Genomic DNA, 477,689 nt, shown 5'->3' on the forward strand with positions numbered 1-477,689 from the left:
ACTGTGCTGAGGGGTGACCAGCCGTGGGAACGCAGATGGCTAGCCTGAGTCTTGGAGCACCAACTCTTTTGTCCATAAAACTGTCCTTGGCGTTGAGGGTTATTCAGGCATTCCAGGGGCATTTTGCCCGTATATAGGGACTCTGAAAGGCACCAGATGCTGCAGGAATGTGAACTGTGGATTAGTGGCAGCAAGCCCTGGCCTCAGGCCAACAAGGGAACTGTCCCCTCTGCAGGTGCTCACCTTTCCAGCTTCAGTCATGACGCGGTAGGAAGGGCTGGCCACGCAGGCCCTCACTTCAGAGGCCAAAACACAGTAACCCCAGTGTCTGCCGGCCTCGTCCCTTGCAACAGCACAACTGCAGAGCCTGGGGGCCGTGACCCTCAGTGTGAAGAAGTGTGACTTGGACTAGGCTGGCAAGGCTGAATGCCATCAACCTGACTCATAACCCAAACATGTGGCTTTTTTGCTTTTATATCTCCCTGCCCCGTGCAGGGAGGGGGCCTGCTCCCTGCTGCATCCCCGGCACCTGGCACAGCATCAGAGCTCGCAAATCTTTGATGAGCCAACGACCACAGAGGCTGAGATGCTCAACTGAGTGGCATCCGTCTTTAAGCCATGAGGACATAACTGACAATTGACCTTCATATATCAGCATGGTGAAGGGCTATGGGTTTGTTTTTTTTCCCCAAAAGAACCATCTCCATGTCCCTTGCACGTAGAGGATCCTGACAAATAAAAACAGAAGCTATTTTGTAATCTGTTGCCAGAAGCAGAAGGCCTAAGGGCCTGTGTCCCAGTCTGTAGAGGTAATGGGGCTCCCAAAGGGGCTTCGAGCTTGTCCTGTTTCCCGCAAGCCCGGTGGTGCTGTGAGGCAGGAAAGTAATGAACTGAGCAGCCCTCTCTCTCCAAGTGCCCATCTGCCAGTCAGCTGGGCCTAGCCTGTTGTCGGAGAATGTCTGCCATGTCCTAGAAAAATGCTCTCTCTGAAAGCCCTGCCAGGGATTAGCCAGGGATTAGCATGAGAGGAAGCGAGCACACACCACTCCAGAAAGCCTTGCGCCTGCCCCCGAGGCATCTCCATGGACTGCAGTTCTGACACATCGTGTGTAGGAGGCTTGGAAAGAGGCGTGATGAGGAATTCACACGGCACTTGGAAACTGAGATGAGACCCTGGTCAACAGAGCCAGAGAGCCAGTGTGGTACAGAGAGAGAGATTTCTTTTTTTTTTTTTTTTGCGGTATGCGGGCCTCTCACTGTTGTGGCCTCTCCCGTTGCGGAGCACAGGCTCCGGATGCGCAGGCTCAGCGGCCATGGCTCACGGGCCCAGCCGCTCCACGGCATGTGGGATCTTCCCGGACCGGGGCACGAACCCACGCCCCCTGCATCGGCAGGCGGACTCTCAACCACTGCGCCACCAGGGAAGCCCGAGAGAGAGATTCCTTAAATCTGCAGTGTACATGCATCTCCTGGGCATCTTATTAGACGACAGGCCCTGAGGCTGGGCTGGGATTCTGCAGTTCAGACACGTCCCAGGTGATGCTGCTGCTGCCCTACAGATCACCTTGTCAGGAGCCTGCGCAGCAGAGAGGAAGGAGCACCAGATTCACAGCCAGGGCACCTGGGCTACTCCTCTCCTCAGGCTTCCCCCAAAAAGCAGTGCATGTGGCAGACCTATGCTCCAAAGAAGGCCAAATAATTACTCCCATCTGCCAGCTCTTCTTATTGTGTGACTTCAACTCTCCTCCCATTGAGAGGCGGGGCCTGCATTCATTCCCCTTAGCGTGGGCTGGCCTTGCGACCACCAAGGAAGTGATGCTGTGACTTCTGAGGTTAGGTCATGAAAGGCGATACAGTTTCCTCTGGTTCTTTTGGGGTGTTCCATCTTGGAAACCAGCCACCCTACTGGGGAGAAGACCAAGCATCCACAGAGAGCCCCAGGTGAAGAGGAATTGAGGGTCAACAGCCCCAGCTGAGCTCCCAGCTGACAGCCCACAGCAACTCGCCAGCCATAGAAGCGAGCTGTACTTTAAAACACCCCAGATCAACCCTCCTACACTGTTGGTGGGAATGTAAATTGGTGCAGCCACTATGGAGAAGAGTATGGAGGTTCCTTAAAAATCTAAAGATAGAGCTACCATATGATCCAGCAATCCCCCTCCTGGGCATAAATCTGGAGAAAACCATAATTCAAAAAGATACACATACCCCGGTGTTCATAGCAGAACTATTTACAATAGCCAGGACATGGAAGCAACCTAAATGGCCAGTGACAGAGGAATGGATAAAGGAGATATGAGAAAGATTGATAGATATACACACACACACATACACACACATATACATACAATGGAATATTATTCAACCATAAAAAAGACTGAAATAATGCCATTTGCAGCAACATGGATGGACCTAGAGATTATCATACTAAGTGAAGTAAGCCAAAGACAAATATATGATATCACTAATATACGGAACCTTAAAAAAAGATACAAATGAACTTATTTACAGAACAGAAACAGACTCACAGACTTAGAAAACAAACTTATGGTTACCGAAGGGGAAAGGTCGAGGGTGAGGGGGGGCGGTGGGAGGGATAAATTAGGAGTTCGGGATTAACATACACACACTAGTATATATAAAATAGATCATCCACAAGCACCTACTGTATAGCACAGGGAACTCTACTCAATATTCGGTAATAACCTAAATGGGAAAAGGACCTGAAAGAGAATACATATTTGTATATGTATAACTGAATCACTTTGCTGTATACCTGAAATGAACACAACATTGTAAATCAATTCTACTCCAACATAAAAGAAAAAAAATTTTTAATAAATAAATTCTAGTTCCATCTAGGAAGTGGTTCCTCTCCTTCCAGTCAGGTTGCCCCATCTGAAAATACGTGGAGTAGAAATAAACTGTCCCCACTGAGCCCTGCCCACGTGGCAGACTCATAAGCAAAATAAATAATCATTGTCCCTTTAAGCCTGAAGGCTTGGGCGTATTTTTCATGCAACAATAGTATTCGGAACATGGCTTTCACTACTCCCCAGGTCTTCTTTTCACTCTGTACACCCTCTCTGCACAAGCTGATCACTCCCATTATTTAAATTACCATCTGCTTGGATTCTCCCCTTCTGACCTATAAAGCTGTAAGTCTCATTGCCTACCATATATCCCCAATATATACAAATCTTTATCTCCTCCTCTAGTTCCGTCTCCAGCCCAGCCCTAAATACCTTTCTCCTTGTTTATCTGGTGCCACCATCAATTTGGTCAATTGAGCCAACATCCCCTGACCCCAATGCTAACATCCAGTAGGTGATGCCATCAACCTAATTCCCTCGACATCTCAGGTTTACGACCCTCCTCTGCATTCTCATGGGCTCCCACTACCCAGTTCACGTCCTCACGGTCTCCACCAAGAGTGGTTCCAATTGCTTCTATGTGCATCTGTTGTCTCTGAGGCCCACCCCCATCACTATCAAGTTGATCTTACCCCTTCGAGTGCTTTGAGAATAAAGCCTAAGAATAGCATGGAATGCCCCTCATGCCTTGGTCCCAGCCTTCTGATCCAACCTTGCGTCCTATATTAACTACCTTGTTCTGAGTTGATATATTCTCACAATCTCAGACTTCATGGGGTCCCCCAAATGCACCCTGCCCTTTCATCTCAGTGTATCTTTACACATGTTCTCTCTGGCTAAAACTGTTTCTTTCACCCCCTCCTTCCCATCCTCTCTGTCCTTCTGATCCCAACTCAGACATCACCTCCTCCAGGAAGCCCTTTCCAAACCAGGTTTCTCTCTCTTGCTACTGCTGTACATGGTTCTACTGTTGAACTTCTCACATTTTACTGCAATCTTCTATTTACATGACTGCCTTGCTTGTAGACTAGTGTTTCTTTTTTTTTTTTGGCAGTGGCATATTTTACATATTAAGAGTGGCTTAAATAAGACAGCTGTAGAAGCTGAAAGACAGGAAAGAAAAAAATGAATCTACGTGATATCTTGAAAACACATTTTTCTGTTTTACCATAGGTACCATTTTTTTTCAACGTAACAGTAGTGTTTGTTTTTTAATTGCACACATGTCTATAAACCTAATAAATAGGTTTTTCTATTTTTTTTTAATACAGCATGTTCTTATTAGTTATCCATTTTATACACATCAGTGTATACATGTCAATCCCAATCTCCCAATTCATCACACCACCATCCCCACACCCCTACCGCTTTCCCCCCTTGGTGTCCATGTTTGTTCTCTACGTCTGTTAGACTAGGTGTTTCTTAATGTATGTTAATCCAGACCAACAACATCAGCAACACCTGGGAAGTTTTTTAGAAATGCATATTCTCAGGCCCTACCCCAGATATACTGAATCAGACATTCTGGTGTTGGGCCCAGCAATATATGTTTTAACAAGTCCTCCAGGTGAGTCTCGTGCACAATGGGCTTTCAGAACCATTGTTCTGGACAAACATTAGAATCACCTGGGAAGTTTTCAAACATCCCAACCCAATTAAGTCCAAGTCTCTGGGCATTAGACACAGGTAGCAGTACTTTTAAAGCTTCCCAGGGAATTCCAATGTGCAAACAAGTTTGAAAAACACCAACCTAGATGCTTTCTATTCAGAGTGTAGTTGCCAGAGCAGCAGCATAAGCATCATCTGAGAACTTGTTAGACACACAGCATTTCAAGTTACTTCCCAGACATACTGAATCAAAATCTTCACTTTAACAAGATTCCCAGGTGATTTAGGCGGGCGGCCAAGATGGCGGAGCACAAAGACCCTAAGCTCACCTCCTCTCACGAGCACACAAAAATCACAACTCTCTGCAGACAACCATCGATGAAAATGACTGGAACCTACCAGATAAGATCTTCTACATTGAAAGACATAAAGAAGGAACCACAATGAGATGGGTCAGAGGGACGGATTTGCGATATAACCAAGTTTCATAGCCCCAGGACGGCGACCAACAAACAGGAGAATAATTATACTGCAGAGGTTCTCCCACATCAGGCTCCCCAGCCGGGGGTCCAGCACCGGGAAGCTGAGCTCCCAGAGCATTTGGCTTTGAAGGCCATTGAGGCTTAATTGAAGGAGCCCCACAGGACTGAGGGAAATAGAGACTTCTCTTTTAAAAGGCGCACACAAAATCCCATGCACACTGGGACCCAGGGCAGGAGCAGTAATTTGATAGGAGCCTGGGCCAGACCTACCTGCTGGTCTTGGAGAGTCTCCGGGGGAGCGGAGGGGGTGGCGGATGGGGGCGCACAGCTGTGGCTCACCCTGGGGACGTGAACACTGGTGGCAGATACAGCGAGGAACATTCAGCCCCAGGAGCACTGCTGCTGGAAGCTAATACCTTGGCTCATTTGCACTGAGATCTGGCACCACCCAACAGCCCGCAGGCAACAGGGCTGGGACGCCTCAAGCCAAACAACTAACTGAGCAGGGACACAGCCCACCCATCTGCAGGCAGGCTGCCGAGAGACTAAAGAGCCCACACCTGCCTCTGGACACGCCCCTAAACATGGCCCAGCCCACGCGAGGGCCAGGACCCAGCTCCGCCCACCAGTGGGCAGGCACCGGCCCCGCCCGCCAGGAAGCCTGCGCAAGCCTCTAGTCTAGCCTCACCCACCAGGGGGCAGACATCAGAAACAAGAAAACTGTAATCCTGCAACGCAAGCGAGACCCTTCCCTGGGGCCGGCTGCGCCCAGGCTCTGCCCACTAGCAGGAAAATGCAAACTTCAGGACACCCCAGACCCTATACCCAACTGTATCAGGAACTGGCCCCCTACCACCCAACAACAATGCTCTGAAACGAGCTCTGGGATCCCTGGGCCCTGCAGCCAGACTTCAGGAACCAGCTCTGCCTGCCAGTAGTCCCACACTAACCCCAGGACCTGGCTTCACCTGCCAGTGGGTGGGCGACACCCTGGAGTCTTCAGTACCCTGACTCCACCCACCAGTGAGCCAGCACTAGCCCCGGGGCCCCCTCGGATCCCGCAACCAGCCACCCCGTGACCAGGCCCCACTAAACAGCAGCAGCTAGCGGCATCCACACAAGGCAGGGCCTGGCAACCAACTGGACTAGAGGCTGACCAAGCCCACCAGACTGCCCACATAGTCAGCCCACCACAACAGAAGGACCCCTGCAGCCCTCTTAGGGGGGACCCCTAGAGCATATAGCTTGGGTGACAAGAGGGGAGTGCACTGCAGGGAGGCATAGGACACCTCGTACAGGGGGCCACTTCTCCAAGGTCGAGAAACGGATCTAACCTACCACATACAGAAAAATACAAACAGCAACTTAGACAAAATGTGGTGGCAGGGGAACATGTTCTAGACAAAGGAGCAAGATAAAGCCCCAGAAGAAGAGCTCAGTGAAGTGGAGATAGGCAATCTACCCGAGAAAGAGTTCAGAGTAATGATCCTAAGGAAGGTCAAAGAACTCAGGAGGAGTAAAGGTTCTCAGGTGATGTGAATGCACACTGAAGTTCGAGAAGCACCATCTCAGACATCTCTGTATCCCAGCTCCTAGCAAAGAGCTAGGAACATAAGAGCCACTTGATCAATTCTAAAAGGAAATATTAATAAGAATGTCGATTCTACTTCTCATGGTTTTGGAGAATAAAATGGGAATTTATAGTAAAGTGCTTTGTAAACAGCTTTATAAATATGAGGTACCAATATTAACTGATACATAACGAGTTCATTAGGCCATTCATTCCCAAGTGTTTAATAAGTGCCTGCTATCTGCCAAGTATAGCTTTAGGCACAAAAGATTATAGTGAACAGGAAAGACCCAGCCTCCAAAGTCTAGTGGGAAACACAGATATTAAACACACAATTACATACATAATGAATTAATAATACAATTGTGATGGATGCTGCAAAAATGGAGTACACAGTGTTGTGAGTACACGTCTCTTTGATGTGTGGGTTTTGCCTCGAGCTCCCTCTGAGGAATACACCAGGGAAAACCAGTGATTAGAGTCAAGGGGCCTAGAAGGATATGGATATAAGACTGACTTAGGAGGGAAAATTGGAGGCAGGTGGTCCAAGGTACAGACTTCTGGTTAGAAGATAAGTAATAAGTACTAGGGATGTAATGTACAACGTGATGACTGTAGTTCACACTGCTGTATGATACACAGTAAAGTTGTTCAGAGAGTAGATCCTAAGAGTTCTCATCACAAGGTGAAATTTGTTTCTTCTTTCTTTTCTTTTTATTGTACTTATATGAGATGATGGATGTCAGCTGAACCTATCGTGGTCAACGACCATCAATATTTGTACATCAAACCATCATGCTGTATGCCTTACACTTCAACAGCGATGTATGGCAATTATTTCTCAATAAAACTAGAAAAAGAAGACTTTGACTTAGTTTGGGTTCCCCTCAAAGCAGAGCCTGAGCTGAGGAGTTGGGTGCAGACACCTTACGTGTAAGGAGATCCCATGAAACACAAATGAGGGAAAGGGAAAAAGGGAAGCCAGTAAAGGGAATATCCATGAGGAGCTGGGGCTCAATCTCACTGGGGACCCTCTGGGAAATGGTGTGGGACGTACCTCAGAATCACCTCAGGAATCTGCAGTGTCTATCCAGTTCCCCAGTGCTTGAGGGCTCCCCAGGAGGCACTTACTCTCCCACACTCCCAGGTGATTCCTTTGAGTGGCTGAGCCACATCACTGGAACAGTGGTTCTCAGACCACCAGCAGCAGCAGGATTACCTGGGTACTTGTTAGAAGTGCAAATTCTCAGGTCGCATCTGAGACCTAATGAATCAGAGTATCTGAGGGTGGAGCCCAGCAATCTGTTTCCACAGCCTTTCGGGGGATTCTGATGCCCACTGGAGGTTGAGAACCACTCTGTTGAAGAAAGGCCCCCCGGGCAGAAAAGAAGAGAGACCACGGGCTTCCCTGGTGGCGCCGTGGTTGAGAGTCCGCCTGCCGATGCAGGGGACACGGGTTCGTGCCGCGGTCCGGGAAGATCCCACATGCCACGGAGCGGCTGGGCCCGTGAGCCATGGCCGCTGAGCCTGCGCGTCTGGAGCCTGTGCTCCGCAACGGGAGAGACCACAACAGTGAGAGGCCCGTGTACGGCAAAAAAAAAAAAAAAAAAAAACAACACAAGAGAGACCAGGACCTGAGATGGGAAGCTGAGACCTCCCTGAGGAGCATCCGCTGCCACTTCAGGTGAATTCAGCTGGGCTGTGAGGCTCTGGCGTGGGTATCAACAGCGTCTACCACAGGCTACCTGATTTTCCCTCATATAACCTGGGTTTTTTATTCATGTAGCCACTGAAATTTAGGAAACCACTCCACTTTGTCAGGCACACTAGTCGGGGCTCAGGCCATAATGAGAACAAGACAGACATGCCCCAGCCCTGGTGAAGTCTGTAGACTAACGGGGAAGAGAGTTGTATAACATCTGGTCTGAAAGGTAGGACAGATCCCCTGAAGCTTTTCAACGTTAATGTTCATCCGAATCACCTCAGCATTGTGTTAAACCGTAGAGGTGTTTAAGCAGGATTGGGGTGGTGGTCCAGGGACCACATTTTGAGGAGCAAGGCCCTGAGGGATGCTGAAGCTGAGACCTGAAGGATACTTACTTAATAGGTGGCCAGGTTAAAAATAGGTAGGATGTCTGTTCTGGTTTGCCTGGGTCTGAGGGGTTTCCTGGGATGTGGGAAACTGGCCAAACAGGGCCAGTGGGCCACCTAGTAAGAAGCAGGGGGAGGGGAGGGTGGAAGGTGGGGCAAGAGTAGGCCAAGGGTTTATGAAGCCCTTGAGCTAAGAACATGCTATGTGACAGAAAAGGAAGAAGCCAGTGAGACTGGGAAGATGCAGGGAAGAGCCTGACGAGTGTCTTGGAAGCTTGGGTAAAGCAAACTTTGGTGTATAATCACATTTCTGAGCAATCCACCTGCAGCTGAGACTCCTGCTCCACCTCCAGCTGGATCCTTCACAGGGGGCGTCAATGAGGTAGCCCCTCCCTACCACAGGGGGCTCTTGTTTGAGTACTTGAAACATGGCTAGGGCAACTGAGGAACTTTTAAATGTATTTCGTCTTCATTGTAAAGTTAAATAGCCACATGTGGCCTGTGGCTACCATATTGGACAGTGCAGGTGCAGAGAATGGATCGATTGGAGACAGGCAAAAGTGGATACTAGGGTACCGGTAGAATAACTCCTTCAGGAGAGCAATGATGTTGGCTTAGATGAGGTGTTGGCAGCAGGAAATGGAGCAAAATATTATGCCTGGCTCAGAAAATACAAAGCTATAAGGGGTGAGAAGAGGAAGTTGAGGATAATTCCTAGGTATCTGCTTTGAACAACTGGAAATATGGCAGGGCCATGTACTGTGGAGAATCAGGTTTGGGGATAGTGTAAGGAAAAGGTAGTGAGTTTGAAGTGTCCGTGAAACATTCAACGGAGATAACAGAGTGGGAAGCTGCCTGTGCAGGTGGGGGTCTCAAAAGAGAGGTAAGGTGGTGTTTGTTCTACTCAAAATGGGCATCCCCTGACTCCAACCTGCTGGTTCAAACTGGAATTCCATCTTCAAACAGCCCTACCCCTCCGTGGTTGGGGAGGAGCACATGACACAGGTGGGCCATATTTTGGTAACTATGGTGATTGGCCCAAGGGTGGGCATCCAACTCAAGCACAAGTTCTCAGAGCTCTTCCTGAACTTTTAAACTTGGGACCAGAAAGACAGATGCTTAGTGATTCCCAGGCTAGGAGCTCTTGGCAGCCATGTTTCCACCATTTGAAAAAGCTAATGTGGGGTAAGTCAGAGGGCACACAGAGAGAAGCAGAGGCAAAAGAAAGAGAAAGAAAGACAGATGTGGAGGCCCTTTTGCATGGTCTAAGAACTACAACATAACTGTAACCTATTCTTGACTCTTAGTTAATTAATCAACCCAATTTATGGGCATTTCCTTCTCATGAGGCACCATGATAAGCTTTGAGGGAGTCCTAAAAAAAAACTGTGATAAAAGCTTAATAGCAGTAAATTTGGATGGTGCTACAACAGAGGGCAGACCTGAAGACATAATGTGGTTTTTACATTACTTTTTACTTCATTTTCCACACCCAGTAAGTTGTCAAAACCTATCAACTCTGGGGGAAAACGTCTGTTAAATCCATTTCTCTCATAAAGCTTGTAAAAGTCTGTAAATAGCTTTAACTGAATGCTATCACAGTGAAAAATAAAACCAAACATTTTTAAACACCCAAATTATCGAATAAGATTAATAGAAAATGCCATTAAGTAAATAAAGAAATAAGCCTAGGACAAGGATTGCTAGTAAATTAGGTCTTTCCTACTTAGATTAATCTCTTTCAACTCAAGGCCTTTAAATTTCATGGTAATTAATGAAAAGCTTAGTTTGCATTAACATTTTTTTTTTTTTTGCGGTACACGGGCCTCTCACTGTTGTGGCCTCTCCCGTTGCGGAGCACAGGCTCCGGACGCGCAGGCTCAGCGGCCATGGCTCACCGGCCCAGCCGCTCCGCGGCATGTGGGATCTTCCCGGACCGGGGCATGAACCCGTGTCCCCTGCATCGGCAGGCGGACTCTCAACCACTGCGCCACCAGGGAAGCCCTGCATTAACATTTTTATAGAAATAAATCCCCAGGATAAAACCCTCTGGTGGCTCCCATCACATTTAAGGGAAAAAAAAATCATTCTTTGTCAAGGCCTTAAACTCACTTCATCATTTTCTCTTGCCCTTTTGCTACCTCATTTCCTACCACCTTCCCACTCTTACCCTCACTCTCTCTATCTACTCCACCTACACTGGCCATATTTATGTTTCTAGAATGACCTTTTCACTCACTGGAATATTGTTTCGCCAGATATCTTCTGGTCTTGGCTTAAAAAATAACTTCCCTCTCAACCCATCTCTCTCTGTGAAATAACCCTGATTTATTTTCCCTCTGAGTATATGACCTATTTATGTACGTGTTCATAGTTTATTTTCTGCCTTTATTACTAGAATATAATCTGCATGAGGGCTGAGATCTTGGCTCTTTCACCACTATATTCTCAAGAGTCCAGAGTAGTGCCTTGCTCATGGTAGACTCTCCAAGCAATAGGGAAACAGCATGAGGCAAAAGGTTTTTACCTTCAGGTGTCTCTCATATTTTATGTGGGAAGAGTTAACTTCCCAGAAGACTTCTGTCTTGCCTTATTGGCTCAAACTGGATCACATGTTTACTTCTGGACCAATCACCAGCAAAGAAAAGTGGGGTTGTCATGATAGGATTTGGCCAATTCTAACTCATTCTTGGGGAGGGGGACCAGTCTTCCTGGAAATCGAGGGATTGCCACTCACTACCTGAAAACAAAACTGGAATTCTATTAGCAGGGGTAAAGGGAATACGGCTAAGGTATAGGTAAACATCAGTGTCAGTTATCATGCCTGGTGTCCTGATATGACTTCAGGTTGAAGTTATATCACTTGGAGACCATGAAGAATGCTTTTGCATGTTGCATAGGACCACACCTATTGCTTTGCATTCTTTAATTCACCCACTCATTTGTTGATTCATTCTCACAAACACCTTTGAGCACCTATTATATCAGACTGTATAAAAATCTAGGGACACAAAGAATCAGACAGTTCTTGTTTTAGGAGATATCACCGTCTATTGAATAGATGAGCAGTTATACAAACAGTTATAATACCGTATGTTAAGTGCTTTAGTAGCAGGAAGTGGAAATTGCATTTAGACATGGGAAGAGTTACTAAATCTCCAAATAGGGGGGATTCAGCAAACATGTGTTGAATGAATAATGGGTGATTAAGTGACCAAACAAAAGAAATAAATGAATACACATACATTAAGAAAGCTTAAACTAGCACTTCGTGTTAATGTCTATACTCTACAGGGGGAATGAATCATAGAGATATATGCCCAGATCCACGTCAATGCCACTTTTATTTTTTCTTTAAACCTTGGTAAAGATAAAAGGGAGAGTCTGATAGGAGAGCTAGAGCATTGCTTGACTAATTAAATTCAAGCTTTGGTTACCTCAGGTGACCTAACTGGAAAACAGTCCTCAAAGAAAAGAACCTGCTCTGTGTAGCATGTATTTTCTTTTTAAAGCAATGTTTTCTTAAACTTTGAATGGATGTAACAATATCTCCCCAACAACAATTTTCTAGGAGGTGATATTTATACTAGCTAATTATGCAAGACCCTTGTAGCAAAATGCCATAACAGCATTGATTCACCCACACTTCTCACACTTCATCAATGTAATACCCCATATTAATAAAGGACAAAAATCACATTATGACCTCAACAGATGCATAAAAAGCATTTGATGAAATCCAACATCCCTTCATGATAAAAACTCTCAAGAAACTGGGAGTAGAAGGGAATTTTCTCAACCTGATAAAAGACGTCTACAAAAAAACCACAGCTATAATCACACTTAATGGTGTTATGTTAGAAAATGACATTACAGTAAAGAGACTAAATACTTTCTCCCTAAGAACAAGACAAGGATCTCCACTTTCGCCCCTTCTTTTCAACACTGTATTAGAATTTCTAGCCAGGGAAATTGCGCAAGAAAATTATATAAAAGGCATCCAGATTGAAAAGGAAAAAGTAAAACTTTCTCTATGTGCAGATGACATGATCTTATATATAGCAAATCTTAAGAAATCTATAAAACTATTAGAACTAATAAATGAGTTTAGCAAAGTTACAGGATGTAAGAACCATATACAAAAATCAATTGTGTTTCTATATAGTAACAGTAAACAAACTGAAATGATATTAAGAAAACAATGTTATTTACAATAACATCAAAAATAATAAAATACCTAGGAATAAGTTTAACAAAAGAAGTACGAGACTTATACTCTGAAAACTACAAAACATTCTTAAACAAATGAAAGACCCAAATAAGCAGAAGGACATCCCATGTCAATAGATTGAAAGATAATATGTAAAGCTGGCAATATACCCCAAATTGATCTGCAAATTCAACTCAACCCCCATTAAAATCTCAGTTGGCTTCTTTGAAGAAACTGATAAGCTGTTTCTAAAATTCCTATTGAAATGAGAGAATAGCCAAAACAATCTTGCAAAAGAAGAACAAAGTTGGAGTACTCACACTTTTTTATTTCAAAAGTTACTACAAAGCTACAATAGTCAGAACAGTGTAGTACTGGAGTAAGGACAGGCCTACAGGTGAATGGAATAGAATTGAGAGTTTAGAAATAAACCCATAAATCTATACTCAACTGGTTTTCAACAAGGGTGCCAAGACCATTCAATGGAGAAAAGGAGAAAGAATAGTCTTTTCAACAAATAGTACTGAGAACTGTATATCCATACGCAAAGAACAAAAAAAACAAAAACAGACAAACAAAAAACTGAACCCCTACCTCATATCACATTGAAAAATCAACTCAAAATGTATCAGAGGCCACTATAAAAATTAAAACTATAAAAGTCTTAGAAGAAAACATAGGTGTAAATTTCATGACCTTGGATTAGGCAATATTTTCTCCGATATGAACCTCAAAGCACAAACAGCAAAAGAACAAGTAGATAAACTGGATTTTATAAAAATTAAAACATTTGCACTTCAGAGGACACCATGAAAAAAAATGAAAGTGCAACCCACAAAATGGGGGAAACTATTTTCAAACCATATATCTGATAAGAAATTGTATCCAGAATACATAAACAGACTCGTAACTCAATGATAAAAGACAAATTACGCAAATAAAAAATGCACAGAAGATTTGAATAGACATCTCCCAAGAAAATATAAACAGGGCTATAAGCACATGAAAAGATGCTCAACATCACTAAACATTAAGAAAATGCAAAAAGCAGACTCAAAAGGCCACATATCACATGATTCTACTTATATGAAGTGTCCAGAATAGGCAAATTTATAGAAACAGAAAGTAGATTCATAGTTGCTTGGGGTGGGAGTGAGGGGTTGTTGGAGGGAGATAGGAATAATTTGTAATTGGTATGGTTTTTCTTTCTGGAGTGATGAATATGTTCTGGAATTAGATAGTGGTGATGTCAGCACAATTTTGTGAATACACTAAAAAGTCACTAAATTGTAGTCTTTCAATAAGTGAACTGTGTGGTATTTGAATTTTATTTCAATAATGCTTGTTGGGGGGTGGTTGGGTTTTTTTTTTGTTTTTGTTTGTTTTATGAAAGACAGACAAGCCTGTTTCTTCCATGGAGAGCTTATTGACTAAAACAAGTTAAAAGCCATATAGATAAAATCAATCGGGTGAGGCAGTCACCATGGTTTGGATGTTAGGGACTTTTGGTTTTACAGCTAAAAGCCACCATTTGATAAAAGCCCAACCAGTGGAGTGTTTGTTGCAATTTTCAGTAGCAAGAATTGATTTGGACTTGTACGTGCAAACTTCAGCCCCAACTCAGAAATCCTGTCTCTTTCCATTTTTATACCCAAATTCTTGATTTTTATTCAGCCTGAAATACTGCACTCTTCACCAGGGTGTCTCAGCCTTGCAGCCTCCCCACCGACACACACACCAGGGCTGCCCTGTCTGCTGTCCCTGACCTCCTCCTCGTTCCTTATCTGCCACCCTCCCTGCCCAGCCTGTCCTGGGTCCCAGCCAGCTCCCTGCCTGGCCCACCTGCCTCTCTAGGGAAAGCCACCTTCTAGTTTTTCCAAGTTCTGTCTCTAAAACCTATAGTCACCTGTTTAGCTTCCTTCCTGCACAGTAATTATACTGTATTCATAGCCTGATTTGACATTTCCATAGAAAAATGCAATTATAGCAACCCGAAAGGCGGAAATAACCTGCTGATGATATTTGAGGGGAAAAAAAAATCAGTTTTGAGATGTGCTTCAGCTAAATCTCTCAGAACAGTGTTCCCAAATGCTGTTGGGTGCTTATTTCCTTCACCTAAACATTAAACCTTGTGCAACTTCGAGCATTAAGTTTTTAAAACTCTTTTTAGGAGAACTCACACTGATCCACTTAGAACCTTACAAAGAAGAGTGTTTCATTGGAGGTAAAAGATGAGAAGACGCCTATGAAAGCTCTTATAAACTCATTCATGCAAAAAAACCACGAAGTGCTGATTAGTAGACTATGATTTACATTTTCCACATTTTAAATTAGTAACAGAGGGAACAGAGTGTCCTGTTGATTCATTTCCATTTGCCATCCCCTGCTGGCTAGAAACTTCAGAATTTCAATAATGATCTTCTACTATACCTACCTACCAACAGATACTATTTTTTGAGTATTTAATAAATGTCAGCATTGTGCTAAGTGCTTAATACACATTTTCAAGTCATACGGGCCTGGGTTCAAATTGTGATTTCACAACCTGCTAGTTGTATGACTTTGATCTTCAAGCCCAGGCTCTTCATCATTTCTAAACAACAAAATGCTCTATGAATTTGAAATATTATTATAACTTTGCTTTACCATGAGGCTTTCGCATCTGCTTTGCTTGACAGATATGAAATCTTCCTGGGTTTACAGGAGGCCGTTAGACAACAGGGTGTTATCCTTAAAGGTTTTACGTGAACTTGAGGATCTGAGTCCTTGGGTGCCAGACTGGGGCCCCAGAATCTTCAACGGACTAGATGCACCAATGCTATTTCCCCTAGAAGCCCTTCCAAGCATTCTTCTTCCTCACCAGGACTTTTGTTTTTCTCTAGCCAATCATCGCTTTGGATGCAGCTCAGTCCAAGGACAGCTTTAATTAATGAGCCAGGTTTCTGGCGTTGATAAGAATTGCTAGGTGAAGGTCGAGCGTGGAGGGCAGTTTTCATTAAATACACTAAATATGGTTGCAATTTGAAATGATATTGTCTATCTCTTGCTGAGCTATTTTATTACAAGAGAAGTGATGGCCTTCCAAAATCAGAAGCAACAGTAAAAAGTCTACATGGGGAGAGATGTTTACTTGTATCCCAACTGTTAAAATTAAACAATGCCTCTGCTTGTTTACCAAGGTAAAACCAAGTGACATCCCTGTGCGTGCTCTGCTAAAGGACCCCTCTAAACCTCCGTGTCCCTGATGCTCATTCTGGGACTCCTGATCTGTTCTCATGACAACTGGGTATCAGACATTTGGGGTGATGCTCCACAATCTATAAAAACCTAAAATAGAATCATAACAGCATTAAAACATTTCTTTACTATTATTTCTATTTCCATGTATTTATGCTTATTATGTTTATTATTTGAATTATTTATTTATATTATTTTCACAGCATTTTTAGTGTTACATAGAGCTTTTATTGTTTTAGAAAGGTTAATTTTTTAGAGCTTTTATAGGTTTTTTGTTTTATTTTTCTCGCCTATCAACATCTCACACCGGAGTGGTACGTTTGTTATAATCTACATTACACATCATCACCACCCAGAGTCTATAGTTTACATCAGGGCTCACTGTTGATGTTGTATATTCTATGGGCTATGGACAAATGTATAATGACACATGTCTACCATTATAAAATCATACAGCATAGTTTCTCTGACCTAAGAATCCTTTGTCCTCTGTCCATTAATCCCTCCCACCTCCACCCCGTCAACCCCTGGCAACCACACTGATCTTTTTACTGTCACCATAGTTTTGCCTTTTCAAGAATGTCATATAGTTGGAATCATACAGTATGTAGCCTTTTCAGATTGGTTTCTTTCTCTTAGTAACATGCGTTTAAGGTTCCTCTGTGTCTTTTTATGGCTTGAAAGCTCATTTCTTTTTAGTGCTGAATAATAAACTGTGGATGGACCACAGTTTACTTATACATTCACCAACTGAAGGACACCTTTGGTTGCTTCCAAGTTTTGGCAATTATGAATAAAGCTGCTATAAACATCTGTGTGGAGGTTTTTGTGTGGACATACATTTACAACCCCTTTGGGTAAATACCAAGGAGCACAACTGCTCTATTGTATGGTAAGAATGTGTTTAGTTTTGTGAGAAATTTCCAAACTGTCTTCCAAAGTGGCTGTGTCATTTTGCATTCCCACCAGCAATGAATGAGAGCTCCTGTTGTCCCAAATCCTCACCAGCATTTAGTGCTATCACTGTTCTGGACATGGCCATTCTAACAGGCATGTAGTGATATCTCACTGTTACCTTAATTTGCAATTCCTTAATGATATACAATGTGGAGCATCTTTTTTTTTTTTTTTTTTTTTGGCGGTACGCGGGCCTCTCACTGTTGTGGCCTCTCCCGCTGCGGAGCACAGGCTCAGTGGCCATGGCTCACGGGTCCAGCCACTCCGCGGCATGCAGGATCCTCCTGGACCGGGGCATGAACCAGCGTCCCCTGCATCGGCAGGTGGACTCTCAACCACTGCGCCACCAGGGAAGCCCAGCATCTTTTCATATACTTCTTTATCATCTATATATCTTCTTTAGAAGGAGCATATTCTTTTCTATTTCTATTTATTTATTTACTATATTTGACAAGTGATTTATTTACACATATTTAAATATTTACATCTTAAAATCCCAATGAGTGAAACCATAGGCACCAAATGAGTGAATTGCTGGAGAGATTATCATATCTTTTAACAGAAGGACCACCAGTCCACAAACATGGGAACCAAACTTCAACATTAGCACTAAATACTGGCACTCCTGAGTCAGTTATAAGATACTGAATTTAAAAAGCAATAGACAGAAAGAAAGCAGAATTGTGATTCTGACAAGACACTTCTCGTCAGCAAAAATACTTAGGATTTGCTCCCCCCAGACTTGCCACAATACACAACCAAAGAAACTCAGCGCACCAGCATGAAACCACAGCATGCCTCGGGCGTGTGGAGGAGAAAGGCAGTTATGATGGGGGCTTTTGACCAGGTGGTCTCAGTGCTGAAGGTCACCGTTTTGGTCCAGTCCTAAGCCAAAGGATGGCTTAGTGAGAGCAGGTCTTGTATATAAGGGGATGCAGCTATCCCTGCAAGGTCTGACTTGAAGGAAAAACCTTGTTGTCCCCTTCCGGCCCAGCCAGAGGCATATGGCATTCCTACTCCTATTTGTTAAAAGTAGAAGTTTTCAAAGGAGTAATGCAGCCACCAACTCCATCACCAGCTACAGGTGAGGGAGGTCTTAATCTTCCTGATCCTTCAGCATTTTTTTTTTATTTTATTTTTTTGTGTGTGTGGTACGCGGGCCTCCCACTGTGGTGGCCTCTCCCGTCGCAGAGCACAGGCTCCGGACGCGCAGGCTCAGCGGCCATGGCTCACGGGCCCAGCCGCTCCGCGGCATGTGGGACCTTCCCGGAACCTGATCCTTCATCTTTGAATGACCTACTCAAGGCTCAAAGTCCCATCAGGAGCACCCAGTTGGCTGGATGGCCCTAAGCCCTATGCTCAGCTCTGGCTTCTAAGATATGAGAGAGCCAATATCACTCACATTTTTTTTTCTTTCTTAGTGAAAAATGGACTCTGCTTCTTGTTGATGGGAGGTTCCCCCCAAATTAGGAAACAGGCTCAGAGCAGGGCAGACTACAAATGACAAACATATTGACCATACCTTCCTTTCCTTCCTTGAAAAATGCCAGTTCTATCCCCTTTTCAGGATCTTTGCTCTTGGAATCCCCTCTACCAGCTGTTCTTCCCCATTTTAATATGGCTGGTTTCTTCCCATGCTTCAGGCTGCAGCTCCCCTGACCACATCGAACACTCATTCTCCCTGAAGTCACCGTGAAGTTCTTCTCCCTTTCTTTCCTAACTCTCACCACGCTGCGAGGATTATCCTGAACACCATGTTTCCCTGTGTATCATGTCCTGTTTGCTCCACTAGGATGTCATCCATGAGAACAGAGATGCTGGCTGTCCACTGCTCAGTCCTTTCCACAGTTGTAGACCCACCATGACCACAACTGAATAAAGGTTTGGGAAGCGCAAATAGACCTAAGGGCCTCCAAATTCTACCCTAATATTCTTTTGCCCCCGTTTAGTACACATACATCTGCTTCCATTTTTCAGCACCTGCATTCCAGTTTAACAGCCTGACTTAACATCTGGCTCCAGCCACCAGCTGGATATTCCAGCTGTTTTCTTGGTCTTCTCCATCCGTCATTCCTTTTGCGTGATTCCCCACTCCAGCCACCAGCCCTGAGACACCATCCCCAACTCTTTCAAGCACTTCTCCTGTTCATTTTCATCTCAGTTTTGAGAGATGGGGTGGGGGGTGGGGTGGAGGTGAGGAGGAAGGCAAGAGGGTCATTTGGACATAAGATGTGATGCCAAGGAAGGGGAAATTTTCCCCTCTACCCCCCTGACTTCTTGTGGCTGGTTTAACAACAAAATTGACACAAGATGATGCACAGGAGAAAAAGAAACAAATTTGATTCGTGTACACGGAGGTGGAAATGGGACCTAAGAGGTGGCCAAAACAGGCAGCTTTTATACTTTTTAGACAAAGAAACAGTAAATTTGTGAAGGATTGACAGGATGAAGAAACGTGGGCTTTGAGTGCTTAATTAGTGAACAATCTAAACAGAGTCTGGGCTTGGGGTAGTCAATTAAAGAAGAATTCTCTGCCCGAATTCCATGTCTCCAGATGCCTGAGGGCCCCTTTGACAAAGAGGAGGGTCAGAGTGTCCGTCTTGCATCAGCCATTTCTTAAGTAACTTTAACTCAGAATAATCCATATGCCATTGAGGCACATTTTGGGGTGGCCTGCCCTGGGCCCCAACAGAGACTAGCTTCGAGAAAAGGACAAATTTGTGGGTAGGACAATTTCGTTGATTCACTAGGGGATGGAGATATAGAAAAGCATTGGACATTCCATGGGGATTGGAGCAGGGCCCTCCAAGAAGAACAGGAGGAGAACCGTAAATGGGGCATCAAGAGATTCTGGAAATTACTCTTGCCTTCTGGAGTTTGATCCCAGGGCAGATAGGTTGGATTTGGAATTCAAAATACAATGCAGTAAATATTTTTAAACTTCTGTTTACTTAACACCAGCATTGTGCTGGCCACCGCAGGGGTCTGAATGTAAAGACAACAGCTCCCTCCTCCAGAGTCCACTCAAGACTCCTGATTACAGCATCTCCCGCAGCACTCAGGGCAAGCAGCTCCGTGCGTTCTGAGGTGCACCAAGGTGTTCCATACATTTGGGCTAAAGTTAACGTAACGGGAAAAAAGCATCACAACGTGACATGCCCTTTCTTGCCTGTGGCTGAAATAATAATAGCTCAGATTCACTGAGCCCTTAACGAGCACTGATCTAGACGCTTTTCATGCATCATTTCATCGAATTCTCATAAACCATTTGAAGTTATCGTTATTAGCAGCGTTTACAGATGAGGACACTAAACTTTGGGCATGTTCCAAAGGTCGCACAGCTGGCGAGGGGTGAAGCGGGGGTGGTTCCTCTTCAATGCCCTCGTGTCCAATACCTGCCAGTCTTTCTCCACCTCCCTTTCTCTTTTTATCAAAATCGTGCTGATTCTTCGAGGCTCTGCTCATACAAGACTGCCTTAGTGAAGTCAGAATTGACTTCTCTTTCCTCTGCCTTTCTATACCAACTCCCTTCTACCACAGTTTAGCCTATAGCTAATGCCGCTTTTTATGATAATTAGTTAGTTCATTGAGTAGTTAGTTACATGCAGGAGCCATGCAATCATGGGTTCAAGTCCAACTCCATCCCTTACAAACTCTGTGGCCATTACTTACAAGGTGTCCTGTGAACACACACCAACACGCAATACTCCAGAAGATGCATATCTCCCCATGATACCTAGATCTGTTTTCTAAGTTTCCACGTGCTGCCATAGTCAGGAGTGTCTCCAAATGAGTGAACATGGAGAAAATTGGGGGGGCTGGGTACTGGAAAAGCCAGGTTTGCCCTTGACCCCCTGCCTTGGAAGTTATACAACCTCACTTAGTGAGCAGACGCTTCACACAAGCTGGCTGGAAATACATTTTAAGCCAAACTCCTTTTTATACGTACTTAGATGAAAAGAAAGCTTTCATTACAAGATTTAAAGCCAATTTTTAAAAATATCAAGCCATATGCTAACCTGCAGGAAAAGCAATTCGGCCTAGAGAGAAGCAGAATGAACACAGGAAATAAGGAAGGAATCAGATCGTTGTGAATGGGATGCAAGGCACATGTTTATAAAAGAAAGATGAACAGCACGTGTAAACAGTCCCAGCTTGGGGGGAATGGTCTTCACACTTATCTTCTCTCAAAACCAAGATCAAGTTTGCTAGTTTGTGTTTGCTTTCCTACTAGCTCTGAAGTCTTAAAACAATTGGGCCGTATTCTTGTGTTGCAACAACTTTCCTATTTATCCCAACTGAACGAGAAGAGGATTGTGTTTCCGGCTTATACGGAATTTATGCATTTCAAAAACTGTGCATATGTTCTGCTCCTGTTCTTCAGCTTTATTTTTTTAAGCTAATTCTTTTTGGCAGGAATCCAGGAATCCAGGAATCCTTCACTCCTTTATACCTTCTGCCCAAAATGCAAGGTCAAGAGGCAGCATTTAAAGACGGCATCCCACACAGTCTATTTTGGGGGCTCTCTTCCCTGATGATATATAGTTTCAGCCAATACAACTTGGAGATATTCACCTGGTACCCTTGATAAGGTGGCAAATGTCACGAGAACTGAGAAACTGTCTCTTCTATGTGATCCCAAGATCTCCAGCTATTCTTGATCTCAAAGAAGACTGCCAAGAACCAGCTTCTTCAAATGCAAATAAGAACTTCCATTCGTCAGTCTGGAAAGATGAGTTTTTTGTAAACACTCCGACCTCACTGCCAAGGACAAAACAAAGAAGGAAGAACTTCAGCTGGGATTATTGAGGGATTTAGGCTATATGCTGGGCAAAGCTTCAGTGAGTAAATGCCATTTGCCAGCTGAAGACTGAGCCAAAGCAAAGGTCAGACCAGGGTCTCTTGCAGAAAGAGAGAATGGCACCCACCAAATTCAGTTGAGACAAAGTCAGTGTTGGTTGCCAAGAGCCTTCTGGTTGGTAGCCAAAGTCAAGAGTATCAGTGACAAAGAGGCTGAAGGAGAGAACACGGGGAGCAGAGGGTGGGTGGGTGGGAGGAGACACTCTACCTCGCCCTCCACAGAGCCCCCATACTTTTCTGACACTTCCTCCATCACTTTTCCTCTTCCCTCCACACCCATGACTCCTAGAAACACTAATTCAAGATGAGAACATTTTGATATTCCCAAGGGAAAATCTTAGGGAGGAAAACAGATCAAAACCACAACCCTACAATGCTCCAGCTAAAGAGAAGTCTTGGAGAATGGAAATGTCCATGAAGATTTTAAGTCCTTTGCCTTGGAGTGTGGAAGAGAACCCCACTCGCAACCCAATTCTGGTATTAATTATTTAGTAAAATCTATTAGGCCACTGCTGCTTTTGTGAGAATAGATCTTCCAGGGAGATTCAAAGGTGTAATGAGATATGGACCCAGAGAATATATTGATACAAACAGCACCGTGGACAGCCAACCTCAGGGTGCGCACCGCTAAGGCGATTAAGAGACAGTGTTACTCTCATTAAAGGCAGCTCGCAAAGTAAAAATAGAAGCCTCCTGCTTCTCCTGTGTGCAGACACCTCCTTCCAAGACCCCTCTTCTCTCTTTTCCTCCCTCCCTCCCTCTCTCCTGCTTCCAGGCTCATAATACCAAGAGGCAACAGAACAGATTCTTGAAATCAATCACACAGGTGAATTGCCCATCGGGGCAGCCATCCAAATCAGAGGGCTTGATTTTCTAACTCAAAGTTAAATCACCTCGCACATCCCTTAAGGTCGAAGTCGCTATAGAGACAGAACGCTGCTGAAGTTGAGCCTGACCGTGTCAGAGGGTCAGACTCACTGCTTCATCCTCTGAGCCCCTGCGAGAGAAGGCAGGCAGCTGGAAGAAACCGGCAGGATGATCTCACGGAGCGCTGTAATAAAAGCTGAAGGGGGAGGGTTGCTTTATAAGCCTTTTGATTAAATTCAGTGGTGCTAAACGGACTGAGGCACTTTCATAGGCAAAGCCATTTATGAGTAAGAACTGCCTTTCCTGAATTTGGTTCCTAAAAAAAAACAAAATCCCCGTCTTGGACTAAGCCTCTATATTAAAGCAGACTCACATCACATCTATTGCGGCATTTGCTCCTCATGAGATCCTGCCCTTTTTCTCTGTCTTGCACCAGTAAGTGATTCTTCCACACCAAGAAATTGCAGGAGTGAAGGGGAAAACAGCTCAAGTTATCAGTGGGATCGTCTACAGTGATAGAACTTGTGAGTCAATGCTCAGTTCCCTGCTACAAGTTACCAGTGAGACCCAGTCTGTTTTAAAACAGTTTTTAGGTCAATTTTATTTTGTTATGGTCTTTATTTTCAGCCATCAGTAATGGTTGCAATGGAAGAAACTACTTGTACAGTTGATTTCATTTGGTTATTTGCAGTGGTTTTGAAGTAATCGTTCTCCCTTTGTTCACATTGGAATCGTATAGAGAGATTTAAAAAATACTGATGCCTGGCTCTCACTTCCAGAGATTTTGATTTAATTGGTCTGGGGTATGTCTTGGGCATGGGGAGTTTTTAAATCTTTCCAGGTGGTTCTAATGTGCAGCGAAGGTTCAAATCCCCTGGCGTAAAGCAATAGCAATGGTTCTCGAATTCAGCACGCTTCAGGCTCATCTATAGCAGGCTTGATAAAGCACAGGCTGCAGGGCTGCACCCCCAGGGCTTCTGATTCAAAGGTGCAGTTGAGGCCTCAGTTCTAACTAGTTCCTCAGCAATACTGATGTTCTGACCTGATTACCTTTGTGAACCACTGGCTTAAAACATTAGTACAAACACTTTTCCCATCACATTGATCTGGCTCGGAGGAGATGCCCCAAGAAGCCATCATCCCATAGTGACAACATCCACTGGAAAGAGAATCTTTCTGTTGCTTAGACCCCATGGAAGTTCTTGGGTTCTGAGCCTCGTTCTTATATAATCCAAGAGAATAGACGAGACTTTGGCAACGAGTATCTAGTAAAGTGGAACTAGGTATAGCGTCTGCTGTAGTTTCTGGCCTTGCTTCTCTCATTTAAGTGTCCTGCTAACTCCTGGAAGGCACCTGAATAAGTGTACCTGTTCTCCAAGCTCATGGGGAAGCCTGACTCTGGCTCAAGCAAGACCCAGGCTGAAAGCCCCTCTAGACTCTACAACCTGGTAGTTTGAGCGAGAGAGAGAGAGAGAGAGAGAGAGAGAGAGAGAGAGGGAGGGAGTGTGTGTGTGTGTGTGTGTGTGTGTGTGAAAGCACAGTGTCTTTGGGGCCCAAGAAGAGGACAATTCTAGAACCTGTCAAGACCGGCAAGAACATCACCAAGTAAAGAGCATCCCCTGGGCTGCCCAGATCCACCCGTGCAGTAGAAGAGGCAGGATGAGCCACAGTCCCCACTGATCACGTTAAAGATGCTCTGAGCATCAGCATCTGGAAGCAGGTCTGATGCTTTAACTTTCCCAGGAATAAACCCTAGGAGGTTTACAACTCCTAGGGAAACTGGGGGTGGCAGAGGCCCGGTGAGGAATTCCTATATTCCGATATATTCCTTGCTACTTTGGGCATGCCAGGGCTCCAAACAATTAATTTATACAATCAAAAGGATGTGATTTTTAACTTGGCTTTTTCCCAAGCTGAGGAAGGTAGCCCTGCCAGCTGCATGTACATGAGACAAGAGCAAGTCTTTCATTAACATTCTTCCTCCTGAATGATCATAAAGCACTAGCAAACCATACCCGTGAAATCTCATTGACCAACTTAGAACAGCAAGGTAGATGATTTAGTTGATGCAAATCCTGTCGTACATTTAGAATAAGGAAGAAAAGACTCAGAGAGGTCACACGATTAACTTAGTGTTGGAGCTAGGGCTGGAGTTCCTGGTTCCCACTCCATGTTGAGGGGTAGAGGGGTTGAGGGGAGGGATCTCAAGGGGCTGCCTTGGAGGCCAGAGCCAGGGGGATGTACAAAGCCCTTCCCCCACTCTGGCCTAAGAATTCTCTTTAGGTCTGTCTATATCCCATGCTTCTAAGATTTTATTTCAAAGATTTCTGATGGAACATCCAAAACCCCATACTTTGCAAACTGCATGTCACCTCTCCAGAGCTCATCTTCTGAAGATGGGGCTCATATTCTGAAGTTGGTATTAAAGCAGCTCCTCCAAGACGGTGTCTCACAGGCCCCATTTCATTTGAAAAATCTGGTGAATCAAACTTCAGTGTGTATCAGATTCCCCTGCAGGGCTTGTTAAAACACAGGCTGTGGGGTCTCATCCCCCGGGTTTCTGATTCAGTAGGTCTGGGGTAGAGCCTGGGAATGTGCATTTCTAACAAGGTCCTAGGTGATACCGCTACTGCTGTGGGTCTGAGGACCACTCTCTGAGAACCACTACAATAAGACAGTGGTTCTCAGCCCTGCTTGTGTGTCAGAATCACCTGAGAGTCTTTTAACTATAAATACCAGGATCACCCAGACCAATTAAATCAGCCTCTCTGCAGGTGAAGCCTGAATATTCATGTTTTTGAAGTTGTCCCCAGGAGCAGCTAAGGCCGAGAACCTCTGCAATAAGGGAAACCCTATGTTAAAGGACAAGGTATCCAAGCTCTAGGTTAGGAGGTCTCAAAATGTGGTCCTGAATCAGCAGTATCAGCATCACCGTCAGCATCACCTGGCAACTTGTTAGCAAGACACATGCTTAGACCCTATCCCAGACCTACAGAATCAGAAACCCTGGGGGTGGGGGGCCCAGAGATCTGTTTGAACAAAGTCTCCAGGGAAATCTGGGGTTTGCTCAAGTGTGAGAATTACTACTCTAAGCCCTTGGCTTCCCCCCAGATGACCCCCTGGAAGCTGGACTCGAGAGCAGTCACTGAGGCAGGTTCCACAGCCAGCCGCAGGCACCGCTGCTCAGATAGTAGCTGGGCTGGTGGAGGGACAAGGGAGGAGACCATTTATCAGGCTGTCAGTGAGGTGCCCTGGCATGCTGTTAACATCCTTTCAGGGACATCTGGCTCCTAAGCTTGGTGAGATAAGTTCTGCAAGTGACTTTGTAATGGGTCTCACCCTTGAACGCACAGATGCAGGTCCAGCTTTAGGCAGAACTGGGAGGTAGCTAAAACCAAGCTTGGATCTTCCCTCTGCATTCCTGCCCCCTTCTCCCACGTTTCATCCGCTACCACCAATTCTCCGATGAGGTTGCTGTCATGGCCTTCATTGCTATTAAGTGACAGCTCAAAGTGACTAATTACTCTTGAAAGTGCCACAGCCTTCCAAGGGTATACTCATTTCAACAGGGACAACTGGGCTGGGCAATGCTTAATGCAGCAGAATGTGTCTTCAAGGGTGGAATATTGGGAACTTGACTCCTAGTAGGGAAATAGATTGTATTATTCAGATGTTTACCTCTAGAGTTCATTATCTCTGCCCACTCTTGTTCTCTGTGTCCTAAATATAAGCAATATGGTATACTAGTGGAGGCTACTTTGCACCTCGAATATGGGCTGGGCTTGTGACTTGCTTTAGCTAATGGGACGTTAGAGACCATGATGCAGAGACTTGAATAGCCCTTGAGCATTGGGGCTTGCTTTCTTGCTGAGACAACTGTGTAAATGAGCCCAACATGGTGGCTTGAGAACGAGAGGCCATGTGGAGGGGAACAAATGTACTCCAGCTGTGAGTGAGGCCGTCCTAGATCATCCAACCAGCCAATTTGCCAAATGACCGCAGAGGAGCAAAGCCCAGCAGAAATCAGCCAAGCTGGTCCAGATAGAAGAACCACCCACCTGACCCCTGAGTGGTGAACTAAATAAATTGTTGTTCAGAACCACTAATATTTCGGTTGTTTTTTATGCAGCAAAAGCTCACTGATACTCCTGATTACACTAAAGACCATCTTCCTCACATCTAAACATTACCTGGAAAGAGAAATCACCTCAGAAGTGTTTCCTCTTCTGCAATGCCTTCCCTGACCATCTCTCCCCACATACTCTCAATTGCTAGGTTGCTAACCCCTCGTATGTTTTCCTACGGAATCAGAATTTACGTCTGCATAATACTTGCCACTATAATTTCTACTTATGCATCTCTGCCCGCCCTTGACCCTTGATCTTAGGGGCAGAAACCTTGTCCCAAGTGTCTTTGTCTTTCAAGCCCCTAACTCATTTCTTTGCGTTATGCTGAGCTGAACAAAATGAGACACGTGATTAAGAGGGAGTGGGGAGTGAGGTAGAGAAATCTGCCAGGGATGGTTTGCTTTACTCACAGGCTGGAGCCTACACTCTTCCCCTTGGACAATCCATACCTACCAAGCTCACAAGGTCCAAAAGAACTAATGTTTATCTGGCCCAAGACCCATCAGAACATGGAAGTCTTTGTCGTGTGAGCCAGGGACTATCCACTCCCTTCACTTCATAAGAGTTTACAGGTAAAAAAGAGTTTTATTCAAGTATTCCAAAGACATCTAGTTTGCGTTATTTTCCTCATTTTACCATCCATAATGGTACAGGAAGAGGCCCATAACGATAGCACAAATCCAAGACAACTAATTCGACTCCTTTCTCCAAACACCTGTTTCCCTCAGTCACAGGAAAATCTGGACATAACTAATGATATAGAAAAAAAGCTTGTTTATCCAACTGCCATTAGGACCCAGCATTATGCTCTGAGCTCTACATGCATCACATACAACTCTTGAAGAAGTTATTATGATACGCATTTAACAGATGAGGGTTCAGAGACTCAGAGATGAAAAGATTGATGCCCAGGTAGAGGACCCAGATTTTCCTGATTCCAAAATGATTCTTAAAATTATGGTGATGCTGAAATGCATGCTATAAATGCTGTATAGCTATCATTTGGTATCTTGTTTCCCTCACCCACCCATGTTGCTGACTTGCTTTGCAAGGAGAAATCATCTCCAGAGTGTTGCTTTGCCAAAGGTCACTCGGCAAGGGATGGTGACAGTCCCTGGCCAGGCAAGCCTGCATCATTGTTTGGCCCGTTACGAAGAGGGGCTGCCTGAAATGGCTTCAGCAAAGCTGCCACCTGAGTACATCATTAGCATAAATGGTCGATGGGCAGTGGCAGGCAGTCAGACAGGGACGGCAAGGAAGAAGATTAAAATAATTACAGCTCTAAGTGATCAGCTCTGCTCAAGAGGAGAGTAAAAAGGAAAAGGCATACTGAAGAAGGCACTCGACATCCGCCCTGGGCCAGATTCCATCTGCCGCTGTAGCCAGACCACCTCCCCGCCCTCCTGGCCCTCGCTCGGTCCACCAGCCCACAACACAGAGCCCACGCCACAGCCCTGATGAAAGTCATTCTTTGTGGAAGGCATCAGGTCGTGCTCCCATGATGAACTGCTTTCACAAACAACAGGGAGGAAGCAGCTCCGAGCAGTAGATGGTGGCCTCCTGTTGGCAACCCCCCAGCCCTGGGTTGCCAACAGCATGTGGAGAATGGGGAAGCAGATGCCAAGAGCCAGGCCGGCCCGGGGCAGGAGACGGGAGCGACAAAGACAAGCCTTTGCCTTGTCATCCAATAACCTCACACCCGCAGACACAGCCTGGGCTCCAAGAGCACCAGCCCTGGTTTCAGCGAGGCACGCTTCCTGAATCAGCTTTTGGCTTCTTGTCATTTGGGAGCAGGGCCAGGGAGCAGTTTTGGCTTGTCCCAGGCACTCTTCTGGAGGATCTGGAGAAGAATGCCAGAAGCAGGGACTGAGGCCAGGGAGGAAATGAGAAAGCACATGAGCAGCAGCCCCAGCACTTGCCAAGTTCATCTGTTTCCATGGGGCCTGAGCAAGATCAAGAGCAGGAGATGGAAACAGGGGACATGGAGAAACCTCCAGGTTGCCTTTCCCATATGCGTGGCAGCCATCACACCTAGAGGAAGGAGAGCTGGATGGAATCCTCATACCTTACGTCTGGGCTCACTTCTGACTTGTGATGTGATGCAAAGGAGGACAAGCATCACCAGAGACCAGAAACCTCAAGGTTCACCTTCTATTATAGGAGCTGCAGCAGGAATCTGTGCAGGGTTCAAAAGAGGGAATGGTGGGTCAGGAGGTCAGGGCAGGGGTCATTCACCCACCATGAGGACTGTGAAAACTGAGGAAAACCAAATCACTCTCTCTCCTCACTGCCAAGGTTCAGCCAGTGCTTCTCAAACTGAAATGTTCATGCCAATCACTTGGATTTTAAAGTGTGGATTATGATGCAGACGGCCTGGGGTGGGGCCTGAGCTCCTGTATTTCAGCAAGCTCTCAGGTGATGCTGACACTGCTGGTCCACGGATCACAGTTTGAGTAGCAAAAATCCAAGCTATTTTAGGAATAGAAAACCTTGTGGGATGGAAGCCCTTTTTTTTTTTTTTTTTTTTTTTTGACGGGATGTGATGAAGATTCTGCTGGCTTTGAAGATGGAATGGGGCTATGAGCCAAGGAATGTGGGCAGCATCTGAAACCTGGAAAAGCAAAGCACTCTTACTAATGCTCATGTGGGACTGGAGATCACGGCTGGACATAAGGCTACAGTGGCCTTCATGGCTCTTTCTCCCTTCTCCCTCATCAGCTGAGTTGAGGATAGCTGCACCTTTAGAGCAGAGGCATTCTGACTTGTCTAGGGCCACAGAAGGAGAAAATGCAAACCACAGAGCTGAGAACTGGCTGGGTCTACCAGAAGCTGACCTTGTGATCAGCTATAGCCGTTAGGATAGGATAGGCTAGGCTAGGCTGCAGGAACAAACAATCCACAAGTCTCAGTGGCTTCAGAAATAAATGTTGCTTTCTTACTCACATAAAACCTGCTGTGGATATGAATGACCCTCCAGGAATTTTCAGAATCCCTAGTTGGCATCTACCTTCTGGCACCACCCCCCACATCAACCTGGGCTCCCGTGGTCTCCATGACAAGGGGGAATGGGCTGGAGAGCCAAGCACTGGCCATGAAATGCTCTCATCTGGACGTGACACAGGTCACTTCTGCCCACACTTCATTGGCCAAAGCAAGTCACATAGGGAAGAGCAGATGTGGAAGAGGAAAGAAGGCAGACTGAACTCATGTCCTTCCGGTGGGGAGTGAAGGAGCAACCTCCACTTGCAACCTCCACAACAGTTTGTTTTGAGGAGGAATCATGGTTTTACAAGAGGCACTTTTTATAAACAGATGTTATATTTTTACATTTTGCATATTCTAACATGATAGTCTCCTTTTGGGTGACTTAGGAGAGCTTTCGTATTGGGGATTTTTCATATGATTTTATGTTCTAATCAGAGGCGTCCAGGCCAGGAAGCCAGGAGACCTGATTTTTGGTTCCAGCTCATCCTCTTCTCATTCTATGATGTTAGATGATTGATTCATCTTTTTTTTTTTCCTGTAAAATTGTACTATATTGAAACCAGGGTTGCTATAAAGATCCATTGACATAACAGATGGGATGTTAAAAATGCAAATGTGCCAGGCTTTCGTTACATGCGTAAGTCTGTCTCAAGACATCTCTTTGGTCGTTCTCTCACCCTTTATGTGAGAACACCAGACTGTCCTCAATTATTTTAAAAATAATTCTGGGTTTCCCAGGGATTATCTCCCAAACCTCCTATAGTCTTCAGGCTTCAGCCCTACCATCTTTTTCCTCTCTCCTTCCAGCTCAGGGGTGGAGCAAGAGATGGGTTGCAGCTCACAGGCTGAATGCAACAGGCTGTGCTCATAACCCTGTCACAGCTGAAACTTTGATAATTGATTTTAGGTCCTTTTAAAATGCCCAGGGTTAAAAACGACATGGCAAAATGTCAAAACATCATGTTTTCATGCCTTAACCTGATAAAGGATATTTCATAACAAAATGAAACCATACCCAAAAGCCATCCAGCATCATCCTTGATGGTAAAATGATAAATGATTTCCCTTTGAGATGGGAACTCCTCAGAATAAATCTAATAAAAGATGTCTACCCATAAAAGCATGAAATTTTACTGAGCGAAATTAAAGAATACACAAATAGATGGGTTTGTAAGATGATACTGTATAGATGTAAATTCTAAGTTTGAGAAATTAAAGAATACCCAAATAGATGGGTTTATAAGACAATATTGTATAGATGTAAATTCTAAGTTTATGTATCATCCCAACTGTCTGTGTTTGTGTCAAAATTTATAAGCTGATTTTAAAACTATTAATATAAGCAAAGAGCCAAAAACCCAGAACAGTCTTGAACAAAAAGAATAAAGTTGGATGATTTACTTTCCCAGACATAAAAAAGTACTATGAGCCTACAGTAAATAAGTAAACAAGAACAGATAATAGAGCAATGGAGCATAATAGAGGTGGGACGCTAACTTATGCATAGATGGACACTTGATTCATGACAAAATTTGCAGAACAGAGCAGGGGAAAAAGAATGGATTTTCCATTAAATGGGGCTGGATAAACTGAATATCCACATGGAAGAAAATGAGGCCTTCAGACAAGTATTAAGGAAACAGTGAAAAATGATGTACAAAAATCAATTAATCAATTGCACAGACTGTAAATCTAAATGAGAAAAGTAAAGTAATAAAGCTGTTCAAAAACCCATAAAAGAATATCTTCCTCAACTTAGAGTAAGCCAAGATTGTTTTAAGAGTGTACAAAAAACACTAATCATAAGGAAGAAATTGTTAAATTGACTATACTAAAATTAGGAACTTTGTTCATCAAAAGACCCCATTAAGAAAATGAATTGACAAGTCACAGAGTGGGAGAAGGTATTTTCAACACACTCAACTGATAAGGGGTTCACATTCAAGCTGTGTAAAGAGCTCCTACAAATCACTAAGTAAAAGACAGATAACACAATCGAAAAATGGAAAAAAATATTTGAGTAGTCACTTAAGGAGGATATTCACACAATTAGTAAATACATGAAGAAGTAAATACCATATTCAATCTCATTAATCAGCAAGAGATGGCAAACTAAAACCACTGAAAGATACCACTACACACACTCTAGAATGGTTAAAATTTTAGACTGATAATACCAAGAATTCAGAAGAATATGGAGAAACCAAAATTGGTAAGAGTGCAAATTGGTGCCCTCACTTTGACAAACTGATTAGAAGTATTCATAAAGTTGAACATATATTTACCCCATGATCCAGTAATTCCACATGGGGAAAAAAAAAAAGAAAACATGGGCAAAAATGCTCATAGCATTATTTGTAATATTTTTTGTAATAGCATAACATTATTTGTAATAGCATAACTGGTAACAACCCAAATGTCTATAAACAGTGAAATGGATAGTAACTATGATATATTCATGCAATAAAATATCATATAGCAATAAAAAGGAATGGTCTACATAACAATATGCATGAATCTCACAAATATACTGTGTACTGGAAAAAAGCCAACCATAAGAAAAGTACATATCACATGATATGTAATAAAACAGATAGAACAAATCATCATGTTGTAATTCTGGATAATATTTACCTTCAGGGAGAAAGGAGAAGAGAAAGTAACAGGATGGAGTATGAGGGGGCTTCTGCAGTGCTGATCATGTTCCTGGTCTTGGCCTGGGTGTTGGATATGCAAGTGTCATCACTTTGTAATAATTAATTGAGCCGAAAATTTACCATTTGTACACTTTTCTGGAAGTATATTATACTTCAATGAAACATTTATTATTAAACCTTTTAAATAAATTTTTAAATGTTATGTTCCCTACTGGACATAAGAGTCAGGGAGAATCAATAATCTGTGACCAACATCTTCAAGGAATTTTGTCTAATGAAGGGAGGTCAAGATGTACAAAATAATTGGGAGAATAAAACTATTTTTTTCAAAAACAGAAAATATTTTCAAGCTTTTGGGACAAATATTATTTGTACAAAGACAATAATTATCCACTGAAAGAACGTTCCCTGGGCCAAAGAACGGAGTTTGTTATTCTCCAACAAAGAAGATTTAGAGCAGTAAGTGAGTCTCTGGATACTTTTACTTTGGAAAGGTTTATGTGAAGATTTCTCTGGCCTTGAAAAGAGTCAAACAAATGGGATAAGGAATTTGAATCCCCTAGAAGTATATAATTAATTGCTAGATCTCCTGTCTTGTAATTCAGTGTTTCTTAAAAGCATCCTTTTAAGAAACACTGATGATGGATGGATGTCCAGCCATCACCCAACACACAACTCCTGACATTTCTTTGTATTGACCAACTTAAAGAACATCACCAGGCTGTGCCCAGGGTGCAGTTCCTGTAGAGGGACTGAGCAGGGTCGAGGGGAGAAGCCTTTGTTCTCCTGTCAGTGTTGGTGCGTCTGTGAGTGTTGAGGAAGCAACACGCACATGAGTATGAGTCCTGCATTCTCAGTCCCTTGAGTCTCACAGAGCATCCTGTGAGGCAACAGGATCAGGGATGATAAATCTGGCAGACCCATTCTTGTCATTACCAGCAAGTTCCCTCTGTCTATAATCTTAATAGATGGAGGTCAGAAATAGGAGCCTCTTGATACTGTTTTGAGAATAATAATGCCTACAACATTTGGAGCGCCATTCCTCTACGGCACTCCACATGCTCCCCACTTGTTGCTTTCATGAACATCCACAGCACTTAGCACTTCAGATGTCTCAAACACCAACAAGTAAGCATTTCAGAGAAACCATCTTAGGGCAAAAATGATCAGTATTGTTGAATACACACTTGTCAAACGTTGTCCCACCAGCAACAAAAATGTGCTTTCAAACACTCAACAAAATGAGTTCAACAGCAGACTTCAGTCTAATTGTGTCAGTAAGAAGCCAACCAAAACAGTGCTCTAGAGAGGAGAGCCATCACGCTCCATTTCCACCATGACTGCTTCTCTTAGGGGCCTTGTAGTTCTTCCCATGGACTCTGCAGTAGCCTCCTAGTTCACCCCCAACACCAGAGCTACCCAATAGAACTTTCTGTGATGTTGGCAATGCTCTATGTCTGCACCACACCCAATATGGCAGCCATGAGGACTGGAGACAAGATGGTGGAGTAGAAAGACCTTGAGCTCACCTCCTCTCACGAACACACCAAAATCACAATTAACTGCTGAACAACCATCAGTAAAAAAGACTGGAACCTACCAAAAAAAAAAGATATTCTACATCCAAAGATATAAAGAAACCACAATATGGCAGCCACGAGCCCCACATGACCAGTGAGCACTAGAAATGTGGTTCGTGTGACTGAGAAATCTTTTAAATGTAACTTAATCTTTAAATAGATACAAACGTTCATGACTGCCATACTGAACAGCACAGCAGTAGCTCCTCCACAGCATTCCTAGTTGATGTCCCCAGCAAGATGGCCCATGGTAATGACACAAGTGACAAAATGCATGAAAGGTGGGGAGAGAGGGTTGCAAAAAACACCCCAGAGAAATGTGGCCTGGTACTCACAGATCTCCTTTTTTTCCTTCAAGAAAAGTTTGAAATTTGAATTATTTTTATAAAGTTAAGTCTCTGCCATGAAAAAAATGTATTAAAAACAAAATATCTTGGAATCAAACCAACCCTTCCTGCTGGTCCCATCCAGCCCAAGGGTCACCAAATTGCAATTTCTGTACTAGTTAACTTCCTAGGAGTAGATATAACTTTGTTCCAACTCTGCTTCAAAAATCATTCTCCATCACCTACAAATAAAGCCCAAACTGCCAACTTGGCACTTGAGGACTTCCCCCTCATGGCCTCAACCTTTCCTCCCAGCCTCCCCTGCACCTGGCCATCTATATGCACTGGATTGATCTGGTGCTTAGTTCTGCACTTCATCCTCTGTAATGGTTTTCCATGTCCCCCACTCCTCAAATAAAACTCATCTCTTCTCCTAGGTTGCTTACAGTCTACCCTGCCATGGAGCCAGGAGTCAGCCCACTTGCCAGGGAAACCATCCTTGTACAGCTCTGCTGTGAGGGCTTTGCCTGGCCTGAAGCAGCTACTTCATGAATGTCTGTCAAAGTCAGATGGATTGAACAGAGATTCCTTCTCATCGTATTTTTCTGAGACCTTGGTGTGTTCTAGAATGAACAGGCAATTCAAGGAAAGACAATGAAGCTAACGTAAGCAGGAGCAACTCGCTTGAGTTCTTGGTCACATGATAGCACAGTCCTTGGATTTTCACAGCTCAAAGCAGTCAGGGGCCCAGAAGAAAAGAAATCACACCCTAACCAAAAAAAGGTAAAATGATTCAGGTGATATGTAACCACTGCAGAAAAGGAATATAACAATGGTAGTTCTTTTTTTAATATTATTTATTTATTTAAAATTGTATTTATTAATTAATGTTATTTAGTTTTAAGTTTTATTTTTTTAAATTTTATTTTTAAATGTTATTTATTTATTTTTAAATTTTATTTATTTAAATTTATTTTTTTGGCTGCACTGGGTCTTCATTGCTCTCCACAGGCTTTCTCTAGTTGCGGCGAGCGGGAGCTACTCTTCATTGTGGTGCATAGGCTTCTCATTGTGGTGGCTTCTCTTGTTGAGGAGCACGGGCTCTAGGCATGCAGGCTTCAGTAGCTGTGGCTTGCAGGCTCAGAAGTTGTGGCTTGCAGGCTCTAGAATGCAGGCTCAGTATTTGTGGCACACGGTCTTAGCTGCTCCGCAGCACGTGGGATCTTCCTGGACCAGGGCTCAAATCTGTGTCCCCTGCCTTGGCAGGCGGATTCTTAACCATTGTACCACCAGGGAAGTCTGGTAGTTGTTTTTCTAGAGTAAAGGAACAAAGAATAATTCGAGAGGGAGTTTTATTCTTCCTGCTTCTTAAACATTTTTCATTAAAATGTTATTTCTAGTTAAAAAGCAAGCATGAGGGCTTCCCTGGTGGCACAGTGGTTAAGAATCCACCAGCCAATACAGGGGACACGTGTTGGAGCCCTGGTCCAGGAAGATCCCATGTACTGCAGAGCAACTAAGCCCGTGCGTGACAACTACTGAGCCTGCTCTCTAGAGCCCATGAGCCACAACTACTGAGCCCACGTGCCACAACTACTGAAGCCCATGCACCTACAGCCTGTGCTCTGCAACAAGAGAAGCCACTGCAATGAGAAGCCCACACACCACAACGAAGAGTAGCCCCCACTCACAGCAACTAGAGAAAGCCCGTGGGCAGCAACGAAGACCCTATGCAGCCAAAAGTAAATAAATAAAATAAATAAATTTATTTTTTTAAAAAAAGCAAGCACGGGCTTCCCTGGTGGCACACTGGTTGAGAGTCCGCCTGCCGATGCAGGGGACGCGGGTTCATGCCCCGGTCCGGGAAGATTCCACATGCTGTGAAGCGGCTGGGCCCGTGAGCCATGGCCGCTGAGCCTGCGCATCCGGAGCCTGTGCTCTGCAGTGGGAGAGGCCACAACAGTGAGAGGCCCGCATACCACACACACAAAAAAAAAAAAAAACAAAAACAAGCATGATTATGGAAGAAAAATAACAGGAAAAGAAAATGGTAGAAAAAGGAAAAGACAATCACTCATAATCTCATTACAAATAACAATATGACAATAACGCACACATTAGGCTTTTTTTTTTGCTTTCTGCCAGTATTTGATATTTTGTTTTTAAATCATTATAATAGGAAAATTTTTCTTATTATACAAATAAATTTTGCTTTTTATAATATTCCCTCAAGTGAATATACTATGAACCATTCCTCTTTTGTTGGCCATTTAAATTATTTGCAAATTGCATTCCTAGAAATAAAATTTGAGGAATATCACCATGCATACAACTTTTCCCATATTTAGAACTATTGACTTTGAAAAATATTTTTAAAAACAGAATGCCTGAGGCAAAGAGTTTGAATATTTTAATGGTTCTTAAACATAGTGCTAAATTCACCACTTTCCTGTTGAGATGTCAGATGTGGAAAACAAATTTAGGGAGAGGAGGGGACAGGGCTGCTAACCAGCACTCTCTTCTTCAGGTTTCTTCATGACCTGCCTGCAGGGCAAGCCCAGCGCATTGTCCAGTGGAAGCGTATTCTCAGGGCTCAGGCCAGTAGAGGTGTGACCCATGAATTGGCAGACCTTCCTTTGCCAATCGCTTTTGACTTATTAAAAAAATAAAATCTTGCCCCTCTGACCAAGCCAGAATTTGGCCTCTAGCTATGGTTTCAAATAGATTCACAAAATTCAAAACACAAAATCCACATATGTGAGGCTTGTTCTGTCTTCTTTAGTGGGAGAAATAGGAAGTAACACTAGAGCAAGCCTTTGGGATGGAGGGGTGGAGCGCACATGAGGACATGGTGGGAGCTGGGAGGACGCAACCCTCGCCCCTGCCTCCACCTTCTGGTTTGTTCATCCTCTTCCTCTTTTCATCTGGTTTATGAGGACAACAAACAGAAGTGACCTGGAGGACCTACTTTTGTATATTAATAGTCTCTTCAATAATCCTGAGAAAAGAGGAAACCATTCTTCTTTCAAACTGGGAACCCAGCATTCTTCTGAATCCATATTTATTCTCATCGTTCTATTAAAAAATGAGGGAGCCGGGCTCTTGGGGTTAAGCTTTTGTCCAGATGACTGTGACTATTTTTTTCTTTGCCTTTTTCTAATTTTGTAAGCTCTGACCAATTTTTCTAATTTTGTATGCTATGACCAAACTGTTTTTGACCAACTGAGAGAAAACTTTGAGGAAGGCAGGGCACCAGCCTTGTTACCTTGCCCTCGAGTCTTCACGTGCCTTCCGAGTATTTGGTAATATGGCCTTTCAGTCCTGGTGGCTCAGAACCACAATCATCATTACTCCAATCCCTAAAAAGCCACTTTTGCTCTAAACTACTTTTTATGTGTGTGTTCTCAGACACCAACAAGAGATCTGTAAAGTGCTAAGGGAATTGTTAAGCAAGAGAGGATACACTCCTCACCCTGACAGCTACACCACATTGGATCCAAGCAAAGCTTTCGAGTTGTTCTCAGCTGGTAGCCAGAGCTTGTTTTGAAAAGTCTTGAGTCTGATGTGTCCATACCCATTCTCCCCTGGTACGTTTGCAAGGAGGTAGAACAGATGTTCATCCAACATTAATAAACAGAACGAAGCTCCCCACAACCCACCCGCCCACCCCTCTGAAAAGAAGGCAGGCTCCAAAACATGAAAGAAAAGAAAACATTTTGCTCTTGACATTTGTTTGGAAAACCTTCAGGAAGCATAGACCTGGGGAAAGCACCTTAGAAGTTTGATAAATCAGAAGTGGAGTCGTCTGAAATGAAAATCAGGAATCCTAGCTTGTCTCTTTGAGACCAGTTCTGTCTTGGAGGACAGGGCCTCCTGCGGTCCACACAGGCGGCAATGTGCTTCTGGCCACTTTCTGGCCACTATCTCCTCAATTCCTCTGAACACACCCCTGCTATTCCAGCCAGAGTCCACACTGTTCCTTTCCCACCTCCTGCTTAAATGGCCTTCTTCGGAGCTGGTTTGTGCCTAACACCTCCCTCACCTTGGAGGCTCAGCCGATGTCCTACGATTAGCGGAGCCCTGTTCATCTTCTCCTACTCTGAACTTCTCTCCACCCACACAGTTCTTTTCCTCCCAGGATTTCCCCTGTGGCCACTCCCCCTCAGTTTCCCAGCTAGGCTAGAAGAACCCCCAAGACAAGAACCAGATCTTAATTTAACTATATTTTTATCTTCTGAAAACCTAGAAAAAAGTGGAGTTCATAAGAAGCGCTCAGTAAATGTTCCTACAGGGGGGAGATGAAAACACCAAGGGGCAGAGAGGCTAAAACGTCCCCCTGAGCACTGGAGTTAATAAATGACAGAACCAGTATTCAAATCCATACTCTCCAGCTCACAAGCCATTGGATTCTTTCCCCATATAAAGCAGATGTATTTTAAAAGTTCTCAAAATGGAATGAATTATCACAGTTGGTATAAGCAGTTTGATTAAATAACAATACCAATAGTTGTCCTTCATTGAATACTTGCTATAGACCCACACTAAGCAAAATCTTTACGGCCATCACTTCCATACGTTTTTTTCTACCCCAGCTTTACGGAGGTGTAATTGACAATTAAAGATTGTATATATTTAAGACGTACAATGTGATTTTTGGATACACAGGTATGTTGTTAAATGTTTACTGCAATCAAGGTAATTAACATATCCATCACCTCACGTAGTTATCTTTTTTCTTTTTTTAGTGAGAACAATTAAGGTCTACTCTCTTAGCAAATTTCAAGCATACAATACAGTATTTTTATCTATAGTCACCATACTGTACTTTAGATCCCCAGAACTTATTCATCCTCCATATATGAATCTTTGTACATTTTGACCAACATCTCCCCATTTCCCCCATTCCCCACCCACTGGTAACCATCATTCTACTCTCTGCTTCTAAGAGTTTGACTTTTTTAGATTCCACATATAAGTGAGATCATGCAGGATTTGTCTTTCTCTCACTTATGTTAGAGCAAAATATCCTCCCATTTCATCCATGCTGTCACATGGATAAAAAAAATATCCTTTTTTAAGGCTGAATAATATTTCATTGTATATATGTATGTCATATGTATCATTTTCTATATCACTCATCAATAAACACTTTGGTTGTTTCCATATCTTGGCTATTGTGAATAAAGCTGCAATGAACATGGGAGTGCAGATACTTCTTCAAGACACAGATTCTATTTCCTTTGGATATATACCCAGAAGTAGAATTGCTGGATCACATGGTAGTTCTATTCTTAACTTTTTGAGGGACCACCATACTGGTGTCCATAGTGTCTGAACAAATTTACCTTCCCACCAACAGTGCAAAAGGGTTCCCTTTTCTCTACAACCTCGTCTGCACTTGTTATCTTTTGTCTTTTTGATAGTAGCCATCCTAACAGGTATGAGGTGATACCTCATCACGGCTTTGATTTGCATTTCCCTGATTATTAATGATATTGAGCACTTTTTCATATACCTGTTGGCCATTTGTCTTAAGAACCACAAATCTCACCGGCTCCAGGCATGACGAGCTTAGCCTTCAGTTACACATGGGAGTTCCCCAGCTTACGGAAAGGTTAATGTTCCCAAGAGTTTTGAATTCCTTTTGGGCTCAGCTATAGTCCACTTTATTATACTTCTTTTACAAACTATATAAAAACGAGTCGAAACTTTTAGATGACAATCAAGCTAAGGACAGAAACAAGATTAGAAGCAAGAAAGCATGGTAGATAATAAATGCTTAATTGAGTGAATGAATGAATGAATGAACAATGAGTCAATGATGAAAGGATGCCTTAAGAGGAAGGAAATTACACTTCTCAGTTTTCCTGTGAGGGCAGTGTGAATGCATCTTCCATGCCCACTGAGAGCAGAATTGAGGAAAATAGACATTTGGGTTAACAACACAGAGGAACCTCTTATTTCAGAAAAGGGATGGCCGGTAACATTCTCCAGGAATATCTGAATTTTCTCTGCTCACCAGACTCAGACCAGTGCACAGTATAAAGATAAGATGTGGGGCTTCCCTGGTGGCGCAGTGGCTGGGAATCCACCTGATCCTCCAGGACCAGGTTCGAGTCCTGGTCCGGAGGATCCCACATGCGCGGAGCAGCTAAGCCCATGCACTGCAACTGCTGAGCCTGCGCTCTGGAGCCCGCAAGCCACAACTACTGAGCCCACATGCCGCAGCTGCTGAGGCCCACATGCCTGGAGCCCATGCTCCACAACAAGAGAAGCCACCGCGATGAGAAGCCCACGCACCGCAACGGAGAGTAGCCCCCACTCACTGCAACTAGAGAAAGCCCACACGCAGCAACAAAGATCCAACGCAGCCAAAAACAAAAATTAATTAATTTTTTAAAAAAAGGTAAGATGCTCTTGACTTAGTTTTACCTGGAGGAAGGAACTGGACCTTATAACCACTGGAAGTATTTCTAGGTCTGCTTGGCTTAGTGTAAAATGTAGTAGAGCATAGTGTAAGGGCCATGAGCTCCCTGGGTTAGAATCTCAACCAGTTGTGTGTATCTGAGTGAGTTATTTAACATCCCTGGGCAGCTGGTGACCCTCTGTCAGTGGGGAATGAGAACAGTAACTGCTATGTTGTAATGACTGGAGACAAGGCTCATAAAGTGCTGGATTCTTAGCACCTCTCCAACAGCTGGGGGAGGTGGTTGTTACTACTGCTTGTTCACACTGAAAAGATAAAACGTCATTGCTCCTCAGTCTCTTGCCAAGCCTGGGCAAGACAGAGTTGACTGGACTTGACACATGCAAAGGTTTCCCCTCTCCTATGGGACTTGTGCTGGTCCCAATGCTCAGAAAATGGACGAGAGCATATAAGAGCTCAGGCTGCCAGGTGAGGAGTCCTGCCTAGTTCCTGCCTGCCCACCCCTGAGTGCCCCTGGGAGTGACCCAATCTCAGCCCATTCTCCACTTCCTTTCAGACTCACCACCCTTTCAGCTGCTGCAAGATCACCTTTTAGAGGGTAAATTCAGTCTCATGTAACTAATCTTAAAATCTCTTCCCCAGTCCTGGGAGGTGATAAAGGACAGAGCCCAACTTTCTAGGCTGAAAATAAAAAATCAAGTTGAACTCATTTACTGAATTGAGCTCACTGACTCTAAATAGCCTCTATATAACAACCAAACCACCTCTTACTAAGTCTAAAATGATGATGTCCTATGAGCTGTTCTTTACTGGCTACACTTGGCTCAGTACTAATCAATCATTATATCTAGGATTTCTGCTGCAAGCTGCAACCGATGAGTGAGGTTTCATAAAGCTTCATGGGATGTGTGTGGGTGCAGACTGTAGGCTAGAAGGTTGACTAAGCCCAGGCAGAGGTTTCTACCAGAGGTCTTTAATGCTGACCCTGATTGGTAAAGAGCTTAGAAGGGAAAGGTGCCCTGAGACCCCCTCGGGGGTCTCAGAAGAGAACCCTAAAAATGAGAACCTCAGACTAAACTGCCAGGTTCCATCTGCAGAAAGGAAGCCACTGTCACATCAGTGCCTCCCTCTAAAGTGAGCCCTTGGTGTTTACTTTCTTCTCCCTGCCTGTCCCAGCCCTGTGCTAGCAGAGGCCTGCAGAATTACAAGCCACCCATTCAAGAGTCTGCAAAACAGACTGGCTGGCTCTGCAGGAAACAAGCAGGGTCTGCCAGCAGAGAAGGTCTGCTGCCTTAATTCATTGTTCTGCAAGGAGACTGATTAGCGCATTGCAGCATGTAATGGAGTTTGACTTACAGCATCTTATTAGACTTTTATTATAGCCCTGGAAGGAAGGCCAAGAAGGGACAACCACCTTGGTTTTGCAGATGAACATGGCACTAAACTCATTGGGTAATCTGCCCAAGATAACACAATGATTGTGTGGCTTGGAGAAGAACCACACCCAGGTCTTTGGGCATCATGGTTTATTTTGCTTTAAATTTTCTCTTGTGCTTGGTCTTCCTTGGACACACTGGGTTCTTGAATCATTTGAGGAAATGAGTGTTTCTAAGCATGGCCTCATCTGCCTCCCTACTTCAGTTCCAACAGCTACAAATAAGACCCCAGAAACAATTCCTGCCTTGGCTTATGGGGCTGACATGGGATATATTGGATATATGAGAATCAACACAACAGCAATTACTTGTTTCTGTTTTCAGAGTAGTTTCAATACTTTAGGATCCCCCTCAAAGACTAACTCACTGAGCAAACTGGCCTGAAGAAGAGAGTCAGTAAGAAGTGTTTAGGGTCTCACTGACTGATTCCCAAGGCTCTAAGTTCCGGTGGCTTGAAGCCCTCCAATTGTCTCCCTGTGCACCAAGGACAACTGCCATGTCCACCAGCTGGTCTACAAGATCTGTCACCATTTTTCCTGCTGTTTTGTTCATTTTCCCTACATCCTCAGCTTTGACCAACTGACTCCCCAAAGGTCTCCCCAATTCCCCTTTAAATGAGATGGACTTCCCTTTTTAGAATGTACTATGTCCTCCTCTTAGGGAAATCCTGTCCATCTGCACAGGACAGCTCAGAACCCACCTCCTCCTTCCGGCCTTCCCACACCAGTCAATGGCAATTCTATCAGTTTTGTGATTCAGGCAAACACCCTGCAATCATCCTGGATTCTTTTCTCTCACACCCCATATTCAGTCCATCAGCAAACCCTGGTGGCTCTCCCTGGGGGGTCCGCCATAATCACCACCCGCCTGCACTGTGGATGGTCCAAGCATGAAGCCTCCTCAGGGTTGATTATTTGGCATGATCACATACCATACTTTGTGGTCATTATTTTTACTACTTTGGGTCCTCTTTGAGGACAGAGACCAATATTTCTATATCGCGTCTGTAAAAATTTACAGTCCACAAGCAATTTTATTCTCACATACAGGCCCCCACCATTTCACAGGTGAGGAAAGTGGCTCAGAGAGGTTACCTGCTATAGTCAAATGCACAGATCCCCCAGGTGACAGGGCAGGCCTTTGGGTTCCAAGTCCATTGCCTTGTACCCTGGAGTGGGCACTCATTAAATGGTCACTGAAAATGTGTCTTTACTTTTTCTAAACAAGAGTAGGGAAAGATGGGAGGCTCCATAATGTGAGCAGACTTGAACCCTGCTTCTATTTAGGTATATGTTTTCAAAGTGTTCACCAGGGCAATTTATTAATTTAATTAACATGGTGACCAATCAAGATACTATCCAGAGTTTTGTTTGCCTTTTTATAGACTCCTCAAAAGGAACTGAAGAATTATTTTCACCCAGGAGTATTCATAATAGCCCCAAACTGAAAACAATGCAAATTTTCATCAACAGGAGAATAGATAAATAAATGATAGTACAGTCACACAGTGGAAACCTACAAAGAAATAATAATAAATATAAATGAAATACTGCTACATACAACAACATGGATGGATCACACACACGATGTTGAGTGAAGAAAAAAAAAGAGACACAAAGGAATACATACAGTATGATTCCATTTACACCAAGTCCAAGAACAGGAAAAACAAATATTGATGACAGATGTCAAAATAGTGGTTACCTCTGGATGGATGAGGAGGGTTACTCTCAATTATGAAAGGATACAAGGGAGCTCTGTGAGGTGCTGAGAATATCCCATAACAAGATTCAGCAGGCTAAGGCCATGAGCCAAATCTAACCCTCTGCCTGATTTGGTCAATAACATTTTCTTGGGACATAGCCATGTCCACTTATTTACATGTGGACCTGGCTGCTTGTGCCCTGCAAGGGCAGAGTTGAGTATTGCAAACAACAACAACTTTGCCTGCAAAGTCTAAATCATTACTGCTTGGCCCTCTACAGAAGAAGTCTGCTGACTTCAGCTGCATACCGTGATCTGAGTAGTGGTTACATGCGTGTTCATGTATGAAAAATGTTATCAAGCTATATACTGTCAATGACTACTCTAAACACTAAAGAAGAAGGAAAGGAAGGGAGGGAAGGAGGGAGAAGGGAAACTTTAAAAATACAGAAATACGTCCTGGAGCAAGTCACTTGTAAAGGTCATGCCGTGCATCACACTGATGGATGGGAAGAGATACAACCACGTTGTGAGCGAGAGCTGTGTCTCGAGCTGCCAGGAAGGGGGAATCATGTTATTTTCCAAATGGACTCATTCAAGCAAGGCGTCGCAGCCTTTTGTGGGGTCACAGACACTCTTGTGGTACAACCTGAACTTGAATCCTTGCCCTCCTACCTTCTTCAATGTGCAACTTTAAACAAGTAACTTACTATCTCCAGCCCTCGATTTCTTCATCTGTAAAATGAATGTAATAATAATCCGTACCTCAGTGGGTTATTATGAGAATTAAAGGGCATCAAGGTGTGTTAAGTGCTTAGAACAGTAGCTGGAAAAAAATTTCAGTACTATGGATTAGCAAATATCATAGAAACTATGAAGGCTCTCGCCAGAAAAATAAGCTCACTCACATGCGCAGACTTTGACACAGAATAACTGGGGGGTCAGGACTGTCCTGTAAGCCCACAGTGGCCCTAGTTCTTGCTGTTAAGGCATCACAAAGGCATGGCAGGCCCTGGACTGGCTCCAAAGCCCTGAGGATGCTCAGGGCTGGCGTAGAGCAGCCCCGCTCTCATCGCAGATGACAATCAACAGCCCTGAGGGGGCCTCTGCCCACCTGGTGGCAAACCGACATCTAATTGTACCAGCTTCCACGCTAACTTGCCAGGTGATGGGATCCAGGGAGAACTGCAGGGAAAGCAGTGAGTGGCACCTGCAGTGGGACAAAGCCTGTCCTCCACCTGGAGCTGTGCCTGAGTGTATGGAGATGCAGACAGTGGAGCCTGCGGCAGCAAGGCTAAGACAGAGCAGCTGGGATAATGGCTCATCAAATTCATTCATCTCCACCACCTTTGGGGACCATTTGTCATTTGCTGGAGCACAGCTGGCCTCCCCGGAGGTACCTTGTTTGTAAGAACAGGGGGCAGTCATGTGCCAGACAGCTGGAGAGGCCCCCACTCCACCAGACAGATGGGGTGATGCATTCCTTGGTGTGGGAGCAGAGACTTTCTCTACATCCAGCATGGGGAAGTTGTGAGCAGGTGCCTGCCGGTGTGATGTTCCCTGGCATGTGGGGAATCACGTGAGGAGTAGGGCCACCAGCTGCTCCCTGCAGCCAGGACTCTCTGGCATCAGGTGTCATGAAAGGACTGAGACTAGGACAAACTGCTGTCCAACTGCAGGGAGCAGGTAGAGGAAGCTTTGTGATTTGTCTCTGAAGGACAGGGGGGTCTCTTATCTTCTGTTTCTCCAGCAGGAAGACAACCTAGATTCCTTAGTGTTTTCTAACACCTTCTTCATATGTGAGCAGTAAGAATCAGACCCCCTTACTATCTCAGAACCTTTATCTCTAAGTAGGGGTTATCTTACTTGGTCTATCTGGGTTTGGGGGTTCTCGTAAGAGTCATTGAAAGCTGATGGATCTGCTTCCAAATTCACTCAAGTTGTCAGAATTTCCTGGCAGCCACACAACAAGGCTGTTGGCCAAAGGCCACCCTCAGCTCCTAGAGGCTCCTGCAGTTCCTTGTCTTGTGGCCCTTTCCATAGGCTGTGTCACACCACATGGAAACTTGCTCCTTCAAAACCAGCAAAGGAGAAAAGAGCAAGTCTATTAGCAAGGCAGAGTCAATATAACACAACATCATGGGAGGGACATTCCATCACTTTGCTGTATTCCATTGGTTAGAAGTCAGTTTCTACCCATGTTCAAAGGGAGATGATTATACAAAGGTGTGAATCCTAAGAGGCAAGAATCACAGAGCCACCTGAAAGTCTGCTCAATCCCAGAGAACAAAAAGAGAAGTGCCAATCTCAGGATGTAGAGGCATCAAGAGGAAGTGATCAGATATTAAGGATCTTGAGATCCAGAAGAAGAAAAAAATCAATGCATACTGGTATTACTGAACTTCACCTTGAAGCATAGACTAGGAAAAAATATATATATATATATGCATAGAGCTCTTAGAGTTTGCATTGCAATCTCATATGTCCTTTAATATTCCTGCACATCCTGCAGTGGAATTTCATTGGACAGGAGAAAAAGCTTAGATTCTGAGAGGTTAAGTAACATTCCCAGGGTCACCAGCTGACAGATGACTAAGCCAGAATTGTTCTGCAGGACTTCTAATCCCAAAGTTGAAAAGGTGGAGGAGCTGAGAGCGACATCAGCAGGAAAGATGGAGTAAGGACCTTCGAAAATCCTCTCTTTCGTAAAAGCAGTAAGAACACTGGCAAAAAATAAAAAATAAACTTTTAAGAACTATGAAAATTAATCAAAGTCTTGGAACAATGTAGAGAGTGTTTATTCAATAAAAATGTTTGAATCTTGGTAAGAACAGAGAGCTTTATGGTGTTTTAACTTGTTCTATACCCATCTCCTCAACCCAGCTCCAAGGTAGCCTTGAAAACTAACAGCCACAATTACAGAGAAAGCCAGCAACCTAGAGTCCACTGCAGGGAAGTACTCCCCAGACTGATCTACAAAATCTAGGTAATCACTGTCAAAATCCCAACTGACTTTTTTGCAAAAATTAACAAACTGATCCTAAAATTCTCATGGAAATGCAAAGCAGCCAGAATAACCAAAACAATCTTGAAAAAGAACAAAGTTGAAGGACCCACACTTCCCAATTTCAAAACTTACTATAAAGCTACAGGAATCAAGACTATGTGGTTCTAGCATAAGGATAGACATTTAGATGGAATAGAAGTGAGATTCCAAAAATAATTCCTTATATTTATGATCGATTTTCAACAAGGATGCCAAGACAATTCAATGGGAAAAGAACAGTCTTTTCAACAAATGGTACTAAGACAAGGGAATATCCACATGCAAAAGAATGAAGTTGGATCTCTACCTCACAACATATAAAAATATGAATGCAAAATGGATCAAAGACCTTAGAGCAAGAGGTAAATCTCTTAAGAAGAAACCTTAAGCATAGATCTTGTGACTTTGGTTTAGGCAATGGTTTCTTAGATATAACCAAAAAAAGCACATACAACAAAAGAAAAAAGAAAAATTGAACTTCACCAAAATTAAAATTTTTTATGCTAGGATACTGTCAAGAAAGTAGAAAGACAACCTACAGAATGGGAGAAAATATTTGTAAATCATATGTCTGAGAAGAGACTTGTATTCATAATATATGATGAACTCTTAGAACTCAATTATATAAAAACAAAGAACCCAATTTTTTTAAGGGGCAAAGGATTTGAGTAGGCATATATGCAAGTGGCCAACAAGTACATGAAATGATGCTCAACATTATTAGTCATTAGGGAAATGCAAATCAAAACCACAATGAAATACAACTTTGTACCCTCTAGGATAGCTATAATAACAATTTTTTACAAAAACTAGATAATAACAAGTTATGGAAAGAATGTGGAGAAACTGGAACCCTCACACACTGTTGTGGAAGACTGTCTGGCAGTTCCTCAAATGGTTAAAGATAAAGTTACCATAAAACCCAACAATTCTACTCTTAGATATATACTCAAGAGCACTGAAAATATATGTCCACACAAAAACTTTTATACAAATGTTTGCAGGAGCATAATAGATAATAGCCAAAAAGTAGAAACAAACTAAATATCCATCAGTTGATGAGTGAATAAATAAAACTTGGGATCTTCAGACAATGGAATATTGTTGAGCCATATAAATGAATGAAGTACTGATACATTCTACAACATGGATGAACCTTGAAACCATTATGCTAAGTGAAAAAAGCCAGACCAAAAAGGCTACATGTTGTATCACTCCATTTATATAAAATGCCCAAGATAGGTAAATCCATAGACACAAAATTAATTAGTAGTTGCCATGGGCTGAGGGAAGGGAAGAATGGAAAGTGGCTGCTAATGAGAACAAGGTTTCCTTTTGGGATGATGAAAGTGTTCTGGAATGAGGTAGTGGTGAAGGTTGCACAACTTTGGTATTGTACTGAAAACTACCATATTGAGCAGTTTTTAAAGGCTGAATTTTATGGTATGTAAATTAGATCTCTGGGACTTCCCTGGTGGTCCAGTGGTTAAGACTCCACACTTCCACGGCAGAGGGCAAAGGTTCGATCCCTGGTTGGGGAACTAAGATCCCGCAGGCCACACGACACAGCCAAAAATAAAATAAGATTAAAATATGAATTATGTCTCAATTTAAAAAAAAAGATTGCTGAACTAATGAATGGGAAAGAAACCTGAAGTGTGAGAAATACACAATCATACAAATCCACGTGCTCACTATTAATCTTAGGAACTTTTGTGAGATTGCTAATTAAATATTTGCCTGGATAGCCTGTAAGCATACAAAACCCTATCCACAAATGCTTAGAGCATCTTAAACAGTATGTCTGAAGGAGATGGGAGGAAAGATATCTCTAATTTTGAAAAGCTACTCAAGAATCACATACATTTCTACTCTAATTTGAAAAGATATATGTACCCCAATGCTCATAGAAGCACTATTTACAATAGCCAAGACATGGAGGCAGCCTAAGTGTCCACTGACAGATGAATGAATAAAGCAGATGTGGTACATATACATACACAATGGAATATTACTCAGCCATAAAAAAGAATGAAATAATGTCACTTGCAGCAACATGGATTGATCTAGAGATTATCATATTAAATGAAGTCAAACAGAGAAAGACAAATATGTGATATCAGTTACATGTGGAATCTGAAATATGATACAAATGAGCTTATTACAAAACAGAGACATAGACATAGAAAACAAACTTATGGTTGCCAAGGGGGAAAGAGGGGTGAGGATAAATTAGGAATTTGGGATTAACAGATACACACCACTATATATAAAATAGATAAACAACAAGGACCTACTGTATAGCATAGGAAACTATATTCAATATCTTTTTTTTTTTTTTTTTTTTTGCGGTATGCGGGCCTCTCACTGTTGTGGCCTCCCCCGTTGCGGAGCACAGGCTCCAGATGCGCAGGCCCAGCGGCCATGGCTCACGGGCCCAGCCGCTCCGCGGCATATGGGATCCTCCCAGACCGGGGCACGAACCCGTATCCCCTGCATCGGCAGGCGGACTCTCAACCACTGCGCCACCAGGGAGGCCCTCAATATCTTGTAATAACCTATAATGGAAAAGACTCTGAAAAAGAATATATATATTTCGTGATATATATATATATATCACGAAATATATATATATATATATATATATATATAACTGAATCACTTTGCTGTACACCTGTAACACTGTAAATCAACTATACTTCAGTTAAAAAAAGAATCCCGTACATTTCTGGTTGGAGTATAAAATGGTACAATCACTGTTTTGCAGATTCTTATAAAATTCAACAATATATATCTACCCTATGATCCAGCAATTTCATTCTTAAATATTTACTGAAGAGCAATGAAGGGATGTGGTCACAAAAAGACTTGTACAAGAATGTTCATAAAAGCCTTAGAAAAACAACTCCAATCTGGAAATAATCCAAATCTCCATCAACAGGAGAACAGATAAAGACACTGTGGTATAGTCATGCGATGGAACACCATTCAGCAATAAAAAATGAATGTCTCTCACAATGATAAAATTGAATTTCATCAACATTACATTCAGCAAAAGAAGCCAGACCCAAGATAAGCTACACCGTAGGGGAACAAGCTAAATTAATTTACTGTGAGAGAAATCAGAAAGTGCTGGTCTCCAGGGGAAAAGAGAATTGACTGGAAAGAAGCATAAGGTAACTTTCTAGAGTAACAAAGAGGTTCTTTATCCTACTTTGGCTGGTGGTAATGTGACTGGATACAATAATCCCAGCTCATCAACTGAATACTTATGATTTAATGCATTTTATTATATGTAAATTATATCTCAAAACAAAAATGTTACATGAATTATACATTATATACCATTATATACAGCTAAAATTTTTTAACTGTTTTGTGATGTGCAGTCACATTTAGGGAACACTGATTTCCTCTAACAACTCATTATTCCCTTAAGTTTCAGGAATAGCCTGTACAGCAATTTCTATTCACCAACATTTCTTGGTCCTTCCAAGGCTATAGTGATGGGCTCTCAGTGAATCAGCCTTGACTGCTTAAGGAAGCACTGTTTTGAAGGGTAAGCTGGGATACAGTGAGAGAGCAGAATTGACACATATATACCACCAAATGTAAAATGGATAGCAAGTAGGAAGCAGCCACATAGCACAGGGAGATCAGCTCGGTGCTTTGTGACCACCTAGAGGGGTGGGATAGGGAGGGTGGGAGGGAGATGCAAGAGGGAGGGGATATGGGGATATATGTATACGTATAGCTGATTCACTTTGTTATAAAGCAGAAACGAACACACCATTGTAAAGCAGTTATACTCCAATAAAGATGTTTTTAAAAAAAGAATTAAGCTGTACATTATTTTATGATTACCAATCCAGCTTTCTTCTAAGCCTTTCATTCCAATCATCTGTCTCCTCAGGCCAGAGCCTGGCTGGCTAAATTCTGTGCCTATGCTATTTCTCTAAAATTCCTCGTGCAGATGGAATATAGTTGCAAGACGTGATTGATGTTTTAGGGCATACACTGTCACAGTCTCTGTTTTCTGACTATTGGAGGTGCACTTGGAGTGGAACATGAGGTTTATGTTTACAAGCTTGGCAAAAGAGATCTTCAAAGTGTCTCAGCTAAAGCTGCCGGTCACAGTTATTTTATGGGGAAGTTGGCGGTCCTGTCTGTGTACAGAAAATTCCACCTACATCAGAAAGTCCTACATCTACTGCAAGAGACACCTTTGCCAGCAGAGGCTCGCAGACAACCTCCCAGCCCTCAGAGCTACCCTGGTAGGGGGAAAGATCGAATAAGCACTGGAGATAAAACACATCCCAGAGAGCCTGTGGACTCCGCACCCAGAGAATTTAAAACCAGCTCCAGGGCTCAACGTGACACCTTTGACCAAAGAACACTGAACAGCTGGAGTGCAGGACCCCTAAGTCTATAGAAGAAGATTCAACAGTCGCTCGAAATGCGAACACGGCACTTGCGAACCCCTGAAGCCATCAACCAGGCATACTCACTCTTAGTTTTCCCTATGTTAAAAAAATAAAAATGAAAATGAAAACAGGGTTGAGTATGAGCCTTTGGTACTACAATACAACAGCTTGTGAGTAATGTTTTGAATACAGCTTGGAAGGATGGTGGTCAACTCATTGTATTTTCTAATAAAAATATTAGTAACTTTACTGAGAGCATGCTACGTGGCAGGTACTGTTCTGAGAGCTTTAAGTACAGGAATTCATTTATTTCCTCCAAACAACCCTATGAGTTCAGTATCAACGTCGTCGACATTCTGGAGTTGAAAAAACTAAGGCCGGCAGTGGAAGTTAGTGATTCCCAAGGTCAGGCAGCTAGTAAGGGTCTGAGCTGCGTTTTGAGTGGTGTCGGTCTAAAAATTCGGCTGCAATTTGAAATGACCTGAGAAGCTTTAAAAAATTCCGACGCGGGCTTCCCTGGTGGCGCAGTGGTTGAGAGTCCGCCTGCCGATGCAGGGGACGCGGGTTCGTGCCCCAGTCCGGGAGGATCCCACATGCCGTGGAGCGGCTGAGCCTGCGCGTCCGGAGCCTGAGCTTCGCAACGGGAGAGGCCACAACAGTGACAGGCACGCGTACCTCAAAAAAAAAAAAAAAATTCCGATGCACGAGAACGACTCCCAGAAATTCTGATTTAGCTGGTCGAGGGGGCAGCCTGGGCATCTTCATTTTTGAAATCTCGCCATGCAATTCTAATTAATGAACAACCAGGGTCGAGAACCACTGGTCTGGAGACCGCACAGTTTGTGGCTCTGGTCTGCTCCCTTCTCTGAATCGACTCAAATTCTTCTACAGCGTGTCTTCCTAACCCAGGCTTTGCAGACACCCAGGCTACAAACGCTTCCAAAATTGGGTATTTGGGCATGTACAATTTTCTCAGTAAGACCATTTCATCAGATTCTCTGTAATAACCTTGACTCAAAAAATGGTAAAGAACTATTCCAAAGGAAAGTAAAAATCACATTGTATTGTAGCAGATGCCTCAGTGAATATTTAATTTGTTTGGGTTTTTAAAACATTTATCTACTTTAGTAGCAGAGGAGCCAGAAAATCACTTAGTTTTCAGGAGAAAAATCACAGTAGAACCACAAAAATGTCCTTTTCCCTGAAGAAGGCAGCAGAACCGGGGTAGCAATGTGGTCCAGGAAAAGGGGTAAAATGAGAGTTTAGTGTACTTGAGGGAAGAGAAGACGTCATTCCCGAGAAGAAGTGGAGTCAAGAGGCTACAGGTCGTGGTGGGTTGACAACCAATCCACCTGCTGGCTTCCTAGGGTCCTCGTTATATTTAGAACTGATAAGCTCAGACTTTAAAACCAAGAAAGAGCACGCAGGGTGCAGCTGGCCCCGATAGGGTAGGTGTCCCCACCCAGGTCCCCTTGCAGCTTGGACCAGCATTGTCCCCCAGGCTGAAAAATTCTAAAAAGAGAAATAGTGCCGACCTAGTGTAACGGGGTGTTATCTAAGGATACCAACAGGCAGGAGACAGAGACCATGAAACACCTCAGGTCCTTTGGAGGGTCCATAAGGAAAATAAAATAGTTGTATTTGCCGATAACTGCCAACTGCCACTTTGCTGGCTGCCATCAATCAGCCTCTCACCCAAGGAAAGAGAAACAAAGAGGACAATGAGTTTTCCCGTGAATTTTCTAATTTGTAAGAGAATAAGAATCAAGAGCATCCTTTCAGCGTAAGATAAATCCAAAATCAAATATCTTCTCTGCCATTGACAAGTGATGTTGCTTTGAAAAAGATTCTTAGAGTCTCTGATTTCTCATCTGGTAAATGGGGATAATAATGGTATTTGCTTCCTAAGGTTGTTAGGGACACAAATGATGTATGCATCTGAGGGTTGACAGTGTCCAGCACACAGCAAGCCCTCAGCACAGGCTGGCTATCATTATTTTTTTTTTTCTTTTTTTGCAGTACGTGGGCCTCTCACTGTTGTGGTCTCTCCCGTTGTGGAGCACAGACTCCGGACGCGCAGGCTCAGCGGCCATGGCTCACGGGCCCAGCCGCTCCGCGGCACGTGGGATCTTCCCGGACCGGGGCACGAACCCGCGTCCCCTGCATCGGCAGGCGGACTCTCAACCACTGCGCCACCAGGGAGGCCCTGGCTATCATTATTGAAAGGTGTCTGATGAGGAGCACTGTTGGTACTCAGTAAATGTTTGCTTCCTTTACTTCTTCTCTTTCTTCCCTTCCCTTGCTGCAGTAGATTAAAATGGCTGCAATATCTCTGCAGCTCTTCCCACTCAATGATGGAGTCTATTCCCTCACAACTTGACTCTAGGCTTGCCTTTGACTTGCTTTGATGTCACGCTACTTCTGAGTTTAAGCCTCAAGTGGTCTTTCGGCGTCTGCTCTTGCCACTTGGACGCTGCTGTCATGTGAAGAAAGCTGAGATGGGCTGCTGGAGATGTATGACCCAGCTGCAAGCCAGAACCAGCATGCCCAACACGTTAGGGAGAGCAGCCTAGACCGTCCAGCCCCAGATGCGCCTCCAGATGGCTGCAGCCACACAGTGACCTCAACCAAGACCAGCAGAAGAACCACCTGAATGTGCCTAGTCTAGATGGCTGACGCACAGAACCAGGAACAAATATAGTATCCGTTGTTTTTTGTGTGTGTGTGTGTGGTACACGGGCCTCTCACTGCTGTGGCCTCTCCCGCTGCAGAGCACAGGCTCCGGACGCGCAGGCCCAGCAGCCATGGCTCACGGGCCCAGCCGCTCCGCGGCATGTGGGATCTTCCCCGACAGGAGCATGAACCCGCGTCCCCTGCATCAGCAGGCGGACTCTCAACCACTGCGCCACCAGGGAAGCTCAGTATCCGTTGTTTTAAGCCACTAAATTTAGGGGTGGTTTTTTACACAGCCATAGATAACTGATACCTCGTCCTCATTTCTTGTTCAATACCAGTGAGTCTCCAGATAATTCAAATTCATTAGAAATAGTTGAAAGCTAAGGGTTAGGGGATGATGGGAGAAGCCAGAATTTTCTAACAGCATTTTCTGACTCAAATGCTTTCTGGCAGTTGCAATAGGGCTGCTTCCTCTGGAGCAATAGATGGATGTGTTTGCTTGGTTGTCTTAAGGAAGCTCAGTAACTTCCATCAATATCTCTGCAATTGCCCATTAGCCCAGTTGAAAAACAAAATGCAGAACTGAATGGAAAAAAATCAATCTAACTGCACTATATAGACATAACCTATAGATAACAGCAGCAGTTTAAAGAAAAAATACCAAAGTATCTCTTAGCATCATAGAAAATGTGTACTGTGCAATTTTTATGTTAACCAATTAAAAACTCAAGCCCACTTAAGTCTATATCACTCAGTTGCCTGATCAGGAATAAACAGTCTCATTTATCAAGGACTTTGTATCAGGTACTTCTTAAAGGTTTCATATATGATTAGTCATCCTAACTACCTGTAAAATGGACGTACTGTTTTGTCCATTTCGCAGATTAGAAATGCCTCATTTAACGTACTTCCCAAGCTCTCACAATTAATCACTGGCTTAAGTAAAATACAAACTATCAGATTCTTTAATGAGAGCTTTTGACCTTCTCTAAATGCTTTGACCTTAAGGTTCAGAATTGAGGTTTTGAAGTTACCAAACAATAAATAATAATAATAAAAAAGATATTCAGCCTATACCCTCCATAGATGGGCTTGGAAACATACTCAGTGGCAACCCTTCTATCTCTATCTTTCTGTTAAATACCCAAGCCTAGAGACATCACTAAACAAACTTTGCTATAGGACAGGCTGCTGGTAAGGTCTCTGCCTCTAATGTTCCTGACCTGCTGGGATGTGAAGAAAGATTTTCTCACAAAAGAGTCAGCAAGCTCCCAGGAGATCCATTCTCCAAAATGAGTCCCAAATCTACCTAGCTGATGTCCCTGGCAACTCTGAGTAGATGATGATTTTCCTGGCTCTTTAAGGATTTCAGGGCCTCACTTCCAGAAAAAGTATTTCTTGATCTTGACTGAACATAAGAATTACCTGGGGATTCAACTGACTCATTTCTTTTGACAATTCCTAATTAACCTGTTCAACTCTCCACTCCTGGTAATGTCCTAGGTCATGGTCAGGCTAAGGCTTGGTTGCCCACTATAGAGAACCCACACTTGGTGTAATAAGCTCTATCCTTGGAGGTGAGGGGAAAATGTGGCAGAAAACACGGTTATTCTTATAGAAATGTTGTGTCTGGGGAAAGCTGCACGTTTTCCTTAGGAGTAACTAAGGACTTACCCGGCAGCATGCTGCACAAGACTAAAGAAGATCCATCTCCCTACACCTTGGCCTGCAGCCATATACAACACGTGCCTGGTCTGAAGAACTAGAAAGGCCGTATTCTGTTAAGGGACCTGGAATTCATGACTCCCACTAAGAAATCATGGCCATTCTTCAGACTATATGCAGAAAATTCTGTCGGCATCTGGCTCTAAGTTGATCTCCTGGCATGGATCCTCAACCTACGGGGACACTTTGCTCTAGACCAAACACATGTTCTACATTTAGGCAGTCCCTAGACCAGAAAAGTAAAGCCTCACAGTTGTACAAGCACCAGTACAACTGGGAAAGCCTCCAAATACCTCATACATCTTTAGTCATCATACTAGACACCTCAGCTCTAGTTAAGGGACACTAATCTCAGTCAAGACCACTGCCCTACAGTCACTGTCCTTGTTCAAGACTCTCCATCTGGTGTCCTAACATATCTAATGCCTGAGATTTTGGATGGTACATGGTATTTCATGGCCATTTGTGAAATCATAAACCAGAGCGTTTTCTGTCTGTCACCCTGTCACACAGTGCCCACAACAGAGTATACACTTCATAAATATTTATGGAAATGAATACTATTGAATGACCACACCACTGGCCTCTCCACAAGCCACAATTATGCTGCCATCAGCAGGGTCCTGAACACAGGCATGGCAATAGCCCCAGATGCTTGGTAGAGGCAGCTGCCTATCAGGCTCAGTCCGCTACAGATTCCTAGGTGAAATTATCTCAGACCGTGAGCCCCTAATTCATATTATCATTTCACAAAACTTTTTATTTTTCAAAGTCCAATACCAACCCCACCTCCCTCTCTTTACAGAGAAAGCGAGAGAATAAATCACACCTTAGAATGTCCCTCCACGAGTATTACCATTCGCCATGGAATGGTCATGCCACCCCCTTGAGACAACCACTTACCAGCTTATACTTTTGGTCCTCCCAATACAGATCAGTCATTTTGTATAGGTTTTCCCAGTCTATGAGTTTCCATCTTCTCCACTTTAAAAAGGTATTCAGAGATGCAAAGGACATTTCCCAAGACCACCCTGCTGATCTGCAGCAGGAACCAATCTAGAAATATGGTCTTTTGGCTCCTGGGCCAGTGATCCTTTTGCCAACATCATAACTAATGATCGCTTGGAGAGTGATAAAATTTAAGATATTTAAGGGGGCAAAAAGCCACACATAGGTGGATTCAGTTGTTATTTCCCCTCTATTCTAGAAGAATGTTATTTACTATATTATTTACTGTATTATTTAGTTACTATATTTATTATTTACTATATTATTTACTATACTTACTACTAGCTCTCCTAACGAGCAAGAAAGTGAACCAACTCATAATTGTGTCTCTTGAATAAAGGAGAAAAGAACGCCAATTCAATATCTAGCTTGACTACAGGAGAATAAACAAGTCCAATATAGAAGTGATCCATCTCATCAAGGAGATTCACCATGGACCTTTTTCCTCCTATTTCACTGGCAAATTAAAAGAGCTAACATTTATTGAGTGCCTACGATGTGCCTGTTTTAGATATATGTACTCATTTTATCCAAAATAACCAGTACAGTGAATGCTATCATTACCTCAATCTTGTATATGAGGAAACTGAGGCATGGCACAGATGGCTTAACTAACTTAATAAAAGCCATGCTGCAAATCAGTAGTAAAAATTAGATTCAAACTCAGGCTATCTGGGTCCAGGGTGGTGTCCTATGCTGATACGGCCTCATCATGTTATAGGCAATATTAAAGTCAACACAGATGAGTTTTTGGAAACGAGATATATTGTTTCCCCTGCATGCATCAAGTTCTGGCAACATCGTGAAATAGGAGATTTCCAAAGTCTCATAGCCTTAAGACATGAATCAGAGTGGCTTCCATCTGACAGAGCAGATTGTACTGTCATCCAGAAATACAGTCTATAACAGGTTTCCTGGAGGACAGGATAGAAACCACAGATGCCCCCATTCTCTTCCTGCTGCCCACTTGGGATAAATTCAGCTGGTGCCATCTTGTCCTGAGAACTTTTCCAGCTTGGACTTGGACTGGGTGCCCACTCACAGAATCAGTCCTAGACACTACCAGGCACACACAGGCCTTCCCATTATTCATTCCTTGTCACTTTTAAGCTTCACGGCTAAAGCCATTGTTAGTTCTTTTATTGGTTGTTAAATATATGGGTGACAAAGCCAAGAGGAAAAAGGCATCTTTCTGAAGGGCAATCCTATAGAATAAACTGGGGATTACCTTGAGAAATCGTGGTTTAAGCATAGTGCCATAGATCGAAAAAGTGGTCACAATCTTGCAATTCCTCTAATCAAGAGGTGGAGGCTATTTCTCCACCCCTTTAACCTTGGTTGTCCATGTGACATGTTTTAGAAAAATGGAACATTAGCAAATGTGATACAAAATGAAGATTAAAGAGTGTAAATTGAGGCTTGTCTTCTCTGGTTGAAACCTTGAGACCATCATGTAAATGAGCCCTAGCTAGCCTGATGAAAATGAAGAATCACACAGAGGAAAACCTAGCCACCCAAGCCAATAGCCACCAAACCATCAGACATGTGAGTGATGCCAACTTACATCAATCAGCTGTCAGAAGACCTACCAGCTGACCACAGATGCATGATGGTGTCCAGCAGAAACCAGACCAGCTGGCCCGTCCAGAAGAACCTCCTGGCCAACCCACAGAATAATGAACTAAGTATTGAATAAAATGGTTGATATTTTAAGCCACTAAGTTTTGGGGTGGTTTGTTATGTAGCAAAAGCTGATACACATGGCAAACCATGGGAAGCTAGTTTGAAAAACAAAAGTAAACAGTTCAAATCACATCCTTAAAAAAGACAAGCAAGAAATGAGAAGGTAGTGAATTTTGTTTCTTTACACCTGGAGCTAAAGCACAGGTAATACATTTTCCGAGGAAGAATGGTAAGACATTTTAGAAAACAGAGGTTTAAAAGAACAAATGGTCTTTACTGGAATAAACAGAGAAATACCCTACATCCATCTTGCAGATTGTCAAAAGGTCACCTAAAACATTCTAGTCAACATTACACAGCAAATGTGACCCACTGGACCTAGTCCATATAAAGTATAGAACAATCCTTTTCTTCTTAATCATTGAAACCTTGCATATTCTGTTTCATTGTTCCCACTGTCAAAAAGATTCCACTTTGATTCATACAGTCGCTCCACAAATACATACCAACACATATTGTGTGTCAAAGGGCAGTGCTTGATGCTAAAGCAAAACCAGTCATGGTTCCTACCCTAACGGAGCTTAGGTTTTGAAGGGGAAATGGGAGATAGACAGATAGATAGATTGATAGATAGATAGATAGATAGAAAGAAAAATGTCACAAGTGCCACACAGGTGATTGTATTAATCCAAAATTAGGGAATTTGACTTCATCAGGGAGGTTGCAGAAGCCTTCCCTTGAAAAAAATGCTTGAGTTGGTATCTCAAGGATACCTGGCATTAAGCACACGGTTTGAGGAATAAACACTTATTTGGGCAGAAGGATCCACAGATGCAAGGGCCCTACATGGTGAGAGAGGAAGTGAGTAAGAACAAAGGACTGAAAAAAGACCAGGTTGCCTGTGTCGGTGAGGGATGAAGACCACAGCTCAACAGAAGCTCAGAGAGTAGTATTGACCTTCAATGTAGGTAAGAGAGGCCCAGACTTTAGAAGGACCCACCTTTAGAAGATTGGATTAGTCCAGCCCTATTTTTCTCCATGAGGCAAGGAGCTTCTGAGGCTAAAAAGATGTTGCCTTCCCAGATTTCATGCTCCTCTCTTTCTAGACCATTCTTCTGGTACAGGATGTACAGAATTCCTTCTCCAAAGAAACCCTCACCTTGCATCCAAGGCCTGAGTGACCTCTTTCTTGGGTCCATATTTCTTAGGGTGGATCATGTTATTGGGAAGGTACCTCTAGTCCTGAAAAATGGCCACAGGACCAGTTTGTGCGACTGTGGACAGATGTTGGATGGGTGGGTGGGGTGTCTATTTGGGTTCAAGACTTCTTTGGTATATTACCATATGGGACTACAAAGAGTCCAGGAATTCTAAAGGAAACCCAACCTTCTAGATTGTGATGAAGGTGTATTTGTCAATATAGAAGGATAGAAAATATTTTAACAGCTAGTTTGATTTTGTATTTTTAAATATTTAGGCATTGGACTTATGGGCTTATGGGCCCCCACTTCTACTCTTGCTCAGGGACCCACAAATATTAGGCAGGTTTACTGGGTAGGTAGGCAGCGGCCAAAGAACACAAAACCTTGCAGGTCAGTGCCTCTTAAGCATTAATGTACTTGTGAATTACCTGGGGAATCCTGTGAAAATGTAGGCACTGATTCTGCATTTCTAACAGGAGTAGGGACCACACTTTATGTAGCAAGGTTGTAGAACATGTTAAGAAGTTTTGGTTTTGTTTCTGTTTTGTGGTCTTTTTTTATCCAAAGAGCCATTCTTTGGCTCATTTTAGTTCTTGGGGGATTTCACACAACAGATATTCATTCTGAAAAGGGGACAATAGCTGGGATGTGAAGAACGAATTAAAGGGCAGAGAAATGTGCAGACTACATTGGGCAGGAGAGAAAGTACCAACACTTAGAGATATTTAGAAGATCTGCAAGACTCGTTGAATTGGATAAGAGAGGGAGAAAGCAATGTGAGAGGGGAAAGACAAAGTTGAAAAAAGTGAAAGAGTAAATAAATGGATTAATGAATTGCCTGTCATTCTCTTAACAAGGGTTTCAACACAGCAGGACTTAGGATAGTCTTAGTTGTGTGTGATTTCAGAAAACTGAGAAGCATTTTTCTGTCCCCTTGTAAATAGCTGGAAGCCATCTTCACCAAAATTATCTTTAACCTTCCGGGTTTTTTGTTTTGTTTTGTTTTTTGCCCAGAGAATTAAAATAATAGAAGTGATAGCACTTATAAGCATAACCATCTTCATTCCTTCTGCATTTAGTAAGGTCCTGTGAGCAGTTTCTTCCTTTAACTAAGTGATTATAACTGGCATATGCTCTTCTCTAAGTGATTTCTCCATTGCCCAAGTGACTGAACATAGAACACTTCTCACTCTACCCTTTTTTGGAGCGATATTCTGGACCCTGAGAGCCCAAGCATCCTTTGGGAAGATGCTCTCTCCCTGGGGGCTGCCCTCTCAAGAGGCGCTTGCTTGCATCCAGGTTGGGCTCTTGGGAATGTTTCCTGACTTCAGAGGAGCCTCACTTTCTTTGGCACATGAGAACAGGATTCAGGGTCCTCGTGGGTTAATCACTCAGCTGTACCACCTGCAGAAGCACACGGCCCCAGCAGAGCCAGTGCCTCGAGGGAACTGGTTATCTCCAGCAGCACACGGCACACTGGGGTATGATGCCGACAATGGTTTACTGCTCTGCCAATCCCAGCCCCACCTTCCCTTTCTCCAGCTTTCTGCTATGACTCACAGAAGGCACAAGAGGTATACTTGGAGGAACTTGCAGCCTAAATTCAGGGACAGTGTCTTAGCTTTCTCATAAATACCCAAGGAAAAATTTAAATTCAATGCACAGTGCTCTCAGCCTCATGCATCACTTATTTCCCATTCTCATCCTGTAATGGTCCCTCCCAAAGATGGCTGGCTTGATTTGAATACATTTCAAGAACATCTTTATCTTTTTTATCTTTATTTATTGTCCTCTCCCTGTCCTACTTGCTGCTTTAGAACTCTGTATCAAATATTTATGTGTGTTTACTTCCTGGCTTTAACCCACTTCATCATTCCCTTCCATGGAGCTTTACACTTCATGAAATCCACTGCCTTCCCTCAATGCCCACGAATACTCCCCGGCTTCCTCCCCACAGTCACCATGTGAAGCTGCCAGACTCCAGTTTCATTCATGGGGGTCCTTGTTTCTCCCTCACTCTATAGTATCCTCAGAAGAAGGCATCTGGGAGATGTGCCCCATCCTCAGTATTTCCTTTGCCTGGTCATGATGACTCCTGGGCAAGGCCAGGTTCCTGGTGCTCAGGGCTCCTCAAACACTGTGGAGCCTATGGGGCTGGGGCACCAAGAGTGACACAGGCCTGGCAGTGTAGTAAGGAGTGCTGAAGCTTGTGGCAAGCTGGAGGGCACAGACCCCACTGAAAGGAGACCGCCTCTGCTCAGACCCAGTGAACAATGGCACGTGAGAAGTTATCCTCATATTCCGCAGTTTTTCACCAGAAACTGGAAATCCAATTGTAATTTGAAATTTTCAGATTTTTGTCTTCTGGCTCAATTAAATAAAAATAATGAAATAGCACATCTTCAGGCCTGCAGTGTATGCCCTCTGTTCTGTAGTTCCCTTGACTTAAAGCGCCCCATAAACCCCTTCCCACTCACAGGTATTTGGTAGTACGTTGTATTAGCTCACGGGGCACTTTTGACTCACAGTGCCTTGGGCATCAAAAAGAAAATTAGTTAAAAGAGCTCAAAACGTTAGCCTACATCTCCCCGTGTGTCTTCTATCAGATTGTAAGCTGAATATATAACTGGGCAAGCTTGAGGTTTCTCTTTGCTTGCCAATGCATCTAAGAACAATAAAATCTGCCTTTAGAAGCTTGAAGAATAACATTTGCCTTTATTCTAGATTTCCTTAAAGGGGTGGCATTACCAAGGGCATGGAATTCCTCTTAAAACTAATCTTTAGGTAGCTTTTATTTTTTCTGCCCAGAGTCCCATGCAGCAGCTGCCAAGCATCTCCCCATCTCTCCTGCTGCCTCTATGTAAACCCAAAACAGTCATTTCCCCATTTTAGTACCCCTGCGCTCAGCATGTGACTCTCCCACTTGGGGAAGAATACATTGCTTTTTTCCCTCAATCAAATCAGCCCTCCTGACCTGGAATTGTGGCAAGAAAAAATCATACACCTAGAATGTAAGAGTCATCCTCATTATTTGGATATTCTGATATTCTGCCACACAAGCAAATGATCTCTGAAGAGTTTGTCACCATCATGCAACCATCACTCCCAATCCCCAGAGCATTAGCATGATCCCTCATAGCTCACAGGGAATCTTTATGGTCTTGAGCTAATTCTCCTTAAAGCTTATTTGCTTAATGATTAGTCACCTAATGATCAAGTTATCTAATATTTAATTCTGCTCTGAATCCTTTTCAGTATCTATCCTTTTTTGAAATCTATTTGGCTTTTTAATCATTTTTAAACAAACTTGCCTGCAGGCACTTCTGAATTATTCTTGTATTTTAAATACCAAATTTGCACTATTCTATAAATGTGCCCTTTGGGTGTCTTTTGCTATTTTGTACGCAATTTAATATCTTAAGGATATTTTAGCCAACTGTCTAATGAACTTATTTGTGTACTTAATCAATACTTTATAATTAATGTCAGACAGTTTGATGAAAGATATCAAAGAAGACACAAATAAATAGAAAGGTATCCTGTGTTCATGGATTGAAAGAATCGATATTGTTAAAATGTCAATACTACCAAAAGCCATCCATAGATTCAATGCAATCCCTATCAAAATTCTACAGGCAGAAGTAGAAAAAGCACTTTTAAAAATTCATATGGAACCACAAGAGACTCCAAATAGCCAAAGAAATCCTGAACAAGAACAGGGCAGGAGGTATCACACTATCTGGTGTCAAGCTATACCATAAAGATACAGTCATCAAAACAGTATGTACTGGCATAAAAACAGACAAACAGATCAATGGAACAGAATCAAGAGCCCAGAAATAAATCCAGGCATATAAAGTCAACTAATATTTGACAAGGGAGCCAAGAATATTCAATAGAGAATAGACAGTCTTTTCAATAAATGGTACTAGGATAATTGGATATTCACATGTAAAAGAATGAAACTGGACCATATCTTACACCACTCTCAAAAATTAACTCAAAATGGATTAAAGACAAATGTAAGACTTAAAACCATAGAACTCCTAGAAGAAAACATAGGAATAAAGCTCCTTGACTTGGGTCTTGGTAATGATTTTTTTGGGGTTTGACACCAAGTACAAGTAACAAAATAAAAAATAAACAAGTGAGACTACATCAAACTAAAAAACTCTGCACAGCAAAAGAAATCATTAACAAAGTGAAAAGATCACCAGTGGAATGTGAAAAAATATTTTCAAATCATGTATCTGATAAAGGGTTAATATTCAAAATATATAAAGAACCCATGCAACTCAATAGCAAAAAGCAACTCAATTTAAAAATGGGCAAATCACCTGAATAAACATTTCTCCAAAGAAGATATACAAAAGGCCAACAGGGACATGAAAAGATGCTCAACATCACTAGTCATTTAGGGAAGTGCAAATTAAAACCACAATCACATATAACCTCATACTTGTTAGAATGGCCAACATCAAAAAGATAAGAGATAACAAATGCTGACACGAATGTGGAGAAAAGGGACCCTTGTGCACTGTTGGCAGGATTGTAAATTGGTACAGCCACTATGGAAAATCTTGTGGAGGATCTTATGGAGGATAAGTATGGAGGATCTTCAAAAAATTAAAATAGAACTACCATATGATGCAGGAATTCCACTTCTGGGAATACATCTAAAGGAAATGAAAACAGTAACTTGAAAAGATGTCCAAACTATATTCATAGCAGCTTTATTTACAATAGCCAAGATGTAGAAACAACCTAAGTGTCCACTGATAGATGAGTGGACAAAGAAGTTGTGGTGTATATATTCAGTGGAATATTATTCAGCCATAAAAAGAGGAAACCCTACCATTTGCAGCAACATGGATGGAACTTGAGGGCATTTTGCTAACTGAAATAAGTCAGAAAGAGAAAAACAAATGCTGTATGATCTTCTAGAGAGACGTTGGCCCTGTAATCTGCATCACCCAAAATTCTTCCTGGGAAACGTTATATGTGTTCTGGGGAGCCTAGCACTAACTACCAAAAGTAGCCAGTTTCCCTGCCCCAGGATATAAAATCTCCCCATACAGCATGGATTTGATACCCATCTCAATAAGTTAGTACCTGTTGGCTTTGGCAAAGTACCTAACCTCTAGGAATCTCTAGTCTAGAGCCTCCTTCACCTTTAAATCAAACGAATCATAACTACCCTCACAAAGTTCTTGTAAAAATTGAAAAAAACATATCCATAAAGTGCCAGACACATGGGAGGCATCCATTGCGGGAGGAAGAGGAACACGAGGAGGGAGGTAGCATTATTTTCTACAGAAAAGAGCATCTGAAACAGAACTGGCGGAAGGACACTGTCTAAGAATTAGGGAAAACTGTTCATATCCAATGGGCTTATAACCTTATGAAAAAAACATTCTTTGACATCTTTTCTGAAAATAGCCAGAAAAAACTATGAAAGCAATCTGTAAAATGTTACTTCCAGCTGAACTAAAATTGTGAAAAAAAATCAACCTTTAGTCCTGTCCATTGTAGCAGTACAACTCTTTGCTCCATAGCTAATGACCTTGGAAATATTTCTGGCCGTGGTCTCGCCCAGGAAACCCTCTGAATTACTGAGTCCAGGTTGTGAGTGTTTGCGCTTTGCTGGCTCCTTCAGCCCACCTCCTCCCTAACCCCCTCACTCAACTCTCGTATTTCCATCTGCACCTGCTTTAGGCAACCCCTCTATTAACAGATTAACAGGTGATAAAAGAAGGTATGAAAGGCCAGAAACACCTTATGAGGCTTTTGCCCTATTGGGATGGAACTTGAAAGTAAAAATAGAAAATATTGATGGCAAAACAGTTGACTCGTGTACTCGGTTTTCAGGGCTCTGTAGAAAACCGGTCTCATATTCCAAAGGGAAAATATGTCAGGTGCCTTTCTGAGCTGCCTTTAGAGGCACCAGTGCCATCTGGTCCCCTGAAAGCTTTAGAAACGGAATGTCCGAAGTGTGGGGTTCCTTCTCCGCGCTCCAAGCCGCCTCTAACGCTGGATCGTCCTCATTTTCCCTTTAACCGAGGAAGCTCCCTGTTGTTCAGCTCGTTCCCATTCTTCACTCTCAAGTTCAGCTCCTTACAGCATAAAATTCCCATCAGTCATTAGACGTGACCCGTGGCTGCTAAGTTTATCACAACATCCAGTCCAATTTCCATAAAATCACACTCTGCTTGCACGAGCCAGAAGCACCCAAGAGTCCTCAACAGCCACAATGCCTCAGGCAAGACGCCCGCTGGGAGTGGAAGTGTCCTCCTTGCAGTGTGCTGGCGCAGGAGCCCCTGCTGCTCTCAGTTCACAGCCATAGGTGGAGGAGAATCCAGCCAGCCAGAGACTAAGAGCCCTGTGCCACCTGCCAGCCCTGTCGCTTACTAGCCGTTTGGCCTTGCACAAGCCACTCCCCATCCGACTTCCTCTTCCCCAGAGCCAGGGCTTGAGGATGACAATTCCTAGGCCCTTTCCAGCGTCACAGGGCCCCTCAGACTGCCCAACCACCCAAGCTCCCCAGGCTCCAGAAAGCCAGCTCTGCGCACACATGTGCAGAAACAATAGCGGAACCCAAAACATTTTGTGGTCCTTTTGAAAGTAATGAAGATGCTTTCCGTCTTTCCAAGCTTCTCCTTCTTCCTGATTGTTTTCCTTATTACAAAAGAAGCATGTGCTTATTGTAAAAATATTCATGCGCAGTGATAAGCAGAAGAGAAGAGAAATCGCCCACAACGTCAGATTCTTACAGTCTGTGATGCATAGGTAGAGGTTCAACATGCTATCTGCAGCATTTTTCTATTTAATAATACACTGACACATTTCTCCTTAGCTTTTTATATCATTTGAACATATAAGTTTAATGGCTACAATTGCTGTCTTATAAGATTGTGCCATGAATCAATTTGCCAGTTTATATAGTTTTTCTTTTGTTGATGTTTGCTTGTGCCATCCTGTCTTCTCTTCTTTGAATATGCCTAGCTGCTCTAAAGGATATTAATATGTATATGAAGTGCTCAGTTCTTTTTAAAGCCCGTAAATTTTTTGAAACTCCTCCAGTTGAGAGGTAGAATATAATTCCACTTCTCTTTAATCCGGATTGGATTTATGACTCATTTGTCACTAAGAGAACAACAAGGCAGAAATGATGCTGTGTGACTACTAAGGCTGTATCGGAAGAGGCCATTCAGCTCCCACTGATTGTCTTAAAAGACTTGCTCTTAGACTGCTTGCTCTCAATATACATTTTCTGGGAACCCAGCTGCCATGCTGTGAGGAAGCCCATGCCACACGGAGAGGCCACGTGTAGGTGTGCTGGTCGACAACCTGTCCTTCACCCGAGCATCAGACATGTAAGTAAGGAAATCAATGTGGAAGCTAGCCAACCCCCAGCCCCCAGATGTTCAAGACACCCCCAGCCAGTCAGGTCTCCCCAGCTGAGTCCTCAGTCATCATGGAGCAGGGAAGAGTCCTCTACTTTGTCGTGTTCAAATTCCTGGTCCACAGAATCTGTGAGCAAATAAGAGTTGTTGATTTATACCAACAAGTTCAGGTGGCTTGAGCCAGCAATAGTTTTCAGAGTGCCATAGACTAAAACCCATATGATTAAGAGGCATGATGGAAAGCACATTCTAAATGACAGAGTTAGAATAGGAAAGTGGCTAAATGAATTTATGAACCTTCAGGGGAAGTAAAAAGACTACAATTCTTCGCCAATTCTGTGCGTCTCCTATATACATTTGTCAGCTGCGTTCTGTTTTATGTTCGAAACAGCCAATCATGAATGCTTAAAATATAACTGAAGTTCTTAGAAAAAAAGAAGCTTACAATGAAAACAATTACAATGAGTTTAGATACAAAATAGTTTCAGCATCTTGGTTTGGAAGGGGGATCACGGCTTACTCTGAAAGGGGCAATACTGAAAAACTGTTCAGAGCCAAAGTTTTGGAATCAGATGCACCTGGGTTTAAATTATAGCCCTACCATCACCTTACCAATCCTCTCATCGCTAAGATAGAAAGAAGGTCTCACTCCCAAGCTTGCCAAGAGGATTAACAGATGTAATGGACATCACATAGTTGGCATAGTGCCTGGCAGAGTTGTGCTTGGTCAACAGTCACTGTTATTACTGGTGTTCCTGTTACTGAGACTATTAGAGTTGTTCCAGCCTAGCAGAGGAGGAATGATGATTGTTTGGGTTGGAGACAGAGAAAACACAGACAAGAATGTATTATTGCATTTTATGATTCTGGTCACTGCAGTAGGGAGAGAGTTTATGGAGGAGAGGAGGAGAGATCGTGGGATGGTTGGATGGAAAAAGGGAACGAATGATGCTCAGTCCATGTGGGATGCTAGGGTAGAGCCCTCAGAGATTTACATTTAAGTCAGAAATGTACCAGAGGGCTTGAGTATATTCCCTCTCTTTACTGCGTTGGTGAGGCTTAAAATTCATGTGCTCAACCACTCATCCAATTAGAAGATGCTTGTTAAGTATCCTTACATGCTGGGATTCCTGGAAGGCAGTGAAGACACAGAAAAATGAATAATAAACAGGACCCGGTCCTCTTTAAACCATCCTTATTCATGGACAAGTTCTGTAGCTCACATGTACTGTGATGTAAGATTATATCAGTTACAAAGTGCCCTGGAGGAAAAAAGAAAGAGAGAAAAAAAAAAAAAACCTATAAAAGTTCTAATAGTCTCTGACATTTTACAAAGCCCTATTCACATTTACCATCTCAATGAGTCTTCCAAACAACCCTGAAAATAGATGCTATTATTATTATATTCACTTTATAGGTGAGAAAACCAAGACAAAGAGGCTAAGGGAAGTATCCAAGGTCACAGGGCAAGTAAGCGACACAGCTGGACCTTGACCTCTGCCTGCTCCACCTGTGCTGGGTTGGCATGTGTGTTGCATCCATCTGCCACCCAGCTTTGTGGCACTGAGGCAAAGACACTAAGCTCTAACCAAAGGCTACCTGTGCTTTGAAGCCTCTCTTGCAGTCAGTTTGGGCCACGTGACTAGGATTTTGCACTAAAGCAACACGAGTATTCCTGGGCTAAGGCAGTTAAGTGCCAGTGTCCCTCTTCCATGCCTCTCTTCCTCTTGGGAAGGTACCATGGAGACCATGTGTTGAAATGGAGCCTCTAGGGCACAGAGCCTGGACACCTGAGTGTCTGCTTTGAGAAGAGCCTCTGCCAGTACATCAGACCTTGCACAAGAGAGAAACTACTCCTTGCTGTGTGAAGCCTCTGAGATTTCAGGGCTTGTTACCCAGCAGAGTCTCTCCAACCTGGCAAATACCAAACCCTATTATTCTGTGCCCAGCATCATGCAGGGTACTGAGTGTAACTGGCATTGGAAGACAGTCTCTGCCTTTAAGAAAATGACAAAGTGATTGAGCTATATGTAAAGGGCAGGGTTTTCTGAACAGATGGGCAGGCTGAGCCAGCAACTTAAGACCCGTAAATACCATTGACAGGCCCTGTCATCACATTTTGCAAGAGTTGTTACGTAGGCACTGTTAGGTGGTGGCTGCCATTTTTAAGATGTTGTTGCAGGGTGAGTTGGAAGGTCAGCACTGAATCTGGACTCTTAGAATCCACCCAAGTTGCCTGACTCTCCTCCTGGAGCTCCCGTATCTATCTTTGCTCATTCATGGTTTTGCTTCCTTTCAGGTATGTGATGGTGGCATCTCTCTCAGCACCTTTTGTCCAGACACCTTGGTCAAGGCCGTCATTTCTCTGCATTTCCCTGTTTCATACTTGTCTCCTGTCTTGGAGCCAAAGTTTGCCCATGATGCCTGGTTTCAATCATGCTGTAACCCCTCTCTGGGCAGCCAGTATAAGCACCATGGTCCACACCCTGTTGGCTAAATAACTGGTCACCTCAGTCCGGAGAAATGATCTGCCACCTCAGCCAGTGCCTTGTGTATTACCTTTAACAAACCACTCAGTCTGCTCACCTGAAAGTGAGGAAGTCAGACAGGATGGGCACCAAGGTGTCTCCCATTGAAAAAAATAATTTTCATGGTCACATAACTAGTCAGTGCCAGAGAAGGGATTAGAACCCCACGTTGGGCCCATTGCCCTATTTCATCTGACACATGGTAGGGCTCAATGATTACTTTTCATTTGATACATGGAAATTTCTTAGGGTGGCCACCCAAAAGCTCAGGACAATCCTTATTACTTCCATAAATAGTGTTTTGAAATACTGATTACTGATTGAGAAGGCATATCCTCATGGCCTTGCATTTTATCAACCCTGTCTCTGGCTGTTTTCTCTCTACTCTGTAGAATAAAGGAGAGTTGGCTCCATCATTCATTCACTTAATATAACATTTATTGAGTATCAATACTCTTCCAATGCTGTGCTAGAGCTGGAGATACCAAAATAAAATGTGAGCCCTGCTTGAAGGACCAAAGCCTTTTTTCAGAATATAGGCCCATGCTCAGGGGCATCATGAGAGTAATGATATTGGGTCCCTACTTCAGAGTCACTCACATCGGGGTCTGGGAGTGTAGCCTTGAAGCATAAGTAAGAATTCACCAACTCTCATCACCTTGTGAATCTTTTACCCAATTTACTGTTTAAGGGCAAACTCTCAGGTCTCCTAAGGAGAACAAACAAACAGCATATTTACTTTCATTTTTCAACAGCCTGGTTTTTTCACTTGACTTTTGAGATCCTTGTCTCATCATAGACTCAATAGCATCTATTTAGAATCCCCAAAGCTAAGAATTCAACTTTTATCTTACTCTGAGTAGTTTTGTATCTTCCTTTCTCTGGGACAATCAAACCCAGCTTCTCTAGTTTTAGAAATGCAAGCCCTGTAGGGAAAATGATTTCTGAAAAGAATAATTGCACAGGACAATATGTCAAAATATTACCTCTGTGACAGAGAATAGTCCCAAATATCCACAAGGTAGCAATGTGGTCTTTTACCGAGTCGAGGAATCCAGTTCCGCATGCTCTGGAACTGCTGCAAGGCCAAAAATCTGCATCCTACTTATGGCGAGCGTGTTAGGCAGGGAAAAGTCCCTTCATGAGAGAGGCAAGGCCAGGACTCCAACATGTCACCAAGATGTCACCAGTGACTTTGTGCTTCTCTCCTCTTCATATAAGCACTAATCCTCATTAAGGGTCTGAAGAAATCATTTACATTTTCAGTAACTTATTGACTTCTCTCACCCCCCTCACCCTCTCACCTACAGCACCAAACACTCCTCTGCGATAGTGGATGCTGTTGTGATTCCTTGGCTCTTAATTCCTTTATCAAAGGGAACTTCTCCATTTTTACTCACTAATGCACCCTCAGGTTTAGAAGAACAGCGACTGGAACTCAAAAAACTATTTTTCAAGTGGATTGCAAATAGAAGGATTTATAAGATCTTTAAGGACAATCTAGAGTTTGCCCTCTTCATGGGCCTGCCCCTGGATTCTATCCTTGGGGAAATACTCGAAAGCAAAAATGCTAATATGTTTTTTGAGAGGATTAAGAGATGAAGCTAAAACCCATCAAACCCAAGTCATTATAGCAAATACCTAAGACAGTCTAGACCCTAAATGAACCCCAAAGAGTCGAGGAGCATATGGGATCTCACGCGTAAGGAAAGCCAGCGCTGGGCTGGGTAATACCCAAGGGGCACTGGGTCTCCGTGGTTCTGGAGATGGGAACAACGACCTTCACTCAAGACAAAGGGAAGAGGGATGGGGGATGGGGCAAAAGGAGAAGTAAGTCGGAAACAAGTGCTGGAGAGTCAACATGGGGAAAGTCAGGAAGGTTGTTAAATCCCAGGGTAGGAGTCCAGAGTTGTGCACCAAAGTCTGGACATGAGTCCACAAGTCAGAATCTAGGAGATAAGATCCATCCAAAGAAGGTTGAGTTGTGTGAGAGTGGGTGGGTCTGCGAGAGGAAGAAGAGAGCTATCAAGAGCATTACCAATGGTGACACCCTTATACCAAGACAACAGGGGCTGCTGCCCTGGGAGCTATGCTTTAGAGCTGCATGGTCCAAGAAAGCTACAAATGCAAACCATGCAGATCATGAAAAGTTTTCTGTAACCACATTTTTTTAAAGGGCAAAAGAAACAACTGTAATACATTTAATGAGATATGTTACATTCTTTTTTTCCTTGTACTACGTCTTCAAAATCCAATATGCACTTTCTAATCAACTTGTTCAGCAGATCTCCATCTGGACTAGTCACATTGCAAGTGCTCAAAACCACATGTGGTTAGCGGCTACCATACTGGGTAGCACAGCCTTAGGAGGATCCATTCTGCTCCCCTTCTGGCTACACCCCTCATCAGGGGCAAGGAATCTGTGAGGCCAAGGGGACCTACCTACCTAGATCCCCACACCTCCTTCTAGATTATTCACCAGATATCTGAGATTTTCAAATTCCCTACCCAAAGGGTCCACAGTCCACTTCCAGGATTTGCATGGATCCTTTCTCTGGATCCATCATAGGGAAGGGGCCACCCTTCTGAGGGTGAACTATGCTGCTTCTCTGTGCACTCCTAGACTTGAGGAGGTCCAAAGAGATGCCTGCTTGTGGGAGAGATAGAAACAGAGCATGGACAAGTGGATTGAGATTCCTGTGCAAGACAGAGCTGGGGCCAGGAAGAGAAGACAGACAGGTCAGGTACTGGCCCAGGGAACCCGGGCATCCCTCTCCACAACACCACATGCCAGGAGAGAACTCTGAGAATTCTACACTTGAAGCTATAATTGACAAGGTAGGAAATTAGAACATATTTTATTATTTAAGAGTTTGTCAGCTTAATTTATAACTTTAAATATTCAGCCATAGTACGCAAGCCTCCATTTTTACTCCTGTCCTTGACCCTACAAATGCTGGACGCAAACCTGATCCTCAGTTTTTATGATTGACTGTAATGTCTGTTATTTAGTTATTTAATTTCTTATTTGTCTTTAGGGAAAGTGTGAGGACACTGGCCCATCTTAAAACATCAGGGGTACAATGAACTCTGTGTAATGCAAGAGAAAAAACAAATTATTTGGCATATGGGTTCAAGGCTCAATTTTATTGAAGGAGATGAAGTTATATTCCTTCCACTGTGGCAATTACCCCAATTCTAATTAGCATAATTAATCACAGCTTTGTTCCCACAGAGCACTTTATGCAAAATTTCTTTTTTGTAGAAAATATGTGTCTTTGTTTTCTTCTGAAACTCTTGTTATTTACTTTGGGAAATCACAGATCCTTTAAAGCAGGGGTCCCCGACCCCCGGGCCATGGACCACTACCGGTCCGTGGCCTGTTAGGAACAGGGCCGCACAGCAGGAGGTGAGCTGCGGGGGAGCAAGCGAAGCTTCATCTGTATTTATAGCTACTTCCCATGGCTCACATTACCACCTGAGCTCCGCCTCCTGTCAGCATTATGGTGAGTTGTATAATTATTTCATCACATATTACAATGTAATAATAGAAATAAAGTGCACAATAAATGTAATGCACTTGGATCATCCTGAAACCATCCCTGCCCTACCCCCCTTCCATGGAAAAATTGTCTTCCATGAAACTGGTCCCTGGTGCCAAAAAGGTTGGGGACCGCTGCTTTTAGTATACTGAAAGCCAAGAGTCCTCTCCCCAGGACAAAATACAACATATGCACAATGGGTAATACAATTTCAAGGAGTTCATGGATTTGAGGTTAAAACCCGAGTCTGACTGGGCTACATGAGGGAAGGCACTGATTCCATTCTGTCCCATCTGAAATACAGGAAGTGCCCAAGTCAGGGAGGATGAATAAGCAGGATGTTTCAGGTATCTATTGCTGTTTAACAAACCATCCCCAAACTTAGTGGCTTGAAAGAACAGTGACCATTCATTGGTCAGGATTCTACTGTTCAGGCGAGGCACAGCAGGGATGGTTCTGCTCCATGGGCTATTGGCTGGGGCAGCTTGATTGGAGAACAGAGAAGCCAAGATGGCTTTGCTCACATTCTGGTACCTTGGCTAGAACCCCTCAGGGCTGGCTGGACTTCTCTCTGTCTCTCTTTCACTTTCCCTATAGTCTCACTGACTCCAGGACATCTCTCCACATGAACCCTCCAGCAGGATAGTCTAACTTCTTTCATGGTGGTCCAAGCCTTCAAGAGGGAGTTTCTAAGAAATTCTGCAATATGTAACAACATGGATGAATCTTGAGGACATTATACTAAGTGAAATAAGCTAGTCACAGAAAAACAAATACTGCAGATTTTGCTTATATCAAGTATCTAAAAAAGTTTAAATTCACATAATTAAAGAGTAGAATGGTGGTTGCCCAGGGCTGGTGGCAGGGGAAAATGGGGAGTTACTAATCAATAGGCATAAAGTTTCAGTTATGCAAGAAGAATAAGCTCTAGAGATCTGTTACTCAATATAGTACCTAGAGTCAATAATAACGCACTGTACACATAAAATTTTATTAAGTTGTTAGATCTCATGTTAAGTGTTCATACCACAATAAAATAAAACTTAAAAAGAAAAAAAAAAAAAAGAGGGAGTTTCCTCTGGTGTCATGCTTGCTAACATCCCACTGGCCAATACAAGACCAAGTCCAGAATCAGTGTGGGAAGGGATTGCACAAGGGTAGGAATACCGGGATACACGGTTTACTGGGGGGCACCAGGTAAGCAGTCTACAACACAGCCTTCTCAAAAAAAAAAAAAGGGTAATTGTTGAAAGAGCAAATAATCCCTTAACAAATCTTCTTGACAATGGTGGGGTATCTACTTAAAATTCCTCCCATTAGACCAAAAGCCTCTTTCTCAGGGCATCTGATTAGATCACATCTTCCTGTTAGGCACTACCCAAGAACCCATGCCTTTCTTCCTAGATACATATCATAGCTTGTAATGATGTATTAGTATGAACATCTGATTTCCTATTACCCAAACTAAATTATGTTCTCTTTGAGGGCAGGGAACATGATTGCTTTGCTTACCACTGTATCCCAGTTCTGGGCACAAGATCAGGCACACGGTAGACTTTCATAAATATTTGAGGAAGGAAGGAAAAAAAAGAAAGAAAAGGATAAAGGAAGAATGAAGGGAAGGAAAAGGAAATTCCGTACGGTATAAGTTACAGGAATTCAAGATATGATTTGATTAACAGTAACATTCATTGGATAGTAGTATGTGCCAGCTATGAGGCTAACATCTCATTTAATCTACAACAACCCTAAGAGAGAGTTAATATTACTTCCTCCATTTTATGGATGCAGAGACTGACATTTACAGTAGTTATGTGATTTGCACAAGATTGAAGAGCTGGCATTTGACCTCAGAGCCCACACTCTTAATCACTCTTAACCGTTATATCACCTCTAAGGACAAATTAATGTTTAGAAGCAAAGGAGACTACGTAACAATGCAAACTAACCTGAGCATCCTCGCAAGGACATTCTGAAAAAGGATGAAGGCATACTGAAAAGAAAATGAAAGAAATGCTTGTGGCTTTGGTGGGGCGGGACGGGGGTGTGGGGTGGGGGGGGGCGGGGGAAGAGGTTTCAAAAGCATGGTGGAGATTAAGCAGGAAAATGGCCTGAAAAGTGAAAGCATCAGGAAGATAAAGAGGCAGCAAAGACCAACAGGGAAGGACTCTTGAGTGGGTGGACCCACATTTTCATTAGAAAGGGGGTGATGCAGACACCTCCCAGGAGGTGGGAAGGAGGATTAGCTAGTTAAAGTATTCAAACTGGCTTAGCAAAAGGCAGCTCCCAAAATGAGTCATAATTTCAAAGAATTATGGACAAAAAGTGTGCAAAATAGAAAATTTTACAGCAGGTACAAATTTTTATTAATCACAAAACTGTCATATGAGACTTCTGGTTTTCTGCTACAAATAGAGATAAAATACATAAATCTTTCTCTTCGGAAAAGTTTAAAAGGCCTATAACCCACACCCATCAGAATAGCTAAAATGAAAAAGAGATGAAGAAAACCAAGCATTAGTGAGGACATAGAAACAATGGAAGACTCATACCCTGTTGGCAGGAGTGTGATCCAGTGCACCCACTGAGGAAGCCTGTCAGCATCTATAGAAACTGAACACATCTGCATATTCTATGACCCAACAGTTTTGCTCCTGAGTATCTATCTAACAGAAATGCATCCATGTATTCATCCAAAGATGTACTAGAATGCTCACAGCAGCACCATCCAGAATGGACTCCAACTAGTAGCCACTCAACTGCCCATCACCAGTAGAGCAGATAAATCAATCACGGTCATTCATGCACTGGAATACTACACAGTAATGAGCATGAACAATGCACAATTACGTACAAAACTATGGACGAACCTCACAAACATGAACATTTAAAGTTAAAAAAAAAAGGCAAACTACACTGTAGGAAATCAAGATAGTGATTACTCTTGTGAGGAGAGTGAGTTGTACATGAGGGAGACTTCTTGGGCCATATGTACACTTCTCTGTATGGATATTCTACTTCCATAGAAAATTTCAAAGACGTTTTAGTCATGTTCAAAAACAAGATAAACATCATCAAGAACCCCAGACTAAAGGGAGACACAAAGAAATAAGAAGAGTAAATGGAGTGGGCAGGAAGAAGTCAACAGAAGTCATGTAGCATCTCTTAGTCACAACCTGTTAGGGAACATGAGGGGATCGTTCTGGAGGTTCCAGGAGGAATACTTAGGGTGGAGATCTTGGGAGAGTTCACATCCCTCTCTTGAGATGTCCTTGTTTTAACAGAGAGTACCTTTCTGTTTTTCAACTCTAAGAAACAGAAAGATACTCTCTTCTTTCTTTCCCTAGCTCCATGCATTGTGCCTTGCACATGGTGGGTTCAGAGTAAACATATGGTGAATGAGAGATGAATACACAGAACTAAGCATCTCTTTTCTAAAGGTTGTGTTTTCGGTTGATTCCTCTAGCAGCAGTCCCTGACACAAGGAATGTATGAGGTTGTGAAGGTGATGCCCCCAGGAAGCACCTATAGGGAAAGAGTCGATACAGTGTGAGTTAATGGATAGATTCCCACTCTGGGCAACTGGGGCTCAATCCCACTGGGGAGCTCACAGTATGAAACAGAGTGGTCCCACCCAAGGTGGAAGCTGGGGTATTGATCCTCCAGCTTGCATTTGTCCTTGGTAAAACTGTGCCCAGAGGGCTAACTCCCTGGCATGTCTTGAGAGTCACGAGTGCTTCATTTAGGATATCTTGGAGTGAGGGATGCTAAAGGGAAGAGGGAAGGGCACCAAATGCATTACTACAGAGGGCCGTGAAAAATATTCACTGGGAACATAATGTGTTCCTCCAGTGATGGACATGGGCCATGACTGAGGACCAGAAAGATAGAACTGAGGTTCAAGAGCTAAAAGTAGAAATCATAAAAATCTTAGTAGGAAACAACTTGAGAACACTCTTCCCTGGTCACTCTTTGATGTTTAAATTCTTCCTCATGCTATCCACTCAATGAACACGCATGAAGCAACTTACCTGAGAAGAGCTAAGAAAAACAGCAGCTGAATTCCAAATGTTCCATGTCCTTCCCTGCATCTGTCCACCCCACACTTTTAAACAGTCCACTCTGAGAACGGACATGGCCTATTTGGTCCCTATTCTCATGCAACGTACAACAAAACCTACTACAGTTTTCAACGATGAGGCATTGTGCAAACTGGCTGTCTTCTGGTTCTGTTCCAGGATCAGTTAAAGCTCGAAAGAAGGCAAGATTCATTTTGAAATGTCACAAACCTCACAAACAGGAACATTTAAAGTTAAAAAAAAAAGGCAAACTACACTGTAGGAAATCAAGATAGTGATTACTCTTGTGGGGAGAGTGAGTTGTACATGAGGGAGACTTCTTGGGCCATATGTACACTTCTCTGTATGGATATTCTACTTCCATAGAAATTTTCAAAGACGTTTTAGTCACGTTCAAAAACAAGATAAACATCATCAAGAACCCCAGACTGAATTTTAAGATTGGTGTTTAGAAGGTCTAAGCCTCAGCTACGTTGGAAGCAGAGACATTCCCACCCTGCTCCCACCCAACTCCATCAATCTCATTAGAATTCTCCCCACCCGTGACTGTTAATACTAACTCCATAATACCGTAAAGCACCGATGTAAAATTTAACAGTTTCTCAGTTAATCATCAAAATTAGCCTATCATGGTAAAGAAGGGATCTTCCACTGTTTCAGTGCCACGTAATTTCAGATAATAAGTGAGAGGATGAAAGAGGATTTTTAACATGTTATAACCCCATAACTGCTTGCATAGAAGTTTTGAAGTGGCAGACAGGGAGAAACAATTTTTTAATAAACAGTTCCAAGCAAAGTCCATTTGGACACAATTTCCAGAGGGGAAGGCATCAAGAGCTTGAAGATCTGGCGAGGAAAGTTTAGAGATGCTCTTTCACAACCACTCCTTGGAAAAAAACCAAAGTCCATGAACGACATTTTGGTTTGTGATATGGTGAGAACTTAAAGCTACCAAAGCTGAGACCACGTCTGTATGTTGAAAAGATTTATGACTGGTTATGAATCTTAAAAAAATTACATTACAAGGGATACCTGCACAATGAGAGTTACTATCAGCTTCTTAAGGGGGCTGACCATACCTAAGTAACAACAAGTATTATTGTTCATTAATCTTCGATGGTGTCCATCCCAGTAGGGGTACATAATAGGTTCTCAATAAACTACTGATTAAAATAAATATTTTAAGGTGTTTTGCATGGAGCCACATTTTAAAAACTTTACCTGGAAATAATTTTCAAACTTATAAAATTTTCAAAATGAGCTGCATCTTTTAGAAAATTGAAATAGTCTGGTAAACCTGGGAGACTAGTGACAGCTGCAAAATCCAGAAGCACATTTGTAAAGGTGCTGGTAAGAGCTGCTTTCTCGTCCTGGAGCAGGAGCACCTTGTGATGGAAAGGAAATGGTTCAGAACCTGTGACTTGCCCTGACAGCTTACTTCTGTTTCTCTGTCTTCATGCCCCATCTTGTGGGAAACTGTAAGTGAAAGCTTTTAAACTGTAAGCAGCTTCCCCCTTCTCTCATTTTTCTTGTGTACTTAGCTTTTGCACTAGTTGAGCATCATTTCCTTAGCATCTGTAACCCCAGGGTTTCTAGGAGCTTCACAGACATTAAATCAGTTCCACACAAAAAGATTTGAAAAATACGTGAGATAATGATGTGTACAAGGTGGTTTGATCTGCGTGACCCTCCCAGCTTCCTTCCTCCTCCTGGGAGTAGAAGGCAAAGCTATTCTGTTCAACGGTTTTGTTTGGTTTGGTTTGGTTGTTGGTTTTCTCTTACACCAGCATTCTCCCAGACTTCTGAATTTCCTTGTCTCTTAAACAGATCAGAGCTACTGAGTGAACAGCTTAGATCCCTTTGGTTTTAGACAACTTTTTCATCTTTGCCCCTGGTGGTCATGTTGGTTGCTTGGGTTTTACTTTGCTTTGTGACTGACTTGTTGTAGCTGGATACTGATGGAAGCAGGTAGTGGGAGGAGGGAAGGACTCACATGATAACACTGTGTCACCTCTATTAAAGCCAAGGAAACATGGGCCCAAATATAGATCTTAGGTCAAGTCAGAGATTTTGTCTTTGGCCATCTGTGGCTGATGTACTTCTAAAGATAGCCGCAATGATATCTCACACCCTCCACTTTTCTTATAACTATGACACCCCTCCCATTGAGATGTGGTGTCTATCCCCTCTCCCCCTGAGTTGGGGCTTGTGACTATGGCAGCAGTAATGCTATGTGACTTCTGAGCATAGGTTATAAAAGGACAGTGTTCTCCTGGGACACCGGCTTGGAGTCCTAAGCTGCCCTGTAAGCAGCCTGACTGTTCTGAGGCAGCCATGCTGTGAGGAAGCCCAAAATAGCTCATGCAGAGACCATGTGAGAAGCTCTGAGACCACACAATGGGAGAGAGACATCTGACAGCCACCAGCTGTGTCAATTCTGTTGTTCCTGCTGTAGCCACCTTCCACCTGCAACCTCTGGACACCTGAGCCACAACCATCCAGCCAGGCCCTTCCTGAATTCCTGACTCTCAGAAACTAGGATGATAAAACAATTGTTGTTGTTTCAAGTCACTAAATTTCTATACCCAGCAACAGATATCTGTAACACCACCCATATCTTTGAAAGTTTGACAAGTCTAAATTGAGGAGGAAATAGTAATTAGATGAGACCCCATTAATATTATATTATTTTCTTAGTGATAATTAGTGTAATACTTTTTTGAAAAGCTGCATATGGTTCGTCAACCATGTGATTTTAATTCTTCTCAACTAACCTATTTCCAAAGCTTTGAGTTACAAGACCATTTTAGGAAAATAAACCTAATACATCTAAATCAGGCAAACCCAACAAGCCAAGCTATGATCTTGGTGTATAGGGAGGAAATTACTTTAATTCAACCTGTCAGACATCCACAAACATGGTAACATGTTATATAATTGGTTTTCAAACAGGAATTATCCCCAGTTTTGATAGTCTGATCTTACAAAAGGCTAACTCAGTAGGGACTTGGTTTACTTGAGTCAGATGCACTTGACTGGCCTTGATCTGTACTGTGCAAGGTGAAAGAACTGAGCTGACATGTGTACTGAATGACGATTCAGTGTCAAAGGGGGCCTTAGTGATGTCATTGATAAAAACATATGTCTTAAATGGAGAGGAGCTAACTTTTTGGAAGCCAAGTCCTTCAGCACAGGGATTTTCAATGATTCAGGAACTTCTTGGCTTAAAGTGTACCCCATTCAGGTAAGCTGCCATATGCTTTGAGAATAAAGGAGTATATCAGTTAGCTTCGGCTGTGTAACAAAACACCCCAAGTTTTAATGGCCTAAAACAACCATTTTATTTATTTTATGAATGATTCTATGGGTCATTTGGGCAATTCTTCTGGTCCAGGTTGGCTCAGTTTACCTCTGTTGGAGTAAACAGAGGTAAACTGCTGGACTCTCTTGTGTGACTATGGTCATTTGGCAGGTTGACCAGAGGCTGTGTAATCTAGAATGGCCTCACTCACATGTTCGGCAGTTAAGAGGCTGTCAGGCAAGTGGGGGTACTTTGGTTCTTCTCCTCATGGCCTCTCATCCTCTGAAAGGCAAGCTTAGGCCAGGTGACATTAAGGGTCTCAAGATTCCAGATGCAGCAAGAGACAGCAAACCCCAAAGTACAAGTACCCTTCAAGCCTCTGCTAACATCCCATTTATCAAAACAAATCATGTGTCTAAGCCCAGATGCAAGGTGTGGAGTAGACACTCTACTCCTGATAAAGAAAATGGCAAAGTCACATTGCAGAGAGGTGTCCGTGCAGGGAAGGGAGGAATTTGGGGCCATTTTTGCAATCTGCCATCAGGAGCTGCTCATGACCTTACTCTAAACCTACAGCAAAAAATTCTGAGAACCGCAGCTTTCATTCATTCATCAGTTGCTGCCAAGAAAGCACAAGAAGCAACAACAATCTCACCACCCTGGAAAGCTCTCTAACAGCTGTCATATCCCCAAAAGGGGCCAGAATATTCAGTTCTGGACAGTTAGCTCTGAGACACAGAGCATAATATTTTTTTAAACACATAATGATCCTGATTCAATATAACAGCTATGAAAAGATCATAAAAGAAGAAGTTAGGGAAAGGCCCATCAGAAATAAGATTAGATATGATATTTTAGCTCTGCAGATTTCACTGGGCCCCAGGAACAGAAACACAGAAAAAAAAAGGTTAGTTAACTTTCTCCCTCCTAATGAACATTATGAGGACAAATATTCTGTTCACATGGACCCTTTTGGCAGCCTGGTTAATTTGTTAAGCCCAACTGGACACATAAAGAGAGCCCTTTATCTTCATTAAACCCGATGAGAATGAATGGCAAACTGCAGCATCATTAATCTGGTCTGATGGGTTCTATCAAAGGACCTGGAAAGCTCTTGAAAACCCAGATGACTTTAGTGTTGGCTGGGTTAGGGCTTGTTCATCTCCTCTAACAAACATTGGCTGCTTTTAACTCTATCCATAGACATAGACAAGCCATAATCAGCTTCCAAGGGCATACAGCAGAGAAAGGCACGGGTGCACAAGCACACACGAGCACATACGCAACCCCCCACATGCACAGATCAACCAGCATGATAACTGGGATGGAGGTATAAGAGAGAGAAGGAAGACCTCCGTTAGTTTGATAACTAACAGTATGATAGAGATAGTACGACCTCTGTTCTCTCTCTGGCCATATTGACTGGATGTGAGCCCATAGGAGGAGCCATCAAAGACAGTGGTTAAGAGCATGGACTTTTGAACAGACTGCCTGGATTTGAATCCTGACTCTCCCACATTCTAGCTGGGTTCCGTAACCTCACTGTGCCTCAGTGTCCTCACCTGCTAAAACAACACAACAACAGAACTCATGAGGTAATTGGGAAGGTTAAAAAGTTACTATTCCTTCCTTAAAAAATTAAAAATAGAACTACCATATGATCCAGCAATCCCACTCCTGGGCATATCTCTGGAGAAAACCATAATCTGAAAGGATACATGCAGCCCGATGTTCACTGCAGCACTATTCACAACAGCCAAGACATGGAAGCAACCTAAATGTCCATCAACAGAGGAATAAGAAGATGTGGCACATATATACAATGGAACATTATATACAATGGAATACTCAGCCACAAAAAAGAATGAAATAATGCCATTTTCAGCAACATGGATGGACCTAGAGATTATCATACGAAGTGAAGTAGACAGAGAAAGACGAACGTATGATATCACTCATATGTGGAATCTAATTTTTAAAAAAGAGATAAAAATGAACTAATTCACAAAACAGAAACAGCCTTACAGATATTGAAAACAAACTTATGGTTACCAAAGGGGAAATGATGGGGGGAGGGATAAATCAGGAGCTTGGGATGAACACACACACTACCATATATAACATAGAAAACTATCAAGGACCTACTGTAGAGCACAGGGAACTCTACTAAATATTCTGTGATAACCTATATAAGTAAAGAATCTATGAATGAATATATGTATATGTATAACTGAATCACTATGCTGTACACCTGAAACTAATAACATTGTAAATCAACATTGTAAATCAACTCCAATAAAAGTAAAATTTAAAAAGGAGTTACTATTCTTAAAGTACTTAGAATAGTTCCTGCCCCGTAGTAAGCACTATGTAAGTGTTATTGAAGAAGTCTGACTACCAGGGCCAGCATGAAACTGCTAAGGACTGGCTTTGTAACACTCTCAGATGCTCTGGAGCCCAAGTGACAAAATGTGGCTGAAATCTGGAGATGCAGTTCTCTTCCTGTCTCAGTGCTGAATCTTTACCAGCTTTGGAATGTACTGGGAAGTTCTGGAATCATTCTTCTTAAACAGGACCTTGAAGTGAGAGTTGCAGAGTTGGCAAAGGGATGGGGTATCTCCAGGCAGCATCACAAACAGGAGAAGAAAGATAGTGATGATGGACCATGTGACAACATCCAAGACAAGAGACAGACTGATTTGTGGGTCCTTTGTGGACCTACCAGAAATATGTTGGGGGTGACTTGATGGTTGGGGTTTGGAATCATCAGGAAGTATCTTCATCCATGTGTCTGGCAATAGAAGCTGACTTTCTCCTGGGGTCTTCTCTTGGATGACCAACTGGAACATCCACAAATGGCCTCTCCATTGGCCTAAGCTTCCTCATAGCATGGTGACCTCAAGTTATTCCCTGATCTCTGTGGCAGGTCAGTGCTCCAAAAGCGTCTCAGGTAACAAGGTAGAAACTGCATTGTCTTATGACCTTGCCTCAGAAGTCACACAGCATTCATTCTGCTACTTTCTGTTCATTATTGAGACACAAGTTTGCCTAGATCCAAAGGAAGGGAGCATAGGCTGCACATCTTGATGGATGAAGTATCAAGGTCACATGGCTGAAGAACACGTGGAATGGGAGATATGGTTACAGCTAAAGTGTAATCAGCAACAGGCGTTATCAAGCCAGAAGATATCTGCATTATTCATTTTCATCTAACTTATTTTAACTTTATCTGGATGAGTAAATTATCCACTTAGCCTACACAATCCTTTTCTTTTTCAATGTCAATATTACCAAGGGCAATCCCGATATTATGCAGCTATTATGTGCTTCCTTATGGAATGGAAATAGAAACCTCAGAGTCAATTGTGTCTTTTGAAGCATAGCAATTCTATAAGGTAAAGGGTTGACAAAACTTGGTCTATTAGTAAAACTGGGTTAGCAAGCACAAAAGGGAATGTAAGGGCTCAATGTATTGGCTTGTGTGGGCAGTAAAGATGCTGAATGGCTCACAGAACTGAAAGGAAGACATCCATGACTCAGGATCTCCAGGATAACAACTGGGGTCCCAATCCTACAAGCACCTCTTTCTCTGCCATCTGTCATCTCTGCTGTCTCTTTCCTTTTTGTATGTCACTCTTGTTGTCTCCTGCTAAGACATGGGACCTTCTCCATGAGGCTGAGAAAGTGACCAACCAGTAAACCACATGCTAAGACAGATTTTTTCTTCCAGCGTCAGTGTATTAGTTCCAGGGAAAGATGCTGATTGGCTCTGCTTGAGTCACATGACCTCACATTGGAATTACTATTGCCAGAGGATGATGCTCTGTACTGGCCCCCCGGGGGTTGCATATTTAATTCTTGGCTCAGGGGTCTGTTTCATCTACTGAGTACATTTCTTTATCTAAACATATGTATGTGGGCTTCCCTGCAGGAGACATGGGTTCCAGCCCTGGTCCAGGAAGATCCCACATGCCGCGGAGCAACTAAGCTCATGTGCCACAACTACTGAGCCTGTGCTCTAGAGCCCGCGAGCCACAACTACTGAAGCCCGCACACCTAGAGCCTGTGCTCCCCAACAAGAGAAGCCACCGCAATGAGAAGCCTGTGCACCACAACGAAGGGTAGTCCCTGCTTGTCACAACTAGAGAGAAGCCCGTGTGTAGCAATGAAGACCCAATGCAGCCAAAAATAAAATAAAAATAAATTATTAAAAATAAAATAAAATAAACATATGTATGTATGCACATGCTTGGCCATGAAAATAAACAGTAACTCAAAGCCCTTATTTGCATACATTCTAATGTTGTCCATAGGAATCTTGATTGGGAAAACAGCTGGCTATCTTAGCTGTAAAAGCAGACCAGTATACCTGTCTGGCAAGGACTAGAGAACATTTACAGACATGCCAGGTACTAGCTGGAATTCACAAGAAAAGGCGTGGTGTTCAAATCTTCTATTTTAGGACCTCAAATCTTGGAGGGTCCCTTGTCCTTTGGAAAGATGATGCTGGGTGCAATGTCATCCCCTCCTTCTGGATCAGAATATGCTTCATGTCATTCCCACTGGGTACAGAGCACGTCTCTTGGAAGACTAAAATCAAGACTAATGAGCTGCTTTTGTGCCGGGCTGGGCCATGCCATTCAAATCCAACCCTTTTATTTGGTTCTAAAAACTCTTCCAGTGGCCCTTGTGGGATCAGTGACCACCCTCAGTTTTTAGAGTTTCTTAGTGCCATTTCAGCAGCCCTGAATCTCTTCAGCCTGTTTCAATCTTCTTATGGAGCTTGACAAACGGCTGTAGAAAAAAAAAATTTAATATGAGATTTGATCTCTCGCTGGCTAGAAATCTGCAACAAAATTTCTATCAGATACCAACATGAGCCTTCAGATTGCTGAACTAATTGTTTCCTAGTTAACGCCTCCACTCCAAAAGCAGTCACTTCTGCCCATCCGTCTCCACGGACTGAGAAGAGCTTTCCAGCAGCTTGGGCACATCCCCTCATGATCAGGTGGTCTGTAGATCATTTGCCTCGGTGCATTTTACAGTTGCCCAATCGACCAGCATGATACAAGTTTGAATTAGGTAATGCTCCTTTTTATGATCAGAAATGAATTATCTCATGGGGCCAGCAGATACACAAATGCAGTGTGCCTTTCCCCTAAGTGGAAGGCTTTTTTTCAATCAGTTTCCAACCGATGCAGAAGACGAAAGCAAAATAAGCACATTCCAAGACTGCTCAGTATCAATACTGTAGGTTTCTTTTTCTGGATTTATTGCTGCTCGTCATTCAATAATAAACAATATCATAATTTCCATAGCAACCACGGCATACCATTAGGTCAACATTAAACTCCAAACTTTCAGTGTTTCTTCTGATCCCAGAGTGGGAGGCTTTCTGCAGAGCATGGTGAAATGTTCATACTGGACTACAGTTCCAATTTTGTTCCCAGTAGACTCTGAAATGCTGGTAAAATAGCGCATTATGCTAATAAACATATGTAACACCAGCATCCATGTTCACCACAAAAGAGAACATCATACTTTGCTATCTGAGTGCTGGCATATCCCAGTGATTTTGAAAGCTCATATTTGTTTTTAATTTTTATTTTTTAATAAATTTATTTATTTATTTATTTATGGCTGCATTTGGTCCTCATTGCTGCATGCGGGCTTTCTGCATTTGTGGCGAGCGGGGGCTACTCTTCGTAGCAGTGCGTGGGCTTCTCATTGCGGTGGCTTCTCTTGTTGCAGAGCACGGGCTCTAGGCGCACGGGCTTTAGTAATTGTGGCATGCAGGCTCAGTAGTTGTGACTCGCAGGCTCTAGAGCGCAGCTCAGTAGTTGTGGTGCACGGGTTTAGCTGCTCTGCAGCATGTGGGATCTTCCCAGATCAGGGCTCGACCCCATGTCCCCTGCACTGGCAGGCAGATTCCTAACAACTGCGCCACCAGGGAAGTCCCCATTTTTAACTTTTAAACAAAATTCATCACATAATGAGTAAATGCATACTGCAAATGAGGGATGGTCCTCTAATTTTCTCTCTCTTGGCAATCCATGGCCTTGGACCAGGACCCTTGGATATCCAGCCTGTATGTTCCTCGGGGGTGAAGCCTGAGTGCATCTATCCCGATGCCACCTGAGACCAACAAGGTGGTAGCTCAGGGCCCCCTTCTTGGGGCACTCCAAGTCCTGGGTGCTGTGTTTCAAGGGGGCACTTTGTCCTGGAGTAGTGCCCTGCCCTCCTCACCCCCCCTCACCCCACCCACATCCTCCCATTCGTGGGCACAGCCAGGAGGATGGCAGGGCGGAGAAAGGGGATGAAGTGTTGCCATCTCTTTCCCAGTCTCGACATTTCTAAGGACAATCCTCCCTCAGGGGACCAAGGGTCCTGGTCCTGAGCCAGCACTGAGAGGACAAATCTTAAACAGATGCCTTTGCCAACAAAGAGCTTTCCACCCATCCGGGGCAGGAAGCCACTTTCCTCCCTGATGACGACCATTAGAAACAGATCCAAAGTCACAGGCGTTCAGGTTCACAGACTGTCCCAGACCAAAGCACACTGCGGACCCACCTGAGCACCAGGCATTGCTGTCAAGGTGCTTTCAAGAACACTGTAGGTTTTGGAAGCCAAAAGACCGAACCCTGTTTTGTGCTGTTTTGTAAACATCAGAAACTGCTTACCTGATGTGGGCCCTTTCCAGGCTAATCTATGAAAATAGAAAAAGGTTTCTGAAGAAATATTCAAGAAATCAAAATGACTCAGACTAAGCCGAGAAAATTGTCTGCAAGGACTCACGACACCTTTGAATCCAGGTTGCTGTTCTTTATGGCAAAGGGAGTCTAACTGGTTTGCCAGCTCCATCAACAACCCAGATAAGGAAATGTGCTTGCTTTAAGGCAGATGGATTTAGTTTGAACAGAGAGAAAACTTACTGGTAGGAAAGGTTGCTAGGAACTGCAGTGGATTACAAACAGCCCCTCAAAGGCATGTTTTCTGAAAATTCACTGAGCACCCACTACATGCACAGCTCTGTACAGAGGGAATTTACTCACCAATAGAGTTCAGATTCCTGCCCAAGTGGAGCTTACATTCCAGCTCCGTGGGATCTAAGGGGGACCAAACCAATGAGGCTCAGTGTGACTGAGAGATGCCAGGCACCTGAGCCCAGTGTGGGACGGTCCTGTGAGGGTCCAGTGGATACAGCCAGGTACAGTGATGAAGAGGACAGGGCTTACCTCCAAGAGAACCAGGGTGTGAAGAAAGCATGTGTATGGGCTGAGAGTGAATGAGTGTGAGTCTGGAAATCAGGTTTTGAGTTTCAACAAGGGCAGAACAGGAAGAAGCTTGCAGCTACACTAAAAAAAAAAAATGGACTGCACCCTGGAGAGAAACGCATTCATGGTGAGGTGGAAGAGGGCTGACCTGATGAGATGGGTAAAGGATGCTTGGAGAACGGCAGGGCTCAGAGCAAGAGACCAATGAGGCCACTTTAGCAATGACACAGGTGAGAAATGATGGGACCCTGAGTGAATGGCTAAAAGGATAGGATTCAGTTGCCATTTGCTTGGAATCTGTGAGAAGCAGTGGCCAAACCTTGTGACTGGAAGTCCGGTGGCGCCATGAGCCCATGTGGGGAGGAAGGCAGGAAAGGACACAGGTGCTGAGCTGAGTTCAGTATTAACTCGGATGTGTGAGCAGACAGGGCCCCAGCACAAGTCTGCACCAGGAGAGGCAACTCAGGCAACCACTTGCTGGGTCTGCCGTGTGTCCTGGGTATGGCCCCAGGTCAGGAGGCTCAAGGTATATGAGGACCACAGATGTGGGTAAATGAGATGCCACGGCCTCAGAACGGAGTCGTGCAAGCCTTGCTTGGGTTGACCGTGGGAGAATGAGTGCAATGCAACCTTGCTCACCGCCTGCGGCCTGGCTGATGCTCGCTCAGTTCTGGGGTCCAGCCTCATTACCCTTCAGAATCCTTTAGAAATGTGGTCTCCAAACCCCTCACCTCCAGTGACTCTGAGCTCTGACTTTCCCTGGATGTCTCACAATTGATTCAAACCCAGGTCCTCTGAGAGCTTGAAGGGGGACTTACCTGAGTAGGCGAAGCGTATCCACATCCCTGCTAACCCACCCTGCCAGTGATTGGACAAAGCCCTCTTGACACCCAACCTCCCAGAACAGATCCCTGGTTTGCGTAACCCAAGTTCTCCAGCGCCCCCGCCCCCGTCCTGAAGGTAGCATGATTTATGGCCAGGGCTCCCCATTCTGTGGTCCCCCCGGAAGAGTAGCAGTGGCTGCACTAGACTGAGCTCCTCTCCAGCTGGCACCAGCAGACTGGCCACTGCTGACTTCACGGCTGTTTGTGCTGCGGAAGCGGGTCTCTACCAGTGTCTCCAAGCCTGGCCAAGAGGCAGCTGCATTCGCACACTCCCTGGCTTGGCTCCAGGACACTCTGGTTTTGCTTCCTTGCTTTGTGATGTCGGAGGGGTAGGGACAGTCCCAGGCAGGTCAGCAATTCTATTACCCATAATCGGAAAACCTCCTGTTCTTCACGGATCCCTAACAGGGACCTGTGGGGTGTCACTGCGGTCCACTCACACACATCCACTCAACATGAGACAGTCCAAGGCATCATCTCCCTCGAGATGCTCAATGCACCTTCACAAGAACCAGGACCTGCTCCCCCTGGAAACACTGTGTGATCTCAATCAACAGCAGACACCAAAAGATAAAATGGACAATGCGAGCACGAGGCACACTGGAGCCCTTTTATCCCTGCACGGAGGGGTGACCAGAGTCACGGGGTGTGGGTACATGAGCACAGGGGTCGGCAAACACCTTCTATAAAGGGGCACATAGTAAACTTATTAGACTTTCATGGACCAGATCTCTGTTGAGACTATTCCACTCGGCCACTGACAACACAGAAGCCACTGGGTGTGTTTCCTGTAAATCTTTATCAATAGAAGCAGGCAGTGGACCACATGTGGCCTGCAAGCAGCAGCAGGCCAGGCAGTCGTTTGATGTGGTGCAGAGAGCAGGAGGAAAGAGAGGACAAAGCCTCAAAATAGCGAAGTTTAAAGGATGAGCAGGGTAGAAGCCAGACTACAGTGGGTTAGAGTCGTGGTTACATATGTGTGTGTGTGTATACACACGTATAGACATGTATAAAATACGTGTATATGTATACATGTATGTATAGACATGTATATGTATACACACATATATTTCTGTGTGCGTGTGTAATACACAATATAGACATGTATAAAGTATGTGTACATGTAGACATGCAGAGAAGTGTATATGTATATACACACACATATTTCTGGGTGTGTGTATGTGTGTGCATTACACATATACATTTGAGGATTCTTGTCTCTGGCAGTTTAGAAGATTGCATATACTGAATAAGTGCCCTCTCGAAAAAGCAATTCTGGCTAAAATAATGCATCTCTGACCTGGATTGGGAGGAAGGAGTCCTCAGAAGAACCCAGAAGCAGAGTGAAAGGAGGAGCCCTGTGTGTTTGCAGCAAACCAGGAAAAACATTGAGCTTTTCCTGGGTCAGCTGCCTGGGCTCCAGAGAAAGGCCCAGAGTCTCTCACCCAAGGGACCTGGGGAACCTGATAGACGCTCCCACCATGTGTACCACACACCCATCATCTTAGGTGTTCCACTGCTGGAAGGACCCACAAGGGTCAGCTCACATTCACAGAATAGCTGACAAGGGACTCAGCACAAGGGCAGCAGCAGAAATACGTACGTGGAAAGGGATCAGGAGACCACAGGCCACAGTGTCTATGTCCTCCCATAGCTGGGTCTCACAGAAAAGCCTTATCTCTAACAAGCACTGGTGTGTGTGTGTGTGCGTACACACTTGTGGCGGGGGTGGAGGAGTGGGTGGGTAAAGCACCTTGGTACAAGCAAACCAGTTCAAGCTGGGCATCTCTTATAGACACATTCTAGCTACACGAGCAACCTTAACCACTGAAACCCAACCCCACTCCCTGGCCTCCACCAAAACCAGGAACAAATCATAAATCCAAATATTCTTACTAATCAACACTGACAGGCTGCTACCTTCTGCTCTGAGACGACTCACTGCTCCACGATTCCGGATCACTGTTTATCATTAATGAACAGATGCCGACGCCTTGGCCCAAAGTCAGGAGCTCCGGAAATAAGCATGTGCCAATTCCAGCCAGAGGAGGTGACCCCATGATATGCACCACGCCCAGCTGGGATGCTTCAGTGTCAGGAATACCTCTGTGGGCCAAGAAACCCCCAGAGATCATTTGACTTAAAGTGGCAGCACTCCAGGTGACAGGCAGGGACACACAAATCCTCTGTGGAGAAGCTCTGCTTTAACCGGGCCTCAAAGAACTCACAGATCAAGTTCCAGGGAAAGTGGGCAGTTCACAGACAAGGTGCGTGAGCAGGAACGGAGACGTAGGTTAGGTTTAGTATATCCAGACCAGCCTGAGGAGTTGAACCAAAGAGACTGCTATTCTATGAACAAATTGCCCTTGACCTTTAGCCAAGGACACTGGAGTCAGGGAGTTTCTGTAAAACCAAACTGAACCTTCATGTTACAGCACTGGGACAGTAAACGCACTAAGTAAATAAAATATTGGGATGTTGGATCTTAACACAGCGATGATAACATCAGTATCGTCAGAAAGAATCTTGCAAACATCATCTCTCTTGCTGTCAGATAAGTGGACAGATGTTTCCTACAGGAAAATTATCCTTAAATAGTCACCGAAGGATTGATGGGAATCCTCAGATGATGTGATAAGGAAACAGCCTTTCTAGTGCCGAGTTCTAAAAGAAGACCGTCTATGGTTTTAGAAGCCAGAAAACAAGGAAGCGATGAGCAAGGTAAGAAGAAAGAAGGGGAAGAAAGGAAGAGAATGGATGAAATATCATCCTGATGCTTTGAAAAGCTCTAAAAGGTGGCAGGATGGATTCTGCGCCTCAAGTGAAAAAGGGATACCCTTCACGAGGTCCTTGAGAACTTCCAGATGACCTGGCATCACAGAGAAAGCAAAGAGATCTGGGTTCACAGCCACGTCCATTCCTCAGGCAAGGAGCTTACCTCTGAAGACGCCATCAGCCTGCCGCCCTCTGTGTATGGGGCACGCAGCCTGGCGCCCAGCAACGAGAGCTCCATAAAGGCCTTTGCTCCTGCCAGCCCAACCCTCATATCTGGGTGTTTATCATTCTCAGCTGCTCCTGACCTCTCTTTTCTGTTCTTTCAAAGAGCCAGCACTCCATGTAACAAGGCTGTGACTTAGGATGGGGATGCATATTTGATCAAGATCTGTGTAAATTCCACTCACCAACAGAGTGAGTATTTTCCTTTGCTTTGAAAATACAGTTCACCTCTGTCTGTATTTGTATCTCTACAAGCAGCAAAGCCTTCATTTACTGTTTTCAATCACCCTTTTATATTCAACCTCTCTCATTTTAAATTCCTTCTTGAAAAAGTAATGTCTCCCCCAACAGATACAGACCTTTACCAAAAAAAAAAAAAAATCACAACACAATTCTTTTCTACCTTGTGTCCATATTTGAGATGTTTTCAAGAGCATCCTTAAGCCAAACAAAGCCCAATGCTTTCCATTTATCTTTGACAATTGTCTTGACTACAGTTTTGAGTCACATTTTGCCTGCAGATGGTAGCCTTTTGAACTTAAAATTTTAAGTATTTAAGTAGTTTTTTGAAACATATACTAGTGTGTAATAACACAGGAGTCATTTTCACTTTATGACATTAAGGCAAAAAATATAAATTGTCTTCTTTTCCCTCTTGTTTTCCTTCTTCTGAGAAGCCTTGTTACTAGATTGTCCAAAAGGACAGTAAGAACTACGTGGGGATCTTGTTAAAATACGATTCTGATTCAGTAGGTCTGGGGTAGGGCTAAGGTTCTGCATTTCTAACCAGACCCCAGGAGAGGCTGAGGCTGCTGACCTGAAGACCACGTTTGAAGAAGCCAAAGGACCAGAGCAGTGGTTCTCACCTTGGCTCTACATGCAAATCCCTTGAGAAGCTCTAAAAGCAGGGTTGCCTGAGTCCCATCCCACAGATGAAAATGGAATTGGCCTGAAGGGTGGCCTGGCCTCAGAAGTAAGTGAAAGCACCTGAGTGATTGATGCCAAAATGCAGCTCAGGTGGTTCACAGTGCTCTAAGGCCAGATCCAGCTGACGGGCTTCCCTCATCCTCAACTGTGCGTGTAGAGTCTATGGCTCTGACATCTCTTCCTCCACGAAGACTTTATATCTAGATCACTATGGAAGTACAGCTTGTTCTCAATACCATCCATGTGCTTAAAATTAAACCTGACTCCCATGAGGTGAATGATCAGGCTCCCTTTCCCACTTACACTGAGAACCAGCGAATTTGGGTAGGTAGCTCCCGTGGGCACAATCTGAGTGGTCCAACGTGAGAGGTCTTGGGGTCCTGTATCTTTGATCTTACGTAAGCATCACGTACAAAAACTCTGGGAGGAAGAATCCGTCTTCTGCATTCTCCAGATAGGAAGACTGAGGCCAAGGGAAATGAATTATTTGGATAATTAGGGGCTCATCTAAGGTTGTGTTTCCCAAGAAGTAGTATTCTATCTCCACCTGTAGAACAACCTAAGCACACTAAATGCTTTGGCAAAGACTTAAGGTAAGGAACTTAAGTTCCTGAGGACTTCAGAATCAGCTTGTAATTCTCAAAGAGGCCCAGGCTATAGCTGCTCTGATATTAAGATGGGCACTCTGGGTTATGCCCCTGCCTGGCTTAACAACCCACCAGGCTGTCCTCACACTTGCAGAGACCCCACCTGTGTAGATAGATACTGTGTGACTATCAAGGTTCCAACATAGGTTGAAAGAAAGACAAATACAAGAAATGCACTGTGAAAAGCAGATTTGGCTGAAGACACAGGTAGAGAAGGGATGCAAGATGCAGAGTATTCCTTGGGCAAATTTAAAAGGCCTCTAGGCATCTGGAATTGGTGATACCTTCACTGAGTCACTTTCGGAAACCTGTCTCTGGACACAAGCAGTGGTCACAACTGACACTAAGAAAAGACCATAAAAGCAGAAAGGTGTTTGGCCATAGATCCAAAGACATAAATACAATTTTTCCTTTTGGCTCCTTTTCAAAGCCAGCATGTTTAAGGTGACAAATGGTGGATCGTTTGCTGTATCTGATATTTGAAATGAAGCCCCAAATTTCCAGAACAATAGGAATCTACCATGTGGTCTAGTTAGAGATATTACTGGGATCAGAAAAAACTTACCAAATGGGAAAACCCAAATCAAATTATTATTCAGGTAAACAATTGAAAATGAAGGCATTCCCAGGTGCTTTTGACAAGGGGCAAATGGGCTCCTAAATCAAACATTTCATAAATAAATTAGCAAAATGCATTATGTAACACTAACATTAATGACACACACCAGATTGCCAAGGTTCTTAATCAAATATTTTCAATCTAGGCGCTTATATTGTGAAAGGCTTGGTTCTTACAGACAGCTCATAACACAAAGCAAGTCTCTCCAATGACGTTTCTGCCGTCACGAAATGTTTTTCTTCTGATCTGTCTCCAGGTCTGACATTTTTGCAAATTAAACTGGATTACATTACCCACGATGGCTGAAATTCAATTATCCAAATAACTAACCAGCCAGCTCCATGACTAAACTATTCACCTGCTGCCTGAACTTTTGGGGTTTGACAGCATTGTGGGTTCATTTTGGCTTTGAAAAGTAGAAGTAGACCTGGATTTCTCTTGGAAAAGAACCTAGGAATTGTGTCTCCTTCTAACATTACTTTAGGGATCATGGTCAGATTCTCTCCGTAAAAGATAAAACAATTCACACATTTTCAGACGCAAGGGCTGAGAGTTCTCACTCCTTGGATCCTCTGATCGGCTTTTATGCCCATTTATCACAGTTTCCAATCTCACACAATCTCAAACACCACAATAGACATCTTTATCTTTGTGCACATCTTTAGCTCAAAAGGAAGTCACATTTTCATTTATGAAAATTCTGTCATAAATACTGTCGTATTGCCTTTCCATAAGATGCTTTATATTCTCTAACGGTTTATCACACTCATCAACACTTCATCATATACATCTTTTCATTTTTGCCATTATGACAGGTCAAAACAATTCATTGTTTGTACTTACATTTCTGTGGTTACTTGACATTGTACAACTTTTCAGGTTTAGTGGCCCCTTTTACAAACCTGGTATAGGGAGTTAGAGCAGTCTTTTAAGGTGTAAACAAAAATATATCATAAGATTAAAAACTGCCAAAATATTTGTGGGTAGAAAATTTTTAACTAACGGATGGAGATTTGAGAGTCAGATTTCCAGCTAATACTGAATAAAAGGTAAAAGACATCAGAGAAATATAATTTCAAGAGACTTACGTTTTGATTACCGTATTTCTTTTCTGTTGCTGCCGTAACAGTACCACAAACTCACTGGTTAAAGCAAGCACAAATGGACGGCCTTACAGCTCTGTAGGTCAGAAGTCTGGCAGGAGGGGCTCTCACTAAGGCTGAAATCCGGGTGTCAGCAGCTGCATTTCTTTCTGGAGTCTCTAGTTTCTATGGAAGAATCTGTTTTCTGTCCATTTGGGTCGTTGGCAGAATGCAATTCCCTGAAGTTGTAGGACCAAAGTCCCTGTTTTCTTGCTGGTTCTAACTGAGGGCTGTTCCCATCTCCTAGAGGCAGCCATGTTCCTCGGCTCAGGCCTCTTCTTACATCCTCAGGTGATGAGATTGAGCCCATTTAGGTAATCCAGGCTCATCTCTCTATTTGAAAGTCAGCTGACTGGCCGCCTTAATTCAATTTGCAACCTGAATTCACTGTTGCCAAGTGATGTAACCCGTCCACAGGTTGTAAGGATTAGGATATCTTTATGGTCAGGCTAGGGGCGGGGGAGAGAAGCATGGTCCTGCCTACCACAATTAGCTCACTGGAATGCTCACAGAAGCCCCAGAGAATGATATACTCTGTGTTTTTCTGGCTTTTGTCCTTAACTACTAAGTTAAAAACAAAAACAAAAAAACTCTGACCTTCCTTAAAGCTTATTTGAGGAAGCCCTCGATTCAGACAGCTGCCACCTGGAGACTATATCTTTTTCCTTTTCTCTTTCCCTAGATACCCTCCCCTAACTGCCAGGCACTGGACACCATTCTGACTTTCCCTGTGGCTTTCCAGCATGTCAGAGCCAAGTCCGGCTTTAAGAGAATGTAGGGGACATAGCCCTTCCCTCAATCCGTGGCATCCTTCATCACCTGGCACCCCAGCAGCCCTGACTCCACTGCCAGGTCTGCCTAGATCTCTTGGGAAAATAGCTTCTCCTGCTTCTTATGAGTCTCGGGAGGAGCTGGATGACATATAAAGATCCCTTTATGTCCTCTCCTCTCTTCTTTGGTGAGGGAAAAATTCAGGCAAATTGACACCTGGTAGCCCACAGCTCATAAGATACATACATAGGCATCTGATTCTCTTATGTATGTACACACCTATACATATGTATGTGTGTATAAATGTGTGTATATACGTGTGTGTGTGCATATGCACATGAGAGATAGGTACACACACATGATGATACAAATAATCCACTTTTCTCCCAAGGAGTTCAAAAACTATTTTTATTCTATTATTTATTCTAAATGGGTCTTTGTAGGCTACATATAAAACAATAAATAGTTTCATTGGCCAGACTGCAATACTTAGACCTGAGAATAAGTCTTTTTCTCAAGCTCGTCAAGACAACTACAGCCATCATCCCCGGCACAGGGCAGTCCTGACCAGAAATTGACTGTCATTATGCTTTATTCAAAGAGCTTATGCTCTCAGGAGACAACCTACACTCCAGTAAGTCTTAGGTCTGCAGATGAATGGTGTGGGGTGTGCAGGCTACTGGGAAAGTATAGATACGGAGATGCACGATTACTGTGGGCCTCCATCAAGCACGAACACCAGCTGGGGAAGCCTCCAAGGCAAGCCTCGTTAGCTTCCCTGAAAAGCTTCCACGGTCTACTTTGGAATCTGTATGTTGAGAAGGCCAAAAAGAACCCACACGCCACAAGATCAGTTGTATGCAGGAAACTTCCCCCCAGAAGCTACCTAGGTTAAGGCTGGCCTTGCTGAGACCAACATGGAGGAAGTCCCAGGAGATCTCCAACAGAGGTCTCAAATGGAATCATCATGAAGACCATTCATGACCTTAGAAGTGTCTTGCTTGGGAGGTAAATTTGTCCTATCATAAGAACACTAGAAGACCCAGAACATTGTGGCCCAGGCCCATCCTTTAATAGCCCATCCTAGACCCTAAAAGTTGGGAGGTACTTTCATGCGCATCTGTCTCAACCCTCCTATATGGGATGTGACTCTGGAAGAACCCAACACTTATCTTCAAATACTTAAACACTGCTATAGGACAAAGTGACAAAGGACCAAGCTGGCATCCCAGCTCTGTGTTCATGAGTGGTGTGATCTCAGGTGAGACACTTCACTGCTCTGGCCTTGAGGTTCCTCATCTATAAAAACGGATATAATGAATACACCAGAGGGTTGCTGTGAAATTGAACAAGGCAATCATGGAGAAACCAACAGCATCATAATTTTTTTATCCTTTCTTCGTGGTCTTAGGACCAACAGTTCTTCCCTCTCTACTCTCTGGACCCATTCCCCACAATCATCTTGGAAGAAACCAAAAACACTGAGTTTCTGAGTCTGCAGTCCTAAGTCTTGATCTTAGAACATACCCATCACAGCCTCGAGACCCAGAATAAAATATCGCTGGTGTCCCACAACAGCCTTCTGGCCTTGCAATAAAACTCATAGCCTGGTCCACAGAGCAGAGGCAGGAAAGATCAAAGCCCCAGGTCCCAGCCCTGAACACACTGACAAACAAGCTGTCTTGAAAGGATCAGCTTGTTCGATTGTGTGTGCTTCGAGCATGTTAAACAGGAACCAAACAGCAACAATGGAAGCAAGACTCAGGGCAACGAAAGTGCAGCCATTAAATTTTCATGATTTCAGAGCTTAGTACATGCGTGTTCATCACTGTGGCACTTTTTATGTCAGTGAATTTATAATGAACATAGCTGTTGAAAATCAGCGCTATTCATGGCAATAGCTTAAGTGCATAATGCTGGCATTTTAGAAATTGTCATCAGAACCGTTTCACTATAAAAACGAATGAAACCTTTAATAAGGAAAGAAACCAAAATGCCCTGGCACCATTTTCAGTAGGCTAAGAAGGTTCACGGCTTTCAGCTAACGCGTTCATACCACGGCACCTTGGTGAGGTCAGTCGGGCCATTTATTTTCAGAAAGAAACTCGATAGAGAAAGTTTAGTGATTTGTTTAATTCACAGGTAGCGAAGTCTAGTTAGTTTCTAACTTGTATCCCCCATCCAGAGTCATTTCCACAATATTTCAATCTCCAACCCACCATCTCTCTCTCTCTCTCTCTCTCTCTCTCTCTCTCACACACACACACACACACACAGATGAAGAGGCACTCCTCAAGCGGCCAACTTGAATTTTTGATTTTTCACTGCCTCTTTTCTACCCCAGGAGCATCACTCTGACTTGCCAACTACTGGCTCTGCAGTTTGAAGACCCTCTTTTCCGGTTTGATTCTCCCACACAGCAGATCCTGAGACGAGGTCTGAGTGTGAGGGGATAATTGGGGGAAGGGTGACCTCAGGGAGCAATGGAAGGGAGTGGGGAGTGAGAGAGATGGAAGCAGCTGATAGAGGGTGCTCTATGCCACAGACAATGGGGGCTCCATCCCATGGTTGACCTCTGGGAGACTGTATGGAACGCATCTCACAGAATCCCAGGGGCGAGAGAGCTGAGGTACTTGCTCCAGGTAAACTCCTCTGCACTTCTGTCTGCTCTCCACACAAACCAAGCACATCCCTGCAGCCAGCAAAAGCCCCCAGGCATCTTCGGGTGCCAGCAGTGGGATGCCATCTGCATGGCACACAGGAGCGGTGAGTGTCAAGAGAATATGGGCAGGGCACTGACAACGTGTGCTTCATGCTATATATAAACCTCCCCAATTCCAGACTCTTCCAAGGGGCCTTTCTACCACTTGTCTTCTCCCTCAAAAGCGGCCATTCAGAAATGGACCCTGAGGCTCTCTCTAGAGGATCCTACCTGTGACCTGCCTTTGTGCACAGTCCTGACCAACGCTGGCAAATAAAACCAGCTGGCAAATAAGACCAGGACCGACGCTGGCAAATAAAAGAGGAGCCGATGCAGACAGACACCCAATGAGAGGCAGTGTATGCAGTGGTTAAGAGCCTGGATGTTGTTGCCACAAAGCCTGGGATTGGAGTCCAGATCTCCTATTTCCCACTCCAAAGTTATTTCAACACAACTCCATCTGCCAGATTTCTAAAAGCACCCCCAAAAAAAGCAGCACCAAATATGAGTCATATTAATATTAGACTTGTACAAACATGACCACAAACCCAGTGGGAGAGACTTGGAGCTCGAAGAGCTGAGAAATGCAGCAAGAAAAGGCCATTGCTTTCTTCAAGAGCCTGCAGCCACTCTGGGAGGGAGCTGGAAAGGATGAAGTCCAGCTTGGCAAACTCACAGCGATGGTGGAGACTCACAGCTTCATTATGATCCCACCGCCCACCAGCCACGGAAGGAGGACCCATGTGGAATTGACTGGGCATAAGCAAGGTCCAGAAGATTGCAATTCAAAACCAATTTAATTATTTAAAAAAAAGAAGCAGACCGTGAAGGGGGAAGAAATGGTGGAGGGTGCATGGGAGAGAAAATTCTAGTGTATGTACGTCTATGAAAAAGACGATGAGAGAAAAGCACAGAAACAGAGAGAGAACTAGGTGGGGAGGAGAGTGCGTGAGAGAAAAAATAAAAGCGGGGAGGAGGGAAATAATTTGGGCCAGACAACAGAAAATAATTCTGGTTGATTCACTTGTAAAATTACCTCTTGGAAGAATAGTTCCTAAGGCAGGAGGGGGAAGAATCCAATAGGCAGCCCTTGGGAGAGGCAGCTGTCCAGATGCAGGCATCAGGAAGAAACGGGTCATCTCTTCAGGTGCCTGTACCCAAGACTCACCATTGTCTGTCAATAACCCCACTGAAGACTAAATTCCCAGGAAAAGAGTCTGGCCTATTTTTGATTACATGACCCACCTTTGGTTGAGGGTCTGTGGGAGAGGTCTTGATTGACAGTCTCAGATCACGGAGAATGAGGGGCAGGTGTCTCCATGACAGCACTGAACCAGAGATCAAGAGATGCCAGGAACCCGAGCATCAGATGTCCACCGCCAACAGGGAAGCCCAAAGAGAGGAGAAGAGTTAGGGAAGGAACAGCTAGAAACCTGGGAAAGACTGGGAAACAGGAAGAGGAAGAGATGAATGAAGAGGGGAAAAAAAGGTATGGATGTAAGAACCCGATACAGAGGAGAGAAGCTAGATAAAAAAGGAAGAAGTCCAGCTTCTACATATATAAGAAGTAGGAGCCAAACAAGGGGAAGGGAGAGAAGGGAAAGTGACACAAGGATGGAGACGATGGCAAGGAGTCATGTGGGGCTCACTCGTGACTTCATAGGTCTGTGACGATGTTAACTACAGGCAAAGTACTTCCTAGGCCGTGAAGCGGATGGCAAGTAGGAGGGGTCCCCGACCACCCCGCGAGAGTGAGAGTTGACATCCACTCCACTCGGTGTGGACGTCCACTCAGCGATGTAGCCATGATCAGCGTTGTTCCAGTTTCCCTACTCTTGCACAGCAACCCCCCCCAAAACTCAGGAGCTTGAAATCACTCATTATTATCTCTCAGGGTTCTTTGGCTTGACTGCACTCAGGTGACCAGTTTCCATGTAGTATGTCTCATGCAGTTTATCAGATGTCAGCTGGGGCTGCACCATCTGAAGATTCACCTGGGTTGGAATATTCAAACTGATGTGTTCACGATACCGGCAGTGGACACTGTGGCACAGGTGAGGCTGTGAACCGAAACACCTCCACGGGGCTTCGGCATTTCACAGCATGGCAGCCGGTTCTAAGAGGGAATCTCCCAGGAGTGAGCATTTCAAAAGGTAGAAAGAGGGAGCTGTCAGTCAAGCTAAGCTAAGCCTGAAGCTGGTCCAGCATCACCTCTTTCCTGACCAAAGTGGACACAGTGGAATTTCAGGGATGCTCGAGTTCCATGCTCTGTGGGGCTCAAACATGCTGTGTGTCCCCTGGCCCTGCTTGCTGAGCTCTTCACACTTTCCTTATTCCTAATATGGCTGGAATTCTTGTTTTTCTAATTCCCATATGTATTCTTTCAATAGATCCATTACTTGAAGCTTATGGAGTTCTTTAAAGAACCCCCAAATATCTTACCAGCAAGTAAAATTATTAAAAGATAATAATGGTCACCATTAAAGTGTTTACTACATACCAAGCCTTCACTGTCTCGTAAATCCTCACACCAATTTGAAAGAATTTACAGGTGAATAAACTGTTTGGAGAGAAGGTTCAATACCAGGGTGGATCAACTATTCAAAGTCAAGTCAAAACGGCTGAACTGGATTCAAAACTAGGTCTACCACATTCTAAATCCCAAACCAGTCTGATTCTCCAGCATTGTTTTATAGTGGCTGAGGTCTTTTCTGTCATAATAGGTACCATCTTTACCACCCATGGGAGCAAGACAAGAGGTTAGGAGGAGCATCCTACACCATCATGAGCATCACAGCTTTACTCTTGGTTCTGAGATGGAAGCCATGGGCTGATCCTTGGTGGATTCTTGGAGGCCACCACTCAAGAGAGTTTCCCTCCCATAAACTCCTTGTCTGAGACAGTAATAAGAGGACTGCTGTGCAGACAGACCCTGAGGAAGGAGAGCTGTGGACTCTTAAAGGAAACCGGACAAGAGACTGGAAAGAAAAGTCATCCTGTCACTTGCTCTGTCAGGCCATATGGATAAACAGAACCCACCCCAGGGCAAAGTTCCTCTCTCTCATAGGCAATCTAAATATCTGTTTACCTAATTGTGCTTTTTTGCTCACACACATATATATGTTACAACTGTGCCATCTGTGTTATCAAAGGTAGGGTTGTGCCAGCGTTTCCATAGGACTGATAGTAAATCTTTGTTTTCTGACTTTCAGAAAGAGCCCATAAAAAGTGGGTCTGGGCTGAAACTCATTCCCAACAGGTTCCAGCCAAGACACTAATAGATTTGTTGGCAAATTAAACAAATATCAATTTACTTGGCAGGTTAAAAATATGACAGAAGTTTACTATTTCCAGAGGCAAATATGCATTCACAAAGGAGAAGAAAAAACTAAATCCCAGTATAAGCAAGATGACGGACTTTAATTTTAATGTCTGTAGGCCACTCCTTTGATTCATTTAAAACCTTAAGAAGTCAGGTTAGTACTGTAAAATCTACAGATGTTTCCTGATCGCATTTGCAGGAGATCTTTTGACAAAAAGCAGCAGAATGGGCCGTGGCCACCTTAGGCAAGAAGGAAATTCACCAAAGAGCTTTGCAAGATCCCACAGGATTGCAAGGAGGAAGGGGAGGGGTGCTGAGGAAGCAGGGTTGAAATGGAAGAAGATCCAAGCTGTCTTAGTAGCACGAACTGCTTGGCAGCACCATGTCCAGAATGAGGGCCCTCTAGCCCTGTCATCCTTCTCTATATCCTTTTAGTCTAGATTCAAAATTCCAGCAAAGGGTGTGGTGAGCCAAGCCTGTGGCTTCTCCTTATTTCTACTGTACCTGCTCCTTGGGGCTGCACAGTGGTGGGTGAAGCATTCAGCAGCATCATTTATAACTTCCAAGAAAGAGAGAGAAAGGAGGAGTGGGGGAGGGGGAGGAGGAGGAAGAAGAAGAAGAAGGAAAAGGACTGGGAGAAGGAGGGGGAGGGGAGAGGGGGAGGGGGAAGAGAGGGAGGAGAAGAGGGAGGGGAAGAAGGAATGAAGGAAGGAAGAAGAGAAAGAAAGAGAGGAAAGAAGGAAGGAAGGAAAGAGGGGAGGGGAGGGGAGGAAGGAAGGAGAAAAAATACAGAAAGAAAAACAGAGAGAGAGGGCTTCCCTGGTGGCGCAGTGGTTGAGAGTCCGCCTGCCGATGCAGGGGACGCGGGTTCGTGCCCCGGTCCTGGAGGATCCCACATGCCACAGAGCGGCTGGGCCCGTGAGCCATGGCCGCTGAGCCTGCGCGTCCGGAGCCTGTGCTCCGCAACGGGAGAGGCCACAGTGAGAGGCCCGCGTACCGCAAAAAAAAAAAAAAAAAAACAGAGAGAGAGCCACATGGGTGTCAAACACTATGGAACTGGCTGGATAGATTATGCTACAAATACACAATGGAATATATACAATCATTTAAAGTTATAGGAAAAAATATTTAATGACTTGGAAAGTTGTGCTCAATAGAGTTTTTTTGTTTGTTTGTTTCTTTGTTTTGTGGTATGCGGGCCTCTCACTGTTGTGGCCTCTCCCGTCGCGGAGCACAGGCTCCGGACGCGCAGGCTCAACGGCCATGGCTCACGGGCCCAGCCGCTCCGCGGCATGTGGGATCTTCCCGGACCAGGGCACGAACCCGTGTCCCCTGCATCGGCAGGCGGACTCTCAACCACTGCGCCACCAGGGAAGCCCTGTGCTCAATAGAGTTTTAAGTGAAAAAAACAAATAGGTTACCAAACAGAATGTGCAATAAAATCCCATTTTAGAAAGGAAGGAATACATAAATACACAAGCATGTACACATAAAAAAACTGGTGATGGGATTTCAAGTTACTTTTAGTTTCTTATTTTACCTAATCTCTGGGACTAATGTTTTAAAAGCAGATGTATATTGCTTTTGAAAGGCTGATAAAAAAACAGGAGCAATTTTCAGGTTTCAGAACCTCCTTCTATCTGCACCCCCATGTTTGCTGCAGCATTATTCACAAAGGCTGAGACATGGATACAACCTGTGTCCATTGATGGATGAATGGATCAAGAAAATGTGGTGTAGGAACTTCCCTGGTGGCGCAGTAGTTGGGAGTCCACCTGTCAATGCAGGGGACACGGGTTCAAGCCCTGGTCCGAGAAGATCCCACATGCCGCAGAGCAACTAAGCCCGTGTGCCACAACTACTGAGCCTGCGCTCTAGAGCCCACAAGCCACAACTATTGAAGCCCACGTGCCTAGAGCCTGTGCTCCACAAGAGAAGTCACCGCAGTGAGAAGCCCACGCCTCACGATGAACAGTAGCCCCCGCTCGCTGCAACTAGAGAAAGCCCGTGTGCAGCAATGAAGACCCAATGCAGCCAAAAATAAATAAATTAGTTAATTAATTATTTTAAAAAAGAAGGAAAATGTGGTGTATATTACATAGTGGAATATCATTCAGCTGTAAAAAAGAGAAGCCCTGCCATTTGCAACAACAAAGATGGATCTCGAGGGAATTATGCTAAGTGAAACAAGTCAGAGAAAACCAAATACTGTATGATCTCAGGTATGTTCAATCTAAAAAAAAATCAAACTCATAGATAGAACAGATTGGTGGTTGCCAGAGGTGGGGGGTGGGGAGTGGGTGAAATGGGCAAAGGTGGCCAAAAGGTACAAACTTCTACTTATAAGATAAATAAGTCCTGGGAATGTAATGTAAAAAGCAACAAACAAACCAACAAAAACCACCTCCTCCTGAATCTCTGAGGTATATCCAGCAATTAGTACTATTACCCCATTCTACAGATGGAGAAGTTAAGGCCCAGAGAGGCTACTGTCAGGCAGAATCATAACAGACCTGAGACAGAAACCTCAAACCTTAGTCTGCCAGCCCCGGTGCTCTTTCCCTCTCCCTTCTATGGGGGCTGGAGTCACAGGACTCCAGGATGTGACCCTTGATAAGGGGGTAGAAACTGGCAGTCGGCACCCTCCTTGTGAACCAGGCCAGCCTCCCTGCTTTCTTTAGCTCCTAGACCTGCCACTGAAGCACAACAAACTGCAGCTTTTTCTCCTTCTTTGAGAGAGGATCATTAAGGTGTTATTGGAAATTCTGCACGTCATATTGGAACTGCTGAAAGTTATCTTCCACGGGCCATTTTGAAATCATCTCTGTGTCTGAAAGGTCACTACTGCTGGCTAAATGGCATTGATTTCCAGATATTTACAGATGTACATGACAACTCCTGCCAGGGCCTTTCATGGATTGAGGAACCAAGCCAGTGGGATGCGAGTGGCAAATATTTTCTCTGAGCAGAGTCATTATAAGAGAAGATCAACCCAGAGGCTCCAGCAGTCGCGACGTGGACCACGCCTTCCTGAGACTCTGGCTGTGGCTGCCGCATCCTCACAGCCCAGCCCACCTGGGCCGCAGCTTGGGGGTTAGCATGTTGCTGATGTGACACCAGGACGCCCAGGAGCTCCTGTCTGCAGCTGCTCCCTCCATGCACCCAGTGACTCATGTTCCACCAGAGAAACTCAGACCCTAAACTAGGCTTAGGGTCAGCGAGGCTTGGGCTAAGGTCCACAGATGCTGCTTTTCACCAGGAATTCTGAAAGCTCTTAGAAAGAGCAGTCAGATTTCATTTTTTTGGGTAAATTTTGGTTCTTCTTTCATGTTTTTGCTTTCTTCATCTTTTTAAAAATTTTTTCTGAAGTATAGTTGATTTACAATGTTGTTAGTTTCAGGTGTACAACAAAGTGATTCTGTTATACATACATACATATATATATATGTAGGTACATATATTATGTGTATATATATATTATATATATTATGTATATACGTATATATATTATATATATATGTATATATATTGTATATGTATATATATATATGTTATGTATGTATATACATATTATGTATTTATATTACATATAAAAAAGAATATATATATTCTTTTTTAGATTATTCTCCATTATAGGTTATTACAAGATACTGAGTAGAGTTCCCTGTGCTATGCAGTAAATCCTTATTGTTTATCTATTTTATATATAGTAGTCTGTATCTGTTAATCCCAAAGTCCTAATTTATTCCCTCCCCCACCTTTCCCCTTTGGTAACCATAAGTTTGTTTTCTATATCTGTGAGTCTATTTCTGTTTTGTACATAAGTTTACTTGTATTATCTTTTAGATTCCATATATAAGCAATATCATATTTGTCTTTGTCTGGTTTACTTCACTTAGTATGAAAATCTCTAGGTCCAGCCATGTTGCTGCAAATGACATTATTTCATTCTTTTTTATGGCTGAGTAATATTCCACTGTGTGTATATACCACATCTTCTTTATCCACTTATCAGATTTCATTTAAATGCTTTTAATTGGAGAGACTTGTGTCAGCGCCAAGGGCTCACAGTAAAGTCTGATGTTAGGAAGGCAGGTGCATCATTTCCCAGCATCACTGCAGTGGCATAAAGTCAGCAGTGAGTCTGGTTCATGGTGCCCCAGTGCCTTTGCTTGGTGCCCCCACCAGGCCCCGTAATAAACACTTTTTGAGAGCTTCAGACTAGGCTGTGTGTGAGGACAAGGGACACATTCATCCCAGGGAAGAGACCAGATTGTAAGCCCAAAGCAAGTAGTTTGTTCATCCCACAAACCAAACACATATGCCAAGATCATCCAAAGAAATCCATATTCCAGTAGAGAATGACTCCCACCTACCGTGTGGACTTCTATTACTTGCTCTTTCCAGAGGCATTTAGGTGAAGGTAAGATCCTGGATTCTTTCCTATGAAATGTCAGTTTCTTTATAGGGATGAAAGGAACATTGGATCTGCTGACAGACCTGAACTGAAATACCAGCCCCACACTTAGCAGTCACACCACCGCAGAAAAGTCATCGATTTCAGTGCTTCTCAAAGTAGAGTCCAGGATCCCCTGAGGGATCCCTCTCAGGGCTACACAAAGTCAAAACAATTTTCATAATAATACTACAATGTTCTTTGCCTTCTTCACTCTCTTCCTCTCAAGAGTGTGCAGTGGAGCTTTCCAGAGACTATGTAACCAGAGATGTTATCACACTGATGGCCACTGGAATGTGTGCCTGTGTATTCTTGTACCTTAAATTTTCTCTTTTAATGTCTAATGAGATAAGTATTGATATAAATAACCCACATAAGCAAAAGCTCTTGGAGATCCTCAGTAAGTTTTAAGAGTGTTTGAGAATTGCTGACCTAATCTCTCTGCACCTCTGCTTCCAGTGTATCACTGGGCTGTTGTGGAGATTAAATCAGATGAAGTACATGACACTGGGGGCCACACACCAGAATCTACCCCTCCCTGCTCAAATGCAGGCATCTTCCCAGCTTGCACTCAACTTTACCCTTTATGGGAATGAGTTTTACTTGGAAACACCCATTGCCCCCTCTCCTTAATGCCAGGCACTTGATGGTCTCCCAGGCCTTCCCCGTAGATCCAGTTTCCTGCCTCAACCTCCCATCCCTGGCTTCTCTGTGTATCATCTCTATAGATGTGAGGTTCCCTGTACCTTATCAGGTGTATGTGCTAGACATTATAAGACCACACCTCTGTGGGATGAAGGCAGGATCTTTCTTAAAAGAAGTGGTCAACCACTCCAGGAAGTGGAGAGTTCCAAGACTGCACCCAGAGATTAGAGGGGACCCCTCCGTAGTGTCTCTCTGGGTCTCGCTCTTGGGCCAGGGTTGGGAGGAGTGTAGGTAGGCTTGTGGCACCTCCTAGAAGGAAAGATAGACCCTGGTACCTGGAGAGACCAGGTGTCTGACAGAAAGGACTCCCACATTGGCAGGTTTCAGACCTGTTAATCCCTAAATCCCCTGTATTAACTTCTCAGGGGCTCACTGGTTCTTCAGAAAAATAAAAACCCCACATTTCCCCATCCTGCCATATCTGAGAGCCTGGCAGACCCATTTCCTCTATAAGAGATGGACTCTGGCATTCTGTGTCTGATGAAATAGAGCAGGAAAACTTTGGTGGTAGGAAAATCCTCCAAGGAGAGGTGGGAGACACAGAAGAAGTCTGGGTTGAATAGATATTTCAGGATTGAAATATCAGGATTGATCAGATGTGGGGAGTGAGGAAAGGGAGCAACTGAGGATAACTCCAAGGATTGTGGCTTGGAATACTGATGGAAGAGCGGCCATTCACTGAGACAGAGAGTAGTGGGCAAAGAGTTGGATTAGGAGGGGAGGAGCGTAGCTGGAAATTCTACTCTAAATCTCAGGCAAGAGGTTGGCCAGAAGGTCACAAAATGGCAGCTGAATCCCCCAGGGATGGGGCTATGCCCGGGAGACATTTCTGAAGCAAGCACAGCAGAGCTTGCAGCTGGAACAAGCTGGCAGAAAAGCAGAAATCTGTTTTGGAAGATTCTCCAGAGTCCCTGTCACTGATTTTTATTGCCAACTCCCTTTCCTGACTGCACTTCTGGTCCCTGACTTGATTTCCCCCTCGGCCCTCAGATCTGCTTTTGTAACTCCCAAACCCTGGCTCTCTCCTTCTGCTCCGCAAATCATCCCTATTTTCAGACTCTGTACTCCTGAGTCCACCTGGAAGGCTTCACACATCCGCAAATACCCTACGGCTAGTCCTGCTGCTCAGTTCAGCGCATGACCTTACTTTTTGCACAGCAGCCCAGGAAATCTTTTATTCTTGCTTTGCTGAGTCCCTTTATTAGAAGCTGAGGGAGGGGTGAGGTCACAAAGGAAGAACAGAACATGTAGAGCAGGAAGAGAGAAGGATCCCAGGAGAATGAGAACAATAAAGCAGCCATTAGAAAACTTGAAAAACTCCTTTTTTCTTCCACACAGTGTATTTTCAACTCCTGTTTTCAAGGGAATTATTTTAAATGGCTGATTTGGAGAACTAGTGTCACTTGGGTATATGTGGATTAGAGCCAGACCTCTCACCCTCAAAGTGATTCAATTCATTGTAGCAAATGTTATTCCATTGAAAAGTCATATATAATAATAGAAACAACAACAAAAATATCTGCAATCTGCACAGTGGCTTGTGGGCTTTTAACAATTGTTTATACAAACAATCTCTCTTGTTAGAGAAATGCAAATCAAAACTACAGTGGAGTACCACCTCACACTGGTCACAATAACCACCATTAAAAAGTCTACAAATAACAAATGCTGGAGAGGGTGTGGAGAAAAGGGAACCCCCCTACACTGTTGGTGGGAATGTAAATTGGTACAGTCACTGTGGAAAACAGTATGGAGGGTCTTCAAAAAACTAAATATAGAGTTGCCATATCACTCAGCAATCCCACTTCTGGACATATACCCAGAGAAAACTATAATTCAAAAAGCTATATGCACCCCAATGTTCACAGCAGCACTATTCACAATAGGCAAGACATGGAAACAACCTAAATGTCCATTGACAGATGAATGGATAAAGAAGATGTGGTACATGTATACAATGGAATACTACTCAGCCAAAAAAAAAGAATGAAATAATCCCATCTGCAGCAACATGGTTGGACCTAGAGATTATCAGACTTAGTGAAGTCAGTCAGAAAGAGAAAGACAAATACCATATGATAGGACTTATATGTGGAATCTGAAATATGACACAAATGAACTTGTCTACAAAACAGAAGCAGACTCACAGACATAGAGAACAGATTTGTTATTGCCAAGGGGAATGGAGGTGGGGGAGGAATGGATTGGGAGTTTGGGGTTAGCAGATGCAAACTATTATATATAGACTGGATAAATAACAAGGTCCTGCCATATAGCACAGGGAACTATATTCAATATCCTGTAATAAACCACAATGGAAAAGAAAAGAAATAAGTAAATAATCTCATATCTTAAGAATATAGGCAGTCCCTTGTAATTCACTACTGACTGAAGTTTGTTGTTTACTAAATATTTTGCAGTAAGATGAGAAACGACACTAGCTGGAGCTAAACGTTTGTTTAGTTTGTATCATTTGCAAGCCTTTGCTTAGTGATGGGTAAACTGAAGGTCTATGGCAGCCAAGTTTCTTCCTAGGTGGTATTACAGTGTCAGGGGTATGCTTCATCTGTCAATTCTAACCTCAGTGACACTTAGCAAATTCCCCCAAATGCTACTTGTCAACTACTTGAAATGGATGAAGGAAGTTATACTAGTCCGGATAGGCTAGGTTATGCTGCAGTGACAAACAAACCCCAGATCTCACTGTTCTGAACAGAAGTGATTTCTTTATGATGCATGTTCATTACTCGTAAATAGAGGGGTTTGTTCCACATCTTCACTCAGAGACCTAGGCTGGTCACAGTAGCAAGAGAGAGTGCAAATAAAGAATCACCATTCACTCTTAATCCTAGAAGTGACATATTTCATTCTTCTCACATTGTTTAAACCCACAAGTCACATGAGTTGGTCTAAATTCAATGGAGAATCGAAAATAGAAAATTAAGTATTTATGAACAAGTATAATATTCATCAGAACAGGAATAAAGGCATCTTCATTTTTAAACTCCATGCTCATTAGCAAGATATTTTGCATGAAGACAAAAGCAAAGAAAGTAATAACATATGTTGAAAATTTGAGTTATACAATGTTAGGAACAAAATATTTGGGGAAAAAGTCATATAATTCATATCTTACAATGAGATTCAAGCACTTTAAGTGGCTTGCCCAAGATCACACAGCTAGTTTGCAGTGTCCTTCTCACTTCTAGTCTAATAGTCTTTGAAGTGGGAGCTCTGCAAAGATAGAATTTAAAAACCACAACAGTAGTAAAGGCATAGCTTGCAAGCCAATTCTTTTAGGTTAAAAAATATAGATTACTTCTTCATTCTATTGGTAAGGAACTAATTGCCACTTATTATGATGGGGATGAAGTCAAATCACCACTCAGAGACCCCTGTTCTCTGCTGTAAACTTGGGCAATTTAGACAGATTAGCAGTTGTCTGTTACTTTCTCCAAGAGCTTATCCTTCAGTAAAGCCTCACGGTAAAACCCTGAATACTTCTTAGATAGCTAAGCTATTTTGCCAGTCAAATTAATGACGATACCTTTTCTTTCCTCTGCTGAAAATATTCAAGCATTTCCTGAACAACGGTTATATCACAGATGTGAGTAATTTGCTGTAGAAGTTCCAGTGGCTATTTAAAGAAGGAAAATAAAAACAATAACATAAAACGATTCATAATACCACCAATAAACACAGCAGCATATAACTTATTTCTTTCAGTTTCCTACAGGACTGAAATGCAAAGCCATGATAATATACAGAAAAATAACTTGAAGTTTGGAGTACACACACAAAAGTTCATTAACAGGAGACCAAACTAATGTACGACTGGGCATGAGAACCAAGTTACAAACACATGCATAATTTCTTAATTTCACTTGCTTAACCAAAAACTGCTTATATCATGTACATAAGCCCCTAATGAAGACACAGCAAGGAGCTAGGCAGAGTATAATGGATTAACTTTGGGATTGCTTAGTAGCCACTGGCCACGAGGGATATATACAAGACAGTGCCTATCCTAAGAGTGGGTATTTCCTGGACATGGTCTCCTTTATGCCTGCTTTCCTGAAAGTCCCATTATTAACTACATACCTTGGCCACCAATAAGTGGATTAGTGGTGCCTTTCAAAGTAGATTAGTGTCCCCTATGTATTTAACTAAAGTGGACTTCATTCCATCATCCTTAAGAGCAAAATTATGCAGACAGAAATTCCTTATGTGCAGACATTGACAACAAATATGTCTCCTACTTGGGTCCTTAAACTGATTCAGTTGGCCACAGAGTTCAGAATTTCTGGAATAACATACAAATTGAGTGTTTTTTCTCCTGAGAGCAGAAGGGTCAGCTCTTCCATGACGGGGAAGGAAGTGGGAAGGGTCATGTCCCTGATATAATGTGGATCTCATGCTTTCTAACAAGGTCCCACTTGCAAGTCATTTGTTAGATGGTAAAAAATATTAATGTCTTCCTTAAGTTAATAAACTTGCAAAGAGAGATGTCAAATCAGGATGTCTCTTTGGCTCGTAAACAGACTTGGGTCATTAAGCATGTTCTCACCAGACAGCCCCATCTCAGGACTTGTTAGTGCCATAAACATCAAAAGAAATGATTTCATAGATGGGCTGACAATGCTCTAGTCTGCAGCTGGGTTGCCTTTTTATGTGGCTTATCTCACAATAGCAAATGTTTCGGCCTTGAGCCGCTTAATGTCCCAAAATGCACTTACTGCCTGATTTTTTTCATAAGGACTTTAGCAAATGACCACAAGATTCCTACCCCAGTGGTTTGCAACTATGGCTATCCATTAGAATCACCTCAGAAACATTTTAAAAATTGCATGCCTGGGCCTCGCTCTCACAAATTCTAATTTAACTAGTCTGGAGTGGGGCCCAGGCATAGTATTTTTTTAAAGCACCCTAGGTAATTCTGCAGTCGAGGGGAAGAACTGTTCTTTCCAACTATCTCTCTGTCTGGGCCTTGCAAACATGAGCCTCTGAGGGTTCCAAGAAGATAAAATTTTTCTTTCTTGCCTTTTTGTATTAATTCCCCTAAAGAATATTTTTGCTTAGACTAAAGAGAATATCCAGGTCTTGCATCTGATTTTGCCTCTGTCTCTTGGCTTTCAAGGTGGTGATGGACAATGTGTGAAAAAAGGGAGCAGAGAGCCAGAGCCATTGGGAAGAGTCCAGCTCACCTCATTCCTGTGGCTCTTTGAGCTGTACACACACGTCAAGAGAATGACAGGTATACACTACTATGTATAAAACAGATAACTAATGAGAACAGACCGTATATCACAAGGAACTCTACTCAATGCTCTGTGCTGACCTAAATGGGAAGGAAATCCAAGGAAGAGGGGCTATGTGTATACGTGTGGCTGATGCACTTTGCCATACAGCAGAAACTAACACAACACTGTAAAGCAACTATATTCCAATAAAAAATTAAAATTAAAATTTTAAAAAAAGATAATGACAGCAGAAGAGGAAGGCAAGAATGCAGGATCTTCCATCCTAATGGGCACCAGAGGAGACCATAAGTGGTCTGGGGGCTGGTGGGGGCTCATGGGAGGGGAAAATCCAACAATAAAGAGTGACCATATGTTGGTAGGAATGTAAAGTGGTACAGCCACTATGGAGAACAGCATGGAAGTTCCTTAAAATACTAAAAATAGAACAATCCCACTCCTGGGCATATGTCTGGAGAAAACCATAATTTGAAAAGATATATTCACCCCAGTGTTCATTGCAGCACTATTTACAATAGCTAAGACATGGAAGCAACCTAACTGCCCATTGACAGAGGAATGGATAAAGAAGATGTGGTACATTCCATGTGGTAACATGGAATATTACTCAGCCATTAAAAAGAATGAAATAATGCCATTTGCAGCAACATGGATGAACCTGGAGATTATCATACTAAGTGAAGTAAGTCAGACAGAGAAAGACAAATATCATATGATATCGCTTATAAGCAGAATCTTTAAAAATGATACAAATGAACTTATTTACAAAACAGAAACAGACTCACAGACATAGAAACAAACTTATGGATATCAGAGGGGAAGGATGGGAGGGAGGGATAGATCAGGAGTTTGGAATTGACATATACACACTGCTATACCTAAAACAGACAACCAACAAGGACCTACTGTATAGCACAGGGAACTCTGCTCAATACTCTGTAATAACCTAAATGGGAAGAGAATGTGAAAAAGAATAGATACATGTATATGTATAACTGAATCAATTTGCTGTGCATGTGAAAATAACACAACATTGTTACTCAACTATGCTCCAATATAAAATTAAAATAAATAAATAAATAAAATAAAACAAAGGCATAAAAAAACAGAGTGACCACATGGAATATCTATGGCTGTGGACATTGGTGACCACACCATTGCATGGACCAAGTGATGACAAACCCTCCCAAGAGCTGTCCCTAACTTGCTTCTCTGATTATAACTGAGTCAGCAAAGCCCAGGGGATTTCCTTTCTCACTCAGCTCCCTAGGCCTATGTGCTAAGACACCATTTTTCAGAGTCTATCTTTATCATTTGCTTCGATCTCACACATACACAAAATCTTTACCCTAAAGATTGGATTGGGTTTTACAGGTGCCTCCTTAGTCATCCTCAGAAATGATGCAGTGATGATGCCTTATCTGTGTGAAAGCCTGAAGAGAACACAAATGAGACTCAGTTGGACCCACTGATGACTGCCAGTACCGCATTTACTTCTGATTCAAAGATTACCGGAAATAGCCAAACACAGCCAAGCAGTGTTCCCTCACAAAGATCCAAGACTATCAACAGTTCCCTCCTGAGTTAGGGCTGCTCCCACTCAGATTTACACTGGTGGGGGGAGAGGGGGTGTTGATTGTGGTGGTTCAGCCCCGCATCTTGTACGTTGCTTGAACAAAGGTGCCATTTCAGTTACGGAATACCTCCTTTTTACACCTATACCTTTACACCTGTGCCTTCCTATACCTCACCTAGGATGGCACCTGACATAACACAGAGACCATGCAAATGAGAGTCAACATGAATCACTGATCAGACCAAGTGCCAAATTTACCTGTGATTCAGTTTACAAGCAAGAGCAAGACACAGCAATTAGCAAATAAATGACATAGGTTATGGGACATTTTCCACTGAGATATGTCCCATAAACCCATAAATTTCAGGCTTATTTACAATAGGCAACTAGCACAGACTGGGTTTCACCTGCTAAAAATAGCTCATAGACAATGATTCTCCCTTATCTTTTTGCTGGTGAATACCATTTGTGTATTTTCCAGGAAATCTGGTTACCTGTGAGTTTGCAAAGGAATTTTTGCCTGGTTCATCCTTCCTTTCCCAAATGCCCCAAGTAAAGGCCAAAAATAGGCAGCAGGTTTTCCTTTTAACACTCATACATTTTAAAAATTGCTTCCTTACCATTGCCACGTCGACTCCCCAAGGAACTCCTGGAACAGGCGGGGCAAGATTCTTCCCTGATTAGACAGGGGAAATTCAAACTCAGAAAAATTGAGTGAGACACCCAGAACCTTAAAGCAAGTTGGGAATGAAGCAACTTGAGAAATTCAGCCCTTGCTCCTTAATATCCTGTCTTACACATTTCCTTCTTGGATCCTGATTCTTCGTCAAGAACAATACATGAGGGACTTCCTTGGTAGCACAGTGTTTAAGAATCTGCCTGCCAATGCAGGGGACACAGGTTCAAGCCCTGGTCCGGGAAGATCCCACATGTCACGGAGCAACTAAGTCCGTGCGCCACAACTACTGAGCCTGCACTCTACAGCCTGCGAGCCACAACTACTGAGCCCGTGTGCCACAACTACTGAAGCCCGCGTGCCTAGAGCCCGTGCTCTGCAGTAAGAGAAGCCACCGCAATGAGAAGCCCGTGTACCGCAACGAAAGAGTAGCCCCTGCTCGCCGCAACTAGAGAAAGTCCACGCACAGCAATGAAGGTCCAATGCAGCCAAATAATAATAATAATAATAATAAATAAATAAATAAATAAATAAAAGCAGATCTCTACAAATCAAAAAAAATACATGAGTCACACCTGGAACTCATATATATAAAGGCAGAAGAAATTTCTGTTTTAAACAACGACCACTGGATAATGTTCTATGTGTTGCAGTAGCTACTTAGAGCCACAAATCTGAGAGCTCTGAGCTGCGTGGGTGGTAGAGGCACTGACAGATGTCTTTCTAGCCACTGCTTCCAGGGAGAAGGGAGCAGCCCCAAGGTAGCAATGATAATGATTTGCTCTCTTACGCACACAGAATGTTCCATCATGTAAGCATATGCAGCATGTTCTTGCCATATTCACCTTTGAATCTTGGGTGCCTGGCCAAATGGGCTCTCACATAGTAGGCACTCCTGTGCCTTTTAGTTATGTTTCCTTCACCCTAGAAATTGCAGGGGACTGGAAGACACATTTAACACAACTTTCCCTTCAGGATAAGCCAGAGCAACCTGGAGCTCCCACTGACTAACAAAAACCTTTTTAAAGTTTACCGAAGAGATAAAACAAATATCAAAGCATCACAAAAAGAAAGAGGAAAAAAGAGGGAGAGGAATGAGAAATGGGCAGAAGAAAAGGGAAAAAGCAAGAAAAAAGGAAGAAGGAAAAGAAAGAGAAATGAATTGAGTTCAAGAAGTGCTCACCCCACGCTGGGCATGTTACTCACATTGCTGGCTTGGATCTTCACCACAGTCCTGTGCAATGGCCTCATTCACACTTGCTGATGGAGGAGGATGAGGCTCAGGGTGGCTGCAGGCTTACCTCACTCCAGGGCCGGTCAGACAGCAGCCGTCAATCAAGTGGGCCAGAGGGAGTTGAGGCATGGGTGAGGACAGGAGAACATAGGGGACCGGAGCGGGCTTGCTGCACCAAGAAGGAAATAATGCCAGGCTCTCAGCAGCTAGACCAAATGTGGCCAGAGTCAGCCATGGATGGCCAGTGATTGACTTCAGGTAGGAGAAGCTTGGGATCCAGGGGACTGCACTCCCAGTGTGGGCTTTGGCCGCTTTAGGTTGCATTTTTCAGCAGCAGGACCCAGATCAATTTTGTCAAGGCCTGTTTTACTTCTGGCCCTGTTCCTGGCAGTCCAGCAGAGTCAGCATTTCCAAATCCTGAAAGTAGCCCATCATGGACCTGCACAGACGCTCAGTAAGGGATGGGGGCAATGTAAACACAACTATTGTTTTTGAGGACCTATAAGTACTGGGTCCAGCACGTGGGATAAGAAATCCAGAGCCTTTTAGAGATTCTCCCCTGGCCCACTTAGCTCAATCCTTAGAGGCAGGGAGTGGTTCTCCCCTAAGACCACAGCTTACGTTGACTGCCTCTCACAGCTACTGGGAAAGGAGGTTAGGATGGATGACAAGACCTTGACCAGACACACTGCAGTCAACCCCCAACTCCTTCCTCCTTAGCCAAGAGCACTGGAGTCTGGGACACGCCCTCTACTGGTTTAATTTTTCAAAAAATGCATACGACTCAACTCAGCAATACGCAATTACAGGAACGCTTTGCTTAGCTAAAAGAGCCACTTTTGGATCATTCAAGTGACAAAAACAAGCAAAAGCCTGCATGAGAAATCCTATAGGGCTCACAAAATTGTGACTTTATCTGGAAATTCTAGTCACACAAGAATCTGGGAGGTCACCCCCCCACATTCAGCCACGATAGTGATTATCTACCTAGAGGTATCATTAATTCCAGATACATACATGTGAGTATTTATTTTTATCAGTTTACTTATAATCATCGGCAAGTCAGGGTAGAGGAGAGAGACCTACAAGTGTCCTCTGGGGTAATTTCCATGTCCCATACATAACTGATGCTCAGAGCACCAGTCCTAATACTCTGATCTCTCTTTGGTGGTCTCTGTCTTTTGTCCTAGCTCTGGGTCCAGTGTGAAGCCTCATTATTCTATGTGGTAGATCTGATTGTTGTGATACTCCTTCACCTCCCTCCCACTATTCAATTCTACATCCACACGCTTTGTCATGTGACTTTGGAAAGCCTCCCACTGTGCTAGATAGAGTACGTTCCCCCACCTGCTTGGTGTTGGGTTTGGCCTGATGATCACTTTGGCCAACGTCACCTGAGCAGAGGCTTTGCACGTGCTGCCCAGTTGGGCCTGGGACCACTGTGAACAGAGGATGCCCACGGAGCCTCCACCTCTGGAGTCTGGGCCCCAGAATGAAGACATACAAGCAGACTTGAACCCAACCCACAGCTAGAAGCAGAACCATCCATCTGACTGGAAGTCACACAAGCAAGAAAATAAATCTCTGTTGTTGTAACTGATTGAAGTTTGGATGTTTTTGGGGGGGGGCAGTATTACTGCAGTCCTAGTGATTCATGCACATTTCCAGGAGACACACCTTGAATCTGAACCTTGTGAGACCTCTGATCAAGATTACAACCAAAAGCCATTGTTACCTAGAAGACAAGGCCAGTTGGACACATGAAGAAAATGAATCTGAGGGGCCCTCAAACCAGAAGCCAAGCAATTCCTGCCTAAACGTTAAGTATTTGTCTGTGAGTCTGAAGGTGACGGAGCCCCACCAGAACATAAAAATTCATAGACGTGGGTTCCGTATTTTGTGCTGTCATCATTGAGCAAGTTGCAGAAAACACGGGTCCTGAGAGAGAACGGTGCTTTATAACACATATCTTCCCTTGATCCCGTCCTGATTAGAGGCGCAAGACAAGAACTGTTTAGCGAGCAGACGGCCTGCTAGAATTCAAGTATACGCTGATACACATTGACATGCCAGCTATATTTTCTGCAGTCTCCTGCCTTTTCCCTCTTGCTTAACATAAGCAAAAACTCTTTGTAATTAAGCTATTGAAACATACAGACCAGTATCAAGTACTTACTTACTATTTGCCAAACTTTGCAAGCATTATTTCATTCAAAAGTCACAGCAATTCTTTAAAAAAAAAAAAAAAGTCAGCAATTCTATAAATCAGGGACAATTGAATTCCCATTTTGCAAATGAGGATGTGAGGCTTAGATGGGTTAAGTAACTTGTCTGAAGGTACACATCGAATTCCCGAGCCAGAATTTCAATCCAGGTTTTTCTGAATCCAAAGCCATCCCTGTCTCTAGCATCTGCCCATCTTTTGGCTGTCACTCTTCTCCCCTCTCCAATGCTGGGTAATTTATTAGACACCTAAGGCCAGTGCTTGAGTTCTATCAGGTGCCCCAAGTTTATCTACCTTTGGGTCCAACCAGTTCCTTTGCAGGCAGATAACAATGACAGGATCATGACCGTGGTGGCCTGACTCTAGCTTTCAAAGGAAATAAACACAAACCAGTCATGCCTCGTGATGATGTAGCCCACGTGCCAGGACTAAGTTGGCACAGGAAATAATTTGGACATAGAAGAAGCTACACATCTACCTACAAGGATGGTGTCTTTTGGGGTAATTCGACTTGGGGAAGCCCATTGACTCTTGGGGTCAAATTTTAGCAAAAACTAAATGAAATATACCTACTGAGAAATCCTGACAAGTCAATTGCATTCTTCCCAACAGTTGCTGCTGAAGGTGTCTTGAATTTGACCAACTCTTGATCCCAAGGGCAAGAAGCACACCTAAAAGGGAACCAAAGAATGGCCATGAGTGTGAGCTTTCCTCCCAGTTTTCCATACACAAAGCCTTCCCCCTTGGAAGTGGGTTCTGCAAGTGAGGTAAAGAACACGGACTCTGGAGTCAGATAGGACCGGTGGTAAATCCCAGCTCAGCCATTTACTTGAGTGACCCTGGGCAAGCGAATGACTTCATCTCACTGTAAGCTTCAGTTTTCTATCCTACAAATCGGGGATCATGTCTTAAGTTAGGTTCCCCAAAAGCATATCCCAAGATGAGGATGTGTAGGATTAAGGAAGTGCACCCAGGAGAAACTGGAAATCGAGTAGGGGAAGCAGAAGAGAAGAATAGAGGAAGTCAAGCAGGAGAGTAATTTCAGGCCAAAGTCCTGCAGAGGGTAGCTTCAGCCTAATCCAGGAGGGGCACCCTGGGCTGTAAATGATGCCTCGGGGTTAGCTCCACCCAGAGGTGCTTTCATATCTCTGCACCCATTAGCCTCTGGTTAAGGGTGGTGGGAAGGAGGGTGGATGTAAATTCTGGGGCACTTTCATCTCTGCAAAGCAAGCTCTGCCAGCGCAAGAGAAATCCTATGAAAAAATAGCCTCACGTGCTCACCATTGGAAGCAAGAGAGCACCCAAGCCTGGGGTGCACAAAATACAAAACGGGTGAAAAGCCAGAAAACAAACTTATGGTTACCAAAGGGGAAAAGAGGGGCGGGATAAACTAGGAGTTTGGGGTTAACAGATACACAGTATTATATTAAAAATGGATAACCAACAAGGACCTACTCTATAGCACAGGGAACTCTACACAATATTATGTAATACACAGTATTATGTAATAATCTATAAGGGAAAAGAATTTGAAAAAGAATATATATATACACACACATATATATGTATAAGTGAATCACCGTGCTGTACACCTGAAACTTACACGATATTGTAAATCAACTATATTTCAATTTTTTTTTTTTTTTGCTGTACGCGGGCCTCTCACTGTTGTGGCCTCTCCCATTGCGGAGCACAGGCTCCGGACGCACAGGCCCAGCGGCCATGGCTCACGGGCCCAGCCTCTCCGCGGCATGTGGGATCCTCCCAGACCGGGGCACGAACCCGTATCCCCTGCATCGGCAGGCGGACTCTCAACCACTGCGCCACCAGGGAAGCCCTCAATTTTTAAAAAAGGGTGAAAAGGGACCCCAGGTGATCTGGGTGGAGCATCATTTTTCACCACAAATAACAATACTTCTTTCTGGATCATTTTGTATATGTATATATATATATATGTATCTCTTGACTTGACACGTAGAAGATACTTGGTAAATAATATGTGTTAGTGTTCTTGTTGTTACTATTATTATTGTAATTTTGCCCATCTCATCTTCCCCCAAATGGCCTCACCAGGTTCACAGCGGGAGGTCCCGTTTACTCTCCGTGTGAAGCCCACGCGCTCCATCTGCCAGCCAGGTTGATGCCTCAATGCTGACCTCACGTCATTGGCTTTCTCTAGTTGACACTATGCTTGTCACCCAGTCTTTCGGGGATTCTCTCCGTCCTTTGGGACCTCCTCTCCTCGGGGTGGAAGGACCCCACTTCCTGCCAGTGTCTGTGAGGAGGCAGGTGGCCCAGGCCTCAGGTTTGAGTGCTGTGTTCGCTCTCTCTCAGCTGTGCCCTTGGGCCTCCAGCAGGACTTGCCAGCCCCCAGATCCTCCTCTCTCATTAAATAAACCCTTGGCCTTTTTAACTTTTGCCTATTCATCTTCCCCCGTTAAGGGCTAGGGATTTCTTAGAATCACCCACAGTCCACAAAAGGGCTTCTTTTCCCTCTGTTCCTAAGATCCTGCCCTCAAGAGTCCTAGGGCAGCCCTCTCTCCTTAGGGGGCCTAGGACACCCAGGAACAATGCCGCCTGGGCTTTATTTAATTAATCTTCCTTAACAACCAGCCTCTTCCATGTGCCAGCCAGGCGAGCTCCTGTGCAAAGGAGCCTCCCCTCCCGCGACTAATCCTCTAGGTTAAAAGATCGTGCTTGACTCCAAAGCCAGCCCTTCCATTCATCAGCTTACAAGAGCTGCATCTTCTCAAGAGGCCAGACAGCCCCCTTGGCCACGCTAGTCCGGGTCTTGTTTTCTGGGCTGCCATCATGACTGAAATGAATCTAAGCGGGGCCCCTTTTACAAGAGCGGCAGCAAATATCCAATTCAATTTGCTTTCACCCAAGATTTCCCAGGAGTCAGGCCGAATGAGGTAATCGATGACAATTAAAGGGCTTGGCCTGCCTGGCTGAGCCACAGTGTTAAAAGGGGGGACGGTTTCTGCTTCGGTGCTCACCCAAGTCAGGTGTTAATTCGGGCAGGTCCATCGCTTATCTCAGTGGCTCTCAGCCGCTGCAATAATCATGCTGGGGAGGGAGAGGCGACCGGTCCTTCTACCCAAGAAAAGAGAATTCATTTTTGCTTCTCCTCCCACCCCTGAACAACAACAACAGAAATGTACAGAGCATCTGGAACAGAGTAAGGAGACTGTTGGAACCAACGATGCCAAAGAGATTTAATTTAGACGGGTTAAACCTTCCTCCTCTCAGCAAGAGACTAGTCAATGCCTTTGCTACTAATGCAAACAAAAGAAAGTGTTAACTTACTTGTTGCTACCACTTTCACCTGGAGAGGACTGTTTTCTGCTTGGCCGATTGCTCCAAAAGATCATGACACCCCAGGGCAGGAAAGTAGGGGCAGATGCCTCAAGGGGGCCAAAGAGAGCCTCCAGATCCCCCATGCCCTCCCTGTGGCTCCTTTCTTGCCTCTGCTAGTCTTGTACCAGCTCACTGGGGGTGGGGGACTCCCCTGGGCTCTGAACACTTTATAGAGGCTGTGGTCCAATGTGGGGATGAGATTGTGTATTAGCTACCCATTGCTGTGTAACAAATTACCCCAAACGTAGGAGCTGGAAACCATGCACATGTACAATCGCCCAGTTCCTGTGGGTCAGGAATCCAGGAGCATCTTGGCTGTGTGCTCCTGCCTTGGGATCTCTCATGAGTCTGCACTCTGGGTATCAGCCAGGGCTGTGTTATCGCAAGGGCTGGCTTGGGGGGCTCAGTCCCTGAGCTCACACACTCATGTGACCTCAGCTTCTAGGCTCACCCATGGAGGCCTTTGCACAGGGCTGCCTCACAAGCTGGCAGCTGGGTCCTCCCACAGTTTGTGACCCGAGAGAGAGAGTGAGAAATCACCCATGATGGAAGCCACAGCCTTTTTATAACCTACCCTCAGAAGTGACTACGTTGCTTGCCATACTCTATTTGTTAGAAGCGAGCCAGTAAGGCCGGCTCCCACTCAAGCGAGGAGGATCACACAAGGGCACGAATACCAGGAGGAGGAAAAATGAAAATGGAAGGGTGTTGTCCTGTAAGGCACTGAACCCACACATGTCTGAAGCAAACTCTAGTGGGGGTTTCATTTCCATGGGGGTAGTGTTATCTCTGACTCCAGGGAAGAGGGGAGGGGTGTGTGTGTGACACAGAACTGGTCCAGATGCTCAAGGTCAGAATCAGAGCTGGAAGCAGGGCCTGCCTTCCGCAAACTTCACTGAGGGCAGTGCGCTAAGAATGTGCTACCTGGGTCCAGTGTCCAGCAGCCATGGTCAGAGCACACCCAGGATGGCAGGCAGGAACCACGTAGAAGTCAAAAGGTAAAGGAGGAGACACAGAGGACCTGGGCTAAGGAGGTCTGGCTGGTGATCTCTTCTCTCCTGTGCAAGACGGTGACAGCCATGGCCCAATGTTCACACCTCCCAGTGTCACACCTCCTCCCACACTGACTCTGGGCTTGCCCATGGGGCTCGCTTTGGCCAAGTCAATGGGATGTAAGCACTTGATAAGGGCTAAACATGGGGGCTTACCCTCTGGGATGTTGCCCTGAGCCCATCAAGCCAGGAAGACTCCTCCTGTGAAGAAACTGGGATCAAAGACCACATAGCAGGAAGTTCTAGCTATCCTAGGCAGTCACCCCAGCTGGGCCCAGCCCCAGCCAACATGCCCCTCCAGCTGGATGCATTCTCATGAGTGATCGCAGACAAACTGGCAGAGGACAGTTCCAGGCCACTGACAGAACTATGAGAAGTTGTAAATTACTGTTCGAGGCCACTAAGTGTAGGAGTGATTTGTTACACAGAAATAGTTACCCGATATACTCTTATTACCACCAGAACTGTCCAGCCTACCAGGGCAGACAATGGTGGAATTGAGAACAATCTTATGATCCCAGAGGTCCCAAGCCAAAAAGTAGCACCTGCCCAATGCCTTCTCTCCCTCTCTCTCTCTCTCTCTCTCTCTCTCTCTCTCTCTCTCTTTCTCTCTCAGTTATATCACAGATGTAGTTAACAAACATCAAATATCTGGCTGTCCTTTTCTTCCCCAGAGGGCTTCTGGACTTAGCCTAAACAGCTGAACTCCACCATAGACAATTCTTTGACTTAAAGAAGATTATCCTAAGAAATGACAAACCAAAGACCCTTTCCATGCGTAGGCTTCCTGAGAGTCCAGGGGAAATGAAATACAGAAGCACACTGTGTTCTGAAAAGGATTTGTGGGGAAACAGGGCGCCAACACATCCCGTCCTGCAATTCCCATAGACGGTGCTCAGTACAGTGGCCACAGGGCCACAAGGTCACCTGCCCAGGTTGCTCTCAAGGGAAACTGTGTTTCATTTACCAGCAGGTGAGCAGACTGGATCACCTGGGTGACTTGAATGTCCTGGGATGCCACATCCTTCTGTCTGTTGAGAAGGACGTGCTGTCTGGGCAACAGGGTTGTCACAAATAACTTCTCTGTATTTCCTTGGGACCAAGCCTGACCCCTCAGCAGTACACAGAGTGAAAACCTACTAGGACGTGAGGGGCGGCTCTGACACCCTGCTCCACCGCCTGGTAAAATTCTATGCACTTGTAAAGGTCCAGCCCCAGCATGGCCGGCTCTGGGGAAACATCACTTGCTTTGATCCCTCTAGCCCACGTGATAGAACAAGAACCCCATGGGCTGTATCGTGACCACATCCCACCACGGTTGGCTGTGCCTCCAACCCAAGGACTCGGGGCCACTTTAAGAGAAAGGATTTCGCTGAGATCATCTTGATACACTTAGTAGGCCCCTGGCCCATGGTACACATTTAGTGAAAGCTGACAATTTCATTCATTCAGCAAGTGTGTATCAAATTCTTACTTTGTGCCAGGTACTTGCTCTGAGGTCACAGGGGGACAAGACACATAAATTCCTGCCTTTAGGTTGCTACATTCCACTCAGAGGAGACAAACAATAAACAGAAATAAGTAAAATGTAGAGTATGTGAGAAGGCAATAGATGCTATGCAGAAACATAACAGGAAAAGGGCACAAAGAGTAGCCGTTTTAATAGAAGCTGATATTTGAGCACAGACTTGAAGGCAGAGAGGGATTTAGCCAAGTGGACCTGAGGGAGGAATGATCTAGACACAGGAAACAGCCAGTGCAAAGGCCCCAAGGCTGGGGCATGCCTGGTTCATTTGAGGAACAGCAAGGAGGCCAGATGGGCTGTAGCCATGTGAACGAGGGAGTTCCTTTCAGAAGATGAGATTGAACAAATAGTGGGGCGGGTGCAGTTTGTATAGGGCTTTGCAGGGCAGAGTACGGATTTCAGATTTTTCTCTGAGTGAGATGGGAAGCTAGGGGATTTTGAGCAGAGGCGTGACAGGGCCAACTTAGGCTTTAAAGGGGTTGATCTGACTCTTCAATTCAGTGAACGAAGGACTGTGGGAAGGTACGAGTGGAAGCAGTTAGAAGGCAATAATAACCCAGGTAAGAAAGAATTGGGGCTTGGAACAGGTGGTGAGAAGTGGTTAGACTCTGGATGGCGTTTTCTAACAGATTCCACATGATGTGTGAAAGAAGGCAAACACGTAAGGAGTCACGAGTAACTCCAAGATCTGGAGTCTGAGCACGCGGGAGGGAGGACTTGCGTTGGCTGAGGCTGGGGGCGTACGGAGGGGGTCGGGTGTGTGGATGGACCGGGGGTCCTGCTGGACATGTTGACTGTGGGATTTCTGTTAGTGAAGATATTGGGGAAGCCAGGGGACATTCTAGGCTAGAATCCATGGGGGACGTGTGGGTTAGCGACATCAATTTGAAGGAATTAATAAACTTGCGTGTCTTATTTTACTCTTCTGATTTTAGTCTCCTCCACAGTAAATTGGGGTGAGAGAGAGGATATTAGTGAGATATTAAACTAGATGATCTACAATCCTTCCCGGTGTTAACATCAGCCATTTATCTCAAAGACAGTTGAGCAGCCCACACCGTTCACCTCATTGGCATCCTGCTTTGGCTTGGTCTCTCTACTTCTGATTCCGTTTTTCAGGTTCCTAGAAAACTTCAGTCTCCCAAACAGAGAGCCCAGTGCAGCAGGAGAGCCAGGATATGGCCGTGGGTGAGCAGCCCAGCTCTCAGGTGACCCCAGGCTTCCGGATAAAGAGAGGCCCAGCCAGCAAAAGGAGGCACAATCATCCCATCACCCACGGGACAGCAGTGGCTGCAAAGGGCAGGCATGCGGCTGCCTATGGGGCAGAGGCACAGATGCCTTGATTTTTCCAAGACTGAACAGAAGGCACTTTGCAGAACTGCCTTGGAAGTAGGGTGAATATGTGTCCTGCTTTGCCCAGGACAGCCTGGATTGGGGTCATTTATTCCAGCATAATTATTAACAGCATCCCCTTTCACTCGCAAAATTACCCCAACGTGAATAATAAACCACATGATCACCTGTCTTATAGCCTTTGGACATGTTTTTTCCCCAGAAGCCCCCAGCATCATCTTTCCCTGATGACCGTGAACTTTCAGACTTGAGCATTTAGGAATTCGTTCAAACTCTGTGGGCGGATCCTGGAAACATAGCAAAAGCACTAAACTATCGTCTCCTTGCTGCCCCCAGTGGAGAGGGATGACAAAGTACCCAGGCAGCAATCTGCATATGACCCTCCACTTAGGAATCACAGGGGTCACAGAAAACTTCAAGGTGCTCGGACCTGCCTTCTTTGGGTCTGAGCCTCCTAAAGGTCCTGAGGCTGACAGTGTGAAAGCTCAAGTCATCCACGCAGCAGGGGGATAAAACCACACTCCCTGGTTCTATATCCATTCATATAATTATCAATAACCTCCTCTTTCCACGCATGCAACAAATACTTATCAGATGCTTCCTATGTACAAAGCATAATGGGGGACACAGAAGCAATTCATACGTTAACCTTACCCTTGGGTCAAGCACAGAACATACACACGTGCAGAAATCACGCAAACCTGACATACGAGTGAAAACGACAAAAAAGGTCCAGCTGGTTGGAAGGCAATCTGATGATATAAAATCCTCCCGGCCTTCAACCAACAGTCTGTGCATTCTGTTCACTCTGCAGACATTTGTTAAAGTGCCACTTACCGAGGCCAGCCACTTGACATACTTTATCTCATTTAATCTTTACAGCCCACACTCTGAGGTCGATATTATCGTTTCAGCTTGGTAGACGGGGAGCCTGGGGTTCTGAGAAACTGGATGACTTGCTGAAGGTCACATGGCTGCAGAGCAAGAGCTGGAACCAAGGTCCGTATGCGTGCCCTTTCCGATGTCACCTCCACACCAGGCACTGCTGGATCCTTCTCCTCCCACTCTGCTAAATGTGACAGTCATTTCCCTGGAACACACAGCTGAGCCCTTGGGCAAGGACCCCATCCACTTCCTCACTAGCTGAAGGCCACACAGGGAGTAGGATGAGGAGAGGGAGGCACTGGCCCCAGGTGCAAGATTTAAGGGGGCTTGGACTTCCCTGGTGGTGCAGTGGTTGAGAATCCGCCTGCCAATGCAGGGGACACGGGTTCGAGCCCTGGTCTGGGAAGGTGCCACATGCCATGGAACAACTAAGCCCGTGTGCCAGAACTACTGAGCCTGTGCTCTAGAGCCCTCGAGCCACAACTACTGAGCCCACGTGCCACAAACACTGAAGCCTGCATGCCTAGAGCCCACGATCCACGGCAAGAGAAGTCAGTGCAATGAGAAGCCCACGCACTGCAATGAAGAGTAGCCCCCTCTCGCCTCAACTAAAGAAAGTCCACGCGCAGCAAGGAAGACCCAATGCAGCCAAAAATAAAATAAATAAATTGAAAACAAACAAAAAAGATTTAAGGGGGCACCTAAAACTTCAATAATCAAGAGAAATAATATTTCAGTGCAATATTTAAAAAATATATACTTAGCAAACTACAGTGCTTGGGCCGGCTGCCTGTTTTTATAAACAAGGTTTTATTACACTTTACATGTCAAGACAGGTCACATCCACTGGCCATACCTGCCTGGTTTTACTTGTGGAAAAGAGACTTTCCTTGCCTTTCTAGCCTGGAGGACAGAGCGCTTGTCTGTAAATAAAGGCCACGTGGGTTGGGTCCTGGACAATCACAAAGAGTGACACCAGGAAGCAGACTGCTCTCTAATTCCCCCTCGGAGCCAGAGTGACCCTGATGTGATTTTCAGACACGAGTAGGAAACAAGCAGCTGGTGCTTGGAGAGCCAGGGGGGATGGCTCCAGGCCCGGTTCCCTGGAGGAATGAACTTGGCCACGTGGTTTGCACATAGAGGGACCTGGTGCCACATCTCCGTGCCATAAATGTGATGGGAGCTGTAATTATTTTTAACACCATACTCTGCAGTTGCCTGGGCTCCACCATACATAGGCAGAGGCTCCAGCGCCAGTGCCGAGCAATTCTTAATGGAAAAAAAGATGCTGGGGCCCCTAACAGCCATTTTAAACTATGGACATTATTGCTCCATTTTGAGCTGCACCCAGGGACTCGTAAGAGGAAGACATAATGCTTGTTTGTGAAACTTTTATAGCTAATTGACATTTTTTCAGTGCTCCCCCGGCAGCTGTAGTTACTCCTGATTGGAAGGGCCACAGAAAACATAAAGTTATTCACTGTCTCCAGATGGGGCCATATTTCTGATATACCACTGGAAAAAAAAATAGAGTAAATAAAAAGCTGTCAAAATAAACACACTCGGAAGTGATAAAGAGGAGCTGAAATGATTGGCAAAAGCAGTTCTGTTTGTTCAAAAATAATGCATACTGTGTTCATACTAATTGATAATGTTTGACTCTCTGGGACTGTCAGATTTCCTCCCTTCCTGGGAATAGTTTCCTCCCTTCTATATCTGCTCTTGGCTTTACAAACAAAGGGGAACACAGAAGTAAATTTCTCCTTTCCCAGTCTATGTGCCTCTTTCTACTTCCAGGTTCCCAGACCCTGTCCTTGGTGCTAGGAGAAGAAGCATCGAATTCTGGCTGCTCTAAGTCAAGTTCATGAGACAAAAACAAGTAGACTCAAGCAGAGAAATCAAACCAGTGCTGGGAATTCCACTTTGATCTCTGGACATATTCATGTACAGATTATCCAGGAAGATTGGGAACCAGGATAGCCCAAGATACACCAACAGAAGTGAGGAATCACTTGGCAGAAACGCCAGTTTGGGTTTGTAGAAACTAACGAGTGTCTGCACGGACCCATCTACCCTAGGCTTCAATCAAATTTTCTTGACTCAAAAAAGTCACTGATTCATGTAGAATGAATTCATTTGAGAACATTATTTTCAAGATAGAACAATACGCCAGATAGAAACTACCGTATAAATCCACATTTTCTGGTTGCATGGATGACTATATCACATCTTGCTGACATGGAGGTCTCCTAGGCCATACATTTCCTGATTGAGAACATGTATCATGACAAGTATAAAATCATAAAATGCAATTGAACGGCTCTATTTAATATCCAGTGTCCATGTACCGAAAACGTACGCACTTTAGGCACAGGGGAGACTGCAAGATGGCTCAAAACCTATGTTCACTTACCTTACACACAATTCAGATGAGCTCAGAGACTAGATTTCTAGATCAAAGTGGAAATTAAAGAGAAGAAGAGGGATTGCTAGAAGCAATTAAAGTTGACAGAAGACAGAAATACCGAAGAGTAACAGCCTGGCAACAATGGGATAGATTTTTAATTCAATGTAGAACTCAATGAGCCCTAGACACCAAGTCCACCTGACACAGAAGCAGGAGCCCGGGGTAGCCCTGTGGGCCTCAGGGTCAGATGCCTGCCAGTATGATAAGGAATGTCCCAGAGCCATTCAGGGAAAAGCCATGTTTTGGAGCCCTCTACAAGAAGCAAGAAAGGTTACATCTTAGAAAATTTCTAATTCAAAATGTTCATTAGGGTTGTTTTTATTATTAATCGAGGGCAGCTAAAAGGCAAACCTCTGTATCAGGAAGGACTCTTTTGGCCTCAAATAAGAGAAACCCGTCAAATTAACTTAAGCAAACAACGAATGCATTCACTCCCCAAGTGAAATTCATAGTTGACCTGGGTTTGGAACCAGCTGGATTCAAGTGGTCAAATGATGTCATCAAAAGTTCTCCATTGGGCTTCCCTGGTGGCGCAGTGGTTGAGTCCGCCTGCTGATGCAGGGGACACGGGTTCGTGCCCCGGTCCGGGAAGATCCCACATGCCGCGGAGCGGCTGGGCCCGTGAGCCATGGCCGCTGAGCCTGCGCGTCTGGAGCCTGTGCTCCGCAGCGGGAGGGGCCGCAGCGGTGAGGGGCCCGCGTACCGCAAAAAAAAAAAAAAAAAAAAAAAAAGTTCTCCATCTTTTCATCCCACTTTCCTCTGAAATTTTCTTCCGTCCATCAGTTAGCATTCCAGGAGAAAGAGAGCTTCTTTGTCTCAATGGCTGAAGCGTGAATCCTGGGGAGGGTTCTTACTGGTCCAGCTTGAGTCCTGGCCATCCCTCAACCAATCACTGTGGCCACAGCAACACAGCGCTCTGATTGGCCAGGACTCAGTCACACACCCACACTCTGGGCTGGGGCGGCAGCACCGGCTGGGAGGAGGGCTCTCCCCACAGCCAGAGGAAATCTGGAGTTTGATCGGCGAAGAAGGAGGTAAGGATGCTGTGCTGATAAAAACAAATGATGGGGCTTCCCTGGTGGTGCAGTGGTTGAGAATCCACCTGCCAATGCGGGGACATGGGTTCGAGCCCTGGTCCGGGAAGATCCCACATGCCACGGAGCAACTAAGCCTGTGCGCCACAACTACTGAGCCTGTGCTCTAGAGCCCGTGAACCACAACTACTGAGCCTGCGTGCTGCAACTACTGAAGCCCGCACGCCTAGAGCCCATGCTCCGCAACAAGAGAAGCCACTGCAATGAGAAGCCTGTGCACCGCAACGAAGAGTAGCCCCCCACTCGCTGCACCTAGAGAAAGCCCGTGCGCAGCAATGAAGACCAAAAATAAATAATATAAAAAATCTTTTAAATGACGTTCATTGCACCATCAGCTATCATAAAAGCACAGTTTTCTAGAAGGACTAAACGTCTGAGAGTTTTTGAGTCCTAGGTTCCCTAGGAAAGAGACTGAGATGGTGAATTAGGTGCAGGTAGATTTTTGCCGAGGGCTCTTAGGACAGCATCACAGAAGGAGTGAGGGACGCTGCGTGGGAGGAGGGAGGCATCAGGATGCCATGAAGTAGCAACGGCAGCCTCAGCCCATCCCACAAAGAGCTCTGAGCGCAGACAGCCCTTCCAAGTGACCCTGAACCCTGAACCACAGAAGGGGCCAGTCCTCTGTAGTGTTCCTCCTGCACTGACCAGTCATTGGATGTGTACTGCCCACGGGGAAGTGTCCTAGTCTTGGCGGAGGGGGTTCCCTTCAGCCAAGGGCAATTCTGGGGGTGGGACTCAGCTGAGAGTCATCACTGGGCAATGTTCCCAGCATCTAGGGAGATGGGTGCCTCATGCTGAAGGGGAGGTCTGGCTGGAGGGCCAGATTGAAGCTGGAGCCCGTGTAGTGAAGCAGTCAGAGTAACTCTCCTGAATGTGAGGCCATGGGCTTCAGATTCTATCTCCCTGGTACAGCCACCAGCATGGCCTGAACACACCAGTCTCAGGAAAAGAGGAAGACAGCACCTGCCGACAACTGGGGCTGAGCTGCAGTCAATCCCGGGGAAAGGAAAGACACTGCCGTTTACTGAGCACCTGCTGTGTGCTGGTTCTGTGCTAGTTTCCTTCTATTGCACATGGGATTCTATTCAGATGATGAGAATGAAGAGTCTCTGAAATTAATACTCTACAGTTTGAAAAAAAAAAAGGTGTGAGAAACTTAAATGCTGGTTCTTGGAGCCTCATATTATGAAAATTCTTTCCAAATGATTCCAGAAATGATACTAATAGCAAAAGAAAGAGGAACACAAGGCTTATACTAAATCAGTTCAAGGACAAGAAAAAGAGTAGTTATTCAAAAGTAAGTCCCAGGGGTGAGCAAAGTACGTTTCTGAAAGCATGTCAGGGGAAATCAATTCCCAAGAAGAGATAGGAAATTTAGGGAAGTCTTAAAAAGTGTAATCACATAATTAGTCTACTTTTTGAAGCCTTCTTTTTAAAGGAGAAAAAGAAGAAAATTAGTTATAAAGAAGGGTGAGATGGTCTAAAACAAAGAACAATGAGATAAATATTGTAGGAAGTGGCCAATTATGTGAATTTCTAAGAGGGAATGATGTGAGAAATAAAGTCCCCTCATATGCCCTTGACTGTTTACCTTTTTTTTTTTTTTTTTTTTTTACAGGAGTTAGGAACCTGGAGTTTGTAACTGAGCTGAAGAATGCCCTGAAATTGAATATAGAAGTGTGTGTGTGTGTGTGTGTGTGTGTGTGTGTGTCCCCACGAGAGTACATCCTTCTGAGGAGAGGTTCCATCGATTTCAGCAGATCTTTAAAAGAGACTGTAATTCCCTATATGTTTAAGAACCAATGTCCCAGCCCAATTGGCGACTCTAGTGAGTAAATTGTTGTGACAGGGAGAGAAAGGTTCAGGAAATAATTTCCTTTTTGAGTAGATTTCTCATTTTTGTGGTTCAAAATCAGAAGTATATAAACAGTATTCAGTGAAAAGTTTCCCCCCTTCCCCTGTCACATTCACGTACTTTTCTGCCACACAGCAAATAATGTTACCAGTTTTTGCACAGCTTCCCAAATGACGTATTCTCTGTATATTTGTGTGCATGTGTACATCATATAACAGGACCTACAACTGCAGACTCAGATTCATCACATGTGTAAGCATGCGGTAGTCGTAGGCACAGCCCCTGACACGGTCAAGTGTTCCCACACTACGGCCGCCAAGGGAGGATGCCACTGTATTGTCAGAAGATCTGCCTCTGAATTTTTAATTTAAAACAGTATGTTTTACACAGATGAAGTCATTAAAGCTGTATGAAGCAAAACGAAAACAAGCCTAGGCATAGCTTGTTAGGGCAGAAGTGACATATGTGGTACTTATGTCAGGGTTTCCACAGGAGAAGGAACAAATAGAGACATGACCTTGGCTTTGCTCACTGCTCTCTGAGGCAGGTAAAGCTCAGGGACCCCTAAGCATGGATGCTGACCAGGTGGGCCTGGTGGGGAGAGGCCAGCAGAATGTGGGAAGAGACCAGCAGACATTTCAAAACACACACTGTGTCTAGAAGTGTGTTGGATTTCCAGCATGTGTTATCATATTTAACCACCAAAACAAACCTGGGAGGGCCTCTCCACACTTCATAGGCAAGGAAGTAAATGTACCGGGCGTGGATGGCTCTAGAAAATATGGATGCAAAGCAGACCCACCATCCCTTCCCAAAAATCCCTTCAAATTCAGAATTGGCTAAATTCAGTGTTTCAGATTTGGAAAAGATAACAATGCAGTGACACTAGATTATGTGACACCCCATCAGTCTGAGGTCAAACTCCATCATCATCTTAACTGACAGGAATACTTCTGCAGCAAAACATAGGAATATTCTAAGAGGGACCAATGAAAATTATAAATACCAAAGCCTCATGTCACTTCTAGTCAAGTTTTGCTGCCTAATGAGACACATCAATCTTGGGAAACACAAAAAGAAAAAGAAAAAGAAACAAAGTCTTTGATTTCAGGGAGTTCTTGGGTTTGGAATCATAAATTAGAAATTATAGACCTTATTCATTTTCTTTCCGGTGTCATTTCCTACCTTCCTTCCTTCTTTTATTCCTCCCTCTCTCTCCTCCTTCCCTCCATCCTTTGGTCCATCCAGAAGAACGTGTTCTGTAAAATAACAATAGGTCTTAATTTCTATCAACAATCACCTCCCTTCCTTCCCCCAGCAAATTGCCAAATAAAAAGATTTCATGATCAAATGATTTGGGAAAAACTGGTGGTAAAAATGTTTCTTTACTGAAGCGACTAAAGGAAACCTTGAAATAAGAAAATGCCTTGTCAATTTCCAAAAAAAAGAGGGCCCTATGGTGTGTATCTATTCACAGACAATCACGGTAGGCTTTACAGACAGTGCCCCTCTCTTAGATGGTCCGTGGTGGGAGTCCTCTATACACTTAGACCTTCCTTATCAATTGATCTCTAGAACTTCAGGCTTATCTCATGTATTAACCTGGGGAAAATTAGCTGAGATTTCGAAGGATCCCTGTTGTAATGCTGAAAACTAAATCTCATGCTTGTCCAGAAAGATCTCAAATTTTAGGGATATTTTAGCAGTAATATTATAAATGTCTTAATATATAATAAAGTAGAACTACTTTATTAAGGTGAAAATGGATTTGGTCTACTTGTTTTTTACATTTCATGCATCACAAATGGCAATGATTTTTAAAAATGGTATGTCCCATTTCCATAAGCAACTTATCACCAGATTTAGGGGAGCTGAAATATTCTAAAATGGATTCTAGTTTAAAGGACAGATCCACTCAATGCTTTATGAGCCGTGTGTTTAAATCAACAACACTGGAGCTTATTATCAGTTGGGAGGGTCCCTTTCTTTGGAACGGCAGCATTTTATGTGAGGAACACACACACACACACAGACACTCACACACACAGTCTAGGGAAACTTCATGAACATAGCCAAAATAAATTATCAAGAAGTGAAAAAAACAGAATGCATTCTTGCTTTGCTTTTTAAAATTTAGAAATGGCTATAAAAAATGAAATATATAGCTCACCATAAAAATTCTGAAAATAGAAAAAAGGGTAAGGAAGAAAATAATTCTCTGCTAATTCTACCATTGTGTGTGTGTGTATATAATAGATAGTCTATTTACATATAAATGTATATACTTTTGCAACAATATAGTTTCTTATATTGTTATTTATTAATACTAATATGATAGGATGACTATTATATAACAAAGTAATGTTAATATTATACTAATAATTATATATTTTAATAATGGATTATGACCATAATATTAGCTACCACTAATAGCTCCTACTATGAGTTAAATGTACACACACCATTAATAAGCTGTTTACTTAATTACCTTCCCTTAATTCTTATAAATCTCAGGCAGGTGCTATGATGAATCTCCACTTTCCAGATAAGAAACCTGAGAGCTCAGAAAGGTACAGTGCCTTTCCCAAGGTCACACAGCAGGTTGATGGTGAGGACTACAATTCAAACTCAGGCTGGCTCTGGAGGCTGCATGTTCCATCCATGGACTATTAACACTTTCCTGTAACCTGCTTTTTCCACTTAATGGATCACATTTATATTTCTATGTCAATCAATATAGACTGCATTCTAATTTTTAATGGAAATGCATTGCATTTTACTGTACTAGAGGCATGTTCATTTAGTAAGCTGTTTATAGGCATCTTTTCAGTTTTGTCCCAGTATTTTTGTTGTTACAAGACTGCAGTAAGTGGTCTTGTACATTTTTGTGCATTTGTCTGATTATTTCTGTAGAATTCTGAACACATATGTCAGGTGTCTATCACTATCCTAAAACGTAATACCTTGTAACAGCAACAATTTACTATGTCTCACCATTGTGTGGGCTGGCTGGGCTCATTCATACAGCTGAGGTATCTGTTCCTTCATGTTTTCAGAAACCTCTTGAAACTTTTGTCAGTCTGAAGTATCTCTCATGATAGTGCAGTGATGACATAATTTTCATTTCCAGTGAAGTTGAACATCCGTTGGTATGTTCATGGTTCACAAACTTCGTTTATTGGTTTTAAATTGTGTTAATATCCTTTGCCACTGTAAAATCAAAGAGTTTTAAAAAGCCATTAAAAAAATAGATTGTGTGCCCCTTTTATTAATTTGAAAGAGTTCTTTACTCTTACTTATATTATTAATAATATAAGCTCTTATATTATTCATTGTCACATAGGTCACAAACTTTTTTTCCAGTTTTTGTTCTATAGTGTTTCTGATGCAAACACCATTTGCATCCTTTCATACTAGCATCCCTGCCATGTTCAGACCCAGCTAGCCTAGATTCTCCTGGGCATCCCATCTCTTCAGGCACATCCTCGGGGCAAGTTCCTGGCTGACCATCCACCCTGTGGAATATCTAAGATGCTAGTTTTGGAGGCCCGTTCAGAGGAATACGCCGGGTGACGGGGCACACCCTGGGCTGCGTTTCTGGAGTCAAAAGTTCCCACCACTCTTGTTGGGTTCTTTTATAGTTCAGGCTGCATCTTGGAAAAGAAATAGCAAGCTTAGGGCATCTCAGAAATGTTATCACAGCAAACCAAGGTTTCTCATTATCCAGTGGAGAACCAACTTAAGCTTGTTCCTGAATCTGTGGAATGACACCACTACTGTTTCCGTCCACACTTATAAAGTTGTACCTGGAAACCAGCAGCTTCCCCGCCGCGGCATCAGGGCCCAGCCCTGGGCACCTCAGAAGAACGTCATGCGATGGCCTGCAGAGAAGTCAGGCCTCTGAGCACTTTTCCAGGTTTGGAGCAGACGGAACTGTGGCTGGACAAGCCTGGAAGCTCTAAATTGAGAGTCAGGCCTCTTTGATGGGGTTGTGCTGCTGAGGCTACAGTCCCCAATTATTCAATCAAATGCTCACCCAGGTGTTGCTGTGAAAGTATTTTGCGGATGTAATTAAAACCCCTCATCAGTTGAGTTTCAGTAAGGGAGGTTGTCTTGGATAATCTGGGTGGACCTGACTGAATCCTTTGGAAGGAAGGCCTTAGAAATAGAGCTCAGATCTCGGAGCGAGGAAAGAGAGAGAGGAAATTCCATCTCTGGACAGCAGCTTCTGGGCATGCCTGCAGGGGTCCTCCCTACGGGGGTCTTCCCTTCATTAACGCTGCCCTGTGGACCTCGGACCTGCTCAGACAGCCCACGAGTGCATGAGCATCTTCTTTGCGAGATGAGCAGAGTTCACTGAAACAATCCTGATGGCCAGGAAGCCTCAGCTTGCTCCTGTAGCGGGGACTCCGTGGGTCTGGGCTGTCAATCCTGGCCCTGGATGGAGCAGTGGAAGGAAAGCGTAGAAAGGGGAGAAGCCTGCGAGGAAGCAGGCTGCAGGGGCTGGGCCAGACCTGAGCCTGCTGAGGGCTGAAGGGAAAGAGCAGGAAGGACCCACGGCCCCACGTCCTGTTTGACAGTGGGTGACACGTGCAGGATGAACCGGGGCCGTGGGAAGACTCTGCACGAAGGCCCCCAGCGCATATCCGCCCTCACCCCACACCTGCTTCGTTCTTTGTAGAACTAGGCCGACCGTGCCCGAGATCCCACGCAAACCTCTGGCTGAGACTCCTTTCCCCAGGCCTCTGCCAAACCACGCCCTCCTCTCCCTCCGAAACCTGATTTCACGCTCCAGGGTGCCGTGATGGTCCCCCAGGTTGGGGCCATCTGGCTGCCGTGTGCCATCTCCAGACTTCCTGGAAACCCAAGTGTCTCCCTTCTTCCGTGTCCCACAGACACACGTGGGCATCTGTCGCACCTGGGATGTCTGCGGGCCTCTGGTTATAAACCTCCCCTTTGCTCTCCACTCGGGCCTTTTACTAGAACAAGAAACAACAGCACCTCTTGGAGCCTGGAAGCAGCTCTCCCCCCGTGGGGTTCGGGGTAGCACCTGCAGTCTGTCCATGCTGGAGCAAAGAAGGCCATCAGCCGTGAACTTGGCTCTTCCTTTCCTCCCAAATACAGGAGGCCCAGGGGTTTAGGCCAGAACAGTTTTACAAGGGAGCGGTCTTTCTCACCAGCTTTATTTGGGAATCACATTTGATGCCCATCCACCCAATCTTGTTGGTCCCCCTCTGGGGATGCCCACTCTGTCTTCCCATCCCCACAGAGGCTGCCCAGCTAAGGCTCCTGTCCCCCACCGTCCCCCCACTTTTCTCGCTTCTACGTCACACACCCCTCAACCCCGTCCATTTCCAGAAGTAGCCTGAGGGATCTTTTTAGAAAGTTCATCATCGCTACCCCAGCCCCAAACACACACACGGATTCAATTTAATCCCACTGAACACGCCAGACACTGACCGAGGGAACCAGCAGTGAACTGAGAATGTAGTATTGTCCCCCTTGAACTCAGCACGTAGGAGGGAGTCAGAGACAGGAAGCTGCCCGACAGCTGTTCAGTGTCCTGTTTTCCCATGGAGTTGGGCACGAAGTCTGACCCCTCATGGGGGGCTTGGCCCCAGGAGCCTCAGCCTTCAGTCCCTCCCCACGCAGCCACAGCACGCAGGCCCCTGCTGGCCCCTAACACACCAGGATCATCCTCATCGGCCACTCCTGCACCCCGTGATGCCCCTGGGGAGCCCCTCTGTCACTTTCCTGGCGAATTCCTTCTCCTGTTTCCAGGTAAGCTCTGATATCTGCCTCGGGGAGTCTTCCTGAAGAATTGTGAGGCTGGGAAGAAAGCCATCTGGATCCCTTTTTCCTCTAAGAATCACACTGACCTCATCTCGACTGACGGTCTTTTAGCCACGAGATGGTGGAAACACTTTAGACACTCGTAGGGGCTGGGGCTGGGGCTGGGGAGGGAGAGGAAGGAGGGAGGTGTGGGGAAGGCAGGGCACTCTGGAGCTGGTGTGGGTGGTGAGCCAGCCTCCCCATCACTGATGCCACTCCTATTGAGCGCCTGCTGTATGCTGGATACGCTACGGAATGGTCCCTGCCATCTGCATGCCAATGGGCTAGTGGGAGGAGACAGGTTTACAGACAAACCACACCACGTCCCCATCCCCGTCAGACCCTGGCCCTAAACTCACCAACTGGACTTGGAGGTTGCAGTTGCATTTTTGTTTTTCTCCCACAGGACTTTGTTAGCTGTCTCTGATACAAAGGAAGCAGAAACAGACATGGTATGAAATAGAGTCAGCACACTTCACTGGCTGAATTACTGAATATGTATAAGGCATCACTTCTATGTGGTAAAATTCACTCTTTACCTTGCACAGCTTTATGAGTTTTGACAGACAACTACAATTGTGAGACCACGCCCACAATCGTCCCCTCAACCCAAAACATCCCCCAAGCTGCCCCTCTGTGGCCGACCTCGCTCCCATCTCGCCTGAGCCCCTGGCAACCTCACAGCTGCTTTCTTTCTCTGTAATTTTGCCTTTCCGAGATGTCACAGAAATGGAATCTTATAGTAATTATATTAAAAATTCATTATGCATGTAACTGCTTGACTCAGTTCTACACTTGTTCCCCCCCTCCTCTTTTTTTCTGCCACATTTTCTTGGATCACTTCTGCATCAAACAGTGATATAACATCATCTTTAGAGAGACTACAAAGACCGGCTTTCCTTAGTGTCACAACTTGTTACTGGAAATGCCACCCCTGGTGGGCAGTGCTTCTTGCCTAAAGCACCAGCTCTTTGATCTCCCTACACCAGCTCCCCAGGGCCTTGGCCTTGCTGGTGCTGGTCCAGCTCAGCTGGGTCCTTCTCCTCCCCCGCTCCCACCGCCCTACAGCTGCTGTGGGTGACAGTGCCTGTAGGACCACCAGGTATGAGGGGTGATGCCTAAGCGGGGACAGAGATCACCCGCCCCACCCCCATCCCATGAAAGGCTGGGCTGCTTCTTCCTCCCAGGAGAACCCAGGCACTTTGGAAGGAGCCTGTACATGTAAGAGGCTTAAGCCTAAACATCTTCAAAGCAAGTCTGTCTCTGCCTTGAATTTCCCTTAGGATAGCAGATGCAAAGATGGCGCATCAGGCCCTTTAGTCCTTGGGAGACCTCCTGCTCTCAGAAAAAGAAAAAGGACACAACGTAAATTAGGAGATTCTGAACTAGGGACTTTCGTTAAAAGGATGGTGGAAGAGAAAGACGAACTTAAGTGCCTGAACACATTTTCTGAATTACCTGTATTTTGCCGTTTCCTCTTTGCAAAGTGGATGATGGCTAGTTACAGAGATTGCTTAAAATATGTTTGATCTATTCAGACTTCCTCACTTTTAATTGAGTTCCCTTGCATTTGTAGGGATGGTTTGGGCTTGTCTCCACTGATAAGCTTGTGACAGCCTATTTCTCAAATGGCAGAGACTGTTATAACTCATGCTTCTGGCAACTTCGCAAGACAACGCGTTCCTTGTGTGATCAGATGTGTTCTCCACCACTTGTCAAACCCCACACTGATAAGCTGATCGTCTGTCACTGATACCAGGAAATTTAACGAAAATAAATTAAATTCTCTGAGCTTCCTGGACAGCCTTCATTTTGAGAGGAAGACAACCACCAGCCCACCAGTGTGGGCTGGCTGGAAGGGTGAGATAGGAAAGCAAGCAAGTATTAAATGTTCATTTCATTGCTTGAGGATCTTATCATGGTGTTGAAATAAGTTTGAGCCCCAGAGCCAGAAGGCTTTTGGGCCAATCACAAGTTACTTCTTGTGATCCTGGAATCCCGAGCCAGGGCTTTTTCAGAACTCCTTTCCTACATGACTCCCCTGCTATCCAACGTCGCCCACTTCCCTTTGATCTACCTCTTGGACCTCCTGGCACAGGTGAGCAGAAAAGCTCCCATGGGAAGACAGCTCTTAGATTCCCTGGCTTAGCAGATACAGCCTCTGCCTTAGAAAAGTAGTCCTTAGGCCTATCACACACTGGGAAAAACAAAACCAAGACTCCACCTCCCACGTCTTTGCTCACGGGATGTTAAATCTCTTTAGGAAATAGCTATTCCCAAGTCCTGAAGTTCAGAACAGCCAGGGAAACAGGCACTTCACGTCTCTGAAAGTCAATGTCATGGCCAGGTACTGGGAATGTTACGGTTGACCTTGCCTCTCAAGGGGATAAACACAGAGATGTAACTTCTCAGGTGGGTAGCATTTCAGATCACTGGGGCAGAAGGGATGAAGCTGCCCACCCTGAATGGAGAGTCCACGGGGAAGAGAGGAGATTCCAACACAGATTAGTAAGGGCACTATTGCCAGTTCCAAAAAGACCACAAGAAACCACTGGGTTTATGCAACAGCATATAAACTCCCTTGCCAGATGCTCTAGAAACATCCTCATCTGCACTTGCAGGGTCTACCCAGACTGCAGCTCTGCCTTACAGGATCATGGAATTAGAGCGAATACTCCCAAAGTAATTTTCTTGGTCCCATAAGAACAGAGAAAAACCAACTCTTTTTGGCCCAGGAATGGGCATCCTAGGATGTTTTGGCTCCTTGCCTTTTAAAAACAGTCTTTGAATAATTCTTTCCATTTCAAGAAAACTAGCCTGTAGCTAAGTCCGGATGAGGCAGGAGATACTTGTGGTGTCATTTCCCACGTGATGAGTATTGCACTGAGCAGGTACACGGCTGTGGCTGCTTCGAGAGAGGAGTGTCCAGTCTGTTGACCTCCAATAAAGGTTTGGAACAATTTTACCTTTGCAGGTGAGCTCCTGGGGGGCAGAGGCCGTGGAGATCAGCTCCCAGCAACTGGCAGAGACAGCCACCCAGGGATGGGTTGTGTGGGAGTCTGGGGGGGAAGGTTTCTAGACTGTTCTCCCGGAATCAGCTGGTGGCCGATGAGTGTTAGGTCCAGGCTTCAACTGGAGCAAGAACTCAGTGTACCCGTTGGCGATCACTCACCTCCGGCTCCGAGCCCACGGGAGTCTGGACACCCAGCTGGACTTCCGACGGTCTGGGGAGATCACACGTCTCAACGGCAAGGGCCTCTGAAATCTCAGAACCCCAAACACGCCAGAGGTCAAAGTTCCAAACGCAGGACAGTCAGCCTCTTGATGGCCCGGGACAGGAGAGGACCCCTGGGCCCTGAGCTTGCCCCTTGGTTGCTAGCACTTCATCAGGAAGTTTGTTTCTCCCTCTTACACGTGGCTTTGAAGGCTGAGTCCTAGTTGCCACGTGCTCTTATCTTCCTCCCCCAGGAATATCCTTCCGAAACGGTGGAAGCTGATGGGAAGCACAATCCCACTTGCAGAATCCTGGCACGCAGCTCTCAGGTGCCCCAAACCTGACAGCTGTCTCCCTCCAACATATTGCCTTCATGCTGCAGCTCCTTCCTCCCTTTGGGGCCACCTCTCCGCTCACACACCACCTGCTCAGGGAAACCTTGGAGCGCCCCAGGCAAGACTGTTTCTCTAGTACAACCTCCCCTGGCATCTCCTACTCTGCCTTTGTAACATTTATCTCAATGTGTGGTCACGTAACTGCAACTATGGGTCTGGCTCTGGGTGGCATGAGAGCCCCTGAGCGCAGGCCCTTGGCCACGCGGCTCACCCCTGTGCAGGGGCACCTGGCGGGAACAGAGAAGGTGAAGTGGAAGAATCTGTGCTAACAACTAGCCGGTGGAGCGTGGGGCACCGATGGGCAGGCCAGGCCCCTGAGGACCAGGCGTGAGGAGGGCACAGCCAGCTTTGAGCACGCTCTGTGCCTCTCTCTCTCAGCCAGGTCCTCGACACAGCATGTGGCCAGTGGGGTCACGAGAAGTGCCAGAGTTTGGGCTGACCCTCCCTCCGCCCTCCCACTGCAGGAAGAGAATGGAGAGGTGGCCATGACATGAATTTATACCAGTGGCTTCAAGTAGGGCAAGTGCCATCCATACCTTATGGACTGTCCCAGGCTCACTTCCCTCCTGCCTGTCCCCCACCTCCCAGCCCCCAAAGGGTACAGAGCAGCAGAGGGGCTGGCACCCAGAGATGGCTCACCCTGTGTGCTAATGAGGTGGGGACGGACAGCGGCCTGGGGAGCTGGTTTTCTGATCAGTGGCACAGATGGCAGCACATCCCACAGGAGTGAGCCCAGGGACCACCGACTCTTCAGAGGAGCCCTGTGCTCCAGACTGTGAGGGGAGCGTGGCAGCTGCCCCTGTATCTGAAGGCATGGGAAATCCCTTATGACCGTAAACTTGACGTTCTCCATCCACTTACAGAGGATAAATAACCAGTATCCTAATATTACTCCACAAGAGAAGGCCTGCACCCTCTGTGAACTGACTTTTCTTATTACGTTCATTGAAATCAGGGCTCAAAACACCACAGGAGAAAAACATCATATATGACAGCAAGTCACCCCCTCCTTGTCCATGGCTCCTCATTTGTTTGGAGGAGAAAAGCTAACAGAGTTTGGCATCAACCAAAGTGTAAATATTCAAAAAGTTCTGCATCACCACAAATTGGTATTCTTATTCACTGTGATTCTTTTCTCTGAAGATGGTCCGTGATGCTTTGAAAAAGCAGGTCCCTCCCTCCCTCCCTCCCTCCCTCCTTCTTCTTGCCTGGCAAAGAAGTGAAGAAGGAGCCACCCTCGGGCTGTTCTTTAGTGAGCAGCTCTCAGGCACAACTTGAAAGGCTACTGGAAAGATACAGAAACTTCTGCAAATATTAACTGTGCATAAGGATTCCTGACACTTGGAGGAAAGTAACTCTGCTTTCGAGCAGTGAGGATATTTAACAATATTTTTCATTTTTTTTCCAGATTTAAATTCTGGAGAACAGTTTCTCTTTCTGGTGACCTGACTTTATGGTACCCAAGAGCTTTGTGATGCTAACCCAACATGGGGCTTTCTACTGATGCATCTTCCTCCATGCGTTTCAAATTTTGTACCAGTGCACCTTCCCATCTTCAACGCTTAAAGAGAGCTGCCTTGTGCATCTCTTTTGCAAACACATCCACTTGTCTCTCTCTGAACGGGGAAGAGTCTGCCTTTCCAGCAGTGGAGAAGGAGCAAAACCAAACTGATGAATCTCAAATTCCCACAGAAGAGTCAGTTTGGGGAGAGATAACCCTTAGGAAAAAAGCCTCATTATTTTCAAATACAGGGGTACCAAATAAGTATAGTTAAAGAAAGGACATTTTGAATTTAGTCATTCAGCAAGAGATACACAGAAGGGAGACACTTCTAGAAGGGCACAGGGTAGCCTTAGGTGCCAGAGCTCTAGTTGTCTGTAATTCCACAGTGAAAAGTGTGTGCAAATGCTATTTGCAGGGAACAAGGGTGAACTCACAACCCTGAACCCCTTCAGGTCAGTCAACTGCCTTTCTGTCCCTCCCACCATTTTACATGTAACTGGTTCTACTGGATTCCCAAATAAAGAAGCCTTCTGAAGGTATCAGCCTGGCCAATTCCAACATGACCCTGCTAACTCCCGGGTACCATCATAGGATCAATTTGAAATATGATGCTGTAGAAATTTACAGTGAGGAACTGGTAGATTTGTTTCAACTTGGAAATAACTCTGTATGTGCAAACTTTAAAATGTGAGCATCACAGAATCATTTTCTACCTACTATATTAGCATCAGAAAAAGCACTCGAAACCAAAGGAAAAAGTCAATAGTCAGGTCCTCTTCTTGCCTGTGGCAAGAACCCTATCATAAAAGGAGGGCTGTACAGGCTCAAGTTGTCAAGGATGATTCACCTTAGATGGTCTTTCTTTAATTAGTTTTTCCAAGACCTAAATGACCTATCGTGATTATGTAAATAAAATGGAAGCATTTGATTTTGCCATGGAGTTATTTTACCTAAATTTTACCTAAATTTCCTTACTCCTTCCCAAACTGAACCACTGCTGCAGCGTGTGTAGGATATGGGAGGACAGGGTCTCCTGGGGCAGAAACATTCAACTCTGGACTCATGAAACCTCCAGGCACCACTGTAAGCATTTGTAAAAGACAGTGAATGTAAAAACCTCTTTCCAACACAACCCTTTGGAAGCAAGAGGTCACTGAATATTCTCTCTTGCATCAGGCTTGAATCGTTACCTGCGTTTTCTCTGAGGGGATGCGGCTTGCCTGTGGTGGCTGCAGAATGAGAAACAACCAGCCACATTACGATGCCACACTGCTCTCCGTCTCCAAGAACAAGCTGGAGGAAACAGTGGGGCAGCCATGGGACTACGTGCTGGGGGATGTGACCGGGGGGGGAAATCCCATCTGTGAAAGTTGAACCCAGAACACCAATGTGGCCCAGCTCTGAGGCTGGGGACTGCATGCCCGCAGCAGCTACACTTCGAGTTCACGGATGCTCTAGGCTGTGAAAGCTTCTGGTTGTTTCTGTTCAGACTCATGAAGGTTGCTGCCCAGAGCTCTGAGTGGGTATCTGGGGGCCAGATTGAGCAGAACTAGCTCTTTCTGCAAACAAATATAAAGAGAAGTGCCCTGGGGCCTAGACACCCTGTTCATGAATGTTCAGAGCATCTCTACATTGTGGGCCGGGAATCTTCTAGATGTCCATCATTAAGGAGCCAGCGTGACTTGGTTACCCCCTACTCACATGCCTTGGTTAATTACTGGGCTGAATTTGAATCTTTCTGGTTCAGAGACAGCGAGGTCTGGGTGGGAGCCAGGCTGAAGGGCACACTACTTCTTGCGAGCCACACGTTTGGTGCACGTATTTCAGTGTGTAAGCGAGACCTAGGAGGACATGCTAAAGCTTTCTAAATAAAGAATTCTGTTGAAGCTCCTTAGATTTGTCCAACTGACTACAAAAGCGTATATTAATTGATGGCACCTCACCCTGAACCACCTTTAGTGGTCAGCTTGGCATTCCTTTGTTATTTGATGCACTTTAAAGTTATAAGATACATACTTGCTAATTTTCTTTGACTCCTTTGAATTCGTCCAAATTAATGCAGCTTCAGTTTTGTCATCCTGCCTCTGTCATCTGTCTTCTCTTCATCCCAGAAAGGGATCCCATTCCTTGTTTAGAGGAGATTTTTCATTGGCTTGCCAACACTCCCTCAAGTTTTACTCAGATTAAGGTGCTGTTTGAGTCCGATCAGAAGTTTTCAGTTCGCATCCACACACTGGTGACAGTCCCTCTGCCTGTCACTCTGGGCTGGATCGGAACTGTGACATCACCCCGTGCAACAGTGTCATTCTCAGATGGGGACTGAGGTTCAGAGAAGTGAAATGATGCCCGTGTGTTACAGCCGGATTTACCCAGAGCCGGCCAGTGCCTGAACCCCCAACTCAATACTAAGTACCTCAGCTGAGGATTGGAATCAAAGAATCTTCTGATTCCTGCGCTTCCTACAAACACACGGATATTTATTCTTGCCAAGTTGTTCTTGTGCCCTGTGTGATTCTAGTGAAACACTTGCCAGCAGCCTGGCCTCGGATACGGGTCCAAAAGGGCAGGAGACAGATTACTTGGTCAGTTGAAGAAAACCATTTCGTTTACTCAGCAAACGAGGGAACATCTTCAGCGCCTTGACACCTTTTAGATAAATGACCTATGGTTAATTATCTCCCAGCTTTTATCCTTTAATCTCTAGGTTTAAATTCTCTAGTAGTAATTACCCCTAACCTCTCCCTGTAATCACAACTGCACTCAAAAGCAAGTCTTCCTGCAGCAATAAAACAAAACAAAACAAAAAAAGCCCTCATTTTTTTTCACGCTAAACTATGATATCTGATTAGTACAATAATAATTTTCCCCCTTATCGGGATAATTGCATCTTTAAATATATTTTTCAGACTGGAGAGCTCGGTTGTGAAGGCATATTCTCGAAGGTTGAACACAAGCATGTTTTCTTACCCATTCATTTGTGACTTCAATCATAACTATAAGGGCATCTTCTACTACAGGAATGCTAAATTATACATTATGTATGTTTCCAAGAACGTTAGATAAAATTTTAAACAGACCAGTAAGAATGATCATGTCACAAACTTAAACTGAACTACAGGGTAGATTCCATAACTTCATTTAATATTGATAGCAGCTCAATTTAAATCTTGAAAAAACAAACACCTTTAATAAATTTGGTGTGAATGATTACATATTTTGATATAACTATCATACAGGAGTGTGTACATATATAAATCTATAGGTAGAATTATATACATTTCAATATATACCACATATATATTTTTTCTTCTCACATTTTTCTCTTTAGTAAAACAAAGCAGTTTTACTGTACATAGATGTGTGATGCTACATTAAGTCCTGAGTGATTTAAGGGATCGTTAATAAACTACAGTAAATTCTAGTCTTTCAGCTAAAGATCCAGTAGATTCAGTAACAAAAAATGTGAACAAAATGTTTAAAAATTTGCATTCAGCGAGGCGCTCGTTTTGTGCTTAGCAGAGAAAGCTTGAGAGTGCACGGCCGCCATCTGGGAAAAACTTCTTGAATATTCAAGATTAAACAAATATCCTATTTGAATGTATTTATAGAAATTGATGTCACCTACATCCAATGTGTCAAGCATGGAAGACTCCAGTCATGACTGGACCGAAAATCCCTTTTGCAGAATATGAAATTCTGTGTAAACATCAGTGCTTAGGGATTATGTAAAAAGTTCAGACTCAAATGGGGAAAAAGCAAAATACAATTAAATAACTTAAAATGCTTTTCTTGGGAGCCAGCCACATGGAAGGAATATAAAAAAAAATAAGAGTGTATTTTGGTGAAAGAGGAAACCAAATGAAAGTCATTAGGGAGGTGTGGTCAGCCATCCACCTCGGGAAGCCCCAGGCTGGCTCGGCCCCGGGGGCCCAGGGTGATGGAGCCATGGGGACGGATTCTGCACACAACAGGGAGAAGGCCACATGCACCCGCGACGGGCAGGGACAGCTGCCGTCGGGGTCGTCGTCAGCCAGCCCGGCCCCTGAGCCCCGCGCTCCGCTCAGGCACTGGGACGAAGGGGTGAGGGGTCCAGGCCCCTGGCTGGGGGGCCGCTCGGACGAGAAGGCACTGCGTGGCGTGGCCCCATCACCGGCCCTACCCCGTCCCGTGGCTGCTGTAGTCGAAGACGCCCTTCTTGAAGAACGGTGAGAACTCGCAGACGGTGTGTTTGGACAGCGTCAGCCCCACCTTGTCGATGTGCAGCGGGGACGTCGCTGACTGGAGCATCACGCTGAAAAAGTCCCTGAGGTACCTCTGGGGAAGAGACAAGAGGCAAAAACACAGTCAGGACACTGTGGGGCGGGGGGAGGGGGAGGGGGGAGGAACGTCCCGTGGAGCGTGGAGGAGCTGCCACTGTCGTTAGAAACAGTGCAGGGACCCTCCGCCGCCGCCTTTGCCCCATCAGACCCACCTGGGGAGCTGCCATGGTGCCCGGCGTGCAGGTGACACTTCCTGGCTCCTACGACACGGCTTGGACCTGTCTGCACACAACGCCCAGAGGGATGCTGGGTAGCGGCCGCTGGGCTTGGGGTCTGCGTTCCAGCAACAGTGTTGCTAATTAATGAAGTCATTCCCCCCCCAGATCACTCATTAAAAGGCAACTAAGAGGAGAACAAAAAGGCTAGCGGTCTGCATGAGGCTAAATGTGCATTTTTAAAGGGCACAGGCCTTCTCTGCTTTGGATCCTTCTCATAAACCAAAGGAAAAGCAATACTGGGGACGAGAGGGTCCGTAGCAAGCACTGATATTTACAGACCCCTTTACAAATCCTATGATCACCAGTAAAAGGAAGCTGTTGCTAAGATTAATTGCTCTGAACCCCATGTTCGCCCCTCCCCCCTGCACACGTCTGTCACAGCATCGGCGGCCTCTTCTGGCACCAAACAGGCAAAGCCTGTCTGAGACCAGGACCCAAGATGCTGGGGCTGAAATCAGACATGGGTGCCAGCAGGATGTGTTAAAGGGAAAGAGGACACAGAAATAGTTCACATATTTCAGGTCAGGCAAACGTTTTCTATAACAGAAAATATGGACGGGAGCAGTTTTAGGCCTGAATCTTTATTACTGCCTCCGTTTGTTTATAAAGTATAAATCCTGGGCTTCCCTGGTGGCGCAGTGGTTGGGAGTCCACCTGCTGATGCAGGGGACACGGGTTCGTGCCCCTGTCTGGGAAGATCCCACATGCTGCAGAGCAGCTGGGCCCATGAGCCATGGCCGCTGAGCCTGCGTGTCCGGAGCCTGTGCTCTGCAGCGGGAGAGGCCACAGCAGCGAGAGGCCCGCGTACCGAAAAGAACTTGAAAACATTAAAGAGAATAGATTTGTAAATTAAAAAAAAAAAAAAAGTATAAATCCTGTCACAAACTCAGAAATTAAACATAGTAATTAGGGACTCTGAGTAACAAAAAAGCTTCTCTGTGAAACATGGCCTAGAACAGCCAGGGTGATCTGCCCTATAGACATTTCCGATGGCCACAGGGCGGGTGGTGTACCTAGCGGGTGGAGGCCAGGGATGCAGCTAACATCCTACAATGCCCAGTACAGCCTCTGTGCAAAGAATTATTTGGTTCCAAATGTCACTAGTGCCACAGATGAGAAACCCTGGCCTGGGGGAAGTCGAATTCAGCTACCTGAATGAATTGCCAACCTCAAATTTACCTCTGAAAGAAGACATTCTGCTTAAGGAAAATGTTAGCTACTTTCTTAAAAACAGTAACAAGGATTACTAATAATTAACATTTGTATAGCAATTTACAGATTCTAAAAATCTTCAAACTTCTAATTTTTTATGCTTTATGGATGTATAACTGATGCCCGATAACTGCATATCCTTCAAATGTACTCATCCACTGAGGAGTGTTGACACACATAGATGCCTGTGCAACCTTCACCAAAGCGAGGTGACACACATTTGTACCACACCCAAAAGTTTCCTAAGTCACCTAATTTTACTTTATCGTCATAAGATAAAATACCTTCATACTCTTCATAAGTTATCTTCATAAGTTATCTTCATACTCTGCCTAGAATTACCTCTTTTTATTACTGTAACACCCATTGTCCGGGGAGCAAGGCTAGTAACCAAGAGAGAAGACTTGAAAACGAGGGTTTTTAACTCAGACTCTGTTTCCTTTGTCCAATATTCCTAACTTCCTGGTCTCATGGTAATTGCTCAAGAAGGGCTCTTGAAATAGAGATCAGGTAGAGGTAAGAAGGTGCCAAAACCAATTGCTAGAAAATGAAGACTTTGCTCCAGTACTTATTTGCATCAGAGAAGCAAAAGGGAACCTGCCTTGACTTTTCTGTGGGGGAGGAAAGCTGAGAACATTGACCTAGAAGGACCCGAGGTCCAGCAAACAGTTACTAGGAAATATCGACCACACCCGACCAGCCAACGCTCACGATGAAATGCACGTGCGCAGCTCACTGTGCAAGATGGAGAGAGAGATGATCTGGCACAAGGACGGGGAGCGAGCTCACCGCTGTGTGTGAGCTACACCCCTTCGTGGTGAGAAGCGGGAGCAGAATCGTCATCTCAGCAGCTCCTGTGCAGCCCGTGTCCCCACGGCCACGCTCAAGTGCAGACTAAAGCGCGAGACGAGCTTGCCTTCCAGATGAATTCTTTTTTTTTTTTTTTTTTTTCTTTTTTTTTTTTTTTTGCGGTATGCGGGCCTCTCACTGTTGTGGCCTCTCCCGTTGCGGAGCACAGGCTCCGGATGCGCAGGCCCAGCGGCCATGGCTCACGGGCCCAGCCGCTCCGCGGCATATGGGATCCTCCCAGACCGGGGCACGAACCCGTATCCCCTGCATCGGCAGGCGGACTCTCAACCACTGCGCCACCAGGGAGGCCCCCAGATGAATTCTAACCGGATGGAAGGTGTTTAAATCCGGCAACAGATGTTGTATCAACATCCGTCGTCATTAGTTCATGAAGCAGGGGCCCTTTGAAGGGCCAGTAAAGCCTGAAGCGATAATGAGAAGAGAAGTGAAAATAAAAACTAGAAAAAAAAGGCAAAGAGAACGTATTGGAGACCCCCTTCCCTGCCCTGGCAGCACCATAAAGAGAGAGCAGGGGAGTAGCTGCAGGTGATGGCTTTTCTTAAAATGAACGCATCAGTACACCTCGATGAAACCACCAGATAGAAGGATCTGATCCAACTGATTTTAAGCATTACGGAAGAGCTTTGTCTTTGCAAGACAAATCTCCCCTCAGCAGAACGGGGCAGCCTTGGCTCCCTTTACCTAGACCGCTTCCTTGGTCAAAGACATGCTGCGATTAGGAACTGATCTTTGCGGTGACCTCGGGATGCTCTAAAGTGTATGGGGTGAGTCGTCTGTATCCAGAGCCACAGGCTTGAGGTAGGCTGAGCAAATTCTTTCTGGTGAATGACAAACCCAAAGGGCTAGTGGGTGGAGCCAGGGACACCAGACGGAACTAAGTTTCCAGAAGGTTCCTGAGGTCACAGACAGCATCTCACTCTTCTCTGTAATTCCCCGTCATCCCGGGCACACTGCCGAGCTGGGGAAAAGTGCTTACAAGCAACCTTGATGACTGATTTGGATGAGTTAATTTTTTAAAAATTGAAGTGTACAAAGAGAAAGCAGCAACCATCATGAATGTACAGCTTAATGACTTTTCAAAAAGTGAACACGCTGGCGTGCTCAGCATCGGAATAAAAATATCCAACATTTTTGGAGCCCAGGCAGCTCTCTGCACGCTCTTGCCCTTCAGGGTAACTGCCATCTTGGCTTCTGGCACCATCGATTCGTTTTGCCAGGTTTTGAACTTCATTGGATGGGATCCCACAGGGTGCACTTTTCTGTATCCGGTTTCCACGGCTTAACATGATGTTTGTGAGATTCGGGCACCCGGCTGGGTGAGCTGTGTGTGGTCTGTTCGTTTCAACAGCTGCGTAATAGTCCACGTGACCATGCCCACCCACTGACTGGAACGGAGGGGTGTGCAGGGGTATGAGTTCGATTCTTTTGTCTGCACTTCTTCAGTAATGAAATCTACTTCCATATAATGGTGTCGGGTGAGTCAAGTTTATTGCTATTCTTCCAATAAAGAAGTTTCCCCTTAGGGCTTCAGGCCTCGGTCCAAGACCAGCCATTGTACTAGAAGGCTGCTATTGCATGCAGTCAATATACATTATAAATATATGTAAAGGGCCTCCCTGGTGGCGCAGTGGTTGAGAGTCCGCCTGCCGATGCAGGGGATACGGGTTCGTGCCCCGGTCTGGGAGGATCCCATATGCCGCGGAGCGGCTGGGCCCGTGAGCCATGGCCGCTGGGCCTGCGCGTCCGGAGCCTGTGCTCCGCAACGGGAGAGGCCACAACAGTGAGAGGCCCGCATACCGCAAAAAGAAAAATAAATAAATAAATAAATAAATAAATAAATAAATAAATATATGTAAAATACATACTTAAATACACACATTTATATTAGTAATTTTTGCTGCCTGTGCCCCCAATGTTTTCCACAGTACCTGCGGCTGAAGGGAGAAAATTAAAGTGCTTCCTGGCAAAGCTCTCCCTCTACTGTTGATCCACAGGCACCCCCGCCCTCCCTGGTGTGTGAAAACAAGTCCAGAAGCCGAGCTGCCTAACCCAGGGCAGTTCACTTTATAGGCGAGTATTACAAAAACTCAAGGACATCGGGAATTTCAGTGGCTTATCAGGGTCAGCAGGGCAAAGCAGGAGAAGGATCTGTGAAATCCAATATCCAATTTGTTTCTTTCACATGGCATCTTCTCCATTAAAATCAGAAAGAAAAGCAGGCAAATTTAAATCTCTGTAGCCATTAGGGACCACACAAGGCCGGCAACCCTTGCCCGCCCTGGTTGGGAGGGGGGGTGGTCACACCTGAGTCTCTGCTCTGAGAAATACCTAGGTCAGGGCCGCTGAGAAGGTGGGGCAACATTCCAGCCCTGCCCCGGATACTTGGCGGACGAAAGTCAGAGGGAACCCAACCTTCTTTCAGGAAGATCGCAAACTGGGAAGTGGCAGTGCAGGAGAGGGTCTGGAGGTGTCTGAGAGTGAGCAACTGAGGGAAAGCGAGGGACCAGGAAATGGAGCACAAAGACATGCAAGGGGCCGGCTGGAAGAGGGCGAGAGAGGATGGGATGGGATACAGGGGGGAAGAGAAGATGAAGGAAGAGAAGGAAAACAGCACGACCATGCTGGAGACAGAGGCCCGTGAGTTGTTTTCCAAGTTGGCAAAAAAAGGTTTAAGAATAACAGATATATCAGACATCTATCTAGGTTTTTTACTTTTAGCCTCTTGGACCAGCACTATAAAATATAAGGTCTTTTCTTATCAATGCTTTCAGAAGATCAAGTGTAGGTGGCTAATCTTTAAGGCATACTTCAGTCCTGATGCTGAATACCTTGACTTCATCAACTGTTCTTCTTCTACGGCTGTGGGCATGTTTTATTGTTTTTTTTAAAGGCAATCTACACGGGGGCAGTGAGCGGGGTGGGGGGAGGCAGAAATCTCTGGGAGAGATGGGCCCCCGTGGGTCTGTTCCACACAAAATGTGAAACTGGCACGTGCTTTGTAAAATCCCCTCAGAACAAAAATTAAATCCTGCAGGGGACCGTGAGCTTTCAAAGGGGAGGCCAAGAGAGACCAGCAGAAGGATGAGGGGTGCAATGATTGCCAGAGACACGCCCCACCAGGCTCCTGACGCCTTCTTTCCAAGGTAGTTGTTTATTTCCTTTAACTCTTACCTGTAACACCCCTCCGAGTATCTCCTTGGGACTGTCCCCCACATGCACACACCAAGCTGACCAGCTACTTCCTCGCTCCTCTCACGGAGAGGCCATTCATCAAAGGCTTGCGATGTTCTAGGCACGCTGAGAGCTTTTAATGGTCTACCTCAGTTAATTACCACAACAACTCTATGAGGTAGAGACTATTATTATCTCCATCTTCTCGATGCAAAAACTGAGGTCTGGGAGGCTTAAGTGATGTCCCAGAGGTCACAGAGCATGGAAGTGGGAAAGTGAGGACTCACACCCACATCTTCCAACTCCAGAGGCTGGTCTCAGTCACCAGACTGCCGTCCACAGCATCCACCAGCACCCTCTTCTCTGGTTGACCCCCGTCTCCTGGCACTGCGCTCACTGGGCCAGGCTGATAGTGCTGGGCATCTCAGCTGCTTGGGCCAGATGCTGCCTTTCCCGGCCTGACGACGCTCTCATGGGGACAGGGACACGGGGTTGTCTAGAGTGAATGTTCCACACAAGCCTGGGGCAGAGACCTCTTTCCTGTGAGGCTTCTACACTTCGACACGGAGTCCTACGCAGCTCTGCTCATGCTCCCGTACCTTTCTTACAGTGCTTTGCTGGGCACTGGCCACTTTTTGACCGTCCTTCCTCTGTTTCCCTTCCCAAACAGCGTTCAGATTCCCTTCTGAAAAATACCTTCCCCTTCTTTGGGGATTGGTTATCTGGCTGACTTATGGCAGAGGATTGGTGATATTTTTCCCACTCACAGTCTGGGATGGGTATCTCATACCCAAACTGCTAATCAAGATACCACTTGGGGCCTGCTGGGACCAAAGGGTCCTCTGGGACAAGCATCTTCCAGACTGCAGAGCTGGTGCCATAGAGCATTTCAAGAGTTTACGTAAGAAATTCAGGGCAGATGCAGAAGAGTTTCTGATATGCCCATTCTGTCTGTGGGCTTTGTAAGGAAGTGGGCTTACAAAGTCATTTTCTACTGTTTGCCATAAAGTTTACTGACAATCCCCTGGGGTGTTGGCAGGTACTCATCAGGAATCAGAGGAAGCCTTCCATCTACACCACATCCGACTCCTGGGGGGCCAGTCTGTTGTGGGATCAAGGCATCTGCCCAGGGCACTTCTCTTAGGAAGAGGTCAACCCTAAGAGGCTTTCAGATGGGTCAGTGCATCCCAGAGGTCCATTCCCACCCAAGTAGTCAGCTGGAAGCCTCCTTCCCCAAACCCAGATACACAGGGGCCAATTTTAAAAATTCCAACACCATTTCAAAACACAACCACAAACATTATTAATCTTTGAACCAAAACACAGGCTAACATGGCCTGTTGGCTGTGTTAATGAGTTCTGAAAGGCAAAACACACTCCCTACAGCAACACAGGGCAATTCAGCAAGAATTTAGTCAATTATTTTAGAGCTTTAGCCTGGTACTTCAATTGACACACTGTATTAAGGGAAAAAAATGAAAATATAATGTGTTGCTACATGCTACTTCACTTCAGACATTCTTGACGAAGGTCATAATATTAACATGATTCACGTGTGACCTACTATATGCAAGAAAGGAAAAGTACTTGAGTTTCTGGAATAACCTGGGTAAAAGCTGGCCTTCCAGCAGCCTCTGTGGGTTTTTCCTTTCAACTTGGGAACTTCTGGATAAAATGCTAGTCTGCTCATAGGGATGACCACGTGCTCTACAGTCCGTCCAGGCAAAAACGTGGGAGCTCAGCAGGGCGTTAAACAGTGTGGCCGCTCCCATCTTGCAGCCATTCCCTTTCAAGTCTGGGATCTGGAAGGAAAGGAACGTTGGAGATCAGGGAAAGGAGGGAGGGTGTGTGGTACCCAGGCTCAGTGAAGAATGTGAACAGGGAGCAAGGCCAGCGTGTGGAGGGCTCAGCCTGGGGAAAAGCAGGGCTCGAAGGAGATTATGACGGGCCTTGAACCTGGCTGTGGGTCTGCCGGTACTTGGTACTGATACAAAGTGCCTTTCCTGGCTCAGGAGCTCCTATGACCCCTGAGACACACTGAGGAAGAGGAAGACAGGTGTGTGGATCCTCTGTTTACAGATGAGAAGACTGAGATCTCAAGGGACTTAGCCAAGTTCGACGACTGTAAGAGGCTGACAAAACGACTGGCTCTTCAAATTGGGAGAAAGTCCTCGAAATTCTTGAGGAAAATCCTTTAAGCCTGCAACGTAAGGTGTGACTGTAAATGTAAACGCAGCCCCTCTCTCTCGGGCTGTTCCACCCCACTCATGTAGGCTCTAAGAATCTACCTTGAATTTCAGTCAACCACCACGTGCGTCCGTGTGTGTGTGTGTGTGTGTGTGTTTGTGCGTATAAGAGATGGGAATGAGACTAGGGCCTCAGAAGCGTTTGGAAGACCTTACCTTTTTATCTTTTGGCTTCCTTCCTTCTATTTTAATTAGCAGGGGGGTAAAGTCATGACCATTTTATGTTATTAGAAAGTTTCCGTTTTAATAGGGCTCACGGCTGTAACTGTAACCTACGACTTATTTCACCAGCAATATTTCACCCCAGTCATGTCATCCTAATGATTTTCCGGATATTTCATTGTTGTGGCGCTCTCTTCATTTTACAGAATTTTAACATCAATCCATAGTTTAATTTAAAGCTATTGAAATTATTAAAATTGAAATGTTCTTTAAAAATGTAATAGGGCTTGAGCCACCTTTCCACTGTGACATATTAACAGGGAAGACAGTTCAATGGCATTCCTCATTTCCAGAAGTCATTAGCCATGGTGGCAGCTTAAAGACAACTCATTCCAATAAGACTTAGGTTTCATCTACCTTGTAGTACTTGGAGGCTTCATCACTGACTGGTGGGCTCTGAAGATGGATCTGGCCTGGATGGAGGCACACTGGGATATTTCTAGACCCCAGAGAGGTCTGGTCACCATTGGCCAAGTGTTATGAATTGACCCAGGCAGGTCGATACTATTCACCTCGTGAGTCTTCCCAGTTCTAAGCTCCCATACGTTCTAGTCTGAACACTTCTCTCTGAATATTTAGGAATCCTAAAATCTGTCTCCACTGGATCAACTGGTGGATATGCTGGGTTCCTTTCCCAACACACCCCCAAATGTCCTCACACTCTGATAAAATGGGGACAGTTTGATTCAGGCAGATCACTCCTCTGCGCGGTTACTGCACACCTGCTTCCCACGAAGCAGCGTGTGGGTACTGGATGTCCAGTGCTGCATATGACAGGCCCGGAGCCTGCCCTTCCAGGGTGCCTGGGCTGCCCGTACCACATCCTCGTGGTTCAGAGTCATTCTTACTGGTGCTGTGCTTCCACTGTCTAAACCCTGCTTGTCCTTTTAAGGGCTGAATCACAGATTATTCTCTGTTGATGCCTCTCTTCAGACCCCATTCATGAATCCAACAAATATTGACTGAGAGCTTTCCTCCTTCCAGCACTGCTGTGGATTCAGTAATGGACAAGCCTCATTTCCGTCCTGAGTAACGCGAAGTCCTTTCAGGGAGGTGGGGCAGGAAAAGCAGGAATTAAAATGTGGCTCCCAGAAAACAGGAATGAGATGCTTTTGGAGCCAGCCTCGTCCTGGGAATTGGTGACATTTATGCCAAGACCTGAGGGGTGGGAAAGAATCAAGTGGGGGAAGATGCTGAGGGAAGCCTCTTCCAGGCAGAGGGCAGTGTGTGTACAAAGCCTCATGGTGAGGAAGCAGAGGTTGGGGCACGGCCAGTGGTCCAGCAGCACTGGACTGTGCACTATTCAGCGTGGGGGACACACTTCTGGAATGCTCTGCCCCCGGATCAGCTCTCAGACCGGGGGTCCAGCACTGTGTTCTGGCAGCCTCTCTTCTCTCTGATCCATGGAGTCCTGCCAGGCCTTCTGGGTGGAGCCTGTGACTTGTTTTAACCAAGAGAATGCACTGGAGGTAATGCCGAGAGTGAAGAGGTCACCTTGCAGGTTCCAGGACCCCAGCTGAGCCCAGTCCTTAGTGGAGCTGTAATCTGAATGCAGCCATACAAGTGGCCAGACCTGACAGAGACACTTGGAAAAGATGAACCACCCAGCGGTTGGTTCCACCACCCTGCCCACGTTCCAGAACCACAACATCATAAGCAATAAAGTGGTAGTTTCTCTAAGGCACTAAGTTCTGGGGTAGTTTATTACTCAGTGATAGATTACCAAGATACACGTATTTGGGAACAAGGTAAGAGATGAGGGAATAGATGATATTAGTCAAAGCAGAATAAAGTTTCTTTGGTTGCTGATTTATGCTTCATGCCAACCTCTTCCAACCTTTTCTGTATTTCTAATAATAATTCTGTCTTTGCAGGTATTTCTTTTCTGTCCTAGGTTTTAAAGTAAATACTTGCAATAAGTAATCATCATTTGAAATATGGCATTTATTTCTTGATATTATATAGAATTGGGTGCTCCTACTTAAAATTCATCAGGGTGAAAATGCTAGTCTGTGATTACAGAATCTGAACTATTCATTACAGCTATTCAGAGACTCTTCTTTATGAGTTTAATGACATAAGCATATTATATTGAATTATTATGGTACTGCATCAATTGGACTCATAAATTTAATATACTCAGTCTGGTTCACATATTCTAATAAAATCCAGCAAGCTTTAAACATTTTATAAGGGATGTGCATCTCAAGTCCATGTCATATTCAATTTTTACAGGTTGACGTTCTTGCTCGGGGTATTAAGCGGCTTCAACGATCCTGAGGACCCAGCCTGGCCAACCAGCAAGGTCAGGGTGAAACCCCACAAAAACACAGGCCACATCAGAAAGCCCAAGGTCTGCGTGGGCTAAGAAGCTGGTTAAGCTTTCCTCCAGAGCACAAGTCACTAGCAGTCCCATCTTTTCGTCTCACAAAGGAGGAGAGAGGAGTTCAGGGCATGATGTACCTGTGAGCTGGAAGTGACACCACTTGTCAGCTGTGAGGGGGTAGGAGGCAAAGAGCTTCCAGACTGGCTCACAGACCCCGCTGTCGACTTTGTTCGGTTAAAGCAAAATATGGCAGAATGCTGGGAGGAACTCAGTCCCCAGAGCTCACTCCGGTTCTTTGACTTTTGCTTACTGGATCTTTGTAAGAGATTGGTAACCGGCTAAACACAGATGCAGAGCAACGCAACACCCTCAGCACGGAGGGGAGGTTACAGCCCTGGAGACACACCTCGGCCGCTGAGACCACATGGCTGCTGCAGTCCAACTCTGCTCTGCAAGCCAGTTCCTTGGGCACTCGGTCATTCTGCAGCCACCACGCTGGGTGCGGGCACCTTACAGCACAGGGACAGAAAGTCCCCGAATGGCTACGCGGGCCTCTCACTGTTGTGGCCTCTCCCGTTGCGGAGCACAGGCCTCGGACGCGCAGGCCCAGCGGCCATGGCTCACGGGCCCAGCCACTCCGCGGCATGTGGGATCTTCCCGGACCGGGGCACGAACCCGCGTCCCCTGCATCGGCAGGCGGACTCTCAACCACTGCGCCACCAGGGAAGCCCCCGGACTATCTTTTAAGGATCAGAATATTAAATGAGCTGCTGTCTGTCAAGTGCTTCGGGCAGGGCCCAATTCAGTGAGTATTTATTAAGTCATCGACACTATTATCTATACAGCTTTGTCCTCTGGGAGTTCATGGGCAAATATGTTAATTTTCTCCTCTTTTGGATGTTTAGAAACACATGGGCTTAAAGCATGAAGTATTTGACTTTAATGTTTTCCCCTTCAAAGGAAAGTAGAGGACAGCAAGAATCTGGAATGTTGTTTCCAAAGTCACCTCATAGCAGATACTGGCAGACCCTTTATTTCAAGAGGTACTTTAAAGGAAGGAAGATTTAACATGTCTTTCAAAATGGAGAATCATATTAAAAATAAAAAATCTAACTATAGCAGGTAAATTATCCTCTGAAAGATCTTTTTTTTTTCTTAAGTAAATGCTTTACTGGGAATTTTACATTTCAATTTTATAATTTAACATAAAAAATGACCTTATTTATCCCATAAATGGTTGGAAATAGCAATGATGTTTATTTATTTATGTGTAAGAATTTACTTTTAAAAAAAAAATAAAGGTGTTCAAATAGCCTCTTGGAAATCTCTTGTCTACGGGTTATAGAGAGAATTCAGCTTAAGCTTTGATGAAGGCTAAACTTCTGTCTGATTATATTATTCACTGCTTTTTACTGTAAGCACAAAGCAAATCTGCAACACAAGTTCCTTAGCACCAATTTCAAAAATTAATCCTTTAAATACAGGAACATAAGAGGAAACTATTTCTAAGAGAATTATTCCCATTTCCATTTAAAATGTTATTAAATAAATGGTAAATTTTAGTTCTAGTGTAGTTTCAAATCCACTAGTCTTCTTTAAAAAGAACAAAAAGCATGACTCACCATTCATAAATCAGGATTCAGAGATTGAAGATACTCTGAAAATATGTGAAACCAAAAAAAGCTACAAATCATAGATAAAAATCCATACATTTCCCTTGTTGTAGATTCCAAGTATAAAAGACCTTCACCAGGAGTAGATTCTATGTCAAAAAAAAAATCACTTTCCCTGCTCATCCACAAGAAGCAACTCCTTAGCCTTTAAAGTTTTATCATGTGATTGCATCAATTCAGTCACATGAAAGATCATTTTAAGATACATTCTGGATACTGAAATTCTGTAAAGTGCCATCTGGGGGAAAAAACAAAAACAGAAACAAACCAAAAACCCTATTCTTTTCTTTGTTTCTAAGTTCATGATTCCTCCCAGCACTGTATAAACCTTCAAAGAGGTTCCTGACATTTGGAGAGAAAAGGACAGCTCCCAGTGACCAACGTGACTGACAGACGTTCAAATGACAATCTTGCTGTGTGGGGCACCTCCTGGCTACAATGCCCTTAAAGAACCAGGTCCTAAAACACTTGAGAATCAAGAAGTGGTTGCACATGAATTACTGGCATCTCAAAGTCTCCCTTCTAGTGGAACCCAGGAGTTGGATGCAGTGCGATGCTTCGGGAACCCGGAATGATGATCTCGTCCCTTTCCACCGGCCATGCCTGTGGGTGAGCAGAACGATCCTTCCCTTTCGAGTCTGACCTAAGGTCATCTGTGTACCGATGGCAAGTGCTCCTTGGCTGGCCTTGAACTGGGCCATCACTGAATAACACTGAGACCCTGAATTCAGGGTAAGAGGGTAAGCTCCGGAGACTCTGGTGGGGAAGACCCACTGCCCCTTTTTTTGTTCTCTGGACCAGGGGTTCCTGATGATCCCTGTGGGAGTATCTGCCTGGCAGGTTATCCTCCTGCCTCGGGAGTTACTCCTCAGGGTCCACACGGCCCTACGCGCCGGGGAGAGCTGCGGTCACGCCCCAGGTGTGAAGAGGACTGTGGCCCCGAGTGGTGGGCCTGTGACCCTGCTCCACAGAGAGGATTAGCTGGGGATTTGGATTATCTGCACCAATGATCTCCTTCACAGGGGACAATGGCTGAGGTTGGACTAGGGTCAGGGAAGGTGGAGAATGGGAGAAAAGCCAGATCAAAACTTCTCTAAATGTAATACCTCTGATTTTCAAAAAGGATAGATCTGTATTTTATATAGGGAAATGAAAATAAATTCCTTTACCAAACAGATATTATCTACAGAATTAAGCATCCAAGTTAAAAAATATAGACATTGAATCCATGTACTTCCTGAAAAACAGTCTCCATTAGATGATTGACACAAAGATGGCATTAGGTAATTAGATCTTAACAAAGGCATGCGTTTTCTTTCCTTAGGACCTTAGCTTGTAGCAAAATGTCATGGGTTTACAGTATCTTCTTCCTCTCAAACAAGGGATATTTACTTATTTACTACAGAGAATGACATCCAACAAATCAACTTATAATTCAAAGCCAAACTTTGGAAACGTTTAAAACTGTCCTGGACAGCTCTTAAAATCTGAGAAGCTGCTGCAGAAGAGAAGTGAGGGATGCTGCCAACCAGGAGGATGATGACATGTGCTCTTCTGGACACTCGTGTCTGGCTGTGTGAAACGCCAAACGAACCCCAAGAGTTTGTAAGCATCAGTCTTTCAGTCGTCAAAACCTATAACATCCATGACTGTTTTCAACTGCAGGGCTAGGCAAGTAGTGCAGTAAAAGTTAAAAAGTACTGACAAAATGTGGGTGGAAAGATCTTACAGATCAAAAAGAAATCTCACCAGCGAGGGGATACTGGAGAAAGCGATGGGGCCATTTAATCGAAGAATCGGTGCGCTCATGTGACATCTGCAGACTCTGCCACAACAAAACTGCCTTTCCAAGTAAGGAAGGTCAGTTTATAGGGACCGTGCTATTACCTGAATTATAGCCAGATTCTTGCAAATGAGAAACTTCAGATAAATGCAATTTTTGTGAACTGGAAGATAGCACTATAAATGGGAAAGGAAAGGGGAATCGCAACAACATATACCAAGAAGCATAAATACCCCAGACTGTGGAGATGGTGAGAGCAGACAGGGCCCCTCGCTGCCCACAGCACTCACTGCAGAGCCTCAAGTACGAGCCTTATGACCCACCAGCTTCCGCTGCCAGCTGGTTAAAAAAATCCATTGAGAAAAAGGCAATGGCTTCATTTACTGCCATTTTCATCTTTGATTAGCAATTTTTTTTCTTCTTGATTTCAATAACGGTTTCTTAATTTTACTTATAAATAATATGAGACAGGTGATCTCAATTAGAAAACAGACTAGAGAAAGTTTTGGTTTTTTTCTGGTTGCCTGGAATGACTATTATATATATAAATGTAAACACATTGCAGTGAACTGCTGGGAATAAAAATAAGGCTATCTAAAAATGGATGGGAGTCTTACAAGGGCAAACAATAAAGATAAAAAGTCATATGGAATTGGAACAAACTGATGTTCTTCTCCATTTGTTCCCCCCCAAATATTGTCTCAAAGGGCTGCAACAACGCTGCTTCATTACCACTATGAAATGTATGTGGCGTGTATAGAAGAGAAAAGGATTGTCAAGGGAAAACAACAGCTGGCGGAATTCAGAAATAAAGGTTCAGTTTACGAAGGCAACAAAGGAGGGTGTGGAGGTTGCCTGGCACAGGCCACGATGAGCACCTTTCATCCAAGAAAAGCACGACTTACCTAGAAGACAAATCTGAACGAATGGCGTGAAGGGAACTGAAGCATCTTCAGGAAAGCCTAACGCCAACTGGGAGGGGCTTCATAGGAGAGAAAAGATAATTCCCCAATGTTGATATAAACAGTGAGCAGAAAACTTGGTGGAGACAGGACAGAGACAACAGTTCTCAAACAAAAGCGCAGGAAGAATTCTGATCGTGTCTTTCCGGCTGCTGCAGCAAAGAAAATGTATGAAGAGGAGCCACACTGACCTCGATGGAAAGAAACAAAATGGACTATTTCCGGAAGCAAGAAGCCAGGCCTTCAGCTTTATAGTAACACTAGAAGATACAAAAGTAACCAGCGGAATGTTAAAGCAAGGGATGGCAGGGTGAGGTGGGACATGTAGCACAATGCTTCTCAAACAATCTGCAGGGAACGACTAGTTAAGGAGGGAGAAGTGATAAGCAGAGGAGAGGAAAATGAGAGGGGGACCCGGCCAGGAGGCTCGGCACAGGCAAATGGGATCCCAGAAAGAAACGGAAAAACCCTAAAAGAGGAAATGATCACAAAAATCTCCCAGAGATGAAGGATGTGAGAGAGAGAGTCCATGCAGACAGAAGCCTGCAGAAGGAAGGGTGATCACCAAGCAGAAGAACCGTGAGCACTCTGAACACCGGGGACAGAGGGAGGGAGGGAGACAGAATCATGTCGCATCCAAAGGATCAGGAATCGAAATGGCTTTGGACCGCTTGACAGCAGCATTGGAATCAGAAAACAAAGAAGCAACCCTTCTGAACTACAGAACGAATATATTCAACTAATATATTCTATCCAGCCAGGGGGCAGGTGAAGAAAGACCTCAACAGACATGTCTCTAGAAACGTACCTCCTACACGTCCTTTCTTATTTAGGAAACTACTAGGGATGTGCTCTGTCAAAACGAGGGAGTAAGTCAAGAAAGAGGAAAACACGGAGCACAGGGGAAACACCTGGAGAGACATCAAAAGAGGTTGGAGAAGGGAGGTCAGGGCGAATGTGACCCAGGCTTACTCCAGCACATCCATAACTGATTTAAAACCAAGTTTCAAAAACTATATACACACACACAAAAGAGCAATAGGTTCTCTCTCTCTTACACACATACACACACACAGCAAAATGGTCAGGAAGGATATACACCCAACCCATAAGAGCAGTTTGAGATCCTCTGAGAGCAGAGACTGGGGTCACTTATTTGGGGATGGTCTTGGACACAGATGCAAAGGGGTGGAAAAGCAAGAGAGAGAAAACAAGAGAAGCCAACGCAGGGGGGTGCTGCCGAGCAGGTCACCACGGTGCATGACGGGGCCAGTCCTGCTGGGGACTCTGAGCAACAGGGAGACTGTGCTTCGCATCGTCCCTGGAAAGGAGGGGAGGCCGGCAGGTTCACCCACAGACTCGCAACCCTCCCTGTGCTCCCTCCAGAGCCTCAGCTCCCTCTGGCCCCGGGCTGGCGTTGGCTTTGGAGGAGGCCGACGGGGAAGAGCTGAGAGACCCCAGGGGATGCCACCAGCACAGGCTGGAACTGCCAGGCCACGGCCAGTGTCACAGGGGGTCAGGGGCCAGGGAACAGCACACGGCATGTATCAGCTGTGGGACGGGCCTGGGGCTGGCGGTGACGGAGGGGACCCCGGCCGTGGCTGTAAGGAGGGGGCCCAGCTCAGCGGCCCAGGCTACCCACGCTGGGAGCCAGGGATGCGGAGTCCGTCTCTGCTCCTAGCTCAGCTGCTCTTCCTCCCAAGCGCTCTCACTGTGTCTTTAGCGTATGGCTTTCTGATAAGGACTTTTTGATTACGCAGCAAGCTTACTCATTATATTCCTAAGGCTCAACAGGCATTTTTAAAGGACTTTAAATACAAGTTTTATTGCAACCTTAGGGGATAACTCAGGCGGATGTGGCTCACGCACTGGGCCTAAGTGAATCTGTCATCAGATGACTGCAGAGCATTCAGAAGACAGAGAGGCGCCCATGAGCTCCCCACCCCACCACGGTCTCAGCTGACACCCACCAACCAAGCGGGACTGTGGCATCTCGGCAGGAGAAGCCAGGACGGCTGCCAGGGCAGAGCCCCGGGCCTGGGCTGCTCTGCAGTCACTTCCAGGAGCGCCTGTGCTTTCTGTTTTTACAAGAGTGGATTCTTATTTTATTCTCTTACATAACTCTACCTATAGAATTATATCTATACACAATACTGAATTATATCTAAAACTGACATCTCTACACTTATTACTTATACAGTTATAACCTACGTTTATGTTCACCTATATAACTATACTTATAACTGCCTATAATTATATCCACATAATATAATCTATAGTTAAATCTATATAATATCTTATCAGATCATGCTTTACCCTATTTGTAATTAACAATGTATCATTGCATGTCTCCTCCTCACGTGATGACTAACACGATTGTGATGCATCTACAACAACACAATCAGGGGCCCTAAAGGACAATCTGGGTCCCAGGAAGGGACTAGAACCTCACAGGGACACCCTTTTATCTACACCCAGGACAATGTGTGCACTGGGGGAAAAGAAAAAGTAGCAGCTTCTGGCAGCAACGAGCAAGCCTAACTGAACAAACACGAACACTGCTAGAAATTAATGATATAAACATGACACTATCGTACACATGACTCAAAAGAGTCACTAATTCCAAAACAATTTTAGTAACTTGGCGTCACCGGAAGGAGGCAGGTGTTCTTCCACCATCCATCACGGCTGTTCCTTCCCTCCACTTTTAGCTGTGTTTCCATCTGACACTCCCCCTGGGGCCCAGGAGCTAATTAAGTGCTTTGGTTTAGAAGACCCTTCCTCCCCATGCCTGTTGTGCCGCAGCATGAATGTGAGATGGCAGGGGCAGCCGCAGAGGGAGAAAAGATGAAACAGCATCTCGTGATGCAGGGTAAACAGTGAGGCCGGCAGGAACTTGGAGCTCACACGTGTGTCCGAGCAAGGCGGGCCAAGCTACCTCCAGGTACGGGCGACGCAGGAGGGAGCCCAGGCTGCCTGCCCCACGCATCCACGCCACTCGTGATGCCTGCTTCTGTTAAAGAGGCAGGGAGACATTTAATAAAAGAAAACAAATAGCGATGCCTCGCTGTATCTAGGAGGAGAGCAGGAACAATCCTACAGCTGTGGTTTAACTCTGCAATATTCAAGCTTCGTTTCATTTTGCTTTTAAAAGTAACCCCAGGAAGTGAAAAATGTTCTGTACTGAACTCCACAGCAGAGCACGCCCAGCTCTTAAGCTTGCTGTATTGAGCCACGATGCGTTCCTTTCATCTGATGCTATTTCCATAAGGAGGAAAGTGCTGGAGAATCTCTGTTGTATTTGTCAAGCCCCCAAACACCTTGTAGGCGAACATGGGTGCCAGGAAGATGACAGATGTTACTGATTTAATGGGGACTGCACATGAGGTGGGACTGTAACTGGGATTGATGTTAGAATCTCAAAAGCCTCAAAAATGGAAAAATGACCACTGCAGCCGTATCTGGGGTGAACGGAAATGGCTTCTGTCGCGGTTAGTTTTATGTGTCGACTGGGCTGGGCCATGAGGTGCCCAGATATTTGGTCAAACGTCATCCCGGTGTGTCTGTAAGGCTGTTTCTGGAGGAGATGAACATCTGAGTCAACAGACTGAGTGGCGCACGCTGTCCTCCCTCGTGTCGGTGCGCCTCATCCACTCGGCTGAGCAAAAAGGCAGACGCTTTCCGAGTAAAAGGAACTCCTGCCTGACTGCGCTGAGCTGGCACAGCCGTCCTTCCTGTCTTTGGGCTTAAATGGAAATGTCAACTTGCAGAATGGAACCACATCACCGGCTCTCCTGGTTCTCGGGCCTTTGGGCTCGGACTGGACCCACACCACTGCTCGCCCTGATCTCCACCTGCCGACTACACATCTTGGGACTTCTCAGCCTCCAAAACTGCACAAGCCAATTCCTTATAACAAGTCTCTTCCCACGTACACATCCTGCTGGTTCTGTTCCTCTGGAGAATCCTGACTAATACAGCTTCCAAACCCTAAGTTAGTGAAGTGGTTAAAAAAAAAAAAAAAAGCACTATTTCAGTACCATGAGTTGTGTGTAGAAATGCAGAATTCACAGATTTTTTGTGTGTTTTTTTGTTTGTTTGTTTTTTGGTTTTTTGTGGTACGCGGGCCTCTCACTGTTGTGGCCTCTCCCGTTGTGGAGCACAGGCTCCGGACGTGCAGGCTCAGCGGCCATGGCTCACGGGCTTAGTTGCTCCGAGGCATGTGGGATCCTCCCGGACCAGGGCACGAACCCACGTCCCCTGCATCGGCAGGTGGACTCTCAACCAGTGCACCACCAGGAAAGCCCTCACAGATGTACTGAATACTAAATCTCACCGTCTTGTTAAGATTAATGTTGTGGGTCTTGGGCACAGCTCTCATTCAACTGAGAGGCAACTCATGCTGACTCTAGCTCCTGTGTAATCCTTCCACTTTCCTCCACCCCAACTGCCATCACATCCTCCTTCAGGCCACCGTCATGTCTTATCTGGAGACAGTGATAGCCTGGCCGTTGCTCTTCCGGCCTCCGCCTCCTTGCTCCTGCCGTTCTCTCCACGGTAGTGAAATCTCACCCCTACACTCCTCTGCTTAAAGCACTCCATGGGCCCCTCCCTGTCCTGTGGTTCAGGTCCAAAGTCACGAAGACGGCTTTACGGTCTGGCTTTTCCTTCCCTGTCTACGCCCACACCAGTCTCATCTTTCCCCAGCAGATTCCTGGATCCCACCCTAGTCTTGTTGAATCAGAATATACTAGAACAAGGTCTGAGAATCTGTATTTTTCAAAAAGCTCCTCGAGCTAATTTCAGAGATCGGCCAGACCGGCTTGGGAACCAGTGTTTTGGGAGTCACGTCCTCTGATAACCACGGAGGTGGTACATGACTATCTGTAGTTCCATGATGAGTCGTCTCTGTTCCAACAGGACCATAAGCTCCTTGAAGACAGGAAGCATTTGAGTGACACATGCAGGACAGGCTCAGTCGGGCACGGGAAGTGGTCCTGAGCGTGGCCAGTGACTGCCAGTCACTGGATTCCTTTAATACAGACAGCAAAGACCATCAGAGGGAGACCACCAGACGCCACGTGCTTCCTCTGAGATGTGAGGGGACAACAGCGCTGCCTCTACTGTGTTCCTGCCCCAGAAAATCAGAGCTGAACTCAATCAAGCCACTCAACCTAACAACTGGTTTTCAGAAAACGCAGGATTAGAGGCGCACGGTGAACGGCACACCATGGGATGCAATTAGCAAAACCTCAAGTGTGAGAATTCACTGGATAAATGACATGGTTTCATCAACAAACAGATGGTGAGAAAAAAGGAGGGAAGGGAAACCTAGAGATTATAAGACACTTTAGAGACACATCAACCAATACTATGTGTGGATATAAAGTGGGTCTTGATTCAAGTACATCTATTAAAAAGAAATGAGAGGGCTTCCCTGGTGGCGCAGTGGTTGAGAGTCCGCCTGCCGATGCAGGGGACACGGGTTCGTTCCCCGGTCCGGGAAGATCCCACATGCCGCGGAGCGGCTGGGCCCGTGAGCCATGGCCGCTGGGCCTGCGCGTCCAGAGCCTGTGCTCCGCGACGGGAGAGGCCACAACAGTGAGAGGCCCGCGTACAGAAAAAAAAAAAAAAAAAAAAAAAAAAAGAAATGAGAAAACTGGTGTGGCCTGACCGGGTATTTGTTTATATAAGAGATTAGTTAACTTCTGGTGTGTGTGTGTATACGTGATGACAGTGGCACTGTGGTTATGTTTAAAAAAAAATCCAACAATAAAGAGTGACCATATGTTGGTGGGAATGTAAACTGGTACAGCCACTATGGAGAACAGTATGGAGGTTCCTTAAAAAACTAAAAATAGAGCTACCATATGACCCAGCAATCCCACTCCTGGGCATATACCCTGAGAAAACCATAATTCAAAAGGATGCATGCACCCCAATGTTCACTGCAGCACTATTTACAATAGCCAGGACATGGAAGCAACCTAAATGTCCGTCAACAGAGGAATGGATAAAGAAGGTATGGTACATATATACAATGGAATATTACTCAGCCATAAAAAGGAACGAAATAATGCCATTTGCAACGACATGGATGGACCTAGAGACTGTCATACAGAGTGAAGTAAGTCAGAAAGAGAAAGACAGACATTATATAATATCGCTTATATGCGGAATCTAGAAAAATGGTACAGATGAACTTGCAAAGCAGAAATAGAGTCACAGATGTAGAAAACAAACTTATGGTTACCAAGGGGGGAAAAGAGGGGTGGTGTGATGAATTGGGAGATTGGGATTGACATATACACGTGACTATATATAAAACAGACAACTAACGAGAACCTACTATATAGCACAGGGAACTCTACTCAATGCTCTGTGGTGACCTAAATGGGAAGGAAATCTGAAAAAGAGTGGATATATGTATATGTATAACTGATTCATTTTGCTGTACAACAGTAACTAACACAACACAGTAAAGCAACTATACTCCAAAAAAAATTAATTAAAAAAAAATAAAAAATAGAGTCTTGCTTTTTAAGAGATATATCCTAAAATATTTATGGATAAAATATGATATCTGGCATTTGTTTTAACATAATCCTGTGAATGTGTGTATGTGTGTGTGTGTGTGTGTGTGTGTGTGTGTCTAGTGACTAGAGGTAGAAGTGAAACAAAACTGGTCACATGCTGACAATGATGAAGCTGGGTGATGTGAGAGGGTACATTGGGTTTATTACATTATTCTTTCTGGTTTTATAATATACACTGTCATAAAAACTAAAGTTTAAAAAATGTATAAGTCATTAATTTCTATATCGTGATATCTCAAAGTTCCTTTAATGCACTGAAAGCTGGAGATGGTTGTATAACCCTTTGCAGAGCAGAAATTTGCTAATATAATAGGACTGCATTCTTTGATTCTAAGAATTCTTTGAAACACCTGCTGTTAACAAACCTGACACTCTTAAGTAAAAGCAGTTTCTCTTTTGAGCCAGAATGGGTTGTAAAGGATTGCCAAAGAAGATCCCTCTGCACAAAGGAGAACTGGGGCCATGTCCTGAAATGAAGGTGTTCTTCTCTTTTCCATGGAAATTCTAACCTTATTTTGATGCTAAAATAATATACTCAAGTCCTTCGGCTTCTTCACACTAACTTGACAGAAGATCATCTCAACTTTTCTGTCCGACAGAACGGAGGGGAATTTGGTTTTAGTACAGTAGAAAGTGGTAGAAAGTACAGAGAGAAAGAGGTGGAGGAAGAGGCAACCCATATAGAGATTTCGTAAGTGACTCTTGAAGAAAAAAACCTTTACAAATCATACCGACGGTGTAATTAAACGTAGCAACAGGTCACTTAGAATATCCTAAGTGATACTACAAGACACATGAACATGAAGGTCCTCTGAACCAAGCAGCAGTGTGAAAAAGTCTTTGTAGTAATACATGAAAGTTATAGGGGAAAAGGATCTTTACAACTGTTTGTCAATTACATCAGTATTCCACCTGGCCTCTCACCTATTTTATAGTTATGTGTGATTACAAGAGATTTCCTTCCTGGTTTCCATGTTCAAATGTTTTAATTTACAAAGGTGGTCTGCTGGGTGGGCACCTCATTAATTTGCATACTCTGAAAATCACTGATTCATAAAGACAGACATCTACCTTGAGTTTGGAGAGAACAAGTGAATAAAAATGGTGCTTGGTAAAGATAGATAAAATAGTGACTTTCAAATTTCAGAGTAATGAGTGAGTCACTCTTAATGAAATATACATTATTATATGCTCAGCAGTGGAGAAAATATGTATGAAATATATAATTTGTTTTGATGATGATTACCTTCCTTTTAATCATAATTAAACCTCATACTCTTAAGAAAAATGTATACTAGTGCCAAATCGACTCATCCATCCATCCATCCATCCATCCATCCATCCATCCATCCATCCATCCATCCTTCCTTCTTCCCTCCTTTGTTTAGCAAAGCAATTAAGGGACAAGAGAAAAATAAGAGGATGGAGGGAGGACAGAAGTGACAGAAAAATGAAGATAGAAAAGGAGGAAATGAAGGAGATTATAAATGCATGATGACTGCATTTATAAAAAATTTATAGGATTCTTAAATAAACTTTATTTTCAAGAGCAGTTACAGGCTGACAGAAAAATGGAGAGGAAGGTAGAGAGATCTCTCATATCCACCCTTATCCTCACATACACACAGTCACTATTAAATTCCCACACCAGAAGGTTCCATTTGTTATAATCAGTAACCTACACAGACATCATTATCACCCAAAGTCCGCAGTTCACATTAGGGTTCACTCCTGCTCATTCTATGGGCTTTGACAGATGTGTAATGACATGTACCCACCATGACAATATCATACAGAGCAGTTTCATTGCCCTAAAAACCCTCTGTGCTCCACCTACTCATTCCTCCTCACCACTAACCCCTGATCCTTTGACTGTGTCCATAGTTTTGGCTTTTCCGGAATGTCACATAGTTGGAATCATACAGTATGTAGTCTTTTCAGATTGGCTTTTCTCACTGAGTTTAACATATTTAAGTTTCCTCCATTTCTTTTCATGTCTTGATAAGCTCATTTCTTTTTAATGTTGAGTACTATTTCACTGTCTGGATGTACCACAGTTTATTTATCTAGTCACCTACTGAAGGACATCTTGATTGCTTCCAAGTTTTAGCAATTATGGATAAAGCTGCTATAAACATTCATGTGTAGGTTTTTGTGTGAACATATGTTTTCAACTCATTCGAGTAAATAGCAAGGAGTGCAACTGCCAAATTGTATGGTAAGAGTGTGTTTAGTTTTATAAGAAACTTCCAAACTGTCTTCAAAAGTGGCTGTATCATTATGCATTCCCACCACCAATGAAGGAGAGTTCCCATTGCTCCACATCCTCACTAGCACCTGATGGCCATGGTGTTCTGGATTTTGGCCATTCTAACAGGTGTACAGAGATATCTCATTGTTATTTTAATTTGCAATTCCCAATTGACATATAATGTCGATTAACATCCTCTTATATGGTTATTTGCCATGGGTATATTTTCTTTGGGGAAATGTCTGTTCAGGTCTTCTATTTTTTTAATTGGGTTTTTCATTTTCTTACTGTTGAGTTTTAAAAGTTCAAAGTACGTTTTGGATAAGAGTCCTTTATCAGATGTGTCTTTTGGAGATATTTTTTCCCAGTATGAGGCTGGTACTCTCATTCTCTTGGCATTGTCTTTTGTAGAGCAGAAATTTTTAATTTTAATAAAGTCCAGCTTATCAACTATTTCTTTCATGGATCATGGATTTCATGTTGCGTCTAAAAAGTAATCACCATACCCAAGGTCATCTGGGTTTTCTCCTATGTCACCTTCTAGGAGTTTTAGAGTTCTGCATTTTACATTTACGTCTATGATCCATTTTGAGTTACTTTTTGTGAAGGGTATGAGGTCTATGTCACGAATCTTTTTTTTTGCATGTTGATGTCCACTTGTTCCTGAATCATTTGTTGAAAAGACTATTTCTGTTCCACTGTATGCCTTTGCTGCTCTGCCTAAGATCAGTTGACTATACTTACGTGGGTCTATTTCCGTGCTCCCTATTCTGTTCCATTAATATATTGGTCTATTCTGTTGCCCATAACATACTGTCTGGATTACTGTAGCTTTATGGTTAAGTCTTTTTTTTTTTTGAATTTTTGAATTTTTATTTATTTTTTATACAACAGGTCCTTATTAGTCATCAATTTTATACACATCAGTGTATACATGTCAACGCCAATTGCCCAATTCAGCACACCACGATCCCCACACCCCCGTGGCTTTCCCCCGCTTGGTGTCCATATGTTTGTTCTCTACATCTGTGTCTCTATTTCTGCCCTGCAAACTGGTTCATCTGTACCATTTTTCTAGGTTCCACATATATGCGTGAACACATGATATTTGTTTTTCTCTTTCTGACTTACTTCACTCTGTATAACAGACTCTAGATCCATCCACATCTTTCCAAATGACAAAATTTTGTTCCTTTTTATGGCTGAATAATATTCCATTGTATATATGTACCACATCTTCTTTATCCATTCATCTGACGATGGGCATTTCGGTTGCTTCCATGTCCTGGCTGTTGTAAATAGTGCTGCAGTGAACACTGGGGTGCATGTGTCTTTTTGAATTATGGTTTTCTCTGGGTATATGCCCAGTAGTGGGATTGCTGGATCATATGGTAATTCAATTTTTAGGTTTTTAAGGAACCTCCATACTGTTCTCCATAGTGGCTGTATCAATTTACATTCCCACCAACAGTGCAAGAGGGTTCCCTTTCCTCTACACCCTCTCTAGCATTTGTTGTTTGTAGATATTCTGATGATGCCCATTCTAACTGGTATGAGGTGATACCTCATTGTAGTTTTGATTTGCATTTCTCTAATAATTAGTGATGTTGAGCAGCTTTTCATGTGCTTCTTGGCCATCTGTATGTCTTCTTTGGAGAAATGTCTATTTAGGTCTTCTGCCCATTTTTGGATTGGGTTGTTTGTTTTTTAATGTTGAGCTGCATGAGCTGCTTATGTATTTTGGAGATTAATCCTTTGTCGGTTGATTCATTTGCAAATATTTTCTCCCATTCTGACGGTTGTCTTTTCATCCTGTTTATGGTTTCCTTTGCTGTGCAAGAGCTTTGAAGTTTCATTAGGTCCCATTTGCTTATTTCTGTTTTTACTTCCCTTACTCTAGGAGGTGGATCAAAAAAGATCTTGCTGTGATTTATGTCAAAGAGTGTACTTCCTACGTTTTCCTCTAAGAGTTTTAGAGTGTCCAACCTTACATTTGGGTCTTTAATCCATTTTGAGTTTATTTTTGTGTATGGCGTTAGGGAGTGTTCTAATTTCATTCTTTTACATGTAGCTGGCCAGTTTTCCCAGCACCACTTACTGAAGAGACTGTCTTTTCTCCATTGCATATCCCTGCCTCCTTTGTCATAGATTAGTTGACCATAGGTGCGTGGGTTTATCTCTGGGGTTTCTCTCCTGTTCCATTGATCTATGTTTCTGTTTTTGTGTCAGTACCATATTGTCGTGATTACTGAAGCTTTATAGTATAGTCGGAAGTCAGGGAGTCTGATTCCTCCAGCTCCGTTTCTTCCCCTCAAGACTGCTTTGGCTATTCGGGGTCTTTTGTGTCTCCAAACAAATTTTTTTTTTAATTTATTTATTTATTTATGGCTGTGTTGGGTCTTCATTTCTGTGTGAGGGCTTCCTCTAGTTGCGGCAAGTGGGGGCCACTCCTCATCACGGTGCGCGGGCCTCTCATTATCGCGGCCTCTCTTGTTGCGGAGCACAGGCTCCAGACGCGCAGGCTCAGTAATTGTGGCTCACGGGGCTAGCTGCTCCGCGGCATGTGGGATCTTCCCAGACCAGGGCTCGAACCCATGTCCCCTGCATTGGCAGGCAGATTCTCAACCACTGCACCACCAGGGAAGCCCTCCAAACAAATTTTAAGATTTTTTGTTCTAGTGCTGTAAAAAATGCCATAGGTAATTTGATAGGGATTGCATTGAATCTGTAGATTGCTTTGGGTAGTATAGTCATTTTAACAATATTGATTCTTCCAATCCAAGAACATGGTATATCTCTCCATCTGTTGGTATCATCTTTAATTTCTTTCATCAGTGTCTTATCGTTTTCTGCATACAGGTCTTTTGTCTCCCTACATAGGTTTATTCCTAGGTATTTTATTCTTTTTGTTGCAATGATAAATGGGAGTGTTTCCTTAATCTCTCTTTCAGATTTTTGATCATTAGCGTATAGGAATGCAACAGATTTCTGTGCATTAATTTTATATCCTGCAACTTTACCAAATTCATTGATTAGCTCTAGTAGTTTTCTGGTGGCATCTTTAGGATTCTCTATGTATAGTATCATGTCATCTGCAAACAGTGACAGTTTTTTTTTTTTTTTTTTTTTTTTCCGATACGTGGGCCTCTCACTGTTGTGGCCTCTCCCATTGCGGAGCACAGGCTCCGGACGCGCAGGCCCAGCGGCCATGGCTCACGGGCCCAGCCCCTCCGCGGCATGTGGGATCCTCCCAAACCGGGGCACAAACCCGCATCCCCTGCATCGGCAGGCGGACTCTCAACCACTGCGCCACCAGGGAAGCCCTAACAGTGACAGTTTTAATTCCTTTTCCAATTTGTATTTCTTTTCCTTCTCTGACTGCCGTGGCTATGACTTCCAAAACCATGTTGAAAAACAGTGGTGAGAGTGGACATCCTTGTCCTGTTCCTGATCTTAGAGGAAATGCTTTCAGTTTTTCACCATTGAGAATGATGTTTGCTGTGGGTTTCTCGTATATGGCCTTTATTATGTTGAGGTAGGTTCCCTCTGTGCCCACTTTCTGGAGAGTTTGTATCATAAATGGGTGTTAAATTTTGTCAAAAGCTTTTTCTCCATCTATTGAGATGATCATATGGTTTTTATTGTTCAATTTGTTAATATGGTGTATCACATTGATTGATTTGCGTATATTGAAGAATCCTTGCATCCCTAGGATAAATCCCACTTGATCATGGCATTTGATCCTTTTAATGTGTTGTTGGAATCTGTTTGCTAGTATTTTGTTGAGGATTTTTTTTTTTTTTTTTTTTTTTTTTTACGGTACACGGGGCTCTCACTGTTGTGGCCTCTCCCGTTGCGGAGCACAGGCTCCGGACGTGCAGGCTCAGCGGCCGTGGCTCACAGGCCCAGGCGCTCTGCGGCATGTGGGATCTTCCTGGACCGGGGCACAAACCCATGTCCTCTGCATCGGCAGGTGGACTCTCAACCACTGCGCCACCAGGGAAGCCCTTGTTGAGGATTTTTGCATCTATATTCATCAATGATATTGGTCTGTAATTTTCTTTTTTTGTAGTATCTTTGTCTGGTTTTGGTATCAGGGTGATGATGGTGGCCTCACAGAATGAGTCTGGGAGTGTTCCTTCCTCCGCAAGTTTTTGGAAGAGTTTCAGAAGGATGGGTGTTAGCTCTTCTCTAAATGTTTGATAGAATGCACCTGTGAAGCCATCTGGTCCTGGACTTTTGTTTGTTGCAAGATTTTTAATCACAGTTTCAAATTCACTACTTGTGATTGGTCTGTTCATATTTTCTGTTTCTTCCTGGTTCAGTCTTGGAAGGTTATACCTTTCTAAGAATTTGTCCATTTCTTCCAGGTTGTCCATTTTATTGGCATAGAGTTGCTTGTAGTAGTCTCTTAGGATGCTTTGTATTTCTTTTTTTTTTTTTTTTTTTTTCCGTACGCGGGCCTCTCACTGTTGTGGCCTCTCCCGTTGCGGAGCACAGGCTCCGGATGCGCAGGCTCAGCGGCCATGGCTCACGGGCCCAGCCGCTCCGCGGCATATGGGATCCTCCCAGACCGGGGCACGAACCCGTATCCCCTGCATCGGCAGGCGGACTCTCAACCACTGCGCCACCAGGGAGGCCCAGGATGCTTTGTATTTCTGCGGTGTCTGTTTTAACTTCTTTTTCATTTCTAATTTTATTGATTTGAGTCCTCTCTCTCTTTTTCTTGATGAGTCTGGCTAATGGTTTATCAATTTTGTTTATCTTCTCAAAGAACCAGCTTTTAGTTTTATTGATCTTTGCTGTTGTTTTCTTTGTTTCTATTTCATTTATTTCTGCTCTGATCTTTATGATTTCTTTCCTTCTGCTAACTTTGGGTTTTGTTTGTTCTTCTTTCTCCAGTTCCTTTAGGTGTAAGGTTAGATTGTTTATTTGAGATTTTTCTTGTTTCTTGAGGTAGGCCTGTACAGCTATAAACTTCCCTCTTAGAACTGCTTTTGCTGTATCCCATAGATTTTGGATTGTCGTGTTTTCATTGTCATTTGTCTCTAGGTATTTTTTTGATTTCCTCTTTGATTTCTTCAGTGATCTCTTGGTTATTTAGTAACGTATTATTTAGCCTCCATGTATTTGTGTTTTTTACGTTTTTTTCCCCGTAATTCATTTCTAATCTCATAGCGTTGTAGTCAGAAAAGATGCTTGATATGATTTCAATTTTCTTAAATTTACTGTGGCTTGATTTGTGACCCAAGATGTGATCTATCCTGGAGAATGTTCCATGTGGACTTGAGAAGAAAGTGTAATCTACTGTTTCTGGATGGAATGTCCTATAAATAACAATTAAATCTATCTGGTCTATTGTGTCATTTAAAGCTTCTGTTTCCTTATTTATTTTCATTTTGGATGATCTGTCCATTGGTGTGAGGTGTTAAAGTCCCCCCACTATTATTGTGTCACTGTAGATTTCCTCTTTTATAGCTGTTAGCAGTTGCCTTATGTATTGAGGTGCTCCTATGTTGGGTGCGTATATATTTATAATTGTTATATCTTTTTCTTGGATTGATCCCTTGATCATTATGTAGTGTCCTTCCTTGTCTCTTGTAACATTCCTTATTTTAAAGTCTAGTTTATCTGATATGAGTATTGTTACTCCAACTTCCTTTTGATTTCCATTTGCATGGAATATCTTTTTCCATCCCCTCACTGTCAGTCTGTATGTGTCCCTAGGTCTGAAGTGGGTTGCTTGTAGACAGCATATATATGGGTCTTGTTTTTGTATCCATTCAGCAAGCCTCTGTCTTTTGGTTGGAGCATTTAATCCAGTCACCTTTAAGGTAATTATCAATTTGTATCTTCCTATGACCATTTTCTTAATTGTTTCAGGTTTGTTTTTGTAGGTCCTTTTCTTCTCTTGTGTTTCCCACTTAGAGAAGTTCCTTTAGCATCTGTTGTAGAGCTGGTTTGGTGGTGCTGAATTCTCTTAGCTTTTGTTTGTCTGTAAAGCTTTTGATTTCTCCATTGAATCTGAATGAGATCCTTGCTGGGTAATCTTGGTTGTAGGTTCTTTCCTTTCATCACTTTAAGTATATCATGCCACTCCCTTCTGACCTGTAGAGTTTCTGCTGAGAAATGAGCTGTTCACCTTATGGGAGTTCCCTTGTATGTGATTTGTCATTTTTCCCTTGCTGCTTTCAATAATTTTTCTTTGTCTTTAATTTTTGTCAGTTTGATTGCTATGTGTCTCGGTGTGTTTCTCCTTGGGTTTATCCTGCCTGGGAAGATCTGTGCTTCCTGGACTTGGGTGGCTATTTCCTTTCCCATGTTAGGGAAGTTTTCGACTATAATCTCTTCAAATATTTTCTTGGGTCCTTTCTCTCTTCTCCTTCTGGGACCCCTATAATGCGAATGTTGTTGCGTTTAATGTTGTCCCAGAGGTCTCCCAGTCTGTCTTCATTTCTTTTCATTCTTTTTTCTTTATTCTCTTCCACAGCAGTGAATTCCACCATTCTATCTTCCAGGTCACTTATCTGTTCTTCTGCCTCAGTTATTCTGCTATTGATTCCTTCTAGTGTAGTTTTCATTTCCGTTATTGTATTGTTCATCTTTGTTTGTTCTTTAATTCTTCTAGGTCTTTGTTAAACATTTCTTGCATCTTCTCCATCTTTGCCTCCATTCTTTTTCCGAGGTCCTGGATCATCTTCACTATCACGCATCTGAATTCTTTTTCTGAAAGGTTGCCTATCTCCACTTCATTTAGTTTTTTTTGTGGGGTTTTATCTTGTTCCTTCATCTGGTACATAGCCCTCTGACTTTTCATCTTGTCTATCTTTCTGTGAACGTGATCTTTGTTCCACAGGCTGCAGGATTGTAGTTTTCTTGCTTCTGCTGTCTGCCCTCTGGTGGATGAGGCTATCTAAGAGGCTTGTGCAAGTTCCCTGATGGGAGGTACTGGTAGTGGGTAGAGTTGACTGTTGCTCTGGTGGGCAGAGCTCAGTAAAACTTTAATCTGCTTGACTGCTGATGGGTGGGGCTGGGTTCCCTCCCTGTTGGTTGTTTGGCCTGAGACAACCCAACACTGGAGCCTACCTGGGCTCTTTGGTGGGGCTAATGGCGGACTCTGGGAGGGCTCACACCAAGGAGTATTTCCCAGAACTTCTTCTGCCAGTGTCCTTGTCTCCACGGTGATCCACAGCCACCCACCGCCTCTGCAGGAGACCCCCCAACACTAGCAGGTAGGTCTGGTTCAGTCTCCCCTGGGGTCACTGCTCCTTCCCCTGGGTCCCAATGCACACACTACCTTGTGTGTGCCCTCCAAGAGTGATGTCTCTGTTTCCCCTAGTCCTGATGAAGTCCTGCAATCAAATCCCACCAGCCTTCAAAGTCTGATTCTCTAGGAATTCCTCCTGTTCCTGGACCCCCAGGTTGGGAACCTGACGTGGGGCTGAGAACCTTCACTCCAGTGGGTGGACTTCTGTGGTATAAGTGTTCTCCAGTCTGTGAGTCACCCACCCAACAGTTATGGGATTTGATTTTACTGTGATTGCGCCCCTCCTACCATCTCACTCTGGCTTCTCCTTTGTCTTTGGATGTGGGGTATCTTTTTTGGTGAGTTCCAGTGTCTTCCTGTCGATGATTGTCCAGCAGCTAGTTGTGATTCTGGTGTTCTCGCAAGAGGGAGTGAGAGCATATCCTTCTACTCCGCCATCTTGGTTCCTAATCCTATGGTTAAGTCTTGAAGCTGGGTACTGTCAGTCCGCCCACTTTGTTTTTCTCCTTCAGTATGGTACTGGCTATTCTGGGTCTTTTGCCTCTCCATATAGACTTTAGAATCAGTTTGTCCACGTCCACAAATAACTTGCTGGGGGACTGCACTGAATCTATAGACCAAGTTGGAAGACCTGATATCTTGACAATATTGAGTCTTCCTATCCATAAACATGAACTACGTCTTCATTCGTTTAGTTTTTTTTATTTCTTTCATCAGAGGTTTTATAGTTTTCTTCATATAGATCTTAAACATATTTTATTAAATGTTTACCTAAGTATCTAATTTGGGGAGTGCTAATGTACATTCTGTTGTGTTTTAAATTTCAATTCCCCTTTTTCATTGCTGGTATATAGGAAAGTGATTGACTAGGATATTAACCTTGTATCCTGCGATCTTGCCATAATTGCTTTTCAGTTCCAGGAGACTTCTTGTCAGTTATTTTAGATTTTCTACAGAGACAATCATGTCACCTGTGAATAAGAGTTTTATTTCCTCCTTCTCAATCAGAATAACCTTTTATTTCCTTTTCTTATCTTACTGCGTTAATTAGAACATTGTTTAATTTTAAAAGTATGCTGTAAGTCACCACACAGCGATTGGAATGTAGCAATTTTTAAAAGAAGAATGATCATTTCTAGTGTTTGCTATGTACCCAGCACCTATCCAAGTATTTTACATGTATTATCTCATTTAACCTTCACAACAACTCTCTGAAGTGGGTACTATTATTATCCCCATTTTAAGGATGAGAAAAACTGATCCACAGAGAGGTTAAGAAACCTGTTTAACATTACCCAGTCAGTAAGTAGCAAAGCAAGGATCCACAACTAGGTCTGCTGGACTGTATAGTATATGTTTTTAACCATTATCCTGTATCAATTTGGGATGTATTATGGGCTAGGGCTTATGTCTTGTACAGGTGTTTCTTAAACACCACTCTCATTTGCTCCACTGAGCAACTCTGAAAGTTAGCTCTTCTTATCCCTGTTTCACGATGAGAATGATGAAGCTCAGAATGGGTAAGTAACCAGCCCAGTGGCCTACTGCAAAGTGGCATTTAAACCCATTTATGCATGTGCTCTGGTTTTGAAAATGCTTTTTATCAGAACAAATATGTGCTATTTGCTATTCAGTGCAGCTTTAACTGATCATTCAACCAACACTTACTGAGGGCCTGTTAACGGCCAGAAACTGTTCTAGGCATGGAGGAGACAGAAGTGAACAAGGCAGCTGGAAACCCTGTCCTCATAGAACTTACCTTTTAGTAAAACATAAAGCATTTAAAAACAAAACAAACTGACAAACAAAAAAATCCCCCCAACCACTACAAAGTGCTTGACCAAGAAGCCACAGAGGCATCTGGTGGGGAGTGAACGGGCAGGGCTCTCCGAGGAGAGGACGTCTGAGCTGAGGGAGGTGCTCCAGCCTCGGAGATGCTTCTGCTGACTTAATCCCAAGTCAGTAACGACATGAAGACCCTGACTGCCTGCTTAGAGCTTTAGATGGGGAGCTCAATGATGGAGAAGAGTTTTCCCACTTGCAGTGAGTTTTGAGTCCCTGAGTTGTTAGCCATCAGCCCACACAGGATGCCACGTGGGGAAGGGGAAAAACACCAGAGTAAAACTGACAGTATGGCAGGCACTTTGCCTGTCCCTCCAGCCTCCATCTGGGTTTGGAAGTTGATCCTCCTCTCCTTGGAAACACGTGTTTCAATTTTGGTTTCTTCTTAATTAAACCAAAGACTCTGCATGGAAACCAACGTGGGATTTTCCCTCCAGATGGGGACTCGCTCTTCTGATGTGACCATCAAGTGCCAACTTACACTGATATGGAAGGACTTCTGTTGTGTAAAATGATCTCTTGATGGGCACTTTGCCTCTGGAGTTCATTCTTTCTCAGACTTCCTTCTTCCCCTTATGGCACCACTTACCTACAGTATACACACTCCATCGTGTAATTCTAACAATTCCATGGAGCAGATATTATTTCTGCCATTTAACAAGTAAGGAACTAAAGTTTAGGGAGGGAACTAAGGTCACAGGACACTGGAGTAGTCTCACAGAGCTGGGTTGCAAGTGCAGGTCTGACTCTAGAACCTTCTGCATTATTCCCATACCACATGGAGTTTCCCATCTCCTTCCCGAATCTTCATCCCAGATCACAGCAATTTTAGCCCCTCTGACCTCACGAAGCACCACAATGAAACAGCCCCCAAAGTCCAGCTCAGTCTCCTCCTACACAGCGACAGCCACGTAACCCCCTTCAAAAATGCTCTGTGATCAACAAATCACAGAAAACAGTCACTGCTAATACGAATGACCATATAACCAGAAAAAGTAAAATACATAAAAACATAAATGAGGAGGGAAACAGTTCTTTCTGTGAGGTATTTCTCATTCTCTGCCTACGTTTGGTAATGGTTCCATCATCATCCGTTCTGTAAGATCAGCAAAGAGTAGATGGAAGGACTGTTCAGTTAAGCACAGAACTGCCAGATACCTTTCATGTGCCAAACGAGTGAGAAAATGCAAGGATTTTCACCTCCTGAAATTTATTGTGAAACTGAAAGGATTCAACCTATACAATGTCTAAACCAAAATGATTCTATTGTTGGAAATCAAAGGTTTGAAAGTAACATAAAACTGAAGTATCAACAGAAGGAGACACTGCTGTTAGTCAGAAAAGCTGGGCTGTGCAGGGAAGTGGCAGCTGGTGCTGGGCAGGGGGACGTAGCACTACGGCAGCCGCTGTAACACCCACGTTGTAAGGCAGGTAAGGCATGGGAACTACCAAGACTTTTATTTTGAAAACAACTCCTCATTTAGTTCACGGTTCCGTTAGAAAAGACACCTGTGAGCTCTGGGCATCTCTCTATGGTAAGAAAAAGTGATGAGATGCAGCTGAGGGCCAGCCTGGTGCTCACAGCTAAGCTCGGTATTCTCCTGTCAAGAGCAGACAGCTCCAAAGGACAGCAAGACCAGGCGAGGCTGCTCTGTGACCACGAGCAAGACAGAAAAAATAAAAACCAAAAAACACTCCACAATCATGTCTGAACACAAAAACATAAATACTGTACAAACCATGAAAATGATCAAATACCCCCCTCCTCTGGCTAATAGGATGACTGCTGTGTTTCTTATCAATCACAGTTTTAACCTCACTCTGTTCTTCTTGCTTTCCAGGTAAGAATTATTAAGATACCCCATCAGAGACTTAGCCCAACGTCCAATCCAGAGCAAAGCCCGCTTGCTTGCACTCTGCCCTGAATCACCCAACCCAGGGCCAAGTCCTATCATAAGGTCTTGGTAACACCTTGCTGAGATGCCCCCTGCTTCCCATGGTATCTGTTCTTTCTTAGTGCAGGGAATTAATAAATCTAACACATTGTTAAAAAAGTAGGTGTATGTCTGGGGGTCACTGGCCGAAAGGCACTGACATTTGTCAGGCAGAGGCTTGGGGTACATCAGGCGTGCTGGGGATGCCACAGTGGGCAGCCTCACTGTCAGCAACTCGGGAGACACAAAAGAGAGCCGAGCGGCTGTGAACAGCAGCCGTGTAAACGCAGAGGAACTGTGCTCCTTTGATAATGATCCTAGGCCTCTCCTCTTTCTCACACTGGACAGTAGCTTGACCGTGATTCAATCATCAGAAAGCATTTCTACATTTCAGATGACAATTTTACAGGGTGAAAGAAAGGCTGGTGTTACACCATGAGATTCCTGGTATCTTCCAGGTATCACCATGAATAATAGTCACATAATCGTAGTGTCTTTGCCCTCAGAAATTGATTTTGCAAGTAGATGTAACAAACTGAGGTGCTCACATTGCTACACTTCATGACTGCAGGTGGGGGGCGTTCTTGTGTCCTCCCCTGGCTCTTAAAGCAGACCTGAAACGTGCTGGAAGGCGCCATCACTGTAGCCAACTGTCCTCATCACCACGACCACTTTCATTCACCACGGCACCACCTAACATTTCGGAGTGCTTCCCTCTGTACCAGAGGCCGTGTGATGTCCATGATCTTATTTAACCCTCAGGTCAACTCCTGGAAGACGGTGGTTATTATTTGTCTTCATTTGTCAGTGATAAAGGACACTGACAGTGACATTAACTCCAAAGGAGCAAAGCCAGGATTCAAGACCAGGATGAAGAGTCCCAGGCCCATGCTCTAAGCTTCCACACTATTTTTATCCATCTTAATAATGCTCTAGCCAGTGACATGAAAATGGGGAAGAAGTGGTCTTGGGCTGCTGCCTGCTCTAGTACTTTCAAGAAAACGTCCAAGAAACTTCTCAAGTTCTTACTCCTAAAGGTGGTGGTTTTATTCTTGAAAGTTTTACTGTTTTATTAGAGGATTTCACTTGTTTTCACTAATTACAGTTACTCCTTGAAATGACAGACTACTGAGATGATTAGCAGAAATGTTTCCAAGTAGCTGATAACATTCTCTGGAATTAGTGACCCAAAATGCACCTCTCATCAATCAACAAAAACAAAACAAAAATTCATCTATTTGGGGCTAATATCGGCAGATTTTCTGAGAATTCAGTGAATAATACAGTGAATGTGAAGCACGTGTGAAATATCATGGGAGATGAAGAATTCAATTAGACGTTGATTCTGTTGCCTTCAAGTAACTGAAGAGTATAATAGGGGAGATCTGAGACATAAACATACCTTTTGATACAAGCAAGAAAGTACCAAGAATCTTAAAAGAAGTGGAGGTGAAGTCTCAAGGACATTCCAGAACAAAGTGTGCAGAAGATCCAGCTCTATCTCAAGCTCAGAGTGTTTTGAGGACTAAGAGAAGGAGAATGCCCTGAAAGACACTCTAGTAGAGACTGAGGCTTTGTCACTCACTGGCTACATGACCTTCTTTATCCTCCCCAAGACTTAACTTTCTCACCTGTCAAATGGAGATAATAATAGAAGTCACCTCAAAAGCTGGCTGGAGGAGTAAATGGCATGATATCAAGCCTTTCACTCATGCCTGGCACTCAGTAAACACCCAGTAAATGTGAGACAGAAGTAGTACTATGTGAAAGCCTACGGAATGGCCAATATTCCACCATTTTTGACCTATGACAAGGACAGGTTCAACCTGATGGTAATGGTATCTGGCTTCAAGTACAGTAACAAGCACCGTTCTGCTCCACGTAACTCATCAGACAGAGACTGATGTGATCATTTCCTGTTACCTCCACAGCCTTTTCTGCTGGGTTGTCGTCCGCGTTACAGGAAGGGCTTGGAGGAGCTGAGCATCACGTCACACGTGGGGAGAGCCGCCATCAGAACCCTCTGGCTGCCCGATAGCAGGGTCTGCCCACGATGTGCACATTTACACTGAACGGTTCCAGCGGGGCCGGGACGGCAGCAACAGGGGGTTCCGCCCACGTTAGAAACCTCCAGAGACTCTGGCTCCTGTGGACCAAAAGTGCTTGGCAGCATTTGGGTATGAGATGCAAAGCAGTAACAGGCCAGATTCTGGAAAACCTGGCTCCGGGTTATAAGCTAGAGCAGTCCTGATAACTCTTTGTGGGTGGAGCCTATACACGTTTATCAATAAGAGTGAGTTCTGGAGGCCAAATGTATACTTCGCCACTGAGCATCACCACGTCCTGACTCACTGCTGCCTTTTCCTGGTGCGACACACCCCAACCCCACACGGCTACCACCACACACACCACTAATATTCCTCTCTCCGCGGTGATAAAACTAATCTCTAGAACATCTCGTGACAGGCAGAAATTTCTGATGTTACCCATCATTTTTACAATAATTATTTTAACATTTTTATAAATAGGATTTAACCTTATATAAGTTAGAAAGTAGGTTTCTATGTCTTTCATGTGAAAACATTTGACACTTTTTGTTGATAAACTCAAACACAAGGTCCAAATCTTGCAGCTATTTTAATAGCAAGGAAGATCGAAACACAACTGGATGCTTGCTTAGAACACTGCTCTATGCAGCTCAATCGGCGTGAGGAGGTTTGTAAAGCTGTTTCTGGATTTTAAAAATCAGCAGATCATTCCTTTTGCGCAAACACTATGTATATTGGTGTGTGCCAGTACAAATGTGTCCTGCTGAAATCCACCTTTCTGTACATGCTTACGTATTTAACTATACCTCCAGGTAGAGTTCCATACAGCAATGTAAACATACACTCTTTGAGGACAAGAAGCGTCTCACTCACCTTGATATTCTATGTAACACCTAGCACTGTCCCCAGCAAGTATCAGGAATTAAATCAATGTGTATTGAATTAAATCAAATAGGAAGTTCAGTGACAACCAATGTTAATTTTCACAGAAAAATGCACTAAATCAGTGACTCTTGGTGTTAGATTGAAAATAAAAATCAGAATAGTTGCAGGAAATCAACTCAAGAATCTCAGGTTAACTTTCCAGTAAAGTGAAGCTGAATTACACTCTCTCCTTGCCAAGAACATAATATTCTAAGATTTAACAGTCAACATGAGACGAAATACACTTAATTTAAAATGTAAGCCCCTATATTTCCACAAGGTGTGGGGTATCCATTCTTTATGGGTTAATGCCACAGGTAAACCACAGTCACGGGCAATGGGAGGGATGCTTGTATCCGCAGAGATGTTGACATAAAACTCTGTTTGTCAACAGCTGATGGCTCGGTAGGGCTAAGTGATTAAGCAGGAGATGCTGAAAACACAAACATAGGTTCCACCTGAAAGTACCAAGAATGAAAAGGTGCCCTGAGCTTTGCTTTGACTCTGGAAGCTGGGGTGGAAAGACAAGAGTCCCCTAGAGCAGGGCTCACAAACGCACAGCACACAAACGCCCAATCTGTGGGGCATGGCTGGCACCACGTGCATTTAATTAGAGCCCTGAGTAAGCAGGGATGACAACAGCTATTTCCTGTTAGTTTACAAACTTGTTTTTATACACTGTCGTTCTGCATGTTTCCATTAAAGACAAGTCTGGATAACTGACTGCAGGTAAGGGTTCGAGAAAGAAAACCATCACTAGTTCTACTGTGAGTTTTAAATTGTTTGTATGATACAATTAAACCTTTAAGAGAACGTGGTCAAGCAGGCTCACCACGATAACCTTTCCCTTGAATGTAAGCTCTTCAGTTGGGTATCAGGGTCACACCACCTCATAGGCTGATTTTTAGAGCCCTGCCACGACCCATCCAAACCTCAGTCGTAATACTTCCAGCACCTTTTCAAAGGTGTAATTCTACAGTTTAACTCACAGGCCTGTAAGCATGGCCACACCCTGAAACTCTTCTTTCTTCAGATCACTTCTATACTGAGGATCTCAAGTCTCTAAAATGCCCCTCGTGGACCACAATCTCCTAGTCTTCAATTTCTCCAGGGTCCCCACTCCCCCCTTTTGCTCTCACTGCAACCTCCAGCCTCTGGATGTTTCCCTAAGGCTTGGTTCACTGGTATTCACTGGACTCCATGGGCAGCCATTTCAAACTGGCTGTCTCCAGGAATGAGAAAAATACCGCCGTTTTATGGAGACTTTCACAATTCAGAAAGGGCTGTCTCAGGCCTCCTCTTATTTGATTTCATTTGCAATAGGTCTTATTTTTCTTCCTCTTAAAAGAGTAGCAGAGGGGACTTTGCGAGGCCCCCAGGAAGCTTGCCGACTGGAGTGAGCTATTTGTAACGTTAACCTGCCTGCCTCAGTGGCTCACAGCAGCAAGAGGGTAGCCCATGCCCGCGGGTTACCCGCGACCATGCCTCAGCACACTCTGCCTCGGTAGCATCAGATGCCACCCAAACAAGCAGCTCTAGCCTGCAAAGCAACACCAACTCTACGGAGCAGTCAACAGTGCATGCCAGCAGGGAGGCAGTCAGAAAAACGACAGTTGTGCCGAACCAAAGCTCTCCACGGAGCTGGCTCCGAAGATGAAGTGAAGTCCAACAAAACCTAACCATGACTAAACTAGGTACGTGTCTTTTTGCTTCCAGCCACCTTGAAAAAGTAACAACGATGCAATACTACAAATCTTCAGTTAATTAATTCAAGGCTTTGGCAGCAAGCTTCGTACCCCCAGCCTGTGTTGCGTACCATCTGTCTACGTGAACATTCAGTTCTCACCCACAACCTGCTTCCTAACCCTTGGTACACACGTATCTCCTCAAAACCCAGGAAAACGCTCTGTGGGGCGGGGGGGAAGGACTTATATTTTAAATATATTTTAAATAATTACTTCACAAGCTGCCGCTGCCACCTCCTGCGTTAATGAAGCAGCATCTCTCCATCCGTGAACGAGAGTTAAGTGTTTAAGAGGAAGAATTCTCACTGGTCAATCACATGGCAAATCTTCTGCACACAGAGAAAGAAAAGCTTAATTCCGTTACCTCTAACTGACTCCGCCTCTCAGCAATCACACGTTCATCTTTGTTTCCAAATAGTTTCTTTGGAGGGAATTCAAGAGTCGCGAGCTGAAATACATGTTTTATAAGAGATGCATTAATAGTACACCTGTGACCTTTGGGCTAGTATTAATCCACTATTTGGAATCTCCAACATGGTGGGGGGGAGGGGAGAGAAAGAGGTTGGAAGTTTACAGATGGTAGGGCCTGCCTTGCTTAGCCACCAACCGTGTGACCTTGAAGAGACCAGGCAAGGCTCCACAAGGGTCACCCGAGAGGCAGGATGATGGGGCCTCGAGGGAAGGACAGACTTGAGTCTCAATGTTTTGTCCCAGACGACATAGTAGGCTCTTTGCCAGGTGGTGTTTCACGTGTTTTATTTTTTAAAACACAAGTTTGTTCTTCTTTTAGTCCCCTTCTAACACTAGAATTCAATTATATCTGTGTTGACATGAGAATCTGAAAACTCCACAAGCATACTGCCTGGACATTTTGTAAAAGAGTTGTGTAAACTTTCCATATTGCCTTTTCTCAGCTACTACTGCAAATGCAGATGGCCCATGTGAAAAGAGGGCTTCTCTTTCAATCTTTTCTCCTTGTCTCCTAGAGAATACAGGTTTAGAATTTGCTGGTAGCCAGGTCTTGGAATTTCATAGGTATTTTCCTTATGCTTCTTTTCTTGGAAGTATAAAAATCATAACAAAAACGTAAGTTTTTTTATAGACTCCAAGGCAAGAAAGAGCTCTATAACCTGGCGGAAACCTGACCAGCTTGTGTGGCTTTGGTTGAATGAACTCTAAGCGGCAATAATTGCTGGTGTTGATGAAATTCACTATCTCCTTCCTTCCTCGCCCTGTCAGGTTCAGACACACTGAGAGGTCAACAAAGCGTTATCAAGAAAAAAAAAAAAAAGAACATTTCTCCCACAATTTAGGTCACAATGTGCCACAAAATTCCTAATTTATATATATGCAAACCTTGGCTGATTTAAATTTATGTTGCCACAGTGGGAATCAAAAATTAAGAACTAACATCTGTATGTACAGGACTTTGAAAACTTAGTACTCAAGGAGAATATACATACAGCAAAATGCACATATCCTAAGTGAACAACTGGTGAATTTTCAACATCTCAGCACACTGTAACCACCACCCAGATCAAAAGAGAACACCCCCAGCTGCCCAGGAACCGCTGGCACTCCCCTCCTGCCCTGTAAAAGGCTGGCGCTGGCCTGACTTCTAACAGCATGGTTTAGTTTTTCCCATTTTTGAGCTTTACCATATGGCACGAACCCTTTTGTGTCCACCATCATCACTCTACCTCATGTGTGTGAGGTCCACCCATGTTGCCATGTGTAGCAACAGTTTGCTCACTCCTGTGGCTGAACTGTATGCCACCATGTGAACATTCCACCACTGGTCTGTTCAGTCTCTGGTTATTGGGCTTTTGGCTAGTTTCCAGTTTCTGGCCCCTAGGCATTGTGCTGTTATGAACATTTTCCTATAGGTTTTCCATACGTTTCCTATAAACGTATGTAGGGATTCCTGCTGGTCATAGTCTGAAGGGTGAAAATGCTAGGTCATATGGAATGCAAGTGTTCAGCTGTACCTGAAGTTATCAGATGGTTTCCCAAAGCAGTTTTACCACCAACACTCTCACCAGCAGTGACTGAGAGACCCAGTGGCTTCAGATCCTCACCAGCACCTGATGCTGTGGTCTTTTTCATCTTGGCAATGCTGGTGGGTATGCCGTGATTTCTACTGCGGTTCAGATTTGCATTTTTCTAATGAACCATGATGTTGAACATCTTTTCACATGCTCATTGACCATCTGGTTACTCATTTTGGGGAAGTGTCTGTTCAACTCTTTTGGCCATTTTTTATTGGGATATGCCTTTTTTTTTTTTTTTTTTTTTTTTTGTGGTACGCGGGCCTCTTACTGCTGTGGCCTCTCCCATTGCGGAGCACAGGCTCCGGATACGCAGGCTCAGCAGCCATGGCTCACGGGCCCAGCTGCTCCGCGGCATGTGGGATCTTCCCGGACCGGGGCATGAACCCGTGTCCCCTGCATCGGCAGGCAGACTCTCAACCACTGCGCCACCAGGGAAGCTCGGGATATGCCTTTTTCTTATTAAGAGTTATTCTTCCTTTTCCCTCTCTTCGAGGTGTCTTTGATGACTTTAGAGCCCTTTTTCAAAGTTAGTGGAAGTCAGAGGTTTGCTCCTTTCACACTCAAGTGCTCTTTCTACCCCAAACCTTGGAGTGGGTGGGGTGTGGGACCTCTTTCTCCTTCTCTCACCAATGTTCCAATTTGGTTGCTTACAGGCAACTTTAAAATCAGTTCAAGGTAAAGTGAAAGACCATGGGCACTGAAGTAAGACAGACGTAGTTTGAATCTTGACCACTAACTAGCTAACTGCTTTGTTTCTCTGAGCCTGAGTATTCTCTGCTGAAAAAAACCCCACAGGCAATGGTAGTAAACGTTACCGGTTATCTGTGAAGATTTAGTGAAGCAATGCCGAACGGGCCTTAGCTACTCTTATTATTTACTAGAGATCTGGTAATTACTAAGAAAGCAGCATGCCACATCCCTGGTTCCCTCTCCCCATCCCTGGAATGGTGACGTGGCTTCAAGGAGCAAAGGGTTTTCTGGAACCCTGACTTCACTGGCACAAACACACTTCCCATATGTTGCAGGTTACAGAAGACAGGTACCCAGAACGTGTCTTTTGGGCTTCGTCCAGCCTCGATTTCATCTTGTACAAATGTGTTCCCCCACCAAATGCAGTGATGCTGAAAGCCTGGCAAGCATGCTTTCACAGTTGGTTGTTTTGTCATTTTCTTATGTGGCTGATGAGGTGACGTGGTTTCTGTCAGGGGAAATGACAGTCATACTTGCATGCTCGCTCAGAACTGGTGCACTGAAAGGACCTCTGGCAGCTGAACTAGGTGGGAAGCAAGCATTTAAATTTCCACGTAGTCAGTGGTAGTATGTACTCCATCCTGGGATGGAGGCTAGGATCTTGTGCTACGATGATCCATCCTGTGAAATAACTGTGTATAAATTATCTATAATACAGATTTTAGGAAGAGAAGGGCAACCTTAAATGGCACTGAGGCACATAATCATAGGACTATAATATTCAACAATTTAACTTCAGAGATAAAGAAACACAGGGTCAGAGGTCAGTGACTTAGAATGGTTCCAAGTCATGGGGTGGCTGAGTCAAGACGAGGAACCAGGACTGAGTCCAGGTTTTCATAACAAGGCTGTAAAGTGTGTCCGCAGAGTATGGAAGACCCTGCTGAAGTCCTTGAGAACCTAGGACCCAAATAAAAGACAGTAACCCCTCCCAGTGTGTATTAACCAGGAAAATGATGGACAGCTGCTAGCAGTAGTCAACAGGCCCACCAGGAGCTGTCAACAAACCTCACTGAGGACCTGCACCAACAAGGGAACAGGAAAGTGACAGGGATCAGTGACCACGGTGGGGATAACAGGAACGGGATGGTCTGGAGGCAGGGTCCTGGGAAGTCTGTCCTGGGATTATTAGCTCCTGTCAACTGACGCCTCACAAAATAAAACATAAAAAGGACGGAGGTGAAGTGCTGGAGGGAGGGAGAGAAGGAACAGGAGCAGAAGTTCCCACGTGATTCATGATAAATGCATGCAACGGGGTCCATGTCCTTTTGATGGGGCTGGGACATGAACAAACTGAAGGAGAAAGGTAAGGGCGTGACGCAAGGTATCCAAAAAAAGTATTGCCTCCTTTAAAATAATGATATTTACATCAGACACAGCTTTCCAACATCTTCCCTCTGACAGAATGGAAACTACCTCCATTTCTCCTTTTTAGAGAATCTTGACAGTGCTGTTTAGGCTTCGCTATCTGTAAGCTCTTAGGTTGAATGAGATGAAATTGCCAGTTTTGAAGTTAAAAATGGCTGAATATCAGCAATTCCATAAGGTTAAACCCCTTATAAAACTTCTGACATTTTTTTAAACATCTTTATTGGAGTATAATTGCTTTACAATGGTGTGTTAGTTTCTACAGTATAACAAAGTAAGTCAGCTATACATATACATATATCCCCATATCCCCTCTCCCTCTTGTGTCTCCCTCCCACCCTCCCTATCCCACCCCTCTAGGTGGTCACAAAGCACCGAGCTGATCTCCCTGTGCTATGCGGCTGCTTCCTACTAGCTATCTATTTTACACTTGGTAGTGTATATATGTCCATGCCACTCTCTCACTTCGTCCCAGCTTACCCTTCCCCTTCCCGTGTCCTCAAGTCCATTCTGTACATCTGCGTCTTTATTCCTGTCTTGCCCCTAGGTTCTTCAGAACCTTTTTTTTTTTTTTAGATTCAATATATATGTCTTAGCATACGGTATTTATTTTTCTCTTTCTGACTTACTTCACTCTGTATAACAGTCTCCAAGTCCATCCACCTCACTACAAATAACTCAATTTTGTTTCTTTTTATGGATGAGTAATATTCCATTGTATATATGTGCCACATCGTCTTTATTCATTCATCTGTCGATGGACATTTAGGTTGCTTTCATGTCCTGGCTACTGTAAATAGAGCTGCAGTGAACATTGTGGTACATGACTCTTTTTGAATTATGGTTTCTCAGGGTATATGCCCAGTAGTGGGATTGCTGGGTCGTATGGTAGTTCTACTTTTAGCTTTTTAAGGAACCTCCATACTGTACTCCATAGTGGCTGTATCAATTTACATTCCCACCAACAGTGCAAGAGGGTTCCCTTTTCTCCACACCCTCTCCAGCATTTATTGTCTGTAGATTTTTTGACAGTGGCCATTCTGATTGGTGTGAGGTGATACCTCACTGTCGTTTTGATTTGCATTTCTCTAATGATTAGTTGAGCATCCTTTCATGTGTTTGTTGGCAATCTGTATATCTTCTTTGGGGAAATGTCTATTTAGGTCTTCTGCCCATTTTAAAAATATGGAACGCTTCACGAATTTGTGTGTCATCCTTGTACAGGGGCCATGCTAATCTTCTCTGTATCGTTCTAATTTTAGTATATGTGCTGCCAAAGTGAGCAAAAAACTTCTGACATTTTTAAATGACCACTAGGCCGAAGATACAATCTCAGTTGCTTTTACCTGCCAAGGGTAAATATTCTCAGTTGAGGGATTGTTGATTGGCTACATCTAAACCAATATTCTTTCAAAAGAATATTCAAGTACTCAAAAATTAAACAGAACTAGAAATATCTTATATTTTAAAAATGCAACACTAAAATAGCCAAGGAGTTGGGGAAACATTAACAGTACAGGTGGCACGGAAGCCATTTAGGGGCCAATAGTTGTTGACACAGAAGGGATTAGGTTGCCACTCTCAACAAAAGCCCGCCTTTTGAAAAGAAAAAAAAAAAAAAAACCATCATAGTCTTTACTTGGATTAGAGAAAAGAGGGCAGGAACTGCTGCTTCATTCTTACTATAAAATCCTTATAATCCTTTATATCTTTACTATTATATAAATCCTTAGAAGGGTTTAGAAATCTGGGGTAGAAGAGAGGCCTGAACTTTTTCTCTCCCCAGGTACAAAGTGACCACCTCATTTATTTTGAAACAGAACAGCAAAAGCAATCCTCTGTAGGGTTCATTTCTGGATTGTGAATTATTTAAACTGTCCACATGTTTTTTAAAATGTACAATTTACCAAGATAGAAAGAGCCACTGGTCAGGACAAATAATGTGCCTGGAGAGCCAAAAAAAGGAAAAGATCTCTTGTATTTTGCAGAAAGCACTGCTGTCTGAAAAGTAATATTTCCAACAAATTAAGAATACAAGAGAGGCTCAGAGAGGGGGTGACTGTCCCTGACTTCTCCTCTCATGTCCTACATACACTGACATCTATTGTTTATTTGTTTGTTTGTTTGGCTTCTTAAGTTAAACAGCAAATTGAAAATAAAATCAATGATATAATTTGTACATTTACATTTCTTCTCAAGTTCTTTTTAGTTAAATTTTTTTCATTTTTATCGCTTCATTTTTGAACCTAGCAGATGGTCGAGATCTGATTTTCATGAGAAATGCTGTCAGGAACAGTAAAAGGCATCTGTGGGTGGAGGAGAGATTCCTCTTTGATTTCCTTTGTAACCTCTGACAAAGGAAATACAGTGTCCTACATTTCTAAAAATTAAAAGTTCCTGAAGTTCTATATTCCTCAAAACTACTCAATTCTAAAGGAAGTCAGATAAATATTTCTGATTTATATAAAAATGATCAAGATACTTGGGATTCAGTAATGAGGAAAAAATAATTTTCTTTTTATAAGATTTCATTTTCTGTCAGAATCAGCTTGCTAGTTCCTACCAGAAAAGTATGTTGGGATTTTTATTGGGATTGTACTGAATATACAGGTCATTTTGGCAAGAAGTGACATCATAAAGTCTCAGTTCACCATTCCATGAAAAAGTAAAAAGATTTCATTTTCATAAAGAGCAAAACCCATCATTTCCCCCTTATAACTTTCATGGATAAAGTCTCATGTTAAAAAAATGTGATTGCCACGGAGATAATCCTTCTACAAACCATAACACCTGATGGAACAGCTCTGGTTAAAGATGGTGGAGTAAAGCCTTTATTTGCATCCCTTCACACCTTCAAAAGCACCAAAAACAACAAGAGATGAAAAGCAGAGTTCCCTGTCAATCCCCGAAACTAACACAACATTTTAAATCAACTATACTCCAATAAAAATTAAAAAAAAGAAAAGAAAAGACTCTGACTCCAAAGTAGGAAACCACTGCAGCCCACACACAGGCCAGCAGCCGCAGGGAGCCCAGCCTCCCTGCGGCCTCTCCAGGCCACAGGCCACAAGCTGTCCACCAGGGTCGGCATCCAAACCCCCAGGTATTGCATGACGCTGATGTTAACGACTAAAGCTAGGGACAAGGAGAAGGTGGGGGGAACCCGCAGCAAAGAGGAGGGCAGTAGGGGCCTGTGCGGGGAGAACCCAGAGCTGCTCAAGGTGTTGGCAGAGAAAACAGGCCAGAGGCAGGCACCTGGCTTTACTGCCACAGACAGTGACCCACTGCCCCCGCGAACACCAGAAAATAAGATGTGCCTCGATGCGAAGGGAAAAACTGGTGGAAAAAAATTCAGAAAAAATCCAGGCAAAGGTTTAGGCATGTGGTAGCTTGCTGCCTCCCCCCTCCCCAGGGTGTGTCCTTTCCTTGTCCCCATGATTCACTGGTGTTTTCCCCTAAAATTAGTCCATTTCACTTAAAGATGATAAATAATTAGAAGGAACTGAAACTGAACTATGAATAAAAAGGGTAGGTGAGGAGATACTGAATAAAAGAGAAGCAAAAGGCAGATAAAGAAGATGCACAAGAAGGACTGACCAAAGACAAGAAGAACTCAGGGAAGAAATTATCCACAGTCTTAAGGAACCACAAACACCCATAAAAAAGAACCAAAAGCAGGAAGTGATACACAGGTTGAAAGAAGAGACTACAGTGGGGGCAAAAGGGCAGAAAACTGAGCCAGCTCATGGAGAAATGGCTGAGTCCAGGACTGGGATGGGGACCACGTTAAGATGAGTCTGAAGCATCTTGTGGTGCCAGAGATCAAGGAAGTGCTCAAAACCAAAAGCACGTTGGGGCTTCCCTGGTAGCGCAGTGGTTAAGAATCCACCTGCCAACACAGGGGACAGAGGTTCGAGCCCTGGTCCGGGAAGATCCCACATGCCGCGGAGCAACTAAGCCCGTGCGCCACAACTACTGAAGCCCATGCGCCTATGGCCTGTGCTCTGCAACTAGAGAAGCCACCACAATGAGAAGCCCGCACACCGCAACAAAGAGTAGCCCCCGCTCACTGCAACTAGAGAAAGCCCATGCACAGCAACGAAGACCCAATGCAGCCAAAAATAAATAAATAAAATAAATTTAAAAATTTTTTTAAATTAAAAAAAAGAGAGATGGAAGATGTATTTAAAACCAAAAGCACAATGATGGGAGTGTGTCACAGGGACACAGGTGCCGACGCAAAGAGCTGCTGCATACGGCCTAAGTTGGAAAAACGTGAAAAACAAAATTTTAAAAAATGCATTGGCTTAAAACCCAAAATATGATGAAATAAACAAGTAAATAAATAAATGGGGAAGAAGAAACAAGCCACCCATTCAGAAGAATTCCAAGTAACTAATGTAGATACCTCACCCTCCAGGAAGTGGGGGCACCTCTCTCTACCCCTAAAATGTGGGCTCTGCAGAAGGTGTGCTGCGTGCAGCGCCTTCCTTCCCAAGAAAACAGTATAGAAAGGGGGGAACCAAGGAACCTCACAGGGGAGAAACCTCAGCCAGGAGATCAAGGTCAATCTCAACAGTGATAAGTCACACCGATGGTGTGTGTGTCCTTCATATGATGTGATGATAATGACACTTTACCTCCGTGGTTTTTCTCCCCCAAACCCAAATGTCTAATCATGAGAAAAACAGGCATATCCCAATTGGGAACATTCTCTAAAATACCTGACCATCAATTCTCACAATATCAAGGTCATTAAATATAAGGAAAGTCTGAGAAACTGTCACAGCAAAAGGGAGCCTAAGGAAACATAGTGACTGAATGTAATGTGGTATCCTGGATGGGATACTGGAACAGAAAACGGACATTAGGTAAAAATTAAGGAAATCTCAAAAGTACAGGCTTTAGTTAATAATAATAATAATGTATCAGTGTTGGTTCACTAGTGGTGACAAATGCCCTATACTCATGGGAACTGTTAACAGGGAAAGTGGGTATGGGGTATATGAAAACTCTGTATTACCTTCACATTTTTTTTCTGTAAAACTGCAACTATTCAAATAGGATTTCTGGTTTCTGAGCTGATACGTAAGGAGCTTAGAAGTTGTGACGTCTGTCCTCACAAGAAAAAAAACTGAGAAAACTGAAAATCAAGAGCTCTTCCTGGATCCATCAGAGAATTAAGGTCACAGGGCAAACTACTGTCCCCCATCCGGAGAGACGGACAGGCAGAAACAGAGAAGCACAGCTTAGCTGGTGCAGAAGCTCACAACTGGAGCCAGTTTGGGTAGGAACACTCTAAACTGCAATTGATGAATTGCTGGAGGCTCAGTGTAGCCTAGTATGAGCATTAAAAAAACTCCAGAGGAGCTGCATTTTCCATAACTTTTGTGACGTTTACCTCCAGAAGTCCCACCAGATTCTCACTGTGAAGAAGAATCCCTTTGGTTTTGCAGAAGGTGCTGGGGGTGGGGATGGTGGGGTGGTAACCTTCTGAAATACAGCCAGGGTTCTCTGCCCTCAAGGGAAACTGTTTTCCCAGAATCTAACCACTTCGGGTTTTACCAAAGCCCAACCGTTTGTGGGGGAGTGGAATGCCCCCTGCAGGTTTCACTAAGAGACTGAGACCTAATCACAGGCCTACAGACCCTGCAACACACACATCCCACCACCACGCCAACAGGGCTCCTGCAAGACAACGGGACTGCAGCTAAAGGAAGCGCAAGCCTCAGGCTCTATTTAAGAAGCTTCTGGGAAAACCCAAAGACAATAGCGGAAACACAAACAAAGGCACTTGAGGACATTTTTGCCTCTGACACCACAGCCAGGGCAACTGTAGCCTATATGGTAGCCAGATAAATATAAAACTGCACGCTAAAGGCCTATCTACCTCAGCTCCATTCACATGACACACCATGTCCAGCTTTCAACAAAAATTACAGTGCATGCTAAAAGGCAAAAAACAGTCTGAGACTATTCTAAAATGAAAAAAGCTGATTGAAAAAAGGAAATCCAGTGTCTCCACACCCTGCACCCCTGCCCCCTCCTCCCCCACTGTCTACATGCTCGAAAAAAAAAAAAAAAAAGAGCAAGAAGAACTCAAGAAAGAGACAAGAGAAACAAAAACAGTAAAAGAAAAACAGTAGTAGAAAGTCCCAGTAGAAGAAACAAAAGTAGCATGAAGACAATAAAAACACAGATTAGCCTACGGCATATAAAGCAGAGAAAATAACAAGGCTCAGTGGTCATGGCTCACGGGCCCAGCCGCTCCATGACATGTGGGATCTTCCCAGACCGGGGCACGAACCCGTGCCCCTTGCATCGGCATGCGGACTCTCAACCACTGTGCCATCAGGGAAGCCCGATCATATGGTTTTTATTCTTCAATTTGTTAATATGGTGTATCACACTGATTGAGTACAGTGAAGAATCCTTGCATCTCTGGGATAAATCCAACTTGATCATGGTGTATGATCCTTTAAATGCATTGTTGGGTTCTGTTTGCTAGTATTTTGTTGAGGATTTTTGCATCTATATTCATCAGTGACATTGGTCTGTAATTACTTTTTTTGTAGTATCTTTGTCTGGTTTTGGTATCAGGGTGATGGTGGCCTCACAAAAGGAGTTTGTGTGTGTTCCTTCCTCTGCAATTTTTTGGAAGAGTTTGAGAAGGATGGGTGGTAGCTCTTCGCTAAATGTTTGATAGAATGCACCTGTGAAGCCATCTGGTCCTGGACTTTTGTTTGTTGGAAGATTTTTAATCACAGTTTCAAATTCACTACTTGTGATTGGTCTGTTCATATTTTCTATTTCTTGCTGGTTCAGTCTTGGAAGGTTATACCTTCCTAAGAATTTGTCCATTTCTTCCAGGTTGTCCATTTTATTGGCATAGAGTTGCTTGTAGTAGTCTCTTAGGATGCTTTGTATTTCTGCGGTGTCTGTTGTAACTTCTCCTTTTTCATTTATAATTTTGTTGATTTGAGTCCTCTCCCTCCTTTTCTTGATTACTCTGGCTAAAGGTTTATCAATTTTGTTGATCTTCTCAAAGAACTACCTTTTAGTTTTATTGATCCTTGCTATTGTTTTCTTTCTATTTCATTTATTTCTGTTCTGATCTTTATGAATTCTTTCCTTCTACTACCTTTGGGTTTGTTTGTTCTTCTTTCTCTAGTTCCTCTAGGTGCAAGGTTAGATTGTTTATTTGAGATTTTTCTTGTTTCTTGAGGTAGGCTTGTATAGCTATAAACTTCCCTCTTAGAACTGTTTTTGCTGCATCCCACAGGTTTTGGATCGTCGAGTTTTCATTGTCATTTGTCTCTAGGTATTTCCTGATTTCCTCTTTGATTTCTTTGGTGATCTCTTGGTTATTTAGTACCGTATTGTTTAGTCTCCACGTGTTTGTGTTTTTTACGTTTTTTTCTCCCTCTAATTGCTTTCTAATCTCATAGCGTTGTGGTCAGAAAAGATGCTTGATATGATTTCAATTTTGTTAAATATACTGTGGCTTGATTTGTGACCCAAGATGTGATCTATCCTGGAGAATGTTCCATGTGCATTTGAGAAGAAAGTGTAATCTGTTGTTTTCGGATGGAATGTCCTATAAATAGCAATTAAATCTATCTGGTCTATTGTGTCGTTTAAAGCTTCTGTTTCCTTATTAATTTTCATTTTGGATGATCCGTCCATTGGTGTAAGTGAGGTGTTAAAGTACCCCACTATTACTGTGTCACTGTTGATTCCCTCTTTTATAGCTGTTAGCAGTTGCCTTATGTACTGAGGTGCTCCTATGTTGGGTGCATATATACTTATAATTGTTATATCTTCTTGGACTGATCCCTTGATCATTATGTAGTGTCCTTCCTTGTCTCTTGTAACATTCCTTATTTTAAACTATATTTTATCTGATATGAGTATTGCTACTCCAGCTTCCTTTTGATTTCCATTTGCATGGAAGATCTTTTTCCATCCCCTCACTCTCAGTCTGTATGTGTCCCTAGGTCTGAAGTGGGTCTCTTGTAGACAGCATATAGATGGGTCTTGTTTTTGTATCCATTCAGCAAGCCTCCGTCTTTTGGTTGGAGCATTTAATCAATTCACATTTAAGGTGATTATCAGTATGTACGTTCCTATGACCATTTTCTTAATTGTTTCAGGTTTGTTTTTGTAGGTCCTTTTCTTCTCTTGTGTTTCCCACTTAGAGAAGTTCCTTTAGCATCTGTTGTAGAGCTGGTTTGGTGGTGCTGAATTCTCTTAGCTTTTGCTTGTCTGTAAAGCTTTTGATTTCTCCATCGAATCTGAATGAGATCCTTGCCAGGTAGAGTAATCTTGGTTGTATGTTCTTCCCTTTCATCACTTTAAATATATCATGCCACTCCATTCTGTCTTGTAGCATTTCTGCTGAGAAATCAGCTGTTAACCTTATGGGAGTTCCCTTGTATGTTATTTGTCATTTTTCCCTTGTTGCTTTTAGTAATTTTTCTTTGTCTTTAATTTTTGTCAGTTTGATTACTATGTGTCTCAGCATGTTTCTCCTTGGGTTTACCTGCCTGGGAAGCTCTACGTTTCCTGGACTTGGGTGGCTATTTCCTTTCCCATGTTAGGGAAGTTTTCAACTATAATCTCTTCAAATATTTTCTCTGGTCCTTTCTCTCTCTCTCTTCCTCTTCTGGGACCTCTATAATGAGAATGTTGTTTCGTTTAATGTTGTCCCAGAGGCCTCTTAGGCTGTCTTCAATTCTTTTCACTCTTTTTTCTTTATTCTGTTCCACGGCAGTGAATTCCACCATTCTGTCTTCCAGGTCACTTGTTTGTTCTTCTGCCTCAGTTTTTCTGCTATTGATTCCTTCTAGTGTATTTTTCATTTCAGTTATTTTGTTGTTCACCTCTGTTTGCTTGTTCTTTAATTCTTCCAGGTATTTGTTCTTTAATTCTTCTAGGTCTTTGTTAAACATTCCTTGAATCCTCTCGATCTTTGCCTCCATTCTTTTTCCGAGGTCCTGGATCATCTTCACTATCATTTTTCTGAATTCTTTTTCTGGAAGGTTGCCTATCTCCACTTCATTTAGTTGTTTTTCTGGGGTTTTATCCTGTTCCTTCATCTGGTACATAGTCTTCTGCCTTTTCATTTTGTCTCTCTTTCTGTGAATGTGGTTTTTGTTCCATAGGCTGCAGAACTGTAATTCTTTTTGCTTCTGCTGTCTGCCCTCTGGTGGATGAGGCTATCTAAAAGGCTTGTGCAAGCTTCCTGCTGGGAGGGCCTGGTGGTGGGCAGAGCTTAGTAAAACTTTAATCCACTTGTCTGCTGATGGGTGGGCCTGAGTTTCTTCTCTGTTGGTTGTTTGACCTGAGGCGACTCAGCACTGGAGGCTACAGGCTCTTTGGTGGGGCTAATTTCGGACTCCGGGAGGGCTCATGCCAAGGAGAACTTCCCAGAATTTCTGCTGCCAGTGTACTTGTCCCCGCAGTGAGCCACAGCCACCCCCCACCTCTGCAAATCCCGCTAGCCTTCAATGTCTGATTCTCTGGGAATTCCTCCTCTTGTTGCCAGACCATCCCCACCCCCCAGGTTGGGAAGCCTGATGTGGGGCTCAGAACTTTTACTCCTGTGGGTGGACTTCTGTGGTATAATTGTTCTCGTTTGTGAGTCACCCACCCATCAGTTATGGAATTTGATTTCATCGTGATTTCACCCCTCCTATCATCTCATTGCAGCTTCTCCTTTGTCATTGGATGTGGGGTATCTTTTTTGGTGAGTTCCAATGTCTTCCTGTCGATGATTTTTCAGCAGTTAGCTATGATTCCGGTGCTCTCACAAGAGGCAATGAGTGCACATCCTTCTACTCCGCCATCTTGAACCTGCCCATCTCAAGTGATCATTTATAAGAGCGAAACAACACTGAAAATTTATAAAATGGAAACACACCACATGAAAAGTAGCAACTACTGTTTTAATGTTTTTTATAATCTTTGTTCTTAACATCACATATATTTTAGAGGTTGTGGTGGAGAAAAATTTAATTTGAATTTCATCATTTTCTTCAGTTTTACTTGATTTTCTTTCACTTCCGTTAAATTCAAGTAAAATTAAATTTAATGTTTGTAATTAAAAATAGCATATCTAGTTTGAACCCAATGTTAGAAAGTTATTTCATTCTTTCTTCCTGTTCTTGTTTGTCCCATTTTAATTTCTTTGTATCACTCTACATATCCATCCTGTTATCTGTGCCTATTCATTTAAGTACTTAAAATAATGTTCATTAAATGGTAATTTAATTATATTCAGAGAATGATTTTGAGTAATCTGTTGCTTCTTATATTATGTGAAACTTTTATAAATGAGCATGCATCATTTTTATAGAAACAATAAAAAGTGATTTTTTTAAACATATTTAATGGAAGTTAAATTAACACCATATGGCTTTTTCTTTTAATAACCTGGGATTTGGGGCAATCATATTTCAAGTCTCAGCTCAGCAAAGAGCTGGTTGTATCATATCTCTAGTTCTTAGTTTCATCATCTGTTAAAAATGAAGGAGTTGAACTGAGATATTTCCATTTCCAGCTCTGAAATTCTATATCTCAGGTACTGATGATTAAAATCTCTCTATGCTGAGTTACAAGTAGCACTTTAGATACCATGGAGATATTTTACCTATTAACTTGGCTATATTGCTTTTGAGGAGTATACCTTTCTTCCCATAAAATCTTCACAGCATTCTTATTTGAAGTAAGAGAAACATGTGTACAGGGAAAATAGAGCCCAATATAATAATGAAATGTTACTTTTCAAAGGCTGTAGAATAGAAAAAGGGCAGAAACAAACGGGAATGCAGTATTCATGAGAAAACCCGTAAAACTGTACCACTTCCTGCTATAACCATTATCCTTACAGCAGGAGTGGGAAATGATGCAAAGACAATTGAGCTCTTATGGGAAAACTGTACATTAAAGTTAAAAATGATGACTGAGGTCAAATATATTGGATATTTTCTTCCAGAACACTGGAAGAAAACTGAACAACAGCCTTATGGCTTACTTTGTGTAATTATGAAATTTGATTACGCTGAGTAAAACATAGGAAACAAATGAGAATTAAAATAGCACATTTCTTTGGCCTAAGAGAAATAATGACAAGCTTATTCTGCAATTCAATAAAGAAAACATATTCTAAAGACAAACGACTGAAACAAAAGCCATTAAAAAAATGAAATCGGTAATTTTGAGGCTCACTGACTTCCAATGAAATTTGTCTTGCCCTTCTTCGCTGCTTGTAGAGTCTAAAAATCCAAGTGATCAACTTTATTTTGTATGTTCGAGAAACAAGCCCATAACTTTCAGGCTGAACAATAGCTCTATATGAAGAATTATCAATGGAGTAAGAAAAGACAGTGGTTCCTTATAGAACTAGCATAGCCAGTTTATGGAATTATTTGTGAATCTCAGTTTTGCAAAAATAAAAGCATTGAGTATCCATTTATTCATCAAGTTGGCTAGCTATATGTATATGTATAGATATTAGAAATACAGTCAGCACTCTCTGTTGCTTTGTAATATTTCTTCATGATCTTAATGACCTCAGAGTGAAATTTTCATCTACAAGCTGGCTTTTCCCTTTCTGATCCCCAATGAACTGACACAGCCTGGTTTCTTCTAAGAGTCACCACGCTCAAATCCTGACTTCAATGTTTATTACATTAGAATAAGATAGGTCGGCCAGTCTGCTGCCATTAAGGAGACAAATTAAATGTAATGGAAAAGTTTGCTTTTATTAAAAGTCTTTTTCTCTTAGCCAAGTTCACTTTTTAGGTTAGCCAGGTGTCCTTGACAGCAACAGACAGCATAGGTTTTGATATATGGCATCGTTGTTCCTTTGTATATAAATAATGGCAGCCCTAATATAGAAAAGAAATTAAAGTGAGCAGTAAAAAGTCTTGCCTATCTTTGATGATTTTACAACAATTAAGCAGCTAACGCTGGATTATAAATCACTGAAGGGAAACAGAACAATTGAGAACGGCAACAGTAATAAAGTATGGAATCTTTACTAATGAAAGGAAAACATCTGACTTTTGTTACCACCTAATAAAAGTGCACTTTATTGTCATTCCTCATTTACTAGGCATTTTCTTTACTCCTGTAATACTTGGCTACCTAACCAGTATCCAGTTTTTAAAGATTAGAGAGAAAAATTCTATACGGCAAATCTATACGGTCAAATCAGCTTTAACCTGTCTTTTGCCAGTAGACGCACCTACCTGACAACTGCCAGCATTTGAAACGCCCACGCTCTACAGGTTTGTGGTTGTAAATTTCAGCCACTCCAGCTTTTGAGGAATACAAACAATGAAAACTCATCAAAGGGCTGCCATAACTCTCCCAGCTGACTAGATGGACGCATTTCTGACTACTCAAAATTAATAGCAGCTCCCAAGGCCTTATAAGAACAGCTGTCACTGAGAAATATACTCACAAACAAATAAGTAATTCTCCCAGTTTGATTTGTTAGAGGCATGAAGCAGCAACTCTTCAGGGCAACCTGGATGGGTTATCAAAGGAGCAATGAGCTCCCGCAGACCTTTGATGTGGTAACGTGAGCATACCATGCACTATTTATGAGCACGTGCTATGTGCCTCGCCCAGAGCTTGGTACATTCTAGACTCTCATTAAGGATCTGCTCAATGAACAAGGCAGAATCCTTTGCTGCTGGTCCACATGGAACAGCCAGCAATTATAATTAGGACATTCCACCAACAGAAGCTGCTGTCCTGTCATCACTGAAGTGCTAAAACTTGGCGAGCTCCTAGGTATAAAACCACATTTGGAAATGTATCAATACTTAGGACTGCACTGACTTTGTTATATTTGGTATAAAATACAAAATAAAATAAAATCCCACTCCTCCCAAAGCCAGTGTCAATTTTATTTAGGTATGAGCCAATGAAGACAGATTTGAGAACTTTAATATATGTCACAACAATTTTTCAAAGTGAGAAACATTTCAGATCTGTGAGAATTTCATATTGCATTTTTACGAATAATTATGCAGTTGAATTAACTCAAATGCTTGTATTTTCCATCCATTACTGTGATGCTAATTGTCCCTTTCAGGGACTGAGATGTGACAGGAACCTGTCATGGCCATGACATTCAATAGAAGGAACCCCATTTCTAGTTTTCATCCATGGGGCCTCGCTAGGTAACAGATTTTTATAGGGAAGAGATTTTCTTCTTTCTGGGCTCATCTGGAGACTCTGAAAACTCTCCCTTCTTGAGTGAACATGGTCATGGAGACTCAGGAGAAAGAAGAAGGACTAGGAGTCTGGAGACGTGAACCTTGCCTGGGCCCCAAGTCTTGATGTGACTTTGAACAAAACTCTCCCTGGGGATTTGATTCCTCATTTCTAAAATGAAAAACTGGACTAACCCAATCTTTAAGGCCCCTTGGAGTACTTGATGTCTCATAATGTGCAACTGGTTCCAGCCCATTTTTACAGAAGTTTCCCTGCTGGCTGGAGAGGAAAGCTTGGTACACGTCTATGTTTCATAGTCTTTGGTGATCAAAGAGGCAATCAACATGTTTTCATTGTCTAGGTTTAAATGTGCCTGTCATTAATTTTTGACAAGATTATTTGTCACTGGAAATCACCTTTTAGATTTGGTGATCTATAACAATGACTGTAATAATGAAAAATCAATAACGCTCCCAAGGTGGATGCAAAAGAAATGACAGGCAGCATCTTAACCAACGGTCCAGAGAGCATCATTTGGGGAATATTTTTTTCCGTAACTACACACACTCTCAGATCCCATGTCAGATTTCCTGAATTAGAATTTCCTAGCTTGGGTCCTGGATCCACATGTCTCAGAAAAGCTTCCCAGCTAATTGGTGCCTTTTGCTCCCCAACCCACCTTTGAAAGAAGTGATTTAAATACTGATTATCTATCAGGTAGAGAGAATCGTATGATACAGGCCATACAGTGAGGTAAGTGGGCCTCTGATAACGTACCAGGTCAGGAAGCTGGCAGCATTCTATTTTTGCCTACATAGCTGTGTGCTGTTTAAACATTCAAGGAGGCTGAGCGCTTGGTGCAGCTGAATTTATCTAAGGTTTACTGAATGCTCCCTGTGGCTGTGGTTGGTAGCATTATAATTTGGGTGGTGAGCAGATTTGCAATTTTTATATTAAATTTGGAATGCTGGTTATAAAACTGTTTAGAATGCATTTCAGTGATGGATGGTAAATGGCTGTCTAAGACAAATACAAGGCCAATAGCCAGTTTCTTTTCTTTCCCTTTTTTGGTGCTACTTTGGGGAAATTACTTGGGAAATAAAGAAGGTTAAAAATGGTTCTATCAGTACAAACTGAAAGTTCATATACAAATTACAGAAGCTCTTGCCCTAATCGTTTTCTTCCCTCCCAATGGTATTTACTGGGCACCCAGAGACTGCCAGATATGAGACTGAACAGTTGCTCTAACACAGCAATCTTTCATGTTTTACTCGAAGGCTCTGAGAATATTTTTCTCCCTTAGCTCCGTAACAGGGAGAAAGGAGCCCCCCTGGGGATATGGCTGATGGAGGCTGATCCTGTCTGACACTTAGGGACCCTGAAGACTCAATGTGATAACTCAGTTATGATGCAGACAGGTAACACACCTGTTCCAGTAACTTAGGCTCTCATCACACATGGGCAGTCAAGTTCCCTTAGCATTTATTTAGATTGTACATTTTAATACATAAAATATCCCATTTTCATGGTTCATCCTCCTGCCTCTGGGCAGAAGCACAAACCTGCTTCAGAATCACTATTAGCTAAGATTATAAAAGGGCCCTCAACAATCGATTCCAATGCGTAACTGCTTTCACTGTGAGATGATTCTCCAGAGCCCATTAGGCTCCAGCACTCAGGAGGGAAGTCTCCTTGTTAACTGTCCTAAAAAAAAAGTCCTCTACAAATCAGACAGGGGTTGGCATCTCTGGACCTCCTAGAAGGAGCAGCTCTCTCAGTGACCCTCTGATCTTCCAGCCCCATGTCCTACCACTTCATGAAATACATTCAGAGCCCACAAGACCACTCATCCAAAAGGGGGGAAGGGGATAGGACACTAGGTCTTCACTATTCATTCATTCTAATGGTTGAAAGGGGATGTGGTTTTAAAATAGTCCTTTCTTTTCAGCTTCTTGATGAGCTATGTTTTTGTCCTGACGGACTCTCAGACTATGACCTGGATCCACAGGTAAACTTCATGGACACTAGACATAAATAGTAACTGTGCCTCATCCGTACTAGAGAAAATAGAAGACGACACTTACTGGGGCTCTGTTTCTGGGCACATAACTTGATTGATATTTAAAAGGATTAGACTGATTTTAACAGAGTGGAAAATGCATAGTTTTCATACAGATAAAGAGCACTGCGGCAATGATGTGCATGACCAAATTTCAAAGGCATGCTCTCCAGCAGACGCTGCACAATACTTTGTGGTTACTTTCAATAACATATTTCATCTGAGGCTCTCACAGTCTTTTACAAACTAGCTGTGGCATGATCATTTTACAGATGTGGAGTCTGAAAACACAGGGTTTAATCTGATGAAGATTCCACACAAGGTCAGCGAACGAGCACAGAGAAGGAAAGCCAGGAGGAGCTATTACCTTGCACAACCCATGTCAGCGTATAAAGGGGACAAACTAATTCAAAACAGAAGGCGAAGCTATTTAGAATCCAGAAGAAAATGCTAAGCTGAAAGAACATAAATAAATAAAAATAAAACAATTTTAAAAAGCTTGAATAATGCAGCGCCTCTAGTGAGAGCTCAGCCCACTCACACAGTGAATCTGGAAATAGAACGAGCATAACGCTGACATATGAGCCCAGTCACCGCAGGCAATCTGCTCTTCTTCCAGTATTATTCGGGACAAATAATTTAGTTTTCTTTCTTTATTCTGAACTTTGTCACCATACAAAATAATGCATTAAATTTTTCTTTCATTTCTGCTTTTTCCCTGTCTTCAACCCCCACACCCCAGAGTTTCAGAGAATCCACTGACTTCTCATCCTTTCAATTCGTAAGTTCACTTTGCCTGTAGTAACCCCTAGGTTCCTTCTATTTTCTTCACAGACATATGTTATACCTGGTAATCAACAACCCTGCCTGTTTTAATTGGTTCACCACCTGAGTGAATAGAAAAGTATCCCTTGGAGGCCCTTCAGCTGACATCATTCTCCTTAAGGAGACATTATAGTAAATAAATAAGCAAATGAATGTGAGTCAAGAGGGAGATTAAAAGACTTAGATGAATGATGGTTAAGAATTCTTAAAACCCACTCACTAATGGGGGTGAAGGCCCTCAGCGCTCTCAGCCCACCCAGTTTCTGTGTGTTCTTTCCTAATCTTGGTTTTTTTGTAAATTAAGTCTTTAACAACAGTTGAGCAATTACGAAATTTCTTCATAGAGCAAGTCTTCACTTGCAGACATGTTGACATCTTCCAGCATGTCCATAGCGAAGTACTCACAGCAGCAAAACTCTGGAAACTACTCGTATGTCCATCAAGAGGATTCTGGGAACCTGATCAAGTGTTATGCCAACTTGGTACCATTGCTCATGGGAAAATGATAAATTGCTTGATAAACTGATAAATTCTTTGTGGACCAGGGAAACGAGAGCTATCTGGTAGGAAGCCATAGCGTGAGGCTTCTCTGAGTGAGGTGACTCCTGTAAGTCAGCATGTCTCTCACGGGGACTCTGGACGTTCTGACCAGGGAGTTGTGCCCAGAGAAAGTGGCTCTCCTATTGCATAGGATTCTATGGCAGAGTGGTTCTCGAACCTTCCCCACGTGGGAAGCTATTCCCTGCAAGAGGTGGCGCAAAGAGAACAGCATCTGGACAGCTGTGTGGACTGCAGTGGACGCTGTTACCAGACCCCCTCCATGCCTCGGCCCTGCAGGGAAGCAGTGATCTCTGTCTTACATTGTTCCTGGGTCACCCGCTGCCAAGCGTGGCCTATGGGAGTCCTGTGAGTCTGAATGCTTAGTTGGACCCAAGAAGACCTCCTGAGGGCATTGCAAATGGTTACTTCTGAGGATCAGATTAAGAGAAACTTTCACATTCTACGTATATATCTTTGAATAATTTCAGTCTTTAACCATAAACATGTAACTTATTATCTGGAGAAAAAAAGACTACTGAAAGAAAAAAAAACCTCCATAAAAGGAACTGTCGGGCTTCCCTGGTGGCGCAGTGGTTGAGAGTCCGCCTGCCGATGCAGGGGACACGGGTTCGTGCCCCGGTCCCAGAAGATCCCACATGCTGCGGAGCGGCTGGGCCCGTGAGCCATGGCCGCGGAGCCTGCGTGTCCGGAGCCTGTGCTCCGCAACGGGAGAGGCCACAGCAGTGAGAGGCCCGCGTACCGCAAAAAAAAAAAAGGAACTGTCATGTCAAACTCCTTTAGAGGTCTATGCCCAGGAAAACATGGCTAAGATTCCACAATGAAATGGGGATGAATAGGATGTAACATTAGACAAAGTTCCAAAAGATTAAAAGCTATAACCAAATCTACAGTTTTGAGGTGAATAAACATTCTTTATCTTGGTAAGTATATCACAAATTCTGGATATACTGAATTCAAGTGTGTTTTTTCAATATTTTTTCAGCTTGATTAAAAATTTGGAACCTTGTATGACTAGGTAAATTTAATACGTATCATTTAAAAAATGATCACCAACCATTTTGTTATGCAGTTAAGACAGCAAGAGTAGTTTTCTATTTTCTACTTCCATAGAAATAATGAGTCCAGTGTGGTGAAGGGATGAGGTAAATAAAACTTGTTCCCACTTGGCTATGAAACAGCCATTCCCTGAGAGTAAACTTTCAGCATCCTTCCATATGAACGCTTTGGCTTTCTTTCCTGAAGAAATTCTGTCTTTAACAAGTCCAATAATTTCCAGGATGTTGTCAGGCCAAACAGCTACCCCATTTGGAGGTAGCTAATTACTTCAAGAAGATTGACATTATATATCATCATATGAACAATTATAAGATGAATAATAATTGATGAATACCTATACACAGATTATTGATCTCAAGTCCCAACAAACACTCGGCAAGACAGACGATGTGAAGTGAGGCTGCACAAAAGAAATGTCAACTAAGCGAAAAAAATAAACCTGATATTCATCTTGATATTTAAGCTTCATCTTGAAAATGTTAAATGGATGATGCTGTCCTCTCACTGAAATAAGATTTATCACCATCTAGAATGACACGCTACTGTGTGTTTAGAGATAATGTTTCTCCCCGGTTCTGTTTCGATAATATCGTTTGGTTAGAAATGGGAAATAGAGATGAACTGCCTGGTTTCTGCTCACGGGTTGTGTCACAAGAGGTGAGTCTCTCGTTCCCACCACAGAGACCATGAATGTCAAAGGTGCAGCACAGCCGGGAAGGAAGCGCTCGGTGAATTGGGAGGAGTTCGTCAGAGCTGTGGCCAAGGAAAAGCTCCGTGGCACCCAGGCAGCCCTGCAGGGTTTGTAATTAGCTCAGCTTCCCTGTCTCCAGGCGGTGCTGGTTTTAGGATCTCACCACATGGTTTCAACCACTATTCACATTCTCTCTTCTCTTTCAAATACATGCACACATGTCTGTAGTTGCCCTTTCATAACGGTTTTTTGTCCTTCTAAGAAAGAAACTGTAAGTCACAAAGCTGGACTCAGTGTGGAAAAGCAACTTCCCATCTTCGCTATCATTTAGATCACAAGTCTGTCTTCGGGAAAGGGGTTTCTGGGAGAAGTCCTCTATGAACAGAATGGAAATTCCAGCTGGGTTTCAACGTTCAGACCCTCTTGAATATCATCCAGTGGTTTCCCACAGCACTCAGACTCAGGTTCATGATGCCACATGGTCAAGCCCCTGCCCTCGTCTTTACCACACTGGCCACTCTCCCTGGGTCTTCTCATTCTGGAAACACACTGAGCTTGGTCCCATCCCAGGGCCTTTGCATTTGCTGCTCCTTCACCTTCAGCTGTGCTCACCTCCAGATCTTCACACCTCTCTTCTTTTCAGCATTCAGATCTCAGCTCAATCTCACCGCAAGATCATCCTTTCTACCTGCGCATCTAAAGCAGCCCACTGCCCAGCTCTCATGTCACACTATCACGTTGTGTTGTATTTTCTCCATGGCACCTAACATTACCTAAAATCCTCTTATTTACTGGGCTTTGTTTGTCTGTTTATTGCTCATTTTCTCTGCTTCATGAGAGGAGGGATGTCGTTGTCTTGCTCACAATTGTATGCAGTGTGGGGCTGCTCAATACAGATTTATGACCAAATGAAGGAGGAAACCAGCTCGATTTTCTTCATTTGAAGGCCACTTAATTTTTTCAGCACATATGTAACACACCCTTTTTCCCCTTGAAAATAAATTTACATGTGTAGTAATCTCTGTTCATTAATTTTGTCTGGTAGCAGACAACCACTTCAGTTCACAGGTTCACGTCCTTATTAAACTCAGGTAAGTTTTCTTCTATTATATCTTTAAAGACTGCGTCTGTCTGCTCCAACGTTTTCTTTAAAAACACTGATTAGACCTATCTATTATTGCTTAGCAAATTTATTTAAATATCTCTCATCTCATATTTCAACTAAAATGCCATTTTGTCAGAGAGCCCAACCCTGAAACATCCTTACACTAAAGTGTCCAACACCTTCTGCCCATCACATTTTATTGATATTTTCCTATAATGCATATACCTCACTTAAAATGGTAACTGCGACTTAGCAAGCATACTTGTTAACTGTTAGTTATTATTATATTTTCCTGGTTTACTGTCAGTCTGTCCTGATATAAATTTAAGATATATAAGAGAAGACACTTTTGTTCTTCTTGCCCACTACTGTATTACTAGAGTTTAGAAAACTGTGCCTATGTAGAATGGCATTGAACTAATGGCACTGAAAGAACTGATATGAAATAAATCATGGAATGAATTGATACATACATACATATGTAGATATATAAATCCTGGTAAAGGTTGTATCCTGTTTTTCAAGTAAATTGTTTTTTTCCAACTACACTGTGGGAATGTAGCAAGTTAATATGAAAATCTGTACATTATTAAAGTACTGATGTAGTAACGTATAATCAAGCAGTTAATGAGCTGCAAAGCTCACTTTAAAAACCAGTTGCTCTATACATTTAATATGTATACAATTACTTCTTGTTATTGTCAAAACTAACTTGGGACATGAAGAGTAAATTGCAGAGACAAACTTAATAAATTGACTTTGATGTAGCTGCTTCTGGAACTGAAGCCTCTTGGGAACACTGAGCTAAAAGTCATACCTGAACCTTCTTCAATTTTTAATCGAATATTATTATGATTACTTAACAACAGAATTTCAAAGATTGTTCAATTTTTCCTGGACTCTAGATTCTTTTACACATCAAGGAACCACTTTATCTACCCAAAGGTATTTCTCTTTATATTGTGTATCAGAGAGGGAGCTTAGAAGCCATGGAGATGTTAAGGAAACATTACGTAATTAACATGAAACAAATCAGGGACACACATCTGACTAAATTATTTTTTAGAATACCATAAGACACTATAAAAATGCACTGAAAAGCCATACTTAGGGAAAGAAGGCTAAATAGACAATGATTATTGACTGATTTGTAGTCAGTTCAAATCAAAATGCCCAAAGAGCTGTGCCTATACAAGGTTTCCTTTAGTTGAAGCAAAAATAAACAAACACAAAAATAATAAGAATACATTTACTTGGAAGATACACATTAATTTTAGGAATACCTTTCTTTGCTTAAAAGTATTTTAAAAACCAGTCTTTGCCCAAAAATTTAAAAAAAAGATTACTAATGTATCAATACACTCTGGATATCTTATCAGATGAAATGCCTCCTTGCTTCTAGATAATTCCGTATTTACTATCTACCTCACCTCCATGTGTGAGGGCAAATTAATTTTTATGACTTTACTCCTCATTATGTGGAAGTCTAAGCATTAATGCAATCTTTTTTAAGAGAAAAAGGGCAAATCTATACTAAAAAATTTATTACTATTTTATTTTAATAGGTCTCACTCATGGCTGAGAAGTTATAAGTTGATTAAAATAGTTACTTAAAATACACTGTAAATTTTATGAAAAAGATAGAATTCATTTACTGTTGCTTTACTATCACTCAAAATTTTGTGTTCAAAAAATGTCTGAATTGTGTAGAATACAAATGGAATAGAGGACAAAAATTAAAAACCTATCTTTGAAAGACGAGTAATTGAAATAAAACTTGGTGACACTTACAAGCTAATACCTAAAGAGAAGGGGGGGACTGATAATGCAATCACCTCATATACTTTATAAAACAAATGTTCTTAATTGGAGATAATTATTTCATAACTCACCTCTGCATACTTCAACTTCAATGTTTTATGCATTTCTCGGAAACGACTGTAACGCCTGAATACAGTCCACGTCTCATCCAGGACAGTGATCTATTAACCAGGAAAAGCAAAATAAATCAGTATTAGTTGGAGGAAAAATTTGTTTCCTCTTATTTGTTTAAAATAATTTGTTTAATGTATATACACTGATGTGTATAAAATTGATGACTAATAAGAACCTGCTGTATAAAAAAATAAATAAAATAAAATTCAAAAAAACCCCAACAAATCACATAATTGTTCTTAAAAAAACAATTTAAAAAATTGTTAATTAAAACAATTAAAAAATGCATCTTAAGAAAAATAATTTGCTTCAAATTAAACAAATTGTTTAAAATAATTCAAAAATGTGTTTGTTTGAATTTGTTTAAAATAATTTAAAAATTAACGAAAAGTGATTAGCATGTAAATTTCTCCAGAGGGGAAAATATTAATCTAGCGGCACAAATAAGACTTACAAATAATTGTACTCTGCTTAAGCATGCATCTCTGCTTCCCAAATATGATTATGAGCAGCATGTGACTCTGTAAAGTGAAGGACACAGAGTTTCATGGCTTATCAGAAGTGTCCCTCCACTCTCCACGTGGGGTGCAGAAAGGACATCCCACAGCATGACCTTTCTGTTACAGTGATGTGCCTACACAAAATATTTCCACTTTTATATAAAATGTCAGTGTTGGTTTCCAGATGCCACCGCAATGGACAAGAGAGAAGCAGCAGCAGAGAAGAAAAAGAAGGAAGAGAAGGAAGAGGGAGGACAAAGGAGAAGGACAAAGAAAAATGAAAAAAAACAAAAACAAACTCTGTCTGCAGCTCAATGATCATGAGTATCAAAACCCACACTGTATTTTGCTTTATTTCGGAGGAAGAATTCTCAGTCCAGCCTCTAACCAGTAGTGGAACTTACTGTTCCTATTGGATGGCAGGTGGACACTGGTACCCATCAGTCACATACCAAGGTCACGGTGACCAGGAGAGGCTGAGAGACACCACCAGCCTCCACGGTCACACCTGAGGCACAGGCTCCTGATCAAGTTCCCATCTCATTCCCACTCTTCTTCCTCCAAGCTCCAGACCCATGTCCCTAACTGGGAGACGTATTTCTTTAGATGCCACACACCAACTTCAAGGTCAGCCTGTGTAAAACAAATCCACCCGTTCTCTCCAATCTCAACACTACTTCATCTCAGTGCATGTCACCACCATCCACCAAGCCACACCAGACAGACGCTGGTCCCCAGGTCCCCCCAACAAGCCACAGTCAGACAAGCACCAGGTCCTGCACTTCTCACCTCCTAGACCTTCCTTAGCGCTCTACCCTTCCACCCTTCACTGCCACTGCCATCTCAGTCTGGGCCACCAGGTCTCACGCGGCCTCAGCCAGACCTCTCCCAGTGTCTCCATCCAGTTGCCCCTCCAATCCCTTCTCTGCACCATTGACAGGGGAGCTTTTTAAAAACTTAAATCTGATCATTCTACATCCCCCCTTAAGTCCCCTAGAAGCTTCACGTTGCTCCTAGAAGAAGACCCAGATTTTATATTTGTACCCGACTGCGTGCAGCAGCCTCTCCTCCCGCAGGTGTCTCACTCCCTGGAAGCGCACACTCCTTCCCACGCTGGGCCTCTGCAGGGGCCGCGTCCCAGTACTGGAACCCTTACCCCGCACATTAGAGAAACGCCCTTCTCAGGCTGGTGATTCAGCTTTTGGTTCTCCTGCATGTACACCCCAGGGGTGAGCAGGAAAGTCAGGGATCAGTAAACCACAGAGATCAGTAGGGGGAGGACACCCATGCAGGGAGCCTCGGGAGGAAGAGGGAGTCCTGAGTCTCAGCCATCCGCAGGTTCACTCACTTCCCCAAGTGGCAAATGAGATGATTTTGGGTTATCCAAGGATGTACAATATTAAAACTTTCATTGTTCTGGCTCTATATTCATCATTTACAATAATGTTTTAATTGTGACAGGTTTCTTCTTGTGAGTTTCTTTTAAAAAGATATTTCTGTGGGCTTCCCTGGTGGCGCAGTGGTTGAGAGTCCACCTGCCGATGCAGGGGACACGGGTTCGTGCCCCGGTCCAGGAAGATCCCACATGCTGCGGAGCGGCTGGGCCCGTGAGCCATGGCCGTTGAGCCTGCGCGTCCGGAGCCTGTGCTCCGCAACGGGAGAGGCCACAGCAGTGAGAGGCCCGCGTACCGCAAAAAAAAAAAAAAAGATATTTCTGTAAGGAAAAAAAGGTAAGTATGTTTACAAAAAATCATTTAGTAAAAATGGTACCAATGTCACCAAAGCTTGGGCAACACTGCTCCTGGCAGCTCAGCTGGGGGCTTTCTCCCCAGCTCTCTCCTCCTCAACAGACCCCACTGAGCACAATCAGCAAGGGGGTGAGTGCTGCCTTAGGGCAGGAGCACAGCAACATGCCACCTTGGCTGGACGCAAACCAGGTGTCAAGGAGAGACCTGGACAGGAGTGGGCGTGACGCTGCCTGCTTGCCAAGAAGGCCCAGGAGTTAATAGAACCATACCCGTGACCCGGGAGTAGTAAGATGCAGGATGCTCACAGGGAAACCATCCTGTCCTGGGACTTTGGAATCCAGAGAAAGTCACAGGAGAAGCCTAGGTCTCCCTCCTCCCTCAGACGCTAATGCTCCCTGGATCTCTGGCTGCTTCCACTGCTCCTCTTGGACTCACAGTCAGTCAAGTGCAAAATCCCCCCATCCTCAGCCTCTTCTGGGAACATCCCCTTCATCTTCACTCTAACTGAGAGCTGGCTCTCCGCGAGGGACCCCTTCCCCTGGAGCCATCTCACGTAGGGACTGTGTTCTCCCCACACTCTTCATCCTGTTGTGCTGGGAGGTTGGTGGACGCTTTTCTACTTCCATCCAACGTTCACACCACTGCTCCTCTGCCCTTCCTAGAACCCCACCTACGTGAAGCCCACACCTTCGGATCCTACCTGTACCCACCCTGCTCGCAGGCAATGCGCCTCAGTCACATCCCCGACTCCTTGGAACATCTCAGGTTTTGCTCACTGTCATCTGCTCCAACGCTATGGAACTCCTGCCGTGAATCCTGGTCATTTCATCAACCAACAGATGAGCCCTCCAACACCCCAACCTCCTGCTCCTTGACCTTTGCCCTGGCTCTTCCCTCACCCAACTTGGAAACCATGGGCCATCACTACAACCTCTCCCTTGCATTCAACCTCACATCTCTTTGTTCTGCTCTTGAAATTCCCTTGACTGAGCTAAACCACGATCTTGGTTAAATCCAACTGTCTGCTTACTCCCAGCCTGTACCTGCAGGACGGGGTGGAAGGAAAACATGCCACCAAGTGGCTGCCTGGTCCTAGTTTAAAGTCACAGTCACCACTTTGAGGTCAGCCTGGATGCCTCCAGTCATACCACATTTCCCCATTCCATCCATTCTCCCGTTCTCTTAGATACGAGTTTTCTAAACAGTTTACTCCATCTTTCTCCTCACGCTCAGATGATAACCTGAGTTCCTATTTCACTGAGAAAGTGGAAGCAATCAAAAGAACACTCCCACAAGCACCCTCAGCCCACCACGGCCACCATCGGCCTTGTACCTCCTCTTCCCTCCTGCTACCGGGCGCGGGATGTACACCACCGCTCCTGGCTGAGGCCAACCCCTCTTCCTAAATGCTGGATTCTGGACTCCACGCCCTCCTGCCTTCTGAAGGAAACTGCAATCAGCAATTTTCTCTTCTCTCTCCTGCACCAACACAACCCCAGTCTCTACTAGATTATCCCATCGGCATCTAAACTAGCTAGGATTTCTCTCACCTTAAACTCCCACCTTGGCCTCCCTTTCCCTTCCAACTGCCACTCCATTTCTGTCCTTCCTATTATAACAAACTCCTTGCAAGAGTTTATCCTTGATGTCGTCAGTTTCCTTCCTCCCAGGATCCCTTCAATCCAGCCTCAGTTACTCACATTCCACTCAAACTACGCTCATCTCCTCTTACCAAGGTCATCAACGACTGCCACAGGTTACTTCACGCTAAACCACTGGTTCATTCTTGGCCCTGATCTGACTTGACCTATTGCAGGATTTGATGGAGCCGACAGCTCCTCCTTGAAACATCTTTTTCATCTGGCTTCCAGGCTGCTGCCTCTCTTACCTTAGTTTTCTTGGCTGGGATTTCTCTTCATCTCCCTGACCTCTAAACATCAGAGTGTCCCAGGGCATAGTCTTTGAACGTGTTTTATTTTCTACCTGAGCTCACTCCCTTGGTGATCTATCTCATCCCATCTCATAGCTTAAACTCATACCAATGATTCCCGGGATGCTCATCTCTCTCCCTTGAACCCAGACTCGTACATCCTACTGCCTACTTGATATGTCTGCCTACCTGGATGTCTAACTGCATCTCAAACTTAACATGGCTAAATTTACCAAAATTAATCTCATCCAGACTTGCTCCCCCCATCTCAGTAATGACAATGCCATTCTTCTATTTCTTCAATCCAAAAACTGTGGCATCATCTTTTTTGTGTGTGTGTGTGGAACGTGGGCCTCTCACTGCTGTGGCCTCTCCCGTTGTGGAGCACAGGCTCCGGACACGCAGGCTCAGCGGCCATGGCTCACGGACCCAGCCGCTGCGTGGCATGTGAGATCTTCCCAGACCGGGGCACGAACCCATGTCCCCTGCATCGGCAGGCAGACTCTCAACCACTACGCCACCAGGGAAGCCCTGTGGCATCATCTTTGATGTTCCTCCTTCTCTCATCCAATCAGTCTCACATCCAATCAGTCAGCAAATCCTTTCCACCACACTCCAAATATAATAAGAATCTGACACTTTGCACCATCATCACCATTAGCATCTTGGTCTAAGCCACCGTCACCTCTTGCCTGGACTATGTTTAACAGCCTCCTACCTGGTCCCCTCGTTTCTGCTTCTGTCTCCCTCCCCCCAACACTCCCCTCATTCCTTTCTCAACACAGCAGCCAAAGTGATCTTGTTAAAAACTGTCAGATGAGGCCATTTCTTTGCTGAATGGGACATCCTCCCAAGGCGTCCCATCTCGCTCAGGGTACATGTTCAAGTTCTTGAGCTGATCTACAAGGATCTCTACAATTTGTCCCCTCCCTGGCCTCATCTCCCACCACGTTTTCCCTTGCTCACTCGCCTTCCTTGCTTATCTAGAACCCATCAGACATACTACACAGTAAGTGTGGCCTCAGGAACTCTGTCTGTGATCTTTCCTCTTTCTGGAATCCTCTTTCCACGTGACTAGCCCCCTCACTTCCTTCAAGTCTTTGCTCAACAGCCACTTTCTCAGTGATGCCTTCTCTGGATATACCATCTAAAATTGCACCCCCTTACTCCCCATCTCCACACTACTTATTTCTCTTTTCTTATTTTTCTACTAAGCACTTCTTACTACCTAACATGGTACAGTCACGCCTCCGAGATATCGTGGGTTGGGTTTCAGATCACCACAGTACAGCGGATTGCAATAAAGTGAGTCACACGAATTTTCTGGTTTCCCAGTACATATAAAAGTTATGTTTGCACTATACTGTAGTCTATTCAGTGTGCAATAGCACGTCTAAGAAAACAATGTACATATCTTAAGTAAAAAAACACTTTAACACTAAAAAATGCTAACCATCATCTTGACAATGCAGGGTTGCATTACAAACTTTCAATTTGTAAAACTACGCAATATCTGAGAAGCGCAATAAAACAACGTAATCTGTATATATTTACTTATATGTCTTGTTTCTGTCTCTCTTCTGTACTAGAATAAGCTCCAGGAATATTGGGATTTTTAGTTGGTTTTCACTACACCTTAGAAGAGTACTTGACACATCATGGGCATCCTGATGAAGAGCTGGAGGATGGAGCCCCCGGATGGGCTTGTCTTAAACGTACTCAGGCTTAGCAACAATGAATCAGCAAGGCCTTTGTTCATCTCTCTGGTAGAAGAGATGGCCTCCAGCAAAATCAGGATATGGATATGGATAACTGGACACCAGCTCGTGAGGCTTTGGCCGGCAGCGTCTTCCTCTTTCTTTCTTTTTTTTTTTTTTTTTTTGGCCACATCACATGGCACGTGGGATCTTAGTTCCCTGACCAGGCATCAAACCCACACCCCCTGTATTGGAAGCACAGTCTTAACCACTGGACCACCAGGAAAGTCCTGCTTCTTCTTCTTTATTGCTTAATGTCAGACCATATTTTGAAATCTCTAATTAATTCAACAGCTACTTCACACCTACTTCATAATTTGGGTTTCACTCCTCTTTCCCACGGTGGCCCCAGAATAATGCCTTTATAAGGCATGGCAATTTCCCTGACAACTTGCACATACCAAGTCTCCGGAGTACAGGCGCGGCTGAGTGATTTCCCGGGCAGCAGAATCAGGGCATTTGGGCACAAAATGATAAGACAGCAAGAGGAAGATAAAGTCCCTGAGAGAGCCCCCAAAAGCATCCAATGCACTTCCTTCTGCTTCTCGATATCAGCCCCCAGTGCTCACAACGGGATGCAGGATGCAGGGGGAGAGCAGGGGTGGAGCTGGAAGGAGACAGAGGAAGATGGCCTGACGGGGAGAGAGCTATCCAGAGCTGTGTGTTCCTGTGAATTGGGTTTAGCGAGGTCTATAAGGGGATCAGAGGGATCTCTGTCTTCACCACGTTACACTGGTGTCTCCAAGAGTCCCACATTCATGAAGAAGGTGGGGACTCTCTGGAACCATTAACACTGTATATAATTTCCCCAAAATATTGAACAAAGAAGATCATTATGGGTACATTTAGGGCAATGGTTCATTTTGTTGCCTCGCGTCTTGATATTTTAATAAACTCACATTAATAAACCCACATACAGATCTCAGCCGCTTCTGCCTTCAATATCTCAGTCCATAACCTAAACCAGCGGTTCTCAAAGTGTGACGCCTGACCAGCAGCAACAGTTTCACTGGGGAACTTGTTAGAAATGCAAATTCTGAGGTCTCACCCACTCTTCATCTGGAACTCTGGGGTGGAGCCCAGAAATCTGTGTTTTAACAAAATCTTCATGGGCTTCCGACGCAGGGTAAAGTTTGAGCAGCCTTGCTGTAAACCTCTGCGTGTTGCTGCCCCCAAATCAGATGTGGTGGCTTGTGGAGAACAGGGTGCATTCTCAGTATAACTGCAACACAAGCTTATAGCGAGGCAGAGAGAAATCTCCAAATCCTTTACCCTTTCACAAGCTTCCTGTTTCCACTCCCCTCCATCCACTCCCCCCTCAAGGTCAAAGCCCTTATCATGGCATTCAGGACCTGTTCCCGGCTGACCCAACACTACCTTTTTTTTTTTTTTTTTTTTTTTTTTTTGCGGTACGCGGGCCTCTCACTGCTGTGACCTCTCCCGTTGCGGAGCACAGGCTCCAGACGCGCAGGCTCAGCGGCCATGGCTCACGGGCCCAGCCGCTCCGCGGCATGTGGGATCTTCCCGGACCGGGGCACGAACCTGCGTCCCCTGCATCGGCAGGCGGACTCTCAACCACTGCGCCACCAGGGAAGCCCCCAACACTACCTTTTCTAAGCCCAGCTCCCAGTGGATTAAAAAAAAAAAAAACTCACACTTCAGACAACTGGTCAACACAGAGATGGGGCACATTTGTCGGTCTCTGGAAGGGTCTTTCGAATGGCCTCCTCAGTGTCCACCCGTCCCGTGGCCTCCTGTTCAGCCTCCAGGGCGCGTGTCCAACCACAGTCCCTCCCTTGGCAGCACCCCTGCTTCTACTCCTTTCTCCCTGGAAGAATCATTCCCTCCTCCGTGACTCCCTGGCATGCAGCTCACACTCTGATCAGAGCACACATCACAGGACGTTAATTATAGAATTAAACTTGTACTAGTTAATTTATATAACCGATATTAAGTATATAAACGTCTCTCTAACCTACAAGGTTGTAAGCCTTCTAAGGGAGTGGGCCTTTGGCAGTAGCTGCGGTGGTGGTGGGAGGCCTCTCATTGAGGAAATAAACGTTTATTGAACGACTAGTATGTGTCGGCACCATATCAGGTGCTGGTAGTTTTCTGAGAGATGTACTTAAGGTTAGTTTGCTTTTCAAAGAAGGTAAGGCTCCACTATCTTGGCTCCACTAACTCTGTTCTGGTGATATCTTTGAGGTCCATCTGAATCGAAGATTATTTTACTTAGTCACATAATGGTATCTTTTTTTTTCGTTTTCTCTGCACTGAGAACAGGATGCATTCTCGATATATTTGTAACCCAAGTTTATAGTGAGGCACAGAGAGATTTCCAAATTCTTTACCCATGAAGTTTTCACCTGAATCCAGGTTAAATACAAGGATTACAAAGGCTCATGTTCCTGCTTTGTATATAAAACACTTTAAGTCTCCCCTTGCCTCTCAACACGTAAACAAGCTGAGGACAATGATGATGAGGAGTGAAGACCATTGTGAGCACCACAGAAATGGTGCGCAAGGCAACCAACCACGTGGTCACCTCCCCACAGGAAAACAGTCAAATCCCTTCTCTGTAACAGAGACAACTGCATTTTGAGAGCTGGGGAAACAGCGCACGTGAAGTTTGGGAAAACTACACAGAAAGTGGAAATAGACATTAAAGTCCTATTTTGCCCCAAATTAAAACTGGGCATAGGAGGAGGTGCTGATGCAGAGAGGAGGCACAGAAGGTCAGTACACCCAACACAACAGGTCAAAACGCTCAACTGTTCTCTTCCATGCTGAAAACGCAGGGCATCATTGTTCTGTGGCTTTGAGGACTAAATTCATTACTTCTCGCTCACTGAACAAGTCTGCTGATACAAATCCATCTTTTCTGGACCATAAAATGATCAAGTGCAACTTAAACACCATAAACGTGTCCACAAGATGAACTGCATTCACTATGAACAATTCTCAACTGAGTGCTTTCCACAAATTTATGTTATATACATATTTTGCTGGTTTAAGGACTGTCGATTTTAAGACCTGTCATCAGTATGTATTTGCTTGTGTATATCTATCTGTGTAAGAAGGAGAGAATCAACAGTTTTTCACCCAAAGAAAAATACTCTAACTGGCCCCAGGTAAGTAAGCAGTTACTCGTAGAGGTCTCCCCAACAACATTTATTTTTTTAACAACATTTGGAGGAGCTACATCAAGTATATACAAATGAAATTCCCTGTATTTAGTAATAGCTTGAAGGAAATGGTCTAATACCACCCTAATATATATTAAAACAAGTTTTGCCCGATTTCTGCAAAATACAGTCTTGTGCAGTAACGTAACTATGAACATGCTTGAGGAAATATGAATATATAACAAATATTTGAATCTGTATAAATAGCAAGCATTAACACATTAGATTTCATTCAAATCTCTTCAGACAAATGTTGCAAACAGAACGACCCAGGAGGTGGGAGGAGAGGCCAGCACCCCATTCATCACAGCTCGCCACCCAGTACCCCTCGCTCTGGTCCACCTCTAGGACGGCCCAGTCTTTCTGAGGACAGACAGCCCGGTGCTCTCAGATTTCTGATGGGGATGCTCACACCACGTGTGCCGCATCCCATGTCTGTCTCCAGCGTGATGCTCTAACCTCTCTCCGCCTCCCAGCCCCGCTTCTCTTCTGATCACTCACCGAGGGCTCAGGCTGGATTCCAGGTCACTCTTCCTGCCTCAAACTCCCCAGCTCCCTAGACCTTCTGGTGGGACCCCGTCGGAATAAGCCCCTTCTGTCCTGTGAGCTACCCGGAACCGCTGCAGACCGCCCTCCCCACCCCTCCCCAGGAAGGCAGAACACACTGACACTAAATGTATGCTATGTTAACTCTGTAGGGTCACTCCTACACGGAAATCCTTCTAAATTACATTTTCTGTGATGACCATTTCCAAACGCTCTAGATTTTCAATCCTCACCGACAATGCTGTTTTACTGAGATGTTAAGGTCGCCCACACCCAACTCCGGAGCAGCCTCTCGGCCCATCTCAGAACGATGCTGCGACTGCCTTCTTCCCCGCTCCCTTCAAGACCACTTCAGCTTCACTTCATCGTCCTCCTCCGCTTCTACCAGAAAGGAGCTTCTCCCCAGGGCTGGCCTCAAGTGGGACTACTTCCTGTTACCAAGACATCATCTGTATCCGTCTACCCGCGGGCCTGTCCCGCTGTCCTGCTGCCTAGAATGTCCTCTCTCACTCCCACCAAAACCTGAAGTCTTCCCGGGTGTCCAACGTGACCCCCTTTGCTCCGCACTGTTCTATTTTCTGCGTGTTTCTCTCCCCCACTTCACTGACCCCAGAGTATGTGAACAGCTTATTCATCTCTTCTGTTCCTCAATATCTTGATACTTCTAGTATGGTCTTTAAAAAACGGTTACAGGGCTTCCCTGGTGGTGCAGTGGTTGAGAGTCCGCCTGCCGATGCAGGGGACGCGGGTTCGTGCCCCGGTCCGGGAAGATCCCACATGCCGCGAAGCGGCTGGGCCCGTGGGCCATGGCCGCTGAGCCTGCGCGTCCGGAGCCTGTGCTCCACAGTGGGAGAGGCCACAGCAGTGAGGGGCCCACGTACCGCAAAAAAAAAAAAAAAAAAAAACTGTTACAGGTACCAAATAAATACTTGTTAAATAATAAGTGAATGAATAATAAAGAGAGCGGAGCCCAGGGCCTCTTCAGTAAACTCTCCCCTGCGATTTTCTCATTCCCTTTCTGGCCTGAAATGTGGGCAGCAGAACGATCTGCATTTCAGGTCTTTTCTGATTTACCTGTAAATGTTTAAAGTTTTTGGACAACAGGCGTTAGAGGAGACAGGGAGAGGGTAAAGAATTGTAAAACAAAGAAAATGTCATTTACCAGATTCCTTTGGAAGAGAGGAGTCTTGATTTAGGGATAAACAATTTGGGGGTAAGAATGCGTGCGGGTGGGTGTGTGAAAAAAACTCCTGAAAAAAACACATCAAGAAACAAGCGGTGGTCTCTGAACTGCCTTTACAGGGTGGGTCCTATTAACTGAAGAACTTTTTGTTTCTGAATGTCATGGTCCCCTGCATACGCAGGCAGGCGTGGGGATACAGGCCAAGGAAGGGGGCTGGAGCTGACACCCCACCACTACCCTTAGCAGGGGGGCAGCAGCTGGAGTTCCCAGGGGACATCTAGGAAGCGGGGGGGACACTGGTGCTTTGGGGAGAACATAATTGTCTAAGGGGGTATTTTCAGTTATTTGCACTGAGATGTGCAATGTATTTCCTTCTCTGGTTCCCTAGGAGACTGCAGCAAAGTTTTCTTTCTGAGGAACCCAAAGGAGTGCTGTGCTCTGTGGCCAAGTGGACACAAAGGAAAAGACACTGTGTCAGCAACCATCCAGGGTACTGGAGGCAGGGGGACAGCTGCCATTTGAACTGTGTCCTCCGACCATGTCACGAGCTCCTGAGCCAAGCTTGCATCCCCTCCACTGTAGTGGGCTCTGTGAACTTGAATTAGAGCTCCGCCAACTACAGAAATCCTGTCTCCATGGCACCTGCGGGAATAAGACGGACCCTGGCAGGAGGAGATGCAGGGAGAGGGGAGTCTAAGGTCCAACCCTAGATCCATCCCCGCCTGCTGGCAATGTGGAAGCGTGGTTACGGGGTTCACAAAGCCAAGCAGGTATAAGATTATTCAGCCTTATTACCTAGGAAATGCCCCAGACATCCTCTGTGTAGATGCATCACCAACAAGGTGCCTTGGAGTCTCTGGCTCCTGAACCTGGTCTGAATCCAGTGCACCACGCAGACAGGAGCCTGGCGGCTGACTGCTGGTTACAGCACCCTCCGCATAACAGGAAGTGATGCAAAATCAAATGGGGCTTTCTAGCTGGCCCAAATCTCAGCCTTCTGCAATAACTAGAGAGAATGGCTTCTTTATGCTTCAATCTCAGTACCTTCAAAATAGGGATAATACCGTTTATTTTAGTATACTTAACTTTATATGGTAATTTGAAGGTAAATTTGAAAGAATGTACCAAAGACCCGAATATTCTGGTAACATGGATGCCTTTCAAATCTAAGATCATTACTAAGGAATACTTCTTCCTCCCCCTAACACCTCGGTAAAACAGGAGAGGAATTGGGGTATTATTCTACCTTAAAATTGTGAGAACTTGGGAGAATGACAGCCTAAGCAATTTTCCTGCAAACTACTCAGAAACCCAGAGGCAAAGCACAGAATGCAAACTCTCTACCAGTCATCGTTGGAGAATGCAATCATGTAAAGCCCTGGATTAAGACAGCCCTGGATCCTGACTTTAGCCCAGTCACTACTTAGCTGTGTGACTTTGGCTAAATTATGCAACTCCTCCAGCCTCAGTTTCTTCATCTGTAAAATGAGCTCATGACACCTAATCTATAGCTGTACTAAAAAACGTGAAGCAACGAGCAGAGTGCAGGGGTACTCAGTACCTGGTAACTCCTGCACCGCAATCACGTTCCTAAAAAAGCCTTTTTATTATACATATTGAAAGGCCAGGGTACCTGTGGGCAGCAACTGCAAAAAGGGGAGTTCAAACCATTTTGTGGTTTCTTTTAAAACAAATTTTACTCTAGGAAGAGATGTAAAACTCCCAGAATTCTGAAATGAAGGAAAGGAAATATTAATATATTCTTATAGCGGAAAAACAAACTTGAAATGGAAATTCAAGGTAGGATCACAAGGTGATGACCGCTTTTCTTCTGTGCTTGTGACTCAATCTCATTTCCTCTTCACCATTTCTCATGTCTGCAGCATTACCTCTGTGAAGATAAACAACTGCCCAAGTAACAGCGATATAAAAGATGAGTTGTTTTGTGTTAAAATAGGGGAAGGGAAAGTTGTTTTTTTCTTATTTTTTTAGTGAAAGACAACATTCTCAAAGAGATGAGAGGAGTGCTTAAAAAAAAACAACCTTAGGATAAAATATGATTCTTTTAAGGTTATTTCTTCCACTTGATATTTATGTTTGAAAATAGTCCACAAACTGAGTATGTGAATCTAGATGTACCACAGCTCACGCAAGCCTCCATCTGTCTCAGCTCTGCTAACGCACATGCGGGAGAACATCCATCCGTTACTAATAAGCAGAGATTCAGACGCCAACACACAAATCCTTCTGAACATTTATATTCTATCAAGTTGGGAATGTTTCTAAAAGATGTATGTGTGCAGAGTTTATCTAATAGACTGAAATGGCTCTTATTTCTGTTCTGCCAAATAAAAAGACATTTCCCTGACTATAAATGTGATTCCTTCAGCTCCCAAACTGCACATTTTCTGGGCATTTCCTCCTTATGCTTCCTGGCAGGTCTATCCACCATCAAATTCTCCAGGTTTGTCAAAACGTTAATAGCGCCTATTTATGAAGTGCCTATGACTTGGCCAGAATTCAAGGTAAAAGTTAAAGCACACACGCAAATAACAGCAACATTTGACAACAAGTGAGGATCTGGAAATGGCCACTTTGTCTAGGGCAACACTAGGGCCTCAACTTCCAAAAAGTGCAGAAAGTAGTGATATTTAGAAGGTACAGTAAGATGAGTAAGCAAGGGAACCGGGATGGCTCAGAGGACTCAGATTCCATGGACATCTGGTACCTGGATCTACTTAGTAGCTGTGTGGCCCCGGGTGAGTCACTCATAATTTCCTCGTTCATTAACTGTAAATAATATCCCCATTTCGGTACATCTTCCACGCTTGCGGAAGGGTCTGGCAAAGCGCCTGGGACGAAGAAGGTGCTTGATAGATGTCAACGTAAAACATTTTACGCGACTTGGGAAATCTGGATTTCCACGTCAGATTTCCCAAGTCTGAAGTGTTGACAACTCGAAAAATTTTAAAGTCTGTTCAGGCCAAATAAAGCACATCATCCACCGCCAGTGCGCTCCTGTCGCTGGAAGTTAAGGCTGTTCCACGGTTTGTCGTCCCTGGTCCCCGGGTCCCTGCACGTGGTCCCTTCCGATGTAAAAGCAAGATTCCAACTTGAACCTCAGCCGCCCTGAGGTTCTACCACTATCCCGTCTCACCTTCAGGGTCTCTTCTTTCGAGGGAGGACCCGGCAGCTGGGAGAGTGCTCAGGGCTAAACCTCTCCCGGGCTCTGGGACTCGACGGACTGAAATGAGGAGGCAGGACTCACAGACCTGAAAACTCAAAAAGAAAACGCCTGCCACCACCCGGGGTGCTCAGCCGCAGGGTCTACAGGCCTGTGCTGGGCGTGTTCCCTGAGGTTAGACTTTCTTGCTGTCATTCGTTCTCCTGTTTCCTCTGCCTCTCCTCCTCCTCCTCAAGCCACTGACCAGGACTTAGAGAACATGAGCAGGCACATGGGGACAGGAGGAGACTGTCACCGCGGTGCCTTCAGCAAGTGCCCGATGAGCACGCTGGCACGGGCTGCTTGCTTTTTGGGCGTCATGTGTTCCAGGTAGAGCGTGGAGGCTCGCATCCCTTTGGTCTGCGAGTGGACACAAGGCTGAGCTCCTGCAGCCACGTGACAGAAGGTGGGGACCTGTCCTCTCCTGAACAATACGAGGTGCCAGAAGCCTCCTTACAAGAGACCACACCACCACATGGGCTTCCAGGAGCAGCGGCTGGAGAGTGCCCGGGGGCCCAGATGAGGAAGGGAGGGCGAATCAGTGACGAACCTGCCAACAGAGATGGAACACGAGGGGCCCCCGAGGGGCTGGTTTACAAAGGACACCCAGCCACATAACCCCTGAAGCCCCAAACAGGCTCTGCCCCACGACCACGACAACACCTGTGGCCAGCCTTGTGTGGGTCACATCACAGTCATCTGTACGGGGGCCCATTCCCAGCCCGGCCCATGTAAGGGCTGAGGCCTCACGGCTGCACAGGCTGACGAGGGCCCGTGGAGCTGACACCTACGGGAAAGACCGGCAATAAACATGACAACGGCCAAGAAAAGAAAAATGGGACTGTGGCTGTGACAGGAGTAAACCGTTAACGGGGCGGGGGGCACTGGCGTACATGTCAACACTCGCCAAAGGAGACAGGAGGACAATATGGCGTATGTGAAGATTACTTCTGGTTTTAAAGGGATGAAAACTCTCAGGAAACAAAACATTAAAAAAAAATTACCAGCGTTAGATTATTTCTTTATATTATCATTTTAACATGTAAGTTAAAAGGTAGGGGATTTAAAACTATGCTGGAGACATCAGCTTATTTCTGACATCAGAGTATGACAGCCTCTGTTAGCCATAAGCACAGATTTTGTGTCATGTTGAAATGCAATTTAAAAATTAAATTCTAGGGCTTCCCTGGTGGCACAGTGGTTGAGAGTCCACCTGCCGATGCAGGGGACATGGGTTCGTGCCCCGGTCCGGGAAGATCCCACATGCCATGGAGCGCCTGGGCCCATGAGCCATGGCCGCTGAGCCTGCGCATCCAGAGCCTTTGCTCCGCAACGGGAGAGGCCACAACAGTGAGAGGCCTGCGTACTGCAAAAAATAAAAATAAAAAAAAATAAAAAAATAAATTCTACCCAGTCTGGTCCTAGCCAACCGAGGATGGCAACTATAACGCAGGGTCATTGATTTCACGTATCATTCGCTGAAAAGCAGTGGAAGCAGGAGTTTGAAGATGACTGTTGTGGTCCAGGTGGAGTTATTACTTGTGACGCCTATAGCTCCCCACGAGCACGGGCTGTGCAGGTACGTTCTGCTGCCCAGCAGGCCACGTTCAACCACAGTCAGCACAGCACGTGCTCTTCTCCAAGAGGAGCCTGCACACCCTCAGCTCTTCTGTTTGTCTCTGACGTCAGCTGGTGGGACGCACCTCTCTCAACATAAACGCGCACACGGTTCCTGAAGGTTGTGCTACTGGGAGACACTGGCAGGTATAACTGCCAGGGTAACAATGGGAACAGAGACCCTGGCCCAGGGGTTCTCACAGGAGTCCTTCAGGGTCAGTGAAGGGGGAGGTGACACCGAGATGATAGCTTTCTGTATTGTCAGAAGCGAACATCGAAAGAGACACCAACCCACAAACTGTGATGTATCCACACAGTGGATGCTGCTTAGCAATAAAAAGAAACAAATTACTGTTACACTTAACTACATGGATGAATCTCCAAAAGGCATGTGGAGTGGAAGCAGCCAGACCCAGGAGAGTAAATGCCGCCTGGTCCCATCCCCACCACACGCCAGAACAGATCCACGTAATCTGTAGTTACAGAGAGCAGGTCGGTGCTGGAGAAACTCTCTGGAATGACTGAAAAGCTCTCAATCTTGATTGCGGTGCTGGTTACAGGGATGTACACATATGTCAAAACTCATCAGACTGGACTTAAAATATGTGTATGTCACTGGATGTAAACCATGTCTCAATGAAGTCGATTTAAAAAATTAAATATGGGGCTTCCCTGGTGGCGCAGTGGTTGAAAGTCCGCCTGCCGATGCAGGGGACCCAGGTTCGTGCCCCGGTCCGGAAAGATCCCACATACCGTGGAGCGGCTGGGCCCGTGAGCCATGGCCGCTGAGCCTGCGCGTCCGGAGCCTGTGCTCCGCAGTGGGAGAGGCCACAACAGTGAGAGGCCCGCGTACCGCACAAAAAAAAAAAAAAAAATTAAATATGACCCAAACCCAAAAACCTTACACTTACCCATTCTCACAGTTAGTTCACAAAAGAAAGTTGTTTTTAATCCCCCAAATAGAGACGATATAAAAGACAGTCCTTTTGAATTAAAAACTCTATTTTTCTCACTTGAAAGCCCAGTGATGGAAACCTCCTCAGGACTCATCGGCGAGCAGAAGACAAGCATTTGGGAACCACTCTTCCCTCCCTCTCTCCCCCCAGACCCCCTCCCTGCAGCCTACCTCGAGCATCCCTTTAACAAGGATCACGACTGCTTCATCTGGCAATGAACAGACCGGACTGGAGGACTGGAGCTACCAGGTTGGGGATTAAAATGAAACTGGACAGGAAGAAGGAATGATCTAAATAACCAATCAAGTCTATCTAAAGCAGGGTGGGTAGGGAAGAGCAGGAGGCAGAGGAACACGAAGGGTGAAGGAAAAGCTGAGAGACAGCGCTCTGGGGCTGCCACCCCTCCACAAGCCAGCGTCCTCCTGGGGACCTGTCACCTCAGTCACTGGGGACTTGCACCCAACAGGACCTGCGTGTGCCCGAGTCAGCTCAGCCCCTTAAACGAACCAGATATAAAATATCTATATACCTTATCATCATATTTTCCTTCAAAGAAGATCTAAGACTAACACAACAGACTTTTCTAAAAATAATACTTTTTACCTTCCTCTTCTTAAAGCCATTGGCTCACCATGAGAATTCAGTAGCGGCCAAAATATGACCCTAAGTGTGACTACTTGTTCTAGAAAACATTGCCTGTGCATGAAATAAAGTGATGGAAGGAAAAGGGTGGCATAGTTCATTTTTAAACTCAGAACGCTAAGAGGAAATAAACAACCAAAAAGCGAAGAAAAAGACAAAACAAAACCCCAAATCCTCATAAAGACACAAGAGCACATTGAACATCATTAAGGGGATTCCAAGGGTAAAATCTCACTCATTCCCGACACCTTATGCAGTACTTAGGATGTGGCCGGCACTGTTCCAAGCACTTCACATACAAAAGCTCCTACAGTCCTCAAACCAACCCAGCCTGCGGCTTTCCTCAGCCCCATTTCACAGATGAGGCACAGTGAGGTTACCTGGAGGAGTAATACTCCCCTGGCACTTTTCAGACAGCTACGCTTCTGCTGGAGCTTGGCTACTTTTGTCTATTTTGTTAAGGGCGGGACAGTATATTCCCAGGATTTTTGTTTCTAGTACTGGGCCCTGATGCTTCTGTTGATGGGGTGCTCCACCTGCCACAGGAACGTGAGACCATCAGCCCACCTCCCTGTAAATGCACAGGGCAGCCCTTCCTACTCGGAGAAGTGGGAATTCTCCAGGCAAATGCTGACAGTCCATTCCTGGTGCTAATGATGGCAATACCTGGGATGAGAACAGAAGGAAGCAGAACAATGACATGCTTTCAGACAGGGCTTCGATCGGTTCAGAGAGGGCCAGCCTAGATTCTGAAAGGTGCCAGACAGTTCCCATATTTGGTTTCTCTAACTTGCCTTTACAGTTGCATCTTCACAATTTTAGCCAGATCTGCATACGGCCAGGTCTATAATTTGCTTGCAACTTTTATTTAAATCAACTCAGTTAAAAAACATTAAGTATCTTCTTTATTCATGACTTAAGTTCTATGCATGAAGTCGATTTAATAGTCATACTTTATTAATACAGTTATCTATGGAAATAAAATAAATCTATGTACCAACTAAAATCATTGCATGTCCTCCAGTGCTGTGAGTTCTATGTTTTGAAGAATGCAAATTCTGAACTGGTGAAAGCCAGTCTTTATCCTCTAATTTAAAAATATGGAAATAATACAAACACGCCTTAGGAAGCTGTCTCTAAATATGTATAAATGGAACTCTCCGCACACACAGTTTCAAATGGCTGACAAAAGAAACTGGGCGGGAATCAGGCATTAGGTCAGGAGGAGAAGCACTGGATCACAGACACGGTGCAACATTTTAATAAGAAATTGCAGAATCTGGCCAGTCAAGTTCAACCCCCGACACTAGCACACAGGCATCATGTCTTCTCAACAGAAACCTCAAATATATAAATGTGCAAGTTCTGTTAAAAAGTGGGGGGGGGGGGCTCAGTAGGCAGAAATAAGAATCTAAAACCTTGATTAATCAGGAAAGTTATTTGCATTGTTTCTCCAGGGAGACTGAAAAGGAGCACCTGTTCCTAAGGGGAGGGATCCCCCCGAGCCCAGGGGCTCCTCTGAGGTGCAGCCAGGAAGTGGGGAAGCAGCAGGGGCGTGGTGGTGGGGGGGCTTCAGGATCCCTCCACCCTCCCTCCCCCCACAGCAAGCAGCTCCACGCTTATCTGCTTCTACAGTGTTCTTCCTCCTACGAGACTCCCTGACCAAAGGGTTCAGCTAAAAAGAAATCTGGAAACCACTGGTGAGGCCCAATTTCCTCATCTTACCAAGGGGGTAACTGAAGCTCAGAGAAGGTAAAGACTTTGGGTCACTCAGCAAAGCAGAATCCGAGTCTAAAGAACTCCACATCCAGATTCTGACATTTATCTGACCAAAACCACCTCTAGGAAAGCCCCCCGGCAGACAGATACTGGGGACCGTAGTGAACACCATGCAACACCCTCGCCTACCCTCGAAAATGAAGAAGTGTGATTAACCATCAATTCCTCGAGGAGGGGATGGCGGCCAGCAGTATTTAATGAAGTGTTATGAGTCAATGGAAGTCAATTAGAAATAAGATGAAGCGGAAGTATTTGGGGAAGTATGAGGTAAGGAAACAAGCACATCTCTTCCTGAAAAGCTGTATAAATCAAATAATGTGTAAACAGATTAGGAAAGCTTCCTCATTACAAACAACAGAAACAAAAACAATGAAAAGAGCAGTAGAAATAACAGCAACACCTATAAAGTGTTCTTTATTATCTCCCAAACACCGGAGTCAGCACTTTATATGCACTTAATATCCCTGTGACATAAATATTATTATTCCCACTTTTATAGATTAAAAAACTGAGCCTAAGCCCATGGTAGGGTGACCACCTGTCCTGGTTTGCCTGGCACCAAGTGGTTTCCCGAAGTGTGGAATCGTCAGTGCCGAAAGCAGGAAAATCCTGGGCAATCTGGGGTGGCTGGTGACCTTAACCTGTGGGGCTGGTAGGTGACAGTGACTTCCATGTCAGCCGGACTCCCCAGCCACCACTACCTTCTATGGGATAACTTCCCTCCATGTACTCCAGCCTAGACTTTCACACACTGGTTTAAAGAAGGGCATGACCCGTATCGTACAAAACAACACGTTCCTATGTAGCTTTAGCTCCATTTAGAAAGAAGACAGCACTGCAGAGCCCCGAGCCTCCATCCTCCAGAAGAGTAAAGAAGAGACACTTACCTTGACCTCAAACTCGAAGTGCTCATCCTTCCCTTGGCCGCAGAGAACATAGCGTGGAATACTAACTTTGATGGGGTCCTTCAGGTTGTCTGGATTTGCTCCCAAGGAGCGAGACACCATCCGCTATCAAAGGCACATCAGATGGGAGAACAAAGAGAGAGACCAAGATCACTGCACTGCAAATACCCCGCCCGGCCAGGCGGAGGAAACGCGTTTCAAGCAAAGAAAAGAGCATCAGACCAGTAGAGTTTACTTAGAAAAATGATGGTTTCCTTTGAAAGAGAAATGCTAAGTCTCTCTCATGACAAAAGACCATTTCTTTAGGGATACCATTCTAAAAAGGTAGGGCGAAAGCACTTCCAAATGTTGTTTGGCTTTGATGTTCCTTCCAATTTATAAGAACAAGTGAAAAAAAGGACAGGTTACATATCCTGACTCTAAAAAAACATCTGGTATAAACCAGATCCTTTTCTGACAAGTCTTGATCACTGAACAACTTCTTTTTTCTTCACAGACTACCAGCCTGCTGTACATAAAGCTCCAAAGCTGGAGATTTTATTCAAATGCACTTCACTTTTAACTCCTAGGCATTTTTATAAGGCAGTGTAGTGTGGAGAGCTCTCTAAACCACAATTAAAATGAATCCCCAGTGTTTTCTTTAGGCTCCTTCTGATTAGTAATCAACTGGGCTCTGACAAATGTCTACGGTCGGATGGTGGGAAGACAGAGGGGCTTGAGGAAGAGGCATTAAAAAAAATTAGAAAGGAATTGTCCTGAGTGTGAATGGAAGGAAATCTCTGAACAATCCTTATCATTAACACTAACGGAGGGCTTTACAAAACCTAAGAAGACGTGTTTTTGAAGCAGTAACAGTAATAAAATAATTAAAATCATAATTATAGTTAGTGTCATAATTATAGTTAGCGTTTACTGAATACATACTATTACCTAAAATTGTGCTGAACAGCTTATGTGTGTCATTTTGTGTAATCCTCATGATCCTCCCCAGGAGGCAGGAACCATTATGAACCCAATTTATCAGATGAGAGTCCCAGGACTCAGAGCTTAGGTAAATTTTAAGAGTTTAGGTAACTTAGAGGTAAGTGGTAGAGTCAGGATTCGAACTCAGGCTAACCGAGAGAGCCCACATGCATCACCAGGAGACTGCTAGCGTGACATTTATTTATCAATTCATTTTTTAAAATTTTTTATTGGGGTATAATTGATTTACAGTGTTGTGTCAGTTCCAGGTGCACAGCAAAGTGAATCAGTTATACACATACATATATATCCACTCTTTTATTTTTAATTAGAGTTGATTTACAGTATTGTGTTAGTTTCAGGTGTAGAGCAAAGTGATTCAGTTATAAATATTTTTTCAGACTCTTTTCCATTGTAGGTTATTACAAGATACTGAATATAGTTCCCTGTGTATGCAGTAAATCCTTATTGTTTACCTCTTTTATATATAGTGGTGTATATCTGATAATCCCAAACCCCCAATTTATCCCCCCACCCATTTTCCCCTTTGGTAACCGTAAGTTTGCTTTCTCTGTCTATGAGTCTGTTTCTGTCTCGTATATAGATTCATTTGTATTATGTTTTAGATTCCACATATAAGTGATATTATATTTGTCTTTCTCTGCCTGACTTACCTCACCCAGTAGCTTTCATGAAATTTTAAAGTAAGTCCATCCACCTGAGATAAACTGACGTAATAAACACCTCAACATATACAGAATTTAAGAAGATGGAAAACCCATGGTTATACAACTAAGCTCACTGATTTGACCAAAAAGACAACCGGGGCAACAAGCTCCCTTTCCCTCAGGCAGAAAGGGGTCCTAAACCCTTGGATCCTCAGCCAGGTGTAGCATGGATGGTCCAGGTTTGCTGTGCATGGGAAAGCTCAGGTCTCTGGATGACATGGAGGCACATGACTTGCCTCAGGTGGCTGCTTTCATCAAGCTGACAGTGTAAACACATTGGCACAATATGTTTGTGCCACACAATATGTCTAAAAGGCTTACCAAAGCCTTTTAGAGCATCTTAATTTTTCACTGCGTGGCTGGTTACCTCAAACAAGAACCATTCCTTTTATTGCAGTGGTGTACCTGTGTAGCTGTCCTTGGTGTCAAAAACCATAGCGGAAATCCCTAAAAAGAGAGTTTCTCAATACGTGTATTGCCAAAGACCTTTCAATCCACTAACAGTATTATTTCCAAATTACTAAGAATGTAGACATCTCCCAAAACATGGGATATGTTTATCTATTTGAAGGTGAAAAGGCAGAGAAATAATCTAGTGCTTTTATTTATTTTCAACAAACACATTTAAAGAAATGTCTTTGACCTCAAAGCCTTCATGGTTTGGCCATGCAGTCCTTCCTCTGCTGCCTTAGCTCTGAAACCTTCTACGTCATGCTTATAACTGTATTTTTCAAGTAGGAACATAACGTCTCTTCCACATGTGACACAATCACCTAGGAACTCCACTGCTACAGTGCGAGCACGTGCACGCGTGTGTGTGTGTAGCTGGGAGTGGAGAGCTGCGGTGTCCGGAAGCGCAAAGGAGCTTAGAACAACCTCAGCAGAAGGGCTGCTGCTGTCAGGCTTTTAAGTGAGAACCGGTCACACTAGTTTAGAAGCCCCACTTGCTCTACCTCGGGAGGAAGCCGGATCCTCCCTACCGGTTAGAACAACAGGCCCTTGCGGCAGCTGACTGGGCGAGGAGCTCTCCCTGCACAGCTGCGGGCTCCCCCCTAAGGGGCAAGAACGGGGAACAGGAGGAAGGAAGAAGAACAATTAAGTGGTTCCCCTTCAGGCTCGGTCGACACACAGAGTGATAAACCAGAGCAGCGTTGTTAGTGCCGCCTGGGCTAGAGCAAAGCCCTAGGGGTCTGGTGCTCCTAAATGGAGAGGCAGCAACCCCAGCTAGGGGACGGGAAAGCCTCGTGGAGAAGGGGCTCTGCAGCCGGGTACACAAGGATGAATAGGAGTTTTCTAGGAGGACTAGAAGGCTCGTTCTGGCAGAAGAAGGAGAAATATGCCCTCGTTATAAACCTTTAGTTCACTGAGAAAAGTAACGAAATACCTGGGCTGATGTTTGGCACAGAGTAGGTGCAGAGAGGAGGGGGGGGTGGGGGGGGGAAATCTGTTCCCCTCCAATCGATTAGGAACAGTGTGTTACCACATGTGTGATGGGTTCTCAAAAAGGCGCAGGGGACAACACCAACACGTTTTCCACCACTGTCTGCTTCCTTGAAGCTATCGCAGAAGAGGGGCTTGGATTCCACGTGGCCGTCACCTGGAGGAGACTCAGAATTCAATCCGAGCCTTTGGAGCTGGTCCCTGAGGAACAGTCACCCACCCTCTCTGAACCTCCTTTTTTTTTTTTTTTTTTTTTTGCGGTACGCAGGCCTCTCACCATTGTGGCCTCTCCCGCTGCGGAGCACAGGCTCCGGACGCGCAGGCTCAGCGGCCATGGCTCACGGGCCCAGCCGCTCCGCGGCACATGGGATCCTCCCGGACCGGGGCACAAACCCGTGTCCCCTGCACCGGCAGGCGGACTCCCAACCACTGAGCCACCAGGGAAGCCCTGAACCTCCATTTTGTCATCAGTGGAAATGGGCACAACGTTTCCCAAATCTCCTCTATGTGGCAGGAACCCAACTGTGACCAAGGCCGTGTCCCACCCTGTGGGACAAGTAAACTGATAATTACAGCAGGATGAGAAAGTTATGATGGGGGTCACTGAGTGAAAAACATATATACAGATATTGCTATCCAAATACCGGGAACTTTCCTGAGGAAGAACTGCAGTCAAAACCGCCCAGGTACATTGTTAACCAAGCCGTGGAGACTGAACTTTCTAAACACCTTTCCCTATAGGCGCCCCTAGGATATACAATCAAACATCGATGTCTTTTACTGAGTGCCAGCTATGGACCATACACAGGGCCAGGTCCTGGGAATACAAAGTAACTTTGACAAAGTATCTGTAACTTCTAAGACCTTTAGTTTTTCTCAACTGCATTACGTTTTAAACAAAGACAAGGTTTTTCTACTCTAGATGGATTATAGGCTAAAGTTAGCAAACGCTACCTTAACCTTCTTTTATCATAAGTCAACTTTCAAAGGGGGTTAAGCCTGTTACTGATGGTCTGGTTATTACACAGGCAGTTTAAGACTAGAAAGTTCTCTAAGAATGCATAATTGTGAAAGCAATTGCTAATGAAAAGAAAGTTGCTTGATGCATAGGCTCATAAATCCCTTACAGAAAAAAATCACTGCCTTTGATAATTTAACTGGGTATATGAATTACGTAGAGACCAGTTACCTAGGAGAAACTGGATCTTATTATGCAGCTCGCCTAAATCCAGGACGGCCCTTTACATCCCAGCACATGCACGTGTACCTCAAGAAACGGTTCTAGGTGGTACACAAGAGCCACTGCTCCATTCAGGACCAGACAGTGAAGAATACCTGAACCCATTGCTGAGAAGAGGATATTTCTCTTCATTATCTTGCACGTTGGGGATTAGAAATATTGACAGAGTTCCCACTAACATCTGGGACCACAGTTTACTTCAATCTCACTGATTTCACAGTTAACTAAATATTAACAGGTGTAGAGAAATGAACACCTGCAGAAATGAATAACAGAAGAATAAGGCAGGGATCTGAAGACATTTGAGCAAAAGTATAGAGAAAAATCAAGAGTATGTGCTTCCATCAAATCACTGCTGCAACGTAATTTTTAGACACTATGTTCTGAAGTCAATTTGATGAGAAATGTCGAATTCTCAGGGTATACTGTGAAAGGTTCCTGACATTCTCCTAAACTATGTTTATGTTGGGCAGGAAGGAAAACTAACATAAATGTCTCCTAAATTTATTTTTTATTTGAAAGGAGCTATATTTTGAATACCTTGAGATTTACAGTAGACAAGCAAATGTGTGCTGTATCATATATCCCATTATTTATGAGAGCTTTTACATTTCTATGGAATTATTTACTTTGGAATCAGTCACAGTTTCTCTACATGTAGTGAAAAAGATTCTTAAACTTGGAAGGGGAAGCTGGTGACACATCATGCTAGGAGGTAAAGAAACATGAAAGGCTGTATGTCTGGAAGCACGTCTCGCAGGAGATCTGGATAAATATGTAGGACAGGTCAAGGAATTTTTTTTTTTTTTCTTGGCAGTACACGGGCCTCTCACTGTTGTGGCCTCTCCTGTTGCGGAGCACAGGCTCCGGACGCGCAGGCTCAGTGGCCATGGCTCACGGGCCCAGCCGCTCCACGGCATGTGGGATCTTCCCGGACCGGGGCACGAACACGTGTCCCCTGCATCAGCAGGTGGACTCTCAACCACTGCGCCACCATGGAAGCCCAGATCAAGGAATTTTAAATGCACCACAAAGTGGCTCTATTTAGAAATAAAAGGTCAAGGTAAAGTACATAATTAGTAACTTGGATTACATTCCTGTACATAAGAAATATCTTTTAGGGACTTCCCTGGAGGTCCAGTGGTTAAGACTTCGCCTTCCAGTGCAGGGTGTGTGGGTTCGATCCCTGGTTGCAGAGCTAAGATCCCACATGCCTCGCAGCCAGAAAAACGGAAACATAAAACAGAAGCAATACTGTAACAGATTCAATAAAGACTTTAAAAATGGTCCTCTTTAAAAAAAAATCTTTTAAAATAAGATACAGAGAAATATTTTTCTGATAGCTTTTAACAAAACAACATCCTGTGTCAACAAATTCACTATTTTTCCAGTGGTGGGGAAATATTATAGTCCAGTCCTCAGCCAAAAGAAGCAGACGGAACACAGGCTACGTTTTGAATATTCCAATTAGAATCATCTCTTCCTACTCAGGCTGTCTCCTTCAAAAGGAGCAAATTAAGAAAATTAATAAGAAGCGGCATTAATATCCACTAGGATCGCTGTCAGCACTGCAGAGGGCACAGAGCGAACCAGTTCCAAAGGGAGTCATCAACATTCTCCCCTAAATGCTCTAATTACATACCAGATGGCTGAATTCAGTATATGCTTTAACCATGACAAGGTCAGGGCTCAGGACGGCCGTCTGATCTCTTAGCCAAATATCCAAGCTTTGCTTCTAAAATACAGGCAAACCTGGGTTTTTATCAGATTTAACAAAAACTAGTAATTCCCCTTTCTCTGTTCCCAGTATAGCACATATTTCTAATCCCTCTTTTTTCAACCACACATGCCACAGTAATAGTTCTAATTAGAGTTATTTGCATCAAGCACCTACTATGACCCAGCAGTCTGAAAATGGGGGTCTGGGGCAGAGATGGTGAGGACCCATCACCTTCTCAAATATGAGCCACGTCACAGGAAATGGGGCATAAAGGTAACCTGTGTGAGCAGACATACGTTACAAATGTGGCAAAAAGCCAAGACATGCTTGCATTCCTCTCCAGAAGGCGAAGCCTGCCTGTGCTGTGAAGGGACCCGGGACTAGTCCCACACCACCTTTGAAGGCTTAGTACCTACAACTGACCTGGATTTGCTAAGACACATGGCACACCTGCTCCAGGTCAGAGTCAGGACTTAACAACAGCCTGACATGTAGAACCACCATGAACTGCCTCTCATTTTAAAGTGAGTTTAAAAGACGCACGTCAGGAAACAGAAATATGGGTTTTCAAATAAAGGAGTATTTCTTTCCTTTTGATATGTATCTATATCTATATGTTATCAAGGATAAATTACCCAGAAAATGACAAACTGTGTTGGATATAAATGCTTGTGGAATATCCTGAGTTTACTGGCCTTCCAGTAAATTCGAATCTGTGATTCTCACTAAAAGTAGATTATTTCATCCATGTAGATGAGGTGATTGATCAACACTGTTTCAAGGTTTGGAAATACTGAATGATCTGATGAATGTTTCAGCTTGAAGCTATTAAAAATGTCCCCATCTTTCTCTAGACCAAAAAGAACTTTAATGGTCATTGTCTCTGGATAACCCATCGTTAGATGGATGATTTTTAAAAAGACTAAATCACAGGTCTAGTACGAACGTGGCAGGAGCTGTCATGTGGCCCTCATTACCAAACATGAGTCTAGGCAGTTGAGGACCTGAGGAGGGAAAACCAGCTGATCTCCCTCCTGGTTCTACGATGTCTTTAATGACCCAAGAAAAATACCACTCATTGTCACTCACTGATTTCTGCTGAGCCCTAGTTTTGGTTCAAACTGTACTGAATTCTCAGGTCCAGGCAAAACTGAAGTGGGGGTAGGGGATTGGTGGGGATTCTCTTTATCAGGTTTCTGTAGAGCATATCGTTTAATCTTCCAACTAAAGGAGCAACTTCGAGCACACAAGGTTATCTGTACTGTACTGCCACAATGATTATACCCAGGCTTTTCTTCTGTAAGAGCTAAAATGTAGAGAGCAAAAAGGAGACATAAGGCGTACAAAGAAACGATGGAATTGCAAAGAAACCTGTAAGGCAATTCTTGAAAAACAAAACTCATAAAAAGAGAAATAATATTTAATGTCTAGAAATTCCAAGAAAAGAGTTACAAGTCAGAAAAAAATCAACAGTTCTTCCAATCAGTTATTCATTCCTACGAAAAAAACAAATCAACAACAAAAAATGTATTCAGGCAATGTCAAGAATAACCATGACCAGAAGGTGACTCTGGCCTTGTGGAAAGAACATACATGCTGGAGTGAGGTCTGGGTTTGAGTTCCAATTTCCAATCAGTGATCCTTTCAGATATAAAATGGAAATCGATAACAATTCGCCCATCCTGGGAGGATCACTGTGGGGCTCCAAAGAAACAATACATAGGAAAGAACTCTGCACACTGTAAACCACAATATAAAGGGTGGTCAGGGCTGTTACCGCTGTAGTCTACTGCATCTTCAGCAACAGAAGGTTTTAACAAGATGGCAGAAGAAGAAAACGTGAGTAGTGATTGATAATAGAATCTCTTTCCTTCTCACCAACTGTATTCCGTTCCGTTCCTTATAAAGGAGGATTTTTAAAAATTAGAAGGGTGCATCCTTAAAAAGAGATTGGACGGTGGTGGTTTGGAATCTGTGTTGTGTAAGAACCAGCAGGGGGACCGAAGAGTGTTGGAGGTAAAGAAGAAAATCCCGTTGGGGCTTCCCTGGTGGTGCAGTGGTTGAGAGTCCGCCTGCCGATGCAGGGGACACGGGTTCGTGCCCTGGTCCGGGAAGATCCCACATGCCGCGGAGTGGCTGGGCCCGTGAGCCATGGCCGCTGAGCCTGCGCATCCGGAGCCTGCGCTCCGCAACGGGAGAGGCCACAACAGTGAGAGGCCCATGTACCGCAAAAATAAATAAATAAATAAAAATAAAAATAAAAAAAGAAGAAAACCCTGAGGAGGTGAGAGAGAGCACACTGTGTTCTTGGAAGGGCTGTGATATAACACGGTTGTGAAACAGACTTGTTCTACTCTGTGACTGAGGGTGCCACAGACAGAAGGACTGCAGATGGAGGTCACGTTAAGGAAGATTATGGAAACAACGGTCTAACAACGAGAGCAGATCCCAGTGGATAAACTGCTTCAGAGGCAGGTGATGATCAGCCTGTGGAGATGTCAAGCAAAGACTGAACTGGAAAATAAGTTCAACTAGTAACTAGGACTCAATACTTCCATAAGGGAGAGGCCCTACAGGTTTTATCTGAATTTATCTTCAGTAGAACCTTGGGAACCCTGATCCAATGCATCTGGGTGTGGTCCCAATTCTCTCTCCCTTGTAGCCATAGGAGGAGGAGGAGCAGATATTCTTGCCATGGGTTCGTGGTGAATGGAGTGTGCACTGCCTTTTGCCCCTTGACTTTGGACTTGCATGTGTCACTTGCGTTGGCCAAGGGGATGTAAGCAGACATGACGCATGGTTGCCTTTTCGTGCTTCTGTCGTCGACATGATACAGCCACTGCCCCTTCCACACAGATCCAAAATGAGGCAGGTGGTGCAGACCAAACTAGCTGACCTGCAGATGACCTTAGCCTAAAGCAGAGCTGCCTCGATTTACTTGCAAACCATTAGTGAGAAGTAAAAGCTTTTTTTAGGTATGTCACTAAAATTTTGAGGGTTGCTTGCTATTTGGCAATAGCTGACTGATATAACATCTATCACAAAAGATACGTTAAGGAAGGAAGCAGTATCAACTAAAGTGAATAGTGGAAGCTGTGTAACTAAATTAACAAAACGACCTCATTAGAAACTGGTCTGTCCGACAAGACCATCTGAGAAGCATTAATAAAAGTGCTCTAATCTATTTATCATTCAAAACTGTAATTCATCATTCATCTAAAGAATGTAAATAAAAATCACTGTAATTACTACCACTGGAAGGCATAAGCATTCTCTCCAAAGGATGCACACACATTTTTTTAAGTAACGAGAACAGGGAGACAAACTGTTTTGAAATGTTTTTCAACAAAGACGAAATAAATTCACCCTGCCAACCACAAGTCTGCACAACAGGCAGCTGTGAGCAAAATGGATTTTAATCAAATTCAGATGAAATCACTGTTTCAAAAGGCCTCAAAGAGGTATCATCTAGAACGCATTAACAAGCTCCACCATGTGAACGCTTACGCCTATATTACGACAGTGCAAGATGCCACATAATAAAGTATGTATGAACCTATTTCTTTCTGATACAGGAACTCGTTACAACTGAGAAGACGGTACTTCAGGCTGGACGCTGAGGCTGCCACGCCTGCTCCGCCGCAGCAGTGTCCCGGCTCAGAACCCCAGAGAACGAGCCCGTGAGCCTGAGAGGCCCTAGGACTGAAGCCACGGAGGACAAGGGCACCCACGCCACTCCACTGGCTTCTCCAGGCATCATGACCACCTTAATACTCACTTCATGATGGCAAATCAAATTCTCATATCAGGACCATATTTGATCTCAAGGTAAAAAGTATGCTTAGGTGAAAAGACATCTGAATTGCCCAGAGGCGGCCGCTTCTGCTTTGTAGTGAGAGCAGAATGCAGCCCTCATCTCGGGCTACTTGGACCATAAACCAGACTGAACAAGTCATAACCGATGATATGATCTGTATGCAATGCCCACTTTCGCTGCCTGCTCCATCTACGGACAATATTAAAGAACATCATTTATAACACAGGAGGATTCTGCTTCTTCACCTACGAGGACGAGCAGGTCTGTCTGTTTAATATGTTTCACTCTGTTAAAATTTTGGACTGCTTATGTACTGTTACCTTTCCAGCCAAGGTATCCCTCTGCTGGCATCTTAAACTCCAGTCTCTCCACTCTTCATGATCATTCATTCCGTTCTTCTTATCAAGAACGTACGAGAAAATACTCAATTTAAATTAGGGGAAATATTATTGATAAGATATTAGAAGACTATTGTGGTTCATTGTGGAAATTTTTTCTGTGGCAGAAGATCCACCAGCCAAGCATGTGACAAGCTAACTAACCGTAATCATGTCCTCACCACAGACTCAAAAGCCTCCATGTGTAAGGCAATAGGGTGCATGTGTGTGTGTGTCTGTGTGTATTGGGGGTGGAGGGTGTTGCTGAAGAGGTAAAAACAGGCTCCACATGAGAAGGTAAAAACATTTGAATTCTACCGCTTCAAGAAGACAAAAAGCTCCACTTGGCCACCGCAAACCAGGCTGCGGCCCATAGTGTGGACCCTGACACACTCTCCCGGGTCCTGCCTCTCCCCGCTTACTTCCCCAGAACCTGGGGAGAGGAAAACCAATGCTGAAAAGTTGGAGCAAGTTCAGTAGCTTGTTGTCAGCGCTGATGGGGAAGAGAGAGAAGACCTGCATTTCCTGACCAAAGGGAGACGGCCAGTCCCTGGAAGGGTCAGCCCTGGCCCTGGCCCTATCACGGACAAGGAACAGAAGTGAAGGGGGGCTACAACAGTACATTGCACGTTATGTAAATATCTGACCAGAACACAAAGTGGCCCCTGCAGGCCAGGCTAAAACGAAGGCCTCAGCGGAACGGCTGAGTCGCCAAGCGCGGACGCACTGCAGCGCAGCTGCCGTGACCCTGGCTGAAGTGAAGGACGGGGCCACGGGGAGGTGGCCCCCTTCCTCCTGAGACTCTGGAAGCTAGCAGGACATTCATACCTGAGAAACAGGAGAAGGTGCGCAGAGCAACCCAGGCTCAGATGCAGTAAAACGTCAGTACAAAACGTGTAACCCGACTCCGCACAGGAATGTGAACAGCAGCGGGGGCAAAGGAAGGGGTCAGCCAGAGAAGGGAGAGATTTCTGAAGGGCCCAGCTTCAAGCCTCTTACAAGGAGGAGGGCAGCCGGCTCCTGGGTGGTACCGGTGGGGAGAGGAGCCCGACATGAGGCAGACACGGGAACGAGGTGCTCTCAGGAGCGAGGCCAGCAGGCCCCCGTGGTCAGAGGTGGAGGATGAGCCAGCTGAGCGGCAGGCGGCAGGGCCGCCAGGGAAGCGCCGGATGCCATCGACGTGGTCTCTATCTGATAGGACAGCGCACGGCAGCCCGGGAAGTTACACCGGGGCTGAGTCTCTCTAGGAGAGGACCACCAAAGCTCAGAGAAAGGCCTGGCACACGGGGGGCATGTGGCCCAGGGGAAGGGTAGTCAAAGCTAAGCCAACGAGTGAGGAGCTGAAGTCACAGGCTGGAAAGGAACAGTCCAGAAGTCTGAAGGGAGGAGGGAAAAGGCAATGCCCTGAAGAAGAACTGGCAGGGCAGGGGCGCTGCCTACATCCTACGTTATAGGGAGGGGAGGGCGTTGTAAACCCCCAGGTCCTCCAGGGAAGCCTGATGTGTCACTAACGTGCTCTGCGGCAGAGCTGTCCTAATCTTGGCCAACAGAGGACGTCGAGAAGGTCACTGCCAGACCAGGCACCTTTTCAGGCAGCACAAATCCGCCTGCCGGTGTCCAGCAGAAATAGACTCCAAGGCACATAACCACAGGTCGACATGAGCACAATGTGAAATGCTTCCAGCACCTCACAAATAATGAGGACCCGATTTACAAGGCTGAAGTTCAAGAAAGTGAAGCAAGGTGCTGATAAAGATATTTCATCAGGGGCTTCCCTGGTGGCGCAGTGGTTGAGAGTCCGCCTGCCGATGCAGGGGACATGGGTTCGTGCCCCGGTCTGGGAAGATCCCACGTGCCGTGGAGCGGCTGGGCCCGTGAGCCATGGCCGCTGAGCCTGCGCGTCCGGAGCCTGTGCTCCGCAACGGGAGAGGCCACAGCAGTGACAGGCACGCGTACCACCAAGAAAAAAAAAAAAAGATATTTCATCAGTGCTCTACGATCACCTAGTTTTAGTCCAGTGGCGATATTTAAAATATTTACATTTTCATTTATAGAGGCCTCTGCATTTTTCCAGTTTCAAATCAGTTATCTACACTGAGATAATCATAGCCCTGGATGACTTTCATCACGTTTATTGTATGAAAGAGCTCAAAAAATATGCGGAGTATTTTCACAGGTCTCCTCCCTAGAGCCTTGTCAAGTGTGCGATTAGCCACAGAGCCTCGTCCTGAGAGGTGAGGGTCAGTTTCCAGACCTCAGGGGCCACATAGCGGCCGCCCTCCAGACACAAGGTGCTGGTGCACAGCTGAACATTCTGGGCTTCCTGAGGGTGCTGGGCGGCACTGCTTCCTGAATCCGATGGGTGTCTGAGTTTCGGGAAGAAGACGAGTTCGATGGTGGATGCTGTTTTCATCTCTGGGACAATAAGACACCTGAATTCACTTAAAGCTCGGCACCTGACCACATCAAACCGTGTCCCTGGAGGCGGCGAGCTCGGAGAGCCGCTCTCAGGGTAGAACACGCGGTCTTCCCTCGCCAGGACGACGTGGGTGTTGAGAAGGACCAGCGGCTGGCAGTGGCCTGGGCCGGCACAGCAAGAGCTGAACCTCTCCACCAGAGACGGGGCGTCCATGTCCAGGTTTCCGTGAAGGAAATAAATCAGGTCGACCAGGGTATTCTGGAACCTGGATGACAACTGAACTCCGTTCGCCAAGACTAAATCAGGGATTTCCGCCTTCCAATCAAGGGAAAGCTGGACCAGACCTTGCTGGAACAGAGGATGGCTGGTGCAGGCGGCGGCACTGGCCTCGGACGTCAGGACACACAGGAGGTCCCGGCATATCTACTGACAGAGGTGTCTGCTGTAGGTAAGCGCGGTGAGCAGGAGACTCTCTGCAGAGCCCAGGAGTGAAACGCTCTGCTCACCGAAGCCGATCTGAACCTCCTGTAGCCCAGAGAGGGGCAAAGTGCGGAGCAGGCCCACGGAGGCTGGGGGATTCAGAACCAGCGTGCACAGGGCTGAGCGGAGCAGCAGCTCACACGCGGGCCAGGGGGCGGGCTCCGCGCAGCTGGCGACAGCGAGCCAGTACACACGCTGGGCCTCACTCGTGTCGCCCAAAGTCCTGGTAGGGAACCGGCCACCAGCTCAAGGAAGCCTTTCAAAGGGCACTCTGGAAGCTTCAGCATTTGGTCTGGGAATCGGACAAACGTCTGCTTAAACACAGAGCCCGTTCTGGCACCTTCCACCTCTAGGCAGAAGACGGAGCCCGGCAAGGAGCATGGAAAGTCGGCAGCTGCGGGGCCAGCAGGCAGGCCCGGGGCTCTGTAGGGCACCAGGCTCCCTGCCCACCCGACGGCCCCTGACCCTTCCCTGCTGCTGCCAACCTGAGCTTCTTCAGGAAAAGAATGAGCTTCTGGTGACACCCCGGGTGCGTCCAAGGGTGTGTCCAGGGGTAAGAGTTTCAGAAACGGCAGCCTCGCGATGAATGCTGCCGCATGGGAGGCGAGCCCCCAGGGTCCCACAGGCTCCCCACGTGCCCGCCCGCAGCAGGTGGCTACTGGTGTCTCTGTAAAGGTCTGAGACCCGCTGGTAAAAAGATCCTAACCCGCTGCTTCCCTCTGGCCTGACACTCACGGGTGACCCCAGAGAGCTCACTGCCTTGGCCGCCACCTCCTCCCTGGCTTCCTGCTCCCGGCAGAGCTCGGAGACCGGAGCCCTCAGAGGGGACGCTGTGGCTTGAGACACTTTCAGAGAGCACGAGGCAGAGGAGCTGGCTCTGCCTGGTCTGCTCGCTCCCGCTGTGCACGGACACTTCCTGGGACGCGCATTGCAGCCAAGTCCAGCTGGACGTGACCCCCAGGCTGTGTTCAACTTCAGGGGTCGTTGGTTCACTGAAATTTTCTGACTCACCCTGAAAACGTCCCTCACCGCTGGTGCTGCTTTCGCTAAGAAAAGAGATTTTAGTTAGATCGACGTGTTCTGGTTGAGAGCCACCCCTGTTACAATCGCTGCTGTGCGACGGCTCGGGCTCCGAGGGCTGAGACCCCCGCTGGTGGACCCCTCGGCCTGGCGCCGAGGAGGCAGCAGAGGGACCTGAGATGCTCCGGGTCGCGGGCCGGATCCAGTGGTGGTTCTGGTCCACCTTCCTCCTCTCGGCCGCGGGCGTCAGTGACTTCTTTGGACAGCAACGGGGCAAGAGAGCTCTTCTGTCAAAAACAGGTGAAATGGGGCGGTGGCACCTTTTGCGATTCTTTTCCACATGAAGATTCTTGCGGGCATTGGTTTCATCGTGTGGATTAATGCAGAGGCTCCATCGAAAGCCTAAGCCATTCGTGTTGACTGATTCATGATTTCAGAATAGAGGACCTGATTCACACACAAAGCATCGATTTCCATATTTCATATCTTATAAATCGCCAGCTATTTTGATCGAAATATGTTGTATGGGATTGATCCACAGTATCCACTTCTTGGTCTAGTATTTTATTTACTCTAAAATAAACCCTAAGATCTTTGATGCATTTTCCAATGGGCAAGTAAGAGTAATCAGGGCAGACTGAATGCAAATCAGAAACGGACAAGTATTCCAACCTCATGCATGTTTCTCTGGCCTCTTGGTTTGTTTCACTGGAATCCTTCATTACAACTGCCCCGCTTAGATCCTCATAATGATATCTACAAACCAGCACCATGAAAGGTTCACTGCCAGCCTGCTACAGACCAGGCACGTGGACACAAAGAAATGAAAGGCAACGTCCTGCTCTTCACAAGGTTACCTGCTGAGGAAACAGATGTCCACAGGAAGACAGTGTCATTCCTGGATGGTTGGGACGGAGGGCAAGGTGGTGGCCAGTCTCCCATGGGACACCCACCCCTCCGCCGCTCGCTCTGTTCAGTGATGTAAGATTTCTACCACCTCGTAGTTTTGCTTCTTTGCTTTTTAATTTAGGAGTGTATGGGAAGGACAAGTTCCTCCGCGGAGGAAAATACAGGTAAAAGCCTTACAAATCGTATGCCCAAACAAACCTTGCTTTGACAACCCATCAGAGAAATAAGCTACCCAACCAAGAGTATTTCCTCTGCACCATTGCCAATGCGGTCGATAAAACACGCAAGGTTTCTAAAACATCGAGAAGTACCCAGTTTCATTTCCAACCCCCCTATCTGATTCTGATTATATAATTCAGCCTTTTAAATGCAGACCAAGGGGAAGGATATTGCTACGAATGAAAAACTGGACAAAGGGCCTCCACCACAGCTACACGCCATTCAAACAAAGTCAAAGCAGTTTGCAAAAAAAAACACATACAAAAAACAATAAATAAATAATTAATAAATAAATAAAGCAGTTTGCAACCAGCAGGATTCCATTTAATTTTAAGTCATATAATAGCTTGCCTTGCTTATTAGCCATTAATCTCACTGGGACCTTGAAATTCTAATCATGCAACTAAACATTAAGAACATTTAATCACACAAGCATGCTGTAATTTAAGGCAACCCTATCAACCTGAAAAGTCATTACCTACCTCATATTTTAGCTTACGTTGAATGGTGCCATTGTGAAGTTTCTCATTATCCTGAAAAGAAAATAAAAGCCCTCTATATTAAATTATAGCATGTTCATAAAGAGGGAAAAAAACGATTTGATTAAAATATTTATGAGAACAAAATTCTAAGGAAACATACTTGTCATTCCACAATGACAACCCTTCTTGAGAATTTATATTCCCAAGGTAAACGGGACTCTATCGATACATCTGCCTGTAAGGGAACTGAACCATTTATTCCTAATCTTAAAATTCGAAGAACATTAAAGGCAAATTTCCTTAGGACACTTCTTAATTTGCAGGGTAGAAATGAAATGACTTTATTTTGATAAAAATCAACTTGTCACAAGTATGTATCTTCTCAAAGGCAAAATTATATTTCTACTTGGGATAATTTATCGAGTGAATTTAAATACTTATGGAAATTGATTATATTTTTGGAGGAAACAGAAAGGTATTACGTGTAGAATTTTTATAAATCAAACAAAGTAAATAAAGCACTTTAGGAAACTTCATATTCACTTAAGAATTTCCCCCAGAAGTTCAAAATTTTAAAATAAAGTTACTCTTGAACTAATACTATTTATCAACTGTTAAGCTCCACCCGAGCAATATTTAATATTTCTGCAACATTTTGCATCTCAATTTTCTGAGAAACAGTACATAAAAGACCCTCCCCCCAGCTCCTTACTGAAAGGTCATCCTGAAAACGAATAACAGATCACCTGCTCCTTCACTGACCTTCACGGTCTCGGCAGGTGCACCACTGCCATCGCCAACCACACGGTGCAGATCCTGAAGGCGCCTCTGGACTTCTTCTTCAATGTAAGCACTGATCCTGGAAGCAAAAGGGATGGGGGTCCGTGACTGCTTCTAACCACACAGGGCATTCTCAGATCTTTTTGTTACCACGCCCTTTGCGACTGGGAACCTTCTCGTTCTAAATGCCAAATGTAATCACAACTCAGGATCTGCAACATTTGTCAACTTTCTAAGAAATCTAATGCCATGTGTTTACGATCTGGGTTTTCCCCAAACAAGAGGGGCCTGGATGAATAACCGAATCTTGGGAACAGAAGGGAGACTCAGGGATCCCATCCAAACCCCTCCCTAAGTCCTGAGCGGAACCCCTGCTGCAGGACAGGGGAGAGCCGCAGACTCGGGTTCCAGATGACTCTGCGGTCTCAGAAGGCATCACTACCCAACGCTTCGTTCACCGAGCCTCCGTTGCCTCCCACAGAAAACGATGATTCTTATTTCTCACAAAACACAAAGTCATTTCAGAGGATTAAACGGAAAAACAAAAAGTAGATGCACTCTCCACAGACCTTCACTATTGGATGGAACAATGTCTCACATCATTCCTGCTCTGTCTTGTCACTGCACCCGGCCATGAGACACCATATTTTAAAGGTGTCTAGACCTTCCAAAATGCCTGGTGAAGGGTCAAGATGGCTGAAGCCAGAAGCAGCTGTCAACCGAACATCTGGTACCCGGTACGATACAGGGGAAACAGCTGGTACCCAATGCGATACAGGGGAAACTGTATGAAGTACAACCATCCACCCAGAGGAACCAGGGAAAGAGAGAATTTGGGTTCCATCAAAATCTTTCTAGTGGCTCAGGCCACCCAAAGGCGAGGCTTTCTCAGTTCTAGGCTCCCTACCCCAGTTCTACAGACAATGAATTAGACGGATAATTTTAAATGAAGTGTTTTGCATGTTTACATCTTAGCACACTAAAAAATAAAAAATCTGGTTGCATCTTTCTAAGCCCATGCAAAATCCTACACACATTTCTGTACTACTGACCATGGCTAAATGACTTTCTGATATGCTGGGTAAAGAGATTAATATTACAGGTAAAACAGCCCCAAAGAATGGAGCTAGGGTAATAAAATACAGTATTTACCTCTCAGTATTTCAGTAAAGAAAATCATATGCAACTGAATCTGAGCACCACAGAAGATGCAGACCTACATTTAAAGGACCATAGAGGCTCATGCCATTCTGAGTACATTTTGGTATCTGAATACCTAACTCCTACTAGCCAGGGCTCAGGACTGCCCAATTTGAAATGTCCCCATGACGTAGATGGGGTTGAGAAAAATAGTCAATTTTCTTATAGGCAAAGAATGATTAGGTTGATTTATCTGAGGGCTCTAAGCCACAGGGCAATTCATGATGCCACCCAAGTTGAAAATCATTTTCCTATAGTAACATCAGATTTGTATTTATGCTATTCGTGATCATTCTGAATATACTGGTACAGTCTTTGTGACAGACTTCATCTATTTGTAATCAATGGCATCTATAAATTATTTGTCAGCACAAGGTTCTTCTTGGTACAATTCAATTAACTCTACTTTGTTCCTCTCAACCTAGCCTTGTATCGCTTCTTTCTGGATGAACTGGTTTCCCTGAACCTTTTAATTCTACCTTCTCACACAAACTACTTGCACCAGTATTCCTTAGATTTGGCTGGTCAGGTCTCAGGTCTTGGGCCCTTTAAATGACATCTCACCCCACCAAGGGCCAGGCAGCAGCTGATCAGGACAAAGCATGTCGTGGGGACAAGTACTGCTTATCACCTTTGATAGAGCCCTCCGTATGCAAACTGGCCAATGTAAGGTACTGTGAGTCATTAAACCACATCAGAAATAGGCACGGCATCAGTTTAATGTCCAGTACCTGGCGTCCATCAGGGGGACCAGGTAAGACTTTTCAGCACTGGATGGCAAGCTGGAAGAAGCAGGTTTTCCCTCCAAGGTCCCACGATGCCCTTTTTGAACACCATCGACCTCACAGATCTTCTGCTTCAACTGCTGGATTTCATGTTCTAACCTACAGAGATGGAAGTCATGTGAATTCACTCATTAACAGTATCTCCTGAGAATCTTCCCTAGAAACCATGGGAGATCCAGACCAAAACTGTGCAAAGAGCTTTACCTTCCAGCAGAAAAGGTACCACATATGTATAAGACAAGGTATACGGTGACAACAGACCACAAGGGCGGTGCAGGACAAGTGCTACAGGCACCCCAAAGTTGGAGAGAGTTCTACCATCAAGGGCAAAGATATTCCCACTGTGCTCAGCAAATCCTCAGAGCCAGATGTGCAGGATTCTGAGTCCCAAACCCAGCTTCAAGAAAACAGTTGGTTGTAGCCTACATGTCAGATCCCAATAAGTATTTCTATTTGACAAGAGATCTCTGCTTTAAAGAATTCTTTAAAACTGCCAATCTAGGAGAACCTTCATGGTCAAGGCAGTTCTAAGTTGAGTCTTCACGGGCCAGTGGGAATTTGGCATTTGGAAATGACAATGGGTGGTTTTCCAGGTGCAGAAACAAAGGGACTAAGCCACAAAAACCAGGAATCTGCTTTGGCTAAGGCAGCGGGTGTGGAAAACAGAAACAGGCGAGAGAGACCTAGGAAAGCAGGCTGAGTATCTAGAGAAATTAATATAAACCATGAGCTGTGGAACCAAACATTTATTTCCAATGACAGATGATACATCTAATATAAGGTCGAGTGTGTGTATGGCTGGTCTCCCACTGGCCCAGGCACAACTGAATCCAGGGCCATCAGGCTAGAGGGCCAAACTTGCCAGTAAATTTGGCCCACAGAACACCATCTAGGGGCTGCAGCCCACTCACTGTTAATGACACCTGGGTCTCAATTTCTTCATGTATCAAATGAGAGAGTCAACTAGTCTCTCCAAATTCCTTCGGGTCCAAAATTCAGAGAGTCTGGTTTCAGATGCTGACACGCCACAACACTGCCAGCTCTCTGGGGTCGCCAGAAGTGATTTGACTGCTCTATCCTGAACGTGAAAGCCAAGGTCTTGGCTCTCGGAAATGTGATTATGGGATCACCAGGGTAGGCGCTCCTGGGTCCGTGGGAGACAATGCCCAGCTGAACTCAGCCTTTCATCTGTCTACCGATTACTGAGCACCAGCCTGCAGAGCACGCAGTATTCTTGAAGGAGGAAGGACTGAGCACAGAGAAGTGATGTCAGGGGCCAGGTGGTGGGCAAAGAACCAGGGAACAAGGTTAACACAGAATCTCAGAGATGGTAAGGAAATTGAGCCAATGCAAGTAGGTGGTGGCCAATGTTTGTAATTAAGATGACGCCTACGGAGTTGTTCAAAGACATCCTTCAGGGCTGGGCAATGGGAAGGACTCCACACAGCAAAGAGGCGCCAGTGGGGCCCTGAAGGCTGAGCAGGACTGCTATACATGGCGAGGAACAGCAGGGCCTTGCATGGAAAGGGTCGCAGCACACGAGGAGAACTGGTCTGCTCAGCAGTGGCTCTGTCGCCAGCAGACAGGAGGTCAAAGTGGGCACAAGTTGGATTCGAGATGCAACTCTACCACTTTCTAACTGCCTGACACTTGTCCCATCAACCATCAAGGAGAAAGAAGAAAAAAAATGATGAAATCTTGCTCATAAAGCAAGCTGACAGGGAAAGCCAAGTGCAGTGCACTGTTGGTCCAATCTGGCTCCACGTGAATTTGATATCTGGCACTTTGGAAATTCACAAGAGGTCAGCTCAGGGTGCACGGCGGGCCCTGGCTCAGCCATGAAAACCCAGAGAGATAATAAGACACAACACCAATACCCCCAGAAAGCTGCAGGACCATCAAAGCCAGAGCAAAGCGCTCAAAATTTGCTGGCCTGAATCAGGGCTTTGCAAAGTCTACTCCATCAAAACACAGGAAGCTAAAAGCCTCCTTTGCGTGGCTTCTGGAGAAAAGCTGACATCAGGAAATCATTACAGTGTATCCACTATAATCGAGTATTAATACTAAATGGCCAGGGAGCAAAGCCGTTTGACAAAAGCCAGGACATCAGGCTCCAAGCCCCTGCTGCATTCTCAGTGCACAGCGCAGGATACAAATAGAGAGCGTGCCCTCCACTGCTGTAAATTTCCTGGGGCTGGAGCTTTGTCCAGCAATTTCATTTACATAAGGTACCTACAATCATTTTCTTAAACCACAGACCTATTTCTCTGAAGTCACAGCATTATGGTTTTTGATTGTCATCTGTCACTGTTTTGCCTGGGGGATTACTGGAGAGCTTGGTGAACAGAATCCAGTTTAAGCAGATTGTTTGAAAGGAGGCTGTCCTGACCTTTTCAGGCAAGATGGTGGACAGGGGCCCAGGCAACACCTCCCAGTAGGTTTTGCCTTGTCATCAGCATGGATCCCAGGCCACTGCCAATGTCAAGCTGGGCTCCTAGAGGCCAGCACTCCGGGCTTCTGCTGCAGCCCCTCAGGAGGTGCTGTGAGGGGAGGGCTCCTGGGGAGCGGGCAGCATTCCAGTTCCCCGTAACCTGGGCTTCAGTTAAGATCTCAACAGACCAAAGGGTCTGGAACTAAAGAAAATACACAGGCCCATGCCCTCCTCATGAGGGACACTGTCCTGGCTTTTGTCAACCGGCTTCGCTCCCTGGCCATTTAGTATTAATACTCGATTATAGTGGATACACTGTAATGATTTCCCGATGTCAGCTTTTCTCCAGAAGCCACGCAAAGGAGGCCTCCCTAGTTCACAACATCGAAAATAATATCAGTGAATCATGACCTAACATGCCTGGACAGACCACCATGTCTGGAACATCTAGAGAGCTTTGCTTGTTTATTTTTTAATACAGAATCCTGAGGTGTCCCTCTGGATTCTCAAACACTGAGAATCAGCAGGGGTGGGGGGAGGGTTGTTTTTCAGTTCGCTGCCAGGTGTGGAAATCAGTGTCTATGGAACCTGTGAACAAGTGCTGGTCAACGTCCCAGAGAAGACATGGGGGTCGGGGTGGGGGGAGGAAGGGGAGGGAAAGGGCAGCAGAGGGAAAAGGAGTCAACGAAAGGGAATGGGGTTTGGGGAAAGCACCGAGGGAGGGAGGGGGAATCCGGCTGGAAGCTTTCTCAGTCTTTCCTGTTTATCAAATATTAAACACACAGTCAGAGGTCAGTGAGGTAACAGACGAGGGCTTTGTCTGTGTGTTTTTTCCAACTTTAGGCCAGTGCCTCTAAACCAAGGATCCTAAGGAAAAAGAAAAGAAGGCTAAGCATTTGCCGGTGAATCAGAAAACATAAAGGCTACAGAATTACTTTTTCAAAAATCAGTGAGAGACACAGCACCAGGGCTAGAAGCCGCGCCATCACAGCCCGAGGGTTAATGCCATGGGGCACGGAGGGTGTGGCAGGCGTCCCCTCGGGCTCGGCTCACCTCTCCCGGTCCTTCTCCAGGGCTTCCTGCTCGGCCCCCAGGCCGGCCCAGAGCCCGGACCGCTCGCTGCCGCCGGCGGTCAAGGTGGCCGACTTCGGCCTCCGCTCCTCGGCCCCCAGGCCCCGGGCGCAGCGCCGCTGCAGGGCAGAGTGCCTCCGCTCCAGCCGGGCCACCGCCCGCTCCAGCGCCTCCCTCTGCTGCTGCTCCCGGGATTCCAGGATCTCCTTTTCCTTCCGCCTCACCTTCTCCTCCTGACGGGCCACGTTGGCCGTGAACTCGAAGGTGGCCTGGAGCTTCTGCAGCTGGCTGGCGCTGGCCTGGTACTGCGCGAGCTGCTCTTCTTTTTCTTCCATCTCTTTCTCCACTTGGTAGAGAGTGTTGTCCAGGCCGAGGGGACCTCGGTCGAGGATCTCGCAGGCTCTCTGTTTCTCTTCCAACAGCCTCGGCAAATGATGCTGCAGGAGATACTGGAGCTGGCGCTCCTTACACTGCAGCCTCCCCTCCATCGGCTTCATCTGCTCGGCATCTCCAGCCGCCTGGGGGACATCCGCGACCGCACCGTCCTTTTTGAAGAACCACCTCGATTCTTCCTTGCCGCCAGATTTTAAGCGCTCCAGGATTTCACGTTCTTCCTCCACCTCCTTTTTCAGGAGCTCCTTCTGCTGAACCAGCTCCTTCTCCAGGGTGGCCAGCGCGGCCAGCTGCCTTCGCTTGAACGCTAAGAAACGCAGCTGCGCCCGTTCGAGCTCCCGGCCGTCGCCGTCCCCCTCGGCCGCGGCCTCCTTGGCCCGCAGGAGGCATGCGCGGATGCCCTCGAGGTCCTGCCGCTCCTCCTCCGCGCGCTGCGCCTCCCCGAGCCGCGGCGGCCGGACCAGCTCCCGCTTCTCCCGGAGCTGCTCCTCCAGGCGCGCCACGCGCAGGACCTGCTCCTCCTCCTGCCCCTCCAGCCGCCTCCTCTCCTGCTCCAGCCTGACACACTGCTCCTCTTTTTCCCTTTTGAGTTGCTCCAGCTCCTGAAATATCTGAACCTTCTCGGCCTTCTCGTGGCTGTTGAGTTCTTGCAGCCGCTGCAGCTCTTCCTGGACGCGGAGAAAGCGCTCCTCTTCCTGTTTCTTCTTCTGCAGCTCAGTCTCCTGCTGCTCCCTCAGCCTCTCCTCCTCGAACCGCTCCTTTTCGGCCAGCAGGTCCTTGAGCTTGCTCTCCAGGTGGAAGCTGCGGCGCTTGAGGCTCTCCTCCTGCTTGCGGATCTGCAGCTGCACGATCTCCGTCTCCTTGCGCTGCGTCTCCACCTCCTGCTGCATCCGCTCCAGCGCAGCCTTGTCGGACTTTTGCTTTTCCTCCATCTCTTCTATGAGTTTTCTGAAATGCAAATTGTTGACTGATCGTTATTTGAGCACTAGGTTCAAATGCTGCTCTAACTTCTCCCTAAACTGATACTTCCTAGAAATGGACATACATCACACACCCTTCACTAAAGTAAAATTAAAAAAAAAAAAAAAAGAGGGAGAACAGCACTTTTCTAATATCCAGCAGCATGCTGTTTAATTTTTTTACTCTGTAACTGTCCAACATATCATTTGCCTAATCTCCTGAAGTAGCTTCTGCTATCATTTCTTTGCAGAGCCCATAAGCATAATGTGTTATGCATGATATAATTTTTAAAGCCCCCTGAGCTCAAAGAGAAAGAGGCATGCCCAATTTAAATTTAAATGTGATTAATTTTATTCAGCCCAAAGGCTAAAACTCAATGGAAATTCGGTTACAAAATGACATTAAATAAAAATGCTTATGCTGTCCTCAACGCATCAGGGTCAAATATCAAAGTCAAGATAATCGACACTTCATTGTTCCAGCTCAAATAACTACACGCTATTTAGCATTTAATCACTAGTTTAGGACAAATGGTAATCACCAAATGATCCAAAATATTAGTTTATTAATGCATAACATTGAAAATAATGTCAATCTCCATTAGCATACTTAAATGCATGATTCCGGGGGTTACATGTCATGTTGTGTCTTAAGAGAGCAAAGGGTCCCCACTGGGTGCTAAGTCAATGTTTCGAGGTCGGGGTGGCCTCCAAAGCAAGAACACAGGGCATGTCAGAGTACGGATGCACGGCCTCCATCTCCTGACCCACCAAAGACCTATCGTACATGATGCTGCGAGCTAAACTAATTCATCTGTAACACCCAGACTCCACACTCTAGAAAATAAATATCCAGGGTGCAGATTTTCTGCGGCCTTACTTTCTATTCTAATATCTATCCTTGGTCCATTTCTTGGCTGGTTAAATAGGACAGGAAAAAAAAGAAAACTACTTAGTTTTATCAAAGAATTACATTCAGAACATATAAAAAACGCTCTCCAAATCAATTAAACACACACACACACACACACACACACACCAAAAGAAAAGGGAGCTGAGAACATGCAGAGGCAGATTAGAAAAGGAAATACAAATGGCTGATCAACATAAGGAAAGATGTTTAAAAAGTGAGCAGGCATAAGAAGGGGAAGTGTCATTCTTTTGGCTTTTTTAAAACTCAGGATATTATTAAGGAAGAAATACTTTTTAGTTAAATTTAAACAAGTCTATATTTGATGTATTACACTTAAAGAGTGTATTAAATTTGCCTACTGACTCTATTCCCCAGTCTCACAAATATTTGAAGATGAACTATTTAAAAAACTCAAACGTGAAGTAAAACTAACCAGCTAAAGAGAAAGGAGCTACAGTCATCAGACGTGTAAATGATGGACACGGAGCCAGAGGGAGATGACACAGACACAGGTGATCTCGGTCTAGGACATCAGCACAGGCACCCACCCACTCTGTGGTGTTATGAGTCCTACCACGTGGCTTACCTTTTACTTTCTAATTTCTCAAGTTCTTCACGCTGTTGCCGCTCAAATTCAAGTCTAATAAATCAAATGAAAATGAGTCACTTTTCTGAAAGAGCTTTTTTCACTCTCTTATTCTCTATATGTAGTTACATATTACAAAGGACACCGGTTTGTCAAGTATGATTTTTAATCATTATGGATTAGCAAGTTTACAATGTATTCTTTGCTCTATGACTATGATTATAAATTAGACATACTTTAGGAGTGCTTGAATTCAGGCTGAAAAGAACATATGTTACTTGAAGGAAAGCAAACAAAACACCACCGTACGGGACAAGCAGAGTTAAAGGAGACTTCTAAATGAGAAGCATGCCTACCCCATGCAGCTTAGCCACTGATTAGTACATAAAAATGGAAAATCTCTACCTTAGACAGATGGGTCCTTTAATAGGGAAAAGACTGCCAGGGAGATAGAGAGAGAGAGAGAGAGAGCACAGACATCAATTAAGAAAAGAATTAACTGTGGGAACATCAGGAGAAAAACAGTAAGGTACTTAAAAGCCAATAGTCATGCACAAATTGAAACGTCTTCTTATACAGATCACATTTTCCAATCATTTCTTGAAGCAAATTCTCCAGAGTTAGCTATTATGTTTTACACACTTCCCATGATAACTAGAGCACTAATAATAACTGAGTACCGATAATAATTGCCCACAGAAGTCAAATTCATATTTTTACTACTTTATAAATGGTTATACTGTACGGAGGTTTCTCAAGATCCTGCTGTAGTTAGTGGTTATATGATATTGGAGCTATGGGGGCTACAGAGATTATGAACAGATTGACCATAGTGGTAGCAAAATAAAGGGGGCTAGGTCACTGGGAATTTTAAAACAACTCGCTAAAATATTGATAACAAGTTGACTTTTTCTCAAATACTAGATTGAATTACTTCAAGGTTTCACTATACCTTTTAAACAGCATGAACTGTAATTCTTAAACGTTTTCCTGTTGTGGTGGACAGCAAGTACAGCTAAGAAGCTGAACTATGGAAACATTCATCAGTCAACTGTTTTCCTTGGATAAGATAATCCAGGTTGGCAACAGTTACCTTTACAATGAGCTAACAAAATTTCAAATAGATCTGTGACCAATTTAATGGGGGCTAAAACTGAGAGTAAGATGTCGGGGGTTTTTGCACGCAGAACTGAGGGCAGTGCTGAGTGATTTACACGTTCGCTTACTCTGCCTTCCCAGCAAATCCTGAAGATAGCACATAGTACCTGATCCATTTAACAGATGAGAAACCCAGAGCTCAGAGGTCTGAAAGAACGTGTCCAAGGTCATGATGGTAAAATGTGGTGGAACCAGGACCTGAACCCATGATAGCCTGCTTCCAAAACATCCTCAATTCATTCATTTTATGAGCAATGCTCCAATTTGTGATATATAATAAGAATATTAAATCCTTCATTGAAACTTATCATTTAGGGTTATATTTATCTTTCTATCAAATGAAAATGATCTGTGGATTACAGGCACTGCCATCCATGAGAAATCAATCACATAAATATAGTATATGAAAGGTATTTGCCAGTTCTGGAGCCCAATCCATATGCCATCCCACTAAGCAGATACAGGGTTTCATTTAAGTTCATATATGATCATTCTCTTTTATATAACGATAAACAGAACCTTGGGAATGCTTCCTAGTACATATTTTTAGACTTCGGTACAGTTTAGTCTTTCTAGAGATAATTACAGTCAAAAAATAAAATAAAATAAAATCACCAGATAAAACACTTTCAAAACCTGAGGATTTTCCTAATAGAACTGTCTTTATTCTTGATTTACACTTTCTGTGAACATCAGCTCAATGTGACCATCAGCAGACAATGTCGTCCTGCTCTGACAGTGTCACAAGGGCACAGTCATAAAGCAAATGCTGCTCTGAGAGGTTCGAATGAAAACCTATCACCGGACAGTTTACAACGTGCAGGTGCTTGGCCGGGCACTGAGCATGCAATACCCTCGCTTTGTTCTCCCAACCCTAGCAGGTCTCATCCCCATTTTATAAAACAGGAAACTGAGGCTTAGATGAGGTAAGTAGCAGAGGGAGGGCTTGAGTCAGTTTGGTACTAAAATCTGTGCTGCCAACCACTACAATTGTTTCTAATGAGTTGTGTGGTCTCAAAAAGTCATGAAATGTGAGTTTTAATATCTTCATCTCCAGTGTGGCACTCTGAGCACCTACGTATTTTACTGAGCACAGTGCCAGGCGCTGTGCAAGGCACAGGGGATACAGAGGTCCGGAAGGGAGATATGTCCCTGCCTCCATGGGGCTCCCAGTCTGTAACTGACAGTGGAATAAACATGAGGGGCACACCCAGTGTGTCACAAGCCAGGATGAGGAAGGACACTGTGTTATAACACACCGAACGGGTGCTGGTCTCAGAATTTGGTAGGACCTAGAATCAAGGCAAGCTTCCCAAGGGAACTTGCACGTAGGCTGTGCCATTCTTCCTCGTGCAAGATGCAGAAGCTCAATAAAGCCAGGTCTTGGCTTCCTGTGAGGGGAGGGGCAAGATGTGAAGCTCAGCGGGACACGAGAAGCCACACGGTGCAGGGCCTTGGAAGTTATACTGAGGTCTCTGCACTTGACCCCAAAGATGGTGGCAGAAAAGTGTCTTGGAACAGGGTTGTTAGAGAGCCCACAGAGAATAGATGAGAGGAGAAGCCACGAAACAGATCAGGAGGCCTGTGTCGTCACGGAAACAAGAGATGATGGAGGCAGGACCCAGGATCACTGGGATAAGGAAATGCCAGTATCTTCTGATACGCAGGGGTTCAGTTGAGAGAACCTGCTAATTAATGGGCTGGATTTTGTTGGAGGTTGTGATGGGAAAGAAAGAGTCAAAGATGACCCTCAGGTTTCTGGCCGGGTCACACAGTGGGTGGGGAAGCCGAGCTTCACGGCCAAGAGGCTGTGCTAAAAGGTCAACTTGCCAGAATACAAATGTTAGTGGTTGTGAGGCTAAGCATGAGTTATTTAATCTTGGATGCTTAATTTTTACAGACTTTGAAGAAAATAACAAGCCCTCCCTCAAAGAAGACAAACATCCATCTCATCAAACAAGACCGTGCATACAAAATATCTGTATCAACGTCCACGAAACATCTGTATCAGCATCCACGAAAGAGTCATTCTACACCTGGGTCTGAGGACTCGCATTTGACTCTCACAATGGTCCTGTGAGGTAGGTGCCATCTTTCCCCCATTTTACACACAAGCAATGGCCACGACTCCAGTAAATGGCAGAATCAATCGACTTCAGAGCCCATAATTTATCCCTCTTCTGCCTTCAAGAAAGTAAGCTCGATTTTACACATGCTGAATCTAATGATTCCAGGGTGAACCAAATTGAGACGTCCAGCAGGCAGGGGATACAAATGAAGATCTAGCACTTGGGCCGTCATCAAGGATGGACATACAGACTTGGAATTCACCAGCATCTAGATAGGAATTACCCAGGACATAGGTATGGAATGTGAATAAAGGAGTTTACTGCAGAGTCTGGAAAACCACACACACTGCAGTGACTGGCAGAGAAGGAGGGGTCCTTAAATGAGGCTGGAGATGAGCAGTTAAAGACAGAGAGAGAGGATCCCCTTGATAAATAATGATTCCCCTTTCTTCAAAATTAAAAGTTTAAAAAGAAAAAGAGGGCTTCCCTGGTGGCGCAGTGGTTGAGAGTCTGCCTGCCAATGCAGGGGACACGGGTTCGTGCCCCGGTCCGGGAAGATCCCACATGCCACGGAGCGGCTGGGCCCGTGAGCCACGGCCGCTGGGCCTGCGCGTCCGGAGACTGTGCTCCGCAACGGGAGAGGCCACAACAGTGAGAGGCCCGCGTGCCGCAAAAAAAAAAAGAAAAAACAACATAAAGATGCTCAGTCCCAAACAGTCTGAGGAGAGAGTCATAATTACAAAGTCAGGGACTATATTTTAAATATGAGGTGATATCAGCTGTTGCTGGTACTGTTTAGTTTCTATTAAATATTACATATTTACTGAACATACTTTAAAATGCACCTCCTTCCATAATCAATGATAATATTTCAAATAGCAAACCTCAATAGACTGTAAAATATAAATGTGTGTTAATATCAAGGAAAGAACATCAACTGTAATTGTATTTTAATGTGGCTTCATTTTAAATAAGTGTAATTCACTATCTTACTTTACTGGAATCATCTTGGCCCCAAATGCTAATTTCCTAAATGTTATAATGAAAAGGAAAACCACAAAAGGATATAAGTTTTGCAGCTGCTTTTAGCATTTTTAAATGACAGTTGGAAGTAACACACTGTGTTAGGGCCAACAAAAAAGCACAGCATACAACCTATTTTTATGAGAAATGGCGTCTTTTTTTTTTGCATTAAACGACATCCACCATTTTTCGGCACAACTGCACACCTTGCCATCTATATTCCTGTTATCACTGGCAACGAAAGAGCAAGGGGGTGGGAATTTCGCCGTGCACACCATTACACTGAAAGTGAGACTGTGATTATCAAGAAAAAGGAAGAGAAAGAAATGTAATGAACTGAAAGCATACATTTCGAGTCCCTGTGTCATCCAAATGGTGATGAGTTTGGAACTTCTCATTTCACTTTCTAAAAGGAGGAAAGTGGCTACTGGAGTCCAGTCCACACTTGAGTGGCAGCTGTGGGGGAGGTGGCTCGGGCATGGATGCTGATCTACAGACCAGGAGGGGGCTCCCAGCCCACGGGGGTAAGCCAAAGGGGAGGCAGCTCCCACACAGACATTTTCAGTAAGTACATGGACAGCTAAGGGAAGTTTCAGCAAGTACGCGAGCAGCTAAGGGAAAAGTTCTTGGTCAGTGGGGAGACCTGGATTTTTCCTATGTGGCTTTCAGGTTATCATCAAATCCGGAGATGACCTCGTGGGCGGGCAGCCCGTGAAGGTGCACAGGGCCCTGCACTCACGTGATACTCCACTGTGGTCACCCTGAACTTCTTAATATTTGAACAAGAGGCCCCACATTTTCATTATGCACTGAGCCCTGCAAACTGTACAGCTGGTTCTGATCACGTATGTGTCATTTTTGAAAGAATCCCTGGCCTGTTGCCTGGGATGTTTGGACTCAGTCCAGAGTCTGGTAAGGGACAGATGGAAAGGAGCTGGAAAAGACCAGAACTCAGTGTAGAGGGTTCCCCTCTCCCGCATCCTTCACAAGGGATTAGGGTTTGACCGCAGTGGGTCCTGTAATGGTTGAGCCCAGAATGGCCGAGCTTCTTACCACCTTACCACCCTCGGGAACTCCCTTCCAGCCAGTCTCAAATCACCTTACAGACTGCAAATCCCAAGGAGACCGGGGGGGATCTTGGAGACTAAAGAGAAAGTTTGGATTTGGGTGCTAAAGTTCGTGCAGGTCCTATCCAATCATCTCCCTGACCTTGAGAGCCTCGACATTCTAGATATTCTTTAAAGGCTGAGCAGAAACCGGATGCTACCCCAAGGTAGGCAAAGGGAAACTCATGAAAGAAGAACCTGGCCATTCATCCAGACTTGGACTCTGCCTGGAGAGGCCTTGCAGTCATTCCTGCGTGCATCAGGGTTCATGCCAACTCGCATTAGAAAGCTAAGAACAGCTGCTTTGTAGAGAGAGTTGAAACTGCCACACCACCTACTCCCAGTCTCCCCTTTTGTCCCCTCAAATCAAGTTATCCTACCATACAGTGACTTCATACAACTGTAATTCAAGGTGCTTACATCAAGATGAGGGTTGCACCATGCAATTTGATCTAGGAAGGTATGAAATTAAACCTCTTTTAGGTAAAAGAGTTTATAACAAAAATATCCCTAGTACTCTGGGAGTGGTTTTCTAATTAACTTTCAAATCCCTAGTCTAGAAAGTACTGGTAAAGACGTCCCAGAAGCCAGTCTTAAGCCTTTCACATTGCAAATGAAAAGTGCTCAAAGAAAGAAAGATTGCTTTAAAAAAAAAAATAGTAAAATTTGATACCACAGCATTTTAAGTGAGTTTCTCCTCAGCCTATTTCTCATAACAATGGTATAACCTTCTCCAATAAAGCCAGCCAGGACCACTGGTAAAACCCAGGAGACCTACCTGATCGAACATAAGACCAAAGGTAGTTAGAAGTATACGGCACTCAAGAGATCATGCAATCAACTCGGCACACACCCCCGTAGCCCACCCAGACACCCCTGCTCCTGCCCTCCCACTACTTTACAGGCCAGGAGACTGAGGCCTGGGGGCCGGGGTGGGGGTGTTGCGGATCAGGGAGAGGCCCAAGGTGACCTCCTCTTTAGAGAAGTCAAGGGCAAAGTTTACCTCTTCTTATTCTTCCTCCATTCCTACTTCAACTCTGGAATTCCATCTCACCTCCTTAACCAAACCACGGCAACGTGTACCCCAGAAACAGCCTCCCAGAGTTGAATATGACTCACCGTTCCCAGATGGACCTCTCCCCTGTGGACAGACCAGAACAGTGTGCCACAGGGAATGTTCCTGCCACTTCATTCAGCCATGCCTGCCACACGTCCAACAAACCTTTAACAAGCACCTACTATGTGCAAGGCAGTGTGTTAGACATACAGAATGGACAAACTGTCTTCAGGTCTTAAGGGTGAATTGTAAGTGAAATATGTGTGCATATGGATCACACAGAACGTGAGGAGCCCAAGCAGAAAGTTCCATGTTTTCCTTGCCGGGGTGGAGGGAGAGCATTCATAGCTGCATGCGTGGGAGGGGGCCTGGCTGTCTGTCTGAGCTGGGCCTTGCTTGACAGACGGACAGAACAATGGCCACGGTGTGGGAAGTGGGAAAATCGAGTGGAACAAACATAGGAGAAGGAAGACGAAAGAAACAAGGCACTGAGCACGAGGAACAGGAGCTCGTGGCTCACGCGTCATCAATTCATTTGATCAACAAGCCAGTGACGTGCCCGGCACTGTCCCAGGCCCTGAGGCTCAGCAAAAGGAACCAAGCCCCTACCGTCATAAACCTTCCATTCTAGTGGGGGTGGGGGGAGAAGGACAGCGAAACAACAGTGAAGATGTTCTGTGATACGTGCTGTGAAATAGCCTGAAGCCAGGAGGGAGGGTGGAGAGAGAGCTGAGCGAGGGCGTGACCACGAGGATGCAGCTGGTTCCGACACACGGGGGAAGCCAGGCCAATGACCAGGGACCACGTGTGGCACACGGGGAGCACAGCAAGACTGGAATGGCGAGAGCAGGTGCAACCGGGGGACAGTGATGGGATGAGAGCAGCTGTGGCCCAAGAAGGGGCCAAGGCCCAGACCACCCGGGACCCTACAGGTCACAGAGGATAGGCAGAGCCCTGTCCACCAGGGCTCCTGGAGGACAGAGACCCAGCGGAGCTGCGTATCCTGAGGGCCTTCTGCAAGGCACATAGTAGGTGTTCAACTAATGAGCACTCCAGGTAGAGCTTTGAAGTCAGTGGCATGAGGCTGAGAGCCAGACCCCAATTACACAGAGTCACAGAACACCTGGGTGAGGAGGCGATGACGTCAGCCAGGGCGGAGTTCTCTGTGCCCTAAAAAATAACAACCGGCGTGCTTCCAGCCTTCTCAAGATGAAAGTAATTAACTGCAGCAAAGGTAGAAAATACAGGGGAGTAAAATACAGTCAAGTCCCTCACCACGATCGCGGCATCTTGGAAAACAGCCTTCAGCCTCCCAGCCGAACACACACGCACACGGATGAAAGCCGACAACAAGAGTTTATTGTGTACCCTTTTCCTCTTAATACACACCTTGGACAAATCCCCAAATCATTAACTATCATTCCACAACGCAGTTTAAGATCATGCCATTTCAGAATGCAGATGCACCATGCTTTACGGGAGCAATCTCTTGTGGCTGGAAATGTACATGGCAGATGAGCCTGATGAAGCGGTTTGCTGGGATCTACACGGGGTAGCCCGAGAGGAGGTTCGTTTAGGAAAAGAGAAGCTGTGCATATTTGTGGGCAGAGAAGGGGGGTCTGAAGACGTGAAAAAGACCTGAAATGCACCACAGCTCCTCTGCCCTGGCAAGACATTCCTGAAGTGAAGAGCTCTGCGGGTCTGCTTTGCACACCTGCACCCCTTTGATACCGCGTGCTGAGGGACACGATGCTCACACGCTCAACCAGGCAGGGCTTGAAACATGAGCCTCACATCCACGGGGCTAAGGGAGGTCTGGGCAGCGCCTATGTACCTCCCTGGGGCTGGCCACCCTCCCCCAGCCCTCCCCTGCCATCGCCTCTTCTAGGTCTCAAGCCTCCCTTCCTGATTTCTCTCTGACGTCTCTCTCCATTCCTCCCCTTGTTGTTTTAATGTAAGCAGCAGATATCGTCAAATAAAGAATTCTGGGGCATAGCTGACAAATAATACAGTGGGAAAGATTTATATAAGCTGATTAATTGCAATGTAATCAATCTATGTGGGCAAAAGGAAGAAACAGTTCCAAGAGGCCTCAATGATGATCAAGAGTTACATGATGGGGCTTCCCTGGTGGCGCAGTGGTTGAGAGTCCGCCTGCCAATGCAGGGGTCGCGGGTTCATGCCCTGTCCGGGAAGATCCCACATGCCGCGGAGTGGCTGGGCCCATGAGCCATGGCCGCTGAACCTGCACATCCAGAGCCTGTGCTCCTCAACGGGAGAGGCCACAACAGTGAGAGGCCTGTGTACCGCAAACAAAAACAAAAACAAAAACAAAAACAAAAAGTTACATGATGATATAAACATGGGATGAAGAAGAGTGTTGCATGGCCTGGGGACAAGTTCCCAGGAAAACAGTAAAAGAAAAAGCAGAACACAGAACTGTATATCAAGTGAGAGCTCAATGTTGTTTTTTTAAAATACTTTTTAGAATGCATGATTATAGTACCTGGTGTACAATTAAACATATATAGTATAAAATATAAGTAAATATTACAAATATAAACCAATCATTTCTTGGTGGAAGGACTGTGAATGCTTGTGATCACTTTATTCATTTCTGAATGCTTTACTTTTTTGTAATAAGCATTTCAATTTATAATGAGACAAACTACCTACTTCAAACATTTTTCTCAATCTACTGTGATTATAGCAACCGTTTTACTTCCTTTTTGCTTCTACAAATCTCTAGTTGATTTCCACTCATCTCCAGCAATGACAATGATTAACCTCAGTAGATCATAAAATTTGGGGGTTCCTTATGGTGACTAAATATCTGAGGTCACTGATGTGGGACACGGCTGTTCAAGGTTAGGATTACGGTCTGGGATAAAAGAAGGGGTGGAGGGTCCTCATTACGGCACAACAATTCACACACACACACACACACACACACACACACACACATTCAATCAACAACAGCTTCCCAAACACCTACTTAGAAGCAGGGGTACATTATTAAGAAAATCAAACCTTTTCACTAAATATACTAAAAATATTCCATTAAATATCCAGACCAAGAGTGGGCAAATAGTTGCACCAAAACCCACAATTTCAGCAACTATTTAAAGTGCTACCACAGAGACAGGATGCTATGTATAAAGATCCAAGGAGATGAAATCTGGGCTGGGGTTGGTAGGGCCTCCCCGAGGAAATGACATTGAAACTGACATCTTAGAGATGATGTGGGATTTAGCCATGTGAAGAGCGGGCGGACACACGGACGAGCAGTCCAGGAGGAGGAAACAGCACGTTTCCAGCAAAGGCCTGGAAGCAGGAACAGATATGTATGTACATCAGGAACCCTTGACTGAATCAGCAACAAGTTCTAATCAAATGAGTCAACAAATTACAGAGAGCTCACGGCAGGTAATCAAGTTAATACAAGATGTTACTTCAGAGGAAAATCATGCTGCCATGTAGGATGAAAAGGAATCTGCTACCTTCCACCCTTGCCCATAACTGCGATCCATCACTGCACTGGGCAAAGGCTCACTTCCTCAGCTGACCCATACAATTCAGCTTTAGATCATGCAATTATACAATGAGGGAAGCAGAAATACTGCCCCTGAGCAGACAACGCAAATCTAAAGGAACAGAATGGAAACAGACTGCACTTGGAATCCTACAGCTCATCATTCTGCTTTTTTTTTTAATTAATTAATTTATTTTTGTGTGCGTTGGGTCTTCATTGCCGTGTGCAGACTTTCTCTAGTTGTGGCGAGCGGGGGCTACTCTTCATTGTGGTGCATGGGCTTCTCACTGCAGTGGCTTCTCTTGTTGTGGAGCATGGGGTCTAGTCACATGGGCTTCAGTAGTTGTGACACACGGTCTCAGTAGTTGTGGCTCGCGGGCTCTATAGCGCAGGCTCAGTAGTTGTGGCGCACGGGCTTAGTTGCTCCGCGGCATGTGGGATCTTCCTGGACCAGGGCTCAAACCTCTGCCCCCTGCATTGGCAGGTGGATTTTTAACTACTGTGCCACCAGGGAAGCCCCCATTCTGCTACTCTGAAAACAGGAAACAAAGGAGCTCATCATTTAAAGTGGCTCACAGTGGAGTTATATTCAAGGACAAGAAAGAAAAAACTAAGTCAGTACAGAGAGACTTCACTTTACTGCACTTCACAGATACTGCTTTTTTTTTTTTTTAACAAATTGAAGGTTTGTGGCAACCCTACATCGAGCAAGTCAACCAGCGCCATTTTCCCAGCAGCATTTGCTCACTTCATGTCTCTGTGTCACATTTTTATTTTTTTAACATCTTTATTGGAGTATAATTGCTTTACAATGTTGTACTAGTTTCTGCTTTATAACGAAGTGAATCAGCTATATATATACATATATCACCATATCTCCTCCCTCTTGTGTCTCCCTCCCACTCTCCCTATCCCACCCCTCTAGGTGGTAACAAAGCACTGAGCTGATCTCCCTGTGCTATGCAGTTGCTTCCCACTAACTATCTATTTTACACTTGGTAGTGTATATATGTCCATGCCACTCTCTCACTTCATCCCAGCTTACCCTTCCCCCTCCCCGTGTCCTCAAGTCCGTTCTCTACTTCTGCATCTTTATTCCTGTCCTGCCCTTAGGTTATCAGAACCATTTTTCTTTTTTTTTTTAGATTCCACATATATGTGTTAACATACGGTATTTATTTTTCTCTTTCTGACTTACTTCACTCTGTATGACAGTCTCCAAGTCCATCCACCTCACTACAAATAACTCAATTTCGTTTCTTTTTATGGCTGAGTAATATTCCATTGTATATATGTGCCATATCTTCTTTATCCATTCATCTGTCGATGGACACTTAGGTTGCTTCCATGTCCTGGCTATTGTAAATAGAGCCTCAGTGAACATTGTGGTACATGTCTCTTTTTGAATTATGGTTTTCTCAGGGTGTATGCCCAGTAGTGGGATTGCTGGGTTGTATGGTAGTTCTATTTTTAGTTTTTTAAGGAACCTCCATACTGTTTCCCATAGTGGCTGTATCAATTTACATTCCCACCAACAGTGCAAGAGGGTTCCCTTTTCTCCACACCCTCTCCAGCATTTATTGTTTGTAGATTTTTTGACGATGGCCATTCTGTCTGTGTCACATTTTTAGTGACATTCTCACTATCCTGAAAATTTTTCATTCTTATCATATTTGCTACAGTGATCTGGGAACAGTTATCTTTGATGTTACTATTGCAAAAACATTGTGACTCTCTGAAGGCTCAGATGATGGTTAGCATTTTTTAGTAATAAAGTGTTTTTAAATTAAGGTATGCACATTTTTTTAGACATAATCCTACTGCACGCTTAACATACAGTATAATGTAATACTACAGTATAAACATAGTTTTTAAATGCACTGGGAAACCAAACACTGTGCATGGCTCTCTCTACTGTGTATCTGCTCTATCACGGTGGTCTGGAACCGGCTCGCCACATCCCCGGGGCCTGCCTGAAACTGACGTTGCTCTCTGTTAATGGAGGAAGAAGCTCACTTCTTTCAGCTGCGTTCACCGCAAGTTCCCCAAGACTGTGCATCTTCACAAACTATTTAAGGCTCTACAGCAACTGCCAAGTGAGTAAATGGTCCATGAAAAAGCGACACCACTGAGACCAAAGACTGGAGAGGAAGTCAGCCTTGCAGCAAAGCAAACTTTTGAAAGATGGAAAGGCCCAATAAAACAAACCAGCAGAGACAAACACAGTAAATAACCATCAGCTAAAACACAGCCAAATCACCAGCACCATAAATATTGCCAACCACTACATGTATAAAACTTTCACGCTCCAGGTCAGCGAGAAAAAAAAAGGATAAAACAATGTATAAAACCCCAGAAAGAGAGAGAAGAGAGAAAAGTGGAGTTAGCAGGGCACTGTATCCACGGGCAACGCAATCTTTCCTCCCAGGACCTGTAGTGAGGACATGACCTCACCTGACGGTGCGGGTCTTACCAAGAGTATCTCCGGCTGTGACCAGGCTCTGTTTCTGAAGCCCCTTTTACATTGGTATGAATTAAGGGGAAGAACTGAATTCACTTAGTTCACATGGATTACAATGGCTATTCAGTTCCAGGTGCTATGCTGGGAACTGAGTGAACAGGTTAGATCCTGTGCCTGTTTCCTGGAAGCTGACAGAAATCTAGAGGGAGGCTAAGCTCAGTACGGCTAAGGACGCACCTGGTTACTGATGTTTTCTTACTCTCTCCCCAGTGTGATGTATTTATCCTTCCAGTTGAGGGAAGGGAGAGAGGGAGGGAAGGAGGGAAGAAATAGATAGGGAAGGGGTTGGAGAGAGGAAGGAAAATGAAACAACTTTCTTTTCCTACAGCTGTTGTCAGCTGGTAAGAAGTCCTCACCGGTAACGTATCTCGGTGCTTTTGGCTCTCTGCATCGCAATCCCGGAACTCTGCATGCAGAATATAGTTCCTTCCGGCTTCACATTCCGAAACCCCATCCCTACTCTAAACCTGAAGGAGCAGGAAGGCTGGAGCGAACCGCACACAGCACGGAGCTCTGCACAGGACAAATGAGGTGCCTGATGAATCCCGGGTGATGATCAGGATGCCCAGGACAGGCTTCCAGAGAGAGCCACTGTTAGCAGGATTGCCTAGACTCCAGCTGCTGTGAATACAGCTTAGAGCTGCACCCAGGAGGGTGTGTTCATATCAACACAGTCTATGAGTCAAGAGGATCCTTTTCCAGTTTGCAAGGAAAGGGAAACTCTCATGTGGTATTGGTGGGAGATAAATAGTGGTGATACGTACGACCATCCTATAGAACAGTTTGTGAACATCTATCAAGAGCCTTAAAACTATCAATATATACACCCTCTGGCCTGGTAATCCCATTCTACTTTTTCTCACCTGAGGAAGTAATACTCATGGATAAGCACAAAGATTTAGCTACAAATGTGTTCACCCCAACTGCTTGCCATAGTTCAAAGCTAGACAACAAAACACCTACCAACAGAAGGTAAGGTACGGCATATCCATACAATGGTATCTCACATGGATGTTAAAATGATGTACGTTAATACATATGAAGGGGAAAGATACATAAGTGCATAAAACAAGCCCAGTGTGAACCCATCCTGGTAAAACACCACATATAAATGTATGTAAGTATAAATGTATATATGTAAATGTATATACATATACAGGCACACACACACAGAGAAAGACAGAGATGGCTAGATGGTGGGACAGAGATATAGACTAGAATATACAGCAACGTGTTCACTGCCGTAGTTTCTTCTTTTTTGCTTGTTTGTGATTTCTAAATTTTCCATAATGATTCACACATGAAAACTATAAGTTAGGTTAAAAATAACCATCACTCATCTGGCCTTATCCCCTGACTGTCGATGACTTCAGACAGTCTTCAGAGTCAGGGGCCTTGCACTGAGCCCTGAGTTGGCCCTGACGCCCATCAACCCCATCAGCACTACATTCCATAAAGCTCCTTGGACGGCTTGCCAAAGAGAGGTTTGATTTTTGACTTTAGATAGTTTTGGCCCAACCGCATTTGAAACCCAGGCATTTCTCCTCTTCAGAATTTCTTCAAATGCAGTACATCCATTTAAACAGGCTGGCCAATGGTTAGTGCTCAAAGGAGGATAATGCACAAATGAAATTTTCTCCTTTTATTTTTAAGACTGAAATGAACTTGGAACGTATATAATTTTGCTCAGAGCACTTTCAAAAAGCTGTGAAAGCTCCCGCTTTCTGCCAAGTTAGCCACCTGTTTGCAGCCTCAGAGCAAGACAGGATGCCTGAGGAGTGGGCTTGGTTTCTTCTTAGACACTGGGCCTTGAGGAGGAATGTTTCCCCTGCAGCGAAACTGTTTCCTGGCAAAGACCCTGACTGGGTGCTTCTCAAAGCGGAGCTGACTCCCAAAGGAAGTCACCAGGTTGCTTTGCCTCCTCCAAAAATTCTCTGGCACTAAGTACCACGCATGTGTGCCTACAAATCCTGGTTTCCAGAAAGCCTACGATGTGGGCCGGCAGTGAGTCCCTAAACTATCTTAGAAACAATACATCCAACATGACGTGCCCAGTTGGGCTGATAAAATGTTCCTGGGTAGCAAAGACTTCACTTTTAAAAAGTCCAAATCTTACTATGATTCAGAGCATGGGTTTTTATGGAGAATTACTAGGTTGCCTGTTGAAACTGACTGCTTTGAAGATAAGTTGGATCTTACTGGATACAGTAATTTGCAAACCCGATGTAATTCTTTCAGAGAGCTTTGTTCTAAGAGGAACTGAGTACTAAGTAGCATACTTTTTTTTTTTTTTTTTCTTTTTGCGGTATGCGGGCCTCTCACTGTTGTGGCCTCTCCCGTTGCGGAGCACAGGCTCCGGATGCGCAGGCCCAGCGGCCATGGCTCACGGGCCCAGCCGCTCCGCGGCATATGGGATCCTCCCAGACCGGGGCACGAACCCGTATCCCCTGCATCGGCAGGCGGACTCTCAACCACTGCGCCACCAGGGAGGCCCGTAGCATACATTTTTAATCTGCTGCAAAAAAACATACTCAGGTCTATAGGATACCAAGGAAACCAAGAGATGTGAATGTGCAACAGTCAAGAAAGCCACAGAACGTGCATGAAGTACATCTGTGTGCGTGAGAGCCTCACAGAGATAAGGCCCAGCTAGTCTGGAGATGCTAAACAGTGCATAAGGACCCATCTGAAGCACGAGGCACCTGGACACCCATGAGCAGACACATCTCCCGCGCTGAGAGCATTTCGGCTGCAAACCTACATCTTGGTGAACATCTGTGAAGTGCCCACTGCGTGTGAGATGCTGGAGATTCAAAGAGGAGCAGGGCATGGCCCCGCCCTCAAGAAGCCTAGTGGGAAAGCAGGCACCAGCATCAACTAAAGGAATCGGGAAAAAGCTATGATGATAGAGGTGTGCACCAAGCACCTGCCAGAGGACGAAGAGGAGGCACTTCGCTCAAACTGGAGATGCACAGGGTGCTTCTGAGGAGACAGTTCCTACACTCACCTTGAAAGCTGAAGAGGGCTGCCCACGGGAAGAAGAGTGGGAGGGTTTTGTGGACAGTCTCAGAGACGGATGTGGCCTGGAGAGAGGTGTGGAAGACGTTCTGCCCACTTAAAACAGAGCCTGAAGTTCAAGGTGGAAAGTGGCAGAAGATAATGGTGGGAGACAAATGGGTGCTTACGTCGGGGCCCGGAGGGCATCCCAGAGGCACTGAGGGCCGGGCCACTTGCTGGGAAGAGGAGGGGCTCCTGCACAAAGAAGGGGTCACCACAAAGGGCTAAGGGGGTGTGGTGAGCCCCACCCTTCGGCTCAAGGCCGGACAGGTTCCAGGGGCAGGTCCATGAGTCCCCCGTGTCACCTCGTAGAGGAAACCAGGAATCACGTGCAGGGTCACGAGAGCCCCGATGACCCCAGAACGTCAGCTGCTCCTCACGGATGGACCATGTCGGCCACTTAAAGAGGAAAATCCCTCCTGCTCATTCCCCCGCGACGATGGGCAGCAAGATTCTCAGACTGAAATTGCTCGAGGTGTGGGTGGGGTCGGGAAGAGGGAGAGCTGGGAAGACAGAGTCCCTGGGTGGAGCCAACTCGGGGAGAAAAATTATCTTCTCCAGGGATGCTGTGGGCCATGACTTCTATTAAGTAACTGGAAAGCTGGCTGGTGCTTAAGGGAAAGGAGCAGCTGATGCTAAAGAAGAGTCCTGGCCTCTTAACAAAGACATCTTCATGAGGGTTGTTGTTTTTTTTTAATAAATAAATTTATTTATTTGTTTGTTTATTTTTGGCTGCATTGGGTCTTCGTTGCTGTGTGCGGGCTTTCTCTATTGCAGTGAGCAGGGGCTGCTCTTCGTTGCGGTGCGCAGGCTTCTCATTGCGGTGGCTTCTCCTGTTGCAGAACACGGGCTCTAGGTGCACAGGTTTCAGTAGTTGTGTCTCACGGGCTCTAGAGAGCAGGCTCAGTAGTTGTGGCGCACGGGTTTAGCTGCTCCACGGCATGTGGGATCTTCCCAGACCAGGGCTCGAACCCATGTCCCCTGCATTGGCAGGCGGATTCTTAACCGCTGCATCACCAAGGAAGTCCCTTCACGAAGGTTTAATAAGAGAGAAACAAAGAAGAAGAGAGGAGGTTTGGGGCAGGGGAGGGGGCGGTGCTGGGGGGCAGCTAACATTTATTAAGCCAATACTTAGCGTCAGGGAATCATTAAGAAGGCCAAAAGCCAGTTCGCCTAAGAGGGAGAAAGTTTTAAAAGCAGGAGAACGCTGATCCCAAACTGGTCCTAAGAGAGGTAAATACGGGGTAAGGGACCCCAAACTCTGCACTGTCACCAGGGCCAGGCCACCTGCTGAAGCCTGTGAGACCCATCACTGAGAAGGTGGATACAGACCCCCCCCACAGTGAGGGCGGGGCGCTGCAGCCAGGGGCCTGGGTGGAGCTGCACAGCTGCGCTCACTCAGCATCAACCCAGAGGAGTCCAAGCGTCACGGGCAAAGACAAGGCTCCCGGCTCCCTGCTTTCCGCCAGGCTTCACCACAGTCTTCCCTGTACACTAAATCACGCTCCAAGGGAACTGAGCCCCAGCACAGGTTGGCCAAACAAGGGCCCTCACCCAGCAGCTGACTGGATACAGAAAGAGCAGGAGGACGTGCCAACGGGGGACCCGCGTTCACCCTGCGCCTGTGACAGCCTGCAGAGGCCCCCGCGCTCCCCACGGGGTGCCCGGCGGCTGGCCCTGTGCTCATGTGCAGTCACTCCCAGGAGGAAGTTCGCAGCCCGGGGTCCAGTTTCTCAAGGCTGTGCTCAGTATCCTCCCTGCCTCTCGACCAACTGGCCCTCCTCCCGTATCTGTATTTCAGCTGGAGAGCATGCGACACCGAACCAATGATTTAAGCCACAAAACGGATGTTACCAGCTTTTCCTTCTTTCCCTCCCACATCCCATTGTCCATTCGGGCCTCACCACTTCCTGCCCTGCATGCCTGTGCAGCCCACCCCTGCCTCTGGCTTCCTTCCACTGCTGCCTAGTTCAGGCCTCACCTCCAGGTCCCTCTCACAGCTCCCTCAGCGCCCTCACTGTTCCCTCTCAGGGCAAATATGATCACATCTCTCCTTGGCTAGAAACACCTCCTGAAGCCCTACTCCATGGACTGGGCTTTGAGATACAGGCGAACGAGCTGGTTGAAGTGAACGTGGCAGGGCTCGAGGGAGGTCATCAGGAAATGGATCCTTGTCAGATTGACACTCATCAGTTATTTACTAAACTTACTGGGGGAGCTGAATCTCACATCTTCCATCTTTCTATATTTCCAAACACTATTTTCCAGATTGGAAATTCTTAAGAAAATGGAAAGAAAACAAAGAGTGAAGAAAAACCACAATGAGGTACCACGTCACACCCATTAGGGCGGCCACTATCAAAACCAAAACAAAACAAAAGAAAAAACTAACAAGAAGAAAACCAGAAAATAACACATATTGGTGAGGATGTGGAGGAACTGGAACCCTTGGGCACTGTTAGTATGGGAATGTAACATGGTTGCACCTAAGACAGAAGACAGGGTGGCAGTTTCTCAAAAAAATTAAAAACATAATTAGCACATGATCCAACAATCCCACTTCTGGGTATATACCCAAAAGAACTGAAAGCAAGGGCTCAAAACAGATATTTGTGCACCCGTGTTCAGAGCAGCATTATTCACAACTGCCAAAAGGTGGAAGCAGCCCAAGTGTCCATCGACAGATGAATGGATACCTAAGATGTGAATGTTATGCAGCTTTAAAAAGGAAGAAACTCTGATACTTGCTACAACATGGATGAACTCTGAAGGCATTATGCTAAGTGAAAAAAGCCAGTCACAAAAAGATAAATAATGTATGAATCCACTTATATGAGGTACCCAGAGTAGTCAAATTCAGAGACAGAAAATAGAATACCGGTTGCCAGGGGTGAGGGGGAGGGGGGTTGGGATGTTACTGCTTAATGGGTACAGAGTTTCAGTTTTATAGGAAAAAAGTTCTGGAGGTTAGCTGCAACGATGTGAACGCACCTACTACTGTACGCCTAAAAATGGTTAAGATGGCAAATTTCATGTTAAGTGTATCTTAGCACAATTTTAAAAAAAAGAGTGAAGAAATGAGTTAGCAAATGCTTATGAGTATAGAGAAAATGATTCTCTGTTGTATTTGGGGCCACACATTTTATTCATAACCATAAATTCTAAACACACTAACCAGAACTTCTAAAAACGTGACATGTACACAGGTGCTGTGACGGTGTCAGCAGAACCTGAGCTGCCATCTCTCCTGCTCCATCCTCCCAAACCCCAAAGTGCATTTCCTCAAAGAATAGACATCTGTTTATCAAAGCAAGCTGCTCACGCCCAGGCACGGCTTTCAGAGCGGCCCCCAGTCAGGCCCCAACCTGCGGAGCTCTCTTATCTCTTCCTAAGCTCAGCATGACTCTGGCCAGCATTCACCTTGTCTGCTCATAAAATGTTCCTTCCCAGAACATCTCTCCAGGGGAAAACCTCTTCCTGCAAACATCTCAGGGCCCAGCACAGAATCCAGTTTTTTTGTGAATCTTGAACAGAATTCTCAAGTAGAACAGAAGGGAGTGATTTGGGATTCCCACCTGGCGGGCATCCAGGGCTGAATCTCTGGTTAGTGTTCTATCCGCTTTGTTCTCCGAGATAAGGCATCTTTATAGACTTCTAACATCTTCATATCCTCAACTACGGAGAAGAAAGTGCTAGACCAGGGACTTAGGAGGGTTACTACTTAAGGCTCCTCACAGCCCTGCTATGCCCTCCACACCAGCCTCCCCTTGCCATGGGCCCCAGCTATTTACTACAGGCTGCGCACTGCTATGGAAATGAGAGGACACAGAAGAGCGGGGAGCTGGGGAGGATGTTACAAAGGGGACAGTGCCTGATCTCCATAAGCGCTGAGGACAAGTGGGTTCCCGTTATTTAGGCTTATGGCACAGATCCCATGATGCTGGCTGGAGGTGATCTCAACATCAAGAAAGATTCTTTCTGAACGTCTCTGGTTTTCTACATCACCCAACACATTACAAGGCATGGACACCGGAAGAGAATCCCTTCCAAGCATGTCAATTTGCACCATTCCCTTCCCATTGGCCCTCCCAGGTCACAGGCCACTAATCCTGAATCATACAACTTCCATGACTTCACGCTAAGTGGGTTCACACCCATGTGTCCATTTTCTCAGGCAGAGAGAACACGGCACCTGACACTTATGGTCTCCCCTCGCCCTCAATAAATACTCGCTGCCCTATTGAAGCATCTCAGCCCTACATTTCCATCTTGAGAAACTAACACACTCTGTGTGCAGGCGGCTTATTAGATTTAAGTAACAACTATTCAGCTAGTGTCCAAGCAGTGAACATACTTCTTTCAACGTTCTTCCCGTTTATCGCGTGGTGCTTACTTTAGGCCAAGGATAGTTACACCTGTAACATCGAAAAAGGTAAAAACAGCCCAGCTTAGCTTTAATCCGCTTTGTTTTGCCCAGTTGCTGGAGCACAGAACTTGACAAGGTGTCTGCTTCCCATAAATCAGAGGCAGCAACTTCTCTCCAATTATGTTTAAATTCACGGGTAATCATTCTCTATAGCAGGTGGCAAGTTGGGGGCGGGGCCTGGAGTCGGGGGAATGAAGGTATGATGAAGTATTAAGTCATTTGAATTTCAACAAATGAGTATTGCAAGGGGGACAGATAGGAAGTGTGTCTGCTAACTGAAGCCAGATGAACAGGATGCATCACAGCAGCATCCAACCCATCCAGCACCATCTCTTCAGCTGACCGCAGTGTTTCTCCTTCAATTCTCTGACTACCTTGGCCTAAGTCTTCACTTCGTCATGAGGCCCTCTTCCCACCTTTTGCCTGAGGATCCCGAACATGAACTCGAGGTTATTCAACCAACTGCAGTGTCATTGGGAAACTGACTCGTGCACAGAAACACATTCCTTTGCATGATGTGCCATTTCCCACCATTTAGAACACCCATGCCCAGAGGAACTAATGAAAAACCTTTTCCCCCCAAAGGACGCATGTGTCTTACTAAAATTTCTTTTTTTTTTTCTTTTTTTTTTTGCGGTACACGGGCCTCTCACTGTTCTGGCCTCTCCCATTGCAGAGCATAGGCTCCGGACGCGCAGGCTCAGCAGCCATGGCTCACGGGCCCAGCCGCTCCACGGCATGTGGGATCCTCCCAAACCGGGGCACAAACCTGTGTCCCCTGCATCGGCAGGTGGACTCTCAACCACTGCGCCACCAGGGAAGCCCTAAAATTTCATTCTTAATCTGTCTGCTAAACGTTCGTCAAGCGTGTTATGTGAATGACACTCTAGAATACAGAAATTAGTAAGATAAGCCTCTGACCTCGAAAAGCTTCCAACCTAACAGGAAAGATACACTGACTGAACCCTCACCCCACCGCCAGCCCAGGCTGCTCATCCCTGCCTCCCACACCTCAGGAGCAGGTGCATCACCTGCCCAACCGTTTAAACCCGGAGCCTGGGAACCGCCCCTCATTACACGATGCTCCATCACTATGGTGACCACCCAGACCCAAGCCACTGGTACCTCCCACCGGGACTAAGGAAGTAGCTTCCTAAATGGTCTCCCACTTCTTTGCTACATTCTCCAGACGACACACATCCTAATATTTGTAGTAAATTTATCTTCACGTTCCTCTACTGCTTAAAGACCTCAAATGGTTAGAAAACTCCTTCCAGGGGCCTCCACGGCCCCACATCAGCTGCCCCCCGCCGCCAGCCCTCCCTCCCCTCCTCCTGTGTCGTGATTATAACTAAGTTAAAGGATGTCCATACGCAGCAAGGGCTGGAAAGGAACCTGGAAAATGACTACAGCTGATGTGATAAGGAGGCCTGACTGCAGAAGTTTTATTTTATTTAACTGACTTCTTCTTTTTTTTTTTTTTTTTTGCGGTACATGGGCCTCTCACTGCTGTGGCCTCTCCTGTTGCGGAGCACAGGCTCCGGATGCGCAGGCCCAGCGGCCACAGCCCACGGGCCCAGCCGCTCCGCGGCACGTGGGATCCCCCAGACCAGGTCATGAACCCGCGTCCCCTGCATCGACAGGCGGACTCGCAACCACTGCGCCACCAGGGAAGCCCCTGACTTCTTTTTTTAATTAATGACTTTAATGGGGTCGACACGACAAACACCACAACAGTGACAACCCCAGGGGGGGCGACGCCGCAGTCCACTCACCCTGGGTTGTACAGCATGACGGCAGAGAGGTTCTCGCAGGACTTGGACAGGTCGGTCATGGACAAGCTGAGGGAGGACAGAAGGCCACTCTAAGAGCAACACAGGGCAGAGCGGTTACCACGGCAACAAGGGAAGGCCGTGCGCCGTGCTCCCCGCGCTCCACCGGGGAGAGGCAACGAGGGGCTCACACCCCCCGTCAGCCTGCACACAACTGGCCTCTCTGAGGATGCACGTCGGGGGTCAGGCCAGGGATCCGTCTGGAACCCAAGCCCCACGCTAAGGCCAGCAGGGCCGCAGTGCGCTCGGACGGGAACTGCACAGCCCTGTGGATCTCCCTGACCGACCTGGCTGCTGCGTTCAAGTGGAGGGGAGGGGTGACAGCATCTGTGTCAACCCTGTCCCCTGGCAGGAGCAGCACCCACACTTGCTGAGTGACAGAGAGGGAGAGGGAGAGGTGAAGGGAGACCAAAAGAGCAACAGCCTAACCTGTCGTGCTTCCATGGAAAGTTACCAGCAAACCTGCTTCCTTCCCTCTCTGCCCTGCAACTCTGTCCTGAAAAGGGCCCTCCAGGGCGACTCTGGGCCGGAACAGACAATAGGCTTCACAGGCTGGAACTGGCAGCCCTGGAGAAGGCTGGGGTTTGCGGCTTTCTCGTTATTCCGCATTTAAGGCACTGGCAACTCTGGGCAGCCCCAGCAAAAGCAGGCTGAGATGCGGCGCTGCATAACTCAGGGTGAAAGGCCACACGTCCGGGTCAGCGGTCAGAGCTGCAGCCCCGGCTCCCCACTTGCTGGCCACGGGACAGGCCAGCCTCAGTTTCTCATCTCGATCATCTGTGATGTGGGTGTAATAACAGCCTCTGTGCACATACACTGGTACATGTGGAGGTTCTGCACAGTGCCTGGCTCACAGAAAACTCAGCTGTGACTTCATTCTCTCCCTTGGTCTAAGGTCAACACGGTGTCCTAAACAGGTTTCTCTCCCTTCCGTTTCTTCCTGTCTCTTTCTGGTCCTCTGCCCACCTCCCTCATCCAGCCCTTCAAGTGCCCTCTGGTCAGCCCCCTCCAAGCTGAAGCCTCTTCCAATCGTCCTAAGTTCACCCCCTCTCTGCTTCACACCCTAATCAAAAATCCAGTTTACTGTGAATGAAAATAAGAAGCGAGCCGACTTTTGGATGAAAGTGATTCTGATATGGGGTTCACTCTTAAAACAGATGCTCTTGAGTGGAAGGCACTCTCCACTTAATGTGAAATGATGCCCACCTCCTTTCAGGGGATGCAGGGCTCAAGAGGAGGGTCGAGAAGCAGTGTCTCTCCTCCTGCTCTGGATCTGACTTGCTAGCCTATTTCACCAGGGAGCCATCCGCTGGGAAACAAACCCTCTGGAATCAATCCAGGCTATGGGTTGGTTCGTGCTCCAGAAAGTTAAATTGCTGGAACCAGAGTGGAGACCCCCCTTCCCCCACCCCAGCCCCTCCCAGAGCGGAGTTGGCTACAGGAGATTCCATGCTGCTCACCTTCCTCTTCTCCCTGAGCCTGGCGGCCTCCTTTGGATGGTTAAAGCGAAACATATTGGTTCTTCCCAGGAGGATCACGGCACCTAAGAACACACAGAAACAGCAATGAGCTTACAGTGAGCAACCTGGTTAGCTGGTGACATTCTAACATGGAATCCTGCAGCTAAGATGTGATTTCCAGCGTACTACACAACAATAGAGTAAGGGGAGGCTTTCGTCGCAAAAGTCTGCTTACATAAAGCCAATTCTAAATCTTCAGATGCTTTTATTTTTAGAGCCGAGTGTCACAATACTCATGTTACCCAGGGCAGAAGTGAGGGATCTAAGCATTACAATATCGTAAGAGATTTAAAACTCAGTATACAGATAATCAGACTTTTGATTGTTGGAAAGAAAAACAGAAATCAGTTAACCAAAGAGATGTGAGAATATCAAGCAAAGCATATGGTCACCAATTTAGGAAATGTTTATTAATGCCAATAAAAGTAGATACCTCAAAGGACAGTGCTTTCAAATGAAAACATGGTGAAACTGCCAGAGCAATAGGTTTTTAGTAATAGGTCACTATTACTAAAAACTCCCTCAGAATTCGATAGGAAAGAAAATGCACATATACAGCGACTATTTCCACATAAAAACACTGCTTCTTGTGAAAACCCTGTTTAGATGGCTACATTGGACACACAAGAACAGCTCCTTTGGACTGACTAGGGTCCTGCTTGTTCAGAAAATGAGTGTACAAGGGGCAGAAGAATTCAGTGTAAATGCCCAAGGGTAACGAAATCATTAGGTGGGGAGGCAAATTTCAGCTTGATTAAGCAAACAGATGCGTTCTAAGATAGGAGCTGTCCAAAACAGGCCTGGATGTCACAGAAGGCAGTGAGCTCCCTGTCCCTGGAGGCATTTAGGAGATTCACTATCTTTTCTGGTCCCATTCGCACCTGAGAGTCAAGCAAGTCTCAAAACAAACCACCCCCCCCAAACCCCATCTTCAGTCTTTGTCCTGAAAAAGAATGCAACTTATTTGTGAAGATAAGACATTCATCTAGAAGTCAACCGTGACAGATCAAAGTGATGAGTGCAGGGTGCAGGAGGTGGCACAAGGACCTAAGCTGGGTCTCACAGGACAAGAGAGATGCTCCATGTGAGGGTGACGAGGGGAGGGGCTGAGCCTGAGACAGGAGATGGACCTCCTGGGCTTGGAGAGAGGAGAGAGTCAAGTCCAGCCAAGATGCAGGGGGTGTGAAACAGCAGCAGGAACCCATATTGGACAGATGAGGGAGAGAGAGACCATGAAGAACTAGCAGCCAGGATAAAGAATCTGCAACAAAGGTCAGAGAAAAAAATCAGCTCATGGATGTGTTTTGTGTGTCCCGCGTGGATATAAAAAACAAAATCCTTCACTGTCAACGGTTAAAAATTGGTAGTTTTCACATAAAAGTCTGAGTTTCTGGCTTCCCTTCAAAAATTTTAGAAGATGTGGTATCAGTAGATCTGTGCAGTCACTGGGCTACTGCTGGCTGCCTCCTCTGGACAGGGCACGTGACCTCTAGTTGGGTACCAGCTCCACCGGGACCCTGCAGGTAACAGCAATACCCTACATGGCCACTCTGGAGCTTCAGACCAGCACATCCACCTGCCTATGTGACACACTGTCACAGATTCTCAAAGGAGCTTCAAATTCAACACGGTTAGAACCTAAAGGGTTTAGGTCATAACCACAGCAAGCAACCGAAGGATTGGTTCTGGTGGCTGTCGTTTTATAGCAGAAATGGAGTCAACATGAGACGCAGCACACGGTTTTGGGAGACTCAGAAGGACAGCAGCGGATATTATCCACCTACAGTCTGCTTATCCCCCTCACATAAAATTACATTTGTATATTTCCCAATTATGGAAAGGCACCATTACCACAATGAAGAAAGGTGTTTCCCATATGCCTTTTACGACGAGGACTCAAAACTGTGTGCCATACGAAAGTCAAAAGTAGCCATGTCCAGGATATATGTGTATTTAATGTTCTTAAAATGACATTAGAGATAGACAAGGCAATCTCATTTGAGGTGTTAATTACACCTAGTCCAATTCTTTTTTTTTTTCTGTTAATCAAATGCCCAGCCACACAAGTTGAAAGTTGCTAAAATACGTTAATGGAAAAATAGGATAGTATTTCAGAGACATATTTCATATCATGTTAAATCACTGAAAAAAATCTTGCCACCCATGTATTTGCATGAAATACACAAAAAAATCCCTTCGAGGAGTTTTGTGAAAGAAAACAAAACTACCCATGACCATTCCTTCTTTCCATCCAAATAATGTGTATAGACCACCTGGCACATAAAAGGGGCTCTGTTAAGGCTGGTGCCTTCTCTTTCCTCTATCATATTCCTTTATGGACAAACCTACTGGCTTAAAAGATGTGCTTCATTTTTTTTTTTTTTTTACATGATGCTGCTGTGTGTCCATTCACTCAACGGATACTGAATGAACGCACACTTACCGTGCTGTGATAAGAACTGGGGGTGGGGATGCAGAGGTGAACGAGTGGGACACACACCTTGTCCTTATGGAACTTGTAAACAAGCAGGAGGGAGAGGTCACTAACCAAACAATTCCACAAATAAACGCAAAGCTGCAACTGAAGGAGAGACACCCTGCCCCCGGCTCACGAGCATGCGAGAAGGGGGTTGGCTGCAGGGGAGGTTAGGGAATGATGCCGTGAAGGAGGTGGTGCTTAAGACAAGCTCTTGCGGGGGGAGGGGGGCATATCCAACAGACTGTGACAGGAAAAAGTGATGGTGATGATGATGATGATGATGAGGAGGAGGAGGAGGAGGAGGAGGAGGAGGAGTGACGGGAAACACAGCAGAGGAAACCAGGGGGAGCACCGCACAAGGTGAAGCTGGAGAGAGTGGGGAGGGCGGAGCATGTAGAGCTGCTCAGGATACAGTAAAGCATCTTGTATTTCACGTAGGGGCAACAGCAAGACCCTGAAGGGCTTTGCGCAACAGCAGCGTCACACAATTAGACGTGAGTTTCAGGAAGATCATTTCTTCTACTGTTGGAAGAATGTACCAGAGGGCAAGAGGAAATGTAGATAAATAAGGTGAGAGGTTACTGCAGTGGTCCAGGTCAAACATGATGGTGGCTCAGAACTGGAAGGGAGGGGTAAGAGGTCAATAAACAGATCCAGAAGATACTTGGGAGATAAGATCACCAGGACTCATGATGGGCCAGATAGGGGGACCAGGGAGGTGAAGAAGATGCTCCTGGGCTTTGCTGTAACTAGTTGGATGGGGACCTGTTCACACTGACTGAGAACACTGGAAAAGGACCAAAATCAGTTTGGGGGAGAAATCTTGAGTTTGGTTTTACACATAATGGATTTGAGATGCCTTTTGCAGATAGAAATATGGGCCTGAAGCTCCAGAAGAAACGCCTAGGAGGTCTCTCAATCCATCTGTCCATCTACCAACCTACCCACCTTCCTACCTACTTTACTCTCTATTATATATATATATATGCATAAATTTTGATAATTTGGTGCTCTGTGATGAGAAGATATGGTGCTGAAATAAAGCATATTTTGTTTAAGATGTTCTCCTGATGTTGGCAAGTATAATTCTGAAAGAACGCCTGGTTTTTATCAAGTATATTCTGTTAAATGATCAAAATGAAGAAATCTAGAAAGTTGGAGGATTAAGAATTGCTTATTAATCCTGATGGTAATTCAAAAAAAATTTATAGATGAACTATATACCTCAAAATATAGAGACAGACATACACACACATATATGTGTACATATCTACCTAAGATCCATGTGTATATACATATATACACACACATCTCTACAGATATCAGGTAGAGATGTATACATATATATGTGCATATACGTGTGTGTGTGTGAGAATGTGGTATCTCTCTATATACATCTGAGAGTCATCTCTAATAAAGGAAGCCACAGGTGTGGGAGAGAGGAGAGAACAGAGAGGTGGGAGAAAAGATGGCCCATCCAACACTGAGCACCTTGAGGAGCTTGGCTTTTAATGGCTCAAGGAGAGGAAGATGAACCTGCAAAGGAAACAGAGAAGGACCCTCAGAGGGGGAGAAGGAAAACCTCAGAAGCCCACGGAAAGCGCAGTTGAGGTCTCCTGAGTGTGGACAACTCATTCAAAAAGTTTGTGTACTCTGCTGTACACCTGATACTAACACAATATTGTGAGTCAACTACACTTCAATAAAAAACAGAAGAAGAGGGCTTCCCTGGTGGCGCAGTGGTTGAGAGTCCGCCTGCCGATGCAGGGGACACGGGTTCGTGCCCCGGTCCGGGAAGATCCCACATGCCGCGGAGCGGCTGGGCCCGTGAGCCATGGCCGCTGAGCCTGCGTGTCCGGAGCCTGTGCTCCGCCATGGGAGAGGCCCGCGAACCGCAAAAAAAAAAAAACCAGAAGAAGAAAAAGAAGTCTGTTTATGAAGAGAAAGACAGAGTTGGTAGTAGTTGGAGTCGGGAGTTGACAGACCCTATGGGATATTTTGTGATATTTTTGTTTAAAGGAGACTTGTGAGTATATTTAAAAAGCAAAACACTGAAGGGGAAAAGGCAATGAATGAATGAATGAGTGAGTGATGGTACAAGGCCTTCGGAAGAGACCCAGCTCGTGTCCTGCCTGACGGGGTAACCACGCCAGGGCTCAGCTCCCTCACCGAGTCGTCAACGCTTCCTTCCAGATCTTAAATTCTCCTTAACTATCAGCGACTCCTTGATCTGACGTTAATGTGATTAATCACAGCACATGGACTTTCTGTGATGCACTTAACTTGTCATTTTTAGAGTATATCTAAACCTCCTTGAAATACATGATGGCATCTTTGAGATCATGTGAGAGCCTGTTAAATACTTGAGGACAAATTCCAAACGATCTTAGAAGGGGATGGAGGGGAAACGACATCATAAAAAGGTAGACAAAGACACTTGGTAACAACAAAAAAAAGCTTTACTTGAGTCTCTGTGAACGAAACCACTGATTTTCTATTTTAATATTTCAGGCATACTGAAAAAAATTAAACATGTAAAGATTTCTAGTGATTTCTAAGGAGTGTAGGGATAATAATCATTAATATCACTTTTAATTACGGTCCGCAAATTTTATGCGAGATTTTCTAATTCTGCTACTGCACAAATAAAAATCAACTGTTTTAAATTAAATGTTGTCATATGAATAGTTCTGAGGTGATGATGTTCGAATTATTTCATTCTGAGTTACCATTAATATGAACACATAAAATAACTGTATTCCGGGCTTCCCTGGTGGCGCCGTGGTTGAGAGTCCGCCTGCCGATGCAGGGGACGCAGGTTCGTGCCCCGGTCTGGGAAGATCCCACATGCCGCGGAGCGGCTGGGCCCGTGAGCCATGGCCACTGAGCCTGCGCGTCCAGAGCCTGTGCTCTGCAACCGGAGAGGCCACAACAGTGAGAGGCCGAGTACCGCAAAAACAAACAAACAAACAAAAAAAACAACTGTATTCCCAAAAGGGTGTGGTGCAATGTAACATGAGCTTACAGGCCAAAAAACAGGAGGCCTTTAGAAATTCTGCTTCAGGGCTCCACATTCTGAATTTAATCATACGTTAGAAAGGCCCTCCTCTATGCCTCACCACACACACACACACACACACACACAGAGACAGGATATATAACGCATTGCTAAACCATGCTCAGTGAAAGAGAGGTTTTCATTTTAGATACAACAGTCAGAAAAGCAAAGCTCTGTCCAGAAAAATTTTCTGGAATGGTATCGCATGAGAAGTTGGGTGAGGCAGAAAGGGTGAAGCTCTTATTCCGTTTCCTAGTTCAAGCTAAAAGAAACTTGCTTTGTGTATGATAATTTTAAGCCCTATAAAAGGCCTTAAAAATATTTATACTAAAATAAGTTATGATAATGGCACCATTTGGGGGCCCTGATAGAGTCTAATTTCCACTAACATATGCCAATACTTAAGAACAGATTACGTAATATGTTCTAGGGCCTTGGACCCTTGTGACATTGGCTTTTACGACACTTGAAATGTAGTAATTTTTCTCTATCTCAAAATGGCTTTGGGCAGCGAGATGGGGAAGATTTGAGATCTGACACGGGGCTTGTGGTGGGTATGAAATTTCACATGAATACTAACGGATTCAAACAGGTCACATGGCTTGGGGCTGACAGCAGGCTCAGGTGAGTGACAGGCACTCAGCATCAAGGGTAGCAGGTACAAAGCATGCCATCAGATCGCCTGTTAATATTTGTGAAGGATGTAAATGCACGTGACACCTTACCAAAAAGCCGCCTAGGTAGGCCCCGTCCTCTCCTTTTCAATGTTTATAATTCAAATGTGGACTTGCAATATCCTGCTTCAGGTAAACCACTTAAACCCTTGTTTACTTTTGGCAAAGTAAAAATTGTCAAATTAGATTCTGGGACGCCGGAGAAGAAAGAAAATTGATTTTCAATCTTTGTTATTGAGATTTCCAGCCAAATAACCAACAAAAATCATTTGCCCAACTGTATGCATGGGCTAAGTGTGGAGCTTTATAAAATTTCAAGACACTCCAGTCCCATCCCCCCAAAGAAATTTTTAGATGTGTGTGTGGGGGGGGTGTGGGTGTGGGGTGAGCTCAATTTTTTCTTCTTGAAGCCTCAGGGGAGATACAAAAAGAGTATATGCAGCAGCTCTCATCCTTCCAAAAGACAATGGATTAAGTACAAGAGATAATTAGAGGATGATTCCAGACAGCAGACAATGAAATATTAAATTCGAAGGTACTGAATAGAAGGCATTACACTAACTGGTCAAACTGCTAGCACAGTCAGCCCTCATGGGGGACGGTTCCAGGACGCCCACAGGAAGACCAAAATCCAGGGATGCTCAAGTCCCTTATATAAAGTGGCCTAGTATTTGCATGTAACCTACACAATCCTCCTTACTTATAATACCTAATATAATGTAAATGCTAGGTAAATAGCTGTAAATACAATGTAAATGCTAGAGCACGGAAAATTCCAGTTTTGCTTTTTGGAACTCTCTGGAAATTTTTCCCTGAATATTTTCAACCTGCAGTTGGTTGAATTCACTGGGATGTGGAGCCACACATACGGAGGGCTGACTGTAACTCTTTCCGTTGGTACCCAGTAGCTCATATTCTTTGTTACCAACAATACTACTCCTTCTGTTAGTAACAATCTCCACTATTCAGCCTTGCCTCCCACAGGCTGTCCACATCCCATCCTTCCCTCCACAATGCCTCCCTTGCTCCCCTCTCCCTAAGCACCAGGAGTCTCCTACCTTCATCAACTCCTTCTCTTTACGGCCCACCCCCAAGCCTCCCCAGGCTATAAAAACACTGTGCTCTCCTTCACCTCTGCAACCACATTACTAATCTGCTGAAGGGTGAGCACATCCCACAGAAGATCCACGCCACCAGTCTGGGATCTGGGAGCCGTACAAACCTGCCAAGATTCAGCAGCCAAGGCTACTTGGTCTCCTGCTACTCCTGCCCCCCACCTCACCCACTTTCCAGCCTTTAGATAATTCTGTATCTAAGTCACTTTTCTCCATGGACCATTATGACAAATACATTCATTCATTTTGGAACTTGGCTTTGGGTAAATCTCTCCTTTCTCATCAGTCTGAAGCCACGCTGGGGGAGAAGTTTTGGTTCTGCCCGAGGTGGGACAGCATCCTCCACCTGCCTCTCCCTCTGAATGCAGCTACACCTGATAGCCTGGACACAATACATGCAGCAGCTATCTGAGGGGTCTGAAAACAAACAGAAGCAGGTGGATTGAAAGAGACCAGGACCTAAAGCACCACTGACCAATGATGAATTTACCATTGTTTTCCTCCAGTGTCCCCGGCTTCATCTGGGAAGAAACCCAAAAGTTGACATTAGTGTAAAAGAGAGAACTCCAGGAGAAGCTTCTAGTTTTGGTTCCAGGAGGAGGGAGAGGGTCCCCTAGCAGCAATAGGGGCAGCAGCAGGGGGCCCACAGATGCCTAAATCTGGGAGGGAGGGGAAAATCTCTCTCCAATCCCAGGAGCTGTGGGCCCAGGAGGGTGGGGCAGACGCCAGTTGCTTTATTGTTCTCCTCTCTGTCCTCTCACTGCTCGGCCCGGACATGGGCACAAGCAGAGGAAGAACATGAGAGAGTAGTATAAATACAGCTCCAGACGTCCAGCTGGAGGGCGGAAAAGGAAAGACCCAAGGAACCAGAAAGTACTTGAGAGATGGTGTAGAGAGAGGAGTTCAGGAGGGCAACCTCATGGAACTGTGTCTGAATTCCTGGGCCACCCCCAACGGCGCACACAGGGAGCTGACCCCAAGCAGCACACGGAGACTTACAGAGTTAAACTAAGAGCCAGACCACTGCTCAGCTCCCAGGCTGGCCGCTGGATGGCACACACATGGGACAGCCTGGAATAGCACCATAAAGGCTTGGAAAACTGAATGGGCCTTGGAACTAGAATCACGACCCACAGACTGATTCTCACTTATGGTCTAAATCCAACCAGGTCAACTGCCTGCTAAAACAAACAGGCAAAAATCAACATCTCCCATGGAACTGAAACAAGACCCTGAGTCTTACAATATAATATAAAAATGTCCAACATGCAATTCAATATTACTCAGCATATAAAGAACTGGAAAAAAAAATCTCAACTTGCATAGCAAAACACAAACAACAGATGTTAATGCCGAGATCACAGAGATGTTGTACTTATTTGATAAAGACTTTGAATCAGCTATTATAAAATTGTTCCACTTATCCTATAGGATGCCCTGAAAAATGTGTGTGAGGGGGTGGGGTGGGGTCAGGGGAGAATGCCTAGATGAAAAAAGATAAGCAAAAATTGTTAATAATTATTGAAATTGGGTGATGGGTACATGGAGGTAAATTATAATATTCTGTATTTTGTATATGTTTGAAATTTTCCATAATAAACTTTTAGTTTTCTATATCAATGACTTAGAAATAAAAATGATGGGCCCTAAAAAAAAACGAAAACAAAAAAGAGGTCAAACATGGGTGAACACTCTTGAAAAATAAGAAGTTTCAACAAAGAAATAAAGTATACAAAAAAGAATCAAATATTACAACTGAAAAACACAGTAATCAAAATTTTTAAAACTCATTGGATGGGCTCAATAGCAGAATGCAGATGACAGAGGAAAAAAAGTGAACGTGAAGCCAGATCAGCTGAAATGATCTCATCTGAAAAAAGAGGAAAAAAGTTTACAGAAAGATAAAAGTAAGTAATTAGAGCCTCATGAATCTGTGGGACAATACTAAAATATTAAACATTCATGTAACCAGAGTCCCAGAGAGAGAGGAGAAAGAGTATACTGCAGAAAAACAATTTTTAAACAAATAATGGCTGAGAACTTCCCAAATCTGGAGAAAGACAGAAATGTATAGATTCAAGAAGCCCGTTAAACACTAAACAGGTAAACTCCAAGATATCCACACCAAGACACACTGTAAAGTCACCCTATGGGGATGTCAAGCTAAAAATGAAACTTAAAAAGGAGTGAGAGATCATGAAAAATAGATGTAATGATTCAAACAAGAGATGAAAGGGGCTTAAAGAGACTGACAAATGGTTGTCTCCTGCGCCAAAGTCTGGGACAAGAATTTGTGGTTAGCTTTGGTCCTCATACTGACATGTTCTGATACAGGTGCATCAAAATCACCTGCAGGATTTATTTTTTTTTAAAAACCCCAAAACTAGATTGCTGGGCCCACCCCCAGATTTTCTGATTTGGCGGGTCAAGGATGGGGCTTGGCAATTTGCATTTTTGAAAGGCCCCCGGGTTAATGCTGACGTTGCTGACCTGAGGACACACTAAGAACCACTGGCCTTGGGTACAGTCTTTAAGAACAGTTAGGGCTCTGACACTCAGCAGTCTCTGCTGAATGAATCATCCATGTGCAAGTGACTGGTGTCAGCTTTGCAGATCTCAAATTTGAGGAAGAAATCTAATGAGTGCTTAAGGGCAAGGGCAGGTAAGTTAAATGGGAAGTTAGATACCGCTATCTGCTGGCTTTTTGTAAAATGTGAAAGGGCTCTTCTGTTCACTAGACATCTTGGCTAAACTGCTGGAAAATCTATTTCTGTTTCTAGTTCCACTAAAATTCTTTTTTAAATTTGTCACTGAACAACTCATAGCAGCCCTTCAGCAGATGAAAATTTTACCAAAGGCTCCTCAGCTCCACTCCCTAGACAATCACCTGTTCCCTCTAAGTGCTTGAATAGATGCAAATATATTTTGACACTCAAGCATGACACATTCAAATGCACCTAAGTGTAAAGTCCCCAGATGGAGTTTCTGCAGCACTTCTAACAGGAGAGATGAGCGTTCAATGGCTCTGACAAACCAGCAAGACCAAAGGAGTCCACTGATTTTGAATTTCCTTAAAAAATTAATTACATTTAGCAACTATCAGCTTTAAAATAACATAGTAGACTAAAAAGAAAAAATAATCATTAAAATAAGGGAGAATAGTTCATAGCAATTATAGGGCAAAGGTTGAAATACAGTTTTAATGATAACTCATTTGATTTTTTTATATTTCATATTGAATATATGAAAAAAAAGAAAAATCTAGGGTCTGAGACTCTGCCAAAAACAGTTCAAGGCCTACAGACTAGACACCACAGTCAATGCATACTTTCTTCTTGGGCAAAGGCCTCTTCTTTCTATGGAATCATTCTACGGCATCATGGGAGTGAGGGAAACTATGCTTCAGAGAACACACCCACTGAAAAACAAGGTTAGATGTAATGCTGCAAATCCTATGCACTGTTCCTGGAAGAACCCAAAAAAGAGGAGAAAAGCTTCAGGTGCCAGGCTTTAGACAACTTACATTATAGATGTCAGCACATTTATTTCTCACAGTATTAGCAAATGCTTTTCTTTTAAGTGACTTTACCAGATGAAAACATTCCTGTAATTTAAGGCAGAGGAAGTACTAGTTATGCAATCTGAAAGAAATTAAAGCAGTTAACTGATACAGGTAAAAAATTTCCCCTGCAATGGTGACAATCTTCTAAACACAGATAAATCTCCTATTAGTTGACATTCACAAGTGATATATGTGACTTTTATGAGGAAGTGGTAATTATTACACGTGCTATAAGGAAGTGGTAATTACTACATGTGCTTTTTAATGGCACAGCCTAACTAACACATTTCCAAATGAACATTAATTTACTAATGAAAAGAGACATTTAAATACCAAGTAGCAGCAATATACTGGAGAAAGGCAGTGAAAATAAAGGAAACTGCTGGTGAGCCAGGAATCCAGTCAAATATGGAGTTAACATGGTTAGATCATGTTATATTATTATATCTACATTCTCTGTTCTTGATACCTATACTTAAAAATGGTTTCATGGGTAAAAGCCAAGACAGCTTTTGGAGTACGAACATGCTGCTGTTTTTTATCTTGTTTCCCTATTATTATTATTATGTTTTAATAAAGTGCATATACTTTTTTTGGTTTAGTCTCTTTTTTTTCTTTAAAAAATAAAATCTTACAGATACAGTTTAACATCTTCCTGTTTCCCTGCCTGATCAAGCCCTTCCCCACTTCTTCTCCAAAGGTTAACACTATTCTAAAGTAGGCATGTGTTCGTATGACCCATCAATCTCACTACTGGGCATATACCCAGGGAAAACCATAATTCAAAAAGATACATGCACCCCGACGTTCATAGCAGCACTATTTACAAGAGCCAAGACATGGAAGCAACCTAAATGTCCATCGACAGATGAATGGATAAAGAAGATGTGGTACATATATATATAATATACAATGGAATACTACTCAGCCATAAAAAGGAATGAAACAATGCCATTTGCAGCTACATGGATGGACCTAGAGAAGGAGAAAGACAAATACCATATGATATCACTTAATATGTGGAATCTAAAATATGACCCAAATGAACACATCTACAAAACAGAAGAAGACTCACAGAGGTAGAGAACAGACTTGTGGTTGCCAAAGGGGAGGGAGGATGGGAAAGGGAAGGATTGAAGAGGATGCAATTAGCAGATGCAAACTATTACACATAGGATGGATAAACAACAAGGCCCAACTGTAGAGCAAAGGGAACTATATTCAATATCCTGTGATAAACCACAATGGAAAAGAATGTGAAAAAGAAAATATACATGTATAACTGAGTCACTCTGTTGTACAGCAGAAATTAAATACAACATTATAAATCAACTATACTTCAATAAAATTTTTTAAGTAGGTATGTGTAAGTCCCATTCACATCTTTTTATTTTTGCTACATATTTTCATAACCACAAAGAATATATCATATTGTTCTGTGTTTTAAAAAAACTTGCTCCAGTTCTCAGTTTAGTAACCCTCAAAAATCAAGACAATTTAAGTGGAGAATTCTAAGCCTTAATTTTTGAAGAACTGTACACGTTTTTCCCTTGACGGCATCCTCCAGTCTTAAAGTGTGTAGATTAAAAAAAAAAAAAAAAGTTACCATCTTGCTCCTCTCACGGAATGCCTTGGAACACAGAGTCGGCTTACATTTCACTGCTCTATGATCTGCTATGACATTTATAAAATAAGTGCACTGTGTTTTAATGCTATAGCATTTTTCTGCCAATTTCATTGACAGTGACACTGAGAAAGCTGTTGAGCAGCACAGCAGAATTCCAGAGGAACTCGAGCCCATCCAGTCTGAAAGCCATGGCACCAGGGTAATGAAACAATTAAGAGTGCCCTGCAGGGAAAGGCAATTCTGACAATTAACCTTGAATGAGAATTAGGACTACCACTTTCTAGGACAAATCGTATCTTCAATAGGAAGATCAAAAATTCAGTTCCAGCCATCACTAACTTGAATAGGCATATTTTTCAAATGGACTTTAAATGTTTAAGATAAAAAAAACACTTAATAGGGCCTCCCTGGTGGCGCAGTGGTTGAGAGTCCGCCTGCCGATGCAGGGGATGCGGGTTCGTGCCCCGGTCTGGGAGGATCCCATATGCCGCGGAGCGGCTGGGCCCGTGAGCCATGGCCGCTGAGCCTGCGCGTCCGGAGCCTGTGCTCCGCAACGGGAGAGGCCACAACAGTGAGAGGCCCGCGTACGGAAAAAAAAAAAAAAAAAAACACTTAATAAAAATACCACAAGGAGATACATTTATTATTTATCTACCATGCCTCAATCCACAAGAGAATTAGAGACAATCATCGCTACATAAGCAGATGGCAATGGAATGATAAGCAACTTCTCTGAACTAAATAAATAAGCTAATAATTTTTGAGGGGTGATGGAAGGATAACCCCAACCTTAAATATTAAATTCTAGGAGGTTCCCATGTTAAACAATACATGCTCTAAAAGTTCCTTTTTCAGAATTTAGTTTGGACTCATTTTCTCACAAGAACATTACACATAACAGCTTCCAGGCAAATCCACGAGAGAGTAACCCATAACATGGCAGGAGCAATGGTCACTGGAAGCCACCTGACAGCCTTCTCAGCATCCAGTGGCCAGGACTGTGGGTGGTGTAAGTTCCACAAGCTCCAGAGAATCACGGCTGGAGCAGGGAATGCACAGGGAGGAAACAGCCTTATGGCCGGACAAGAGAGCCAGGTAGATCCAGCAGCTGATACTGACATTTGTAGGCTATTTGTGATTCAAGCACTGTTTATGCTAAAGAATGTCCCCAAATTAACCCCAACTGTAACTTCCTCTCTAACTTCCTGTGAGTGAATGCTTTGGATTCACCAGGATGCTTTGGAGTATTTGGAAGAACAATGCACAAGACTCAGAAGTCCTGGATTCCAGACACTGAATTCATTGGGCATCACTTTCCCATACGGTTGTTTTTTGTTTTTTGGGTTTTTTTGCGGTACATGAGCCCTCACCGTTGTGGCCTCTCCCGCCGCGGAGCACAGGCTCCAGACACGCAGGCTCAGCGGCCATGGCCCACGGGCCCAGCCGCTCCGCAGCATGTGGGATCTTCCCAGACCGGGGCACGAACCCGTGTCCCCTGCATCAGCAGGCGGACTCTCAACCACTGCGCCACCAGGGAAGCCCTCCCATACGGTTTTAAATCAACATCCTCAAAGGTCCTTTGTGCTCGAAATAATCAAAACAGATTATTACAGAATATATATATATATAAGAAAGGGGTTTTTCCTTACCGTTTTTGAAGTTAATGTATGTAACTATGTTCAGAATTTTGTAAACATGAATAAACACAGTTCAACAAGCACATAAATTAAAAGTCTTCAAGGTTTTATTGGAGGAAATAGATGAAAATTCAAATATGAGAAGAGGCATACTGAATAAACATAAGTTCCAAGATGGAAATTTTTTTTAATGTGAACACATCAAATGAAATTAGAATCTAACTTCTCGAAGAATATTTTAGCACAACAAAATGATTCTAAAATTTCTTTGAAAAAAATTAATAGGCATGAAAAGCACAAAAAAACCACTCAGAGAAGAACAAAAATTAAAGCATATTATAACACAACACAAGCATTAAAACTGTGATATAGGCACAAAAGTAGAAATACAGAGTACTGGAACAAACTAGAAAGCCAAGAAACAAATACTGTACTTTGTGTGACTTTTTAATTTTTTTGGTAAAGTAAGTTTCTTCAAAAGGGAGGTGATGGGAAGGTTATGATAATGGTATACCAATGTGGGAGAAAATTAATTAAATCTATACTTTATATACCAGTGAACCCCAGATGTATTAAATATTTCAAAATGAATTCGAGTTCTACTCATGCATTAATGATGATATTGAAAAGCAGTACAAGCTGCTTATAAAATCCTGTAGCAATAAAGTCATCATCACAAGGTCACCTCCCTCTGACCTAACTGAGGGAGACGCAGCCAGTACAGAGATCTCTGCTAGACAAGGAGACACGTCTCTCAACTCTCATCATGACCCCTGCAACACCCCTGCTGCCTGAAGAAACAGCAGCAGGCCCCCCACCTGAGGTGCTGAGAGAGGACAGACAGGTGGTCTGGCTGTGGTCCAGATCCAGGTCCATAATTCACCTGTGGGGTCATCTGTCAACTGTCTACCCTCCAATTACACCTGTTGTTCACACAAAGGCCTGTGTGTTCCCAGGCAGGGACCACCACTGAAGAGCCTTACATAGTGACCTCTTGTCTGCCAATCAATTATGGTGACTTTCTGGGCTCAGGGCAGAGACAGCCTCTCATCATGATCAATATTGCTTCCTGGAAAGAATCAGATTCTCCATCCCTTATTGCCAGTGCCATGGTCCTGGTTGCAAAAATGCAGGTATGTTGCTTTGGTAATGGTCACTGGGTGCTCACTGTGTCCTTTTTAGGGCTGGTCACCTGCTACTGCTGGCCTCTGATCTTTCTGGCCAGCTCCAGGGCACCAGATGTCTCCCAAGCTCAACTAACCTTGAAACTGAAAAATTCTAAGAGTGAAAAACTGATGGAGAGATCAATGCATGGATGGATGGGTGGATGGTTTGGAGATGGTACATGGGTGGGTGCTCCATCAGTTGCTTGTAGAATGTCTCTGATGGACGCTATGCACCTCCTATGAAAGCATGATCACCCTGGTCCATGCTACTGTCCTTCATTTCTGAGATAACTCCTTGCAACTGATTTCTGGTACGACTTCACTAACACCAATAAACTACATGCGTTCCAGTCCCCGCCTGTCCAATCCTACGTCACAACAAATACAACATTATAGTATGTAAGCATGAAAAACTGTAATTATGAAAACTATGTATAATATACCAAAAAGGGCTTAAGAGATAATGTCAACTTCTTTCTTTCCTTCCCTCGTGCATAGCTCAGTACAAAAGCCATTCAACAAGGCTGGGCAAGGTAAGCATCAGGGTAGGAGTGGCAGGAAGTTTGGGCATGAGGTGAGGAAGGTGTCTGCGCTAGGAAAAGGGTGAAGGGAGATGTGGCCCAGCATAGGGCGTCACAGCCTGAGCAGGAAGAGGAGGGTTCCAGAATGAGGAGGGGGCAGAAGTGACAGGACGGTGGCTACATAACGGGAGTCAAGTTCATCACTGTCAGAAAAGGGGCGACAAATAAGAAAAGGGAGAAAACTGCAGAGAACTCTGTGGCACTGGACTGGAATTAGAGGTATTGCTGTGAACTCCTGGTTAGCAATATAGACACTGAAATACAGATATTTTAATATACTAATATAAACAGATACAGAACTATAGTTGTAGATGTTGTAGACACACACAAACATTTTCACTAACGCCTCTGACTGACAGGATCTGTGAGCAGCGACACTTCAATAGCAATAAGCACACCTAGTACCCAGATGCTGGTTTCCACGTCCCATTCACTAAAAGGAACTACAGATCCTTGGGGAACCGGCGGACTCAAAAAAGTAAAAGATGAGCCTGGAATAGCTTGTTCTGTCAGAAAGTAAGGAAGTAATCAGACACAATAGGGCCAAACCAAAAGAACACAATAACCCATTGGCCAAATCTGGGACAATCTGGGCATCAAAATAAGCAATCACAGAAATGGACCAGAAGCTATAACATAGCAGGACATGTGGCCCTGTTGATTTAGATAAATAAATGAATACATGGCAAGAAAAGAAAGCTCTTTCTTACAGTTAAAAAGCCAACTGGGACTTCCCTGGTGGTCCAGTGGTTGAGAATCCGCCTTGCAATACAGGGGATGCAGGTTTGATCGCTGGTCGGGGAACTAAGATTGCACATGCTGCGGGGCAACTAAGCCCATGCACTCTGGAGCCAGCACACCACAACTAGAGAGAAGTCTGCGCTCTGCAACTAAGATCCTGCGTGCCGCAACTAAGACCCGATGCAGCCTAATAACTGAATAAATAAATATTTTTTAAAATAAATAAAAAGCCAACTAATAGGTGTAGAAGGAAGAATATAACAACGTGGCAGCCACTGGAATACTAATTAAATAAGACCTCCCTCCCCGCAAAAAAACACCCAGTGGATTCTAAAACCAGTGGGTGAAAGTATGGTAAAGAACAGGATATTTATGATCCTGAAGTACCTTCCCAATAGCCTTATTAATAAGAAAGGGTGAAAAGATTAACTTGACAATGAAAAAACCTAGCACACTGCTTCTTAATTAAATGATCAAAGTGAGCATTCTCAGTAACGGGACAAATAGAAACCATGTAATGAAACATGAGAAAAATGCAGCATAATTTCTCTGACAATCGTGTCAAAAAATGACATACTTCTAATCACAAGGAAGCATCAGATAAATTCTACGTTTCAAAGAAGAATGTAGAAGGACATGCCACAGCATATCTGACCTGCAGTTTTCAAAACTGCCAAAGTCATAAAAGTCAAGGAAAGACCAAAGGACATTTCCAGACTGAAGGAGACTAGGGAGATACGGTAAGCAAATACAAAACGATGCTGGACTGAATAACGGACACTGTTGGGACAAACGGACAAACCTGAAGAGGGTCTGAAATCACATGGTAGGAATGCATCTATTACTTTCTTAATTTGGATGGTTGCACTGTAATTATGTAGGAGAATGCCACTGTTAAAAGGAAATAGACACTGAAGCATTCAGGGGTGCTGGAGCATCGTGTTAGCAATTTACTCTCAAATATGCTGAAATGAAAAAGTTCTTGAAGGGCAGACAGCAGAAACAAGAAGAACAACAATCCTGCAGCCTGTGGAACGAAAACCACATTCACAGAAAGACAGACAGAATGAAAAGACAGAGGGCTATGTACCAGATGAAGGAAGAAGATAAAACCCAGAAAACAACTAAATAAAGTGGAGATAGACAAACTTCCAGAAAAAGAATTCAGAATAATGATAGTGAAGATGATTGGAAAAAGAATGGAGACAAAGATCGAGAAGATGCAAGAAATGTTTAACAAAGACATAGAAGAATTACAGAACAAACACCTAGAAGAATTAAAGAACAAACAGAGATGAACAATACAATCACTGAAATGAAAACTACACCAGAAGGAGTCAATAGCAGAATAACTGAGGCAGAAGACCAGATAAATGACCTGGAAGAGGGAATGGTGGAATTCACTGCTGCAGAACACAGTAAAGAAAAAAGAATGAAAAGAAATGAAGACAGCCTAAGAGACCTCTGAGACAACCTTAAAAGCAACAACATTCGCATTATTGGGGTCCCAGAAGGAGAGGAGAGACAGAAAGGACCCGAGAAATATTTGAAGAGATTATAGTCGGTCCTTAACATGGGAAAGGAAATGGCCACCCAAGTCCAAGAAGCGCAGACATTCCCAGACAGGTTAAACCCAAGGAGAAACATGCCGAGACACAGTCATTAAATTGACAAAATTTAAAGACAAAGAAAAATTATTGTAAGCAACAAAGGAAAAACGATAAATCACATACAAGGCAACTCCCATAAGGTTATCAGCTTATTTCTCAGCAGAAACTCTACAAGCCAGAAGGGAGTGGCATGATATATTTAAAGTGAGGAAAGGGAAGAACCTACAACCAAGATTACTCTACCCAGCAAGAATCTCATTCAGATTCCATGCAGAAATCAAAAGCTTTACAGACAAGCAAAAGCTAAGAGAATTCAGCACCACCAAACCATTTCTACAACAAATGCTAAAAGAACTTCTCTAAGTGGGAAACACAAGAGAAGAAAAGGACCTACAAAAACAAACCCAAAACAATTAAGAAAATGGTCACAGGAACATACATATCGATAATTACCTTAAATGAGAATGGATTAAATGCTCCAACCAAAAGACACAGGCTTGCTGAATGGATACAAAAATAAGACCCATATACACGCTGTCTACAAGAGACCCACTTCACACCTGGGGACACATACAGACTGAAAGTGCGGGGAGGGAAAAAGATATTCCATGCAAATGAAGCTGAAAAGTAAGCTGGAGTAGCAATTCTCATATCAGACACAATAGACTTTAAAATAAAGAACGTTACAAGAGACAAGGAAGGACACTACATAATGATCAAGGGATCATTCCAAGAAGAAGATGTAACAATTATAAATATATATGCACTCGACAAAGGAGCACCTCAATACATAAGGCAAATGCTAACAGCTATAAAAGAGGAAATCGACAGTAACACAGTAATAGTGGGGGACTTTAACACCTCACTTACACCAGTGGACAGATCACCCAGACAGAAAATTAACACGGAAACACAAGCTTTAAATGACACAACAGACCAGATAGATTTAATTGATATCTATACGACATTCCATTCAAAAACAGCAGATTACACTTTCTTCTCAAATGCACACGAAACATTCTCCAGGATAGATCACAGCTTGGGTCACAAATCAAGCCTCAGTAAATTTAAGACAACTGAAATCATATCAACCATCTTCTCTGACCACAACACTATGAGATTAGAAATCAATTACAGGGAAAAAAATGTAAAAAACACAAACACATGGAGGCTAAACAATACGTTACTAAATAACCAAGAGATCACTGAAGAAATCAAAGAGGAAATCAAAAAATACCTAGAGACAAATGACAATGAAAACATGATGCTCCAACACCTATGGGACATATGAGAAACAGTTTTAAGAGGGAAGTGTACAGCAATACAACCCTACCTCAAGAAACAAGAAAAACCTCATATAAACAACTAACCTTACACCTAAAGGCACTAGAGAAAGAACAAACAAAACCCAAAATTAGTAGAAGGAAAGAAATCATAAAGATCAGGACAGAAATAAATGAAACAGAAACAAAGAAAACAACAGCAAAGACAAATAAAACTAAAAGCTGGTTCTTTGAGAAGATCAACAAAATTGATAAACCTTTAGCCAGACTCATCAAGAAAAAGAGGGAGAGGACTCAAATCAATAAAAGGAAAAAGGAGAAAGGAGAAGTTACAACAGACACTGAAGAAATACAAAGCTTCATAAGAGACTACTACAAGCAACTCTATTCCAATAAAATGGACAACCTGGAAAAAATGGACAAATTTTTAGGAAGGCACAACCTTCCAAGACTGAACGAGGAAGAAATAGAAAATATGAACAGACCAATCACAAGTAATGAAATTGAAACTGTGATTAAAAATCTTCCAACAAACAAAAGTCCAGGACCAGATGGCTTCACAGGTGCATTCTATCAAACAATTACAGGAGAGCTAACACCCATCCTTCTCAAACTGCCAAAAAACTGCAGAGGAAGGAACACTCCCAAACATATTCTACAAGGCAGGCCAACATAACCCTGATACCAAAACCAGACAAAGATACTACAAAAAAACAAAATAAAAGACCAATATCACTGATGAATACAGATGCAAAACTCCTCAACAAAATACTAGCAAACAGAATACAACAACACATTAAAAGGATCATACACCATGGTCAAGTGGTACTTATCCCAGCAAAGCAAGGATTCTTCAATATATGTAAATCAATCAGTGAGATCCACCATATTAACTAATTGAAAAATAAGAGACATATGATCATCTCAATAGATGCAGAAAAAGCTTTTGACAAAATTTGACGCCCACTTATGATAAAAACTCTCCAGAAAATGGGCACAGAAGGAACCTACCTCAACATAATAAAGGCCATATATGACAAACCCACAGCAAACATCATTCTCAGTGGTGAAAAACTGAAAGCATTTCCTCTAAGATCAGGAACAAGACAGGGATGTTCAACTCTCGCCACTCTTATTCAACATAGTTTTGGAAGTCCTAGCCACTGCAATCAGAGAAGTAAAAGAAATAAAAGGAATACATACTAAAAAGGAAGAAGTAAGACTGTCACTGTTTGCAGACGACATGATACTATACATAGAGAATCCTAAAGATGTCACCAGAAAACTACTAGAGCTAATCAATGAATTTGGTAAAGTTGCAGGATACAAAATTAATGCACAGAAATCTCTTGCATTCCTATACACTAATGGTGAAAAATCTGAAAGAGAAATTAAGGAAACACTCCCATTTACCATTGCAACAAAAAGAATAAAACACCTAGGAATAAACCTACCTAAGGAGGTATAAGACCTGTACTCAGAAAACTATAAGACACTGATGAAAGAAATCAAAGATGACACAAACAGATGGAGAGATATACCATGTTCTTGGATTGGAAGAATCAATATTGTGAAAATGACTATACTACCCAAAGCAATCTACAGATTCAATGCAATCTCTATTAAATTACCAATGGCATTTTTTATGGAACTACAACAAAAGGTCTTAAAATTTGTATGGAGACACAAAAGACCCCGAATAGCAAAAGCAATATTGAGGGGAAAAAACGGAGCTGGAGGAATCAGACTCCCTGACTTCAGACTATACTACAAAGCTACAGTAATCAAGACAATATGCTACTGACACAAAAACAGAAATATAGATCAATGGAACAGGAGGGAAAGCCCAGAGATAAGCCCACACACATATGAACTAATCTATGAAAAAGGAGGCAAGGATACACAATGGAGAAAAGACAGCCTCTTCAATAACTGGCACTGGGAAAACTGGACAGCTACATGTAAAAGAATGAAACTAGAACACTCCCTAACACCACACACAAAACTAAACTCAAAATGGATTAAAGGCCTAAATGTAAGACCAGACACTATAAAACTCTTAAAGGAAAACATAGGAAGAACACTCGCTGACATAAATCGCAGCAAGATGTTTTCTGACGCACCTCCTAGAGGAATGGGAATAAAAACAAAAATAAAGAAATGGGATCTAATGAAACTTAAAAGCTTTTGCACAGCAAAGGAAACTATAAACAAGATGAAAAGGCAATCCTCAGAATAGGAGAAAATATTTGCAAATGAATCAATGGACAAAGGATTCATCTACAAAATATATAAACAGCTCATAAAGCTCAATATTACAAAAACAAACAACCCACTCAAAAAATGGGCAGAAGACCTAAATAGACATTTCTCCAAAGAAGACATACAGATGGCCAAGAGGCACATGAAAAGCTGCTTAACATCACTAATCATTAGACAAATGCACATCAAAACTACAATGAGGTATCACCTCACACCAGTCAGAATGGCCATCATCAAAAAATCTACAAACAATAAATGCTGGAGAGGGTGTGGAGAAAAGGGAACCCTCTTGCACTGTTGGTGGGAATGTAAATTGATACAGCCACTATGGAGAACAGTATGGAGGTTCCTTAAAAAACTAAAAATAGAATTACCATATGATCCAGCAATCCCACTACTGGGCATATACCCTGAGAAAACCACAATACAAAAAGAGTCATGTACCACAGTGTGTATTGCAGCACTATTTACAATAGCCAGGACATGGAAGCAACCTAAGTGTCCATCGACAGATGAATGGATAAAGAAGATGTGGCACATATATACAATGGGAATATTATTCCGCCATAAAATGAAACGAAACTGAGTTATTTGTAGTGAGGTGGGTGGACCTAGAGTCTGCCCTACAGAGTGAAGTAAGTCAGAAAGAGAAAAACAAATACTGTATGCTAACACATATATATTTGAATCTAAAAAAAAAAAAAAAAAAAAGGTTCTGAAGAACCTAGGGGCAGGACAGGAATAAAGATGCAGACGTAGAGAATGGACTTGAGGACAAGGGGAGGGCGAAGGGTAAGCTGGGACGAAGTGAGAGAGTGGCATGGACGTATATACACTGCCAAATGTAAAATAGATAGCTAGTGGGAAGCAGCCGCATAGCACAGGGAGATCAGCTCAATGCTTTGTGACAACCTAGAGGGGTGGGCAGGAAAGGTGGGAGGGAGACGCAAGAGGGAGGAGATATGCGGATATATGTATGCATATAGCTGATTCACTTTGTTTTTTGTACAGCAGAAACTAACACAACAATGTAAAGCAATTATACTCCAATAAAGATATTAAAAAAAAAAAAACCCATGCACCCCAATGTTCATTGCAGCACTATTTACAATAGCCAGGTCATGGAAGCCACCTAAATGCCCATTGACAGACAAATGGATAAAGAAGGTATGGTACATATATACAATGGAATATTACTCAGCCATAAAAAGGAACAAAATTGGGTCATTTGTAGACACGTGGATGGACATAGAGACTGTCATACAGAGTGAAGTAAGTCAGAAAGAGAAAAACAAATATCATATACTAACGCATATACGTGGAATCTAGAAAAATGGTACAGATGAACTGGTTTGCAAGGGAGAAATAGAGACACAGATGTAGAGAACAAATATATGGACACCAAGGGGGGAAAGCAGGGAGGGAGGGTGGTGGTGGTGGGATGAACTGGGAGTGACAATGTATATACCAACATGTATAAAATAGATGACTAATAAGGACCAGCTGTATAAAAAAAAGAAAAAAAGAAAGAAAGAAAGAAAGAAGTTCTTGGGCTTCCCATGGCTCAGTGGTTAAGAATCTGCCTGCCAATGCAGGGGACAGGGGTTCGAGCCCTGGTCCGCGTAGATCCCACATGCCATGGAGAAACTAAGCCCATGCGCCACAATTACTCAGCCTGCGCCCTAGAGCCCGCCAGCCACAACTACTGAAGCCCGTGCACCTAGAGCCCGTGCTCTGCAACAAGAGAAGCCACCACAATGAGAAGCCCGCGCATCGCAACAAAGAGTAGCCCCCGCTCACCGCAACTAGAGAGAAGCCTGTGCACAGCAACAAAGACCCGATGCAGCCAAAAATAAAAAATTAATTAATTAATTAAATGAAAGAAAAAGAAGTTCTCCAGCAAAAGAGAAAACAGCCTAATGAAGCAAACGGTCTTCATCCTTTTTACACCTAAAGTGTAATTAATTCTAAGATGCACGTGTTCCCCCATTACCTAACCAACCTGTTTTCTAGAAATGACACAAAGAACTCAGAACCAAAAGCCAATACCTTGATTGAGGTGCGTGGCCTCCATGATCTGAACACCGTTCACAGAGCACTGGGACCCACTCAGGGGAATCAGTGTCACCGTCCCCCCGACATTTTCAAAGATGCAATGCTCACTCTCCAAGTCGAGGCCGTGAAGAACTAAGATGGGAAAACAGAGGAAGAAAGATTTCCTTTGGTATCTAGTGCAATGATTCCCAACCTTCATTTATTTTCTCATATTGAATATTCTTTCTTTTCCATACAAAACTGTGAGGTGAACATTTATGTTTAGTGAGAAAACTGAACTTCACGAGTTCCTGGCATCAACTGACAGAACCATCCCTTGAGTGTTACTCGGTGGGTCTGGACATAACCTGTATGAGGGAGTAAGTTCTGGCACGTTCATTTATTTCATCTTTGGGGAGAAAACAGTTGAGTAACTTGTCTTAACTGAATACCACTGAGTCACTCCTGCTTCAGTCTAAATAACTTTCCTCCTCCAGTTACCCAAAGGTCACAATAAAATGGAAGAGACGAAAAGGGCCCCATGGTTCAAGGATTTACTGTGACCTCCACACTTACCGACCCTGCGTTCCAGGAGCACAAACCAAAGGTAAAAGGTGAACATGGCATGGCATGGATCTTGGGAGGCCCGAGGAAGCCTCCAGAAGTCCTGAGATGACCCAGCCACAGCCTGTGCCGATTCTGAGAGAACCTGACCTCCACAGATCTCTCAGAGCGTGTGGCTGCTAAGGGCTACCAACTCCCATCCGACCACCCTGAGCTGCTCGTGTGTGATGAGTGGCCAGGCATGCACATGAATGCCAGTCACACAAACCTACATGATTTCAGGCACAGTTCTTGGCCAGCCTCTCAGAAGCACAAGCCAAACGGCTGCCACTACTCTCCACAGAACTGCACTACTGAACTTTTCTGTTCACAGAAAACATGTGTCCTTAGCCCTTTACCACAGTTATAACAAACCCAAAGGTCACGTGTATTGATAATTTAATGGTGAGAGGAAAAGGCCTGACATCTAGTTTCACCCAAAAACAGCTGAATCCAAGGACTTCCAGGAGTTGGTTTCCAGCTCTCGCAGATTCACGATAAATAGTAAATACACATAGGAAGTGGGAGCTTTGGCTTGATTAATAGCTTACACTTGGCATGAAAGCAAGCTCATCGCCAGCAATTCTAAAACCAGCTGAGAAGATATAATTCTTCCCCTGCCAATCCCCACCTCGCCACACACACGCGCACGCACGCACACGCACTCTACCACCGCCACATGCATTCCCTAAGTTATGCTACAATATAAAGCCTGGCGAGACCTCACCTGGGTACCTCACAAAGACTCTGGGGAAAGCCAGAAGCCTGTGTGTGTGGATGCTGTGTACGTGTGTGGCCACCTTCTCTCTTCATCTTTGCACAGGTAAGTGTCGACTGGGAAGGATTTCCCATCAAAGGGTCTTATATCTTTTATCTGTACCTGTTAGCATATTTCCACTGTGACAACAGTAAGTGATTTAACTAACAGCACACTTGAAAGGCATGACCCAGGACAGGAGGCACGCAGGGTGGGGGAAAGGATTCACAGTTCCATTTTATTCACTAAACTAACTGTTCTGTGTTAGTCATTTGAGCTGACTTCAAAATTACAGAAATACACGTTCTGATCAATATTGTATTTGAAACGTTTTCTTTTTTATAATTGCTTCAATGTCAGTCATTCAAAAGAAATTCATTAAATGATTTTTAAAAAGTCATTGGAGGACTTTCCTGGTGGCACAGTGGTTAAGACTCCACCCGCCAATGCAGGGGACACGGGTAAGAGCCCTGGGCTGGGAAGATCCCACATGTCGCAGAGCAACTAAGCCCGTGCACCACAATTACTGAGGCTGTGCTCTAGAGCCCGCAAGCCACAACTACTGAGCCCACGTGCCACAACTACTGAAGCCCACACACCACAACGAAGAGTAGCCCCCGCTCCCCGCAACTAGAGAAAGCCCGCACACAGCAACGAAGACCCAACACACCCAAAAAAAAAAAAAAATCATTGCAAAGAGGAAATGGATAAAGATCCTCACCAATATCTTGTTCTGTTGAAGCATCTTCTCTGCCAACATATGTCTGACCTTCCTAGGGAGAAAAGTCAAGCAAAATTTATTAATAAGAACATGAAGAATGATCTGTTTCTCCCTCTTCCATTGAAGCCCAAGCAACCTGGTGACGGATGGGCGAGCTCTGTCCCGGGCAGGCCACAGCCTCAGTGTGACTGGAGTTCACTGAGGCTCTGTAACAACAGCCCGTGGTATCCAAAAAAGGACAGGGCTCCTGAGGCTCAGGGCTCGACAAGGGTTGGGCTCCTATTTTGCCATCCATAACCTGCCTGTGATAGCAATCTCACTGATGTTCCCAATCCTTTCTGACACGTCTCTCCTCTAGCGGCCTGGGGTTTCTTTGTATCTAAAGATATGGTTTAGGATATATCTAAAGGAATTGAAAACAAGCATTCAAAAAGATACTTGTGTGATGATGTGTATAGCAGCATTATTCATAATAGCCAAAAAGTGGAAACAACCCAAATATTCATCCATGGACAAATAAAATGTGGTACATACACTGGAATATTATCCAACCATAGAAAGGAATGAAGTAATGATACATGTTACAACATGGATAAACATTATGCTAAGTGAAATAAACCAGATACAGAAGGAAAAAAAAATATATATATATATATATATATGGTTTAGGGGAGCGCTCAAAGCACAAGCGTAATACCATTCTCATTTGAAGTCATGGATCAGACAGAAGATACTCAAGTCAAGGTTACAGAGGCCACCACTGATACTGATGTGGAAATTCTGCTCTCTTGACAGGGATACCCTCCTTGGGACCAGGCCCAATGATGTAGGCAAGAGACACAACTTTATAATTAACACAAGGGACCAGGAAACTGTACATACAACAAATCCCAGTTTGGGTGCTGGTAACTTTTCTTCCTCAGTCTGTCTGCCTTTTTGTTCCTTACCTCCCTCTTGCTGAGTCTACAAACTAGAGGGCAAAGTGAATGGATCTTCATTTAGCTTTAGGACTACATAAAACAGAAACTTCTAATACCACAGAATCCCAATGAACTTCTGAGAACTCCCAAAGGACTCAAGGATTTGTTGTATATTCTTCAGGGTCGTAGCTGCGCTCGTGGACACGGAGTATTACACTAAACCTTGCCAGTGTCCACAGGGAAAGCTGCAACCAAAATGAGAATGTTCCAGGAAAGGAGTTTCTACCTTCAAGTGATATAAGATGATGCCCGTGCTCAGGAGGTCGTCATCAATGCCAATTAAATGGGGCAGCTCGGAATCCAAAACAACCCCAATCCCTTCTTTCCTCAGAGCCAGAGTTTGTTCCTGAAATTAGGAAGGAAAGACAACTTCGTATTAGGTTCTCTTTAGAGTGTGAAAATGAACAATGTTTTATTTCTCACCATGAAAACTGCAAGAAAAATGGACTGTAAGCTTCATGTTGAAATCGTGGCATGTGGTGGGCAAAGTGAGCTTGGAACATACAAAAAGCTCATAAAATGAAATAAATTTACTGCCTGATACAGATTCATATATATATATATATATATATATATATATATATATATATATATATATATATGTATGTATATATATGAATACACACATGCACACACACATATATATGAAGCTAAGCTCAAACCCTGCCTTCTTTAGGAAAGGTTCTAGGACCACTAGACCAGAAAGCAATCTTTCTCCCTCTTCAGAACCTTTATTTCACTTAATACCTAGAAGTCTCCTGACTTGTTGGTTCTTCTTACCAGTTACTAGGGTCAAACTGCACATGGCCCTGAAAGCAACCCTTTCCTGTGCATTCGCTTCCGTGCACCAGAGATACCTGACCTGCTGTGCCCTGCATCACCTTCTATCCACTGATCATTCCCACCTGCACACAAATCTGCTACAGAGCTCCCATCAACCACCACCACCACCACCTCCCTTGGCCCTGCATCTCCCTCCAGCTGCCACCAATTTCTCTGTGTCCCTTTAGAGAACACCACCTCCAAAGAGTTCCCTACTTGTGGTCCTCTAGTTCCCCGCCCCCCGGCTCTCTCTTGAACCCACTTCCATGGAGTCTTTCATCCCAGGGACTCTAGTGTCTACAGTCACTCCCTTGATGATCTCATCCTGACTCCTGACTTTACCTGCAATCTACACAGTTGTCCCTGGGTATCCATGGGGGATTGGTTCCAGGACCCCTGAGGACACCAAAATCCAAGGATGCTCAAGTCCCTTATATAAAAGGACATAACTTGCATATATCCTACGCACATCCTCCCCTATATTTTTAATCATTTCCAGATTACTTATAATACCTCATACAACATAAATGCTATGAAAATATTTGCTGGAGCATATGGCAAATTCAAGGTTTGCTTTTGAGAACTATCTGAAATTTGTTTTCTCTGAATATTTGTGATCAGTGGTCGGTTGAATCTGTGGATGTGGAACCCACAGATACGGAGGGCTTGACTGCATGCCGACAACTCTCAAAACCAAATCTCCAGGAAGACCTCTCCCTTAAAACTACCAAGCACGCAGCTCAAACTTAACACCCTGAAAGACCAGCCCTAATGCCCCCTGCCTCCCAAACCTGCACACTAGCCCTTCTTGGTAAACACCAATCTTCCTTACAGTTGCTTGGACCAAAAATCAGGGTGTCCTTTGCTCCTTTCTCTAAGCCCTACGGCACTCGGTGTTGACTCCACCTTCAACATATGCCCCCAATCTGACGACAAACCACTGCACCACATTGCTGCCTGGCCCCAAGCATCATCACCCTCACCGGCTTGGCCTCAGTAATCCTGGCCACACCCACTCGTGCCTCAGCCAGAGTCGATGCTCTCCCTGGCAGCCAGACAGACGGCAGGGCAGGCCACTCCTTTTCTCGGGTCAATTACACGGCCTCCTCTTCTCTGAGTAAAACCCAAAGTCTCTGCAAGGGTCTCCAAAGCTCCAAGTGACCTCAGCCCTTGCTGCCCTCCTGCCGCTTGCCCCCCGCTCACGCCTCTCCCGGATCCCCGGCTCCTTGCTGTTCCTCAGACTCGCCAGCCGGCCCTCACCTCGCGGCTTCGGGCGTTGCTGTTGCCTCTGTTCCCGTCTGCTCCTTCTCTGCCCCTGGAGCGGGGCTTCCCAACCTTGGCACCACTGACATTTTGGAGATGATTCTCCACTGTGGGGGGCTGCCCTGGGCACTGGAGGATACTTAGAGCATCCCTGGCCTCTACCCACCAGATGCCAGTAACACACAGCCCTCCTCCGAGGTTGTGACAACCAAAGATGCCTCCAGACGCCGACAAGTGTCCCCTGGGGAACAAAATGTGCCCCAGTTGAGAAGAACTGCCTTCTATTCACACATAACTCGGCCTCATTTCCTCTGCTCAGAAGCCACCCTCCCCATCACCCCATACAAGAGAGCAGTCACCAACCTCTCTTGTCTAGATTTGTTTCTCTCTTAGCAATTATCACTCTATGATATGTTATATACAAGTTTAGCACTTGTCTCCTGACTAGAATGTAACCCAGTGCCTTATTTCGTGCCCGGCACAGAGGAGCTCCTCGATTAATATCTGTCAAGTGAATGAATGAGTGGGTAGAGACTCAGACTTCAGAGAGATGCAGGAAGGAAGGTCAAGAGCAACGTCGCAAGGAAGAGACTGAGAGGCCCTTCGCCATCAGGCCCATGTGCCCTAAGGCAAAAAAAAACCCTCAAAAACCAGGCTTTGAGGCAATTCCCAGGTGGAAAGCAGACAAACCCCAGAAGAGTGAAGGTGACAACTCCAGCCTTGAGGTTGGGCTGTGCTGAGTGGAGACTGGGGCCCACCCAAGAGCAGGACACTGTGCTCTGTGACCACAGGCTGATGGAAGCAGCAGAGACAGCCCCGTGCTGCCAACAGGGGCTCCGGGTCAGGGATGCTCCGAGCGAGCCTCTTCCTCACCCACTCCTGCGACGGGACACACTGAGCACAGCACAGCTCTGGACTCCAAAGCCCAGAGCTGCCCGAAACAAAACTGGAACTCTTCACATTCCTGGATCAAATAAATGGATTCTGTATCCTTTGAATGATAAAACAGTCTACAAAGCCTGCCGTTCTCTAGCTGAAGAATTCAGAACCTCACAGCCTTGCAGACAAGGGGTCCCTGGGAGGTTCTGGGAAAGGGCGGGGGAGAGAGAGAAGTCCCCAGCCTTCACCTCTGCAGACACTGGGGCCTCCACCGCACACACGCGGAGTTGGAGTCGGGCCAGAGGGCAATGGAGCGGAGTAAGAAAAAAAGATGGTTTAAAAAATAAATAAATAAAAATCACCACTTGAGGGAAAGCAATTTAATTTAACAACCATTAAATAGATAGCAGAGAAAATGACCAATGCATAACTCAAATTCAAGAAAAGGAAATGAAGCGTAACACTGTTCTTCAATTACTTCCCTTATCAGACGGGCTTCCTCTCCGGGGCCCAGAACCTCAGGCTTGGAGGCCGGAGACTTCATTCATCCTGATATGCCACACCAAGGCCCTTGCAAATCCTGGCTAAAATGGCTCTCTAAATAAACCAACCCCGACTCCTGCCTCTCCGATATTGGTAGAATTTGTGCTTTTCCTCTTGCCCATAGAGCTCAAACAGAAGTGGCAAGTCTGTGACTTTTCTTTTTAAGATATATATTACACTGGAGAATTTAATCATACAGCCCCATCGCATGAAACAAGGCCTGCTAGCTCTGAACTGTGACAGCGCTGCACACACGGTCGGTGGCTCCTGGCCACGGATTGCTCCAGGCTTCCAGATCCATGTGAAAAGGAGAGGGACTGTTTCTCCTACGTCCAGAGACATATGTATTTTCTTTCTGCATAAAAGTGGACAATAACCCAAAAGGGGGCGGGGGGAGGCAGTATTTTAAACTCTAATAGCTCCCACTCAAACTAGAGAAACTGTTTTGGACTATATCCCAGTTTAGTTTGATATTCTTTTTTTTTTTTTAACCCACTGAAAAGCATTTTTTCTTCCTTCCTTAAAATAAATCTCATAGACTTAGAAAATCCTTTGAAATTCATAACTTCAGAGCCATTAGGTCAAAAGCATTCCTTGTCCCCACCCATCCCCAACACACACACACACACACACACACACACACTTCCATACATAGAATGGGTAAAACCTGAATTAAGAGAAAGTTTCTCAGGATTGGGAATGGGGGCATATGAATTTATGATTAATGCTGCCCTAAAGCTCTATGACATTCAAGCTGCATTCACTATATGATATTATAAAAGTGTCACCTCATAAAACTAAAAACGGAGGTTTAAATCATTGTTCGAGTGAAAAAGTAATTTCAGACAAAAATATCTATCACTTATAAAATATTTATTGAGTGGCACCTACTGTTATACATAATTGAAGAAATACCTCTTTGATAAGATGGAATATTTAACAGAGCAGAGCTGGGGATCCCTTTCCTAACTCCAGGCACACGGGGTCCCAAAGAAAGAAAGTGGTCAAATATGTATAGCTGTACATATTTTGTATTCAAACAAAGCTTTTGGCAACCAATATTTGTATAAAAAGGAAACTACCGCCTGACAAAAAGTATAAAAAGACAGTATCCACTCAAACATTATGTTCATCACATTTCCAAAAATACGTTCAATAAGATTTTTTCAAGCCCTAAATCTAAAACCTGTGTCGAAGGCTGAGATGGTGGCAGCAAATCCTCTGGCACATGCCGGCGGCTCAGGTGAGTGGCAGGCAGGACTGCCCAGATCAAAGGGAGAAGCCACAAGGGCCCGGCTCATTGGGCGTGTGCCATATAACCCCCATACCCCTTCATTAGACTCAGCAGGAATCCTCCCTCTTTTCATCACAATATCACATCCTTAAAATCCAGCACTGGGGACCTTCCCTGGTGGTGCAGTGGTTAAGAATCCGCCTGCCAGTGCAGGGGACACGGGTTCAAGCCCTGGTCCGGGAAGACCCCACATGCTGTGGAGCAACTAAGCCCGTGCACCACAACTACTGAGCCTGCGCTCTAGAGCCTGGAAGCCACAACTACTGAGCCCGCACGCCACAACTACTGAAGCCCACGCGACTAGAGCCCATGCTCTGCAACATGAGAAGCCACCGCAATGAGAAGCCCGGGCACCACAACAAAGAGTAGCCCCCGCTCGCCGCAACTACAGAGGAGCCTGTGTGCAGCAGTGAAGACCCAAAATAATTAATTAATTTAGAAAAACAAACAAACAAATATCCAGCACGATGTCTGTCAAAATGCAACAACCTTCCTGAATAAATAGGTGAAAATCAAGACAAAAACTTGTCAGTAAGAAGCCTATGTTTCCCTTTCAAGAAGACTTCCTGAGAGCTAGACCTTGCTTGGGAAATACTGGGAAAATTTTGGCGACGTGTCTGCCCTACCTGAACTAAGAGCTCTCAAAGGTCAGAAACTGTGCTTCCTCACACGGAGTACAGGGGGGGAATATGGCTGCACCAGGCACAGAGCAGTCACTCAAGAAGTGCTGATTATTCGGCACTGTTAAGTTGTAAGTGGTTTTACATGAATTTTTGTTGTTCTTGTTGTTGTCAGCCAAGAATTAAAAGTCAGAATTTTTCTGGTGGAAACTCCGTCTGTGAAGAATCATGTGCTTCCCTAACTAGGAGAGTTGTATGGAGCTGCCTCACAGCAGAAAGAACACTTAACTTCTGCGAACCCGAGGCCGACGGCACTGATCAGAAGAGGAGGGGTCACCACCCCCCTAAGCCAGGGCTTAGAGCACCTGCCCAGTGTGGGTATGAGCAGGAGGGAGGGGGTCAGGCAGACAGGAGGACTTTCATAAAAAATGAAATTATCCTTCCTCTAGCATAAATGCTTTTTAATTAAAAAAACATTGTATGTGACTTCATTTGAATTTAACAGAAGGAGAAAAGCAACTGAAGTACTTGTTGAATTTCAACCAAATGTTTCTTCACTACAACAGACACTTCCTAAAATATGCTTCTAAGTTAAGACATTACAAAACACATCTAGAGGTTGACAGTACTGTGTCTGCATTTTTTCCTATGTGTTTTGGTTTTAAGTACCATTCCCCAAGCTTATAGACGTCTGAGAATATCCACCTCTGCCCCTGCACCTGAACGACACGGAAGCTGTGTCACTCTGCGTCGTGTTCATACCTCCTCTCTCACTCAGAATGTTGAGGAGGTAGTTGGCTCCACTCTCATCAGAAATTAAATGCTGCACTAAGGAAACAGGAAGCCAGTCTGACTTTTGGTCTGTGGCAGATCATTTGGTTTTCTGCCTGGATGTCTGAAGATTTTTTCATTTACCTTTGAAATTCAGTAGCTTAATTAGGATAGGTATTGGTGTTAAACATTCTGTTCTCTGAATTTTCCCGTAACACGATACATTCTTCTAATCTGCAGCCTCGGTTCTTTTGTTTGTTTCTTTTTCATCTCCTGAAAGTTACCTTGTTTTATATTCCATTTTCTGTTTCATATGTTGACTGTCTACTTCAGGGATGCCAATTATCCTTATAGTACATTGTCTTTTCATCTTTTAGCTTCTGATTGCTTTTATGTCATGATCACTTCACTTGTGTTCACTGAGACAATCAAGCCTTTAATTTGTAGTAATTTGATTTCAGTGGCATCTATTCTTTCCTTTGGTATTTCTAATTTTATTTATTGGTTCTGCAATGGTTGTTATTTGGGACCTCAGTCTTTCTGTAGATCTGCAATCTCTCTTTTTTCATCCCATTCTCCTTTAATCATCTTGTTGTGTTTACTAAATTCACATTTCTCATTAACTTCTTCCACAGAATGAAACAACTGTAAGGACTTCCCTTCTATGCCTTGAGGTATGTTTTCATCTAGCTCTGGATGTTTTTTGTCTTTTACATGCTATCTCCCCTTTTTTTCTTTCTCTTTGCCTATCCATCTGTCCGTCTATCCATCCATACATCGCACTTACGTTTATATAACCGCCTTACTTTTTTTCTTCATCTGTGTGTGCGCAGGTGTATCTGTCCGGAAATTCTGCTGCTCTAACACAGGATGGGCAACTCCTTGACTCTTTTCCGACTGTTGCCCCATCTGTGATCTTTCTAGTTTGAAGACTGAGTGGGTCTGTGTTCTATCCACCGTTCTCTAGCCAGATTGAGTGACAGGGCCAGGAAGTCTCAACTGAGGCACGGTAAAGGCTTTGTTCGAATTCCTGGGCTCCGGCCTCTCTTAACAAAGGTCATTAAATATCCTCCACCGGGCGCCTTCCTCCTGCCTGAGAGGAGAGCCCACTGCAGTGGGGACACTGGCTCTCAAGGTTCCCTGGTCTCAGAGACTCAGCTCTGCTTTCCACTTCATCCCAGTTGCCGCCAGCAGCCATTTCTATGGTTCCTCCATAAGAAAATCACCGTGTTCCTCCCCAGATCTGAGGGTGTGGGGAGGGCTTCTAGAGCCCTCACTGACTCAGCTCCTGAGGTGCAGGCCTAGGAACCTCACCCCGGCCTCCCCTCCTCAGTGGCCAGCTCACAGCCCTCTTCATCCGCTTGCTGTTAGTGAGTTCGTGGAGGTGTTTCTGCTGTGGCGTGGGATGTTTGCTTTTTATTATTATCTCTTCATTTCTTTGAAATGTATGATGTCATCTCCAACGCCTATTCTCCAAAGTCAAGAACAGGTATTCAGCTGGCTACAAAAAGGAAGAAGACAAGGTTGCTCCAGGTTTGGGGGGAGGGGTCTTTTGAGCAAAGGTACAGTGGCAGAAAACATGGGCACATCCACAAGGGACCATTGGACATTCATTTAACGGATAAACCTGGTCCGGAAAGCCAGGCCAATGGTCATTATTTGATTCAGAAACCGGGAAGGCACTGAGAATTTTGAAAACAGGAACTGGCTGATACTCAGAAGATGAACCTGGCAAGGATGCTCAGGATGACTAGGAACAGAGGGAAAAGGGAGGCAGAATTGGGAAGGAAGGAATAGCTTGGCAGACGCTATGCAACACATAGTTTAGACCGATGAGCCTTAAGTAAAGACACCCTTCTCAACTGTTTTACATACTCCTCTTAATGAGAAATAAGGAAACTGGGGAGTTTGCAAGAGTTGCAGAAGTCTGATAAATATCAGAAAGATTTTTATTGCTAGGAAAACAAAATCCTGAGGTTCCCAGTAACACTTTCCAGACAGCTCACCAAGTGGATATTGTTGACATTAAAAATCACTCACCCATTTGACTAGCAAGTGTTGTCAAGTAATTTGCATGTTTCTTTCCTAATATACAAATGATAAATAGTCATTGTCAACACAAACCAATTAGCTCTGAAATCCTGAAAGTACACACATTGGCATTCACCCAGAAGCTACAGTTTCTCGTACATTCTCGCGTACAAAGAAAGACTCCTGTCCGTCTAACCAAGGAAGGAAACAGCCACCAAGATTACCAGAGAGTCGATGAAGCTGTGCTTCAACCACCATCCCACCTTCCTCCACCCTGAGCCAGCGGGGATGAAAAGGAATAAGGATCTCCCCTTCACCTTCCTCCAGGAAACAACTTTTTATTCTTGCTGTGCTCCCAGAGAGCATGGTGAGGTGAAGAAAAACAACATTTGCTGGCTAGAAGCACGTTCCACGTCCCTGCAAGGCTGACTGGTAACACGTAAGCCTTCGTGTGAGAGCTCTATTAATGCTCTTGGAATGGTAAAAGATTTTCTTAAACTACAAACACAGGGAAGGGAGAGAACAGCCTGTGAGAGTTCAGGACTGGAAATCTACCTACACTGAAAAGGTCTGGCAGGTACCACAGACCCAGAGGGGCCAAGGAGGACCAGGAATCAACCTTCATCAGAATGAGGATTAAGGAAGGAGATGGTGCTGGTGAGAAGGCACAATTAGCAATCCACAGGTTGAAAAAAGAAAGGAAGGATCAAGTGGGTCAACCTAGAAGTCACCCTGTTCTTCTCCTTGCCTCTAACCCCACAGCCAGCCATCAGGAGGTCTACCCGCATGGCAGCAAAATCATCCAGGACCTTCCGTCTCCCCCGCCACTACCACCACCACCTCCTGCCTAGTCTCTGACATCCCCCAACTGTCCTTCTGCTTCCTCAGCCTACAGTCTGTTCTCCATGTGACAGCCAGAGCCTTCTTTCCAGAGTGTCAAGACGTCACACACAAAACTCTACAATATGCTCATTCGTTTGGAAGAAAGTGGCACCGGCAGCTCACTTCATCTGGCCCCTAGCCACCTCTCCAACCTCACCCCCTCTACTCTCCACACGACTCCCAACACTCCAGCCACAGCGGCTTCCTCATTCCCACTGCAGGGCCTTTGCACATGCTGTCCCGGCTTCCCCGGGAAAGTCTCCCCTAAATCTTGTGGCTGGGCCCTTCTTGTCAGTCAGCTCTTACCACACAGGCTGCCTGCTCTCTAAAGATCAAAGACACCAGTAAGGTGGACAAGGTTCTTGCTCACGTAAAGCTCACCTCCTAGAGAGGAAGCACACCCCTCCTCCCGCCCCCCCTCCCAGGGACATTCCATCACTCCACCTGGCTTGCTGTTTTCAGAGCACTCCAGTCTATCAACATTATGTATGAGTGTATTGCCTGTCTGCTCCTCCAGGAAGCAAATAGTGGGTCCAGGACAACACGTCAAGCCCAGGGAATGAGAGAGCAGGCTGGGGTCAGTGAAAGGCAAACTACCGCTCTGACTCCAGGGCTGAGACTGTCTCTCATCAGTCCTATTTGTACGTTCCCTGCCAGGCAAAAGCAGCTCCTGAACCTCAAAAGAACGCTTAAAATGGCCAGAATAAGTCAGAAGCTTCTAAGGGAATGTTGTTTACATATGAATGGATTCCAAAAGATAATCATCATAAATAATTTAACAAGTGTCCACAACATCTGTACCTAGCTAGCATCAGGAAGGTGATATCAGATTGGCACCTATTACATCATAAAAACTGAAGTAGGAATGCAAAAGCCTTGCTTTTTTTTTTTTTTTTTTTTTTTTTTTTGCTGTACGCGGGCCTCTCACTGCTGTGGCCTCTCCCGTTGCGGAGCACAGGCTCCGGACACACAGGCTCTGCGGCCATGGCTCGCGGGCCCAGCCGCTGCGCGGCATGTGGGATCCTCCAGGATAGGGGCACGAACCCGTGTCCCCTGCATCGGCAGGCGGACTCTCAACCACTGCGCCACCAGGGAAGCCCCAAAAGCCTTGCTTTTTACAAGACTTTCAAACAATCCACATTACAGTACCTGCGGTCAAAAGAGACACACTTAGAACAGACGGAGAACAGTCCCGGACTCACGGGGGCAGAAACAGGAAGGGAAGGACCTGACTGCCTCCTCACCTCCCCGGTACCAGCAAGCCGACATTTCCTGGCATTGTTGGAAGTCAGCCCCTAAACAGTAGATAGAATTAATATTGTCCTTTCAATGAACAGAAGCTCTTGGGGCAGTTCAATTTCCACTACACCTCTCACTGCAGAAACATCATTCTTTATTTAATGCGAAACAGCTAACTGCTGGCAGGCAGTTCAGAGAGAGGCTATGTACATCTTTCTGATGAAACAGTCCTCCGCTGGCTGAGCAAATCACCCAGATGTCAGTATTTAAATTATGCAAAATGCATAAGACCAATTAAAGAAACTGTGTGAAAATATACAAGAGCAAATTTCCTCACATTAATATTTAACTAGACTTTTTAAGTGGAGCAGGGTCTTGTGAACACAAGGACTTTGGTATATTTGACCTAAATGGAAGCCCAAAATACTCAGGAGGGTTCACCAGAAGGTTCTACAGGGGTATTTTTATACAGTACAAACTTTAACCCAAGGTAAGAAAGCAGAGTGAAAGGATCACTTTAAGTGCTGTGTTGTAACCCAGAAAGCTTCAATCTGACATTGGCCTTAAACTTCGGCCAAAGCTGGCTTACTCTTGTTTCTGACCCACAGAAATACGTCACATTTGTCTCCGCCTCCAGCCTTTGCTCAAGGCATAATGGCTTCTTGGGACAGCTTTCTAGTTCTTTCCCCTCCTGAATCTTACCCATCCTTCCCCTCCCCGGGGAAACACATAGAGCCACGGGGGACCCTTCCTCTCAATGACCACAGTTACCTGGCCTGATCACCCGCATCTTAGTCAAAAATGACTAGAGCCTTTATATCCATACACTGCTTGTTTCAACTGCTAAACCAGTAGGTCACTCAAGGAGTCTCTAAAGCACCATGCCTGAGCCCTGCACTGGTCCTTTAAATAAGCATCGCATTTAAAGATGGACCCGGGTATGGGTATTTTTTTAAGCTCCCAGGTATTTCACATCCATAATTTTCTGTATCCCCCAAAGGACTGACACCTCTGCTCTGCTGGGTGCACTCTGAGGATGCCCAAAGGGTAAGTGCTACAGTTTATCCTCCAGCCAGCTTCTTCTGCAACTCATTCAGCTCACACTTATGAGCATCTGCTACTGCTTGCCAGGTAAACTTAAAACTGTCTGCTAGATTACATAGAAAATGACTTCAGTTTCTGTTTAAAATGTGCATGAAGGGTATATGTACATTTGATTCGAGTGTGTGTGTGTGTGTGTGTGTGTGTGTGTGTGTGTTAGCTTGGGCTGCCACAACAAAATACTAGAGACTATATAGCACAGACAACAGAAATTAATTTTCCACAGTTCTAGGGGCTGGGAAGTCCAAGATCAAGATGTCAGCAAGGTAAGATTTATTCTGAGGCCTCTTCTCTTGGCCTGTAGGAGGCCACCATCTCACTGTGTGCTTACGTGGCCTTTCCTGGGTGTGTGCACACAATGGGGGAGAGAGAATGATAAGGCTACAGGCCTTTTGGATTAGGATCCTATCCTTATAACTTCACTTAAGCTTACCTTAATTTCCTCCTAAATGCTCTATCTCTAAATACAGTCACACTGAGGATCAGGGTTTCAACATATGAATTTTGGAGGGAAACAGTGCAGTCCACAGCAGGGTGTATGTGTGTCTAATATATACATCATATACTTAAAAATGCAGAATATATCATAAATACAATAATTATATATGAGAAAGAGAGAAAAGACAAACAGATACTGAGCCTAACAGAGACATTGCAAATTAGAAACAGGGATTATTAACTCTGGGTAGTTTTCTTCTTTATATTTTTTCACTTCCCAAATTTTCTATAACAAACACACTTGTAAGTAAAATAATACAGGTAATAGAGATTTTTAAAATAAAATAAAGGAACATACTTCCATATGAAATTTTTAAAACTTATTTCCCTTAATTTATTCCAATTTATTTTATTTAAAATATATTTTACACAATCTCAAATAATCTCCAAGGCTGAGTTTTATTGTATGTCATATAACATTCTGAAGATGGAATTCTAAAATGATGAAACAAAAATGCATCAGCCAAAACTGAAAGCCCAGAAACCATTTCTCCAAAAGCCCTCAATATGGAAAATCTGCCCACAGCTAACATCATATTCAATAGTGAAAAGCTAATAGCTTTTCCTCTAAGATCAGGAACAAGACAAGGAAAAAGAAATCAAAGGCATCCAAATTGGAAAGAAAGAAGTAAAACTGTCTCTATCTGCAAATGACATGATATTATATATAGAAAACCCTAAAAACTCCACTGAAAATGTGTTATAGCTAGTAAATAAACTCAGTAAAATTTCAGGACACAAAATCAATATATAAAAATAAGTTGCATTTCTATACCCTAATAACAAACTATCAGAAAGAGAAAGTAAGAAAACCATGCCATTTACCTTGCATCAAAAAGGACAAATTAACTAAGAATAAATTTAACCAAGGAGGTGAAAGACCTGTACACTGAAAACTATTGATGAAAAAACTGAAGATATAAATAAACAAAAAGATATCCCATGCTTGTGGAATGGAAGAATATTATTAAAATTAAAAGGTCCATTCCAACCAAAGCAATCTTCAGAGGCAGTGCAATTCCTATCAAAATTCCAATGGCATTTTTCATAGAAATAGAAAAAACAATCCTAAAATTTGTATGGAACCACAGAAGACCAAATAGCCAAAGCAATCTTGAGAAAGAAGAACAAAGCTAAAGAAGGCATTATGTTTCCTGATATCAAACTATATCACAAAGCTATAGCAATCAAAATAGTATAGTATTGGCATAAAAACACACACTTAGATCAATGGAACAGAATAGAGAGCCCTGAAATAAACCCACACACATATGGTTAATTAATTTATGACAAAGGCACCAAGAATATGAAATGGGGAAAAGACAGTCTCTTCAATAAATGGTGTTGGGAAAACTGGACAGTCACATGCAGAAAAATAAAACTAGACCCGTATTTTACATCATACACAAAAATAAGCTCTAAAGACAAACATAAGACCTAAAACCATAAAACTCCTAGAAGAAAGCACAGAGGATAAACTCCTTACCATCAGCCCTGGCATGATTTTTTGGATATGACAACCAAAAGCAAAGGCAACAAAAGCAAAAGCTCAAGATTTCACCACATTACTCAGAACAGCATGTAACTTAAAATTTATGAACTGTTTATATCTGGAATTTTCACTTTAATATTTTCAGACTGAGGGTGACTGCAGGTACTGAACCTGTAGAAAGTGAAATCGCAGATAAGGCAGGACTACTCTACATGAAAAGGTGCTCAGCATCATTAATCATCAGGGAAATGCAAATCAAAACCTCAATGAGATTCACCTCAAACTTGTCAGAATGGCTATTATCAAAAATAAACAAGAAAAAATAAAATAAAACAAGTGTTGCTGAAGATGTGAAGAAAAGGGAACCCTTGTGCACTGTTCATGGGAATGTAAATTGGTGCAGCCACTATGGGAAACAGTACAGCGGTTCCTCAAAAAATTAAAAATAGAACTACCATATGACCCAGCAATCCCACTACTGGGCATATACCCTGAGAAAACCATAATTCAGAAAGAGGCATGTACCACAATGTTCATTGCAGCTCTATTTACAATAGCCAGGACATGGAAGCAACCTAAGTGTCCATCGACAGATGAATGGATAAAGAAGATGTGGCACATATATGCAATGGAATATTACTCAGCCATGAAAAGAAATGAAATTGAGTTATTTGTAGTGAGGTGGATGGACCTAGAGTCTGTCATACAGAGTGAAGTAAGTCAGAAAGAGAAAAACAAATAACACATGCTAACACATATATATGGAATCTAAAAAAAAAAAAAGGGGGGGCAGGACAGGCATAAAGATGCAGATGTAGAGAATGGACTTGAGGACAAGGGGAGGGCGAAGGTTAAGCTGGGACGAAGTGAGAGAGTGACATGGACATATATACACTACCAAATGTAAAACAGACAGCTAGTGGGAAGCAGCTGCATAGCACAGGGAGATCAGCTCGGTCCTTTGTGACCACCTAGCGGGGTGGGATAGGGAGGGTGGGAGGGAGGCTCAAAAGGGAGGGGATATATGTGTAGGTATAGCTGATTCACTTTGTTATACAGCAGAAACTAACCAACACTGTAAAGCAATTATACTCCAATAAAGATGTTATTTTAAAAAAAAAGTTTAGGAGAAACCATAAAGGCAATTCCAATGTTGTTTTAATGAGAACAGTGTTGAACACTAGCCGATTTCAACCTCAACAGCCCTGTGGTCTTATCAAAACCCCGGATCAGTGTTAGATTTTACTTTAATTAATCTAAGGAACCAGTTGTCTGGCATCAGCAGACATTTTTTAAATGTCATGGCAGCCCTCAGGACTCTGACGGAGCCGGGTGGCAGCTCTCCTGTACCATCTTGATTCCATTAACGCTGGCCCATGGGAACATTCTACATCTGCAGCCTCATATGCCATAATGACGCCATCAATTCATGCTTTATTAACCCAAGTAAAATTCAGAAGGGTAAAGCAACGGAAATCTACAACAATTATAACAATCTCTCAAAATACACTGTACCCTTAATTTAATTCAAAAAACACAGAGAGACAGCGAGAGGGAGAGAGAGAGAGAATATGGCTACCAGCCTCTGGTTAGCTAAAAAGTCCATGGATTCTAAATGCTATTACAAGGAAAATGTTGACCTAATTCCCAGAGATCATACTCCTTAAATCCTAGGTATTGTATCAGTTTAGGCTTAAGACATCAGTAGGCACGCTAGGTAGAATGGTGGATTCCTGACGACTTCACAGGCAGGGCACCAAGTGCTCCCAAATAAAACTTGCAGGCGAACTTGAGAAAATATTAGGAGTCCAAAAAAAAAAATCACCCCTACACTGGATTAAATCCACCCACATTCACCAACTCTGTTCTCACATTACCTATTAAGAACAAGAACCTAGACTTTTTAAACTTGGTTTTCAGAGTTCCAGCACTCCAGAACGGGGCAGACACTCAAACACAAAATAAATCCTCCCCTGGAAACTAAGCAGCACTTTAAATCCTTCAAATCATGGACTGCACTTGAAAATGGGAAAAGAAAAAAGTGTTTAATGCATCTCTTTAGGGGCTTATCTGATTTACATTAGATGTGGGCCACTTAGAACATCTTTTCATTTTTTCTTCCTCTTGTTCTAAAAGATTTACTATGACCTAAAAATTCTACTCTTCAATTAGACAGTAGAAGAAAGTTGCAGATAAGTAATAAATCACAGAGAATCGTTCTGATGTGAATATATTCCAATGTTTTTGATCACCTTCTTGAATTAAGATCAGAGACCTGCCCCCAACTCACTAATCATGGCAAGAGGGGTGAAGGGGTCCTAGAGGGTAACCTGCAATTTCACTAGAGAAAGAAAAGGCGTGCTGAAACCTACACTGGAAAAGTCCATTAAAAATGTCCACCCCAAGTTCAAAGCTCTAACAAAGAGCTCTGGCTTCTGATGCAACTGCTAAAGCCAGGGGCTTCCACTCTCACTTACGTCCATTGTAAAATGCAAATGAAAAGAAAGAAAGAAATGCAAACTAACAAACACTTTGGAATTCAGAAATACTGGCGATAATGGGTCACATCCTGAGAGATAAACTTCTATCAGTAAACTATGCACAGGTAAGTGTCTGAGAAAAAACAGCAAGGTCAGACAGAAAGATTGCCTCTCCATTCCCCCACGGCCAATCCCTGGCAGGAGGAACCTCCTTTCTGAAGTAGCCTAGACTGTTTCACCATCCCAAGCCAACCATCCCCATCGCTAGCTCTCCTTCTGCATCAGTTGTACCCACAGCCAGGATGGAAGGAAGAGCCACTGCACACTGTGTCTTGGCACATGACGGAGGTGACAGGAGAGACAGAGGGAGCCAGAGCTTCCCATGCAGTGTCATGATGCGTTTCTGCCAAGATGAAACACGCAGGTGTTTCCATTTATTCTGAATAAATCTTCCTTTAAGCCATCCCATAAAACACAGTGGGAATATGCCATCCCTCTTCAGAAAGGCAAGCTCAGCTAGGACAAACAACTGAAAGACCAAAGAATTTAGCAAAGGGCAGTCCACTCAGACCAGTCCTTCAGCTCGTGTCTGGCAAAGAATTCTAACAAGGAAGAAGGCACGCAGTGTTGGGAGCCAAAGAAAATCCCCAGCCAGGTAAAAGCAACAACAAACAACAAACTCAAGTAACCGCAAACATAAGCAGCAACCACATCACAACGTAAACCAACACAGACCAGCATCACAGACAACAAACAAGCAACAGGAGTCACAATGAGAGCCAACACCAGGGACCCTCCCTGCAAAATGTAAAGAATGAAGAGATGGAAACATTGTAGGGAGAGATGACAAAGACAGAGGGGGAAAATGGAAAATTTGCGTTAAAGTGGGTATTCCAAAGGAAGAGAAGAGAACAGATGAGACAGGAGCTACAGAGTCAACGGAAACAAGCTGAAAGGAGGCCAGCATCTACGAGCAAAAAAGTTCCTCTGTGGGCTTCCCTGGTGGCGCAGTGGTTAAGAATCCACCTGCCAATGCAGGGAACAGGGGTTTGAGCCCTGGTCCGGGAAGATCCCACATGTTGCGGAGCAACTAAGCCCGTGCGCCACGACTACCGAGCCTGTGCTAGAGCTCGCGAGCCACAACGACTGCAACTACTGAACTGCGCGCCTAGAGCCCGTGCTCCGCAACGAGAGAAGCAACCACAGTGAGAAGCCCGTGCACCGCAACGATAGCCCCCGCTTGCTGCAACTAGAGAAAGCCCGCGCGCAGCAACAAAGACCCAACGCAGCCAAAAATAAAATAAATAAAATTTTTTAAAATTTAATGAAAGAAATAAACTTTCTAGTCCTACAGGATTCAAAATAAAAGGGAAGAATATTTACAAAGGAAAAAAGCTGATAATAGGAATTCCCCGTGGCAATAATGAACTCCAGAATGTAAGAAAGTGGCATTCACAGCTTCTCAAGGGGAAAAGATCAAGAGCAAAAAAATTCTACACCCACATGGTTTTTCCATTTGCAGAAGTAGCAAAAGCACCGAAAGACAGTCTGCAAACTCACTCCGAGAAGATAAGTCAGAGATGATCTAAACAAAAAACTTAAGACTGGACGTGGGCAAGGGCGATTATGGGCTAGAACGAGCAGCAACAAGCACGGAAACCATTTCAAAATCAAGACTGTTCTTACCAATTGTTGGAAGTAAGGTTACAAAACTGCATGCGAATGTCACAATAGAGAGGTAAATTAAATAGAATTATTAATAATGGAACATAAAATCTCCCATTCCGTCAACAGCAGTAAGATGGATGGCAAATGGGCAAGATAATTACCAGAAAAGTAGATGTTAGAACTGACCTGAGTTCACACAAGTTGGGTCAACAAACATTCACTGAGCAGCGCCTCTGTGCACAAGGCCCTACAGCGCATGAAGGTGAACCAGAAACATAGTCTTCAGTGAGGGTAACTATGAGGCTGAACTGCAGAAATACTAGAAGAAAGTTTAAATAATTAAGGGCAAAAGAAAAGCAGGAAAATTTCTACCTTTCAGAAAAGCAAGTTTTATAACGGATATACTGTGGAAGGCTGGGCCACAGTACAGGAAGGGCAGAGAGAACTTTTTTAAAATTCTAAATGCAATCCAGCCTCCTTCCATATTAATCTATGGTAAAGTTCACTTGTGTTTGAATTTTAACCTCTTCCTATTTTACAAATCTTTGCTAATTTAAACCACAAAGAAAATATCAATAACTATGGAGCCAGGAGAGACACTAATACCTACACACACACCTTAGTGTTGGTGCTCATACAACATGGGACCAGCACCACCACGGAAATGACTTTACAAATAAGCCCCAGCTCTACCACTGAACAGTTGCACACAGAGCTCAAAGATCCATCAGGCGTCCTCCAGCTAAAATACCTAAACACTAGGTGACTGGCTCAAAGTTGGCAAAGTTCTACTGCAGAAGCTTTCCCAGCATGAGGCAAAGGACAAGAGAATCAAAGAGGATTTGGCGACTGTGACCACATTTACAAAGACACCTGCAAGACAGGCCCTTCCCTCTTCTCAAGTGCCCCACGTTACACATGCTTCATGATTAGTACTATCATTCCCATCTGACTGTCTCAAAATGATGTGCTATCTCTCTCCTTGGGCTGTAAGGTCTTTAAGAACAAGGACAGGATCTCATTGGGGTTTGTAACCCCAGCACTGAACACTGCTTGATATATGGTACATCCTCAACGGATGATGTAGGGCTGAGCTGAGCTTTAAATGATAAGAGACACATGACATTTGGAAACAGACAGCATTTCAGGTCCATTTTTTGATTGACAGGAGTTCAATTCTGAAGAGACTTGAACGTGCCACTCTCTGGAGAGAGAGAAATAGGAAAACGGCGTGAGCAGGTTGCAGCTTTCTGTTTTCCACCAAAGAACACCGCAGTTTGTTTTTAGTAACGTGAGGATGCTAACAGTGTGCAGGGCAGTCTGGATGGTGATTGTGTCATCTTCTGCATCCCTGCATCTTCTCAGGCAGCTTTGGGTCAGTCAAAAAGAATCTCGATATCCATGTTTCCTCCACATTACACAGAAAATAAACCTGTCAGCAAATATTCTGCAAGCTGCCTTCCAAGCTCACACAGAAAGAAAAATACAAATGAGAAAGACTGAAATAGAGCAAGTCAATTAGCATATCATGCAGCTCACGTCTTTAGGGAAAACATTTCTATAATTGTAACTTCCTTATTTGGCCTTCTGATGGGAGACATTTATAGCAGCAAATGCAAGATGCTGCTAGACTTGAGAGACATAAAAATACATTTCCTAGAATAATGAGGAACAGGAAGAACAACGCACCTCCTCTCACCACTTGGAAAGTTTATGAAGCATAGACAACTGCGCTTCTCTTGGTGTTTAAATTTTCACTGACGGTGATTCTTGATAAATCATAAATGACCCCGACTCGCTCTCCAAAGTAACTTGAAGACTTCTTTCTTTGGCTCAGTATGCCATTGGCATTAAACTGTAATAATCACCACCATGTCAAAAAAAAATCATGATTTCTCAAAATATTTTTGTCAAGTTCACTTAAATCCCTACCTTGTGAACTTGGCAAACAGAAGTAAAAATAGGGAGTAATCATTAAACAAACTTTGTCTCATGTTCACACTATCCAGCGCTCCAGTTCTGGTGAAGGCTACACACCCACTGCACACGAAACATCACCATAGATATCTGTAGAAAAGGCTAAGAACCAACGTGTTTTTATTCAGACCTTGGTTTCATTTTGCTTTAAAGTTCGGTAGCTTAAAAATAAGCTCATGTTTACCTATTTAAAAAGAAATACGTGGGATTTATCTGGGTTCTGAGAGGAGTATGGGAACTGCCCACAAATGAATCCTCCCGCTTCCCCTAAAAACCATGAACAGCGAGTAGAAGAAGAAACAAAGCCTCTTACGATGCCTACTTCAAATAATGCGAGGATGTCGGGGTGCCAGCCGAACTGAGGCACCGAAGTGACATCTGTGTGCAGGGGACAGGACGCAACAGGGAAGTACGGGGGAGGGCGGAGGTGAGGGACGTGGTAAGGAGCAGACCCAGAAAAACAACAAAACAATGTTTCCTGGGCTTCCCCAGTGGCGCAGTGGTTGAGAATCCACCCGCCAATGCAGGGGACACGGGTTCGAGCCCTGGCCCGGGAAGATCCCACGTGCCGCGGAGCAGCTAAGCCCGCGAGCCACAACTACTGAGCCTGCGCTCTAGAGCCCGCGAGCCACAACTACTGAGCCCACGTGCCACAACTACCGAAGCCTGGGTGCCTAGAGCCCTTGCTCTGCAACAAGAGAAGCCACCGCAATGAGAAGCCCTTGCACTGCAACAAAGAGTAGCCTCCGTTCACCACAGCTAGAGGAAACCTGCGCGCAGCAACGAAGACCCAATGCAGCGAAAAATAAATAAATAAATTTTTAAAAAATGCTTACCACCAGAAAGAGAGGGGCTCCCCATTACCTGGAACTGCTCTGGGCAGATCTGAGAAAGAGCAGGGCGGAGCAGGCAGCACCAGTGGAGGCAGAGAGAAAAGGCGTGGAAAGTGACAAAAGAGCCAAGAGTCGGTGCCTTGTGGCAAAGAAACCGCCCTTCTAGTAGCAGCAGCAGAAGATACGTTTTGCTGTAAAACCGGAAGGGTGCTCTACGCCCCCACCCTCACAGGACCCTGATGCTAGTAAATAATTCAGGAAAACACAGATAATGCCAATAGGAACAGAAAAGCAGGTAAAACTACCATATCCACTGTAGTAAAAAAAATATTTCTCAGAAGAAAATTCACCAGAAAAATCCAGCTGCAAGGCTAGAAAGTCACCATAAAACATTCCAAGAATTCAAAGAAATGACTAGACAATCGTAGGAAGGGAGAAGAAAATGTATGGAACTCAGGAAGGATGAAAAAGAAAAAATAATTAAGAAATTAAGACAATTATTTGGCCCTTAAATAAAACATTCTCTTAATGTCATTCATAAGAGAAATGCAAATCAACACTACCATGATCTATTTCCAGTCTATCAGACTGGCAAGATTTTAGTTTGACAACATACTCCATTGAGAGGCTGTAGGGAAAGCAAAATGGTACAACCCCGAAGGAAAAGAATTTAGCAATACCTTCCCCAATTACAGATTAATTTACCCTTGACTCAAGAATCTCACTTCTAGAATTCTATCCTATGAATTCAAAGGAAAGAGAGATGATTTTCTCACACAGCATCCACACACACAAATGACTCAGTTATTCCTTACAATATTGTTTCTACTCCAAACGACTGAAGAAAAAAATGCTCAGCAATAAAGAACTCTTGCGGGGCTTCCCTGGTGGCGCAGTGGTTAAGAATCCACCTGCCAATGCAGGGGACACAGGTTCGAGCCCTGGCTCGGGAATATCCCACATGCCACAGAGCAACTAAGCCCATGCACCGCAACTACTGAGCTGCGCTCTAGAGCCCACGAGCCACAACTACTGAGCCCACGTGCCACAACTACTGAGCCCACGTGCCACAACTACTGAAGCCTGCGCACCTAGAGCCCCTGCTCCGCAACAAGAGAAGCCACCGCAATGAGAAGCCCGCGCACCGCAACAAAGAGTAGCCCCCACTTGCTGCAACTAGAGAAAGCCCGCGTGCAGCGACAAAGACCCAACACAGCCAAAATTAAATTAAAAAAATAAATTCATTAAAAAAAAAAAAGAACTCTTGGGACCAATCCACAGTGATACAGTATATCCATCTGCACAATGATGGACTGTGCAGTTATAATACAACAAATGAGGAAAATCTCTTAAGGAGAACTAGGATATATTGCTAAATGAATAAAAAACAAGATATAGAACAATGTATATATTTTCTTATTTTTTTGTAGCAAGTGTGGAGAATAAAAATATATATTCATATTTGTTTTCTAAAAGCATAAAGCATATTCATATATTCTTATTTTCCAAAAGGAAAACTTGAAAGGTAAACAAATAACTAATAAAAATAATTACCTATGGGAAAACCAAGACAAAGGGGCAGTAGACTAAATTAAGGAGTGAGGACAGGCTACAAACTGCCTGCGAGGAAGTCCTGTATATTCTCTCTTCTAGGGCAGGACAAATTCTGACCTTAAATACATCTGCTAATACATACAGGGGACATGCCTGGCTAGGTGATTCAGTGTCCATGAGTTCAAACAAAACCCTTCCTCAGCACAGTCCCCACCTTCCCTGATCCCAAGAGAACTGTCCCCATGGGGTCTCACAGAGACGCAAGGACAAGTCCTTAACAAATTCTCATATTAAATGTAGCAACCTGATTTCTAGGGCATTTCTTACAATGTCCTTCAATACAGGTTAATGGGATGTGGCCAAAAATCAGTTCAATTGAAGCAGTTCTACTGGGAGCTAATATGATCCAGTCCAGACATATAATTCTGAAGGTCTGACCTGATCTAGGGAAAGATTTCTAAGGATCTAGACTCCAACTGACCACTTTCACTCAGATAAACACATGGCAGGTTCGCATTTCCTATGGGAGGCCCAATTTGAAATTCACAGCTCTCCGATGCCTAAATCCTCAAATTCAAACCAACATTAACATCTTTGCAGTAGATTGCTTTTCTCTCTTCAAAACAAAAATGCAAAGAGAAAAGGCCTTCCCTGATCCTGCTAAAAACAGTCTGGCATGTTTTCTTATTCCAGTTAAAAGCGTGAACACGTGCATACATACACACATACACACACGTGCACACACACAAATCCTTTACTCCAAAACATACATACCTTGTGTGCTCTTTAAACGATATGGTCTTGATGGAAGGTGGGGCCCCCTGAGCCCCAGATGGTAATCCCCAAAAAAGAAAAGGATAGGCACTAAAAGAGATCATTCGTAGCCTAATAGCTAAAACGTAAGTAACCTGCCCAAACTACAGAACTAGTAGCTAGAGCACCTAGGATTGGACCTTAAGTAACCTGACTTCAGAGACCATGACATTCAACTCCAACAGCACCCCCTCCTCCAGAACCGTGGATGCTGTCCCACAGCCGGTTGGGGAAGAATATAAAGATGAGACCGAACTCGCTTACCAAATAGTGAGCTATGACTGCTGCGGAGAAGCCAAGGCTCAGCCAGCCGAGGGAGCACCTGCCTCACCACACAGCTCTTGGCTTCAGGGGGACAAAAAGCCTCAAGGTAAGAACAGGTCTGTGACCCCTGAAGACTCCAACCACATATCAAATAAGACAGAGACACACAAGTGACGATAATCCTCCTCCTCACCCCATTCCTGAACTGCTCCCATTTACAGGCCAGTCCAAGCACGACAAATAAAAGGGGTCCCGGGTTAGAATCCCACAAACTTCTTATTCTTGATGACAACACTGATAAACAACCCTTTACTTTTTTTTTTTTTTTTGCATTACGCAGGCCTCTCACTGTTGTGGCCTCTCCCGTTGTGGAGCACAGTCTCCGGACGCGCAGGCTCAGCGGCCATGGCTCACGGACCCAGCCACTCCGTGACATGTGAGATCCTCCCGGACCGGGGCATGAACCTGTGTCCCCTGCATCAGCAGGCAGACGCTCAACCACTGCGCCACCAGGGAAGCCCAACCCTTTACTTTGGTACAGGTTCTGGATGACCTTTGGTCAAATTACCCTTTAGAGCTAGGCCTGCAAGAAGTGTTTCCTTTTTGGTGAGTGTGTGTGTGTGTGTGTGTGTACACACATACAATGCACACACTAGCAAACTGTGCCAGTAACCTAATTATTTCTAAATTTGTGTGCACTGTTGCCAAATGACAATTACACATATTCTGAAAGGACAGAAAACACAAAATGCTGAAAAATTTCTGTGGGCGACATCTCAGCCCAGAAATCCCATTCACTACTGTTTACCCAATAATGAAAACTCAATGGCTGCCTTTGTTCAAATGAAGTTACAGACTTATGATCTCATGTACTTCATTTCTGCTCCATGAGATGTCAAAAAAGGGGAAGGTGGGGTGAGTACGGAATGCCCCCTGCCTTCTGAAACCTTCACCTGCTTCATCCATGAAAAGCCTGGCTGTGGTTTGTAATCCAATATTAAACAGCTGAGCAGGCCATGTGTGAATGCTGCCTAAGCTAGAAAACAGAAAGGACTATGAACAACACCTTGAAAGGTCTTTGCCTCGTGCAATCTTGAAGCTTCTAGCTCAAGGTGTTTATAATATAGAGTAAAGCCTTACCCAGATAGGGACTGACCCCTGACATGGACAAGGACCTGAAACAGGGCATCAGGATAATCCAAGGAAGCTTCACTGCTCAGCCATGCCTGCATCACTGGTCCAAGATCACAGTAAAAAGGATGGATGTGAAATCCTTTTATTCTTTTGAAAAGAAAAAAACTAACCCGCACCACCCAAGTAAAGCACCACCCAGAGGAAGGTCCGGAACCAGTGCTTGGGGGGATGGGAATGGGGGTGGTAACAGTTTTCTTTGGGCGTCATGAGGCCCTTCTACTTTTCTTTTTTTTTCTTTTTTTTGTCTGCAAATCACAATTTTACTTCATGCTTCACAATCACTGTATCTTTTATTTTATTTGCTTATTGCCTTATGGTGCTGACTAGACCTCCAATGCAATTTGGAAGTCGTTAGCACAGACATCCTTTCCTCAGTTCTGGTCTCAAGAGGAAAGCTTGATTTCAGCATTAAATATCATATTTGCTGCAGGTTTTATTTTTTTTTAATTCTTGAATTTTATTTATTTTTTTATACAGCAGGTTCTTATTAGGCATCAATTTTATACACAACAGTGTATACATGTCAATCCCAATCGCCCAATTCAGCACACCACCATGCCGACCCCCCCGCCCCTTTCCCCCCTTGGTGTCCATATGTTTGTTCTCTACATCTGTGTCTCAACTTCTGCCCTGCAAACCGGTTCATCTGTACCATTTTTCTAGGTTCCACATATATGCGTTAATATACAAAATTTGTTTTTCTCCTTCTGACTTACTTCACTCTGTAGGACAGTCTCTAGATCCATCCACATCTCAACAAATGACCCAATTTCGTCCCTTTTTATGGCTGAGTAATATTCCACTGTATATATGTACCACATCTTCTTTATCCATTCGTCTGTCAATGGGCATTTAGGTTGCTTCCACGACCTGGCTGTTGTAAATAGTGCTGCAGTGAACACTGGGGTGCACGTGTCTTTTACAATTATGGTTTTCCCTGGGTATATGCCCAGTAGTGAGACTGCTGAGTCATATGGTAATTCTATTTTTAGTTTTTTAAGGAACCTGCATACTGCTCTCCATAATGACTATATCAATTTACATTCCCAACAGTGCAAGAGAGTTCCCTTTTCTCCACACCCTCTCCACCATTTGTTGTTTGTAGATTTTGTGATGATGCCCATTCTAACTGGTGTGAGGTGATACCTCATGGTAGTTTTGATTTCCATTTCTCTCATAATCAGTGATGTTGAGCAGATTTTCATGTGCTTTTCGGCCATCTGTATGTCTTCTTTGGAGAAATGTCTATGGTTGTAGGTTTTTCCCTTTCATCACTTTAAGTATATCATGTCACTCCCTTCTGGCTTGTAGAGTTTCTGCTGAGAAATCAGCTGTTAACCTTATGGGAGTTCCCTTGTATGTTATCTGTCGTTTTTCCCTTGCTGCTTTCAATAATCTTTCTTTGTCTTTAATTTTTGCCAATTTGATTACTATGTGTCTCGGCGTGTTTCTCCTTGGGTTTTATCCTGTATGGGACTCTCTGCGCTTCCTGGACTTGGGTGGCTATTTCCCTTCCCGTGTTAGGGAAGTTTTCGACTATAATCTCTTCAAATATTTTCTCTGGTCCTTTCTCTCTCTCTTCTCCTTCTGGGACCCCTATACTGTGAATGTCGTTGCGTTTAATGTTGTCCCAGAGGTCTCTTAGGCTGTCTTCATTTCTTTTCATTCTTTTTTCTTTATTCTGTTCCACAGCAGTGAATTCCACCATTCTATCTTCCAGGTCATTTATCTGTTCTTCTGCCTCAGTTATTCTGCTATTGGTTCCTTCTAGTGCGGTTTTCATTTCAGTTATTGTATTGTTCATCTCTGTTTGTTTGTTCTTTAATTCTTCTACATCTTTGTTAAGCATTTCTTGCATCTTCTCGATCTTTGCCTCCATTCTTTTTCCGGGGTCCTGGATCTTCATTATCATTATTCTGATTTCTTTTTCTGGAAGGTTGCCTATCTCCACTTTATTTGGTTGTTTTTCGGGGGGTTTTATCTTGTTCCTTCATCTGGTACATAGCCCTCTGCCTTTTCATCTTGTTTATCTTTCTGTGAATGTGGTTTTTGTTCCACAGGCTGCAGGACTGTAGTTCTTCTTGCTTCTGCTGTCTGCCCTCTGGTGGATAAGGCTATCTAAGAGGCTTGTGCCAGTTTTCTCTGCTGCAGGTTTTTTCATAGATACTCCTTTCCTGCAAATTAAGCAGTTTCCTTCCCATTTCATTGTCTTCTGCCTTCTATTGTTCCTGTTGAAAAGTCAGTTGTTGGTCTCAGTGTTGCTCCTTTGAATGGCATGTGTTTTTCCTTTTCTCTGCTTTTTATAAAAATCTAATTGCTTTACAATGGTGTGTTAGTTTCTGCTTTATAACAAAGTGAATCAGTTATACATATACATATATCCCCATATCTCTTCCCTCTTGCGTCTCCCTCCCTCCCACCCTCCCTATCCCATCCCTCTAGGTGGTCACAAAGCACCGAGCTGATCTCCCTGTGCTATGGGGTTGCTTCCCACTAGCTATGTATTCTACATTTGGTAGTGTATATATGTCCATGTCACTCTCTCACTTTGTCCCAGCTTACCCTTACCCTTCCCTGTATCCTCAGGTCCATTCTCTAGTAGGTGTGAGTCTTTAGTCCCGTCTTGCCCCTAGGTTCTTCATGACCATTTTGTTTGTTTGTTTTTTAGATTCCATATATATGTGTTAGCATACAGTATTTGTTTTTCTCTTTGTGACTTACTTCACTCTGTATGACAGACTCTAGGTCCATCCACCTCACTACAAATAACTCAATTTCGTTTCTTTTTACAGGCCCTTCTACTTTAACCCATCAAGAAACCCATTAAAGATTCTGCCACAACCCAGATCAAAACCATGTAGTTTTGCTGTGAGCCACTTTCCTGCCCAAATGCAGCTGCTGTGAGGACCATCCACGGAGGCATTGATGGCTTCTGAAGAGGAATATCAATTAAAGAAAATGACAGAAGCAGCATAAACAATGGCCCAAATGAGCAAGTCTGGCAAAGAAACAAAGGTGACAGAAAATATGGTTGCTTGATATAAGAGAAAACGTTAAATTAGGAATACCTCACCTTCTCACAGTTCTCACTTTTCCTATCAATTATGTGCTTTTGCCACCGAGGCAGTTGCTCGCCCAAAGGTGGACATGAAAATAAAAGCAATTATTAAGAAATCAAATTCTATTAGAAGAATCAAAACAGGAAGCCACTGCTGTAATTCATGTTCTAACAGCATTTCTGATATCAATTTTTGATTAACAGTCTGATGTGTATGGGTAACAAACATATGCTGTATTTTTTTCCAGAAAACTCTGTCTTTATGAATAAATGCGGCTTAATATTCTAAAAATGATATGCAACTGTTTGAAACATCAGGCTTAACAAAATGTCGAGTTCCAGCCATGATTAGATTCAGAAAACAGCTTATATTAGGTGGAAAGAAAAGCAAAGGAAGGAAGGAAGGCAGGTTTAGAGGGAGGAAGGGAGAAAAGAGGAAAAGGAGGAAGGAGGAAATCCACATACAAATGCATACACACACACACACACACACACACACACACACATGCTCCACACCCCAATAACTGCTCTTCAGGAAAGAAGATAAATTAGATGCTGGAAAGTGCTTTGAATTCTTTGGAAGAAAGGCACAATATAAATGGAAGGTATTCGTTTTCTTACTACTCTAAAAGGCATTTTCGTTCACTTCCAGATAAAACATAACTAATATCCAGTCGGCTTTCTTTTAACAATGAAAATAAATCAAATCGGAAGTCTTTTTAGAACTCCTATTAAGCAAACACCAATTCCCCATTCACCAACTCTAATGCTTATATGATTATCATTTCTTTAACAAGTGCCTGGAGTCATGATTTCTTGCCAAACTAAATTACTATAAATTTAATTACAGGCATAGAGGTATTGCTGACTTTTGAAAATTACACCCTCATCACCAAGACTATCATGCACAAACATTTATTGACTACCTACTCTGAGTAATACAGAGAAGCATGGAATGTAGCGCCTGACCTCAAGAAGCTTGCAATTGTAGGGAGATGACACAGACATTGTAAAAATTAATGAACAGAAACCACAGTTAAAATAAGAATCTGGAGTCCAGAAGGGGGAGCTCTCATGCCCTACAAGGAAAGCAGAGGCCAACAGAAAGAAAAAAGACTTCCTCTTCAAGAGTCAGCCAATGACTGTCACAACCCAGCCAATCAAAAGCCACTATACTAACCCCTCTTTAAAAGAGTTCTCTCCTTGCCGTGCAGGAACTTGCAGGAAGCTTGCTGTGGTGACAACCCCAAACTGCAATTCTTTGTTGACCCCAAATAAACTCATCTTTGCTGGAGTAATAGCTGGCAGCCTATTTGTTTTAGGTCAAGAACTAAAATATAAAAACTATCCACTAACATCATATTTAACCAACTCTGCGGCTGGGGGTGGGCGTCAGGTGTTCTCCGAAGAACTTTCCTGACAGTCCACGCCTTCTTTCAAAAACTTCTAAACCACTTTCTAAAATGGAACTACATTCAAAGGAAGTTTCCTAAAAGGAACAGCACATTTTGCTGGCTCTTGAGTACACTGGCATCCAGTACACTGGGACTCTCTGAGTCATCATTATAACCTCAGGTGACTCAACTGTAACAGAACTTAGTCTGTGCCTTCAGTTGGAGCATCTGAAGACAGTGCGGAGGCTGCTTTCATCCTAAACCAACGAGCCATCAGAGTGCTTAGATTTGCTGAAATTATTCTGTCTCTTTTAAAATCAGCAGGTTGTCATTTATCCCTGCTATCTGGGCCTGGCTCCGCACAGCTCCTATCCCACTTTTAATTTGCTTTTTTGGCTAATCTCCTGTGGGCTGGGAAACACAATAATCCTTCTTAATGTGTGCACTGAAGGGTCTCTCATTTGAGTGTAAGTTTCTAATAATTTCAAACCCTTTCCTGCCTTTCTTTCATTCTTGACCTGTGCTCAAAGGCCCCACTCTGTTTCAGTGGTCAGCTACCTCCTGGGTAGCTGTCAGATTCATCTCTCACCTCTCCACTCACAAACGCCTAGTTTAAAAGAATAGTAAGTATAAAAATGGAGAAAATAAGGAGTAGCGCTGGAGCAGGGAGGCGGGAAGCAGTATCGATACAATGGACATTTCAAGTGGTTTTTGCTATCAATCCAGACAGAATGAGACAGAAGTGGCCAGTACTTGCATATCTCATGGTCATATGCTATTAAGATAAATAGAAAATGCCACAAAGAGGTACAAATAAAAATTAAATGCAGGTTGGCTTCAAGTAGCAAAAATGGTATAAGATTTCTCAACTCCAGGATTTGGAAGAAAACAGAGTACACTTTTAAGCTTTAATAAAAACATCATGAGTCCTACAGACAATCCAACTGTCATTTACATGCAAAAGCCATGAACATGCCAGGGATGGTACCTCTATTCATCCAAGAGATAAATCAAAATGGAGAGGAAAGAGGTAACCAGTGGTCAAATGCACTGATGGGAAGCAATAAAGATCAGAAAAAGCAAAAAGTTTAATCTAAATATAGCCTAGATACAGAGAGAAAGATAGAAAGAAGTAGACCTTGAAAAGATAGCGTAATGATAAATCAATAACTGAAATTAAGATCCCAACTCATGGAAATTTTAAAAACAAACATTATCTTAAATATCTATTGCGACAATGAAGAAAATAAAACTGTGATTTAAAAAAACCTATACAAAAATATATAATTATGTATCAAAACGTAGAGGATGCTGCCAAAGTTATACTCAAAGGAAAATGTACAAGCTTATATGACTTCATTTATCTACGAGGGTGTATAATAAACAAAAATGTTTAAATATCAAAGAAAGAATAAGGAAATAAGACATAAGCAGAAATTAATACTTTGAAAACAAAAGATAAACACAAGACTTGAAGGTACACACAGAAGAATAAAAGAAAGGCAAACCTTTAATACATCTAACAACAGGAAAAATATAAATATACAAAATTAACAATGAGAAAGATACAGAATCTGCATCCATTGAGTAGTTTTCCAACCTTTTTTCTTCTTTAACTCACTTAGAATAAAGAACCCAAAACTTAGGAAACCCATTGGTTCCTCTTTCTGTGGAAAAAGAAATCAAAAAATCGGAAAGAAACAAGATCATGTCACCTCTGCTTAAAATAAACAGCCCCATTTTATCCATCACTATACCTGAAAAGATTAAACACACATAACAAAGTATATTGATCACAAAAAATCCAATCTTTTTTTTTTTTTTTTTTAAACGATACGCGGGCCCCTCACTGCTGTGGCCTCTCCTGCCGCAGAGCACAGGCTCCGGACGCACAGGCCCAGCGGCCATAGCTCACGGGCCCAGCCGCTCCGCGGCACGCGGGATCCTCCCAGACCAGGGCACAAACCCACGTCCCCTGGATCGGCAGGCGGACTCTCAACCACTGCGCCACCAGGGAAGCCCCAATCTTTTTTATACATAAAAAAAAAAAATCCCAAGGATATCAATGATTGAAAACCACCACCCAACTCAATCACCCAATTGAACAATGACTGACAACAGAGCTCTTCCTAAAATTATAGATCTCAATGGAATACTGGCCAGTAATTCCCAATTTACCCTTATAAATACCGAGTTTTAATGACCTAATAAGTTACTAACTAGTAACTGTTAAGTATGAACACAAAACCCACAGAATTGTGTACCACGTGCTCAGAAGAAATACAGAGAAGACATGGATTTTTAGTAAGTTTCTGGCCTAGTAGCACAAAGGGGGTATCTGAAAAGTACTGTCCAAAAGCATACGTCTCAAACTGGAAGTGTTCTAAGAATGGAAGCTTCCAGAAGATATTAAGCATGGATAGATTTAAGGGGATCCATCTCCAGGTCTCTGATTCCCACACGTGCGTTTTTCCAACATGGATCTGCCTGAGAAGGTGCCTGCAAGGCACCCCAATTCCCCTCTTCTCTCCCACCTCCTTATCACAACTGCTCTTCTTCCATTTTACACCAGCAAGACATACCTGTTACCCATCCTGACTTCTCTACAGTGCGCTCAACGTGCCAAACAAAGAGAAATTTTCAATATTTGGTTTAAACCCAAGCCTCTGCCATCAAGCCATATTATAGGACTTCTTGCCTTTCTCTTCTGGCACATATTTCTGTTAAGGGCAGACGTGGTGACAGAGTCTGGGTACTGAGGCCCGTGTTGGGATGCTCTGTATTCAGATATATCAGAGTGTCTTGACAACAAGGCAAATAGATGGACAGGACGTGTTGAAGACAGCCTCCCTATTTCAAGTTGGCAAAGGCACTGTCCCCAGTTCCCCCCTCTTAACTATCATCTTAGAATTGGGAAATGAAAATGATGGAGATGCCAGAGGAAAAGATATTAACATGAACTGAAGAATGAAGTTAGATGTTTTTCAACTAAAAGCCTGTATTTTCTAACTGAAATGACAATAATTCCACAGCTCCATGGTTTTCACCACACACACACACACACACACCCCCACACACACTACATAGAGACAAAAATACATTTAAAGCCAATAATATAAAAATGCATTCTCAGCCTTTCCAGAGTATATGGAATTTTAAAAGGTGCCTTTTAAAGTGAAAAAAGCAACAGCCATGATTGATAGCTGTCTGATAAGTTGGGGTAAAGCCATTCAGGTAAACTTTCCAGAAACTGAGAAAGTGGATGGTTCCAATGACTGGGTGACAAAAGCTTTGTGGAAGTCAGGTGGGCTCCAATTCTTAACTTTCAACAAAATGGAAGGAGGAGCAAGTCTCAGCTCGTCAGCACACAGAGTGTTAAAGATTACTGGTTAAGAGATCAGCACGTGACTTTCTGCTCATCTCCTAAAACCATTCTGAAGAATTAAAGGACCCGGCTGAAGTAGCTCTCCTTCCACTCCCATCAACTCATCTATGTGGAAATCAAGGGTAAATCTGTGCCTCCCTGTCAATGTCCCTGTGAACAGCCTGAGGGGGAAGTCCCATACGTTTTGCTAAATGACACATCTCTAATAGCACTTTTAATGTTTAATAATCAGTTATCAAAATGTACGCTTCTGATGCTTTGATAAAGTATGTACCACAAATAATTAGGATGGTACTCACTCTGGAAGAAATTTCCTTAATAATCACAGCCTCATGGTTATAGGAAATATTTTTAATTACATTTAAATTTATTTGCATGGTTTTATTATAAGGGATTATGATAAGACGATCAAAGAAAAAACTTCCAAGCACAAAAATATATTAAACTAGGAAAAACTTCTGTAGGGAAAACTGGATATACAAGCTCAAGGATAAAAGAGAACGATGTAAAATTCCCAACAGTGAAAAAGAGAGAGGTTTAATTTATTTTTACATTGATGACGGTGGATATTGAATCCCTCTGGTTTTACATTTCACTGGATTCATCTGAAAGAGTGATTTTATTTTAAAATGTCAATATTTGATCTCCACCAAAAATTCTATCTTGTGCAGTTGTTAAATATATAACAAAACATAGATACCAACTTACAAATGTTCAAGGAACGCAGAGTTGTGCAGAATTCCTTGAGCAGGTGTGCAAGTGCAGAGTGAGAGGACCCCTGCCCTCTGGTTCCCAGCATGGCTGCAGCTTGGGACAGGCGTGCACTCCAGGTGCAAATCATTCCTCTCTGGCACCCTGGTCCCCGCTGGTAAGTTCTTCAAATAAACTGGACTCTGAATTCCTTTGTTTACTCTTTCATACTTGTTTCCCAGCTGCCTACCGCAATGGCAAATAATAGTCATGCAAAAAGTGTTGATTTTCAAAATGAAATAAAATGACATTTGCCGAAGGTGTGAGAGCACTTCCTTGCTCTCTGAGAACCTGCTCCAGCCGAACATTTATCAGACACAAGGGAGCAAATGGGTTGAACTTTGGACCATATGAAGAGAGGCCAGGAGGTGAGTTCCTAAGCACCGTGAATTCTAGGAGTGACCTTTGAGAAACCATCATGCAGGTTTCCATCCATTTAAAAATAAAGGTGGAGGAAACCAGGACTCTTGCCCTGCTGCAAAAGTGGCCTCAAGAAAATGAATACATACCTGGAGAAGCATTTCCAGCTCCTAGAAGAAAGAAATGCTGAACACTGGGACAAGAAAGGATTTTAAGTAATTATTCACTCTAGGGTATTCTCTGCCTCGAGATAAAACCAGAACAAACTGATTCCATGCAGAGCTGGGAACTGCACTGGTATTTAACCGTAATGAATGGGAAGTCAAGAGGTTCTTTAACAGAAAGGATTCTTTGAGCTGCATAGCCTCTCCCACCGTGGGAGGTGGTCAGACAATCCCAGCCCATCACACAGCCTCTGCCCTCCACCTGTGAAGCCTTCCACACACCTCTGAAGTGCTGTGGGCGGCTATGTCAGTGGGCCCCTGCATTATTTATTTTAACTCATTTTCATATGTGTTCATTTAAAACAAACGTGGCCTCGTATCCATACATACACGTTCCTATACAGAAGCACGCATGCGTATGCAGTCTCTATGTGAATTATTTTAACTAATTCAACAAGAAAAGATGAAAGGAAGAAATCACTACTAAGCCTTCCAATAAGAATCCAACACACACATTTTTTCTGTGCAGAACATTTATTTAACCCCATCACATATTAAGGTCTACATAGCCAAGGCTGAGCAAAATGGATCTCTCTTTTCTCTCACTTAAAAAAATTCTAAATTGGATTCTTAGTGACCAGACAGTGAAATCACTCCTCCTGTACTTCTCTTTTTCTCTTGAACTTAAGAAATGTGTAAGAAAATCAGAATGATGGAAGCTCTGTGGCAGGGGAGACCGGATCTGTCTTGCTCCACACCCCCAGGGTCCAGCACCCTGCCCAGACCACACTACGGGCAGCATGAGTGCTCATTAAACACACGATAAACAGTGACCCAAATACAAAGCAGGAGGTCTCACTACCACACATCTCAGGCATGCAGGGCTGGTAGGTAATACAGCAGTTTTAAGTGAACTTTGTTTGGCTTATTTATACTGATATACAAATTATGCTTTCCAACTTTACTGAGATACTACTGACATCTAACATATGTAAGTTTAAGGTGTACAACGTGACGATCTGATACCCATACATATTACAAAATGATTACCACAATAAGGTTAGTTAACACCTCTATCCCCTCAGAGTCACCTTCTTGGATGTGTATGGTGACGACATTCAAGATCTATTACTCTCTTAACAACCTGCAAGTATATGACACAGTACTAACTATAGTCACCATGCTGTACATTAGATCCCAGAACTGATTCGTCTTATAACTGGAAGTTTGCACACTTTGACCAGCATCTCCCTATTTCCCTCACCCCCCAGCCTCTGGCAACCATCCTCCTACTCTCAATTTCTATGAGTTCAGCTTTTTTAGATTCCACATGTAAGTGAGATAATACAGTATTTGTCTTTCTCAGTCTCACTTATTTCACTTAGCATAATGCCCTCAAGGTCCATCGCCTTGTGCAAAAGACAGGATTTCCTTCCTTTTAATGGCTGAATAATATTCTATTATATAGATATATATCTCACAGCTTCTTTATCCATTCATCCGTAAATGGACACTTAGGCATGGCTATTGTAAATAATGCTGCAGTGAACATGGGGATGCAGATATCTCTTCCAGATAGTGATTTTATTTCCTTCAGATATATACCCAGAAATGGAATTGCTGGATCATATGGTAGTTCTGTTTTTAATTTTTTGAGGAACCTCCATACTGTGTTCCATAGTGGATGCACCAATTTACATTCCCATCAACAGTGCAAAAGGGTTCCCTTTTCTCCACATCCTTGCCAACGCTTGTTACCTCAGCTTTTTAATAAGAGTCATTCTGACAGGTGTGAGATGATATCTCATTGTGGTTTTGATTTGCATTTCCCTAATGATTAGTGATGCTGTGCATCTTTTCATGTATCTGTTGGCCATCTGTAAGTTTTCTTTGGAAAAATGTCTATTCAGGTCCTCTGTCCATTTTTTAATCAGATTGTTTGTTTTTAACAGTATTAACCTATTATCAGATAGCTGTTCTGCAATTATTTTCTCCCTTTCTGTAGGCTGCCTTTTCATTCTGTTGTTTCCTTTGCCATGTAGAAGCTTTCTACTTTAATACAGTCCCACTTGTTTATTTTTGCTTTTATTGCTTGCACTTTTGATATCAGTGTCATTTCCAAAAGATCACTGCCAAGACCAAGGTCAAGAAGCTTTTTCCCTATGTTTTCCTATAATAATATTACAGTATTGGGTCTTACATTTAAGTCTTTTAATTTCAAGCTAATTTTTGTAAGTGGTGAAAGATGGCATCTAATTTCATTCTTTTATGTCCAGTTTTCTCAGCACCATTTTTCTTGAAGAGACTACTCTTTCCCCATTCAATATTCTTGGATCCCTCATCAAATATTAGTTGATCGAATATGCATGGGCTTATTTCTGAGCTCTTAATTCTGTTCCATTGGTCTATATGTCTGTTTATATGCCAGTACCATACTATTTTGATTACTATAGCTTTGTAACAAAAATATAAATTATCACAATGGGCAAAACATGACTAAACACAGATGAGGGCTTGAATGAGAATCCCATTCTGGTATTAATTTCAAAGAAAAAAAGAGCTAACTTCTGGTTTCTAGTCCACTATGTAGGTAGTTTAAAAGTCACACTGGGGGGGCCTCCCTGGTGGCGCAGTGGTTGAGAGTCCGCCTGCCGATGCAGGGGATACGGGTTCGTGCCCCGGTCTGGGAGGATCCCATATGCCGCGGAGCGGCTGGGCCCGTGAGCCATGGCCGCTGGGCCTGCGCATCCGGAGCCTGTGCTCCGCAACGGGAGAGGCCACAACAGTGAGAGGCCCGCATACCGCAAAAAGAAAAAAAAAAAAAAAAAAAAAAAGTCACACTGGGGCTTCCCTGGTGGCGCAGTGGTTGAGAGTCCGCCTGCTGATGCAGGGGACACGGGTTCGTGCCCCGGTCCGGGAAGATCCCACATGCCACGGAGCGGCTGGGCCCGTGAGCCATGGCCGCTGAGCCTGCGCGTCCGGAGCCCGTGCTCCGCGATGGGAGAGGCCACAACGGTGAGAGGCCCGCGTATCGCAAAAAAAAAAAAGAAAAAAAAAAGTCACACTGTCCTAACAATAAGTAAAAGGCTACGGGAAAAAAAACCCTGAAAACCAACAACTCTTCTTAGATCTGTCAGAGAAGTGAGGTCACAGGGCAAACTGCTACCCCCAAATTGGAGAGATAGTCAGATACAGACGCTCACAACTTACCAGAGCAGAAACCCAAGAGAAGGTGCCAGGGTAGGAAAACCTAAACTGTAATTTGACAAATTGGTGGAGGCTCAGAGTGGACAGGTCTGATGGTTAAAAACTCCAGGGAGCCCCAGCCCTGGGGGGGAGGGGGGGAGTCCCCAAACCTCAGTGAGCTCTTCTCCAGGAGCTCCCCCAGATCCTCACAGAGAATATCAGAGAAAAATTCCCTCGTGCTTCCAGAAGAAGATGGGGAACGTAGCCATTTTTACATATGCCAGAGCCCTTTGTTCTTTTTTTTTTTTTTGATGATTACCTTTATTTTTTTAACATCTTTATTGGAGTATAATTGCTTTACAATGGTGTCTTAGTTTCTGCTGTATAACAACGTGAATCAGCTATACGTTTACATATATTCCCATATCCCCTCCCTCTTGCATCTCCCTCCCACCCTCCCTATCCCACCCCTCTAGGTGGTCACAAACCACCGAGCTGATCTCCCTGTGCTATGCGGCTGCTTCCCACTAGCTATCTATTTTACGTTTGGTAGTGTATATATGTCCATGCCACTCTCTCACTTTGTCCCAGCTTACCCTTCCCCCTCCCCGCGTCCTCAAGTCCATTCTCTACATCTGTATCTTTATCTTAACAAGCCCTGCCCTCAGGAGAAACCATTTTACCAGAACCTCACTTACCTGGGGGAAGAGAAATACCCAACTCCAGCCCCCTCCAGCCACCCTGTCCCACCTAAGGGGACACGGGGACGACTGAGGAGCACCGTGAAGTTCACAGTCCAGGGGCACAGGCCCCCGGGAAGCTAAGACCTAATCACAGGACTACAGAATACTCCCCCTCCCCAAACCTCACCACTACATTACCCAGGCCGATTTATTAAAGTTCCCCTCACAGCCCCTCATGCCCACCTTCCAACTAAAAATTACAAGGCATGCAAAAAAACAAAAGCAGTCTGAAAAGCTGAAAAAGCTTCAGAACCAGAGTCACACATGGCAGGGAAGCTGGAATTACCAAACTAAGACTCTTTAAAAGCTATGATTAATAAGCTAAGGGCTTTATTTGAAGCAACATGGATGGACCTAGAGATTATCATACCAAGTGAAGTAAGTCAGAAAGAGACAAATACCATATGATATCGCTTACATGTGGAATCTAAAATATGACACAAATGAACTTATCAATGAAACAGAAACAGACTCACAGACATAGAAAACAGACCTGTGGTTGCCAAAGGGGAGAGAGGGTAGCGGGGAGAGATGGAGTGGGAGGATGGGATTAGCAGACGCAAACTATTATATAGAGAATGGATAAACAACAAGGTCCTACTATATAGCACAGGGAACTATATTCAACATCCTATAATAAACCATAATGGAAAAGAATATGAAAAAGAAAGTATATATCTATAACTGAATCACTTTGCTGTAGAGTAGAAAGTAACATCGTAAATCAACTATACTTCAATAAAATAAATTTTTTTTAAAATCAGCTAAGGGCTTCAACAGAGAAAGTAGACAGCGTGCAGGAATCTTACACAAAAATTAACCCAAAATGGATCACAGATCTAAAAGTAAAACACAAAACTATAAAACTCCTAGAAGACAAAATGGGATAAACCCTAGATGACTTCTGGCATGGTGATAACTTTTTAGATACAACAGCAAAGGCAAAATCAATGAAAGAAATCATCGCCAAGCTGGGCTTCATTAAAATGAAAAACTTCTGCTCTAGGAAAGACAATGTCAAGAGAATTAGAGGATCGGACGTTACTGCGAGAAACTATCTGCACTCTTGGTGTCGTACATTCTATGGCCTTTGACATGTGTCCCATCGTAGAATAGCTTCACTGTCCTTAAAACCTTCTGTGTTCTGCATGTTCATCCTTCCTTCCCCCCAACTTAACCTCTGACAACCACTGATCTTCTCACTGTCTCCATAGTTTTACCTTTTCCAGAGGCATATAGTTGGAATCTTATAGTATGTAGTCTTCAGACTGGTTTCTTTCACTTAGTAATATGCAGACGGTTCCTAAAATATTCACTATCTGGTTCTTTACAGGAAATTCGCCAACCTCTCTTGTAGACACTGTGCAAAGCAGTTGTACAGGTTACCTCTATACATGTTTTAGTCCAGTGAGGTAAAAATGATTATTATCCCCATTTTAAGGAGGAAGCTGAGACTTATCAAGATTAAGGAATTGGCCAAAGTCCCAAGTGGCCAAGCCAGGGTTCAACCCCAAACTCACTGGCTCAGAACAGATGCTCTAAACCACCGAGCTCTACTGAGTGGGAGCTGGGAGGATAACGTAACCCTAATGTTACATAAGCACTGGTACAAAGGTAAAGGGCCAAAGCCAATCTCTGGAACGGAAGGACTCCCGCACACTCTGGGGAAACATTTCCTGAATCCCATCATACGACGGGTACCACAGTATCACCAACATTCCCATGGTAACGTCACACCATTTCCTCTTGACACTCCGGATGGAGCCAGAATCCCTCGGCCAACTGGCCACCAGTCCACTGACTCGGCCGCTGCTGACCTATTCAATGTGCCATCACCACGCTGATCCCCCCTCTAAGGACTGGCTAAGTCAGCATCTTGGCATCTCGTTCCCTGAGCTAAAGAGACTTTGGAGGGCCAACCTTAGAACCTAACTGCAACCGAATATCAATACTCGATGGGCAGAGATGAGTCCAGGTTCTGAGAAACTACACATCACTCATTTTTCAGAATGCAAGCATCTTCTAAGACAACAGGGTTTTAGTAGGAAACTTTTCACCATTTTAATAGTAAAAGAGCAAAAGGCAAACTAAAAAGAACAAACAAGCGCTTTTGTTCTAAGGAATCCACTAAGGCTACAGGTTTTTGCAAATTCTGGACACAAAACTGAAAAAGGACACCTGGCTTAGAGCCAAACAGCCATCCTCAGAACACAGTGAGTCTGAAGTGAGCAGCCCCTCCTTAGAGCCACAGACACAAGGCTCTCCCAAACTGCTATAAACCAGCCTGTTTAATTTTATTTAATCCAGTATTGCCCAGACTTATTTGAACAAGCGTTTTTCTCTCTCTCAAGGAACCTCATCAACACTGGAGCAGTTTATCAACAAACAGCTCCTGAGCATCTGCTTTGTGTCAAGAACTAAACTAAGGACTAGAACCAGAAGCCAGGGAGGACACTTGTTAAATACGTAACTGCAAATAATTAACCAAACATCAGTGTCCTGTAAGGGACATACACAGGGACCAGGGAAAACGCATCAGGAAATACTGCTCGGGTGGAAGGCGTGCTGGATAAACAGATTATTATCTTCTGACCTAAACTCGGACACTGACTCCCTGTGTTCTGGTGCCAGACGCTCCCAATCACGGTACAGAAAGGTTGGAGAAGATTGGCTCTAAGGCCCCATCCATTTTGAATATTCTATGCCATTAATTCAATGTGAAATGAGAGAAATGAATAAGAGATTTCAATATACTACTTAGACACTTCAAAAGACACAGTGATGGTTCAGATAATGAAACTAAACTGGAAAAATGTCTTCAGAATATGTGTTCAGAATTGAAATGAGCTCTGAGTATTTTTCCTGAAGCAATAAAGAAGCTGTGAGGGCTTCCCTGGTGGCGCAGTGGTTGAGAGTCTGCCTGCCGATGCAGGGGACATGGGTTCGTGCCCCGGTCCGGGAAGATCCCACATGCCGCAGAGCGGCTAGGCCCGTGAGCCATGGCCGCTGAGCCTGCGCGTTAGGAGCCTGTGCTCCGCAACGGGAGAGGCCACAACAGTGAGAGGCCCGTGTACCACAAAAAAAATAAAATTAAATTAAAAAATAAAGAAGCTGTGAAAGCTTTAAAGGGGGAAATTCAGTCCACCATGATCTGACATGTGCTCTTTCTCCAGCCTTGGCACCCCCAGACCCCCAACCCCCTTGCTCTAAGCCTACTCAGTTTCCCTGAAAGCCTTGATTCCCCAGGGTAACGGCTTCCTGAGCTCCAGCCACCAGAAAGCCTTTATCACCCCAACCCAGGACTCCCAACAGCAACTCAGTTCTACGCTGGCTACAAGGTCAACTCCTCTCTGAACCCTTTCTGGCATCCTCACTACCATCTTCCAGAAGCCTTGACCTGTTGACCAAGCCCTCCTTCGTGTCTCCACCAATCCTAAGACGGATTTCTGGCCGGCCTGGTCACTTATTAGCTGTGTGAAGAGTTCCTTATCGACTCCAGACCCCATTTGCTGTCACAGGACAATGAGCATCCACATGGCAGGATTGTTACAAGATTCCAATGAATTGCTACCTCGTTCCCTGAGCTAAACAGACTTCAGAAGGCCAACCTTAGAAACTAACCACAACCGAATATCAATACTCGATGGACAGAGATGAATCCAGGTTCTGAGAAACTACACATCACTCATTTTTCAGAATGCAACTATCTTCTAAGACAACAGGGTTTTAGCAGGAAACTTTTCACCATTTTAATAGCAAAAGACCAAAAGGCAACATAAAAAGAATAAAAAAGCGCTTTTGTTCTAAGGAATCCATTTAGGCTACAGGTTTTCACAAATTCTGGACACAAAACTGAAAAAGGACATTTGACTTAGAGCCAAACAGCCATCCTCAGAACACAGTGCTTCGAACAGTGGCCGGCACGTAGCAAGTGCCTTCAGTCAAAACCGCCTTCTGTTTTCCCTTTCTTCCTCCTGAACAAAATCCCACTTTTGTTAGGGACAGCAGGGGTACCAGCTGAAGAAACCATTCCGAGCCTTCCTTGCAGCCAGAAGGGGCCATGCAGCACAGCTCCACGATGAGATATATAAGCCAAAGCTGTTGAGCAGGGCTGAAAACAGGGATAAACTCTGCTAACATATGCCCCATTGCCCGTCCCAGGCCTCTTGACTAAATGTCACATGTGATTACGTAGTTGCAGAAACTGTCTTGAAACCATTGAGAAAGACCAAGGGAATTACACAGACCTCAGCTCTGGGCGAACCACTGAACCCTTGCCACCAGCAGCCCAGCTGTGTAGTTCTCGCCCACCGAGGGGAGAAAGGACAACCCTTAACTGGCTTAAGGCACCTTTTCTCTGCACTCCGGGTGCTGTTATCTGCAGCCAAATGCATCCCTGATACAGTTCACTCTTATTAACCGAGAACCTACAACAATTTATTTCATTATTTGTCCCAAGTTTGGTTTCCCCACCAGATGGAAAGTGTCTTATTCATGTTCACACAATCTCTCTCACCAAGCAGGTGCTCACAAATGTCCAATGAATGGACAAAGTGACAACAAGGCCATCACAGTTTGTCCCTAGTTCTTTTCTAAGAGAAAAAAAGATTTTTCTTCTTCCCTCCCTAGCTAAACTGGACATACTTTAGATTATTTAGCATGTATAAAAGTGCCCACAGAGTGCCTGAAACTAAAGTTCTTTATTTAACAAGCCCTAAGAACATTACTTGCCAAGCACTCCTTTCAATGCTTTCACAAAAACCTAATTTAATCTTCATAACAACCCGATGAGACAGGTACTGTTATCTCCCTTTCACAGACAAGGAAGCTGAAGCACTGTGAGGCTAAGTAAGTTGCCCAAGGTCACACAGCCAGCATCTGGCCAGGCTGGCAATGGACTCCAAGCAGTCGGGTTCCAGAGTTCAAGTCCTTAACTGTTATTCTCTGCTGTCTCTCAGCCACTGAGGATGGCAATACCTCCTTCTCCCTGTTTCTACAAAAATAAGGAATGAGCTGGGAGAAAATTCATTCTGATTATCTATCAAGGTTCTTGGGTCCACAAACCAGCAGAAACCAAGGAAGAGAAAGCTGTGTCCACTATACCAAGGGTTAAGGTTACTTTCCTAGAGTAAATATGATCAAATGTACGACTGATGATAAAAAGAGAAGCAAGGAGTTGTAGATTTTCATTTTCTTAAGAATTTCTAGAGCTGAAAATGAGGAAAACTCGAGGTAAAAGAAGAAAAGTCTTTTAAGGGGCAAATATAAGCAAACAAATAAATACAAATAAATGACAACGCTTTCTAATGCAAGCTAATCAAAATGACCACCTAACACCCAGATTAAGAAAAATCTTTTACCTGTAAGATATTACCCAGGTATTTGAGGCAACTTTGGAAAAAAGTATTTTAAAAACTGAGAAAAGAGGACTTCCCTGGTGGATCACTGGTTAGGAATCCGCCTGCCAATGCAGGGGACACGGGTTCGAGCCCTGATCTGGGAAGATCCCACATGCTGCAGAGCAACTAAGCCCGTGAGCCACAACTACTGAGCCCATGTGCCACAACTACTGAAGCCCGCACGTCTAGAGCCCATGCTCTGCAGCAAGAGAAGCCGCCATAATGAGAAGCCCACGCACCGCAACGAAGAGTAGCCCCAGCTTGCCGCAACTAGAGAAAGCCCCTGTGCAGCAACGAAGACCTAATGCAGCCAAAAATAAAAAAATAAAATAAATTAATTTTTTTTTTTTAATGAGAAAAGAACCTCCAAAAACGTGAGGGGACGTATTTACATCTTTCAGCATCAGTTCTCAAGGTGGCTGCAGGAAGATGTTTCTTCTACTGAATTCTTCACCATTTACCTCTCACAGATTCAGCATCCAGAAATCAGTACCCAGGCCCCAGTACACTTACCAATACCTGCCAAGTCCTTTCAGACAAATTCACTACCAAGGACCCTGGAATTAAAAGACGGGAGGAGGGCTGGTTCTTCCATCTCCAGTGACATCTAGTGCTGAGAAATTGAAAGGCACCCTGGAGCACAATATTCCTTCCAATTATCCCATTAACCGCATACTATAAAATCAGAATATGTATAACTCAAAAACATATGGTTTTTTCCACAACTGGAATTGCCAGTTGTCAATTGTCTTCTAACCCCAAATTTAAAATATCTCGTAAGGTTAACCCATGGAGAAGATACAATTGTTTGAGGGGAAGAAATCCCTCTGTTCTCCAATTTTTTGTTTGTTTTAAATGCAAATGTAGCTTTATTTACCAATATTAGACTAGTATGTCAGGAGATTCTGCAGACATTAAAAGACTCCTTTTAAATTTAACCAAAAAGAACTCTGGCTTAATATAACAATAAATACAAGCCATTTATTCAAAACCAACTTCAAAAATCTCTGAAGGAAAATAATTTAAATGCAGATGAAACCCATTATAGGATGGCTTGCTGATTTAAATAGGCCATGGGCTAAATCCTGTCTCCAGATTTTACATAGTAAAATTATATTCTAAAAGATGCGGGCAAGCCCCATTCTCTTTATCAAAGTAAAGCACCATTCTGGAATTAAGATCTAGGCATTTGGAAACCATTTTCTAAGATAAGATATAATCAAAGAGCACTGGATTAGGAGGAAAAAACAGGATCTAGCCCTGGTTCGACCTCTAGAACTTAAAGACCAACTCAATTTCTCTTGGCTTCAGTTTCCTCATTTAAGAAAAAAAGTTTTTCTTCTGCAGGATGAGGGAAGAGTTTCACCTAAACCCCTTCTTGAGCCCCTTGTTCTAACGTTCTGTGTTCTATGAACAAGATGATCTTTAAGATCTCTTTGAGTGTTTTTTAAAATTAGTTAAACCACACACAATGACACAGCACTTTGAGGAATTCAGTACTAAGACTCAACAAAGGAGATCTGTCATTGAAATCAGTGTGGAGTATACAGAGATCTCTTTAGGATGTTTAGAGGATGACCCCTGAACTTGATCAAAGACATATTAAACCACATTCACTAGGACCTTGTACTTTCTAAACCATAAGGATTGCCTGAAGCCTTTTCATTAAGATTTTTCAGAAATCATGCAATTTAAGTGGGCTTTTGTCACTAAACCCGGATATTCACAAACATTCTGATCAAGTGAAGTTTTGCTACCAGAATAAGTTTAGGTTTTTTCGGTTGGTTTTTTTTTTACTTTTCTGCCCTTTCACCTCCTTTACAGCTCTGAAACACCAAGAGGCAGGAGGGCCTTGGATATCCACTGGCTCTTCTTTAAAACATCTTGGCTTTCTGTTCCATACGGGAGGAGGGGGGAATCGGAGGGCCCAGTCGGCGGGGAAACTTTGGTTAAGTCCCTGGTTCTTGCTGCATAGACGAGGCTGGGGTGCGAGGAGACATCTTCGGGCTCTGTGAGGTCCCTGGCTGGCCAGACGCGAGCCCCGGACAGTGCGCGCTACCTCATTCCACCCCCAGGAGGTGTCTGTTCCCTCTGGCTTTTTTACCTGTGGGGATGCTGACCGCGAGGGGCGGGGTGGGGAGGCAAGGAGTGCAGTGTAGGGTCACAGCAGGTAAAGCAAGATCTAGGCCTGGGACCGTGGGCAGAGAGCGCCGCTTCCCTCCGCAGGGAGTCTGGTGCGGGGGAAGGGTGGGGTGGAGATTTCCGGACCCGGGTCCCCTTGACAGAAGACTGGGGGAGGGAGGCCATGCAGCCCAAGGCAACAGTTAACCCAACGCAGCGGGAGATGTTCCTTCTCTACCCTGCCGGGGAACCCCTTCCTCCCAGCTGCGAGGACAAGGTTTTTGGAAACACTGCTGCCTGCTCAGGTATGCGCACCACCCGGGTGTGGCCAGACTCCGGAATCTGCTTGCAGTGAACAGGGGAAGGCAGCCGAGCTGGGTTAACTGCATAGATGGGGACAGCTCCGAACTCCCTCCTCCTGTCCCCCCAAGTGGACGAACCTAGGATTCCGGAAATCCCCGGAGGGTCATACCAAAGCGAAAGGGAAAGGGGGTAAGAAAGCTAGGTTGGTCTTTCCCGACCCCCATCCCCTTTCACCCCCTCCCGGCCGGGGTGCCCCCTGCAGGCCACGTCCTAGGCACGTCTTCGGCACCTGTTGCAGAAGGAGGCGCACTTCGGTGGAGGTTTCCCAGGGCACCACCCTGGCGCGGAAGGAGCTGGCCTCGGCCTTCTGCGCCTCCTGGATAAGGTGGGGCATGGGGTAGCCGCGGCGGCCTCCTGCCAGCAGCCCCATGGGGCAGAAGTCGTTGGCGCCTCGTAGAAAAGGCGCTCGAAGTGCACGCCGTCGTGGGCCGGCTCGCACAGGTGGTCGCTGAGCACCCTGTGCTTGAACATGTTGGCGGGGCAGCGAGCGCAGCTGTGCGCGTGGAAGGGCGGCAGCGCCAGCAGCCCCCGAGCGTCGGGCCCCGACGGGCTGCTGAAGATGCGGCGGAACAGGCCGTGGTGGCCGGCGGCACGCAGCGCCCTCTCCACGCCAAAGGTGCTGGAATCTGAGATGAGAATAACCTCAAAGCGGGCACCCTGCCCGGCCACAAACTACAGCAGCTCGCCCATGCCGGGCGACAGGGGGATGGCCTCGTAGATGGCACGCAGGTCCCGTGGCCGCACGCCCTGCTCGCCCAGGTACTGGAAGACGCGCTGCATGTACTCGCTGTAGAAGCCCTCGCGGTAGGTGGCACGCAGGCTCTCAGGCCGCCGCTGGCCCGGCGCAGCGCACACGATGGAGTCGTCGCTGTTTTCGTCCATGATAGTCTCGGCAAAGTCAAAGGTCAGGAGGAAGCGCGCGGCGCGCCCTGCGCAGCCATCCCGCTGTCCCTAAACAGGCATCGGAGGCCAGCAACTGGAAGACACCCGCTCACTGTCAGTACTTCACCCTGGGCACCACCTGTAGGGACTGCTGGCCTCCAGCCATCGTCTAGAGCTCCTCTGCTAGCTTTTTCCTGAGTGATCAAATCCTTCTGTGGTCACCAAAAAGAGTCCCTCAGAGGAAAGGGGGACAGGACCTCTGAGCTTCTCCTGCAGGGTGGGGAGCGGCAGCTGCCGAGGTCCGTCCCCGCTGGATCTGGAGCGTAAACAGTGCGCAGAGGGCCTAGCTGAGGTATTTGGGCGCAGGATGGAGCAAGGGGTGCTTACGGAAATCGGAGGGGACGCCGTGTCTTATCCACCCCCGGATTTCTGGGCTCCGGCTCTAACGAGTCCCTCCAGTCCTGAGGGGCCCTGGGTGATGTGCATCTGGGCTGTTCCCTCCACTTCCCCGTCCCCCAGTCGAGGTCTTTGTTTCATTTACAGGGAATGTTTATCGAAAAGGCTTTCTAAGATGAGGAAGGAGATCTAAGAAATTTAAAATCTGCCTGGAGTTTCCTACTACAATTATGGTTATTACTCTCTAACCTTGCAGAAAGGACGCTGACCTAGCTAAAAGTGACAGCTCCGTCATAGAAGAGCTGAAAAGAGACCTCAGGGGTGGGGAGACCAGGAGAAGGAGTAGTCAAACCCCACAAAGACAGGAAATGAGGGGAGTTGAACCCTAAAGACCCACCAGGTTTGGGTCTATTTCTGATCACTGCACTGGTATCCCCCAAGTATCTCAGGAGGGCCCCTCCACCCCACACCCTGGAGCATTTGTGACGAGCTGCTGTCTGAGTGAGTGACAGCTCTCCAGGATGAGTGTGACGGCTCTCCAGGACGAGTGAGTGACAGCTCTCCAGGATAGGGCTGGGGGGAGCAAGTCTACGCACAGACGACGTGAGGGGAGCTGGAGAAGGCTGGAGCAGCGCCCGGTGACAGAGGAGAGGAAACACGGGACAACTCACTTGATGACAAGGTCCGAGGAGAAGTCATTTGGGAAAGAGGCTAATTAAAAATAATGGTAATGAGGTTTGTTTTTTATACCATCAGGAAATTCAAAACAGAACCACCATGGGACACCACTGCACAGCCAACAAAAATGGCAAAAAAAAAAAAAAAAAAAAAGGACAGAAAACAGCAAATGTCGGGGAGGAGATGGAACCCTCACACGTGGCAGGTGGCAGTGTAAATGGTACAACCACTCTGGAAAACTATTTTCAGTACCTACTAAAGAGGAGCGGACACCCGCTCTATGACCCAGCAATTCTTCTCCTAGGCATACACCCATCAGGAGTATGTACATTCGCTCACAGTACATACAGGAAGGTTCACAGCAGCAGTATTTCTAACAGCCCAAACCAGGAAACAACCCAAATTCAAAGAGTAGAATGAATAAACTGTGATACAGCCACATTATATAATACTGTGCAACAATGAAAATAAACACAACTCTGCAAAAAACATAGACGGATCTCACAAACACAATGCAGAACAAATGAAGCCAGTCACCTAAAAAATACGTTCTGTGTGGTTCCATATGTATAAAGTTTGAAAGCAGGATAAACCAAGCTATGCTTTTAGAGTCAAGCCAGACATCTTCCTTGGAGGGAGGAATGACTAGAAGAGGACATAGCAGGGACACCCAGGGGCTGATAACGTTCTGTTTCTTCCCCCAGACATGGGGCATGTGGGTGCATTCAGTTTATGAAAATCCATCAAGCAGGACAAACGATTTGTGTAACGTGCCATACATATGTGATACATAAATGCCCGAACTGAGAACAGCTCTCAGGGCACATTCACAAAGGAAGAGTGGTCCAAAACAAAAGAAGTCCCACAGCAAGGGACCAAAAGGAAGCCATCTGGGACCCAACCCCAAGATAGGGGACCCACGCCCAAGATAGGGGACCAACAGGGATAATTCCATGCAGCCTCCTGAGAAAGAACCCACATCCTTCTCAAATAGAAGGAAATCTGAGAGCTCACCTCACCAGCCCACCTGGTCATGACTGAAAAAAATGAGACACAGAAAGAGAGAGAGAGAGAACAATTCGGTCAAAGGCACACAACTAGTTAGGGATAAATCCAAGTGTAAAAGCCGGGTCACCTCAGTTAAGACAACTCAACTAATTATAAAATAGTCAGGATACTTCAAAAGAATGAATTGTGCAACCACTCAGAATGGGTAAGAACTCAAGAAACTCAAGAACTCACAGCTTTTATCCATTTCATTCAAACAAGATAAGCAGTGAAAGGTGACAGGTACACAGGACATCCACAGACAGGAGAAGGGGAACCTCAAAAAAAGGGGAAGGAGAAGGCAATCTTGGAGAAACTGGGAACATGGCACACTGACTGTGGATGAAATACAGCAAAACCAGAACTGCACCTCCTTTCCTCATATGCAGCACTCAAAAAAATAACACTTTGCACATCTGGACCACTTTTGCTCACCAAAGAGCACATTTCAGACCTCTGTTTTATAAACAACCATCATTGTAGTAGAGGGCAATAGAACAACTGTATAAAAGCCAGTCTCAGGGCTTCCCTGGTGGCTCAATGGTTGAGAGTCCGCCTGCCGATGCAGGGGACATGGGTTCGTGCCCGGGTCTGGGAGGATCCCACATGCCGCGGAGCGGCTGGGCCCGTGAGCCATGGCCGCTGAGCCTGTGCGTCTGGAGCCTGTGCTCCGCAACGAGAGAGGCCACAACAGTGAGAGGCCCGCGTACCGCAAAAAAAAAAAAAAAGCCAGTCTCATATGAAGTAAAATATTACCTACAAAGGTAGACAGGGGCCTCCCTGGTGGCGCAGTGGTTGAGAGTCTGCCTGCCGATGCAGGGAATACGGGTTCGTGCCCCGGTCCGGGAGGATCCCGCGTGCTGCAGAGCGGCTGGGCCCGTGAGCCATGGCCGCTGAGCCTGCGTGTCCGGAGCCTGTGCTCCGCAACGGGAGAGGCCACAACAGTGAGAGGCCCGCGTACCGCAAAAAAAAAAAAAAAAAAAAAAAAAAAAAAAGGTAGACAGGAACACACAGCTGGTTGGATACAGTTCAAAAAAAATAAAAAAAAGAACCTGAAATATGCTCAGAGAAATCATTAATATAAGAACAAAGATAATAACACATCAGGAAAAAAAATTATACCTAGGGAAATAACCATGACTCTTGGCTTAAGAAAAAGGCTAGAAACGAGCCAAGGCAGAAGAAATACTACGCACAACCTTGGTGGAAATAAAAAAATCAGAGTCATGATTAAAGAAAGAGCGTTACAAAATGCAGAAGGAAACCTGAGCTTTTACTTTAGAGAAAGCAAATCGTGTCTTGACATTTATAGAGATAACAGAGCAGATGGTGCTTAAACAGTGGCCACCAGTCATGCTGGTTTTTAAAACACCGATGAACAACCAAATTCACAGCAAATACAGGCTCACTTTTTCAGACAAGTTTTTTTCATCAATCTTTAAAACATGAAAAAGCCAAAAAGATAACGGTCAGAGAAAGACAAAAAAAAAAAAAAAAGCCAATGAATTAGAACATGAAAAAACAAGTGAGGTCAGTTTGGAACAATTAAGAACTAGACAGCATAGTGGGGTCACAAGCAAACTTTGAGACAGGGTTCAAATTCTGACCTCACCTATTCCTTCCTTAACTGAGTGCCCTCTGGGCCTCAGTTCCCTTGTCTATAAAGTGAAAAAATATATATTCCCCCTGCATAAGGCTGCTGAGCAGAATGATACTTAAAACGGTGCGTGTGTGTGGCTATCAAACACTTGAGATGTGGCTAACAACTCATTCGTTTAAATTTTAAACTGCACTCAATTAAGTGACTGGAAAACTTTTACACATGTTTGGAACACAGATTGCAATGAAAATCTACTTTTCAACCATAACTTTAATAAAATCAAAATACAGATCAAGTGTATCCAATGCAAATTTAGCACTGAACTGAGAGGCACTGTAAATGTAAACTTCACGCCATGTCAAAGATTTTAAAAAATTATGTTCCTCACTAATAATTTTTATATTGAGTATCTGTCAAAATCGTAAATTTTTAATATAATGGGTTAAATAAAATGTACTGTTCAAATTAATTTCAACTGTTTCTTTTTAAAGGCGGCTATTAGAAAATTTAAATTCCCATATGTGGCTTGCACTACATTTCTATTAAACAGTGCTGGCTTAGAACAATGCCTGGCGCCCAGGAAGAGTGCAGTAAATATTACCCACTATTGTCCCTATCGATATTATCAATATTAATTATTAAATGCAAGGCAGTTTGAGGGGGTCCAAAAACAATTTAAACATGTCTCTACCTCAGAGTCTGGCAAAGGAAAACCAGACATACTACAATAGATTTACAGAAAACAAATCAATAAATACCTAGCTGTGAGAAAAGAGGACTTGCAGGGAAAAAAAATCCACAAAGAATGTATTCAGCTCACTGAAGACCTTCAAAACTGTCATTCTAAAAATCTACAGAAATCAGAATTTGTGTTCCCTACCCAGTTAGCCTAGATCCAGATGACAACAGAAAAAACAAACATTACATGAGGTACCTACCCACACAGACTATAGGCAAACATCTGCTGTTTGTGGATTGGGGGCAGGAGGGGGGTGGGAGGGGAGAAGGATGCTCCTGCTGAGTCCAGACCTGATCCAGTGGGGCAGGGGGTCCTGCCTTGCTCCGGGGCCCCGCCCATGCTGAGCGTCAGCTGGATGGAGAATAAGGGACATTTGGATCAGGGATACTCTGACCATAAACACTGGGCAGACACATGCAGGAGGAAAGCAAGCCAGAGCCAAATTCATACCAGGATGAAAGCCAGAAAAGGGGGCCCAGTGAATGCACACACCCAACAAAACACGTTCCAGTATGTTCCTAGAAGCGCTATTCATAATAACCAAAAGGTTGGAGATAAGAACCCAAATGGAGCGAACCAGCAGGAGAATGGATAAAAAGAATGTGGTATACTCACATAATTAAGTAGAAACTACTGCTAAACACGGCAAGGATGAATCTTAAAGACAACAGGCTGCACAGAAGAAGCCAGAAACGAACATAGGACATACTGCAGGAAGCTCAGGAAGGCAAAACTCATCTACATAACAGCTGTCAGAACATCTCTGGGAGAGGAGGACAGGAGGTAACTGACTAGGGAGGGACAAGAGGGAAGTTCTGGGGAGTAGGAAATATTCTGTATCTCAACCTGGGTGTGGGTTACAGGGGTGCACACACAGATGACAACTCATGAGCTGGACACTTCAGACGTGTTCTCTTTTACAAGTTCACCAAGTTGCACACTTCAAATGTGCACACTTCGTGTATGCTGAGCCTCAATTAAAAAAAATAAACGCAAATAGCTTTTTAAAAGGTCCTGTGAACAAACCACCCTATTTAACAACAAATAATCTATTCAGCTGAAACTTCTGTTCAAATAGCATCACCCAATGTCTCCATATGCCTACGTGCGTGTGCAATTCGGGGACTACAAAACCCTGCAAGAACTTACGTGTGCCATTTTTTCCTGGGAGCCCTCACCCATGCGATACACATGTTGAGATGTGCTTCAGGGGATAATCTTCCACATGCCTAGGCCTGTGGGTCGCAACTCCTGTGAGGCTCAGGGCACTTGTTTAAAAATAGAGATTTGGGGGTACCATCCCCAACATCTCTCCTTCAGTGACACTGCAGAGCCCAGAAGATGGTCTTTTAAAAAGGCCCGCAAGGTATTCTGAGTGGAAACCACTTCTGTATGGAAAATCAACTTGCATGACGCGCAGAATAACTGGTATTTAGGTTGCTTTGGATGAGAAACTGGACTTAGCAACTGAAAGATCATAGCAAGTTCTGTTGCTTCATTTCAGTCCCCCAATCTGCTGGAAATGCCAGTGTAATTTTTACTTTAATAGCAAGGACAAGAATGGCTTAAATATAATTCATTAATATAGAGTAGATTGGATCTAGAAGAAAATGAGCATCTTTGGTGATATGTGTGTTGTTAGATTCTTTCAAGGAGAAATCACAGCTGTTTGGAAACCACTCCTCTTACACACAGATGACTTGCTCAGGAAGGCTGTTTTTATCTGGTAAAGCCAGAGCTACAAAGTATTACATAAGACAGTAGAAATCTATAACCATCCCCCCCCTTGCAAGTATCAGAACATCCTGATAATAAATATTCACATGCAACCTAGGTCCGTATTTGCTTTTCAGTTGCTGCCCATTGCTAATGATCCTGTCTTACAGATACATACTTCTTAAAACCACCACTTTCGCTAAGAGACTTGGAGTTCTACTGCCTGGAGTTAAGAGAAACGATGGTCATCCTTAAATGAGGCAAAGGCAAAATCAACCCGGATGCTAAGGAACAGTAATCTCCTAAAACCTGCTGTTGTGCTACAAATGGAGGGCAGTGCCAACTCGCCACTCATAGCAACCGTTGCTGGGCAGACTGGGCTGGGAAGCATCAAGCTAAAGGGGTCAACGGGAAATTAAGCCAAATTCAAAACCACATAGGAAAAGCTGGAGAAGAGAACAGACGCTCATTCAGAGCTCATTTTAAATCACATAATCAACCTGAAAAAGGGAAGAGAAATTTAAATATGTGGAATTCATTGTGTGCCATCCTTCAATCCTAACACCAGAGAAGAGCGATTTCTCCTGTATGGAATGTTCCCACCATGGTACAGATACTCAGGGGCCCTTTCACATAGTCTTCCACCTGAATACAGGACTTCTGAGTCATAAACGAAGTGCTTGAAAATATTTTCTCTTAATAGAAGAATACTTCAACTAAGTTGCATCTTCTGTTTGCCTTTAATATATTCCACATTACAGTAAGTGACCAGGTTCTACGTCCAGCAGAAAACGCGGATGGTATCACCAAGATTCGCCTGCCCCCAGCCCACCCTACGGTGCACAGCAGCTGCAGTAAATGGGCCTGACCTCACTCCAGCTCAAAGGTGGTTGTCTCAAGCAATCAGCGTAATCCATTCTCTTATCAAAGTGATTAGTGGAGATAACCCAGGCCTAAGCCAGTCAGCACCAGGCCCCAGGGATTGGTTCACAAATGCATCAACCAATCAGTGCAAAGCTCAGAACTTTGCTGGAGACTCTGAAACCCAGACTCTGAATTTAGATGGTGTGATGGGTAAATATAAAGTTACAATTGCTGCTCTCACTTGGCCATTCTGAGAGCCTGAAGATGAAGTCATTACACCAAAAAGGCAAAACCAAGAACAGTCCCGGAGAACCAGAGCCAGTGCCCTGGTCAAACCGTGCCTAATTTCTACCCTATCGCCTGACCACTCCTCTTCTACCACTTAAGCCAGTTTGGAATTGGGTTTTCTGTTATTCAAAATTAACAAACATAAAATACTACATGATAAAATGTCTTATGAGTAATGCCCTGTTGTAGCTGCATAAAACTATACTTTTAAAAGTTTGCATATACACAAGTTCTGGCTCTTCTGACCAATTGAGAAGACATATATTACTGTCAAGCCAGTTTCACATATAAGAGGATGGATTTGGAGAAAATGAAACAAGTAAGAAAAATGGTCAATTATATGTTAAATCTAAAAAAAACCTGAGCTCACAGATACAGAGAACAGATTGGTGGTTTGGTGGTTGCCAGAGGGGGCAGTATATGAAATGAAATAGGTGAATGTGGTCAAAAGGTACAGACTTCCAGTTACAAAATAAAGTCCTGAGGATGCACCGTACAGTATGGTGACTATAGTTAATAATACTTATTGCATTATTTGAATGTTGCTAAGAGAGTAGATCTTAAAAGTTCTCATCACAAGAAAAAAAATGTAATTATGCTGAAGAATGTTAACTAGACTTATTGTGGTGATCACGTCACAAAATATACAAATAGTGAACGTATGCTGTACACCTGAAACTAACATAATGTTAGGTGTCAATAATATCTCAATAAGAAAGAAAAAGGAAAAACTGGCTAACGTTACTATAATGCTTACAACACTGACTACAGACACTGTTCTCACCTTGTAGGACAGGTGCCATTACCGTCTGCATCTTACAGTGAGGTTCTGAGACACAGAAAGCTCAAAGGGACCAAATATGCACAGACATACTGTGCATGTTGTGTGTCTGTCAGAATACGCACGGACACAAGTCATCAGACCAGGCGGGCAAAGGACCAGCGCCTCGCTCCCAGCTCTCTCTACCTCCACCCACTCCTCTCTGAACTCACAACTCTCAGGACTGCTCCAAGGTGAGTTCAGTATGTTCCTGGGGGACATGAACAATAAACTGATTGTACCATGAAATGGTCGCTTTTTAAGCTTTCCTGACAATGAAACCAAGTTCCTACAGTCTAGCACCCCCAGCGAGTTCAGGTGCACATAAAGCATGCTTCCCTATGACCAGGCAATCTTCTCCTCCCTGGCTGTGGCAATAAATATGCAGTAAGAGCCTGTCAGCGTACATGCCTCACTGCAAAAGATCAGAAGGAAAATCCCGTATGTATTCAAAATAATTTATCACACGGTTCCAACATTTAACGGGGCGCATTTGACTTATTTCTGAGCCTTATTGCTCCAGAAGTGTTATTCAGAAGTAAGAACCAACATATACTTGCAATACCTTTATTTATGAGCAGCTCCTTCAAGACGAAAACTGCCATGGAAAATAAGGTAGGCTTGGCGTTATTAACAGCCTCAGAGCTGGTTCTGGGAACAGTTCGCTCAGCCTCTGACCCTGCCACGTTCTCCATCGACCTCCAGTGCGGCAGTGCTGACAGTCATCTCCCCTATTAATTATCAAACCCCAGTTTCAGAGAACAATGAACTTTATTATTTCGCCTTTCATCTTAAAAAACAGCTGCAAGAGCAGGACTTTACAAAGAGGAGAACACACAGGCTGATGGACATGAACAGCCAGAGTCTAACTTTAATGAGAGGTCAACAAATTAACAACCGCGTCCTATATAAAGCACAGTAACATCTTTTTCCTCTTGCCTCAGATCAAGAACCAGCCAATGAGACAGTATGTGTGAATGCACTACAAACAGACAGAGGGCTTTGCACATGGGGGTACTGACGGTGACTTCTGTGCAAACAGACCCGGGGTCATTCACATTAGTCCGAGCATTAAAGCAGGGAGATAAAAAATTTCTCATAAAGCTAGAAACAGTATGCATGACTGTCTTAGGTCAGAACTTTGAACCATCAAATGCCCAAATGGTTGCTAATAAGGAAGGTGACCCATGGCTGGGTCACTAAGGAGGAGATGTCTCCTCCTTAATCCAAAATCTGAGCAAAATCAATGTCCATAAATAGAATTCTATCCTAGAGCTACCCGCAGTTCAATTCTTGTACCAAGAAGAGGTTAAGATGAACTGATTCTAAAGGAGACACAGGGCACAAAAAGTGTCACCTCTCCTTCACTTTGTCTGTGAGTTACCTAGAAACCAGAGTACCCAGTGCCCTGGGCAGCAGGAGCCCAGAGGCCCACAGATCTGACCGGGCTGAGCAGCAGCCCCAAGTATCAGTGCTGCTTCCAAATCCATCACACTCCCCAACACACGTCTCCTCCACAAAATGGAAAACTGCAGACAGCAGGAAAAACTTGTTTTATAGGATGCCGTAATCTTCCAGAGACAAACGTTCAGCTGATTGATTCTATCATAAAACAGAAATAAGTTGGTTTAAAGTATGCCTCTCCATGAAATTCGAGCTCAGAAAATCTGACGCCAGTAAAGGATTCCAATTTCATTTTACTCTATTTCTTATTAGTCAAAACATTCTGAAAAAGTAAAAAAAAATGTCTTCCATCAGTGTGTGACCCACTCCTGCCAGGGGCCTGTCTCTTCTGCTCCCCAGAGAGGGACAGTAAGACACCAGCACAATTCAGGAGGAAATCATTTGCATTAGGATCCCATCATCACGTAGATTCAAATACGCGCCATCCTCCAAATTCAACTCAGTGTTGTTTATCATAAGAAAAACAATCCATTTAATTAATGTCTGGGGAAAAAAAAACACTTTAATTCAACTTCTACTTGCATACATTGCTCACTTTTCCAGGACCAGCCTCTCCAGTGACAGCCTCTGCCTGTGGACAGCCTGCTTCCTCCCCCCAGCCCCCCGCCCCATGCCAAACCACAGTTGGATGCCCCTTGCAGAGCCATGAAAACACAAAAGCGAGTCAAGCACTAGAGTAATCAAAGGATGTGTTTTCAGTAAGGAAGAGACCCTATTTATTAAAAACTGAGCAGAATAACCAATGCTGGGGGATTCAACAGAGCGCGGTCTCGGGGCTCCGAGCCCCAGATGGCAGCCCGGCTCTAGACAGACCCTGCACGGAGCCGTGGTCCCTTCTGCTGCACCACCTGTCAGACGCCGGAGAGCTGCCCCCTGAGGTCCACAGGCACTGTGATTTATCCTGAAGTACAGAGTTCAAGGAGTTATTTGGAAGTCAGGTAACATATCTCTGAGGGTTTCATTTTAATCATTTAGAAAACGCTAGAACAGAGAAACCAAAACGTGTCCAGAGTGGACAAACGAAAAAGGTGCATACAGGGTGGGGTGGGGTGAGAGAAAGTGAGAGTGAGAGGACAAAGAATCGGGGGACCCCTCGTGACTTGAAACCATTCATCAGCAATAAGACATACGGGATCTATAAAAAGTCAGGCCAACAGGGACACAAGAGGGGTATTAAGCAGCCACTTTATAGACCACTTCAAACACTAAGCAGTCAGCACCACATTGAAGCTATGGGAAAGGAGAGCTGACACAAAGGCTTCGGGAATGCACGGACCCCAGGCCTAGTAGAAGCCGGATTTATCACAACATTAAGTTCCAAGACCCCAAAGTTATCACAGTTTAAGACAAATTCAGCAGGATGAAAAACACATTGGGGTAGCAGTCTAAGACACTAGAAAGACAGACCGAAAAGAGTACCGTTAACACAGGTTCGAGCAGCTGGCAGTGCCAGGCAGGAGTTGGGGTGCAGACTCCGGTATCAGACAGAAATACCAGGCATCTACATCGCGGGGGCTTTAAGACAGGGAACTAGTTACTCGGCTAAAGGAAGAGCTGGGAAGCCAGCGGGGATGGTGAGGCCACCCGCAAACTGATGAGGAAACCAGCATCACCCCTGGGTAGGAGGGACAGGGGAGAAGGTGTTTCTGGAAGCCAGGGCTGCATCACCAGGCAGCACCACACCAGGGATGGGCCGTGTGGATTCTGCAAGAAAACGGTACAGACGAGGTCTGGTTTCTCCCTCCAACCCTCACACAGTGAGTCCCACTCAGGAAAGGGCAGTCCACCCAGTCAGCTCCCCACCAGACAGGGCAGAGCAGACGGGGAAAGACGGAAATGAGGGCAAAGAAGCCCAAGGCGGCCCCACCTTTCCCTCCTCAGCTGTTCAGGTCCTGCACTCAAACCGTAAGGTGCAGAGCCATCACCTGGGCATCTTATGAAAATACAGATTCTGACTTAGGAAGTCTGCAGTGGGGCCTGAGAACTTGCAGTTCTAACCAGCTCAAAGAGGAGGCTGACGCTGCTGGTCCAGGAACCACACACTGAGCAGCAAAGGTCTAACTGACCCAAATGAAGGACTGGACCATAATCAAAAGGAATGCAGCCACATTCCTTCCAAGAATGAAAAATAAACAGTCATATACGAGCCTTTCAAATAGGAGTGAGACAAATAGGATGGAATGTACAGGCAGGAGCATCACCAGGGCAAGACTGCTGCCTGCACAACACCCCGTGTTACTTTTCCCACCGGGTCATCAGGTTTGCGTGGTTCAAGGTTGTTATGGGCTGAAACGTGTCCCCCTAAAGCTCATATGTTGAAGCCCTAAGCCCCAGTATCTCAGGATGTGACTACATTTGGAGATACAGCCTTTAAAGAGGTAATTATGTTAAAAAGAAGCCATTAGGCTGAGCCCTAATCCAATCTGACCAATGTCCTTATAAGAAGAGGAGATTAGGACACAAGAGGGCGACCAGGGCTACAGGCACACAGAGAAAAGGCCACGTGAGGGCCCAGAGAGCAGGCAGCATCCACTAGCCAAGGAGAGAGGGAGGCTTCAGGACACACCAACCCTACCGACACCTTGATCTTTGGCTTCTAGCCTCCAGGACTGTGAGCAAATAAATGTCTGTTGTTTAAGCCACCCAGTCTGTGATGTTTTGTTATGACAGCGCTAGCAAACTAATATAAAGGTTTGGGTTTTTGTTTCTTGTTACTACCTTAATCCAGTAAGTTTTCACTGTATGCCTGCTCTGTGAGAAGTGGAGTTCTAGGAGCTGGTTCACAGAATGATAAAGAGACAGTCCCTGCCCAGATTCTGCTCCTGTTTAGAGGGAGAAACTAAGACCACCAAATTCCGATTATGATGAATGCTGTAACAAAGGCAGAACGAAATGCCTTTACAAAAGCCAGAGGAAAACAAAATCATTCTATCCGGTAAGTGGGAGAGGAAAGTGACCAGAGAGAGCTTCATGGTGGAATCCCACAGGCGTAGAAAGGGGAGCATCTCAAATGATGGAGCAACATAGGCAAAGGCCAAGAGATCCCCAGAAACCCAACACCCAGTGCGCACAGGGACCAGCGAGACACCTGGCCGGGTGGGGCGGGGGCCCGGGAGCGCAGGGCGGACAGAGCTGTGATGGGACACGTGGAGCCAAGAAGGAGCTCAGTGCCCCTGGGGATCAGGCAAGGGAGTCTGAACTTTAATTGATAGAAATGGAGATTAATGAAAATGAGGAAGGTAGATTAAGGGGCAAGAGAGTGCATACACAGCGTAGACTGTAGAGGATAATAGAGCCCGCATTACCCACCTGCCTAAGAAGGGTCTCCTCAAGACCAACACACTTTCCACTGTCATTAGCTACTTATATCGTAACCCCGAGCAATTTATCACCTCTTGTGACCTGGGTATAATGAACAGGTGGCCATCCGCCCGACTTCCAAGCTGGGGACAAGGGTGTGTGACACTGTGGGTAAGTGTCACAACCCACCAGTGACTCAGAAAGAGACCTGAAGCCTGAGACAGAGCTGGCAGATCAAAGCCCGAGGCACGTGTGCTATCACCACGGCACCACCAGCCCGGCTGCAAACAGCCGGCACCTTTTTTTTTTTTCTTTGCGGTACGCGGGCCTCTCACTGTTGTGGCCTCTCCCGTTGCAGAGCACAGGCTCCGGATGCCTAGGCTCAGCGGCCATGGCTCACGGGCCCAGCCGCTCCACGCCATGTGGGATCTTCCCGGACCGGGGCACGAACCCGTGTCCCCTGCATCGGCAGGCGGACTCTCAACCACTGCGCCACCAGGGAAGCCCCCAGCTGGAGCCTCTTGTCTGAGCGCCTTTCACCCCTTCTTAACCCCACTCAACACGCCTCGGCCTTCACTCATCCCCAGCAAGGAAAGCCACAGACCAGATCACAAACAAGGGAACAAAGTCACTCCTGGGTTTCGGAGCCTCTAACAGCTCGGGCAAGAAAAAGCAACAAGGCAGGCTCTCACTGTGCCGACAGGCACCGAAGTATCCCTGTGTCTCCCTTCTGTCTCCCGGACGGTCTCACTCTCAGTCTTCCCCCCAGAGGTCTCTCCTTGGATGTTCAGGATTTGGGGCTTGGAAGGGATGATACAGTTGCAGAGTAAACAACCAAGCCCTGATGATGAAGATAATCCTGGGAATTTACCACTTCGTTGAGCCTGTCTCTACAACATGGGCAAATGCAGTAGAAGAGCAAGTTCCCAGAATTTAACGATCTGTATTTTATTTTATTTTATTTATTTTTTTATTTTTTGTGGTACGCGGGCCTCTCACTGTTATGGCCTCTCCCACTGCGGCGCACAGGCTCCGGACGCGCAGGCTCAGTGGCCACGGCTCACGGGCCCAGCCATTCCGTGGCATGTGGGATCTTCCCAGACCAGGGCACGAACCCATGTCCCCTGCATCGGCAGGCGGACTCTCAACCACTGCGCCACCAGGGAAGCCCAACGATCTGTATTTTAACAGGGGCATGTGTCGATTAAACCACTGATCTCAGAGCAGGATTATACATTTACACCCTTGCCGCAGCCCTTTCATGGGTGAAATACACTTCTTCCCCTGTGACTTTCTGTTCAGCCAAGTGACTTGCTTTGGCCATGATACAAGCAGAAGCTTGAAATGTGCTTGCAAGACCAGGCCCACCTGTTTCTACCTGGGCCGTGACCATAAGTCATGTTCTGGACAACCAGCCAGTCCAAGAGAATGAGAGACAGACCTGGAAGCCGCCCATAGCTGGGATCCAAGCCCAGCCAGACAAGCCCAGCCGACCCCCAGCCAATGTGCATGTGAGTGAGGGGAAAAAAATGTTGTCCGAAGCCACTGGGTTGGAGTGGGTTCTATGCAGCATTACTGGAACAAGAGCTGATGAAGGAAAAGTCAGACAGCAAAAATACGGGAACCACACAAACCACACAGATACAAACTCATCGAAAAACAATCCCTTTCCCCATCAATTTCCAAAGAATGTTTTCAAAAACATTTGAGTAGCCCTCTTCTTCACCTCAGGCCTCAGGCACTGTCTTCCAGTAGGAGATGAAGACAGCTCTTAAAATACCAAATGTGAGCAGAAAACAAGTACAGATTTAAAACACAAATACCAGCAGAGAAATCTACAAAGGGCTTGCCAGATCAAACCAAGGGAAAAATCTGAAATATCATTAGCCTTTCCCATAACCTTGAACACCTAGCACATAACACCTTTCTATTCTCATCTCAGAAGTTATAAAAAATAAAAACAGTAAGATTTATGAAAACCAGAATTGGAATTGAAGAAGGATTTAGTTTCCGGGCCCGGAATAACATAATGAGAAAAAGTTCAGGGGTTCACCATGGTGACTCAGTGTGGATAGCTCTGCAAGGCTGTTGTAAAACCCCTACCACGGTGACAAGGAGAGACCAGGCAGAAGAGATGGGTTGCAATCTGCATTCACTGTGGCATTGCCTTCTGTGCTAAAAGGCACCATGTATACTAATGGCTTTTCAAACAGCTAGCTACTTGATGTCTCTTTTCCTTACGTGCAGCAGATTTCAGTCCTCCCTTTCTGGGAAATTCGCTAAGTATACATGGTGCCATGAACGGTCCAATGGCTGGGCTGCAGCACTACTTCTCCGAGTTGATGCAACATAAACGATGAAAACAGTCACATCTTTGCTGGTGCTTATTCCCCACCTGACTCTTCAGAAATGCAACTGGAGTCTTTGCTCAGTTTCCTGCACGAAAACCTCTCAAAAAAACCAACGCTGAGAAAGTACCTCAAAATAACACATTATCATCATCTGGAGGAAAGAAAAGTCTGGGCGCAGAAGCCTCACTGACTGCAGGGCTTTCTGCAACCGGAAAGAATATTTCCAGGACCAAACATGACCCACGGCCACCAAGGACTGCAGCTCAACCCCACTCATGAGTTGATAAGTAAGCCTTTTAGCCCCCAGAGCAGGCCAGCTTGCCTAAATGGTACAAGGAAACTTTACATAATATGATGCTGACCCCACTCTCAGAGAGAGTAACTCAGTGGCTACTCCAGGTCTTCACAAGTTTTCCCCCGTGAAACGGTCACCAGGTGCCCCCCTCTTCACGTGAACGGCGTCCAAGTCAGGCTTCTGCCAAGACACATGGCTAAACCTCATCTATCCAGCCTCGCCAATATTCAAGGGAGATTCCGTCCTTTGGGAAAGTTTTACCTCGACAGACCTCAAAAACAAACCCAGGATTCAGCAATCACCTCTGAATCGCCTTCTCTCATGTGTAAGGACAGACAGACGCTATCAAAGCATAAAATTCCAGTCCGAACCTCAAACCTAACGTGGCTGACCCTCCACGGATGACACGAGTTACCTACCACCTCAGCAAAAAATGGGACCACAGAGAAACGTGTATTTTGAAGCACAGAGTATGAAACTCGGAGGCCGTTACTGACATCTTTTCACCATGAACCTTGCCAAAAATGCAGACCATCACTGCCTAGCCTTTGAGACATACAGAAAAAAATTCCAATAGGAAATTACTAGTTGAGAAATTTCTGAAGTCTAGCCACGCTATGCACACATATTGCACAATACTGCCATGAGAAGTATTTTTTTATTTAACATATTGCTTTTATATTGGGTTTAACAAAAGCAGAAAGGCAAAGTGGGTGCCCTTGAATATTAAATGGAATTTAATATGTGCTGACTCAAAAATGGAAAAACTCCACAAGTGAGAGCAAATACCTTAAGTATCAGCATCACCCCTGAACACACAGCTTTTAATGACTAATAGCTCGCTCTCCCATTTCTTCAAAATCAAACCAGAGTCCCAACCTCCCAAAAGTCACTAATCAATTCCACTGATCTTACCTTAAGCAAAGCACACAATCGCCATTTTTTGAGGGAGAAAGAAAAAAAGTTTTACCTACTTAAGCCAGCACAGTAAGATCATGATACTTTTTTTATAGTCCTTACTTTCAAAATATTTTGGGTTTCATTCCACTTATTTGTCCATTCCTTGGTCAATTCTTGAACCTAAAAGAAAAAACATACATATGCCATTGCTCCACAAAAAAAAATTACTTTGATTTTCTTCTAGAAAGTTTCCAAACTCTTACAGATTATGGAAGAATGTACAATACCTTTTTATAATTAGGTAGCAATGCCTCAAAGAACCATCACCAAATATAAATCAAACAAGCTGATCTTACCCTACAACCTATATCATGGCAAACGAAAGAATAGAAAAAAATGTGTCAAGTTACCTAGGGTTTTACAGCAGTCTTTTCCAAGGTGTACTTCAATAAAAGCTGCTTCCTTGGATATTAACCAAAATTACAAGTTCAAAGATGACAACACCCCATTACATGGGTTAATTTTTCCTGACTATACTTTAGGTCCTAAGAAATGGTGATTTACTTTACTTTCTAATTAGATGTGATGATTAAATCACCTTGGAAACTGCAGTTTTCTTTTAGGAGATAATCTGCTTTTGTAGCTAATTAATAGGGTTTATAAATCTCATTCTATCTTTAAAAAAAACAAAAAAAGGCGGCTCTTTAATTGACTCTTAGTAAAAGCAAAAACGTTTTGATAAAAATCAGCTTCTCGGGCTTCCCTGGTGGCGCAGTGGTTGAGAGTCCGCCTGCCGATGCAGGGGACACGGGTTCGTGCCCCGATCCCGGAAGATCCCACATGCCGCGGAGCGGCTGGGCCCGCGAGCCATGGCCGCGGAGCCTGTGTGTCCGGAGCCTGTGCTCCGCAACGGGAGAGGCCACAGCAGTGAGAGGCCCGCGTACAGCAAAAAAAAAAAAAAAAAAAAATCAGCTTCTTTCCAGTCTGCGGTAACTTAGGGGAGAAAATATGCCCCATTGTCGAACACAGCAGAGTTGGAAATTGCTTCTCAAAGTTAATGAAAATATTCTGCTAGTTCCATACAACTTTTTAAATGACCTTAGTGAGTGATTCATTAAGAAGTAACATGATACCTGATTGAGAGGTAGGAAAAAAATGGAAAATTCTGTAAAATGAATACACTTAGGGCTAAAAGAAAGTGACCTCTGAGGGGCACAGAGGGGGACACACCCTCCCAAGGCCTTTTCCCTCCTGTCCTTCAGCATTCCTGCCTCCTACCCATCCAACAGCAGACACCATCCCAGTTCAACGGACTGGTCTTCCCACCAGTAAGTTACCCTATTTAACCAGGTCCAAGTGAAGGCACAGAATACACTGGATTATAGTCTCACTGCTAAGAGGAAGATACTTCCCACAGGCCATTAAGTAATATAGATGGAAAGGGCGTGGGTCAGCAACCTCCATGAAAGACCACGTTCGTTACTGACAAGAAATAGAGGAACTGGAGTCATGGTTTATCCAGAGCAAAACCAAAACACCTCTCACCCACCTGAATTCATTCAATGGGCATTCGTTTTACCCCTCAATTTACCTCAAACAACTGCAGGAGTTCTACATTACCATTGTTTTCAATAAAATATCTTAGCTAGTTACTAATGTCAAACCTATCATGTTCTTGGAACAAACAAAAGAAACAGGACTGAGCGTGTCTAACTCTGACTTTTGCTCATTTGTACTGGGTAGGCAAGGAGGCCTTCCTTTCATCACCTGAGTGACGCCAGCCCCACAGCCTCTACCGCAAGAAAAGTCACCGGGCTTTTTGTTCTGGAAAAGCTTTCAGAGAGGGAATATTCTTACGCCTCCTCTCCCTACAGAAGGGGAAAAGACTGGGGTGATGAATTTACTAATTTATAATAATCAGTTAACAGATGCTCTTTGGCACTTTATCTGAGAAACACAAAGCATTTAACAATAAACGCTGCGGCATTTCAACAGATAAGTTCTCCCTGAAGAAACGCAAGCCAATTAATCCTTTTCCAATTCAATCAAATAATCTAGCTTTCAACAAATCGTAAGTAGGCCTTGAGTTTCTTTCACTACTGAACTTAAACCAAATAATCTTCATTTATAAAATTAATTTAAAACTGCAAAGTCTGATACCACCTCTAACAATGGGACCAGTTGATAAGATTTATAGCCAAGCAGATGGCAAACAATTTTAAGAGGTCGGCAAAGACTAGATGAAAATTTAGAAAATGTTATGAACAAGAGGGACAGTCATTTCTGTCCCAGCAGGTATAATGCATTCAAATTAAAATGTTTATTGGTTTCTATTAACTTGCTAGGTATTTCTGAAAACTATTAGTAAGAAACAATTTAAGACTATACAGACATTTCAAAGCCCTCAAAATGAGAATCTGAAGTACTAAAATACAAAATGTCAAGAGAAAAATAGGGATTAAGAAACTAAACTTTTCACTAATGCTATTATCAGCAAACTAATCAGCATAATTACCCAGGGAAGTGTCAACAGGTTCCTAACTACAAACCAATTTATATCTTCAATATTGTGTATTCTTGAAAGAGCTTTACCAACAGAATTCAATTTTCTTTCTCAATCTGTTTTAACCATTCAGCACAGTGAACAAAATCCACTCCAAAAATGTTATTAATGCTGTTTCTCCTTTTACAGAGGGTTATTTTTTTTAAACAAAAATAGTATAGAAGTAGATCAGCCATGAAACTAGTTTTCAGAAAGCACCAGCACACAAACAGTGGCTTCGGCCCAGAACACCCACCCTCCCGCCTCAAATCCCACCTCGCTTAAGATCAACTAAGCATCTACTCGGAGTATTCAGTGATTCCCCAAGTGCTGCACTTCCCTCTGGAAAGTAAAAACATGACAAAAAGCTCCACTCTGGTCGTGGTAAGGCTATGGGGACCACCACCATGAACAAAGCCTCCCTCTCCCGAAGGCCGGGGCTGCCTCACTGCCGTGTGGGACGGCCCACGTGTGAATCTCAGTTGCTGTTAACCATCGTGTGCCAGAAAACTCCCATTTATTAAGTCACAGAGAACATGAAATGCACAGGTAGTCAACTGCTGTGCTTCTTTAAAAATGGGGTGAGGGCGGGCGGAGTGTTAAGTGTCATATAGAAACAAAATGAGTCTCAAACAGCAAGTACTAAAAAGTATGCACTTAAAATAGTGAAAGCTATGATTTTCTAAAAAAAATAACAAGTCAAGGTATCACTTACTCTGGCTTCATTCTGCTGAAGTTTCTCCTCCATGCTTAAGGCTGTGGGAGAGTCCAAGAGGGCAATCTACAATGTAAACCAAAAAAGACAGAAGCAATTAGTGAGCATCAGTAATCTGGAGGAAGGACCCAGCCATGATATTGTAAATTATCAGAATTTGCCAAATAAACTATGAAACAGAGGTAAGAAGTATTGTCCCACACCCCCCCAAAAAAAGTGTCAATCATCACTAAATCTTTAACCCATGGGTTTCATTTCTCATACTATTCAAAACCACGGCATCCTGGTAAAACTACATCTGCAACACAAATCAGCAAAGAGAAGGAAAAAGAAAAACATGTAACATACTGACATTTTATCAAACTCAAACACAGTCTAAATCCCTAGATCCTGAAGGATTCGTCTGTTTTGAATGTATACAAAGTACACATTCAAAAAGGAAGAAGCATAAGTCTTGCCCAACCACAGGCTTCTGAGATTCATCCACACTGACACGTGCAAATGAAACTCCTTTATCATCAGCGCTGGATCACATCCTGCGTACAGCATGACTATACCACAACCTGTGTGTCCATTTCCCTATCTGTGCTGCGAAGGTATATAAAGACTGACATGAGAATGATAAACATCAAATTCAGGTTTGCCCTGGGGGGACAACGCAGGCAGAGACGGGAGAGGCCAACACAACCAGGCGGGGCGCACGGGGGCTCCAACTGCCTTTGTAACTCATAACCTGAGAGGCAGGGACACGGGGCTCCGGACAATGTCACAAGAAAAAAAGGAAGGGGGCCTCCCTCCCTCCCCACAGGCAACCTCTCTTAGCCAATCTGCTATGTAAATGTGCAGTTATTCTGGGCGTATGCGAGCATGTTTGTGTTGTTTTTCTAATCATCAACAGCAGGGACACTCTTCTGAATATTGCCTTTTTCACTTCACAAACTATCTTGGGGAAAATTCAGTACAAGTCAGTCCACTTGATTCTTTCTAACAAGTCCAATTCCACTGTAGAATACTCCATGGTGTGGCTATGCTACAATTGATGTCCGTACCTTCCTTTTAATGGACATGCAGTTTTTTCTCATCTTCTGCTTTACCAGCGAAGCTACAGTGAACATCTTACACCCGTTGCCTACAGTATGTGTGGCTGTGTATCAAGAGAGCAAACTCCTACAAGGGCATGTGTGAGTCATCTACATGTATGATTTTTCTTTTAATTGCCAAGGTGTCCTTCGCAGAGGCTGTCACATTTTTTTCATTATTATTTACTTTTCAATTTCTATTCAAACAAATATAACCCATGAGGTGGTCATCTTCGGCTCAGTTAAACATTCAGACTCACAAGACACGGTAGGCCAGGCTTGGCATCTGTCTGCTGGGCAGAAAGCAGAGCTGCGGCAGTAAGGGCAGGGTCGCAGCCGAGCCCAGGAGCTACTGCCTTTGACCCTCCTGAGAGGTCCAGATTCAAACGGGCACATGGTGCCCACCTTGGCTGAGAAGCCCAGGCCCCACAGGAGGTAGCGTCTCTTGTAACAACACCAGAGGCACAACCTCCAGGACCCACCAGGGACAAACCCAGTAACAAGAGTCATCACCCACGGGGAAACCCCGAGCTGCGGTTTCTCACAGGAGTTTACAAACAGTTCATCCTCATGCAGCTGCAATTCACCTGTTAGGGGTCACTGTTATCATCAGAGATGCTGTCTGGTGATGAAGCTGGCGTCCCACTTTTACCTGGTTTACAGAGAAGGAGGCCAGCTAGTTAACCCTTAGTAAAGTCATCCTGAGTGAAGGGAAAGAGCTGTGTTAACTCATCACCACAACGCACCCCCGCCCCGCTGCACCTCGAGGGTCATCTTGTACACAGGTGGTACTCCATAAATGTTTTCCACTGAAGAAGCACCAGTGGCAGGTGTTATGACTGCATTGCTTATTAGATGGTTGACAATTTTCAGAACAATTAGTAACCCCTTTATAACATGGCTAATTGTGCAGACACCGCTGTTAGGGATTTTCGTCTATAATCAGAGCCCAAACATTCTGACCATTATCATCAACTCGGGAGACAATCACTGACTCAATGTACGCATACAGACGATTATTTGGGGGCACGTGCAAAGAAAGACCTACCTAAGTCCTTTTAAAAGACATCTTTAGTAACACTAAACCATTTCCAATTAAATTATTCCTTGCAAGGTGTCTGTTTAGAAGACAAATGTTCAGGGTTAAATAATACTCAGATTAAATAAGTTCCTGTGTTAAACCAAGAGGAAAACTACATCAGAACGTCAGCAACGTCAAAACCACCAACAGGCAGCCACCTCATGGCTCCCACCTGTGCCCACACACTGGGCGATCAAGTGTTTTATCTCTGCCCAGCTGATGGGTGGAAAGGACATCTCCTTGAGGTGTAATGTCCATGCAGTAAAAGACAGAGCTTGATGATGCTCTCCGTATCTACGTGCGTGAATATACTCATTGCTTCAGATCTGCACTGACCGTATTGCAAGTGACAGTAAGCACACGTTCACAGGTTTAGAAGCCATTTCGAACTCTCTCTTCTATGAACCACGCTCATATTCTTTGTTCATTTTTCTGTCAGGTTGTGATCTTTTTTTTTTTTTAATAGAAGCTCTTTTCATAATAAGGAAAGTAGTCTTTTGTTGTATGAGTCGGCAATCTTTTCTCCTGGTTTGTACTGATTAGAGCAAATTTCCACAATGTCACGTAAATGTGCTACGTCCTCACTTATTCTTGGCCCGGTGAGCACTCACGAATGAGACAGAGAAGTTAATGGTCCCCGTGGCGAGGGTGTGGTCTCTGTCTCCTGCCATCTCCTACAGTCGTGTTGGGTTTTTTTTCTTTTATGAAAGCTGACTTCCTATTTGATTTTAATTATGAATTGCACTCTCTGTCATGATAAAGTGCTTTTTCTAAGGCTCACATCACGCTGTTTCTGCACTGTTCTCTCTCCCCCTGAATTACCTGGTAGGCCTTTGCCCATTCTCACACACACCGTATCACCTGCTTTGACTGTGACCCTCTCTGAGATGTACCTATCTTCAAAGTTTACACGTAAGGACATTTCTATTATCCGGCTATTATTTGAAGTGTATCTGCGACTCCGGCTACACAGTGAGAAATCCATCATCCTTCCACCTCCTCTTGCTCACTTGTGGTCTTTGTTTCCTGGACTGTTCTTGCTTAGTTCATTTCTATACTGTTTAATTTTCTTGTTATCTTCAGACACATTCAAGAGGGAAGAGTTAACATTTTTCTCTGTGCCAAATTCAAAGCAGCAGTCTGCTTTGAAATACAACAAAAGAGGACATGTGAAAAGACAAGATAGCCAAATGCTCGACTTCATGAATCATCTGAAGAGTGCAAACTAGTCATTCTGTGATACCATGATGCTCCAACAGAGTGGCTACGATGAAAAATAGACAATACCAAGTACTGGCAAGGACCTGGAGCAACTAGAACCGGCATTTTCATATACTAATATAAGTTGGTATGACAACTTTTAAACATCATTTGGCAGTATCTACTAAAACGGAACATAATGTACCCCTTCTGACACACCAACTCCACTCTGAGGTATAAGCCTAACAGAAATGCATCTGGACATTCTTGAAAAGGCAGGCAAAAGAAAGTCCAAAGCAGCAGTAATAGCCCCAAAAAGCCCATCAACAGTAGAACAGATGAGTTGGGACAGACTTGTGTGATGGAATCCAATACAGCAATGATCATAAATGGATCGACAACTCCATGTACCAACGTGGATGAATCACACAAACGGTCTCGGATGTAACTTGTTCACTGGTGTTCACTGCACGGCACACTCTCACCAGCCCATGGAAGGCCCTTCAATTTGTCATTGTTCTCACTTCCCCTTTTTTTCCCCCCTCTGTCCTGCAACTCTGCTGCCTGTACCCTGTCACCTCCCCAGCCCTCATCACGGGCCAGCACCCTAGTACCTCTGCAACCCTTGGGTTTCCCATGCCTATGTGTTCTTTTGGTTTTTTTAAATACACCAAAAATATTTTTATTCAAAATTTTTTATACTCAGCAGCTCAAAATTTTTTATATTCAACAGAAACAGAGATGGCAAATTCTATGAGGCTTCATATTCAACTAAATTCCAACTCATTAAAATTGGTTTTCTTTTACTTTAAAAAAATTATCATACAGTAAAATTGACTTTTTGGTACACAATGCAATGAATTTTAACACAGGTCTAGATTCACGCAGCCACCACTACAATCAGAACACAAAACAATTCTCCAGTCCAGAAACCTCCCTCCGTGCTCTTTTTGCTGTCACAACTTCTTCCCACCCCTAACTTCTGGAAACTCCTGATCCATCCACTATCGCTAAGCTTTATGAGAACGTCACATAAATGGATCTTCTGACACTGGTTTCTTTTTCTCAGCATAATGCGTTTGAGACTCATCCAAGTTACTGGTGTATCAATGGCAGTTCTTTCATTTTTATCGCTGACTTATTCCATGGTATGGATATACCACAGTTTATTTACTCATGCACCACTGGAGGGCCATTTGGATTGTTTCCAGTGTGTGACATTTCTGTGTGAACTGAAAATTTCACTTTTCTAGTGTAAACACCCAAGAGAGGGACTGATGGGTCATATGGTGAGCGTATATTTACTTGGTAAGAAACTGCCAAACTGTTCTCCAGAGTGGCTGCACCATTTCGCACTCCCAGCAGCAATGTATATTTGCTCTCCAACCCCATCAGCACTTTGCCAAGTGTGAGTGCTTTTTGAATTTTAGCCATTCTCATAGGTGTGTAACGGTGTTTCATTGTGGTTTTAATTTGCATTTCCTTAATGACTAGTAGTGATGAACAGTTTTTTTCCATTGGTTTCTGTATTTTTTTTAATTTTATTTATTTTTTTATACAGCAGGTTCTTACTAGTTATCCATTTTATACATATTAGTGTATATATGTCAATCCCAGTCTCCCAATTCATCACAGCACCACCACTCCCCAGCCACTTTCCCTGCTTGCTGTCCATACATTTGTTCTCTACATCTGTGCCTCAATTTCTGCCCTGCAACCTGGTTCATCTGTACCATTTTTCTAGGTTCCACATGTATGTGCTAATATACGATATTTGTTTTTCTCTTTCTGACTTACCTCATTCTGTGTGACGGTCTCTAGATCCATCCACGTCTCTACAAATGAGGCAATTTCATTCCGTTTTATGGCTGAGTAATATTCCATTGTATATATGTACCACATCTTCTTTCTCCATTCATCTGTCGATGGGCATTTAGGTTACTTCCATGAACTGGCTATTGTAAATAGTGCTGCAATGAACACTGGGGTGCATGTGTCTTCTTGAATTATGGTTTTCCCTGGGTATATGCCCAGTAGTGAGATTGATGGGTCATATGGTAATTCTATTTTTAGTTTTTTAAGGAACCTCCATACTGCTTTCCATAGTGGCTATATCAATTTACATTCCCACCAACAGTGCAAGAGGGTTCCCTTTTCTCCACACCCTCTCCAGCATTTGTTGTTTGTAGATTTTCTGATGATGCCCATCCTAACCGCTGTGAGGTGATACCTCATTGCAGTTTTGATTAGCATTTTTCTAATAATTAGTGATATTGAGCAGCTTTTCACATGCCTCTTGGCCATCTGTATGTCTTCTTTGGAGAAATGTCTATTTAGGTCTTCTGCCTATTTTTGGATTGGGTTGTTTGTTTTTTTTAATTTGAGCTGCATGAGCTGTTTATATGTTTTGGAGATTAATCCTTTATCCGTTGATTCCTCTGCAAAAATTTTCTCCCATTCTGAGGGTTGTCTTTTCATCTTGTTTGTAGTTTCCTTTGCTTTGCAAAAGCTTTTAAGTTTCAGTAGGTCCCATTTGTTTATTTTTGTTTTTATTTCCATTACTCTAGGAGGTGGATCAAAAAAGATCTTGCTGTGATTTATGTCAGTGTTCTTCCTATGTTTACCTCTAAGAGTTTTATACTGTCTGGTCTTACATTTAAGTCTCTAATCCATTTTGAGTTTATTTTTGTGTATGGTGTTAGGGAGTGTTCTAATTTCATTCTTTTACATGTAGCTGTCCAGTTTTCCCAGCACCACTTATTGAAGAGACTGTCTTTTCTCCATTGTATATGCTTGCCTTTGTCATAGATTAGTTGACCACAGGTGTGTAGGTTTATCTCTGGGCTTTCTATACTGTTCCATTGATCTATATCTGTTTTTGTGCCAGTACCATATTGTCTTGATTACTGTAGGTTTGTAGTATAGTCTGAAGTAAGGGAGTCTGATTCCTCCAGCTCCGTTTTTCTCCCTCAAGACTGCTTTGGCTATTCGGGTCTTTTGTGTCTCCATACAAATTTTAAGATTCTTAGTTCTAGTTCTGTAAAAAATGCCATTGGTAATTTGATAGGGATAGCATTGAATCTATAGATTGCTTTGGGTAATATAGTCACTTTCACAATATTGATTATTCCAATCCAAGAACATGGTATATCTCACCATCTGTTGGTATCACCTTTAATTTCTTTCATCAGTGTCTTATAGTTTTCTGTATACAGGTCTTTTGTCTCCCTAGGTAGGTTTACTCCTAGGTATTTTATTCTTTTTGTTGCAGTAGTAAATGGGAGTGTTTCCTAATTTCTCTTTCAGATTTTTCATCATTAGTGTATAGGAACGCAAGAGGTTTCTGTGTATTAATTTTGTATCCTGCCACTTTACCAAATTCATTGATTAGCTCTAGTAGTTTTCTGATGGCATCTTTAGGATTCTCTATGTATAGTATCATGTCATTTGCAAACAGTGACATTTTACGTCTTCTTTTCCAATTTGTATTCCTTTTGTTTTTCTTCTCTGATTGCCGTGGCTACGACTTCCAAAACTATGTTGAATAATAGTGGTGAGAGTGGACATCCTTTTCTTGTTCCTGATCTTAGAGGAAATGCTTTCAGTTTTTCACCATTGAGAATGATGTTTGCTGTGGGTTTGTTGTATATGGCCTTTATTATGTTGAGGTTAGGTTCCCTCTATGCCCACTTTCTGGAGAGTTTTTATCATAAATGGATGTTAAATTTTGTCAAAGCTTTTTCTGCATCTATTGAGATGATCATATGGTTTTCATTCTTCAATTTGTTAATATGGTGTATCACATTGATTGATTTGTGTATACTGAAGAATCCTTGCATCCCTGGGATAAATCCCACTTGATCATGGTGTATGATCCTTTTAATGTGTTGGAATCTGTTTGCTAGTATTTTGTTGAGGATTTTTGCATCTATATTCATCAGTGATATTGTTCTGTAATTTTCTCTTTTTGTAGTGTCTTTGTCTGGTTTTGGTATCAGGGTGATGGGGACCTCATAGAATGAGTTTGGGAGTGTTCCTTCCTCTGCAATTTTTTGGAAGAGTTTGAGAAGGATGGTGTTAGCTCTTCTCTAAATGTTTGATAGAATTCACCTGTGAAGCCATCTGGTCCTGGACTTTTGTTTGTTGGAAGATACTTAATCACAGTTTCAATTTCATTACTTGTGATTGGTCTGTTCATATTTTCTGTTTCTTCCTGGTTCAGTCTTGGAAGGTTATACCTTCCTAAGAATTTGTCCATTTCTTCCAGGTTGTCCATTTTACTGGTACAGAGTTGCCTGTAGTAGTCTCTTGGGATGCTTTGTATTTCTGTGGTGTCTGTTGTAACTTCTCCTTTTTCATTTCTAATTTTATTGATTTGAGTGTTCTCTGGGAGGGCTCACGCCAAGGAGAACTTCCCAGAATTTCTGCTGCCAGTGTCCTTGTCCTCACCATGAGACACTGCCACCCCTCACCTCTGCAGGAGACCCTCCAGCACCAGCAGGTAGGTCTGGTTCAGTCTCCTATGGGGTCACTGCTCCTTCCCATGGGTCCCGATGCGCATACTACTTTGTGTGTGCCCTCCAAGAGTGGAGTCTCTGTTTCCCCCAGTCCTGTCGAAGTTCTGCAATCAAATCCCAGTAACCTTCAAAGTCTGATTCTCTAGGAATTCCTCCTCCCGTTGCCAGATCCCCAGGTTGGGAAGCCTGACGTGGGGCTCAGAACCTTCACTCCAGTGGGTGGACTTCTGGTATAAGTGTTCTCCAGTCTGTGAGTCACCCACCCAGCAGTTATGGGACTTGATTTTATTGTGATTGTGCCTCTCGTACCATCTCACTGTGGCTTCTCCTTTGTCTTTGGATGTGGGGTATCTTTTTTGGTGAGTTCCAGTGTCTTCCTGTTGATGATTGTTCAGCAGTTAGTTGTGATTCTGGTGCTCTGGCAAGAGGGAGTGAGAGAACATCCTCTACTCTGCCATCTTGAACCAATCTCCCTGCCTATGTTTTTAAATTCCATAAATTTGATCTTATGTAAAAGTGACAGCAAGAGTATATACGACATGATTACATTTATATGAAGAACAAAAATAGGCAAAACTGAAAACCAACCTCTGCCTTAAGAAGTCAGGAGAGAGGTTACCCACGAGGGGAAGGGCAGGCAGTACTGGGAGAGGAACATGAAGAGGAGTTTCTAGGGCGCTGGTAACGCTCTGTTTCTTGATGGAATGCAGGTTAGATGGGTGAATGCGGCTTGTGAAAATTCACTGATACGTATACTTATAATATGTATAATTCTTCAATGAAGAGTTCACATGTATGTATATATACATATATGTGTGAATATAAACCACTACATATATATCTGTATGTCTGTAATCTATGTAGTAGGAGAAGCAAATAGTTGTCAGAATCTTTTGCCGTACTTAAATTGTGCTTTGAAACTCTGATACACATGGCATTCTGCATAGGCAAATAAAATTATTAAAAGTAGGAGCTTTTATTTGCCTGTACTTAAACAAATAACCCCGAAATAGAACTCTAATATGAGTAGCATTTTCAATGAATCATGGCAGCATCTGGAATAGGATACTGTGGGAACAGAGCAATGTCACTAGAAAAATTTACACTTAAGGACACCTGCTGGACTTTCCTGGTGGCACAGTGGTTAAGAATCCACCTGCCAATGCAGGGGACACGAGTTTGAGCCCCGGTCCGGGAAGATCCCACATGCCGCGGTGCAGCTAAGCCCGTGCACCACAACTACTGAGCCTGCGCTCTAGAGCCCACATGCCTAGAAGCCCGTGCTCTGCAACAAGAGAAGCCACCACAATAAGAAGCCCACGCACCGCAACAAAGAGTAGCCCCCGCTCACCACAACTAGAGAAAGCCCATGCGCAACAACGAAGACCCAACGCAGCCAATAAATAAATAAATAAGAAACTTGTGAATGTTACCTTTATTAAAAAAAGAAAACACTTGTTTATTTTAGTGGGCATCACAAATTTAATTAATTTTGGATAAGCCTGTATTGTCTCACAACAATTTTTAGCTTCACGGTGTGATAAATTATTTTAAATTGGACTCTTGTTTTTATTGTAATGTATTAAATTTATCAAAGAATTTTATCTTCAGTTTATCCTAAAACAGACAACTATCTTTTCCATCCTCACCCCCAAAACTACAGTAACAAAAATAATCCTTTAATGACTGTGGTGGTCTTTGGCTATGAAAGAAACAAGACAACAAAAGATCACAAAGTATAAGGCAACTGGCATATACAACACCTCTGAAGACGTTCCTCAGACAGAATGTGTAAAAGTTTTAATAAAGTTTTTCTGTCCATGTGATAAAGCTCCTTTCAAGGATTTCCTCAGTTTAATTTTAAAAGGCTGATCTTTCTTTTCTCATAACTTATTAACATATTAAGTACAAGAAGTTAAACCAAGAATTTTCCAAGTACTTCCCTTCACATGTAGTAGTCTGGATGATCCTTACACATTTACTTCAGATAAATGTTGTTAAAACATTGAAAAAAGATCCCAGTAACAAGGGGTATAAATAAAAATGACGATTGTGGCTCGTGTCATAAGTGATTCAAGCCTGACAACATCACGTGCAGTTGGACTCTTTGTGCTGACAGTTTCTTTTCACACACGGGAAAGCTCCACATCAAAAAGTACAATGGGGGCTTCCCTGGTGGCGCAGTGGTTGAGAGTCCACCTGCCGATGCAGGGGACACGGGTTCGTGTCCCGGTTTGGGAAGATCCCACATGCCACGGAGCGGCTGGGCCCGTGAGCCATGGCCGCTGAGCCTGCGCATCCGGAGCCTGTGCTCCGCAACAGGAGAGGCCACAACAGTGAGAGGCCCGCGTACCGCAAAAAAAAAAAAAAAACGTACAATGTACATGGAGATATTTTTAGGTGCAGAGCAACTCCTGACCCACTGCAGTCCACCAGCTTACGGGACGGCACTGTTGGGTGTGTTCCAGGACTCAGGAGACTCAGCAAGGTTCTCGGCCTGTCGATATTCTCACAGGTCAAACCACTCACGGGATGTCAAGGACTTCGAGGGCCATATTTTCCTGAAGGGAAAGCTGCTCTGGAGAGAGCAGTGTGCATTTAAAGAAAAGCTTTGGGTTTTTTTACTGATACACTTCAGACATCCATTCATGGGTTAGGAAAATGGGAAGAACTGTATCTTTGTTTATTTCTAACTCCAATTTAACCTAAATTTTCTTTTGTTTTTTTTTTTTGCCACACCATGCAACTTATGGGATCTTAATTCCGCAACCAGGACTGAACCAGGGCCACAATAATGAGAGCACCGAATCCTGACCACTGGACCGCCAGGGAACTCCCTAACTCAAACGTTTTGAAAAGTGCTCCTTGGAATCTAGAAAAATGGTACAAATGAACTTATTTGCAAAGCAGAAATAGAGACAGAGATGTAGAGAACAAATGTGTGGATACCAAATGGGGGAGGATGGGATGAACTGGGAGATTGGGACTGACACATATACACTACTATGTATAAAACAGATAACTAACGAGAACCTGCTGTACAGCACAGGGAACTCTCAATGCTCTGTGGTGACCTAAACGGGAAGGAAATCTAAAAAAGAGGGGATACATGTATACATATAACTGATTCACTTTGCTGCACAGCAGACACTAACACAACACTGTAAAGCAACTATACTCCAATAAAAGTTAAAATTAAGGGACTTCCCTGGTGGTGCAGTGGTTAAGAATCTGCCTGCCGATGCAGGGGACATGGGTTCAAGCCCTGGTCCAGGAAGATGTCACATGCCGCGGAGCAACTAAGCCCGTGCGTCACAACTACTGAGCCTGCGCTCTAAAGCCCGCGAGCCACAACTACTGAGCCCACGTGCCGCAACTACTGAAGCCCGCGTGCCTAGAGCCCATGCTCCACAACGAGAAGCCACCGCAATGAGAAGCCCACACACCACAACGAAGAGTAGCCCCCGCTCGCCACAACTAGAGAAAGCCCATGCGCAGCAACGAAGACCCAACGCAGACGAAAATAAATAAATAAATAAATAAATTTTTAAAATTAAAATTAAAAAAAAAGAATAAAGTTTGAACAGGGAAAAAATAGATAAATAAATAGAATTAAAAATAAATAAATGAAAAGTGCTCCTTGATTCTCACAACAGTATCCAAACCTAACAGCACGGACCACACTATGAGCACAGAATGCAGGTCGGTACGTGCACCATGCAGATTATAAGGAAGTTTTCTGTGAAAAACACCAAAGGGCAAGGCTCCTTCACGAAACCCCCAAGAGATCCTGAAGTGAGGCAGTTTCAACAATCAAGCAAAGGCCCAGGGAAATCGCCTGAACCAGGCCACAGGGATGTCACACGTGTCCCCGTATCACCATAACCACTTCTATAACAGGCAATACAAAACAGAGATTCAGGAAGGTGCTCAAACGAGTCTTTCATTCTGTTAAAGTACATTTTCAAGTCATAAAATGCTTGGGTAGAATCTTAAACATTACTCAAGCCCCTCGATTTCCTTCCACTAATGGAGATTATGTTGCTAATCCTATTGCATGCTAAATTTCCATCCATAATTGATAACTATTAGATAGTTAATCATTTTGGGGTTTAGTGGATAAAATCTTACACACGGAGCACATAATGAATGCAAAGGCCAACGGGAGCGTGCTGTAAAGGAGAGGCTGGCGAACTCATTCAAAGCTTTACTTAGCACTTATTTACTCAAATCAATACAACCACGGAGACAAGTGCCTCGTTAAGGTCTAGAAATTAGTGCCATTACTCAAAGAAAATTACCCATAAGTCTCAGAAAAAGTCAACCTGATTCCCTTGAGCAAGCAGCATTTTCAGCCTGGCTATTTCGGCTCGCAGCTCACGGATGAGCTTGACGTTGGCGTCCTCATTAATGGTAGGCTTGTTGATGATGTTTTTGGCTCTATTTGCATAGCGAAGAGTACTTAGGGTTTCTCCATAATTGACATCAGCAGGTGAAATGGCTGTGAAGAATGAATTCAAAAAGTAATTTATCCGGTGCTCCGTTTCATTTAACACAAAGTTGGTTTGTAATTTAAAAGTCAGATTAACCCCAGGTCATTGGATAGACTAAATATTCATTGCCACAGTCATGAATATTAAAAATTATCTAGGACCCATAGGAAAAGTGCTCACTATACCAAATTAAATGCCATTTCGCTCTTTTTAAGTTTAGAATCAGCCATCTAACCAAATCTCCTCTGCAACTTAGGGAGTTTTCTCCGTTGAAAATATAAGAAGAGGATTTCAAAACTATGTACGCTTCCAATGTAAAGTAGAAATTTAAATCCTTTTAAAAGTTCTGGCAAAACCTACCACCTGTAAAACTCCAGAGCACGATAATTTTTTAAAAGAGTCAGTAGATCAGCTAATTCTTTTCTGCCTAAAGCTCTGGTTAATCAATCACACCCCAACCCCGACAAACTTCCGGGCTTAAGTGACTACACAACCACGTCTGGGGTGCATACCCCCAGGTAGAGCCCTTGCCTCCACAGGGACTCCATGGCATGGGTGTAGGGAGACACGGGGACATGGAGAGGTGTCGGGGCAGGGGCGTGGTTAGGAGGGAAAGCATTTCTGAGTTCTCCTCAACAGTTACCTCCCCTTTGCACATTTTTTCCCTCTTTTCTGCTTCTTCCTGTTAATTAGTGAAAAGATAGACATATATCACTGTTATTATTTGCTAGATTTACTGGGCTTTTTCCTCTCGATTCTTAATTTTAAATTCCATATTTTCTGCTTTGAAATAGAAAAAAACAAAGTGGGGTTATTTTTACTCTATGTCCCTACAATGATTTTCTCCCACGAGTTAGCAGCGTTAGAAGTTTCTGTCCTGTTCTTTCAGCAAAGCTAAGAATCATTCCGCATGGACATCGGCTTGCATAACCAAGAACATGGCAAGTTAATGTAACTAGGAAGAGGGAAAAAGAGTCAATAATACAATCCTGTAGACTGGATCACAGTAGGTGCTTTTCTTCAGAACAGAAAAACTTTTTCTTTTTTTAATAAAAAGGTGCTATTTCCTAATGAGACACTTTAAACTTCAGTAGTTACAGTTAATTCACACGAAACACTGTGTGCTGAAGAAAAAGAACTTAAAATCCTTACTAGCAATCATGATAGTTTTAGAGTTTCCTCCAAGGCTATCTTTTAACAACCAAGTCAAAACAGAATCCCTGTAAGGCACAAAAACTTGCTTCTTCTTTACAAGAGGGTTTGCTGCATCCTGAGATAAATCAGCTGTAGGAGAAAAAGAAAAGGGGGGGAAAGTTAAAGACAATCATTAAAGATTTTTTCCTCTAATTCGGCTTCAAAAAACCTCGAGGCTATTGCTCCGGTTTGTGACACAAACATTAAACCTAAGTGCTCCGCGCTACTATGACACCACCAAGAACGAGAAGAGGCAGCGGACAAGTATGAACCCACCTAAGGCAGAAATGACATTTCCCAGAGTCACGAGGGATTTGTTGATGTTCCCCCCTTCCTTCAGCCGGACCCCGGTGGCACCAGTGGCATCTGCCCGCTCACTTCCGGCAAGATCGACTAAGTGGATCTTACTCACGGTTTCACATGGCATTTCAGAATCAAATTTTGCCTGTGGTGAAATAGAAAAGCAAAGTGGAAGAGGTATAAAGAGCCCCAGTGTTTATATGTTTATATAACATTTTTTATGTTTTATGTGTTTATAACACGAATTCTAATTATTTTCCACTCCTCACTGTGATCTCTCAGGGTAGATTTTTTATTTTAATTTTGTGGTTTCATTGGCCTTCTTCCTGATGACAAAAATTAAATGGAATACAAGAGAAGCCTACCATATGTGATTCCTAAACTTTCTGAACAACTACGGATTCCATTACCCAAATCACTGTCATTCTCAAAAGGGTTGAGTCTGACCATGGCAGATGAGGAAACTAGGCCCTGAGGGGCATTCCACAAAGAAAAATATAAGTAAACAAATAATTAGTTTTGTTCTTATCTAAAATCTGCAACATTACAAGCACAATGGCTTTCCAAAATATGATAAACATAGACAATATCTGAAAGATCACTCAGCCATTATTCGATGTTAAAATTCGATTTGTTTCACAATTATAAAATAGTGAAAATCTTAAATTCTGTATTCCTTGATTCTGAATTCTACAGAAATTTTACTTTCCCAAAGACTTTTAACCTACATTTTACAGTCTGAACCAAAACGCCAAAAAGAAATTACCATATTGTGATCGAACAGCAAGCCTCTTAGAAACTAGGGACGGCCACATCCTAATCCACATTAACCAGAAAACAGGAGGAAAAAACCAGTAAACTACAGTAAATCAAAAGAAAAGGTCTAAAGAAACGCAAATCTGTAGAAAATTTATCAGGAGTTGTTCCGACTGATCCTAGAGAATTTTTTCATCTTCTTTGCTCCCTGAGCCTCCTCATTAATGAAAGGTTAAGTTTTTCTATCTGATGTGTTCAATGGTTAATACAGGCCAGGTCCTCTCCAAACTCCTAACAAGTGCGAAGCACTGAGAGGACCCAACACCTTTATGTTCATCCGTTCCACCGGTCTCGGTGTTAACGTATTTGCCCTGAGTCATTTACACACACGTTCAAAATGTGCTCCACCTCCAGATCATAATGAATTCCTACATTAACACTTAAAGATGTCCCTTGTCCTTTAATATCACTCTAATAATCACAAGCAGCACTGCGGTCCACAGAGCCATAATGGACCATGATGAGTTACCTCGGCCTCCAGCTGCTCTGACTGGCAACCCCGTTATCTCCCACAGAGCTGGCAACAATGAAAACTTTGACTTAATTAAGCACAAAGCAAGTTTTTTAATGTCTAGCACATGGCAGAAGCCTGCTAAATATTTCTTACGGGTATCCATCAGGTTGCATTTCAAATGTAACCGCGGAGAAATCAGCACACAGCACACGTTCAAGTCTAATGAACAAGAAAACGGCAGTTGGCCGCCTCTGCTTCTCCTGGCTCACCACAGATCGGTCCTCAGCTGGTGCCAATCAGCAGGGAAAGCCCTCAGGGACAGAGCCAGCCCTCCCCACAGCTGCCCTCACCTGCGTGAACTTGATGGTGAAGATGGCGTGAGACCTGCTGCTGACATCATTCATCCCTGTGGCGGCGGTGGTCCGATTGATGTTTCCTGCATCCATAAGCTCTTCGACATCACCGTAATTCTGTACTAAATGTTTGGATAAATCTAAAAAAAAAGGCGGGGGGTGAAGAAATCTCCCCAGTATCTAGTAAATGGAAGAAGAAATGTACCTCTATGAAATAATACATGACTGTAGAAATCTGTGGTGGTTTATAACGCAGACTCAGGAGCTGGGCTGTCTGGGGTCAAGTCCAGGCTCTGCGGCTGACTAGTGGACTTTCATGGTTGTGAACAAGTCACTTAACCTCACGGAGCGTCGGTCACCAATCCTGATAACGCATACCTATCGCATATGGTATTTAGGATAACTGTGAGCTATCTTCATCAACCTCATTAGCACTAATCATAGCCAGGGAAATATAAACACTATCTCCATGCAAAACACACATTCTTTTAAATCCCTTTTAAAGAAACTTTCCATTCATTTGTTGGGAAACATTCATATGGTTCTAAAATCAAAGGCTACAAAAGGTATACTGTGTAAAGGGTCTTACCCCTCCCCCATCCAATAACCCACCCCCAACTTCCCCTTCTGTCAGGCAACCCAACATTATTGGCTTCTCCAGACCCTTCCAGAAATAACCTATATGTATACAGGCAATTCCATATATATTAAGCCATCTTTTTTTCCCCTTTTATACATAGAAGCATACCATACACATTGTTTCGCATCCTGCTTTTTTCTATGTAATAATACATTGAAGAATTTCTGTATCAGTTAAAGTGATCCTCCATTCATTCATTTTTATGGCTGCACAGCATTCGATTCTATGCATGTACCGTAACCAACAGTCTCCTATTGAGACTATAGAGGTTGTTGAGAGTTTGCTTCCAACACAAGTAATGCAGCTACAAATAATCTTGTATTTCGGTTTTTGCGAATATATGTGAATATTTCTGCAAAATAAATTCTTAAGAGGTGGAATTGCTAGATGAAAGCACATTTGAAATTTTGATGGATATCGCAAAATTGTCCTCCATAGAAGGCACTTTACACCCAGTAACAAGGTATAAGACTGTCTCTCAACACTGTCTTACCAGGTTCCTTACATCTGCCAGAACAGTTAAAAGATGCTAGCTTGAAGAATTTTTATTTTGTTTTCCTCTGATTATGAGGCTGAGCCTTCTTTCCTCCATTTAAAACTCATCAGTATTTCCATTTCTGTGGACAATCTAGTCACATCCTTTGTTCATTTTTCTCCTTGGTTTTGGAGCTGCCCTTATTAAGTTATAGGAGCTCTTTATATATTAGGCTTAACAAGCCCTTTGTCTGAAACTTGAATTGAAAATATTCCCTCCACATTGTAAACTGTCTTTTTACTTTGCTTCTGGTGTTTCTGCCAAGTGTAAAGTTGGTTTTCTGTTTTGTTTTGTTTCACCATTTCAAATTTAACACTTTTATTTCATGGCCTCTGGATTTTAAGTAAAAAATTTTTAAAGGCTTCCCTTCTCCAAATTTCTAGGAAAAAAAGTAATCCAGGGTTTCTTGCAGTCATTATGTCACTTTTTACATTTAAATCTTTGATCCATTTGCCATTTACCCTAGTACAAAACCTGAGCTCCGGTACCAACTTACTTTTTTTTTCTTCCTAGACAGCTTAATAACCCATATTCCCCCAATGTTTGAATAGCAGATTTATTAGAAACTAAATCCCCATTAAGTATCTACACCAGATTCTGGATGTTTCACCCTGCTTGATTATTCTGTCTCCTCACAAACCCAGCTTTGTAACATGTTTTAACATCTGATAAGACAGTTAAAGGGAAAACATGAAGGCACAGTTAGGCTAAAAACTATTAACAATAATAGTTATCCCACGCTCCACAGAACAAATACACAGTCACACATTTCACTTTGGGCATTAAAAAGCAAAAGTTTGATTGAAAATTTACTAAAATGCAGATGAGGACCTGTTGGTGCACCTGGTATAACCAGATAAAAAAGACAACGGAAACAGGAACATCTTTAAATCCAGGACCAGTTCGCAGCCTCGCCTCCAGCGAGACACACAGGAATGACAATAGCCACAGGAAAGCCAATCTGTGTGCGATTCTTACAGGCCAGCCTTAACTCAGCAGCCGTATACAGGGAAGTGTGTAGAGCTGACTGCTCTATTCCAAAGACAGCCTTCAGTCCAGCCTATTTTTTAAATAATTCGCAAGGGCCAGCCCTTCACCCATCATTCCCTGGGACAGTCCTGACAAAGGACCGTGACACGACTAGTGTAGCACAACACAAAGGCCAAGAACACAGCACAGGAACCTGCAAACAACCTTCCCAAAGGCGGGAGGTCTCGGAGTCGCCCTATAATCATGTTACCATCAAGGTCAGTAAAAACACACTGCTAAAATGCAAGGCCATTTAAGGAGACAGGCTGTAGGGCTGCTTATCTTGCCTGGGAACTTGGAAAAAACAAGTTTCTGGAGTTCTTAAAGCCAGAGGAAATCTACTGGCAAGCCCCACAAAATCACCAAATGCCCAGTGAAGTATAAACGCATTAAATGAACATCGTGCAGTGGCAGCACATGCAATTTTTACTGTAACGATTCCAAAAATAAATGTTTTAAATCTCGCCATTGTCCTACATTTTTTTCTCTGAAACTATTATTTTTACAAAAATTCCCAAGAAGAATAGGGCTGTGAAAACTTTCACTCTTACCCTCAACATAAGGTCCTTCTTTTGGATGCTCACGGACTCTTAAATTGAAGGTTTTGGATGACTTCCGTCTCAGTAGATCTCTCACACGTTCATTATAAATTTCTAAGTAGCTGAAAGTTTCAAACAGAGTTGAATTCAGTAAGATGACTTCAGACATTGGTAACAACAGTAAGAGCAGCAACATGCATTTATGGGTGGTAACCACGTATCAGGTGCAGCACTTTACGTGGATTATTTCATTTAATCCCTACAAGAGCCCAGAGGTAGGTACTACTATGATCTCCATTTTACAGGTCAGGCAATAGAGGCTCAGGGTGATTTAAACAACCTATCCAAGGCCTCACAGCCTCTGCGGGGTCAGGCAGCCAGGAGAACCCTTGATTGCCACGTCCGCCCCCAAACCACTGACGAAACTGCCTCCCCACACAGGGTTAAGTTCAAGGAGGTAAAAACACCTCAACCACCCAGATTTATTTAAGTACTAGATTTATAGTGATCCTACCAACATAAAGAATAACACAAATCCTATTCAAATAAAAGAATAAGGCAAGTGGGTATACACTGAAAGGTCGAAAGCTCACTCCATTTGAGATGAGCATCCTTCGTTAGTTTCCGACCAAGGTGGGTTGCCTCCGCCGGCCTCCCAAACCCCAATCCAAATGGTACCCAAGGAAGTCACTGAACACGTATGGGCTTTAAGCTTGCCTTCCAACCGGCACAGCACAGGAGGGGGAGAGGCAGACTCTCCCCTAAGGAATCCAAAGACTTTATCCACACCTTGTGCCTTAAATCACGCTCACACTCAGTTACTCAGGCATGGGCCCTACCTGACTTCAGTTCGAAAAGATGCCTCATCCCATCTGGTGGTTTCGTTTATCCGACTGAAGAGCCCTTCACAGATCCGGGGTATTAAGCCAGAATCGCCCTGCAGTGGGAAGGAGGGACGCCTCAGCTGTCAGTTGAAATAAAAGCAACCGACGATTGCATCTGCAATTGGCTGGGGTGGACTCAGACTCCAGGGGCCTGCAGGCCCGGCCCAGGGCCCAGGGCGCAGCACTCATCCCCTGCAGGGCTGCTTCCTACTCTCTGAAATGAGAGGATTGAGTTTTCGAATTTCTACCTGCTGGGACCATGATAATATACAGTTATCAGCTGTTCATCAGCTAAATCGTGGCTTGCAAACATAAGACGACTTATTCTCTAGCTTTCAAATATTCACGTTTCAGTTGGCATTGACACGCTGACGAGCTTCAGAACGGTACCAAAGACGAGGTAAAAATGTTCTCGTTAGAAAGCCAGACTTCAGGGCTTCAATGTTTTCTTCTGAAATCCCTCCCTACTTTCACCCAATCTCCCATCCCCAAAATAAATAAATATGTATATATATATCATCACAGGTTGAGGAGAAGTTTTTTCCTTGATACCATTAAATCAGTATCAATTCTTGTAAAGAAAAATTGGGCCTTTCACCATATTTTTTGTTCTTACTTTAAAAAGTAAAATAAAAAAAAAATACCCAAATGGTACTCAACTGTAAGGTCAGAGAAAAACAGCTGTAACTTATGAGTGCTTTGTTGAACTTAAATAAACTAGCTAAGAGGGAATCAACATGTACATTTCATTTTTAGAGAAGGCTTTTTTCTCTAAAGGCACAGTAGGAAAGTAGGGAGAGAGAAGTCATGGTAAAAGGAAATGTGACACTCTTGAAATTGTCTGTTCTTCTCTTATTCTTCCCTACTTCTCAGCATTGAGGATTCACTGCCCAGCATTTATTTTCTTCTCCTGGAAAGAAAATGCCTGGATTTAAGAAGCCAGGACATGTGCACTCAAAGGCTTTCATCTGGAAAGACCTGTCCTCCCTCCTTTAACGCATTACTTCTTCCACTAACCATCGAACCTGTAGCATTCAAGGCACCATTGAGCCTGCCAGCAGGAAAGCCAGCCATCCTCTGCTAGTCCCCCCACATCTAGAACAGGCTGGCACTTCTCAGACTCAGTCAACAGTTTTCAAGACCACGACATGAGAAAAGTAAAACACACAAGCACTATCCAGGTCTGGAGAAAACACAGAACGGGATAAGTTCCTAAAATCGCGTCTAGCTCTTCCTCTGCCATATTTTGGGGCAAGTATAACTTTAAGGTTCTTAATTTATACAGCATAACTACTAAACTCTACATAGCATATTTATAGCTATGTAGACTCTACATAACCTGTATAATTCTAACACTTTTTATGTAGTCACTGGATTTATGTAGTACCTTTCCACCAAAGAGACTCTTTTTTTTTACATTTTTCTTGGGGAAAAACGTTTTGAATAATTTTAAATAGAACAGAGTTCAGTAATTTTATTCAAATTGTTGGGTTGGCAGAAAAGAAGAATAAATTACTTGTAGGCCCAGCGTACTTTTTTGATAAGATTATAAAGCCTTTAAAAACAGAAAATGAACTGAGACTCCCATCCATTATTCAAGCTTATAAACTTAAAACTATTTCTAATTTAAAATGTCTCAAAGGAAATTTCGTCCAACTTATTACTGAGTTTTATCTTATTGCTAAAGAATGATCAGAACATGAAAAGCAAGTTAGTACAGACCGCGTAGATAAGAGACACTTTTATCAGTCCAAAGAGAGATAATGAGAAATTTTCTTCCCACACAGTGTAAACAACGTACAGAATCTCCCATCATAGTGTATGACTTTCCTGATCCAGTCTGCCCGTATGCAAAGACACATGCATTATAACCTTCAAATGCAGACTTCACGACATCTGTGCCGAGGGTTTTGAAAACCTGAAAGAAGAAAAAAAAACACAAAAGATACAATTACCATGGATTTTAATAAAAACTCCTTCAGTGTTGACGGTATTCTTGAATAGTACTTTCATAAGGATTACACCATGTAAATAAATCACTACAGAGCTGTTAACAACAGAATAAGTGTATAACCCAGTTTTTAATCAAAAGGAAACATTTTTTATTTCCTTTTGATTTCCTTCATTTGATTTAATGAAGCAAAAAGCAACCCCATCCTTTTTCCCACTTAAGTTAACAAAAAATTCCTGAAATAGAAAAAGGTAAACAAGGCAAAGTGACAGTCATATCTAGAAGCAAAGATGATTTTAAAGCGTGATGATTTACCATTTCAGAATTAAACTTATAAAGTGATTCATGCTACCAGACCTTCCAGAAACTAGATATTCAAAGTCACAGTAGCCAGAAAGTTACGGCCCAAACCATGTCAAATCAATGCCATCATTTTAAGGATACGGCCGTTCATCAAAGTAAGTCTCCGGAGGCTCTCACAGAGCTGAGTGATGAGTGGGTGCTGATGAGGCTGGGATGCCAGGCTCTCCCGAGTCAGAATCCAGTGCATTTTCCTATTTGGACATTTGCCCAGGATGGAGAGGGCAGGAAGACGAGCTGTGTGGGGCCTGGGTTGGCACTTACAGTGGCCTGAGTCCACATCCTCTGCACCACACAACTGCACTAGGATGCTTTGGGGAATGGACGGGGGGTGAAGGACAAATACTTGACCCACACAATCGACGTAAAAGAAGCAAATCAAGATGCCTGGTCATCCTCCTTACACCCAGCTGGGGCGGACACCAGCCAAAGCTTTCTAACCCCCTCCTGCCTTCACACTGCCCCCGCCCCCTCCCTGCAGGGGAGACCAGGACACAAAGGGCAGAGAACACCTCCCTGCTTCAAAAACAAGGCACATCAGCAGCTGAAGAGACACCGGAGAGGGAATACAATTAGGTTCTCCGTCAGAACCAGGAAAAGGTATAGGGGGCGCTCCCCCCAAAAGGCCAGGGCGGGAGCCTCACCAACCCCTCGGGAGGGTTCAGTCTCCATGAGTGATGCCGGGTGAGCCCAGCTCAAGACACACCATCGTCTCCCCATAGGGATCTGGGCCCTCCAGCCATGTACCACCCCCGGACGGGGCTGACAACCACTGGCCATCCTGCTCTCCCCTCCCCACACAGACATCCTTGCTACCAACACAGCTTGTCAGCCAAGGATGCTTCAGGCACCATCTTCCCGCCATCTTGTTGAGACTTCGTCTCCTCGGTGGCGTCAAAGACGTACAGACTATCCTCCCAACCGAGCCGCTTCCACAGAGGACCCTCTCATTACTCTCTTTCATTCTGAGTTAAGTTTCATCCGTTTCAGCTTTACGAGCTGATATTTTCTGATCCTTTCCCCACATTCAGATGACTAACTCAACCTTCAACTAGAGCAGCTCACACCGTGTCCGTGATCAGTCCTCGGGGCGAGTAGTGTCCTAGATCCACTCTCCAGGGGGAGAGGTTAGGCCACTGGGCACACAATGGGCGGCAGAGTGGGATCTGCACCCGGCCTCCCTGACGCCAAAGCCTGCGCTTCTACAGGAGTGGACGCCGAGTCCTCTTCCCACGCTCTCGACATCAATCTGGAAGCCACAACCCTACATGGAAGGGCCTCCCCCGACAGACCCCCCCCCCACACACACACACACCCCTCTGTGAAGAAGCAGAACCAGGAATCCCAGGGGGACTCTGGGCTCCAGACTAACCATCTGAGGTTCATTTTCACCACTATATATGGAATAGGAGGAAAACTCTAAATATTTCTTTAATTCTTTCTGATTAGACAAAAACCAAAAGGCAGATGTCACTTTTAACCACTTCACAGCGTGCCAATGGAGAGAAGGAACAGCCTTCCAAAAGCTTCCGGAAGAATAAAGGAAGGCTCTTCTCACACTTTTGTCTGGGGCTAAAACAAAGTCATGGAAAATATCATATTTAAACCAAACCCCAAAGTTTTCAAAATGGAATTCTTCCCCAGGGTTAAAATCCACACCTGCTACTTTACTCATCTAGTCTCTAGAAAGCTAACTCAGCTGGAGTTCCTCCAGACTCAGGGGGCCCCGGAGGGGGCGGGGTCCTGCGGTTGGTGGACGTGACCATACGACAGACCTAGAAAATGCAGGTCCAGAGGCGCTGAGACCCAGGCCTGGCTCGGTCCCAGCTTCAGGTCGGCTGGGGACCCAGAGAAGCAGCAGGACGGTGCCCACACCTCCGGGGTTCCCAGCAGGGAAAACCGGCTACTCCACTGCAGCTCCCACCAAGGACTGATTTACCAAACCGAGGTGGGGAAGGAAGGGGCTGCTCGACTGGCTGATGTCCTGCCCTCCTGGCCAGGGTCCCCGAGAGCCACTTCGCTGCTTGTCTGAGAGGCTACAGGCTGACTTACAGAGCAAAGGGAGGCATCACAGGGCCTCGCTTGAGGGGAAGTGCCCACAAGAGGGCGCTGTGAAAACAAAAGACTCTCCATCCAGCTGTCAGCTGGGAAATTTTAGGTTTCAAGTTTCTCCGGGGTGGAATCAAGGAACAGGCAGTGTGAGATCAAAGCCTCCCTTTGGAGTCTGGAGAACAATTAAGAAAATTAGACATTACTTAATGGTCTTTAATTGACACGCGTATGGACTTAAATGGCTCACTGATTTTTTTTTCTAAATCTAAAATTAATTTGGAAGGAAGAAATAGTAACGGTCATCTTATTTGGAATTTGTTTAACATTATGGGAAACTTGACTTGTACTATAGTAATGGGCATGATATATTGTCTCAAGATGCCTCTTCATTTAAATGATTTTTAAAAAGAAGAAAAAGACAAGGGCCGACATCACGCTAAGCCTGCATCTTCCTGTTTACAGCAGGGGTGAGAACTGTCAGCTGAGTTCCTGTGCAGGATCCGGCAGCGTGAAAACTTCAGTCGATACAACACCAGCTGTTCAAATTAGAGATGAGGAAGATTACCTTCCCTTTAACAGAGTGTCTAAAAAATAGGTGTTTTCCCAAAAATGCCAAACTCACAGAAAAAGAGATGGGATTTGTGGTTACCAGAGGCGGGAGGTCGGGGGAGGGAAACTTGGAAGAAGGCGGTCAAGAGATACAAACTTACAGTTTTAGGAGAAATAAGCATTAGGAATATAATATACAACGATGACTACAGTTCACACTGCTGCATGATACACAGGAAAGTTGTTATGAGAGTAGAGCCTAAGAGTTCTCATCACAAGGAGGAATATTTTTTTCTTTTCTTTTTATTGTATCTATATGAGAGGATGGTTATTAATTAAACTACTGCGATAATTGTTTCACAAGATACGTAAAGCGAACCATCATGCTGTACACCTTAGACTTATACAGAGATGATGTATGTCAATTATTTCTCAATAAAACTGGAAAAGAGGAAAAAAAAACACTAGGAGTTTTCCTGGATCTCTGCTGGTTTTATTAACATGTGGTTCTACTAGAAAGCAGTGTTTACTAACATATCTCAAAGGCTTTTTCAGTTTTGGACTGAATGTACGATATAAATAACCTGAGACTGTTCCAGAGTCAAGGAACCCAAAGCCTCTGAAGCACAGACACCTGAAGTGGGAAAGTCTCCTCCTCAGCTGAAAACTCTTTTCATTCTCAAACAATTTTTAAACTCTGGGCAGCTATTTTTAACTCCCAAAAGAGCTAAACGTGGGCTTCCCTGGTGGCGCAGTGGTTGAGAGTCCGCCTGCCAATGCAGGGAATGCGGGTTCGTGCCCCGGTCCGGGAAGATCCCACATGCCGCGGAGCGGCTGGGCCCGTGAGCCATGGCCGCTGAGCCTGTGCATCCGGAGCCTGTGCTCCGCAGCGGGAGAGGCCACAACAGTGAGAGGCCCGCGTACCGCAAAAAAAAAAAAAAAAAAGAGCTAAACGTGTTACTGCTTCCCTGACCTTGACTCTCACTGAACCCAGGATATGTGACCTGTTCCATAAATGAACTACCCACCCGTAGACGAGGCCTCTCAGTCAGCAAACGCCTGCTGAGCATCTCCAGGGAGCCAGGCCCTGCTGTCCACGCCACCACTCCCGTCCCTGGGCTTTCCCTCGGCACAGCCCCTGTCCCCAAAAGACCTCAAATCCAGGTTAAACAGGGGGGAAATCCAGCCGCTCGCTGGGTAACTTAGGAGGGAAAACTTCATGGCCCTTCCTTCATCCTCTAATGAAGATGTTCTGAGGACCATGTAATGAACCAGTTTTTCCTTAAACTCCCTGGTACCAGCCACTTCATTTGCATTCCTACCTGAAAGCCAAAATCTGGATTCCACTAACTGCAACATTCTGTTCCTCACCAGACTCCTAGCTACCGACGCGGACTAATCCACTTACCTCAGGACCAGAGTCATCTTCGCTCACTCGCTCATCCATTTATTCATTCAACAGGGCTGCCCTGTCCACCTGCCACTGAGAACACACCAATCCTTAAACCCTTAAGACCTTCCAGGGGTATCTCCACCGCCGTATACATCAGCCCCAGGATCTCAACTCTGCTACTATTCCGTCGATTAGACCTACAGACTTGAGAAAGTTATTTAAGCTGAGTCTCCTTGACAAAGAAAAATGGAGCTCAAGTCGACCTCATTTGGTTCTTGTGAGGATTAGAGGCAGCACGCCTGAGCACCAAGCAGCGTTTCTGATTCCCCTGCAAACTCCAGCAGCATTAGTTCACCTTTCCTCTCCCGGCCCCTCTCTCGTGCCCAGCACCCCATCTCTCCTCACGGCCCCCATTCCTACTGCTGTTGTCCTTTCTATGTTTCCCCAATACTGAATCAACATCTTGCAGATACTATCACTCCAGGCCTCTCCTTGGAACAACTTCTCCACGTCCACAGCCAATCTGAACTCCCAACACTTACATCGCCTCAGAAAGCCAGCCTCCTCCACAAGCCATTCCTAAACCAACAACCTTCTCAGATGCTAAAGATCGTGCAACTCACCTGGGGATCTTGCTAAAAAATGCAGTTTGATTCAGTAGGTCTGGAGTAGTTCCTGAAATTCTGCATTTCTAACACTTTCCCAGGCAACGCTGAGATTCTAGTACGTGGACACACCAAGTTACAAGAAACTACACCAGGATACCACTTCAAGATACCATCGCGTGGGTCACCAGCCTGGGCGGGCAGGACAGGGATTCACCTTCGTTTTAACACCTGGAGACCTGAAGCCATGCCTCTTAAGAAGCTGTTAACAAGCCAGGGAGAAGCCCCGCCTTGCGGGCATGCTCTCCCCCCACCCCACACCGTGTTTCACCAGAACCCCACTCTGCTCCAACACCCTGCCTGTCCCACCCAGGGAAATAAGCTAGTCCTTCTGGTCACATGACACACCACCAAGCGACGGTCCCCTGGGAGGATCTTCAGGTCTGTTCTTATCTGCCCGTGTCATGTCTACATTTCAGATCACAAAAGCCTACAGCACAGGTTTCCTGGACAAATTCCAGCTTCATTCTAGGTTCTAGAAAGATTCTGAACAAAACGATCTTGCTTTCTAGAATCTTTCTTTCTAGAACCTACAATGATCCATCCAAGCAGGGGAAATGTGACTTGCGTGTGAAGTGTACCTCCTAAAGCTCTGCATCGCAGCAGGACTCAAGGCCAACTGAGTTAGGTGCCAGGCTTAGCAGTACACACAGGCAGACATCAGAGTTCCTGCGGATTCAGTTCAGACCACAGCAATAAAGCGAGGCACACAAATGTTTTGGTTCCCTGTGCAAATAAAAGTTATGTTTATACAATACTGTAGTCTATTAAGTGTGTAGTAGCATTTTGTCTAAAAAATAACATATATACCTTAATTAAAAAATACTTACTTGCTAAAAAAAAAAATGCTAACCATCATCTGAGCCTTCAACAAGTCATAATCTTTTTGCAATAGTAACATGATAGATCACTGATCGAATATAATAATAATGAAAGAGTTTGAAATATTGTGAGAATTACCAAAATGTGACACAGAAACACGAAGTGAACAAATGCTGTTGGAAAAATGGCGCCAACAGACTCGACACAGGATTGCCTCGACCTTTAATTTGCAAAAAAGCGTTAACATCGAGCACAGTAAAATGAAGTATGCCTGTAAATGTCCCCCCCAAAAATGCTTTACTTGCAAAGCTCCTTTAAAACAGTAGTCACTGCCAAGTTTTAAAACAAAAATTATGATCATCATGCTCAGAAGTGAAAAAAAAAAAACTTTTAGGGATGGAATTCATCTCAGGCTTAAGATAAATGGTGCTATATAATAAGCAAAAAGCTAAGTTAGCAAAGGCTAATTTTACATAAATCATGTTCAGAAAAAAATTAGCAAGATGTTTTAAAGAGTTTTAGGGTAGGCATGTTTTTCTCAATATGAAAATAAACCAAAACAGAGATTTTGAAAATACCATACCATTTCTTGCGAAACGTAATCTGGACTTTTTGTATCAGCAGAATAAAAAGAAAAGTCATAGGTAAAGGTCTTGGTCCGTTCTCTTCCTGAGTCCCCAGTCCCTCCTTCTGGTATCTAGAAAGAGATGATTATGACAATAATAACAACAATGTAAGAGGAAAATAATAATAATGCGAAGAGCACCGTCAGCAAACAAGTCATCTATCCAATTCAAGAGAAAAACTTCATAAAAAATACAGAAACGATCACCATTTTCCATTATTTATACCCTGGCTCAAATCCATTTAATTCCCCACCTCCTGAATGAATGAATGAATGAATGAATGAACAAACAAGCAAGCAAACCTAAACTCCTCCCAGCAATTCAGACTCTACGATATGACCCAAGGCTACTTTTCTGGACTTTTTATCATGATTACCTTATATGAGCCTGACACTCCAGCCAGATGCTATGCTTTTCTGACTTCAGTGTTTTTTATTGCTGGAGTCTGCACAGCTCCACGGGGTGCTGTTCACAGAGATGACAATGTGACAGCACTTGTGTGATCTTGTGGCCCCACTGAAAACTCCAAGCTCCCCTTGGGCACCGCATGCAGAAGTAATTCTCCCACCTCTGAGAGACGACTCTCCCAGGACACATCATATTATGAGTCTATTGCGTATGTTTGCATACATCTTGTCTACCTTGCTGTATACCAAAATTGAAGCAAAAACCATGTTTAAAAATCTTCATAGGCCACCAGGGCCTCCTACAGCTCCCTAGACATATGCTGAATAAAGGTAATGGGCATCCTATTTTCCAACATAATTCAGATACTACAGTATACATACTATAAAAGAGAAAATTGTTTAAGGTTCTTATTATTAAAATGTTTAAAAATCCAGGCATCTATTCTGGTTATAGCAGACAAGGCAATGTTTGTAAAACTCAAAAAACAACAGAGTAATCAAGGAAAACAGATTCCATAACACACAAAGGAAGGAGGTTCATCCAAGGCCACGGGTCTCTCCACTCCGTTCCGGTAAATACGATGTTGGCATGACTTTGACCGCAGCACTGTGAGCACACAAAGGTACAGGAAGCAGAGCAAAGCAGAGGTAACTAACAGCAGAGAAAGGACAAGTGACGTGAGAAGATGTGGGAGGGCAAAGGAGGGAAAGCCAGGTGCAGGCCAAGCAGAACCAGAAGGTAGAACTGCGGGCAGCAGGGAAAGAAAGACATTCCACTGGAGGATGCCTCAGGCCAAGGGGCACCAGAGCCTCAGAGGAGGCCTCTCGAAAGGCCCAGAGCACGGCCCATGCGAAGATGGGCACATTCCCCAGCTTCTATCACTGGGGATCAAGTTGCACGACTTTGAAACTGGATTTCAAAGGGTCCAGTCCCTTGAGCCACGAATTAACAGAAATCCAACCAGAGACTGATCTGCACTTGGCCGTGGGCACCAGGCCTCTGAAACCCAAACCTGTGATCTAATGACAACTATCGGAGGAGGATGGGGTTGGGTTCATAAGGCACATGATTTCCTTATTATTGATTTTACATACTTATTTTTCCCCTAAGTGAAAAGTATTCAGGGTCCTTAACAAATTCACTAACCAGGGCCTCCCTGGTGGCGCAGTGGTTGAGAGTCCGCCTGCCAATGCAGGGGATACGGGTTCGTGCCCCGGTCTGGGAGGATCCCATATGCCGCGGAGCGGCTGGGCCCGTGAGCCATGGCCGCTGGGCCTGCGCGTCCGGAGCCTGTGCTCCGCAACGGGAGAGGCCACAACAGTGAGAGGCCCGCATACCGCAAAAAAAAAAAAAAAAAAAAAAAAAAAAAAAATTCACTAACCAAAGGAAAAAAACAGGATACTTTAAGTACAAAAAGAACTCGCCATCTTAGAAAATTCTGGGATTTTTTTTCAATTTTCTTTTTTCCAGAAAAAAATTTCAGTTTTTTAAATTTTTCATCCTCTGAGTTTTGAATAATAATACCAGCTTCTCTTGCAAAGTTTACAAAATTATTTTCATTAAAAATGAAAACAAATCTAGGGCCAAAGCTTATTTAATAATTCACAATGAGCCAACTGCCAGGCTAAGGATCCACCACAGGATAGAGGATAGAAATGCCTGGGTCGGGGCTAAACCCATGAGGTCACCTCCCAGAGCTGCGGCTCAGGCCTGGCTCCCAGGTCAGCGAAACCAGGGATGGGACAGGAGACAAAGCATCCACCCTTTTTCTTTGTGACCAAGCCCAAGCCAAGTGCAAGCTGACGTGGTAAACTGAACAGAGAAAGGAGAGCTGTGGAAACAGCAGATGTGTTGTATTTACCCACAAGCCGTTCGACGTGGAAACAAACACACAACTCAGAACTGGAGCCAGCCCAGGCCGCTACTTGCCTTTAAGTTTGTGATTGTTGTTTTGCTTTTCTCCATTTGAATAATGAATTTGGCTTCCAAGTCCTTTTCCCTGCAACACAAATAATTCAGTGTTGGTTAGGAGAGAAAAGACTGTTTTTACAATTTTTATTGTACTTACTTTTTACATATGGCGGTTTGTTTTTAAATGGCACATGAAGCACAATCTCTGATACCCCCCGTCCGGAAACCTTACGAACATAAACACGTGAGGACGCACAAAACAGATGCCACCATCAAAAACTTAAGACTGAAAATACTGTGTTGGCGAACCCTGGAAGAACTTCTACCTGTGAGCCAAAAGGAGTCTATGTGAAATGACAGAAACCAGGGACACTGTGTGACTTGGGAAAAGAGAAGCCCCACCCACCTGGTACAGAAGAAAGGCACGGTATCCCTCCATCCAGGATGAGAACTAAGAAGAAACAGGAGTAGTGCTCACAACCAGGTGCTGCTTCTAGATGCAGCCAGGGCACTGCCCCCTCCCCCCACCTTCTTTCTATACCCATCCAGAAAGTGTAATTCCTAGAAGACACCAGAACAGGAAGTTAAGAGAAATCCTAAAAAGTACAGTTCTCTGAAAGAAACCAGACTACACCCACGCAATGGAGTGGGATGTCCCTGTCAAAGGAATGAGGAAGGTCTCTAGGTAGTGCTGTGGATGGAGGCCAGGGTTCGTTAAGTGGGAAAGGTGAGGTGGAGAAAAGTATACACGGGATGCTACCACTTGTATTTAAAGATAAAAAGGATAAAAAGGATAAGATAAAAAGGATAGCGCATTTATTTGTCGAAAAGTTACCTATGGAGAAAGAAGATGAAGTGGAAGAGAGGGAGAGACGCTAGATTTCTAGAAAAACACCTTGATCTATATAGATCATGTTTAGAATGATGAAGATAATTTACACAAAAATAAAACAAAATTATTTTTATTAAATAACCTAAAACACAACAGTAAGTTGAAGTAAATGAACCTGTGTGCCACATGGTGAGAAAAGACCTCATGTGCTAATTCCTTAGGCAGGGGCAATCTAGCCTAAGGAGAAAAAGAACTACTGAGCAAAGATATTGTGGGTTCAGGAATCATATTTTCGGTGATAACTGTAGTTATCCTGGGATTTCTGTTTGTGTATTGTGGGATAATACATGAGTAATTATGTTGCTGCCGCTGAGGACCAAGGATTTTGGTTGAAAGGAGATACAAACATTAGATTTGTTAAAAAGAAACTATAGGGCTTCCCTGGTGGCGCAGTGGTTGAGAGGGTCCGGGAAGATCCCACATGCCACGGAGCAGCTGGGCCCGTGAGCCATGGCCGTTGAGCCTGCGCGTCCAGAGCCTGTGCTCCACAACGGGAGAGGCCACAACAGTGAGAGGCCCGCGTACCGCAAAAAATAAATAAATAAATAAAAATAAAAGAAACTATAGGGCCAAAATGCAGTCACTGATGCTAAGCCCCACCAAGATTTAATACCTTACTTAATATGGTTTCAGCCTCTCCCAGGAGTAAATCTTGAACCAATCAGCCTGGAATTTCCTGGTCTACACTAATATGGTAACCTGCCTGGTAAGACCCCCTGCTGTCCCCAAGGGAAGCTGACTTTGCCTGAAATAATCCACTTTTTTAACTTCCTTATCACACCCTCCTTCTGCCCGTAAAAGCCTTCCATTTTGTACAGCTCCTGGCAGGGCCTTTCAGCTTGCTAGGTGGGATGCTGTCAGATTCATGAATCACTGAATAAAGCCAATTAGATCTTCAAATTCACTCAGCTGAATTTTTCTTTCACAGATTGATGAGGCTAGGTAAAACCTCTTAGTCCTGAATCTAAGTGGAAAATGCTAACATGAACTTTATCTGAAATTGAAAAAAAAAGTACTCCCTAGCTCTGTCCTCTGAAAAGGCCTTGAATCTTATGGCCAAATTATAGTATCTAAATACCATTTTCCACTAAGGTAAGCCAGGGCTCATGGAGAGAGCCTCAATCCAAATATACAGGCGGACCTTGGACACACTGCAGGTTCGGTCCAGACCACGGCAATAAAGCGAATATCACAACACAATGAGTCACACGAATTCTGTTGTTTCTCAGAGCATATCAAAGTTATGTTTAAAATGTTCAATAGCATTATGTCTAAAAAAACAAGGTACATACCTTAATTTAAAAATACTTTATTGCTAAAAACTGCTAACCATCATCTGAGCCTTCAGCAAGAGGTAATCTTTCTGCTGGTGGAGGGTCTTGCCTCAATGTTGATGGCTGCTGACTGGAGTGGCTATGGCAATTTCTTAATATAAGACAACAGTGAAGTTTACCTTGCCAATTGACTCTTCCTTTCCTGAACAACTTCTCTGTAGCATGCAATGCTATTTGATAGTATTTAAACCACAGACTCAAATTGGAGTCAATCCTCTCAAACCCTGCTTTATGAACCAAGTTTATGTCATATTCTAAGTCCTTTGTTGTCATTTCAACAGTCTTCATAGCATCCTCACCAGGAGTAGATTCCACCTCAAGGAACCACTGTCTTTGCTCATCCGTAAGAAGCAACTCCTCGTCCATTAAAGTTTTGTCATGAGATTGCAGCAATTCAGTCACATCTTCAGGCTCCACTTCTAGTTCCCTTGCTATTTCCACCACATCTGCAGTTACTTCCTTCATTGAAGTCTTGAACCCCTCAAAGTCATCCATGAGGGTTGGAATCAACTTCTTCCAAACACTTGCTAATGTTGGTATTTTGACTTCTTCCCATGAATCATGAATGTTCTTAATGGCATCTAGAATGCTGAATCCTTTCCAGCAGGTTTTCAATTTACGTTGCCCAGATCCATCAGAGGAATCACTAGCTGTAGCAACCATAGCCTTATGAAATATATTTCTTAAAGAATAAGACTTGAAAGTCAAAATTACTCCTTGATCCATGGGTTGCAGAATGGATACTGTGTTAGCAGGCATGAAAACAACATGAATCTTGTTGTCCATCTCCATCAGAGCGCTTGGGTGACCAGGTGCATTGTCAATGAGCAGTAACACTTTGAAAGGAATCTTTTTATTTTGAGACGGTCTCAACAGCAGGCTTAAAATATCTAGTAAACTATGTTGTAAAGAGATGTGCTGTCATCCAGGTTTTGTTGTTCCATTTATAGAGCACAGGCAGAGTAGACTGAGCATAATTCTTAAGGGTCCTAAGAATTTTGGAATGGTAAATGAGTATTGGCTTTAAATTAAAGTCACCCACTGCATTAGCCCCTAATGGCAGTCCTAGGTGGCATCTTCTTCCAACAGAAGGCTGTTGTGTCAACATTGATTATCTGTTGTTTAGTGTAGCCACCTTCGTAAATGATCTTAACTAGGTCTTAACTAGATCTGGATAACGTGCTGCAGCTTCTAAGTCAGCCCTTTGCTTCACTTTGCACTTTGATGTCACAGAGACGGCTTCTTTCCTTAACCTCATGATCCAACCTCTGCTGGCTTCAAACTTTTCTTCTGCAGCTTCCTCACCTCTCTCAGCCTTCACAGAATTGAAGAAAGTTAGGGCCTTGCCCTGGATCAGGCTGTGGCGTAAGGGAATGTTGTGGCTGGTTTGATCTTCTATCCAAACCACTCCAACTTTCTCCATGTGAGGAATAAAGCTGTTCTGCTTTCTTACTCATGTGTTCACTGGAGCAGCACTTTCCACTTCCTTCAAGAACTTGTCCTTTGCCTTCACAACTTGGCTAACTGCTTGGCACAGAGGCCTAGCTTTCAGCCTATCTCGGCTTTTGACATGCCTTCCCCACTAAGCTTAATCATGTCTAGCTTTTGATTTAAAGTGAGAGACGTGCAGACTCTTCCTTTCACTTGAACACTCAGAGGCCACTGTAGGATTATTAAGTGGCTGACTTTCGATATTATTGTGTCTCAGGGAAGAAAAGAGGCCCAGACATATCATTTCCCTACCCAGCTTGTTCAATAGCAACGACAATAAACTACAGGGAATATAAAGGTGGAAGCAGAACGTATAGATTAAAAAAAGTCTAGAGGGCTTCCCTGGTGGCGCAGTGGTTGAGAGTCCGCCTGCCGATGCAGGGGACACGGGTTCGTGCCCCAGTCCGGGAGGATCCCACATGCCGCGGAGCGGCTGGGCCCGTGAGCCATGGCCGCTGAGCCTGCGCGTCCGGAGCCTGTGTTCCGCAACGGGAGAGGCCACAGCAGTGAGAGGCCCACATACCGCAAAAAAAAAAAAAAAAAAAAAAAAAGTCTAGAGATATATCAACCGACTGGATCTCAGTTCACACAGAAGAACATTTTTAGAAATAGTAAGACACGTAGGGAAATGTTAACACTGACTAGATATGTGATGATACTAAGGAATTATTATTTTAGGTGTGATAATAGTATCATGATGAGTTTTAAAAGGCCTTAACCTTTTAGAGACATACTGAAATATTTACAAAAGAAATGATGCCTGAGATTTATCTGAAAATAATCTGGGGTGGGGGGGGGAGGAGAGGCAGGAGAGGGTAGCACCCTGGCCACCTCAGGATGAACAGAGACAGAACAAACACCAGCCAGAACAATGAAGCCCGAAGAGTATGTTTCAGTAAACACCATTCAAGCGCTGCAGTGGATCCCCATGGCCTGGCTTCACTTTTCCAAGCCAGTCTGAGGAAGTACAGGGCTGGGCGAACAGAACACTGGCTTAGAGACAAATAAATGAAATCCCTCCTGCGTGCGTGCAGCCTCCAGTCCACCCTGCAGGTCTTGGGCGGCTCCACTGTGAACCCAAAAGTGAGAACTGCCTCAGGGACACCCCGTGTTCACGACGCTGGAAAACAAACAGTTGACTCAGTCACCCGGCTCCACCGCACTCAACTTCCAAAGTGCGCTCCGCCCAGCGAGAGAGCCACGCAGATTCGTTTTGTTAATGCCACAGATGCCACATCCCGGTCCCTCCCGTTGTCACCGGTCCCTCCCGTTGTCACCGGGGTCATCTCTCAGTCACTCATCAACCTACTGTGTCTAGATCTTTCACTTTAGAACCACCAGTATTATCAACAAATACCTGCTGGGAGCACAAAACCATGGGGGGGGGCGGATCTCAGAGGACTAGACATGACCACGATGGGTGCTCACACCCCACGTGCCAGTTCTTACTTACAAAGCACAAAGGAATGCAGGTCATACCATGCCCATACCATGCCCACCCCACGCCCACCCCCTCTCGTGGGAAGCCAGAGGGTAAGGAATTCCAGGCTCGGAGCCTTACACCTTGGGAGCAGCAAAGTTTAAAGGCCCTCCCCAGGATCATTTATCCCAACCTGTAGGTAACCAAGATAGTACTTGCCTAGTTTTAAATTAACATCTGCTCTATACAAATACCAGGGAAGATACTGACTGAAAGGCCATTATGTAGCATGAGCGTCTTTTTTATCAGCCACTTCCGAAATCAAAACTGAAGATGCTCCAATAAAATTAAAAAACAAAAAAAAACAACTGGAAATGCTCGGTGGGTTTCAACGGGTCCACAACCTTGAAATGGCAGAGGCTGGGGTGTGGTGGGGAGGGGGAGGGGCAGCCTCACTTTTCCGAGGGACCACAGTTCCCTCAGCTTCTCAAAGAGCTCTGAGCCCCCAAAAGACGGGCACCCCAGGTCCGACCTGTTATTCAAAGTGCAGCCCAGGCACCAGCAGCCCCCAGAGCTCGAGGGATCATGGGCCCCCTGCGGACCCACCGAATGGAACCCGCTTATGACAGGAGCCCAGAAGGACCCCGACAAACCCTGATGCTGGGAAGCACGGCTCGGATGCTACCTGAACATGACGGAGTCATAACCGGTCTTACAGCTACTCTCACGAAACAAACTCCACCACACGTGATCTAGTTCGTACGCTGGGAACCGCACTTTGTACTTTGACCTTTAAGTCTTATTTGTAAAATCACATGACAGAACTGGATATAACCCCAGTCAGCTGACACTGTCCTGACTCTTTGCTCCGAGTTGTATGGTGGCTTCTGACCAAGAGCAGTAAGTGCCTAACAGGGTGCTTTGTGACCGCCTGGAGGGCTGGGATAGGGAGGATGGGAGGGAGGGAGACGCAAGAGAGGAGGGATATGGGAACAGATGTATATGTATAGCTGATTCACTTTGTTATAAAGCAGAAACTAACACACCATTGTGAAGCAATTATACTCCAATAAAGTTGTAAAAAAATAAATAAATAAGTGCCTAACATCATCAGACCTAGGGACTCATCTGAGTGTCGTGACACCCAGGCTCCCTCATCCTGAGCACCCGGCCAAGCTTCCAGCCCTTCCTGTACCCGGATGGTTTTCCAACATCAGTGTGGCACTGCTGCCAACAGCTTGAAATCATTCTAAGTGACAATCACAGGCCATCAAGATTCATACGGAAGCCATCTGTTCCGGAAAGGGAAGTTCACGCGTAACCATTTCCTAGACTCCTTCCTTCTTAAGCATAAACACGAAAACTGTAAGAAAAAGACGGATCTTTACCCTGAAAATAATCTCTAGGTATAGTGTTAAATACAAGGAAGCTAGCTAGAGATTTAGCCATAGACAGCAAATCTCACTCTAGTTACTGAAAATACTTATGGAAAAGCCAATGTAATCTCCATAAAGCGGTTATGATGGCTGGAGTTATTAAACATTGAAACAAACCCTTTGGTGCGTTCCTCCCTGGCAGATTCCAGGAGGCCATCAAGCTTCCAAGTATTTCAGAGATGGAAGAAAAGACAAAGGAGGCCCCAGGCTCCCTTTCCTTCCACACTCTGCCGACCTGTCCCGCTCGGGTCCCACGTCCACTGGAGGCCGGCTTCTGCTCATGGCCTTCTCTGCACCTCCAGGGCCTCTATCATAGGTGACTTGAGGGTCCACGTGACACTCCCTCTGGCAGCCTTACCTCCTGTCCACCCCTCCCCACTCAATGGTCAGTTACCCAGTCCCATCCAATCTACTGCCGGGCTACCGACCTTGGCCACCTCTCCCACTGTCCCAGGTCGGCCACCACCACCCCTCTGGAGTCTCTTTGCCTCCAGCCTTGTCCCCTCTCATCCACCCTCCACTCTGCTGTCAGTGGGATTCTTTCCAAATACACGTGGCACCGTGTGGCTCCCCGGCTTTACAGTGACTTCCACAGACCAGAGCGTGAAGCCCGACTCCCAGCGGCACCCCAAATGCCTTCTGACCGACCCGACCTAACCATACCACACTATCCATGCCACCCTCCTCCCGCCAACGCTCACCCTGGCCTTCCTGAGCCTTCGTGGAGCCTCTGCCCCACCCCCTAGTCAGCTGACCAGCTCCTAGTTCACCCCCCAGACCGTGAACTTCTCAGGAGTAAGGACTAGGCCTACTAGGTTTACACCCCCAGGCCCGGGCCTTGGAGGTGCTCACAAAATGGCTGTTGAATGGGATGGACCAACTGACTAAAGAGTTGAATGGATGCTCTCTCCACCAGCTGCTCTTCGCCAGGCGCATCCCCTCCTTAGGGCCACTTGCCCCGCTGCTGACCCCCTCACCACCCTTGCTTCTGGCTTTCCCACCCAGGCCCTCGGGCGAGGCTTGTCCCAGGTCTGGTCTGACTCACCCACCCCGTAAACCTTCAGGAACGCCTACCCAGCTCATCCCACCCCCACGGGCTCCACCCCTGCTGGTGTCATCTCTCCAACTGGTCTAGAGGATCCCACTTCCTCTTCACCCCACAACCTGAGCCCTCCGGACACAAAGGCAAAGCTCACAACCAGCGCTCGCTCGGTGCTTTGTCTTCCAGTCTTTCAGCTGAAAACTGTGCAACACCAGGCACTGAGAGGTCTCCCAGTCCCAGGTCAATTTCCTCTGACATTTACGAAACATGGGAAATAAATCTTGACATTTTTCTCATACTGAGGAAAATAAATCATCCTAAAATATTATTCGAACACTGACTTGATAATAGAGCAAAATGAACTATGCCTCTGCCTGGCCACTTTGGTGAATTGGGTTTCTCAAGCGAAAAGTCAATTATGGTTCACTCATATAAATAAGTAATTTATTTGAAAGGTCTGGAAACTAGATCATAAGATGCTACAAATGAACCCGCTGGAGTAAGTATGCTGAGTTACAGATCAATACCGAGGGGGGAGGAGGGAAGGAGAAAGGAAAAGATGTAAGATATCCATCAGAGAAAGAGATGAATTATGTCAGCTCGCAGATATGAGGAGAAAGCTTATTAGAAAAAAATAACCCTATGTTAATTCAAACATTTTGAATATGTTTTTAAATTATTCAGCAATTCAGATTGATTCCACTCATGCAGCTGATGGTGTTTGGTCTCCCCATAATAAAACAGCTGGACTGGGTGACACTGAGATCCCCAAACTGGGCCACTAGCCTAGAAGATTATAATAAGAGTGGCTTCTTCGCCCTGAGTTCCAAAGTGAACCAGCATCCCCAATTCACCTGAAAAGTTACATACTATGAACCAATATTTAACTGCCTTCATTTTGGTGGCAGAACGCCCAAGAGGAAAAATTTTAAACTCTATTTTTAAAAAGAATGCATGGACATAACCTTCAAAAATTGTGAATCACTGTATTATGATATCACTTATATGTGGAATCTAAAAAAAATGGTACAAATGAACTTATTTACAAAACAGAAATAGAGTCACAGATGTAGGAAACAAACTTATGGTTACCAAGGGGGAAAGGGGGGGATAAACTGGGAGACATATACACATATACACACCACTATGTATAAAACAGATAATAAGGACCTACTGTATAGCACAGGGAACTCTTCTAAATACTCTGCAATAACCTATATGGGACAAGAATCTAAAAAAGAGTGGATACATGTATACGTATAACTGATTCGCTTTGCTGTACACCTGAAACTAACACAACATTGTAAATCAACTGCACTCCAAAAAAAATTCTTTTTAATTGTGAATCACTATATTGTACACCCGTAACTTATATATTATTGTACATCAACTATACTTCAATTTCAAAATAAAATAGAAGTACCAATTAATTAATATAATTAGATAAAAATAAAAAGAATGCATGACCTCCATGGGTCCTACTACGGAAAGAAGTCCAAGGAACACTGTTAAGCGGGGGAAAGAATCAAGCATGCAGACGACGTCCAGTTTGCAGTCCAATAAGTAGATAAATAAAATGGAGAGAAATGCACATTTATGCTTCTAGATGCACAGAACATCCCTGGACATTTCCGAAATGATACGTGGGAAGCTGTTCTCAGTGAAAGCTGGTCACCTCTGGAGAGTACGTAGGAGCAGGACCTCAGGGGATGAGAAAATGAACTTAAAACACTTCCCTGTGGAAACTATTTCAGCGTGATTCAATATTCCCCTTTGATTAAAATAAGTTAGTTAATTAGAAGGCAAAAAGCCCCTGACTTTAAGCGTTGGGTGGCTCCTTGGCGCCCTGGGGTGCGTCCGGGTCCTTACAGGGCTGGCTCACCGCCCCTCCCCTCCTGACCGTCCGGCCACACAAAGGACAGCTCACCTTGGCCACAGCTCCCCCGCCGTCGCCATCCACCACCTAGATTTGCCTCCGCCCCTCCGCACCCTCTGCATGTCCACCAGGCTCCGTGGTGTCCACGTTCAACCCCAGATCAGATCCCCGCTCTTCGGGTAGCAGTCCTGCCCTCCAAATGCTCAGTGAGCTGCTCAGTTCCTCCACCCCATCCAAGGGCACTTCTCTTTTTCCCTTATTAGGGCTCCAGACAACATACAGGGAACCCAATTAAATGTGAATCTCAGATAAACGAGTAATGTTTTAGTACAACTGTATCCCAAATATTGCCTGAGACCTACTCAGACTTTACTTCGGCTTGCTAACTTGTCACCACTGTGCCCCCGGTGCACCCAGCGGGCTCTCCCACTTCGATGCACGTGTACTCGCCTCCCTCCCCCAAGCCCAGAGAGTGAGCAGCCTCAGCCCCCAGTGCAGTAGCGGATGCTCCATAAAGACGTGCAGCCTCGCCCGTGTCAAAGTGTGAAATCAAACTCAGGGCGGGCCACTCTTCCTGCAACCCTCTCTCCTCGGGCTACTCTTCAGCCTTTCTGGCCGGTCCTCAACACTCAAAGATCTTGCTGACCTAGCTGCTGTCCATAAAAATCACAAAAGCATCAGCTCGACTTCTGAGAAAAGCCCAAGGGTTTTTCTCCTGAAAGAAATCCAGGAGTGGCTTTTTCAGGCCATCGCCCTGACCGCATCTCGGAACACACCTCGCCACATAGTGCTCAGCTGGAGGTCAGCAGCACCATGACCTACATCCCGGCCAGGAGTCTGCGCAGCCCTCCTCCGCTCCCCAGGGGCTGCTCCGCAGCCGAGCCAAGGGCAGCAGTGCCGTCACAGCCTCAGATGCCGGGAGCATCTCGGGCCAAGTGAAAGCCTCCGCTGACCCCTGCTACTGCGGGACGGAGCCATCAGGCTGTGCCTTTTATGATCTTCCCTGGCCTCCAGAGGGTGTAATAAACCCAAAAAATTAGGCAAACAGGCAACTGTTCCGGGCTGGGATCCCGGAGGAACAGATGCTCGGGGGGCAGCCTGGCATGCAGGGTGTTCATTAGGGTGTGCCCTCAGGGTCAGGCCCTGGGACAGGAGGAGAGGACGGCAGGACAGGGCAGAGGGAGCAGCGAGCTGTGACCAGATCCAGGGGCAGCCCTGGCTAACCCCACAGACTGTTCTGGAGCTACGGTGGCCCCTTCACACCCCCGCATCGTGCAGCCAGGGACCAGGACCACAGGCTGCCTGGGAAAGGGGCTAGGGCCCCTGAGGGGCTGACACTGAAGGCCCTGCAGACAGCACTCCAGAGGCCGGGCAAGAAGCCCTTCAGCAAAGGATGCTCTGGGCATCAAGCACGGGGTCCGCCACCCCGAGTCCCCTTAAATCGATGCTGCAGAGGGTGCTGACGAGCAGCAGCTTCAACCATCCCCAACTCCCCAGCAGGGAGCGAGGAGCTGGGCTCCCAGGCCAGAAAGAAGGCAGACACCTGCTTTCAGTTTTCCGCTGACGGAAGGACAGCCCAACAATCAGAAGCGTCTCAATACAAACTGAGCTGCCCTGAGATGCGCAGAATCATCACCAAGGAGGTTTAGCCTGAGGCCGACTGATCCCTATCCAGGACGCCGGAGGGGGAGACTGATGTATTCCTTCAGTCCACGAATATTAGTGAGACCGTCAAACGCCAAACAGCACTCTCTCTGCACAGGGATAAAGCAGTAAACAACACAGACAGAGTACTGTCTGGAGTCTTCATTTTAGTGAGGGGGTTAGAAAAAAATAAATACAATACCATTTTATATACTGGTAAGTGCTGGGAAGAAATGAAAGGGTGTCAAGGGCTAGGACTGGGGGCAGAGGCAAGTCGTCGGAGAACACCTCTCCAAGGGGGTGGCGTGTGAGCCAAGGGCCAACCGGAGCGAGGCAAAGATCTGGGAAGGGCACAGCAGGTGCAGAGGCCCTGGGGCAGGAGCCAGCCAGAGGCCTGGGGGAAGAGCAAGAAGGCCAGCGGGCCTGCAGGAGGGAGAGCGGGGAAGCAAGACGAGAGCAGAAAGGGGGCAAGGGCCAAACGATGCCAGGCCTCGCAGGGACTGAGATGCGACAGGAAGCCACAGACACGGGAGGCTGTGTGCACGGGGGTGGCAAAATGCTTCTATATTTTTAAATGATCCCTCCAGCTGCTGCTCAGACTCTGGAGGGGGGAGAGTAGGGCAAGGAGACCAGTCAGGAGGCTAATACAGGCCACATGGGCGATGCTGGACCAGGGATGAGAGCAGAGACGCATCCAAAAGACAACTCGGCCAGATCTGGGTTCCCAAGCCCTGCCGAGTAACAGAATAATCTGAAGAGCCCAACCCAGACCTCCCAAAAGAGAATCTCCAGGATGGGGACCAGACACCTGTATTCGACCTCCTAGGAGACACCGACGACCACGCCAGTGTGGGAGCTGCTACCCTCGCTGCCCAGTGACGCCCTCCTCAACTCTGAGAAGCTGGGATTCTAAAGAGTGTGGAAGCCTAACTGCCTCTCAGGTCCTTCTGAGACGCGCTTTGCTCAGGGGTCTCGTCCCTTCCTCTGAATCCCCAGTTCCAGAACAAAAATCCAGCGCAGGGCTGTGCCTTCTGCTGGGTCCAGCTGGGGCCTCTCTTCTGAAGTCTACAACACCAAGGGAGAGAGAGCAGGTAGCAAAAGGGCATGAAAACTTCTGATTCAATTTGCAGTAAAAAAGAAAGAAGGGGGCTTCCCTGGTGGTGCAGTGGTTGAGAGTCCACCTGCCGATGCAGGGGACACGGGTTCGTGCCCCGGTCTGGGAAGATCCCACGTGCCGTGGAGCGGCTGGGCCCGTGAGCCATGGCCGCTGAGCCTGCGCGTCCGGAGCCTGTGCTCCACAACGGGAGAGGCCGCAACGGGAGAGGCCACAACAGTGCGAGGCCCGCGTACCGCAAACAAAAAAAAAAAAAAAAAAAAAGAAGGGAAGGGAAAATAACATGTGCATACACCGAGTAACTATTTTCCCAATTCCCCTAAAGAAGACACATAACTAGTAGCGTTCTAGAAGCACAGGAGCAAAGTTAATTCATGGCATACAATGAATGCCTTACTCCAGGCACTGCACTTAATTCTGTCATGGAACCCTGGTCCCAGTTAGGAAAAGCTGGAAGATAGCTCAAGAATTTCATACATTACAAAACTCAAGCCCCAAACCATGAAGGACTAAATTTTGCTCGAGACTGAAGATGACAATGACACTTTCACAGGGAATTTTGGACATGCTGCAGGGGGAGCACCTGGGGCCCAGATGCTGAAGGCGAGAGGAGGCTCAGGGAAATGGCGGTGACAAGAAGTGGGCTCAGGAGACCCCACCACCTGGTCTCAGCCAGAGAGAAACCGGGGTCCTGGAGGTTAAGTGACCGGCTCAGAGTTGCTCCTATAGTCAGCGCTGGGAAAGGCTGGAGGAATTAAGCCACAGAGAACCACCGAGGGCACGCTAGCACCCCTGACTTGATTTCAGCTACGTCCTCCTGAAGGTAGGAGCACGGGATCCCAGTGGGCTAGGTCAGCACGTTTAAGATTAGTCTAAACAGGTGCAAGTCACCAACTGCACCAGGCGCCGGATGGGGGAGCGCAAGAAGCCCATCCAGCCTCAGCTCCACACACACGTGTCACCCAAGCTCCCTGCCACATTCCAAACTAGGCCTTCTGCGAGGACACACAAAGATCCCCCCTGCTGGTCCCTCTGCCTGGAAGGTACTTTTCTCCTCCATCTCACTTATCCTTCAAAACACTTATAGATGTCTCCTCCTCCAGGAGGCCCTCCCAGAACAAGCCCCAGCCAATATCTTCTGTGTGATGGCCCATCACTCACCACAGCAGTTTCCACTTTCTACCCATTTACCGCTGGGCCACTACATTTTGTCTTCCCCACCAGTCTGGATGCTTCCTGAAGGCAGAGATAATGCCCTGCTTTTGACACATCACACAGTATGTACACTGTCTTTACGTACAGCAAGCACTTGGATGAATAAATGAACGAATGAATGAGTAAGCAAAGGAAAGAATGAAACACATGAACTGAAAACAAGCCAGTTTTCTTAAACTCAAGCACTAAAGTGAAGGAAATGCTTCCAAGTTTACTACATGTTTTCAATTTTTAAATGCAGATGAGTTTTGTCCCATAAGTACCGGTTCACTTGGCAGATGTTAACTCCAAAGGCAGACACGAAGCTCACTCTCCCCGCAGACCCACAGCTGTGACTCTGACTCCAAGACCAAGGCACGGGGACCTTCTGTCTCTTTTGAGTCACAGGAAAGAGGAAAAACAAGGATGTGCACGTGGCCAAACTTCTTCAATGTGCTTCTCCAAACACACAAGCAACATATTCATAAACAAAAAGTGGATGTTTAAAAGAGGTGGTGTAATAGAATATTGAGAACATAAGAACATCTATTAATACTTCTTTTGTTTTCCTGTGTTCAGACATTAAATCAACTATTGAATACCCATGAAATACAAAGTTCTCTCTATTCTTTACCCACACCATCACTACGATGCTCCTTCCAGATTTATCTCTATTTTAGAAAAATGTTCTCAGTGGCAGCTTTTGAAAAGCAAAAAAAAAAAATACAATAGCTGGCCTGTAAAGAGAAGACTGATTCCTTTTACAACATCGCCAGCTAAGTATACCAGATAGAAAGGTGTGCTATGAAATACTAAATTGCAGGACTTTTTCTCTAGAAGACTTCACTTGGAGTCAGAGTGGAATAAGATGCAATCTTGGTCTCGAGTAGCATTTCCACCAAGCCCTGCATCTGGTATTGCCCAGCAGAGTGGGTTAATCATTGTGGGGGGCGCATTAGGCTTCGGGGAGCTGGGTGCAAATCCTGGTTCTTAGTAGCTCTGTGACTTCCGCACTTCATTTAACTTTGCTGAGCCTTTGTTTCCTCCTCACCTGTAAAAGTACTGAGCTTCCCTTGCATATAACTTTTGCTGGAAGATGTGACAGAGGAAAGCAGGCCCCACAAGGCCAGGCACCAGCAGACCACCAATGTGCTCTTTCATTTCTACCACAAATCCAAGATCCATCCATTCATTCAACACACGTTCACTGTGCCTCTCCTGCCCTCTGGGAACTTACATTCTGGTGGGACGATTCATTTTAACAAAACCTTTGCATTCCTTTCCCAAAAGAGATGGAAATGGAGGAAATCCAGAAAATATATTTTGCCAAATTTTCTAGCCAGATCTCACAAAAATGAGGAACCACCATATAGCTGATCTTCATAAATTTTGTTTATAAAATGCTTATCTTCATCCACACAATCCAGAGGCCACAGTTCATAAAAAAGACAAGAATATCGGAAACACCAAAATTCTTTCACTTATTTTTAAATACCTGTGAATTAGGTCTAGTTATTCTGACTTAATCCACACTGACTGTCTGACCTGAAGACGTGACACACGCTGTCCTTCCCGCACCGTGGCCAGCAGCTCCCTCCCTGTCCCCCTCGGCAAGCGGGCAATGCTCATTCATATATTAAATTAATGGGAGCAACAGCGGCCAGAGGCAGGACTAGGTCAGTGGACAAACACACACGTGTCCCCTTTACGCGGCGCTCTGGGGATGCAGAGATACATGATCACAGTTCTTGCCCTACAACAGCCCACGATCACCCGCCGTGGGTGAGAGCAAACAGGCTGTAAAAGCAAAGCCAGCTTGGGGGTGGGGTGAGTGGCAGGGAGGCGGGACCGAGGAGACGGGGCTTCAGTTGGCATCGTAAGTGAAACAAAGTCGGCCCAGAAAAGAGGCCCAATCGTTACCTCAACAACACCCACGTTTTTATACTGGGGGAGAGGACGCAGGGCGCCAGAAAGCTTCACCTGCAAGACATCAGGGCATCAACAGAAGAGCAGGCTGACCTTACCGGGGGCGTCCGGTCCCTGGAGCACATGTAGTTAATCACCTCCCAGCAAGGCCTCCCGCCCCAGGGCTCTCGAGCCGCTGATGCCCAGCTGCACCCCATATTCATTAAATCCGACTCTCCGGGGTGGTAAGCCTCAGCTTGAAACGGAGGCCCGTGTCCCAACCTTCTGCTGAATGTTTCAGAGGGACCAGCTGGGGCTCACCCATACTCAGATATCACCACCAAAGCCTGAAGAGGAAAACAAGCCATAACCTGGACCTGCGAGAAACCAGGTGAGGGAGAGGGAAACAGACCAAGCAGGCCACCAAAACCCCAGGCAAAGGAGAAAACGCCCCCCGCGTGGGCAGGCAGCGTGCTCAGAGCTACAGCTGAGGTTCGGGTCCGAAGAGCCAGGCTGAGGTTCTGGATCTGTAACCGACCAACCCTTTGAGGACCACTAGGCCTGTCCACCCATCCCCAAACCTGCCTCCGAGGGGGTGCCAGGTTCAGAGGGCAGACCCCACGTCCGTGGCGGACAACTAAGCCTCGCAGGCACAGACGCTGTCCTTACTCAGTGCCCCCGGCAGAGCCCACAGAAGCTCCCTGCCGAGCCTCATCTCCCAGGGGCGTCTGCCCCCACGTCCCCTCTTTTCTGACCTACGTGGCAACCAGGAGAGGACCAGTATCTCTAAGCACTCAGTGAAATTCGCAGATGCTTGTGGCACAACAGTGGGACGAGCAAAGGACACTCAAAGATGACACCTCCCCAAACAAAAACGGACAACGCTGACACTGCAGGGCGCTGGGAAGGGGAAATGTGTAAAGTGAACAACAGTCTTAAATGAAACAAGGAAAGGGGGAGGATTTTTAAACCTCCATTATAAACCGGAAGTTTTACAATGGCATCCCAGGGTGAGGACTGGTACACGCCATGTTCTAAACCACCTACCGGGGGAGGGATAAATTAGGAGTCTGGGATTAACAGACACACACTACCATACATAAAATAGGTAAACAACAAGGACCTACTGTACAGCACAGGGAACTATATTTGATATCGTGTAATAACCTATAATGGAAAGAATCTGAAAAAGAATATCTATCTACATATATAACGGAATCACTTTGCTGTACACCTGAAACTAACACAACATTGTAAATCAACTATACTTCATAAAAAATTATAAAAATAAATACATCTTTAATTCATTGTATTTTTAAAATCAGAAGGCTTTACATACAAATCTGGGTTTCCGACTTCTCTGGAAGCATGCACAGGAGAGCAGGGCCTGCTCCCCGCAGGGTCCGGCCAGCCCGCTCCTCGCCTGGCTCCCCAAACCTGGGAGCCAAGATACCCTCAGCCTCCCACCTCCCCACCCACCCAGGAAACCCAGAGACTTCACAGAAGGGACTGTGCCTCTAACAGCAAAATCCTTTTTATAAATTACGAACTGGCGGGCTTCCCTGGTGGCGCAATGGTTAAGAGTCCTCCTGCTGATGCAGGGGACACGGGTTCGTGCCCCGGCCCGGGAAGATCCCACATGCCGCGGAGCGGCTGGGCCCGTGAGCCACGGCCACTGAGCCTGCGCGTCCGGAGCCTGTGCTCCGCAACGGGAGAGGCCACAGCGGTGAGAGGCCCGCATACCGCAAAAAAAAAAAAATTACCAACTGGCGGCAAATTTAAAGGATCTGATCGTGGTTTCTCAAACTTCATGCACTTTGTGCTGGATTTCATTACCTCCCCCAACCCATGGTGCCTGGACAGGGAACAGAGCCATGGAAATGCTGGCAGAGGCCTCGAAGCGAATCAAGCTGACTTTTAACAACATATGATTTCACCCGGCCAGGAGCAAACAGGTTTGATTTGTTCAGGTATTGAGGATTTCTTAAAGAAACCATCAGCAAGGGGCTTTCTCTCTCATTTCCTTCTGTCTTTCCAGTGTGGGCTGCACCCTCCTTAATTCTCACGGCTCCTCGACAGTATCTTCACCCCTGCGTGAACTCAAGACACCTTTGGAAGAATGAAGCTGCCCTTTCCCGGAGCTGTAATGCCCGTGTAGCATTCTAACGTTCTTAATTCGAGAACTCATCCCAGATGCCTTGAAACTGAATACTCTACCACAATTTACAGGCAGAAATAAGAGCCATCACCTCATCATCAAGCCAGAAGGGCCTGAGGTAAGAAAGCCCTCTGATACCCCCAGGCTTTTTGCAATAAAACAGAGACAGAGAGCAAAACAGGTCTGGCCTCATCTCTGTGGCTGGCCGAGCAGGGAGCCCACGCACAATAAAGCAGGCCCCTCCTACGACAGCCACACTGGGCAGAGGAGGTCTCAGGTTGCACCTGGCCAAGACCCACACCTCTAGTTTGGACGTCATTTCAAAGGCAGAGGGGAGGAGGGGGCGAAAGCCAGCCCTTCGTAAGGAGTCTCACTGATAACGGGATGACATCAGAGGGCAGCTCTGCTTCTGTTTCACTCGAGGCCTCAGCTCTCAAGGGTCGCCTTCCTGTTCTCTGATGATTAATCAGGCTTTTTTCATTCGGCCTCCGCTCTGCTGCACACTTCAACGCTGCCTCTGAGCCCCTCACGTTCCGTGGCTCTGCTGTTGGCGTTTTCAAAGCTTGACAAACCCGGTTCAGCATCTGAAATAGGAGGCTCTCCAACAGGAGTGCACAGACCCGGCCCCGGGCTTCCCACAAGTCACACAGGGAAGGGACTTGAGAACAGCTGTGTCTGCCTCTGAGGTTAAATGAGTGGATAAAATCACACCACGCTGAAGCCACACAGAGAAAGCAAACTGCTGGTCTCGTTCTAGCAAATGCAACATTAACATACAGCCACCAGGAACTGCTCTCGAGCCTCACGTGAGGTCTCTGGACCTCCACGTGCTGTTCCCTCCACCCGCTACACCTGTCCTCCGTGGCCGATGCCCACTGCAGGCCCAACTGAGCCATCTCTCCCTCCGAGGGCCTTCCCCCAACACCCCAAGTCTCAGTGAGACCCCAACATGGGCTTCCACACGCACCACAGGACCTGGTCCCACAGAGGCACGTCTGTGCCAGGCTGGTGGCCCACCGTATCCCCAATATGCAGCCCAGCGGCTTTCATGGTTTGGGGGACTCTGCAAGATCAAAACTCTTTTCATAATGGCACCAGGACATTATTATTTGCCTCTTCACTCTCACTCACGACTGCCCAGTGAAGTTTTCCAGAGGCTACAAGGTGTGTGATGACAGGTCATTCCGATGGCTGAGGCACTGGGTGCTTGTGTATTCTTGTTCTAAAAAAGTCTGTTTTAATTTCTAATGTGGTAAAGATATCAATATAACCCACACAAACAAAAGCTCTTTGGGGTCCTCAACAATTCTTAAGGGATCCGCAAAACTTTGAGAACTGCTGGTCTAGCACAGGGCCTGGCATACACCCAGCAGAGTTTAAATACTTTATGAATTAATCAATCCATCGATGATGGGGAGATGAAACCTCTATCAATATACTGATGTCTACTTTGTAGTCTGGTATGGACAAAGGATGGAAAAAAGAGGTGCCCAGGGGTCAGTTCACTCTTTCCTGGTTAAGAAGGGAAAGAAACAGATTCCCCAGCTGGTTGGCTGGGTGGCAGGTGGATGGCTGGTTAAGGAGATGAGTGACTGGGTAGATGGGTTTGGGGGGTGGAATGTATGGGTGGAAGGATGGATAGGTGGGTGGATGGATGGGTGGGTGGGTGGGTGGATGGATGGATGGGTGGATGGATGGATGGGTGGGTGGCTGGTGGCAGAGCAGGTGGGCGGGAAAGGGGGTCCACTCCAACTGCAATGCACTAGTTCCCACCCCTCTACATTCAGTCACACCTGATGGCCCCCCAGATCAGCCTGGCAGCTGTCAGTCTCACTCCCTGGCTTTCTAACACACAAATCTCATCATGTGAAATCCCAGCCGTACACATCAGCGAGTTGACCGAGGGGCAGTGGAGACGCTAGTTGGCGGCGCCGTCAATCCCGACCCGCCGCCTCCCAGACCCGCGCGGGTGCTCTCGCAGGGCCGCTCGCTTCTGCAGCCTCGCGGACACCCAGAGCCAGCCCTTCAGGCCTGGACGCTGGGGTGCGGCGGTGCAGCCATGGACTTCTCCAAGTTCCTTGCCGAAGACTTCGACGTGAAGGAGTGGATCAACGCGGCCTTTAGGGCTGGCCCCAAGGAGGTAGCGGCCGGGAAGGCGGACAGCCACGCGGCCACCTTGGTGATGAAGCTTCAGCTGTTCATCCAGGAGGTGAACCACGCCGTGGAAGGGGTGGTGGGACTTCCCTGGTCCGCCTGCCAGTGCAAGGGACACGGGTTCAATCCCTGTTCCGGGAGGATCCCACGTGCCGCAGAGCAACTAAGCCCGTGCGCCACAATTGCTGAGCCTGCACTCTGGAGCCCGTGAGCCACAATTACTGAGCCTGCGTGCCTAGAGCCTGTGCTCCGCAACAAGAGAGGCCACCACAATGAGAAACCCATGCACTGCAAGGAAGACTAGCACCCGCTCGCCAAAACTAGAGAAAGCCCGCGTGCAGCAACAAAGACCCAAATCAGCCAAAAAAAAACAAAAACAAAAAATCCACCTTCCAGTGCACAGGATGCAGGCTTGATCCCTGGTCGGGGAACTAAGATCCCACATGCTGCGGGGCAACTAAGCCCACACACTGCAACTACTGAACTCGCGCACTTCAATGAGAGAGACTGTGTGCTGCAAACTACAGAGCCCATGCGCCACAACTAGAGAGAGAAAACCCATATGCCACAACTAGAGGGACGCCCGCACCGCAACGAAATATCCCGCACGCCTCAACGAAGAAGACCCCAGTGCTGCAACTAAGACCCGATGCAGCCAAAAAAAATTTTTTAATAAATAAATAATCCCTGCATGATCTGGCTCCTGCCAACGTCTGCAAGCTAAGAATAGATATTCTTCAACATTGTATCTCCAGGCCCTGGAAAACAGTTTGTGCCCAATAAATATCCACTGACTGAATAAATGAACAAATCAGTCCTCCTATTAGAGTTCCTCAACAACTCCTGTTTGAGCCTCTGCAATAACTTCACTGCAGACTTGGGACCTTGTTTCATTGTCCATAAAAATAAAGCTTTAAACCTCAAAAAAAAAAAAAAAAAAAAAATCTCATCATGTTACACCCATTTGTAAAATGGTTCCCTTTATCTACAGAATCAGCTTTAAGTGAAATCATTTTAGAGCAGTGGAAAGGAAGAAACAATAATAACGCCTGGACAGCACAACCTCCAGACTCTGGACCTCTCACCTCTCCGCCCCTGTGCTCACCAGCCAGCTGAAATGTCAGCAGTGTCTCAACACTGCAGCTCCCCAATCTCACTCCACAGTTTAGGGCCTCTGGACACTTTCTGCTTAAAATGCCATTGCCCACCTTGTCTGCCTGGCCAGCTCACTGTACAGAGTCCTGCCCTCAGACAAAGAATCCTCCAGGATACTCCTCCCAGCCCTGAGAAGGAGCTACACTCAACACCTCTACAGCCACACACCACTGTGCCCTGAACACCCATCGTCACCCACAGGACAGGGGACATTCTCCTTGTGGCTACTGCTCCCACTAGATCATGAGCTACTGGAAAGTAGGGATCATGCCCTTGCTCATCTCTGACCAAAGAAAAAAGCCCAATAAAAGCTCAATGGCCAGACAGATGCCAAGGTCACCAGAAAAACACCTGCTCGTCACCATGCGAAGCCTAGGCAGACCTCAAAGCTCCATTTCTGCCATAACGTCTACCTGTAGACTTGAGCTCACGTTGATTTTCCTTTCTCCAAACACATACTGTACTTTATTATCTACATAGAGAACCTAATACTTGGTGACGAGTGGACAAAGTCCACTCATTGCTGAGTTATGTAAGATTCTGCTCCATCGTCACAATATTCATGGGAAATCCGAAGAGGTACAACACAAAATTATAAATTACCACTGATTGTGCCTACTCTGTGCAAGCACTTCACAGCCATTAATTCCTTAAGCCATTCAAATAACCTTACAAATAAGGTAATATTGTCCCCATTATACAGATGAGGAAAGAAGAGACCAGAAGACTAAAGTATCCTTTAGAACACCATGTAGGTAGTTCGTGGCAATGCCAGGATGCAACCCTGGGACCATCTGATTTACCTACCCTTCAACACCCATGCCTCTCTCGCACCTTCACTGAGCACTGTGTGAAAGTTTGGGATTATGGGGCAGTGAAAGCTCTGTCTTGCTAATTTAATCCAGCCACAGTCCAAAGGTATGCCCTCCAAGGAAAAGCTCACACACAAAAAAAAGCAGTTTCTCTTACACAGAGAGCACTTACTGTCTGCTGAATGAGGGTATGAATGAATAAGAAATGGCAAATCAATAACTAAAAGCACGGTCCAAAGGCTAAAGAAAGATGATAGAGAAAATAAATCGGATTTATCCAGGACTGATTATCAATAGCTGTCTCTCAAGTCAGAGTAGAATAAAAGGAAGAGGGGAAAAGACGGTAAAAGCAGAAACAACCACAAAATCCTCTGACTTTTTAAAATCAAAAGAGAGAGGAATTCCAGCCAAGATCAAATTAGAGACAATCAGATCAGTTTCAGAGCACTTATGTTCCAGGAAAGAAAGAATAAATTCCTTCCACTGGTCCTTTAATTCATTTATTACTCATTAGAAAGAACAGAAAATCTGAAAGCTGTTTGTTAGTAGAATCTACAGGCTAAGTTAACACTGGAAATAAGGTTCTCCTGGGGAAAAGCCCCATCAAGGATTAAAGGTCCCACCTGTCCTTTGCATGGACATATGGAACAATTAATCCAACCAAGGTGCTGACAGCTCAAACAACCAAGGACACCAGGAGGCAAAATTCCTCAATCCTTTGAGTGGACAGGGGTACTGGGGTGGTGGGCGGGGCAGTTACCTATTCTCATCCTTAATATATCAGTATAGTCAAAGTTGACCCTAGGAACAAGAAAAGCTAAATTAAAAAGGAGATATTTTACAAGACAGCTAAATGCCTTGTGTCATCTTGGACTGAAGCTTGGACCAGAGAAAAAGACACTATCGGGCAACTTGGGAAATCTGGACCAGAGAAAAAGACACTATCGGGCAACTTGGGAAATCTGGATGAATCAGATCAGTGGATAACACTGTATCAATGTGACTCGCCTGGTGTTTAATTATACTACAGCTGTATAAGGTGAAAGCTACACGAGAACTCTGCACTATTTCTGCAACTTTTTGTACGTCTTTCAAGATGAAAATTTTTTTAAGAAGAAGAAAAACATCTCAATTGGATCATCATATATGAGCACCGGCCCAGGACTCCTGACGTTTTTCTCACAGTCAGTTGCCCTTCCATCTGATCAAGCAGAGAGAGCTCCTATAACAACAGTAACTTTACGAAAAGAAAGCCAACAGACCAAAACCCAATATTTTTGAAAGCTTTATCTCTGCAACTTGTTTCACTTCCGAGCTAGTCTCCATCACCTTGAATCAGTTTTTCTGGAAAGCTCCCTGGGGAACTTGGAAGTTCCACTTAGAGGGAACTCACAAAGTGGTTTACCTGTGCCCCAAGCTGAGTCACTGTGATGGCTTAGACTCTGTTTAATAAAGCCTGAAAATAAAAATCAGTAGGTGCACTCAGGCAAGAGACCATAAGACCATGAAGCCACGAGAGCTTAAGAAAGCAAGCTCCTGACACTGGGTATCCCATGGTGGACTCAGAATCCTAGACTCTTTGAAGATGAAAATTCTCATTCTAAGCTTTATTTATCCTCTTGGGATCATAAGCCCCACCCTTCACCCCCAGCTTCCAAGAGGAAAGAGGACTGACTTTCTAACAGCATCCTAATTTCAATGTTCCCTCATGTAGAAAAATCACATTTTACCAAGTTCTGCTCTGAATAATAGATTCACTACACTAGTGTTTTCAAACTGCCGATCATAAGTTCAGTTTAGTGGATAAAGACCATCTTTTTTTTTTTAATGAAAGAGTAGAGAGTAGAAACATCAGCATGCATTGGGCTGATAAAGGTCTTACTGCAGATGTTTTAAATGCATAGTCCTGTACAATCGTCATCAACCTTCCAAAGTACAAATGTCCTTCATTTTAAATGTGATTAATCCTTTTTCACTAAGTCAGAGGGGGAAAAAAATGTTTTAAATGAATCTTATATTCACAATAACTTTTATTAGAAAATCTGAAATGTGTTCCCACGGGCAAAAAATAAATACTGTTGCAAACTGAAGTCAAAAACTTTTCCTGCAACGTATTTCCCTCAGATATGTATTAATTACAAAGAGGAAAAAATATAACAATACAGTGGAGAAACCCAGCAGACACCACCTTGACCAAGGGACTGAGGTGGACATCACCAGTAGCAAGACATACTGGCCTCGTGACCCCCCCATGATAGGAAATGAAGGACATTTACGTGGCTTTCTTGCCAAAACTGCATAACTTCAGTTTAATCATGACAAACCGTGGGAGGAACCCAAACTGAGGGACATTCTACAGAATAACTGACTGGCACTCTTCTGAGACTTAGAAACTGTCACTGACCAGAAGAGATGAAGCAGACATGGCAACTATATCCAGTGTGGGATCCCAGGACAGAAGAAGGACGTTCTCAGGAAAACCATGTCCAGTTACCAGGGCCGCACCACGCTGACGCCTTGGTCCTGACAACTGCACCGTGGTTACGTAAGACGCTGAGGTTAGGGGGAGCTGAGTGAAGCATATGTGGGAACTTTACTGTATAATTATTTCAAGTTAAAAAAAAAATCCTTTTCTAAAGGAACAAGAGTGTTCTATCCCATAAACTATGTATCATTGAAACATAGTGTTTCACCTCCAATTCTCTAACCTTAAGAGAGAAACATAACACGTATTTGATGTGTAATTTGTGTATGATTAACTTAATACACAGGGAAAGCCTAAAGCTGTCCTTTACCCAGGCTCTTCCTCAGCTCTCTTCTACCTCCCCAGCCTAATACCCAACAGGAGGATCATCAAAATTCCCTTCCGCTCACGGGAGCAACGTGAGGCACCCCACAGATGCTGGGCTTCGGATCCCGGATTCCTTATAAGCATCCACATACTGAAAGATTGGGGAGGAGATGACAGCTATTGATGCAACAAATATCTTCTGAGTACCTATCTCTGCCAGGCACAGTTCTAGGCCCTAGGGAAACAGCCACAGACAAACCCAACAAGGTTACCAGCTCTCATGGAGTTTATGTGCAAGAAGCAGAGAGACAAGAAACAAGAAAACAAAAATCCTTTCACATGCATACACATGCCCATGCACGTGTGCACGTGCGTGTGCACACAAACTCAATAATGGTAAATGTTGTGAAGCCAGAAGACCAATGCAATGTGATAAAGGCTTCTCAGAAGAAGGGACATGTGAGCCGGGACCTGATCTTTCTCTGATCCCCAGTTTCTTCATCTATAAAATGGAGCTAAAAATATTCACCCCTGTGGGATTGTTGTCAAGAATTAAATTAGGGCTTCCCTGGTGGCGCAGTGGTTGAGAGTCCGCCTGCCGATGCAGGGGACACGGGTTCGTGCCCCGGTCTGGGAAGATCCCACATGCCGCGGAGCGGCTGGGCCCGTGAGCCATGGCCGCTGAGCCTGCGCATCCGGAGCCTGTGCTCCGCAACGGGAGAGGCCACAACAGTGAGAGGCCCGCGTACTGCAAAAAATAAAAAAATAAATAAAAAGAATTAAATTAGATAATGATGGCATAAGATTTAACAGAATTCCTAATAAGTGAGTGAGTGGCTAGAAATAGTCACTGGGGACAAAAATTACTTGTGGGGGCTTCCCTGGTGGCACGGTGGTTGAGAGTCCGCCTGCCGATGCAGGGGACGCGGGTTCGTGCCCCAGTCCGGGAAGATCCCACATGCCACGGAGCGGCTGGGCCCGTGAGCCATGGCCGCTGAGCCTGCACGTCCGGCGCCTGTGCTCCGCAACGGGAGAGGCCACAACAGTGAGAGGCCCGCGTACAGCAAACAAAAAAAAATTACTTGTCAACACCATTACGGTGAAAGCACTTTCTCAGTTGACTTTAAATTCTACACATCCCATTGAAATTTGCTCCAAGTGTCTATGAGTAGATTGCTGATCACAGAAACAGTTATTTCCCCTCCACTGGGCAGCAACAATGAATAATGAATACACCTGGAAATGGACAGAGCAGGAGACACACATGCTCAGCCCAGAGTGGGTGAGAGTGAAGGAAAGCTCCAGGCCCCGCCGGCAGCCGTGCCTGATGTGAGTCGCTGGGCCGAACCCAAGGGAACAATGACAACCTTCCCATGAAGGATTTCTCCATGCCGGTCTCTGTAACTGCAGTGGGACAGAAGACAGTCCAGGCTGCGGAAATCAGCCAGAGGCTCTGCCCTGGGGAAGGGGCTGGGCGTGGTGGGGCACTTTCGCATCTCCCCCAGGCCGTGTAAGTCTAACTGCAATGGAATTCCTTTCATAAAACAGGCCTCAGCATGCAATGGAATTCCTTTCATAAAACAGGCCTCAGCAAGACTGCATCCCAATTCCAGGACCCACAAAAATAGAAAAAGCTACTGAAATAATTTAGGAAGTTGATCATGAAATGAGAATGTGTAGGCTAGATCAGCTCAGACCAGAGTGCTATCTATGTACTGCACAACTGGACATTTCTAAATAACCTCTGACACACACACACACATATACACACACTCCGTCTCTCTCTCACACACAAATGCCATGAATAAAATAAAGCAGCAGAAGTTTAATATCGAATTATACTTACTAAATACTCTAAGTCACTGAAGAACATTTTTCAAACTTCTGGTACACACCTATGTAAGTGCACTATGCACACTGATATTTTTAAATTTTGTGTATGAAAAAAACATCATCACTTGTTTCATCTTACTTGTCAAGTCCACCTAAAAGAAAGGAAAAATCCTCCACATGCTCCAAACTCCATGAATCAGGGTCAGCGCCAGCAGAGCGCTCCCCGGGGAATCTCCCCTGTGGCCCACGGCTACCCGCTCCTCCTGGTCCCAGAAACCACTGCACGCTCTCTAGCCACCCCTACTTCCCTGCCCTGCCCATATAGCTTTCTTTCCCCAACCTCCTAACTCCCTGTTTTCTTTTCCTCTTCTTTAAAACAAATACACACACACACACACACAAACTTCTCTGCCAGGCCCAGGTTTGCGATGCCCAGGTGAGGGCTGGGGTCTAAGCGCCTCACACAATCAGTAAAGAAGATTAGATTTTATTACAGGCGCCAAACTGCACAGGTGAACAGGGGTGAGCTCCCTCCTTCCTTTAATCCCTCTGTTAACTGGAAGGGAAGCGACAGGTGCCACCTCCAGGTCCCCACCGCCAGCCTCCCGCCCCCATCCCCGCTAGCATCCCCTCCCACCCCTCAACTAAAACAGTTCCCTCCAGAGACAGGAGCCAATCACCTCCCCAGCCAGCTGGGCTCGGACCTCGACCTGCAGCACCTCCGATGCTGGTGACCCCCTCTCCTCCCCCTTGATGACCAGGACGTTCACTCTCCTGCTTTTCTCCCTTCCTGTCTCCACTGCCTGGCCCTCCACTCCTGTCCGCTTAAGTGTAGTTGTCAGTAACAGGTGATTATAAAAAATAACAGCAGCTCTGATTTGTTGAAAGGATATTACATGCCTGGAAGTAGGCTAAACACCCTCTCTATATACACCCTTCCATCTAATCCCCTCAACAACTTATGCACTATCATTTTACAGCTGCAGCTTGCATATGCTGTGGCTTCAGTAGTCTTTTACAACTCTTAAACATAACTGAACAGCCTAAAGAGCTTTTATTAATGTCGATATACCCATTTATAGTTACCATATTAGAAATGAAAACTGAGAAATGTTTGACACAGAATGCACAGCACACAGACTCACAACATCATCACACATCATGTAGCTTCTGGAAAACTCCACAGTACCCTCGTGAGAGATGAGAGTAAAAACAGCAAATATCTTACTATGGGTGTGAAAACAGTTCTGACTTTGTAAACCCCCTAAAATAGGCTCAGTGCGTCCCAGCTGGCCCTGGACCACACTCAGAGAATCGCTGTTTACAAAAGAAGAAACTGAGCCCAGGAGTAAAACCAACCTGCCTAGGTCACTCGGCCAGCTACTGACAGCTCGGTCTTAACCCAGGTCATGCAGTTCTGCTATCCCACCCCTTCTTTCTTTACCATGGTCCTCCTCAGAGACAACATTCACTGCCACCACAGCCGCTACCACCTTCAAGTGACCCACCTCCGAATATGCACCTGCAGAGCCGATAACTCACCTGAGTTCCTCCTGCCTGCAGCCCCCACCAGCATCCTGAGCCAACTCAGCTGACCACCATGGCCCTCCACCCCGACAGGCTCATCCCACATCCTGACCTTGGCAAAGGTCATTCGTCCACTTAATAGGGCCCCAAGCCGCTCAGTCATCTGACTCTTTGCCTCTCTATGTCCTACTGATGGGTCTTCAGAATGTCTCTTGCAAACGTAAAAGACAGGATATAAGATAGTTATACGTTATGCTGCTACACAAACAGGAAAAAAAGACCGGATTTAAATGCACCACAACTTTAGGAGGGTGATCTCTGGATCCATGGAATTATGAGCGATTTTCAATTTGATTTCTTTGGTACACTTTTCAGCACACATTTTTTACAAGCATACATTATTTTCACAATCAGAAAATACCGTGAAGGTTTTGTCAGGGTTTGTTTGTAAGTTTCATCCTTTGACTCATCCTTTCCTGTTACTTACAACGCCAGCCTGGTCCAGAATCCCATCCCTACCGGTCATACTCCAGTTCTCTGAATGGTCTGCCGGCACTGGCCGCTGCCCACTCAAAAGGACATCTGAGGGCTTCCCTGGTGGCGCAGTGGTTGAGAGTCCACCTGCCGATGCAGGGGACACGGGTTCGTGCCCCGGTCCGGGAGGATCCCACATGCCGCGGAGCGGCTGGGCCCGTGAGCCATGGCCGCTGAGCCTGCGCGTCCGGAGCCTGTGCTCCACAATGGGAGAGGCCACAACGGTGAGAGGCCCGCGTACCGCAAAAAAAAAAAAAAAGGACATCTGAGGTCTCAGGGTCTTGCACCCCAGAATATGGCAGGAAAGTCAGTGGGATAATAGTGCATAAAAGGCAGTTAGCACAGCACTTGGGAAACAGTCAAAAAATGTTCACTGTTGCTGGAGTGCTGGTATTATTTCTCTCCATTGCTGCATTTCTGAAAAGCCATCAGCAGCTCCCAGTGCCAGTAACAGTAGCCAATATTTATAGAGCCCTTACTCGAGGGCCCAGTACTGTTAGCAAGGGTTACTTCATTCAATCATCATCTCAGCCCCACAAGGGGGGTTGTGAAGATCTCCATCTTACAGATGAAGAAACTGAAGCACAGAACACCTGAGTAAAGTGCCAAGACCCAGAGCTAGGAAGGTGCACAGCCGGGATTCAAACCCACCTCAGGCTTACTGTCCAGGAGAACTTTCCACGAGGATGGACATGATCTCTCTATCTGCCTTGTTCAATACGCAGCTACTGAGCATTTGAAAGGTGACTTGTGCAACTAAGTAACTACATTTTACATTTTATTTAACAGTTAACTTAAGTAGCTGCCTGCAGCCAAGGGCCAGCACAGGACTGGAGTATAAAAGCCCGAACTCCCAAGCTTAACAAAGAAATGTCCTCACAACACCCTGCCCACCGACCTCTCAACTAATCCTTACACAAAGCTCCAGTTAGTCTAAGATCCCGGGTAACTGTACTCGGTGCCACCTGCCAGCCATCCCCACCCTCCTCTTATCTGAGTCTTCTGTACAATGGAGGGGCTTTAGAAATGAGAGTCAGAGACTTCAGGTCCAACCCGGACTCCACCGTGACCTAGCTGTGTGACCTCAGGTCTCTGAGCCCTTGCTCCTCATCTGCAGAATGCAGCCACTGTGCTGACTTCCAAAGGGCATCAGCCAAGCACTTCACAGACGCTCTCTAAATGCTGGCTGGTTACACCCCTTCTTAGGGGCTCAATTCAAACCCCACCCTCTCATCCAAGGGACCCTGGGAAGCCACGGAGACCTCTTCCTCCAGCTTCTAGAATCCCCTCACAGATTCTGTGTTATTTGAGTGTGTGGTGTGCCTGTGTCTCTCCTCTGCCACCAGCCCAGCTGTCCCCTGAGGCCAAGGGCTTCTGTCATCAGTGAGCCCGGGGACAAGTCACCAAGCAGGGCTCTGGAGGTGAGTGGAGCTGGCTCAGCCACACTTTATTATCTGAGGGGTCTCAGTTTCCCGTCTGTAAAATGGGGGTGAAAAGACCTCCATCAGTGAGTTGGTGTGAGGGGGAAAGGAAGTTGAAAAGACCTCCATCAGTGAGTTGGTGTGAGGGGGAAAGGAAGTTGCCAAGGTGAAGAAATGAGCACGGTGCCTGGTGCATGGTACCATCTCAACAGACACCTCCCACCCTTAACACGAGAGGCTGGCGTCATCACAGACCCAAGAGGCTACCACTGAGCTATTTTCCCCAACACTCCTGCTCTTAAAATGGGAAAACTTCAGTAGAGTCTAAAGACATCAACCCCAGTCAAACTACCACTGGCATTTTTTTCTTTTCTTTTTAACTTGATTGACATGACAGCAAATTCTACCTGAGAGGCTAATCGGGAAGAGAAGCTGAGAACCCTCACAAATAGAAGGCCTGAGGCAGACCTGCCTTACAAGATGAGAAAGCACATCATAACACTAACATCTGGCCTGCTGCCCGCACTCGGCAAATTGTTTATTTGTGGTAAAACGTTTTTGAAACATGTGTTATTGAATAAAGGTACCTTCATTAAATTCTAAAAGTAACAGTAATAACAACAGCCAATCTTGGGGCTTCCCTGGTGGCGCAGTGGTTAAGAATCCGCCTGCCAATGCAGGGGACACGGGTCTAATCCCTGGTCCGGGAAGATCCCACATGCCACGAAGCAACTAAGCCCGTGAGCCACAACTACTGAGCCTGCGCTCTAGAGCCCGCAAGCCACAACTACTGAAGCCTGTGCCACAACTACTGAAGCTCGCGCGCCTACAGCCCTTGCTCCACAACAAGAGAAGCCACCACAATGAGAAGCCCGTGCACCGCAATGAAGAGTAGCCCCCACTCGCCGCAGCTAGAGAAAGCCGGCACACAGCAACGAAGACCCAACACAGCCAAAAACAAAAAATAAATAAATCTATTAAAAAAAAAATCTTTACAGAGCCCTTGCTATATGCCAGGAACTGTGTGTAGAGCTTTGGCCCCGTGCATGATCTCTTCTGAACCTCACAACAATGTTTTTCACACTGCCAGCTGCAACTCATCAGATGATCTTGAAGTCAGTTTAGTGGACCTAAAAATAGCAATTTTTTAAAAATGAAACAGAAAAGAATAAAATAGGATGGAATAGAAAATACAAGTGAATTGCATGTAACACCTCATAAATCTTTTACACATCTACAGAGCTTCAATTTTAAATGTGTTTCTTATTGTGAGTCACAGTAAAAAGTATTTGAAAAAGACCTTGTCTCACAAAAGACCTTATAAGGTATGTGTAATTATCATCACCATTTTACAGATGCAAAAATTGAGGCTTAGAACAATTATGTCTCTTGCTCAAATTTATCCAGCTGGTAAAAGACAGCTAAAACTGGAACCCAGGCCACCTGCCCTCAGACTCTGACCATCTTAACACTGGCAGATCAACAGGAGAGGATAGGTTGCCCTAAAGAATCATCTATTGTTTCCAGGAAAAAACAAGCAACTGAAACCAACAGGAAATGGACAAATTACCTCCCAAATTATTATTTTGCTCTCTCTTCAAGGGAAAAAAAATTCTATCTTATAAGACTGTAAGAATGAAACCAGTGAAAAAGAAAAGACTAGGCATCAGACTAGTGGAAGAAATCACAAAGAAAAAGGTAGAGACAATGCATAAATATTAAGCTTTTACCCATGAAAGTTATGAACAAATTAAGTTCCTGCTAACACTTTACTCATTTTAAAAAGCATAGCTATGACTGTCCTAAGAAACTGACTTCTGGGCAAGCTAACTATCTTTCTCAATCTGGAAAATGGCATATAATAATAGCCTCTACCTGCTAAGATTATTGTAAAGATTAAACTATTTGCAACACCTGCCCAGAGCAAACTCTCAATAAAGCGAGCTGCTGTTACCTGATGGAACGTAATGGCTCTTTCAGATCTGAAACTACTACTTCTGACACATAACCAAAAGCCATAAGGTAGTGTTGAGGCTCAGGATGGGCCACCCCAAAATGCACCTCTATGGCATATTAATTGTTTTAAATTAAAGTTTCTTAAGAAACGGCCAATCCAACAGGGTCATTCTCACCCTCCTTTCTGTTTCCCTGAAAGCAGGAAAATCAATCTCCCATGTGAAGGGCCCACTCCCTGCATCTGGAGGTAGAAGGACACCCTTACAGCCAAAAACAGGGAATTCGGAGCCTTGTTATTTCTTTAATTCACCACCCCAAGCCCAAACTCTGTTTAGGCTCTTCAGTAATTGGGCACACAAAACCTAAGTTTCTTTGTCCTGTCATTTCCTTACAAATTTGTTTCTTTTTCTCCTGTTAAGTCTTGGGTCAATTTTATTAGTAGTCTAGCCACAAAAACTCAAGAGAAAGGGAGAGGGAGAAATTTCCTCCTCTGGGACAGTAGGAAAAACAAATTCATCACATCTTGTCCTTAATCGAGCCCTGGGTGTTTCTTGCAAGAAGGACTGGTGACCGCACAGGCGCCTCGCTCAGAGTCAGTATCCCACCACACTGCCCCATCCTTCAACAGCCTGGCTGCAACGGCCAACCTCACCTATCACTCCAGGCCTTTCCTTCGGGCTGGTTGCTTCCTCTTTGCCTTCAGCGCCTGTACTCTTATTTACAATAGCCAAGACATGGAAACAACTTAACTGTCCATCGAAAGATGAATGGATAAAGAAGACGTGACATATAAACATGTATATATATATATATAATATATATATGAATATATGAATATTATTCAGCAATGAAAAAGGAAATCCTGCCATTTGCAACAGTAAGGATGAATCTTAAGAGTATTATGCTAAGTGAAAGAAGTCAGAGAAAGAGAAATACTGTATAGATCGCCCTTATATGTTGAATCTTAAAAAAAAGAAGCAACAATAAACAAAAAAATAACTTAGAAAAAGAAATCAGATTTCTGGTTACCCAAGGCAGGGGTTAGGGAATGGGGGAATTGGATGAAGGGGGCCAAAAGGTACAAACTTCCAGCTATAAAATAAATAAGTCATCATGTACAACCTGATGACTATAGTTAACACCGTTGGATAGTATATTCGAAAGCTGTTAAGAAAGTAAATCCTAAGAGTTCTCATCACAGGGGAAAAAAACATTTTTTTCTTTTCCTTTTTTTTTTTGGAAAACTACATGAGATGATGGATGTTAACTAACCTTATTGTGGTAATCACTTCACAACATATACAAGTCAAGTCCTTCTGCTCTACACCTGACGCTTACACAGAGCTATGCGTCAATTATACGTCAATCAAACTGGGGGAAAATATTTATAACAACTTCCTTCAACCCTCCCAGACCACCAGCTGAAAATTCTTTCTCCAGTGCCAGTGACTTTTTAGATAACTTTTTAAAATTACATACACAAGTTTTCAATTATTAATTATAACACCACCAATGAGCAAAGTAAAAACTCAAACAGTAAAAGGAAAAAACAAAAAAGAAGCCATCTATCTTCACCTGACAGACTCTTCATCAGCTCTCCTCCCCAGAGTTAGCACTGCCAGGCTTCTTATGAATCACTCTATACAGGTATGGCCGTGTGTGTGCCTCTAGGTATATATTTTTTAACACACACATTCACACAACTCTACTGTAGTGAGTGTGTATGTGGATATCTTGCTTTTCTCACTTAATCCCCTATCTTGGAACTCTTTTAAGATCAACACATTCTTTTTTAAGTACTACAAAGCATTCTACCAAATGAATAGGCAACAATTTAACAAATCCTCCATCACTGTACATTTAGATCATTTATGATTTTTTTGTTGTTGTTCCAATGATGATGCAGAAACATCCTTACACATACTTCTTCATAGGTAGGAATATAATCCATAAAATAAAGTCTTAGAAATGAAATTTCTCAACCAAAGAGTTTTATAAACCTCAAATCTTGACAGCTACTGTCAAATTTCCCAGCATGGAAGTCTCAGAGGTCTTGATCCTTTATGACTCCATCACCAACACTCAACGTTCAGTTAATATACACCAATCTCACTAGTGAAAAATGGTTTCTTACGGCCACTATAACTTGGAAGTCTTTCCTTATGAGTTAGGCCAAGTACTTTTTGGTTGGCCAATTGTATATGTCTTTCTATTTCATTCCCAACTTGCAGATCACTGTCTCCCCGTGAAACTGCTCTTTGGAAGGCTACCAATGCTCTTGTCTCCAAGACCAAGGACCTCATCTTACTGGCATCCTCAGAGCACCACCGTGGCAACATCTGACAATAACCACCACCACCTCCTTCGGGAGACCCTTCTCCTTTCCTGCCATGACCATTTGCTGTGCTGGTTCTCCTCCATGAGTTGCAAGCCAATCTTCTCCCTGGAATCCTAAAGAGAAGCAAATCCCAGTGTCCAATACCTGAATCCCTTTTCTTCTCACTGTAAACATTTTCTTTTTTTTAAATCTACTGAATATCTGTGCTTTATACATAAAAGTAAGATTTTCTCCTGCTGAGAAATTCCTTCCTCACTGTAACATTCTTAAACTGTCATCTATGTGCAAAAGATTTCCAAATGTCAATCCTCAGATCACCTGAGACTCATGTTTCTTAGTCTACTGAACACCAGCAAAGAGATGGATGTCCTTCCCACACTTCGGATAGTAAACAGGGTCAACACCTGGGGCAGCACTCATCCTGTGCTAGATGCTGTCCTTGTACTTGACACTTACTGCATCTCCTATAACTTTCAAACCCAAGAGAGACTGCACCCACCTGACCGTCCACCTTCCCCAAACCTCTTCTACCTCCTTGAGCATCAAACCTCAGTTAATGACTCTGTGTTCTTCCCCTTTGCTCTCCTTCTCACCCAATGAGCTGCCAAATCCTGTCAGTTCTGCCAGCAGACTGTCTCCGTGGATCTTTCCAGGCTTCCCATCTCCACCTGGCCAGACTGCTGCTTCCTTACCTCTTGCCCTAATCCTGATGCCACCTCAAGAGTTCTCTGCTGAGAGCACAGACATCATCACATCCATCTACCTGCCCAAAGTACGTGGCTTTTGGACATGTTTCCTGCCTTCTCTCCACATACCTGGGCTTCAGGCCTACACTGTCAAGGCATGCATCAGTAGCATCCCTCCCAACCCACCCAGGGTTTTATGAGAGTCCCACTAGTCTGTAGTCCCTCCCTCACCAGAGACACACTCAGCAGACCTCATTTACCTTATCCCACAGACAGCACCCAGCACAATGTCCGTGGATTTGGCAAGCGGCACTTCATAACTGCTTTCTAAAGCTACTCAATACAATCTCGTAGCATGCGCTCCAAAACTTCTTTATTTCAAAGAAGGAAAGGAACTTCAATATACATGTAAATCCAAAATAAAGAATCTTTCAAAAACATCTAAATGACTCTGAGGTCCATTTGTCTTGTAGGACTGAATATACCTAGAAACCTACATATTTTCTTAGGACTTACGAAAAAGTCAAACTCCTTCCCTAAAAAGCTTTAGCGATAACTTAAAAATCACAAAAGCACTGGTCTCCAATAGTTATAAACCAGAATAATGATGCCCTATCTGTCAATAGAAAAACAGAAGTCAAAGAAGCCTCCGGCAATCTCTTGATTTTATGATCTTCTGATGCCTCAATCAGCTGTCAGAACAATGACCTCCAAAGTCGATACAAAGAAAGTAGCAAAGGCCATATGGTAAGTCAAATGTCCAACTTGATTGAGAAGCCAATAAAAACAAATGGCCTTGTGTGAACTGCTCCTATCAATTAGGAAGGACACATCCCATTTAGATCTACTTCATTCTTTAAAGTTCTTTAAACCAATTTAAAAAGCTAACTTTTGTAAAGCCTCTTTGTAAACTGATTATAAAGTAGTCACCGAAAAGGAAGCAAACTATTCCTCAGTGAACGCAAAGTCAAATCATTCTGAAAAGCATTATTTTGTAGAAACACACAAGATTAAATTCTAAATGTGTTTATAATTCCCCCTCCCCCCGCTGTTAAATTAACATCAGCATATTTCAAACACGTGTACTTAAGTGTCCTTGATTTTTTTTTTTCCAGGAAACAAAAGTTTGTTAAAGTTTTCCCATCCACTCTTTAACCTGAAGTTAAGAACTGCTAAACTACTGATTACAAGTTAGGGTTCAAGTTCAGGGAACTGAAATCACTTCTTCTTAAGAGTTGAAAAAAGTAACACTGATAACAGAGAACTTCTGAGTTGGCATAACTGGGGGGACTTCGCCTAACAGCTCTGGTGCCCTCATGACCACGCTCATGGATTTACACCCTCGTGAAACTGTTCCCTTGATGCTTTTTAAACAGAGAAGAAGCAAACTTCTTCAAATTAATGGGACCTGGAAGAGTTAACAGGAATCTCCTCCGTGGCCTCGTGAACTCTCTACCCCCCAGGGCCCCTCCAGGGCAGTGTGAAAGGAACAGCAAACCTTCAAGTGCTCCGGGCCCCCAGAGGCCACAGCCAGGGCCCAGTGGGCCGGAGACCGGCTCTTGACACTTAAGTCCAGGCTGGCCTTGGAGGGGAGGTGGAGACCAACTTCCTCTTGGAGGGGACGCCTCAGGGGGCCGCCTGCGCCCCGCCCTCCTACTCACCTGCGATTCATGGGCCGGACCCTCACGGCCACCTTGACCGATGCCATTGCTCATCGCGGCCCGGACCACGGGGGTTCCCACCTGCCCAGCGTCCCGCGGCTGCCGGCGACTCTCAAGACTTGGCCCGCGGCTCCCGCCCACTTCCCCCTCTGCCCCCGCCCCTCCGCTCCCGGCCGGACCCGGCGGCCCGCGGCGGTCCCACCTGCCCTGCCACTGAGCATGCCCAGAGCGGCTCCTGCCCGCGTGATCCGCGCCCCGGGCTTTGGCGGCGCCCGGGAGGCGCAGAGAGGCGGGGCCGGGTTGCCTGGGCGGGGCCTGGAGCACGGAGGGGCGGGGACAGGATACCCGGCCGCCGCCGCCTGAGGTCGACAAATCAAGGCAGATCAAGTGGCCTGGGAACGGGGATGGAGTCATTTCAGGAAAGCTTAAAACCCAGCCTCATTCCTTGAAAAACTGGGGAGGAGGAGGAAAACGAGGAGTTCACAGTAATTTAGGGCCAGCGAAAGGACCCCAATCCTGGGGTCAGATTACCAAAAACAGTTTTTCGGCCCTTAACAAGGACCTGGCTTTACTCCACTGTACAGGTGTTAGCTCATCCAATTTACGGAGCAAGAAACTGAAGCACAGAGATTATCACAGCTTGATAGTGGGCAGCTCCTCAGGTCCTCTCTGCTACTCTAAGGCTGTCCGAGTGCGTGTGTTCTGGACCCCTAAATTCAGGGATACAGAGAAATGAAAATAAAAAGGGTACTGGAGGTTTTAAATGTGGGCGAGAATGGCTACATTGGCTGAAATCAGATCTTAATTGGACTTTTTTCGCGCTTATGTTACAGTTTAGTAGTTTTAAACTTAAAGGAGTTTGGGGTGGGGACGACCCTCTCCTCCAGGCCTAGGGTTTCTGGGAGAAGCGAGGTCCGACCCCGTTTCATTTCGTGAGGCCCCGTCCCTGCCGCCCTCTCCCGGGAAATGCATATTCATTCATTCAGTCCGTCAAGCATGAATGCATTCGGCCATTCTTTCACACACACCCAGTGGCCCACCTGTTACCTGCGGGCCACATTAACCAAGGCATCAGCTCTGCCTTCCTCCTGCTGCCCCATTCTGGGCCGCTTAGCCCACCCACCCCAACCCCAGGACCCCACCCTTCCTGCCTCGGTTCCCACAGCTGCCCCCCTCGGGTGGGGGCAGGAGGGCCCACTGAAGGCAGTGCCCATACTCAAGATCCACTGCGCCCCCATGTTCCTAATGGGGCCACAAAGGGATGCTCTGCCCTCAACCCCTCCCCGCCGGTATTTCACGCCCCCAAGGGCAACCAGGAGCTGCTGGCAGCGTCCCTAGTTCTAAGGAAGGCGGCCGGACTGGGTCGGAGGGGCTGCTCCCCCAGCAAGCCAAGCTATAATGGAGGCCGCAAGAAGTGGAGGCTGGGCTCCTGGGTTTGAGCCTCAGCTCCAACACTAGCTTTGGGAGGCGTCCAGTCTGCATTACTGGGCACCTCTGAGGCTTTTGCTTTATCTACAAAACAGGAACAACTCCTTGGATTTGGTTCATGCTTTAAGTGAGATGATGTCTGCAAACATGTAACCCACTCAGACAAGGAATCGTCGCATCAGCGTCCCTAGAACCCCAAGAGTGGCAGGAAATCAGCAACCACGTGTTTCTAGAGCCGGGAGAACCCTGGCTTTTCCCCCTTGGGGGGCGCGGAGCTGGGTGCAGATTTGACCACCGGGCTACGGAGAAACCAGGAGCGCCGGATTCCGGAGCGGCCCGGGCATGCGCGGTAGCGGCGCGAGGGTTAAAGACGCCGTTAAGGAGCTTGCGCGGCGCCCCGGCTGCCCGGGCAGGGGCGGGCCCCGCCTTATATGGGAGCTGCGCCGGGACAAACTCCGCGGGCGCCCTTCCCGGAGGGCGTGGCCCGGCATCCCGGCGAGCCACCGTCACACCTGCTCGCGACCACCCTATCCGGGTCGGGGGCCTCAGCGCACAGAACGTGAGAGGGCCCCAGAGCCGGCAAAGCCAGCCCAATTCTTAAAGGCAGCAAATTACACAAACTTTGTAGGTAGAGTTCTAGTTTTACTCATTAAAGCGATTTTCTGTCTGGGGCTTTATTGGTTGGTAGTTTGGAACGTTTCAGCGTTCATTCATTCATTCATTCATTCACTCATTTTTCCAACATCCTATACTTGCCTGTAAGCCCTCCGTCCCTTCGTGACTTTGCCATTTGACAAAACAGACCATCGCACTCCTGCAGACACTTTAGTCCCACCTACCACTCCTGGAGCTTTTGAATATGAGGCAGTAAGTCTGCAACTCACGCCGGGCAGGACGGAACAGAGACTTGGCCAGAGAATATTTTTAACCAAGAGTGAAAGAAGTCTCTGAAAGGGCAGATTAATTACAAGGTAGAGAGTTGGCTAGTCTTCCCAAACGTTAATGTGCATGCTTCCAAGTACTTTGCAAACGTTAACGCTTATACGAATCACCTGGGGAATCTTGTGAACTTGCAGATTCTGATTGGGCAGTTCTGGGGTGAAACCTGAGATGCTGCATTTCCAACAAACTCCCGGGATTGTGGCTGCAGCCGGCTGCGACCCACACGTAGGGGAGCGAGGGGTTAGTGATCTCAAAAGAGTGTGGAAGCTTTGAAATACTGATAGTGGAAAACACTCACGTGTCTCCATCTGGGATCCAAAGGGTCAGTGGAAAAATTCAGGGGTCCACATAAGTTGTGTATCCCGGCCTAACAGCCCCAAATTTAGCGGCTTAAAACAAAAACCACCTATTATTTCTCACGGTTCTGTGGATTGCTGGTCTAACCTGGGCTAATTTACGGGGCTAGGGGCTGGAGGTTGGACTCAATTGGGATTACTGGGAAGCCTGTGCTTCGTCCTCTTTCTCATCCTCAAAAAGGTTAGACCGGGTTTCTTAGTTGGGTAAAGAAGCCTTCCAGGAGGGCACACCCAGTGGCTCTGCTGAAGCTCAGTTTGCTGATTTCCCATTGGTCAAAGGCAGCAAGCCCCCCATGGGTGTGGCAGGCGGCACCCACCAGGAAGGAGCAGGTATTCATGGGAGCCACTAAAGTTACAAATCTGCCAGAAGGTCCGTGAACTTGGATGAGGGGGAAAAAAAAAATTACATCTGTAACATAAAATATATTAACTTTAGTAATACCAGAGATTTTGACACCTCTAGAAATTAAAGATATTTTCCTGTTAAATTATAATTGTTGCAGCTTTCTAAAATTGTTAAAAATCATTGTTACTTTGAAATTATGGTAGTCATTAGACTGACACTAAATCTTGTAATTTAATATAACCACGTGTTACTCTATCACAAATTTATTTTTCTTATATCTTGCTCACTGTATTTCATTATAATTGATTTTCCTTCCCAACCCATGTATTTTATTTTACGCATTTAATAATATTATTCTGAAAATGTTGCTTTCACCTGACAACCAAAAGGGTCCAGGGCACAAAAGCATTTAAGAACCTACAATTTGGGGCTTCCCTGGTGGCGCAGTGGTTGAGAATCTGCTTGCCAATGCAGGGGACACGGGTTCGAGCCCTGGTCTGGGAAGATCCCACATGCTGTGGAGCAACTAGGCCCGTGAGCCACAATTACTGAGCCTGTGCTTCTTGAGCCTCCACAACAAGAGAGGCCGTGATGGTGAGAGGCCCGCGCACCGCTATGAAGAGTGGCCCCCGCTTACCACAACTAGAGAAAGCCCTCGCACAGAAACGAAGACCCAACACAGCCACAAATAAATAAAATTTTTAAAAAAACAAAAGAACCTACAATTTGGACATTCACTTGGATGAATGAAGGGCATTTCTATTTTCCAAAAAAAGATTGAATCGTGATGGAGGGAAGAAAGGGCTCTGAGGCCCAGGTTAAAACCCAAATAGTATTAAATGAGAATATGGAGTATTAATCCCACCACCATGAAGGCCTGTGTGCGTGTGTGTGTGTGTGTGTGTGGTTTAATTTTATTTGCTTGTTTTGATGTAGCTATTTTGGGTCTTATCTGGGGCTTATTTATTGTTGAATTTTTTTTCCTGATGTTTAGCAATCTCATTACTGACAAATAATTGTGAGTGATTTAAACTCCCTGAGACTTAGCTCCTTCATTTCAAAGTGAGAAAGCACTGAAATAGAATGTTCACTCCACCTCAAAGTATTTGAATCATCTTGAAATACCATTATCAGGAAAAAAAAATACCATATTCCTATCAGCTATATGTACAGTTATATATTTTTCCTCCAGCCCCTAAGGAATAAAGTTGATTTATACTCTCACAAGTACGACTTTTTAAAAACCTTGATAAACAGCAGAATGGCACACTTAAATTGGAACAAAGAATATACTGACATCTCAAAAACCCATCTGTTTTCCTATGTGCCAGTACTGACCTCAAGCATTATATCACACAGTACACTTATTATCTTCATGTGGGAGTACCTTACGTCATAGGACTTAAGTTGAATTTCGGAGGTATGCAGTGAGCCAGTAAACTAAGTATTCTGGTTTTCAAACAAATGCATAATCACATCAGAGACAGAAATCATAGACATCAGATCCAAACACAAAACAAGTTTCACGTTCTAAGTCATAAAATTTTAAAGTAAATTTAGGATCTCCCAAAATACTAAATATTAAAAGCAAAGGTAACTTGAAAAAGTGTACTTTGGAGCCCGAGAGAGAAACCTGAACTCCAAAGTAACAATAAAGATAATCATGAAAGTCATACATAGTAATTTGCCACAAAGCTATAGGCAGGTAACTATGAGTGGCAGCTTTCTTTTACAGCAGAAGTGAATGAAGAAATCACAGCAGATTCAATTTAATAGAAGCTATCACCCTAAATCACAGTCATTTTATATACCAAAAGACAGAAGAAGGATTGTTTTCAATTGCTTATAACTAGACCTATGGTCACAAAGAGTTCAGAATGGATGGACTTTATCGAGTCTGCGGAAGCATTTCAACTTCTTCAGAATGAGAAACCACATTTAGTTGGAGGGATGGGGAAAAGTTTCACAGATGAATTAGTTGTGGAGACAAGCCTTGCAGGAGGGATGGCATTTGAACCTCAAGATGGATGAGGAGCTGACTTTTGAGGCAAAGAAATGCCTTGAACAAGTATTCAGAGATGGCAATGCAAGGGTCCTGCCCCAGGAATAGTGAGGAAGCCTCTTTACCTAAAGCAGTGTTGGAGGTTTAAAGATAGTGATACATTCTCCCCACCTGTTCTTGTACTTGGCACTGTCACTATGCAGTGACCTTCAATCAGGGATGGAGGCTGTTTCTCCACCTGTTTAATATGGCCAGCCTTGTTACTTGCCTTGGCCCATCGAATGCAGCAGAATGAACTTTGTTATTTCCAACCTAGGCTTCAAAAGGCCTTACACGCTTTCACTCTCACTCCAGGGATCTTGCTGTTGTCACATAGAAGCAAGCTCAGGCTAGCCTGCTGGATGATGGCATGACCAGTCAAACCCAGTGCCACAGCCAATAGCCAGCCAACCACCAGACACAGGAGTGGGGCCACCTTGCACCAGCCAGCCCCTCCCAATTCATGAGCTGATCACAGCCTTATGAGAGCAGCCCAGAATGACAGAGCCTGTCCAGACCAGAAGAACCAGCAAGCTGACCTGTAGGCTGAAGGGGAACAGAATATGTCACCCCAAAATATGCCACCGTGGCATGAGAATTATTGTACTCTGAAGGCAATTAAAAAGAAACCAACACAGAAAGAGCTCTTTGCCCTTCGCCATAAATTTCCCTTTGTGAATGTGTTCCTCCTCCTCTCCCCCCATACCAAGAGAAGAATAACCCTTATTACTAGAGACAGAAAGTCAGCAAACCCTCACTAAACAAATCTTTATCTTCCATTCCTTCCCCCCATATATTTATCTTCCCACAATTTATAACCACTAGAAGACCAGAACCCTTCTCCTTTGTGTAGTGACCTCTCCACGATGTATCGCACTTCGTTAAAATAATAAGCTCCCAGCCCTAACTGCTTTCGGGAGTTTTCATTCCTTTTCTGTGAAGCCCTCCGTGTGCATACAATATAAACCCTTTCTTCTGTTAATTTTTATTTTGTCAGTTTAATTTGCACACCCCAGGTTATCAGCTTAAGAGGGTAGAGGAAAAGGGTCTTTTTCCTTGCTCACAAGATTCATTAGCACTAAACCGATGGCTGTTGGTTAAGCCATTTGGTTTAAGGTATGTGTGTGTAATCACTTGCATCCAAATACATCCTATCTTATCTAATGAGAAAGGTTTTGGATGGATAGGACCATTCAGGAGCCTTGTCAATCATGTAGAAATATGAGTGACATAAAAAATATCTCTGAGGTGCTTCCCTGGTGGCGCAGTGGTTGAGAGTCCGCCTGCCGATGCAGGGGACACGGGTTCGTGCCCTGGTCCGGGAGGATCCCACATGCCACGGAGCGGCTGGGCTCGTGAGCCATGGCCGCTGAGCCTGCGCATCTGGAGCTCCGCAACAGGAGAGGCTACAACAGTGAGAGGCCCTTGTACCGCAAAAACAAAAACAAAAACAAAAACAAAATACCTCTGAGCTGGGGCCCTAATCAAGGGCCTTTGGAGTTGTTGTTTGAAGCTGAAAGTCTTTAGGTTCATTTCTTCCATTACACATGAGGAGATCAAGGCTCAGACAGGCAACGTGACTGCAGACACCACTTTCCCCACTGCCCACTCCCTCAGGCACATTGTCGGCATTTCCACCGCCATACTGTGCGCCCAGCAGAAATGCCATCTCCTCTCCTCCTCTCCTGGGTCCAATTCTCCCTTTGAATTTTACCGTCCCCAGTCTTCCCCCACGGCACCATCTCAGGGCAATTGCTCCCTCTTCCAAATGCTTTGTAACACGGTCAGCACCACTCACTTGTTACTCACTGAAGAACTTTCAACCTTGGTTTTCTGTGTCGCTCTTCCAATCCAATTATAAATCCTTGAAAGGTAAAGAGCAGATCTTATAATTGTCTGTATTTCCAGTAGTGCCAGATTGTCATATGTTAACACTGACACTTAGCAAAACCAATAAACTCATTACACTGCTCTGTTTCTGTAGATGGCCAGTATACAAATATGAATTTCTATGTGATGATTCTTTGGCCCATTTTTGTCCTTTTCTGTTCCTCTAACCAGGTCATAACATAAAGGTTATACCATCTGTTACTGTCAAGCTTAATTAAGCCCATTATGATTCATTAACCCCTGTGCTTGCTTTGTAATTAACATTGATTAACACAAACAACTACAAAGTAGGCCATCAGCACTTTCCAGAAGTGCTGATGACAATTATATTGGTAATTCAATAGAGGATAGAAGATGATGGGATAGTAATATGCACTCTCTTCACATAAGGAGACAAATACGCTACCACCCAAATCTAGCCTAGAAACAAAACAGTTTGTTCATTGGATTCACCTGATTAAACCTTCACCCTGTGAACCCACCTATGACTGTTGAAACCTCGGGTAGAACTGCTGAAGGCAGAGATCCAAGTAATTTACCTCATTGCATCACTGACCAAAAGAGGGAAGCGTTTCAAAGCCAACAGAAGGATGGCAGAGTGACCGGTCACAGCAAAGCAGCCCCAAGGTTCATGACAGACAATTTGAGGCCAAGATCACATAAGCCCTGGATAAGTATAGGGCTTGATAGAAGCAGGTTGAAGTTTCACAACAATAAGTGCCCAGAGACATTGCATCCAAAAAGCTCTGAGTGACCGATTACTTGAAAATAAACTATCTGCCTATCCAGAACATAAAATACAAACAAAACAAAACAAACAAACAAATAAAAACCCTGTATTCTAATATATCCAAGACTGTGTTTAAGTCCCCTTTCTCTCTGATCTCAGAGGTCAGGGGTGTATTCTTGGCATCCAGGTTAAGAGGAAGCCACCACGCTTACCTGTGACTCTGGTCAACAGCCAGTGGTGCTGGGCAGAGTTGAACTTTTGCATATTTGTAGGAATAAAGTTAGGCTGTTTAGCAGCTGCAGCAGTTTTTGTTCTGTACAAAATAAGTAAATGGGACTCTGCCCCACTGCCCTCCAGGGAAGGATTATCAGACCTGATACCATCCAAATCAATCAGCCCTGTGCAGATGACTTCATAAGGGGGCCATGGAGTTCTTACAGTTCTCTGTTACTGCTGTGGAAATCATTCAAACCCTAAAAGGGGTGTTAGTTCAAAATAAGGTGTTTCAAAGTCGTTACTGAAAGAGTTGTAATGTTCATGAAGATCCCTGAGACACCATGACTTCTGTATACACGTGTGGCTCATCAAGAAAAAAACCTGCCTGATGAAAAAACACGGAGAATTTGCTGACGTTCATAGAGCTTCTAAATATGGAAACTGTAATCTGAACCCAAATGTGTGTGTCCTCAGAGCTGGGCTTTCTCTTTTTTTACCCCTTCTCCCCAGCAGAGGATGTGTTGGAGAAAGTGCTAGAAATGGAAAAGCAGCTGTCAGAAGCAGAATTCAATAGAGAGAAAAGCCACAAACACACATTGATACAAAGGGTCAGCCTTAAGCAAGACAGTGATATTGGTGACGTTTGTCCTGGTGTCCACAACCTTCCTGCCTGCTATTATCAGACATCGTATTTGGGGTCATATCCATGCCAACAGGGTTGTAGAGAGTCATTTAATCCCCCCCTCTCTCTCCCTCTCTCCTTCTCTCCTAACTATGTTAAAAAAAGAGAGACAACGGACCCAAAATGGAGTCACTTGTTCTAAGCCCTGTGTCACCAAACCGAGATTTAAAACCTAACTTAAGGGACTTCCCTGGTGGTCCAGTGGGTAAGACTCCATGCTCCCAATGCAGGGGGCTCAGGTTCGATCCCTGGTCGGGGAACTAGATCCCGCATGCCGCAACTAAGAAGCCCGCGTGCCCCAACTAAAGATCTCGCATGCTGCAACGAAGATCCAGCGTGCCGTAACTAAGACCCTTTGCAGCCAAAATAAATAAATAAATAAATTTTTTTTAAAAAAAATAAAACCTAACTTAATCACAGTTTCAGCCTCCCCCAGGAATGGAATCTTAAACCAATCCATCTGGAATTACTGGTCAGCACTGGTGAGGTAATCTGCTTGATAGACCCCTGAGGTCCCCTAAAATAAGGTGACCTTGCCACAGACAATCAGCTCTTTGCTAGTATAACTTCCTGTCATGACCCCTTTTGCCTATAAAGCCTTCCATTTTGTACGGCTCTCTGGAGCTCCTTTTTTTCCACTAGAAGGGATGCTGCCCGATTCATGAATTGTTGAATAAAGCCAATAAGATCTTTATAATTTACTCGGTTAATTTTGTTTTTTTAACAACTATGACACTTTTTTCTTCTTCATTCATTTTTTAAAATAAGATAAAATACATTCAGTGGGGTACGTAAAGTATACAAATCTTAAGTGTACAGCTCAATGAATTGTTTCATGCATGTACACCCATGTAACCCCCATGCAGATGAGATTCAGAACATTTGGTGGCATCCCAGAAACCCCTGTCAAGCTGCAGGCTTTTTATTTGAAAGTCAGGTTTGGTGAGGTATCATTCTCATACAGTAGTATTTTCCCCTTTTTGTAGGCGGTTCTATGAGTCTTGAAAATGCATATTGTTGTGTGGCTACCAATAAAATCAAGACAGAACTGTACCATCACTCTCCCCCCAGCAAAAAAAAAAACTTCCCCTCTGCACCTTTGTAGCAAATTCCTCCCTCCTTCTCCAACCCCTGGCAACCACTAATCTGTATTCTGTCCCTACAGTTTATCTATTCTAGAATGTCTTATAAGACATTCTCTATATCTTATCTATTCTAGAATGTCTTATAAATGGATCATACAGCATGAGTCTGACTTCTTTCACTGAGCATAATACATTTGAGATTCATCCATATAGTTGAGTGTATCAGTAGTTCCTCCCTTTTTATTCCTGAGTAGTACTTAATTATACCACATTCCGTATAGCCATTCATCAGTTAAAGGACACTTGGGTTGTTTCCAGTTTTTTGACAATTATGAATAAAGTCACTATAAACGTTCACATACAGGGTTTTGTGTGAATCTAAGTTTTCATTTCTTTCGGGTAAAAACCCAGGAAGTGTATTTCTTGGTCTATGCTAAGTACATGTTGAACTTTATTACTTTTTTTTTTTTTTTGCGGTACGCAGGCCTCTCACTGTTGTGGCTTCTCCCATTGTGGAGCACAGGCTCCGGACGCGCAGGCTCAGCGGCCATGGCTCACGGGCCCAGCCGCTCCACGGTATGTGGGATCTTTCCGGACCGGGGCACGAACCCGTGTCCCCGGAATCGGCAGGCAGACTCTCAAGCACTGCGCCACCAGGGAAGCCCCTTATTATTTTTTTAAGCCGAACAGTTTTCCAGAGAGCTGGTACCATTTTGCATTCCTACCAGCAATATAGGAGACTTTTAATTGCTCCATTTTCTCATTGGCATCACCAATTTTTTTTAAGTCACTTTACTAGGTATGCGGCACAGATTTTTGAAGCTGAGCAAACATGTTCACAGACTTTATTGCTGTCTTCAGAGAAGACTTAAAATCAATCTAAAACATCTAACTATATATATATATATATATATATATATATATAGGAGCTACTTGGCTGCATGCTAATTAGGCAGTTCATATTAATGATCCTGACTGGAATTACCTGTACTCAATCAGTCCAGTTTTGATTAGTTTGTTTATACCTCAAGCAGCATCCATACCAATTTCCTTAGCACACTTGCTAAGGGCAAGAGTCCTGTATCTTATTTGCTGCTGCCCTGAAGGTGATGCCTAAATGTTCGGGCTCCTCACTTCCTTTGGCATCTTTAAAACACTTTACAACGTAGCTCTAATTGCCTTGTTTATGTGTGTTTTCTGTACCCAGAAAATGAAACATCCCTCCAGCTTCTATTTTCAAGAATATATCTATCAAAAACACTCTAAGATGGAGGAAGGAAAAAGAAAACATGCTTCATTGCAGCAAACAAACTGTCACACTCAGGAGATTGCTAGAGAATTCAATCACTTTCCTGCTCTGCCTTCAATATGCACAGACAATACGTTGCTATTTTCTAGAAGTAACCGAGGATGATTTTTCTGACTTGGGCAGAAATCACACGTAGTCAGAACATGGTCCTCTCAGATCTGTCACACAAATTCCTCCCCGGCCTGTTGCTTCTCTCTGGATCTCACTGCTAATACCTTATTCATTTGCATCCATCCACCCCATCTGCTGGTTCTAATGCTGTGCTGTCAGCAATTAGCCTGTGATGCATGTGTTACCTCCTACACATTATGTATGTCCCCCCTCCCTCTGCCCCAGTGGTTTCTATCTCTCTGCCTCATCCCCAAACAGGAACAAACAGACATCCTCAGCTGCATCTTCTCATTTTTTCTAAATTATATTACTTATTGTAAATAGATAATACATACTCACAGGATAAATTCAAAACGTGCACAAGGGGCAGAGAGCTACAAGTCTCTTGCTCCCTGGTTCCCCAGTTTCCTTGCTCAAAGGCAACTACTGTTACCAGTGTCTTGTGCCCTTCCAGAAAGAGCTAATCTACACATCGACGACATACAATCTAGCGATTTTTATTCTTTGCAGAAATGGTAACAATTTATAACACTTTTTGCACCTTGCTTTTTTCACATAAAATATGTATCTTGTAAAACATTTCCCCTCAGCATACCTGCATATACTTCTGTGTGTACCTCAGTGGATTTGCCTCATTCTTTAAAAGAGTTGTTTAATATTCAATGTTGTGTATGTTCCATAATTTATTTTACCAAAGTCTTTTTTAAAATATCTAAAATGACTTATTGTTTTTATTTTCATTACTTTTTTTTTTTTTTACCAGAAGTAAGCCTTTATTTCCTTGTTTCACAAGTAAAGCTTACCTGAGTTGGTTGCTTGAGGGTGATTAGTCAGAAGGATCAAATTCCATATCCTCCTTCCAATCTGACTCTTCCTTTGCTACAAACTTGGCTGGGGCTGGTGCAGCAGCCACAAATAGAGATGCATCAACCCAAAGGCCTTGACTTTCGCAGCAAGTGGTAACGTATAATCAGCTTCCACAGACCAAGCCAGGACTGCTTGGACCTGCTATGACAGAATGGGTTACCGATGCAACAGGCGGGCAATCAGTCTGCTGACATAGGCTGGCAACACTGCAGACACGCTCCAGGAAGCAAGAACACAGTTTCCTCTGTGCTGTCAAGGACCTGGGGGTTGTAGATGCTGGATCATGAGCCTAAGGGAGAAGGGGTGATGTTCAGCATGTTTGTCAGTGTGGTTTCATGGCTTCTCCCTTTGTTTCCAATCTTAATTTGCTGCACATCATCATAATTAGCTGCACATCATTTCAATGGTGATTCTTTTTTAACATCGTTAAATTCATCCGTTTTTAAAAATGCTTTTGAGTTTGGGGACATTCTTAGGAAGGCACTTTCCATACAAAAATCATAAAATAAACTCTTCTATGGTTTTCTTTTTCATACTAATAATAATTACGAAGAGACTCCAACTTGATTTATTTTAACATGACTCTGGTTATCCTGACCCCTGACCCGTCCATCTTCCCCCACTGATTTGATAGCTTGTCTACATCTCAAAGGAAGATAGCAGTTCTTCTTCCCTTAAAATGGATACATCTGAATTCCACTTTCTGTTTTATATATCCTGTACTGTCATTGACATTATTCACTATATCTCCGAGTTACCCTTTGCAGCTCTATCCAGTCTGCAGTGAGAAGAGTCAAGCACTCAGACTCATCTGCTCACAGCCTAGATTCCGAACCAAACAATGCGAAGCGGTAGACTGTTGATGGGGAAGGAATTCAGGCTTTAGAGGTTTCTATAGGCTGACTTGTGTCCACCCCAAATTCATTTGTTGAAGCCCTAATGCCCAGTACCTCAGAATGTAGCTGTATTTGGAGAGAGGGCCTTGAAAGAGGTAATTAATTTAAATGAGGTCACACGGGTGAGCCCTGATCCTACATGACAGGTGTCCTTATACGAAAAGGAAATCAGGACACAGACAAACCCGGAGGGAAGACCACATGATGACACTGGGCAGAGATGGCCGTCTACAAGCCAAAGAGAAAGGCATCCGAAAAAACCAACACTGTCGACACCTTGACTTCAGACTTTCAGCCTCCAGAACTGTGAGAAAATAAATGTCTGTTGTTTAAGTCACCCAGTCTGTGGTACTTTGTTACGGCAGCCCTAGGGAACTCATACAGAGGTACACAGAGCTGGCTGAATCAATTAGGGGTCTTTGGCAGCAAGTCATAGAAGTTTAGTCAGAGCTATGGTCTTAGGTGGTGTTCCCTGGGCTCTGCGATGGGGATCTGCATTCATCAGATGGACTGAGTGTGGTCACAGGGGTCACACCTGTGAGGAAGTGAAGGCAGCAGGGAGAAGAAGTTGAACCGTAATTGCAGCAGAAGCCTCAGTGGATCCGAGGGGGAGCTCTGGACCTGAGATGACCTGGAGGGTTGTCCGGATTGAGGCAAGGGGGCTGGGTCTTTGTACTCCTGCAGGCTGTCCCCTGGACAAGGTCCTCAACCAGGTGAGGGGGCTCTTTGTGGCCGAGGGCAAGTGCTGGGAGGGCCTCAGCTGTGAGCCATCAGGGCCAGTGCTGAGGTGGCCCTGGGGGAAGGGATCTGACAGTGCACTCCTGCATCCTCCTACCTCTGCAGAAGGGAACTTCACAGCTCGGAGGGGCAGCCTGAAGGAGTAGCCCTCAGGAAGGACTGGCCCAGAGTGGCCTGGAGAGTTTGCAATGCAGGAACAAATGGAATAGCTTCTCCCGGCAGCAACCACTGGGATGAATCGGCCCCAACTGTCACTGTGCCATTCCTTTCAGGATTCAGATTCATAGGGGACAGAGTCTACTTAAGGACTTTGATCACCTACTTGCCAGTTGGGCAGAGGAGGGCGTGGCCCCTTGACTGACAGTCCCCAGAAGTCTGCACAACATGGGGGAAGGCTGTTTCCAAAAAAAGGACAATTGCAATGTCATCACCAGAAGAAAGGAGACAGATGCTGAGCAGGTGAAAACATGTGTGCATTAGGCCCAGGCCATCTGATTTGGAATCACAGTCTTGGGTGTCCTTGGGCAAGTAATTTGAACTCACAAAACTTTAAGTGCTTCGTCTGTAAAGTAGAAATAATATTACCTACCTCACAGGATGTTTCAATCTTAAGAGATCTCTCTCTCTCTCTCTGTATGTATATATGTGCAAGTGTCTACATAAACAAATTACACATACAGACACATATACACACACTAATATATTCATGGTGCCTATGTAATAACAGCCACAATTTATTTGAGTGTCTACAGTTCCTAGGATCTCATCAAGTACAGTTGACCCTTGAACAACAAGGGAATTAGGGGCACCCATGCTCCACCCAGTGGAAAATCCATGTATCATGTATAGTCTGCCCTCCGTATATGCAGTCCCTTGTATCCACAGTTCCACATCCCTGGTTTCAACCACGCTCAGATCATGTAGTACTGTAGTACTTACTATTAAAAAAATCCACATTTTAATTGGACCCACAAAAACCCACGCTGTTCGGGGGTCACCTGTATTTTCTGTCATTTCATCTGTTTTCATTTAGCTTCCCCACCTCTTCTTTGAGAACAAGAAGGGCCTCTTGTCTTTTTGAAAGTGCTAATCCTCAACCTCTAGATTTGGAAAACCCATTAGAGTTGCTGCCTCTTTTTGCAGAGGACTGTGGAGTTGGAAAGTTTTACAACGTTATATTCCTCATATTGGGTGTGGGGTGTGCCTGAGTTTTCATTTTAAAAATAAATAGAAAATAGGAGTGTAAAGAGAAAACCAGAAGTGGAGTTTGCCTGATAGGTCATCTGCTCACGGGGGGATGTACAAACAGAGCCTTCCCGGGGGTTCTCAATACCAGGTGGTCCAAGGCAGAGACATGATGAGAGCAGGGTAGCCTGGTGTCAGGACATGGGAGGCTACCTAACAAAGGTCAGATACCAATGAAGTTCCAAAGATGCGCACCCAGTCCTGTTCTTTCTTTGCTGATCCTAGAGAGAGACATCTATCACAGGACCAGGCAGAACTTGAGTGGAGAGGGGGTTGGTGAGGAGAGGGCAGGGCGAGGTGGGAAGAGACTGGCATTTTCTCCCAAACATCTATTGTCAAAAAGAAATCTAATTCCAGCAACAGGGTGTCAACTTCACTCCCACACACAGCCACCCAGAGGGATAGCTTCTGCGGACGCTTCTCAGCTTGCAAATGTTTCCCCTCAGAGGTCACACAGATAACTGATACATCCATTTCCATGAAATAAATGCTATCCTGGAGGTCTTCTTGTCACTGTCAGAGGTGATGAACGGCATTGATGGAGCGGGGTAATCGCATCGCAGCGTGATTGAAAGGGTTTGGGATGGGGTTTCCTATTTGGTTCAGACAAAATAAAACCATTATCTGTGCTTCATCTTTTTTGAAGAGATTGTTTCCTGAGCTCTCTTGTGCTTGAAGCCTGTTGCAGCACTCAGGGACAATATGAGCCTGTCACAATTATAGATCAGTTCATCACCACAGGCAGTCTCCAAGCTCCTTGAACTCTTTCTAGGGGAAATGACTTTTCTGGGTCTCCCTTATCCCTGGGTATTTTGTCTTTTGAAAAAGTTGGTGCTGTAGTCATCCATGAGCTGCAGACAGCACACACTCAGGGGCTCTAGGGAATTTGCAGGTGGCCATTTATGAGAGACCAGGACCCCCATTAGCTTGTGGGTCAGCAGAAATGAGACACTCAGACACATGGACATGGTGGGGACAAGTGTTTGCTTAAAGAGGTTAAGGATATACTTGATGTTGAAGAACTTAGGGTTCCCTGGTGTATTTCTTATCCATCGCTAAGGCATGCCCAGATCAGTAGACTCAGATGGCCAGGCCACAGTGAGGACGTCAGGAGAACTCTCAGTATCCTCACTCTTGCACTTGCTAACCTAGGTTACCCCCCTGCTAACCTAGGAAGCCACAGCCTTAATATCCTGGCCCTTGACCCTGCTTTACTCAACAGCAGCCTGTCACCAGACCCACTACACAATTTTCAGCTATCAGGCTCTTGGCTGCAAAAAGTCTTTCCATCCCAGAGTTTTTTTCCAAGCACAGGCTTCAATCTTGCCCGACACATATAAAATGTATACCCTGAAACTGTCAAAACATTGTTGAAAAGAAATTAAAAAGATGTAAATAGGGCTTCCCTGGTGGTGCAGTGGTTGAGAGTCCGCCTGCCGATGCAGGGGGCACGGGTTCGTGCCCTGGTCCGGGAAGATCCCACATGCCGCGGAGCGGTTGGGCCCGTGAGCCATGGCCGCTGGGCCTGCGCACCTGGAGCCTGTGCTCCGCAACGGGAGATGCCATGGCGGTGAGAGGTCCGCGTACCTCAAAAAAAAAAAAGATATAAATAAATGAAAAGATATCTCATTCATGGATAAAAAGACATATTATGGTAAAGATGGTAATACTCCCCAAATTGATCTACAGATTCCCTATCAAAATCCCACCTGGTTTTCTTGCAGAAAAGGCCAAGCTGATGCTAGAATTAATATGAAAATTCAAAGGATCCAGAATAGACAAGACAATCTTGAAAAAGAAAAACAAAAGATAGAAGACTCACACTTCCCATTTGAAAAAACTTACTACAAAATTGCAATAATTAAGTCAGGGTAGTACCAGATAAGGATAGACATATAGATCAGTGGAATAGAACTGAGAGTCCAGAAATAAATGGTTAACTGATTTTTGATAAGGGTGCCAAAACAATTTAGTTGGGGAAAGAATAGTCTCTTCAACAATGGTGCTGGGACTACAGGATTTCCACATGCAAAAGAATGAAGTTGGACTCCTTTCTTACACCATTAACTCAAAATAGATCTTAGACCTAAATGTGGAGCTAAAAATTATATAATTCTTAGAAGAAAACATAGGAATAAACCTTGTGACCTTGAGTTAGGCAATAGTTTTTTTAGAGATGATACCAAAATCACAAGTGCCAAAGGGCAAAATAGATAAATTGAATCTTATTAACACTAAAAACATTTGTGCTTCAAAGGAAACCATTAAGAAAGTGAAAAGACAACCCACAGAAGTATAAAAAATATTTTGAAATATTTGCAAATCACATGTCTGTTAAGGGAATCAGACAAGTCTGTCAGTGAAAAGAACTCAATCTAAAAATGGGCAAGGTTCTGAATAGTAATTTCTTTAAAGAAGATACACAATAGTCCAAGAAATCCATGAAACATACTCAGCATTATTAATCATTAGGGGAATACAAATCAAAACCACAATGAGATCCCACTTCACATCCACTAGGATAGTTACAATCAAAAAGACTCATTGGGACTTTTCTGGTGGCACTGTGGTTGGGAATCCGCCTGCCAATGCAGGGGACCCGGGTTCGATCCCTGGGCCAGGAAGATCCCACATGCCACAGAGCAACTAAGCCCATGCACCACAAATAGTGAGCCTGTGCTCTAGAGCCCACGAGCCACAACTACTGAAGCCTGTGCACCCTAGAGCCCATGCACCACAACTACTGAGCCCACACACTACAACTACTGAAGCGTGTACGCTCTAGGGCCCGCAAGCCGCAACTACTGAGCCTGCATGCTGCAACTACTGAAACCCACGTGCCTAGAGCCTGTGTTTTGCAACAAGAGAAGCCACCGCAATGAGAATCCTGCACACTGCAACAAAGAGTAGCTCCTGCTCGCCACAACTAGAGAAAAGCCCGCAGACAGCAACGAATTTCCAATGCAGCAAAAAATTTCCAACGCAGCCAAAGAAAAAAAAAGGACTCACAATAACAAGTGTTGACGTGAAAAAAGACGTGAAAAAATTGAAACTCTTTGCAAGTGAGAATGTGAATTTGTCTAGCCACTTTGGAAAACCGTTTAGCAGTTCCTCAAAATGTCACACATAATGTTACCATATGATTCAGCAATTCCATTCCTAGGTATAAATTCAAGAGATCTGAAAACAAATGTCCATAGAAAAAAACACTTATACACAAATATCCATAGCAATGTTATTCAAAATAGCCAATATGTGGAAGCAACCCAAATATTCACAACTGATGAAAAGGTAAACAAAATGTAATCTATCCATATAACGGAATACTACTCAGCAATAAAAAGAAATAAGGTATGAATACATGCTACAGCATAGATGAAACTATTACACTAAGGAAAAGAAGACAGTCAAAAAAGATCATGTAGGAATCCATTTTTAAGAAATGTGTTAAATAGGCAAATCTATAGGGACAGAAAGTCGGGGGCTTGGGGAAAGGGAGAATGTGGGAGTGACTTCTCATGGGTATATTTCTTTTAGGGGTGATGAAAACATTCTAAAATTAATAGTGAATTTTGCACAGTTCTGTGAATATATTAAGAACCATTGAATTGAATTCATAAAGTATGAATTTTATGTCAATAAAGTTACTTTAAAAAAACAAAATCCGGACTTCCCTGGTGGCACAGTGGTTAAGAATCCATCTGCCAAGGCAGGGGACACGGGTTCGAGCCCTGGTCCAGGAAGATCCCACATGCTGCGGAGCAACTAAGCCCGTGCACCACAACTACTGAGCCCACGAGCCACAACTACTGAAGCACGCACGCCTAGAGCCCGTGCTCCGCAACAAGAGAAGCCACCACAATGAGAAGCCCACACACCACAATGAAGAGTAGCCCCCACTCACCGCAACGAGAGAAAGCCCACACGCAGCAACATAGACCCAATGCAGCCAAAATTAATTAATTAATTAATTAATTTTTTTAAAAATCCAAGCTTTATTTGTTTTGATTTTGTCTTTAACATCACTGTATGCATCTTTATATTGAAAGTCAGCACTGGAGAGGAAAAGAGAACAAATTTAGAGCTTTTATAGGGAAGAATGCCTAACCCCTTGCTTTAAATGATCAATCACTTGGGGGCAAAGTGACACACAAAATAAATATGTAAATAAGCATTTTTCTCCTTCCATTCCATAACATGAACACATTGCTATGGAAACAAAAAATTCCAATAATGTTTGGCTAAAATATACAGTTATATTTAATAGCACCAGGAAAAATTTCAGAGTACTGTGACGGGACACATACTGAAAGACCCTTCAAATTTCTTTTCTAGATCTGACAGTAATACTATTCACCTTGAAGAAAGTGAGGACATAGTATACCAGAGGGGAAATAAGTTAAGGAGCTGTTCTATCTGTGACTTTGAGAAGGATTTGTCCCCTGGTTGGGAATATACAGAGCAGAAACCCATCATGAGATTATTGCACAATCAAAGCTGCAAGTACACCTAGAAAGACTAGATCCGTTATCCATGGCAGACCTTGGTCCTCTTCACCAAGATAAAGGAAGTCTCACTTCCCTTTCCTTGTTGTGCCTCACATTTCACATGAACTGGCCCAAGTCCAAATCTTTATCAGTATCATTCATTGACATGAGCCATTTCCACCAGTATATGTCCTACAATTATCTCAGTGGAGTGCCATATTTATCAGGCTAACGTTGAGAGTAACTATACAACACACTCTATAATCAACGTACTGGCCTTAATAAAAGAACTTCCTTTCCAGTGGTGATGTGTTTGTTCAACCTGATCTAAATTAAATAAATAAGCACTTCAAGAGGCAGAACTGTGTATTTTTTTCACTTTCTCCTAACCCCATGGGACCTAGAAAGAGGTTCATTAATCTATATGTACTTAATAAGTTGGAAAGAAATGGTACAGAATGGAGTGGAGCAATAGACTACCAAAACCAAACAAATGAAATGATGGACGATATCTAAGAGACACACCAACCATGCTTCTTGGGATGCTCACCCCCTGGCAGCTCCAGGGACTTTTGTTTACATGACAAGTATTTGTTTATAGAAGTTCAACATGGTAGGTAGGCGACATTATTTGTGGAATAAAAAAGTCCCAAATGAGGGACTTCCCTGGCAATCCAGTAGTTAAGACTTGGCGCTTCCACTGCAGGGGGTGTGGGTTCAATCCCTGGTCAGGGAACTAAGATCCCACATGCCACGGGGTGCAGCCAAAAAAAAGAAATACAAAAAGTCCCAAATGATATGACTCAGAATTATTTACAAAATCAATTGTCAAATTTATTTTCCTCAGCTTGAGGAATTTCTAATTTTAATGTTTGGCATCTTGTTATCTGTCTGAGAAGCCTCTGGGCTAATCACACATTTGGACAGAGCTGAATTATTCAGTCTACCTACCTTTGTGCTTTTGTGACCCTAGCAAGCTGCCTGGAAAAAAAGATTTGGAAGTATCCCACAGTATCCAGTAGACACAAGTAAAATAAACTAAATGAAAAATGCCTACATTTTAAAAATAATTTAAAAACTGTCAGCTAATCAGAAAAAAAGGCCCCATGTCCTTTTACAATCCAAGGTTGGCCCACTGTGCATATAACCAGTACGAAAATACATAGATAATTGTCTGATTAGTTCGATCATTATATGGACAACCAAGTCAGATAATTTAAGTCAAAGCAAAACAGAAAATTTAAAAATGTCTTTTCTGGGAAGCAACCGAGCTTGGGTGGACCCTGGATGTATGGCACAGTCAATTCTCAATATGACTATGACTATATAATTTCCTAGAGATTTTGGTTACCCAGAAAGGCCCATGTGCTTCAACACTGCAATGACATGAAGGTTTCTTCCTTGTACACTGACCCATGGGCAGAGTGGAGAGATGTAGGAGGAAAAACAAAATCATGCCTTTTCTGGTCCCAAAGCAATGCCAAGATGGCACCAAAGACATAATGACACAGGGGGAAGGTTTAATTCAGCCAGGTTAACTGGCTGGTTAACTGGCTGGTGAAGATGGGCAATTCATCACTTCCAATTTTACTCAAAACAAATCAAGAATTACCATTCAATACTGATTTACTTCATTCTTCACTGAATCCACAAGCATTGAGAGAATTGTTTGAGTCATGATCCCTGCTCTCATTTTCTAGTTTGCTGGGGGGAGACAAGCAAACAATTTCCACACTTTGGGATAAGTGCTAAGGTAACAAGATATAGAAATCAGATGCTTCCAACCCATCTGTGAACTTCACGCCCAGCTACCACAGGGAAACTTGATTTGTCTGGAGGAAAGAAAAGCATTTAATTCCTATCACGCTAAGGAGTGGCAGATGGGATGGATGGTCAGTCCATCTTGCTGACAGCGCCTGAGGTGCACTGGAAACGAAAAACACATGCTAGGCTTCTGATTTGTCAAATGTTTGCCAGAGTGTCTTGTTTTTTGGTGGCCAGAATATACATTTCGAGGGAGTGGGTGGGGGAGATTCAATGTATCATATACCACCCTTCAGAGATTCAATTTTCCATTCCAGCAAATACTATTCACACAGGTGAAAAAAGTTCAGGTTTATTCCCTAAGTCCTACTGCTAACGAGGGCTGAGAGTGAGGGTCTCAGACTCAGTAACTGCAGGAAAGTGGTAAAACCAACACTGAAACCTGGCTCTCAAGCCCTGGGGGAGGGCAAGGGGGCCCTCGGAGGCTCCAGGGAACACAGAGGTGGGAGCAGCTAAGTGTGCTTCTGGGGCCAGGTCCGTGTGCACCTGTCAATCACCCTCCATATTCACTTGAGTTAAGTGGAGAGGGGAACATTCAGATCATGGGAGGGCTTTAGAGGATGAGCACCTCAGCCTCACAGAGAGAGAGGTGGTCTGCTTTGTCATGTTCCACACTTCAGGTTCTTTTTTTTTTCAAGATATAATTGACATACAACATTGTATTCATTTTAGTTGTACAACATAATGATTGATATACCTATTGTGAAATGATCACCACAATAAGTTTAGTTAATATCCACCACTATATATAGTTACATTATTTTTCTTGTAAGATCTACTCTCTTAGGAACTTTTGATTAAATGATACAGGATACACTATTGTTAACTATAGTCACCATGCTGTACATTACATCCCCCGGACTTATTAATCTTGTAACTGGAAACATACCTTTTGACCAACTTCATCCATTTCACCTACCCTTCCCCACCCCTTAACCTCTAGCAACCACCAATCTGTTCTCTGTATCTATGAGCCTGTTTTTTGTGTGTTTTTGTTTGTTTTGTTTAGATTCCACATATGAGATAATGCAGTATTTGCCTTTTTCTGCCTGATTTATTTCACTTAGCATAACACCATCAAGGTCCATTCCATGTTGTCACAAATGGTAGGATTTCCTTCTTTTTCATGACCGAATTATATATATCTCACATCTTTATCCATTCATCTGTCGATGGACAATTAGGTTGTTTCCATGTCTTGGCCTTTGTAAATAATGCTGCAATGAATGTGGGCGGTAGGGTGCAGATATCTTTTGGAGATAGTGATTTTGTTTTCTTCAGGTTCTTTTTTAGAACACAACTTCTTTTAAAGTCCTTTAGAATTATACTATAATTATGCAAGATTTCAACACTGGGGGAGGGGAAGAGGGGTGAAGGGTACATGGGAACTCCCCTTACATTTCTTTGCAAATTCCTCTGAATCTATAATTATATGAAAATTAAAATGTTTTTTAAAGTCTGTTGTTGGGCTTCCCTGGTGGCGCAGTCGTTGAGTCCGCCTGCCGATGCGGGGGGCGCGGGTTCATGCCGCGGTCTGGGAGGATCCCGTGTGCCGTGGAGTGGCTGGGCCCGTGAGCCATGGCCGCTGGGTCTGCGCGTCCAGAGCCTGTGCTCCGCAACAGGAGAGTCCGCAGCAGTGAGAGGCCCGCATACCGCAAAAAAAAAAAAAAAAAAAAAAAAGTCTGTTGTTGCATTAGGCATAAAGTAAAATAATAATAAGAAGAATAGAATATCTCTTCATTTAAAACATAAGTCCTGGATGCATATTTGTCAGAGATGTGTTTTACCATAGGTAATGTTTTTTATACAACTGTCATATAACATCACTTCCTCATCATACAGTCCTCCATTTACTTACTAACTTCCTTCACTCACTGAAGTTGAGCACCTGTTGTATGTCAGGGCATTGCTGTAGGTGCTGGGCATAGAATTCAGAGTGAAAATAACATTTGTCCTCATAATTCTTAGAGTTTAAAAGGGAAGGCGGACATTCTTTTCTTTTTTATACAGCAGGTTCTTATTAGTCATCAATTTTATCCACATCAGTGTATACAATGTCAATCCCAATCGCCCAATTCATCACACCATCACCACCACCACCACCCACCGCTTTCCCCCCTTGGTGTCCATACGTCTGTTCTCTACATCTGTGTCTCAATTTCTGCACTGCAAACCGCTTCATCTGTACCATTTTTCTAGGTTCCATATATATGTGTTAAGCTACGATATTTGTTTTTCTCTTTCTGACTCACTTCACTTCTGTATGACCGTCTCTAGATCCATCCACGTCTCAACAAATGACCCAATTTCGTTCCATTTTATGGATAAGTAATATTCCATTGTATATATGTACCACATCTTCTTTATCCATTTGTCTGTCGATGGGCATTAAGGTTGCTTCCATGACCTGGCTATTGTAAACAGTGCTGCAATGAACAATGGGGTGCATGTATCTTTTTGAATTATAGTTTTCTCTGGGTATATGCCCAGTAGTGGGATTGCTGTATCATATGGTAATTCTATTTTTAGTTTTTTAAGGAAACTCCATACTGTTTTCCATAGTGGCTGTATCAATTTATATTCCCACCAACAGTGGAAGAGGGTTCCCTTTTCTCCACACCCTCTCCAGAATTTGTTGTTTGTAGATTTTCTGATGATGCCCATTCTAACTGGTGTGAGGTGATACCTCATTGTATATTTGATTTGCATTTCTCTAATAATTAGTGATGTTGTGCCTCTTTGCCATCTGCATGTCTTCTTTGGAGAAATGTCTGTTTAGGTTCTCTGCCCATTTTTGGATGGGGTTGTTTGTTTTTTTAATATTGAGCTGCATGAGCTGTTTATATATCTGGAGATTAATCCTTTGTCCATTGATTCATTTGCAAATATTTTCTCCCATTCTGAGGGTTGTCTTTTCATCTTGTTTATGGTTTCCTTTGCTGTGCAAAATATTTGAAGTTTCATTAGGTCCCATTTGTTTATTTTCGTTTTTATTTCCATTACTCTAGGAGGTGGATAAGAAAAGATCTTGCTGTGATTTATGTCAAAGAGCATTCTTCCTATGTTTTCCTCTAAGAGGTTTATACTGTCTGGTCTTACATTCAGATCTCTAATCCATTTTGACTTTATTTTTGTGGGTGGTGTTAGGGAGTGTTCTAATTTCATTCTTTTACATGTAGCTGTCCAGTTTTCCCAGCACCACTTATTGTCTTTTCTCCATTGTATATCCTTGCCTACTTTGTCATAGATTAGTTGACCATAGGTGTGTGAGTTTACCTCTGGGCTTTTTATCTTGTTCCATCAATCTATGTTTCTCTTTTTGTGCCAGTACCACATTGTCTTGATGACTGTAGCTTTGTAGTATAGTCTGAAGTCAGGGAGTCTGATTCTTCCTGCTCCGTTTTTTTCCTTCAAGACTGCTTTGGCTATTCGGGGTCTTTTGCGTCCCCATACAAATTTTAAGATTTTTTGTTCTAGTTCCATAAAAAATGCCATTGGTAATTTGATGGGGATTGCACTGAATCTGTAGATTGCTTTGGGTAGTATAGTCATTTTCACAATATTGATTCTTCTAATCCAAGAACATGGTATATCTCTCCATCTGTTGGTATCACCTTTAATTTCTTTCATCAGTGTCTTATAGTTTTCTGCATACAAGTCTTTTGTCTCCCTATGTAGGTTTTCTCCTAGGTATTTTATTCCTTTTGCTGCAATGGTAAATGGGAGTGTTTCCTTAATTTCTCTCTCAGATTTTTCATCATTAGTGTATAGGAATGCAAGAGATTTCTGTGCATTAATTTTGTATCCTGCTACTTTACCAAATTCATTGATTAGCTCTAATAGTTTTCTGGTGGCATCTTTAGGATTCTCTATGTATAGAATCATGTCAACTGCAAACAGTGACAGTCTTACTTATTCTTTTCCAATTTGGATTCCTTTTATTTCTTTTTCTTCTCTGATTGCTGTGGCTAGGACTTCCAAAACTATGTTGAATAATAGTGGCAAGAGTGGACATCCTTGTCTTGTTCCTGATCTTAGAGGAAGTAGTTTCATTTGCTCACCACTGAGAATGATGTTTGCTGTGGGTTTGTCGTATATGGCCTTTATTATGTAGAGGTAGGTTCCCTCTGTGCTCACTTTCTGGAACACTTTCTCGGCACTATTATTTAACATAGTTTTGGAAGTCCCAATCACAGCAATCTGAGAAGAAAAAGAAATAAAAGGAATCCAAATTGGAAAAGAAGTAAAATGGGCAGAGCTGGAACTCCTGGCTCGGGGTCTCTTCCCTCCGCCGTCACGGAACTGCCCCGGAGCCTGAGGGAAGGTCGGCCTCACTGAGGCTGCCAGCTCTGGAGGGGCCCCGGCGGCCGAAGCCACGACAGTCGTGGGGACGGCGGGCTGGAATCATCGTACCGGAGCGAGGGGGAAGATGGTGGAAGAATAAGACGTGGAGATCACCTTCCTCCCCACAGATACACCAGAAATACATCTACACGTGGAACAACTCCTACATAACACCTACTGAACGCTGGCAGAAGTCCTCAGACCTCCCAAAAGGCAAGAAACTCCCCACGTACCTGGGTAGGACAAAAGAAAAAACAGAGACAAAAGGATAGGGACGGGACCTGCACCAGTGAGAGGGAGCTGTGAAGGAGGAAAAGTTTCCACACACTGGAAGCCCCTTCGCGGGCAGAGACTGCGGGTGGCGGAGGGGGGAATCTTCAGGGCCGTGGAGGAGAGCACAGCAACAGGGGTGCGGAGGGCAAAGCGGAGAGATTCCCGCACAGAGGATCGGTACCGACCAGCACTCACCAGCCTGAGAGGCTTGTCTGCTCACCCGGCGGGGTGGGTGGGGCTGGGAGCTGGGGCTCGGGCTTCAGTCGGAGCGCAGGGAGAGGACTGGGGCTGGCGTGAACACAGCTTGAAGGGGGCTAGTGCGCCACGGCTAGCCGGGAGGGAGTCCGGGAAAAAGTCTGGAGCTGCTGAAGAGGCAAGAAACTTTTTTTTTCCCTCTTTGTTTCCTGGTGCGTGAGGAGCGGGGGTTCAGAGCACTGCTTAAAGGAGCTCCAGACACGGGCGCGAGCCGCGGCTAACAGTGCGGACCACAGAGACAGGCATGAGACACTAAGTCTGCTGCTGCCGCCACCAAGAAGCCTGTATGCGAGCACAGGTCACTATCCACAGCTCCCCTCCCGGGAGCCTGTGCAGCCCGCCACTGCCAGGGTCATGGAAAACAGGGACAACTTACCCGGGAGAAAGCACGGTGTGCCTCGGGCTGGTGCAACGTCCGGCCGGCCTCTGCCATCGCAGGCTCGCCACGCATGCGCATCCCTCCCTCCCCCTGGCCTGAGTGAGCCAGAGCCCCCAAAGCAGCTGCTCCTTTAACCCCGTCCTGAGCGAAGAACAGACGCCCTCCAGTGACCTACACGCAGAGGCAGGGCCAAATCCAAAGCTGAACCCCGGGAGCTGTGCGAACAAAGAAGAGAAAGGGAAATCTCTCCCAGCAGCCTCAGAAGCAGCAGATTAAAGCTCCACAATCAACTTATGTACCCTGCATCTGTGGAATACATGAATAGACAACGAATCATCCCAAATTGAGGAGGTGGACTTTGAGAGCAAGATTTATTATTTTTTCCCCTTTTCCTCTTTTTGTGAGTGTGTATGTGTATGCTTCTGTGTGAGATTTTGTCTATATAGCTTTGCTTTCACCATTTGTCCTAGGGTACTATCCGTCCGTTTTTTTTTCTTTAAAAAATTTTTTTTCTTAATAATTTTTTATTTTAATAACTTTATTTTGTTTTATGTTATTTTATCCTCTTTCTTTCTTTCTCTCTTTCTTTCTTTCTTTCTACTTTTTCTCCCTTTTATTCTGAGCTGTGTGGATAAAAGGCTCTCGGTGCTGCAGCCAGGAGTCAGTGCTGTGCCTCTGAGGTGGGAGAGCCAACTTCAGGACACTGGTCCACAAGAGACCTCCCAGCTCCACATAATATCAAATGGTGAAAATCTCCCAGAGATCTCCATCTCAACACCAGCACCCAGCTTCACTCAACGACCAGCAAGCTACAGTGCTGGACACCCTATGACAAACAACTAGCAAGACAGGAACACAACGCCACCCATTAGCAGAGAGGCTGCCTAAAATCATAATAAGTCCACAGACACCCCAAAACACACCACCAGACGTGGACCTGCCCGCCAGAAATACAAGATCCAGCCTCATCCACCAGAACACAGGCACTAGTCCCCTCCACCAGGAAGCCTACACAACCCGCTGAACCAACTTTAGCCACTGGGGACAGACACCAAAAACAACGGGAACTACAAGCCTGCAGCCTGCAAAAAAGAGACCCCAAACACAGTAAGATAAGCAAAATGAGAAGACAGAAAAACACTCAGCAGATGAAGGAGCAAGATAAAAACCCACCAGATCTAACAAATGAAGAGGAAATAGGCAGTCTACCTGAAAAAGAATTCAGAATAATGATAGTAAAGATGATCCAAAATCATGGAAGTAGAATAGAGAAAATGCAAGAAACATTTAACAAGGACCTAGAAGAACTAAAGATGAAACAAGCAACGATGAACAACACAATAAATGAAATTAAAAATACACTAGATGGGATCAATAGCAGAATAACTGAGGCAGAATGGATAAGTGACCTGGAAGATAAAATAGTGGAAATAACTGCTACAGAGCAGAATAAAGAAAAAAAGAATGAAAAGAACTGAGGACAGTCTCAGAGACCTCTGGGACAACATTAAACACACCAACATTCGAATTATAGGGGTTCTGGAAGAAGAAGAAAAGAAGAAAGGGACTGAGAAAATATTTGAAGAGATTATAGTTGAAAACTCCCCTAATATGGGAAAGGAAATAGTTAATCAAGTCCAGGAAGCACAGAGAGTCCCATACAGAATAAATCCAAGGAAAAACACACCAAGACACATATTAATCAAACTGTCAAAAATTAAATACAAAGAAGACATATTAAAAGCAGCAAGGGAAAAATAACACACAAGGGAATCCCCATAAGGTTAACAGCTGATCTTTCAGCAGAAACTCTGCAAGCCAGAAGGGACTGGAAGGACATAATTAAACTGATGAAGGAGAAAAACCTGCAACCAAGATTACTCTACCCAGCAAGGATCTCATTCAGATTTGATGGAGAAATTAAAAGGTTTACAGACAAGCAAAAGCTGAGAGAGTTCAGCACCACCAAACCAGCTTTACAACAAACGCTAAAGGACCTTCTCTAGGCAAGAAACACAAGAGAAGGAAAAGACCTACGATAACAAACCCAAAACAATTAAGAAAATGGGAATAGGAATATACATATCGATAATTACCTTAAATGTAAATGGACTAAATGCTCCCACCAAAAGACACAGACTGGCTGAATGGATACAAAAACAAGACCCATATATATGCTGTCTACCAGAGACCCACTTCAGACCTAGAGACACATACAGACTGAAAGTAAGGGGATGGAAAAAGATATTCCATGCAAATGGAAACCAAAAGAAAGCTGGAGTAACAATTCTCATATCAGACAAAATAGACTTAAAAATAAAGACTATTAGAAGAGACAAAGAAGTACACTACATAATAATCAAGGGACTGATCCAAGAAAAAGATATAACAATTGTAAATATTTATGCACCCAATATAGGAGCACCTCAATACATCAGGCAAATGCTAACAGTCATAAAAGGAGAAATCGACAGTAACACATTCATAGTAGGGCACTTTAACACCCCACTTTCACCAATGGACAGATCATCCAAAATGAAAATAAATAAGGAAACACAAGCTTTAAATGATACATTAAACAAGATGGACTTAATTGATATTTATAGGACATTCCATCCAAAAACAACAGAATACACATTTTTCTTAAGTGCTCATGGAACATTCTCCAGGATAGATCATATCTTGGGTCACAAATCAAGCTTTGGTAAACTTAAGAAAATTGAAATTGTATCAGGTATCTTTTCCAACCACAATGCTCTGAGACTAGATATCAATTACAGGAAAAGATCTGTAAAAAATACAAACACATGGAGGCTAAACAATACACTACTTAATAACGAAGTGATCACTGAAGAAATCAAAGAGGAAATCAAAAAATACCTAAAAACAAATGACAATGGAGACATGATGACCCAAAACCTATGGGATGCAGCAAAAGCAGTTCTAAGAGGGAAGTTTATAGCAATACAATCCTACCTTAAGAAACAGGAAACATCTCGAATAAACAACCTAACTTTGCACCTAAAGCAATTAGGGAAAGAAGAAGAAAAAAACACCAAAGTTAGCAGAAGGAAAGAAATCATAAAGATCAGATCAGAAATAAATGAAAAAGAAATGAAGGAAACGATAGCAAAGATCAATAAAACTAAAAGCTGGTTCTTTGAGAAGATAAACAAAATTGATAAACCATTAGCCAGACTCATCAAGAAAAAAAGGGAGAAGACTCAAATCAATAGAATTAGAAATGAAAAAGGAGAAGTAACAACTGACACTGCAGAAATACAAAAGATCATGAGAGATTACTACAAGCAACTCTATGCCAATAAAATGGACAACCTGGAAAAATGGACAAATTCTTAGAAATGCACAACCTGCCAAGGCTGAATTAGGAAGAAATAGAAAATATGAACAGACAAACCACAAGCACTGAAATTGAAAATGTGATTAAAAATCTTTCAACAAACAAAAGCCCAAGACCAGATGGCTTCACAGGCGAATTCTATCAAACATTTAGAGAAGAGCTAACACCTATCCTTCTCAAACTCTTCTAGCAGAGGGAGCACACACCCAAACTCATTCAACGAGGCCACCATCACCCTGATAGCAAAACCAGACAAGGATGTCACAAAGAAAGAAAACTACAGGCCAATATCACTGATGAACATAGATGCAAAAATCCTCAACAAAATACTAGCAAACAGAATCCAACAGCACATTAAAAGGATCATACACCATGATCAAGTGGGGTTTATTCCAGGAATGCAAGGATGCTTCAATATACGCAAATCAATCAACGTGATACACCATATTAACAAATTGAAGGAGAAAAACCATGTGATCATCTCAATAGATGCAGAGAAAGCTTTCGACAAAATTCAACACCCATTTATGATAAAAACCGTGCAGAAAGTAGGCACAGGGGGAACTTTCCTCAACATAGTAAAGGCCATATATGACAAACCCACAGCCAACATCATCCTCAATGGTGAAAAACTGAAAGCATTTCCACTAAGATCAAGAGCAGGACAAGGTTTCCCACTCTCACCACTCTTATTCAACATAGTTTTGGAAGTCCTAGCCACAGCAATCAGAGAAGAAAAGGAAATAAAAGGAATCCAAATCAGAAAAGAAGAAGTAAGACTGTCACTGTTTGCAGATGACATGATACTATATATAGAGAATCCTAAAAATGCCACCAGAAAACTACTAGAGCTAATCAATGAATTTGGTAAAGTAGCAGGATACAAAATTAATGCACAGAAATCTCTGGCATTCCTATACACTAATGATGAAAACTCTGAAAGTGAAACCAAGAAAACACTCCCATTTACCATTGCAACAAAAAGAGTAAAATACCTAGGAATAAACCTACCTAAGGAGACAAAAGACCTGTATTTAGAAAATTATAAGACACTGATGAAAGAAATTAAAGATGATACACATAGATGGAGAGATATACCATGTTCTTGGATTGGAAGAATCAACACTGTGAAAATGACTCTACTACCCAAAGCAATCTACAGATTCAATGCAATCCCTATGAAACTACCACTGGCATTTTTCACAGAACTAGAACAAAAAATTTCACAATTTGTATAGAAACACAAAAGACCCTGAATAGCCAAAGCAATCTTGAGAACGAAAAACGGAGCTAGAGGAATCAAGTTCCCTGACTTCAGATTATACTACAAAGCTACAGTAATCAAGACTGTATGGTACTGGCACAAAAAAAGAAAGATAGATCAATGGAACAGGATAGAAAGCCCAGAGATAAACCCACGCACATATGGTCACCTTATCTTTGATAAAGGAGGCAGGAATGTACAGTGGAGAAAGGACAGCCTCTTCAATAAATGGTGCTGGGAAAACTGGACAGGGACATGTAAAAGTATGAGATTAGAACACACAAAAATAAGCTCAAAATGGATTAAAGACCTAAATGAAAGGCCAGAAACTATCAAACTCTTAGAGGAAAACATAGGCAGAACACTCTATGACGTAAATCACAGAAAGATCCTTTTTGACCCACCTCCTAGAGAAATGGAAATAAAAACAAAAATAAACAAGTGGGACCTAATGAAACTTCAAAGCTTTTGCACAGCAAAGGAAACCATAAACAAGACCAAAAGATAACCCTCAGAATGGGAGAAAATATTTGCAAATGAAGCAACTGACAAAGGATTAATCTCCAAAATTTATAAGCAGCTCATGCAGCTCAATAACAAAAAAACAAACAACCCAATCCAAAAATAGGCAGAAGACCTATACAGACATTTCTCCAAAGAAGATATACAGATTGCCAACAAACACATGAAAGAATGTTCAACATCATTAATCATTAGAGAAATGCAAATCAAAACTACAATGAGATATCATCTCACACCAGTCAGAATGGTCATCGTCAAAAAATCTAGAAACAATAAATGCTGGAGAGGGTGTGGAGAAAAGGGAACACTCTTGCACTGCTGGTGGGAATGTGAATTGGTACAGCCACTATGGAGAACAGTATGGAGGTTCCTTAAAAAACTACAAATAGAACTACCATATGACCCAGCAATCCCACTACTGGGCATATACCCTGAGAAAACCATAATTCAAAAAGAGTCATGTGCCAAAATGTTCATTGCAGCTCTATTTACAATAGCCAGGAAATGGAAACAACCTAAGTGTCCATCATTGGATGAATGGATAAAGAAGATGTGGCACATATACACAATGGAATATTACTCAGCCATAAAAAGAAATGAAATTGAGTTATTTGTAGTGAGGTGGATGGACCTAGAGTCTGTCATACAGAGTGAAGTAAGTCAGAAAGAGAAATACAAATACCGTGTGCTAACACATATATATAGAATATAAGGGAAAAAATGTCATGAAGAACCTAGGGGTAAGATGGGAATAAAGACACAGACCTACTAGAGAATGGACTTGAGGATATGGGGAGGGGGAAGGGTAAGCTGTGACAAAGTGTGAGGGTGGCATGGACATATATACACTACCAAATGTAAAATAGATAGCTAGTGGGAAGCAGCCACATAGCACAGGGAGATCAGCTTGGTGCTTTGTGACCACCTGGATGGTTGGGATAGGGAGGGTGGGAGGGCGGGATACAAAAGAGGGAGGAGACATGGGAACATATGTATATGTATAATTGATTCACTTTGTTATAACACACCATTGTAAAGCAATTATACTCCAATAAAGATGTAAAAAAAAAAGAAATAAAATGGTCACTGTTTGCAGATGACATGATACTATATAGAGAGAATCCTAAAAATGCCACCAGAAAACTACTAGAGCTAATCAATGAATTTGGTAAAGTTGCAGGATACAAAATTAGTGCACAGAAATCTCTTGTATTCCTCTATACTAACAGTGAAAAGTCAGAAAGAGAAATTAAGGAAACAATCCCATTCACCACTGCAACAAAAAGAATAAAATACCTAGGAAAAAACCTACCTAAGGAGGTAAAAGACCTGTATTCAGAAAATGATAAGAGACTGATGAAAGAAATTAAAGATGACACAAACAGATGGAGAGATATACCATGTTCTTGGATTGGAAGAATCAATATTGTGAAAATGAGTATACTGCTCAAAGCAATCTACAGATTCAATGCAATCCCTATCAAATTATCAATGGCATTTTTTACAGAACTAGAACAAAAATCTTAAAATTTGTATGGAGACACAAAAGACCCCGAATAGCCAAAGCAGTCTTGAGGAAAAAAAATGGAGCAGGAGGAATCAGACTCCCTTACTTCAGACTATACTACAAAGTTACAGTAATGAAGACAGTATGGTACTGGCACAAAAACAGAGATATAGATCAATGGAACAGGATAGAAAGCCCAGAGATAAACCCATGCACCTATGGTCAACTAATCTATGACAAAGGAGGCAAGGGTATACAATGGAGAAAAGACAGTCTCTTCAATAAGTGGTGCTGGGAAAACTGGACAGCTACATGTAAAAGAATGAAATTAGAACACTCCCTAGCACCATACACAGAAATAAACTCAAAATGGATTAAAGATCTAAATGTAAGACGGGACACAATATAACTCTTAGGGGGAAACATAGAAAGAACACTCTTTGACATAAATCACTGCAAGATCTTTTTTGACCCACCTTCTAGAGTAATGGAAATAAAAACAAAAATAAACAAATGGGACTTAATGAAACTTCAAATCTTTTGCACAGCAAAGGATACTATAAACAAGACAAAAAGACAACCCTCAGAATGGGAGAAAATATTTGCAAATGATTCAACGGACAAAGGATTAATCTCCAAAATATATAAACAGCTCATGCAGCTCAATATTAAAAAAACAAACAACCCAATCCAAAAATGGGCAGAAGATCTAAACAGACATCTCTCCAAAGAAGAAATACTGCTGGCCAAGAGGCACAGGAAAAGCTGCTCAACATCACTAATTATTAGAGAAATGCAAATCAAAACTACAATGAGGTATCACCTCTCACCAATTAGAATGGCCATCATCCGAAAATCTACAAACAACAAATGCTAGAGAGGGTGCGGAGAAAAGGGAACACTCTTGCACTGTTGGTGGGAATGTACATTGATACAGCCACTGTGGAGAACAGTATGGAGGTTGCTTAAAAAACTAAAAACAGAATTACCATATGACCCAGCAATCTCACTCCTGGGCATATACCCAGGGAAAACCATAATTCAAAAAGACACATGCACCCCAATGTTCACTGCAGCAGCCTTTACAATAGCCAGGTCATGGAAGCAACCTAGATGTCCATTGACACATGAATGGATAAAGAAGATGTGGTACATATATACAATGGAATATTACTCAGCCATGAAAAGGAACGAAATTGGGTCATTTGTTGAGACGTGGATGGATCTAGAGACTGTCATACAGAGTGAAGTAAATCAGAAAGAGAAAAAAAATATCGTATATTAATGCATATATGTGGAATTTAGAAAAATGATACAGATGAACCATTTTGCAAGGCAGAAATAGAGACACAGACATAGAGAACAAATGTATGGGCACAAAAAGGAGGAAAGCCCAGGGTGGGGGTGGGTGGTAGTGGTGGTGGGATGAATTGGGAGATTGGGTTTGACATATATACACTAATATGTATAAAATAGATAACTAATAAGAACCTGCTGTATAAAAAATAAATAAATAAACTAAAATAAGTAAAACGTGTCTACAAATTCTTGTATGTTCCTCTCATTGAGAGGTGGCATCTATGTCTCATGCCTTGCACCTGGGTTGGCCTTAGTGGCTGACTTACAAACCAATAGAATGCAGAGGAAGTGGCACTGTAAGATTTCCAAGGCTAGGTCACAAAAGGCCTTACCATGTGCTCCTACTTCTTGTGGAACACTCACTCTCATGGCACTCCTTCTGTAAGCTCCCTCTTGGGACCCAGCCTCCATACTGTGAGAAGCTCAAGCCACATTGAAAGGTGACCTGCCAGTTGTCGGTTTCAGCAAAGCCTCCTCTTTGAATCACCCCAGTCCAGGAGACAGTCTCTCAATGACTCCAGTCCCAGACCATGAGGTCACCTACCCCCTTAGCGTCCTTCAAGATGTTAGTAGCAGAGATAATCTATTTCCTCTGTTCCCTGCCTGGATTCCCAACCCATAGAACCTGTGAATTTAATACAATGGCTGTTTTAAGTCACTGGGGTTTGGGGTGGTTTGTTATGAAGCAAAACTATCTAGAACACCTCCCTTCTTCCAGAAGGAGATAGTTGCTCCTAAGTGTTTCTATAACTGTCTAGCCATACATCTATACTTTCTATAACTTCTGTTACCTAGGACACAATCATCTTCACTAAATGTTTATTGAAGGAATGAGCTATATACAGTGCTTACATTTTGTTCCAGTTATTTTTTAATGTTTCATCTTCTCTGCTAGACTGTGAAAGCTAAGGCAGGGACCATCTCTAAGGGCACGTAGTAGGTTCTTAATAAAATTCTGTGGGATTGAATTTGCAACGGCTAACTTTGAGGTTCTGTTTGAGAAGACACAGGGAACGATTTGACTGCCTTCTATAACACTGACCACAAAGATTTATGTTTTATTTTTAGAGAAAAGCAATACAGGGAAAAATCAAATCAGGGCAAAGGGATATAAATTACAATCCAATAATGTACACAGCCTGGGTTCGTAGCCCAAACATCTTCTGGGCTTGATCAAGTCTCTACCTGGCCACACACACACTTGGAGTTGTCTGGCCCTGAAGAGGAATGAGGCAGGTGTTACGTGGCCTGGGCTCACTTGCTGACACTCCTCTCACCTTCAAGTCAATGAGTGCCCCCAATTAATACAGCTTCGAGGCTGGGTGTACTCCACATGCCCAAAGCTGTGGCTTGGTGCATGGTGATTATAGAAGTAGGCTAGGACACAATGACATAGTCCATGTCCCCTAACTGTCCAGTGCTATTGGGCATGCCATTTTAAATGCCTGAAATTCCACAGCCTATTTATCAGCATGGATATGCTAGGTTATCCTGCAGTAATAAACATCCCCCAAATCTCAGACATTTAATCCAATAAAGTTTATTTCTCACTCCCCTACAGGTTCTGTCCTGGGTGAGTAGACCCACCTTGACATAGGCTTTCAACTGGCGAGGCAAGACAAAGAATGTGGCAAATCACACACTGGTTCTTAAAGTTTTCACCAGCAGCGACACATGCCACCTCCACTTACATTTCATTGGCCCAAGAGGGTCATGTGGCCACACCTGATTAAACAGGGAGGGAGAAGTTCAACGTTCCACGTGCTGAGAAAGCGGGACGTCGGAACACCGTAAATCTTACAAATAACAATTTGAGGTGTGTGTGTGCCTCTACTGCTACTGAAATGCAAATACTCTTGGGACGTGGACTCCACGTTGCCTAACAGCAGCCATTAATAACCTCATGTGGTTATTATAGCATATTTTTCTTGAGAATATGTCCTGACATGATCAGGAAAATATTCATGGAGACTAAAAAAAGACAGTGACTTAGATCACAGAAACATGACAAAGGATTATCAGAGAACTCTCACCAGAAGGCTGCTGAGAGGTAAACAGAGAAGAGAAACTTCATGTTAGGAGGAAGGAGACAATAGCTTCTGAAAACTACCTAGTCCCGATTCTGCCCCTAAGTAGCTAGAAGTTCTAGGACACACCCTTCTAGTTCTCACGTCTGGGCTCCCAACCCATATTCTAAGGTTACTGGAGCCAGAGGCCATCCTGCCAATTCGTGAGATACTCAGACTCTTGCAGACAAGGGAACGCAGAAATACAGAGCAAGCAAAGCACTAGACTGGATGCCTGCAAAGAGAAAGCCGATGTATATTTCAGAGGCAAGGAGTCCTCACCTTTCCAGAGCCCCCAGCCTCCCACTCCCCACAAGGCCCTCGGCCCAACAGGATTTACACTAGAGCCCTTTCACCTGGCAGGTCAGGTCTGTAAACATTTCCACTGCCGACTTCTGAAAGAACACATCTTCCTTCTAAGTCGAGAGGGAACAGAGCCAGCTATCCTTCACACCAGAGCTGCTCTTGAAAATACGAGCTTATTAACCTCTGAATAGGCGAAGGGAAGAATTAAGGGCACCTGGGACAAAACTCAGGCAAGAGAGACTCCAAGGGTAGGTCTTGTTAGCGATATAACCTCTTCCTTCAGGAATCTGATGAGGAGCTGTCGGCAGCAGAGGCCTTGGCAGCAGAAACCGCCCTGCTGATCAGGATCTGAAGGCCTCTGTTTGAAAGCATATTCTCTGCAGGGACTTGATGTATTTTTAAAAAGACAGGCAGGAATTACTTATTCCTCCCAGCATATGATTTCTCATTTTTCTTTCAGCAGAAATGGGGAATGGATTGCTCTGGGATTTGAAAGCTTCCCGAGCGTTCGAGGGGGTGGCAGTTAAGAATGACAGTAATGACTTAGGTCTCCTCTGAGGGTGGTCCCTTCATTACTGGGACAGGCAGGGCTCTGGCTCCGTCATTCACACCCTGCCATGCCACCCACCGCTCTGCTTCCCATTTTGGCCATCACAACTCCCCCTGCAAGCTGGCCTGTCTCTCTCCAGGACAGCCTTTTGGCCTCACGGGCCACCCCCCAAATGGGGCCCAGGCTGGAGCAAACCCTACAGAGTGCCATCCCTCTCCTTCCCTGCCGACACACACACACACACACACACAAATGCACAGGTACATGTACACACATGTGCACAGGTGGACGGTCAAGAGACCTTGCACCTAAGTGAACATTGTAAGCTATCCGAGAAGTGAATAATGACTCTTACGGAGAGAGGTGGGGCGTGGGGAGAGCTGGCCCCGCCCACATGAATTTGGGGAGGGGTAAGGAGCCAAGGTAGCTGGTCAGTTAGATGCACCAGGACTGCAGAGCAAAGGAAGGGACTGAGTTTCGCAGTCTACTCGTTCACCTCTTTGCCACATCTTCCTAATAGACAGCCGGAGAGTGACCAGCTAGTACTACACACAGCGATACAGAAGAATCTCATAGATGGAATCTTGAGCAAAAGACAGAAAACACAAATGAGAACCGAATACTCTTTCTTAATGTAAACAAAAAAAAAAAAAAAAAGGGCAGGGGTTGGGTGGGGGCCATTGGCCAAAAAGAGACAGGAAGGGCTTCTGGAGGCTGGTCATGTCCTGTTTCTTGTTCCGGGTGCTGCTTACATGAGGGTAGCACATTTGTGAAAATTCATCACTTGTCTGCATGAAACCACAACAGAAAGCTGATCCTGTCCCTCCCCTGCTTCAAGGGATTTCCTGGCTGGCCATGGTGGATATGACAGATTCTAAATACCCAGCTCGCTCCATTGACCCTTCTCCATGAAGCCTTCCTTGATTTCCGTCATCCTTCCTCACTCAGTTATAACAGGGACTCCATCACATGGCTACATGTCTGATCTTTGGGTGTATTTCCAATTAAACCCTGAGTATCTCTAGGGCAGCAACTGGGTCTTACTCATCTTTTGGGTCTGGGTGCCCAGCACAGGACTTGGCATAGAGTAGACACTCTATAGATAATGTTTGATAAACACATGGATGAACAAATGAATGAAAGTCTTCAGAGTCCCTTAGAGCCCGGCTTGTCTTGGTCTTGCTGCCAGCACGGGGCCACGGGCACGGGGTGGGGATGGGGGGTTAGAAGTCAGCTTCCTATGATCATGGCTCCCTCTCCTTGATGCACCACCCACACCGCTGGGCTCACCCCCATCTGGCCTCTCGCCCCACCACCGCACTGAAAGATCTCTAGCTTCGGTCAACAACAACCTTATAAACGTCAAATCCAATGGACTTTTTTCGAGCTTCATTGTGGGGAATCTCTCTGAGGCATCCAGGGTTGTTGAACGTGTCCTCTTCTTCTGAAA

At 44.3% G+C, this 477,689-nt stretch overlaps 1 protein-coding gene and 1 pseudogene across 3 annotated transcripts; both read right to left on the minus strand.

Annotated features, from left to right (window-relative positions):
* Positions 1–145,683: 145,683 nt before the first annotated feature.
* Positions 145,684–438,998, minus strand: KIF16B (kinesin family member 16B). Of its 2 annotated transcripts, XM_082645904.1 has the most exons (26): positions 438,861–438,998; positions 402,505–402,574; positions 400,125–400,238; positions 393,551–393,667; positions 391,705–391,802; positions 390,878–390,987; positions 388,120–388,262; positions 386,476–386,644; positions 386,158–386,289; positions 384,838–385,013; positions 372,636–372,701; positions 369,499–369,558; positions 307,124–307,243; positions 305,918–305,969; positions 303,852–303,989; positions 279,948–280,030; positions 278,431–278,519; positions 256,707–256,760; positions 253,838–255,196; positions 250,300–250,452; positions 248,351–248,447; positions 247,589–247,639; positions 231,757–231,879; positions 211,761–211,850; positions 186,537–186,620; positions 145,684–146,877 (listed from the first exon to the last, which is right to left on the minus strand). In XM_082645904.1, the coding sequence occupies exons 1-26, from the start codon at positions 438,905–438,907 to the stop codon at positions 146,719–146,721; spliced, it is 3,954 nt and encodes a 1,317-aa protein (XP_082502030.1). In that variant the 5' UTR covers positions 438,908–438,998; the 3' UTR covers positions 145,684–146,718. The 2 variants fall into 2 exon arrangements, with proteins under 2 accessions (XP_082502030.1, XP_082502031.1); XM_082645905.1 differs by lacking the exons at positions 145,684–146,877; positions 186,537–186,620; positions 211,761–211,850; positions 231,757–231,879 and adding an exon at positions 244,145–244,901.
* Positions 352,142–352,994, minus strand: LOC309817458 (phosphoethanolamine/phosphocholine phosphatase-like; annotated as a pseudogene). Its single transcript has one exon. The product of its transcript is annotated as a phosphoethanolamine/phosphocholine phosphatase-like (transcript).
* Positions 438,999–477,689: the final 38,691 nt, after the last annotated feature.

Source organism: Mesoplodon mirus, assembly GCF_964341445.2.
Source record: "Mesoplodon mirus genome assembly, chromosome: 15".
Classification (NCBI taxonomy): Eukaryota; Metazoa; Chordata; class Mammalia; order Artiodactyla; family Ziphiidae; genus Mesoplodon; species Mesoplodon mirus.

Coding starts and splice junctions, on each gene's coding strand:
- KIF16B (XM_082645905.1), bottom strand. CDS start 438,907: ATGGCATCGGTCAAGGTGGCCGTGAGGGTCCGGCCCATGAATCGCAG. Junction 388,263..390,877: donor AGAAGGACCTTATGTTGAGG/GTAAGAGTGAAA, acceptor CTTTTTTTTTAG/ATTTATCCAAACATTTAGTA. Junction 303,990..305,917: donor TTCAACAGAACAAGATATTG/GTGAGGATCTTT, acceptor TTCCCATCTTAG/TTCTTCACGGCCTCGACTTG.